Consider the following 558,550-nt stretch of genomic DNA (forward strand, 5'->3'; position numbering starts at 1 on the left):
AAATGACTAATGATGATAAATACAATCCACCTGTGTGTAATCAAGTCTCCGTATAAATGCACCTGCACTGTGATAGTCTCAGAGGTCCGTTAAAAGCGCAGAGAGCATCATGAAGAACAAGGAACACACCAGGCAGGTCCGAGATACTGTTGTGAAGAAGTTTAAAGCCGGATTTGGATACAAAAAGATTTCCCAAGCTTTAAACATCCCAAGGAGCACTGTGCAAGCGATAATATTGAAATGGAAGGAGTATCAGACCACTGCAAATCTACCAAGACCTGGCCGCCCCTCTAAACTTTCAGCTCATACAAGGAGAAGACTGATCAGAGATGCAGCCAAGAGGCCCATGATCACTCTGGGTGAACTGCAGAGATCTACAGCTGAGGTGGGAGACTCTGTCCATAGGACAACAATCAGTCGTATATTGCACAAATCTGGCCTTTATGGAAGAGTGGCAAGAAGAAAGCCATTTCTTAAAGATATCCATAAAAAGTGTCGTTTAAAGTTTGCCACAAGCCACCTGGGAGACACACCAAACATGTGGAAGAAGGTGCTCTGGTCAGGTGAAACCAAAATGTAACTTTTTGGCAACAATGCAAAACGTTATGTTTGGCGTAAAAGCAACACAGCTGAACACACCATCCCCACTGTCAAACATGGTGGTGGCAGCATCATGGTTTGGGCCTGCTTTTCTTCAGCAGGGACAGGGAAGATGGTTAAAATTGATGGGAAGATGGATGGAGCCAAATACAGGACCATTCTGGAAGAAAACCTGATGGAGTCGGCAAAAGACCTGAGACTGGGACGGAGATTTGTCTTCCAACAAGACAGTGATCCAAAACATAAAGCAAAATCTACAATGGAATGGTTCAAAAATAAACATATCCAGGTGTTAGAATGGCCAAGTCAAAGTCCAGACCTGAATCCAATCGAGAATCTGTGGAAAGAACTGAAAACTGCTGTTCACAAATGCTCTCCATCCAACCTCACTGAGCTCGAGCTGTTTTGCAAGGAGGAATGGGAAAACATTTCAGTCTCTCGATGTGCAAAACTGATAGAGACATACCCCAAGCGACTTACAGCTGTAATCGCAGAAAAAGGTGGCGCTACAAAGTATTAACTTAAGGGGGCTGAATAATTTTGCACGCCCAATTTTTCAGTTTTTGATTTGTTAATTAAAAAAGTTTAAATATCCAATAAATGTCGTTCCACTTCATGATTGTGTCCCACTTGTTGTTGATTCTTCACAAAAAAATACAGTTTTATATCTTTATGTTTGAAGCCTGAAATGTGGCAAAAGGTCAAAGTTCAAGGGGGCCGAATACTTTCGCAAGGCACTGTATACATATGAGATGAGTAATGTAGGGTATGTAAACATTATATTAAGTAGCATTGTTTAAAGTGTCTAGTAATATATTTTACATCAATTTCCATCAATTCCCATTATTAAAGTGGCTGGAGTTGAGTGTTGGCAGCAGCCACTCAATGTTAGTGATGGCTGTTTAACAGTCTGATGGCCTTGAGATAGAAGCTGTTTTTCAGTCTCTCGGTCCCTGCTTTGAAGCACCTGTACTGCCCTTGCCTTCTGGATGATAGCGGGGTGAACAGGCAGTGGCTCGGCTGGTTGTTGTCCTTGATGATCTTTATGGCCTTCCTGTGACATCGGGTGGTGTAGGTGTCCTGGAGGGCAGGTAGTTTGCCCTCGGTGATGCGTTGTGCAGACCTCACTACCCTCTGGAGAGCCTTACGTTTGTGGGTGGAGCAGTTGCCGTACCAGGCGGTGATACAGCCCGACAGGATGCTCTCGATTGTGCATCTGCATCTGTGCTTTTGGTGACAAGCCAAATTTCTTCAGCCTCCTGAGGTTGAAGAGGCGCTGCTGCGCCTTCTTCACGATGCTGTCTGTGTGGGTGGACCAATTCAGTTTGTCTGTGATGTGTACGCCGAGGAACTTAGAACTTACTTCCCTCTCCACTACTGTCCCATCGATGTGGATAGGGGGGTGCTCCCTCTGCTGTTTCCTGAAGTCCACAATCATCTCCTTAGTTTTGTTGACGTTGAGTGTGAGGTTATTTTCCTGACACCACACTCCGAGGGCCCTCACCTCGGCCGTCTCGTCGTTGTTGGTAATCAAGCCTACCACTGTAGTGTCGTCCGCAAACTTGATAATTGAGTTGGAGGCGTGCATGGCCACGCAGTCGTGGGTGAACAGGGAGTACAGGAGAGGGCTCAGAACGCACCCTTGTGGGGCCCCAGTGTTGAGGATCAGCGGGGTGGAGATGTTGTTACCTACCCTCACCACCTGGGGGCGGCCCGTCAGTAAGTCCAGTACCCAGTTGCACGGGGCGGGGTTGAGACCCAGGGTCTCGAGCTTGATGACGAGTTTGGAGGGTACTATGGTGTTAAATGCTGAGCTGTAGTCGATGAACAGCATTCTCACATAGGTATTCCTCTTATCCAGATGGGTTAGGGCAGTGTGCAGTGTGGTTGAGATTGCATCATCTGTGGACCTATTGAGACACAGCTAGGGCTTTTGCGGTGACCGTATTACCACTACATCGGCAGTCATGACCTCAGTAAAATTTGGAACTCCATGCGCTTCAGCACTCGGCGGTCTCGTTCTGTGAGCTTGTGTGGCCTACTACTTCACGGCTGAGCTGTTGTTGCTACTAGACTTTTCCACTTCACAATAATAGCACTTAAAGTTGACTGAGGCAGAAATTTGATGAACTGACTTGTTGGAAAGGTGGCATTCTATGACAGTGCCACGTTGAAAGTCACAGAGCTCTTCAGTAAGGCCATTCTACTGCCAATGTTCGTCTATGGAGATTGCATGGCTGTGTGCTCGATTTTATATACCTGTGTATATAGGCCTAAGCGTATGCATAAGCTCTAATATGTGTATGGGTGTTTTCAATTAATCATCATCACCTTAGAAAGCGCTGTCCATTTCGTTGTGTTAGGCTCTGAAACACCAACCATGTTTTACACTCAGTTTCAACCTGTTGTTGAACTTCTTTCGTCAAATTGATCAATCACAATGAGGTGAGTTTTAAAAGCACATACTGTTTTTATGATAAGTCTTTGATTTTCGATTGTATTTGCATTGATGTTAGAGGAACAATAGAGCCCTGAGTACCAGGCCATTAGGACAGTACCAACGCATGTCCAGAGTACATAAGAGGAGATTACCGTGACCGTTGTATAATGTGGAATTTTACTGAGGTCATGACTGCCGATGTAGTGGTAATACGGTCACCGCAAAAGCCCTAGCTGTGTCTCAATATATCTCATTCCTCAGAGAGAAATACCAGAGGGGAGGAGAGAATAAAAGAGGAGAGGCTGCCAGACTGGCCATCTCTACCTCATCTCTCTCTCTATTTTACTCTCTCGGTTTTCGGTGAGTGTCAAAACAGGGACCACACCCCTCTACCGCACTGTACTATACTACACAAACGGTTGTATTAAAGTCTGGCTAATGACTGATAAATGTTTTAGAGAGCAGAGTGGGTTACAGGCCCCACATCCTGATTGACACTCCACACAGAAACACACATTCAGATTTAGAGTCGGATTAAGCTCACACCACTTCGCCTGACTTCCGCTCACTACTGACTCACCACTGAGTCACCACGCTCACCACTGACTAACAGACCATGTCTTTGCTTTCACAGCTGCTGATGTTACATTACGCTACATCCCATTATATTACAGCAAACAGGTCTGCTACAGCCTAGTCCAAGGGCAGGCAACCCTTGTCCTGGAGTAGCATTCACAACTCTAAATTGTCTTCATCAGGCTTCCTAAGCTGAAAACATTGTGTAGAGAATGTTTTGGAGTCTGTGAAAGCTTACGGTATACCATCTTAGGGACATCTGTGTGTATGGGAACTACAACTACCACTGTCAGAGTCTAAATACAGGCATACAATAGACCCATTTCCCTGCTGCGTCATGAAAAGTTTCACGTGCAGAAAAATCAGTGGATACGATCACATGCAATCAAATGCAGCTCGTGAATGTTAACAAACACGTAATCAGATGGTTATCATCTACAACATTGCAGATGTCATCAGAGGATTGATTACCTAGCAAGTCAGAGAGGCCAGGTAAAATACCACAAATAGAGAGATAAAGCCAGAAAAATATATTTGTGGAACATAGCTATTGCCATCAGTTTTGCATGTTTTCATGGTCATCACTCACTCACTCACTGTTAAAGATGCACTATGTAGAAATAGCTCCGCCATTTCCTGGTTGCTAAAATTGAAATAGTTTGCTTTATTTCAGTTTATGTGACGAAACAAGCAAATATATTGTTGAGAATCTAAACCGCTGTGAAATATATTTTTATAACCAAAAATACCGTATTTTCAGCTGTTTGAAGCTGGTGTACAAAACCGAAAGTAAAAGACGCTAAATTAAAACTTGAAAAAGGAAAGCATAGAAATAGCGCACATAAAATATATCTCCCACTTCCTAGACTTGCTTACAATGAGAATGACAGATCTATAACACACATGTCTATGTGAATTTGGTCAGGTCACCCCAAATGTTACATATTGCCGCTTTAAATTTACCAAGGTCCCGACTTAGCGTTAGTTAGCCAACCTGTTGTCCCGGACAAAAACAGACGCGGTGAATGTGGTGTAACAGCATTTCACCAGTTTATAATTTATTGGAAATGACATGAGATTAAATTCTCTCTATTTCAATTGTACATGTTTCAGGGCAACACATAGACTGAATGTTAAATCAAATGTGTCAGCTACTTTCACCACATGTGCATAAGACGTTTTATTGTATTTGTGTGTGTGTCTGTGTCCACGTCAGCAGCTCCAGAGCATCTGTGCAGCACCTGGGACTAAGGAAACTGATGTGTGTGTGCTAAACCATGGCCTCATCCTGAAAGTAACCTAAAGTGAATCAGGAAGTGTGTAGAAATAATCCCATCCCCCATGCTGTGAGACAGTCTCTGCCCTCTCCCTGTGTACTAGAAGGCCAGCATCCTGGAGTTGCCTCTTCAATGTTGATGTTGAGACTGGTGTTTTGCGGGTACTATTTAATGAAGCTGTCAGTTGAGGACTTGTGAGGCGTCTGGTTCTCAAACTAGACACTCTAATGTACTTGTACTCTCGCTCGGTTGTGCACCGGGCCCTCCCACTCCTCTTTCTATTCTGGTTAGAGACAGATTGCGCTGTTCTGTGAAGGGAATAGTACACAGCTTTGTGCGAGATCTTCAATTTCTTGGCAATTGCTCGCATGGAATAGCCTTCATTTCTCAGAACAAGAATAGACTGACGAGTCTCAGAAGAAAGTTCTTTGTTTCTGGCCATTTTGAGCCTGTAATCGAACCCACAAATGCTGACGCTCCAGATACTCAACTAGTCTAAAGAAGGCCAGGTTTATTGCTTCTTTAATCAGAACAACAGTTTTCAGTTGTGCTAACATAATTGCAAAAGGGTTTTCTAATGATCAATTAGTCTTTTAAAATGATATACTTGGATTAGCTAACACAACGTGCCATTGCAACACAGAAGTGATGGTTGCTGATAATGGGCCTCTGTAAGCCTATGTAGATATTCCATTAGAAATCTGCCCTTTCCAGCTACAATAGTCATTTACAACATTAACAATGTCGACACTGTATTTCTGATCATTGTGATGTTAGTTTAATAGACAAAAAATGTCTTTCAAAAACAAGGAAATTTCTAAGTGACCCCAAACTTTTGAACGTTAGTGTATATACCTAAATTGGAATATTCATAAGTTTAAAAAAAATTATAATACCTGCAGTCAACTTGTGCACTAGGTAATAGATAAAGCAGATCATCATTTCGCCTCTCACATAATTTTTATTATGAAGCTTAAGGGTACTAGTGTCCCAAAACAGTTGTTTGAGGCAAAGTGTCCCAAAACAGTTGTTTGTTTACAAAGAAGCACAATGAGCAAAACAGGAGCTTCTTGAGGTCAGCTACTTCTGCAGCGCAACTTAAGTGAGGTGATCAAGTTACACTTGTATGAAATTCACTACTAATGTTTGCCAGCTATTAAGTTAACTATCTAATGTGCCAAATCTAATGTGACAAATAAATTCTCGAGCTGGGTTTTTCTAACTTGCTAATGCTAGCTAAGTTGCTCACATTAGCTTGCAAGATCAAGCTTCAATGTAACTGCAGCAGAGACAATCCCGTCCTGGATTAAGGTCCCTACTATCTAATATTTATTTTGTGCATGTTGCAAACTGCGTTTTGAGATACTTGCATAACTTTATGAGCTGAGTTGTCTGTCTTAGTAGTAAAAAAATGTATGTGCTCATTAGCATTTACTTAGCATCTTCTACGGGGATTCCTTAGTACTTGTTAGCATTTTGTTAGCATTCTGGTAAGTTACTTTTTAATGTTTTTTAAAGAAAAGGCTCCCCTTGTGTGCACTACCAGTAATACTGTATATCCTGGGATGGCACAGGCACGATATGAAAGTATGGAAATCTGGATACCGCCCAACCCTAATGTAGTTCTGACACCACTGACTGAGAAAGCAAAACCTGACAATATGTATTGTAGACACACACACATACCCAGAAACGTGTGCACGCACACATACACACACACCAGGGCTCGACATAAACGTTTGTCCTCTTGTCTGGGACAATAAAATAAAATTGGCGGACAAGAAGAATATTGATTTGACAAGAAAAAGTACAAATAATCACAAAATCAAACAATTACTCAGAATTGAATCAGAGAGGCCAACATTGGAATAATATTCAAATCAATTTTTATTTATTTAGGCCACTTAAATAAAAAAGCCTACATGTCAAAGTAGAGATGATATGCATACCAAACCAATGATGACATGAGGGAAGAGCCAGACATTTTTGGCAAAAGTTAATGAGACTTAATTGCATAAATATAGGCTAAACGTCAATCATGTATGACAAATATAACAACGGACAATTAGCATTAATGTCAAAAGGCTTGATTCTATCGACAAGGCACGGTTTGTTCAGATAATGGTTACAAGACCGGAGAGTTAAGGACAGTGCCTATTGAGAACCGCACATAACCCACCTTGAATCTGAGCAGAGGTGGTCAGCATTTTGAAACAGTTTAACAATAAACTTAATTGTTTAAAACCTGGACATTTTATGAAGCATGTCTTACCTTGTTCCAAAGTAGCCTAGCCTAGTCAAAATACTAAAATAGAAATGTTGAGGGAATTATTTGATAAAAACTTAATATGCCATTGAAACCAGCATTTTTCTCATATTCTATTGGTTTTCAAACCAAATTATTTTTTATTGTCCAGCAGCATAAGGCATAACCCTAGTCATATATGTAACCCATGCTAGTTGATGCATCTTTATATCTCTCCTTTTTCTTAATTTTCATCTCTGTCACATGAAACTGCTCATCAGAAACAATGTTTGTATTGGAACCAAGACTTAAAAAGAACTGATGTTGGCACAAGATGGAGGGACTGTTGGAGCAAAACTAACAAAATTACAGTTAACGTAAATGTATGCTTAATCCAATATAAACTAATGTGCAGAATTTATTATACAAGAGACAAAGTTCACAAATTCTACAGCACAACAGCAGAGTCATGTCTTAAGTGTAAAACTAATAATGACTCAAATATCCATGCTTTCTGGGAATGTTATAAAGTCCAAAAGTCATTGGCAGAGCAAGAAAGTTGGTTGTCAGAAGTTTTACAATGTAAACTTACTTTTAGTCCATCTGTTTGCATATTTCAAGACATGCATATGGGGGTGTAGTGAGATACCCAATGGGCTGGATGATTCTCTTCTCATCATTTATCTTGAAAAGACATATTAAAAAAATGTGGAAATCAATCAATCCGCCATCATTAACACAATGGAAAAATCAAATGGTATATTATTGAAATAACTTGGGCGACCGAGAAAAACAAATTGGTACAATTTAAGGCCATGCCGCAAACAATAATGCAGGCACTAGGGATGGGAGTGTGAGTATGCGGATCTGGGGAGATGATATTTAGTCATTGTTTGTGTGCATCTGTAAGTTGTTGTTCGCATGTGTATGTTTGTATCTGGTGTGGAATAAAAAAATGAACAAAATAAAGCAAGAGAACAATGTTTTCCCGCTAATGGTATTTTGGAACATTCCCACTGTTGAGCTTATAATATGCAGAAATCAAACTGTATCAACATTTTAATCTAAACAGATCTGTTGCATTAGCCTCATTGCTTTTATTTATTATTATTATTACCCCCCCCCCCCCCCCCCCCCCCCCCACACACACACACACACACACACACACACACACACTTCACCACTATCCAGAAGCTGAGCTAGTCTTTCATGTATATTTCATATTTTTCTCAGAGTCAGAGCTGGACTCCCCAAGGGCCAAACTTCCTGTACTGCCAGTGTCAAAGCTCTCTCGCAATAATCACAGCAGGTCAAAGCCACATCTCAGCAAACTCAACCTCAGCTGTCGGCCTTGTTCCAAAGTGTGTGTGGTGTGTTCCATAGAGCAGGGTTCCCCACCAGGCAGCCTGCGGGAGGAATTTGGCCTGCGGGTGATTTTATTTGGGCCCCCAAGTTTTCTGAGCAAAAACAAGTTTTCCTTGTTGGACATAAAATACTGTAAAAACACCAGACAATCAGCTATAAGTGATTTTAATTTAGGAAATCTGTTCCCAAGTATTCACACTCATAATAGAGAGACATGATTGTGTACAACTGTAAGCAAGGTTTGAAATTATTACGCTTTAGTTAAATATTATATATTTTGGGGTTTCTTACGGTCAATTTGCAGTCTACAAATTATTTGTAATTATGTCCCGGGGCCCCCGAACATTCGCTCAAAAAAAAAATCTAGTTGATGATCCCTGTCATAGAGACTCATCCATAGAACTTGGACACAGCTTAAACAAAGCTCTGGAACTGCTGGAAGCTACTTGTTAATGTGTAGGCCTAATACCACAGTGGCATAGTCCTACCAGTGAAAGAAGCTAGGATACCCATTACTGCAATAGCACAGTGACATACCAGTAGTACTATTATCTACGATGCCACAAATATTCTCTGATCCCTTAAAAGGTGTGTCACCTAGGCTTATGTGTTAGCTACACAGAGCTATGGCATGAGAGCTATTTGATGCTCATTTCATTATGGGTGTTTAAGTATCAGCCACATCAGACTATAATAGCTGGGCCACCTCCCAGCTGTGGTGAACAAACATTTCATGCCGCCACTGACTCCCACACACGGACGTCATAGACATCCATAAACCTGCTACCCCTGTTTACCTTGAATGGTTGCCTGAATACCTCTGGACCATCATTTCAGATCATGTTTTTACTGCTGATGCAAAAGCTCCATTTTAAGCATAAAATTGATTATGAATGAAGTAAAAATAGGCTACTTAAGTACTGGACATAGTCATCCAAAACAGCTAGGCTAGACAGCCATGTGCAAAGACTCTAGGAATGCTTATATATCTGACTGAATGGCTTGGCTCAGATGACTGCCCAGCAAGCACATTTGGTTCCTTGGAAGTTGTGGGAATGTTTTAAGTTCTGAGAACGGAAGTGAACCTTCTGGGAATTTTGCCTGTTCTGGGAATGTTTATTTTTAGATTGCAGGGAGGTTCTTAGAACGTTTTACTCTGGTTCCTTTAAAGTTTTCCTGGGAGTTTTCCCGGAAACTATAGGTTATTTTGAGGTTTTTGAATAGCTTTCTTAACTTTCACTGAATGTTTCAAGAAGACTTTTAATAACACTGCTAGCTTATTTTGGGTTAACATTTTGTTACTCCAAGCACAGATAGGACAAATGTAAATGTATTTAGGCATTAATGTATTTTATATTGTGACATGGAATCAGTGAGATTCGGAACTATAATCTTCTGTTTTCTATCCATGGAATTAGTCCATTGAGCCACAAGGATGGAGCTAGCATAACATGTCTTTCACGCGTACAAAGCTGTTCATTTTACTCTATTCAAACAGACACCATTTCAATGGATACAAGCACTCATTAAGATCAGGTGTGCACAGCCAACACCACAGAAAACAGAACAAGTTAGAGGATAGAGAACCTTTTGTTGATGTTGAGAACAGAATGTATATGTTTTTAAATAACATTCTTAGAATGTTTCCTGAATGTTACAAAAGTTGTATGTTTTTTTGTAGAACGTTTTCTTAACGTTCTGAGAACGGAATGTACAGTTGAAGTAGGAAGTTTACATACACCTTAAACATTTAAACTCAGTTTTTCACAATTCCTGACATTTAATCCTAGTACAAATTCCCTGTCTTAGGTCAGTTAGGAACACCACTTTATTTTAAGAATGTGAAATGTCAGAATAATAGTAGAGAGAATGATTTATTTCAGCTTTTATTTCTTTCATCACGTTCCCAGTGGGTCAGAAGTTTACATGCTACCAAATACTAATTTAGTGTATTGCCTTTAAATTATTTAACTTGGGTCAAATGTTTCGGGTAGCCTTCCACAAGCTTCCCGTTGGATGAATTTTGGCCCATTCCTCCTAACAGAGCTGGTGTAACTGAGTCAGGTTTGTAGGCCTCCTTGCTCACACATGTCTTTTCAGTTCTGCCCACAAATATTCTATAGGATTGACGTCAGAGATTTGTGATGGCCACTCCAATACCTTGACTTTGTTGTCCTTAAGCCATTTTGCCACGACTTTGGAAGTATGCTTGGGGTCATTATCCATTTGGAAGACCCATTTGCGACCAAGCTTGAACTTCCTGACTGATGTCTTGAGATGTTGCTTCAATATATCCACATAATTTTCCTTAATCATGATGCCATCTATTTTGTGAAGTGCACCAGTCCCTCCTGCAGCAAAGCACCCCCACAACATGATGCTGCCACCCCCGTGCTTCACGGTTGGGAAGTTGTTCTACGGCTTGCAAGCCTCCCCTTTTCCTCCAAACATAATGATGGTCATTATGGCCAAACAGTTCTATTTTGGTTTCATCAGACCGGAGGACATTTCTCAAAAAAGTATGATCTTTGTCCCCATGTGCAATTGCAAACCGTAGTCTGGCTTTTTTTATGGCGGTTTTCAGGTTATGTTGATATAGGACTCGTTTAAGTGTGGATATAGATACTTTTGTACCCGTTTCCTCCAGAATCTTCACAAGGTCCTTTGCTGTTGTTCTGGTATTGATTTGCACTTTTTGCACCAAAGTACGTTCATCTCTAGGAGACAGAACGTATCTCCTTCCTGAGCGGTGTGAAGGCTGTGTGGTCCCATGGTGTTTATACTTGCATACTATTGTTTGTACAGATGAATGTGGTACCTTCAGGCGTTTGGAAATTGCTCCCAAGAATGAACCAGACTTGTGGAGGTCTATCATTTCTTTGGCTGATTTCTTTGGATTTTCCCATGATGTCAAGCAAAGAGGCACTGAGTGTGAAGGTAGGCCTTGAAATACATCCACAGGTACACCTCCAATTGACTCAAATTATGTCAATTAGCCTATCAGAAGCCATTAAATCATTTTCTGAAATTTTCCAAGCTGTTTAAAGGCACAGTCAACTTAGTGTATGTAAACTTCTGACCCACTGCAATTGTGATACAGTGTATTATAAGTGAAATAATCTGTCTGTGAACAATTGTTGGAAAAATTACTTGTGTCATACACAAAGTAGATGTCCTAACCGACTTGCCAAAACTATATCAAATCACACTGGATGTATTATACTTTAGAATTGCATTGGGGTAAACTTATTTCACTGTACAGCCTTACCTATGGATTGTGGATCAATGACATGGGGTATCAGTCTACTCAGTGACACCCAGAGAGCATTAGCGTCATAGCTCTTATTGCAGGACTCTGAAACAACTGTGAATTGAGCCACATGTATTGTCAACCTGTGTGTATTGAACACTATTCCCGAGGAAAAACAATACTGCGTGGATGTTTTGTCTGAGGAGGACATTGAGAAAAAATATATTGGGTATTGAGTAAACTGATACCCCATTTCATTGATCCCCAATCCTTAGGTAAAGCTGTACAGTGCAATATGAATGTACACACAATAGGCTGACTGGGGAGGTGATTTCACAGTCCTGCGATAAGAGCTAAAACGCTAATATTTGCATAAACTCTTCACAGTTGTGTTCTGTGGGTGTCACCGAGTAGACTGATAAACCATTTAATTGCTTCACATTCCAACCTTGTTTAACATTATCTAGTCTAAATATGGCATGATTCCACCAATTGTAACTTTCTGCATCACTTTCAAAGAGGTACTTTTATTTAGCAGGCAAACGACAAATTCCACTATTGTGCCTAATCCTTATTGTGGCTAGCTTCACAACACATAACCTGGTCCGGGCGAGCCTCACTAGCCAGATTAAATAGCCAGGTCTCCTTTATTTAACTAGGCAAGTCAGTTAAGAGCAAATTCTTATTTACAAAGACGGCCTACTGGGGAACAGTGGGTTAACTGCCTTGTTCAGGGGTAGAATGACAGATTTTTACCTTGTCAGCTCGGGGATTCGATCAAGCAACCTTTCGGTTACTGGCCCAACACTCTAACCACTAGGCTACCTGCCTCCCCAAAAGCTAAACTGGCTGGCTATCTGGCTAGCTATTTATTTTTATGAACTGAAGTGCAATTTCAATAGGCAAACAACAAGTGGCAACCTAGCTAATACTTAGTCACAACTATTCTTAAATCATTGCTAAGAATAATGAAAATGACTGCAGTTTCTACTGGTCATTGTTTTCAGACTGATTGTATTGGTGCTAGCTAGGTACCAAGCTAAAGCTAGCTAGCTACCCAGAAGTTGAGGTCGAACAAATAATGCTTTATTATTAACGCGGTATTGTAAACACATCGTTCGTGGCCGGTGTTTACTTGTTTGCAGACTTTTTTGTACAGCTTTGACAGTGCTACTGATAGACGTGGTGGTGCTTGGCATGAGCAAATTCAGAACACACAATATTCTATAATAGAACTGTGTTATTTGACGTGCCAAATTAAAAGCTTAGTGTCAATTATTTTCTGTGGTTGTAATATAGAGGACTCAGCAAGCCAAACCTGTTCCCCATAACGTGAACTCCAACAGAAATAACTTAAAATGTATAACTTCAAATTAACCAGATCATTTGCACTACTGGTCTCATTTTAATTTTAAGCCACCTTACAAGCAAATACCTTATGAATTGATTGTTACAAATCAACTTGCAAGTTTGCTAGCCAACTAGCCTGCTAACGTTAGCCCCCCAGCTACAGCTGGTCGAAATGGCCTAAAAATCATATCTCAATTTTGCATTTTTTTTTGGCCGATTCACGATATACACTACATGACCAAAAGTATGTGACACTTGCTTGTCGAACACCTCATTCCAAAATCATGGGAATTCATATGGAGTTGGTGCTATAACACCAACTCCGTTTGTTGCTATAACAATCTCCACTGGAAGGCTTTCCAGTAGATTTTGGAACATTGCTGCAGGGACTTGCTTCCATTCAGCCACAACAGCATTAGTGAGATCCTGGCTCGCAGTCGGCATTCCAATTCATCCCAAAGGTGTGCAATGGGGTTGAGGTCAGGTGTCACGTTCGTTGTAACTACGACACCAAGGCGCAGCGTGATATGAATACATATTTTAATAAACGAAGAACACTTAAACTATACAAAACAACAAAACGAACGTGGCACTGGTGGTACCAGGCTGGGGACACGCACCTCAGGACGAGTGCGGGGAGGAGGAACAGGGCGTACAGGGCTCTGGAGACGCACAGGAAGTCTGGTGCGTGGTGTTGGCACTGGTGGTACTGGGCTGGGGACACGCACCTCAGGGCGAGTGTGGAGAGCAGGCACAGGACGTACTGGACTGTGGAGGCGCACTGGAGGTCTGGAGTGTAGAGCTGACACAACCCGTCGTGTCTGGATGTTTATTTTCGCCTTGCATGGCACAGGACGCACTGGGCTGTGCAGGCTCACCGGAGACACAGTACGCAGAGCCGGCGCGGGATATCCTGGTCCAAAGAGGTATACTGGAGACCAGGAGCGCTGAGCCGGCACCCTTCTTTCAGGCTGGATGCCCATTCTAGCCCGGCCAATGCGAGGAGCCCGAATAGAGCGCATCGGGCTAGAATAGCATACTGGAGGCACCTTGCGTTCCACCGCATAACACGGCCTGCCAAGTAACACGCTCCCCACAGTAAGCACGAGGAGTTGGCTCAGGTCTCCTACCTGACTCAGCCAATCTCATCGTGTGCCACCCCCCAAAAAAATCTTGGGGCTGCCTCTCGGGCTTCAGTGCTAGCCGTGTACCCTTATATCAGCTGGGCTTGACAATCTGGACCCTCTATTTCTGAAACTATCCGCCGCCATTGTCGCAACCCCTATTACCAGCCTGTTTAACCTCTCTTTCATATCGTCTGAGATCCCCAAGGATTGGAAAGCTGCCGCAGTCATCCCCCTCTTCAAAGGGGGAGACACCCTGGACCCAAACTGTTACAGACCTATATCCATCCTGTCCTGCCTATCTAAGGTCTTCGAAAGCCAAGTCAACAAACAGATCACTGACCATCTCGAATCCTACCGTACCTTCTCCGCTGTGCAATCTGGTTTCCGAGCCGGTCACGGGTGCACCTCAGCCACGCTCAAGGTACTAAACGATATCATAACCGCCATCGATAAAAGACAGTACTGTGCAGCCGTCTTCATCGACCTTGCCAAGGCTTTCGACTCTGTCAATCACCATATTCTTATCGGCAGACTCAGTAGCCTCGGTTTTTCTGATGACTGCCTTGCAGGGGGCATGCTGTCCGGTCCTCTGGCAGTCTCTATGGTGGTGCCACAGGGTTCGATTCTCGGGCCGACTCTTTTCTCTGTAAATATCAATGATGTTGCTCTTGCTGCGGGCGATTCCCTGATCCACCTCTACGCAGACGACACCATTCTATATACTTCCGGCCGGTCCTTGGACTGTGCTATCTAACCTCCAAACGAGCTTCAATGCCATACAACACTCCTTCCGTGGCCTCCAACTGCTCTTAAACGCTAGTAAAACCAAATGCATGCTTTTCAACCGTTCGCTGCCTGCACCCGCACGCCTGACTAGCATCACCACCCTGGATGGTTCCGACCTTGACTATGTGGACATATATAAGTACCTAGGTGTCTGGATAGACTGTAAACTCTCCTTCCAGACTCATATCAAACATCTCCAATCGAAAATCAAATCTAGAGTCGGCTTTCTATTCCGCAACAAAGCCTCCTTCACTCACGCCGCCAAACTTACCCTAGTAAAACTGACTATCCTACCGATCCTCGACTTCGGCGATGTCATCTACAAAATTGCTTCCAACACTCTACTCAGCAAACTGGATGCAGTTTATCACAGTGCCATCCGTTTTGTTACTAAAGCACCTTATACCACCCACCACTGCAACCTGTATGCTCTAGTCGGCTGGCCCTCGCTACATATTCGTCGCCAGACCCACTGGCTCCGGGTCATCTACAAGTCCATGCTAGGTAAAGCTCCGCCTTATCTCAGTTCACTGGTCACGATGGCAACACCCACCCGTAGCACGCGCTCCAGCAGGTGTATCTCACTGATCATCCCTAAAGCTAACACCTCATTTGGCCGCCTTTCGTTCCAGTTCTCTGCTGCCTGTGACTGGAACGAATTGCAAAAATCGCTGAAGTTGGAGACTTTTATCTCCCTCACCAACTTCAAACATCTGCTATCTGAGCAGCTAACCGATCGCTGCAGCTGTACATAGTCTATCGGTAAATAGCCCACCCATTTTTACCTACCTCATCCCCATATTTTTTTTATTTATTTTATTTTATGCTCTTTTGCACAGCAATATCTCTACCTGTACATGACCATCTGATCATTTATCACTCCAGTGTTAATCTGCAAAATTGTAATTATTCGCCTACCTCCTCATGCCTTTTGCACACAATGTATATAGACTCTCCTTTTTTCTACTGTATTATTGACTTGTTAATTGTTTACTCCATGTGTAACTCTGTGTTGTCTGTTCACACTGCTATGCTTTATCTTGGCCAGGTCGCAGTTGCAAATGAGAACTTGTTCATCAACTAGCCTACCTGGTTAAATACAGGTGAAATAAAATAAAAATAAATATTGTCGCCGTTCCTCCATTCTCATGTATCCCTCCTTGCACTGTTCCATTGAATCACAGGGCTCTGGCACTCTCCCTGGATCGATCGACCACCTCTCTATCTCCTCCCAGGTTGTCACCCACTCATCCTTCTCCCAGGTCCATTTTTCCACCAAGCGCTGTTCCTCCCTTTCACGCTGCTTGGTCCTGGTTTGGTGGGTTATTCTGTGACGTTCGTCGTAACGAGGAGATCAAGGCGCAGCGTGATATGAATACATCTTCTTTTAATAAATGAAAAACACTTAACAAACTATACAAAACAACAAAACGACCGTGCCGCTAATACAACAAGTGCTGACATGCAACTACACATAGACAATAACTCACAGATAAACCAAGGAATATGGCTACCTAAATATGGTTCCCAATCAGAGACAACGATAAACAGCTGCCTCTGATTGAGAACCAATCCAAGCAACCATATACAAATAAACCCATAGCCTCTGATTGAGAACCAATCGAGGCAACCATAGACATATAAACCCATAGACTAGAAATAACCCTAGACATACAAAAACTCCTAGACAATACAAAAACGAAACACACCACCCTTGTCACACCCTGACCTAACCAAATAATAAAGAAAACAAAGATAACTAAGGTCAGGGCGGGACATCAGGTTTCTGTGCTAACCAGTTAAGTTCTTCCACACTGATCTCGACAAACCATTTAAGTATGGACCTCGCTTTGTGCACGGGGGCATTGTCATGCTGAAACAGGAAAGGGCTTTACCTAAACTGTTGCCACAAAGTTGGAAACACAGAATCGTTTGTATGTTGTAGCGTTAAGATTTCCCTTCACTGGAACTAAGGGGCCTAGCCCAAACCATGGAAAACAGCCCCAGACCATTATTCCTCCTCCACCAAACTTTACAGTTGTCACTATGCATTCGGGCAGGTAGCGTTCTACTGGCACACGCCAAACCCAGATTTGTCCGTTGGACTGCTAGATGGTAAAACGTGATTCATCACTCCAGAGAATGCGTTTCCAATGCTCCAGAGTCCAATGATGGCGAGCTTTACCCCACTCCAGCCAACGCTTGGCATTGCACATGGTGATCTTAGTCCTGTGGGCAGCTGCTCAGCCATGGAAACCCATTTCATGAAGCTCCAGACGAACAGGTCTTGTGCTGACGTTGCTTCCAGAGACAGTTTGTGTTGCAACCGACGACAGATGATTTTTACACATTACAGCACTCCGCAGTTCCGTTCTGTGAGCTTGTGTGGCCTACCACTTCACGGCTGAGCCATTGTTGCTCCTAGACATTCCCACTTCACAATAACAGCACTTACAGTTGACCGAGGCAGCTCTAGCAGGGCAGACATTTGACAAACTGACTTGTTGGAAAGGTGGCATCCTATGTCAGTGCCACGTTGAAAGTCACTGAGCTCTTCAGTAAGGTTATTCTACTGCCAATGTTTGTCTATGGAGATTGCATGGCTGTGTGGTCGACTTTATACACCTGTCAGCAATGGGTGTGGCTGAAATAGCTCAATCCACTCATTTGAAGGTGTGTCCACATACTTTTGTGTACATAGTGTGTATCTAATTTATTTAAAAAAAACATTTTCTCTGAATAAGTTTTGTTGAACTATTGAAGGTCATACCTAAGCTAAATATAAGCCTTGCACAAAGCATATCCACTAATGACCAACTTCTTGTAGCAGGCTTTATAGAAAATTAACACAGGTCTGGTCTCATAAACAATCTCTCAAGTACAAGCCCTCGTGCTAGTGAGTAGCCAGTTAATCTTTATATTTAAAGTCTAGCCAACTTGGATCTATTTGCTTGCTAACAAGGTAGAACAGTTGAACTGTTATGAATACACCCTCCAGTCCGTCTCCAACTGTTTGAACAACAGCTTGTTCACCTTGTTAAGATATTGAAATCAAGCGGCCTACCTGGTTAAGAAAATGCTTATTTTTCAGAATGAAAACAAGTAGCCAATTCCTGATATAAATGCATTTTCATTGCACGTTTATAAAACACAGACTAGACAGGTAGCACATGACAGTCTGTGGCTAAAATGCTACTAGCAGTGTGTGGTACCGCAATGACGCGCACGATAGAAACGGAGCATTCATTTTCCTTCACAATCATGCTCATTAATACTCTCTGCTTTGTTCTACATTTTGGTTGTTGAGACATAACAAATGTAAAAAGGTTATCGTTAGAAAGGTTAACGTCTCGTCTATTACAGTAAAATAAGGTCTAAGCATTTCGGTGTCCATATGACCAATTAGGTTGGACCAAAACTCAAATAGCGAGTTTAAACTGCTTATTGTCAGAGAGGAAGAAGTTATCTTTCATTGTTGTTGTTTTGAGTGGTAGGTTGAGGGGCTAGGTGTCTGTGTGTGAGTGGGAAGGTGCACAGTGCACACAGAAGGAGTGAAGGAGAAGAGACCAAAAAGACAGAATGATAAAAACAAAACAAAATACCTTGATTCTTGCATTACAGGCATTTGGAACATTGCGCTAAAACATACATTCAAATGAACTTGATATATCGCCCAGCCCTACTACCAGCCTTATGTTAGCACTGCATGAGTTAGCCAATTACTATCACAACCTAGCTTACAGCTACATTAAAGTAAACCAAAGTTTTGGAAATACATAACACCATCTAATCAGTTATCACATAATGTTAGCTATATGCAGTCATCTTAGCCAGCAAGCTAGCCAGCCAGTTAACATGAGCTATTTAGCCAACTAGCTATTAGCCTAGCAGGCCTAGCCAACTGCCAAGATTATGGTCAGCAAGCTAAAGCCCAATCTACTAGAGACCAGGTAGAACACAACTAAAACAACCGCAGATCAAAAGCAAAGAGAGTGCAGTGACTTATGCTACATATTGATGGCTGGGGCCCATCCAATGGTAAAACTTTTGAAAGAGTGCAGGCTGAGTTAGCTACCAAAGCGAGGTGGAGGCGGGCGCTTCACCGGGCCGAGAGAGAGTCAGGAAAACCAAATAGCTACACTACTGGTCAAAAGTTTTAGAACACCTACTCATTCAAGGGTTTTTACTATTTTCTACATTGTAGAATAATAGTGAAGACATCAAAACTATGAAATAACACATATAGAATCATGTAGTAACCAAAAAAGTGTTAAACTTTGGCAAAATGACGGTTGGAACCAAAAATCTCCAATTTGGTCTCCAGACTAAAGGACAAATTTCCACCGGTCTAATGTCCTTTGCTCGTGTTTCATGGCCCAAGCAAGTCTCTTCTTCATATTGGTGTTCTCCTTAGTAAAAGGCACATGACAGCCTGTTTGGAGTTTACCAAAAGGCACCTAAAGACTCTCAGACCATGAGAAACAAGATACTCTGGTCGGATGAAACCAAGATTTAACTCTTTGGCCTGAATGCCAATCGTCACGTCTGGAGGAAACCTGGCATCATCCCTATGGTGAAGCATGGTGGTGGCAGCATCATGCTGTGGGGATGTTTTTCAGGGGCAGGGACTGGGAGACTAGTAAGGATTGAGGGAAAGATGAACAGAGAAAAGTACATAGAGATCCTTGATGAAAACCTGCTCCAGAGCGCTCAGGACCTCAGACTGGGCGAAGGTTCACCTCCCAACAGGAGAACGACCCTAAGCACATAGCCAAGATAACACAGGAGAGGCATCAGGACAAGTCTCTGAATGTCCTTGAGTGGCCCAGCCAGAGCCCGGACTTAAACCCAATCGGACATCCCTGGAGAGACCTGAAAATAGCTATGCTGCAATGCTCCCCATCCAAACTGACAGAGCTTGAGAGGATCTGCAGAGAAGAATGGGAGAAACTCCCAAAATACAGGTGTGCCAAGCTTGTAGTGTCATACCAAAGAATACTTGATGCTATAATCGCTGCCAAAGTTGCTTCAACAAAGTACTGATTAAAGGGTCTGAATACTGATGTAAATGTGATACTGTATATATATATTTAAATAAGCAAAAATTAGCAAAAATTCCTAAAAACCTCTTTTTGCTTTGTCAGTATAGGGTATTGTGTGTAGATTGATGAGGAAACTTTAAAAAAAATCTATTTTAGAATAAAGCTGTAATGTAACAAAACGTGTCAATGGGTCTGAATACTTTCCGAAGGCACTGTAAGTAGAGAATTTTGATAATGAAAAGACTCCAATAGGTATTTTATTTATCTTCTATTTAGGCCTACAGCGATAGCCATTTCGCTTTCAAAACAGTTTTCCGTGACATTATTTTTTTTATATCACGATTTGCCTGGCTGGGTCTCCACTTTTCACTAACAGACGTAACTCAACAATAGTTTATTTGATATTTGCCTCTCACTCTACCCAAATTGCGGGCCCTTCCGACTGTAGGCTATGCGATTTAAAGCAATCCACAGCTTTTATTTTAAAGAAAATAATGATCCTCTGTGGCTAAATCATGCTTTCTGGTGTAGTAGCCTGTTTTGAATGATTTTATGTATTTATGTATAGACAGGAGTAAGCTATCTAGGCTATATATTTTGGCAATTTAATTATGAAACGGGCTGCCTTATGAAACGGGCTGCCTATGTATTCTAACATCTTCAAATCGCTCATCAGAATTCTGTAAGAATGACACACGCCGTTGCATGTCCTGTTAAGATGATTTACCATAAACTAAATGTGATTTCTGCCATTCTGAATACAGTGGGTGGACGCCCTAATAAGGTTGTGCAACCAATGCATATAGATCCGTTCAATTTCTTAAAAGTCCGGTAAATTGAAATGCTGCCGGTCAAACGTCCAGCGCCACATTTTCCTAACAGAAACCCTGGCGCTAGCACTCAGCCAAGATGGAAAAAGTTACAAAAGTTCCGTAGCCTATTTCACAGAGAACATGCCGAAAAGTTGACAACAAAAAAAAGGTAACAGGCCAGGTACTACACAATTAGAGCAAGCAGGCATTTTCTCTCTCGGTTTGAGCCCACGGCAAGAAGGCACCACAGCCTGCTGTGCTAACAAGTTCCCACTAAATAACACAGCCACAAAGTCTATGAAGCTTGAGCAAGCTACTTAGCTAGCATACGAACTCGGTAGCACAGAGTAGAGCCTCCATATGACCTTGAGAAATAGAGCATTTGGGGTAGTTTAGAAGATATTTGGAAATAAGATAATATATAATATTTGAGAACATTCCCAATTAATCGGAATGGCCGATTAATTAGGCCCGATTTCAAGTTTTCATAACAATCGGTAATCTGCATTTTTGGACACCGATCATGGCCGATTACATTTCACTCCACGAGGAGACTGTGTGGCAGGCTGACTACCTGTTATGCGAGTGCAGCAAGGAGCCAAGGTAAGGTGCTAGTTAGCATTAAACGTATCTTATAAAAAACAATCAATCTTAACATAATCACTAGTTAACTACACATGGTTGATGATATTACTAGTTTATCTAGCTTGTCCTGCGTTGCATATAATCGATGCGGTGCCTGTTAATTTGTCATTGAATCACAGCCTACTTCGCCAAACGGGTGATTTAACAAGCGCATTTGTGAAAAAAGCAATGTGTACCTAAGCATGAACATCAACGTCTTTCTTAAAATCAATACACAAGTATATATTTTTAAACCTGCATATTTAGTTAATATTTCCTGCTAACATTAATTTATTTTAATGAGGAAAAATGTGTCACTTCTCTTGCGTTCTGTGCAACAGTGTCAGGGTAAATGCAGCAGTTTGGGCCGCCTGGCTCATTGTGAACTGTGTTTGGCCTGGTATGTTTCTCAATCAGAGGCAGCTGTCAATCGTTGTCCCTGTTTGAGAACCATATATAGGTAGCCTGTTTTCTATTGTGTTTCATGGGTGATTATTTTCTGTTTTCTCGTGTGTCTGCACTAGCCGGTACTGTTTTCGGTCGTTTCTCTTTGGTATTTTTGTTATTCCCGTGTTCATTTTAAATAAATATGGACACATACCACGCTACACCTTGGTCCTCACCTTCTTCCACCAACAACGGCCGTTACAGAATCACCCACCACCAAAGGACCAAGCAGCGTGGTAAGGAGCAGCGCTATCTGGAGGAGGTTACAACATGGGACAAAATAGAGAGGCGGTCGGTCGACCCTTGGAGAGTGCCGGAGTCCGCCTGGGATTCTCTGGAACAATGTGAGGAGGGATACCGGAGAATGGAGTTGGCACAGCGGTCAAAGAAGCCCGAGAGGCAGCCCCAAAAATGTATTGGGGGGAGCACACAGAGAGTGTGGCAAAGTCAGGTAGGAGACCTGTGCCAACTCCCCGTGCTTACCGTGGAGAGAGAGGGACCGGGCAGGCACCGTGTTATGCCGTGAGGCGCACGGTGTCCCCGGTGCGCAGGCATAGCCCGGTGCGATACATAGCAGCGCCTCGTATTGGCTGGGCTAGAGTGGGCATCGAGCCAGGTGCCATGAAGCCGGCTCAGCGCATCTGGTCTCCAGAGCGTCTCCTCGGGCCGGGGTACATGGCACCAGCCTTACGCATGGTGTCCCCGGTTCGCCAGCACAGCCCAGTGCGGGCTATTCCACCTCGCCGCACTGGCCTGGCTACAGGGAGCATTCAACCAGGTAAGGTTGGGCAGGCTCGGTGCTCGAGAGCTCCAGTGCGCCTTCACGGTCCGGTCTATCCGGTGCCACCTCCACGCACCAGCACTCCGGTGACAGCCCCCCGCACCAATAATTGTCATTATTACAAATATATATATAAATAAAAAATTGGCCGATTAATCGGTATTGGCTTTTTTTGGTCCTCCAATAATCGGTATCGGTGTTGAAAAATCAGAATCGGTCGACCTCTATTCCCAATGTCAAACCAGTTGGAGAACGTTTCTAGAACATGACCAACATTTTAATTAAATGTAAGGGCCTCCTGAGTGGCACAGTGATCTAAGGCACTGCATCGTGCTAGCTGTGCTAGCTGTGCCACTAGAGATTCTGGGTTTGAGTCCAGGCTCTGTCGCAGCCGGTTGCGGCCGGCTGCGATTGGTCCAGCGTCGTCTGGGTTAGGGGAGGGTTTGGCCGGCAGGGATGTCCTTGTCCCATCGCGCTCTAGCAACTCCTGTCGCTGGCCATGCGCAGTGCACGCTGACACGGTCACCAGGTGTACAGTGTTTTCGCCAACATATTGGTGCGGCTGGCTTCTGGGTTAAGTGGGCATTGTGTCAAGAAGCAGTACAGCTTGGTTGGGTTGTGTTTTGGAGGAAGCACAGCTCTCGACCTTCGCCTCTCCCGAGTCTGTACGGGAGTTGCAGCGATGAGACAAGACTGTAAATACCACGAAAATGTAACCATGTTTGACATTTTAGGAAACGTTTCGTTAAAGGTGCAATATGCGGAAATCACTCTGCCATTTCCAGATTGCTAAAATTCGAATAGTTTGCCTAATTTCAGTTTATGCGACAAAACAAGAGAATCATTGTACCATTTAAACCACTGTGAAATATATTTTCAAGAACCAAAAATATTGTATTTTCATTGTAGTTCTAGGTGAATTTGGTCAGGTCGCCCAAAAAGTTTGATATTTCAGCTTTAAAGTAATGAAAGACCAAGAAAATAACAGTATTTTGTCAAGTTCCTTAAATGTTCTGAGAACGTTCCAAAGCCAAGCAACTATCCTGCACCATTCCTAAAAAGTTGTGCGAAGGTTGTATGCTAAATAACCATAGGATAACCACACTCTTACCAAGCTCTAAGAAACATATGGTTCTCAGAACATTATGTGCTAGCTGGGTGATTTTCAGTAACATTCCACACAGTTAGTGAGGCTGTCAGTGTCCAAGTATGCAGTCTGTTTCCTGCACATACCAGCATCTCAAAACCGACCTGCGGGAAAAGGCTTGGAGGAGAGTCAGGCCTGCACATCCTCACTGTGTCAATGTATTAATCCTCACAGTGAGATTGTTGGATATTGTCACATTGAATATTGAGAAATTAATACATTTTCTCTGTTTGCAATGCTGTGTTCATAGATTGCAATGGCAATGCTCGCTGGGTATGTTCACCAAAAGAGTTAGACTGATTGACAGCTAATAGAAACATAAAATATTTGTTATTTTCACATGAACACTGTTAATCCAAATGACTATCAGTAACTACACCTTATCTACTGGTGACAGCATGGAGAAGACTTATTAGATGACAGATCAGGACTGCCCTTAACCCATACCTCTGTTTGTTTCATACACTACCATACAGGACACATGCAAGACTTGCTAGACAAACTGCACTCAGAAGCACACAAGGACCTCTCAATGAAAGTCTAGCAAAATTTGAGAGGTGTAACTGTTCCCCACCAGTCTAAAAGTACCAGCCAAACCAGCGCCTGTCCGAACTACCCTCTGCCCAGTCCAACTCCCCTTATCTTTGCAATTAGAGCCTCCCTGCATCTTACTGCAGCAAAGGACGTGCCAGTCCAATGGTATGCAGACCAGGCCTACCCTCCTGGGCATTGATAACTCAGCGATTGTTCCTTTCAAATTGTGTACTGTGTGTGTGTGTGTGTGTGTGTGTGTGTGTGTGTGTGTGTGTGCATGCACATGTTTATGTGTGTGTGTCTAGAATAGATTGCTTTATAATACATATTGTCAGGGTTTGCTTTTTCAGCCAGTGGTGTCAGAAGAACTAGTGTGTGTGTGTGTGTGTGTGTGTGTGTGTGTGTGTGTGTGAGGAGAGAAGGGATGATGATAGCAATTTCCTTAAACTCCTCATGATGAGAGGAGAAAATAGCACTCATTAAGTTTCTAGGGATTCTATATAGTACAGGGAGAGTGGTACAGGCCTAATTTGACTGTAGTGGTTAATTGCGGATAGATGGCAATCAATCAGTCTGAACAAGAGCCAAAACACACAAAGCAGAATCTGCCAGTGCAAACAAAACTGCCACAACATTTAGCTAAATGTCATTTAGCTAATAAAGTACATTACAAGTGTCGCTGTGTACATCTCTTTCGCCTGGTCCCAGATCTGTTTGTGCTGTTTTTGCAGGAGTTGGCTATAGAGCACAAACAGATCTGGGACCAGGCTAGCTGATAATGGATCAGGTGTCAGGGACTATCAGCCTGTGATTCCCCTGACAACTTGGCCTCGGTCCAGCCAGGAGCCTCTCCCTAGACTCACATCCAAAACGGCATGGTGGGTAATACCTGGGACTCCCTGCTCTAGTCTACACCACTCGCCACACGAATCAGGAGTGTAAGAATGCACTTAAATGAATCAAACTGGGGTTCATGCGCAATGCCGCTGGGGGTAATATTTAATAATAATAATAATACTTTTTTTTTACAAAATATTCACATTTTCAAGCAGTCCATTTATATTTTCCAACGGGGCTATACATTTCAGAGAGTTTTTTTTTCTCACCTGAGTATCCTCGTTTCACTGCCAACAATACAATTAAACCATTTGGTGTTCAGCGAAATAACAACACAATGGCAAATACAGGTACTGTAGCCTAGTCAAATAATTAACAGCCAATCACATTAACCGTTACTCTCGCGGGTATTCCACTAACGGTCCATATGTACCCAGGAAAGTACCAAACAACAGACAGGGACGTTGGACCATCGAAGAGGCTCAAATATGATAACTACATTTATTTGGGGATCACTTATGTTGGGCGTAGTGCCTTTCTCCAGTCACAGTGTGTTATATGTGTAAAAGTACTATCTCACAACTCGATGAAACCTTCACTCTTGCTCAGACATTTAGAAACAAATCATGCCACTTTGAAAAATAAGCCACGGGAGTTTTGGGAGCGAGAATTAAGACAACTTTCAAGTTTTACATTTTTTATTTCACCTTTATTTAACTAGGTAGGCTAGTTGAGAACAAGTTCTCATTTACAACTGCGACCTGGCCAAGATGAAGCAAAGCAGTGCGACACAAACAACACAGAGTTACACATGGAATAAACAAACATACAGTCAATAACACAACAGAGAAAAAAAGTATATATATACAGTGTGTGGAAATGAGGTAAGATAAGGGAGGTAAGGCAATAAATAGGCCATAGTGGCAAAATATTTACAATTTAGCAATTAAACACTGGAGTGATAGATCCTCATCCTTAACCTCCTCAGATTATCCGTGCAGAAAAGTATTGAAAAAAAAAGACTCCGGATTCCAGGAACTCTCAGTGGCCAACGTACGAAAGTCCACCACGTAGTCTGCCACACTACGGGAGTTTTGACGTAAGTCAAGCAGTTTGCTGGCTGCCTTTCTCCCGGATACTCAAATTTCTCACCTCTGCCATGAATTCCTCCAAATGCCTGCAAATGGCAGATTGTTGTTCCCAAACTGCCGTAGACCAGGAGAGTGCCCTTCCCGACATTAGGGCAATTATATACGCTATCTTTGATCGGTCTGAAGAAAATTAAGATGGCCGTAGCTCAAAAATAAGTGAGCACTGAGAAAGAAAACCCCGGCAGGCACCAGGATTCCCCGAATATCGCTCTGGAGGTGGTAAGCGGGGTTCATGGGGAGTTGGGAAAGGCTGTACCAACTCACCACAGATTGAATTTAAAAAATTACTGGGTGATTGGAGTTTTTCCAGTGGCAGGCAGTCTGAGCTAACTCCCTGATTTGCTCCATAATAGCTTTTAAAGCATGGTCGTGGCGTTCTGTCAAGGAACAGCCCTTCCAAAAAGCCCTGTAGCAACTCCTGATGTCTCCCAATGGTGGCTCCCTGCAGGGAGACAGCTAGGCGGAGCTGGTCCAAGTCTGCCTGGTCTGTAATGGCCAGTTCGTACTATAAAGGCACAAGGCGAGACCCAAATGCAGACACAGGAGGCAGATGGTTGGAGTCTTACAATGTTTATTAATCCAAAGGGGTAGGCAAGAGAATGGCCATGGACAGGCAAAAAGGTCAAAAGCAGATCAGAGTCCAGGAGGTACAGAGTGGCAAACAGGCTCATTGTCAAGGCAGGCAGAATGGTCAGACAGGCAGGTACAAATTCCAGAAACAGGCAAGGGTAAAAACTGGGAGGACTAGAAAAATAAGAATGCAAAAAGCAGGAGAATGGGAAAACCGCTGGTTGACTTGGAAACATACAAGACGAACTGGCCCAAAGAGACACAGCGATTAATACACTGGGGAAAACAAGCGACACCTGGAGGGGGTGGAGACAATAACGAGGACAGGTGAAACTTATCAGGGTGTGATATATAGTCTAACTGGCTGGGGTAGGCCTAGCCTATATAATGGGAAACAAATCACAGTTCTACATTCCATTATTCTTTCTTTGATAGTACTCAATAAAGGAAGAAAATAACTTTAAATAAAGTGTCCTTCCTCTCCCAGTTATGCAAGAGTCATTTGTACAGTGGGCATAGATAATTATACCCCTTGTTTTTCTCATGGCAAACCATCCAAGAAATATAAATAGCTAGAAGAAATAGAGTGCATTTGGAAAGTATTCAGACCCCTTGACTTTTTACACATTTGTTACATCACAGCCGTATTCTAAAATGGATTCAATTGTTTTTTCCCCCTGATCAATCTACACACAATACCCAATAATGGGTAACTGTTTATTTAGCCATTTTAGCAATTTTAGCAATAACATTTTAGCAATAAAAAAAAACTTAAATATTACATTTACATAAGTATTCAGACCCTTTGCTTATGAGACTCGAAATTGAGCTCAGGTACATCCTGTTTCCATTGATCATCCTTGAGATGTTTCTACAACTTGATTAGAGTCCACCTGTGGTAAATTCAATTGATTTGACATGATTTGGAAGGGCACAAACCTGTCAATATAATGGTGACTCTGACAGAGTTCCAGAAGGACAACCATCTCTGCAGCACTCCACCAATCAGGCCTTTATGGTAGAGTGGCCAGACAGAAGCCACTCTTCAGTAAAAGGCATATGACAGCCCACTTGGAGTTTTCCAAAAGGAACCTAATGACTCTCAGACCATGAGAAACAAAATTCTCTGATTGAACTCTTTGGCCTGAATGCCAAGTGTTACGTTTGGAGGAAACCTGGCACCATACCTGCGGTGAAGCATGGTGGTGGCAGTGTCATACTGTGGGGATGTTTTTCAGCGGCAGGGACTGGGAGACTAGTCAGGATTGAGGTAAAGATGAACGGAGAAAAGAACATAGCTATCCGTGATGAAAACCTGCTCCAGAGCGCTCAGGACCACAGACTGGGGAGAAGGTTCACCTTCCAACAGGACAACGACCCTAAGCACACAGCTAAGACAACGCAGGAGTGGCTACAGGACAAGTCTCTGAATGTCCTTGAGTGGCCCAGCCAGAGCCGTACTTGAACCAGATCGAACATCTCTGGAGAGACCTGAAAATAGCTGTGCAGCGACACAGTCCCTAAATACACGTGTGCCAAGCTTGTTTTTTTAAATTATTTTTTATTTATTTAACCTTTATTTAACTAGGCAAGTCAGTTAAGAACAAATTCTTATTTTCAATGACGGCCTAGGAACAGTGGGTTAACTGCCTGTTCAGGGGCAGAACGACAGCTTGTCAGCTCAGGGGTTTGAACTTGCAACCTTCCGGTTACTAGTCCAACACTCTAACTAACCACTAGGCTACCCTGCCACCCTGTAGCGCCATACCCAAGAAGACTTGAGTCCGTAATTGCTGCCAAAGGTGCTTCAACAAAGTACTGAGTAAAGGGTCTGTATACTTATGTAAATTTGATATTTCTGTTTATTATTTTTAATACATTTGCAAAAATGACTAAAAACCTGTTTTTGCTTTGTTATTATGGGGTATGTGCGTAGATTGATGAGGGAAAAAAACTATTTAATCCCTTTTAGAATAACGCTGTAACGTAACAAAATGTGGAAAAATTCAAGCGGTCTGAATACTTTCCGAATGCAATGTATTTGGCCGATAGCTGCGCTCAGAACACAGTGTCCTAAAACCTGGGAGGAGGGTGGGGGGAGGAGGGTGGGGGGAGGGTGGAGCACTGAAGTGTGAGACATATGTGGGGAGAGGAGATGCAGGGGGTATTGACTGGAGTGTCCTGGCTGTCCACCTGCGTCATCATTATACTGTTACAGTCCGACGCTAAGGGTGGCCTTATTTCAAAAGGGATTTCAAGTTCTCTGCTGTATAGTTTCTGTTCCACAAATTCGAGATTCAGGAATGTGCACTAGTATCGCTGTCCTCGATTCACCTAGCCTAATTCTTGGTATGCGACTGTAAGCTATATTTTTTTTGCACAGCTTTACCAATGTTTGTGCATGTGTACATGTGCAATGTGCATAGTGGGTGTGTGATGGGGGGTGAGGGGAAGATCTGTTGGTGTCAACTTTTCCATCTGCAGCAGGCAAGCATCCACGCAGGCAGGCAGTTCTAGAGGCAAACACTGCAGTGCTATAGGGGGTGTGCTCACTGCACATCTCTGTACACACTGACAGAATACAATAATATTGCAAACACAATACATCAATAAAAATTCAGGGCACACACACAGCAGAGACTCTGTCTCTTGTCAGTGGTTCCCAAACTTTTTATAGTCCCGTACCCCTTTAAACATTCAACCTCCAGCTCGTGGGAAGTGACAAAGAGCTCTTATAGGACCAGGGCACAAATAATAATAATAATCAATAATTTTGCTCTTTATTTAGCCATCTTACATATAAAACTTCATTTGTTCATCGAAAATTGTGAATAACTCACCACAGGTTAATGAGAAGGGTGTGCTTGAAAAGATGCACATAAGTCTGCAATGTTGTGTTGTATTGGAGAGTCTCAGTTTTAAATCATTTTCAACACACAGTCTGTGCCTGTATTTAATTTTCATGCTAGTGAGGGCCAAGAATCCACTCTCACATAGGTATGTGATTGCAAAGGGAATCAGTGTCTTAACAGCGTGATTTGCCAAGGCAGGATACTCTGAGCTCAGCCCAATCCCGAAATCTGGCAGTGGCTTTTCATTAAATACAATTTTCACAGAACCACTTGTTGCAATTTTGATGAGGCTCTCTTGTTCAGATATCGGTAAGTGGACTGGAGGTGGGCATGAAAGGGATAACGAATCCAGTTGTTTGTGTTGTCCATTTAGGGAAAGTATCTGCTCAATTGCGCACCCAACTCACTCAGGTGCTTCGCTATATCACATTTGACATTGTCCGTAAGCTTGAGTTCATTTGCACACTAAAAAATCATACAATGATGGAAAGACCTGTGTGTTGTCCTTGTTAATGCAGACAGAGAAGAGCTCCAACTTCTTAGTTATAGGCTCAGTTTTGTCCCGCACATTGAATATAGTTGCGGAGAGTCCCTGTAATCCTAGATTCAGATCATTCAGGTGAAGAAAAACATCACCCAGATAGGCCAGTCGTGTGAGAAACTCATCATCATGCAAGCAGTCAGACAGGTGAAAATTATGGTCAGTAAAGAAAACTTTTTAAGCTTGTCTCTCTATTAAAACAAACGTGTCAATACTTTGCCCCTTGATAACCAGCACACTTCTGTATGTTGTAAAGGCATTACATGGTCGCTGCCCATATCATTGCATTGTGCAGAAAATACATGAGAGTTCAGGGGTCTTGCTTTAGCAAAGTTAACTATTTTCACTGCAGTGTTCAAAACATATTTCAAGCTGTCAGGCATTCCTCTCGTGGATGCTGCAGTGTACCCAAGTGCTTGCACGCGCACTACCACTCCACTATGTCTCCCTGTCATGGCTTTTGCGCCATCAGTACAGATACCAACACCTCTTGACCACCAAAGTACATTTGATGTCACAAAGCTGTCCAGTACTTTAAAAATATCCTCTCTTGTTGTCTTGGTTTCCAGTGGTTTGCAGAAAAGGATGTCTTCCTTAATAATTGAACCCCCATAAACGTAACGGATATGTACCAGGAGCTGTGCCAGGCATGTTGACTCATCTAGATGTAACGCATAGAATTCACTAGCTTGTATGCAAAGCAATAATTGTTTCAAAACATCTCCTGTCATGTCACTGATGCGGGCCTTTTCCCCAGCATTGTCCCAGCCATATCCTTGGCAGCAGGAAGAATTAAGTCATCCACAATAGTATGGGGTTTGCCGGTCATACCCACTCAGTAGCTCACCATATAAGACACGTCTAGCCCCTTCTTATTCATGGTATCTGTTGCTTTTATACATGTACGCTGGTCACCATAGCTGCACCCACCCGTAGCACGCGTTCCAGCAGGTATATCTCACTTGTCACCCCCACAGCCAATTCCTCCTTTGGCCGCCTCTCCTTCCAGTTCTCTGCTGCCAATGACTGGAACGAACAACAAAAATCTCTGAAACTGGAAACACTTATCTCCCTCACTAGCTTTAAGCACCAGCTGTCAGAGCAGCTCACAGATCACTGCACCTGTACATAGCCCATCTATAAATAGCCCAAACAACTACCTCTTCCCTTACTGTATTTATTTATTTTGCTCCTTTGCACCCCAGTATTTCTACTTTGCACTCTCATCTACTGTCAAATCTACCATTCTAGTGTTTTAATTGCTATATTGTATTTACTTCGCCAACATGGCCTATTTATTGCCTTTACCCCCCATATCTCACCTCATTTGCTCACATTGTATATAGACTTATTTTTCTACTGTATTATTGACTGTATGTTTGTTTTACTGCATGTGTAACTCTGTGTTGTTATATGTGTCAAACTGCTTTGCTTTATATTGGCCAGGTCGCAGTTGTAAATGAGAACTTGTTCTCAACTTGCCTACCTGGTTCAATAAAGGTGTTAAAAATGTTTATTTTTTTATTTTTTTTAAATCGGCCAAATCGACGTCCAAAAATACCTAATACCTATACTTGAAATCGGCCCTAATTAATCGGCCATTCCGATTAATCTGTCGACCTCTAATGTAAACTTCTGACCCACTGGGAATGTGATGAAAGAAATAAAAGCTGAAATAAATCAATCATTCTCTCTACTATTATTCTGACATTTCACATTCTTAAAATAAAGTGGTGATCCTCACTGACCTAAAACTGAATTTTTACTAGGATTAAATGTCAGGAATTGTGAAAAACTGAGTTTAACTTCTTCGATATAGGGGGCGCTCTCTTAATTTTTGGATAAAAAAAGTTCCCGTTTTAAACAAGATATTTTGTCACGAAAAGATGCTCGACTATGCATATAATTGACAGCTTTGGAAAGAAAACACTCTGACTTTTCCAAATCTGCAAAGATATTATCACAGAACTGATGCTACAGGCGAAACCAAGATGAAATTTCAAACAGGAAATGCCCCAGATTTTGAAGGCGCTGTGTTCCAATGTCTCCTTGTATGGCTGTGAACGCGCAAGGAATGAGCTTACACTTTCTGTCGTTTCCCCAAGGTGTCTGCCGCATTGTGACGTATTTGTAGGCATATCATTGGAAGATTGACCATAAGAGACTACATTTACCAGGTGCTCGCTTGGTGTCCTCCGTTGCAATTATTGCGTAATCTCCACCTGCGTGTATTTTTCTGTTTGCTTCAGAGGAGAAACCCAACTGCCACGAATGACTTATCATCGAATAGATATGTGAAAAACACCTTGAGGATTGATTCTAAACAACGTTTGCCATGTTTCTGTCGATATTATGGAGTTAATTTGGAAAAAAGTTTGGCGTTGTAATGACTGAATTTTCTGGGTTTTTTCTTAGCCAAACGTGATGAACAAAACGAGAGCGATTTCTCCTACACAAATAATATTTTTGGAAAAACTGAACATTTGCTATCTAACTGAGAGTCTCCTCATTGAAAACATCCGAAGTTCTTCAAAGGTAAATTATTTTATTTTAATGATTTTCTTGTTTTTGTGAAAATGTTGCCTGCTGAATGCTAGGCTTAATGCTATGCTAGCTATCAATACTCTTACACAAATGCTTGTGTAGCTATGGTTGAAAAGCATATTTTGAAAATCTGAGATGACAGTGTTGTTAACAAAAGGCTAAGCTTGTGAGCCAATATATTTATTTAATTTCATTTTCATGAATAGTTAACGTTGCGTTATGGTAATGAGCTTGAGGCTATGATTACGCTCCCGGATACGGGATTGCTCGTCGCTAGAGGTTAAATACATTTTGCTAAGGTGTATGTAAACTTCCGACTTCAACTGTATATGAGACCAGGGACGATGAGGTAGTGGCTGCAGGAGGCCAGAAGCTTGCCATGGAGTCTTGTTTTAAGCACACACATTGTGTGGTGACGAAGGTAGTCTCTAATGGTCAGGGACCATTTTGGGCCACCAGAAACGCTGTCGAAGAAAGGCTAGTGTTCGACGGGACCCTGGATGACAGGTCAGCCTGGATGATTGAGCCCGTTCTAGGACCCGGGACCGGATTGGATTAGGTACAAACAGCCGGTTAGCCGGGCCCCCTTCAGGTCCAGGCTGAGAGCGTTGAGCCTCGCGGACCAGGTTCTCAATACCCCAATCCACAGTGGCAGCATGGCATGAGGTAGGGAGAATAGTTTCAGAGGTCGAGGGTGTGGCAGAGGAACTGTATAGGCGGGAGAGGGCATCAGGCTTAACATTCTTTGACCTTGTGCGATAGGAGATGGTTAAATCTGGTGAACAGGAAGGCCCACTGGGCCTGCCTGGAGTTGTGGTGCTTGGCTGTACAGAGATATTCCAGGGTTTTATGGTCAGTCCAGACCAGGAATGACTGTTCTGCTCCTTCCAGCCAGTGCCTCCACTCTTCCAAAGTCATCTACACCTCCAGTAGTTCTCGGTTGCCAACATCGTAGTTCCTTTTAGCAGGATTGAGACAATGGGACAGGAAGGCACAGGGATGAAGCTGCTGATCCTGGGCAGATCGCTGGGACAGGATGGCCCCCACTCCAACATCCAGCATCCACTTCCACCATAAATTGATGCAAGGGGCCCGGATTGATGAGGATGGGTGCTGTTGTGAACCAATGCTTCAGGTCCACAAAAGGCTTTCACGAACAGTAGGAGGCGCTGAAGGACCTGTCTGACATGAAGAACATGTTCTTGTGCAGATTGGGGGAAAAAAAAACAGGATGTCGTCAAGGTACACGAACACAAACCGATTTAGCATATCCGGAAGTACATAATTTACCAAAGCCTGGAAAACAGTACTCATAATGTCCACTGGCTGTGTTGAAGGCTGTCTTCCACTCATCCCCCTCGCGTATCCGAACCACGTGGTAGGCATTTCGAAGGTCCAACTTGGAAAATAAGGTGGCCCCCTGGAAAGGTTCAAACTCCGAGGAGGGGAGAGGTAGGGGGTAACGATTCTTGACAGTAACGTCATTAAGTCCCCGGTAGTCAATGTTCTTCTTCTACACAAAGAAAAACCCAGGAGATGCAGACGGATGGACCGCCCCAGTGGCCAGAGACTCCATTATGTACTCCTCCATAGCTTTGATCCCTGGTACAAACAGAGAATACAATCGACCCCGAGGTGGTGTAGTGCCTGGGAGAAGATCAATGTCACAATCATAAGGACGGTGCAGGGGAAGGGAAGTAGCACGTGCCTTACTGAACACCTCCAGGAGGTCATGGAATTATATGGGGATAGCAGAGACATCCACAGTCTTGCTAACATCCTGAGGAAGATGACTTGAGGAAGGCTGTGCTGCTTGAAGGCAGTTGGAATGGCAAAATGGGCTCCAACCCAGGATGGAGCTTGTGGTCCAATCAATCATCGGATTATGCTTTTGAAGCCAGGAAAATCCCAAAACCACCGGAACATGGGGAGAGGTAATGAGGAGGAACTGTATTGTTTCACTGTGGTTACCAGAAACCCATAATTGAATACACTTTTTTTCAGTTCTGCCCACAAATGTATTATGGGATTGAGGTCAAGGCTTTGTGATAGCCACTGCAATAACTTGACTTTGTTGTCCTTAAGCCATTTTGCCACAACGTTGGACGTATCGGACGGCTTGGGGGTCATTGTCCATTTGGAAGACCCATTTGCAACCAAGCTTGAACATGTCTTGAGATGTTGCTTCAATATATCCACATAATTTTCCTGCCTCAAGATGCCATCTATTTTGTGAAGTGCACCAGTCCCTCCTGCAGCAAAGCACCCCCACAACATGATGCTGCCACCCCCGTGCTTCACCGTTAGGATGGTGTTCTTCGGCATGCAAGCCTCCCCCTTTTTCCTTCAAACATAACGATGGTCATTATGGCCAAACAGTTATATTTTTGTTTCATCAGACCAGAGGACATTTCTCCAAAAAGTACGATCTTTGTCCCTGTGTGCAGTTGCAAACTGTAGTCTGGCTTTTTTTTATGGCGGTTTTGAAGCAGTGGCTTGTTCCTTGCTGAGCTGCCTTTCAGGTTATGTCGATGTAGGACTCGTGGTTCCATGGTGTTTATACTTGCGTACTGTTGTTTGTACAAATTAACGCGATACCTTCAGGGATTTGGAAATTGCTCCCAAGGATGAACCAGACTTGTGGAGGTCAATTTTTTTTTTCTGAGGTCTTGGCTGATTTCTTTTGATTTTCCCATGATGTCAAGCAAAAAGGCACTGAGTTTGAAGGTAGGCCTTGAAATACATCCACAGGTACACCTCCAATTGACTCAAATTATGTCAATTAGCCTATCCGAAGCTTCTAAAGCCATGACATCATTTTCTGAAATGTTCCAAGCTGTTTAAAGGCACAGTCAACTTAATGTATGTAAACTTCTGACCCACTGGAATTGTGATTAAGTGAAATAATCTGCCTATAAACAATTGTTGAAAAATTACTTGTCATGCACAAAGTAGATGTCCTAACCGACTTGCCTAACCCGAGGTGCTGGGTTCCCGCTAGAGAATCCTTGATCCAGCCCTCATCACCGACTTCCACCGCCAACACCCCAGTCTACAAGGTATGCGCCCAGGTAGGACACCAAGTGGCATCCTGGGGGGTACTGTCACACTCTGATCAGTTTCACCTGTCCTCGTTATTGTCTCCACCCCCTCCAGGTGTCACTCGTTTTCCCCAGTGTATTTATCCTTGTGTTTCCTGTCTCTATGTGAGTTTGTATTGTATGTTTCCAAGTCAACCAGCGGTTTTCCCATTCTCCTTTTTCTAGTCCTCCCGGTTTTAACCCTTGCCTGTTTCTGGACTTTGTACCCACCTGCCTGACCCCGAGCCTGTCTGCCACTCTGTACCTCCTGGACTCTGATCTGGTTTTGACCTTTTTGCCTGTCCACAACCAGTCTCTTGCCTACCCCTTTGGATAGATAGCCATTGTAAGTCTCCAACCATCTGCCTCCTGTGTCTGCACTTGGGTCTCGCCTTGTGCCTTGATACTATAACTAATCGGCGGTGTGAATGACACATGACATGAATGACGCAGTGCTTGTTTACCTCTTGAAAACATTTAATGTAAAAAAATATACATATTAAAGGGAACAGTCTGAATTTAGGGGAGTCTAGGGTCTAGACTAGCTTTCCCCTAGGTAGGCTACTTTTCTCATTATAACACGCAGTAAACCAAGACCAAAATAGCAGCAGTTTACAAGTTTAAACCTAAGCATCGTTTTGAGACCGTCGTTTGACTAAGCCTGAAGGCTGTGACTGTGTAGTTTATAGGCAGATAAATGTAATAGGGCTGCAGCTGATTATGGCACAGCCAGTACAGCACACAGTAGCTAACAACATTGACCATAAACAACATTGACCATAAGGAATCACTAAGGGATATATTAAAGAAATAAACAGCAAACTTTCACAGATGACGAGACTAACTACAACAAAGCCTTAACAAAGCCTAAGCTACACGTATAGCTCTAATAAGGAACACATGGCAGGCTGATCGTGTGAAAAATACTGTAGCCGTACGCAACAGTAGCATGTGGAGGGTTTCAAATACAGCCAATGTATCCACTAAGGACATATCAACATAGTTGAGCACAGTAATTACACATTATGTGTGACCTATACGTGTTAAAATGCCAACAGAAAATATATAATTCAATCGTTACGTATGACATAGGCTAATTCTTGTATTGATGATCTACTAATAGCTTAAGCAGTTTATAAGCACTTAGACAATATAGGCTACGCAATGGGAATATGTCAGCTTGGAAGAGCTAACCTATTTTAGTAGGCAGGAGGTTGCTTTTCTCTGTCACCAAATTTACAGGTGGAGGTAGCAGACAGAAACAACACCCTGTTGAACTTCAAACAGAGACACACAAATTAGCAAAGGCACCAGAGCTCTCTTATTCACAATGGGAAGAGGTCCAGTGTGAATAATTCCACCCTGTCTCCAAAAATGACATGACAGATGTCTTCGGTTGACTCAGCTTTACCATCACAGAAGTGTAACTGCAGCATTCTCTAATTGTAAAATATGTGGCCCTGAAGATGTCGACTCGAGCTGAACCATACATTTTTTAAACACAGGTAAATAAAAAAAGAACCACGAGCTGAGGGTACTGCGGCTGTCATGAGACAAGCCCCTTGTCGTTGATCAACACCAAAACGTCAGCCGCTGTGAACTACAGTATTGCTAGCCAACTGGTCGTCATAACGACTCTCTCACAGCCTCACAAAATATATGTGAAACGTGTATGACGAAATGGTAAAAACGGTTAACACTATCATTGTTGGTTCAAAACATGTTATTTTTGGCAAAATAATATAAATGTTTCCCTCACCTCACCTGCTCTTTTTAACTCTGCCGCTAGCGCGCTCGCTGCTGCTGATGATGAGGTGATGTGACGATGACGCTCGTGTGTGCAGCGTGTGTATGCAGCGTTCAATACTACTCGGAACTAGGAAACTCGGAAAGGTCTGACTTGCTGATTCGTAGAACGCGGCACGTGTATAAATTAGCAAATCGGAATCGTTAGCGTTTCCTAGTTCTGACTAGCACTTCAACACGGCAGTAGAACTGCGCCTGCATGTAGAGCAGAGCGCACGAGTTTGGTGCAGTATCTGCATCAATGATGGGGTAGTGGTTTTTAAATAGTGTGTTCGTTGATGAAAATATACTGTAATGAACCAGCAGGGAGCAGGTCTCGAACCCTCGACCTTTGAGCCCGAGGTCCGGCGCGCTATCGACTGTACCGCAAAAGCATGCTCGTGCATCAGAGTCGATTTCCGCGCTTATAAACCAAGGATCGTTACAATACGCAACATGTAAAGCGTTGGTCATGTTTGATGAGCTGAAATAAAAAATCCCAGAAATGTTCCAGACTCATATGTGTTTACATCCCTGTTAGTCAGAGTTTCTCCATTGTCAAGATAATCCATCCACTTGACAGGTGTGGCATATCAAGAAATTGATTAAACAGCATGATCATTAAAAATGTGCGCCACTCTAAAATGTGAAATTTTGTCACACAACACAATACCACAGATGCCTCAAGTTTTGTGGGAGCGTGCAATTGGCATGCTGACTGTAGGAAAGTCCACTAGACTTGTTGCCAGAGTATTTAATGTTTATTTCTCTACCATAAGCCACCTCCAACGTCGTTTTTAGAGAATTTGGCAGTACGTGGTGGCGGTGGGGTTATGGTATAGGCAGGCATAAGTTATGGACAATGAACACAATTACATTTTATTGATGGCAATTTGAATCCACAGAGATACCGTGACAAGATCCTGAGGCCCATTGTCATCTGCCACTATCACCTCATGTTTCAACATGATAATGCACAGCCCCAAGTCGCAAGGATCTGTACACAATTCCTGGAAGCTGAAAATGTCCCAGTTCTTCCATGGTCTGCATACTAACCTGACATGTCACCCATTGAGCATGTTTGGGATGCTCTGGCTCGACATGTACGAACAGCGTGTTCCAGCTCCCGTCAATACCCAGCAACTTCGCACAGCCTTTGAAGAGAAGTGAGACAACATTCCACAGGCCACAATCAACAGCATGATCAACTCTATGCATGAGGCAAATGGTGGTCACACTAGATACTGACTGGTTTTTCAATCCAAGACCCTACTTTTTATTAAGGTATCTGTGACCAACAGATGCATATCTGTTTGACCAGTCGTGAAATCCATAGATTAGAGTCTAATAACTGTAACTGTAAAATCTTTGAAATTGTTGCGTTTTTATATTTTTGTTCAGTGTATGACAAACATTTTATTAAATTGACACTCTCCTCATCTATTTCCTGCAGAGTTAAAATAAAAAATTGGGGAGGCCAGTAGCCTAGTGGTTAGAGTGTTGGCCCAGTAACCAGAGAGTTGTTAGATCAAATCCCTGAGCTGACAAGGTAAAAATGTTGTCCTGAACAAGGCATTTAACCTACTGTTCCTAGGCTGTCATTGTAACTAAGAATTTGTTATTAACTGACTTGCCTAGTTAAATAAAGGTTAAAAAAAACTAAATTCAACTGTCAATGTATATATAGTGTGAAGTGCTGTGCCAATATTGATCTAAGATGATATGGCTGATGCAGGGATTTCATGTTTACGACTGGAATCTGGACATATTTAATATAGCATTTATTAAAACAGTGAATGTGGATTGATTGGGAGAGGATATGCTCAAGGTCAATTACATCTCCAGCAATTGTTTTAGTCGAATCTGCTAATACAGATAGGAAGACTCCGGTGCACTTCAATTGCATGCTAAAGCAAGTAGAAAAGGTTAATTCCTATAAATTGACAAACATTTTCTAAAATAAAACAGAATGTCTATGTTATTCCTGAACGTAATAGTTTTTTTCACAAGGAAGTAATATAGTTAACCTCAAACTGCCATACATTTGGCGAATCTACCATTTTTAAATAACGTCTTTCTTGAATTGACCAGCCGTTCACGAACATCATGGCGACGACCGTGAATAATGGAAATGTCCCTGTGTCGGACACACAATCCTCAACCTCGGCTGATCCACGCTATGAAGGTTCAACATTCCAGTACAGCATGCTCCTGGAGCACCTAATCGGGGAGAAGAGGCCGATTAAAGATTTGAATCCAACCGTTATGGGAGGTCTTCCCAATCCCATGAAAACCGACGACCAGAAGATGATCGAACGGGGAATGGAGAGCTGTGCCTTCAAGGCGGTGTTGGCATGTGTTGGAGGTTAGCTAGTCTTTCACTATTGTCGACGATATTACAATTGCAACTTGCTTGGTGCATTTCTTTTTCGGGGGTGTTGCTGCCTGACATAACGATCCCATGGTGACCGTTGATTGCAGCTAGCTACAACAGTTTCTCTCCATGCAAGAGGCCAAACACGTATAATGCACACAGTTGTTCCAAATTATGTATCTTTATTGTGTTGGTATCTTACTGATGATATGAGCCCTTGACGTCTCTCTGTGATGTTGTTAATAACATTACTATGCCCATATTTGCTGTAGCTAACACAATCTTGTGACACTGTGTTTTCCCCACAGGGTTTGTTCTTGGGGGAGCGTTTGGTGTGTTCACGGCTGGCATAGATACCAATGTGGGATTTGACCCCAAAGACCCCATGAGAACACCTACTGCCAGAGAAGTCCTTAAAGACATGGGCCAGAGGGGAATGTCCTACGCCAAAAACTTTGCAGTCATTGGAGCAATGTTCTCCTGCACAGAGTGCATCATTGAATCGGTAGGTTGTCTGACGTTTTTTTCTGCTTGAAAACATCAGAAAATAATATTGTAATGAAATTTGCAGGGAGCAGGTCTCGAACCCTCGATCTTCTATCCCGTAGTCCAGCGCGCTATCGACTGTGCCGCAAAAGCATGCTCCAGTGGCAGAATCGATATCCATGCTTATTAACCCAGGGTCATTACACTCCTTTCAAAGAGCACGTCCTCGCGCTAGCTTGCGACTCAACGTCTTATAGGAATGCATTCACCGGCCAAGCACACGCACTGTCGTGGATGCAAGGTTCGATCACTTCTGACACCAACGTAATGCGAGGATGCAAGGTCCGATCACTTCTGACACCAATGTAATGAAACAGCAGGGAGCAGGCCTCGTACCCTCAACCTTCTAGACCGAAGTCCAGCGCACTATCGACTGTGCCGCAAAAGCATGCTCGACCGGCAGAGTCAATATCAATGCTTATTAACCCAGGGTCGTAACACTATGCTAACTAAGAGAGTAGCAAAGTGAGAGTAGTCTGATTAGTGGAACTAAAGATATATATTGAAACTTAGCACTAGGTCCGTCCTTATTCTGGCAAATGTGTCAATTCATCCCAAGCATGAGACAGCCTGTAATTTTTGGACAATTTTATTACCTTAACTTTGTGGTTACATAATATTATGTTCCACAAATCACAACGTTAATCTTCTAGGCTAATGGCTGATGAAATTCATACCGTGATTATGTAATCACTGTTTTGAAAAATACCAAAGAGAATTTGAAAACTCTGGAACTAGTACTGTGTATTTGTCATTGGTCTCATACTGCCCCCCTGTGGTCTATATTGTATGTTACAGCACAGGGGAAAGTCAGACTGGAAGAATGCTGTCTACAGTGGTTGTGTTACTGGGGGAGCAATAGGATTTCGTGGTGAGTTAACTACTTAATGTAAGTTCAAATGTCCCATGCATTGATATCACTGACTGATTGTTAAACGATAATTGGTTTTAAGCTGTGATTGTGTCCTTTCTTATAGCAGGGGCGAAGGCTGGAGTGCTGGGATGTGGAGGTTTCGCTGCCTTCTCTGCTGCCATTGAGTACTATCTCCGGTGAAAACCAGGGGGCCTTCGTTACCCCTGTGGAATATGGTTGAGGTGACTGTCCCTCTGGGCCAGTAACAGACTTTATACCTCATGGAAAGAAACACATCCCAGAGAACACTGCTCTGCAGATGGCACATCTGGTCATGACGATTATTACAGTTGGACAATTCCATCCTGGTCTTCATCAATCAATTACATTTATAAAGCCCTTCTTACATCAGCTGATGTCACAAAGTGCTGTACAGAAACCCTGCCTAAAACAGCAAGCAATGCAGGTATAGAAGCACAGTGGCTAGGAAAAACTCCCTAGAAAGGCCAGAACCTAGGTAGAAACCTAGAGGAACCAGGCTATGAGGGGTGGCCAGTCCTCTTCTGGCTGTGCCAGGTGGAGATTATAACATGGCCAAGATGTTCATAGATGACCAGCAGGGTCAAATAATAATAATCACATTGGTTGTAGAGGGTGCAACAGGTCAGCACCTCAGGAGTAAATTACCTTTTGTTAACTGTATCCTGTGCACAGTGATGTCATACTGGCTTTTCTTTTATCGAAGTTAAACTTCGTCATTGAGATGAAACTGTCGGTTTTAGATGAGAGCTGGCTATTTATTCTCTCCTTTAGTTGTGGGTAAAATACAGCCTGGTGACATTAAGTCAAAAGTTTGAGTCCAGGTCAATGGGTGTTTGAGTGTTAAGGCTAAAGCAACAAACACTAAATGTGCCATTGTTTATAAAAGGTTTTCTGTGTCAAAATAAACATCTGCATCCTCCAACACCCATATTACACTCAAACTGAAACAAACGTGACCAAAAAAATCTACACTGTAAAGTTCATGAGTCAGAAGATTTCTAAGCTCCAGAACGCAAAACACTTTGAAAGGCGATGACTTGACAAAAGTTAGCTGCACTAATGCAACTAATTGTTTTATAGTCTCGGACTCAAACAGTCTTACTGTAAAAGCAACATTTACAGAATCCATCCAATTTATAGTTAACTGAAACAAGTCACCGGTGTAAATTGTTTATTTAAAGTCATTAAGCAATGCATTACATGACTGGACGTGCCCACCCAGATAAGATCTACAGATGTTTAAAATTCATTAATGGTGAATAATATGAACTCAGCGTTGTGGGTTCGATGTGTCATTTAATTGCAGGACTGGTTATCAATTAAAACACAAACCACTGCTAATTGCTCCTGTAGTTTTGTATTCATTTTTCAATTCTAATGATTTGTTTGGTAACTGCATGCTTAGTAGATTCGGAATATTTAAGATTGCAGTGCAAAAAATTTTGTTTGGACAGTACGGATAAAATTATAATACATGAATGTCACTTCCCAACTATCACAAAGTGCAGTAGGATGCACCAAACCAAACAAAAACATAAGTACCAAAAAAATAATTACTTGCAATAAAAGTTAGACAACTTCATTTTGGTACACTTATTTTACTAAAAAGAAGTTTACATCAACATTTTTCCTTGTTAATACAGTATACTCATTGTTCTCAAAGGAAGTAAAATACATGTTTTCTTTTAAATCTTATTTAAAATATCAAATAGGACTCATCTAACAGTGCTTATTTTAAGATATGTCTCAGGCTTGATAGCAGAAAGGTTGGATTTGTACATCATTGATGGAGATTGCTGGTGCAACAAACTAGCAGTGACAACCTACCTTTGTCACCCAGCCTGATATGATTGACAAGCTGAACATGCAATGAGGGCATTACACTACAAACATCATCCCATAGATTATAACTGGTGTCATTGGACACTCAGAACAGGCTTGCAATGTAATGACGAAAAAAAAGCAAATGTTAAAAAATGTGTTCCATTTTTCCATAACCCTCATCTCACAGGTTGATGATATCTCTTTAAAGAGTGGTTCAGAATAAACTCAGATTTTACACTGTTGCTGTACAGCTCAGCCAACCTTGGCTGTGAATAAGAATAAGCTAAGAAAAAACTTCAAACAGACTCCGTTGCGCAATTCTCTAATTGTACTGGACTGTACAGGCACACGTAATATATTTATTTATAAATAATAGGGGCAAATTTGGCCAAGACTCAGACAGAGGGAGGGCTGTGCTCTCTTGTCTTTGCACATGGAGAGAAAATCTGACAGTGACCATTTACTGGCGGCTTGCAAGCTCAGTCCTCAGCTCCTTGCTCTAACGCTCCCACGCGGTTCTACATACACACAGAGCCCTCCTCCACCACATGCACAAAGCCAGATAGGAACTATTGAACAAATAATATTTATAAAATATGTAAATGCAAGTTTTCTTGGAATGCCTCTGGAGAAAAAAAAAGAGAGAAATGGAGTCAGTAACAAACCAGACCCTGACCTTTAACCCCTCACTGATAGAGGTCCCAGAATGGTGGCTGTATGTGGGGTTACTGTGGGCCAGAGGTCTGCTGCTCCCTCCACACCTGCACTTCACCAGATGGATGTACTGCACACTAACATGACACTAGAAGACGTGACTATGGGATCCAGGGGGAGCACCATGTCTCCTCTTCCCTCACGTCTGACTCCATCTCTTCTCCCAGCGGGGGCTGTCCAGTTTTAAAAGGGAGCTGGGTGGTATGGGGGTGGGGGGACTTGCTGTTGAGTCTTTCTCTCTGGACCCCCAAGGGATTAAACGTCAGTGGAAAAGTAGAGTGTGTTCCGCTTCAGCTCAGCGAAGGAGATGGGAGGATGCTGCAGGTAGTACAGCAACACCTGGACCTGAGATGGGGAGAGAGAAATAAGAAGCTTGAACCTAAAATCAATTGTGTTTCGTTCAAATACCACTTATCATAGTTCTAATCAAAAAAGGACTAGGATATGGCGCATTACATAAAGCCATGTTCTGCCACACATTCTGTACATGACTCTCCATGATATCTGAGTATCTGCATACTCATCTATCCACTAAACATATGGAGATTTAATAAGTCACTGCACAATAGTTGTCGCTGTCTTTACAGTTAATGATGAAATATAGCATTCTATTGTTAGCATTGGGGCCTTTATTGTGATTTACAGTAGTCACTATTTATATGCGCCCTAGAATAAGTCATTTGTGAACATGAAGCGGTTTCTCTCTCTCTCAGCACCGGGCGGAGCTCCAAGTGGGGCTTCCTAATTATAAATACAGCTGGGAGGCCAGACCTGGCTGACACGGGTAAAACACACACAACCCACTAAGCTACATTGGAGTACACACACACACACCCACACAGATGTATGTAGATTCACACACCCACACAGATGTATGTAGATTCACACACACACTCACTCACGCACTCACTCACTCACTCGCTTACCTTCTCACAAGCAAATGCACACACACACACAGATGTACGCACCCAAGTCACACTGACCTGCGCCATGACGTCGTGTGACCAGATGTCAGAGGCCAGTGTGATGTGTCCCTTGGTGACCTCTGACTCAGAGGGTCTGAGCAGGGTGGGGCCAAACACTGTGCCCAAGTTGTGGAGGGACATCTTGTTAATGGGCTCCTTGTCAGCAACTCTGGAACACAAAACAGACAGATAGACCAGTCAGACTACAGCGATCACAGGGACAGATCAGTATTAGTTATTTTTCTAGTCATGCGACATATTTTGCTGGTCTTGCCATGTTACTATGATGACTCATCTTCCCGTAGCAGTGACCGTCAGTGCAGCACAATATGTTTCTTCTACAAGGCCCATTGAATTTCTGAACTAAGTTACCATCTGCTATTAATGTTCTTCATGGGAACTGCAAAGCCATTCATGTCACCAGAGCGTCCAGTGGGTATCCTCAGCGTGTTTATGAGAGCATTCTGTGTACATTCTGCTGACTGACTGCAGAGTGCACTGTCTGCACTGATGGATGTTAAAGAGCTGTACTGGGATCAGGCCACCATAATGGCTACATGGCGCAGTAGGGTTGTATTCTGACCCAGCGCTAGCCCTGTAAACTGACCTCAGGCCTGCCCATAGGTAGAAATCTGATTAATATCTATGCACCTTCCTGCTTGCCTGCCAAACTCTGACATCCATTTCTATTGCAGCAGCTTCACACACACTATATAACCCCTCTACTGGGGATACACACCGCTCTAAGCTTTCTTTTCTCATTTTTCAATCTCACTGCAAGGATTAACTGAACACCAACTTCTGGGAGGAGGCGTGAGTGAAGTAATGTGTGACTGAAACTGGCAAGCAGCGCTACGCATTAAACTTGGTCTTAGTTCCCTCTAGTTCCTGTTATATAGCTAGAGGAGAATGATATACTCTCTGACTTAACACATTTTTCAGTCTCATTTGTCATTGTAAAATGTGATGAATTAGTGCCTCAGACGGCATATCAGACTGCTGATTGAGGACCCTTTAAATGTAGAATGTGTTTGTTTTCTATGACTGTTTTGTATCTCTGCTTTTCATATTGTATTGATGTGTATATTTTTGTAATTACACAGTTGTAAAAGAGACCTTGGTCTCAACATGACTGCCTGTTCAAATAAAAGTGAAATAAAACCATTGTCTGCCCTGCAGTAGGAAACCATAACAAACACATGAACCTGATCTTTTAAAAGTCTGGTGGTGAAAACTATTACTGTACTCAGAGTATGAATAAGTCCCCACACAGGCCATTACTACTGTAGCTGATGACAGATGTGGGTGATCGGAGGAGACCCATAAGTGTTTCCTAAGTGTTCCTGCCAATGCTAGTGGTTACCAGTCTGTGGTTGTACCCTCCTCTACCATGCCCTTCTAATTGAAGGCAGTTTTAACAGGCACCACCATGTCATCACATGTGGTTACACACTGCCTTTCCAGACTGGCACATGATTGGCCAACTGAGACCATCACAACTATATTCAAAGACAAAATGGTAGTAGAGAAGTCATTTTAGCAGTAGGGATGTCATTTTAGCAGTAGGGAAGTCATTTTAGCAGTAGGGATGTCATTTTAGCAGTAGGGAAGTCATTTTAGCAGTAGGGAAGTCATTTTAGCAGTAGAGAAGTAATTTTAGCAGTAGAGAAGTCATTTTAGCAGTAGGGTTGTCATTTTAGCAGTAGGGAGCAGTAGGGAAGTCATTTTAGCAGTAGGGAAGTCATTTTAGCAGTAGGGAAGTCATTTTAGCAGTAGGGATGTCATTTTAGCAGTAGGGAAGTCATTTTAGCAGTAGGGAAGTCATTTTAGCAGTAGGGATGTCATTTTAGCAGTAGGGAAGTCATTTTAGCAGTAGGGATGTCATTTTAGCAGTAGGGATGTCATTTTAGCAGTAGGGAAGTCATTTTAGCAGTAGGGAAGTCATTTTAACAGTAGGGATGTCATTTTAGCAGTAGGGAAGTCCTTTTAGCAGTAGGGAAGTCATTTTAGCAGTAGGGAAGTCATTTTAGCAGTAGGGATGTCATTTTAGCAGTAGGGAAGTCATTTTAGCAGTAGGGAAGTCATTTTAGCAGTAGGGAAGTCATTTTAGCAGTAGGGAAGTCATTTTAGCAGTAGGGAATTCATTTTAGCAGTAGGGAATTCATTTTAGCAGTAGGGATGTCATTTTAGCAGTAGGGATGTCATTTTAGCAGTAGGGAAGTCATTTTAGCAGTAGGGAAGTCATTTTAGCAGTAGGGAAGTTATTTTAGCAGTAGGGATGTCATTTTAGCAGTAGGGAAGTCATTTTAGCAGTAGGGAAGTCATTTTAGCAGTAGAGAAGTAATTTTAGCAGTAGAGAAGTCATTTTAGCAGTAGGGTTGTCATTTTAGCAGTAGGGAAGTCATTTTAGCAGTAGGGGTGTCATTTTAGCAGTAGGGATGTCATTTTAGCAGTAGGGAAGTCATTTTAGCAGTAGAGAAGTAATTTTAGCAGTAGGGTTGTCATTTTAGCAGTAGGGAGCAGTAGGGAAGTCATTTTAGCAGTAGGGATGTCATTTTAGCAGTAGGGAAGTCATTTTAGCAGTAGGGAAGTCATTTTAGCAGTAGGGATGTCATTTTAGCAGTAGGGAAGTCATTTTAGCAGTAGGGAAGTCATTTTAGCAGTAGGGATGTCATTTTAGCAGTAGGGAAGTCATTTTAGCAGTAGGGATGTCATTTTAGCAGTAGGGATGTCATTTTAGCAGTAGGGAAGTAATTTTAGCAGTAGGGAAGTCATTTTAACAGTAGGGAAGTCATTTTAGCAGTAGGGAAGTCATTTTAGCAGTAGGGAAGTAATTTTAGCAGTAGGGATGTCATTTTAGCAGTAGGGAAGTAATTTTAGCAGTAGGGAAGTCATTTTAGCAGTAGGGAAGTCATTTTAGCAGTAGGGAAGTCATTTTAGCAGTAGGGAATTCATTTTAGCAGTAGGGATGTCATTTTAGCAGTAGGGATGTCATTTTAGCAGTAGGGAAGTCATTTTAGCAGTAGGGAAGTCATTTTAGAAGTAGAGAAGTCATTTTAGCAGTAGGGAAGTCATTTTAGCAGTAGGGATGTCATTTTAGCAGTAGGGAAGTCATTTTAGCAGTAGAGAAGTCATTTTAGCAGTAGGGATGTCATTTTAGCAGTAGGGAAGTCATTTTAGCAGTAGAGAAGTCATTTTAGCAGTAGGGATGTCATTTTAGCAGTAGGGATGTCATTTTAGCAGTAGGGATGTCATTTTAGCAGTAGGGAAGTCATTTTAGCAGTAGGGATGTCATTTTAGCAGTAGGGAAGTCATTTTAGCAGTAGGGAAGTCATTTTTCATTGACATAAATGCATCCTTCCAACTGGACCATAACTCCTCAGTCTAGCTCCTTAACCTCACCACTAACGGGTTGGCTTAAAAGGGCCAGTGCATACTTGTCGTCTCTCCAGGGCCTGGCATTCGTATGCTCTGTTAACCACACAATGTCTGGCCTGAGCACTGATGACTTTTCCCTCTGTCCTCTGTCTTATTGGGGCAGTCAGTCAGTGGCTAATGAGCGTTGTGCGGTCACAGTAGCAGGAGCACACCTCATGACCTCAGGCAGAGTGCAGCTGAACGTGAAGCTCTCCAGAACACAGTTTTATAGCAGGCTTAAAGAACCACTCGCATATGTACCGTACTCTGGCCAGAACTCCTCCAATATCCAATCTGAATGTATTAGGCTGCCAGTTAATATGGCCCAACTGTCAACAGTAATGGTTACTAGCCTTTATGGTAGATTATGTGTGTGTGTACCTCTTGAGATGCTCCAGCAGGCTGAGGAAGGTAATGAGGTTAGGGTCAGGCAGAGAGCGCAGCAGGTGCATCATGCAGTTCTCCTTGGCTGCAGGGTCTGACAGAGCTGTAGAGAAGAGGAAGAGAGGGGAAAGAGGAGAAGAACAGAAGAGAATTTAAGAATTACCCCTCTACGGGGGAATATGAACCATCATTTCAATGTTGTGGTCTCAATAAAAACAAGGAATAACTCCCCTATAACTGACTATTGAGATGCATCCTAATTGTATTGGTATGGTCTGGGTCAGAGGTCGTACCTATGCCCTCCATGAAGGCTGGGTACAGGCGGTCAGTGAGCAGGGGCTCTGGCAGCTCACGGAAGTACAGCTTCAGAGTCCCTGCAATGGCGTTGATGTCCATGTCACTCAACATCACCAGGATGTCTTTGCTATCTGTGGAGGGGAGAGAGGGATGGGGAGAGAAAAGGGGGAGAGAGAAAACAAAAACACACATGATCTCAAGGGAAGCGCATCAGCCTCAACCAAACAACTACTTCATTTCCAGACTGATCATTCTGGCTCCAGAGATGACATAACAAGCAACAACACTGTTTAAAACCCAAAACCCAAACCACCAGTGATCTCAGCTCAGTGAGCCATGAACACAGCAGAGACACAGAGGGGGTTATCTTTGGTTTGGTCTAGGGGCCGTGACAGAGACATGGGTATCAGACTGTTAAACAGCCACCACTGTTTAACATTGAGTGGCTGCTGCCAACACACTGACTCAACTCCAGCCACTTTAATAATGGGAATTGATGGGAAATGATGTAAAATATATCACTAGCCACTTTAAACAATGCTACCTAATATAATGTTTACATACCATACCCTACATTATTAATCTCATATGTATATGTATATACTGTACTCTATATCATCTACTGCATCTTTATGTAATACATGTATCACTAGCCACTTTAACTATGCCACTTTGTTTACATACTCATCTCATATGTATATACTGCACCCAATACCATCTACTGTATCTTGCCTATGCCGCTCTGTACCATCACTCATTCATATATCTTTATGTACATATTCTTTATCCCCTTACACTTGTGTCTATAAGGTAGTAGTTTTGGAATTGTTAGCTAGATTACTTGTTGGTTATTACTGCATTGTCGGAACTAGAAGCACAAGCATTTCCCTACACTCGCATTAACATCTGCTAACCATGTGTATGTGACAAATAAAATTAGATTTGATTTGATCCCAAATAGCACCCATTTCCATATACAGTGCAGAAACTTTTGACCATAGGGGGACCTTCAGCCTGGCTGTAAAGAGCCATAGGGCTCTGGTCAAAAGCAATGAAATATAGAAGTAATAGGGTGCCATTTGGGATGCACTCTGGTACTCCCAGGGAGGACAACACACAGCTGACAGCTGCAGCTCCCCTGTGCTCTTCCTGCCCTTTCCCACAACTCGCTCTGTTAATAGCCAGGCTGAAGACCCTCTGCCATGGGCCTGCTAGCCTGACCCCGGCACACCGTACAACATGGAGGATGGAAGGAGAGGAACGACAGGACAGCTCAGGAGGAGACTTGTGTTGATAATGTAGGGTCTGGAGTTATTTCTGATAATGTAACCTGACCAGGAAAAACTCATGGCCCTAGTTATAGCAAACAATAGGAACACCTTCCTAATACTGAGTTTCAGCCCCCCCCCTTTTGCCTTCAGAATAGCCTTAATTCGTTGTGCCATGGACTCTACAATCACATGTTTTGTCTTGCCCTTTGACCCTCTGAATGGGACACATACACAATCCATGTCTCAAGGCTTAAAAATCCTTCTTTAACCTGTCTCCTCCCCTTCATCTACACTGATTGAAGTGTATTTAACAGGTGACATCAATAAGGGATCATAGCGTTCACCTGGATTCACCTGGTCAGTCTATGTCATGGAAAGAGCAGGTGTCCTTAATGTTTTCTATACTCAGTTTATAGGCCCAGAGTTATGCCTGGTCAGGTCCCATGGCCAAGACAATCTCCTGGTTCTATTGATGAAGACAGGTGTATTTTACAGTGTTGGTAGTATGAGTGTTTCTTACTGGTGTCGAATGCTGCTTTGAGGGCCTGGATGTCAGTGGCCACCCCTGAGATCCTGTAGATTCCCACCTCGTCGATCCCCCTCTTCTCCACCTCCTCAATGCACTGACGGACTATGTAAGGCACCTTGGAGCGCTCACGCCTGTTGGGGGACAAACCCAACACACATCAGAATTAATATTACAGCACGGCCCCTTTCAAATAACATTAATGCTAATCGTAGCGATCAAACAAACTGTACAGAAAGATTATAGAGAGGGGTTTATCCTGAAGTTATGAAGTTTTAACTACACATAGTGACTTATAGTGCTCCTTCAGAAAGTATTCACACCCCTTGACTTTTTCCACGTTTTGTTGTTTTGCAAGGTAGGATTAAAATGGATTAAATTCTAAATTCAACCCCAAGTAAACACGTTAGAATCACCTTTGGCAGCGATTCAAGCACTGTCAAGTTAATTGTTGATCATTGCTAGACAGCCATTTTCAAGTCTTGCCATATATTTTCAAGCCAAATTAAATAAAAACTAACCACACCACTCAAGATCATTCATTCATTCATCTAGTCTTCGTAAGCAACTCCAGTGTATATTTGGCCTTATGTTTTAGGTTATTGTTCTTCTCTATTGCGTTTATTTTTATCCTAAAAAACTCCCAAGTCATTGCCAATGACAAGCATATCCATAACATGATGCAGCCACCACCATGCTTGAAAATATGAAAAGTGGTATTCAGTGATGTGTTGAGTAGGATTTGCCCCAAACATAAGGCTTTGTATTCAGGACAAAGTTAAGTTCTAATCCCATTTTTTTGTGCAGTTTTATTTTAATGCGTTATTGCAAACAGGATGCATATTTTTGAATATTTTTATTCTGTACAGGCTTCTTTTCACATGTCATTTAGGTTAGTATTGTGGAGTAACTAACGTTGTTGATCCATCCTCAGTTTTCTCCTACACACCAATTAAACGCTAACCGGCCTCATAGTGAAATTTCTGAGCGATTTCCTTCCTCTCCGGCAACTGAGTCAGGAAAGATGCCTGTATCATTGTAGTGATACACCATGTAAAGTATAATTAATAACGTCACCATGCTGAAAGGGATATTCAATGTCTGTTTATAATATTTTTTAAACGTCATCTACCTATTGGTGCCCTTCTTTGCGAGGCATTGGTCTTTGTGGTTGAATCTGTGTTTGAAATGAACTGCTTGACTGAGGGACGTTACAGATAATTGTATGTGTGGGGTACAAAGATGAGGAAGTCATAAAAAAAATCATGTTAAACACTATTATTGCACACATGCAACTTATTATGTGACTTGTTAAGCACATTTTTACTCCTGAACTTATTTAGGCTTGCCATAACGAAGGGTTTGAATACTTATTGACTCAAGACATTTCAGCTTTTAATTTTTAATACATTTGTAGAAATGTCAAAAAACATAATTCCACTTTGACATTATGGGGTATTTGTGTGTAGGCCAGTGACACAAACTGAAATCGAATTGAATCCATTTTAAATTCAGGCTGTAACACAACAAATAATGTAACAGGTCAAAGGGTGTGAATACTTTCTGAAGGCACTGTAGTTTGTTCATTACTTTATTATGAGAGAAATTCAACATGGCTTACTTTGTCACAATACTGATTTTGACCCCGAACACCCCACTCTGTTTTTTGGAGGGCGTTCTCTTCAGACTCAAGTCCCGACTAGTAAACTTCATGGAGAACTCCACCTTGATCTGTGGGAAACAATACATACAACGTGTCAAACAATCTGCATTATTTTCTTTTCTAATTTGACAGGGATTATGTACCGTGAACATTGCAGCAGCTTTTAGTGACACAGCTCATCTGCAGTCCCTAATTTAAAATGAGTTTAAAATACACAGCTTCCAAGTGCTTTCTTTTTGATAATTTCACAACATCCAGGAGTTTAAGAAGATCCAGAGTGGTTAGGTATTACAGCTGTTTAAAAACACCGTTGCAGAGAAATCAGAGTTGGCCAAGCTCGTAAAGATAATATTGCATTGTCTCTGGCGAACTATAACAAGCTACATTATAATATCCACACACTAAGCCCTGACAAGTCATCTTCTATTGATGGGGTTGAATGGGTAAATAACTGACAGGACCAGGAATGGAATTAGGAAATCAAGAGCTGGTTTCCTGGACACAGATGAAGCCTAGTCCTAGATTAAAAAGCATGTTCAGTGGAGATTCAACATTGAAAGAGCTTCTTAGTCCAAGAAAAGGCTTGATCTGGGTCTGGCAAACTGGCCCCAAAGGTTCCTGGTGTCCCTTACCCCATTCATCTCTATGACGTCCACGTGCCAGTTCTTCGACTGCACCGTCTGGGGGTCCAGCTGAAATACAAAGAGAAAGAACGTGATTAAGTTTCCTTCGTTATATTCTCTGCCCATGCCATAATCGATGCATAACCTCATAGGAGACTGAGAGAAGGTATGACAAGAGCAGTGAGTGTTCAAATACATGTACAGTGTCATGGACACAATCACATGGACCCTCACAGAACACACTCCTTGTATCGTAAATGTACAACTGCACTCTAGCAGAGACACTAAAGCCTTATTTCTGGCATGGTGCCTGTGTGATGTGTTCTTCTTGTGTTAACTTAATCTGACTGTCACTACACCCACAGTACCTAGCCAGCTCTCTGAGTACCCAGGGTTCACTGCACTGGAGGAATTAGTCTGTTTATTAGGACACAAACATGAAGATGTCATGTTATGTTAACTTCAACTATGTTTTGTGTTGTACTTGTTATTCTATAACCACACCCCTGGACCTAGCCAGCTCTGGACTTCTGCCTACCCAGGGTTCACTGCTCTCTCGCTCTCTCTTTCAAGCACCTGTCCCATATGTGTCCCTCCCGTCATGCTCTGGTGAGGTTCTGAAGAGCTCCTTTAAAGTCCAGCCAAGAGAACAAAGAGGCCACGTTACAGTTTGTTTCCCGAGACTCTCCCTTCAACATGGGCAGGAGGAGGGGGGCTATTTTCTGACTGCTGCTACGTGGAGAGAAAATAAGACCCCGTTTTTCTTTTGCCTCCTCAATGGAAATTCCCAGACTGGCCTGTCTATATTTAAATAACCAAAAATCCCTGGGAACTTCAGATTCAACTGCAGTTTTTATTTTCTCCTCCATATAAAATTTACAGGATGCTGACATCTGATAAAGTTAAATGGGCTTTGCCCCATGTGTGGATGGAGCAGTGGTGCACGCTGGGTAATGTGTGTGTGTATGTTTAGACAGAGGAACCTCTATAGCCTAGCCAGCCTGAGGGCTCTGTGTGGGTCTGTCCCTACCTAATGAAATTGATCATCTCTGCATTAAAACACACAATATTTCCTCTTTCATGCATCATGAAACAGTCCATTCACCCCATCAGTCCTCTACTGGGCTAACTAACTAATGTATCACATTTCCCTCCTTTCACTAATGTGAACAAGAATCACATTGATTGAGATGAAAATACACCACACAAGAAAGCCCCCTTTTTCAAATCAGTAAATCACAAATATAGGCTAACACACAACAATGGAAGCACTGCTGCTGCCCTTTCTGTTCACTACCATTTTATTGATATTGCTAGTGCCCAGTTTCATCTTGTTCCTGTTAGTTCTTGTAAGCTGAACTGTCATCTGGTTGTAGGCCAAGTTCTTTGTAGCTCTGCTGAAATGCTTGTGGGTAGAGACAGGGCAGTGTGTTCTTTAAGAAAGTGAGACAGGGACAGGGGTTGTGTTTTTCCCATTTACGTATGGCTGTCTCTAGGGGTAAGCAGTGGCCATGAAAATGACTGCCTCACACGCTTCAGCCTGCTCAGTAGCAGAGGCAGAGCTGGGCAGTTTTCTCATGCTGCCTTGGGAGAATAGAGCTCCGACATGATGTATGATGAGAAGCAAACCCCAGATACATCCGCCTGAATTTAAAATGGATTACATTTTGATTTTGTGCCACTGATGTCAGAGTGGAATTTTTTTTTTAGACATTTTTACAAATTAATTAAAAGCTGAAATGTCTTGAGTCAATAAGTATTCAACCCCCTTTGTTATGACAAGCCTAAATACATTCAGGAGTAAAAATATGCCTAACAATTAACATAATAAGTTGCGTGTACTCATTCTGTGTGCGATAATAGTGATTACATGATTTTTGAATGAGTACCCCATCACTGTACCCCACACATACCATTATTTGTAATTTGAGTAGCGAATTTCAAGCATAGATTCAACCACAAAGACTAGAGAGGTTTTCCAATGCCTCAAGAAGAAGGGCACCCATTGGTAGATTAAAAAAAGCAGACATGGAATATCCCTTTGAGCATGGTGAAGTTATTAATTACACTTTGGATGGGGTATCAATACACCCAGTTACTACAAAGACACAGGCGTCCTTCCTAACACAAATCATTATGTTTGTGGAAAATCCGACAACATCCCTGAGTACCACTTCATATTTTCAAGAACGGTGGTGGCTGCATCATGTTAAGGTATAAAATAAATGGAATAAAGCTAAGCACAGGCAAAATCCTAGAGGAAAACTTGGTTCAGTCTGCTTTCAAACAGACACTGGGAGACAAATTCACCTTTCAGCAGGACAATAACCTAAAAGCACAAGGCCAAATATACACTGGAGTTGCTTACCAAGACGACAATGGATGTTTCTGAGTGGCCTAGTTAAAGTTGTTACTTAAATCAGCTTGAAAATCTATGGCAAGACTTTCAAATGTCTGTCTAGCAATGATCAACAACCAACTTGACAGAGCTTGAAGAATTTACAAAAAGAATAATGAACAAATATTTCCCGGTGTGCAAAGCTCTTAGAGACGTACCCAAAAAGACTCACAGCTGTCAAAGCTCTTAGAGACGTACCCAAAAAGACTCACAGCTGTCAAAGCTCTTAGAGACGTACCCAAAAAGACTCACAGCTGTAATCGCTGCCAAAGGTGTTTCCACTCGGGGGGTGGAATACTTATCTTAATCAAGCTATTGTATTGTTTTTTTGTCATTCATCTTTAGAAAATGCTAGAATTTTTCTTACACTTTGACCTTTGAGTATTTTTTGTAGATTGTTAAACAAAAATACAATTATATCCATTTGAATCCCAATTTGTAACAACTAAATGTAAAAAATACCAAGTGTGTAAATACTTTCTGAAGGCACTCTATATAAACCTCAGCTTTTCCACCTAGCTTACACTGAACATGCTGTGTTAGATACACACACCGCAGCCACTGACTAGCATAGCAGTTCTACAACAAGGAGCTAATACCTTTAATACACAGATTCAGCAGCTCCCTGTGTATACCATTACTACCTTCCTAGATGATGTGCTTGTCTGTCTTAAGCCGCATAATCGTTTATTGCTGAGCGAGCGCAAGGCCAACACACTCACTTTCTCGTAACTTTACATTAAGCTAGCACTCATAAAAGTTTGTATTTAGGGAGTCTAATTACCTAATAAAAAAACGTTTTTGAATCAATTACTCTGACACCTAATACCATTAGTGGAAATTTTGTCAATAGGGTTTGGGCATTTAACAAGGTTGCCCTAATCATGGCTATGGGGTCCTCACTACTGTACTGTAATCCCCCCAAATAAATCCCTAAAAACTTCATGCAGTACCTCTCCCCTCTCTCAATTACGGTCTACGGCTCTACGCACTTCTCAATAGACCATTTTTTGTTGTTGTCAAATTGGGTTATACAAATACGAAGAGCCTAACTACTATGTCTGACCCTGTAAAGTAACACATTTCACTGCACCTATCTGGTGTATGTGACAATAAAACATATTTATTTTACATTTTTATGCAGCTGAGCAGAGCGCAGTCAAGCGCACCCATTTCCCCTCAATCACTCCACCGTTCACCTCTAATACTCTGCTGCTTTATTCAAAACTCCAGGAAGAACTTCTGCCCCAATTTATCAGTTTTCCTTTCCTTGCTTGGGAAGGAGGAGAGACCAAAGTGCCACTGATTCAGTACGGTGCTACACTATATTCTCAACCTATCACAAAGGATGGATAGATGGGGGCAAGATAGATAGGTTGCTTTGGAAAGAACGATCTCCCCAACGTGACTTGGGGTTATGCCCATCTGGCTAGTAAAACAACAGGAGATGAGGAAAAAATAAGTTGTCTTGAGTGAAACCAATCAGAGGGAAGACTATATGAGGTGAAGCATGAACAAAAACAGAAAGGGGGCGGGTCCTCAAAGTATTTTTTATTCCAAATCCAAGAGATGAATCACAAAGCCAAATCCTCTCTCTCCAGAGAATCCTTGAAACATATTATTAGCCTGTGTTTGTAGAAGAAAGACAGGCTGGTGAAACACAGGCTGGTGGAAGGATATGGGATATTAAAATCAGTAAATCACAAATATAGGAAATCCTAAACCAAACAATGGTTCCAATTAGGACCTTGTCACTCCTCCAGAGGTCAAAGCCTCCTTTATGCGGCCTAAAACGCCGTGACTGAATGGGGAGAGGATCATAATACATGATGTAGGTCAGATGATACTGTAACAATGCATATCCACACTGACTACACTGTACAATCAGCTTTCATGTGGAACAGAACATACTGCATATAGAAAAACAGAAGAATTCTGAGAGTGTGAGTTCAAGTGGATGAGTAGCAATGAGGTGTGTTCCTTTTAGCCAGCATGATGCTCTGTTTTGTGGGAACACACTGTTCTCTGAGCGACCCCTAGGCTGAGGGCCGACTCTCCTGGTGTGTGTGTGTGTGTCTGTTGCAATGCTATTCGAGTGGGCTGGGGACATGGTGATCTGGCTGTGGATCGGGGGGCTCAGCTGGGGAAGTTAGTGGTCCCTCCCTATCTCAACACAGCCAGTACAGAGCACCTGGTTGAGAGACCTAGCTAGACATCACCAACACACACACACCACACACACCACACACACACACACAGTTAATATGACAAGCGAGAAGGGGAAAGAATTGATACATGGAAAGTCAGTGGATGAGAAGAGAGCCACTCATGTTACTGTGATGTCAGCTCTCTTCTATGTATAGTGTGGTATAGACCAGTGGGACATGTGGCTGACACTTGTTCTAAGGTGCCTCCACTGAGTATACATCAAACATACATGTGCAGAAAGGCAGGCAAAACACACAGTACACACACATACTGTACCGTACATAGTGAGAAGCCCTTCTACTGATCCCACTGCTGTTGCCAACGGGGGACAGAGCACAGCACAGGCAGGGTTGAAGTAGTTTGAAAAACAGATGCCGAGGTCCCTCTGGAGATGTTCCTATTCTAAATCCATCTCTTACTGAACTCTCCGCAACCCTCCTGAGGATACTGTGGTATAATGTATCTACAACACAGCCAGTCTCCATCACCATAACCCAGGTACCTGCTTCTCACATAGGACATAAAATGACAGATCTAGATTTTGGTTTATGGATGACGCATGTAAAAAAATAAAAACTGTCATGGCTTCCGTTCTGAGGACGGAAAACAACCTCTAGGATGTATGTGGAACTTCAAAGCACTGGAAGTTATCAAAACATGGCAATATAGTAAGTGAACAATGCCATCAGGGAAGAAAAGTGTGCACTCTGATTACACAGACGCTTGCCAAAGTCTTTAATTAATCCATTGTTAGATTAACAGGGAGTGATTTTTTAAAGCAGAACTTAATTAGGATGAAGTATGAACTTTTGATACGGCAAATTCATTAATTCCTCTTAATATTTCCTTTGTGCTTTGCTACTCTCCTTGTACCTCTCACTTTCTGTTCACTGGGAGATTACATTTAAATATTCATTCTGTGACTGACTGTTCTGTTTTAAATGAACAATAAGCAGCAATGTTCCCACCCGGTTTAATTAGAAACTAACTAGCTCAACTGCATGGGCAGTGGGTTTCATTTCATTAAAAACAGCAACCTGGGATTGTTTTTTTGTTTATTAAGACCTCTACAAACAAGAGCATCATTATTTTTTCTGCTGACAGATTATATTACTGGCCTGATGATTGTAACAAAAACAAAGCAATATGAGTTGACAATATTTTGAATCTAAATTTAGCTGCAGATGAACATAAGAGTGAATATACATAACATAGCTATGTAAAATGTTAACATCACTCTACTTATTAATAATATGATGCTTTGGTAAACAGCTGCTGATGTCATTATAGACAAGTGAAGTGTAAGGCCTTTTGACTCTGTTGTCATGAGCTTCCTGACAAAACTTCCTGGTTTGAGCCTAACCAGCACGCATTCTCAGCAGGCAGAGAGTTATGATTGGCCAAGGACCAGCCCAAGCATCCTATCACAACCCCTAAGGGCAACGTGTGTCTCAGGCATACAGTATAAGATCCAACTTCATAAACATCATGCAACTTAAAGGCATCTGCTTTAAGACAAGGCTAACACAACAGGCTGTTCCTGCCTGCAGCACGCACGACTAACACGGATGATTTACAGGTAGTACAGGAGAGGGTGACCTCTCTGATAATCCCCAGCAGGGACACTAATGTTCTCACAGTCCTGTACACTACAGCGTGTGGTCCCATGCAGGCCAGCCTCACAGTAGCCTGGACAAAAAGGACAGAGAGGAAGAGAAAGAGACAGAAAGTCAGAGCGAAAGGGAGAAAGAGAGTATGTTGAGTCCTTAAGCTTCCTTATGTCAAACCCGAGACTAAAATACACGTAAGCAGCTGACTTCCAATGATAGGCTGTTACCACAACTTATCTGTTTTATCTTCTGTTAACTCAATCATATGTAGAAGGGTTTTCCAATCGCATTATCAAACACATTATCAATCCCTTGATCACCTTCTTTTGGTCTTGGATGGAAAGTTAGAATTTTTTATTAGTCCATAATGTAGCTGTAATTAGAGTATTTACAGTGATAATATGGGTCATCCAAAAAAGTGCTTGTATAGGTCATTTATAGGCAGGTAGATAAACAGCATTTGGAAACACCATTGATACCGTATGAGAGGGTATTTTGTTTCCCTTTCATTCCTCTAGTCCAGCCGAATGCTAACACTCTGTGTAGGTACAGTAGCAGGGGTTGGAACCGGTTCAAGGAACAGAACCGAGGAGCGGAAACAGAACCGGGAACGAAAGGTCTCTCTGGTGTTCCGGAACAGAACCGTTATTTTAAATTCTTGAGAACCGGTTTCTAATGCCTCTGTTGAGTTCATGTGTTAAAAAAATGAATGAAAAGGAACTATATGAACCATTACTTTTTTGGTTCGAACCGGTTCAGAACTTTATTATACAGAACTTTACTATAAAAATAGTGGTTCTGTTCAGAACGATTGGAAAATCCTTTTGGTAGACACTGGTTAGCCAAACCGACCCACCACTCTTATGAACCCAGACCACGGAGGGTTTGTAATGAGCCCTACCAAAGGCTCGAGTGGTTTAATACTCCTAGACTAATTGGATGATTCATGTAGGCCCCATCGAGGGAGGGATAGAGCGAGAGAGAGGGAGAACGACCCTGATATATTCCCACTTAGCCAAAAAATACCCACTCTTCCACCAGGGGCAGCGGGTTTGACCCAGCCCAGCCGGGAGAGTCATCCTGGGTACCAGCCTGAGGATGCTCCCTTGCCTCCCTCCACCCCTCTGGAGCTCATTGGCCAGTCTGAGGGTGTCTGGTTGGGGATCGATGGGGGGTGAAGGGCTGGACCCCCCCTGTAGTGACAGTCAGATTTATGACTGGCATTTTAAGGCCCTTCAAAGAGGCAAGTGTGATGAAACAGTAACATGTCATCTACACTAATCAGCATACTGAAATGGAACACCACCCTTTTATGTGTTGAGAAATATATTTAGGGATTGGGAGAGGGGGGAGAATTATGGTTATACTTTATTTTCTGTCATACCCAAACCAGCAGAACACTGCTTTTGTTCCGGTTTTAAGTCGGTTGCTTTTCATGATTATTTAATGGGACTTCTAGGGATACTGTAACTGACGCCCACCAAGGTGTAAAACACAATAACACGGCAAAATGGAAATTAGTATGGGAGAGGACATGGGTTCAGAACAAATGTAACAGAAAACATCATGATCATGGTGTTAAGAGTATAATATCTGATTCGGCCTCAGCCAGCCTAAGCTCTACTGGAGTCCCTGCTTCTGCTTCCTCTGCATCGTCTTAATTAGTGTTGTAAGAGGCATTGTCCTGTAAGCACCTCCCTTCCAGTTTAAAACTCATCAACACGCTGCAGCTTACTCAACACACTCCTCTTTCTCTGTCTAAATCTCACTATCTAATCTAAATCTGTTCTCAACACACTCCTCTTTCTCTGTCTAAATCTCACTATCTAATCTGTTCTCAACACACACGCTCGCCTTCCTTTCTACCATCGACCTCTCAGCCTAAATGTCAAACACACACACTGCAGTCTGTTCAACAAAAACACACTGCAGTCTGTTCAACAAAAACACACTGCAGTCTGTTCAACAAAAACACACTGCAGTCTGTTCAACAAAAACACACTGCAGTCTGTTCAACAAAAACACACTGCAGTCTGTTCAACAAAAACACTGCTGCAGTCTGTTCAACAAAAACACTGCTGCAGTCTGTTCAACAAAAACACTGCTGCAGTCTGTTCAACAAAAACACTGCTGCAGTCTGTTCAACAAAAACACTGCTGCAGTCTGTTCAACAAAAACACTGCTGCAGTCTGTTCAACAAAAACACACTGCAGTCTGTTCAACAAAAACACACTGCAGTCTGTTCAACAAAAACACTGCTGCAGTCTGTTCAACAAAAACACTGCTGCAGTCTGTTCAACAAAAACACACTGCAGTCTGTTCAACAAAAACACTGCTGCAGTCTGTTCAACAAAAACACTGCTGCAGTCTGTTCAACAAAAACACACTGCAGTCTGTTCAACAAAAACACTGCTGCAGTCTGTTCAACAAAAACACTGCTGCAGTCTGTTCAACAAAAACACTGCTGCAGTCTGTTCAACAAAAACACACTGCAGTCTGTTCAACAAAAACACACTGCAGTCTGTTCAACAAAAACACTGCTGCAGTCTGTTCAACAAAAACACTGCTGCAGTCTGTTCAACAAAAACACACTGCAGTCTGTTCAACAAAAACACACTGCAGTCTGTTCAACAAAAACACTGCTGCAGTCTGTTCAACAAAAACACACTGCAGTCTGTTCAACAAAAACACACTGCAGTCTGTTCAACAAAAACACACTGCAGTCTGTTCAACAAAAACACTGCTGCAGTCTGTTCAACAAAAACACTGCTGCAGTCTGTTCAACAAAAACACTGCTGCAGTCTGTTCAACAAAAACACTGCTGCAGTCTGTTCAACAAAAACACACTGCAGTCTGTTCAACAAAAACACACTGCAGTCTGTTCAACAAAAACACACTGCAGTCTGTTCAACAAAAACACACTGCAGTCTGTTCAACAAAAACACACTGCAGTCTGTTCAACAAAAACACACTGCAGTCCGGTTCAATATACATACTATTCCTCTCCCTCTTCCACACCCACTCTCTTTCCTTCCTCTCCTCTCCCTCTTCTACACCCACTATCTTTCCTTCCTTCCTCTTCCACACCCACTTTCTTTCCTTCCTCTCCCTCTTCTACACCCACTCTCTTTACTTCCTCTCCCTCTTCCACACCCACTCTTTCCTTCCTCTCCCTCTTCCACACCCACTCTTTCCTTCCTCTCCCTCTTCGACACCCACTCTCTTTCCTTCCTCTCCCTCTTCTACACCCACTCTCTTTCCTTCCTCTCCCTCTTCCACACCCACTCTCTTTACTTCCTCTCCCTCTTCCACACCCACTATTTCCTTCCTCTCCCTCTTCCACACCCACCATCTCTTTCCTTCCTCTCCCTCTTCCACACCCACTCTCTCTTTCCTCCCTCTCCCACACCCACCCTCTCTTTCCTTCCTCTCCCTCTTCCACACCCACTCTCTTTCCTTCCTCTCCCTCTTCCACACCCACTCTCTCTTTCCTTCCTCTCCCTCACCCACTTTCTCTCCTTCCTCTCCGTCTTAACATCCTTTGACAGCATGAGAGTGGTATAGCAGAAATGTCAGGGATACTATAATCCCTCCAGTTCAATGCCTGATTCTCTGTGCTGCTGTAGGATGAATACGGTGGGGAATAATTCAGACCCAGTCGGGTTTGGATCCGGACCAGACAGAGTTCATTCATAGACCTGACGTTTATTCAGACTCAACCATCAAAGACTCACTCAACATGAATGAATAAGACCACATAGCTGTGTGAAAGTATGCTTCTATGGGAGGATGTGTATGTGAGAGAGAGACTAGAGATGAACATGAAAGTGCATGATCAAGTGTGTGAAAATATGTGCAAGTGTGAGAGTAGGCATGTGTGTGTGAAGGTGTGTACTATACTGTGATTATGAAAGAGGTACAGAGAGTCAATATGGCTCTGTGTGTAAACTGAGTATCAGTGTATATAGGAAACGAACATTGTGAGTGTGCAGCACTGAACAAACCAATTGTCTATGTCATTTAAATAGAAGAAGCAAAACAGCCCAAACAGATAAGACTGTCCTCTCTCCCAGATTCCCAGATCAAGCCTGAAGAGCGGGAGGACTCAGCCAGGGCTGTGGATAGGTCTGGGATCAGCTGAGATCAATGGGGGGATTTCTGCCTGTAATCCAGGTCTGCAGTGTCAGGCGAGACCAGCAGAGAGATAGACCTGTCAACTGCAGCCACCAGCAGCAGGAGGGTCTTTATTGACCTGTCTATATATCTGGTATTCACAATAAGCTGCTCAGGGTTCATTATATTGCTTCCACATTTTGCCAGAGAAGCGCAATCTATTGAAATGATTTCATTAAATGTAAATGTGCTGTCCCCCCCTTCATCTATTCTGATGGAAGTGGATTTAACAAGTCACATCAATAAGGGATCATAGCTTTCACCTGGATTCACCTGGTCAGTCTGTCAAGGAAAGAGCATAATGATCCTAATGCTTTGTTCTCAGTGTATGACGCAGTATAGTGGCTAATGGATACCAGCATACTGATATCAAACTGCCATATATTAACTGCCTCTGTAAAATATATGTGCTGCACATCTGCACAGGGGATAAAAACAGTATTTACTAAAAATAACCTCTTTCTCCTTCCTCTCAGGCACGAGTCCTGACCTAGAACCTGAAGCTAAGGTCTGCGTGTGTGCGTGTTCCCCAGACAGAGGAGTCAGTCAAACCTGAAAGAGTAGTAAACTGCACCATGCGTCTCCACAACGTGTCATTGAGATGACAGTAATTAACCTGTCGGATCAGTAATTAGTCTCTCCCTGGGTTACCATGTACCCTGCTGAGAGGATTGTGGGTCATAATTAAGCTCTACCAACAACACTCTGGCCTTAGATCAGTGTCTCAGGGTAATTCCTCTACAGGACAGCAGAGGGAGCAGTCTCACACTCTCAGCTACACCAAAACACCTCTGATTACCTTAACAGATCAGCAACCACACAGACAGAGGTATATCACCATTCAGCTTCACTGGCTTTACACTGAGGAGAGAGCTTGGAAAGATCAGAGTGGTAGATGTGGAAGGTGGATGAGAGGGTAAGAACGTGAAAAGGGGGTGGGGAGGGGGAGGGTGTAGGGGAGTAATGGTCAAGGCTGTGAATTCAATTTACTGTAGCATCTCACACATACACAGTGCTCAGAGCAATGAGACAGTTACTGCAGTTCCGCAACAACAGTACATTATATAGGTAAATGATCTCCTCTACCTAAATCTTTCATTTCCATACCAGCGTCATCTAACAACATCAGCACAGAGCATGGAGGCTTTAGCTGGAGTAACAGTACCAGTTACAGGTGTATATTTCACCACAGTGAATACAAGTACAGAGAGAAAGGGATGAAAACAAACACAGGAAAGAGAGAGTGAAAAGATGAACACAATGACAGAGGGACAACCGTGACTTAGCTGATCAAGAGAAAGAAAAGAAAGGAAGGAAAAAGGGGACCTTTTGTCTGAGGAGCTTGCTGCGCACACGACCCCATAGCTTTGCCCCGGTGTTGGTGTGCCTCTTGATGGCTGAGGAGGGGATTTGAGGCTGCTGAAGCTGCTGCTGGTTGTTCTGCTGGTCATCCTCCACACAGCACTGCTGCTCCAGCCGCTCACACACGGTGTTCAGGTTCACATCTGACACCAGGATTTCCGTCATCCTACCTGAGGCGTCGGCCCACGGGGTTATAATATGAACTAACTAGGAACAAAATCCCCAAGGTAGCCGCTGTCCAGAAAAACCTCACGTCAAAGATCAACACTAAATACCAAGGTTGGGATTCTTTTAAATGTGGAGACTAGAAAAGTCTCTCTCAGTTGATGTTCATTTGGAAACTAAGATGAATAAAATAAGGTGAAAATTGAAGATAAGGCAGATAAGGAAGGCACAAAATTTGAGAGGCAGCTTCAGTCTGTGAGAACAGAGAATCCTGATCCTGACATGGTTTTCATTCTTCTAAAGCCGGAGAATTCCACACTGGTTCCTCTCTGGGATGTCAAGCTAATTCCACACTGTGCTGCTGCCAGCATCTCCACAGCTCACAATCTGATTTCCAGTAATGCAAGCAGAGAGAGGGAGAGGTGGAGCGAGAGAGAGAGAGAGAAAGAGGGAAGCAGAGAGACCGGGAGGGAGGGTGATGCAGGAGGAGGAGGGGGAGTGAATGAGCTGCTGCTGTTAACACCCATTTCTGTTTCTCCAGATGTGAGAACACACCTCCAAATAACAGAGAGAAGGAGAGCGAGAGAGATGACAAACCCTGCTCTGTGCCTTTCCTCATAGCCTTCATGCCTCTCATCCTTTCCCACAATTGGTAACCAATTGAGGAAGTGCGTAAAAAAAGAATAAGGAAGGTGAAGAAGAGAAGGAAAGAGAGAAGAGGGAGATGCGACCTCTATCAGGGTGATTTAGATCCATCAGAAACAACCATATTTCCACAACATATAACGGAACCTCAAAAGAACAAACTCTCCACAAATCAGAGTTTAACAAGGGTGGGAAAAAAAAGAGGCTAAATCATTTTAGCACCAAACACGGACACCTTCTCGTATCGTGACAAGAAGCACGTTTTTGTACTCTAAACCTTCCACCCCCCTCACTCCCGCTCTCTCCTCACCCTCTTTCTCTTCCCCTTTCTGTCCTTCTCTTTCTCCCTCTGTCGTCCTGTGTGCCTGTTGCCATGCATTTTTTCTAGATGACTTCTCCTCCACGCTTCCACACTCCACTGAGTCCTCTATCCATTATGTGTGTGTGGGCTTCCACACTCCACTGAGTCCTCCGTCCATTATGTGTGTGTGGGCTTCCACACTCCACTGAGTCCTCCGTCCATTATGTGTGTGTGGGCTTCCACACTCCACTGAGTCCTCCGTCCATTATGTGTGTGTGGGCTTCCACACTCCACTGAGTCCTCCATCCATTATGTGTGTGTGGGCTTCCACACTCCACTGAGTCCTCCGTCCATTATGTGTGTGTGGGCTTCCACACTCCACTGAGTCCTCCATCCATTATGTGTGTGTGGGCTTCCACACTCCACTGAGTCCTCCGTCCATTATGTGTGTGTGGGCTTCCACACTCCACTGAGTCCTCCATCCATTATGTGTGTGTGGGCTTCCACACTCCACTGAGTCCTCCATCCATTATGTGTGTGTGGGCTTCCACACTCCACTGAGTCCTCCGTCCATTATGTGTGTGTGTGCGTGTCTGTTCGCAACCGCGTGCGTGCGCATGCATATCCATGTGTGCTTGTGTGCATGGCTGTACTCCAACCGCTCTCTCACCAGCCCAGAGGTCCACAGGGACAGACACAGGACTAATTGACCCCCAGCGGTTCCACTACGCTGGTTAACCCCTTACACACCACCTCCCCCAGCCATCCATCCACACACATCAGGAAATCACTCATATCTATCCACCCTCTCTGGAGACCACCAGAGTGAATCAGTCCAAAAAGCAAGTTCTGCAGCCTCTAGTTTTGTCTTGTCTGGTTATTGTCCAGCCATGTGATCAGGTGCTGCAAAGAAAGACCTAGAAAAACTGCAGCAGGCCCAGAACACAACGGCACATCTTGCTCTATTCACTGTAATCAGAGGGCTAATATCAATACTATGCATTCTAGTATCTCTTAGCTAAGAGTTGAGAGACTGAATGCATGACTTCTTATTTTTATAAGAAACATTGTGTTAAATTTCAAATTGTTTAAATAGTCAACTTGCACACAGCTCTGACACACCCACACCCACCAGACTTGCCACCAGGGATCTTTTCACAGTCCCCAAATCCAGAACAAATTCAAGAAGACGTCCAGTATTATAGTCATTATTGCATGGAATTCCCTTCCATCTCATGTTGTTCAAATAAACAACAAACCTGGTTTAAAAATAGATAAAGTAACATCTCACAGTACAACGCCTCTTCCCTATTTCACCTAGATATTGTGTGTGTATTGATATGTAGGCTCTGTGTGCCACTTTCAAATGTATGTAGTTCTGTCCTTGAGCTGTTCTTGTTTATTAATGTTCTGTATTATGTCATGTTTCATGTTCTGTTTGGACACCAGGAAGTAGTTGCTGCTTTCGCAACAGCTAATGGTGATCCTAATAAAATAGCAATACCAAGAGGAGTAGGAAATAGTACATTGTATAATGGGTGTATCAATCTGGTAAGGGATGTCCAAGCCATGCTTGTCATATTCCATCTTGGTTCATGTCTATTCTCCATTAATATCTGAGGGAGAAAAGGAAAAAGTCAGAAGGCTGCATTACACTCAGACAGACTGTCTCCTCTCCTGAACAGTAGCTATGATTTAGTCTATGGTCAGACTCCCTTCAGATACCTTCAGATAGCAGCACTGTAAGTCATGGGAGGGGAGCACAGAGAGGGAACGGGGCAGATAAACTTGCAGTATCACCCATGAAAGGAGGAACGCATGCATTGATTGCACAAACACATACAGTAGGGTCCCTTATATCTCACTGGTGGACCGCGTTCCGGACCCAGAACAGGGTCAATAAGGACCGCGGGTCCCGACTACAAAAAAATAAATAGTTTTAGGGCCTCCCGAGTGGCGCAGCGATCTAGAGGCGCCACTACAGAACCGGGTTTGATCCCTGGCTGTATCACAACCTGCCGTGATTGGGAGTCCCATAGGGTGGCGCACAATTAGCCCAGCATCATCCGGGTTAGCAACTCCTTGTGGCGGGCCGGGCGCCTGCAGGCTGACCTCGGTCGTCAGTTGAACTGACACATTGGTGCGGCTGGCTTCTGGGTTATGCGGGCGGATGTTGAGAAGCACAGTTTGGCGGGTCATGTTTTGGAGGACGCATGACTCGACCTTCGCCTCCCGAGGCCATTGTGAAGTTGCAGTGATGGGACAAGACTGTAACTACCAATTGGATATCACAAAACTAGGGAGAAAAATGAGTAAAAAGTACAAATCTAAATTAGCATGACACGAGCTGAATTAAATGTAAAAAGCATTGAAAATGAAAAGCTTGGTATACTCTCAGTGCTCCATTGACATTTCACAGATACACCTGTTTTTGTGAGACATCTTCTAAAAAGAAGACGTTTCCAATTAATATGAAAAGTGTATAATAAAATCTGAAAATGTCATGTCTGAAAATCGATATCCATCTTACCTCTGTTTTATGTTCTGCAGAAACGAGAAGAAAGACGACGAATTCAACGGGAAAGTAAGCCTATCAGGTAGCCAGTAGCCTTAAAGGGATACTTTGTAATTTTGGCAATGAGGCCTTTTATCTCCTTCCGCAGAGTAGGATGAACTACTATCATGCTAGCAGATACTCAGACTTCCAGTCATTGCACAAACGCTAATTAGCATTGGCTCGAGAAACTACCTCTAACTTGTTACATACTGGACACAGACATAAAGATGGTTTCCACAAGTTCATCTGACTCTGGGGAAGTAGATAAAAGGCCTCATTTTCAAAATGTCAAAGTAACCTTTTAATTCTTGCACAGAATCCAGCCTAGCTGACCCTATGCAATTTTCCTGATTTTGACCTCTTTTTTTCCTCTGGCCTCCATTGATTTAGTCACCCTTATTCTAGCCATGCTACAAGGGTAAAAACTACAATCACTTTTAATCAGATTATGTTAGAGACATAAGGTTTGGACCATTGATTTAGTCACCCTTATTCTAGCCATGCTACAAGGGTAAAAACTACAATCACTTTTAATCAGATTATGTTAAGAGACATAAGGTTTGGACCATTGATTTAGTCACCCTTATTCTAGCCATGCTACAAGGGTAAAAACTACAATCACTTTTAATCAGATTATGTTAGAGACATAAGGTTTGGACCATTGATTTTCATAGAGTATTATCTACACAGTGAACATGTTATTTTACCCATTGGTCAAAAGATACATTTTTGATTGGAAGCCAATCTAAATAGTCTCTTCCCACAGCCACTATGTCTACAGACCTATCAGTTCGGCCGAAGCGAGACTAAATCAAAACAACAAAGTGGAACCTAAGTCAAAAGCTAGGGACAAGGTAAGCCAACTACTCCGTTCAGTACAGTAGTCGGTCACTGATGATTCCATTCAAACACATGTTCTCTCAACAACACTTATCATAAGTTAAACAAAGCCTGTCAGTGTTGTCAGCCTTCAGCCTTGCCTCAGAGAGGAATGGACTATATGATGTCATACCTGACTGTAACAGAGCATGGAGGGTTACGTGAATGACATCTGGTAATGATGATAATAACACTGCAACAGCATACCACCCTGCATCCCACTGCTGGCTTGCTTCTGAAACTAAGCAGGGTTGGTCCTGGTTGGTCCCTGGATGGGAGACCAGATGTTGTTGGAAGTGGTGATGGAGGGCCAGTAGAAGGCACCCTTTCCTCTGGTCTAAAAACATTTCCAATGCGCCAGGGCAATGATAGGAGACATTGCCCTGTGTAGGGTGCAGTCATCCGAATGGGACATTAAACGGTGTCCTGACTCTCTGTGGTCACTAAAGATGTCATGATACTTATCATGGGGCGTCAGGTAGCCTAGTGGTTAGAGCGTTGGACGAGTAACTGAAAGGTTGCAAGATCAAATCCCAGAGCTGACAAGGTGAAAATCTGTCGTTCTGCCCCTGAATAAGGCTCTGTTCCTAGGCCGTCATTGAAAATAAGAATGTGTTCTTAACTGACTTGCCTAGTTAAATAAAGGTCAAAAAGTTAAATAAAAAAATAAGAGTGATAAGTGTTGTTGAGAGAACATGTGTTCTCTGGTGTCCTGGTTACATTCCCAATCTGGCCCTCATACCATCATGGCCACCTAATCATCCCCAGCTTCCAATTGGCTCATTCGTCCCCCTCCTCTCCCCTGTAACGATTCCCCAGGTCACTGATGTAAATGAGAATATGTTCTCAGTCAACTTACCTGGTAAAATAAAAAATGACGAGATATGAGACAGCACCCTTAACTGTGAGTGTGTGTTAGGTCTATCTGTGCTAAGGGTGAATGTGGTTGTCAGTCACTGTCTGCTGCTTTCAATCAGGGGTTTGACCATAGTGGTAAGAACTCAGCCATGCAGGGTATTTTTTTAACTCAGGATTGTAAGCCACATCTGGGAAACTGCTTTTGTTTTTAATGACAAATGGAGTCTGAGTCACTCATTTTTAGGGGCAGACAACTATGGCACAGCACTGCAAGTAGCAGAGAAACAACTCCTCAGCGACATCGCTAGCTAGGGTTTCACTGTATATTCAGTGAAAGTCACCGAATCATTTACCATATTCAGAATGTATAGTCACAAAGATAAATAACAAATGGGTATGACCTGAATCCAACATTGTTGCAACTAACCACTTCTGCCTACTGTGAATTAATGGCAATGGGCCAGTTCTAGCAGGAAGTCTCCACTTCAGTCAACTGGAACAATCCGCTCCCATTAGACCCTATCTATACTGGGAATCATACTGGGAGGCACATTGGAGTCAACTGGAACAATCCGCTCCCATTAGACCCCATCTATACTGGGAATCATACTGGGAGGCACATTGGAGTCAACTGGAACAATCCGCTCCCATTAGACCCTATCTATACTGGGAATCATACTGGGAGGCACATTGGAGTCAACTGGAACAAACCGCTCCCATTAGACCCTATCTATACTGGGAATCATACTGGGAGGCACATTGGAGTCAACTGGAACAATCCGCTCCCATTAGACCCTATCTATACTGGGAATCATACTGGGAGGCACATTGGAGTCAACTGGAACAATCCGCTCCCATTAGACCCCATCTATACTGGGAGGCACATTGGAGTCAACTGGAACAATCCGCTCCCATTAGACCCCATCTATACTGGGAATCATACTGGGAGGAACATTGGAGTCAACTGGCTTTTAGTGTTCCACAGCTTCTCTTTCAACTGCCAACTGTCTACTCTTTCCACCTTATAGCCTGATCATCGTGACAACAACAACAAAAGGCAACGCATCAGCACCTCTCCTTCCCATCTTTTTTGGATGATGTCTAGTTAGTAGTTAAACACTGTTGTTGGATCATGATTATTAGAAAGCAAATTACGAGGCCTCCCGGGTGGCGCAGTGGTTAAGGGCGCTGTACTGCAGCGCCAGCTGTGCCATCAGAGTCCCTGGGTTCGCGCCCAGGCTCTGTCGTAACCGGCCGCGACCGGGAGGTCCGTGGGGCGACGGACAATTGGCCTAGCGTCGCCCGGGTTGGTCGGTAGGGGTGTCCTTGTCTCATCGCGCACCAGCGACTCCTGTGGCGGGCCGGGCGCAGTGTACGCTAACCAAGGTGGCCGGGTGCACGGTGTTTCCGTATTGGTGCGGCTGGCTGGATGTGCGCTGTGTTAAGAAGCAGTGCGGCTTGGTTGGGTTGTGTATCGGAGGACGCATGACTTTCAACCTTCGTCTCTCCTGAGCCCGTACGGGAGTTGTAGCGATGAGACAAGATAGTAGCTACTACAACAATTGGATACCACGAAATTGGGGAGAAAAAGGGGGTAAAAAAAAATAAAAAAATAAAAAATAAAAAAATAAATAGATAAATAAAAATAAAGCAAATTACGGACTCTTCTTTAAATCTGAGTATTCCTTCAAAGCTCAGTTGTCCTGAGTCTGCACAACTGCCAGGACCTAGGATCAAGAGAGACGCTCAAGTGTTTAGTACTATATCTCTTGACACAATGATAAAAATAATCATGGCCTCTAAACCTTCAAGGACACTATTCCAACTAAACTACTGAAAGAGCTGCTTCCTGTGCTTGGCCCTCCTATGTTGAACATAATAAACGGCTCTCTATCCACCGGATGTTTACCAAACTCACTAAAAGTGGCAGTAATAAAGCCTCTCTTGAAAAAGCCAAACCTTGACCCAGAAAATATAAAAAAACTAATCGGCCTATATCGAATCTTCCATTCCTCTCAAAAATTTTAGAAAAGGCTGTTGCGCAGCAACTCACTGCCTTCCTGAAGACAAACAATGTATACGAAATGCTTCAGTCTGGTTTTAGACCCCATCATAGCACTGAGACTGCACTTGTGAAGGTGGTAAATTACCTTTTAAATGGCATCAGACCGAGGCTCTGCATCTGTCCTCGTGCTCCTAGACCTTAGTGCTGCTTTTGATACCATCGATCACCACATTCTTTTGGAGAGATTGGAAACCCAAATTGGTCTACACGGACAAGTTCTGGCCTGGTTTAGATCTTATCTGTCGGAAAGATATCAGTTTGTCTCTGTGAATGGTTTGTCCTCTGACAAATCAACTGTAAATTTCGGTGTTCCTCAAGGTTCCGTTTTAGGACCACTATTGTTTTCACTATATATTTTACCTCTTGGGGATGTCATTCGAAAACATGTTGACTTTCATGTTAACTTTCACTGCTATGCGGATGACACACAGCTGTACATTTCAATGAAACATGGTGAAGCCCCAAAATTTGCCTCGCTAGAAGCATGTGTTTCAGACATAAGGAAGTGGATGGCTGAAAACGTTCTACTTTTAAACTCGGACAAAACAGAGATGCTTGTTCTAGGTCCCAAGAAACAAAGAGATCTTCTGTTGAATCTGACAATTCATCTTAATGGTTGTACAGTCGTCTCAAATAAAACTGAAGGACCTCGGCGTTACTCTGGACCCTGATCTCTCTTTTGAAGAACATATCAAGACCATTTCAAGGACCGCTTTTTTCCATCTACGGAACATTGCAAAAATCAGAAACTTTGTCCAAAAATGATGCAGAAAAATTAATCCATGCGTTTGTCACTTCTAGGTTAGACTACTGCAATACTCTACTTTCCGGCTACCTGGATAAAGCACTAAATAAACTTCAGTTAGTGCTAAATACGGCTGCTAGAATCCTGACTAGAACCCAAATGATCATATTACTCCAGTGCTAGCCTCCCTACACTGGCTTCCTGTCAAAGCAAGGGCTGATTTCAAGGTTTTACTGCTAACCTACAAAGCATTACATGGGCTTGCTCCTACCTATCTCTCTGATATGGTCCTGCCGTACATACCTACACGTACGCTACGGTCACAAGACGCAGGCCTCCTAATTGTCCCTAGAATTTCTAAGCAAACAGCTGAAGGCAGGGCTTTCTCCTATAGAGCTCCATTTTTATGGAACGGTCTGCCTACCCATGTCAGAGACGCAAACTCGGTCTCAACCTTTAAGTCCTTACTGAAGACTCATCTCTTCAGTGGGTCATATTATTGACTGTAGTCTGGCCCAGGAGTGGGAAGGTGAACGGAAAGGCTCTGGAGCAACGAACCGCCCTTGCTGTCTCTGCCTGGCCGGTTCCCCTCTTTCCACTGGGATTCTCTGCCTCTAACCCTATTACAGGGGCTGAGTCACTGGCTTACTGGGGCTCTCTCATACCGTCCCTGGAGGGTGTGTGTCACCTGAGTGGGTTGATTCACTGATGTGGTCATCCTGTCTGGGTTGGCGCCCCCCCCCTTGAGTTGTGCCGTGGCGGAGATCTTTGTGGGCTATACTCAGCCTTGTCTCAGGGTGGTAAGTTGGTGGTTGAAGATATCCCTCTAGTGGTGTGGGGGCTGTGATTTGGCAAAGTGGGTGGGGTTATATCCTTCCTGTTTGGCCCTGTCCGGGGGTGTCCTCGAATGGGGCCACAGTGTCTCCTGACCCCTCCTGTCTCAGCCTCCAGTATTTATGCTGCAGTAGTTTATGTGTCGGGGGGCTAGGGTCAGTTTGTTATATCTGGAGTACTTCTCCTGTCCTATTCGGTGTCCTGTGTGAATTTAAGTGTGCTCTCTCTAATTCTCTCTCTCGGAGGAGGAGGACCTGAGCCCTAGGACCATGCCTCAGGACTACCTGACATGATGACTCCTCGCTGTCCCCAGTCCACCTGGCCGTGCTGCTGCTCCAGTTTCAACTGTTCTGCCTTATTATTATTCGACCATGCTGGTCATTTATGAACATTTGAACATCTTGGCCATGTTCTGTTATAATCTCCACCCGGCACAGCCAGAAGAGGACTGGCCACCCCACATAGCCTGGTTCCTCTCTAGGTTTCTTCCTAGGTTTTGGCCTTTCTAGGGAGTTTTTCCTAGCCACCGTGCTTCTACACCTGCATTGCTTGCTGTTTGGGGTTTTAGGCTGGGTTTCTGTACAGCACTTTGAGATATCAGCTGATGTACGAAGGGCTATATAAATAAATTTGATTTGATTTGATTTGTCTCTCTTTGTTCTCTGAGTCTTCAATGGGATGTCGTGATTCAGAGCTGAGATCGGAGATTAGGCCTATACTCTTTGAATTCATGAAACAAATACAAATCTTTTTTTTTTAAATATAGGGCATTTTCCTCCTCTCTTTCTTTCTAGTTTTTCCTGTTTTAAGGTCTGGGGTTTAGGCTACATACAACAGAATAATATAACACATTTGCGGGCCTGTCAGATGGTTTGTCAATCTATGTCTGTGTTTGACAGTGTTGCCTTCCAACAGACAGCTCTAGTACAGGGCACAGGGGTTGAGGGGAAAGCAGAGCGCTTCATCAACTTTGCAGCAATGCTCTCTCTTGAAGATGGACAGTTCAGAAAGAGTCCATCACTCCACTCCACATCACAATGACATCACACACATGCACCTGGCCCATATAAAAATTAATTCGCTCAACCGCACACACAAACACTCCAACTCTCCGAAATCCAGTCAACTACAAATACCCCCCTCACGGCATTTCTTCTTGCCTTATTTATAGTGTTAATAACATGTCTACACAAGGCATGCTCACCCAGAGTAGTATTCACACAGCTCAACACTCAGACCACAGCATGTTTTCCTATTTACCAGCCACACTCTGAAAGCCTTTTTCCATAAATGAAATACAGAGCCTTCGGAAAGTATTCAGACCCCTTGACTTTTTCTACATTATGTTACAGCTTTATTCTAAAATGGATGAAATAAAACATTTTCCTCAGCAATCTATACACAATACACCAGAATGACAAATCAAAAACGGAAATGCCTTATTTACATAAGTATTCAGAACCTTTGTTATAAGACTTGAAATTGAGCTTAGGTGCATCCTGTTTCCATTGATCATCCTTGAGATGTTTCTACAACTTGATTGGAGCTCCATAGTTCCTCTGTGGAGATGGAAGAACCTTCCAGAAGGACAACCATCTCTGCAGCACTCCACCAATCAGGCCTTTATGGTAGAGTGGCCAGACGGAGTCCACTCCTCAGTAAAAGGCACATGACAGCACACTTGGAGTTTGCCAAAAGGCATCTAACGACTCTCAGACCATGAGAAACAAGATTCTCTGGTCTGATGAAACCAAGATTGAACTCTTTGGCCTGAATGCCAAGTGTCACGTCTGGAGGGAACCTGGGACCATCCCTATGGTGAAGCGTGGTGGCAGCATTAGGCTGTGGGGATGTACAGAGAGATCCTTGAAGACCTGCTCCAGAGTACTCAGGACCTCAGACTGGGGCGAAGGTTCACCTTCCAACAGGACAATGAACCTAAGCACACAGCCAAGACAACTCAGAAGTGGCTTCGGGACAAGTTTCTGAATGTCCTTGAGTGGCCCAGCCAGAGCCTGGACTTGAACCCGATCGAACATCTCTGGAGAGACCTGAAAATAGCTGTGCAGCGACACTCCCCATCTAACATGACAGAGCTTGAGAGGATCTGCAGAGAAGAATGGGAGAAACTCCCCAAATACATGTGTGCCAAGCTTATAGCGTCAAACCCAAGAAGACTCGATGCTGTCATCGCTGCCAAAGGTGCTTCAACAAATAACTGATTAAAGGGTCTGAATACTTATGTAAATGTGATAGATTTGTTTTTGTTTTTTAAAATAAAATTAGCAAACATTTCTAAAAACCTGTTTTTGATTTGTCATTATGGGGGTATTGTGTGTAGATTAAATTGTTTTTTCCCCTCATCAATCAATTTTAGAATAAGGCTGTAATTCAAGGAGTGTAAATACTTTCCGAAGGCACTGTAAAGGTAGCATAATAATAGGAAAGGACTGTACAATAATGTTAGGCAATGCTGCAGAATGTGGGATATATTCTGAGACCCTTGCTTTGGCAGCAACACACACACACACAATAATGTTGTCAGGTCTTGGAATGTGTAGAGCTTGACTGGGAAAGAAAGAGGGAGAACATGACCATGGCTAAGAGCCTGACTTAGTTCTGACATCATCGTCAGGCCTGTGTCTTAATTATAGATGACCTAGGTGGTACAGTTAGTTAGGCTTATAGCCACAGCCCTCTATAAAGACTGCTCCATTATATAGCAGCTCCATACGAGAGACAGGACTGAAGTGGTTCCTGGTCTGCATCACAAATGGCACCCTATTCTCCATGTAGTGCACTACTTTTGACAAGGACCCAAAGGGCTCTGGTCAAAAGTAGTGTACTGTGCTGGGAATAAGGTGCCATTTGGGACGCAAACCTGGACTGGTTTCATCCCCACTACACAGTCAATCTAGGACAGCCCACCAGCCTACCTGCCTGGGATACATCACGGTGCACTTGACTTTCACAGCTCTATTCCCAAACGTATTTGAAGTAGCCTTAAAGAACCCTGGCTTCAAATAGGAAAAGCCTACTGTATGGGAGGGAGTCTGTGTGAGCCAGTTGCTAATTAGCCACTAGGGTTGTTTTGTGCATTAGCAGGTAATCACCCATTCATTCCATTGGCAAGTACAGCTTGGATTCCAATATGAAGAATCTCATTCTAGAGTGTAGCCAAACTAGTAGAGAGGTTTTGTTATGGAAATGTGTTTTTCCTCATAGAGAGGTTTTGTTATGGAAGTGTGTTTTCCTCAGAGAGGTTTTGTTATGGAAATGTGTTTCCTCATAGAGAGGTTTTGTTATGGAAATGTGTTTTCCTCATAGAGAGGTTTTGTTATGGAAATGTGTTTTCCTCATAGAGAGGTTTTGTTATGGAAATGTGTTTCCTCAGAGGTTTTGTTATGGAAATGTGTTTTCCTCATAGAGGTTTTGTTATGGAAATGTGTTTTCCTCATAGAGAGGTTTTGTTATGGAAATGTGTTTTCCTCAGAGAGGTTTTGTTATGGAAATGTGTTTTCCTCAGAGGTTTTGTTATGGAAATGTGTTTTCCTCAGAGAGGTTTTGTTATGGAAATGTGTTTCCTCAGAGATTTTGTTATGGAAATGTGTTTTCCTCAGAGAGGTTTTGTTATGGAAATGTGTTTTCCTCAGAGAGGTTTTGTTATGGAAATGTGTTTCCTCAGAGGTTTTGTTATGGAAATGTGTTTCCTCAGAGATTTTGTTATGGAAATGTGTTTTCCTCAGAGAGAGGTTTTGTTATGGAAATGTGTTTTCCTCAGAGAGAGGTTTTGTTATGGAAATGTGTTTTCCTCAGAGAGATTTTGTTATGGAAATGTGTTTTCCTCAGAAGTTTTGTTATGGAAATGTGTTTTCCTCATAGAGGTTTTGTTATGGAAATGTGTTTTCCTCATAGAGAGGTTTTGTTATGGAAATGTGTTTTCCTCAGAGAGATTTTGTTATGGAAATGTGTTTTCCTCAGAAGTTTTGTTATGGAAATGTGTTTTCCTCAGAGAGGTTTTGTTATGGAAATGTGTTTTCCTCATAGAGAGGTTTTGTTATGGAAATGTGTTTTCCTCAGAGAGGTTTTGTTATGGAAATGTGTTTTCCTCAGAGAGAGGTTTTGTTACGGAAATGTGTTTTCCTCAGAGAGGTTTTGTTATGGAAATGTGTTTTCCTCATAGAGAGATTTTGTTATGGAAATATGTTTTCCTCAGAGAGGTTTTGTTATGGAAATGTGTTTTCCTCAGAGAGAGGTTTTGTTATGGAAATGTCTTTTCCTCAGAGAGAGGTTTTGTTATGGAAATGTGTTTTCCTCAGAGAGAGGTTTTGTTATGGAAATATGTTTTCCTCAGAGAGGTTTTGTTATGGAAATGTGTTTTCCTCATAGAGAGGTTTTGTTATGGAAATGTGTTTTCCTCAGAGAGGTTTTGTTATGGAAATGTGTTTTCCTCAGAGAGGTTTTGTTATGGAAATGTGTTTTCCTCAGAGAGGTTTTGTTATGGAAATGTGTTTTCCTCAGAGAGGTTTTGTTATGGAAATGTGTTTTCCTCAGAGAGGTTTTGTTATGGAAATGTGTTTTCCTCAGAGAGGTTTTGTTATGGAAATGTGTTTTCCTCAGAGAGGTTTTGTTATGGAAATGTGTTTTCCTCAGAGAGGTTTTGAGCTGGTGATACTTGGATGGACGGCTACAGGACGCAAGTGCATGACTGGGATATCATCATGGATATGGTCTATTGTTAACAAACAGCATGTCTCGATGGTGGCGGTTCCTTTATGTTCATGATGAGGACCTTGAACTGATACCACCTGGTAACATGAACCGACATACACTTTTACTACAACCGTGCATGTGTAGTGTACACGCCTGTGTGGGTAAAAAGTACAGCCCAAACCATCCTAGAGAATGATATGTTAGTTAGTGCATCCATCACAGACACAGCAGGACATTCTCTTTAACCAGATAATGAAATAAATGTGATATGAGAACACAGGATCATAACACATGATGAAATCTAATGAAAGTGGCGATGCTTTGGGGTTATTAAGATTCCTCATAAAAAATGACAAACTACAGTGGATTAATCTATGGGTCATTGTGTGTGTGTGTGTGTGTGTGTGTGTGTGTGTGTGTGTGTGTGATGACGGTGGAGCTAGGGGGCTGTGGCAGAGGCGTGTGATTGGTCGTTGTGACAGCTGGCCGATACAGATAGCCATAAGCCATATCCTGAGTGGATAATTTGATCAGCTTTAATACACCACCACCATGGCCGACCACCTCTAGAAATATCACTGTTATATCACTGTTACCCCATCCCCCATCTTCCCTATTCCTTTCCTGTACATAGGAGGGGGTGGTAGAGACCGCTGTGATGCTCAGAATCACAATGGAATGAGAGATGGGGGTTGTGAAGAGGGGAGAGGGTAAGGCATATACAGTCAGGTCTAGAATTATTGGCACACTTGATAAAGATGAGCAAAAAAGACTGTATAAAATAAATAACCCAAATACTGAGCTGTATTGTATGATCATAACATTTGAAAATATTATTTTATACTAATAGAAAATACAAAAAAGATAAGGGTCAGAATTAGACACCCCTGTTTTCAATACTCCAGCACCCTTTCCCTGTGATGATAACAACACTGAGGCTTTTTGAGACTGGAGAACCCATTGGGAGGGATCTTAGACCATTCATCTGTACAGCATCTTTCCAGATCCTTGATATCCTTCCTCTGTTCTTATGGACTACACAGACAATCTGAGTTGACCTTTACATTTTATTGCTATTTGTCTCCATTCACACTCACAGGGCCCTACACACACCACACACACTGACACTCCAACACACATACATTCAATCCATAATTTGCTCACACACACATAGTTTTATCACACACATACATTTATACTGACTCTACACACACTCACTCACATACAATCATCATATACACTGCTGCTACTCTGTTTATCATATATCCTGATGCAGAGTCACCTTATCCCTACACATTTCTACTATCGATCCAGTATTCCTGCACATTGTAAACATGGTACTGGAACTGACCCTGTATATAGTATGCTTACTGTGTGTTCTTGTTCTACCTTATTTTAGTACTACATTGTCATTGATTATTGCATTGTTGGGTTTGGAGTTTGCAAGAAAGGCATTTCACTGTACTTGTGCATGTGAGAAAACTTTAAACTGAACTGGGTCTATAATTCAAACCACAGGTTTTAAATGTGTTTTAAGTCTGGAGACAGATGGCTATGGCATAATGTTGATTTTGTGGTCAATTTACCGTTTCTTTGTGGATTTTGATTAGTGTTTCAGGTTGATCCACTTGTGGCCAGGTGTCAAGCCTCCTGTCAGAGGCAACCAGGTTTTTGGCTAAAATGTCCAGGTATTTGGTAAAGTTCATGATGCTGTTGACATTAACGGGCCCCAGGTCCAGTGGAAACAAAATAGCCCCATAACACCAAAGATCCGCCACCATATTTTACCGTAGCTATGAAGTACTTTTCTGCATATGATTCTGTTTTTCAACCCCGAACCACTGGTGTGTGTGGCCAAAGAGATCAAGGGTGCCAATAATTATGGACCTTACTGTATTGTGTGTGTACATGCTTGTGTATGTGTGGGTGACCATATGTGTCTCAGGTCTTTCATGTGCGGGGAGCCCAGGGTGAGAGGCTCCTGGTTCATGCGAGTGGTCCGGGGACAGAACTCAGATTAAACACTATCATCACTACAGACTCTGAGAACAAAAGGAGACAAGGGGCTATCATTAGCATAGAGTATTCACTGTGATGCGTGCAGATTGAGGGAGGTGAGGGAAGAGAGTGATGGAAGGAATGGAGTTAGGCATAGGGGGTGTCGGGGGGTGTCGGGGGTTGCGTCCTGTGTAGGTTCACAATCCTGACCGATCACCCCCTAGGGGGCTCACCTTCAACCATGCCGTTGTCATGGAGAAGATATTGGCAGTACTGTACGTACAGGGCTCTCTAAGCTCAATATGGTGCTTCTGCAGCAAAATGCCACGAGGGCCAAAGGGGGAGAGACAGTCAGAGTGATGCAAGACCCGAGCGAGAAGCAGTAACGAGGAACAGTACCTTGCTAACTATCTCTGTGCCTGGCTGACAAGAATCCTGCATATACAGCACTACTGTAGCGTAGCTGGTTCTCCCTTACCCAGCAGAGAGATGGCTGAACAGCATAATAAACATGGCACCATCTTTAATTTATAGGATGTGCCAGTGATGGCTGTTCTCTAATCTCCAGGAAAGGCAGTGTGGCTGAGGGATGATGTGGACTCTCCATGTGCTGGCTACAGAGGTAAAGGGGGAGGTGGTGCTGGCTGCAGAGGTAAAGGGGGAGGTGGTGCTGGCTACAGAGGTAAAGAGGGAGGTGGTGCTGGCTACAGAGGGGGAGATGGTGCTGGCTACAGAGGGGGAGGTGGTGCTGGCTACAGAGGTAAAGAGGGAGGTAGTGCTGGCTACAGAGATAAAGGGGGAGGTGGTGCTGGCTACAGAGGGGGAGGTGGTGCTGGCTACAGAGGGGGAGGTGGTGCTGGCTACAGAGGGGGAGATGGTGCTGGCTACAGAGGGGGAGATGGTGCTGGCTACAGAGGGGGAGATGGTGCTGGCTACAGAGGGGGAGGTGGTGCTGGCTACAGAGGTAAAAGGTAAAGGGGGAGATGGTGCTGGCTACAGAGGTAAAAGGTAAAGGGGGAGGTGGTGCTGGCTACAGAGGTAAAAGGTAAAGGGGGAAGTGGTGCTGGCTACAGAGGGGGAGGTGGTGCTGGCTACAGAGGTAAAAGGTAAAGGGGGAGGTGGTGCTGGCTACAGAGGTAAAAGGTAAAGGGGGAGGTGGTGCTGGCTACAGAGGGGGAGGTGTTGTTGGCTACAGAGGGGGAGGTGGTGCTGGCTACAGAGGTAAAGGGGGAGATGGTGCTGGCTACAGAGTTAAAGGGGGAGGTGGCACTTGCCCTAGACAGGGGTTAGTTGGTGGACCCACATTCCACTGCCCCCTGGGTGCACCGGTGTAGTAGCAGGTCTGTGAGTGACTGATGCATCCCCGCAGAGCCCTGCACCCCTGCGCAGACACACAATACATACATGCGTCACACACACACTGTTTCAATCACACACCGCTGACCTGTAAAAGGCTCCATACTTTGAGCAACCCAGTAACCCCACCCCCAGGAGAACAATCCACAAGCAACCAGCCAGCAGTGGATGAGGGTGAGTGTTCAGTCACGCACTGTTAAAGTGGAGCCCATACTGTGTTCAGCACTTCATTATGTATACATACAGTACATGCATATGGTTACTCACATACCAGGCAGGGGACATGGAGGGGATCAGGAAGGACATTGAATAGAAACCTGAGAGAAGCTAGTCTCCATTTGTGGGTAAGATTTGATGTTTGGTCTTCAGGGGTTTTAGTAGAGGTTAAACATGTAGAACTCCTAGTTAAAAGTCCACCTGTAGTAGAACAGTCCAAATTGTAAGGCTATTTCAGAATCCACAATTAGAATGTCAATAAAATATAAAAGAACTGAGCATACAGGCCTAGCTGAGATAAAACTGACCATGCCAAACTTCTACAAATATATTAACACCATGTCACTATGTGTTTATGGTGAATACGTTCCTGCTGCTGTCCCTTGTGTTTGACACATTGAGTCGGTGGTAGTACATCAGATATGAAGCAGTCAGGACCTGTGCTGTTTCACCTACTTCTGAGATGAAATGGAGAGGATCTCAGTGGAGTTCCACAGGTTTAAATAATTCAGTCATTTTAGTCAGTCAGTCAGTCAGTCAGTCACTAGGGTAAATAGATGTGTGTTGGACCTCAGCTGCAGCCACAACCAGCACAGGGAGCTGGTGTGAGGGAGAAGGAGGAGGGACGAAAGGAATGTCTCAATGGAGGAATGAGGTTCTACTGAACCTCTAAGAGGAGAACGAGGTCACAAATAGGTCTCCATTCAACTCAAGGTCACAGAGAAGCTCAAAACATCATCATCGTTGGCAATGCCCACCACCTTTAAACAATCATGAAAAGGTATGTTCCCCTTCACAAGGTGGAGAAGCCATCAGTTCCAGGCAGAGTGTGGAACGAAACATCTATAAACAGGTGAGACTAACAGAGACAAATCAATAGACACTCCTAACACAGCTCTCCTGATGTAGCCAAAGGAGATTGTTACACAGGGCCAAACACTACTTTAACAACAGATGAACCCAGGAGGACAAAACAACCCTCCTTAGGCTGATGTGTAGCTCCAAACTGAGGCTGACACACTATAAAGTTCTCTCTTTATTTATTTCTGTCTCTCTCTCCCTCTGTCACCCTCATTCTCTCCCTCCCGCCCTCTCTCTAACAGATTAAGAAGTAGCATGAAAAATAACAAGGCTGTGGTTCTCAGTTAATCAATACTTAGTAGCTAATGGCAGAATTAGTGAAGCAGCCTGAACCATAATGTCTTCCATATGATGCTGAGCAGCACAGCAGCAGTCCTGGTGGCCTTGGTTCTGTGGGTCTGTAGTGCTGTCTATCCTGACCTGGCCTCTCAGAGTTGTTCTTCCAGCATAAACACAGCTCAGGTTACCAGTGTTGGGAGAGGCCAGATGTTGGCAGCACACGGTATGATAATCATACTGCTGAAATAGCATGTTGTTCACTTTATAAAAACAGCTGAATACTGCAGAGAACCTTAAAGACATTGGAACTAATGTTCCAAAATAGTAATTCAGTACATTTTAGCAGACTACATTACACTTCCTGTCAACAAACCATAAGATTAAATCACATTTGTGATTGTGAGCATAAAAATGGGATGTCTTCTCCTTCCCTCTCCTTCCTCCTATTCACAGTGAGCCCTGGCCTTTCTCCAGCTCCACCATCATCTCTCTTCCCAGTCTCATGGTCAGAGCCCTGCTGCAGTTCTATCTACTCTACATCTACACTCCATGCATGGATGCCCTCTCTCTCTGGTCCGTAAGGTGTTTGTTGCTCTCTCTCTCTCCCTCTCCCTCTCTCTCTCTCGTCCTCAAAAACTCCATCTATTATACAACACGACATCATTCAACGTTCTCTGTGTTTCTGAAATAGATATTATTACTGTGAATGCGCTCCCACACCCACTCAGCTCTTTGAAGTTAGCCACTCTAGCCATGCAAACAGGATAACCTTGTTCCTGCCAGGTTATATTCAGACTAATTCAGCATGGCAAGTTTGTTACACAAGAGAAGGTGCTTGAAGCAGGGAGATGTAGAGCCATAGTGAGTGTCTGAAAGAGGCACTAGAAAGGAAGAGGAAAGTTCATGCTTTTTGGATAACATCAAAACAATATTTTTTTACATGTTAAACCTGTAGTGTAGGTGTACATTGTTTGTGGCATCAATTACAAAATCATTTGGATCTGGATCTGAAACGACCCCTCTGGGTGCAGGTATAGGGCGTCCCCTGGCAGGAAAAATACAACAAGACAATCATTTGGTGTGAAATCCCTCCTAAACAGCTGGGATTAGTGTTCCTATCCACCCAGTAAGGCCAGCAGGCTGGTTTTCTTTCATCGGTATATACTATATGTTACTGCTATGAATTTTGCATTGTCAATGTGTTGTCTATAGTATTTATAGGGTACATGTTACTGTAACAACACTTCCCCACAGGGACAGTCAAGACAGTCAAAGTAGAAAGAACAGTGTGTCTATGTGGCGCAGCCATGCTCATCATAGAGACCAGTCGGCTGCTTCTACACTACATCCGTAGCCATACACACTCATGATATATCGGGTGCCATAGAGACCAGTCAGCTGCTTCTACACTACAGCCGTAGCCATACTGACTCATTAAATATATCGGGTGCCATAGAGACCAGTCAGCTGCTTCTACACTACAGCCATAGCCATACACACTTATGATATATCGGGTGCCATAGAGACCAGTCAGCTGCTTCTACACTACAGCCATAGCCATACACACTCATGATATATCGGGTGCCATAGAGACCAGTCAGCTGCTTCTACACTACAGCCGTAGCCATACACACTGATGATATATCAGGTGCCATAGAGACCAGTCAGCTGCTTCTACACTACAGCCGTAGCCATACACACTCATGATATATCAGGTGCCATAGAGACCAGTCAGCTGCTTCTACACTACAGCCATAGCCATACACACTTATGATATATCGGGTGCCATAGAGACCAGTCAGCTGCTTCTACACTACAGCCGTAGCCATACACACTCATGATATATCGGGTGCCATGGAGACCTGGAAACATAGTTTGTTAAAGGAAAGTCATGCTGTGTCCGCGAACCTTTGTTCTCCATGTCAGAAGATGGGACTGCAAGAATGATCGTTACCTGATCATACTTCATCTCTCAGAGGACTGACAGGTGGAACAGCCTGGGAGGGTCCTGGAGGGGTTAGGGATATTTCAACCCCAGATGAAAACAATTACATCAGACAGCGAGGCTAATGTCTAGTGGCAGAGGGGCCCAATTGGGAGGCCCAGTTTGGGAATCCAGGAAGTCAAGAGAAATGGCTACCCATCATTCACAGCAGTGTGGTTGTGACAGGGGCAAAACAATATGATTTAACCATCATGGTGTTTATGACATCTCAATCTGTTGCAGCAAAACATTTCTCATAGGAAGGAATGCCTGGCTTTAATACTGTAGACAAACTATTATCAGACGGGGGTATTGGCCAGATGAATGACTGTAGAACTGGAAACATGAATGTCAGTCATTACGTTTAGAAAGAGAGAGGTGGAGCTGTAGTGAACCCAATACAATACAAATACTGAAGCTGAAATGATTAGGAACTCTTGTAACATGATATTAATACCACAAAATCAAATGTAGAAAATCTGACGATTTATATCACATATTGAAAAACAAGGGAGAGGTTTCCTGGCTGATTTCATTGCAGTGCTGAGCGATTAGTGCTGTTTGAGGTGGGTTCGGTTTTGGTTAGATTATTTAAAAAATAATTACGGGTTTTGTTTTTGATTTAAAAAATGACATTAAATGCACTATGCATTGTGTGGGTTGAATGCTGTAACAGAATAAAACATTAAATTAAAGTCCCATGATGGTAATGACTGTCCATTACTGCTCTTCACTTATTAACCATCATTCACATTACTTTAATCAAATATTACATTTGCTTTAGGACTTTTATAATTCAAAGTCCTCATCTCATCTCTATAGAGCTGCTGCCAACATCACTATTTTAGTAGTTCTTCAAAGTAAATTATACATACTTTTATGAATACCAACTATCAATCACTTAGGTCATGTAATTTAAGGTATAGATAGATACAGTGCCTTGTGAAAGTATTCGGCCCCCTTGAACTTTGCAACCTTTTGCCACATTTCAGGCTTCAAACATAAAGATATAAAACTGTATTTTTTTGTGAAGAATCAACAACAAGTGGGACACAATCATGAAGTGGAACGACATTTATTGGATATTTCAAACTTTTTTAACAAATCAAAAACTGAAAAATTGGGCGTGCAAAATTATTCAGCCCCTTTACTTTCAGTGCAGCAAACTCTCTCCAGAAGTTCAGTGAGGATCTCTGAATGATCCAATGTTGACCTAAATGACTAATGATGATAAATACAATCCACCTGTGTGTAATCAAGTCTCCGTATAAATGCACCTGCACTGTGATAGTCTCAGAGGTCCGTTAAAAGCGCAGAGAGCATCATGAAGAACAAGGAACACACCAGGCAGGTCCGAGATACTGTTGTGAAGAAGTTTAAAGCCGGATTTGGATACAAAAAGATTTCCCAAGCTTTAAACATCCCAAGGAGCACTGTGCAAGCGATAATATTGAAATGGAAGGAGTATCAGACCACTGCAAATCTACCAAGACCTGGCCGTCCCTCTAAACTTTCAGCTCATACAAGGAGAAGACTGATCAGAGATGCAGCCAAGAGGCCCATGATCACTCTGGATGAACTGCAGAGATCTACAGCTGAGGTGGGAGACTCTGTCCATAGGACAACAATCAGTCGTATATTGCACAAATCTGGCCTTTATGGAAGAGTGGCAAGAAGAAAGCCATTTCTTAAAGATATCCATAAAAAGTGTTGTTTAAAGTTTGCCACAAGCCACCTGGGAGACACACCAAACATGTGGAAGAAGGTGCTCTGGTCAGATGAAACCAAAATTGAACTTTTTGGCAACAATGTAAAACGTTATGTTTGGCGTAAAAGCAACACAGCTGAACACACCATCCCCACTGTCAAACATGGTGGTGGCAGCATCATGGTTTGGGCCTGCTTTTCTTCAGCAGGGACAGGGAAGATGGTTAAAATTGATGGGAAGATGGATGGAGCCAAATACAGGACCATTCTGTAAGAAAACCTGATGGAGTCTGCAAAAGACCTGAGACTGGGACAGAGATTTGTCTTCCAACAAGACAATGATCCAAAACATAAAGCAAAATCTACAATGGAATGGTTCAAAAATAAACATATCCAGGTGTTAGAATGGCCAAGTCAAAGTCCAGACCTGAATCCAATCGAGAATCTGTGGAAAGAACTGAAAACTGCTGTTCACAAATGCTCTCCATCCAACCTCACTGAGCTCAAGCTGTTTTGCAGGGAGGAATGGGAAAACATTTCAGTCTCTCGATGTGCAAAACTGATAGAGACATACCCCAAGCGACTTACAGCTGTAATCGCAGCAAAAGGTGGCGCTACAAAGTATTAACTTAAGGGGGCTGAATAATTTTGCACGCCCAATTTTTCAGTTTTTGATTTGTTAAAAAAGTTTGAAATATCCAATAAATGTCGTTCCAATTCATGATTGTGTCCCACTTGTTGTTGATTCTTCACAAAAAAATACAGTTTTATATCTTTATGTTTGAAGCCTGAAATGTGGCAAAAGGTCGCAAAGTTCAAGGGGGCCAAATACTTTCGCAAGGCACTGTACCTCACGAAGCAACTGCTTTCTATGCCTCTCGATCGCAAGGTCTTCTCTCCTCGCTGTCTCCGTGCCCACAGAAATGACAAGTAGGTGCGCAATTGATTATTGTCATTGTAGTTAATTACCACATTTTCTGAGCTAAACTATGTAGAATATTGTCCTGTTAGAAACTACAACCCCATACTATATCGCACAGTTCGGGCTTGATCTCATGTGTCTCTAGAGAAACGGTGCATTGGGCTGTGATAAATTATAAATTATTTTTTATATCTAATTTAAATAATTGAACCGACATCTGTCAATTAGATGTATGAAAAAAACTAAACAAATGTTGGTTAATCTCACTAATTCAATAAAAAAAGCAAAAGCAGGGCCTCCCGGGTGGCGACGCACAATTGGCCTAGCGTTGTCCGGTTAGGGAGGGTTTGGCCTAGCGTTGTCGGGTTAGGGAGGGTTTGGCCTAGCGTTGTCCGGTTAGGGAGGGTTTGGCCTAGCGTTGTCCGGTTAGGGAGGGTTTGGCCTAGCGTTGTCCGGTTAGGGAGGGTTTGGCCTAGCGTTGTCCGGTTAGGGAGGGTTTGGCCTAGCGTTGTCCGGTTAGGGAGGGTTTGGCCTAGCGTTGTCCGGTTAGGGAGGGTTTGGCCTAGCGTTGTCCGGTTAGGGAGGGTTTGGCCTAGCGTTGTCCGGTTAGGGAGGGTTTGGCCTAGCGTTGTCCGGTTAGGGAGGGTTTGGCCTAGCGTTGTCCGGTTAGGGAGGGTTTGGCCTAGCGTTGTCCGGTTAGGGAGGGTTTGGCCTAGCGTTGTCCGGTTAGGGAGGGTTTGGCCTAGCGTTGTCCGGTTAGGGAGGGTTTGGCCTAGCGTTGTCCGGTTAGGGAGGGTTTGGCCTAGCGTTGTCCGGTTAGGGAGGGTTTGGCCTAGCGTTGTCGGGTTAGGGAGGGTTTGGCCTAGCGTTGTCCGGTTAGGGAGGGTTTGGCCTAGCGTTGTCGGGTTAGGGAGGGTTTGGCCTAGCGTTGTCGGGTTAGGGAGGGTTTGGCCTAGCGTTGTCCGGTTAGGGAGGGTTTGGCCTAGCGTTGTCGGGTTAGGGAGGGTTTGGCCTAGCGTTGTCGGGTTAGGGAGGGTTTGGCCTAGCGTTGTCCGGTTAGGGAGGGTTTGGCCTAGCGTTGTCGGGTTAGGGAGGGTTTGGCCTAGCGTTGTCGGGTTAGGGAGGGTTTGGCCTAGCGTTGTCGGGTTAGGGAGGGTTTGGCCTAGCGTTGTCGGGTTAGGGAGGGTTTGGCCTAGCGTTGTCCGGTTAGGTAGGGTTTGGCCTAGCGTTGTCCGGTTAGGTAGGGTTTGGCCTAGCGTTGTCGGGTTAGGGAGGGTTTGGCCTAGCGTTGTCGGGTTAGGGAGGGTTTGGCCTAGCGTTGTCCGGTTAGGGAGGGTTTGGCCTAGCGTTGTCCGGTTAGGGAGGGTTTGGCCTAGCGTTGTCCGGTTAGGGAGGGTTTGGCCTAGCGTTGTCCGGTTAGGGAGGGTTTGGCCTAGCGTTGTCCGGTTAGGGAGGGTTTGGCCTAGCGTTGTCCGGTTAGGGAGGGTTTGGCCTAGCGTTGTCCGGTTAGGGAGGGTTTGGCCTAGCGTTGTCCGGTTAGGGAGGGTTTGGCCTAGCGTTGTCCGGTTAGGGAGGGTTTGGCCTAGCGTTGTCCGGTTAGGGAGGGTTTGGCCAAGCGTTGTCCGGTTAGGGAGGGTTTTGCCTAGCGTTGTCCGGTTAGGTAGGGTTTGGCCTAGCGTTGTCGGGTTAGGGAGGGTTTGGCCTAGCGTTGTCGGGTTAGGGAGGGTTTGGCCTAGCGTTGTCCGGTTAGGGAGGGTTTGGCCTAGCGTTGTCGGGTTAGGGAGGGTTTGGCCTAGCGTTGTCCGGTTAGGGAGGGTTTGGCCTAGCGTTGTCGGGTTAGGGAGGGTTTGGCCTAGCGTTGTCCGGTTAGGGAGGGTTTGGCCTAGCGTTGTCCGGTTAGGGAGGGTTTGGCCTAGCGTTGTCGGGTTAGGGAGGGTTTGGCCTAGCGTTGTCGGGTTAGGGAGGGTTTGGCCTAGCGTTGTCGGGTTAGGGAGGGTTTGGCCTAGCGTTGTCGGGTTAGGGAGGGTTTGGCCTAGCGTTGTCCGGTTAGGGAGGGTTTGGCCTAGCGTTGTCGGGTTAGGGAGGGTTTGGCCTAGCGTTGTCGGGTTAGGGAGGGTTTGGCCTAGCGTTGTCGGGTTAGGGAGGGTTTGGCCTAGCGTTGTCGGGTTAGGGAGGGTTTGGCCTAGCGTTGTCCGGTTAGGGAGGGTTTGGCCTAGCGTTGTCGGGTTAGGGAGGGTTTGGCCTAGCGTTGTCGGGTTAGGGAGGGTTTGGCCTAGCGTTGTCGGGTTAGGGAGGGTTTGGCCTAGCGTTGTCGGGTTAGGGAGGGTTTGGCCTAGCGTTGTCGGGTTAGGGAGGGTTTGGCCTAGCGTTGTCGGGTTAGGGAGGGTTTGGCCTAGCGTTGTCGGGTTAGGGAGGGTTTGGCCTAGCGTTGTCGGGTTAGGGAGGGTTTGGCCTAGCGTTGTCGGGTTAGGGAGGGTTTGGCCTAGCGTTGTCGGGTTAGGGAGGGTTTGGCCTAGCGTTGTCGGGTTAGGGAGGGTTTGGCCTAGCGTTGTCGGGTTAGGGAGGGTTTGGCCTAGCGTTGTCGGGTTAGGGAGGGTTTGGCCTAGCGTTGTCGGGTTAGGGAGGGTTTGGCCTAGCGTTGTCGGGTTAGGGAGGGTTTGGCCTAGCGTTGTCGGGTTAGGGAGGGTTTGGCCTAGCGTTGTCCGGTTAGGGAGGGTTTGGCCTAGCGTTGTCCGGTTAGGGAGGGTTTGGCCTAGCGTTGTCGGGTTAGGGAGGGTTTGGCCTAGCGTTGTCCGGTTAGGGAGGGTTTGGCCTAGCGTTGTCCGGTTAGGGAGGGTTTGGCCTAGCGTTGTCCGGTTAGGGAGGGTTTGGCCTAGCGTTGTCCGGTTAGGGAGGGTTTAGCCTAGCGTTGTCCGGGTAGGGAGGGTTTGGCCTAGCGTTGTCCGGTTAGGGAGGGTTTGGCCTAGCGTTGTCCGGTTAGGGAGGGTTTGGCCTAGCGTTGTCCGGTTAGGGAGGGTTTGGCCTAGCGTTGTCCGGTTAGGGAGGGTTTGGCCTAGCGTTGTCCGGTTAGGGAGGGTTTGGCCAAGCGTTGTCCGGTTAGGGAGGGTTTTGCCTAGCGTTGTCCGGTTAGGTAGGGTTTGGCCTAGCGTTGTCGGGTTAGGGAGGGTTTGGCCTAGCGTTGTCGGGTTAGGGAGGGTTTGGCCTAGCGTTGTCCGGTTAGGGAGGGTTTGGCCTAGCGTTGTCGGGTTAGGGAGGGTTTGGCCTAGCGTTGTCCGGTTAGGGAGGGTTTGGCCTAGCGTTGTCGGGTTAGGGAGGGTTTGGCCTAGCGTTGTCCGGTTAGGGAGGGTTTGGCCTAGCGTTGTCCGGTTAGGGAGGGTTTGGCCTAGCGTTGTCGGGTTAGGGAGGGTTTGGCCTAGCGTTGTCGGGTTAGGGAGGGTTTGGCCTAGCGTTGTCGGGTTAGGGAGGGTTTGGCCTAGCGTTGTCGGGTTAGGGAGGGTTTGGCCTAGCGTTGTCCGGTTAGGGAGGGTTTGGCCTAGCGTTGTCGGGTTAGGGAGGGTTTGGCCTAGCGTTGTCGGGTTAGGGAGGGTTTGGCCTAGCGTTGTCGGGTTAGGGAGGGTTTGGCCTAGCGTTGTCGGGTTAGGGAGGGTTTGGCCTAGCGTTGTCGGGTTAGGGAGGGTTTGGCCTAGCGTTGTCCGGTTAGGGAGGGTTTGGCCTAGCGTTGTCGGGTTAGGGAGGGTTTGGCCTAGCGTTGTCGGGTTAGGGAGGGTTTGGCCTAGCGTTGTCAGGTTAGGGAGGGTTTGGCCTAGCGTTGTCGGGTTAGGGAGGGTTTGGCCTAGCGTTGTCGGGTTAGGGAGGGTTTGGCCTAGCGTTGTCGGGTTAGGGAGGGTTTGGCCTAGCGTTGTCGGGTTAGGGAGGGTTTGGCCTAGCGTTGTCGGGTTAGGGAGGGTTTGGCCTAGCGTTGTCGGGTTAGGGAGGGTTTGGCCTAGCGTTGTCGGGTTAGGGAGGGTTTGGCCTAGCGTTGTCGGGTTAGGGAGGGTTTGGCCTAGCGTTGTCGGGTTAGGGAGGGTTTGGCCTAGCGTTGTCGGGTTAGGGAGGGTTTGGCCTAGCGTTGTCCGGTTAGGGAGGGTTTGGCCTAGCGTTGTCCGGTTAGGGAGGGTTTGGCCTAGCGTTGTCCGGTTAGGGAGGGTTTGGCCTAGCGTTGTCCGGTTAGGGAGGGTTTGGCCTAGCGTTGTCCGGTTAGGGAGGGTTTGGCCTAGCGTTGTCCGGTTAGGGAGGGTTTGGCCTAGCGTTGTCCGGTTAGGGAGGGTTTGGCCTAGCGTTGTCCGGTTAGGGAGGGTTTGGCCTAGCGTTGTCCGGTTAGGGAGGGTTTGGCCTAGCGTTGTCCGGTTAGGGAGGGTTTGGCCGGTAGGGATATCCTTGTCTCATCGCGCACCAGTGACTCCCGTGGCGGGCCGGGCGCAGTGCACGCTAACCAAGGTTGCCAGGTGCACGGTGTTTCCTCCGACACATTGGTGCGGCTGGCTTCCGGGTTGGATGGCCCTGTGTTAAGAAGCAGTGCGGCTTGATTGGGTTGTGTATCGGAGGACGCATGACTTTCAACCTTCGTCTCTCCCGAGCCCGTACGGGAGTTGTAGCGATGAGACAAGATAGTAACTACTAACAATTGGATACCACGAAATTGGGGAGAAAAAAAAGCAAAAACAACATCATCATCAACAGCAGTATACCACAGCTCTGAGAGGCCAATCAGGTATTCAGTCTATCAACAAAGGCAGAGCAGACCCTCGTGGCCGGATGGCCATGGCCACAGATGAGACCATCAGTGATTACTGTGGTAAGACCCCCCCCATCAGTGATCCCTGTGGTAAGACCCCCCCATCAGTGATTACTGTGGTTAGACCCCCCCCCCCCGCCATCAGTGATTACTGTGGTAAGACCCCCCCCCCCATCAGTGATCCCTGTGGTAAGACCCCCCCCATCAGTGATCACTGTGGTAAGACCCCCCCCCCCCCCCCCCCCATCAGTGACTACTGTGGTAAGACCCCCCCATCAGTGATTACTGTGGCAAGACCCCCCCCCCCCCCCCCCCACACATACCTCAAAAACAAGATGAATAAACTTGCACATGGCTTATGGAAAGGCCAGTCACTAGCTGATAACGTCACCCCTCCTCCAAGCCTGCAGTAACCAACTGATCCCTTCATGTATTATGTATAGACAGGCTTATCACGTTGTCAGCTCTCTGCCTGCCCAGCCAGCGCTCTGCCTCTCCACCCTCATCAGACCAGTGGAGGGGAATGAACACTGAAAGGTCAGCAGAGACCGGAGTCTACGAGGAGGAGAGACCCACAACTGTCCGCACGGCAGGAACACACAGCACAGCAAGCACACAGCATCCAGTCAAGAACCTTGCATACTCTTACCGGTTCCTAGACCTCCACACCAAGTCTTAAGGGGAAGGAACGGTACAGTGCTGATATACTGAGCATCAACGTAGTAGTGTACAGATATATAAATGTGAAAGGTTATGAAATAGTGAAGTGATAGTGTGCATATGCTTTTTAAGGTTAAAAAGGAAGAGGGTTTAAGTTCTCAGTTCAATATTGGTTGAATATTGGTTGAATATTGGTTTACAATAGCAGAGAGCATTTTCACTTTTCATCCAGATTTTACCATTTGATCCCCTTCAATAAAGTTAGCTGTCACTTCTGGGTTTTCCAGATGCAGGATGCTGTAATCAGAACAGACCTATCTGGATCATGATCCACTGGGCTTATCCACTAAATCTCAACCCCTCCACTATGATTCACATCAAGAATTTGACATATTGAATGGACAATAAGGTTTTTGTAATTCTAACTATTAAATCCCCTTTTAAAAAAACATCCCTCCTGTTCCCAACACCCCACTTTGGGGTGGTATCTCCTGTTTAGTGCTCAGGTCAGGGGTCAGAGATCATGGGTTATAGTCCAGCCCCTACAGGCCACATAAGTTATTTGAAGAGCTGGACCCAGTTTTAAACTTCTTTCAAGCCTTAGGAGGATTTTTCCAATTAGTATGTGGGTTTGCTTTGACACGACAAACCGTTTCAGAGGCCTGCTCTGCTGCTCACCCATACGAGACTGACTGTCAGAAAACAGTGTGTGTGTGTAGCACATGAGTGAAAGTGTGTGAGCATGAGTTCGAAACAGCAATGCCCTGACCTCTGTGTCCTGTGAGTAAGTCTGTTCTTGTCCTGTGTCTGTACAGCTGGGGGCTGTCTGTTTGACTCATACTGAAACACTGTTGTAACCATTACATTTGATTTGTAAATCAAGACTACATTAGGTTGTGTCCTGCATAGCTATCCTAGTGGAGGATGGACCTTGTATCTTATGGATGGGATGACTATGCTGGGCGGAGTCAAGCAGGCAGACAGACAAGCAGGCAGACAGGCAATGGCTCTGCTACTTCAGACAATGTTCTGTTTGTTATCAGTCTGCTGTGGGACGTCCTTGACCAAACAAACCCACATTACAACGCAGTGACACAAGGTGGCCAGACACCACACAGACTAGAGCAGAGAGATGGGTGACAAGGTGGCCAGACACCACACAGACTAGAACAGAGAGAGGGGTGACACAAGGTGGCCAGACACCACACAGACTAGAGCAGAGAGAGGGGTGACACAAGATGGCCAGACACCACACAGCCTAGAGCAGAGAGAGGGGTGACACAAGGTGGCCAGACGCCACACAGACTAGAGCAGAGAGAGGGGTGACACAAGGTGGCCAGACACCACACAGACTAGAGCAGAGAGAGGGGTGACACAAGGTGGCCAGACACCACACAGCCTAGAGCAGAGAGAGGGGTGACACAAGGTGGCCAGACACCACACAGACTAGAGCAGAGAGAGGGGTGACACAAGGTGGCCAGACACCACACAGACTAGAGCAGAGAGAGGGGTGACAAGGTGGCCAGACTCCACACAGCCTAGAGCAGAGAGAGGGGTGACACAAGGTGGCCAGACGCCACACAGACTAGAGCAGAGAGAGGGGTGACACAAGGTGGCCAGACGCCACACAGCCTAGAGCAGAGAGAGGGGTGACACAAGGTGGCCAGACACCACACAGACTAGAGCAGAGAGAGGGGTGACACAAGGTGGCCAGACACCACACAGACTAGAGCAGAGAGAGGGGTGACAAGGTGGCCAGACTCCACACAGCCTAGAGCAGAGAGAGGGGTGACACAAGGTGGCCAGACGCCACACAGACTAGAGCAGAGAGAGGGGTGACAAGGTGGCCAGACGCCACACAGCCTAGAGCAGAGAGAGGGGTGACACAAGGTGGCCAGACGCCACACAGACTAGAGCAGAGAGAGGGGTGACAAGGTGGCCAGACGCCACACAGACTAGAGCAGAGAGAGGGGTGACACAAGGTGGCCAGACGCCACACAGACTAGAGCAGAGAGAGGGGGAGGAGAGAGCGAGAGAGAGACAGAAAAGGAAAGAGTGAAGGAGAGAGAGAGACAGAAAAGGAAAGAGTGAAGGAGAGAGAGAGACAGAAAAGGAAAGAGTGAAGGAGAGAGAGAGACAGAAAAGGAAAGTGAAGGAGAGAGAGAGACAGAAAAGGAAAGAGTGAAGGAGAGAGAGAGACAGAAAAGGAAAGAGTGAAGGAGAGAGAGAGACAGAAAAGAAAAGAGTGAAGGAGAGAGAGAGACAGAAAAGGAAAGAGTGAAGGAGAGAGACAGAAAAGGAAAGAGTGAAGGAGAGAGAGAGACAGAAAAGGAAAGAGTGAAGGAGAGAGAGAGACAGAAAAGGAAAGAGTGAAGGAGAGAGAGAGACAGAAAAGGAAAGAGTGAAGGAGAGAGAATCAGTTTTTGAACCCATTACCCTTTATGGTTGTGAGGTCTGGGGTCCGCTCACCAACCAAGAATTCACAAAACGGGACAAACACTAAATTGAGACTGCATGCAGAATTCTGCAAAGATATCCTCAGTGTACAAGGTAAAACACCAAATAATGCAAACAGCGCAGAATTAGGCCAATACCCGCTAATTATCATAATCCAGAAAAGAGACGTTAAATTCTACAACAACCTAAAAGGAAGCAACATAAAACGTCAGAATACCTGACCACTGTGACTGACCCAAACATAAGGAAAGCTTTGACTATGTACAGACTCAGTGAGCATAGCCTTGCTATTGAGAAAGGCCAGCGAAGGCAGACCTGGCTCTTAAGAGAAGACAGGCTATGTGCACACTGCCCACAAAATGAGGTGGAAACTGAGCTGCACTTCCTAACATCCTGTCAAATATATGACCATATTAGAGACACATATTTCCCTCAGATTACACAGATCCACAAAGAATGAAAACAAACCCCATTTTGATAATCTCCCATATCTACTGGGTGAAGTACCACAGTGTTCCATCACAGCAGCAAGATTTGGGACCTGTTGCCACAAGAAAAGGGCAACCAGTGAAGAACAAACACCATTGTAAATACAACCCATATTTATGTTTATTTTCCCTTTTGTACTTTAACTATTTGCACATCATTACAACACTGTACATTATATGACATTTGAAATGTATTTATTCTTTTGGAACTTCTGTGAGTGTAATGTTTACTGTTAATTTTGATTGTTTATTTCACTTTAGTTTATTATCTACTTCACTTGCTGTGTAATTGTTTTAACCCTGATTGGACCCCAGGAAGAGTAGCTGCTGCAGCAGATAATGGGGTTCCTAATAAATACAACATCAAAAAAACACCCTTGGAGTTTAGTGACACAAAAACATTCACGGCAATCTCCCCAACCATTTAAAGTGATCCTGCGAGATCTCGATATTTAGGTTATTTTTCTGCTTACAGTACCCAGAGTCAGACGAACTCATGGATACCATTGTTATGTCTCTGCGTGCAGTTTGGAGATGATTGAAGGCAGCGCCATTGAGATCTCTAACGGGACAGTGAATGAGGAAGTGGATAGAATAAAATTAACGAACGTATAAAAATTAATTAATTACTATGTATAGCTTCGTAAGATTATAACTGACCAACCACCCAGCCTTGGAGTCGTTAGAAGGTCTATCTTCTGCTTTTGAGAGGAGCTGGATACTGTACTTTCATCAATTGCAATAAGATAACGATATGCTAACTTCAATCATCTCCAAACTGCATGCAGTTTATCTGACTCTGGTAAGTAGAAAAATGACCTAAATCTCAAAATATCACAGCATCCCTTTAGAGAGATAGCTGTGAGTAAGAGATCACTGACAGTCAAAATATCACAGCATCCCTTTAGAGAGATAGCTGTGAGTAAGAGATCACTGACAGTCAAAATATCACAGCATCCCGTTAGAGAGATAGCTGTGAGTAAGAGATCACTGACAGTCAAAATATCCATTAAAAACAAACATTCTTTCTCACGTGAACTATCAAAACATGGCCACATAGTTTGACATCTCAGTAAATGAAAAAGAGAGGCAGTTGAAAAGGCCTTATCTTGGTGGATGAAGAAGTGTTTGGCTGACAAAAGTAGCAGGAGAAGGAAGGGCTTGATAAATAAATGACATTTACAAGTGAATTAAAATGTATCACTGACATTTTCATTCTGGCTCTCCTCTCGACTCAGGCTGTTTGTTCGTTCAAAGCGAAAACACTGACAATGGAAAGAATCTGTCTAGAAAATGACAAAGATTCAAACTTAATGAATGAGAGATGTAACCTTTCCATTCCAAATCAGTGTGTGTGTGTGTGTGTGTGGTCAACAAAACAGCTCATAAGAATGGACATTTAATTCCTAACACAGACAAACTCATTAGTTTGTGTATGTGATGAGAAAGCTCAGCATGATAACCAACAGGCTGCAGAGATGCTGTCATCTGAATGGTGGAGGGAGGACACTCTACCATGAGCAAAGGTCTGCTACAGATGTGACATCTCTCTTCCTTCCTTCAGGCTACTTTTTCTTCTTTGGACTTTATATGGTGGTTGGCCACCAACTTTACGGTGCATTACCACAAAGATGAGCTGAGTGTGGACCTCAGTTCATATTTCAATCATCCACGTGGGTATATGCCCCTAAAAACAAATGAGAAGATAGCACATGGGTATATGCTATATCCCAAAAACCAACGAGGAGATGGGAGAGGCGAGACTTGCAGCAGGTTTGAGAATCACAAATAGAACCAAGTTCTATTTTAGCGCCTGACCACGCAGACGCTCGTGAGCAGTGTGGGTGCAATGATTGAATAACATGTATGTGTACGTGATGCAAGCGGTGTGGTCAGCATGTAAGCCAATAGGGTTCTATGATAGAGTTCATGTTTGCATCGGGCTCACAGCGTGTGAGATGTGTGAGGTGGGCAGAGTGTATGGAGAGCAATGTGAGGCTATAGGCAGCGTCTGGTCAGTGTGAGGGGTGAACCTATAAGTTCATCCTCTGTTAGCCCTGGTCTGGTCTGTAGACAGGGTGCTGCTGAAGATACCTGGCTGGCATTTAGGAGTCTGTGGAGAGGGGTTGGCACTGCAGAGGGGCAGTGGCCACACACATCATCCTTTTACGTTTGACTGGTTTGGCAACAGTGTGAGTAAGCAGCAGGAAACGTCTGGAGCTGTGTGAGAACCATGTGTCTTACTTACATCGAGCACAGTTTACAGTAAAAGGTGAGTGGACTATCACGGCTGAATGGGAAGGGCTGGCTGTACATGTGAGCAACTTCCAGTAAAAATACCATGAACCCAGAGTATAGCAAAACCCTGTTGTCCCTCCATCTTCTAATACCTAGTACTGACATTACTTCCAGAACAGAACAAACCCTCCACAGAGAGGTCCATCTCTGGGTATAATGAGATGTACCATCACAGTGGAGTGTTGCTCAACCTCAACCTCCCTGCATATGGAACACATCTCCTAATCGCCACAATCACATCATCAAAACAAACAGAGGGGCTCTTTACAACAAAGTGCCACTTCCACAAACTATCCAGCTTTCTAACCATATCAGGCCCTTCTCTTGGGGGTACTCTATCCCTTTTCCTCTATCACTACCTCTCTCCACAGGTCCAGTGTGTGAAGGACGGGCCAAGGAGTCAGTATCACTGGATATCACACAGCACCAGAGGGTCAGCTCTCTATCCCCCTTACACACACACACTTTTCAAAGCCTACGGGGCCTGGTTTCACTAGGATACTGAATTTCTGCTGGGGCCCATTACTAAAATATGGTCGAGGGGACTGCCAACAACAGCACAGGGAAAGAGAGATTGGCAGGGAGGGGGAGCCAGGGAGGGTGAAAGTGGTGCTGTTCTCTGGGTGTGTTCGCGGGATAAAGGGGGAAAAAGCAATTGCACTGGGGGAGATTTGGCCCTGGTGTTCATGTGAAATCTGATTAACAGAAAAGAGGAGAGAATGAAAAGAAAGAGGCCTGGGGGGGGTTCTCCACTACCCCTCAGTCTGCCAGGAGAGAGAGAAAGAGGAATATGTACAGTGCATTTGTAAAGAATTCAGACCCCTTCACTTTTTCCACATTTTATTATATGTTACAGTGTTATTCTAAAATGGATTACATTTAATTGTTTCCTCAATCTACACACAATAACCCATTATGACAAAGTGAAAACAGGTTTTAGACATTTTTGCAAATATATAAAAAATAAAAAGGGGTATTGTTGTTTTCTCGATGGGGAAAACATTTCATTTAAACCATAAGTATTCAGACCCTTTGTTAAGGACACTGGAAACTGAGCTCAGGTATAGCCTGTTACCATTGATCATCCTTGAGATGCTTCTACAAATTGATTGGTGGAGTCCACCTGTGGTAAATTCAATTGATTGGACATTATTTGGAAAGGCACACACCTGCCTATAAAAGGTCCCACAGTTGACAGTGCATATGAGAGCAAAAACCAAGCTATGAGGTCGAAGGAATTGTCCGTAGAGCTCCGAGACAGGATTGTGTCGAGGCATAGATCTGGAAAAGGGTACCAAAAAATGTCTGCAGCACTGAAGGTCCCCAAGAACACAATTGCATCCATCATTCTTAAATGGAAGAAGTTTAGAACCACCAAGACTCTTCTTAGAGCTGAATGCCCAGACAAACTGAGCAACCGGTGGAGAAGGGTCTTGGTCAGGGAGGTGACCAAGAACCCAACAGTTAATCTGACAGCACTCTCTGTGGAGAAGGGAGAACCTTCCAGATGGACCAATCAGGTCATTATGGTAGAGCGGCCAAATGGAAGCCACTCCTCAGTAAAGGCACATGAGCCCCGCTTGGAGTTTGCCAAAAGGCACTTAAAAGGACTCTCAGACCATTAGATACAAGATTCTCTGGTCTGATGAAACCAAGGTTGAACTCTTTGGCCTGAGTGACAAACGCCACCTCTGGAGGAAACCAGGCGCCGCTCATCACCTGGCCAAACCCATCCCTATGGTGAAGCATGGTGGTGGCAGCATCAGTCTGTGGGGATCTTTTTTTTCAGCAGCAGGGACTGGGAGACTAGTCAGGATCGAGGGAAAGATGAACGAAGCAAAGTACAAAGAGATCCTTGATGAAAACCTGCTCCAGAGTGCTCAGGACCTCAGACTGGGGTGAAGGTTCACCTTCCAACAGGACAACGAACCTAAGCACACAGCCAAGACAACTCAGGAGTGGCTTTGGGACAAGTCTCTGAATGTCCTTGAGTGCCCCAGGCAGAGCCCGGGCTTGGACCCGATCAAACATCTCTGCTTCAGCAAAGTACTGATTAAAGGATCTGAATATTTGTGTAAATGTGATTTCAGGTTTTACATTTACAATACATTTGCAAATATGTCAAAAAAACTGTTTTTGCTTTGTCATTATGGGGTATTGTGTGTAGATAGAATTAAAAATCATCATATTTTTTATCCATTTTAAATAAGGCTGTAATGTAACAAAATGTGGAGGGAGTGTTACATCATGTCAATAAAGCAAATTGAATTGAGAGGGGAAAGAGAAAGAGGAGGGAGAGAGAGAACACTTCTTTCTGTAAGGGGAAGAGGGTGCATAAGAGTAGTAAAATAAAAGTGAGTTTACCTTCTACCATCCCTTTGGTTTCTGTCCCACTAAGACACCCCTCACCACAGTAACAGTAAAGCATGATCTCATCTGGGGGAGAGGGCCGCTCTGGTTTCCATAGTCCAGGCCAGGGTGGCTGAGCTCCCAACAAGATATTGCCACACACTGTTTGCCCTGCCAATCTTGGCTCAAGAGAGAGGGCGAGCGAGAGAGAGTCGAAGGGAGCTTTTTGGGATGCTCTGGTTCATACAACACAACACATTTAGATTTCACAGAGTCAATGTGGTCGTGTGAAATTCTAATCGATCAGTATTACAGCACATCGGAAGGCAGAGAAGAGCCATGCATGAAATGCCTTCAGGGAGGAGGAGAGGTGAAGTTGTTGTTTCTTCCATCATCTGCTATCAATAAATCCAAAGACGGAGAGAAGAAAGGAGAAGAATGCTCTGGCCCCAGGTTGTGGCTCCTGAAAGAAAGAACCATCTCAGGAATTCACTGTCCCTGGAACCCGCGTGTGTTTCCTGCTAATGGAAGGAGAAGTAGTCCCTTTTCCCTCACTAAGGATGAGTAGAAAAACATTTCTGTCAGAGAGAGAAGCCATAACTGAGACACTTAGTCATTTCTTTATAAAATTGTGTTTTTGATTTAATTATATCAGTAGAAAATTATTATTTCACTTAGAGACAGCTTTTTAATGTTTCTCATTTTGGCCTACTAGTGGGGGGTCGTCACAGATAAAAGCATTTAGCCATAATGGGGAAAATGATGAACAGAATAAAGTGTTGATGAGATTGGTAGATGTGACTGACACAGCAGGTTGTAGGAGGAGAGTGCTAATGTACTACGTCGTGTTATTACTCCCCTAATAACACACACAATGGGAGGCACACACACGCATCTCCTTAAGTTCACCTTGGCCTTGCCACCTTGGCACTGCTGGCTCAGGTCTCAGATTTCCTTAGAGACGGTGTGCAGGGAGATGGGGGTTATTTGATGGGGTTTGGGGGGGGGCGAACACACACGTCCCCTCTTGGAGCAGCGGGGGGTAGGGGTGCTTCTGACACTCTGCATGGTATGTACGTGTGTGTTCTCTGTTGGTGATTTATGACTGACACACTGACTGCCAACAACCAGTCTTTCTCTACTTTGTTCTCTGTGCCTTTGTTCCAATATTCCCCCCTCTCTGACAGAAATCAGCAGGAGCTATTGTTCCCTCCATACCTGGTATATTTCACAGCTGGAGCTAACACAGGGTTGTCTCTTGGTATTGCTATTTTATTAGGATCACCATTAGCTGTTGCGAAAGCAGCAGCTACTTCCTGGTGTCCAAACAGAACATGAAACATGACATAATACAGAACATTAATAAACAAGAACAGCTCAAGGACAGAACTACATACATTTAAAAATGTCACACAGAGCCTACATATCAATACATACACACAATATCTAGGTCAAATAGGGGAGGAGCGTTGTACTGTAAGGTGCTGCCTTCTGTTATCCATTTCTTTCAACCAATCATCAGTCATTTGTGTCAGTGCAGTACATGTTGAGTGCCCTTCTCTATAAGCATGCTGAAAGTCTGTTGTCAATTTGTTTACAGAGAAATAGCATTGTATTTGATCAAACACCATTTTTTCCAACAGTTTGCTAAGAGCTGGCAGCAAGCTGATTTGTCTGCAGTTACAACTAGTAAAGGCCTCTTTACCACTCTCTACCACTCTCTACCACTCTTGGGTAGCGGAATAACTTTGGCTTCCCACCAGGCCTGACAACAAACACCTTTCTCTAGACTCAGATTAAAGATATGACAGACAGCAGTGGCCATAGAGTCAGCTACCATCCTCAGTAGCCTTCCATATACGTTTTCAATGCCAGGAGGTCATAATTGATCGATAACAATTATTTTCCCACTTGTCCCACACTAACTTACAATGCTTTCTTTAATTATATATATATATTTTATGCATGAATACTATGGCTCGCTGTTTGTTGTTAGCATTTCCTGCTCAAGTTTTACCCACTTTGGCAATGAAGTAATCATTAAAATAACTGGCAACATCAAATAGTTTTGTGATGAATAAGCCATCTGATTTGATTAAAAGACTGAATTGAATTTGTCTTTGAGCCGATAATTGAATTTAAAGTATGTTAAAGTTTTATACCATTGATCTTGGCTTCATAATACAGTTTCTTCTTCTTTGTGTTGAGTTTAGTCACATCACTTCTCAGTTTGAAGTAAGTCAGATGTGCAGCCAGAATTATTAGCCACTCCATTCACCCCATCTCTTTCAACCATACAGTTTTTCAATATCTCATCAATTCATTTAATTCCATCAATCCAGTTCTATCATAAAGTTTCATAACAGGCGCATGTTTATCAATAATTGGGAGAAGCAATTTCATAAATTCCTCAAGTGCAGCGTCTGTATGCTTCTTATTAATTATTAGTCCCTCAGAGATAAGCATTAAAAACATCACGGTTGTAATAGGAGACTTCTGGAAGCTTTGATGTTGAATGGTTCTAGAGAACTACTGGTCCTGCTACAGGAGAGCACCATTGGCATGGCAAAGGGGTTCAATCTTCCTCTACACAGCACCGCTGTCTGAAAACAATAGGACCCTTTCACTCGAAGACCATTCATTACAGCGTACTGCATATGTTAGTGGTTCCCAAAACGTTCTAACATTGGGATCCATCATCCATCTAAAGCCTTTCACATTCTTTTGTGAGCCACAAAATAGTCAAAACCATGTTTCGAAAGACTAGTTAAAGCCAGGCTTTAACTGTGACCCAAGAGAGAACAACAGCATTACGTTACATCCCTTTTGTAACAGAGTCAATGTGAGTGGGAAACAGAGTTAAACAGAACAGTACTATATTGTATCTCTATGCATCAAAACTGGTTCTTCTCTTTTGATCTCCCCTTAATTCACAACCTGTAATTGGTCACCCTCTGGGTCCCTCTCTCTCGCTGTCGCACTTTCGCTCTCCCAACTCCTCTTCTCCCCCGCTCTCCCTTGGTCTCTGTCACTCCCTCCCCCTCTCTAAACAGCTGGGTTACATGTCCAGGGGAGCATTTACATCTGCTGGTAATCACTTACACTTCCCTCCTCCCTGATGATGTAACTTTAATAACATCCAATTACCCACACTGCCTGCCTTCCTGGTCCATCAGCAGAACAGTACAGCATGTCTGCTGGGTTTGGACACCACAGCCGATCCCCATTCATCTCTCTATGTATCTGGTTGATAATCCACAGTCCTGTCAGAGTAATAGAGGGACTTGTATGCCATTGCATAATTATGTCTATCACAGCGAGAGGGAGTCAACATACAGTATATACAGGATCACACTGACAGTACACATCCCACTATAGAGGGCTAGAATCCATTCTACTATTTTACAAAGACATAGAGTACAGACAAATGATGTCCTAATACACTTAAAGTCCATGTGTTCCTTTCTCCATCCATCCCGTCAGAGACATTGGATTAGGCAGCAGTATAAATATAAAGGACGGATGACCCAATATGGCCCCTCTGGTTCGTCATCACAACCATTTTATATCAACTCAATCTGGAAGGGGATTCTTTCATTAATTGTTTATTCCTTTCTCAAACAAAATAAAGGATTTTCTCTACAGTCTTAGATAATCAGATTGTTCATTTAAAAACACAACCTAGTTATTTAGGGCACATAGTCCCAGTGTGCTGTTTGTGTATAACAAACGCTGACAAATAGAGGGGAAGGATGAGGAAAAGGGTTATTTATTAGGAAATGGAGGAGAAGAACACCAACCTGTCATCGGATAGAGATGTGGAAGCATCATGATCAGAGACGGCTGGTCCCTAACTACCCTCCATCAATAAAGAGCACCAGATGTGGAAGCATCATGATCAGAGACGGCTGGTCCCCAACTAGCCTCCATCAATAAAGAGCACCAGATGTGGAAGCATCATGATCAGAGACGGCTGGTCCCCAACTACCCTCCATCAATAAAGAGCACCAGATGTGGAAGCATCATGATCAGAGACGGCTGGTCCCTAACTACCCTCCATCAATAAAGAGCACCAGATGTGGAAGCATCATGATCAGAGACGGCTGGTCCCCAACTACCCTCCATCAATAAAGAGCACCAGATGTGGAAGCATCATGATCAGAGACGGCTGGTCCCCAACTACCCTCCATCAATAAAGAGCACAAGATGTGGAAGCATCATGATCAGAGACGGCTGGTCCCCAACTACCCTCCATCAATAAAGAGCACCAGATGTGGAAGCATCATGATCAGAGACGGCTGGTCCCCAACTACCCTCCATCAATAAAGAGCACCAGATGTGGAAGCATCATGATCAGAGACGGCTGGTCCCCAACTACCCTCCATCAATAAAGAGCACCAGATGTGGAAGCATCATGATCAGAGACGGCTGGTCCCCAACTACCCTCCATCAATAAAGAGCACCAGATGTGGAAGCATCATGATCAGAGACGGCTGGTCCCCAACTACCCTCCATCAATAAAGAGCACCAGATGTGGAAGCATCATGATCAGAGACGGCTGGTCCCCAACTACCCTCCATCAATAAAGAGCACCAGATGTGGAAGCATCATGATCAGAGACGGCTGGTCCCCAACTACCCTCCATCAATAAAGAGCACCAGATGTGGAAGCATCATGATCAGAGACGGCTAGTCCCCAACTAGCCTCCATCAATAAAGAGCACCAGATGCAAGATGAGGAGCACATTGACTATATGAAGGATGATCCCGGTCCCATATCATACCAGAGATACTGTAACAAAGCTGGGTAAAATTGAGGGTAAAATTGATGTTCATCTTTAAAAGGCCAAAATACGCTCCTTTGTGTGTTGTTGGTCATTGACTAGCTCCAACTGTATGTAATAAAACCTTTCATTTGTCAATTCATGTAAAACATACAGTACACACAGCAGGTAGTACACACTCACCCTCCCTCCCCAGACCACCACCACCACACAGCAGGTAGTACACACTCACCCTCCCTCCCTCACTCCCTCCCCACACCACCACCACACAGCAGCAGGTAGTACACACTCACCCTCCCTCACCACACCACCACCACCACACAGCAGGTAGTACACACTCACCCTCCCTCACCACACCACCACCACACAGCAGGTAGTACACACTCACCCTCCCTCACCACACCACCACCACACAGCAGGTAGTACACACTCACCCTCCCTCCCCACACCACCATCACACAGCAGGTAGTACACACTCACCCTCCCTCCCTCCCCACACCACCACCACACAGCAGGTAGTACACACTCACCCTCCCTCCGTCACCACACCACCACCACACAGCAGGTAGTACACACTCACCCTCCCTCACCACACCACCACCACACAGCAGGTAGTACACACTCACCCTCCCTCACCACACCACCACCACACAGCAGGTAGTACACACTCACCCTCCCTCCGTCACCACACCACCACCACACAGCAGGTAGTACACACTCACCCTCTCTCCGTCACCACACCACCACCACACAGCAGGTGTACACACTCACTCTCCCTCACCACACCACCACCACACAGCAGGTAGTACACACTCACCCTCCCTCCCCACACAGCAGGTAGTACACACTCACCCTCCCTCACCACACCACCACCACACAGCAGGTAGTACACACTCACCCTCCCTCCCCACACCACTACCACACAGCAGGTAGTACACACTCACCCTCCCTCCCTCCCTCCTTACACCACCACCACACAGCAGGTAGTACACACTCACCCACCCACCCTCCCTCCCTCCCTCCCTCCCCACACCACCACCACACAGCAGGTAGTACACACTCACCCTCCCTCCCCACACTACCACCACACTTCAGGTAGTACACACTTCAAACTCCCTCCCTCCCCACACCACCACCACACAGCAGGTAGTACACACTCACCCTCCCTCCCTCCCCACACCACCACCAGGTAGTACACAGAAGGGCATGTGGCAGGTTGGAGCGATTGATATAATTTACATGGATGTATGAATTTGCCCCCCATTAGTGTTTGTGTGTGTGTTTTTGATCAGGATGTGTCAGAACACACACCCTTGTGGGCCATCTGTCAGTGTTGACAGACGCTGCTGCATGTGCGGCCCCAGGGTGGGGGTACATAGCAGGGGGAGGACATGACAGATTACACCACTACATGGTGGGAGCCAGAGCATGATAGATGAGCAGGTCTATTAGATACATTCATTTATATTTCGCTGGCGCACATACGTGAACCCACACACATGAACACACACGTCCTGCATTGGCCCAAACAAAGAAACAGATGCCTATTAACCACGGACTCTGTTTTTAAAATCAAGCTTCCGACATCCTGGCGCTTGATGTTTACATTTTGGAGCCCCAAGTCTGCTTTTGTATAAGTGAGAGCTAAACCCTCTGTTTTAATGCAATGTTCTGTTACTGTAATGTACCACAGCGCACTGTGCGGTTCTGCAGTAGCCTGACAGTAAGGGCTGCCAGGAACAAAGCTTTGTGCCCCCCTTCACAACACAGACACACAATTCTCCTCCAGCGCCTGGTCTCCCATTATCTCTGGTTCAACTAGCTCAGGTTAATCATTCTACAGGCACAATAACAGAGGAGAGAGAGAGGGGTCCGTGACATATTCTCACCCTGGAGTAGGACCCAATCAAAAGGACCCTGCTACAGCACAGTGGGAGGTAGAGAGGAGAGGAGGAGAGGGGGATAGAAGAGGAGAGGAAGGATAGGGAGAAGAATGGAGTAGGTAGAGAGGAGAGGAGGAGAGGGGGATAGAAGAGGAGAGGAAGGATAGGGAGAAGAATGGAGTAGGTAGAGAGGAGAGGAGGAGAGGGGGATAGAAGAGGAGAGGAATGATAGGGAGAAGAATGGAGTAGGTAGAGAGGAGTGGAGGAGAGGGGGATAGAAGAGGAGAGGAAGGATAGGGAGAATAATGGAGTAGGTAGAGAGGAGTGGAGGAGAGGGGGATAGAAGAGGAGAGGAAGGATAGGGAGAATAATGGAGTAGGTAGAGAGGAGTGGAGGAGATGGGGATAGAAGAGGAGAGGAAGGATAGGGAGAAGAATGGCAATGGCAGAAATTCTACTTTTATTGACTAAAAGGGGAAAACCAAACAGCTCGATTATCAACTACCAGAATCCACCACAGAGGAACACCAGGAATTCTAAGCGCAGCCATTTCACTGCAGTGGAATTCAGAGTGTGGTCTCATTACTGGCAGCTGTTATGAGAAAAGCTCATTGGTGATACCATTCAGTGGAGAGACATGTTAATTAACAGAAGAATATCAGACTATCAAAATCAGAGTCATACCATCAGTATCGCCACAATCTTCTCCAGTCCCAGTCCCCTCTGTGCTAGAGCCAACACACCCAGACAGATGCCTATGTGAACAGTGGTGGGTCTATGGAAGACAACACTCTGTTCTCAGATAAGACAGAAATGAAAGGCCTGAGCCCAGGGGATGGGGTGAGCAGAGGGTGTGTGGGGGGTTACTACATAAAGCATTGCTGGCTTTAGCTGCCTAGACTGATGCATTTCCGCTGTATAAAAGCACTGGTCAGGGTTGTCGTCCCAAGCGTTGCGTGACCGGTCCCCTTTCAAGTCAACATCATCTTAGAAATCAGGCACTTAAAATGTGATAAAATTCTAAGAGTCATAAGAGTCATTCTGAAATTCAAAAAGGCTGAAATGGAAAGTCAGTCACAGCCAGACCAACACAAAGGCCTTTCCAACCTCGCCTGGGTCTGAAAAGGCACCTTATTCCCTATATATCCCCAAAGCAGGCCCTGGCTAAAAGTAGTTCCATTTCAGACACAGTCCTCATCCAACAGGGACCAGCTAGAGAGAAGAAATAAAGCCCTTTACTGCTGTTTTAACTGACAGCCTGGAGGACAGATATTGATCAGTACTGTGATAGCCAACCTCAAAGGAGTTTAAGAGCCATTAATGTTCCCAGTGTGAGCTGAGACAGACGGGGGAAATAGCCTCTAACATGTTGTCGTTTAATGGAGGATTAGAGCTTTCACCCCTAGAGGTCAGGGGTCAGAGGTTATCTCCTGGGGGTCAGAGCTGTGTGTGGAAATTAATTGCTGCCTGCCAGCTGGTACTAAATAATTGATTATTAGGCAGAGAGAGAAAGATCACAGGCATACATTTTATTTGTCACAAGCCTCGTAAACAACAGGTGTAGACTAACAGTGAAATGCTTATTTACGGGCCCTTCCCAACAACGCAGAGAGAAAGAAAATAGAGAAATAATAACACGTAATAATAAAAGTTAGAATGAATACACAATGAGTAAGGATAACTTGGCTATATACCGAGTCGATGTGAAGGGGTACAAGGTAATTGAGGGAGATATGTACATATAACTAGGAATAAAGTGACTAGTTAACAATATAGATAATAAACAGTAACAGCAGCGTATGGGATGAGTCAAAATAAATGAGTGCAAAAAGGGTCAATACAGATAGCTATTGGTTAACTATTTAACTACCAGGACTAACTATTTAACAACCAGGACTAACTATTTAACAACCAGGACTAACTATTTAACAACCAGGACTAACTATTTAACTACCAGGACTAACTATTTAACTACCAGGACTAACTATTTAACTACCAGGACTAACTATTTAACTACCAGGACTAACTATTTAACTACCAGGACTAACTATTTAACTACCAGGACTAACTATTTAACTACCAGGACTAACTATTTAACTACCAGGACTAACTATTTAACTACCAGGACTAACTATTTAACTACCAGGACTAACTATTTAACTACCAGGACTAACTATTTAACAACCAGGACTAACTATTTAACTACCAGGACTAACTATTTAACTACCAGGACTAACTATTTAACTACCAGGACTAACTATTTAACTACCAGGACTAACTATTTAACTACCAGGACTAACTATTTAACTACCAGGACTAACTATTTAACTACCAGGACTAACTATTTAACTACCAGGACTAACTGTTTAACTACCAGGACTAACTGTTTAACTACCAGGACTAACTGTTTAACTACCAGGACTAACTGTTTAACTACCAGGACTAACTGTTTAACTACCAGGACTAACTGTTTAACTACCAGGACTAACTATTTAACTACCATGACTAACTGTTTAACTACCAGGACTAACTGTTTAACTACCAGGACTAACTGTTTAACTACCAGGACTAACTATTTAACTACCAGGACTAACTATTTAACTACCAGGACTAACTATTTAACTACCAGGACTAACTATTTAGCAGTCTTATAGCTTGGAGGTAGAAGCTCTTCAGGGTCCTGTTGGTTCCAGACTTGGCGCATCAGTATCGCTTGTGTAAGCTGTGTGTGTGTGCATTGGAGTGGCTGACCCTCAGAGAGACACACACCAGTTTGACCTCACCAGGCACCACAGGGCCCCCGGTTTCCATGGAAATAAGTCTGATTGATCAGAACAGAAAGAGACCCTTACTTATGGCAATCTGAGTGGGACGGGCACTGCAGTGTTCTTCAGTGGCATGACTATCTAATAGTTTCAATGCATCCTAAAACAGCATCTTACTGCACATGTCACATGTATATTGATATAGCATGAGCCAACTTAACTTGACACCTTCTTTACAGAAACAAAATATCCTCAGACAGAAAATGGCAATATTGAAAAGTCATTACAGGACATAGTTTACTTAAAGTATCTAAACTTTCATCTGTGAAGAAAATAAATAAAAAGCAACTTTGCTGCATGATACGCCCATGTAAGGCCTTTTAGGTCTCAAGAGAGGACAACAAAACATTTCCGCTCCTTTCAGAGGAGCTTGACGAGAAACGAAACAGAAGAGCTCCAAGAAAAAGTCTCACCCACGAGGTGGGTATGACCTCTGACCCACGAGGTGGGTATGACCTCTGACCCACGAGGTGGGTATGACCTCTGACCCACGAGGTGGGTCTGACCTCTGACCCACGAGGTGGGTATGACCTCAGACCCACGAGGTGGGTATGACCTCAGACCCACGAGGTGGGTATGACCTCAGACCCACGAGGTGGGTATGACCTCAGACCCACGAGGTGGGTATGACCTCAGACCCACGAGGTGGGTATGACCTCAGACCCACGAGGTGGGTATGACCTCAGACCCACGAGGTGGGTATGACCTCAGACCCACGAGGTGGGTATGACCTCAGACCCACGAGGTATGACCTCAGACCCATCCATGTAAACTCTGTAGCCTTAGATCACCTAAACTACATGTTAGTAACTAAGTGTTTGCATGTAAACTACTGTGAAGTCCCTTAATAAACATCTCTGTCCGTTTACTACAATGTCCCCTATACTCCATTTAAGGTTCTGGAAGTGTTATTGTCTGTCTGATGCAGTTAAATCAAGGTTAAATACATTTTTAAAAGGTCCCTCTCTACAGTGTCCCTATCCCTTAAGCAGCACTATTCCACACAACAAAAGTCACATTCTATCAGGGACGTGGTCTCTCACTCTCACCCCAGAGAGCTGATGCCATCACAGCAAATACTGAGAAGTTTCTCTCTTTTCAGCTCAACCAAGCCCCTCTCTCTCTCTCTGTTGAGTCACTGGCTGCTCCACTCTTTCTCTCGTGCCCTCCTACTGCAGAGTGGAACTCTCTCCTCTCACCCAGCAACCATAACACTCATCACCAATCCTTTTCCCACAATCTCCCATCCTGGGACTGAACATGCCATTCTCTTCACTTTTAACCCTTCCTCTTCCCCAAATCTAGCTAGCAGTGGTGAATATTTGTTCATTTGCAGCAACATGGCTGTTGGCTGGGAGGCAGTGTGTTTTCCCAGAAGACAGTGTGCCTCTCTGCCAGGCTGTTGAACCCCTGTGAGTGAGTAGTGGGCACATATTTTAGCCATGGGCATGACAGGCTGCAGTGAAGTTGGTATGAGGCAGGTCTGCAGCTCAGTGCCCCCTCCCACACACACACTTATCCAACACAGCCTCCAGAGTCTAGCGTTCCACTCCTGTCAAAGAGCTAACAGGCCGACCCATCCACTCCTCCTCCTCTGCAGCTGTGCAGAAAGAAAAGAATCCCCATTAACCCATTATTGGGGGTTAGGGCTGATAAGAATTACAGTGGAATATAATCTGGTTCAACAGGTGCCTAGCCAAAGATCAGAAGGCGTTTTAATTAAGCTTTTAATTAGCCCTTTTCCCTCCATTTGACTAATCCTGGTCTGCAGTTCAGAGCAGGAAATAAAACCTGATAGTAATAGAATACATCATTGGTAGTAATCTCATTATTGTTGGTGCTCTACTGCAATGGTTCCCAACTCCAGTTCTCCTGTACCCCCAACAGTACACATTTGTATTGGAAAAACTAATCATCAAGCCCTCAATGAGTTGAATTAGGTGAGTTTGTCCAGGGCAACAACAAAAATGTGCCGTTGGGAGTAATGGAGTTGGGAAAATCTGCTTTACTGTACTGCAAAGTAAAATTGTATATTGTACAGTAGGAGTTTGTGGAGCAGTAGTAGCAGTAGTGTTTACTGTATGGAGTACTGCATGTTTCTGATAAACATTACAACAACCAATAATAATTTATGATACTTCAGAAACCGTTAGAGACTATCACTAAAGGAACAGTGGTATGACACATGCAGGGACAAAATGGATTCCACATATGGGCTATGATGATGCCTGACATCTCAGCATTGCATTGCTAGAAAATGTGGACATTCCTCAGTTAGTACGAAGAGTTAGTACGCACAGAGGACCATTCAACTAACAGCCCAGAGGTCCTCTCTGGTTCACTAGAGGCAAATAAAACCTTCTCTATCTAAACAGCATTTCCACAGTTAGTCAGAGAAAAGGAAACAGGGAACCATTTAAACAGCCCTCTAAAAACAAACTCTCTTCAAATTGGACTGCCAATGAGGGGGAAGTGAAGTGTCATTCATCACTCTACTTGAAGAGGAAAAGAAGCATTGACACGCCAGTCAAGGACAGAAAACACAAGACAAACTTCAAATAACTTAAGAGATGCTGGAGTGTAAGGAACACAACCACAATCCTGGACAATAGGTTGTTATTCATATAGTATGCATCAAAGTAGGACATCTTAGTACAACTGTATGTTCTCCACACAACACTAGTTCATGTTGCATCATTTGTAGAAAACAACTGTCTATGACTGATCTGAAAGGAATAATGTACATGTCCCTCAGTATTTCTACTTCTGACTACTCCTCTATACCAGGGGCCTGGTTCCTGAATAATGTACATGTCCCTCAGTATTTCTACTTCTGACTACTCCTCTATACCAGGGGCCTGGTTCCTGAGACTACCCAGGGCTCAAACAGTGCGAACATTTTATTTGCATATGTGCCTAAATATTTAGCTGTGCGACTAGAAATGTACATTTAGAAGCACCAGTGTGGCTAGAAAATTTAAGGATTCTAGCTTTAAGGCCTCAAAATATTTTTCATTGTGCTCCTAAATTCCTTTGTGTGCTCCTACATGTTTCAACTTAGACACACACGTGCTCCTTGTTAAAAAGGTCAGCGTAGAGGCCTGCTACCATATGAGGGAGGAACAACAACCTAACCACAGACTGTAATACACAACCCAAACATGTTACAGTCATAGGACATTCTGAGTGAGAGGGTTTTATAGGGTCTTTTCACACAAGGAGGAAAACCCCTAGCGCACACAAACACACACACACACACACACACACACACACGTCAATGGCAGCCCACCATCACGAAACTCATCTATTGTACACAAGAGGCCAGACAACAACAATTGTGAGTCACACGACGGAGAAGAGTCTGAGCTGAATGTATATCTCCATAGTCTACTGATGTAAATAGGAGCTTGTGGTACACTATGTTTCTGCCAAGGTCTATAAAGAAAACAAGCCCATACATGCGTATGGAATAAGCATACAGTGAGTTTGGTTTCATTATGTGAGTTTTTTCCCCCACTATCTCCTTACCTGCACCTGGCCCTTGCCCATGATGATGTCCACGATCTCATTGTCATCTTTGTTGAGCTTGGTCTTGTCGTAACATTTCTCGTAGCACAGGATCCGCAGGCACTGAGAACCCTCCAGCTCAATTTCAAACTCCTATTGGACAATGTACAGTCAGGACAGGAGAACAGGCTTCAATGTCCTATTGACCAGATTCTGTATGATGGAGTACTGGAATTGGAGTGAATATGAGTCAAATGTCCTCTTGACAACATAACTGACAGTAATATGATCTGAATATTGGAGCTATGTGTGGTGTTGGTCTCTCACCTCGTTCCACTGTGGTTCCGTGGTGTCTCTGAAGACGCGGGTCTTGGCCTTGCTGACAAAGTAGCCATAAGAGTCCACCTCTAGGGTACAGTACAGATCTGAACAGGACAGAGACACAGGGTACAGTACAGATCTGAACAGGACACAGAGACACAGGGTACAGTACAGATCTGAACAGGACACAGAGACACAGGGTACAGTACAGATCTGAACAGGACAGAGACACAGGGTACAGTACAGATCTGAACAGGACAGAGACACAGGGTACAGTACAGATCTGAACAGGACAGAGACACAGGGTACAGTGCAGATCTGAACAGGACAGAGACACAGGGTACAGTACAGATCTGAAGAGGACAGAGACACAGGGTACAGTACAGATCTGAACAGGACACAGAGACACAGGGTACAGTACAGATCTGAACAGGACAGAGACACAGGGTACAGTACAGATCTGAACAAGACAGAGACACAGGGTACAGTACAGATCTGAACAAGACAGAGACACAGAGTACAGTACAGATCTGAACAGGACACAGAGACACAGAGTACAGTACAGATCTGAACAGGACAGAGACACAGGGTACAGTACAGATCTGAACAGGACAGAGACACAGGGTACAGTACAGATCTGAACAGGACAGAGACACAGAGTACAGTACAGATCTGAACAGGACATAGACAGGGTACAGTACAGATCTGAACAGGACAGAGACACAGGGTACAGTACAGATCTGAACAAGACAGAGACACAGGGTACAGTACAGATCTGAACAGGACAGAGACACAGGGTACAGTACAGATCTGAACAAGACAGAGACACAGGGTACAGTACAGATCTGAACAGGACAGAGACACAGAGTACAGTACAGATCTGAACAGGACATAGACACAGGGTACAGTACAGATCTGAACAGGACAGAGACACAGGGTACAGTACAGATCTGAACAGGACAGAGACACAGGGTACAGTACAGATCTGAACAAGACAGAGACACAGGGTACAGTACAGATCTGAACAGGACAGAGACACAGGGTACAGTACAGATCTGAACAGGACAGAGACACAGGGTACAGTACATATCTGAACAGGACATAGACACAGAGTACAGTACAGATCTGAACAGGACACAGAGACACAGAGTACAGTACAGATCTGAACAGGACAGAGACACAGAGTACAGTACAGATCTGAACAGGACACAGAGACAGGGTACAGTACAGATCTGAACAGGACACAGAGGAGTTAGACATCACAGTGAGTGGATCTAAAATAATCAGCAATTATAACACAATAATATCAATATCAACAGTAAATGGATAATTTTCAGAATTGTACCACAACTGTGTAGAGTTAGACCATTTCTATATGAATGGTCAATCCACTGAAAATGTGTTTCTCAACCCCTTACCACCGAATGGTAGAGGCCTGCATTACTGACAGAATGAACACGGAACACAGACATGACTGGGCACAGCACACCATTACAATATCTCCCCAGCACTGGTTTAAGAGACCGAGCCAGAGGCCTCTCTCGTCATCCCTGCTGGGGTCCCTGGGGTCTCCACTGCTCTCTGACAGCATGATGGATGGCTACCTACTATGCCCCTGACCCTGGGAGTCACCACAGCTACACACACAGTCACATCACCCAGGCACAGAACTAGTGACACTATTTACACTGTAGCACAGTCACACATGACTTAGCAACATGAAAACAATGGCATGACCCATGTCTGTCTGGGTCTGGCTCATATACCTATATTCATCTCTGGGTTAGGGTATCATACCAGTTGAGGTATGGATGACCGTCAGTCTTCTGTCACAGAACAAGAACAGCACAGGGATCCAAACAAGAGAGAGGACTGGCATATTCTTCTGTCTTGGATAAGGTAGATATTAGGAGGGGGATAGTACCCAGTTGAGGTGTGGCAGGATAATTTAATCCAGGATCCATTTAATTCCTGCCTGTTTTCCAGCACACTGAACCTCTGATGTAATCATCACTCACAATGAGGAATCATTTAGTATGGGGAGTGTGACCATAGTCCTATGATCTCTTGTCACAATATAAAAACAGGCCTTATATCAATAATCAGACACTGCAAACAGTTAAATGGTTTATGATAAGCACATATTTATTAATGGTATAATGTCCTTTTTGTAAATGATTACCTGGTATTTCCTCATTGATTATACAACGGGAAGCGTTCCAGAAAGCTTTAAGAAAGGTTTTCAAGAAAGGTTTATTCAGTGTAAGGGAATAGTTTCTTATCCCGGGTGGACATACCTGCTCATATCCCAGATTGTATTTTTGATAAAAACATGGTTGCACCGTTATTGATGTGTGTGTGAAGATGTTTAGACACTAATTCACGCTGTTGAATGTTAATTGAAAAGGATGTGAAAGGGCTTCTTCCCATTGGTCAGATGCATGATCGGTATTGATAATTAAACCCTGTCATTTCTGTGTGAGTACAGACTAAGACAGGCAGGGTAAGATTGGCATACTGCCGGGTACAGGAATGATTGAAGCCTGGCATTTATTTTGAGTTGATTAGGCCTACTTTTTATTCATCGTCCTGTTTATTTGTTTTTGTAAATAATTGTACAGTCACCAGCTTATTATCTTCACGTTTGCTAATAAAAAGCTGCTGTCTGGGAAAGAAAAAACACATCTTCCCTGTCTGCCTCCTCACTGTTCCAACCCAACCACATGGGCAACCTTACAGGTGGGCAAACTGACCATCTGGGGTGTTTTCAAAATGGAGTCACGTTTTAATAATTATACAACATTCGCCACATGGTTGATTTAACAAAGTGAGAGGAAGGGGCCCTGTCACAGTACCACGATCATCTCTGACACTAACTACTGTCAATATAATTTAGTAAGTCAAAGACTACCTTCCCACAGTGCACTACTTTTGAGACTTATGGACCCTGGTCAAAAAGCTCTGGTCAAAAGTAGTGCACTATTGTGAATAGGGTGCATTTGGTACGCAGAAAATGTTACATTTAAGACCACTGTACATATTTGGACATAGGCCTAGTGTGCTCCTCCATTGAAGTGAGTTCATAGAGAGTTAGAACAGGGTAGTTTATCACTGTTAATGACCACAGAAATAGCATTTGGCTCTGTTAAGAGAAGAACCATTTCGGAAGCACAACTCCCCAATGTGTCAGATTTACACACCGGCAAACTCTGTTCAGACAGTGTGTAAACCAAAAACCACTCAAGGAAACATTCATACTCCTGGACCACTCAGATTTATCGAGAAGTTTATTTTTCCTCCATATCTGAAATAGGTTTATATGCCTGAAATCTTGCACTAAAAAACAGGGCCAGAGGGAACATATTTAGCCTCGTTTTCATTTGTCCTAGCTAGTAGTGTTGCCAGAGGAGAATTCAGAAATGGGACATGAGGAAGTGAAAGAGAGCTGGCGACTGAAGGTGATTGGTTGAATAAGCCCTGAGGGCTGTCATTTCATTGGCAGACCTCTTCCTGCTGTTGTATAAAGGGTTAAATCTGGTGGTCAGTGAGGGGTCTGAGCGAGGTCACACACACATACTGTCTATCGGGGTTAATGGATACTGTCCTGACTCTGTCCAGATGACCTGGAAGTTGACCCCCTCCCTTTTTGTGTGTCCTCTTTCCTAATCCTAGCCTGTAGCTGTGTGTTAAGTGATAGGTGAAACAGTGGGCAGGGAAACAGAGACTCAAACAGTCATGCTGAAGACTTAAAGACAACTTAGAGGTTGTCTTATTTTTTTTTTTGGATTTACATTTTGGATGAGCTGAAAACTCACAAGGAATTCAGCAAAAATATGTTTAATTTAAGTATTCCCACAAATAAAGTAAAAAAGACATGTCTCAATGTGTCTCAAGGTATGAAATTATTGTTATTTTTAAATTCAATCTCTTTTTGGTCTTAGTTGTAGTAAATTTTCAATAAAGAGGGCTGCTTTATAGTGTGGGAGTCCCTTCCCCTCTGTGTTTTCCAACCACCTCCCAAACACAGATCCTTATTGTAACATGAACAATCTACCGCTTTATTTAGAACATATTGGAAGAAATCGGAATTCAAAAGGAACATTATGAAGAAGGAAACTGTAATCAGATTATTTCTCATTGGCTCCAGAATGATGACACTAATAAAAGGAGTAAAGGAAAAACAGAAAAGCAGAGGGCTGGATAACATGAAGCATTACAGTACTAGTTCAAAACTCCAATATGATATTTTACTGTATATTTTACTGTGTTGTGTGTATTATAATGCTGAATGAAACCACCACATCTCCATGTTATTATAATGGTCAGTGGTGTAGAAGATGACACCTTTATTCTAGGTCAATGTTTCCCCTCATTTTTGTATCGTATTTTTGGGGCGAACAAGTAGACTTCTAGAATCTTCCACTGACCCACTTCTGAAATGTTGCCCTGAGATGAAATTGAACTCTGCTTCCTATTGGATGAAACTGTGTGTGGCAACAGTGATAAGACCATTTTAATAGGACATGTTTGTACATACTCCAGAACTGTGTGCCTTAATCATATTGTAATGACTGTAGGAGCCATATGTTGTAGTGTGCTATGGGCTACTGTATTATTATACATACACACAATCATACCAACACACAGGCACACACTCTTATGCAAGGGAGAAAATGGGTGACAGATGACTTGTACACAAACAATATGCCCTAAAGGCAGAATCAGAGCAATACAAAATGTGAGGACAGAGACCAGGGAAGCCGACAATAAAACTAAACATTAAATGACAGATGGTCTCCAGTCTCCATAACGAGCCTTTTCTAAAGAATCAGGGGATTTCCTAACAAACTAAGACCTCTCTATAAGACGGCATCCAAATGGCATCATACACAGACACGTTTGTACCAGTACTTACTTTATTACAAGTCAACCAACATAATATTTTCGACCATATCACAGGTTCCAACCCAAGTGCCAATGTGATTTAGCAAACTTCAGGCGATGCTATGGTTAGATGGCATGAAAATAGAGCTCTTTGGCCAAGTACACCAATCCCAATACACTAAACGTTTGACTGGTACTGTATATAACATTCTATTGGTTGCAAGAATGTTGTATAATCATTTACATTGAAAAATTATACGTTTTGAATCAAGCGCTGTTTTGTGTTTCAGTTCATAAACCATCTGCAGAGAAAAATGGGAGAAACTTCCCAATTGTTTCCTATTTTGCAATCTATATGGCACAGCTGTCAATGTTTTGGTCCTATAATGAAACTGGTATACTTTTTCATTTATCACAATTCTCTTTAGCCAATTTTGGTCTTTAATGCAGGGCCGACAGTCAAGTTCCTTACTTTTCCCCCGTCCACTTTCCTCTTCCATTTTTGCAGTAAAATTGCAATTAGTTGGTTGTAATCTTGGGTAAAGCAGACATTTCCATATTTTTGTTAACTGCATGTGTGGCATAACTCCACCAGTCTTATTTATGATATAATTTACAATGAAAAATGTTTTAATATATATATATTTTTATTATTGTATTTGTGTTTAACCGTAATATTTGTTGTAATATTTATTCTATATTTTCTGGTGGATTAAACTGAAATTGCAACCAACTTTCTATGGCTTGTTTTCAAAATAGCAATATTTTGGAGATTATTTCATTTTCAAATAACTGAAAATGAGAGGCTGTGATCTGAATAAAGGCCATTCTTGAACATGGGATGAGACATTATTACTAATCTGCTAGAGAACCAGTGCGGATTTAAGTATAACTTTTGAATGACAATCCTTTAGTGAGAGGTGTAATGCTTTAATATTTAATCATTTCTGCCCTCTGAATTCATATTCATTATATAAATAGGCCAGTATAATTTTGTCTCGCTTGCCGTTCCAAATAAAATGGAATCATTTTTGATCATATCATAAAAACAAGTTGTTAGGTGCAGGCAAGGCAATAGGCAAATAGGTAAACTGTGATATGACTAAAGAGTTCATGAGGGTGATTTTTCCACAAATAGACAGTTATTTTCCTTTCCACAGTAGCAAGATCTTATCCATTTTGCTAACCTTTTATTAAAATGTATTGTAATGAGATAATTTCTTTCTTTCAGAAAATGAATACCGAATATGTCCACTTCACCATCAGACCATTTCATTGGTTAACTACACGTAAATAAAATGTGTGATCCAATACATATAGTACAAGTCATTAATTGGTTGTAATCCAGTGGTTAGAAAAAGTATCTAGATCATCTATGAGGCTGTGGATCCAAATTGTGGATTAAAAAGAAAACATGAATCAGCGTACATTGACACCTTTGTTTTTAAGTCTCGGATTTCTAGGCCCTTGATATTATTGTTGGATCTGAATTTAATAGCTAACATCTCGATAATGGACAACCTTGTTTTACTCATTTTGACAGTTTAAAGCTTTGAGAAGTAGCCATTATTTACTATTTTACAGCTAGGGTTACTATACATAACTTTAACCCATTATATAAGAGATTCTCAAAAATGTAAATATTCCAGGCATTTATATATAAATTCCAGACATACTTTATCAAAAGTGTTTTTAAAGTCAGCTCTGAGTACACCAAAAAGGTTTGGTATACCTCAAACTGGTAGGCCAACCAGCCCTGGAGTTTTCCTGGACTTAAAGGCTTTAATTGCATCAATAAGTTCCTCATATGTAATTTGGCCTTCACATGAGTATTTCTGTACATATGTTAATTTTACATTATTAATAGGAAACAATCCATACAATTAACTTCAGTTAGTGGAGATGGAGGAGACTGAAACATCTGCTTAAAGTACTTTGCTTCCTCTTTCATAAATATAGTTTGATGAATCATGGGTGACTCAATTTGCAACAAGTTTCAGTAAGTTATTTTGGTAGAATTTCTATTTAGAAGATTTAAAAAATATTTGGTGAATTTTTCCCCATATTCCATCCAGTTCACTTAATTTTTTATAATAAATTACACTTGATCTTTCTTGAATAAGTTCCTCCATTTCTTTTTGTTTTTCCTCTAACTTATTCTGCGCCTCTATGGTACTGTTTTTATTGCCATCTATCTGTACTGTTAGTCCCTCCATTTCCTTCCTTAATATGGATTATTTTTATTTGTATTACTTTTCTTTTATAGATGAGTATTGAATTGCCTGGCCTCTGAGGGCACATTTAAAAGTGTCCCATACAATATGTTATGTTTGAAAAAGTCAGTTATTCATTCTTCGGTTCTGGTTAAAAACAAGATGTCATTCAATATCCTTGCTCACGTGTAAATTCTGTAAGAGTAATGTACAGTGCCTTGCGAAAGTATTCGGCCCCCTTGAACTTTGCGACCTTTTGCCACATTTCAGGCTTCAAACATAAAGATATAAAACTGTATTTTTTTGTGAATAATCAACAACAAGTGGGACACAATCATGAAGTGGAACAACATTTATTGGATATTTCAAACTTTTTTAACAAATCAAAAACTGAAAAATTGGGCGTGCAAAATTATTCAGCAAACTCTCTCCAGAAGTTCAGTGAGGATCTCTGAATGATCCAATGTTGACCTAAATGACTAATGATGATAAATTACAATCCACCTGTGTGTAATCAAGTCTCCGTATAAATGCACCTGCACTGTGATAGTCTCAGAGGTCCGTTAAAAGCGCAGAGAGCATCATGAAGAACAAGGAACACACCAGGCAGGTCCGAGATACTGTTGTGAAGAAGTTTAAAGCTGGATTTGGATACAAAAAGATTTCCCACGCTTTAAACATCCCAAGGAGCACTGTGCAAGCGATAATATTGAGATGGAAGGAGTATCAGACCACTGCAAATCTACCAAGACCTGGCCGTCCCTCTAAACTTTCAGCTCATACAAGGAGAAGACTGATCAGAGATGCAGCCAAGAGGCCCATGATCACTCTGGATGAACTGCAGAGATCTACAGCTGAGGTGGGAGACTCTGTCCACAGGACAACAATCAGTCATATATTGCACAAATCTGGCCTTTATGGAAGAGTGGCAAGAAGAAAGCCATTTCTTAAAGATATCCATAAAAAGTGTTGTTTAAAGTTTGCCACAAGCCACCTGGGAGACACACCAAACATGTGGAAGAAGGTGCTCTGGTCAGATGAAACCAAAATTGAACTTTTTGGCAACAATGCAAAACGTTATGTTTGGCGTAAAAGCAACACAGCTCATCACCCTGAACACAACATCCCCACTGTCAAACATGGTGGTGGCAGCATCATGGTTTGGGCCTGCTTTTCTTCAGCAGGGACAGGGAAGATGGTTCAAATTGATGGGAAGATGGATGGAGCCAGATACAGGACCATTCTGGAAGAAAACCTGATGGAGTCTGCAAAAGACCTGAGACTGGGACGGAGATTTGTCTTCCAACAAGACAATGATCCAAAACATAAAGCAAAATCTACAATGGAATGGTTCAAAAATGAACATATCCAGGTGTTAGAATGGCCAAGTCAAAGTCCAGACCTGAATCCAATCGAGAATCTGTGGAAATAACTGAAAACTGCTGTTCACAAATGCTCTCCATCCAACCTCACTGAGCTCGAGCTGTTTTGCAAGGAGGAATGGGAAAAAATGTCAGTCTCTCGATGTGCAAAACTGAGACATACCCCAAGCGAAAGGTGGCGCTACAAAGTATTAACTTAAGGGGGCTAAATAATTTTGCACGCCCAATTTTTCAGTTTTTGATTTGTTAAAAAAGTTTGAAATATCCAATAAATGTCGTTCCACTTCATGATTGTGTCCCACTTGTTGTTGATTCTTCACAAAAAAATACAGTTTTATATCTTTATGTTTGAAGCCTGAAATGTGGCAAAAGGTCGCAAAGTTCAAGGGGGCCGAATACTTTCGGAAGGCACTGTATATGCCAATTATTTGATGGCCCGACCCCTTTTTATCCCCGATCAACACTTTTTGAACTTTTGGTGCCAGAGAAAATGACATAAGGTAGTTGTCAAGACAACTAGCTTAATTGAGCCCCCGCCATGTATATCAAATCAAACTTTACTTGTCACATGCGCCGAATACAACATGTGTAGACCTTACTGTGAAATGCTTGCAAGCCCTTAACCAACAGTGCAGTTTAGGTCAGAACATTTAAGCCTCCATATATCCACGAATTCCATTACAGTGCATTTGGAAAGTATTCAGACCCCTTGACTTTTTCCACATAATGTTACGTTACAGCATTATTCATTATACATACTTTCTATCCCTCATCAATCTACACACAATACTCTATAATGACAAAGCAAAAACATGTCATTGAGTGGTCCAGCCAGAACCCGGACTTGAACCCTAACATCTCTAGAGACACCTGAAAATAGCTGTGCAGCGATGCTCCCCATCCAACCTGACAGAGCTTGAGAGGATCTGCAGAGAAAAATCGGAGAAACTCACCAAATACAGGTGTGCCAAGCTTGTAGCGTCAAGACTCGAGGCTGTAATCGCTGCCAAGAGAAGGGTCTGAATGCTTACGGAAATATGATATTTCCATAGTGTTTCTATACATTTGCAAAATTTTCTAAAAACTAGTTTGTCTTTGTCATTATAGGGTATTGTGTGTCGATTGATGAGGGGGAAAAAAAATAAATAAAAATATATATATATATTTAATCCATTTTAGAATAAGGCATAACAAAACACATAACACATAACAAAATGTGGAAAAAGTCAAGGGGTCTGAATACTTTCTGAAGGCACTCTATATTTGTATTTTGTTGTTGTACTTCTTACCCTTTTTCTCCCCAGTTTCGTGATATCCAATTAGTAGGTACAGTCTTGTCCCATCGCTGCAACTCCTGTATGGACTCGGGAGAGGCAAAGGTCGAGAGCCATGTGTCCTCCGAAACACGACCCTGCCAAGCCGCACTGCTTCTTGACACACTGCTCGCTTACCCCGGAAACCAGCCGCACCAATGTGTCGAAGGAAACGCTGTACAACTGGCGACCATGTCAGCGAGTCGCTAGAGCGCGATGGGACAAGGACATCCCAACCGACCAAGCCCTACCTTAACCAGGACGACGCTGGGCCAATTGTGCGCCACCTCATGGGTCTCCCGGTCGCGGCTGTCTGTGAGACAGCCTGGGATCGAACCCAGGTCTGTAGTGACGCCTATAAAGCACTTAGACCACTGCGCCACTCGAGAGGCCCCAGACTTTTCCAAACACAAAAATACACATCACAATACACCCACATACTGTGCTTTTGATGTCCTCGGTTATCTATGTTTTTATCTCTACCGTGTTGATACCTACCTAATTTCAGGCTTTTGATGTCCTCTGTTATCTGTGTTTTTATCTCTAACATGTTGATTCCTACCTAACTTCAGGCTTTTGATGTCCTCTGTTATCTATGTTTTTACCCCTAACGTGTTGATTCCTACCGAACTTCAGGCTTTTGATGTCCTCTGTTATCTATGTTTTTACCCCTAACGTGTTGATTCCTACCGAACTTCAGGCTTTTGATGTCCTCTGTTATCTATGTTTTTACCCCTAACGTGTTGATTCCTACCGAACTTCAGGCTTTTGATGTCCTCTGTTATCTATGTTTTTACCCCTAACGTGTTGATTCCTACCGAACTTCAGGCTTTTGATGTCCTCTGTTATCTATGTTTTTACCCCTAACGTGTTGATTCCTACCGAACTTCAGGCTTTTGATGTCCTCTGTTATCTATGTTTTTACCCCTAACGTGTTGATTCCTACCGAACTTCAGGCTTTTGATGTCCTCTGTTATCTATGTTTTTACCCCTAACGTGTTGATTCCTACCGAACTTCAGGCTTTTGATGTCCTCTGTTATCTATGTTTTTACCCCTAACGTGTTGATTCCTACCGAACTTCAGGCTTTTGATGTCCTCTGTTATCTATGTTTTTACCCCTAACGTGTTGATTCCTACCGAACTTCAGGCTTTTGATGTCCTCTGTTATCTATGTTTTTACCCCTAACGTGTTGATTCCTACCGAACTTCAGGCTTTTGATGTCCTCTGTTATCTATGTTTTTACCCCTAACGTGTTGATTCCTACCGAACTTCAGGCTTTTGATGTCCTCTGTTATCTATGTTTTTACCCCTAACGTGTTGATTCCTACCGAACTTCAGGCTTTTGATGTCCTCTGTTATCTATGTTTTTACCCCTAACGTGTTGATTCCTACCGAACTTCAGGCTTTTGATGTCCTCTGTTATCTATGTTTTTACCCCTAACGTGTTGATTCCTACCGAACTTCAGGCTTTTGATGTCCTCTGTTATCTATGTTTTTACCCCTAACGTGTTGATTCCTACCGAACTTCAGGCTTTTGATGTCCTCTGTTATCTATGTTTTTACCCCTAACGTGTTGATTCCTACCGAACTTCAGGCTTTTGATGTCCTCTGTTATCTATGTTTTTACCCCTAACGTGTTGATTCCTACCGAACTTCAGGCTTTTGATGTCCTCTGTTATCTATGTTTTTACCCCTAACGTGTTGATTCCTACCGAACTTCAGGCTTTTGATGTCCTCTGTTATCTATGTTTTTACCCCTAACGTGTTGATTCCTACCGAACTTCAGGCTTTTGATGTCCTCTGTTATCTATGTTTTTACCCCTAACGTGTTGATTCCTACCGAACTTCAGGCTTTTGAGTACTTTGTGTTCCAGTTCCTTATAAATGAAGATGTATTATTTCAATAATGATCCTTTCTTCTAATGCTGGCTTTATCTATTTATAAATACTACAAGTAGAAAGTTGAGTACTAATTATTTTACAACATTCCCAATTTTGAATGGTATAGTGTATTTGTAGTTTATTTCTTTATCAAGTGTTGTATTTACATTTGTATTACAATCCCTACCATGGATAGTATTGGGTGTTCCATTATTTGACTCCTCTATGGGAACTTTGTATTATTTACAATAGCCATGGAGTAGTCGTGGTGTCTCAGAACAGTTGGTTATTAATATACAGTTTGTAGACTACAAGAGGTACACATTTTCCTTGAAGTGTATTCACCTTGAAGTGTGGGTACAGAACTTTGCGCCGGTCTGCAATTTCCTTCGGGAACTGATCATTCATTCCTATTTTTGTGCCAGCGAGTCTTTTGTCCAGGCTATTAACTATTATTTCAATCTTTTAAAAAAGCTAATTTGGCAAACCATTGGGAGCTCGTATGTATCGCTATCCTCTCCTTCTGAAATGGTGTACATGTTAAAATCTGAGTTTGTTGACAGTATCGCCTGGGATCTGTAGCGCTTTAAGGAGGAATTCTTTCACCACGCTTTCAGGCTCTTCACCTTAACTTTCTTTAATACCAGTAAGTATCAGATTTTGTCGCCTGGGACCTAATCTGTATTACAAGTACGACTTACAAGTACGACTTCTCTCAGAAGCATTCTCCTTATGAAGTAACTTAATGTTTCAATAGTATTGACTGTCCCTTTTAGCTTGTTTGTTTTTTTCTCCATTGTCACAGCTTTTTCACCACTAATTTCAAGGCTCCTTCATTTCTTTACTGACAAGTTCAATACTCCCCATTTATTGATTTTAGCAGGTCGGTTTCCACTCTTACCTTACCAGGTGTTGAAAAACATAAATCGGTGTCTGTCGAAGAATCTCGTAGTTCTTACATGGAGTTTGGTTCTCATTTTTTTCCCTGATTACTCCAACATGTTTTGACCTCGACTGCGTTCATAATATTTATCAATAAACTTCTCTAGCCTTGTACATTTTTGGGGGTTATTATCCAGCTTGTGAGTAAATGGATCAGTAGTGCTACTATTTAGTCAGTTTTAGAGATAATGAATATTGCTTCTTCAGTCCGCCATCACACTTCCCTCCAGGGCATTTCCTCAGTTTTTTGTCCCTGTGCTGAACCAGGTGTCAGGAAGAGAGGGAGGGAAATAGGTTATGGGGTTATTTCTGTTCCTGTGCTGAACCAGGTGTCAGGAAGAGAGGGAGGGAAATAGGTTATGGGGTTATTTTGTCCCTGTGCTGAACCAGGTGTCAGGAAGAGAGGGAGGGAAATAGGTTATGGGGTTATTTTGTGCCTGTGCTGAACCAGGTGTCAGGAAGGGAGGGAAATAGGTTATGGGGTTATTTTGTGCCTGTGCTGAACCAGGTGTCAGGAAGAGAGGGAGGGAAATAGGTTATGGGGTTATTTTGTCCCTGTGCTGAACCAGGTGTCAGGAAGAGAGGGAGGGAAATAGGTTATGGGGTTATTTTGTCCCTGTGCTGAACCAGGTGTCAGGAAGGGAGGGAGGGAAATAGGTTATGGGGTTATTTTGTCCCTGTGCTGAACCAGGTGTCAGGAAGGGAGGGAAATAGGTTATGGGGTTATTTTGTCCCTGTGCTGAACCAGGTGTCAGGAAGGGAGGGAAATAGGTTATGGGGTTATTTTGCTTCCAGTGGTTCTGGGACCCTTGTTAAGGTCAACAGCATCATGAACTTGGTCATTTTTGCCAAAAACCTGGTTGCCTCTGCAAGGAGACTGAAACTTGAACGCAAGTGAATCTTCCAGCAAGACAATAACCCCAAACACAAATCAAAATGGTCAATTGATGACAAAATCAACATTGGCCACCTCAGTCTCTGGACTTGAACCTCATTAAAAACCTGTGGTTTGAATTGAAGAGGGCAGTCTATAAGCACAGATCTGGATCTGGAAAGATGCTGTACAGATGAATGGTCTAAGATCCCTCCCAATGGGTTGTCCAGTCTCATAACACTTAGCCTTTTTCTAAAATGTTTCATCCTCACAATGGGAGGGTGCTGGAGTATTGAAAACGGGAATCAACATTTTTTACCCCCATCTTTTTTATTACTTGTTTAAAAAAAGTATTATTTGAGAGCAATTGTATTAGTAAAAAATATTATCAAATAAACAAAAAACGTGCATACAATACTTGTATTATTTATTTTATACTGTCTTTTTTGCTTATCTTTATCAAGGGATCCAATAATTGCAGACCCACTGTAGGTGACGTTACTAGCTACGACTAGCTACTATCTGATACATAGATATAGGAGACGTAGGAGACACTATACCCATGGAGGGGTGTTTAGACTAAAACAGCATATCTTACATTAGAGGACAGGCTCTACCAGAACAATGCCATGGTATCAATACTCCTTCCTCTCCCGCATATCAGATGGGCATGATAATGGTTTGGTCCACTGAGAAAAAAAGAGGGAAAAGTAAAACCAAACCACTTCCACGTCCCTCTCTGCTCTTGAGAGGATCCAACAGGCTTTCAGTGGAGACAGCTTTCCCATTTTTCTCCAATCCATTACACAAGAAAATCTATTTCTGAAGCTTTCATAAAGTACAGTTCAGGCAGTAATGGTAAAACTGAGGCAGAGGTTGGTTGTTTTTTTCCTCTTGTGGTGATATTTGAATGGGTGCTTCTTCTGTAACAGGCAGTAGAGCGTGTTCAGTGAAGTGGCAGCTGTCTGGTAGAGACATATCTGAGCAACTCTAGAGCTCACTGACATCATATCACCCTGATCACTCATACTAAGGCTATCACACACGCACCGGGCAGAGAGAGGGAGAGGGTGTGTAGACAGACAGACAAAATGCTTCTCCTGGCCTTCACAGTCCATGTGTGTGTGTCCCTTGAGGGTTCGACTGTGGCTGTGTAGGGGCCACTCTGTTCCCGTCAACTTTCTTTATGGAGTAGCTGTGTCTTTGACAGCCCCTAGCATCAAAGCAGCCACAGGAATGTGACTGTGGTCCAGAGCTGCTCCTCAGGGACTGGCCCTGTGGTGCGCTCTCTACCTCCAGCCCCCCCTAATTCATTCTCTCTCACTCTACCCCTCTCTCTCTTGGTCTCTCTCTCTCCACCTCTTCCTCATCTCCATTTCTCTCCCTTTTATCAGAAGAAGCCCGGTAACACATCGGTAATAGCTTGAGGTAGCAGAAGCACCTAACCACAGATTTTAACTTGTTACTGATCTCTATAATACATAAACAACTTTTGGAAAGCTCCTTTTCTGAGCTAGCCATTAAAAATATATAGTCCACAGATGTAATTGAATCTGAAACACACTTTAACTGGAAGAGAATATTGAAAAATGATACATTTAAGTAATAAGGCATGAGGGGGTGTGGTATATGTCCAGTATACCACGGCTAAGGGCTGTTCTTATGCACAACGCAACGCGGAGTGCCTGGATACAGCCCTTAACCGTGGTATATTGGCCATATACCACAAACCCATGAGGTGCCTTATTGCTATTATAAATGTAATTAGAGCAGTAAAAATAAATGTTTTGTCATACCCGTGGTATACGGTCTGATATACCACGGCTGTCAGTCAATCAGCATTCAGGACTCGACCCAACCCAGTTCACAATTTAAGTTTGTTCACAGACTGTATTCAACACCAAGGAAATGTTTTACTATAAATTTGGCCCCAACTTCCAACTGTTCACCGTGTCCCCTCAATCAGGCAGGCACATCCATTTCAATGGTGCTAATCAAAGGACAATTGAAGACTGAACAAATATAATTGACTCCGTAAATAACAATCTCAGCTAAAGCCCCACACATACAAACCAATTATGTATATTTAGACTTTCTTTGCTTTCAGGCCCACTGGGAATGGGTGGTGGGTGGGCATCTAGTCATTGAGGGGGAGGGCAAGGGGGATTGGGGGAGACTCTGGGGATGGATGGTGGGAGGGGGACTGATAAGCAACCTCAGTTGCTGGGTGGGATAGGAAGGGGTGGGAGGCATTCTGTCTTCAGTATTTATGCTGCAGTAGTTTGTGTGTCGGGGGCTAGGGTCAGTCTGTCTTATCCGGTGTCCTGTGTGAATTTAAGTATGCTCTCTCTAATTCTCTCTTTCTCTCTCTCTCTCGGAGGACCTGAGAGCCCTAGGACCATGCCTCAGGACTACCTGGCATGATGACTCCTTGCTGTCCCCAGTCCACCTGGCCGTGCTGCTGCTCCAGTTTCAACTGTTCTGCCTGCAGCTATGGAAAAATAATAATAATCACAGTAGTTGTCGAGGGTGCAGCAAGTCAGCACCTCAGGAGTAAACCTGTTCACCGGACGTGCTACCTGTCCCAGACCTGCTGTTTTCAACTCTCTAGAGACAGCAGGAGTGGTAGAGATACTCTTAATGATCGGCTATGAAAAGCCAACTGACATTTACTCCTGAGGTGCTGACTTGCTGCACCCTCGACAACTACTGTGATTATTATTATTTTACCATGCTGGTCATTTATGAACATTTGAACATCTTGGCCATGTCCTGTTATAATCTCCACCCGGCACAGCCAGAAGAGGACTGGCCACTCCTCATAGCCTGGTTCCTCTCTAGGTTTCTTCCTAGGTTTTGGCCTTTCTAGGGAGTTTTTCCTAGCCACCGTACTTCTACACCTGCATTGCTTGCTGTTTGGGGTTTTAGGCTGGGTTTCTGTACAGCACTTTGAGACATCATCTGATGTACAAAGGGCTATATAAATACATTTGACTGGAATTGATTCAGGGTGTGGCGGGACAACGCAGGCGGTGGAATGGGTCGGTGTTATCGTCTCATGCATTTCTTTGGTTTTGTACTTATAACCCCCCTTCTGAATTTGAAAATTCCAAAACAAAATAAAAAGTTAGTCAAAAAATAATAATAGATATCCCGTTACCCTAAATCCTTAACCATTAGGGAGATTAAATAATACCTGACCCTGGTTCAATGGTAGAGGGTGACTTCTACCACTGTGCTGGGGGTCTATTTGATGTATTTTTGGGAAAGAAGACAACCAGTATGAAGGGACAGACAGAGGGACACCTACACTCTTTCTCGCTGTCATCTCAGTTCTCTGTTGGGATGCCACACAAGTTGTAAATGATATGCTCCAACCATCATCATCATACACACACACACACGGGTGGTGATGGGCAGATGCTGAACACATGCAGTATAAGCCCAGTATGACAGAGAAATACTTACTGGCTGACTCTTTGAAGCCTTTGGCAGAGTGGACGATCACATGGAGGAATCCATACAGGCCTGAGGTTTCCTCATCTGAAACAAACAGCACAACAACACAGTTAGTCACCGTCTGTCACACTCATTATCAGTGACCTGTAAGTGGCCTGGGACAGCTCATTATCATTACCTCGAGGGTGTGTCAAATGAGAACCTATTCCCTATATAGTGTACTACTTTTTTTCAGGGTCCATGGTGTGGGAGCAGAGGAAAGCACGTATATCCTACCAATGGGATATTAAGAACTAATATTTTATGTTTCACCGAGTCGTGGCCGAACGACGACATTAAGAACATAGAGCTGGCGGGTTATACACTATCGGCAAGACAGAACAGCAGCCTCTGGTAAGACATGGGGCGGGGGCCTACGCATTTATGTAGACAACAGTTGGTGCACGATATCTAAGGAGGTCTCAAAGTTTTGATCGCCTGAGGTGGAGAATCTTATGATAAGCTGCAGACCTCACTAATTACCCAGAGAGTTTTCATTCGTTTTTTCTGTAGCTGGCTACATACCACCACAGAGCGAGGTTGAAACTAAAACCGCACTAAATGAGCTGTATTCTACCATAAACAAACATGAAAACACTCATCCAGAGGCGGCATTCCTGTGCAAACAGAGGTAAAACAATTCTAGACCACCTCCACTCCAAACACAGAGACGCGTACAAAGCTCTCCCTCGCCCTCCATTTGGCAAATCTGACAATAACTCTATCCTGATTCCTGCTTACAAGCAAAAATTAAAGCAGGATGCTCCAGTGATTCGGACTATAAAAAAAGTGGTCAGATGAAGCAGGTGCTAAACTACAGGACTGTTTTGCTAGCACAGACTGGAACATGTTCCGGGATTCTTCCGATGGTATTGAGGAGTACACCACATCAGTGGCTTTATCAATAAGTGCATCGAGGACGTCGTCCACACAGTGAGTGTACGTACATACCACAACCAGAAGCCATGGATTACAGGCAACATTCGCACTGAGCTAAAGGGTAGAGCTGCCGCTTTCAAGGAGCAGGACTCTAACCCGGAAGCTTATAAGAAATCCCGCTATGCCCTCCGACGAACCACCAAACAGACAAAGTGTCAATACAGGATTAAGATCGAATTATACGACACCGGCTCCGACGCTCATCGGATGTGGCAGGACTTGCAAACTATTTACAGACTACAAAGGGAAGCACAACCGAGAGCTGCCCAGTGACACAAGCCTACCAGACGAGCTAAATAACTTCTATGCTCGCTTCGAGGCAAGTAACACTGAAACATGCATGAGAGCATCAACTATCCAGATGACCGTGTGATTAAGCTCTCCGCAGCCGATGTGAGGAAGACCTTTAAAACAGGTCAATATTCACAAGGCACTGGGGCAGACGGATTACCAGGACGTGTACTCTGAGCATGCGCTGACCATCCGGAAAGTGTCTTCACTGACATTTTTAACCTTTCCCTGTCTGAGTCTGTAATACCAACATGTTTCAAGCAGACCACCATAGTCCCTGTGCCCAAGAACACTAAGGTACCCTGCCTAAATTACTACCGACCCGTAGCACTCACGTCTGTAGCCATGAAATTCTTTGAAAGGCTGGTCATGGCTCACATCAACACCCTCATCCCAGAAACCCAAGACCCACTCCAATTTGCATACCGCCCAAACAGATCCACAGATGATGCAATCTCTATTGCACTCCACACTGCCCTTTCCTACCTGGACAAAAGGGACACCTATGTGAGAATGCTATTCATTGACTACAGCTCAGTGTTCAACACCATAGTGCCCTCAAAACTCATCACTAAGCTAAGGACCTTGGGACTAAACCCCTCCCTCTGCAACTGGATCCTAGACCTCCTGACGGGTCGCTCCCAGGTGGTAAGGGTGGGAAACAACAAATCCGCCACGATGATCCTCAACACGGGGCCCCTCAGGGATTCGTGCTCAGTCCCCTCCTGTACTCCGTGTTTACTCATGACTGCACGGCCAGGCACAACTCCCAACACCATCATTAGGTTTGCTGATGACACAACAGTGGTAGGCCTGATCACTGACAATGATGAGACAGCCTATAGGGAGGAGGTCAGAGATCTGACCATGTGATGCCAGGACAACAACCTCTCCCTCAACATGATCAAGACAAAGGAGATGATTGTGGACTAGAGGAAAAAGAGGAACGAGCAACCCCGTTCTCATCGACGGGGTTGTAGTGGAGCAGGTTGAGAGCTTCAAGCTCCTTGGCGTCCACATGAACAACAAACTATCATGGTCCAAGCACACCAAGACAGTCGGGAAGAGGGCATGAAAAAACCTATTCCCCCTCACGAGACAAGATTTGGCATGGGTCCTCAGATACTCAAAAGATTTTACAGCTGCACCATCGAGAGCATCCTGACGGGTCGCATCACTGCCTGGTATGGCAACTGCACGGCCTCCGACCGCAAGGCACTAGAGGTTAGTGCATACGGCCCAGTACATCACCGGGGCCAAGCTTCCTTCCATCCAGGACCTCTATACCAGTCAGAGGAAGGCCGTAAAAATTATCAAAGACTCCAGCCACCCCAGTCATAGACTGTTCTCTCTGCTACCGCACGGCAAGCGGTACCGGAGCACCAAGTCTAGGTCCAAGAGGCTTCTAAACAGCTTCTACCCCAAAGCTATAAGACACCTGAACTGCTAATCAAAAGGCTGCCCAGACTATTTGCCCCCCCCCCCACGCTGCTGCGCTGTTATTATCTATGCATAACCACTTTAATAACTCCACCTACATGTACAAAATTACCTCAATTACCTCGACACCGGTGCCCCCGCTCATTGACACATTAACTCTGTACCAGTACCCCCTGTATATAGCCCCACTATTGTTATTTCCTGCTGCTCTTTAATTATTTGTTTTCCTAATCTCTTACTTTTTTCTTAATTTTTATTTTGTAGGTATTTTTCTTAAAACTGCATCGTTGGTTAAGGGCTTGTAAGTAAGCATTTCACTATAAGGTCTACGACACCTGTTGTATTCGGCACATTTGACAAATACAATTTGATATGATTTGATTTAATTGATATTTTTGTTAGAAAGGAAAGGGTTTAACACTGAAGAGAAAAAAGATCCAATCAGGATTTTTCTTTGGTGGTCTGTGGAGAGATAACTCTAGCTAGCTAAGTCAGCCATTGGCTATGCCATCAGAAGCTAGATAGAAGGCATCTGCCATGCAACTGCATTAGGGAAGAATGTTGGAGTGGTGCCATTGACTGGTAATGGGTGTGACCGTTTTTACAAAAACTCATGAAAACTTCTGCCTTCTCGAAGGCTGACAGGTCCCTGCACAATAGTGAGCAGTAGTTTTCCCAGGGTCTAGCTAGCTTTTGTTGTAGGCTAGTTTGCAGTGGTTGCAGCAGGTGTTATTGAAGAGGATGTTGTTGCTAATTTTTTAGCATTGCCCTTTTCAAGATCAACTTTCAACAAGAAGTTACATTTAAAATCATCATCATCTGGTGAAAGGAACTGCTGCTAGCTAGCTCATTGAAAATAACGGTGTATGAAACATTATTTAATTTAAAATGGCAGCATTCACATTAATGTAGAAGTGTTGAAAAACAATATTATATTCTTATTTACAATAAAAGTGTCTCCAAAATATAACACTTTATTTGCCATGCATTTCTATTGGGCACAAAATAATCTGAAACACAACCAAAACAAACAGCAAAGGCATCCAACAAGTTTGTAGGGTCACAAGCTTGACAAGTACAGTGCATTCCGAAAGTATTCAGACCCTGTCCAGTTTTTCAACATTTTGTTGCGTTACAGCCTTATTCTAAAATGGATCAAATAAAAATAAAATCCCTCAATCTATACAAATTACCGCATAATGACAAAGCTATAACAGGTTTTTAGAAAATGTTGCACATTTATCAATAATAAAAACAGAAATACCTTATTTACATTAGTATTCAAACCCTTTGATATAAGATTCGAAATTGAGCTCAGATGCATCCTGTTTCCATTGAACATCATTGAGGTGTTTCTACAACGTGATTGGAGTCCACCTGTGCTAAATTCAACTGATTGTACATGATTTGGAAAGGCACACACCTGTCAATATAATGTCCCATAGTTGACAGTGCATGTCAGAGCAAAAGCCAAGCTATGAGGTCAAAGGAATTGTCTGTAGAGCTCCGAGACAGGATTGTGTGGAGGCACAGATCTGTGGAAGGGTACCAAAACATTTCTGCAGCATTGAAGGTCCTCAAGAACACAGTGGCCTCCAGTATAATTAAATGGAAGAAGTTTGGAACCACCAAGACTATTCCTAGAGCTGGCTGCCAGGCCAAACTGTACAGTTGGGGGAGAAGGTCCTTGGTCAGGGAGATGACCAAGAACCAATGGTCACTCTGACAGAGCTTCAGTTCCTCTGTGGAGATGGGAGAACTTTCCAGAAGGACAACCATCTCTGCATCACTCCACCAATCAGGGCTTTATGATAGAGTGGCCAGATGGAAACCACTCCTCAGTAAAAGGCACATGACAGCCAGCTTGGAGTTTGCCAAAAGGCACCTAAAGACTCTCAATGAAAAACAAGATTCTCTGGTCTGATGAAACCAAGATTGAACTCTTTGGCCTGAATTCCAAGCATCATGTCTGGAGGACACCTGGCACCATCCCTACGGTGAAGCATGGTGGTGGCAGCATCATGCTGTGGGGATGATTTTCAGCGGCAGGGACTAAGAGACTAGTCAGAATTAAAGCATGATGAAAACCTGCTCCAGAGCACTCAGGACCTCAGACTGGGGCGAAGGTTCACCTACCAACAGGACAATGACCCTAAGCACACAGCCAAGACAACACAGGAGTGGCATCGGGACAAGTCTCTGAATGTCCTTGAATGGCCCAGCCAGAGCCCAGACTTGAACCCGATCGAACATCTCTGGAGAGACCTGAAAATAGCTGTGCAGCGACACTCCCCATCTAACATGACAGAGCTTGAGAGGATCTGCAGAGAAGAATAGGAGAAACTCGCCAAATACAGGTGTGCCAACTTGTCACGTCATACCCAAGAAGACTCAAGGCTGTAATCGCTGCTGAAGGTGCTTCAACAAAAAAATGAGTAAAGGGTCTGAATACTTCTGTAAATGTGATATTTCCATGTTATATTTTTTTTTATAAATTAGCAAAAACAATTGAATCAATTTTAGAATAAGGCAGTAATGTAACAAAATGTGGAATAAGTCAAAGGGTCTGAATACTTTCAGAATGCACTGTATCTGTGACCAACAGATGCATATCTGTTTTCCCAGTCATGTGAAATCCATAGATTATGGACTACAGAATTCATTTCAATTGACTGATTTCCTTATATGAACTGTAACTCAGTAAAACCTTTGAAATTGTTGCACTTATATTTTTGTTCAGTATACATCATTGGCTGAAACTGAAGCAGGCCTTTTGGAGATCCCCGCAGGCCCACCGGGTCACGCTCTCGAGAGGTACTGAGCCCTGGACAAACAATATGTCACATGTATGAATGGTGCTATGGACTGTATGTGAACAGTCACAGACAGGTCATGCCACCAAGAGAGAGATGGAATGCAGAGAAGATCTAGACTGTAATCTTTCATTTCACCCATCCACTTTCAGACATGTTATTCTGTCCATCTTAACCACAACAAAAATACTCACTAAAGGAGATGATAGCAATAACCTGTCAATGTGTTTTCCTATATCCCCGTAATGGATAAGGTCAGGATCAGAGTTATAGTAATCAGAGCCTAGATCTGTGGTTAGTTGCTTCTACCTGGTCCCTGTACTGGCCTGTGTGTTGCGTCAGAAAGAGCCATGGGAACTAGGGGTCACATTCCTCCTCCAGCTGGTCTTTATTTCACCCCTCCGCTACTCCTTACATTTCATAGCATGGTCTGCCAATGAACCGGAGCCGGAGTCTTTGCCATACTGTGCTGTAAAGTGACTATAAAGGAGAAAGAATGTAAATCTTTGCTTTGCTTAATGACATTTCAGACCCCCTCTAAACTGGAGAGAACAGACGTGTTTGATGTCAGTATAAAGGGAGTTGCTTTGACAAACTGACTGTAAGCAATCAGGAACGCTCAGTGCAAGCTAGGAGCTGAACTTCAGGTCAACACAAGGAAAACAAAAATTGAAATGCAACATGTAAAGTGTTGGCTTATTTCCCACAAATTTTGTTTACATCCCTGTTAGTGATAATTTCTCCTATGCCAAGATAAACCATCCACCTGACAGGTGTGGCATATCAATAAGCTGATTAAACAGCATGATCATTACACAGGTGCACCTTGTGCTGGGGACAATAACAGGCCATTCTAAAATGTGTAGTTTTGTCACAACAATGCCACAGATGTCTCAAGTTGAGGGAGTGTGCAATTGGCATGCTGACGGCAGGAATGTCCACCAGAGCTGTTGCCAGAGAATTGAATGTTCATTTCTCGAACATAAGCCGTTTCCAACGTTGTTTTAGAGAATTAGAATTCTTCACCTGCAGGATCCTCTGAGACTAGCCACCTGGACAGCTGATAAAACTGTAGGTTTGCACAAACAAATCATTTTTGCACACATTTTCAGAAACCGTCTCAGGAAAGGTCATCTGTGTGCTCGTCACCCTCACCAGGGTCTTGACCTGACTGCAGTTCAGCGTCGTAACCGACTTCAGTGTGTAAATGCTCACCTTCGATGGCCACTGGCACACTGGAAAAGTGTGCACTTCACGGATGAATCCCGGTTTCAACTGTACCGGGCAGATTGCTGATGTCAACATTTTTAACAGAGTGCCCCATGGTGGCGGTGGGGCTATGGTATGGTCAGGCATAAGCTACGGACAATGAACACAATTGCATTTTTTCGATAGCAATATGAATGCACAGAGATACCGAGATGAGATCCTCAGGGCCATTGTCGTGCCATTCAACTGCCGTCATCACCTAATGTTTCAGCATGATAATGCACGGCCCCATGTCGCAAGGATCTGTGCACAATTCCTGGAAGCTGAAAATGTCCCAGTTCTTCAATGTCCTGCATACTGAAACATGTTACCCATTGAGCATATTTGGGATGCTCTGGATCGACATGTACGGCAGCACGTTCCAGTTTCCGCCAATATCCAGCAACTTCACACAGCCATTGAAGATGAGTGGGACAACATTCCACGGGCCACAATCAACAGCCTGGTTAAATCTATGCTAAGGAGATTTGTCATGCTGCATGAGGCAAATGATGTTCACACCAGATGCGGACTGGTTTTCTGATCCAAGCCCCTACCTTATTTTTTAAGGTATCTGTGACCAACAGATGCATATCTGTATTCCCAGTCATGTGAAATCCATAGATAAGGGCCTAATTAATTTAATATTTCAATTGACTGATTTCCTTACATGAACTGTAACTCAGTAACATCATTGAAACTGTTGCATTTATATTTTTGTTCAGAGTGTATCGCTGTCGGTAATCAAGGTTTTAAAATACTGTGGCCTGACTCAGAAAATCTATATGTAACTTGTAAATACTGGAGCCAATTTAGATTTAGACTACATGATATCCAACTCAGTACACGAAGTCTAGCAGAAACAAGATAACAACATATCGTTCAGTGTAAGCAAAGCCACATTGGAAACACCATAGCCTTGCAAGAAAACATGTTTCTTTTCTGAGAGAGGCTACCTGGGGCGGCAGGCAGGTAGCCTAGTGGTTAGAGCGTTGGACTAGTAACCGGAAGGTTGCGTTGCCAGATCGAATCAAGATAAAAGGGTACAAATCTGTCGCTCTGCCCCTGAACAAGGCAGTTAACCCACTGTTCCTAGGCCGTCATTGTAAAAAGAATTTGTTCTTAACTGACTTGCCTAATTAAATAAAGGTAAAATAAATACAAATAAAGTACTGTTATTGCATCTCTAAGATATGTAGAAGAAAAGCATGAAAACACAGTCAGATGTGAATAGAAGAGTGCTGTGGTATAACAGTGTTATTTGTGGCGCGTCGTGTTTATTAAAACCTTATGAACGGTTTCTAGTTTGTTAAATGTGGGTCTGTGTGAGTGAAGTTGTGTATGTGAGTGTGTGTATCTCCTGTAGCTGTGTGTGTAAGCTGAGCGTCTCCCTGCCATTTCCTGTCCCCCAGTGCATCCTGGGAGCTCACAGTGGGGCTGCCAGATGGCTTTAATGTCACCCCAATCCAAACATCCCATCTGAGGAAGTAGAAAGGAAAATGTGAGTGTGTGTGTGTCCTACCATCTTTATTACTGGTGACAGGGATGTTGTGGACAGTTCGGAGTTTGCAGCAGGAGCTGGTGAGGACCTGCAGCTCTACAGAGCTCAACTGACACGGCTGCAGATCTGAAGACAAACACAGAAATACACAATCAATAAACCTGAACATAAAGCCAGGCTATAGGTTGTACAATGTGAATCCATGGTAGAGTTGAAAAAACAGTGGTAAGAAACCAATATCACTGTCTGCTCACTCTCAAATCATATTGGTCACATACACATATTTAGCAGATGTTATTGCTTGTGTAGAGAAATGCTTATGTTCTTAGCTCCAAAAGTGCAGTAATATCTGGAAATAATGGAATTAAGAAGTATAGAAATATTAGGACGAGCAATGTCGGAGTCCGGAGTATATATATGTGATGGGATGTATAGACATTATGGACAGTATGTGGATAGAATATGTAGTATATCTGAAGAATACGTAGGATAAAATAGTATGTACAGCAATAGCTGAACAGGATGGCCTTGACTAGAATACAGTATATACATATGAAATGGGTAAAACAGTATGTAAACATTATTCAAGTGACCAGTGTTCCATGTCTATGTACATAGACTCCTCCTGTACCTTTCTTCTGTAGTTTTTGGATGCTCTCCCTCCACTCTGACCTCTCATAGTCTGAAGACAGGAGGAACAGGTAGCTCTGAGGACAAAACAGAGGGAAACTTTCAGGAAAATTTGGAAATAACATTTTATAGGACAACTGCTCCCTCCAGTGATGGAAAAATAACAGTACATCAATATTGCAATCATGGACATAGCTGCTAATCCAAACCACAGATATAGAGTAGAGGTCGACCGATTATGATTTTTCAACGCCGATACCCATTATTGGAGGACCAAAAAAAGCAGATTCCCATTAAATCGGCTGATTTTAATATATATATTTGTAATGAAGACAATTACAACAATACTGAATGAACACTTTTATGTTTTACTAAATATACATACATAAATACATAAATAAGATCAATTTAGTCTCAAATAAATAATGAAACATGTTCAATTTGGTTTAAATAATGCAAAAACAATGTTGAAGAAGGTAAAAACGCAATATGTGCCATGTAAAAAAGCTAACGTTTCAGTTCCTTGCTCAGAACATGAGAACATATGAAAGTTGGTGGTTCCTTTTAACATGAGTCTTCAATATTCCCAGTTAAGAAGTTTTAGGTTGTAGTTATTATAGGAATTATAGGACTATTTCTCTATATACCATTTGTATTTCATATACCTTTGACTATTGGATGTTCTTATAGGCATTTTAGTATTGCCAGCCTAATCTCGGGAGTTGATAGGCTTGAAGTCATAAACAGTGCAATGCTTGAAGCACAGCGAAGAGCTGCTGGCAAACACAGGAAAGTGCTGTTTGAATGAATGCTTACGAGCCTGCTGCTGCCTGCCACCGCTCAGTCAGACTGCTCTATCAAGCATCAAATCATATACTTAATTATAACAAAGTAACACAGAAATACGAGCCTTAGGTCATTAATATGGTTGAATCCGGAAACTATAATTTCGAAAACAAAAGGTTTATTCTTTCAGTGAAATACGGAACCATTCCATATTTTATCGAATGGGCGGCATCCATAAGTCTAAATATTGCTGTTACATTGCACAACCTTCAATGTTATGTCATAAAATTCTGGCAAATTAGTTACGGTCTTTGTTAGGAAGAAATGGTCTTCACACAGTTCGCAATGAGCCAGGCGGCCCAAACTGCTGCATATACCCTGACTCTGCTTGCACAGAACGCAAGAAAAGTGACACAATTTCCCTAGTTTAAAAAAATCATGTTAGTAGGCAATATTAACTAAATATGCAGGTTTAAAATGTTTTACTTGTGTATTGATTTTAAGAAACGCGTTGATGTTTATGGTTAGGTAACACATTGGTGCAACGATAGTGCTTTTTTCACGAATGCGCTTGTTAAATCATCACCCATTTGGCGAAGTAGGCTGTAATTCGCTGATAAATTAACAGGCACCGCATTGATTATATGCAAGCTAGATCAACTAGTAATATCATCATCCATGTGTAGTTAACTAGTGATTATGTTAAGATTGATTGTTTTTTATAAGACAAGTTTAATGCTAACTAGCACCTTACCTTGGCTCCTTGCTGCACTCGCATAGCAGGTAGTCAGACTGCCACACAGTCTCCTCGTGGAGTGCAATGTAATCGGCCATGATCGGCATCCAAAAATGCTGATTACCGATTGTTATGAAAACTTGAAATCGGCCCTAATTAATTGGCCATTCTGATTAACCGGTCGACCTCTAATTTAGTAGAGGCAGATTATCCAACCCCAAACATAGGCATCAACCCTTTACACTCATGGGAACTGGCTTACATGGATAGGGCTAAATGTAAATGTTTGTAACAGAAGAAATATGAAAAACAAATGCATAACCATGGTACCAGTTGAAAGGGAACAGTTTGGAGATTATGGGAAAAATATTAGACGCAAGACTGAATCCAAACATTACACTGTTGATTATGTGCATTTACTCCACATTTTGTTGATAACGGAAATACTCTGGATACACTCAGTAACATGATAAGACCATTCCTGGACAATGGTCCACTATAAATCGCAATCTGGGTCAGGTGGGCATGATCTGAAAGTTTGTTCGATTGCCAATATTATTAGCTAAGTTATAAAACACTATATTACAGTGTTAGGCTTTCACCATGCAGTTCAGGGAAACAGATCATCATTTTGGTGCGCATAGAAAGGAGTCTTGATTGCATTCAGGTGCGTGTGCAGCAGCACATTTCCTTCACAATAAACAAACAAAGGCTCATTCTGTTCAGAACAACCCAGGGTATAACGCCATGTCCTCTTGTAACTGTACATCAAACAAAGTGATCCTAAACGCCCCATCCTGGACTTATGGCAACTCAACAACCATCGTTGAGTCTTGTTCACCACAGTAGACCTCAAGGATGCTTATTTCCACGTCGCCGTTTATCAATGGCTCTTCCATTGTTTGGACAAAGCCGTCCAGTTGTCGAGGATTGCTGTCTCCCCTCGGTGCCCATGCACATTCCACTACAACAGTGGTTCCCAAACTTTTATTGTCCCGTACCCCTTCAAACATTCAACCTCCAGCTGCATACCCCCTCTAGCACCAGGGTCAGCACACTCTCAAATGTTGTTTTTTGCCATCATTGTAAGCCTGCCACACACACTGTATTTATTAAACATAATAATTAGTGAGTTGTCGTCACAACCTGGCTCGTGGGAAGTGACAAAGAGCTCTTATAGGGCCAGGGCACAAATAATAATATTATAATAAGCAATCATTTAGCCATCTTACATATAAAACTGTATTTGTTCATTGAAAATTGTGAATAACTCACCACAGGTTGAGAAGGGTGTGCTTGAAAGGATGCACATAACTCTGCAGTGTTGGGTTGTATTGGAGAGAGTCTCAGTCAAATCATTTTCCACACACAGTCACACAGTGCCTGTATTTAATTTTCATGCTAGTGAGGGCTGAGAATCCACTCTCACATAGGTATGTGATTGCAAAGGGAATCAGTGTCTTAACAGCGCGATTTGCCAAGGCAGGATACTCTGAGCTCAGCCCTATCCAGAAATCTGGCAGTGGCTTCACATTAAATTACATTTTCACAGAACCACTTGTTGCAATTTTGATGAGGCTCTCTTGTTCAGATATCAGGAAGTGGACTGGAGGCAGGACATGAAAGGGATAATGAAGTTGTTTGTGTTGTCCATTTCAGGCAAAGTACCTGCTCAATTGCGCACCCAACTCAGGTGCTTGCTATATCACATTTGACATTGTCCGTAAGCTTGAGTTCATTTGCACACAAAAAAATCATACAATGATGGAACGACCTGTGTGTTGTCCTTGTTAATGCAGACAGAGAAGAGCTCCAACTTCTTAGTTATAGGCTCAGTTTTGTCCCGCACATTGAATATAGTTGCGGAGAGTCCCTGTAATCCTAGATTCAGATCATTCAGGTGAAAAAAAACATCACCCAGATAGGCCAGTCGTGTGAGAAACTCATCATCATGCAAGCAGTCAGACAGGTGAAAATTATGGTCAGTAAAGAAAACTTTTTAAGCTTGTCTCTCTATTAAAACAAACGTGTCAATACTTTGCCCCTTGATAACCAGCACACTTCTGTATGTTGTAAAGGCATTACATGGTCGCTGCCCATATCATTGCATAGTGCAGAAAATACATGAGAGTTCAGGGGTCTTGCTTTAGCAAAGTTAACTATTTTCACTGCAGTGTTCTTTCAAGCTGTCAGGCATTCCTCTCGTGGATGCTGCAGTGTACCCAAGTGCTTGCACGCGCACTACCACTCTACTATGTCTCCCTGTCATGGCTTTAGCGCCATCAGTACAGATACCAACACCTCTTGACCACCAAAGTCCATTTGATGTCACAAAGCTGTCCAGTACTTTAAAAATATCCTCTCTTGTTGTCTTGATTTCCAGTGGTTTGCAGAAAAGGATGTCTTCCTTAATAGTTGACCCCCCATAAACGTAACGGACATGTACCAGGAGCTGTGCCAGGCATGTTGACTCATCTAGATGTAACGCATAGAATTCACTAGCTTGTATGCGAAGCAATAATTGTTTCAAAACATCTCCTGCCATGTCACTGATGTGTCGTGAAACAGTGTTGTTTGATGAAGTAATTGTCTGTAGTTCTTTGGGCCGTTTCCCCCAGCATTGTCCCAGCCATATCCACGGCAGCAGGAAGAATGAAGTCCTCCACAATAGTATGGGGCTAGCCTGTCCTAGCCAATCGGAAGCTCACCATATACTGTGCCTTGCGAAAGTATTCGGCCCCCTTGAACTTTGCGACCTTTTGCCACATTTCAGGCTTCAAATATAAAGATATAAAACTGTATTTTTTTGTGAAGAATCAACAACAAGTGGGACACAATCATGAAGTGGAACGACATTTATTGGATATTTCAAACTTTTTTAACAAATCAAAAACTGAAAAATTGGCCCTGCAAAATTATTCAGCCCCCTTAAGTTAATACTTTGTAGCGCCACCTTTTGCTGCGATTAGAGCTGTAAGTCGCTTGGGGTATGTCTCTATCAGTTTTGCACATCGAGAGACTGAAATCTTTTCCATTCCTCCTTGCAAAACAGCTCGAGCTCAGTGAGGTTGGATGGAGAGCATTTGTGAACAGCAGTTTTCAGTTCTTTCCACAGATTCTCGATTGGATTCAGGTCTGGACTTTGACTTGGCCATTCTAACACCTGGATATGTTTATTTTTGAACCATTCCATTGTAGATTTTGCCTTATGTTTTGGATCATTGTCTTGTTGGAAGACAAATCTCCGTCCCAGTCTCAGGTCTTCTGCAGACTCCATCAGGTTTTCTTCCAGAATGGTCCTGTATTTGGCTCCATCCATCTTCCCATCAATTTTAACCATCTTCCCTGTCCCTGCTGAAGAAAAGCAGGCCCAAACCATGATGCTGCCACCACCATGTTTGACAGTGGGGATAGTGTGTTCAGGGTGATGAGCTGTGTTGCTTTTACGCCAAACATAACGTTTTGCATTGTTGCCAAAAAGTTCAATTTTGGTTTCATCTGACCAGAGCACCTTCTTCCACATGTTTGGTGTGTCTCCCATGTGGCTTGTGGCAAACTTTAACCTACACTTTTTATGGATATCTTTAAGAAATGGCTTTCTTCTTGCCACTCTTCCATAAAGGCCAGATTTGTGCAATATACGACTGATTGTTGTCCTATGGACAGAGTCTCCCACCTCAGCTGTAGATCTCTGCAGTTCATCCAGAGTGATCATGGGCCTCTTGGCTGCATCTCTGATCAGTCTTCTCCTTGTATGAGCTGAAAGTTTAGAGGGACGGCCAGGTCTTGTTAGATTTGCAGTGGTCTGATACTCCTTCCATTTCAATATTATCGCTTGCACAGTGCTCCTTGGGATGTTTAAAGCTTGGGAAATCTTTTTGTATCCAAATCCGTCTTTAAACTTCTTCACAACAGTATCTCGGACCTGCCTGGTGTGTTCCTTGTTCTTCACGATGCTCTCTGCGCTTTTAACGGACCTCTGAGACTATCACAGTGCAGGTGCATTTATACGGAGACTTGATTACACACAGGTGGATTGTATTTATCATCATTAGTCATTTAGGTCAACATTGGATCATTCAGAGATCCTCACTGAACTTCTGGAGAGAGTTTGCTGCACTGAAAGTAAAGGGGCTGAATAATTTTGCACGGCCAATTTTTCAGTTTTTGATTTGTTAAAAAAGTTTGAAATATCCAATAAATGTCGTTCCACTTCATGATTGTGTCCCACTTGTTGTTGATTCTTCACAAAAAAATACAGTTTTATATCTTTATGTTTGAAGCCTGAAATGTGGCAAAAGGTCGCAAAGTTCAAGGGGGCCGAATACTTTCGCAAGGCACTATATGATGTTTCTAGCCCCTTCTTATTAAATGGTATCTGTTTCTTTTCTACATGTCTTACTACTTGAAAGTCGTCTTTATTCTCGCTCAAAAAACTCCCATGGCTTATTTTTCATATTGTCATGTTTTGTTTCTCAATGTCTGAGCAAGAGAGATGGTTTCCCATGAGAAAGTAACGGTTAATGTGATTATTTGACTAGGCTACCTGTATTTGACATTGTGTTGTTATTTCACTGAACACTAAATGGTTTAATTCGATTTTTTGGCAGTGAAACGAGGCTACTCAGGCGAGAAAAAAACCTCACCCAAATGTATAGCCCCGTTGGAAAATATAAATGGACTGTTAGAAAACTTTTGGGACTACCTGCACTAGAGGAATTGCCATGTCACGGGCACTGTACAGAGGCATCTCCGTCTTAGAGAATTGTACGATGGCTAGTTTAGCTTCCCCTCACTCCTTTGTGAGGTTCTATCTCCTGGATGCTACTGCACCCTCCCCAGCGCACCCTGGAGCTGAGTAGGCTGGATCAGGTAGATTACCATGTACCACAACAGGCTTCTCAGGAAACAAGCTATTGGCAATCAGGGCGTTTTGCAAGTGTCCCATAGTGAGATGTCGAACCGAGTCGACTGAAAGAGAACTTTGGTGTGACAGTCTGTAACCCTGATTCTCTGTAAGAGACATCTCAATAGACTTGTGTAAGAGGTAGTTCTTAGAATGAGGAAACCACAGGGTGTTATATAGATGTGCATGCCATACACCAATAAAGCTCTGATTGGCCTGTTAGGCATGATTGAATAAGGCTTCAACAAATGACTTGCAAAAGAGGGCGTATCCCATAGTGAGACGTTGCACTCATCTCTTTCAGAGGACCGGGGTTACATAACGTAACCTAAAGTTTCCAACAGGCCAATATTCAACATACTTTAGCTCAGAAAACATGGTAATTAACAACAAAGTCCATAATTCATTGCACACCTTCTGGTCCGGTCTGGGTAGCCACAGAGACAGAGAGCAGTTGCTTCGCGAGCTATCTCTACCTGAAAATACATGTTGTAAGTCAGGGATGGGCAACTGTCGGCCCTTTTGAAAGCCCATGAAACAAAACATTATTTTTTTAGATAATCTAACCAAAACGACCTCAAAAAGCACTAATCGCTCAAAATAGATCTGATCCAGGGCCAGTGTTAAGGCAGCAGTAGTTTACCTTGCCGTGTTTGTTGTGGATGCGGAAGGGGATGGTGGGAGAGTGTAACAGCAGCCAGGACTCCTGCTCGTTCATCTTCTTCCTCAGACGCTCCACATTACGACTCTGGCCCTTCAGCGCTTTCTACACACACACAAACAAACAGGACATCCTTTTTTTTTTACCTAAACATGAAAACACCACCAGGCAGAATTCATAGCAAGCAGTGCACTGGAATGACATTCAGATGAACTGGAATGACATTCACTCTCATGGGATGGTATGCCAAAAATAACTAACTGAAAGTCACACCTCCAATAAGCCACAGATATGACTGTATTGAGGCATATGTCACTGTGCTTCTATGACTATATGCACCATGCCACTGCGTACCTAATTTGTCCATTTAGCAAACAAGACAGCTCATAATCAGTGCCTCTATCACAGTCAACACACCTATATCTTGGCAGTGATTACAGCCTCAAGTCTTCTTGGGTGTGATGCTACAAGCTTGGCACACCTCTATTTGGGGAGTTTATCCCCTTCTTCTCTGCAGATCCTCTCAAGCTCTGTCAGGTTGAATGGGGAGCATCACTGTACAGCTATTTTCAGGTCTCTCCAGAGATCGGGTTCAATCGGGCTCAAGTCCAGGCTCTGGCTGGGCCACTCAAGGACATTCAGAGACTCCTGCATTGTCTTGGCTGTGTGCTTAGGGTTGTTGTCCTGTTGGAAGGTGAATTTCCGCCCCAGTCTGTGGTCCTGAGCGCTCTGGAGCAGGTTTTCCTCAAGGATGTTTGTACTTTCATATTTCACCGTTCATCTTTTGCTCGATCCTGACTAGTCTCCCAGTCCCTCCTGCTGAAAAACATCCCCCACAGCATGATTCTGCCACCACCATGATTCTCCGTAGGGATGGTGCCAGGTTTCCTCCAGACGTGACGCTTGGCATTTAGGCCAAGGAGTTCAATCTTGGTTTCATCAGACCAGAGAACCTTGTTTCATGTCTGAGTCATTTAGGTGCCTTTTGGCAAACTCCAAGCGGGCTGTCATGTGCCTTTTACTGAGGAGTGGTTACCGTCTGGCCACTCTACCCTAAAGGCCTGATTGGTGGAGTGCTGCAGAGATAGCTGTCTTTCTGGAAGGTTCTCCCTTCTCCACAGAGGAACTCTGGAGATCTGTCAGAGTAACCATCCGGTTCTTGGTCACCTCTATGGCCAAGGACCTTCTACCCTGATTGCTCAGTTTGTGGCCAGCTCTAGGAAGAGTCTTGGTGGTTCCAAACTTATTCCATTTAAGAATGATGGAGGCCTCTTTGTTCTTGGGGACCTTCAATGCTGCAGAAATGTTTTGGCACCCTTCCCCAGATTTGTGCCTCGACACAATCCTGTCTCGGAGCTCTAAGGACAATTCCTACGACCTCATGGTTTGTTTTTTTGCTCTGACATGCACTGTCAACTGTGGGACCTTATATAGACAGGTGTGTGCTTTTCCAATTAATTGAATTTACCACAGGTGGACTCCAATCAAGTTGTAGAAACATCTAAAGGATGATCAATGGAAACAGGATGCACCTGAGCTCAAATTCGAGTCTCATAACAAAGGGTCTGAATACTTATGTAAATAAGGTATTTATTTAATTTAAATAATATAACCTGTTTTAGCTTTGTCATCATGGGGTATTGTGTCCAAAATGTTTAATCCATTTTAGAATAAGGCTGTAACGTAACAAAATGTGGAAAAATTCGGAATTCTTTCCGAACGCACTGTACATACAGTAAAGTGCTGACTCTGTCCAGATGAGCTTTCTCTTTTTGTGGGTGTGGCTCAGACACAAAGACCTCTCGTCCCCGGCCGACCTCTCTAAGGGAAACAGTGAGGGGAACTTCTCCAATACTATAACAGTAGCGTGATGAGGCCAGAGGAACCCAGCCTTAATCACACAGCCAGGCAGGCAGGTTCTAATGGAAAAAGTAAGAAACACAGACCCTAGGGCTCCTGGGATGGACATACCCAGGGAACCCAGCGCAGACCTGGGGGCCCGGGCTGGGCAGGAGACTGTTCATCCACAGTGTCCTACTGGAATAGGGGGTCTGGTCTTAAGAGACTGGAGCCCTGACCATGACCTGACACAGTGGGAGGCAGAGGAAGGGCCGCATCACCGCCATTTTGGATTCATTTTGGATCAATGAGGAAATATTAGGTTTAGTTTAAATAACAATCTTCTTAAAGACTTACCTGGCTAAATAGAAAGAAACAAAAAAATAAACAAACAAAATAATCACCTTCTCCTTCTGGATGTCACTCTTGATGACTGAGATCTTGATCTTTATTTCCTCTATCTCATGTTCAGGCAGCACCTGGATGTGGGGGCAGACATCTGAGTCATCCAGCAACTGGAAGGTCAAGTCTGCCAGGGGGATGTACCATTTACACTCATACTGCTGTTGTCTCCTAGAGAGTGAGAGAGAGACAAAGAGAGACAAAGAGTGAGAGAGAGAAAGAGTGAGAGAGCAAGACAAAGAGTGAGAGAGCGAGACAAAGAGTGAGAGAGCGAGATAAAGAGTGAGAGAGCGAGACAAAGAGAGAGAGAGCAAGACAAAGAGAGAGAGAGCGAGACAAAGAGAGAGCGAGACAAAGAGAGAGAGAGCGAGACAAAAAGAGAGAGAGCGAGACAAAAAGAGAGAGAGCGAGACAAAGAGAGAGAGAGAGCGAGACAAAGAGAGAGAGAGCGAGACAAAGAGAGAGAGCGTGAGACAAAGAGAGAGAGAGACAAAGAGAGAGAGAGACACAAGAGAGAGAGAGCAAGACAAAGAGAGAGAGCGAGACAAAGAGAGAAAGAGAGCGACAAAGAGAGCGAGAGAGAGAGAGAGAGAGAGAGAGAGAGAGAGAGAGAGAGAGAGAGAGAGAGCGAGCGAGCGGGACAAAGAGAGCAACAAAGAGAAAGAGGTGGAGCGAGCTCAATATCATTAATATCTTTTAGAGGAGCCTGGAGGTACAAAGACAATGAGGAAATACTGTCGTTATATGCATGCCTCCGGAGGCTCTGCAATTGCGTCACACCATCCATCCGGTGCCTCGGACCATATTTTTGGCTTTAATAGTGTTAGAGATGTAATGGTGTTGGGAGTATTTGTATTCCCTTTAACGAGCTTTCATTACCATTATCATTCCTGAAGGCAGGATCGTACACTCATTAACACAGGAATACATTAAGCCTCCAATTGGTGCAAACCTCATCAAAAATGATGGGATGGGAAATATGACAACAAAACTAAATACCATGGCCTGTTTTAACCCTGAAGTAAAATACAGCACAACAAACGACTTCTCTTTTTAGATTATTATTATTTTTTGGTTAGTTAAATAACTTGAGTGTTCAAATCAAAATGTATTTGTCACATGCGCCGAATACAACAGGTATTAGACCTTACCATGAAATGCTCACTTACAAGCCCTTACTTAACCAACCATGCAGTTTTAAGAAAATAGAGTGAAGTGTTTTGGCTGTATTGAACTATATAAGGATGTAGATCGCAAATACCTCTCTCTTGTTTTGTCTCTTCATCCCAATATGTACCCTCACTCCCACCCCCTCATTCGCCTGCACACATCCCTCCATTTTTTATGAGAGCTCCACTCCTCCTTAATACAGGGTGAGATCCCCCTTTGTTCCTTTGTAAGCAAACCCTTTGTCTCAGTGTAGTCCATGGTGTTATATTGTTGTCCTCTAAGATATGTATCTGTATTGATTCCCCAGCAGTGGGAACCCTAACCCACTTTGTCTCAGTGTAGTCCATGGTGTTATATTGTTGTCCTCTAAGATATGTATCTGTATTGATTCCCCAGCAGTGGGAACCCTAACCCACTTTGTCTCAGTGTAGTCCATGGTGTTATATTGTTGTCCTCTAAGATATGTATCTGTATTGATCCTCCAGCAGTGGGAACCCTAACCCACTTTGTCTCAGTGTAGTCCATGGTGTTGTATTGTTGTCCTCTAAGATATGTATCTGTATTGATCCTCCAGCAGTGGGAACCCTAACCCACTTTGTCTCAGTGTAGTCCATGGTGTTATATTGTTGTCCTCTAAGATATGTATCTGTATTGATCCTCCAGCAGTGGGAACCCTAACCCACTTTGTCTCAGTGTAGTCCATGGTGTTGTATTGTTGTCCTCTAAGATATGTATCTGTATTGATCCTCCAGCAGTGGGAACCCTAACCCACTTTGTCTCAGTGTAGTCCATGGTGTTGTATTGTTGTCCTCTAAGATATGTATCTGTATTGATCCTCCAGCAGTGGGAACCCTAACCCACTTTGTCTCAGTGTAGTCCATGGTGTTATATTGTTGTCCTCTAAGATATGTATCTGTATTGATCCTCCAGCAGTGGGAACCCTAACCCACTTTGTCTCAGTGTAGTCCATGGTGTTGTATTGTTGTCCTCTAAGATATGTATCTGTATTGATCCTCCAGCAGTGGGAACCCTAACCCACTTTGTCTCAGTGTAGTCCATGGTGTTGTATTGTTGTCCTCTAAGATATGTATCTGTATTGATCCTCCAGCAGTGGGAACCCTAACCCACTTTGTCTCAGTGTAGTCCATGGTGTTGTATTGTTGTCCTCTAAGATATGTATCTGTATTGATCCTCCAGCAGTGGGAACCCTAACCCACTTTGTCTCAGTGTAGTCCATGGTGTTGTATTGTTGTCCTCTAAGATATGTATCTGTATTGATCCTCCAGCAGTGGGAACCCTAACCCACTTTGTCTCAGTGTAGTCCATGGTGTTGTATTGTTGTCCTCTAAGATATGTATCTGTATTGATCCTCCAGCAGTGGGAACCCTAACCCACTTTGTCTCAGTATAGTCCATGGTGTTGTATTGTTGTCCTCTAAGATATGTATCTGTATTGATCCTCCAGCAGTGGGAACCCTAACCCACTTTGTCTCAGTGTAGTCCATGGTGTTGTATTGTTGTCCTCTAAGATATGTATCTGTATTGATCCTCCAGCAGTGGGAACCCTAACCCACTTTGTCTCAGTGTAGTCCATGGTGTTGTATTGTTGTCCTCTAAGATATGTATCTGTATTGATCCTCCAGCAGTGGGAACCCTAACCCACTTTGTCTCAGTGTAGTCCATGGTGTTGTATTGTTGTCCTCTAAGATATGTATCTGTATTGATCCTCCAGCAGTGGGAACCCTAACCCACTTTGTCTCAGTATAGTCCGTGGTGTTATATTGTTGTCCTCTAAGATATGTATCTGTATTGATCCTCCAGCAGTGGGAACCCTAACCCACTTTGTCTCAGTGTAGTCCATGGTGTTGTATTGTTGTCCTCTAAGATATGTATCTGTATTGATCCTCCAGCAGTGGGAACCCTAACCCACTTTGTCTCAGTGTAGTCCATGGTGTTGTATTGTTGTCCTCTAAGATATGTATCTGTATTGATCCTCCAGCAGTGGGAACCCTAACCCACTTTGTCTCAGTGTAGTCCATGGTGTTGTATTGTTGTCCTCTAAGATATGTATCTGTATTGATCCTCCAGCAGTGGGAACCCTAACCCACTTTGTCTCAGTATAGTCCATGGTGTTGTATTGTTGTCCTCTAAGATATGTATCTGTATTGATCCTCCAGCAGTGGGAACCCTAACCCACTTTGTCTCAGTGTAGTCCATGGTGTTGTATTGTTGTCCTCTAAGATATGTATCTGTATTGATCCTCCAGCAGTGGGAACCCTAACCCACTTTGTCTCAGTGTAGTCCATGGTGTTGTATTGTTGTCCTCTAAGATATGTATCTGTATTGATCCTCCAGCAGTGGGAACCCTAACCCACTTTGTCTCAGTGTAGTCCATGGTGTTGTATTGTTGTCCTCTAAGATATGTATCTGTATTGATCCTCCAGCAGTGGGAACCCTAACCCACTTTGTCTCAGTGTAGTCCATGGTGTTATATTGTTGTCCTCTAAGATATGTATCTGTATTGATTCCCCAGCAGTGGGAACCCTAACCCACTTTGTCTCAGTGTAGTCCATGGTGTTATATTGTTGTCCTCTAAGATATGTATCTGTATTGATCCTCCAGCAGTGGGAACCCTAACCCACTTTGTCTCAGTGTAGTCCATGGTGTTGTATTGTTGTCCTCTAAGATATGTATCTGTATTGATCCTCCAGCAGTGGGAACCCTAACCCACTTTGTCTCAGTGTAGTCCATGGTGTTGTATTGTTGTCCTCTAAGATATGTATCTGTATTGATCCTCCAGCAGTGGGAACCCTAACCCACTTTGTCTCAGTGTAGTCCATGGTGTTGTATTGTTGTCCTCTAAGATATGTATCTGTATTGATGCACTGTTTAAAATCCCCAGCAGTGTTTAGGCTGATGTGAATAAACACTGTCTCTATTACAGACTGAGGTAGAGATGATTAGAGGGACCAAGATTGGCATTGCTGCTGTTGAATAAAATCTACATACCTAATCTCCGTAATTTCAAGCTCCCAAATGAGCTTTTCACAGCCGTAATTGACCATAATCACACATTAATGTACCTCTGGTTCATGTGAATACTTTGGGAAAGGCTGGTATATTAATGGTATACAGCAATTATTTAAGAGGAGAAACAGGGCTTTGAAATCAATAGAAACAATAATCCACAATGACTGAGTAGATATAGATGTATTGAACGGTATTAAGGTTTCACAGTGAGTTAATACTGATGATTAGCTATCAGTTGGATCGCTTGTTTTATCTGGCTGCTGGCCTAATCCTGTGGTGTTAAAGTCCAGACCAGAGGACACATAGGCTGGGTCACAAATGCTACCCTATTCGATATGTTGCACACTACTTTTGGCCAAGGCCCATAAAGGCTCTGGTCAAAATTAGTGCACTATACAGGGAATAAGTTTCCATTAGGGACACAGAGACAAAAAGCTAAAGCTACAGACAACAGATTGATTTGGTGGTAACCTTGACAATGCCAGTTGCCTGTATGTCCTTCACACGGTTAGGTAGCAGGAAGCAGCGACTGTCAATCATAATCAACCCTAACCTGGCAAACAATGTTAACCGTGCCGACAGGAAAATGACATTTTGGGTCATGGTAGGCAATCCTGTAAATAAAACACTTCATCTATGGACGTGTATGCTGTCATTCCCATCAATTTACACACACACACACACACACACACACACACACACACCCCCCCCAGGCCCAAACACCAGATTGAGACCAGACTGAAATGCACGCCTTGCTGCATGCTATGTATTTCCTAACATCCAGATATCCACTAAGTCAATTGCTTCATACTCAGCACTATACAAGCCCTTCATTCACTACTCTAAACCCTTTCTCCACAATAGTCAACAGCACCAGACTGTCTTCCTTTTTATTATGACATCAAACAACACTTGGGAGTTACAAAACAGAGGAAATAATAATCGCAGTGAGAGATAATCCCTTCAGAGCAGGGCTGTTATTCATCCTGATACACTGTTGTCATACTTCATACACTGATACACTGTTGTCATACTTCATACACTGATACACTGTTGTCATATTTCATACACTGATACACTGTCATACTTCATGCACTGTTGTCATATTTCATACACTGATACACTGTTGTCATACTTCATACACTGATACACTGTCATACTTCATGCACTGTTGTCAGATTTCATACACTGATACACTGGTGTCATACTTCATACACTGATAAAGTCATACTTCATACACAGTTGTCATATTTCATACACTGATACACTGTTGTCATACTTCATACACTGCCACAGCAGAGCTGACAGGACCCCATAAAACCTGATCAACCCTATTAGAATTCTGTAGGAATACAGGATAAGCTATCAGTCTGCCTCATTTAAGGAGAGCCTATTGGAGAATGTGCCCTGTATCACTAACTATGTATCTCTTGCTTTCGCTCTCTCTCCTATCAAATGGACCTGTGGTAGCTTCACTGGAGAGAAAGGGCTAGAGGGATGAAGGGAGACGTTATTATGGGGAGTTTATTCTCTCACAGTGAGGCGGAGGAGAAGAGTCTTAGTGTTAATATGTACGACTTATTCTCTCTCCAGTCACACACACTGGCCTGCACTGATGGGCTATGGCCTCAACCAGCCGCTCTGCTCACCCACCCACCCACCCATCAACAGAACTGAATGAAAAACACTCATCAACTCACACTGGCCTGCACTGATGGGCTATGGCCTCAACCAGCCGCTCTGCTCACCCACCCACCCGTCAACAGAACAGAATGAAAACACTCATCAACTCACACTGGCCTGCACTGATGGGCTATGGCCTCAACCAGCCGCTCTGCTCACCCACCCACCCGTCAACAGAACAGAATGAAAACACTCATCAACTCACACTGGAGACCACTTAAGAGTGTATTATGTAATATGCACAGTGAATAGCACAGTGGGTATGTTTATGCCTGAATGTGCATGAGTATGTGTTGACCTACCCTGCAGAGGTCTTCTTCATTTTGGCACAGAGCAGCAGGTCTGTAAAGAGGAAGACGTGGCGCAGTTTCCTGGAACCTTCTGACATCTCCACCAGGAAACCATCCTTCACCAGCTGACGAGCCTACCAGGGAGAGAAACTCCATGACATCACTTCCTGTGGCACGCACTGCACGGGGCAGCTGACCTAACTGTAAACATTCACTTCCTGTTCTGAGCCCTGGGCCTAGTCTGAGGAATACTGCCTATCACACACAGTTAAATAGACAGGATGTACTGTAGGAGGTATAGGTCAGAGTTCAGCAATATGAAAGAACATCACTTGTTGTCTATATTTTCTTGCTGTCTACATTCTCCATGACAGTTGTGTCAATCATCAGCTAAATAAGACACTAAGAACTCAAAACACTGCCCCCTTTCCCTCTCTGCATCTGTCCATCTCTCAAAACACTGCCCCCTTTCCCTCTCTGCATCTGTCCATCTCTCAAAACACTGCCCCCTTTCCCTCTCTGCATCTGTCCATCTCTCAAAACACTGCCCCCTTTCCCTCTCTGCATCTGTCCATCTCTTAAAACACTGCCCCCTTTCCCTCTCTGCATCTGTCCATCTCTCAAAACACTGCCCCCTTTCCCTCTCTGCATCTGTCCATCTCTCAAAACACTGCCCCTTTCCCTCTCTACATCTGTCCATCTCTCAAAACACTGCCCCCTTTCCCTCTCTGCATCTGTCCATCTCTCAAAACACTGCCCCCTTTCCCTCTCTGCATCTGTCCATCTCTCAAAACACTGCCCCCTTTCCCTCTCTGCATCTGTCCATCTCTCAAAACACTGTCCATCTCTAGCGAGCCAACTAGGAAACCTAAAATAAGGCCGAGCTAAACCAGAACTGGAGTAAATCGGAAAAGTGTGAGCCGAAGACGGCAGAGACAGTTTTTCATTTCTGGTAGCACAGACAATGAATGGAGAACTGACTGGGAGGCTAAAAACTGAGCTGACTGAATGGAATAGGGATATAGAGAGAGGGATAGAGGGAGAGTGAGTAAGAGATGGGAGGAGAGAGGGATAGAAAGAGAGGGGTGGAGGGAGGAAAGCACAAAGGAGGGGGTTTAGATATGGAGGGAGAAAGGAGGAGAGGGGGAGAGAGCGGAAGAGAGGGAAAAAGGATGGGAGAGAGGAAGGACTTTGCAGGCAGAGAATGTAAAAAGCCTAAACTCAGAGGAGCATTAAGAGGAGAAAAGCAGAAAAAAATGACAGAACGAAACAAAGGTAGTGTTAGAAAGAGGGAAACATCAAACAACCCTAGATAGAGGCGGCTGATAATGAAGAGATTGAGGGTGAGGGCAGGAGGAGGAGAGACACTGTCGGTTTCTTTCTGACCCCAAAACACAATTTACAAATACATTGACACACTTCCCCAAGGTTACAACATGAATTGCTGAAAAGCATTAGGTAGTCTGTCACAACGGTGTGTGTGTGTGTGTGTGTGTGAGACCCCACCTCTCCCTTAGGCGTGGTGATGGCGGTCCTGCGGGGGTCGATCTCTTCGTTGATGGAGGACAGGAAGTTCTGGGAGATCCTCAGAGCGTCCTGCAGCAGGGGGAAGTCTGGGTGGTCCTTAGGGGTGTGCTTCAGCAGGTCCTATTATAACACACACAGAGAGAGACCATTAGATATTACACACGCCATTCTCTGCCTGCAACTCTCAAATAGTCACAGAGACCCCAATTTAAAAACATAGACACCCCCATCCATTCAAATGATTGTCTAAGGATAGTCAATGTGCAGGTGTTTTTAAACCTATAATACCAGATCTACTTATCCATTTTGATTAATTGGACTATTTGGATATTTGGCTGGGTTTTCTAACAAATCTTTTCCTCTAATAAAAGCAAATGAGAATCTCTCCTTGATGGAACAGTGGGCAAAACTAATTATTTTACTTTTAAAGTGCTACCTAATAGCTGAGACAGTCTGCCTCCACATTGCTAATATCTTATTATCTCAGCGTCACTAAAATACTTTTTTCAGAGGAGCGTGTGAAAGAAAAGCCAATTGGCTGATTTATGCCTCGTCAGCACACCTCAGTTAATTTATTGTGACAACCTGTGGAAGGTTGAGCAGATGGTACAGTGCATGTCTTTGTACAGTATATAACAGACTATAATACAGAAACCTTCACCTCTGTGGCTGTGCCCCAAACGGCACCATATTCCCTACATACAGTTGAAGTAGGAAGTTATTCACAATTCCTGACATTTAATCCTAGTAAAAAGTCCCTGTTTTAGGTCAGTTAGGATCACCACTTTATATTAAGAATGTGAAATGTCAGAATAATAGTAGAGAGAATTATTTATTTCAGATTGTATTTCAGTCATCACATTACCAGTGGGTCAGAAGTTTACATACACTTAATTAGTATTTAGTAGCATTGCCTTTAAATGGTTTAACTTGGGTCAAACATTTTGGGTAGTCTTCCACAAGCTTCCCACAATAAGTTGGGTGAATGTTGGCCCATTCCTCCTGACAGAGCTGGTGTAACTGAGTCAGGTTTGTAGGCCTCCTTGCTCGCACACACTTTTCAGTTCTGCCCACAAATTTTCTATGGGATTGAGGTCAGGGCTTTGTGATGGCCACTCCAATACCTTGACTTTGTTGTCCTTAAGCCATTTTTCCACAACTTTGGAAGTATGCTTGGAAGACCCATTTGCAACCAAGCTTGAACTTCCTGGCTGATGTCTTGAGATGTTGCTTCAATATATCCACAATTGTCCCTCTTCATGATGGCATCTATTTTGTGAAGTGCACCAGTCCCTCCTGCAGCAAAGCACACTCACAACATGATGTTACCACCCCTGTGCTTCACGGTTGGGATGGTGTTCTTCGGGCTTGCAAGCCACCCCCTTTTTCCTCCAAACATGACGATGGTTATTATGGCCAAACAGTTCTATTTTTGTTTCATCAGACCAGAGGACATTTCTCCAAAAAGTACGATCTTTGTCCCCATGTGCAGTTGCAAACCGTAGTCTGGCTTTTTTATGGCAGTTTTGGAGCAGTGGCTTGTTCCTTGCTGAGCAGCCTGTTAGGTTATGTCGATATAAGACTCGTTTTACTGTGGAAATAGATACTTTGCGGTCATTTGCTGTTGTTCTGGGATTGATTTGCACTTTTCGCACCAAAGTTCGTTCATCTCTAGGAGACAGGACACGTCTCCTTCCTGAGCAGTATGATGGCTGCGTGGTCCCATGGTGTTTATACTTGCGTACTGTTGTTTGCACAGATGAACGTGGTACCTTCAGGCGTTTGGAAATTGCTTTCAAGTATGAACCAGACTTGTGGAGGTCTACAATTTATTTTATTTTGAATTTCCCATGATGTGAAGCAAAGAGGCACTGAGTTTGGAAGGTAGGCCTTAAAATACATCCACAGGTACTCCTCCAATTGACTCAAATGATGTCAATTAGCCTATCAGAAGCTTCTAAAGCCATGACATCATTTTCTGGAATGTTCCATGCTGCTTAAAGGCACAGTCAACTTAGTGTATGTAAACTTCTGACCCACTGGAATTGTGATACAGTGAATTATAAGTTAAATAATCTGTCTGCAAACAATTGTTGGAAAAATGTATTGTGTCATGCACAAAGTAGATGTCCTAACCGACTTGCCAAAACTATAGTTTGTTAACAAGAAATTTGTGGAGTGGTTGAAAAACAAGTTTTAATGACTCCAACCTAAGTGTGTAAAATTCTGACTTCAACTGTATATTGCACTATGGGCCCTGGTCAAACCCAATGGGCCCTGGTCAAACCCAATGGGCCCTTGTCAAACCCAATGGGCCCTGGTCAAACCCAATGGGCCCTGGTCAAACCCAATGGGCCCTGGTCAAACCCAATGGGCCCTGGTCAAACCCAATGGGCCCTGGTCAAAAGTGCAATAAATAGAAAACAGGGTGCCATTTGGGACGCAGGCCGTGTCTCTGATTTGCATGATCTGGCCTGACCTTTGTTTGTAGGAAACCAACTGGTGTTTGTTTAGCCATGGTTCCACGAGCTTTATGTAAAACTTATTCATCAAATGCACTGGGAGCTAGACTGGAGGAGACGTCTCGGCTTCCGCTTTCCACTTGGTTGAAGCCCATCCAAGGAGAGTATATTGTTTCTAACAGCATGTCATTTCGATACACCGTGCAGAGGAAAGGTTTGGCAAATGGAATGGAACACTTCCTCTCAGCAGCAGAAGGTTTGACTTTGCAGGTGGATCCAGAACCAAGCTGCATTGTTAAGCTCTTCGGGACTTTCTAGTTCAATTCCTCCCAGCTCCATCACTGTGTTTCTCATGACTACACAACGTGACAGCACTAACTCTTAATCCCTGAGGTGTATCAATCTTGTCCTATCTATTCAATCTAGCTCTCCCTTGTGGTCCCCTCTAAACCAATCTTGTCATTTGTCTCTAGGCAGATCAGGAATCCCTCATGGCTGTACTCACATGAAGAACCAGTGTGCTTCTGGTCACACGGTCAATCGGCTTGTACAGGAGAGCTGTGGGAAAAGACAAGAAGAGGGCACTCAATTTGGTTTGGCACGCACACAGACAATGCAGAAAAACACAAGTCAAAAAGTCTATCACAAGCTTGGCTGGGCACAAGTTTCTTGCGGTAGGGGGCAGACAATTCTATCATTCACAATCTCAGGTGTCAGCTAACCTGCAGAGACGGACACACACAGACACTAATGTCATTCCCTCTAAGCTCTGCTATTCACTTCCTGCTGAACAAGGTTGTGTTCAGAAACCTTCCCATTCAATCCACAGGATCAACTTTCTAACCCGGTCTACATTTCTCGTTCTCACGCCGCTCTTCAAATGATATATCACACACTCAGTCGATCGTGCTCGCTCTCACACACTTGCAGCCCTTTGGCTCAACTTCACAATGATAGACTCTCAATGGTAACAGGGTTTACGTAATTCCTTGTCGGGTTTGTACGTGTACACACACACACACACACTCTCTCTCTCTCTCTCTCTCTAGGGTTTTTCTTTATTTTTACTATTTTCTACATTGTAGAATAATAGTGAAGACATCAAAACTATGAAATAACACATATGGATTCATGTAAGAACCAAAAAAGGTGTTAAACAATTCAACATATATTTTAGACTCTTCAAAGTAGCCACTTTTCCATGATGGACTGTCATTTCTCTATGCTTACTTGAGCTGTTCTTGCCATAATATGGACTTGGTCTTTCACCAAATAGGGCTATCTTCTGTATACCACCCCTACCTTGTCACAACACAACTGAAGGAAAGAAATTCCACAAATTAACTTTTAACAAGGCACACCTGTTAATTGAAAAGCATTCCAGGTGACTACCTCATGAAGCTGGTAGAGAGAATGCCAAGTGTGCAAAGCTGTCATCAGTGCCTCGCAGCACTCTGAGCAGCCTTATTGGTTAAATAGCAGTTTGCTTCCATTGCAGATTTACTCTGCTACTACGGAAACTACGCAAACTTGTGTGCACACACACTCCAAATCACATTTATATCCTAAACTTCTCTTAAATCAAATCAAATTTGTCACATACACATGGTTCGCAGATGTTAATGCGAGTGTAGCGAAATGCTTGTGCTTCTAGTTCCGACAATGCAGTAATAACCAACGAGTAATCTAACCTAACAATTCCACAACTACTACCTTATACACACAAGTGTAAAGGGATGAAGAATATGTACATACAAATATATGAATGTGTGATGGTACAGAACGGCATAGGCAAGATGCAGTAGATGGTATAGAGTACAGTATATACATATGAGATGAGTAATGTAGGGTATATAAACATAAAGTGGTATAGTTTAAAGTGGCTAGTGATACATGTATTACATAAAGATGGCAAGATGCAGTAGATGATATAGAGTACAGTATATACATATACATATGAGGTGAGTAATGTAGCGTATGTAAACATTATATTAAGTAGCATGGTTTAAAGTGGCTAGTGATACATTTTAACATCAATTCCCATCAATTCCAATTATTAAAGTGGCTGGAGTTGAGTCAGTGTGTTGGCAGCAGCCACTCAATGTTAGTGGTGGCCTTGAGATAGAAGCTGTTTTTCAGTCTCTCGGTCCCTGCTTTGATGCACCTGTACAGACCTCGCCTTCTGGATGATAGCGTGGTGAACAGGCAGTGGCTCGGGTGGTTGTTGTCCTTGATGATCTTTATGGCCTTCCTGTGACATCGGGTGGTGTAGGTGTCCTGGAGGGCAGGAAGTTTGCCCCCGGTGATGCAGACCTCACTACCCTCTGGAGAGCCTTACGGTTGTGGTCGGAGCAGTTGCCGTACCAGGCGGTGATACAGCCCGACAGGATGCTCTCGATCGTGCATCTGTAGAAGTTTGTGAGTGCTTTGGTGACAAGACAAATTTCTTCAGCCTCCTGAGGTTGAAGAGGCGCTACTGCGCCTTCTTCTCAACGCTGTCTGTGTGGGTGGACCAATTCAGTTTGTCCGTGATGTGTACAATGAGGAAATTAAAACGTAGTACCCTCTCCACTACTGTCCCGTCGATGTGGATAGGGGGGTGCTCCCTCTGCTGTTTCCTGAAGTCCACAATCATCTCTTTTGTTTTGTTGACGTTGAGTGTGAGGTTATTTTCCTGACACCACACTCCAAGGGCCCACACCTCCTCCCTGTAGGCCATCTCGTTGTTGTTGGTAATCAAGCCTACCACTGTAGTGTCATCCGCAAAATTGATGATTGAGTTGGAGGCGTGCGTGGTCACGCAGTCGTGGGTGAACAGGGAGTACAGGAGAGGGCTCAGAACGCACCCTTGTTGGGCCCCAGTGTTGAGGATCAGCGGGGTGGAGATGTTGTTACCTGTCTCTGTCTCTTTCTTCTTCCTCTCCTTCTTTCACATCTCAGGAGCCAATCCTGTTACCCAACCAGATCTGTGACACTAAGCTGATATCCCAGGAAGCATTGCAGCGGAGACAGAAAGAGAGATGTGTTGTGACAGACTGGGTGAGAACCGAGAGAGAGATTGCAAGATGGAGAAAAATATAGACAGGAGAATATGCTAAAAAAAAGCCAGAGAAATCCAAGCCCCTGTTGACATGTTGACTGAACATCCTAAGCTTTGATAATGAGCTGCTTATGATCTCTGACTAACACTTCACTTACTTATTCTCCCCCTCCCCAAAAAAACTCCCAGCTCCTGCTTTGTACTGACTCAACAGCCTTCGTCTCAGTCTCGTCATCTCCAAGGACTCAGTCAGGAACTCTGCAGTGCTGATAGAAGCACAGTTCAAAGTGAGAGGAAAGAGAGGAGAAGTGGAATGAGGGATGCTGATTAGAGGAGTGATGGAGAAGTGAGAGATGCTGATTATAGGTAACCAATAGAGCTTCACAGTGGGGTGCCTGTGATGGAACCATCAAGGTCACTGGGACAACCTGACAGACAGCTCCTCCTCAGTAACCAGGGTGTCCATGTGCGTCAAAGCCAATCAGCAGTCCTGGATATACAACACAGAGAGAGATAGAGCTCTCTCTCTCTCTCCCTCTCTCCCTCTCCCCCTCTCTCCCTCCCCCTCTCTCTAACATTCTGTGAAATTGCATAGCGCCAAATTCAAATTACAGAAATCGTAATATTAAACATTCATGAAAATACAAGTGTCATGCATAATTTAAAAGCTTAACTTCTTGTTAATCCAGGCGCTTTGTCAGATTTCAAAAAGGCTTTATGGCGAAAGCACACCATGCTATATTATCTGAGGACAGCGCACTGCACACAAAAGCATTACATACATTTTCCAACCAAGCAGATGCATCACGAAAGTCAGAAATAGCGATAAAATAAATCACTTACCTTTGAAGATCTTCATCTGGTTGCAATCACAAGGGTCCCAGCTACATAAGTCCTTCTTTATATCCCCCAAAAAAGTATGTTTCAATGGCGCACTTGACTCAGTAATCCACCAGTTTCCGTCGTTCAAAATGCATACAAAATTAATCCCGTAAGTTACCAATAAACTTCTTCTAAACAAGTCAAACGTTCCTAATCAATCCTCAGGTACCCTATTATGTAAATAAAATATAAAATTCAAGACGAAGAATACCGGAGATCGTTACCGGAGATAAATAACGAAGCACGTGCACTAATCGGAATGCGCTACAAACACTACAGCCAAAAGGGGATCCACTTAGAAAAACTACAAAGTCTTTCAAAAAAACAAGCCTGAAACTCTTTCTAACGACTGTTGACATCTAGTGGAAGCCCTAGGGACTGCAATCTGGGAGGACTTCCTTTTTATATTCCCATTCCCAGCTATTGTAATCAGAGGTGAGCTGAAAAAAATAATAATTCTGGATGGATTGTCCTCGGGTTTTCACCTGCTATATCCGTTCTGTTATACTCATAGACATTATTTTAACAGTTTTGGAATCTTTAGAATGTTTTCTACTACCAATGCATACCCTAGCTTCTAGGCCTGAGTAACAGGCAGTTTACTTTGGGAACTCATTCATCCAAACACTGCCCCCTAGCTCAAAGAAGTTAAAGGCCCAATGCAGCGGTTTTATATCAATATAAAATATTTCTGGGTAACAATTGAGTATCTTACTGTAATAGATTTCTATTCAAATGGGAAAAAATTGCTTTTAAGCAAAAAACGATTTATCAAGCAAGAAGTTTGCTAGGACTGTCTCGGGGTGGGGAGTGGCAAACTAAAGACTGTTACCAGAGAGAGGTTTGGAAATCTCTTTGTTATTGATACATTAAACCAATTCAACGCATGGTGATGTCACCATGGAAAGTCAAAACTCCCGCCCTGTGTAGATTGTATTTTCAACCAGCAACTATTAGAAAATAACACAGATACATTTTTTCCCACACTTTTACAGTGTTAGTTTAATCAGCTGTTGTACAATATTATTTAAAACACAGGAAAAACATAATATTGACTGCACTGGGCCTTTAAAAGAGCCATAGCAGCTTCAGTACCTTCAGACACACACATCTAGATCAGAACACATCTATTATATTTATGTGTTTTTCTTACTCTGTAAAATCCACAAAAGTTTTTAAAAAGTTATTAGAGAACGCATCTCCTTACCTTCCATGGTGACATTTGTGGTACAGTCCTTAGAGTCCTTGGGTCCCTTTACTTTCAGGTTCTGGAAGAAAATGTATGATTTGTGATTACTGGTGTATTACAGTTTTAGCAGTATAGGAATTTAGCAGTATAGGAATTTAGCAGTATAGGAATAGGGTATAGAAGCAAGACACAAGCACACAAACAAACAGCCTGAGGCAGAGTTGAGCTGAGAGGACTAATGAAGAGGAATGGGGCTGCAGCTGCAGACTGCAGGGCTGGACAAACACACACAACAAATATACACACACAACTCACTATACGAGTACAAATTGTAGCACTCACAACTGATGTAATTTACCGGCTGGCTGGCGCGCGCGAGAGAGACAGAGAGAGAGACCAGCACTTACCTCAGAGATCTTCTGGAACTGGGTGTTGGCCTGGCTGCATTTCTCTGCTGTCTCCACCGCTGTCTTGTAGTTGTCAACAAAGGCCTTGTACACCCCCAGCTGGCTGGCCTGGAGCACAGAGGAGAGGACACAATATTAACACCGTGGAGAGAGGAAGAGGAGGATGAGGAGGAGAATGAAAGGTGGCATCTGGATGAAAAATAAGACTAAGTCAAATCAAATGTTATTTGTCACATGTGCCGAATACAACAGTGTAGATGCTTACTTACAAAGCACTTAACCAACAATGCAGTTCAAGAAATAGAGCTAAGAAACTTTTATTTTATTTAGTAAATATTAACAAAATAGCAATAACGAGGCTATATACAGGTTTGGTGATCAGTAATAAACCAGAGAGAGTGACTAAATCATTCAATATGGTTACTGGGCTATCTGATCATAATCTGACACTTATAGCCAGAAAGCTGTCTAAGAGCAGGTTTAACCTCTCTACTGTTAGAAAGCCGGATCAACTAAGAATACCTAAGAGTGAATTAAGCTATTTTGAAAATGCAATTAAGGGAATTAACTGGAATGATCTCTTGTCCTATACAGACGTGGAAGCTGATAGTCAGGTTTTTCTATCCACAATCCAGACTGCAATAAATGGTTTCCTAAAGAAAATCTAATCCAAACCTGGCCAAAAGAGCACTCTTCCTTGGCTAAATGGAGAAATCTGGAAATTGATGAAAGAACGAGATTATGCTCTAAAAATAGCCCTAAGATCCAAATTGGAGCATGACAGACGTAGGTTTACCATGTTGAGAAATAAGGTGATGAAAGAAATCAGACAGGCCAAGGCAAACTTTTTTATTAACATAATTGGTGAAGCAAAGGGAAATTCTAAATTGATTGGGAGAATCTAAAAAAAGTTAACAGGGAAAGACCATAGTAACACTGCAAAAAGACTAGAAATCATGGTGAATAACAATCTAACACAGGATGCAGGAAACAGCAGAGGTAACACCCCCCTATCCACATCAATGGAACAGTAGTGGAGAGGGTAGCAAGTTTTAAGTTCCTCGGCATACACATCACAGACAAACTGAATTGGTCCACTCACACAGACAGCATTGTGAAGAAGGCGCAGCAGCGCCTCTTCAACCTCAGGAGGCTGAAGAAATTCGGCTTGTCACCAAAAGCACTCACAAACTTCTACAGATGCACGATCGAGAGCATCCTGGCGGGCTGTATCACCGCCTGGTACGGCAACTGCTCCGCCCTCAACCGTAAGGCTCTCCAGAGGGTAGTGAGGTCTGCACAACGCATCACCGGGGGCAAACTACCTGCCCTCCAGGACACCTACACCACTCGATGTTACAGGAAGGCCATAAAGATCATCAAGGACATCAACTGCCTGTTCACCCCGCTATCATCCAGAAGGCGAGGTCAGTACAGGTGCATCAAAGCTGGGGCCGAGAGACTGAAAAACAGCTTCTATCTCAAGGCCATCAGACTGTTAAACAGCCACCACTAACATTGAGTGGCTGCTGCCAACACACTGACACTGACTCAACTCCAGCCACTTAAATAATGGGAATTGATGGGAAATGATGTAAATATATCACTAGCCACTTTAAACAATGCTACCTTATATAATGTTACTTACCCTACATTATGCATCTCATATGCATACGTATATACTGTACTCTATATCATCGACTGTATCCTTATGTAATACATGTATCACTAGCCACTTTATTAACTATGCCACTTTGTTTACATACTCATCTCATATGTATATACTGTACTCGATACCATCTACTGTATCTTGTCTATGCTGCTCTGTACCATCACTCATTCATATATCCTTATGTACATATTCTTTATCCCCTTACACTGTGTATAAGACAGTAGTTTTGGAATTGTTAGTTAGATTACTTGTTGGTTATTACTGCATTGTCGGAACTAGAAGCACAAGCATTTCGCTACACTCGCATTAACATCTGCTAACCATGTGTATGTGACAAATGCAATTTGATTTGATTTGAAATAGCAATAGCCTTCAATTCCTACTTTATTGACTCTGTCAGGGTATTGACACAGAACCCCTCCACTGGTTTATTGGGCTCGTGCTAGTGAATGATGCTCAACCTGTCTTCATCATAAGGGACGTTTTTGAGTCAAAGGTGAACAAGGTGATTAGCTCACTCTAAAGAAGCTCACTCTAAAGAAGCTCACTCTAAAGAAGCTCACTCTAAAGAAGCTCACTCTAAAGAAGCTCACTCTAAAGAAGCTCACTCTAAAGAAGCTCACTCTAAAGAAGCTCACTCTAAAGAAGCTCACTCTAAAGAAGCTCACTCTAAAGAAGCTCACTCTACCTTTCTTAAAAACTACAAAGAGTCACTCATTGGCCACATTACTAAGATCACCAACACATCTATTGGTCTCGGGTGTTTCCAAGGGTATGGAAGTCGGCCATAATAACGGCCATCTTTAAATCGGGCGACCCTGCTGACGTGAGTAACTACAGGCCCGTTAGTATACTACCTGTGGTGTCAAAGTTTGTTGAAAAGTGTGTAGCAGAACAACTGATTGCCCACCTCAACAACAGCCCTTTCACATTACACTCCATGCAGTTTGGCTTCAGAGCAAAACACTCCACAGAAACGGCCAACTGTTTTCTTCTGGAAAATGTGAGGTCCAAACTGGACAATGGGGGCGTTGTTGGGGATGTGTTTCTGGACCTAAGGAAGGCTTTTGATACTGGTAACAAAGAGATTATCATCACAAAATTGTCCAAGTTGAACTTTTCCCCCGATGCCTTGAGATGGATGAAATCATACCTTGAAGTCAGAACTCAGTGCATCAGAGTGAGCAATGAGCTGTCGCCCACTCTTAGCTATGATGTGGGCGTGCCCCAAGGGTCAATACTGGGGCCCCTCCTGTTCAACCTGTACATTAATGATCTGCCTTCTGTCTGTACTGGGTCTGAAGTTCAATTGTATGCAGATGATACAGTGATATATGTGCATGCAAAGAGCAAACAACAAGCTGCACAAGAACTCACTACTGTAATGGTCCAGGTTACAAAGTGGCTCAGAGACTCATGTTTGCATCTCAATGTGATTTTTTTTTTGTTGCATGTTCTTCACAAAGAGGGCAACAGATGCTACTGAGCCAGATGTCTGTGTGTCAGGGGAGAAGCTCCAGGTGGTATCTGATTTTAAGTACCTTGGCATCATACTTGATTCCAACCTCTCTTTTAAAAAGCATGTGAAAAAGGTAATTCAGATAACCAAATTCAACCTAGCTCATTTCCGATTTATACGAAATTGTTTGACTACAGAGGTAGCAAATCTGTACTTCACATCTATGATACTCCCCCACTTAACATACTGCTTGACTATTGGGACCAAGCTTGCTGTACAACAACTATTCAGTCTGTCTACAAACAGGCTCTCAAAGTGCTTGATAGGAAGCCCAATAGCCATCATCACTGCTACATCCTCAGAAAGCATGAGCTCCTGAGTTGGGAAAATCTTGTGCAATACACCAACACATGTCTTAGGTTTTCTGTTTAACAAAAATACTGAGCTCCCCCTCCAAACAGAAAACCCAAACATATGGCAGCAGATCCACAAGGTCTGCCATGAGAGGTGACTGTATAGTTCCCTTAAAGAAAAGCACCTTTAGTAAATCTGCTTTCTCTGTGAGAGCTTCCCATGTCTGGAATACACTGCCATCAGACACACATAACTGCCCCACCTATCATACTTTCACAAAATGTATGAATACATGGCTAAAGTTCAATCAGATTTGTGATCATAATCCCTAGCTGTGTATTGCCGCTTTCCATGTTGTCTGTAGCTTGTGAGGTGTGGAAACACTTTGTTGCTTTTATGAATTTTGTCTTGCTGCTTTTTGTTCTATGTTGTTCTGTCTGTATGCTACATCTTACTTGTCCTATGTTGCTCTGTCTGTATGCTACATCTTACTTGTCCTATGTTGTTCTGTCTGTATGCTACATCTTACTTGTCCTATGTTGTTCTGTCTGTATGCTACATCTTACTTGTCCTATGTTGTTCTGTCTGTAAGCTACATCTTCCTTGTCCTATGTTGTTCTGTCTGTATGCTACGTCTTGCTTGTCCTATGTTGTTCTGTCTGTATGCTACATCTTACTTGTCCTATGTTGTTCTGTCTGTATGCTACATCTTACTTGTCCTATGTTGTTCTGTCTGTATGCTACGTCTTGCGTGTTCTATGTTACTCTGTCTGTATGCTACGTCTTGCTTGTCCTGCTCACTGCTCAATGATTGTCTATATTGTAATTGTTTTTAATAACTTGCCCAGGGACTGCGGTTGAAAATTAGCTGGCTGGCTAAAACCGGCACTTTTACTGAAACGTTGATTAATGTGCACTGTCCCTGTAAAAATACAATAAACTCAAATAAATAAACTAAATCTACTTTGTGCGTCACACAAGTAATGTTTACAACAATTGTTTACAGACAGATTATTTCACTTATCACAATTCACAATTCTAGTGGGTCAGAAGTTTATATACACTAAGTTGACTGTGCCTTTAAACAGCTTGGAAAATTCCAGAAAATGATGTAATGGCTTTAGAAGCTTCTGATAGGCTAAGTGACATAATTTGAGTCAATTGGAGGTGTACCTGTGGATGAAATTGAAGGCCTACCTTCAAACTCAGTGCCTCTTTGCTTGGCATCATGGGAAAATCAAAAGAAATCAGCCAAGATCTCAGAAAAAAAATGCCATTATTGGGAGCAATTTCCAAACACCTGAAGGTACCACGTCCATCTGTACAAACAATAGGACTAAAGTATAAACATGGGACCATGCAGCCGTCATACCGCTCAGGAAGGAGATGCGTTCTGTCTCCTAGAGATGAACGTACTGTGGTGTGAAAAGTGCAAATCAATCCCAGAACAGCAGCAAAGGACCTTGTGAAGATGTTAGAAACAGGTACAAAAGTATCTATATCCACAGTAATACGAGTCCTATATCGACATAACCTGAAAGGCCGCTCAGCAAGGAAGAAGCCACTGCTCCAAAACCGCCATAAAAAAGCCAGACTACGGTTTGCAACTGCACATGGGGACAAAGATTGTACTTTTTGGAGAAATGTCCTCTGGTCTGATGAAACAAAAATAGAACTGTTTGGCCATAATGACCATCGTTATGTTTGGTGGAAAAAGGGGGAGGCTTGCAAGCTGAAGAACACCATCCCAACCGTGAAGCACGGGGGTGGCAGCATCATGTTGTGAGGGTGCTTTGCTGCAGGAGGGACTGGTGCACTTCACAAAATAGATGGCTTCATCAGGAAGTAACAAAATGTGTGTGTACGCACGGGTGTAATTTGACATCTGCTTATTAATGTCTTCCACTAACATATGTACTAAATGAGTTAACCTAATCATACAGTTACGTAAGTATAATGCACATTACAAATGATTTTATCCAATTTAAAATATAGATTAAAACGTTGCTTCTGACAAAACATTACACAGTCACAAAACACCATAGTAAGTGGAACACTGTACTAACTGTGAATCACATCAGTCTGCTCTGTCACAGAGTGGTGTTGTATCATGAGGAGCCCTAACTCCTTTAGAGACCTTCCTTATGAGGGACAGAACACTGCTAACCCAATCAGATTAAATGGAAGCCTTCCCTTACCCAATCAGGAGAAACGTCCCCACCCTCTCCACACTCTGCGGATTAATGAGCAGAGTAATGCAGGAAAGAGACTGGGCCTAATGTGAGATATTACATCCCATTAACACTCACTCACTGATACTACACTGTCTGCTTACACACAGACAGAGAGAGAAGCAGAGGGGGAGAAATAAACTACAGGAGAGACAGGGAGAGGAAGAGGGAGAGAAAGAGTGGAGGAGGGGCATAGGGAGAGGAAGATGGAGAGAAAGAAAAGACAGGAGAGACATAGGAAGAAGAAGAGGGAGAGAAAGAAAAGACAGGAGAGACATAGGGAGAGGAAGATGGAGAGAAAGAAAAGACAGGAGAGACATAGGGAGAGGAAGAGGGAGAGAATGAGGGGGAGAAGAGAAGAGAAGAGGAGAGAAGAGAAGAGAGAAAAGGGAAGAGAAGAGAAAAGAGAAGATAGAAGAGAAGAGAGAAAAGAGAGAAAAGAGGAGAGAAAAGAGGAGAGAAGAGAAAAGAGAGAAGAGACGAGAAAAGAGAGGAGGAGAAAAGAGAAAAGGAGAAAATAGAAGGGGGAGAAGAGAAGAGGAGAAGAGAGAAAAGGAGAAAAGGAGAAAAGAGAAGGGGGAGAAGAGGAGAAGAGAGAAGAAAATAGAAGAGAAGAGAGAAAAGAGAAGAGAGGAAAAGAGGAGAGGAAAAAAGAAAATGAGAGAAGGGGAGAAAAGAGGAGAGGAGAAAAGAGGAGAGGAGAAAAGAAAAGGAGAGAAGGGGAGAAAAGAGGAGAGAAGAGAAGAGAAGGGGAGAAAAGAGAAGAGGAGAGAAGAGAAGGGGGAGAAGAGAAGAGAAGAGAGAAAAGAGAAGAGAGAAAAAGAGGAGAGAAGAGAAAAGAAGAGAAAAGAGGAGAAGAGAAAAGTGGAGCGGAGAAGAGAAGAGAGGGAGAGAAGAGAAAAGAGGAGAGGAGAGGAGAAAATAGAAGAGAAGAGAGAAAAGAGGAGAGAGGAAAAGAGGAGAGAGGAAAAAAGAAAAGGAGAGAAGAGAAGAGAAGAGAAGAGGAGAGGAGAGGAGAGGAGAGGAGAGGAGAGGAGAGGAGAGGAGGAGCAGACTAGGGACTAATGGCTCGGCAGAACCTGGTCTAATTGAATGTTTATCCTAGAGGGGTATAGACTGTAGATTGAACAGAAGCAGAGTTTGAACAGAGGAATGTGATACCACCATATCTACTTGTGCTTCATTTTACTGCAACAAGGTGAATAGTCACTCAAAACAGTGATTTATTGGAACTAGACTAAGTTGTCCTTCAACTTCCTGTTCTTCAAGCCTTCTTGGGACTCACGGGGTGCAGGTTTGTATTACAACCCAGTACTACTAAGGCTGCATTTAGACAGGCAGCCCAAATATGATCTTTTTTTCACTAATTGGTCCTTTGACCAATCAGATCTGGAATAAAAGCTAACGTGAAAAGATCTGATGTGATTGGTCAAAAGACCAAGATTACAGAATTAGTCTGCCTGTCTGCACACAGCCTAACACACCTAATTCACTAAATCAAGGGCTTGATAATGAGTTGGATGGATTGATAGATTGATTTGATTGATTGATTGCCAGTCTTACCAGTTTCTTGAAGAGGTGTCCGACTGCGACCTTCTCATCCCACTGTTGTATGTGAGGGAGGAGGGCGTCGTAGAACTCTTTGTGGATCGCAAAGATGTCTTGGATCTTATAGAAGATGGTCTCTACCTGCTGTATGGTCAGCACCGGCTGGGACGTGGTGGCTGTCGCCTTCAGGGGGCGCATGGGCTGCACACACACACACACACACACACACACACACACACACACACACACACACACACAAGAGAGTTAATATATGTGTAATATGTGTATGTCTGTAAACAAGCACTGACACTTTCAACAGTTAAATAATCATTATCCTGGGCAGTGGTCAGCAGATAAATAATCATTATCCTGGGCAGTGGTCAACAGATAAATAATCATTATCCTGGGCAGTGGTCAGCAGATAAATAATCATTATCCTGGGCAGTGGTCAGCAGATAAATAATCATTATCCTGGGCAGTGGTTAGCAGATAAATAATCATTATCCTGGGCAGTGGTCAGCAGATAAATAATCATTATCCTGGGCAGTGGTTAGCAGATAAATAATCATTATCCTGGGCAGTGGTCAACAGATAAATAACCATTATCCTGGGCAGTGGTCAACAGATACATCATCATTATCCTGGGCAGTGGTCAACAGATACATAATCATTATCCTGGGCAGTGGTCAACAGATACATAATCATTATCCTGGGCAGTGGTCAACAGATACATAATCATTATCCTGGGCAGTGGTCAACAGATACATAATCATTATCCTGGGCAGTGGTCAACAGATAAATAATAATTATCCTGGGCAGAGGTCAACAGATACATAATCATTATCCTGGGCAGTGGTCAACAGATAAATAATCATTATCCTGGGCAGTGGTCAACAGTGTAGTCCTTTCGTGACATTAGGGCACTGCAGCATGACTAAAGATAGGAGAACACAGGACTGCTGTTCCTTCCAGCACGGAGGGAAAAACCGCTCTGAACAGACCACGATTACAGACAGGAAAAAACATCCAAAAAGGTTGGTAAAAAACATCTGTAAGCTTTATGTACTACAGTGAGATCACAGCTCTCTGAATTCTTATCTGGACTTGATAAGCCTGGGATCATCCATCTCTTCCCTCCAATCAAAACAGAATCACATCACCAGGTCAGGTCACACTCATCTCCACATCCAGGTTGAAAATCAGTGTCATAACAATAACGTCACTGTTCAAAAATTAGGAATAAGCTTAGAGTACATCAGCTTCACAAATGATGATGCTTTGGCCGAAATACACTTGTTTTGACCCATTGACATAACCATGAGTTATTCACAGGCTAATGCGGTGTTCAGGTAGGTAACACCACCTTGGCAGGATGAAGCCGGATGGCTTTGTTTTCATTGAGACAGAGCCGGACAGCAGAGTCTGTCTGAACAGAGCGCTGGTGGAGGACCAAACCAGATAAACACAACCAGGAAACGGACCGTCCGGGCCCACTGGACTTTATCAGGACAAACACACACATGTCAAACAGCCTCAACCCTAGCACTGCGTGAAGATAAGCCTCAACCCTAGCACTGCGGGAAGATAAGCCTCAACCCTAGCACTGCGGGAAGATAAGCCTCAACTCTAGCACTGCGGGAAGATAAGCCTCAACTCTAGCACTGCAGGAAGATAAGCCTCAACTCTAGCACTGCGGGAAGATAAGCCTCAACTCTAGCACTGCAGGAAGATAAGCCTCAACTCTAGCACTGCGGGAAGATAAGCCTCAACTCTAGCACTGCAGGAAGATAAGCCTCAATTCTAGCACTGCGGGAAGATAAGCCTCAACTCTAGCACTGCAGGAAGATAAGCCTCAACCCTAGCACTGCAGAAAGATAAGCCTCAACCCTAGCACTGCGGGAAGATAAGCCTCAACCCGAAGCTAAGTAGTAACATTAACATGATGCCTTCTAATTGCAGTCGCTGTACTCGCCTTACGGCGAGGATAGCTGTGCTACAAGCCCAGCTTCAGACGCAATCGCTAGGCAAGGGTAATTTCAGTGTAGGAAAGGATGAAACAGCGTCTGTGCCACCAGTAAGTACAGATAGTAGTATAAATCCCCTGGCACAGTCCCCGCAGCCGGACAACTTTCTCACGGTTTCTGGAAGGAAATGCTGTAGGAACGCTCAACCGGTGTCGCTCATTCAGCCGACAGAAACTTTCAACCGGTTTTCCCCATTAAGCAGCGGGTCGTAGTCAGAGGCCGAGTCTTCTCTGGTCTCTACTCCTCCCTTTACGGGGTCTGAGACGCCGAAGCTTCCCACCTTTAGCTCTGACAAATAGAAAACTCTAGTCATTGGCGACTCCATTACCCGCAGTATTAGACTTAAAACGAATCATCCAGCGATCATTCACTGTTTACCGGGGGGCAGGGCTACCGACGTTAAGGCTAATCTGAAGATGGTGCTGGCTAAAGCTAAAACTGGCGAGTGTAGAGAGTATAGAGATATTGTTATCCACGTCGGCACCAACGATGTTAGGATGAAACAGTCAGAGATCACCAAGCGCAACATAGCTTCTGCGTGTAAATCAGCTAAAAAGATGTGTCGGCATCAAGTAATTGTCTCTGGCCCCCTCCCAGTTAGGGGGAGTGATGAGCTCTACAGCAGAGTCTCAAAACTCAATCGCTGGTTGAAAACTGTTTTCTGCCCCTCCCAAAAGATAGAATTTGTAGATAATTGGCCCTCTTTCTGGGACTCACCCACAAACAGGACCAAGCCTGACCTGCTGAGGAGTGACGGACTCCATCCTAGCTGGAGGGGTGCTCTCATTTTATCTACCAACATAGACAGGGCTCTAACTCCTCTAGCTCCACAATGAAATAGGGTGCAGGCCAGGCAGCAGGCTGTTAGCCAGCCTGCCAGCATAGTGGAGTCTGCCACTAGCACAGTCAGTGTAGTCAGCTCAGCTATCAGCATTGAGACCGTGTCTGTGCCTCGACCTAGGTTGGGCAAAACTAAACATGGCGGTGTTCGCCTTAGCAATCTCACTAGGATAAAGACCACCTCCATTCCTGTCATTATTGAAAGAGATCATGATACCTCACATCTCAAAATAGGGCTACTTAATGTTAGATCCCTTACTTCAAAGGCAATTATAGTCAATGAACTAATCACTGATCATAATCTTGATGTGATTGGCCTGACTGAAACATGGCTTAAGCCTGATGAATTTACTGTGTTAAATGAGGCCTCACCTCCTGGCTACACTAGTGACCATATCCCCCGTGCATCCCGCAAAGGCGGAGGTGTTGCTAACATTTACGATAGCAAATTTCAATTTACAAAAAAAACAATGACGTTTTCGTCTTTTGAGCTTCTTGTCATGAAATCTATGCAGCCTACTCAATCACTTTTTATAGCTACTGTTTACAGGCCTCCTGGGCCATATACAGCGTTCCTCACTGAGTTCCCTGAATTCCTATCGGACCTTGTAGTCATAGCGGATAATATTCTAATCTTTGGTGACTTTAATATTCACATGGAAAAGTCCACAGACCCACTCCAAAAGGCTTTCGGAGCCATCATCGACTCAGTGGGTTTTGTCCAACATGTCTCTGGACCCACTCACTGTCACAGTCATACGCTGGACCTAGTTTTGTCCCATGGAATAAATGTTGTGGATCTTAATGTTTTTCCTCATAATCCTGGACTATCGGACCACCATTTTATTACGTTTGCAATTGCAACAAATAATCTGCTCAGACCCAAACCAAGGATCATCAAAAGTCATGCTATAAATTCACAGACAACACAAAGATTCCTTGATGTCCTTCCAGATTCCCTCTGTCTACCCAAGGACGCCAGAGGACAAAAATCAGTTAACCACCTAACTTAGGAACTCAATTTAACCTTGCGCAATACCCTAGATGCAGTTGCACCCCTAAAAACATTTCTCATAAGAAACTAGCTGCCTGGTACACAGAAAATACCCGAGCTCTGAAGCAAGCTTCCAGAAAATTGGAACGGAAATGGCGCCACACCAAACTGGAAGTCTTCCGACTAGCTTGGAAAGACAGTACTGAAGAGCCCTTACTGCTGCTCGATCATCCTATTTTTCTAACTTAATTGAGGAAAATAAGAACAATCCGAAATTCCTTTTTGATACTGTCGCAAAGCTAACTAAAAAGCAGCATTCCCCAAGAGAGGATGACTTTCACTTTAGCAGTGATAAATTCATGAAATTCTTTGAAGAAAAGATTATGATTATTAGAAAGCAAATTTCGGACTCCTCCTTAAATCTGCGTATTCCTTCAAAGCTCAGTTGTCCTGAGTCTGCACAACTCTGCCAGGACCTAGGATCAAGAGAGACGCTCAAGTGTTTTAGTAATATATCTCTTGACACAATGATGAAAATAATCATGGCCTCTAAACCTTCAAGCTGCATACTGGACCCTATTCCAACTAAACTACTGAAAGAGCTGCTTCCTGTGCTTGGCCCTCCTATGTTGAACATAATAAACGGCTCTCTATCCACCGGATGTGTACCAAACTCACTAAAAGTGGCAGTAATAAAGCCTCTCTTGAAAAAGCCAAACCTTGACCCAGAAAATATAAAGAACTATCGGCCTATATCGAATCTTCCATTCCTCTCCAAAATTTTAGAAAAGGCTGTTGCGCAACAACTCACTGCCTTCCTGAAGACAAACAATGTATACGAAATGCTTCAGTCTGGTTTTAGACCCCTTCATAGCACTGAGACGGCACTTGTGAAGGTGGTAAATGACATTGTAATGGCATCGGACCGAGGCTCTGCATCTGTCCTCGTGCTCCTAGACCTTAGTGCTGCTTTTGATACCATCGATCACCACATTCTTTTGGAGAGATTGGAAACCCAAATTGGTCTACATGGACAAGTTCTGGCCTGGTTTAGATCTTATCTGTCGGAAAGATATCAGTTTGTCTCTGTGAATGGTTTGTCCTCTGACAAATCAACTGTAAATTTCGGTGTTCCTCAAGGTTCCGTTTTAGGACCACTATTGTTTTCACTATATATTTTACCTCTTGGGGATCTTATTCGAAAACATAATGTTAACTTTCACTGCTATGCGGATGACACACAGCTGTACATTTCAATGAAACATGGTGAAGCCCCAAAATTGCCCTTGCTAGAAGCATGTGTTTCAGACATAAGGAAGTGGATGGCTGCAAACTTTCTACTTTTAAACTCGGACAAAACAGAGATGCTTGTTCTAGGTCCCAAGAAACAAAGAGATCTTCTGTTGAATCTGACAATTAATCTTAATGGTTGTACAGTCGTCTCAAATAAAACTGTGAAGGACCTCGGCGTTACTCTGGACCCTGATCTCTCTTTTGAAGAACATATCAAGACCATTTCAAGGACAGCTTTTTTCCATCTACGTAACATTGCAAAAATCAGAAACTTTCTGTCCAAAAATGATGCAGAAAAATTAATCCATGCTTTTGTCACTTCTAGGTTAGACTACTGCAATACTCTACTTTCCGGCTACCCGGATAAAGCACTAAATAAACTTCAGTTAGTGCTAAATACGGCTGCTAGAATCCTGACTAGAACCAAAAAAATTGATCATATTACTCCAGTTCTAGCCTCTCTACACTGGCTTCCTGTCAAAGCAAGGGCTGATTTCAAGGTTTTACTGCTAACCTACAAAAAGCATTACATGGGCTTGCTCCTACCTATCTCTCTGATTTGGTCCTGCCGTACATACCTACACGTACGCTACGGTCACAAGACGCAGGCCTCCTAATTGTCCCTAGAATTTCTAAGCAAACAGCTGGAGGCAGGGCTTTCTCCTATAGAGCTCCATTTTTATGGAACGGTCTGCCTACCCATGTCAGAGACGCAAACTCGGTCTCAACCTTTAAGTCTCTACTGAAGACTCATCTCTTCAGTGGGTCATATGATTGAGTGTAGTCTGGCCCAGGAGTGGGAGGGTGAACGGAAAAGTTTGGAGCAACGAACCGCCCTTGCTGTCTCTGCCTGGCCGGTTCCCCTCTTTCCACTGGGATTCTCTGCCTCTAACCCTATTACAGGGGCTGAGTCACTGGCTTACTGGGGCTCTCGCATGCCGTCCCTGGAGGGGGTGCGTCACCTGAGTGGGTTGATTCACTGATGTGGTCATCCTGTCTGGGTTGGCGCCCCCCCCCCCCATTGGGTTGTGCCGTGGCGGAGGTCTTTGTGGGCTATACTCAGCCTTGTCTCAGGATGGTAAGTTGGTGGTTGAAGATATCCCTCTAGTGGTGTGGGGGCTGTGCTTTGGCAAAGTGGGTTGGGTTATATCCTTCCTGTTTGGCCCTGTCCGGGGGTGTCCTCGGATAGGGCCACAGTGTCTCCTGACCCCTCCTGTCTCAGCCTCCAGTATTTATGCTGCAGTAGTTTATGTGTCGGGGGGCTAGGGTCAGTTTGTTATATCTGGAGTACTTATCCTGTCCTATTCGGTGTCCTGTGTGAATCTAAGTGTGCCTTCTCTAATTCTCTCCTTCTCTCTTTCTCTCTTTCTCGGAGGACCTGAGCCCTAGGACCATGCCCCAGGACTACCTGACATGATGACTCCTTGCTGTCACCAGTCCACCTGGCCGTGCTGCTGCTCCAGTTTCAACTGTTCTGCCTTATTATTATTCGACCATGCTGGTCATTTATGAACATTTGAACATCTTGGCCATGTTCTGTTATAATCTCCACCCGGCACAGCCAGAAGAGGACTGGCCACCCCACATAGCCTGGTTCCTCTCTAGGTTTCTTCCTAGGTTTTGGCCTTTCTAGGGAGTTTTTCCTAGCCACCTTGCTTCTACACCTGTATTGCTTGCTGTTTGGGGTTTTAGGCTGGGTTTCTGTACAGCACTTTGAGATATCAGCTGATGTACGAAGGGCTATATAAATACATTTGATTTGATTTTGATTTAGCACTGCGGGAAGATAAGCCTCAACCCTAGCACTGCGGGAAGATAAGCCTCAACCCTAGCACTGCAGGAAGATAAGCCTCAACCCTAGCACTGCGGGAAGATAAGCCTCAACCCTAGCACTGCGGGAAGATAAGCCTCAACCCTAGCACTACGGGAAGATAAGCCTCAACCCTAGCACTGCGGGAAGATAAGCCTCAACTCTAGCACTGCGGGAAGATAAGCCTCAATCCTAGCACTGCGGGAAGATAAGCCTCAACCCTAGCACTGCGGGAAGATAAGCCTCAACCCTAGCACTGCGGGAAGATAAGCCTCAACCCTAGCACTGCGGGAAGAAAAGCCTCAACCCTAGCACTGCGGGAAGATAAGCCTCAACCCTAGCACTGCGGGAAGATAAGCCTCAACCCTAGCACTCTGGGAAGATAAGCCTCAACTCTAGCACTGCGGGAAGATAAGCCTCAACCCTAGCACTGCGGGAAGATAAGCCTCAACCCTAGCACTGCGGGAAGATAAGCCTCAACCCTAGCACTGCGGGAAGATAAGCCTCAACCCTAGCACTGCGGGAAGATAAGCCTCAACCCTAGCACTGCGGGAAGATAAGCCTCAACCCTAGCACTGCGGGAAGATAAGCCTCAACCCTAGCACTGCGGGAAGATAAGCCTCAACCCTAGCACTGCGGGAAGATAAGCCTCAACCCTAGCACTGCGGGAAGATAAGCCTCAACTCTAGCACTGCGGGAAGATAAGCCTCAACTCTAGCACTGCGGGAAGATAAGCCTCAACTCTAGCACTACAGGAAGATAAGCGCTAGGTTACACCTGGGAGGAACCAGGATCTACTGGAGGATGAGGAGGTTATGGTCTTTAAAACCATTCTGAAAAACTGGATATTGTGCTTAATGTCATGATGTTGCTCATGATGTGAAGGCTGCACTTTGAACATACATTCCTGCAGAGAGAGACAGGATGTGACATCATGCTGCAGTTGCATCACGCTGCAGTTGGACAGTCATTGTAATTTTCTGTCTGGGGAAACACTTGGCCTTGTCCTGTTCTAAATGTGACTGACCCCTAACCACTAATAGCACTCCCAGAGATAAGTATTGGGCTTCTTGAAAACACAGTGCTTTTGGAAACCCACTCTCCGATGTGGCTCTAATTGGAGCCACTGGCCTGAGGGGCTAATGCTGTCCTGTACTGTCCCATACAGACAGCACTCTTAAGGTCGGTGTGTATGTGTGTGTGTGTGTGTGCGCGTGTGTGCGTGTGCGTGTGTGTCACCAGTAGTAGAGCCTCCAGCTGGTTGATGTAGATCTCCTCACTGGCCAGGAAGCCAGACAGAACCAGTTTCTTCATCTCCAGACCCTTCTCTATGTCCCCCTGTAGAGCGAAAGGAGAGAGAGACAGGAGAGAGAGAGAGCGAGCGACAGAGACAGGAGAGAGAGAGAGCGACAGAGACAGGAGAGAGAGCGAGACAGGAGAGAGAGAGACAGAGAGAGAGAGAGAGAGAGAGAGAGAGAGAGAGAGAGAGAGAGAGAGAGAGCGACAGACAGGAGAGAGAGAGACAGGAGAGAGAGAGAGCGAGCGACAGAGACAGGAGAGAGCGAGCACGACAGAGACAGGAGAGAGAGAGAGACAGGAGAGAGAGAGAGAGAGCGACAGAGACAGGAGAGAGAGAGAGAGAGCGACAGAGACAGGAGAGAGAGCGAGAGCAACAGAGACAGGAGAGAGAGCGAGGGTGACAGACAGGAGCGAGAGCGACAGAGACAGGAGAGAGAGAGAGCGACAGAGACAGGAGAGATAGAGAGCGACAGAGACAGGAGAGATAGAGAGCGACAGAGACAGGAGAGAGAGAGAGAGACAGGAGAGAGAGAGAGAGAGAGAGACAGGAGAGAGCGAGAGAGACAGGAGAGAGATAGAGAGAGACAGAGAGAGAGAGAGAGAGAGAGAGAGAGGAGAGAGAGAGAAGAGAGAGAGAGAGAGAGAGCGACACAGAGAGAGAAAGAGCGACAGAGAGCGACAGAGACAGGAGAGAGAGAGAGAGAGAGAGAGAGAGTGCGACAGAGACAGGAGGGAGAGAGAGAGTGCGACAGAGACAGGAGGGAGAGAGAGAGAGAGCGACAGAGACAGGAGGGAGAGAGAGAGAGAGAGAAAGAGAGAGCGCGACAGAGACAGGAGAGAGAGAGCGACAGAGGAGAGAGAGAGAGAGAGAGAGAGAGAGAGAGAGAGAGAGAGAGAGAGAGAGAGAGAGAGAGAGAGAGAGAGCGACAGAGACAGGAGAGAGAGAGCACGACAGAGAGAGAGAGAGAGAGCACGACAGAGACAGGAGAGAGAGAGAGAGACAGAGAGAGAGTAAAACATTCGACATTATAAAATCCATGTAGACAAACAACAAGTGTGTGGTTAAAATTGGCAAAAAACACACACATTTCTTCATACAGGGTCGTGGGGTGAGACAGGGATGCAGCCTAAGCCCCAACCTCTTCAAAATATATATCAACGAATTGGCGCAGGCACTAGAAAAGTCTGCAGCACCCGGCCTCACCCTGCTAGAATCTGAAATAAAATGTCTACTGTTTGCTGATGATCTGGTGCTTCTGTCACCAACCAAGGAGGGCCTACAGCAGCACCTAGATCTTCTGCACAGATTCGGTCAGACCTGGGCCCTGACAGTAAATCTCAGTAAGACCAAAATAATGGTGTTCCAAAAAAGGTCCAGTCGCCAGGACCACAAATACAAATTCCATCTAGACACTGTTGCCCTAGAACACACAAAAAACTATACATACCTTGGCCTAAACATCAGCGCCACAGGTAACTTCCACAAAGCTGAGAACGATCTGAGAGACAAGGCAAGAAGGGCATTGTATGCCCTCAAAAGGAACATAAATTTCAACATACCAATTAGGATCTGGCTAAAAATACTTGAATCAGTCATAGAGCCCATTGCCCTTTACGGTTGTGAGGTCTGGGGTCCGCTCACCAACCAAGACTTCACAAAATGGGACAAACCCCAAATTGAGACTCTGCATACAGAATTCTGCAAAAATATCCTCCGTGTATAACGTAGAACACCAAATAATGCATGCAGAGCAGAATTAAGCCGATACCCACTAATTATCAAAATCCAGAAAAGAGCTGTTAAATTCTACAACCATCTAAAAGGAAGCAATTCCCAAACCTTCCATAACAAAGCCATCACCTCTAGAGAGATGAACCTGGAGAAGAGTCCCCTAAACAAGCTGGTCCTGGGGCTCTGTTCACAAACACACCCCACAGAGCCCCAGGACAGCAGCACAATTAGACCCAACCAAATCATGAGAAAACAAAAAGATAATTACTTGACACATTGGAAAGAATTAACAAAAAAAACAGAGAAAACTAGAATGCTATTTGGCCCTAAACAGAGAGTATACAGTGGCAGAATACCTGTCCACTGTGACTGACCCAAACTTAAGGAAAGCTTTGACTATGTACAGACTTAGTGAGCATAGCCTTGCTATTGAGAAAGGCCGCCGTAGACAGACCTGGCTCTCAAGAGAAGACAGGCTATGTTCACACTGCCCACAAAAGGAGGTGGAAACTGAGCTGCACTTCCTAACCTCCTGTCCAACATATGACCATATTAGTGATACATATTTCCCTCAGATTACACAGATCCACAAAAAATTCAAAAACAAATCCCATTTTGATAATCTCCCATATCTACTGGGTGAAATACCACAGTGTTCCATCACAGCAGCAAGATTTGTGACCTGTTGCCACAAGAAAAGGGCAACCAGTGAAGAACAAACACCATTGTAAATACAACCCATATTTATGCTTATTTATTTTCCCTTGTGTTCTTTAACCATTTGTACATTGTTACAACACTATATATATTTTATATATATAGTGTATAATATGACATTTGTAATGTCTTTATTGTTTTGACATTTCTGTATGTGTAATGTTTACTGTTAATTTTTATTGTTTATTTCACTTTTGTATATTATCCACCTCACTTGCTTTGGCAATGTTAACATATGTTTCCCATGAATTTAATTTAATTGAGAGACAGGAGAGAGAGAGAGACAGGAGAGAGAGACAGGAGAGAGAGAGAGAGAGAGAGGAGAGACAGGAGAGAGAGGAGAGAGAGACAGGAGAGAGAGAGAGACAGGAGAGAGAGAGACAGGAGAGAGAGAGACAGGAGAGAGAGAGACAGGAGAGAGAGAGAAAGAGAGAGACAGGAGAGAGAGAGAAAGAGAGAGACAGGAGAGAGAGAGAAAGAGAGAGACAGGAGAGAGAGAGAAAGAGAGAGACAGGAGAGAGAGAGAGAGAGAGGAGAGAGAGGAGAGAGAGAGAGACAGGAGAGAGAGGAGAGAGAGAGAGACAGGAGAGAGAGAGAGAGAGGAGAGACAGGAGAGAGAGGAGAGAGAGACAGGAGAGAGAGAGACAGGAGAGAGAGAGAAAGAGAGAGACAGGAGAGAGAGAGAAAGAGAGAGACAGGAGAGAGAGACAGGAGAGAGAGAGAGAAAGAGAGAGACAGGAGAGAGAGAGAAAGAGAGAGACGAGAGAGAGAAAGAGAGAGACAGGAGAGAGAGAGAGACAGGAGAGAGAGACAGGAGAGAGAGAGAGAGAGAGAGAGAGGAGAGAGAGGAGAGAGAGAGAGACAAGAGAGAGAGAGAGAGAGGAGAGACAGGAGAGAGAGGAGAGAGAGACAGGAGAGAGAGAGAGACAGGAGAGAGAGAGACAGGAGAGAGAGAAAGGAGAGAGAGAGAAAGAGAGAGACAGGAGAGAGAGACAGGAGAGAGAGAGACAGGAGAGAGAGAGACAGGAGAGAGAGAGAGAGAGAGAGAGAGAGAGAGAGAGAGAGAGAGAGAGAGAGAGAGAGAGAGAGAGAGAGATGTCAGTCATACATAATACTACATACAGTATGTGAAAACGGTGATGGCAGGGCATGTTGGAGGAATATGGTTTTAACTCTGCTGCTCAATTCTGATAGTAAACACATTGGCAGTCAGCTCATAGCCATGTGCACAAACACTGAGTGCGGCCTGTTTCAGAGGATGGAAAGGACTCAAGTCTTGAAGGGAAAAAGCTGTACTTGGTGTGTCTAAACTGTTTCTGTAGCTTGCATTACTGTTTGAATTTGTACAAGAGAGGCCATTTTTCTTGTGCCCTCGCCTCCCACAATGAGTCATGGGCACTGGCAGGCATAGGGTAGTCGAGTCCAAGTGGAGGTGTTTGTTTTGGCCCTGAAAGACCGTGAGGGAGGAGGTTGAAAGAGAGAATGAGAGGGAGTGTGTGAACAAGGAGCTGGGCAGGATGAGACACACCTTCTTAAAGTAGGACCATGAGCTCACCCTGTCTGTTGTCCTCCTTAAAACACAGACCAGGGGAGCTCACCCTGTCTGTTGTCCTCCTTAAAACACAGACCAGGGGAGCTCACCCTGTCTGTTGTCCTCCTTAAAACACAGACCAGGGGAGCTCACCCTGTCTGTTGTCCTCCTTAAAACATAGACCAGGGGAGCTCACCCTGTCTGTTGTCCTCCTTAAAACACAGACCAGGGGAGCTCACCCTATCTGTGTCCTCCTTAAAACACAGACCAGGGGAGCCTTTCAAAACCACGCCCACCCAGAGAGCACAATGTCAGTTACAGCTGCTTTTGTGTTTTCAAAGGGCTCAGTTCTGACAATGCAAACCAATATTACAAATGTTAGCCAATAAGCCATGTTGTGCTCAGGGTTGAAAGAGCTCAAGTAGGTTTGTCCATTTAGTTCCTTAAAAGCAGTCTGGGTTTTGGTATGAATACTAGTTTGTGTGAAACGAGAATAGAAGAGCACTCAGTCAGATAGCATTTATTCATAAAATACTCTGTTTATTGTAATACCAATAATGTCTGGAAAGATAAGTCAAGGGTTAGTTTCTCTTTGGGAAACATGATTACATAAAAGGTAGAGTTGTTGTATTAAAACGGACATCCTGTTCACCAAATGTAGAGGCTGTTGAGCTCTCCCATTGATATTATTGTAATGTATTCCCATTAAGCCATATGAAAACAACGGACTGTGTCCTAACATCTGTAGATAAAACGCTCCAACAGGGTCCAGTAGTAGAATGTACTATTATAGTGTACTGCTTAAAACACAGACCAGGGGAGGTCGGCGCCATTCAACATGAGAGAGGATGATACATCTCCTCAACAGGGCCTTATTTCTATTACAGAATAGTGGATGATTGTCATGCATATTAGAAATCACCCAGCTCAATGTAACATTGATAGGTTCAGGCTACCACATGATACTGTCCCCATCATGAGGTTGTTTCAACCTGGCCTATGAATGGAAGGTTACAAGTTTACAGCGTAGGTGAAATCTGAGTAATCAAGGTGACAGACAGGAGATGACATATTTAATACCGCCTTGTACACTCTTGCCTGCATCTAGCTGATCTAGGGAGTAATCATTGGTACAGTTGCAAACGAGAGTTTCTATTGGACAAATTCAGGTATGTTTGTCCCCGTTTCGTTCGCTTCCTTTTTCAACAGAATCGGCACAATGAATACACCCTTGATCACACGTAAACACAGATCACTTTCATAGCAGCCACATACAAACAGTTCGCTGAATATATCATTCCTTCTCACATCTATCTACGCGCTCTCCTCCTCTCACCTTTTCCCTTCGCTTGTGGACTTCAGTGCACAACACATCAGCTGTCTGTGACCAGGCAAAAAAAACCTTTGTCACGTCAGTCAACATAGCTACAAGAACAAACACGTTAGTAAACCATCTACAATCATGCAGTTCACTGTACAGTCAGCAGCAAGCAGTTACACCGGTGGGCCCCGGTGGAAATACATTTAAATTGAGTTGGAAGAGCTCCCTCCTCTGAGGAGCCTGGTGAACTGTCTCTCTCACCATTACCCATAGGACTCAAGGGTCAACTGCACAGCCAAACACACAAACTAGGATAACACCCAAAAGAATCCTCCCTCTTTGATAAGGTGTCCCATATGTGTCTTATAGTTCTTCCACACAACATGGTTGACATATAGCTGCTACAAACAGGTGTAACATCCTGTATAAGAGCAAACAGACAAACAAATGATCGGCTATATGGAAATCATAACCTTTGATACCATCTGACAACTGTTGCAGAGGCTTTCTACTGAGAATGTGAGGCAGAACTGTGTCTCTCTCTCTGTGCGTGCGTCTCTGTGCGTCCCTGTGCGTCCCTGTGTGTCCCTGTGTGTCCCTGTGTGTGTAGAATGAGTGGAAGTGGCTGTCTGGAGGATACCAAAGGGCAGACAAAACGGGAGATGGATGAATTATTAACAGGAGCAGATCCTTCACATGACGTCAGCAGGCTGAGCAGAGCCTGATAAGACGAGGGCAGGAAGGAGAGTTAAGGAGTGCTCACTGTACAGTGACCTCTCCATATTAACCCCAATGACCTCACAGATCCCACTTTCCAAAACCAATGGCATCACAGTGACGGGACATGAGAGGTTCCACTTCCACTGTCAAGGGCAGGATGTCTTACTGGCTAGTAGTGGCCATCCAACCATCAGTACTCGTCAGGCAGCAGGGCCTGAGACTTTACAGTCTCTCTCTTACCAGGTCCTACCAGGTCTCCGTTGTAGCAGATTATCTCAATGAGACCTGGATAAATAAAGCAGAACAAACACCCTGACATGAAGGAGTTCCTGTATTAACCCTGGCTGACATTGCAACAGGTTGCCCAACACACTGCTGAAGGAAACAGAAGACATGGGCGTCCTGTCCAGCTGTGGTGTTTCAGCTGGCCAGGCTTTACTAAATGGATGGAATGAAACAGAAGACATGGGCGTCCTGTCCAGCTGTGGTGTTTCAGCTGGCCAGGCTTTACTAAATGGATGGAATGAAACAGAAGACATGGGCGTCCTGTCCAGCTGTGGTGTTTCAGCTGGCCAGGCTTTACTAAATGGATGGAATGAAACAGAAGACATGGGCGTCCTGTCCAGCTGTGGTGTTTCAGCTGGCCAGGCTTTACTAAATGGATGGAATGAAACAGAAGACATGGGCGTCCTGTCCAGCTGTGGTGTTTCAGCTGGCCAGGCTTTACTAAATGGATGGAATGAAACAGAAGACATGGGCGTCCTGTCCAGCTGTGGTGTTTCAGCTGGCCAGGCTTTACTAAATGGATGGAATGAAACAGAAGACATGGGCGTCCTGTCCAGCTGTGGTGTTTCAGCTGGCCAGGCTTTACTAAATGGATGGAATGAAACAGATCCAGGACACACAGTAATAGTGAGGTAACGGCAGGATTTACAGACGTTTACAACACTGAGGCGGTTTGACAGCTTGGCTATTAATTAGGGCTTTTATTCTGCACAAAGACAGCAGATGTGACTGAGCAACCGCAGGCTGACAGGCACTGCGATGTGACACACATACAGACACAGTCAGTAAACTTGTGTAATTCCCAGGCCCTGTGTGAAGTAGTGGTGTAATGGAGAGGTGCCCCACATTACAGGTCAACGTGTCACAGCTGGTTGAGGGTAGACAGGGGGAAATGAAAACCTCTCCACGGGGGTCATCTCCTCCTCAACTACAGAGGGCTACTTATGTCAGTGTTGTATTGTGTTCCCGCCCACACCTTAAAGCTGTGACTCAGTCACTATAGCTAAAGCAGCTGAGGAACAGCTGTAGGAACACACACACACAATGGGCTCCCTGTGACACACACGTCAGTCAGCATGACGGACGTCACCGTTTCATTCTGACAGCATTAAGTTCCTCTCGCTCGTTCTCCTGTTCCCTCGTTCCATTTCTCCAGAGATAAATAGAACCTGACAGGCAGAGAGTAAATCTGGTCCAGAGAGCATGTCACCACCCATCATGTTGAGGTGTCAATAGGAGCTCTCTGGCCAACACACACACACACAACCCTGTCACACACACACACACAACCCTGTCACACACACACACAACCCTGTCACACACACACACACACACACACACACAACCCTGTCACACACACACACACACACACAACCCTGTCACACACACACACAACCCTGTCACACACACACACACACACACACACAACCCTGTCACACACACACACACAACCCTGTCACACACACAACCCTGTCACACACACACAACCCTGTCACACACACACAACCCTGTCACACACACACAACCCTGTCACACACACACACACACACACACACACACAACCCTGTCACACACACACACAACCCTGTCACTCACACACACACACACACACACACACACACACACACACACACACACACACAACCCTCCCAGCAGAGGTCTACATACACAGCACCAGGCCGTCATTGTAAATAAGAATTTGCTCTTAACATTGTGAAAAGACACCAATAATACTTTTCACTGTTATTTTTATCCAAGCACACAGTACAGACCAAGCCTGTCTATGGGTGAGCAAGCTGTTTCTTCCCCCTGTCAAATCCTGTTTCTCTTCCTGTAGAGGGGCAGTGGTAGGCTGCAGATTTAGCCAAAATCCTATGTTGTTACTTTTGGCCAAACCCCTATGCGGTCAAGCCCTATCTGATCAAAAGTAGTACACTATATAGGAGATAGGATGCCATTGTGGATGCATCCTGAGACTCACCCTGAACTGCCTGTGGACAGGAGTCATCAGCATGCATCCTGGTGTTAGAGGACTCTCCATGTCTCCACACTCAAACACATCCTCATTTTCCAGCACTTTGTCCAAGTAACACAACACCTCCTCCTCCTCCTCCTCCATGGTCCTCCTCACAGGGCCTAATCCCCTGTTCTCTCCCTTCCTTCTTCAGGCGTCCCTGGGCCTGCCCAGGCACCACAGGCCTTCCTCCAGTGCAGCAAGCCAGTCTAGTCCTTCCTTCCTTCTGGGCCCACAACCCTCCTCAGCCCTGCTGAAATACTCAACGTTCTGCCTCTTTTTCCTTTTGTCTTTTTATTTTCTTAGTTTCTTATCTTTCTGTTGAGAGCCAGAGAGTCTTTAGCCAGAGCTCCACCTCATTCAGCTGTTCCTGGTGTTGTGTGCAGCACACACACACACACACACCTCGTAACACATACAGACATGAGCAGGGCGATAGCCCCGCCTACCTGCACCCCTCCCTCTCAGTCTTCGTGGTGTGTCACTGTTCTGCCTCTACTTCCTCACAGGGTATACACTCCTCTCTCTCTGCCTCTGCCACTCAATTCAATTTCAATTTCATTTAAGGGGCTTTATTGGCATGTGAAACAAACAAAAGTGAAATAAACAATAAAACATACACAGTAAACACAACCGGCTATGATTAGGAGTCCCGTAGGGCGGCGCACAATTGGCCCAGCGTTGTCCAGGTTTTGCCAGGGTAGGCCGTCATTGTAAATAAGAATTTGTTCTTAACTGACTTGCCTAGTTAAAAGGCAAAATAAAACAATATTTCACAAAAAATCATAATATTGTTGCAACAGGTCCCTCCCTCTGTCGCTCCTTCCCTCCGTCGCTCCCTCCCTACCTCTGTCCATCCTCCCTCCCTCCCTGCCTCCCTCTGTCGCTCCCTTCCTGCCTCCCTCTGTCGCTGCCTCCTCTGTCGCTCCCTCCCTCTGTCGCTCCCTCCGTCCCTCCCTGCCTCCCTCCGTCCCTCCCTGCGTCCCTGCCTCCCTCCCTGCGTCCCTCCGTCCCTGCCTCCCTCCCTCCCTCCGTCCCTGCCTCCCTCCCTCCGTCCCTGCCTGCCTCCCTCCCTTCCTCCCTCCGTCCCTCCCTCCCTCCCTCCCTCCGTCCGTCGCTCGCTCCCTCCCTCCGTCCCTGCCTCCCTCTGCGTCCCTGCCTCCCTCCCTCCCTCCGCGTCCCTGCCTCCCTCCCTCCCTCCGTCGCTCCCTCCCTCCCTGCGTCGCTCGCTCGCTCCCTCCCTCCCTGCGTCGCTCGCTCCCTCCCTCGCTCCCTGCGACGCGCGCTGGCTCCCTCCCTGCGTCGCGCGCTCGCTCGCTCCCTCCCTCCCTGCGTCGCGCGCTCGCTCCCTCCCTCGCTCCCTGCGTCGCGCGCTCGCTCCCTCCCTGCGTCCCTCGCGTCGCTCCCTCCCTGCGTCCCTCGCTCCCTGCGTCGCTCCCTCCCTCCCTGCGTCGCTCCCTCCCTTCCTCCCTCTGTCGCTCCTTCCCTCCGTCGCTCCCTCGGTCGCTCCCTCCCTGCGTTGCTCCCTCCCTCCCTCCCTGCCTCCCTCTGTCTCTCCCTTCCTGCCTCCCTCTGTCGCTCCGTCCCTCCCTGCCTCCCTCCCTGCCTCTCTCCCTCCGTCCCTCCCTGCCTGCCTCCCTGCCTCTCTCCCTCCGTCCGTCCCTCGCTCCGTCCCTGCCTCCCTCTGCCTCCCTCCCTCCGTCCCTGCCTCCCTCGCTCCGTCCCTGCCTCCCTCTCCCTCCCTGCGTCGCTCGCTCGCTCCCTCCCTCCCTCCCTCCCTCCGTCCCTGCCTCCCTCCCTCCCTCGCTCCGTCCCTGCCTCCCTCTCCCTCCCTGCGTCGCTCGCTCGCTCCCTCCCTCCCTCCCTCCCTCGCTCGCTCCCTCCCTGCGTGCGTTGCGCGCGCGCTCGCTCCCTCCCTGCGTCGCGCGCTCGCTCGCTCGCTCGCTCCCTCCCTCCCTGCGTCGCGCGCTCGCTCCCTCCCTCCCTCCCTCCCTCCCTCCCTGCGTCGCTCGCTCGCTCGCTCCCTCCCTCCCTCCCTCCCTGCGTCGCGCGCTCGCTCGCTCGCTCCCTCCCTCCCTCCCTGCGTCGCTCGCTCCCTCCCTCCCTCCCTCCCTGCGTCGCGCGCTCGCTCGCTCCCTCCCTCCCTGCGTCGCGCGCTCGCTCGCTCGCTCCCTCCCTCCCTGCGTCGCTCCCTCCCTCCCTGCGTCGCTCCCTCCGTCCCTCGCTCCCTGCGTCGCTCCCTCCCTCCCTCCCTCCGTCGCTCCCTTCCTCCCTCTGTCGCTCCTTCCCTCCCTCTGTCGCTCCTTCCCTCCGTCGCTCCCTCCCTCCCTGCCTCCTTCCCTCTGTCCCTCCATCACTCACTCCCTCCCTACCTCCCTCTGTCGCTCCATCGCTCCCTCCCTACCTCCCTCTGTCGCTCCCACCCTGCCTCGATCCCTCCCTCCGTCGCTCACTCCGTCCCTGCCTCCCTCCCTCTGTGTCCCTCCGTCACTCCCTCCCCCCCTTCGTCCGTCCCTCCCTCCCTCCGCCCCTCTGTCACTCCCTCCCCCCTTCCTCCCTCACTCACTCCCTCTGTCTCTCCCCCCCTCCGTCTGTCTGTCGCTCCGTCTGTCGCTCGCTACCTCCCTCGCTCCCTCTGTCGCTCCCTACCTCCCGCCCACCCCTCTCTCTATGTCTCACTCTCCCGTCTCCCACTCTCCCGTCTCCCACTCTCCCGTCTCCCACTCCCCCGTCTCCCACTCAGGTCTCCCTCCCACTCTCAGGTCTCCATCCCACTCTCAGGTCTCCCTCCCACTCTCAGGTCTCCCTCGTCTCCCACCCTCTCCCAAGGTCTCCCTCCCACTCCCAAGGTCTCCCTCCCACTCCCAAGTCTCCCACCCACTCTCAGGTCTCCCACCCACTCTCAGGTCTCCCACCCACTCTCAGGTCTCCCACCCACTCTCAGGTCTCCCACCCACTCTCAGGTCTCCCTCCCACTCTCAGGTCTCCCTCCCACTCTCAGGTCTCCCACTCTCAGGTCTCCCACCCACTCTCAGGTCTCCCACCCACTCTCAGGTCTCCCACCCACTCTCAGGTCTCCCACCCACTCTCAGGTCTCCCTCCCACTCTCAGGTCTCCCTCCCACTCTCAGGTCTCCCTCCCTCTCCCTCGTCTCCCACCCTCTCCCAAGGTCTCCCTCCCACTCCCAAGGTCTCCCACCCACTCCCAAGGTCTCCCACCCACTCTCAGGTCTCCCACCCACTCTCAGGTCTCCCACCCACTCTCAGGTCTCCCACCCACTCTCAGGTCTCCCACCCACTCTCAGGTCTCCCACCCACTCTCAGGTCTCCCACCCACTCTCAGGTCTCCCACCCACTCTCAGGTCTCCCACTCTCAGGTCTCCCACTCTCAGGTCTCCCACTCTCAGGTCTCCCACTCTCTGGTGCTTTCCAGATGTAGTTTCCTGAATAGATACAGGTTTCTGCACAACCACAAAGTAGACTGACATAATGGCTTTGTGACCAAAGAAACACCACCACATACAAAGCGTACAGAGCAAGACAAATGAAAATGCATGGACAACAAGTTATCCCCTAAAATACCCATTTCCCCCCTGTGGTCCAGCACGTCAGGCCTGTGAAGAGGACCTCCCTCTGTCCAATAGCAATACACACAGTCCTCCCTTAAGGCTCCATGGAGAGGGCCTCAAATAGTGTCCATGAAAAGATCTAGTCAAAGTACTATTCTACCCTGTTAGACATAGATGACCTGACACACCCACAGCAAAATACAACTATGGTCAAATCACACACTTCTACAGGTTCTGTTAGGTGCTGTATTTACAATTCCAGAAGCTCAAACTTTCAACCTGCATTTCACAAGAGATAAGCATTTATAGCTTTTTAAGTTCTGCAAATATGTAACATGCAAATAATGGAACCACATGGCTTGTTTTCAACTCTATTGACCACGCCTCAAGTGTAGAGACACATTACATTCTGGATCAAATTAATTGAGGATATTACATGAATAAAGAAACTGGATGTGAAACTCAAATACACCAGCAACCAGTCTTCCTCACCCTTCAAATAGGGAAATGGTTCCTGCAAGTCATTGAAAAAGGTTTCGATGTGGGTTTGAGTGTTTCCCCTTTCCTCAGAGCTCTGCAAGCCAACCAGTCAGTGGTCAACATGCTGATCTTCTGACCAATGGGAGATAGGGATGATGGTTGATGGAAGGAGAACCTTAAAGCTTCTCTTTTCATTTATTGACTCAGTCAAACAGGTACTATGTATTCAGATCAGATGATGAATGACTTAGCTTTGGCAGCTAGAAGTTAGTAACTAGTCCGAGTCGGCTTGGTTGCTGCGGTCTCTTTCTACCAATTGAATTCAAAGGGCTTTATTGGCATGGGAAATATATGTTTACATTACCTACTTCACCTGCTTTGGCAAACAAAAGTGAAATAAACAAATAAAAAGTGAACAGCATCTCCTCACGCCACTCCAATAGCGTGTGATGCCAATTAGTCCGGCGCCGACAGAGATGGCCGCCTCGCTTCGCGTTCCTAGGAAACTATGCAGTTTTTTGTTTTTTTTACGTGTTATTTCTTACATTAGTACCCCAGGTCATCTTAGGTTTCATTACATACAGTCGAGAAGAACTACTGAATATAAGATCAGCATCAACTCACCATCAGTACGACCAAGAATATGTTTTTCGCGACGCGGATCCTGTGTTCTGCCTTACAAACAGGACAAAGGAGTGGATCCTATGCAGCGACCCAAAAAAACGACTCCGAAAGAGAGGGAAACGAGGCGGTCTACTGGTCAGACTCCGGAGACGGGCACAGCGCGCACCACTCCCTAGCATTCTTCTTGCCAATGTCCAGTCTCTTGACAACAAGGTTGATGAAATCCGAGCAAGGGTAGCATTCCAGAGGGACATCAGAGACTGTAACGTTCTTTGCTTCACGGAAACGTGGCTTACTGGAGAGACGCAATCCGAAGCGGTGCAGCCAACAGGTTTCTCCACGCATCGCGCAGACAGGAAAAAACATCTTTCTGGTAAAAAGAGGGGCGGGGGCGTATGCCTTATGACTAACGTGACATGGTGCGATGAAAGAAACATACAGGAACTCAAATCCTTCTGTTCACCTGATTTAGAATTCCTCACAATCAAATGTAGACCGCATTATCTACCAAGAGAATTCTCTTCGATCATAATCACAGCCGTATATATCCCCCCCCAAGCAGACACATCGATGGCTCTGAACGAACTTTATTTAACTCTCTGCAAACTGGAAACAATTTATCCGGAGGCTGCATTCATTGTAGCTGGGGATTTTAACAAGGCTAATCTGAAAACAAGACTCCCCAAATTTTATCAGCATATCGATTGCGCAACCAGGGGAGGAAAGACCTTGGACCATTGTTACTCTAACTTCCGCGACGCATATAAGGCCCTGCCCCGCCCCCCTTTCGGAAAAGCTGACCACGACTCCATTTTGTTGATCCCTGCCTACAGACAGAAACTAAAACAAGAGGCTCCCACGCTGAGGTCTGTCCAACGCTGGTCCGACCAAGCTGACTCCACACTCCAAGACTGCTTCCATCACGTGGACTGGGAGATGTTTCGTATTGCGTCAGATAACAACATTGACGAATACGCTGATTCGGTGTGCGAGTTCATTAGAACGTGCGTTGAAGATGTCGTTCCCATAGCAACGATTAAAACATTCCCTAACCAGAAACCGTGGATTGATGGCAGCATTCGTGTGAAACTGAAAGCGCGAACCACTGCTTTTAATCAGGGCAAGGTGTCTGGTAACATGACCGAATACAAACAGTGCAGCTATTCCCTCCGCAAGGCTATCAAACAAGCTAAGCGCCAGTACAGAGACAAAGTAGAATCTCAATTCAACGGCTCAGACACAAGAGGCATGTGGCAGGGTCTACAGTCAATCACGGACTACAGGAAGAAACCCAGCCCAGTCACGGACCAGGATGTCTTGCTCCCAGGCAGACTAAATAACTTTTTTGCCCGCTTTGAGGACAATACAGTGCCACTGACACGGCCTGCAACGAAAACATGCGGTCTCTCCTTCACTGCAGCCGAGGTGAGTAAGACATTTAAACGTGTTAACCCTCGCAAGGCTGCAGGCCCAGATGGCATCCCCAGCCGCGCCCTCAGAGCATGCGCAGACCAGCTGGCCGGTGTGTTTACGGACATATTCAATCAATCCCTATACCAGTCTGCTGTTCCCACATGCTTCAAGAGGGCCACCATTGTTCCTGTTCCCAAGAAAGCTAAGGTAACTGAGCTAAATGACTACCGCCCCGTAGCACTCACATCCGTCATCATGAAGTGCTTTGAGAGACTAGTCAAGGACCATATCACCTCCACCCTACCTGACACCCTAGACCCACTCCAATTTGCTTACCGCCCAAATAGGTCCACAGACGATGCAATCTCAACCACACTGCACACTGCCCTAACCCATCTGGACAAGAGGAATACCTATGTGAGAATGCTGTTCATCGACTACAGCTCGGCATTCAACACCATAGTACCCTCCAAGCTCGTCATCAAGCTCGAGACCCTGGGTCTCGACCCCGCCCTGTGCAACTGGGTACTGGACTTCCTGACGGGCCGCCCCCAGGTGGTGAGGGTAGGCAACAACATCTCCTCCCCGCTGATCCTCAACACTGGGGCCCCACAAGGTTGCGTTCTGAGCCCTCTCCTGTACTCCCTGTTCACCCACGACTGCGTGGCCACGCACGCCTCCAACTCAATCATCAAGTTTGCGGACGACACAACAGTGGTAGGCTTGATTACCAACAACGATGAGACGGCCTACAGGGAGGAGGTGAGGGCCCTCGGAGTGTGGTGTCAGGAAAACAACCTCACACTCAACGTCAACAAAACTAAGGAGATGATTGTGGACTTCAGGAAACAGCAGAGGGAACACCCCCCTATCCACATCGATGGAACAGTAGTGGAGAGGGTAGCAAGTTTTAAGTTCCTCGGCATACACATCACAGACAAACTGAATTGGTCCACTCACACAGACAGCATCGTGAAGAAGGCGCAGCAGCGCCTCTTCAACCTCAGGAGGCTGAAGAAATTCGGCTTGTCACCAAAAGCACTCACAAACTTCTACAGATGCACAATCGAGAGCATCCTGGCGGGCTGTATCACCGCCTGGTATGGCAACTGCACCGCCCTCAACCGTAAGGCTCTCCAGAGGGTAGTGAGGTCTGCACAACGCATCACCGGGGGCAAACTACCTGCCCTCCAGGACACCTACACCACCCGATGTCACAGGAAGGCCATAAAGATCATCAAGGACATCAACCACCCGAGCCACTGCCTGTTCACCCCGCTATCATCCAGAAGGCGAGGTCAGTACAGGTGCATCAAAGCTGGGACCGAGAGACTGAAAAACAGCTTCTATCTCAAGGCCATCAGACTGTTAAACAGCCACCACTAACACTGAGTGGCTGCTGCCAACACACTGACACTGACTCAACTCCAGCCACTTTAATAATGGGAATTGATGGGAAATGATGTAAATATATCACTAGCCACTTTAAACAATGCTACCTTATATAAATGTTACTTACCCTACATTATTCATCTCATACGCATACGTATATACTGTACTCTATATCATCGACGGTATCCTTATGTAATACATGTATCACTAGCCACTTTATACTATACTATGCCACTTTGTTTACATACTCATCTCATTTGTACATACTGTACCCGATACCATCTACTGTATCTTGCCTATGCTGCTCTGTACCATCACTCATTCATATATCCTTATGTACATATTCTTTATCCCCTTACACTGTGTACAAGACAGTAGTTTGGAATTGTTAGTTAGATTACTTGTTATTACTGCATTGTCGGAACTAGAAGCACAAGCATTTCGCTACACTCGCATTAACATCTGCTAACCATGTGTATGTGACAAATAAAATTTGATTTGATTTGATTTGATTTGATTTGATGCAGGAACAAGCCGAATTGCGGAAGCAGGCATTCCCGCCTGCTGAACGCCTGCCCTCGCCGTTGTTAACAGAACTGCGGGAAAACAGTGCCCAACAGGCTGGGGCAAAGTACACGGTCTACCGGTGTGCTAGCTACCTATCCCGCCAGCTGTGTACCGGAGTCCTAGCTAGTATCCAGGATCCTTCACTAACGCCTGCCAAATACCTGTCCTCGCCATCATTAACACAACTGCAGCAAAGCAGTGCCCGAGTCTCCTTCTGTTGGGTTTATTGACGGTTGGCATCCGACGTTATCGTGCATTACCGCCACCTACTGTTCTGGAGTGCCTCCCGCCTGTGTACCGAGTCCTACCGAGTCCTAGCTCAGAAATTAGAAGCATAAAGAGGTGTTCCTGCAGATGCAAGAATGTCCACATGCAGGAAAGTGCTGAATTGTGGGCCACAATTGCACCCTTCGCCTACACTCAGGTGCACACACAGTGTGACTGCTGCTAGCTCCATTCAGCTCTGCATGCAGCCCTGTGTGCATTACAACTTCAGATAATAACGAAGCTATTATTTTTCCCTCACTCATTAGACCGGATGTGGAGCCGACCGGGTATAAATGGGGCTGGGTTTGGTGGTCCTTGGGTCCGTTCGAACCGGTCCCTATTTAAAAAATGAATTTATTTGGGTAGGGTCAGATAGAAGACCACTACTTTTGCAGGTCTTTTTGCTGTGTAAGCCCATTGCAGAAGTTACAGCAGGTCTATTTGCTGTGTAAGCCCATTGCAGAAGTTACAGCAGGTCTATTTGCTGTGTAAGCCCATTGCAGAAGTTACAGCAGGTCTATTTGCTGTGTAAGCCCATTGCAGAAGTTACAGCAGGTCTATTTGCTGTGTAAGCCCATTGCAGAAGTTACAGCAGGTCTATTTGCTGTGTAAGCCCATTGCAGAAGTTACAGCAGGTCTGTTGGTGCTCTGTCTGTCTCCCAACACCAGGTGGAGACGGAGATGTATCAGTGGACTGTACCATAGTAAAAGAAGAAACACTAGGGTTACATAATGATGTAGGAGGGAGAGAGAGGATTGCTGGCTACTCTGTTGGAACAACTGACACTGTTGTCTGAATAAACACAGTCTCCTTGTTCACACTACAGTGGGGAGTAACACTAAAAAAAACACACTCCAAGCATCAGCTATTTTCCATCACCTTTTGGCATCCATTTGACCTTTCAGTCAGCCAATGGCCTGTGTGGAAGATAAGGGTCAGGACTGGGTCAGCTCTGTCCTTGCAGAGAGGGTCAGTGTGTGAGGATAATGATAAATGCACGTACCCACACACACAGGCCTACTGTCACTACTACCTCCACTGGCACTAGTATGGTACCCCTTGGCTTCTACTCATTGAGAGAGTTTATGGTATTCCATACTGTTGGGTTAGTGTATAACCATTCAGACAGTCATTACCATTTAGCTAGCTAAAGCTAAGCTATTTCTTGTCCCTTTGACATACAGGTTACACACTAAACTTATGGCAAAGCTACCATATTATATGGGTTTGCTTCTGTGCTGAGTTCTGACATGTGTCTCATTTAGAGACGGAGGCTGTGCATGAATGCAACACATGTAGTGTTACCATGAAGATAAAACTCTAGTGGTTAATTACTGTTAATTACACAGGCCTGAAGAGATCCGCCTGCAGGAAGTGGTCACAATGTTAGGAATAGGAAGTGTTGACAGCAAAATCTGTGACGAGTAAGAGGAAACCTCGGCCCCAGCAACCTCTACAATACGGTCCTGTCCTCCGTGTGTGACTCACCCCGGGCAGCAGGCCCTCTGGGGGGATGGGGGAGATGGCCTCTCCATCGGGGCCACGGGCACACAGGCTCGGGGACATGGTGGGGGACTCATCTATGAAGGGCATGGTCTCTGAACCGTCCTGACTCTTATGATCCTCTGCTGCATCACCGTCATACCCGTCTGTGTTATAGTTGAAGTCTGGGGGAGAGATAGAAACAGGGGTTAGTATTAGGGATGCACGATACATCGGTGAAAATATTGGAATTGTCCGATATTAGCTAAAAATGCCAACGTCGGTATCGGCCCGATGTCTAGTTTAATGCAGATGTTAAAAACCGATGTCAAAGCTACAGTATAATGACGCCACGTAAAATGTTGCACTACACATGCAACACAGCATTCCTAACCTAGCCCACAATGTCTGCTGTGTGGATCGAGCAGTCTTTTGAAAGAGTAAGAAAATGTCTGCGAGACAACTCAAAGGCGAAATCCATTAAAGCCAAGAAAATGTAATTCATTGCCCTTGACAATCAACCGTTCTCTGTTGTGGGTGATGTTGGCTTTCACCGACTGGTTGAGCACCGGTACACACAACCAAGTGCTCTATTTTTCAGATGTTGCCCTACCGGAGTTACACAGGAATAGTGTCACTGCTATTAGCTTCACGACATACATACTATGGAACGCTGTTTGGGTCTTAGCGTGTCAAAAAATATACAGTAGCACTGTCAAAGCTGTACAAAAAAGTCTGCAAACAAGCAAACAACGGCCACAAATGATGTGTTTACACTACCGCGTAGGTAATAAAGCATTATTTGTTCACCAGCAACTTCTGGGGTAGCTAGCTAGCTGTAGCTTGGTACCAAGCTAGCACCAATACAACCCGCCTGAAAACAATGACCAGTAGAAACTGCAGTCATTTTCATTATTCTTAGCAATGATTTAAGAATAGTTGTGACTAAGTATTAGCTAGGTTGCCACTTGTTGTTTGCCTATTGAAATTTAACTTAAATAGTTAGCCAGCTACTTAACCCTGTTGCCCAAATCTAATGTTATAAGCAGCCAGCTAGCTTCATCTGGCTAGTGAGGTTGTGAAAATAGCCACAATAAGGATTAGCCACAATAGTGGAATTTGCAGTTTGCCTTCAAAATAACAGTGTCATTGACAGTGATGCAAATTAATACAAATTGTAGAATTATGCCATACTTTCATTTTGAAGGCTAACCGCAAAGTCCACTATTGTGGCGAATCCTTATTGTGGCTAGCTTCACATAGAAGGGTCTGACCACCATTAATCTAAGAAGAACTGTCTTATAAATTAGGGTTATTTTAGATGATGACACCTAGCTACATAGTTACTGAAACAGATTGTGTGTCGTTTTGCTATGTTTTTGGGGAAGAACATTGTTTGCATCCATGAGCTAGCTGGCTTTTTTTATAAGTACTGTAGGTGAGCGAGACAACTTTATCAGCATCATAGCATACGTATCGATGAATCGTTGTGACATATGAAATACGAGTGAGTGTAATCAAAGTGTAATAACTACACAAAAAATGTATGAACGCGTTAAATATTATTTGACGCGCAGTCATATTCAGGTCCTGATTGGTCAAATGGTGTTATTTGTATTTTCAAGTATTGTGGTGGCAGCATCATGTTATGGGTATGGTTGTCACCAGCAGGGACTGGGGAGATCAAAAGATCAAAAGAAATAGGAAATGCATCGCCGAGTTTGTATCCACAGTGAAAGTTCTTTGCTTCCCCAATCAAAAGCCCTGTATTTAGACTGAGGATGGCACTAAACTGAAGGACTGGGCTACCGCACTAAGGGCTATCCCAGCCAACCCCGAGGCTACAGCTGAGGACACAAACAAGTCGTCCCTCTACGACCTCCACAGAGTCATCAACCAAGCACAAGGACAATATAAGAACAAGGTGGTATAACACAGGCTCCGACGCAGGTGGCAGGGGCTACTGTGCAAAGGAAGACCCAGCCGTGATCTTCCCAACGATGCCTCTCGACCAGACAAACTCAATGCATTTAATGCATGATAAACACAGAGCCATGCACGAGGGCCTTCGCTGATCCAAGGAACTGGGTGATTCACAGTCATTTTCAACCTCTCCTTGTCCCAGTCTGTAATCCCCATGTCTCAAGCTGGCCACCATCCTACCTGTTCCCAAGAACTCTTAGGCTACCTGCCACAATGACTACAGCCCTGTAGCACTCATATCTGTAATCAGGAAGTGCTTTGATGGCACAAATCAACTCCATCATCCTAGACCCACTCAAATTTGCATACCACTCCAACAGATCCATAGACGATGCAATCTCTATCTCACTCCACACTGACCTTACCCACCTAGATGAGAGGAATACCTCTGAGAATGCTGTTCCTTGACTACAACTCAGCGTTCAACACCACAGTGCCCACAAAGCTCATCACTAAGCTAAGGACCCTGGGACTAAACACCTCCCTCTGCAACTGGATCCTGGACTTCCTGACGGGCCGACCCCAGGTGGTAAGGGTAGGCAATATTTGCTCCGCCATGCTGACCCTCAACACTGGGGCCCCATGTACACACGGGGTGTGCATGGCCCTAAGAGTTTCGACTTCTTCGGTCTCCAAATCACTAAGGACTTTAAATAGTACTACTGCACTGTTGGGAAAGTGCAAGCAAGAAATACATTTCACTGTACTAGGGCATGTGACAATAACAACTTGAAACCTGAAAGGAGTAAAAACCAGGTAAAACGTTGAGGAAAACCTGCCCCAGTCATCTGAAAACCTGCCCCAGTCTTCTGAAAACCTGCCCCAGTCTTCTGAAAACCTGCCCCAGTCTTCTGAAAACCTGCCCCAGTCTTCTGAAAACCTGCCCCAGTCTTCTGAAAACCTGCCCCAGTCTTCTGAAAACCTGCCCCAGTCATCTGAAAACCTGCCCCAGTCTTCTGAAAACCTGCCCCAGTCTTCTGAAAACCTGCCCCAGTCTTCTGAAAACCTGCCCCAGTCTTCTGAAAACCTGCCCCAGTCTTCTGAAAAACTGCCTCAGTCATCTGAAAAACTGTCCCAGTCATCTGAAAACCTGCCTCAGTCATCTGAAAACCTGCCCCAGTCTTCTGAAAACCTGCCTCAGTCATCTGAAAACCTGCCCCAGTCATCTGAAAACCTGCCCCAGTCATCTGAAAACCTGCCTCAGTCATCTGAAAACCTAACCCTGGAATAGAGTTATTTTTTAGCGGGACAATTACACACATTTGAATTCTAAAGACACACCAGAATGGCTTTCCAAGAAGTGTTGAATGTTCCTGAGTGGTCCAGAGACAAGGTTTGAATAGTGCTGAATATATTAAAACGGTCAGTGACGCCACACTGGAATAGGCTTTGATATGCCTGTAGCGTATCTCATGTTCAACAAGATACAGAAATAAATCATGGAATGAAAATACTACTCATATTACAGAGCAAGCAGTAAAACTTCATATGACACCAATCTTTGATTTGTAGCACCTACAAATGAAACATTAAAGGAAACTTAGAACCCTAGGTGAGGCCAAAATGTAATAAATATGCTTTAGATTATAAAAAAATCTTTATGCTTTTAGATACAAAATGTCAAATATGTCAACAATCCTTTCTCCAAGGGACTATTCTATGGATTACATTTTGTGAAAATCCCCAAAATCTATTTTTTTGTCTGGATTTCGTGAGCAGAGACTGTCTCCATAGACCACACAGAGCAGCAGCTTTGAACGCATCTAGCTGCGATACCACTGACAAATGACTCCTAATTGAAAAATAAAAGGGGTATCACACAGAATCTGAAATCCCCAGTGGGATATAGGCCTAGATAGACAATAGAGCCCTAATATGAAGCAGACCATCTGTTTTGCTGGGTGACAGGGACTTGAGAGCCAGCTGACTGGGCACAGGGCTATATACACCTACTCTAACAACAACCATATGCCTTATTCAAACCACAAACCCTTTTTATGCCATTGTGTAAATCTTGTTTCAGCATCATTGATTTTTTATAAAACCGTGAGACCAGTAGCCGATGTCGTCGTTAACCAGTACAGGAAATCTAAATATTGGCATTGTGGTGTATGGTAAATCAAATCAGAAAAGGAATATCACATATGATGGGGGTGAGATTAACTTGTGTAAACACAGCCTAGCACCACAGTCACACCAGAACTAAACACCTTTCTGAAGGTTTTGACCTCGATGTTGTTATTATGTGATTCAGACTCCTCATCAGAATGCCTGATTTAAGAATGGATTTAGGTCACTGTGGATGAAAGCATCTGCTAGAGCTAGACAACTAAAATACAAAATGTGGACTTGAACCCATTCAATCCAATCTCAGGAGAGTATTTATTTATTATGTGATGCATAATCCTATCGTCATGCTGCGTGGCTACACTCTAAATTCTTTATTGCATATCCCAAAGGTTCTCTTCCCTTCTATTATCTGCAGAGGCACAGAGCCCTGAATGCTTGTGAGAGAAAAATCACCATATCATCAGACAGATCTAGTTTAAGGAGAATGGATTTAGGCCTATAAGATGAATAGAAAGCCAAACAATCGTCTAAAATAGTCAAATTATAATAGTGAACCTAGAGTTGCAAAAACTCTGGTAACTGTCCCAAAATTCCAGTGGGAAGATTCACAGATTAAGCTGAAAATGCCACCTCCCATCATGGTGCAACTATCCAGTGTGAGGGGTTTGAGAGGGGATGAGGGCACTGCAGACTGGGAAGGCCCTCCGGTCTAATACGGGGAATACGGTGAATGTAGGCCAGCAAGAGGGCCTCCGCTCTCACTACACTGCCTGCAGCTTTCCAACACACACACACACCACAGGAGGTTGGTGGCACCTAAATTGGGGAGGATGGGCTCGTGGTAAAGACTGGCACAGAATTCTGGAAAGGTATCAATTACAGCCTCCACTGACACACACTGCCCTTTACTGTCGGTCTCCACTGCTCTCTGTTCATAGGTTTGCTGGTCTGTCTGTTTCTGTGTTCCCGTTTTCATGTTCTTTGCGCGGACGTGTGTGTGTTCCTTTGTGCCTGTGTGTTTCTATCTGTGTGTACCTGTTTCTGCACGTGTTCCTCTATGTGAATATTAATGTGTGCTAATGGATTAGTCAGTGTGAATACCTTGTGTCTGGGTGTTTTAGAGTACGTAAGTGTGGATATTAGTCCGTGTGGATATTAGTCCGTGTGAATACCTTGTGTCTGGGTGTTTTAGAGTACGTAAGTGTGGATATTAGTCCGTGTGAATACCTTGTGTCTGGGTGTTTTAGAGTACGTAAGTGTGGATATTAGTCAGTGTGAATACCTTGTGTCTGGGTGTTTTAGAGTACGTAAGTGTGGATATTAGTCAGTGTGAATACCTTGTGTCTGGGTGTTTTAGAGTACGTAAGTGTGGATATTAGTCAGTGTGAATACCTTGTGTCTGGGTGTTTAGAGTACATAAGTGTGGAAGTGGTCTTCATCATCTCTCCTGATTAACTCTGTTATCCTGATTAGGATAAATTAAAGGTAAAATAAAATAAAGAAGTGTTTAACTGTGAAACCTGTGGAATTGCCTGCAAGGAAAAATGAAGCATACAACTGTGACCAATAACCAGAAAGGCTGTGTGCACATGCGCGTCTGGCACTGCTCTAGAATTCAGACAAAAAGTACAAGCTCCCATAGACTAGTGTAGAAGGAGATAAAGATGGCCGCCGTATATAACCATATTAGATGTGTTAATTGTCTCAAAATCTAAAGACAACTGAAAGTGACAAACTGACATTTTCATTTTCATCAAAAACAACTTTATATCGAAGGAGTTCCTTTGATTTGACAGTCTGCAGATGCGCAGTTTGGCGTGAGATGACTGTGAGACCCGATTAAATATTTCTACGCATGAGCTTAGCTAGCCAACGTCGCCATGACATCACCTACAAGTGTGATGTGGGATTTCTATTGGAGAAGCAATTTCTGCCTTCATACTGTACAGTCTTTCACTAAAAACTGTGCTGATGATTCACTAACTCATTTTCTGGCAAAGGCCAGAGGGAAATACCACAGAGAGACAGACTGGCCTTTATCTGTCGTGATGCAGCGCCAAAACAAGGTCTTTCAGAGAGAGCTGCTAGAAACAGAGTTTGTAGAAACACTGAAACATGTGCCAACTCTGAAACCAACACACATTGTAGAGCTTGCTAACTAATAAAAACGAATTCAGTGAACTACAGTATCAGCAGCCACTTGGCTGTGACCATTCATTCCTAAAGAACTTCCCAGTCTGGAGCAGAGTCATGTTATCCTACTTCAGTTGCTCTAATGGTCAGAAACACGAGTCAAACTAAGACAGTGAGATCCTGGTCTTACTGATGCCTCAGTGAACACATTGTGTAATTAATGGGGTAGAATGCACTTACTGTTTTCTCAAACATTAGATCTGTTGTCTACTCCAACAGAACACTGAAGCATGCATGAGAGTTGTCAAAGACTCCAGCCACCCTAGTAATAGACTGTTCTCTCTGCTACCGCACGGCAAGCGGTACCGGAGCGCCAAGTAGAGGTCCAAAAGTATTTAACAGCTTCTACCCCCAAGCCATAAGACTCCTGAACAGTTAATCAAAGGGCTACCCAGAGCCCTCTTTTAAACTGCTGCTACTCTGTTTATAATCTATGCATAGCCACATTAACTCTACTTACATATACAGTTGAAGTCGGAAGTTTACATACTTAGGTTGGAGTCATTAAAACTCATTTTTCAACCACCACAAGTTTCTTGTTAACAAAATAAAGTTTTGGCAAGTCGGTTAGGACATCTACTTTGTGCATGACACAAGTCATTTTTCCAACAATTGTTTACTTTAAACAGCTTGGAAAATTCCTGAAAATTATGTAATGGCTTTAGAAGCTTCTGATAGGCTAAGTGACATCATTTGAGTCAATTGGAGGTGTACCTGTGGATGTATTTCAAGGCCTACCTTCAAACTCAGTGCCTTTTTGCTTGACATCATGGGAAAATCAAAAGAAATCAGCCAAGACCTCAGAAAAATTATTGTAGACCTCCACAAGTCTGGTTCATCCTTGGGAGCAATTTCCAAATGCCTGAAGGTACCACGTTCATCTGTACAAACAACAGTATGCAAGAATAAACACCATGGGACCACACAGCCGACCACACAGCCACACAGCCGACTACACAGGCGCGTTCTGTCTTCTAGAGATGAACGTACTTTGGTGCAAAAAGTGCAAATCAATCCCAGAACAACAGCAAAGGACCTTGTGAAGATGCTGGAAGAAACAGGTGCAAAAGTATCTATATCCACAGTAAAATGAGTCCTATATCGACATAACCTGAAAGGCTGCTCAGCAAGGAAGAAGCCACTGCTCCAAAACTGCCATAAAAACGGGGGTGGCAGCATCATATTGTGGGGGTGCTTTGCTGCAGGAGGGACTGGTGCACTTCACAAAATAGGTGGCATCATGATTAAGGAAAATTATGTGGATATATTGAAGCACATCAATAAGTTAAAGCTTGGTCGCAAATGGGTCTTCCAAATGGACAATGACCCCAAGCATGCTTCCAAAGTTGTTGCAAAATGGCTTAAGGACAACAAAGTCACGGTATTGGAGTGGCTATCACAAAGCCCTGACCTCAATCCTATAGAACATTTGTGGACAGAACTGAAAAATAGTGGGCGAGCAAGGAGGCCTACAAACCTGACTCAGTTACACCATCTCTGTCAGGAGGAATGGGCCAAAATTCACCCAACTTATTGTGGGAAGCTTGAGGAAGGCTACCTGAAACGTTTGACACAAGATAAACAATTTAAAGACAATGCTACCAAATACTAATTGAGTGTACGTAAACTTCTGACCAACTAAGAATGTGATGAAAGAAATAAAAGCTGAAATAAATCATTCTCTCTACTATTATTCTGTCATTTCACATTCTTAAAATAAAGTGGTGATCCTAACTGACCTAAAACAGGGATTTTTACTAGGATTAAATGTCAGGAATTGTGAAAACAGAGTTTAAATGTATTTGGCTAAGGTGTATGTATGTAAACTTCGACTAACCGGTGCCCCCACAAATATACTCTGTACGGGTACCCCCTGTATATAGACTCGCTTGTTATTTTACTGCTGCTGTTTAATTATTCGTTAAATTTTATTTTCTCATACATGTTTTTTTTTACTTAACTTCTTAAAGCATTGTTGGTTAAGGGCTCGTAAGTAAGCATTTCACTGTTGCACACTTGTTGTATTCGGCGCATGAGACAAATAAAATTTTATTTGATTACGATAACTAATCCTTTCATCAGTGTTGTTAGCTAGCTAGCGATATTAGCTACTATGCTAGCTGGTTAGATAAACATGGTACAAGCATTTCACTACACTCGCAATAACATCTGCTAACCATGTGTATGTGACCAATAACATTTTATTTGAAGATATCAGATAGGAGCTAATAGCTAACGTAGCTTGCATTTCGTAATTAGAGCAGTAAAATAAATGTTTTGTCATACCCATGGTATAAGGCATGATATCACGGCTGTCAGCCAATCCGCAATCAGGGCTCTAACCACCCAGTTTATAATTTATATTATAAACTGGGTGGTTCAAGCCCTGAATGTTAATTGCCTGACAGCCACAATATATCAGACTGTATACCATGGGTATGACAAAACATTTATTTTTACTGCTCTAATTACGTTGGTAACCAGTTTATAATAGCAATAAGGCACCTCGGGGGTTTGTGGTATATGGCCAATATACCATGGTTAAGGGCTCTATCCAGGCACTCAGAGTTGCGTCTTGCCTAAGAACAGTCCTTAGCCGTGGTATATTGGCCATATACACCACACCTACTCCGGCCTTATAGCTTAAATATACCACGGCTTTCAGCCCATCAGCATTCAGGGCTTGAACCAAACAGTTCATAATTAGTATTCTAGGGCAACAAGTAATGACAGAAGAAAAGCTGCATGCATCTAATTATAAACAAGTTAGCAAAAAAAAAAGCCTACCAAAATGTTGGAAATTATAAGCAGAAATATCATCCTATCTTAAAAAAGGCCTGTACAGCGCATGTTATACATTTGTCGGTTATGGTTGGGGCCTCAGATTTTCACAGGCGGTTGTGGATGGGTTATTAGAAATTGCAGAAGGGTGCGGGTGAACAAACAGCTGACCCGCGCATCATTACCACACACACACACACACACACACAGATATTAGCAGCACTATTACACCATGTAGGCAAGGCCATAGTAAATAATTGAAAACAGACAGTGATTTACAGTAGAGTGACAGTAACAGCAGTGTCACCTCTCCACGACCACCCCTCATCACTGTCAAACGCTCCCTAAAACACTTCTGCGAACAGGCCTTTCTAATCGACCTGGCCCGGGTATCCTGGAAGGATATTGACCTCATCCCGTCAGTCGAGGATGCCTGGACGTTCTTTAAAAGTAATTTCTTCACCATCCTAAATAAGCATACCCCTTCAAAAAATGTAGAACTAAGAGCAGATATAGCCCTTGGTTCACTCCAGACCTGACTGCCCTTGACCAGCACAAAACCTCCTGTGGCGTACTGCAATAGCATCGAATAGTCCCCGCGACATGCAACTGTTCACGGAAGTCAGGAACCAATATACGCATTCAGTCAGAAAAGCAAAGGCTAGCTTTTTCAAACAGAAATTTGCATCCTGTAGCTCTAACTCCAAAACGTTTTGGGACACTGTCCATGGAGTACTAGAGCACCTCCTCCCAGCTGCCCACTACACTGAGGCTAGGTAACACTGTCACCCCCGATAAATCCATGACAATCGAACATTTCAATAAGCATTTCCTGGCCACCCTAACCCCGGGCAGCAAGCTCCGCACCCCCCCGCAGCTACTTGCCGAAGCCTCCCCAGCTTCTCCTTCACACAAATCCAGATAGCAGATGTTCTGAAAGAGCTGCTATACCTGGACCCGTACAAATCAGCTGGGCTAGACAACATGGACCCTCTCTTTCTAAAATTATCCGCCGCCATTGTTGCAACCCCTATTACCAGTCTGTTCAACCTCTCTTTCGTATCGTCCGAGATCCCTAAAGATTGGAAAGCTGCCGCGGTCATACCCCTTTTCAAAGGGGGAGACACTCTAGACCCAAACTGTTATAGATCTATATCCATCCTGCCCTGCCATTCTAAAGTCTTCAAAAGCCAAGTTAATACACAGATCAATGGGGGTGTCACAGGGTTCAATTCTCGGGCCGACTCTTTTCTCTGTAAATATCAACGATGTTGCTCTTGCTGCGGGTGATTCTCTGATCCACCTCTACGCAGACGACAACACTCTGTATACATCTTGCCCTTCTTTGGACACTGTGTTACCTAACCTCCAAACGAGCTTCAATGCCATACAACACCCCTTCCGTGGCCTCCAACTGCTCTTAAATGCTAGTAAAACCAAATGCATGCTTTTCAACCGTTCGCTGCCCCATCCGCCCGCCCAAGTAGCATCACTACTCTGGACGGTTCTGACTTGACCAAATACCTAGGTGTCTGGCTAGACTGTAAACTCCCCTTCCAGACTCATATCAAACATCTCCAATCCAAAATCAAATCTAGAATCGGCTTTCTATTTCGCAACAAAGCCTCCTTTACTCATGTCGCCAAACTTACCCTAGTAAAACTGACTATCCTACCGATCCTCGACTTCAGCGATGTCATCTACAAAATAGCTTCCAATACTCTACTCAGCAAACTGGATGCAGTCTATCACAGTGCCATCCGTTTAGTCACCAAAGCCCCATATACCATCACCACTGTGACCTGTATGCTCTAGTCGGCTGGCACTCACTACATATTCGTTGCCAGACCCACTGGCTCCAGGTCATCTATAAGTCTATGCTAGGTAAAGCTCCGCCTTATCTCAGCACACTAGTCACGATAACAACACCCACCCGTAGCATGAGCTCAAGCAGGTATATCTCACTGGACATCCCTTGGTCGCCTTTCCTTCCAGTTCTCTGCTGCCAGTGACTGGAACGAATTGCAAAAATCCCTGAAGCTGGAGACTTATTTCCCTCAATAACTTTAAACATCAGCTATCTGAGCAGCTGTACATAGTCCATCTGTAAATAGCCCATCCAATCTACCGACCTCATCCCCATAATGTTTTTATTGACTTTTCTGCTCATTTGCACACCAGTATCACTACTAGTAGCACATCATCATCTGCACATCTATCACTCCAGTGTTCATTTGCTAAATTGTAATTTCTTCACTACTATGTCCTATTTATTGCCTTACCTCCTCACACCATTTGCACACACTTTCTTTTTTCAAATGGTGTTATTGACTGTATGCTTGTTTATTCCATGTGTAACTCTGTGTTGTTGTTTGTGTCGCACTGCTTTGCTTTATCTTGGACAGGTCGCAGTTGTAAATGAGAACTTGTTCTCAACTGGCCTACCTGGTTAAATAAAGGTGAAATAAAATAAAAACTATGGAGGGTTTTCCACGGACTTCCTCAGTGCCTCTGGTAGGGAACCACCACCAGCAGGTGATTTACAACAGTGACAGTTCTGTAAATGATAGATTGAAAGTGGTACAATAAGAAACATGCTGTTATTCACACAGCAGGATCTTACATACTGATTAATGGTCAATGCAGGTGATTTAAGGGGAGTGTTAACAGATAAAGGATGATTGGATATGTTCTGTAATTCCTTTAGTGTACTGTGGCGTTCCATCACCGTTGCAGCCAGACATAAAACCTCTCCTGACCCTAAAGCGCTGAGCTCAGGGCTGCTTTGAATAGCCAACAGTTAGTCTTTGTGTGATATTGTTACGCTCTCACTCTAAATCACTTTCACTGCTGGTTCTTCCTGAGGCAGCTGGAGTTGTAGGCTGTTTAGGCAAATAAACAAGGGACTGAATGGAGTATGTTCATACTGGATGACACACACACACCCACATATCAGTGGTATCAGAAAAATAACTACAGAGGTAGAGCAAGTAGATGTGTGGAGTTCAGAGGTCACGCATTAGACTGCATGAAAGTCCTCTTAATCTAATCAATGTCCTATCGGTGTTCTCAGATTAAATTAATGCAGCAGCATGTGTATGTATGTGCCTGATTGCGTGCGTGTTCCATTCATGGTGGCTCTAGAGGTTAGGGGAGGAGGGGAGAAGCATGTAGTTTGATCAGTGTGATCCCTGCTAATGGGCTGATAAACACAGCAACATGATTAGAGGTGTTATACTAACTCACACTGTGGGCCAGCCTGTCAGGCTTAAAGCATTCTGTTCCAATCCAACTCGTGGTTAGAGAGTTGGACTAGTAACTGGAAGGTTGCAAGTTCAAACCCCCGAGCTGACAAGGTACAAATCTGTCGTTCTGCCCCTGAACAAGGCAGTTAACCCACTGTTCCTAGGCCGTCATTGAAAATAAGAATTTGTTCTTAACTGACTTGCCTAGTTAAATAAAGGTAAAAAAAAAACTCCTAGTCGCTTTCCCCTAGATAGGCCTACTTCATGTAATTCTGAAAGGATCAGATGGCTATGAGCAATATGGTATTAACTCCATCTTGCCCTCTAATAGGGGGTAGGGGTTAGGAGCTAGAGAGTAGGGACAAGGGGCACATTTGGAAGTTAAGCAGTAGTCTCCCTCAGCACCAAGGCAGTGTTGTAACACACTTAGTCCTAACGCTACTGTAGAACTCTGTGACAGAGCCTGCCATGTCTCGAATTTGTTCTAAATGCACAAATAAAGCATTTTTATCATAAGATATGTGTTTAAGTGCCACTGTGCTTAAGGTGATTGACTGGAGATTAATTTATAAAAACCTTTTTTAACCTTTATTTAACTGAGCAAGTCAGTTATGAACAAATTCTTATTTACAATGAGGGCCTACCCCGGCCAGACCCTAACAATGCTGGGCCAATTGTGTGCCGTCCTAAGGGTCTCCCAATCATGGCCGGTTGTGATACAGCCTGGAATTGAACCAGAGTCTGGAGTGACGCCTCTAGCACTGAGATGCAGTGCCTTAGACCACTACGCCACTCGGGAGTTGAGCGGTCTGCGATTCAGATGATGTATTCTGTCCCCATTCCCTGCCTCAGTACCATCGGTCAATGACTGTTGCAGTTACACCCGGACGTCTCTTTACCAAGCCATCGAACACCCCAGAGGAGTAAGAAATATAGAAACATTAAAGAGAGATGAGATAGAAGACAATTACAAGAGAACAGTAGTTTTGCCTTGGAAGATATATCTCTCAAAAGTTATCACAATACTTGCACTGATGTACCACTGCAAATACATCACTGCCCTCTTCCCTTCTAAGTGTTGATGTGCGTTGTGTAACCAGCGGTGCCTTAGGGTCCACTGGTTACATTGAAGGGTAGTGAACCCTTGGTCTGCAGACACGCTCCTCTCCATCCCACTCGCTCTCTCCTTTCCTCCCCTGCTGTCACTTTCTAACATTCCCCCAACCTCTCCTGATGGACAGCTCCCCAACACTCGCACCTCCCTGGCACAGCCAATCACAGGCCGTCTTCATGGCGAGGGCAAAGGCTGTCATGACAACGCGCCACAGTCGTTTGTGCTTCCCTGAATGAGAATGTGTCAGAGGCAAGCTTCAGACCGGGATGAGACTATTTATACCATGTTAATACTGAGAAAGTTTAGGAAGGAAAGGCCACAGCTTGAGTCAATAACTAGTATCAGCAGGGATCAATCAGACTGTGGCTTTCTAGTGAGATTTATCATACAAAGCAACCTGAAGCGCACACACACGCACAGAGTAAACAGCTGTGGGCTGAAGTTACAGTCAGTGAGCTCATCAGCCAGAGTTAGCGCCATAGCAACTACACACACTGTGTGAGGGTGTGAGTCAACCAATAAGAAATCAATTCCCTTCCCTGCGTAGCCTAAATACCAAAACCATACCTGCATAATTGCAGTCATTTCAGTAACTGCAGGCCATATATTCCCTCTGTTCACTGGCTCTTTATTACCTGATTGAGCTAAATCAGGCCTAACTACATTGTTTCCTATTACTGCCACTTGCCCCAATTATGGGAAACAAACCATTAAAAGGAGTTTACCCGGGGAGAAGAGACGTGGGCCTTTTTTAAGGAATATATTCTCCAGGTCCATCTAAATGCGGCCTGACAGAGAATGCATTTCACACTATTTCACTCTGCCTCTCTCTCTCACCTTCACACAAGGCTTATCAACACCGTTAATGGTGTCTGTCTCCACTGATTGAACTGACTGTACACACACACACACACACACACACACACACACACACACACACACACACACCTCTGTTGGGCTGAGGGAATGTCATGACAGCTGTCATTAAATCAGATACATGTTTTGCTAATGTAATTTGAAGGATAATTGGTGAACTGGGCTGGACATGATTTGAGTGGGATGCTGTGTGCTGTGTGGGAACCACTGCTCGAGGATATTAAACTGTGGGTCGAGCCCCCCCACCCCCCTGGTTGGAGTCCAGGCTCTGTCGCAGCTGGCCGTGACCAGGAGACCCATGATGTGGCGTACAATTGGCCCAGCGTCGTCCGGTTTAGGGGAGGGTTTGGCCGGCAGGGATGTCCTTGTCCCATCGCGCTCTACTGACTCCTGTGGCAGGACAGGCACAGTGCACGTTGACACAGTCACCTGGTGACTGTGTTTCCGCCGACACATTGGTGCAGCTGGCTTCTGGGTTAAGTGGGCATTGTGTCAAGAAGCAGTACAGCTTGGTTGGGTTGTGTTTTGGAGGACGCACGACTCTCTACCTTCGCCTCTCCCAAGTCTGTACGGGAGTTGCAGCGATGGGACAAGACTAACTACCACGAAAATAGAGAGAAAAAGGGTCCATTTATTATTTGATTAAAAAAAAAAAAAAAAAAAAAATTAAAAACTTACTATTGATAGTTGTACTAGTAGAACGCACAAGGTGCAACTTCAAATGTAGAAAACGGCAAAGAAAAAAAATTACTTTAAATGCAAAATGTTCTTTGCACACCATAAAAAGTGTAGAAATGTTATTGCACACCATAAAAAGTGTAGAAATGTTCTTTGCACACCATAAAAAGTGTAGAAATGTTATTTGCACACCATAAAAAGTGTAGAAATGTTCTTTGCACACCATAAAAAGTGTAGAAATGTTCTTTGCACACCATAAAAAGTGTAGAAATGTTATTTGCACACCATAAAAAGTGTAGAAATGTTCTTTGCACACCATAAAAAGTGTAGAAATGTTCTTTGCACACCATAAAAAGTGTAGAAATGTTCTTTGCACACCATAAAAAGTGTAGAAATGCAGGAATTAAATAATTAATAATTAAATCTGCAGAATTCTCTCCACTAACAAGAAGGGTGTGAACAGTTTGTCATTAACAGTGCTTGTGCCCATAGAAAGACGTGGGATGTTCCCCAATGCTGGGCCCCGAGTGAACATGTTTGGGAACCCCTGGCGTAGAGAGAGGGAGAGAGGAGAGATGGAGACAGAGAGACTGACAGACACACACACACACATACACACACACACACACACACACACACACGTCAGATAGATGTAGTTAGGGCTGGCCCTTTAGGTTGTGGAGAACATGTATCACCCCTTTCCCTGGCGGCAGCTGAGACAGACTAGTTGTAAATAGGTGTGACAACGCTGACTGATGGGCTGTCTGATGAGCCAACCAGGAGCTGGAATGGTGGCAGTTTTCACTGCACTACCACTGATGAAGACACAATCGGAGCAAAACCAGAGGCAAAATGTCTGGTATGAACCGCTACTCCGTCACTTCCTTAACACGAGCACAACAGTGAGCGTATGATGGTGATACACAGCAGGGGTCTGTCATCCCCCGCCACACACAGTCGTGACACTGGAATTCAGCCCCTCTGAGAGGCTCTCTGGGTTGTGGATGTGTAGTAGCGTGGTGAGGATGGGTGAGTGGACCAGAGACACTGCTAATGCATACATCACACAGCTCCCCACATGTGTGACAGGGTGATCCATCTCACAAGGAAGTACACAGAAGATGGGGAGGATCTGATGCACAGCACCTCCATCAATGACAACACTTCATCTCAGAGATCCTAAAGGCCAGTGGAGATGGAAAGCGGTTTACAACACACATGCTACATTTCAACTGACAAAGAAAAATGTCTGTTACTGTACATCAAATGCACAGGAAGTATTGTCTATCGTGTCATAGCTCATGTTGATAGCTAAGTACCCCTAGTTTTATAACTTTTAGACATTACATAGTGACATTGGCTTGTAGACTTGCATGTATGCATGTTCTGTGTGGGCATGTGTAAGCAATCAGCAGTGGTGTATGTTGTGTGATGTTATAGAAGATACTCATGAACGTGTCAGAGCAGAGTTACAATAGCAGCGAGTCCCCAGGGAGACTGACATTTCCAAAAGGCAGAGGCAGAGACAGAGAGAGAGAGAGAGAGAGAGACAGAGACAGAGACAGAGACAGAGACAGAGACAGAGAGACACACACACAGACAGAGAGAGAGAGAGAGACACACAGACAGACAGAGAGACACACACACACAGACAGAGAGAGAGAGACACACACACACAGACAGAGAGAGAGAGACACACACAGACAGAGAGAGAGAGAGACACACAGACAGAGAGAGAGAGACACAGACAGAGAGAGAGACACACAGACAGAGAGAGAGAGAGAGACACACACAGACAGAGAGAGAGAGAGAGACACACACAGACAGAGAGAGAGAGAGAGACACACACAGACAGAGAGAGAGAGAGAGACACACACAGACAGAGAGAGAGAGAGAGACACACACAGACAGAGAGAGAGAGAGAGACACACACAGACAGAGAGAGAGAGAGAGACACACACAGACAGAGAGAGAGAGAGAGACACACACAGACAGAGAGAGAGAGAGAGACACACACAGACAGAGAGAGAGAGAGAGACACACACAGACAGAGAGAGAGAGACACACACACACACACACACACACACACACACACACACACAGACAGAGACACACAGACAGAGACACACACAGACAGAGACACACACAGACAGAGACACACTTCTCTCTTCATGTCCACATCAACAGCAGGTATTCATGATTTAAAACCTGTTCAATGACAGTGCAGTAACTTTCCTGCAAGTTTCACTTTCACATAACAGATGTGATATATTCTGCGGCAGTGAGGAGAACAAAACATCCAATCAGAAAGTTTCTCCTGCGTGGCTGGCTCAGCACCTATCTGCAGTGTCCTACAGTGGGAGGTGGTTACGTAATGTTTGGCAGGCAGCACCGAACACTGCAGCTGGCACTGGTAAAGCTTTTTGTTCAGCATCAGAACAAATTGCCACTAGACAGAGAGCCTGCACAGTCAGTTTCATCTTTAGCGACCAGTGAGGACAGGACACACACGGGTGGAGAGATCCAGTGTGTGTATGTCGGGGCGGAGTCTCATCTGAAGAAGATCACAGTGCACCTTGGTTTTTTTATGGACAGGTCATTACAGGAGAGAAATATGAGTGGGTGTCCGTTCCCCTGAGAGAGAGAGAGAGAGAGAGAGAGAGAGAGAGAGTGTGTGTGTTGGGCTGCTGACAAGATTCCATAACACCATCTGTGCACCTTTCCAAAGATGTAAAGGAGCTCTAGCAAAACACCGTAACAGGACCCACATTACAACAGAGCCATATTCTGAAACACACTACTACATTACGGAGAGAGAGAGAGAGACAGAGGGAGAGGGGCCAGACAAATGCATGTCACTGTGCACAGCTCTTTATGCATTCCCTGGCCTGGTACTGGCAGTCAATCTCAAGTCACGACGTGACACTAGGGACATCTAGGTCTTTATTAAGGCCTAGCTCTAAACTGTGCTGTACAGGGCAGGGCGATAACAGTAAACACCATGGTCACCAGGGCTGAAGACAACATTATAGAACATCTACAGCAGCACGCCAATAGGTAATGGTACTGGATGGAGAAACATGCAGATCATTTGAACGTAATTTAATCTACTGATACAGAGGACGATCATTATGGCACAGAGGTAAGTAACTCAACATGAGGCCTGCAAGGTATAGGCTCATGTTTCAGCTCATTTCCAACACCTATTTAAATAGTGGTCTGAATGAAGACCACCATTTTTAACAAACATCTGGTGTTAGTGCCAGTCTGAAACAAAAGGCTGCACATCCTCCAGCTCTTCTGGACCCCAGCTGCCCACCCCTGGCTGTTGACAAATAAGGAAAAGACACAGATTTGTTCATAGAGACCGTACCGTAGCAGCAGTGAGACAGAGACTGTTTTATGAGAGAGATGCCACTGCAACCTGTACCGTTTCCCCCATGAGACACCGCAGAGATCAATCCATCTTATGCACAAATCAATACAGAGACAAACCAATCAAATCAAAATCAAGAAACCTAGAAGAAACCTAGAGAGGAACCAGGCTATGTGGGGTGGCCAGTCCTCTTCTGGCTGTGCTGGGTGGAGATTATAACAGAACATGGCCAAGATGTTCAAATGTTCATAAATGACCAGCATGGTCCAATAATAATAAGGCAGAACAGTTGAAACACACTCAGGTAAGTGCACACATGTGCCGTGCACAGGTCTAGAAGAAAGAGTGGTTGAGGCACGCAAGAAAGATTTAAGTATACAGTGCATTCGGAAAGTATTCAGACCCCTTGACTTTTTACACATTTTGTTAAGTTACAGCCTTATTCTAAAATTGATTAAATAAAACATATCATAATCTACACACAATACCCCATGATGACAAAGCAAAAACATGGTTAGACATTTTTGCAAATGTATTACAAATAAATTTAAAAAATACCTTATTTACATAAGTATTCAGACCCTTTGCTATGAGACTAAATATTGAGCTCAGGTGCATCCTGTTTCTATTGATCATCCTTGAGATGTTTCTACAACTTGGAGTCCACCTGTGGTGAATTCAATTGATTGGACAAAATTTGGAAAAGCACAGACGTTTCTAAAAACCTGTTTTTGCTTTACCTTTAATGGGTATTCTGTGTCGATTGATGAGGGGGGGGAATGATTTAATCCATTTTAGAACATCTGAGTCTTTCTGGGTAACTCTGCAAGAGCTTTGCACACCTGGATTGTACAATATTTGCCCATTATTGTTTAAAAATGCTTCAAGCTCTGTTAAGTTGGATGTTGATCATTGCTAGACAGCCATTTTCAAGTCTTGCCATAAATTGTCAAGCAAATTTAAGTCAAAACTGTAACTCAATGTTGTCTTGGTTAGAAACTGCAGTGTATACTTGGCCTTGGGTTTTAAGTAGTTGTACTGCTGAAATGTGAATGTGTGTCTGCGTAGTTCCATTCAGTTTATTTTTGTCTTAAAAAAACTATTTACCGATGACAAACTTACCCATAACATGATGCAGCCAGCACTATGCTTTAAAATATGTTGTATTGGATTTTCCCCAAACATAACACTTTGTATTCAGGACAAACAATTCATTTCTTTGACATTTTTTTGGGCAGTTTTAGTTTAGTGCCTCGTTGCAAACAGGATGCATGTTTTGGAATATTTTTATTCTGTACAGGTTTCCTTAATTTCACTCTGTTGTTTAGGTTAGTATAGTGGAGTAACTACAATGTTGTTGATCCATCCTCAATTTTCTCCTATCACACCAATTAAACTCTAATGGTTTTAAAACCACCATGTTGAAATCCCTGAGCGGTTTCCTTCCTCGACGGCAACTGAGTTTGGAAGGGCGCCTGTATCTTTGTAGTGTAATTAAGAACTGCACCATGCTCAAAGGAATATTCAATGTCTGCTTTATTTATTATTTTTTTCTACCAATAGGTGCCCTTCTTTGCAAACCATTGGAAAATCTGTGCTTAAAATTCACTTCTCGACTGAGGGACCTTACAGATAATTGTATGTGTGGTGTACAGAGATCGGGTAGTCATTTAAAAAAAAAACATGTTAAACACGAGTAATGCACACAGAGTAGGTCCACGCAAATTATTATGTGACTTGTTAAGCAAATTTTTACTCCAAAACTTATTTAGGCTTGCCGTATTAAAAGGGTTGAATACTTAACTCAAGACATTTCAGATATCATTCATTTGTAAACATTTCTAAACATAATTCCTCTGACATTATGGGGTATTGTGTGTAGATCAGTGACACAAAATCTGAATTTAATGGATTTAAAATTCGGGCTGTGACAACAAAAATGTGTTTAAGTAACAGGGGGTGAACACTTTCTAAAGGCTGTGTGTATGTTGATGATTTATTGAGCCACGGGGCAGAGAGAAACATATGCCGTTGTATAGCTGATCTCATGCTATTTTACACTTTTTGACATGAGCCTGAGGGAAAATGTTGCGGTTTCCTGTAATTGAAAAAAAGTAATAAATCATGGCTCATGCCGTGTTCATATGCGGCACTGTGTGCTACGCCAGTGGGGTTAAGGTGAGATGGGGAGCACAGAGGTACTGTAGTATGGGTTCACACTAGATCACATGAGTAGGCTAGAATGTGAGCAAAACTATAATGACAAGTCAAATTGTTTGTCGAAGTGGGCTGAACACACTTCTAGTATATGTTGGTGAAATATGCATATGTGGGCTTGACGGGAACATAATAAAAGACACACACACACACACACACACAGTCCAACCTCTCACACAAAGCGATTGACAACCATAGCATGCCGTACTGAAAGGAGGAGGGAGAGGGAAAGTGATGTTTTACAGGAGAGGGAGAACAGAGGAAATGACAGAAGCAGGTCTCGTCATCAGATGAGGCTGTTCAGCCGTATGCCTGTAGAGAAAGAGATAAGGACCCTCTCTCTCTCAAATGCCACATGCATACATCAACCACCACCACCGTTACCATGGCACCCAGCGCCGTACACGCTAATTAGCTGGCCAACCCGGGCCACTGGCGAGATAGGTAGGCCACTTAAGAAATAATTCCTGAGAACCCGGGAATTATAATGTGATAATATAACTCCCGATTTAATTATAATATAATATAGCTCCCGGTTTAAAGGGCATTGTCACACGATAACTCCCAGTTTAAAGGGCATTGTCACACGATAACTCCCAGTTTAAAGGGCATTGTCACACGATAACTCCCAGTTTAAAGGGCATTATTGTATGTATAAAAAGTTTGCCATGATGTTTGTTTAAAAAATATAGTATTTTAATGGATGAATTTCTTATTGCATTCTGAAGTTGCTACCCAAGCGGGCAAGTCGTTAGTTCTTAAATAAATGCTAAGTAAATAAATGGCATTTAGCTAGCTAGCAGAGATTCAATAATGAGACAAAAACCTCAAAAAAGTATTTAATAAATATCCAATAGGCCTAAATAGGCAACAACTATTATGGTTGGCGAGTCCGAGCTAACCAAGCTAGTTGGTGATGTTAATAGTGACGTTTCCATTGATGGCACACAAGTGGAAGAGCTGTCCATGGTACTGGTGCTGGTTGGTGACAGCCAGCGCTTGCCTCTTTGCTGGCACGGGATAGATAGCATTTGTAAAATGATACATTGTTGCACAGGTTGTAGAGGAAAGACAGGTTGGTGTAAACAATCAAACTTTTGAAAACCAAATAGGAGCACGGAAAAATTGCGTGTCGTTACCTTTTTCCCAAGAGAGAAGTTGATGATTTTTCTGCGGGGCTGCGGGACAGTGGAATTATGACATGAACACGTCATGGTATTTGCAGGAGTTGTCCCACATATCAACCAATCAACATCCAGGATCCAAACAACCAGTTTTAATCTGTGATAACATGAATCAGGGTTGCAAAGATTAAAAACCCTCAACCGCGTCCCATCCTCTGGTCTGACACAGGTAGAGGGTTATATATCACTGCTTAGTTCATGCCAAAATACACCCACATACAGTACAGCTCAATACAGTACACTGGTGTGTGTGTCTATAGCAATGTTGTGTAACATCGCATCCCCCTGAATAAGCCCCTTGTATAAGAGATGACAGGACAGACCCTGACAGAGCCACTGCACAAGGATTTTACTGTCCTCTCTACTGTAAGCCCTGAGACTGGGGCTGGGGATGTGTGTGTCGATAGAGAGAGTGTGAAGAGAGAGAAAGAGAGAGGGAGGAAGACAACAATCAAAAAGAGAGGGAGACTGCAACAGAGAGAGAGGGTAAAGAGAATGTGAAGAAAGAGGAGGGGGGTGGAGAGAGGGAGTGTGGGTGTATGTGGGGTGTTATATAATGCTCTTACAGAGGAGTCCATCCTTCTAGTCACCACATCCAGTATTCTCCATGGAAAATAGAGTGAAATGAACTCACGTGGCTGCACAGGAGGAGGAGGACAGGATTTGAACACAAAAGTAAATTACCTGTGCACGTGTGAGCAGATGGGAAAATGTCCCTCCCTCTCCATCTTACACCTCTTCAAATTTGACAGGCATCTCCAACAGTCTCCATGAGCTCCCCAGTACAGCACACTGATGATGTAAGTCAATCAGGTGGTGGGTGCCACATTCAAATGATTCCTCCACCTCAGATTCTCTCCAGTGCGAGACAATCAATACTCTATGGCTTCTCCCCACCAGGAAAGAGAAGTAGATGGAGAAAGGGTAAGAGAGGGAGTGAGGGGGCTGTCATGTTGTAAAATCCAAGATTCTCTCTTCCCATATGGTCGATTCTGGTACTCTTTCCTGTGTGCAATAGAGGTAATGAGACAAGTCTAGGACCAACAGGCTCCTGAATAGTTTCTACCCACAAGCCATAAGACCAAGGATAATTAATCTACTTGATTCTGAATTTTAAGACCATTTTGAATTATTAGCCCAAAGAAATGCATTGATTCTCTTCATGGAACAACAAAAAATCTATAAGGAAGTTTGTTCTGAAGTGTCTGTACTATATCTAAGAGATATCGAGAAACTACATAAAGAGTCAACAGTTTGGACACACCACCTCATTCAAAAAGTGCTGGTTTGGGAAGAGTTGGACTGCAGAGTGAAGGAAAAGCAGCCAACAAGTAATCAGTATACGTGGGAACTCCTTCAAGATTGTTGGAAAAGCATTCCAGGTGAAGCTGGTTGAGAGAATGCCAAATGTGTGCAAAGCTGTCATCAAGGCAAAGGGTGGTGACTTTGAAGAATCTCAAATATATTTTGATTTGGTGAACACTTTTTTTTGGTTACTACATGATTCCATATGTGTTATTTCATAGTGTTGATGTCTTCACTATTATTCTACAATGTAGAAAATAGTACAAATAAAGAAAAACTCTGGAATGAGTAGGTGGGTCCAAACTTTTTGTCTGGTACTGTATATATGTATTTAACCCCTTGTTTTAGGCACTAAACTACACTATATATACACAAAAGTATATGAACACCCTTTCAAATAAGAGGATTTGGTTATTTCAGCCACACCCATTGCTAACAGGTGTATAAAAGCGAGTACACAACCATGCAATCCCCATAGATAGATAAACAGTGGTGACTTTCAACTTTCAGCTTCATGAAATGGGTTTCTATGGCCAAGCAGCCACATGCAAGCCTAAGATCACCATGCGCAATAGCAAATGTTGAATGGAGTAGTGTAAAGCCCGCTGCCATTGGACTGGAGCAGTGGAAACGCATTCTCTGGAGTGATTAATCACTACAGAGTCTGACGGAATCTGGGTTTGGCGGATGCCAGGAGAACGCTACCTGCCTGAAAGCATAGTGCCAACTGTAAAGTTTGGTGGAAAAGGAATAATGGTCTGGGGCTGTTTTTCATGGTTCAGGCTCCTCAGTTCCAGTGAAGGGAAATCTTAACGCTACAGCATACAATGACATTCTAGACGATTCTGTGCTTCCAACAGTTTGGGGAAGGCCCTTTCCTGTTTCAGCATGACAATGCCCCCATGCCAAAAGCGAAGTCAATACAGAAATGGTTTGTCAAGATCGGTGTGGAATAACTTGACTGGCCTGCACAGAGCCCTAACCTCAACCCCATCGAACACCTTTGAGATGAATTGGAACGCCGACTGTGAGCCAGGCCTAACGGCCCAACATTAATACCCGACCTCACTAACGCTCGTGTTCGTGAGAGACTCATCTTTCCACAGAGGGGTATTATATTAGTGTGTAGCCCAAACTGTTCGGACTAGAGGTCGACCGATTAATCAAAATGGCCGATTAATTAGGGCCGATTTCAAGTTTTCATAACAATCAGAAATCGGTATTTTGGAGACCGATTAGGACTATTTAAAAAATATATAATTTTTTACACCTTTATTTAACTAGGCAAGTCAGTTAAGAACACATTCTTATTTTCAATGACGGCCTAGGAACGATGCGTTAACTGCCTTGTTCAGGGGCAGGACGACAGATTTACCTTGTCAGCTCGGGGGATTCAATCTTGCAACCTTACAGTTAACTAGTCCAACGCTCTAACCACCTGATTACATTGCACTCCACGAGGAGACAGCCTATTACGCGAATGCAGTAGGCCAAGGTAAGTTGCTAGCTAGCATTAAACGTATCTTATAAAAAACAATCATTCAATCATAATCACTAGTTAACTACACATGGCTGCTGACATTACTAGTTTATCTAGTGTGTCCTGCGTTGCATATAATTGATGCGGTGCGTATTCGCGAAAAAGGACTGTGTACCAGACCATAAACATCAAGTCCTTTCTTAAAATCAATACACAAGTATATATTTTTAAACCTGCATATTTAGTTAATATTGCCTGCTAACATGACTCGTTGCGAACTGTGATGACTATTTCTTCCTAACAAAGACAGCCAACTTTGCCAAACGGGGGATGATTTAACAAAAGTGCATTTGCGAAAAAAGCACAATCGTTGCACGACTGTACCTAACTATAAACATCAATGCCTTTCTTAAAATCAATACACAGAAGTATATATTTTAAACCTGCATATTTAGTTAAAATAAATTCATGTTAGCAGGCAATATTAAACTAGGGAAATTGTGTCACTTCTCTTGCATTCATTGCGCGCAAAGTCAGGGTATATGCTACAGTTTGGGCCGCCTGGCTCGTTGCAAACCAATTTGCCAGAATTTTACGTAATTATGACGTAACAGGAATATTTAGACTTATGGATGCCACCCGTTAGATCAAATACGGAACGGTTCCATATTTCACTGAAAGAATAAACGTCTTGTTTTCGAGATGATAGTTTCCGGATTCGACCATATTAATGACCTACGGCTCGTATTTCTGTGTGTTATTATGTTATAACTAAGTCTATGATTTGATAGAGCAGTCTGACTGAGCGATGAAAGGCACCAGCAGGCTCATAAGCATTCATTCAAAAAGCACTTTAGTGCGTTTTGCCAGCAGCTCTTCGCTGTGCTTCAAGCATTGCGCTGATTATGACTTCAAGCCCATCAACTCCCGAGATTAGGCTGGAGTAACCGATGTGAAATGGCTAGCTAGTTAGAGGGGTGCGCGCTAATACGTTTCAAACGTCACTCGCTCTGAGACTTGGAGTAGTTGTTCCCCTTGCTCTGCATGGGTAACGCTGCTTCGAGGGTGGCTGTTGTCGATGTGTTCCTGGTTCGACCCCAGGTAGGGGCGAGGAGAGGGACGGAAGCTATACTGTTACACTGGCAATACTAAAGTGCCTATAAGAACATCCAATAGTCAAAGGTTAATGAAATACAAATGGTAGAGAGAAATAGTCCTATAATTCCTATAATAACTACAACCTAAAACTTCTTACCTGGGAATATTGAAGACTCATGTTAAAAGGAACCACCAGCTTTCATATGTTCTCATGTTATGAGCAAGGAACTGAAACGTTAGCTTTCTTACATAGCACATTTGCACTTTTACTTTCTTCTCCAACACTTTGGCTTTGCATTATTTAAACCAAATTGAACATGTTTCATTATTTATTTGAGGCTAAATTGATTTTACTGATGTATTATATTAAGTTAAAATAAGTGTTGATTCAGTATTGTTGTAATTCTCATTATTACAAATAAAAATGTTTAATTAAAAAATATATATATATTTTTAAATCGCCGATTAATCGGTATCAGCTTTTTTTGGTCCTCAAATAATCGGAATCAGTGTTGAAAAATCATAATCGGTCGACCTCTACTTTCCACAGAGGGAACAAAATAGTTCAGATGCCACAAACGTTTTTGTGAGAATATGGGGATTTTTTATGATAATTAGATTTCTGCCGGACCACAGAAACTGTAGGAGAAGGGTTAATAAAATGGCTACACAGACTATTTGCATTGACACTTTTTTTGCACTGACTATGCACACTCACTGGACTCTACCGACACACTCACTGGACTCTACCGACACACTCACTGGACTCTACCGACACACTCACTGGACTCTACCGACACACTCACTGGACTCTACCGACACACTCACTGGACTCTACCGACACACTCACTGGACTCTACCGACACACTCACACATACTGTACACGCCAACACACACTTTTACATATGCGACTGCTACTCTGTTTATCTATCCTGATTGCCTAGTCAACTTTACCCCTACCTACATGTATATATTACCTCAACTAGGGAAAGGGGGATAGCTAGTCAGTGGTAAAACTTAATGCCTTCAACTGAAATGTGTCTTCTGCATTTAACCCAACCCCTCTGAATCAGAGAGGTGCGGGTGGATGCCTTAAAACTACCTCATATCCCTGCACATTGACTCTGTACCAATACTCCTTGTACATAGCTTCATTATTGTGTTACTATATTCTATTTGCAAATGTTCTTCCTTTGTAACTCTGCATTGTTGGAAAAGGGCTCGTAAGTAAGTATTTCATGGTAAGGTCTACCTACACCTGTTGTATTCGGCGCATGTGACAAATAACATTTGATTTGATTTGTAGGCCTGTGCAACATTGATTTTAGTTTGGCTCTCATTACAAAAGGTCACGACAAATAAAACATGGTGCTTTGAAGAGACAGAGTTAGCAGTGTGTGTAGTAGAAAGACACTGAACAGCAATCCTCATGTTAAAGCAGTAGAAACAGTAGTCATTTGCTGGATTTGACTGGATCAATAACAGAGTACCAAATAGTGATTCTCCCTCTCTAGGTTCTGACCTTTTCAGTGCAGACACACACGGAGAGAAGCCATTTTGTTTTTATCTCCCATAAATACTGTAACACTACCTGGCAAGAAGCCAAGAGAAAGAAACCTCAGAGAGACCAGCGGGGTGGGGGGGGGGGGGGGGGGACCTACTGGGGGAAGGGCACACCATACCATTTCATAAATCTTTAATCACACACAGAAAAACACAGGGACTCAAATTAGCAGTTTAATGGGTGTTTGGTTTAAAGGTTTCACACCTGGAATCAAACAAAGGCAAAGTCAATAGATAGTGATAGATTGGTTGTTTGTTTTCCACAGAATTGTTTGGTCGATAGGCCGTTGTTCAACCGAGATTTGTTGAGTCAAACATAAAGCAAAACAAAATAATTTATGGTGTACAAGACACCTGTCTGATTTGCGCCTGTCTGAGTAGACTATTCTATTGTGGAGGCTGTGGGGATGGCACAATGCATCCCTCTAAGAAACGACTGAAAGTGTAGCCCAGCATATTGGTGTTGAGGCAGCAGTGAAGTTAGGAGACAAAATAGAGCCATTGCCTAAATTGTCTAAGAACAGTGAGGACCCCTACTCTTCCTGGGGTCCGTCAAAATTAAGGCAGTAATACAATTTTTAAAACCTTACAATAAATTCATAACAGTTTTCACAACACACTAAGTGTGTTTGCCCTCAGGCCCCCACTCCACTACCACATATCTACAACATAAAATCCATGTGCACATGTGTGTATGTTATCACGTGTGTATGCATGTGTTGCTTCACAATCCCTGCTGTTCCATAAGGTGCATTTTTACCTGCTTTCTAAATCTGATTCTACTGCTTGTATCAGTTAACTGATGTGGAATAGAGTTCCATGTAGTCATGGCTCTATGTAGTACTGTGTGCTTCCCATAGTCTGTTCTGGACTTGGGGACTGTGAAGAGATCTCTGCTGGCATGTCTTGTGGGGTATGGACGGGTGTCCAAGCTGTGTGCTAGTCATTTAGACAGCTCGGTACGTCTCACAAATACAAGTAGTGATGAAGTCAATCTCTCTTCCACTTTGAGCCAGGAGAGATTGACATTCATATTATTAATGTTAGCTCTCTGTGTACATCCAAGGGCCAGTCATGCTGCCCTGTTCTGAGCCTATTGCAATTTTCCTAAATCCCTCTTTGTGGCACCTGACCGCACGACTGAACAGTAGTCCAGGTGCAACAAAACTAGGGCCTGTAGGACCTGCCTTGTTGATAGTGCTGTTAAGGAGTTAGAGTAACGCTTTATTATGGACTCCCCATCTCAGCTACACTGTTCTATCAATATGTTTTGACCATGACAGTTTACAATCCAGGGTTACTCCAACCAGTTTAGTCACCTCAATTTGCTCAATTTTTACATTATTTATTACAATATTTAGTTGAGGTTGAGGGTTTAGTGAAAGATTTGTACCATCCATCCACAGGAGACCACAGTACCATCCATCCACAGGAGACCACAGTACCATTCATCCACAGGAGACCACAGTACCATCCATCCACAGGAGACCACAGACCACAGTACCATCTGACCAATTGATTTCGACACAATGTGATGGTAATATGTTGAGATCGTTTTTGCAGGGGTGAATGTGACGAATGGGTTACATACCTTCAGCTAGTAGCCTATTATATCACCCCTGACACACTCACTCTCTCTGCCCTCTTTCCCATCTCTCTCTAGTTTCTGGGAAGGTCTCCAAAATCACTTTGTTGTCCCCATTTGCTAAAACAGAGACAAACACAAACACACCCTGATGCTCAGATACACTAATAACCATCATTAAGCACTCAGCTCTTTAGGCATCAGGGGTTAGTACACTGCTAACACAATGGATCCACACAGTGGCTGTAAATAGGTCCACATACAGACTCCATTATTCTCTTGGCGAACTCATAGAAGTAGAATCCATTCCCTCTATGTTAGCACTGACATACACAGTTCATCACACAGACCAGGCTCTTCGTTAGACAGGCTGCTGATGTGATCACTTCTACAGTGAGCAGAACGCTGGCTTCATAACCAGGCACTCAGACCTAGTCTAGATAGATGTCTTAGCATTGCATCCACCATGAACCAACCATCCAACTAACCCCCTGCTCAAAATGCCACACTGCATTCCATCACCTTTCACATGGAATGACCCCATGGTGATTGTCATTTCTGAACATAAGATTAACCTTACAACAGCTTCTCAGTTTCTGCTTCATTAACCAGCCCTCAACTCAAATCTCTACAGCCAAAGACAATAGGATCTTTGTACAGAATCAGAGTTCAATACCGGCCAAACAACACAAATATTAAAGTAAAACAGTGGCGTGTTCACATCTGAAAATACCATGAAACATGTATGTGAAGTAGTGGGCATTACAAACCTCTGCTGGAGCTCTAATGGCTGACATCATTACACAGCCAACCAGGAGGGCCTGATTCAGCTAGCACAGTGGCCTGATGCCTGGCATCAATCACAGTGGCCTGATGCCTGGCATCAATCACAGTGGCCTGATGCCTGGCATCAATCACAGTGGCCTGATGCCTGGCATCAATCACAGTGGCCTGATGCCTGGCATCAATCACAGTGGCCTGATGCCTGGCATCAATCACAGTGGCCTGATGCCTGGCATCAATCACAGTGGCCTGATGCCTGGCATCAATCACAGTGGCCTGATGCCTGGAATCAATCACAGTGGCCTGATGCCTGGCATCAATCACAGTGGCCTGATGCCTGGCATCAATATCACAGTGGCCTGATGCCTGGCATCAATATCACAGTGGCCTGATGCCTGGCATCAATATCACAGTGGCCTGATGCCTGGCATCAATATCACAGTGGCCTGATGCCTGGCATCAATATCACAGTGGCCTGATGCCAGGCCTGATATCACAGTGGCCTGGCATCACAGTGGCCTGGCATCACAGTGGCCTGGCATCACAGTGGCCTGGCATCACAGTGGCCTGATGCCTGGCATCACAGTGGCCTGATGCCTGGCATCACAGTGGCCTGATGCCTGGCATCACAGTGTAGCACAGTGGCCTGATGCCTGGCATCACAGTGTAGCACAGTGGCCTGATGCCTGGCATCACAGTGTAGCACAGTGGTCTGATGCCTGGCATCACAATGTAGCACAGTGGCCTGATGCCTGGCATCACAGTGTAGCACAGCGGCCTGATGCCTGGCATCACAGTGTAGCACAGCGGCCTGATGCCTGGCATCACAGTGTAGCACAGCGGCCTGATGCCTGGCATCACAGTGTAGCACAGCGGCCTGATGCCTGGCATCACAGTGGCCAGTGCACCAACACTGCAGGCAGCTGGCTATAGTTGTACAGGATTGGCACAGCAGTGGTACTGCCTCTTGACACATGTGTGGAGCTAAAATCTTGGTACTCCCAAGTCAGCCTTCCCAAATCAGCCTTCCCTGCAGTGACTAGGATTAGGTGTGTGTGTCCTCTGCTGCCATACTTAATGCTATAGTCTGTCTCTTACATAACCCCTCTCCTTTGATGTTTTGCTTCAGCATCACATGACTCCAGACGATTTCTCTGAATGTAATATAATGAAAGTGTACGGTTGGCTTTGGCATTGAGCTAAAGTGAAAATACTGGAGACGAGACGCTGAAACCAACCTCAGTGCTCACATGGACAGAAATATCCTATTTGCAAGATATGGAGTTTGTCAAAACAAATGATAAACTGTTAATGCTAGCCTAGATCTATACACACACACACACACACACACACACACACACACAATCATGGCTGTGCATGTTATTGTACCCAAGCAGAGTTTCCATGAGTCTGTAGGTTGCCTCTCTGAAAAGGGGTTTGGCAGATGAGAAGTCTGCCAAAGGAAGAACTTTGTATGAATGAGTGACAAGTGTGTGTGAGACGGTTAGAGTGTGACTGAATATCAGAGGGGCATGAGTGGGTTGGCCAAGACTGCTGCAGTAAAGAGTCAAACATTTCTCCACAACCTGTGTGGTTTACTGCGACATTAATCATCACCCTCACTGACTGTCCAATTGATCTGTCATTCCACTGATGAAGGGATGATAGAAGGATGAGGACAAGAGAGGAGAAAGAGGACAAGAAATGGAAGGAACATACATTGCCTTCAATATAATGGAAGTAGCCTTCAATTTAATCTAACACTAAACTCCAGGGCCATCTGAGTCAACAAGGTCTCTTGTTATTCCTTCATTAGAAGGTCTTTGTTCAAATCAATTTATATAGCCCTTTGTGCATCAGCTGATATCTCAAAGTGCTGTACAGACGTTAGACATTAGCCTACTCACACAGGAAGTGAGGTGTAATGACACTTTCATTGTGTTATTTTATCAGTGCTGCTGCCAGACGAGACAATTCCTTCAACCACCGGCTGCTAGCCACTTCAAACTTCACACCCGGCCCAGATGGTCTTTATTCATTGTTAGACCACCATTGACTGTCTCATACAGTCTTTTCAATGTGGTCTATTTCTGCTTGATGCATTTTAATATGTAGTGCTGCAGAAGATAGGGTGATCATTTGCAGAAAAAAATAAACATGCATGAATAATCCTGACTAATGATGAATACCTGTAATTATCCGGTGAACAACCCCCTGTGTGATCGCGGGTTGTGCTGACATGTTGCACCCTGTACAACCCTGCTGGTCATCTATGAACATCATGAAGAACAATCTGGCCTCAATGGCCATGTTCTGTTATAATCTCCACCTGGCACAGCCAGAAGAGGACTGGCCACCCCTCATAGCCTGGTTCCGCTCTAGGTTTCTTCATAGGTTCCTGTCATTCTAGGGAGTTTTTCCTAGCCACCGTGCTTCTACACCTGCATTGCTTGCTGTTTGGGGTTTTAGGCTGGGTTTCTGTACAGCACTTTGAGACATCATCTGATGTAAGAAGGGCTTTATGAATTCATTTGATTTGATTATGTGTGTTGCTCTGTATCCAACGTGGGTAAGTTTTCAGATGGAGTCATCAACACAGACAAAGTGTTATCCATGACAATGTTTTTCCTGGTAATCCCACTAGGCCTGACAATACAGTACTTTATGCTCTTATCCCCCCATTGCCTTTCAACTGTTAAAACCCCCCACCAATAATCCCCCACTCTTCTCCTCCACCTCGCCCCACTCTTCTCCTCCACCTCGCCCCACTCTTCTCCTCCACCTCGCCCCACTCTTCTCCTCCACCTCGCCCCACTCTTCTCCTCCACCTCGCCCCACTCTTCTCCTCCACCTCGCCCCACTCTTCTCCTCCACCTCGCCCCACTCTTCTCCTCCACCTCGCCCCACTCTTCTCCTCCACCTCGCCCTACTCTTCTCCTCCACCTCGCCCTACTCTTCTCCTCCACCTCGCCCTACTCTTCTCCTTCACCTCGCCCTACTCTTCTCCTCCACCTTGCCCCACGCTTCTCCTCCACCTCGCCCCACTCTTCTCCTCCACCTTCCCCCACTCTTCTCCTCCACCTTCCCTTACTCTTCTCCTCCACCTTGCCCTACTCTTCTCCTCCACCTTTCCCCCCCATCCTATCGCTCTCCCCCACTCTTCTCCTCCACCTTCCCCCACTCTTCTCTTCTACCTTCCCCCACTCTTCTCCTCCATCCTCTCGCTCTCCCCCACTCTCTCGCTCTCCCCCACTCTCTCGCTCTCCCCCACTCTCTCGCTCTCCCCCACTCTCTCGCTCTCCCCCACTCTTCTCCTCCACCTTACCCCACTCTTCTCCACCGTCCCCCATCCTCTCGCTCTCCCCCACCTTCCCCCACTCTTCTCCTCCACCTTCCCCCACTCTTCTCCTCCACCTTCCCCCACTCTTCTCCTCCACCTTCCCCCACTCTTATCCTCCACCTTCCCCCACTCTTATCCTCCACCTTCCCCCACTCTTATCCTCCACCTTCCCCCACTCTTCTCCTCCACTTTCCCCCACTCTTCTCCTCCACTTTCCCCCACTCTTCTCCTCCACCTTCCCCCACTCTTCTCCTCCACCTTGCCCCACTCTTCTCCTCCACCTTGCCCTACTCTTCTCCTCCACCTTCCCCCACTCTTCTCCTCCACCTTCCCCCACTCTTCTCCTCCACCTTCCCCCACTCTTCCTCTACCTTCCCCTCCACCTTCCCCCACTCTTCCTCTACCTTCTCCTCCACCTTCCCCCACTCTTCCTCTACCTACCCCTCGCTCTCCCCCCACTCTTCCTCTACCTTCCCCTCCCATCCTCTCCCACTCTTCCTCTACCTTCCCCTCGCTCTCCCCCACTCTTCCTCTACCTTCCCCTCACTCTCCCCCACTCTTCCTCTACCTTCCCCTCCCATCCTCTCCCCCACTCTTCCTCTACCTTCCCCTCGCTCTCCCCTACTCTCTTCCTCTACCTTCCCTTCGCTCTTCCCTACCTTCCTCGCTCTCCCCCACTCTTCCTCTACCTTCCCTACTCTCTTCCTCTACCTTCCTCGCTGTCACTTTCCCACCACCCCTCTTTCTCTCACCGCTCTCCATCCCTCTCTGTCCCCCCTCAACGGGCAGATTAACTGGGAACAATAGCGATACAGCAGAATAAATGACCACAAGCTGTTACATAAACCTAATCTCTCCTTTGAGACAAGACTCGGAGACCATCGGAATCACATCACGACTCATGCATGTATGGGTAAGTCGCGAGCACACACACACACACACACACACACACACACACACACACACACACACACACACACACACACACACACACACACACACACACACACACACACACACACACACACACACACACACACACACACACACCACCTTAAAAGCTATTGTATACATAGAATGCTGACTGAAGACAACAACTAGCTCCTTAAGTACAGATATTCAAGAATATTCTAATCCTACATTGAAACATACATTAATCATCATGATTCATGATCCTGGTCATTTTCTATACAAACATTTAGTCAGGCACTACATTAGCCTAGCCAACAGGATAAAAAAAAACATGCATTCACAGAAACAGTCCAATAAAAACACTGACCACAATGAAGAATCTACATGGACAATAAACGGAATGAGTGAATAATGCACCATCACAGTCCTGGTTAGAACACTATACCAACATCTCTGCACAATTAACACTGTCAAGTGGCAGTTTAGGGGAGTAGTAAACTACAGATAACTAAAATAATGTAAGTACATCTGGCAGTAGCTTGGTGGTAGTTGAACTAAAGTCAAATGGAGGTAGTGTTTTCAGTAGTTCAATATATTATTTTGCCCAAAAATTGAATATGGGTGAAGAAGGCAATAATTGTAATTCTTTGCATCAGACCTGCGTACTTCTCACTTGAAACATTGTTGTTGTGTTTAATAGGCTAGATTACACATTCTGGTAGCTTATGACACCAAAGTGACCTGTTCTTTCAGTTTGTAGTCTGACATTTCAGATGTACATATGTAGTCTGGATGTAGTGAACTACTTTTTTGAAGTAACTTCAGTAAACTACCATTTTTCTTAAGGGTAGATTTAATGAAGATGAACCTCTTCCAGTGTGAAATGATTGGTAGCTTGGTAAACTACATTTTCAGAGTAGCATCCCCAACACTTTCAATATGTCCTGGTTGGTTAAATATGCTAATATATTTGTGCTCTCCACAGTAGACACATGACCTAATATCACCATTAGAAGAGAGGGATATACAGGCACTGACGTTTCTCTGTACACACACACTTTAGATTAATGGCCAAAACAGTGCTCCTCAAAGGCTGAAATAATACATGTAGGACTGGGGTGTGTTGTTATGGAGAGCTATATTGATGGGCACTCATTGGGAGTCGTGACACAACCCAGTGTACGCGTGTGTCTGTTCCTAATGAGATCAGACATCCCAGCTCAGAGAACGTGGTGGGTGAGGGATGGAGAAAGAGAAGAGGAGAGAGAGTGATACATACTGCTGTAGAGTGTATCTATCCAAGACAGTCGGGGGAGACCACGAGTGCTCAGGGGCTCCATCCTCCAGCAATGATTCCTCTTCAAAAATGCTTCTTTCCCTTTCTCCTCTTCTCCTTCCTTCTCTATCACTCAATACCCTTTCTCTCTTCCTCTGCTTCCGCTGAATACACCCTCTTTTTGTTGTTCTTATTCACGAGTGAAAGGCAGTCGTCATCTCAGGCAACAAAAGAAGAAAAAATACAAATAAACTGGGTCCAACAGGCGGAGAGAACAAAAGTGTGTGTATCCACAGCCCTCGACTTTAGCAGTTGCTGTCAGGCTGAGCTCCAACAGCAGGCTAGAGACGGCCACAGCCAACCGTTGCTAGGGTAGACAGAAAGCACTTCCTCCCCTTCGCTCTCTTTTGCTCACTCACTCCCAACCCCTCTCTCGCTCTTTCTATTTCTTGAGCGTGCGCGCAGAGCCCCTCGCTCTCTCTTCTAATCCACTCTCGCTCTCCTTCTCTTCTGTTCACTCTTTATTTCTCTCTCTTTCTCTTGTATGAGAACAACATCCAAAACGGAACACTATTTGTGTATGTTGTGTCTGTTAATCTGACGGGAGAGATGTCAAAACTGAATGGTTGATACTCTCTCGCTCTCCTCCTCATCTCCCCATCTTCCTCGCCCTCGCAGAAGAGGTTGCATTAGCCCAGTTTTCTTGAGGACTATGGACTGTGCTGTTGGTCTCCTACAGCCTGGGTAGTCATGGACTAGGAGGACTGTGCTGTTGGTCTCCTACAGCCTGGGTAGTCATGGACTAGGAGGACTGTGCTGTTGGTCTCCTACAGCCTGGGTAGTCATGGACTAGGAGGACTGTGCTGTTGGTCTCCTACAGCCTGGGTAGTCATGGACTAGGAGGACTGTGCTGTTGGTCTCCTACAGCCTGGGTAGTCATGGACTAGGAGGACTGTACTGTTGGTCTCCTACAGCCTGGGTAGTCATGGACTAGGAGGACTGTGCTGTTGGTCTCCTACAGCCTGGGTGTGCTAATGTGTCATGAGTGGCTTCACAAATAAGCCTCTGTCATAACTGGACAAAACAACAGTTGCTGGCTGTACTGGTCCGCACTAAAGACACAGTACCCACTACTACCACATCACTACCAGTCTGTGCACACTACTACCACATCACTACCAGTCTGTGCACACTACTACCACATCACTACCAGTCTGTGATAGGGAGCGATGCAGGTGAACCGTGTTTTTCTCTGTTTGAGACTGTTGGAGTTAGTGATAGGGGCAAAAAGGTTGTTGTGCTCGTGTCAGAGACAAAATAGATTAGTTCACTGCAAGCTGAACCTTGGTGAATGTCAAGTGTGTGTGTGTGTGTGTGTGTGTGTGTGTGTGTGTGTGTGTGTGTGTGTGTGTGTGTGTGTGTGTAATGCATTGAGACTGAGTCTCAGTTCCTGCTGAGGATGAGAGATCAGAGGAGAGATCAGAAACAAGAGGAGAGATCAGAAACAAGAGGAGAGATCAGAAACGAGAGGAGAGATCAGAAACGAGAGGAGAGATCAGAAACTAGAGGAGAGATCAGAAACTAGAGGAGAGATCAGAAACTAGAGGAGAGATCAGAAACTAGAGGAGAGATCAGAAACTAGAGGAGAGATCAGAAACTAGTGGAGAGATCAGAAACAAGAGGAGAGATCAGAAACTAGAGGAGAGATCAGAAACTAGAGGAGAGATCAGAAACTAGAGGAGAGATCAGAAACTAGAGGAGAGATCAGAAACAAGAGGAGAGATCAGAAACAAGAGGAGAGAGGTTAAAATAAAAGGAAGTCTACAACAGATGACAGTAAAGGGTCAGAGAGAGCAGGAGTAGAGAAGGCATGTCTGGGGAAGATGGGCTATGTCATCTTTCCTTTCCTTCCTCAATTCCCGTGGGAACAAGCAGCGTCCTCCTGTCATTTTGGCTGAGCCCTCTCTCTCGCACAAATACTCAAACACACACACTTTCGGATTCACGAGACACTCCTGTTAACAGTCTGTGCTCTCCGTCTCCCAATCTTCTCCGACCTGCCCTCGCACCCGCCCTTTCCATCTCCTCCCGCCACCTCCCTCCCTCTGACCCACCAAAACGCGCACACAGCACACACACAGCAAACTTGACATTCACCCATATTCAGTTTACCAAACACGTCACTCAATGGCATTTAACTCAAATCCTGGTCATGTACATAGATTTGCAGATGTCGCAGATGCAGCAAAATGCTTGTGTTTCTCCCTCCAACAGTGCAAAAATAATATCATAATATTTCTTAATATAAGCCACGGAACACTGATACAGACTGACCAGCTAATTAATCAAATCCTTTACTATCAGTGTCATGCTGCAGGCAACAAAGCCCCTCTAAAGTGCTCCCTCTCCCCTCCAACCCCCCTTTCCTTAAACACCTTTTCAACCCCTCTCTCCTTCAAGATGGGGGGGAACAGGAGGGAAGTGCTCTCCTCAGACCTCCATCAACACCTGCTTTTCCACCCCTAGTTTCTTTCCTTAATCCCGCCAAAACATCTCCCCCTCTCCCCTTTAGGATGGGAAGACAGGACAGGAGAAACATGGGAGGGATAAGTGTGGCAGAACAACTTCAAGCCTAGGGGGAGGATCCCCTCCTAGAGACAGAGTTGACCTAGAGCGCTGCTCTGTCTCTCCCCAATACACTGGGCGCAATGTGCCAGATGGAATTTGCCAGTAACACAATAAGAATAACGAGGCTATATACAGGGGGCACCGGTACCGAGTCAGTGTGTGCGGTAAGGGTTAGTTGAGGTAATTTGTACATGTAAACTCAGCAAAAAAAGAAACGTCCCTTTTTCAGGACCCTGTCTTTAAAAGATCATTCGTAAAAATCCAAATAACTTCACAGATCTTCATTGTAAAGAGTTTTAAACACTGTTTGCCATGCTTATTCAATGAACCATAAACAATTAATGAACATGCACCTGTGGTACGGTCGTTAAGACACTAACAGCTTACAGATGGTAGGAAATTAAGGTCACAGTTATGACAATTTAGGACACTAAAGAGGCCTTTCTACTGACTCTGAAAAACAGCAAAAGAAAGATGCCCAGGGTCCCTGCTCATCTGCGTTAACGTGCCTTAGGCATGCTGCAAGGAGGCATGAGGACTGCAGACGTAACCACAATCCCTCCATCAGTGCTCAGACTATCCGCAATAGGCTGAGAGAGGCTGGAGTTGTAGGCCTGTTGTACGGCAGGTCCTCACCAGACATCACCGGCAACAACGTCGCCTATGGGCACAAACCCACCGTCTCTAAACTAGACAGGACTGGCAAAAAGTGCTTTTCACTAATCAGTCACGGTTTTGTCTCACCAGGGGTGATGGTCGGATTCGCGTTTACACCGAGGAATGAACGTTACATCGAGGCCTGTACTCTGGAGCGGGATCGATTTGGAGGTGGAGGGTCCGTCATGGTCTGGGGCGGTGTGTCACACCATCATCATACTGAACTTGTTGTCATTGCAGGCAATCTCAATGCTGTACGTTACAGGGAAGACATCCTCCTCCCTCATATGGTACCCTTCCTGCAGGCTCATCCTGACATGGCCCTCCAGCTTGACAATGCCACCAGCCAAACTGCTCATTCTGTGCGGGATTTCCTGCAAGACAGGAATGTCAGTGTTCTGCCATGGCCAGCGAAGAGCCTGGACCTCAATCCCATTGAGCACGCCTGGGACCTGTTGGATCGGAGGGTGAGGGCTTGGGCCATTCCCCCAAGAAATGTCCGGGATCTTGCAGGTGCCTTGATGGAAGAGTGTGGTAACATCTCACAGCAAGAACTGGCAAATCGGGTGCAGTCCATGAGGAGGAAATGCACTGCAAATCATATCAAAGTTTGTCACGTGTGCCGAATACAACAGGTGTAGTAGACCATACAGTGAAATGCTTACTTACAGGCTCTAACCAATAGCGCAAAAAATATATTAGGTGAACAATAGGTAAGTAAAGAAATAAAAACAAGAGTACTTAATTGCAGTACTTAATGCAGCTGGTGGCCACATCAGATACTGACTGTTGCTTTTGACCCCCCTTTGTTCAGGGACACATTATTCTGATTTCTGTTAGTCACATGTCTGTGGAACATGTTCAGTTTATGTCTCAGTTGTTGAATCTTGTGTTCATACAAATATTTACACGTGTTAAGTTTGCTGAAAAGAAACGCAGTTGACAGTGAGAGGACATTTCTTTTTTTGCTGAGTTTAGGTAGGGTGAAGTGACTGTGCATAGATAATAAACAGTGAGTAGCAGCAGCAATATAAATAGTCCAGGTGGCCATTTGATTAAATGTTCAGCAGTATTATGGCTTGAGGGTAGATGCTGTTGAGGAGCCTTTTGGTCCTAGACTTGGCGCTCCGGTACCGCTTGATGTGCGGTAGCAGAGAAAACAGTCTATAACTTGGGTGACTGGAATCTGACAATTTTATGGGGTTTTCTCTGACACCATCTATTATATAGGTCCTGGATGGCATTCCACTGATTCTGTCATTTAAACTAAAGTATATCATTGTATGTTATTATGAATCTAACAGTAGATGGAGGCGAGAGAGTTCATTTGAAGGGTCACATACAAACATTCCCAGACACTGGCTGGCTGGCACACACACACACACACACACACACACACACACACACGTGGGTTTAGATAAACAAAGACAAAGAGCTGCATGTGAGTGAGAGAGTGAGAGGGTAAGTGGCTCTTCATCAATGTTGGATTTATGAGGAGCAGAGCACTGATCATCATCCTTTGTCTTCAAAATGGGACAACGGGGCAGCGCTCCCTCATTCTGTCACATCACAGTCACAGAACGACACGTGTGTGTGTGGGGGGCATACTTCATCTCCCAGGGCATTGGGAAGCGAGCCAATACCAACCTCCCCCACACACACACTAAAACGGCCATCATCTGCGGGCAAAGCTAAACAAAGAGAATACACTTGTAACGCCGTGTGTTAGCCTTCCCGTTGCGACACAATCCTTCCAGCATCAAATATTAATGGGCAGTCACGCTGTGGGGTAAAACAGGCCATTACCCAGTCTCTACAGTACTGTGACAGAACCGACAAAGGTATTGGTTGATTCCCCTCAAGAGGAGAAGAGACTTCTAAAACTATTGTCCGTCTGTCCGTGTCTGTCCGTCTGATCTGACCTGCATCCCAGTGTTCCACCCAGTTCAATTCTCTGTCCAATTCTGGGTCATACTGAGTGACTAGGAGACCAGATGGTAGGGTCAGACTGGATAGCCAAATCCAGTCCAGTCCAAGGGGGTAACATGACCCTCCCTATCAATACCCTCTCTGGGAAGCCCAGCAACCACACAACCTCTCACCTCCTTACAAAGGCCTTGGAGCACCAGCCCCAGTCCATCTGGTTGGTCTAGTCAGATACAACACTGCTGTATCACACACACATAGCCAATACTGTCCAACAAACCACTAATCAGCATCGCCAGGAGAACACAACACAATCAATACCAATGTATGTTACTGGAATACAATTCCAGTGAAATGAATTACCTGAAAATCCTCATTAATCATTACAATGTCTAATGAATGAGGGAATAGTTGGGAGTTATTACAGCCAGTAATCAATTCCCTTCATTGTAGAGCCTAGTCAAACAACAGGCTCAGTGATGTGTACAGAGACAAATTTGGCCTAATCTACACTGCTCTCAATCAGTGGATCAGTGAATCTGGGTAACAACGGATGGCAATAATGGCACGGCATCAAACCATACACAACACCCCCAAAACAGACAGGTTAGCTGGCTGTCACAGGGGGCAGGAAACCACTTCACTTTGGTGGCCCAGTTCAGGTATGACCCCATACCCAGCCCATACACCGCTCCAACTCCTACATTATTCAACACAGGGTATGTGGCTATGGCACTCACCAATCCTGCTGGTTATGGCATAAACACAGCCTATCGGTATGGGGAGGGGGATGCACGTGTGCGTTCATGTGTGCGTACACACTTAACAGGCCAGCCCACCAGCCAATGAACACACGTTGTGTTTTCCCCTACTCTACTCTGCCCAGATACCCCCCCTGAACCATTCTTCTCCCTCATCTAACCCCTCTCCCGTCATCCCACTCCAGCCCCACCCGTCTCCCTAGGGAAAGAGAGGGAGGAGAGATGGAGGGAAGATGGGGGCTTACAAGTACCTCTCCTCCACTCAACCTACGCTATCCTCCCCTCCCTCATCTGTCTCTACGGGGCAGTCAGTCTCTACCAGGGGGGGTGCATTCGCTCCCCCAAAGCACCGCTGGCATTGGGGCGAAGTGTGTGATGGGGGGGGAGAGATTGTACGGCCCCTTTAGTTCCATATACAAGAAGAAAGCTCTGTTTTCCACTTCACTGGCTACCTCACCAGGAGGGATGGGGGGGGGGGGGGGGGGGGGGGGGGGGGGGCAAGGGAAGCCACTGCATTAATGGTGTACTGGATGCACAGAATAATAGACTGAAGCTAGGTTACAGCTGCTCTTGGATGAATAGTGTGTGTGAGATGTGTTCTGCTCTTCTGTAGTAGTGTTGGCACTTCAGTCAACTCATTACACATAACAATGACAATGACACAAATTTTCTTTTGAAAAATGACATTTTGATCAAATGTACAGTATCAATTTAACAAAAAAGAAAGGAAGGATCATCCCAAAAAAAAGAGCCAAAAACAGCCAATCAGAATCGTTCTGATAAAGACTGTAGAACTATACTAGAACACCAGAAGATTACTACAGCTACAGAACCTGCTCCCTATGTGTAGGGCTTATCAGGCATAGCAACATCATCTACTACACATTACAAACAGGAGTCATTAGATGGTTCTTGTTTCTGACTGCATCTCTCGGTGTTGGTTAAGTTTAGGGGGGATGGGGAGAATACATGGGAATCAGTGTGCATTATTGAAAGGGGATTTCAGGGTGTAGTCAGTCTGGTGCTAGTCATGGCAGACAAGGTTGATAGTTGGTAGAGATAGATGGAAGGGGATGCCCCTAGATACTGATCAAGATAAGTTTCGTATTTTCATCCCAAATGGTTAGGGTTAGGATGTGGGAAGGGTGAGCTGATTCTAGATCTGCGCCAAAGGGCATTGGCTGGGACTATTGAGTTGTGAGGACAGGGTTGACACACTCCCACAACCTACCTAAAATCCCAACCTACTCACAACCGAATTTAAGGTTCCTCTCGATCATCCCTGCTTCTCTCTCTCGTTGCTTTTCTCGGTCACGTATCTTCCCTCTCTCTTCACCCACCCACCTTTCACTCTGCTGTCATACCTGCACTGTTTCTTTCTAATCAATCTTCCGTCCCCTCGCCTCTCCCACAACGAGAGAAAGCGGGAGCAGGTGAGTCACATTTATATTGAAAGCAAGTATTTTTATTCTTCAATAGAGAGATCAGGGGCGTGAAACATTAGTTTTCCTTCATAGAAAATACATTATTACAACACATTCGGCAGAAAATTGCATTATTTTCAGCAGATGACAACAGAAGTGCCACGCCAGTGCCTCACAAGGTTGATAGTTGGAAGATCTTATAATGAAAAAGCAAGCAATTTTTTGCAAAAGCGTTGCATGGCCATCATATTTTAACATTTGTCATAGAAATAATGTTGCCAGTTATGTTTTGCTTAAAGTTAATCTGGCTACACCGAGAAAAGTACCGGAGTAAAGTAGCTACACATCAGTAAGAGTGCTGTCTGCTAACAGAAAGCCTATTCGTGGAGAAGTGCAACTGAAGCACTAAATTAGTTTGACGAGCAGAAATTACAATAAAGCTAATTACATCTGCGTTTACAAAACACAGCAAGATATCATACGTGTTGTATATATATTTTTTCTGCGTAAAAAACGCTGAATTCTGCATTAACGCAAATCCTAAATTTAACTTGCTAAATAATCTAAGTAAGTGGCTGAATTACTCATCACTGTCAAACGCCTCATCACTGTCAAACGCTCCCTAAAACACTTCTGTGAGCAGGCCTTTCTAATCGACCTGGCCCGGGTATCCTGGAAGGACATTGACCTCATCCCGTCAGTTGAGGATGCCTGGTCTTTCTTTAAAAGTAACTTCCTCACCATTTTAGATAAGCATGCTCCGTTCAAAAAATGCAGAACTAAGAACAGATATAGCCCCTGGTTCACTCCAGACCTGACTGCCCTCGACCAGCACAAAAACATCCTGTGGCGGACTGCACTAACATCGAACAGTCCCCGCGATATGCAACTGTTCAGGGAAGTCAGGAACCAATACACACAGTCAGTCAGGAAAGCTAAAGCCAACTTCTTCAGGCAGAAGTTTGCATCCTGTAGCTCCAACTCCAAAAAGTTCTGGGACACTGTGAAGTCCATGGAGAACAAGAGCACCTCCTCCCAGCTGCCCACTGCACTGAGGCTAGGTAACACGGTCACCACCGATAAATCCATGATTATCGAAAACTTCAACAAGCATTTCTCAACGGCTGGCCATGCCTTCCGCCTGGCTACTCCAACCTCGTCCAACAGCTCCCCCCCCCCCGCAGCTACTCGCCCAAGCCTCTCCAGGTTCTCCTTTACCCAAATCCAGATAGCAGATGTTCTGAAAGAGCTGCAAAACCTGGACCCGTACAAATCAGCTGGGCTTGACAATCTGGACCCTCTATTCCTGAAACTATCCGCCGCCATTGTCGCAACCCCTATTACCAGCCTGTTCAACCTCTCTTTCATATCGTCTGAGATCCCCAAGGATTGGAAAGCTGCCGCAGTCATCCCCCTCTTCAAAGGGGGCGACACCCTGGACCCAAACTGTTACAGACCAATATCCATCCTGCCCTGCCTATCTAAGGTCTTCGAAAGCCAAGTCAACAAACAGATCACTGACCATCTTGAATCCCACCGTACCTTCTCCGCTGTGCAATCTGGTTTCCGAGCTGGTCACGGGTGTACCTCAGCCACGCTCAAGGTACTAAACGATATCATAACCGCCATCGATAAAAGACAGTACTGTGCAGCCGTCTTCATAGACCTTGCCAAGGCTTTCGACTCTGTCAATCACCGTATTCTTATTGGCAGACTCAGTAGCCTCGGTTTTTCGGATGACTGCCTTGCCTGGTTCACCAATTACTTTGCAGACAGAGTTCAGTGTGTCAAATCGGAGGGCATGCTGTCCGGTCCTCTGGCAGTCTCTATGGGGGTGCCACAGGGTTCAATTCTCGGGCCGACTCTTTTCTCTGTATATATCAATGATGTTTCTCATGCTGCGGGCGATTCCCTGATCCACCTCTACGCAGACGACACCATTCTATATACTTCCGGCCCGTCCTTGGACACTGTGCTATCTAACCTCCAAACGAGCTTCAATGCCATACAGCACTCCTTCCGTGGCCTCCAACTGCTCTTAAACGCTAGTAAAACCAAATGCATGCTTTTCAACCGTTCGCTGCCTGCACCCGCACGCCTGACCAGCATCACCACCCTGGATGGTTCCGACCTTGAATATGTGGACATCTATAAGTACCTAGGTGTCTGGCTAGACTCTAAACTCTCCTTCCAGACCCATATCAAACATCTCCAATCGAAAATCAAATCAAGAGTCGGCTTTCTATTCCGCAACAAAGCCTCCTTCACTCACGCCGCCAAACTTACCCTAGTAAAACTGACTATCCTACCGATCCTCGACTTCGGCGATGTCATCTACAAAATTGCTTCCAACACTCTACTCAGCAAACTGGATGCAGTTTATCACAGTGCCATCCGTTTTGTCACTAAAGCACCTTATACCACCCACCACTGCGACTTGTATGCTCTAATCGGCTGGCCCTCGCTACATATTCGTCGCCAGACCCACTGGCTCCAGCTCATCTACAAGTCCATGCTAGGTAAAGCTCCGCCTTATCTCAGTTCACTGGTTACGATGGCAACACCCATCCGTAGCACGCGCTCCAGCAGGTGTATCTCACTGATCATCCCTAAAGCCAACACCTCATTTGGCCGCCTTTCGTTCCAGTTCTCTGCTGCCTGTGATTGGAACGAATTGCAAAAATCGCTGAAGTTGGAGACTTTTATCTCCCTCACCAACTTCAAACATCTGCTATCTGAGCAGCTAACCGATCGCTGCAGCTGTACATAGTCTATTGGTAAATAGCCCACCCATTTTCACCTACCTCATCCCCATACTGTTTTTATTTATTTATTTTTCTGCTCTTTTGCACACCAATATCTCTACCTTTACATAACCATCTGATCATTTATCACTCCAGTGTTAATCTGCATAATTGTAATTATTTGCCTACCTTCTCATGCCTTTTGCACACAATGTATATATAGACTCCCCTTTTTTCTACTGTGTTATTGACTTGTTAATTGTTTACTCCATGTGTAACTCTGTGTTGTCTGTTCACACTGCTATGCCTTATCTTGGCCAGGTCGCAGTTGCAAATGAGAACTTGTTCTCAACTAGCCTACCTGGTTAAATAAAGGTGAAATAAAAAAATAAAAAAACTAAAGTGATGGGCATCATATTGTGCTTTCTGCCGTGTTTGTCAAAGTCAAAGCCCTTTGGATGAGTTATTTGTTCAGCTGTCACTATTTAGATTTTCTGGCGTTTTCTCCTTTCCGTTCTCGGCCAGTCTCCCCTCTTCAGAGCAGGCAGGCCTGTTTCCCTAGCGACTCCAGCCTCCACACAGACACAGCGTGTAACCTACATCTGCTGCTCCAGAGCCAGTACTGTTGCTCCTTCAGACAAGCATGAGTCAAAACTTTGTTCATTTTTGTATTTTATTTAACGAGGTCCGTTAAGAAAAAATCTTAATTACAATGACTGCCTAACCCGGACGACGCTGGGCCAATTATGCGCCGCTCTATGGGACTCCCAATCACGGCCGGTTGTGATACAGCGTGGAATTGAACCCAATCACGGCCGGTTGTGATACAGCCTGGAATTGAACCAGGGTCTATAGTGACACCTCTAGCACTGAGATGCTGCGCCATTTTCACAATGTCTAATGTTCACATCTGCTTGTAAAATGTCCAAACTCACCAAAAATGACATTCAATAGTTAGTAATCAACAGTTCAAACAAGAGATTCTATTGGACAAATTCAGGTATTTTTATCCCTGTTTCGTTTACTACCAGTCAATAAATGTTTTTCAACAGAATCGGGGGATTGAATATACCCCTGATCACACATAATTAGTTCATTCATAGCAGCCACGTTGTATTCCCACTCACCTTTTCCCTTTTGTGAACTAGTCAGCTGCATTTGCTAAGTAAGTGATACTGAAAAAAATGACAATCTCTTGCTTTTCCATTTTTGAATAAATTAATTTGTGGAAAACTATTTTCTGAGTCAACTACTCATCACATTTTATGCATCACAGTGCTCGCTAGCTGTAGCTTATTTTTTTCAGTACTCGATTCATTCTCTGATCCTTTGATTGGGTGGACAACATGTCAGTTCATGCTGCAAGTTATCATAATTACTGTGGAAGGACTGTGGAAGGGGTGAGAACAAAGAGCCTCCTAGGTTTTGTATTGAAGTCAATGTACCAAGAGGAGGACAGACGCTAGCTGTCCTCTGGCCACACCATGGTGCTACCCTACAAGGTGATGTTGGCTACTGTATACCTAAATAGATTTTTTTAAACACTGTTTTGCAATGATGTGGTGATATATATATATATATATATATATAAAGTTACAAGTTACAGTTTTGACTGAATATTGCTGTCTAGCCATGATTGCCAAAAGCTTGAAGAATTTTGGGCAAATATTTAGGGCCATATTACCAGTTTTATTTCTTGCCTAATTCACTCTGAAAAATCACACTTTTTAAATAGAAAAACAACCAAATCAGATGTTCTAAGTCCACAATGCTGAGACCACATTTATATTTTTAGGTGTACCCTTTTAATTCAATGGCACACCAGTAGCATACATGTAATTGCAGAGTGAGCTAAACAAATCGTCACTGGATTGATGCAATAATCACAATACCAGATATGCATACTTTGTAGTTAACATTTAATTCCATCTACCAAAAGACAGTTGTCGTCATTAGCATCATCACTAACGCCTACACAAATGCGCACACACACAGTCCACCCTGCGTTGGAAAATACAAATCACTGATGCATTTTGTTAATATTTTATGATTATCTTCGGCATTTTAATACATTCTTGAATATTGTTGAATTCCGTTTTAATGTCTGGATTCCATCAGCATCAGATTTCATGAGGCCCTAAATATTGCACAATCCAGGTGTGAAAAGCTCAATCACACCTGCATCAATCATCATTGCGCAAAATGGTATTATCTGGATACATGTGCAACAAAAGTTCAACATTCACTTTCTGCACCTCCCGCAGCAACTAGCTCAGCCTCCGACCGCAAGGCACAACAGAGGGTAATACGAACGGCCCAGTACATCACTGAGGCCAAGCTTCCTGCCATCCAGAATCTCTATACCAGGCGGTGTCAGAGGAAGGCCCTAAGAATTTTCAGACTCCAGCCACCCTAGTCATAGACAGTTCTCTCTGCTACCGCACGGCAAGCAGTACCGGAGCGCCAAGTCTAGGTCCAAGAGGCTTCTAAACAGCTTCTAGCCATAAGACTCCTGAACATCTAGTCAAATGGCTACCCAGACTATGTGCATTGCCCCCCACCCACCACTCTCTGTTGTCATCTATGCATAGTCACTTTAACTCTACCTACATGTACATACTACAACTAACCGGTGCCCCCACACATTGACTCTGTACCGGCACCCCCTGTTGCTCTTTAATTATGTGTTATCTCCGTTATTCTAGACTTATTTTTTTAAACTGCACTGTTGGTTAGGGGCTCGTAAGCAAGCATTTCACTGTATGGCCTACACGTGTTGTATTCGGCGCACGTGACTAAAATTTGATTTGATAGCTGACCACCTCATCCACTGTCTGGCCTAACTCCACACAACACAGCGCGCACGTGCTGACATGACTCATCAAATCAAATACAACAGGTGTAAACTACAGAAGGCTACTGAGGGGAGGACGGCTCATAATAATGGCTTTAATGGAGTGAATAGAATGGTATCAAACGCATGCTGTGTGTTTAAAACTTCTTAAGGCTGGGGGGCAGTATTGAGTAGCTTGGCTGAATAAGTTGCCCAAACTAAACGGCCTGCTCCTCAGTTTCAGTTGCGAATATATGCATATTATTATTAGTATTGGATAGAAAACACTAAAGTTTCCAAAACTGTCAAAATATTGTCTGTGAGTATAACAGAACTGATATTTCAGGCGAAACCCTGAGGAAAATCAAAGCAGGAAGTTGCTTCTATTTTGAAAACTCCATGTTCCATAGCCTGCCTTTGCTCTCATTTAAAGGGATATCAACCAGATTCCTTTTCCTATCGCTTCCTATCGCTTTTATTTTGAAAAATTAGCAAGAAGGATAACATCGCGTCATTGTATGGCCGGGTGCCAGCAGCATTTTGTATGCGCAACAGAGTTTGGGCAGCCATTGCCTTTCCCTCTCCTTCTGAAAAAGACAGTTGCGGTTGATTTATATATTTTAAAAACAACCAGAGGATTGATTCTAAAAAAACGTTTGACATGTTTCTGTGGACATTACAGATACTATTTGGAATTTGTCTGCGTTGTCGTGACCGCTCTTTCCTGTGGATTTCTGAACATAACGCGCCAAACAAACAGAGGTAATTTGGATATAAAAATAATCTTTATGGAACAAAAGGAACATTTGTGTAACTGGGAGTCTCGTGAGTGAAAACATCCGAAGATCAAAGGTAAATGATTAATTTGATTGCTTTTCTGATTTTCGTGACCAAGCTACTTGATGCTAGGTGTACATAATGTTTTGTCGAGTGATCGATTAACTTACACAAGCGCTTGGATTGCTTTCGCTGTAAAGCATATTTTCAAAATCTGACACGACAGGTGGATTAACAAAAGGCCAAGCTGTGTTTTGCTATATTGCACTTGTGATTTCATGAATATAAATATTTTTAATAATATTTGAATGTGGCGCTATGCAAAAAATTCGATACAATTTCACTTATTCTATTCCAGCAATTAATATGAGCCCGTTCTACCCCAAAAAGGTGCTATCAATCTCCTGTGGTGTAAACTTTAGACTGATATTAATGATCTTGTTTTATTATTAGTGATTGATTTCACGCATAAAGCGGTGTCCTGTCCCGCACAGCTCACACTTTAAAACACTGCCTTCAGACTCCTTGCCTCCCCACTAACACGCCAAGGTTTTAACTGGGTTGACCTTTTCTCAGTACTGTCATAGAACACTAGTCGGCACTGGGGATGGGATAAAGGACCCTCTGTATTACTGGGCAAACCCGAGAAAGTCACATTCATTTTCAATTAGGATTTGTTTGTTTTTTTACATTATTGAATGGGAAATTCAAAATACGCCCTCAATTGGAATGGAATTAGCACCAGGGGTTGGGGTCATCTAACAAACCTTTGATAATACAACCAGAGCACGTGCAGCAGACACGAGACAAAAAGCAACACACCAACATCCATAAGAGGTAGGCGGAGAGATACTCACGTAGCAGCTCACAAATCGCTTTGTGGAAATATCAATCATCCAGAATCATAACCGGAGGCTACTGTTCCATCCTGAGAGAGGCATAGCCATCAGTCACAATAACACATAGGTTAACCCAGTTACACACAGAACTGACACTTTATTACTACTATGGAAATGTGCCACTATCATATTGGTAATTTCCATGTAAAAGGACCCACCAACATCAAGTTTATAGGAGCACATACCATTTGGTGTCAAATGAAAGCTAAGAGTCAATATTTTGAGTGAAATATATATTTTTTCAACCATTTTCCAATCAAAAAATGTGAAATAACCATATCTGGACACACAGATGGAAAAGGGGGTCTTCAAAAAGTCGTTGGGTATTAGAAATCCATCAAAACAATAATGTTGAAGGCCCCTGCCAACTAATATGTACATTTATATTTCGTTTTGCATACATTATTTTTGGCTTGGGCGGTATACCGTATTTGGAAAAAGCCACGGGATAGTTTTTCAATATTTCATTATGAAGCGTACCTGTACTAGTTTCCCCAAAACAGCAGTTTGAGCCAGTCACGTGTGTTCATTTACAAAGAAGCACAAAGAAGCACAAAGAGCATGAGGTGAGTCACTCCTCCAGAGCAACTTAAGTGAGGTGATTAAGTTACACTTGTATGAAATACTCTAATGTTTGCAAGATAAATATATATCTCTTAACTATTAAGTTAACTATCTAATGTGCCAAATAAATTCTCTCCAGCTGGGTTTTGCTAACTTGCTAATGCTAGCTAAGTGGCTCACATTAGCTTGCAAGATCAAGCATCTTAGCAACAGCAGCAGAGACAATCCCCTCCTGGATTAAGATCCCTGCGGGCTCTAATATTGGTTTTGTGTGGGCTGCAAACTCTTTTCAGATCCTTGCATTACTTCATGAGCTGCCATCCACTTTGAGAAATCCTTAGTACTTGTTAGCATTCTGGTAAAGCAACTTTTTTTCTCTCTCATAAAATAAAAGAAAATCAATCAAATAAAAAACACACGTGCGCAGTACCGGTAATACCGTATTTCCCGGGATGGCACAGGCACGGTATGAAAATATGGATACCGTATTTCCCGGGATGGCACAGGCACGGTATGAAAATATGGATACCGCTCAACCCTAAATGATTTGCTTTCTGTAAGTTTAAGAAATGTTGTATAATTTGTCATTCTGTTACAAAAAACACATCGTAAAGATATTTTCAAATGTCTCACCCTCATGAGGGAGGAATATGAAAGTTCAGAATTAATAAGGTAGACCTACCAATTAGTTATACTGTTTTTACTGATAACAATTGTATTTCTGAATTATTAAAATGTGTTACTCTGTTACCAAATCAGTAACAGAATGACTGCAATCGAATTGGCCACAATAGAAAATCAGTCATAAAACAGAGTTGCAGTAGAGCACAGTACACACAGGGGTCGTACATACAGTGGCAAGTGAAATTCAAGGACTTGAGTACTTTTTCAAGCACTAATATTTATTTTCAAGGACCAATTTGTAAATGTTCCGATTATGCAATTGTTTCTAGTCGACATCACTACCTTACAAGTACCTTACTCATACGTTTCCCTACTTATATACTACATATGAGTGCTAAGTCACTACTGATGATGTGGACTGATTTCCTTATGAACTGTAACTCTTAAAATTGTTGTGTTGTGTGTATATTATTGTTGTTCAGTGTACATAATATTAAATTGTCTTAGATAATATTAAATTGTCTTTGTATTTAAATTGTCTTCATATTTCACAAATATTTTCGGTCCCACAGGCTGTGAATTCTGACAGTTTAAAAGGCCCTTTGTTGTATGCTATACATATTTGAAGAGCAACAAGTTATTAATGTGTTTAAGATTAAAAGACTCCCTCCGGGGATCCTATTTACATTTTCAGGGACCGCACAAATTTGGGAACCACTATAACTTACTACTAACCTCTCTCCCTGCTTGCTTCAATGCTTCCTCTCTCTGTGTATCTCATTCGCCTCCATTGCAGCCTGACTCACCAGTCTGTCTCACTACTCTCTATAAAGAAAATGTATTTATGAAAACTTCTAGTAGCCATCTTTTGATTATAGCTAGCTTAATTTCAGTCAACTGCTCCTGCTGAGGTCAGGCTCCGTTCAACGTTAGCGTCCAACTTCATCCTTCTAGCCAGTTAGTTATAGCTAGCTACCTGGCTAATAGCCCTCAACATCTGACAGAAATATCAGCGACTATTCACCAGTAGTACAGCCGTGGCCAAAAGTTTTAGGAATGAGACAAATATAAATTTTCAAAGTTTGCTGCTTCAGTGTCTTTAGATATTTTTGTCAGATGTTACTATGGAATACTGAAGTTTAATTACAAACATTTCATATGTGTCAAAAGCTTTAATTGACAATTACATGAAGTTGATGCAAAGTCAATATTTTCAGTGTTGACCCTTTTTCAAGACCTCTGCAATTCGCCCTGGCATGCTGTCAATTAACTTCTGGATGGCAGCCCATTCTTGCATAATCAATGTTTGGAGTTTGTCAGAATTTGTGTGTTTTTGTTTGTCCACCCACCTCTTGCGAATTGACCACAAGTTCTCAAATGGGATTAAGGTCTGGGGAGTTTCCTGGCCATGGACCCAAAATATCAATGTTTTGTTCCCTCGAGCCACTTAATTATCACTTTTGCCTTATGGCAAGGTGCTCCATCATGCTGGAAAAGGAATTTGCTCTCAGAGGATGTGTTGGTAACATTCTTCATTCATGGCTGTGTTCTTATGCAAAATTGTGAGTCAGCCCACTCCCTTGGCTGAGAAGCAACCCCACACATGAATGGTCTCAGGATGCTTTACTGTTGGCATGACACAGGACTGATGGTAGCTCTCACCTTGTCTTCTCCGGACAAGCTTCTTTCCGGATGCCCCAAACAATCGGAAAGGGGATTCATCAGAGAAAATTACTTTACCCCAGTCCTCAGCAGTCCAAACCCTGTACCTTTTGCAGAATATCAGTCTGTCCCGGATGTTTTTCCTGGAGAGAAGTGGCTTCTTTGCTGCCCTTCTTGACACCAGGCCATCCTCCAAAAGTCTTCGCCTAACTGTGCGTGCAGATGCACTCACACCTATCTGCTGCCATTCCTGAGCAAGCTCTGTACTGGTGGTGCCCCGATCCTGCAGCTGAATCAACTTTAGGAGACGGTCCTGGCGCTTACTGGACTTTCTTGGGCGCCCTGAAGCCTCCTTCACAACAATTGAACCGCTCTCCTTGAAGTTCTTGATGATCCGATAAATGGTTGATTTAGGTGCAATCTTACTGGCAGCAATATCCTTGCCTGTGAAGCCCTTTTTGTGCAAAGCAATGATGACGGCACGTGTTTCCTTGCAGGTAACCATGGTTGACAGATGAAGAACAATGATTCCAAGCACCAACCTCCTTTTGAAGCTTTCAGTCTGTTTTTCGAACACAATCAGCATGACAGAGTGATCTCCAGCCTTGTCCTCATCAACACTCACACCTGTGTTAATGAGAGAATCACTGACATGATGTCAGCTGGTCCTTTTGTGGTAGGGCTGAAATGCAGTGGAAATGTTTTTTGGGGGATTCAGTTCATTTGCATGGCAAATAGGGACTTTGCAATTAATTGCAATTCATCTGATCACTCTTCATAACATTCTGGAGTATATGCAAATTGCTATCATACAAACTGAGGCAGCAGACTTTGTGAAAATGAATGTGTGTCATTCTCAACTTTTGGCCATTGACTGTACACTCATTCTCTGGGGGGGGGGGGGGTTGTTTGGGGGATGTTTGTTGACACGGCAGGAGACGAGGGCCGTTAAAGGAATTCCCACTGTCAGCGACGTGTCTCTGCTACTTGCCACTGTAGAGCTGGGCTGAGGTCGTTTGTTTCACCTCTCAGCCTATGTCGTGGGCGGAGTTTCCCGACAGTGGTGAATGAATGCGCTGCTAACAAGGCAAATCTGGGGGAGGAGGCGAACATAACAAGCATATATGAATCACTCATGATTCATTCTCAAGACCAATATGTAATGCAGGCCAACTAATGTTGGATACTAATCGTTACTAATGAGATTCCAGTAATCAATATTGCTATGTTTAAATTGACAGCTATTACAAATCAGCTGTCAGAAGCTGCATGACTAGCAGTTTATTTTGAGCCAATCAAAACTCAATATTCTTAGTCCCTCTCCTAAACTCACGTTGTACACCAGTTGGCGCCAACATGCAAAAAAAATAAAAAATAAATAAAGAGCTAGAATGGAACGTGAAGAGCTACTGCCATTCCGTGGAAGAAAAACAAAGTTTGAAATTGTTGGTTGTATAAAACTGAACTAAAAAGAGAACTGGATATTAACAGTCACTTATATATACAAACGTACTGTGAAGGGATTGAGGGAAAGATTGGCGCCAGGATTTGGTGAGTTTTCATAAGAAAAACGAGCTGCTAGCGATTAGGCTAGCTAAGCTATTGCTAGCATTTTGCTCGTTCATACTGAACCATACATCCGCCCAAGCCGTTAACATTTATGCTAGCTCAGTTATCGATCAACTGAAATAGCAAACCTTAGTGATCATGCATGGCAAACTATTTTAGTTGTCATACTTTTATCAAATGTGATTAACTAGTATCATAAATCATTTTGGTACACTTCTGTTTTAGATGACTTTATAAGAAATGACGTAAGTGTAAGCACTAGTACTTTTCATTTGCCTGGGCTAGTTATTGTCCACGTGAGCCTAGTGCTGTAGTTAAAGTGTAAAGCATTTTGACTAAGTTTTATTTTCTTATTCCTGTAGGAGATTAAAGCTAAGCACTACATTAATGGTTATATAAAAAGTTACTCATGGTTATATGAGTATATGGTTATATATATATATATATAGTGTTATCCTGTTTGTAAAACCGGGCAGGTTTTTGATTATGGATTCAGTTCCACCAAGGATGGCGAGCTGCCCGAACCCAGGACATCAGTAAGATTTATTTTCCTTGGAGAACACTGAATTTGCACTGCCATACTACGGTGTGATAAGATTTTTCTTGAAAGACATCATTGCATCATACATTGCAGTGGGATTGTTATAAGCACATGCAACACTTAAACACCTTAGTGTTTATTGATATGTGAGTGACCGTGCCTTTGATTCCATCTCATAGTGGTTTGTGTCAGTATTTTCTGTGGATTCATGTTTATTGTATTGCTATTGAACTTTGAAATCTGAGAGATCCTCAGATTAAGATACAGTTGGGTGCACTCTAGTAAACTATAGGCAGGATATATGGCCGATATCTAAGTCTATTGTACTATTGATGTCTTTTCATATTGAGCTCATTGTACAAATTTCACATATCATTATTTACTCAAGTTGATTCATTTTTTTGTTCAGTATTTTTATTTACAAAATACAAGCCGGCCTTTTTCCTCAATTATTCAGTTGTGTGGTTTTCAATTCTCCCTACTGCTCCAGTAGCGAACCGGACTGGTCCAATAGAGTTTAAGCTTAAACATACAGTAAGTAGCCCATAGTGTTAAGCAATTGAAACAAATACATTTTATGTTCTCATTTTAGTTCATGTACTTTTCTAACTTGAGAAAATATCTGATTTAAGGTATTCCAGGACTTGAATTTTAGAGTGCCAAATTCAAGTACTTTAAGCACCTTGTGCGAACCCTGAGTCCAGCACAATAAAGTAGAATGTAACGTACTGAACTGTTCAGTGATGTCCAACTTATGAAACAGACACCTGTGATTGGTACAAATTTGGTCTGGTCTGGACCAACCAAATGTGGTCTTATTTGGGGGTGGAGCTCATTAGAATAATAACCAAACATGCAAATGAGGATACTATATTTGTCTACCTTTGTGTACCTATTCAGGATACATCACCATGAAGAGAATGACATTCCTAATGATACATTTCTGCATAGTACAGACCAATGATGTCATTCAGATACCAGGTGTTGATCCACTTCACTTACTGTAGTTCAATAACCAAAATAGATTTTTTACAAACTCAGCGGTGTCATATCATAGCTGACATCGTCACATCTTAATTTGGAGTACATATTTTGTGGATATTGTGGTCACAAAAAACTGCAGGAGATTGTTACCAAACGTTGCATCTACACTGTTCCTCAAGTAAATTAGTAAAGGTGTATGGTTTGTTAAACTTTGCAATCAATGGTTATTGCTTGGCATTCATTTTAAAAGTGAATAAGTGACTCTCAGTCTTTTACCATGGAATTGCCCTATTCCCTTTGTCATGTTCATATTAACAGAGACACTACAGCCCTCTAGAGTTCAGATTCTGCCAACACGGATTAAGGACCCAAAGTGTAGGATTACAGGCTAATTCTAATCAAGTTGGAGCATAAAATGTGGTGTTTGAGAGAATAGTGCCCCTATCTTATTATTTAATGTGTCATCAGTTCACTACTTACGCCTTACTAACATGCCAGAGGGCAGTAGTTGAAAGTCACGACTTTACAGCTGTGAGTCTAGCTGCTCTGGCATATTCCTCTCTAAACCCAGTGAGTATCTATAGTGACTCAGAGGAGCTGTAGCCATTGTAAAGACTGCTGTAGAGAGTGAATAATGCAGGAGACTTGTGTCTGTTTAACCCTCTGGCTCCCACTGAGCTTTCTGCCTCCCTCTCATTCCTCCGCTCCTCTGCTGACTGAATCAGTCCAGACCCATGTCTGTTTGAAAGGAGACATGCACACACACATTCAATGTTAGATTATGGGCAAGCGGGTGCTGTGCACATCACCAATAACCAGTAATGGGATCCTTCTAAACCTCAATATCCAGCTCTCACATTCTAACAACAGAAATGATCTGTTCAAACAGCCACATTACTAATGTAAAGAGTCGTACGCCGCCACCCCCCCACTTTCTACTAAGCTTGGACACTCTGCTACTCAAAAAAAGATGGAATGTGACAAACATTTTGTAAAATATTTAATCGCTTAACACGGACGAAGATCCTGGCTAAAATCCTGGCCTGTAGATTGGAAGACCATAATTTCTCCTGATCAGACAGGACGCCATTCCTTTAACATACGTTGTTTAACATCTTGCATTGTCCTTCTAAGGATCTTGGTCCTGAGAGTCTCATTTCCATGGACGCTGAAATGCCCTTCGATCGGGTGAAATGGGACTACTTGCTTATAGTGCTCCAAAAAGGTCTGGTCCAAAATGTATTGAAATTATTAAACTGCTGTACTCTTCTCCAACAGCTAGTGTGTTAAATCTCCATTCCCAATACTTCCCACTGCACCGCGGAACAAGACACGGCTGCCCGGCATCTTCGCTCTTTTCCCTGTCAATAGAGCCTCTTGCTATTGCGTTACGGAACAGCCAACAAGTGTCAAGAGCGATGAGAGGGGGTACTGAGCATAAGGTTCCGTTATACGCCAAAAAATAATCTCAGTTTCAAACATGTCCACCTCTCTCCCTGCAGCTCTCTTGTTGCTATCAAGATTCAGACAGTTTCCCGGTTACAAATTAAGTCTGCAAAGAGCGAACACTTTCCAATCAGCAGGCTCCTCGCCTCCAATACACAAATATAACATTCGAAATTGTTAGGGACACATTTGCATACCTTGGAATGTCAGTCACAAGAGAGTACTCAACCTTTTTAAGCAAAACTTTTCTAAGCTATTAGACAAGGTGAAACAGGATCTGTCAAGATAGACAGCCCTTCCTCTGTGCCTAATAGGACTTTAACTCTGTTAAGGAAGAATACCTGGTAATTGCGGGTAGGGAGGGTGGTTGGCAGGTAGGAGGAGAGAGGGTAAGCGGTGGGACTGGTGTGACAGCTAGGAGGGATCTCAGTATCAGCCTGGTGGGTGGGACTGGTGTGACAGCTAGGAGGGATCTCAGTATCAGCCTGGTGGGTGGGACTGGTGTGACAGCTAGGAGGGATCTCAGTATCAGCCTGGTGGGTGGGAATGGTGTGACAGCTAGGAGGGATCTCAGTATCAGCCTGGTGGGTGGGAGCGGGGGGGTTCGGCTGTATGGGGACCTGGGAAAGTGGGAGGCAGGAGGGAAAGGGGTTCTTATGGTCTTCAACAATCTACCATTTTCCACTCATTCTATGATTACAATTGCAGCATTTGTAAACTTTTAAAAATGTAACAAACTGTGCCATTGTATACTCTGATGTTTCTCATGATTGGCATCAATAAAACATTTTAAACATATTCTAATCGCAGAGTGAATATGTTGTGAGTCAAGGAAGTATGTATTCCTTGTATGGCGTATGTCAAGTGAGAATATATACCTCTTCTATAAACTCCCTTAAAGAGATACAGTGAGGGAAAAAAGTATTTGATCCCCTGCTGATTTTGTACATTTTCCCACTGACAAAGAAATTATCAGTCTATAATTTTAATGGTAGGTTTAATCTCAGTTTGTTACCTGTATAAAAGACACCTGTCCACAGAAGCAATCAATCAATCAGATTCCAAACTCTCCACCATGGCCAAGACCAAAGAGCTCTTGAAGGATGTCAGGGACACAAGGCTGGTATGGGCTACAAGACCATCGCCAAGCAGCTTGGTGAGAAGGTGACAACAGTTGGTGCGATTATTCGCAAATGGAAGAAACACAAAATAACTATCTCCCTCGGCCTGGGGCTCCATGCAAGATCTCACCTCGTGGAGTTGCAATGATCATGAGAACGGTGAGTTATCAGACCAGAACTACATGGGAGGATCTTGTCAATGATCTCAAGGCAGCTGGTACCATAGTCACCAAGAAAACAATTGGTAACACACTACACCGTGAAGGACTGTAATCCTGCAGCGCCCGCAAGGTCCCCCTGCTGAAGAAAGCACATATACATGCCCGTCTGAAGTAGAGGTCGACCGATTAATTAGGGTCGATTTCAAGTTTTCATAACAATCGGAAATCTGTATTTTTGGGCGTCGATTTCCGATTTTTATACCTTTTATTTAACTAGGCAAGTCAGTTAAGAACACATTCTTATTTTCAATGACTGCCTAGGAACTGTGGGTTAACTGCCTTGTTCAGGGGCAGAACAACAGATTTTCACCTTGTCAGCTCAGGGGTTCCAATCTTGCAACCGCACAGTTAACTGGTCCAACACTAACCATTGCACTCCATGAGTAGCCTGCCTGTTACACAAATGTAGTAGAAGCCAAGGTAAATTGCTAGCTAGCATTAAACTTATCTTATAAAAAACAATCAATCATAGCTACTAATACAGTTTAGCAGGCAATATTAACCAGGTGAAATTGTGTAATTTCTCTTGCGTTCATTGCACGCAGAGTCAGGGTATATGCAACAGTTTGGCCTGCCTGGCTCATTGCGAACTAATTTGCCAGAATTGTACGTAATTATGACATACATTCAAGGTTGTGCAATGTAACAAGAATATTTAGACTTAGGAATGCCTCCGTATTTCACTGAAATAATAAATGTTTTGTTTTCGAAATGATAGTTTCCGGATTCGATCATATTAATGACCAAAGGCTCACATTTGTGTGTTATTATGTTATAATTAAGTCTGATTTGATAGAGCAGTCTGACTGAGCAGCAGCAGGCCCGTAATCATTCATTCAAACAGCACCTTCGTGCGTTTTGCCAGCAGCTCTTCGCAAGCACAGCGCTGTTTATGACTTCAAGCCTATCAGCCTAATGGCTGGTGTAACCAATGTGAAATGGCTAGCTAGTTAGCTGGGTGTGCGCTAATACTGTTTCAAACGTCACTCGCTTTTAGATTTGGAGTAGTTATTCCCCTTGCGCTGCAAGGGCCGCCCGCGGCTTTTGTGGAGCGATGGGTAACGATGCTTCGAGTGTGGCTGTTGTCGATGTGTTCCTAGTTCGAGCCGAGGTAGGGGTGAGGAGGGGGACGGAAGCTATACTGTTACACTGGCAATACTATAGTGCCTATAAGTACATCCAATAGTCAAAGGTATATGAAATACAAATGGTATAGAGAGAAATAGTCCTATAAATACTATACTAACTACAACCTAAAACCTCTTACCTTGGAATATTGAAGTCTCATGTTAAAAGGAACCACCAACGTTCATATGTTCTCATGTTCTGAGCAAGGAACTTAAACGTTAGCTTTTTTACATGGCACATTTTACTTTCTTCTCCAACACTTTGTTTTTGCATTATTTAAACCAAATTGAACATGTTTCATTATTTGAGGCTAAATTGATTTTATTGATGTTTTATATTAAGTTAAAATAAGTGTTAATTCAGTATTGTTGTAATTGTCATTATTACAAATAAATACAAAATCGGCCGATTTAATCGGTATCTGCTTTTTTGGTCCTCCAATAATCGGTATCGGCGTTGAAAAATCAAAATCGGTCGACCTCTAGTCTGAAGTTAGCCAATGAACATCTGAATGATTCAGAGGACAACTGGGTGATGTTGTGGTCAGATGAGACCAAAATGGAGCTCTTTGGCATCAACTCAACTCGCCGTGTTTGGAGGAGGAGGAATGCTGCCTATGACCCCAAGAACCTCATCCCCACCGTCAAACAGAGGTGGGGGTGCTTTGGGGATGTTTTTCCTGCTAAGGGGACAGGACAACTTCACCGCATCAAAAGGGACATGTGGAAATTTAAAATGTAAAATAAATTGACTTTGTTGTTTGATTCACTCAGATAGCATAAGAACAAGGCATAATGTCAAAATGTGTATAATTGCAGGACACTAACATTAATAAGGAAAATTCTCTCAACCTCATGGCAAAATGTGTAGAATTGCAGCAAACTAGCTTTGCAATTGCAATTGTTGTCTTAGCTCCATGAGAAATGTGTAGAATTACAGGACATTAGATTCAAATAAGACAAATTGTCTCTGCGGCCAAGAACGTCTGTAAAACCGTGCCATTGGCAAAGAATCCAAGAGGAAACACTGTATAGTCTGTGCTGAGTATGACTTCTGACTGGTGAGCTGTAGGTTATTACGCAAGACCAAAACCTTTGTTCGTCGCTCTGTTTCCCTCTCACCTGACTAAGGGGGAACTGAGAATAACAAGGAGTGCAAAGAGACAGAGTACTGGACAAAGGAAACAATGTAAGACAACACAGACACAAAGACAAGAGAATAAGGGAACTGAAAGTCTCATGTTCTAAACACAGATGCTGTTTTATAATGACAAACTGAAAATTAGCTAGGTATTTCGTAAGTGCTTCAAAATGGAATGGGATCCTGAGAGAAGCATTATAAATAGGTGGTAGGCTTAAGTGACTGCCATACTGCTAACCAATGTTTCTTAAAAAATAATTTAAAAAACTTATTTTTTTTATGAATTTTACCACTTTTTTCTCCCCAATTTCGTGGTATCCAATTGTTGTAGTAGCTACTATCTTGTCTCATTGCTACAACTCCCGTACGGGCTCGGGAGAGACGAAGGCTGAATGTCATGCGTCCTCCGATACACAACCCAACCAGCCGTACTGCTTCTTAACACAGCGCGTATCCAACCCGAAAGCCAGCCGCACCAATGTGTCGGAGGCTACACCGTGCACCTGGCAACCTTGGCTGGCGCGCACTGCGCCCGGCCCACCACAGGAGTCACTGGTGCGCGATGAGACAAGGAGATCCCTACCGACCAATCCCTCCCTAACCCGGACGACGCTAGGCCAATTGTGTGTCGCCCCACGGACCTCCCGGTCGCGGCCGGTTACGACAGAGCCTGGGCGCGAACCCAGGGACTCTGGTGGCACAGCTGGCACTGCAGTACAGCGCCCTTAACCGCTGCGCCACCCGGGAGGCCCAAAAACTTTTTTAAATCACTAAGAAAATGTCATGTCTGCTGACAGCAAACTTGAACTTTGAAATTCTGTGCAACTTTTGCTGTGACTACTGAGGCTGTGTAGACCCTTTAAGTTAGTTTCAGACAGTGGTCAAGTAGCCTACTGTGGCTATTTGATCATAATGTAGGACTACGAGTGACCTACCATTAAAAACCATGGAAATAAAGGCATCCCATAACATTTTAATATAGACATACAGTGGGGAGAACAAGTATTTGACACACTGCCGATTTTGCAGGTTTTGCTACTTAAAAAGCATGTAGAGGTCTGTAATTTTTATCATAAGTACACTTCAACTGTGAGAGACACAATCCAGAAAATCACATTGTATGATTTTTAAGTAATTAATTAGCATTTTATTGCATGACATAAGTATTTGATCACCTACCAACCAGTAAGAATTCCCAGCTCTCACAGACCTTTTAGTTTCTCTTTAAGAAGCCCTCCAGTTCTCCACTCATTACCTGTATTAACTGCACCTGTTTGAACTCGTTACCTGTATAAAAAGACACCTGTCCACACACTCAATCAAACAGACTCCAACCTCTCCACTATGGCCAAGACCAGAGAGCTGTATAAGGACATCAGGGATAAAATTGTAGACCTGCACAAGGCTGGCACAAGACAGGACAATAGGCAAGCAGCTTGGTGACAAGGCAACAACTGTTGGCTCAATTATTAGAAAATGGAAGAAGTTCAAGATGACGGTCAATCACCATCGGTCTGGGGCTCCATGCAAGATCTCACCTCGTGGGGCATCAATGATCATGAGGAAGGTGAAGGATCAGCCCAGACCTACATGGCAGGACCTGGTCAATGACCTGAAGAGAGCTGGGACCACAGTCTCAAAGAAAACCATTAGTAACACACTACGCCGTTATGGATTAAAATCCTGCAGCGCACGCAAGGTCCCCCTGCTCAAGCCAGCGCATGTCCAGGCCCATCGGAAGTTTGCCAATGACCATATGGATGATCCAGAGGAGGAATGGGAGAAGGTCATGTGGTCTGATGAGACACAAATAGAGCTTTTTGGTCTAAACTCCACTCGCCGTGTTTGGAGGAAGAAGAAGGATGAGTACAACCCCAAAAATACCATCCCAACCGTGAAGCATGGAGGTGGAAACATCATTCTTTGGGGATGCTTTTCTGCAAAGGGGACAGGACCACTGCACCGTATTGAGGGGAGGATGGATGGGGCCATGTATCGCGAGATCTTGGCCAACAACCTCCTTCCCTCAGTAAGAGCATTGAAGATGGGTCGTGGCTGGGTCTTCCAGCATGACAACGACCCGAAACACACAGCCAGGGCAACTAAGGAGTGGCTCCGTAAGAATCATCTCAAGGTCCTGGAGTGGCCTAGACAGTCTCCAGACCTGAACCCAATAGAAAATCTTTGGAGGGAGCTGAAAGTCCATATTGCCCAGAGACAGCCCCGAAACCTGGAGAAGGTCTGTATGGAGGAGTGGGCCAAAATCCCTGCTGCAGTGTGTGCAAACCTGGTCAAGAACTACAGGAAACATATGATCTCTGTAATTGCAAACAAAGGTTTCTGTACCAAATATTAAGTTCTGCTTTTCTAATTTATCAAATACTCATGTCATGCAATAAAATGCAAATTATTACTTAAATGATTTTCTGGATTTTTGTTTTAGATTCCGTCTCTCACAGTTGAAGTGTACCTATGATAAAAAATTACAGACCTCTACATGCTTTGTAAGTAGGAAAACCTGCAAAATCAGCAGTGTATCATATACTTGTTCTCCCCACTGTAGCTGTTCTATCATTCTGCCTACAGTAGCAGCCTATGTGTGGTGTTTAATGTAGGCCTACAGTACGTTACATGAGACGTCAAGCCCTTCATGTTTTTTTGATAATAACCTGAAAATGTTGTGTTTGATGCAAGAAACCACTTCACAAAATAAAATGCATTATTGTTCCCATTCCATTATGACAGAGAATCAGACACATTATGCTACCCTCTGCCTATTGGCTACTTAGCTTATTCAAGTTTGTCTCAAAAATACAACACTGCCCCTTTAAAAACAAAATGAAGCTCTTTAGCTGATTCGCTTTTCAAAGATGTCTAGAAATGTACATGTTTTGTAATCTTGTAAGAAGCAATTATTCCCCCGTTATGGACTACAAATCAACTAATAACTCTTGATTTGATCTCAAAACAAGCTCATCTACTCACTCCCGCTCATGCTGTAAACAAGGTCAGACTCCAGTTCAAAAAGTGAACAGCACAGATCCATATATGGCAATGATCTACAGTATTTAGTCAATGTGCAGGGTCACCGGTGTCGAGGTAATATGTACATGTAGGTAGAGTTATTACAGTGACGATGCATAGATAATAAGAGAGTAGCAGCAGCATAGAAAAGGGGGGGGGGGCAATGCAAAAAGTTAGCCATTTGATTAGATGTTCAGGAGTTTAGAAGCCTTTGGACCTCGACTTGGCGCTCCGGAACCACTTGCGGTGCAATAGCAGAGAGAACAGTCTATTGCTAGGGTGGCTGGAGTCTGACAATTCTTGGGGCCTTTCTCTGACACCACCTGGTACAGAGGTCCTGGATGGCAGGAAGCTTGGCCCCAGTGATGTACGGGGACGTATGCACTACCCTCTGTAGTGCCTTGCGGTCAGAGGCTGAGCAGTTGCCATACCAGGCAGTGATGCAACCAGTCAGGATGCTCTCGATGGTGCAGCTGTAGAACTTTGAGGATCTGAGGACCCATGCCAAATCTTTTCAGTCTCCGAGGGGGAATAGGTATTGTCATGCCCTCTTCACGACTGTCTTGGTGTGCTTGGACCATGTTAGTTTGTTGGTGATGTGGACACAAAGGAACTTGAAGCTCTCAACCTGCTCCACTACAGCCCCGTTGATGAGAAATGGTGCGTGCTTGCTTCTCCTTTTCCTCTAGTCCACAACCATCTCCGATCTCTTTATCACATTGAGGGAGAGGTTGCTGTTCTTGCACCACATGGTCAGATCTCTGACCTCCTCCCTATAGGCTGTCTCATCGTTGTCAGTGTCATCGTCAAACTTAAAGATGGTGTGGGAGTCGTGCCTGGCCATGCAGTCATGAGTGAACAGGGAGTACAGGAGGGGACTGAGCACGCACCCGTGAGGGGCCCCCATGTTGAGGATCAGCGTGACAGCTGTGTTGTTAACCTCTCTGCGCACCGAACCAGATAGCAGGATGAAATTCGACAACATACGGTGATCGCTACATAAATAGTCATATTAAACATTCATGAAAATACAGGTGTCTCACATGTTTAGATAGCCTAGAATCTTGCTAATCCAACTGCGTTGTCAGATTTAAAAAAGGATTTACTGCGAAAGAAAACGATGCGATTATCTGAGGATAGAGCCCCATAAAAAAAAAAACTATTTCAACCAGCACAGGCATAACAAAATCAAACTGCAATAAAATAAATTGTTTACCTTTGACGATCTTCCTCTGTTTGCAATCCCAATGCTCAAAGTTACACAATGAATGGTCTTTTGTTTGATGAAATCCATTTTTATAGCCTAACACGAAACATTTTATGAACCGCTTGTGTAGTGAATTGTCTCATTCCATTTGACGACACATTCGAGGTAAATACACACACAAAACGTGACTTTTCCAGTCATGTTTGGTTTCATTGCAATCAACTGGTTTGTTTGTAACACAATGGGTGATGGGTCATTTCGCGGGACGTATTGACTGAAAGAAACCGATTTGAAGACAACAAGTAATGACATCATTATGCACCAATGATTTATTTGCCTGCTGTTTCGTTGATTGACTGTATTTTAACCCAATGACCACTGATCATCTTGAAATCTAGTTGGGTAGATAGCCAATGAGCTGAGGTGAACGGCGATATGTAATGTTTGTGTTGGAAGACCAACCCATGTAGTAAACTCCGGCGTAGAGGGGTTCATTCGCCATTGACGATTCATACCGGAAGGAGCCACGCATGTTGCGCACAGCATTGTTTTGGTAAACCACATATTCAGCTGTTTATATATCAATCAGTATGGCGACTAAGTCAGGGAAAGCTAAATCTAAGTCTAGATATACAGATGTACACACAATTTTAGAAGAAATTGATCGAGGACAATTCATTTTAGCGATTCCCAAATGGAGGAATATTTTTTGAACGGAGAGGACATCGTTTTGGACTGGTAAGTTCTTCTCATGCTAATGCCGTTGTTTGAAATTAATAATACAGTATAAAATATTGTTTGAAATGAAAGCCTATTTGAGGCTGTTGAGGGGAGGGCAGGCCCACAACAATGGCCAAAGTGAAATGGAGACAGTAGATACAGCTGGTCTGTTGTAATATAATAGAGACAGTAGATCTAGCTGGTCTGTCATAATATAATAGAGACAGATCTAGCAGGTCTATAAAAATATATTCAACCTTATGTTCCCTGTACTCTATACATATGTGTATTATACCTGTTGAAACAGGGCTCATATGTGAAACTATTCTAACTGAACATTTTCTTTCACAGTGACACTGACTCCGAATGGGAGCCCCCAGTGCCAAGGTGTCCATCCCCCACTGAAGCTGGTTCATCCAGCTCCTGCCACAAGTGGTGTTCATCTGCCCAAATGTATTTTTGCAGGCATGGATGTGCTATGGCACCTGGCATCAGCAGCACAATATTGTAGAAGACTAAGGGTCTTCCAAATATTGAAAGTGTTATTTTGTAAATGGTATTTTTTCATGTTTTTTCTCCCTTTTTGGGGGGGGGGGGGGGGGGTGTTAGAATACCATTTTGGTATTCTGTATATAGTTATTCCATTCAAAATGTATAACTTCACCAATTTGGCCACTTGGGTACATTTGGGCTACTTGTGTGGGACACCTGGGTGACTTCATGATAAATGTCATGTAGCACAATCATTTTGGAAGTTATCATTCTGAAACTTTGCACAAGTACTGTTGCCCTCTAATATTTTTCACTGAAATTGTCCCCATCATCCTATCTGAATGTTTGTTTTATCTTGTTCATTTTAAAGATGAAAAACGTATGTTTTTTTCCATTGTTTTATCTAAACCAGATCTATTGTGTTATATTGTCCTACATTCAATTCACATTTACACAAACTTCAGAGTGTTTTCTTTCAAATGGTACCAGGAATATGCATATCCTTGGTTCTGTGCCTGAGCTACAGGCAGTTAGATTTGGGTATGTCTTCAGGCGGAAATTGAAAAAAGTAGGGGGGTAGCTCTACCCTTACCACCTTGGGGCGGCACGCCTGGAAGTCCAGGATCCAGTAGCAGATGGGGGTGTTTAGTCCCAGGGTCCTTAGCTTAGTGATGAGTTGAGGGCACTATGGTGTTGAACACTGAGCTGTAGTCGATGAATAGCATTCTCACGTAGATGTTCCTTTTGTCCAGGTGGGAAAGGGCAGTGTGGAGTGCAATAGAGATTGCGTCATCTGTGGATCTGTTGGGGCAGTATGCAAATTGGAGTGGGTCTACGGTTTCTGGGATGATGGTGTTGATGTGAGCCATGACCAGAATTTCAAAGCATGTCATGGCTACAGATGTGAGTGCTACGGGTCAGTAGTCATATAGACAGGTTACCTTAAGTGTTCTTGGGCACAGGCACTATGGTGGTCTGCTTGAAACATGTTGGTATTATAGACTCCGACAGGGAGAGGTTGAAAATGTCAGTGAAGACACTTGCCAGTTGGTCAGCACATGCTCTGAGTACACATCCTGGTAACCCGCCCTGCGGCCTTGTGAATGTTGACCTGGTTATTAAAAAGCTTACTCACATCGGCTGAGGAGAGAGTGATCACACAGTCGTACGGAACATCTGATGCATGTTTCAGTGTTACTTGCCTCAAAGCGAGCATAGAAGTTATTTTGCTCATCTGGTAGGCTCATGTTACTGGGCGGCTCTCGGCTGTGCTTCCCTTTGTAGTCTGTAATAGTTTGCAAGCCCTGCCACTTCCGATGAGCTTCAGATCCGGTGTAGTACGATTTGATCTTAGTCCTGTATTGACACTTTGCCTGTTTGATGGTTCGTCAGAGGGCATAGCAGGATTTCTTAAGTGTCTGGGTTAGAGTCCCGCTCCTTGAAAGCAGCAGCATTTAGCTCAGTGTGAATGTTGCCTGTAATCCAAGGCTTCTGGTATGTACGTACGGTCACTGTGGGGACGATGTCCTCGATGCACTTATTGATAAAGCCAATGACTGATGTGGTATACTCCTCAATGCCATCGGAAGAATCACGGAACATATTCCAGTCTGTGCTAGCAAAACAGTCCTGTAGTTTAGCATCTGCTTCATCTGACCACTTTTTTTATAGACCGAGTCACTGGTGCTTCCTGCTTTAATTTTTGGTTGTAAGCAGGAACCAGGATAGAATTATGGTCAGATTTGCCAAATGAGGGTCAGGGAGAGCTTTGTACGAGTCTTCGTGTGTGAATAAAGGTGGTCTAGAGATTTTTCCCTTCTGGTTGCACATTTAACATGCTGATAGAAATTAGGTCAAACGGATTTAAGTTTCCCTGCATTAGAGTCCCCGGCCACTAGGAGCGCCGCCTCTTGATGAGTGTTCTCCTGTTTGCTTATGGTGGTACACAGCTCATTGAGCCCGGTTTTATTGCCAGCATCGGTCTGTGGTGGTATGTAGACAGCTACGAAAAATACAGTTGAAAACTCTAGGTAGATTGTGTGGTTTACAGCTTATCATGAGATACTCTACCTCAGGCGAGAAAAACCGAGACTTCCTTAGATATTGTGCACCAGCTGTTGTTTACAAATATACATAGGCCGCCGGCCCGTGTCTCACCAGAGGCTGCCATTCTATCCTGCCGATAGTGTATAATCCACCAGCTGTATGTTATTAATGTCGGTGAAACATAAGATAAAGTTTTATATCCCATTGGTAGGATATATGTGCTTTCAGTTCATCCCATTTATTTTCCAGCAATTGAACGTTGGCTAACAGTACGGATGGCAAAGGCAGATTAGTCACTCGTCGCCTGATCCTCACAAGGCATTCCGGTCTCTTTCCGCAAAATCTCAAGTTTCTTTCTCCAGTGAATGACGGGGATGAGGGCCTGTTCGGGTGTTTGGAGTATATCCTTCCCATCCGACTCACAAAAACAAGATTATACGTCCAATTCAAGGTGAGTAATCGTTGTTCTGATGTCCAGAAGCTCTTTTCGGTCATATGAGAAGGTAGCAGCAACATTGTGGGGGGAAAAAAAATAGTGCGGTTGGTTAAGAACCAATAAAACAGCAGCCAACCTCTCCGGCGCCATCATGTTAATCCAATGCATAGTTAGTTAGTTTTGTTTCGGTATGTTGCATTGAAAGTGGCTAATATTGCATTGATTCAGGCACAATTGCCACAGTAGAGGGAAATGTTGATAGTATTAACTAAGCAGGAAAACTCTAGAAAGTTGAGTGATGTTCAATCTCATGCTTCTTTGCGCAGGCTGATATTTCTTCTGTGGCAGTCCCAGGGAGCTGCACGCCCAAGCGCAACTTTGAGGGAACATTGCTGGTAACGACTGGGTTTAATAAAGACCTGTGATACACTCAAGAAAACTGTTCCCTCTTGACTCTATGGTAAATGGGTGCCAGCTGACATTTAATATGGTGACCATGGTAACCTAAAACCTAGCTGTGGTTGGTGGGGGAGTTGAGAGAGAGAGAACACTGTATAAATAAATACAGGATGTAGCTCTCTGTCCATATTCAATGCTGCCATGTCATCATACTGGTATTGTAGATCCTTATGAGAAGTATAATTATGGTCATTTCACCAACACTAATATCAGCAGACATTATCATTGTTACTGTCAGCATCACAGTCATGGTCAGCATGATAATGATGGCAAATGCTCTAAGAACAATCATTTCAAGAGGAAGTGTATAGTGTTTAAATGCATTTCAAATCACCTTTGATATTGTTTAAAACCTCTCTGGGACGGTAGCGTCGCACCTCGCCAACGGCCAGTTATTAAAGTGCAGGGCGCCAAATTCAAAACAACAACAACCTCATAATTAAAATTCCTCAAGCATACAAGTATTTTACACCATTTTAAAAGATAAAATTCTCGTTAATCCAGCCAGTGTCTGTTCAAAAATGCTTTACAGCAAAAGCACCACAAAGTCACAGAAAAACCCAGCCATTTTTCCAGCCAAAGAGAGGAGTCACAAAAAGCACAAATAGGGGTAAAATTAATCACTAACCTTTGATGATCTTCATCAGATGACACTCATAGGACTTCATGTTACACAATACATGTATGTTTAATAAAGTTCATATTTATATCAAAAAATCTCATTTTACATTGGCACGTCACATTCAGTAGTTCTAAAACATGCAGTGATTGTGCAGAGAGCCACATCTATTTACAGAAATACTCATTATAAATGATAAATACAACTGTTATACATGGAATTAGAGAGATACTTCTCCTTAACTTTTTATGGCTGGGGGGCAGTATTGAGTAGCTTGGATGAATAAGTTGCCCAGGGTAAACAGCCTGCTCCTCTGTCTCAGTTTCTAAGATATGCATATTATTGTTAGTTTTGGATAGAAAACAATCAAGTTTCTAAAACGGTTTGAATGATGTCTGAGTATAACAGAACTCATATGGCAGGCAAAATCCTGAGGAGAAATCAAAACAGGAAGTGCGAAATCTGAGCTTCGTATGTATTCACCACAGTTCCCAATGAAATCCCCTTGAGATATTAATGATGTTCCACTTCCTAGGGGTTCCACTAGATGTCAACCATCTATAGAAATTTGAATGAGACTTCTACTGTGTTGTGGGACTGAATGAGAGCAGAATCTATCAGGTGACTGGCAGTCAGCCATTTTCTGATCACGCTCATTCCTCATGGTATCCACTTGCGTTCCATTGCTCATCAAGACACAAAGGAATACTCCGGTTGGAACTTTATTGAAGCTATATCTTAAAAACATCCTAATGATTGATTCTGTACTTAGTTTGAAATGTTTCTTCGACCTGTAATATAACTTTTTGAAGTTTTTGGCCGACGTAACGCTGACCAGAATGAGCGTTTGGATATGTATACCAAACACCCTAACAAACGGAGGTATTTGGACATAAATAACGGACATTATCGAACAAAATAAAAATGTATTGTGGACCTGGGATTCCTGGAATGCTTTCTGATGAAGATCATCAAAGGTAAGGGAATATTTATCATGTAATTTGTTGTTTATATTGACGCCAACGCAGCGGCTATTGACTCATTTCTTCTGAGCGCAGTTTCAAACTATTGCAAGGTTTGCTTATTCCGTAACGTTTTCTTTTTTTAATCAGACAGCGGTTGCATTAAGGAGAGGTATATCTATAATTCCATGTGTATAACTTGTATTATCATCTACATTTATGATGAGTATTTCGGTTGAATGATATGGCTATGCAAAATCACTGGATGTTTTTGGAACAAGTGAATGTAACGCGCCAATGTAAACTCTGATTTTGATAAATATGAACTTTATCAAACAAAACATACATGTATTGTGTAACATGAAGTCCTATGAGTGTCATCTGATGAAGATCATCAAAGGTTAGTGATTCATTTTATCTCTTTGTGCTTTTTGTGACTCCTCTTTGCCTGGGAAAATGGCTGTTGTTATTGTGGTTTGGTGGTCACCTAACATAATCATTTGTAGTGCTTTCGCCGTAAAGCCTATTTGAAATCAGACACTGTGGTGGGATTAACAACAAGACTACCTTTTAAACGGTATAAGATACATGTATGTTTGAGGACTTAATGTTTTGAATTTGGCGCTCTGCACTTTCACTGGCTGTTGTCATATCATCCCGTTAACGGGATTGCAGCCATAAGAAGTTAATGCAACCGCTGTCAATTTTTTTTTTTTACTTTACAGAAAAAGCAAACCATGCAATAAATTGGAGTACAGCTTTCAGACAACAAAGCAGCCAAAAAGATATCCGCCATATTGGGTAGTCAACATTAGTCATAAACAGCATTAGAAATATTCACTTACCTTTGATCTTCATCAGAATGCACTCTCAGGAATCACAGTTCCACAATAAATGTTTGTTTTGTTCGATAATGTCAATATATGTCCAAATAGCTACTTTTGTTAGGGCATTTGGTAAACAAATCCAAAAGCGCGTTCAGGTCCCGCCGAACATCAGACGAAAAGTTCAAAAAGTTCCGTTACAGCCCGTAGAAACTTGTCAAACTAAGTATAGAATCAATCTTTAGGATGTTTTTATCATAAATCTTCAATAATGTTTCAACCGGAGAATTCCTACGTCTGTAGAAAAGCAATGGAACGAGAGCTAACTCTCTCATGACCGCGCCTCAGAGCCTGTGGCAATCTGCCAGACCTCTGACTCATTCCTATCTCATTCGGCCCCACTTCCCATTAGAATCCTCAAACAAAGTTCTAAAGACTGTTGACATCTAGTGGAACCCTTGGGCAGTGAAACATAGCCCCTATTGTAGATACAGTGGGATATTGAGTTTTAAAAAAAACTAGCCTCAGATTTCCCACTTCCTGGTTGGATTACTCTCAGGTTTTGCCTCCCATATGAGTTCTGTTATACTCACAGACATTATTCAAACAGTTTTCGAAACTTCCGAGTGTTTTCTATCCAATCCTACTAATAATATGCATATATTAGCATCTGGGACAGAGCAGTATACCCTGGGAACCTTATTCATCCAAGCTACTCAATACTGCCCCCGTCACCAAGAAGTTAATAGGGAGTGGTTCTCACCGCATGTGGCAGGGGCTACAGTCCATTATGGATTACAAAGAAAGAACCAGCCGTTATCTGCCAAACAATGCCTTTCTACCAGACAAACTCAATGCATTTTATGCATGCTTCCACAATAACAACATCGTACCATGCGTGAGGGCCCCCACTGACCCAGAGGACTGGGTGATCTCGCTTTCCAAGGCCGAGGTGAGTAAGGTCTTTAATCAGATCAACACTCGCAAGGTCACGGGGATGGAAGGTATTCCAGGGCGCATTCTCAGAGCATGCACAGAACAAGTGGCAGGCATATTCAAGGTCATTTTCAACGTGTCCTTGTCCTAGTCTGTAATCTCCACATCTTTAGTTGACCATCATCCTTCCTGTTCAAGAACTCTGAAAGCTTCATGCCACAATTACTACCACCCTGTAGCACTCACATCTGTAATCATTAAGTGCTTTGAAAGGCTGGTTATGGCACACATCAACTCCATCATCCCAGATCCACTCAAATTTGCACACCGCCCCAACAGATCCATAAATGACACAATCTCAATTGCACTCCACACGGCCCTCACCCACCTAGATAAGAGGAATACATGTGAGAATGGTTCATGGACTACAGCTCAGTGCTCAATACCATTGTCCCCTCCAAGCTGGTCACCAAGTTTAGGACTCTGGGACTAAACACCTCCCCCTGCAACTGGATCCTGGACTTCTTGACGGGCCGACCCGAGATGGTGAGGGTAGGCAACATCACCTCCACCACAAACAGTCGTGAATTAGGTTCGACAGCACCTCTTCTCCTTAAATTATTTGTTTATTTAACTAGGAAAGTCAGTAAAGAACAAATTTAAGTCAGTTAAGTACAATGACGGCATACCAAAAGGCCTCCTGCGGGGATGGGGGCCGGGATTAAAAATAAAAATATAGGATGAAATACACATTGACAAGAGAGACACCACAACATGACAAAGAGAAACCAAAGACAACATAACATGGTAGCAACACATGATAACAACATATGGTAACACCACAACATGGCAGCAGCACAAAACATGGTACAAACATTATTTGGCACAGACAACAGCACAAAGGCAAGAAGGTAGACACAACAATACATCAAGCGAAGCAGCCACAAGTGTCAGTAAGAGTGTCCATGATTGAGTCTTTGAATGAAGAGATTGAGATTAAACTGTCCAGTTTGAGTGTTTGTTGCAGCTCGTTCCAGTCGCTAGCTGCAGCGAACAGAAAAGACGAGCGACCCAGGGATGTGCTTTGGGGACCTTTAACAGAAAGTGACTGGCAGAATGGGTGTTGTATGTGGAGGATGAAGGCTGCAGTAGGCATTTCAGATAGTGGGGAGTGAGGCCTAAGAGTTTTATAAATAAGCAACAACCAGTGGGTCTTGCGACGGGTATACAGAGATGACCAGTTTACAGAGGAGCATAGAGTGTAGTGATGTGTCCTTATAAGGTGCATTGGTGGCAAATCTGAGGCCGAATGGTAAAGAACATCTAGCCGCTCGAGGTTTCAGTGACACATCCATAACCTGAGCAGAAACCAGATTGCATACCCGAGAGAATACTATAGATATCAAGAAAGCCAGTCAGTTGATTATTGACCAGTTTTTCCCAACACTTTTGATAAACAGGGCAAAATAGAAATAGGCCTATAACAGTTAGGATCAGCTTGATCTCCCCTTTAAATGAAGGACAAACCATGGCAGCCTTCCAAGCAATGGGAACCTGAAGAGAAACATGTATAAAAAGGTCAGAGGGAGGCTTGGCAACCTTAAAGAAGAAGGGACCTAAAACATCTGACCCAGATGGTGTTTTGGGGTCAAGTTTAAGGACATCATTTAGCACCTCTGACTCAATGACTAACTGCAGGGAGAAACTTTGTAGTGGGGCAGGAGAAAAAAAAGAGGGAGGAGCATCAGGGCTAGTCACATTAGAAGGGCTGGGAGATGAGAAAATGTTGGACTGGCAAGGAGGCATGGAGTGGTGATTAAAGAGCTCAACCATGTGCTCCTTGTCAGTAAACAAAGACATCAACAACTTTAAAGGGACATGGGCAGCTGTGAGGGGGAGGGTTTGTTCTCCAGGTTTTTACCGTTTCCCAGAACTTCTTGGGGTTAGACCCACAGCAAGACAACTGCTCCTTAAAGTAACTAACCTTGGCCTTCTGGGAATCCACTTATTTCTCATTTGCCTGAAAGAGAGCCAGTCAGTACGCGTATCCCGAGTATGCCGAGCCTTTCGCAAAATGAAATTCTTGAGGTGTAGTAACTCTGCCAGATCAGCTTTTATTTCTTCCATCACATTCCCAGTGGGTCAGATGTTTACATACACTCAATTAGTATTTGGTAGCATTGCCTTTAAATTGTTTAACTTGGATCAAATGTTTTGGGTATCCTTCCACAAGCTTCCCACAATAAGTTGGGTGAATTTTGGCCCATTCCTCCTGACAGAGCTGGTGTAACTGAGTCAGGTTCGTAGGCCTCCTTGCTCGCACACACTTTTCCAGTTCTGCCCACAAATGTTCTAAGGGATTGAGGTCAGGGCTTTGATGGCCACTACAATACCTTGACTTTGTGGTACTTAAGCCATTTTGCAAGTATGCTTGGGGTCATTGTCCATTTGGAAGACCCATTTGCGACCAAGCTTTAACTTTCTGACTGATGTCTTGAGATGTTGCTTCAATATATCCACACTTTTCCTTCCACATGATGCCATCGATTTAGTGAAGTGCACCAGTCCCTCCTGCAGCAAAGCACCCTCACAACATGATGCTGCCACCTCCGTGCTTCACAGTTGGGATGGTGTTCTTCGGGTTGCAAGCCTCCCCCCTTTTCCTCCAAACATAACAATGGTCATTATGGTCAAACAGTTCTATTTTTGTTTCATCAGACCAGAGGATATTTCTCCAAAAAGTACGATCTTTGTCGCCATATGCAGTTGCAAATCAGTCTGGCTTTTTTTATGGCGGTTTTGGAGTAGTGGCTTCTTCCTTGTGGATATAGATACTTTTGTACCGGTTTCCTCCAGCATCTTCACAAGGTCCTTTGCTGTTGTTCTGGAGAATGATTTGCACTTTTCGCACCAAAGTACGTTCATCTCTAGGAGAGCGGTATGACGACTGCGTGGTCCCATGGTGTTTATACTTGGGTACTATTGTTTGTACAGATGAACGTGGTACCTTCAGGCGTCTGGAAATTGCTCCCAAGGATGAACCAGACTTGTGGAGGTCTACAATTTTTTTCTGAAGTCTTGGCTGATTTCTTTTGAATTTCCCATGATGTCAAGCAAAGAGGCACCGAGTTTGAAGGTAGGCCTTGAAATACATCCACAGGTACACCCCCAATTGACTCAAATTAAGTTAATTAGTCTATCAGAAGCTTCTAAAGCCATGACATCATTTTCAGTAATTTTCCAAGCTGTTTAAAGGCACAGTCAACTTAGTGTAAGTAAACTTCTGACCCACTGGAATTGTGATACAGTGAATAAGTGAAATAATCTGTCTGTAAACAATTGTCGAGGCGTCTCACCTACCTCTTCGTTATCCTTCAAGGGACTCACTGCTGTAACTGGCAAACTGCCTTTCCACTCTCCTCTGTCTTTCCAGAGCGCGCGCTGATGCTGTAACTAGCAAGTTGGTTGTCTTCTCTCTTCAGTCACGTGCTGCATTCTATTATGTGAACGATTAGCTGAGCCTTGGATACAGCCAGTGTTGCTCCAAAACTGCATCGCTCATTCACTTACAGCCAGTAGTGATCACACACTGACACTCCAACACACTCAATTTGCTCACACACAAACATGCACACAGTTATACTGACTCTACACACACGCACTCACATACGATGCTGCTTCTCTGTTTATCATATCCTGATGCCTAGACACCTTTCCCCAATACATATCTATTTCTATCAGTCCAGTATACCTGCACATAGTAAATATGGTGTTGTGTCTTTGGCTATGCCGGATTAAGTGATATGACATGCTATTCTATAAAATCCTTTCTCTGTAATTAATATTACCTGATTGGGCTAATCATGTAAATGTAATTAACTAGAAAGTCGGGGCACCACAAAATAATATTTATAGAGCAGCTATCTTCCGAATAAACTCTTAAAGACCTAGTAATATTTTACATCAATAGCAGTCAATAATCATCACCTTATTTCAGTCTCATCTGAAAGTTGTAAATTCTTGGTTATCTTTACGAACCCTGGCTAACAAGTTGAATCAGCAATACAAAATTGGGTTTAATTATTTATTTACTAAATACCTAACTAATCACACAGAATGAATCATACCTTCATTACAAATTATGTCATAAAGGAAAACGTCCCTAGCGGACGGAACAGATAAGACAGCTGGCTACACAAAGAAAAGGGGGCTGGGTTTGAGTGAAAGAGCGGAAAGACTGAGGAACAAAGGGAGAAGCAATGTCTATCGGACCGTAGGCAGCTACTCTATCGTATATACAGAATCTTGTGCATTCTAAATTACCGCCCATCATAATTACTAAACGGTTCACCTGATATGATTGAAAATACCCTCAAATTAAAGCTGCCTGTCTGCACTTTAACCTCCATAGTCATAATATCATTTAAAATCCAAGGTGCTGGAGTACAGAGCCAACTGTATCACTCTACTCATTTCTTCTTAAAATGACTCAAAGACAATTCTCACTGAGATGGTTATGAACTTGGTTCTGCATAGAGAATTAGTTTTATATTGGAATTGCAGCTATGCAACTAAGATACTATGCAGATCATTCCACCAATTCGGTGCCTTTTGAGATGTATAACTTGGTTGAAAAAGACATTAGATTTGACCTAATTTTAACATTGTCATAGAGAGCAGATGTTCAACTGAATAAAAAAATTAAAACAATTCCCATCTCAAGAGGTTAAATATAAAAAAGGACAATAGTAAGTGGCTGTTAAGTTACACGGTTTTGACCGTTACGGGTGTTGACAATTTTATCAGAGGGACATGTCAAAATGTGGAATTTTGGCAATTTTTTAGCAAGTCTTGATTCATATAAAAATCAGATGTATTCTCCTTGTGGCCTATATTAAAGGCCACTTCACTGGATATAACAGGCTTTTAAAATGCAATATTGGTGCACAAATTCTACTTAAAATATCAGAGACTCAAAAGGCACTCATTTTGTGGAACGAACCATGCAACTATGAGGAAGCACTCAGTCAGAACAGCATCGCATCACTTGTTGTGTATAAAAGTGAAATGCACTTCAATATCATTATGTCAATACATTAGGAAATGTTGAATAAAGGAGCTCCTGCCCCCCCTGCGAAGTATCACTTGTTTGTTTTGTCAACATTTCAGCCTCTCGAGTCACAACTTTTTATTGTTGGTTGTGGTGTAAAGCAGGTTGCAACAAATACAATGGGTAACCATACAACACAATAGGTAACCATGTGCATAGACTTCAGGAAGCATACAACACCTACATCTGCAACATCTATCAGAAGTCAGAACAGAGATTGTAAAGGAATATAAATATATGGGTGTCCTCTTGGACAATAACCTTCAGTGGAATAAATGTACAGACCTGATCTACAAAAATAGTCAAGACTGTACTTTCTCAGAAAGCTGGGATCTTTAATGTTAATTGTACTATATACTGACTGTTTTACATATCTTTCATTGAGATTATTTTAACTTTTTGTATTGTTTGTCAATTCCCCTGTCAGCCAGGAAAACCAGAACTAGGCAATAATTTGTGCCAGGTGTGATATCCCTCCTAAATAGCTCGGGCTAATGTTCCTATCCACCCAGTAAGGCCAGCAGGCTAGTCTCTTTTTATTGGTATGTAACTTATGAAAGTTGTATGTCTATTTGTTTTGTTATTTAAATGCCACTTTTTAAACGTGTACATGACACTGCAACAGAATTTCCCCATGGGGACAAAGTCAGTAAAGTAAAGGGTGGTGTAGCAATAGTCAACCACAAATGTCAGTGCCACCTTAGTTCACACGAGGTGTTTAGGCTTCAGATGTGTCTACTGGTTTGAGAAGTTCATGTCATGTCCACAAGTACAATGAAATGCCTTTCTTGCAAGCTCTAGACCCAACAATGCAGTAATCAATATCAGTGTAATACTTAAAAACATAAGGTACAACAAAAATACACGAGAATTAGAAATAAGAACACAAGAAGAATGTTAGTCAGAAAGAACACAAGAAGAAAGTCCGTTCCAATACCATTGTCATGACGCTGGCCTGGGGGTAGGTTTATGACGGTCCTAAATACCTCTCCCCTCTTTTTTCCTCTCTCTACCCTACTGATGTGACTATTGAAAATCCCTTGGTTAACATAGAGATTCTGGGAACATCAGAAGGTGGGGGGAAATTAACCATATTTTGGTAATCCAACCAGTTGAACATATGCGTTGGTACTTAATGAATATGATGTCAGTTCGGTTGTCATCTGAGACATTCTCATCAATGATAGGATGACAAACTGTACAGTGGAAAGTCTACACATAGTTATCAGATTCACATGGAATTGTTGTACAATTTAAATGTTTGAATATGAAATTATTTGGGAGGGAATGAAATGTGATTTTAGCTTCTAAAATGTGAGAATTGGGTTTTCATGAGTGAATTAGGCCCGACTACGTGAAGAGACATTGGTTATAAACTATGAAACACGACCTCCTCTCCCTTCCTATATAAAGCCTTGACGACAATATAACTTCCTGTTCCGGGTACATTAGGATGACGATCCGATGTCAGAAGGGTTCAGATAATAACTACAGAACGAAGCCAACCTCGGCGTGAGCTTTGGTTGCGAATGGTATGAATGAGTGAGTGAGTGTGTGGGAGGGAGGGAGTGTTTGGAACAGTCTGAATTTGATTGGCTCAGGGACTTGAGCAAATCAGTTGGCTGACTATAAACCACACTTTTTCCTTTCAAAGAGGAAGTGTCTGACTGCTTCTGCTGTGACACAATATAAGAGTAAAGAAATCAATCTTAATAAAAATATATTAAATCTCATTTTGAGGCATGGTTATGAAATATAATAACTTTTACTATAGGAATTGTCCTTTCTCCATACTCCAAGTCTACAAATATGTAGTCTAAAGCTTTAGACCATAGGCCAGGACTCTCATGTACGTTCACTCCAACTCTAAATCTAGCACACCTGATCCTAATAATTAGCTGGTTGATACGATGAATCAGGTTAATTACAACTGGGGTTGGAGCAAAAATCTACAGGAAGGTAGTACTCCAGGAACAGAGTTGGAGAGCCCTGGCCTAAACAGTAGCACAGACAGCTTGGATGTTTGTCCTTTAGTAGTTTGTTAATGACTCAAGCAGAGATGGCTGAGGATTCTGACCTTTGAAACCCCTTCACTCAGAGTAGATGAGAAGACAAACAATAGAAGATGTGGTGTTTGGCCGAATTCCTGACCCCCCCAGGAACTCTGCCTTCCCCCACCCCCAATACCACTAATGAGCCTGTGGTTCCCATAGAAATCAGGAACCCCCCCACTAACCCTAACATAACTAAACTGTACCATAACAGTAGTCATTTTTATTAACTTTATTAACTCACCAGGGGGAAATTCACTTGGTCATGTGCTTAAAAAGACTGTACATAAAACAGGAAAACACAGAATAATTCAAAGTGCTATAGCTACACATTTAAAGTGAAAGTACAATATGCTGTATACTCGAGGGACCAACAGAATATTGTTTATAAAAAGAGACCCTATATCTATCAGTTTTTCTTCTGAAGTCTCTTTCCCCTTGTCCGGCTGCTGCTGTGACTGGATTTTGAGTGAAGGGGATGAGCTGACTCCAGTGTTGCCAACCCGAGTCAATGAAGGAACTGAGAGGACAAGCAGGGGCACAGCATGATCTGAATGACCCACAGACATGATGACATCGTCACATGTCACAAAGAGTAGCCCACTAAACCCTAGGGATCCTAAGAGAGTGATTGAGAGGCAGGTGGATGACTAGTCTAGACCTACATGGTGGAAATAACAAGTGTGGCAGTGACATCATATAGGCCTGGGAACAGACATATAGGCCTATAAAAAGACTACACCTTTAAAAGTGACAGTGTAGCCAGCTTCTCTCCACACTGCCTTCACTTGAGCTCAGCTGCTTATAGAGTAAGCCTGGGCTTAGAGTTCACACCTTCGGCGCAGGCTATGGTGTGTGGTGGGCTACTGCCCATCTTCTGCTCATATTGACAAAGGCAGACGAGGTACTGCAAGAAGCAACCGAGCTGCCACGATGACACACTGATCACCAAGGTAACGCCACAGACAGGCCATTGAGAACTGGCAGTAACAGCCAGCAGCTTGACATCCATATATAAGCACATTCTCTAAATGCCTATAATAATTGAAAATGTCTCAACTGTCTCCTTACAAAGTAACTAAATAATGACATAAGCCACATCAATTATCCTATGATGTGTAGTCTACGTTTGTATGGAAAGAGAAACTCAAACTTGAAAATAGTGATACCAGTATCGCAATAGGTCAAAAATGAAAACACGAAGCAGACATAAATCTTCGGTCCTTTAAAAACCTGCTGTATGTAAAATATGATGTGCTTCAGCTTGGAAAATCACTGACTCTGGATGACAACAAATGTTTTCCTAAAGTAGTCAAATCCGCTTGGTGTTTTGTTTGCTTGCCACGACAGTAACAAGTATGGATACTGGTATCGTCCCAGCACTACCATATAGTTTACTGTACTGTAATAAGCAGTCAGTGTTTGACACACACACACACGGGGTGTGCGGTATACCGGTATGAACGTGAATACCGGTATGGTGTTGTGCCATGATATGGATTTTGCCATATCGTGCATATCATGATAAATTAATCAAATGTATGAAATAAGGTGTTTTTGTTTCGTTCAACATTTCAGTCGAGTGATACAGGCTAGTGGGCTAGTTCAAAATGTTTCTCTTTCACTAAAAACATACAACAAACAAGCATGCGCAACTGCAGAGTAAGCAAACATTTAGTGAAGTAAACTCCTTTAATTAGCAAAAGTGTCCGAAAATCAAGCATTGAGGACGACTGAAAACAAGTAAAATGACGCTATTGAGGGTGATTTGCGTTGGGCCAGTGACCGAAAGGTTGCTGGATCGAATCCCCAAGCTAACAAGGTAAAAAATAAAATAAAATCTGTTGTTCTGCCCCTGAACAAGGCAGTTAACCCACTGTTCACCGGTAGGTGGTCATTGTAAATAAGAATTTGTTCTTAACTGACTTGCCTAATTAAAAGGTTAAATTTTAAATTTGCAGGATGACAAAGAATTAGTTGGAAACTGGTTTGGCTTTAAGACCTCGACCAACAAACAGCGCTGTGTAAGTTGTGTCGACGCATTGTGCTAGCCAAAGGTGGAAACACCAGCAATCTTTGTCACTGCCTGAAAACCCTGCATGTGCGAGAATTTGAAGCATCTACCAGAATCCATGCAACAAATCCCCGGAGCAGTGGAGCAAGTCCCAAGACATCTTCAAGCCAGACCCGCACTCAGCTATCACTCAACGCATCATTCATTAGTGGTACTCCCTATGACGAGAAGAGTAACAAGTGGAATGAGATAAAGAGTGCAATTATGTATCACATAGCAAAAGACATGGAATCAATTCAAACTGTGGAGAAAGACTGTTTCAGAAAGTTCATTTGAACTCTAGACCCAAGATACGAGATCCCTAGCTGTAAATACTTCAGCAAAACATGTCTGCCAAAACTCTACACAGAATGTCTGGACAGAGTTGCCAACGAAATCCATAACGCTGCATTCTTCTCTGTCACTGCAAACTTATGGTCAAGCCAGACCACAGAGCCATACATTAGCCTCACAATTCATTACATTGACAACAACTGGAAGCTGTGAAGCGAATGCCTTCTGACCTCTCATTTCCCAGACGACCACATGGGAGAAATAACTGTAGCTGGGATGAGGGAGGCACTTTCATCCTGGGGCTTGAAAGAGTTGTGTCAAGTATGTATGACTACCGACAGCGGATCGAACATGGTCAAAGCATTGGAGCTGAACAAATGGACAAGACTAGGGTGTTTCGGACACAGGCTACACATTGCTATTGGTAAGTTTCAACGTCCAAAACAGAGCTAGGTAGAAAAATAACCTAACTTAACCTCTTGGATCTCTAGGGGCGCTATTTCATTTTTGGATAAAAAACGTTCCCGTTTTAAGCGCGATATTTTGTCACGAAAAGATGCTCGACTATGCATATTCTTGACCGTTTTGGAAAGAAAACACTCTGAAGTTTCAGAATCTGCAAAGATTTTGTCTGTAAGTGCCCCAGAACTCATTCTACAGGCGAAACCAAGATGATGCATCACCCAGGAATTAGCAGAATTTCTGAAGCTCTGTTTTCCATTCTCTCCTTATATGGCTGTGATTGCGCAACGAATGAGCCTACACTTTCTGTCGTTCGCCCAAGGTCTTAGCAGCATTGTGACGTATTTGTAGGCATATCATTGGAAGATTGACCATAAGAGACTACATTTTCCAAGTGTCCGCCTGGTGTCCTGCGTCGAATTCGGTGCGCAATTGCCAGCTGCTTCCACTTTACCATTTGATTCAGGGGAGAAAGCATGTGTCCAAGAACGATGTATCAATGAAGAGATATGTGAAAAACACCTTGATGATTGATTCTAAACAACGTTTGCCATGTTTTCAGTCGATATTATGGAGTTAATTTGGAAAAAAGTTCGCGTTTTGAGGACTGAATTTTCGGGTTTTTTTTGGTAGCCAAATGTGATGTATAAAACGGAGCTATTTCTAATACACAAAGAATCTTTTTGGAAAAACTGAGCATCTGCTATCCAACTGAGAGTATCCTCATTGAAAACATCAGAAGTTCTTCAAAGGTAAATGATTTTATTTGAAGGCTTTTATGTTTTTGTTGAAATGTTGCGTGCTGGATGCTAACGCTAATGCTAACGCTAAATCCTTTGTTTGCTAGCTACTGTTACACAAATTATTGTTTTCCTATGGTTGAGAAGCATATTTTGAAAATCTGAGATGACAGTTTTGTTTACAAAAGGCTAAGCTTGCGAGATGGCATATTTATTTCATTTCATTTGCGATTTTCATGAATAGTTAACGTTGCGTTATGGTAATGAGCTTGAGTCTGTATTCCTGATACCGGATCCGGTATGGGGAGTTCCAAGAGGTTAAAAACAACTTAAAATGCAGAATAACTATTGCATTTCTTATCTCCGTCTAAAGTTATAGCTGACTACACTGCCTGATCGTTCTTAAACATTAACTTCATATGGCTGCAGGGGCAGTATTGAGTAGCTTGGATGAAAAGGTGCCCATTGTAAACGGCCAGCTCCTCAGTCTCAGTTGCTAATATATGCATATTATTATTAGTATTGGATAGAAAACACTAAGGTTTCCAAAACTGTCAAATATTGTCTGAGAGTATAACATAACTGATATTGCAGGCGAAACCCTGAGGAAAATCAAAGCAGGAAGTAGCTTCTATTTTGAAAACTCCATGTTCCATAGCCTCCCTTTGCTCCATTTAAAGGGATTTCAACCAGATTCCTTTTCCTATCGCTTCCTCAAGGTGTCAGTCTTCAGACATAGTTTCAGGCTTTTATTTTGAAAAATGAGCCAGAGCGATAACATCGCGTCAAGTGGTCACATGAGTTTTGCTTGCGCAACAGAATTTGGACAGCCATTGTTTTCCCCTCTCCTACTGTGAAAGACATTTGCGGTTGATATATTATCGATGATATATTTTAAAAACAACCTGAGGATTGATTATAAAAAATGCTCTCATTTAAAGGGATATCAACCAGATTCCTTTTCCTATCGCTTCCTATCGCTTTTATTTTGAAAAATTAGCAAGAAGGATAACATCGCGTCATTGTATGGCCGGGTGCCAGCAGCATTTTGTATGCGCAACAGAGTTTGGGCAGCCATTGCCTTTCCCTCTCCTTCTGAAAAAGACAGTTGCGGTTGATTTATATATTTTAAAAACAACCAGAGGATTGATTCTAAAAAAACGTTTGACATGTTTCTGTGGACATTACAGATACTATTTGGAATTTGTCTGCGTTGTCGTGACCGCTCTTTCCTGTGGATTTCTGAACATAACGCGACAAACAAACGGAGGTATTTTGGATATAAAAATCATCTTTGTGGAACAAACTGAACGTTTGTTGTGTAACTGGGAGTCTCGTGAGTAAAAACATCCGAAGATCAAAGGTAAACTATTAATTTGATTGCTTTTCTGATTTTCGTGACCGAGCTACCTGATGCTAACTGTACTTAATGTTTTATCGTGCGATCAATAAACTGACGAACGCTTGGATTGCTTTCGTTGTAAAGCATAATTTCAAAATCTGACAATTTTCAGACGTGGTTTGTGCTGCTTGTCATTCTGTTACCAAACTTTGCATCTGCACTGTTCTTCAAATAAATGAGTTTTTGCCAAATTTTCAGTGAAAATTGTTGAAGATGCACTATGAAGAAATCACTCCGCCATTTCCTGGCTGCTAAAATTCTAATACTTAGCCTAATTTCAGTTTATGTGACAAAACAAGAAAGTATAGTGTAGAGAATCATAGTGAAATCTAAATCGCTGTAACATATTTTCCATAAATAAAAAATATATAATTTTCAGCTGGTGTACAAAACCTGAAAGTAAAAGATGCAAGAACTAAACTTAAACACAGGAAGCATAGAAATAGCGCACATAGAACAAATCGACCGCTTCATAGACATGATTTCAATGAGATTTATAACTAATACCTACTTGAATTGAGTCAAGTCACCCCAAAAAGTAACATAATGCAGCTTTAGAAGTTGTCCTTGTGCAGAGAGTTGTATGGTTGTAGAAATTGTTTATCTTCCCAATGTATTGTATGCATTGTTTTGCAATCATTGGTTTTGTTTGGCATACATTTTAAAGTAAAAGATTTGTCTGTGGAAGTACGTGATGCCAGACGTGCTGAGCAGACGTTGACAAACCGAGCTCTTCAAAGGCTCTTGCGAGCCCGCCGACATGCTGGCTACTCTCCTCTGGGAAATTCGGGATGGTAACAAAGGTCTTTCTCTGAAAATTGACAAGAAAATCGGCTGAACTCCATTCTTCCATTGACGACCTGAAATCCTCCATGAATGATCTCCTTTTGAGAACGACTGAGGCAGAGTTGTGCATTTGCACAGCTGAAGATACCGTCGCTCAACATGACCAGGTTCTGATACAACTGCAGAAGGACAATGCCTACCTCAAAAACAAGGTAGACCAGATGGAGAACCAGAACAGACGTAGTAATATCTGTGTGGTTTGGATTGAAAGAGGACAGCGAGGGCCGTGACCCGGTCCGTTTCTTCACTCAATGGATCCTAGATGTCCTAGGCATAAATCAACTTCACCAAGCCGTTGGAAATCGAACGCGCCCACAGAACTTCAGCGCCGAAACCCCGGCCAGATGAGCCCCCACGGGCCGTCCTGATCAGGTTCCTTCATTTCTAGGACAGAGAGAAGATACTGCAACTCTCAAGAGCCATAAGGGACATCACCATCGATGGCAAGAGTCAGCCTTTTCCCGGATCTTGCCAGACGTCGCAAACAGTTCAGATCTGCCGCCAAAGCACTGAAGGAGAAGAACGTCACCGGCTACCTCATCCACCCTGCGCGGATGAAAGTTCAGTACAAAGGCCGAAGCCATCTCTTCAACAGAGCGGGAGAAGTGTTCACTTTTCTCAAAGAACTGAACCACGTCTGAACCAGGATGGTCTCTCTGGTTTTTTGGTTTTTTCTTATCCGTGCTGTCCTGGAACTGAACTGCTGATATGGACTTGGAATTTGGATCCGTTTACCCCCGCTATTCGGTCGTTGTTATTGATTTGTCAATTTTCAACTAACCGTTTTTTTCCCCCGGGGTGAGTTCTATTACATTTACAGGAGAGTATATTTTGGTATAGTCAATATCCACTGGGCAAAGCAAATTAGTGGGATTAGGCCCACTGCTCCCCCCCATTTATGTTTCTCCTCTCCTGAAAAGAGACTCAAGCAGCCCTTCGTGTGGGCAGTAAATATTCGGCCATAAATGTCTATTCACAACGTTTGTTTTCAACTTTGAGAGCTCGCTGGTTTTAGTTTACGCCAAGGTTTAGCTAGTAAGAGCAAGATGGAAAGCCAGCATCAACGTATCTCTACAAGTGTATTCATGTTTGATTGTTGGGATTGTTGTTTCAGTCCGACAATCGGGGTGGGATTTCAAAAAAAAAAAAAAATTCTATGTTTATTGTTGTTTCCTCCCTAAAGAGACACATAGGTCACTTTAGTGTTCAAACTAAAGTTGAAACATTTCCTGACTATTTACATATGAGCGATTTCCATTCGGTTACATATTTGAAACCCAACCTATATTTAATCCACTAAAATACGTCACATTCAACGTAAAAGGTCTTAACAGCCCATTATGAGGAAGAGAGTATACATACATACCTTAAGAAATTAAAGGCCGACTTGTGTTTTTACAAGAAATACATCTTACAGCCAGTGAACACAAGAAATTGAAGAGGGAATGGGTAGGACAGGTTTTTGCATCCTCTTTTAACTCCAAAGCAAGAGGAACTGAAATGTTGCAAAGTAGACACATCCCCTTCTGCATCAACAACACCATCTCTGATCCCTCGGGCAGGTTTGCTTTGGTGCGGGGGCATATGTTTTCAGTCTTGGACCCTATTTACGCACCTAACTTCGATGACCATATGTTTATTCAGAATGTCTTCCTTCAGGTCGCTCAAGCACCACCAGGATGGCTACTGGTTGGAGGATATTTTAATTTTTGTTTAGATACAGTTCTTTATAGGTCCTCTGATAAACCCTCACTTCTTACCAAACCCGGCAAGCTCACCATGTCATTCATGAAAGATCTTAATTTGTTAGACATCTGGAGACAGTTGCACCCACAGGATAGGGACTACTCTTTTTATTCACACCCACACAACACACACACACACACACACAGATAACTTTTTACTATCAACCCAACTGTTTCATAGAGTGTTAGATATCGAGTATCTCCCCAGATTGCTTAGTGACCATTCTCCTCTGGTATTATCAATCTCCATTCCTACCAAGGTAAATGGAGCATATAGATGGAGACTAAATTCTACACTTCTAAAGCAACCTGAATTTTGTGCATTCATCAAAGAGCAGATCTATATTTTTACTTTGACAAACAAACCCTCCGCTCCTGACAGTTTCATTCTTTGGGACACATTGAAGGCCTATCTGAGGGGACAGATTATTTCCTATACTAAAGGGCTGAAGAGAAAACACGGTGCGGAACTGAATGTCCTTGAATCTGAAATCTCTGAGCTAGAGAAAACCTACCAAAGAGGCCCGACTAAAGATCTATACAGGCTTTTGGTAAATAAAAAACTGAAATATAATATTCTAAACACATATCAAGCTGAGAAGGCCATCACTAAATCAAAACAGCGTTATTACGAGCTTGGAGAGAAAGCACACCAAGTATTGGCATGGCAACTGAAAGCAGAGGAAAGTAAGAGGACAATTAATGCTATAGAAACTCTTACTAATGAGATATCTTTCGACCCAACTGAAATTAATGATACTTTTAAGAAATACAACGAAGACCTCTACACTTCCCAATCAAGCGATGATCTATCAGAGATCGACTCCTTTCTCTCCAATCTCAACCTCCAAAGCCTGTCAGAGGAAGACAGAGAGCGCCTGAGTGAACACTTCTCAGTTCCTGAATTGTTGGAGGCCATTAAATCCTTACCTTCTAATAAATCTCCTGGGGAGGATGGCTTCCCTCCAGAGTTCTATAAAGAATTTAGGGAGCTGTTGGTCCCCTACCTTATGGAGGTACTTAAAAAAGCCAGGGAAGACAACTGCTTTCCAGAGTCTTTCTCTCAAGCAGTGATTACTGTAATCCACAAGAAAGGGAAAAACCCACTAAAGTGCGCCTCCTATAGACCAATCTGTCTCCTTAACACAGATTGTAAAAACTGGTCACCAAGACTGGAGTCATGTCTTCCCCTGTTGGTCAACCCAGATCAGACTGGCTTCATAATTAATAGATTGTTCTCCAATAATCTCAGAAGGTTCTTTGATATAATTCACCTTGCTAACAAAAAACCTAGTGTAGCAGTCTCCCTCGATGCTGAAAAGGCCTGGTTTAGGTATCGTGTTTGTAAATTTGATAAAATCACTCTACAAATCTCCTAAAGCTAGGATTGCTACCAATGGGATTACTTCCTCCTCTTCCTCTCTCTATAGGGGGAACAGACAAGGTTGCCCAATTAACCCCCAACTCTTTGCCCTCACCATCGAACCGTTGGCTGAGGCTATTAGAACGTGTCCAGACATACATGGCTTTGAGGTGGGCCCCCATACCCATAAGTTATCACTCTTTGCGGACGACCTTACCTTATTTCTAACAAACCCAGAACACTCCCTCTCTCACTTGCAGATCCTACAACAGTGTTATAGTTCTTTCTATAGATATAAGGTCAATTTTGATAAAAGCGAAATCTTACCGTTGTCTGTCTTTGACCACCATAGCATCAAACACAAGTTTCCTTTTAGATGGTTGCCTATGGGCTTCACATATTTGGGCATAATGGTGGATGATAACCTGAACAACCAATATAAACTCAATCTGGCCAGCTTGTTGCAAAAGGTGGAGGGTGACCTTTGTAAATGGATGGACTTACCTCTCACTCTACTGGATAGAATCAATGTAATTCAAATTAATGTCCTGCCCAGATTTCTATTTGTTTCTCTCTCTCCCTATCCCTGTGCCCGCAGCATTCTTTTCCTCTCTCGACAAGCTGACCAGACGGTTTATATGGCATGGAAAAACCCCTAGTGTTGGCCTGGAAAAACTGACCCCTGATTACGGTCAAGGGGGCTTAATCTTCCAATTTTAGAATGTACTACTGGGCTGCACAGTCTAGGTTTCTGGCTCAGAGGTTTGACAATGGTCCCTCTCCCTCAAGGTTGAACATTGAAAAGTTTGAGGTAAATGATGACACTAGGGCAGAATTACTTTACAAATGGGACAGAAAATCTATAAAAACCATCACAGACAACCGTTTAATCATACATTCTGTCCTGGCATAGTGCAAACTGCACGAGCTGTTCGGACGAGAGGGATTCCTTTCTCCTAAAACCCCTTCATGGAACAATAGATTGATTCCTATGTTTTTCCAGTAGTGACTTTAGACCATGGTCACTCTTCTGGAACATTGTTACGAGGAGGGAGTTCTTATATCTTTTGATCAGCTGAAACAGAAATACCACTTGCCAAACAGGGACTTCTTTAGCTACCTACAACTACGAAACTTTATTAGGGTGACTCAAGGGACAATGGAACCTACCTAAGATGTCACCTATTGAACAACTTTGCCACGCAGACCAACCACTATTCAAGACCATTTCCAGGGTTTACAATGCTCTTATTTCAGGACAAACACCGCCTGAGCTAGATAAACCCCGATTTAGAAAAGATCTGAGTATTTATCTTGATGGGGGTCTATGGAGTGACCTATGCAGGGATGGTGTTACATCCACATTGAACTCCAGATACAGACTGATCCAGTTTAATTTCCTCCATCACCCTGATATCTCCCCCCTATGTTTTAGATGTGGGTCAGATGAAGGAACATTCCTCCATTCCACTTGGCAGTGTTCAAAACTACACGGTTTCTGGCAGGGGGTCTGCGATACCATATCCTCAATTCACAGGGTTGCATTCCCTTTAGACCCGGAGGTCTGTCTACTGGGCAACTTTACTAACACCAATCTTTGGCAAAGCCATACTATAAAGCTAACATAAATATTGCTAGCGATTGCCAATGTATTGCCTTGAAATGGAAATCGGATTCCCCCCTGCCAGTTGCAATATGGCTATCGGAAGTTAATAGTTGAATCCCACTGGAGAAAATCACTTACTGCTTGAGGAATAAGTTAGACACATTTTACAGAACTTGGCAAACGTTTGACCCCCCACATCACATTGATTGAATCTCTATATAACCCTTATATATTGTTTCACAATTAATGTATAATATATGTAGCTTACGGCAGATCCAATGTCTCATTATTATTATTAATTGTACTCTTTATTATGACTTATTGAATGTTTGTACATACAATTATTATTTATTTATTTATTTACGCTTGTCTGTTACTGTCACTTTGTCCTATTGCTGTCTAATATATTTTCACTTTTGTTTTGAATGTTCTTGAAAAAAAAAAAAATTGTCTTAGCATCAATGTTACCGAGGAATTGCCCCTAAGTATACTAAAATATGCCATGGGTGGGCAGGCACGCACACAACTGAGTTAGAGCTGGCTGTTTTGTGAGCAGACAGGCAGAGCAGGATGGGCCTCGACAGGCCCTGCATTTCTGAGAGGGAGACGTGGAAAAGGAGGGGATAAATACAGTTTGTATTATGAACAAGATATAAAAGGAATCTCCAGCAACGTAACAAACACAGGTTTGTTCACTCTTCCAAAGGAACACTTGTGAAAAGTACAGCAGTCATGTTGTTCAGTTTAACCCAGTTCTAATAGCATTAGGCTAACCAAAACAGAATGCCTTGTCAGTTGTTTGGTGGATAGAGTAGAACATATACACTACCGTTTAAACGTTTGGGGTCACTTAGAAATGTACTTGTTGTTGAAATAAAAGCACATTTGTTGTCCATTAAAATAACATAAAATTGATCAGTAATACAGTGTAGACATGGTTAATGTTGTAAATTACTATTGTAGCTGGAAACTTAGATATTCCATTTAAAAAAATCTTCCATAGACCCATTATTAGCAACCATCACTCCTGTGTTCCAATGGCACATTGTGTTAGCTAATCCAAGTTGATCATTTTAAAAGGCTAATTGATCATTAGAAAACCCTTTTCCAATTATGTTAGCACAGCTGAAAACTGTTGTTCTGATTAAAGAAGCAATAAAACTGGCCTTCATCAGCATTTGTGGGTTATTCCGTGCGAGAAATTGCCAAGAAACTGTTGATCTTGTACAACGCTGTGTACTGCTCCCTTCACAGAACAGAGCAAACTGGCTCTAACCAGAATAGAAAGAGGAGTGGGAGGCCCCAGTGCAAAACTAAGCAAGAGGACAAGTACGTACATTAGAGTGTCTAGTTTGAGAAACAGACACCTCACAAGTCTGCAACTGGCAGCATCATTAAATCGAACCTGAAAATCACAAATCTCAACGTCAACAGTGAAGAGGCGACTCCAGGATGCTGGCCTTCTAGGCAGAGTTCCTTTGTCCAGTGTCTGTGTTCCTTTGCCCATCTTCATCTTTTCTTTTTATTGGCCAGTCTGAGATATGTCTTTTTCTTTGCAACTCTGCCTAGAAGGCCAGCATCCCAGGTTCATCTGCCTCACCTAATGCCAATTCTGGTGGGAAGCTGCAAAAGACCACCAAGTGCTAAAAGTCAGTATTTTCATAACAATCGGAAATCGGTATTTTTGGACACCGATTTTGCCTCTTTTTTTTTCAACCTTTATTTACTCTATTTAACTAGGCAAGTCAGTTAAGAACACATTCTTATTTTCAATGATGGCAGTTAACCCACTGTTCCTAGACCTTGTTCAGGGGCAGAACGACAGATTTTTACCTTGTCAGCTTGGGGGATTCAATCTTGCAACCTTACAGTTAACTAGTCCAACGCTCTAACCACCTGCCTCTCATTGCACTCCATGAGGAGACTGCCTGTTACGCGAATGCAGTAAGCCAAGGTAAGTTGCTAGCTAACATTAAACTTATCTTATAATAAACAATCAATCATAATCACTAGTTAACTACACATGGTTGATGATATTACTAGTTTATCTAGCGTGTCCTGCATTGCATATAATTGATGTGGTGCGTATCGTTGCTCCAATGTTTACCTAACCATGAAGATCAATGCCTTTCTTAAAATCAATACACAGAAGTATATATTTTTAAACCTGCATATTTAGCTAAAAGAAATCCAGGTTAGCAGTCAATATTAACCAGGTGAAATTGTGTCACTTCTCTTGCGTTCATTGCACGCAGAGTCAGTGTATATGCAACAGTTTGGGCCGCCTAATTTGCCAGAATTTTACGTAATTATGACATAACATTGAAGGTTCTGCAATGTAACAGGAATATTTAGACTAAGATCAAATACGGAACGGTTCCGTATTTCACTGAAATAATTGTTTTCGAGATGATATTTTCCGGATTTGACCATATTAATGACCTAAGGCTCGTATTTATGTGTGTTATGTTATAATTAAGTCTGATTTGATAGAGCAGTCTGACTGAGCAGTGGTAGGCAGCAGCAGGCTCGTAAGCATTCATTCAAACAGCACCTTTGTGCGTTTTGCCAGCAGCTCTTCGTTGTGCGTCAAGCATTGCGCTGTTTATGACTTCAAGACTATCAACTCCCAAGATTAGGCTGGTGTAACCGATGTGAAATGGCTAGCTAGTTAGCGGGGTGATGGCTAATAGTCACTCGCTCTGAGACTTGGAGAAGTTATTCCCCTTGCTCTGCATGGGTAACGCTGCTTCGAGGGTGGCTGTTGTCGTTGTGTTCCTAGTTCGAGCCCAGGGAGGAGAGAGGAGAGCGACGGAAGCTATACTGTTACACTGGCAATACTAAAGTGCCTATAAGAACATCCAATAGTCAAAGGTTAATGAAATACAAATGGTATAGAGAGAAATAGTCCTATAATTCCTATAATAACTACAACCTAAAACTTCTTACCTGGGAATATTGAAGTCTCATGCTAAAAGGAACCACCAGCTTTGTTTGATATGTTCTCATGTTCGGAGCAAGGAACTTAAACGTTAGCTTTCTTACATGGCACATATTGCACTTTTACGTTCTTCTCCAACACTTTGTTTTTGCATTATTTAAACCAAATTGAACATGTTTCATTATTTATTTGAGGCTAAATTGATTTTATTGATGTATTACATTAAGTTAAAATAAGTGTTCAATCAGTATTGTTGTAATTGTCATTATTACAAATAAATAATTGCCCAATTAATCGATATCTGCTTTTTTCTGGTCCTCCAATAAATCGGTATCGGCGTTGAAAAATCATAATCGGTCGACCTCTATTCAGGACGTCAGTCAACCTACCAGTGAAGTTACAAACAGCACAGGAATGAAATCATCAACATGTATTGATCACATCTTTACTAATGCTGCAGAAATGTGCTTTAAAGTACTATCCAAATCCATAGGATGTAGTGATTACAATATAATAGCCATATCAGTTCCAAAGGCTGGGCCTAATATAGTGTATAAGAGGTCATACAACAAGTTTTGCAGTGATTCATATGTTGATATTTGCTGGTCTATGGTGTGTAAATGAGGAGCAACCAGATGCTACACTTGACATGTATGAAATTGCTTATTCCAGTTACTAATAAGCACACACCCATTAAGAAAATGACTGTAAAAACTGTTAAATCCCCTTGGATTGATGAGGAATTGAAAAATGTTATGGTTGAGGGATGAGGAAAAAGGTATGGCAAAGTTTGGCAGCCCAACTGATTGGCAAATGTACTGCAAATTAACAAATCATGTGACTAAGCTAAATAAAAATCAGCTATACTATGAAAAAAAGATAAATGATATAAAGAATGATAGTAAAAAGCTTTAGAACACCTTAAAATACGACCATCATTCATTGAATCAGATGGATCAGTTATCACAAAACTGACTGATATAGTCAACTACTTTAATTACTTTTTCCATTGGCAAGATGAACAAATTTAGGGATGACATGCCAGCAACAAACATTGACACTACATATCCAAGTATATCTGACCAAACTTTTGAATTCCATAAAGTCTGTGTGGAAGAGGTGAAGAAATTATTGTTGTCTATCAACAATGTCAAGACACCGGGGTCTGACATTCCGGATGGAAAATTACTGAGGATAATAGTGGACGATGTTGCCACTCCTATTCGCCAGATCTTCAATTTCAGCTTACTAGAAAGTGTGGGCCCTCAGGCCTGGAGGGAAGCTAAAGTCATTCCACTACCCAAGAATAGTAAAGCCCCCTTTCCTGGCTCAAATAGCCGACCAAACAGCCTGTTACCAACCCTTAGTAAACTTCTGGGGAAAATTGTGTTTGACCAGATACAATGCTATTTCACAGTAAACAAATTGACAACAGACTTTCAGCACACTTATAGGCAAGGACACTCAACTCAAAAAATCCAGGTAGAATCAGGAATTCCCCAGGGTATCTGTTTAGGCTCCTTGATTTTTTCTATCTTTACTAACAACATGCCACTGGCTTTGAGTAAGGCCAGTGTGTCTATGTATGCGGATGACTCAAGACTATAAACTTCAGCTACTACAGTGACAAATGACTAAAACCCTTAAAGAGCTGCAGTTAGTTTCGGAATTGGAAGCAAGGAATAAGTTAGTCCTAATAATTGCCTTGGCAGCAGCTAATGGGGAGCCATAATAGATACAAATACAAAACAGTATTGCACCACGACATACAGTGCATTCGGAAAGCATTCAGACCCCTTCACTTTTTCCACATTTTGTTATGTTACAGCCTTATTATAAAATTGATTAAATACATCTTGTTCCTCAATCCACACAATACCCCATAATAACTAAGCTAAAACAGTTTTTTAGAAATGTTTGCAAATGTATTGTAAATAAGGTATTTCAGTTTATTTTTAAGTATTCAGACCCTTTGCTATAAGACTCGAAACTGAGCTCAGGTGCATCCGGTTTCCATTGATCATCCTTGAGATGTTTCTACAATTTGATTGGAGTCCACCTGTGGTAAATTCAATTGATTGGACATGATTTGGAAAGGCACACACCGGTCTATATAAAGGTCCCACAGTTGACAACGCATGTCAGAGCAAAAACCAAGCCATGAGGTCGAAGGAATTGTCTGTAGAGCTCCGGGAGAGGATTGTGTCGAGGCACAGATCTGGGGAAGGGTACCAAAACATTTCTGCAGCATTGAAGGTCCCCAAGAACACAGTGGCCTCCATCATTCTTAAAATGTGAAGAAGTTTGGAACCACAGACACTTCCTAAAGCTGGCCACTCGGCCAAACTGAACAATCAGGGGAGAAGTGCCTTGGACAGGGAGGTGACCAAGAACACAATGGTCACTCTGACAGAGCGCCAGAGTTCCACTGTGGAGATGAGAACCTTCCAAAAGGACAACAACCCTAAACACACACAGGCAAGACAAAGCAGGAGAGGCTTCGGGACAAGTCTCTGAATGTCCTTGAGTGGCCCAGCCTGAGCCCAGACTTTAACCCGATCGAACATCTCTGGAGAGACCTGAAAAAAAGCTGTGCAGCGACACTCCCCATCCAACCTGACAGAGCTTGAGAAGGATGGAAGTAACTCCAAATACAGGTGTGCCAAGCTTGTAGCGTCATACCCAAGAAGACTGTAATCACTGCCAAAGGTGCTTCATCAAATTACCAAGTAAAAAGTCTGAATACTTACAGTAGCAGTCAAAAGTTTGGACACGCCTACTCATTTAAGGGGGTTTCTTTATTTTTACTATTTTCTACATTGTAGAATAATAGTGAAGATATCAAAACTATAAAATATCACATGGAATAATATAGTAACCAAAAAAATGTTAAACAAATCAAAATACATTTTAGATTCTTCAAAGTAGCCACCCTTTGTCTTGATGACAGCTTTGCACACTCTTGGCATTCTCTCAAGCACCTTCATGAGGTAGTCACCTGGAACGCATTTCAATTAACAGGTGTGCCCTGTTAAGAAAGGAATTTCATTCATATTATGCAAGAACAGCGCAAATAAGCAAAGAGAAACAACAGTCCATCCGGAACATTTCAAGAACTTTGAATGTTTCTTCAAGTGCAAACGCAAAAACTATCAAGCACTATTATGAAACAGGCTCTCATGAGGACCACCACAGGAAAGGAAGACCCAGAGTTACCTCTGCCGCAGAGGAGAAGTTCATTAGAGTTATCAGCCTCAGGAATCTGCAATTAACTGCACCTCAGATTGCAGCCCAAACCTTTTTGGTACTACATGATTCTATGTATGTTATTTCATAGTTTTTGATGTCTTATAAAATGTAGAAAATAGTCAAAATAATGGAAAATCCTTGAATAAGTAGGCGTCCAAACTTTTGACTGTTACTGTATGTAAATGTGATTTAAAAAATAATAATTGTGCATGTTTTTATAAAAACCTGTTTTTGCCTTGTCATTATGGGGTAGTGTGTAGGTTAATGAGGGGAAATGTTAATCAATTTTAGAATAATGCTGTAACAAAATGTGGAAAAGGTCCAGGGGTCTGAAAACTTTCCGAATGCACTGTAAGTGCCAGGCACACCAGTTTGAGTGTCAAGAAATGCTGGGTTTTTCACGCTCAACAGATTCCTGTGCGTATCAAGAATGGTCAATCACCCAAAGGACATCCAGCCAACTTGACAACTGTGGGAAACATTGAAGTCAACATGGGCCAGCATCCCTGTGGAACACTTTCGACATCTTGTAGAGTCCATGCCCCGACGAATTGAGGCTGTTCTGAAGATGTTCTGAAAGTGTTCCTAATGTTTTGTACACTCAAGATGCAGTACAAATTTGCAAACACTCATCTCTAACTGGCTAACATGTATGCCTTCTTTTGGGAGCACACTCGGTCTTTCACTCAGTGTACACAAAGACAGGCCTTGTGAGGTAACCTGCTCTCAGAATGACTCATTTGCAAGTTTCTTTTAGAACTGTTTCCTGCTGAGCACTCTCAACAACACAACTGACTCCAACAGCTCATTGAAGGAAATGGTCTGCATCTGACACATTCAAAGCCGTTTACCACCAACTGACATAACACAGAGAATATTGGGGGGGGGGGGGGGGGGGGGGGGGGGCGCGACCACATTTAAAATACCCAAATGCGGGACATAATGATGACTTACTCTGCGGGACATTGTAGCATACATGAATAAAAACATTTGTCAGAACCCCCGGTTGAGTTTTGGCCACATGAGATAAATGTCCTAAAATCTCTGTTTTTGGTGTAAGAGTAACGTTATACTATGGCATTACATTTTGGTTATGTTATGTAAAATACTAATTAATCATTCTGATCTTCCAAGACATTGATTCAGCTATGATCTAACTTCACTAAATGAGCAACATTGTAAGAAGTGTTGGAGTTAAGCTCCGTGCACTCCGGACTGAACCAAAGAGGACCTACCCATTTCTTCTTGCCTCTGCAAAATTTGACTGTGCACAAACGAGAGACCACGTGCAGCCTTTTTACAAAAATCTGGTCATATTTGGCCAAGGAAATATTTCTGGTTGATCTCAGGGAATGTAAAACAGTTAAGGAAACTGTTAAAAACAGGATTGTGTGAAGTAGAACCAAATATGTTGAATGAGCAACTAATAAGCATGGAGAGCCTCAAGTTTGATGAAATTACCTTATACAGTGCCTTGCGAAAGTATTCGGCCCCCTTGAACTTTGCGACCTTTTGCCACATTTCAGGCTTCAAACATAAAGATATAAAACTGTATTTTTTTGTGAAGAATCAACAACAAGTGGGACACAATCATGAAGTGGAACGACATTTATTGGATATTTCAAACTTTTTTAACAAATCAAAAACTGAAAAATTGGGCGTGCAAAATTATTCAGCCCCTTTACTTTCAGTGCAGCAAACTCTCTCCAGAAGTTCAGTGAGGATCTCTGAATGATCCAATGTTGACCTAAATGACTAATGATGATAAATACAATCCACCTGTGTGTAATCAAGTCTCCGTATAAATGCACCTGCACTGTGATAGTCTCAGAGGTCCGTTAAAAGCGCAGAGAGCATCATGAAGAACAAGGAACACACCAGGCAGGTCCGAGATACTGTTGTGAAGAAGTTTAAAGCCGGATTTGGATACAAAAAGATTTCCCAAGCTTTAAACATCCCAAGGAGCACTGTGCAAGCGATAATATTGAAATGGAAGGAGTATCAGACCACTGCAAATCTACCAAGACCTGGCCGTCCCTCTAAACTTTCAGCTCATACAAGGAGAAGACTGATCAGAGATGCAGCCAAGAGGCCCATGATCACTCTGGATGAACTGCAGAGATCTACAGCTGAGGTGGGAGACTCTGTCCATAGGACAACAATCAGTCGTATATTGCACAAATCTGGCCTTTATGGAAGAGTGGCAAGAAGAAAGCCATTTCTTAAAGATATCCATAAAAAGTGTTGTTTAAAGTTTGCCACAAGCCACCTGGGAGACACACCAAACATGTGGAAGAAGGTGCTCTGGTCAGATGAAACCAAAATTGAACTTTTTGGCAACAATTCAAAATGTTATGTTTGGCGTAAAAGCAACACAGCTGAACACACCATCCCCACTGTCAAACATGGTGGTGGCAGCATCATGGTTTGGGCCTGCTTTTCTTCAGCAGGGACAGGGAAGATGGTTAAAATTGATGGGAAGATGGATGGAGCCAAATACAGGACCATTCTGGAAGAAAACCTGATGGAGTCTGCAAAAGACCTGAGACTGGGACGGAGATTTGTCTTCCAACAAGACAATGATCCAAAACATAAAGCAAAATCTACAATGGAATGGTTCAAAAATAAACATATCCAGGTGTTAGAATGGCCAAGTCAAAGTCCAGACCTGAATCTAATCGAGAATCTGTAAACCGCTGTTCACAAATGCTCTCCATCCAACCTCACTGAGCTCGAGCTGTTTTGCAAGGAGGAATGGGAAAAAATTTCAGTCTCTCGATGTGCAAAACTGATAGAGACATACCCCAAGCGACTTACAGCTGTAATCGCAGCAAAAGGTGGCGCTACAAAGTATTAACTTAAGGGGGCTGAATAATTTTGCGCGCCCAATTTTTCAGTTTTTGATTTGTTAAAAAAGTTTGATATTTCCAATAAATGTCGTTCCACTTCATGATTGTGTCCCACTTGTTGTTGATTCTTCACAAAACAATACAGTTTTATATCTTTATGTTTGAAGCCTGAAATGTGGCAAAAGGTCGCAAAGTTCAAGGGGGCCGAATACTTTCGCAAGGCACTGTATATCTTTCAGTCTAACAGGCTGACTACACCGCTCTCGTCGCATGTGCGAGCGTTGCAAAATAAATTTAGAAATCTATATTATTCAATAATTGCACCCACACTGCTCCCGCACGTCAGCGTTGCCAAGGGCTAAATAGAAGTCGGTTCTATTTGTGACGCAGATCGCACTGCAAGTCCTGCCTCTCCCATCTCCTCATTGGTTTATAGAAGCAGGTGCCATCTCCTCATTGGTTATACACACGTGGGTGACTGAAAGACAAACGAGCTCAGTGGCGGTAATGCACCTAATTTATGAAAGTTGCCAATCGCAATATAAAGTCAGAAGAAAAAAGCCTGGAAGGAGGAGAAATGACTAGAAATGATTCGGTTGACCATTTTGTGTGTGGATTAATTGATGGAGTAGAGGACCTTGTGCAGTTCAGGTCAAATAACAACTCAATGTTTATATCCCAGGACAAATTAGCTAGCAAGTGCAAGCGAGTTAGCTAAATTGCCATAAATGTTTAATGCTTTTCAACCTGTCCCCAAATTAATATAATTGGTTCAGAGTTTGTTTTGATATTTTAACCTGCGTGTCATGATCGCGTTTGGTGTGGGGGGACAAAATACAATGCACGATGGCGCACAATGGCGCACGCGCACAGTCGGTTTGGGTTCCATGTCATACTGTCATTTACTTACTTTAGTAGACCATCATCAGACCACCACATTTCACTGCACCTAACATTTCAATTTTTTTAAAACATTATTTTTGTAAGTAGTTAGACCTACTGTCCTCTTCAAGTTTAGCTGGAGCAAAGATTATGGATATACTGACAAGATACATGTCTCTCCTCTCTAACAATGTAGCCCTCGCTACAGATAACACAGGACTAGTAATGGCACTTCTTTATGAAACAAGTAAATGTTCAAGTAAATGTTCTAACAAATATGTTTTTGCCCGCGCTAGACCGCTACATTGGTTATAACAATTCCCTCAGCACCCCGACTTCCAGAGGCTAAGTGCTGATGTTGTCTGAGTGCCAGACTGGATTGTGTCACAGGCATTTAGATTGTCATCGCTATGGCACTAGGTCATTAGCATGAGGAGGAAGCTCTGCTCTCTCCACTGTCCCTAATGAACCACTCATCCATTTCAAGTCCCACTCCTACATATTTCCCCAAATACATGTGCATCACAGAACTATATAGATACTTTTGACACAGATGACAGCTGAGGGATGTGTCACAAAATGAGTGTAAAATGTTTCCAAGACCTTTTCCTTCCTCTCACCTAGTCATGTGTGAACTGTCAAGTTATTAACTACTTTAAAACTATTTCGCTGTGGAATATGGTTTTACCTGCCATTGTGGAACCTGATGGAAAGTATTTAACATCTTTTTCAACACTACACAGCCACGATCTCTTTCAATGTTGCTGCCATGCAGTGCAATACATCGATAGCATTCTCTCATCATTGTCTTATTGGTGCCCATGCCATTAAACAATTACTTTACAAATAGCTCTTTCCGGTTTACATGCATGATAAAGGGCTGTGTAAACCTCAACTGATGTGGCCAAACAAATAGATATCTTACCTGAAGAGGAGTCTTCATGGTCGGAACTCAAGTTGCCATCACTGCGTCTGTCTGGAGTGCTGCGCCCGGACCCACCTGTACGGGATGCCCTGAAGTGCGCAGGAATGCAGGAAGGAGACAACCTCCCATCATCACTGGAGTCAAAGTCCCTGCTGTGGCGCAACGGGCGCAGGGTGTCCCGGTGGGTGTTCGACCTCTGGCTGTCTCTGACGGTCGTTTTGGGGGTCACCATGTTGCTCTTTACGAAATTCTCATTGAGCTCCGCATCCTCGTATTCGTGGTCACTGGCCTCTCTGCTGTTGCTTTCGCTCACGGAATTCAATTTCCCTATGCGGCCGATGCAGTTTCCATCCGCTTGAGAGAGCTCGGATGAGATCGTATTCACTTGTTTCTGGAAGCTGGACTTGCGCGGGGGCGCGGGGGGTATAGGTTTACTTGTCCTGCTACTGATCCTGATCGGCGGCTCTGGTTTGGTACCTCTGCTGCCTGGCGTCTGCAGTTTCATGCTTCCATTACCAAGAACCTTCATACATTCCCTGTCTAGCTTTTCGTTTGTCATCAACGATTTTCTTTCCGTTTCTGTCCTTGATAATAAATGTTCAAGATTCAAGTTTTCGTCTTTACCGTCTTCCCACATCACCTTGTCATAACTTTTCTTCTGTCTAGCGATGGTGGTCTGGAAATATATCACCTTGAATTTCTCCTCCAACAGCGCCTGCTGCAGCGTTTTCAGATTCGATTTACATTTCTCCAGCTCTGACTCGACATCTTCCACCGAGGTTAAATCCATTTTAGGTGCTTCTCCGTCAGGAAATTCATTCTTCCAATGTTTTTCGAATTCATCTTGCTCCCACATTATCTCCCCCGCGAAGATCAGCGATTCGATGTAACCACCCTTGAGGAAATTATACTGTTTATATTGTTGTTTCTGTCGCATGTGGAACCTTTTCCTCTGCAAAAGAATCCTACAAACTCATTCCAAACTTGACACTTCGTCGTACTGGTGCACTACACACACTTGTTACATCTCCCACGCAGGCATATGATACAGTGTTCCTTTACCCAGATAAAAAAAAAAACTTTCGGCTTCCGGTATTCAGATAGGTGGTGACGTAAAACCAATTAAATGCAACAGTCAAAGTGATTTTGTTGGGGCGTTCCTTTTTGGAATGAGGGGGTTCGATCTGCCCCGAGTTAACCCGCTGGAAGGAGTTTAACCCGGATAAAATGTGATTGCATTCGTTTTGGAACCGGGCGTGATCCAGGAGCCCGGTTCAAAGCCCAGAGCGAAGTCGGATCAAAACAAAAGTGACGCAGCCGAGGCTAGTTTAAGCACGTGGAGTAATGAGTCGGATTCGGTGTTTTTATTTTTGTTATTTAACCTTTATTTAACTAGGGAAGTTTTCCAGCTATGAATGGTGTTGTCACATGCAAAAGTGATTGCTTTTGATAAAAACGCGTTAACTGTCTTCCCAATGAAAACATTTTAGAAAATTCGAACATTTATTTTATGGAAAATATATGTTATGTTTCTGGATGTTGCACTTGTTGACAACATCACCGAGCAGAGCAGAAGATTACTTGTTGTTGTTTTTTTTAGGATGGGCTCCTTCCTTCCCGTTCACGTCACCGGTCATAGAATGATGCACCGCGGCTCAGGTTAATAGAACTCCCTCATGGAATGACATGATTGTTCAAGCGTTGAACATTCAAGCATGAATGACCTATTCTGACAATAGGAAAACCCCTGTTGATGTGAATGTATAATCTTACATAATTATAATATTTTAGAATAGGATCTATGATTTGTTAGATTATATTAATGAATAATGTCCTCATGTGTCTGCTTCAGAGAGTGTTTTATATTATCTTATGTTAACATTTACATTGGTTCTTGTGTTAATCATACATGTCGCCAGTCCATATAATAGAGGCATGTCTTTTTCTGTTTTAAGGCACATTCCATTGCTATCCTGCTGTCAACACCATTAGGAGGCCCAGTACACATTTTACATGTGTATCATGCTGTCCAGGCTGAGCTGTATTGGCTGCAGGGACAGCTATGACAGAATGGTTAAGAACTATGTGTCTACTGTGGCAGACCAGGGGGTTTGGTCAAGACTTTTACGCAAAACAGAGAGACTTGTATTAGTTTAAGGGTGTTGATTTAAATCATAAAAAATAAATAATAGGTCTCCACTCCGGGATACCATCTTGTGGGCTCCGGAGTCTTGCTGTATCCTGTGGGAAGCGCAGGTTACCGTCTGGTTTGGGAACCGACATGGTGGGGCTGCACCATGCGCTGTGGGACTCTTCGATGACCCCCATCCTCAGCATAGCCTCCACTTCCTGCTTCACAGACTTCCTTTGGACCTCGGGGATCCAGTATGGCCTCTTTCGTGCCGTTTCCCCGGGCAGGGTGCAGACGTGGTGTTCAATGAGGGTCATGCAGCCCAGCTTCTCGGAGAACACCGTCGTGTTCCGATCGACGAGCTCCCGGAGCGTTTGCTTCTGGGCCGGGTCGAGGTCCTCATTGCTTGGGACCACCACAGGTACCATTGACGTTCCAGATTTTGACCACAACACGGCCAAGGCTGTCCTCTCGTGCCACCTCTTCAATGGATTCACATAGTAAATCTGTTGGGGTTTCCGTCTCCCCGGCTACTGTACGCGGTAATTGACAGGTCCCAGCTTCTCTATCACCTCGTATGGCCCATGCCATGTTGCCAGGAACGTACTTTCTGCCACGGGGATTAAGACCAGCACCTTGTCTCCCACTTGGAATTCTCTGGATTCGGTTCCCCGATTGTAGACCTGGGCTTGGGTGCTTTGGGCATTCCCTTACCACTGGCCATATGGCTGTCATCCACTTCCTCATCGTCTCCATGTGCCCTACCATGCTGCATAAGGGGGTCGGCTGGGCTTCCCCCACCTCCTTTGCGAGGTCCACTAGGCCACATGGCCTCCTACCGTAGAGGAGTTTGAAAGGGGAAAACCCGGTGGATGACTAGGGCACTTCTCGGACCGAGAACATTAAGTGGGGTAGTAGCTGGCCCAGTTCCTTCAGTCCTGCTCAATGACCTTCCGCAGCATTTGTTTGAGTATTTTATTCCAGGTGCACCCCCAACAGATGGGTGTGAGCCAGCTGAAGAACAGTTCCCACTTACTGTTGGGACAGCAACAGTACCTCTCAAAGTTACCCTGTTGGTGAGACACTTGATACAAAAGGTTATTCTTGACTGGGAAATGGGGGTATCGCCAGTCACTCACCCTCTGAAGTAACTGGCCATCCACTGCAATAACTTGGGCTGCGGCGGCTTTCTATTTTGGATCCTCCCACTTGGCAGTCCCGAACTGTCCCCTCAGTTAGCCCATGGTGGGTATCTCTGCTGGTCCCTCTGAACTGATAGGGGTAGGATGGGCTCCTCCTCCAGTTGTTCACCAGGGGGTTCGGGTTCTGGCGCCCCCTCGGACTCCCGACTCCGGACCTGTAGATACGGGTTTGTCAACCACTTGCTTCTGGGTCGCGCAGGCAATGGGTCCCGCCGGCTCGTACCTTTTTCCTCAGCTCGTGCCTCCACAGTGCTGCGAACAGTGGACAATCTCGTCCCACGAGGAGGTGTACTGGCAACTCCGTCACCTGGCAGCTCCCTTGTGGCGTGTATGGCATGTACGGTCGGATACCGCTTGGTGTCACCGTAGACACAGGAAACGGACATCTCCCCGCCATGTTCAGTCCCCTGGGCCAGCAGGCGTAACCACACTCCCAGAGTCCAATAGAGCTTCAGTGTCGTGTCTGTCGACTTTCACCGGGACCATGGGTGCCAGTAGTTCGTGGTGCGCCCAACAGGAGGTAACGTAGTTCACTGCGTGGCCCACCTCGCCTATGGGGCTCGCTGATGACATTGGCTCCTCTCGAGCCAGGCAATTCCATGCAAGGTACCCCCGGGCGACACACTCAAAACTCCTCCTTTGGTCTCCATCTACCTGGGTGGTCGGCGGCGGGTCGGCCGACTCTCCGCAGGTCTGCGGCCCTCTGGCCCCGCTGACTGTCGGTTCGGGCTATACGGCGTTGGGGGTATCCTTCCGTCCCCTTGGACGAGTCCCCTAGTTGACTGCTGTAGGCTAGTATACCATTTATTATTATCATATGATAGAAATGAGTTTAATGAAAATATAGTTATACTCTACTGTAAAACATGGAGGAATTGGAAGCTGTTTTTTGCTGTATTTTTGTGACAATCCAGGCCTTTTTGTCTGATTGGTGGATGGAGATGTTTGTCATTATACAGAGGAAGAGGCTCTGAGTGCGAGATGTTTATTAGACAAGTCAGTATCAGGACTAGAAGGAAACAGCCAGCACAACAGCAGACATTACTCTCACACATACACACGTGCGCTTGCAAGCACACACACATAGGAACAGGACAGCGCATGCACTGAACACATATCAACCAGTTTTTCTACTATATATGAGTGTTGGTTGCCAACATGCAAATGTTATGCAATTGTGCTTTGTTTATCTTATGACATTTTATGCAAATGAGAAATCCCGGCACATTGCTGAATGTGCAATGTTTTTCCATTGCTTACTGGTTTATCGAATCATATTATTTATGAAAATAAATGTATCACAAAGACATATCACAGACTTACACAGTCCAAGAATGTTAATCTTGCGATATGAAAAATGTCTTCTTTCAAGAAGAGAAACCCAAAACTTGATTAGATTATCTCAAATCTGATACACATGGCTGCATCCACCCAACTAAACACTTGAACACCAGCCAAGATATACATTTCCAGTAAATCTGAGCTGTAATGCTATTCAATAAAAACCAGAACAATTATATCACTCATGAGAGAGAAGGGGGGATACATAACCAGCTGGTAGATTTGAGTGTCCTTGCCCAGAACTGAAAAAGAATGATCCTAAAAGCTTTATTTTGCCTGTGGGAATCATAGATCACCAATCAATAGTTTGAGAGTTTGGTTGGATTACCATAATAATGAAAAGGGTAGAAGTGACCGTAACTGGCTGATATTCTTTAAATAGGGAGACAATTAGACAAATCAGAGTGCTGCCTGGTGCCGGGTGAGGTAACCTTACAGGAAATATGGGAACTTTCTGCTAATGTGTTACTACTGCTGGTATGTAGAAATACAGCAATCAGATATGCAGGGAAGTTAAAACTCTTATCTATGAACTGGAGAGACTTCCTGCTTGTTGAGCTCAGTTAAAGTGACACATTGAAGGATATAGTTCTAACTTATGAAAATAATTTATTATTAGACTAATCAGTGGTTGAAAAAGGCACAATTAATTAGATCATCTATTGACCACAAGACCAAGAGGCCTTTATTATTGCAATGATGTCAACGTAACAGTGGTTTGTTAACCTAGAGACAATACCTCTCTCATCGTCACTCAATGCCTAGGTCTACCGCCACTGTATTCACATCCTACCATACCCTTGTCTGTACATTATGCCTTGAATCTATTATTCCGTGCCCAGAAACCCGCTCCTTTTACTCTCTGAATGCACTAGACGACCAGTTCTTATAGCCTTTAGCCATACCCTTATCCTACTCCTCCTCTGTTCCTCTGGAGATGTGGAGGTTAATCCAGGCCCTGCAGTGTCTAGCTCCACTCCCATTCCCCAGGCGCTCTCATTTGTTGACTTCTGTAACCGTAAAAGCCTTGGTTTCATGCATGTTAACATTAGAAGCCACCTCCCTAAGTTTGTTTTATTCACTGCTTTAGCACACTCTGCCAACCCGGATGTCCTAGCCGTGTCTGAATCCTGGCTTAGGAAGGCCACCAAAAATCCTAACTATAACATTTTCCGACAAGATAGAACTGCCAAAGGGAGCGGAGTTGCAATCTACTGCAGCGATAGCCTGCAGAGTTCTGTTTTACTATCCTAGTCTGTACCCAAACAATTTGAGCTTTTACTTTTAAAAATCCAACTTTCCAGAAACAGGTCTCTCACCTTTGCCACTTGCTATAGACCACCTTCTGCTTGATTGCCTTCCATCTATCATCATAGCTCGTACTGGGACATGCTTAACACCTCGGCCATGCTTAACACCTCGGCCATCCTACAATCTAAGCTAGATGCCCTCAATCTCACACAAATTATCAATGAACCTACCAGGTACAACACCAAATCCGTAAACACGGGCACCCTCATAGATATCATCATAACCAATCTTCCCTCCAAATACACCTCTGCTGTCTTCAACCAGGATCTTAGTGATCACTGCCTCATTGCCTGCGTCCGTAATGGGTCCGAGGTCAAACGACCACCCCTCATCACTGCCAAACGCTCCCTAAAACACTTCAGCGAGTAGGCCTTGCTAATCGACCTGGCCTGGGTATCCTGGAAGGATATTGACCTCATTCCATCAGTCCAGGATGCCTGGTTATTCTTTAAAAGTGCTTTCCTCACCATCTTAAATAAGCATGTCCCATTCAAAAAATGTAGAACCAGGAAAATATATAGTCCTTGGTTCACTCCAGACCAGACTGCCTTCCTGTGGCGTACTGCACTAGCATCGAATAGCCTCCGCGATATGCAACTTTTCAGGGAAGATAGGAACCAATATACACAGACAGTTAGGAAAGCAAAGGCTAGCTTTTTCAAACAGAAATTTGCATCATGTAGCTCTAACTCCAAAACGTTTTGGGACACTGTAAAGTCCATGGAGAATAAGAGCACCTCTTCCCAGCTGCCCACTGTACTGAGGCTAAGAAACACTGTCACCACCGATAAATCCACTATAATTGAGAATTTCAACAAGTATTTTTCTACGGCTGGCCATTCTGTCCACCTGGCTACCCCTACCCCAGGCCAACAACCCTGCACCCCCACAGCAACTTGCCCAAGCCTCCCCCATTTCTCCTTCACCCAAATCCAGATAGCCGATGTTCTGAAAGAGCTGCAAAATCTGGACCCTTATAAATCAGCCGGGCTAGACAATCTGGACCCTCTCTTTCTAAAAATTATCTGCCGCAATTGTTGCAACCCCTATTACTAGCCTTTTCAACCTCTCTTTCGTATTGTCTGTGATCCCCAAAGATTGGAAAGCTGCCGTGGTCATCCCCCTCTTCAGAGGGGGAGACACTCTAGACCCAAACTGTTACAGACCTATATCTATCCTGCACTGCTTTTCTAAGGTCTTCGAAAGCCAAGTTAACAAACAGATCACCAACCATTTTCGAATCCCACCGTACCTTCTGATTTCCGAGCTGCTCATGGGTGCACCTCAGCCACGCTCAAGGTCCTAAATGATATCATAACCGCCATCGATAAGAGACAATACTGTGCAGCTGTATTCTTCGGCCTGGCCAAGGCTTTTGACTCTGTCAATCACCACATTCTTATCAGCAAACTCAACAGCCTTGGCTTCTCAAATGACTGCCTCACCTGGTTCACCAACTACTTCTCAGACAGAGTTCAGTGTGTCAAATTGGAGGGCCTGTTGTCCGGACCTCTGGCAGTCTCTATGGGGGTGCCACAGAGTTCAATTCTCGGGCCGACTCTTTTCTCTGTATACATCAGTGATGTTGCTCTTGCTGCTGGTGATTCTCTGATCCACCTCTACGCAGACAACACCATTCTGTATACATCTGGCCCTTCTTTGGACACTGTGTTAACTAACCTCCAGACGAGCTTCAATGCCATTACAACTCTCCTTCCGTGGCCTCGCACTGCTCTTAAATGCAAGTAAAACTAAATGCATGCTCTTCAAACGCCCGCCCATCCAGCATCACTATTCAGGACGGTTCTGACTTACAATATGTGGACAACTACAAATACCTAGGTGTCTGGTTAGATTGTAAAATCTCCTTCCAGACTCACATTAAGCATCTCCAATCAAAAATTAAATATAGAATCGGCTTCCTATTTCGCAACAAAGCATCCTTCACTCATGCTGGCAAACATACCCTCGTAAAACTGACTATCCTACCGATCCTTGACTTCGGCGATGTCATTTACAAAATAGCCTCTAACACTCTACTCAGCATATTGGATGCAGTCTATCACATTGCCATCCGTTTTGTCAACAAAGCCCCATATACTACCCACCACTGCGACCTGTATGCTCTCGTTGGCTGGCCCTCGCTTCATATTCATTGCCAAATCCACTGGGTCCAGGTCATCTATAAGTCTTTGCTAGGTAAAGTCCCCCCTTATCTCAGCTCACTGGTCACCATAGCAGCACTCACCCGTAGCACGCGCTCCAGCAGGTATAGTTCACTGGTCACCCCCAAAGCCAATTCCCCCTTTGGCCGCCTTTCCTTCCAGTTCTCTGCTGCCAATGACTGGAACAAATTTCAAAAATCACTGAAGCTGGAGACTCATATCTCCCTCACTAACTTTAAACACCAGCTGTGAGAGCAGCTCACAGATCACTGCACCTGTACATAGCCCATCTGTAAATAGCACCTCATTCCCATAATGTTATTTATTTTTTGCTCCTTTGCACCCCAGTATCTCTACTTGCACATTCATCTTCTGCACATCTATCACTCTTGTGTTTAATTGCTAAATTGTAATTATTTTTCCACTATGGCCTATTTATTGCCTTACCTCCCTTATCTTACCTCATTTGCACACACTGTATTTCAACTTTTCTATTGTGTTATTGACTGTATGTTTGTTTATTTAATGTGTAACTCTGTGTTGTTGTTTGTGTCGCACTGCTTTGCTTTATCTTGGCCAGGTCGCAGTTGTAAATGAGAACTTGTTCTCAACTGGCCTACCTGGTTAAATAAAGGTGAAATAAAATGACATATAAAAAAATAGAGTTGCGCTGCTCTCTTGTGTTCGTATCGCATAATGACATTGCAGAGATGGCACATTCTGAAAACAAATACTGTACATAAATACATACTGTATATCTATTTCTGTTTGTTTTTGATTCCAATTATCAGAAGATATAAGAGTGCATGTACAACTTTATTCTTAATTTTACAAAATTGTATGATTAAAAGCCACTATGATCAATTTACTGATGGTATAATGCAAATGACATATTTATTGATTATGTCACTTTTACAAAAAAGGCATGGCATATACCACAATTGAACTGTTCTGAGGGATTGGAATGAAATCTTTAAATCAGATCACTATTGCTATAACTATATAACATTTCAACAAAGAACAAATGCGTAGGACATTATTGGAAAGGAAATTATTGCACAATATACATACAGTATATTTTGAACAGATTTCATATGTCCACTCATATGTTATTTTCGAAATTTACATCACACATTAAAACCCACTTACAGCACATCAAAATGACACCAAACACATGTAAATTTACTTTTGAAACACATCACACCTCGTCACATGAAAATAAATCCCCTTTACATATCAAACTTCGTATCAAAATAGCATCTGTATTTATTCTACATCTGGGATTACAAATGAAACTTTCCCTCACAAATGTCATGCAATTATCATAGAAATCACTTTTTTAAGGCAATAGTAGGACAATAGTAGCAGCACCATAATAGTGACCATTGTAGAAAGGTTAGGTGGCATTGATTGTATACATATGTAGGATCTTAATTTAATCCTGCAGCAACAAGAAATGTGAATTATTATGTGGATTATAACTAATGGACATTTTTGTAGGAGTTGATACATTTTTAATTAGGGCAAATCAAGTCTGACATTTTTCAGTGGAAATTACAAACTTTATAAGCCTTTTAAAAACTCAAATACACTACAAGTTTGCATTTTCTGCTGTGCAGGAACATTCTCAGCAACAAAAGAGTCCTCAAATTAAGATCCGACATCTGTAGAGAGGTTAGGTAGCATCAAGAGGTTCTGTTATTGTATTTTAAGGCCAAGCTCACTAGCTTATTGATTGTAACAACTTGATTATAAGTATAATAGATACAACATAAAGATTCTCAGGTTGTAGGCTATCCTTTTGATATAATATAAAATTGCCCAACTTCCTGAGCGGTTATATAGAATACAGTATTAAGAACAGTGCTTAAGTGTTGTGGTTCTTCTTGGGATTGCGGTACTTTGTATTTGTCATAGATATGCTTACTTTCACTCCACAAAACTTTATAAGTTTGCTTAATAAAATCTATTTAAAAATAACAGAAAATGTATTCATCACAACAATTCTTAGGATAGAAAAAGTTCAAAGCTTCATTAAAAACCTAGCAGTGCCTCGAGTCACAGTGACTGTACTTTGCATAGTTAGTTGATCTTAGAACAACATATCAATAAGACATCTAAAAAAGTACAGAGTGTATAAAACATTACTCTCTAATTAGCAATGTGAAAGATATGATGTTCTTTTTAAGTGGTGTCATTGGGAAAACTATAAAGAATATTGTATATAGATCTAATATAATAAAGATGAACTGTAAAGAATGTAGAATATTGCTGGGGCTTACAACAAACTGAAGTAAACGATACACTGTAACTTTGTCCTATGTTTTTTTGATAGCACCAGCTGCTAAGGTCTCTCGTCTGGTAGTTACGAACGCCTGCTGTTTCTCATAATAAGCAGCTTCGTTAATAAAAGTGGGATAGACGGTGCCAGCACCTTCGTAGCGGAGGGTTGTCCCGTCAAACGTTTGGAACATAGGGTCACCAGGGTTCAACGGCTCCCAGTCACAGTCCTAAAGGAGGAATGAACAACAACAAGGAAATTCAAAGCTCAAGAGTTAGAGTTCTGCTTTTTTGAAGAAAAGTATCAAACTACTGCATCCCCACAGTTAAAGAAAACAGCCTGGGATTCTGACTGCCATTGGATACACCATCACAGGCTATTGAAATTCACTACTAATTCAATATTTGTTACCCAAGACATTAGGCCAAAAACAGACGTAACTGAAAGGAACAAAAAGTTAGAATAAGCAAATAACAATAGACATTTAAAAGTATCATAGCATTTAATTTAATTTGTACCTGTAGATTGGGGTGCACCATGGCAATGATGTTGCCATTGGTGTCTCTGGGATAGTCCATCTTCTCTGAAACTCTGAACACATCCACTGTACAGGGGGGAAACTCCAAGCCTACACAATATAACCAACACACCACATCGTCCTCACTTGTTACTGTGCATGCAAAATGAAGTAAAGGACAAAACAAATAGCACTGAAGTAGTTTCCTTGCACACAAATAAAATAATCCTCAACAGTTATGAGAAATATCAATAATAATGTAGCCTATGTACAGTATGTATTTGTGTTATTTTGTAAATAAGTTAGACTATGATTGTGTGCATGACTTTTTCTTCCCTCATTGATTAATCGCCAATCATGTACAAAATATCCCGTAGTTCCAACTGTTGCTTTGGAGGACCTCACACACAGTTTAATTTCTCAGAGCAGAAAACACAACTCAGCACCAAGGCACACAGCATTCATCAGGCCCCCACTGTGGACCCTGGAGCCAGGCCCCTGGACACCAGATTACAAAACCCTGCTGGCTCCTAATCACATGGAAACTAACCAACTTCCAACAAGTATGCCATTCAGCAGCCTAGCGGGCCTAGTGAGGGGAATGAACATGCAGACTTCAAACTTCAATTCACTCTTGAGAACTACTGCTTGTTTACAGAACATTTTGAGGAAAGCTTGTTGCAGTGGTTGCAGTTTTGAGGTATCATGCAGCTTTTTTCCCCATTCATATTTCCAATAGTTGTCAAGCATACTTGTACATATTTTACAGCTATATACAGATGTATGATCTTAATTTGATCACTGTTGTTGCAGGACATTTGCCCTAACTAAAAATGTATTAACCGCTACAAAAATTTCCATTAATTATAATCCACAAAATAATTCACATTTCCTGCTGCTACAGAATAATTTTTTGCTTTGAAAGATCCTACATCTGTACAAGTTACATGATACCTCAAAGAGGCAAACACTGTCTGTCTGAAGGAACTGGAAGGGGATCTTATGAAATAGTTGAAGTGGAAGGATTACTTAAAAAAGGTTTTCATGTAAGGAGAACACGACTTGCTCACCCATGAGCAATGTCACAAAAACTGAGTCATTACAGTGATGCTGATAATGCCAGATAGGCTGAAGGGGGAGCAGAGAAGGCTTTTATACAAAACTAAAAGAGATACAAAACGACTTAGCCTATTAGACATCTCTCGAAGATAAAAGTTTATGTTGTTGATGTTAGATTTGTATTTCTGTTTTATTATTAAAGTGTTGGTAGAGTAGAAACCACAATATGTTCTGCAAAAAGCTTTCTCTTACAACAATTGTTTTCTTAACAAAACAAGACGGTTGGTGTCACGGATTCCCATGGTACTGCTGCTCATTCCGTGCCAGAGTTCCGGAGGTCTACGTCACCGGCCTCTAGGCATTATTGAACTGTTTCATTACGCACACCTGGTTCCCATTTCCCCTGATTAGTAATTGTATATATGTGCCCTTTGTTTACCATTGTCTTGTGGGTTAATGTTCCCATGTCTGTTGGTCTTGTGAGTACCTGTGCTTTGTTATTTCAGCTTTCGTGCATTGTGTACTCATTATTACGGGTCTCATCCCATGTACAGTGAGGGAAAAAAGTATTTGATCCCCTGCTGATTTTGTACATTTTCCCACTGACAAAGAAATGATCAGTCTATAATTTTAATGGTAGGTTTATTTGAACAGTGAGAGACAGAATAACAACAAAATCCAGACAAACGCATGTCAAAAATGTTATAAATTGATTTGCATTTTAATAAGGGAAATAATATTTGACCCCTCTGCAAAACATGACTTAGTACTTGGTGGCAAAACCCTTGTTGGCAATCACAGAGGTCAGACGTTTCTTGTAGTTGGCCACCAGGAGGGAGGGATTTTGTCACACTCCTCTTTGCAGATCTTCTCCAAGTCATTAAGGTTTCAAGGCTGACGTTTGGCAACTCAAACCTTCAGCTCCCTCCATAGATTTTCTATGGGATTAAGGTCTGGAGACTGGCTAGGCCACTCCAGGACCTTAATGTGCTTCTTCTTGAGCCACTCCTTTGTTGCCTTGGCCGTGTGTTTTGGGTCATTGTCATGCTGGAATACCCCTCCACGACCCATTTTCAATATCCTGGCTGAGGGAAGGAGGTTCTCACCCAAGATTTGACGGTACATGGCCCCGTCCATCATCCCTTTGATGCGGTGAAGTTGTCCGGTCCCCTTAGCAGAAAAACACCCCCAAAGCATAATGTTTCCACCTCCATGTTTGACGGTGGGGATGAGGTTCTTGGAGTCATAGGCAGCATTCCTCCCCCTCCAAACACGGCGAGTTGAGTTGATGCCAAAGAGCTCCATTTTGGTCTCATCTGACCACAACATCACCCAGTTGTCCTCTGAATCATTCAGATGTTCATTGGCAAACTTCAGACGGGCATGTACTGTATATGTGCTTTCTTGAGCAGGGGGACCTTGCGGGCGCTGCAGGATTTCAGTCCTTCACGGCGTAGTGTGTTACCAATTGTTTTCTTGGTGACTATGGTCCCAGCTGCTTGAGATCATTGACAAGATCCTCCCGTGTAGTTCTGTGCTGATTCCTCACCGTTCTCATGATCCTTGCAACTCCACGAGGTGAGACCTTGCATGGAGCCCCAGGCCGAGGGAGATTGACAGTTCTTTTGTGTTTCTTCCATTTGCGAATAATCGCACCAACTGTTGTCAACTACTCACCAAGCTGCTTGGCGATGGTCTTGTAGCCCATTCCATCCTTGTATAGGTCTACAATCTTGTCCCTGACATCCTTGGAGAGCTCTTTGGTCTTGGCCATGGTGGAGAGTTTGGAATCTGATTGATTGATTGCTTCTGTGGACAGGTCTTTTATATAGGTAACAGGTTGAGATTAGGAGCACTCCCTTTAAGAGTGTGCTCCTAATCTCAGCTCATTACCTGTATAAAAGACACCTGGGAACCAGAAATCTTTCTGATTGAGAGGGGGTCAAATAGTTATTTCCCTCATTAAAATGCAAATCAATTTATAACATTTTTGACATGCGTTTTTCAGGATTTTTTTGTTGTTATTCTGTCTCTCACTGTTCAAATAAACCTACCATTAAAATTATAGACTGATAATTTCTTTGTCAGTGGGTAAACGTACAAAATCAGCAGGGGATCAAATACTTTTTTCCCTCACTGTATTGCTATTACAGGTCTCGTCCCTTGTATTTATTAGACGTTCAACCTCGCTCTTTTGTTTGGGTTACATCCCTGTGTTTTTGTTTACGTGTTTTGGGCTTCGTCCCCGTGCCTTTCATGGCATGTTGTATTTTTGGGTGGAGTATTAAACCCCCTATTGTGTATGCCTGCGCCTGTCTCCAATCCTTTATACAACGTGACAGTGGGACATTCAAACTACCGCGTAGGTATTTTGTTTTTAATACATTATAACCATATTATACCGTCAGCTGATGTGTGCTGTACAAAATCTATGGAATGCTTATCTTTTATACATTTTACACAAATGTTGCACACCTTCGTTGAAGAGCTCAATGAAGTCCAGGGCATGTTTCAGTACCACCCTCATAGACTCAAAGATGTTGCTCCTCAAAACCCCCTGAGGTTGTGGGCCAACCTCTAGACCTGAAATAAACACATTCAAAACCTTTAAATATATCCTTTAAATATGTTGTCTTCTTTAGGGACAAATTCAATTTCAATCTATTTAAACTTGGCTTATTTTTGACTTGTTTAATAATTACTACTACATTATATAGTTTTTAAAAAGTGAATAAATGCCCCCAACGTACTGCAACATCTCAAATTCTTCATAGGCTGTAACGCTGGAATTTGCACTCACCGATGGGGTGCTTGGCCACAGAGCGTGAAGTTGAATACTTGAGTAGCGGGTGTTCAGTCAGCAGAACTGGACAACTGTCAGGAGCTATGGCATTCTGCATGACATAATTAAAGACGTCTCAGCATGTGAACAAACACACAACCTCAACACAGAAAACATTATTTCCATTACAATATGGCCGCTAATAACACATTAGTCAGAAATATAACAATAAAAGGCTAAGTATGACCAATTTTCACTTAAAAGACCATAGTCAAACCAGTGTTTAATAAGTGGTTTTAACAGTAGCTTTATACAGTAGCTAACTTCCTATAGGTTCCCTATAGTTAACTCACATGTACCATTAAAGAGCACTAATAGGTAACCTTGTGATTCAATCAATGAAATTATTCATTATTCATACAACTAACCCATAATGGGTTAGTGAGTGAGAAAGGTTATGCAAAGTGCACTAAGAGGAAACACAGAACGGCGGTTTCCTGGACCAGGGTTGGGCTCAATTCGAATTGACGGCTGTCAATTCAGGAAGTGATTTGAATTTAAACTTCAGACATGTTAAAACTTCTGAAATAAATAGCTTCTACTCAGTTTATTGAGAAGTTATAGAAAATAAATGCAATTTTTTCAGTTACTGAATTGTAATTTTTGTTTATTTCCTGAATTGACTGCCTGAAATTCTAACTGAGCCCAAAAAGCATGTTTTATTTGAGAAAGTGAGAGGGAGAAAACACTTTCTAAGTTCACCTTGATGTAATGCATCATCTGGAGGTTGAAGTGATCCTTGGAGCTCTCCAGTATGAGCGTACAACCCATGTTGGAGGTAGTGTTGTGGAGGTCGAAGATGACATCGTAGGCCTCAGGGCTTCCTTTAGGTCCAAATATCTCATTGATCTGCTGGGCCCTCTGGACCTCGTAGGGCAGGTCATCTCCACTAGGGGCGCTGTGGATACACCACTGACAGGTTAACCACTTGTTTTATTGTCACACACACCGGATAGGTGCAGTGAAATGTGTTGTTTTACAGGGTCAGACATAGTAGTATGGTGCCCCTGGAGAAAATGAGGGTTTAGCGCCTTGTTCAAGGGCACATCGACAGATTGTCACCTTGTCGACTCGGATATTCGAACCAGCGACCTTTCGGTTACTGGCCTAACGCGCTAACCGCTAGGCCTGGTAATTACCAGGTAGTTCAGGAGCACTTTACTTTTAGTAGTTCTAACACCTGTGTAGTAACAGTGTAATTACTATAGGAGCAACATTGTATTAACAATGTGAAATCCATATGTGTAATAACTATAGTGATGAACTATACTGAACAAAAATATAAATGCAACATGCAACAATTTAAAAGATTTTACTGAGTTACACAGTTCATGTAAGGAAATCAGTCAATTGAAATAAATTCATTAGGCCCCTAGGATTTCACATGACTGGGTAGGAGTGCATCACTGGGGAGCCAGCCAATCATAATGAGTTTTCCCCAGAAAGGGGCTTTATTACAGACAGAAATTCTCCTCATCCACCTGACAGGTGCTGGGGACAATAAAAGGCCCCCTCAGACAATCCCACAGGTAAAGAAGCCGGAAGTGGAGGTCCTGGGCTGGAGTGGTTACACGTGGTCTGCAGTTGAAAGGCCGGTTGGAGGCAACTTATGGTAGTCATGAACATTCAGTTCTCTGGCAACAGCTCTGGTGGTCATTCCTGCAGTCAGCATGCCAATTGCAAGCTCCCTTAAAATTTGATCAATCTGTGGCATTGTGTTGTGTGACAAAACTGCACATTTTAAAGAGGCCTTTTATTGTCCCAGCACAAGGTGCACCTGTGTAATGATAATTTAATCAGCTTCTTGATATGCCACACCTGTCAGGTGGATGGATTATCTTGGCAAAGGAGAAAAGCTTACTAACAGGGACGTAAACAAATTTGTGCACAAAATTTGAGATAAATAAGCTTTTTGTGCATATGGAAAATGTCTGGGATTTTTTATTTCAGCTCATGAAACATGGGACCAACAGTTTACATCTTGCGTTTATATTTTTGTTTAGTGTACAATACTGTTCACCTCCTGTCTAGTAAACAGTGGTCTTATATACCCCACATACTAGGCCTTTATTCTAAACAGCCATTTATAAGCTAGCGATTATCCCTAGTAAATATGTGATTCAGAACACAGCACATGCCTTACAATAAATGAGGCTGTTAATGATTGACAGTGGAGTCCGCTACAATAAACAAATGGTGATATAAGACTTACACTTTAACCCTAATGTAAGAAGACTAACAAAACTTTCACCAGACAGCGGTAAGTTGTAGCCCACAAATATTGAAAACGCCTACTCTGCTACAGGCAGGATGGGAAAGCATTTGTTACATACATAAGTGCATTATAATAATTTTCACAATTTCAGAGTGTTATTTCGACCTCATAATGTGGAAATATATTTTTTATTTGACAGAAAAATCATGTTTTTAACTGCGCTATCCCTTTAAGAGTACAGAAGTATGATCAGGCTCATGCATATTCATGCTCACATTCAAAGGGTACGTTTTTAAATTTTGGTTAACTAATGTAGCAGGCGTAAAAGAAACGCCTGAAACTAGATCCCCTACATACTGGTCTTGACGAGAAGAAAAAAAAATTGGGGGGGGAAGTTCTCTTCTGCACTGTTGAACCAATCCAGTAAATGTGGGGGAAGAGATAAGATGGAGTGTCGCCTTGTTAACGTCCAAAAGCAGTAGTGTCACAGGCTCTATTTCTATTTCCCCTGAAAACCGGAACATCCTGTTGTTGGGGAGTCGGAAAAAGCTAACATTTTGGAGAACAACAATATCACAAAGCATGTTCTTTTTCTGACCCTCAAATGCAGCACATTTATTTGGACCATATTCTCACAGCCTTGCAGTTCTGTTGCCTGGCTACCCAAACTCCTTACTCCAGCCAAACACTACACCACAGCCATGGATGTTAGTTTCTTCTCCGCAGTGAGTCTGGATCTGATTACCCCCCCAATGATGTCTAGAACGCAAACACATTCTAACTGTTCTGATTGGTCCCAGAAACTGATGTGTTGGGTCAGAGCCAGAACACATGTGGGTAAAGTGGCATTTGGAAAATGTATCATTGGCATTGATACTCTGATTGGTTATCGATGATCCAATCGCTGATGACGTTGTTTTGTACAACACACCTCATTTTGTTGTCACCACAAACTCCTTCAATGATGACAGTCTCAGACTGAAGTATGTAGCGAACATAGAGCAGAGGAAGTCTCAACTGGCAAGCATTTCTGAGCAATTATTACAACATTTCTGAACGTCTTATGAACTAATGACTAAGCTAATCTTCAGTGATTCTTATCATGCTGCAACCTATGCTCACAAAATTGATTCACAATACCATTGGATAGCTGAAATGTTTCCTTCCTCTCCTATGCCTTTTTTTTAACAATTCTAAAACAACAAATGCTCTAATGCTGAACCAGCATGTTCTCCAAGCTGCCCCAATAGCATAATGGCACCTGTGCTACCCATTTTTTGTCTCTTTCTCTCCCCCCGCCCAACTCCCTTTTCACTGCATATCTAGCAATGTCCGGATAGTTAGGACTATCATGTAGCACAATAGAGACAGGTAGGTCTGTCAAATGCAGTTATTCTCCACCCTCAGTAGGCTATAAAATAAAAACTATGCCATATAGATTATGAAAAATGTGTGGTTGATTGGTTAAAAGACAACTATAGGCCTACCAACCAGCTTACACCAAACACCAAAATGCCAGTATGAAACCACAAAAACATTACAGGAATGTATCTTGGAATCAAGAGTGCAGTCCATCGGCCTGATATAATTAGAAATGCTATAATTAGAATGTCTTCAAGGAGGTAATCAGCTTAGCCTGCCTAAATGATGTGTCAACAACATGGTAGTGTGACTAGAGAGGAGTCTGCTGAGTAGATGCAATACTCAAGTGAAAAATGAGTTTATAATCTATTTGACTACATCTACAGACACTGAAGAGAAGCATTATTTCTACATTTAGACTATATGTTGAAGGTTCAAAATGTGGATTCAAGCCTACCTATATCATGATAGCAAGGAGATGGAAGGTGCTTGCTTCCCATGCATACACACTGAAGTTTTCAAACTAGGCCTATTTGGCCATTGGGGCATAATGCCAAGTTAGAAGCTAAATAAATCATTACACATGTAATTTAATGAATAGGCTACTGTATTATAAAACATGAACTTCTGTCAGTCCAATCCTTCTGCTGTCATGCACTTGGACCAACTCCAAGCTCATTTGTAACTCAGTCACATTCTGCTCAGGTTTTGCCCAGAGGCTGGCTGAAAATCAGCTGTGAGTCTGTGTGAGCATGAATACAGTAACTTTGCTGTAATTGGGGCAGTTCAACTTTTTTTTTTCTTTTTTTTTTTCTTCAGAAAATCACAAACTTCAGGATTTCCATAATAAGCTGTTCGGCAATTGCTTATAATAAGCCATAATAAACATACATCCTTAGCACCATGGATCCACAATATATATATATATATATATATATAAAATAAGAACATCTATAATATGGCAATTCCAGAGTTGTCTCTAGACAATATAGACTTTAAGTGTATTTGGGTACTGTGAACTAAATAACACTGGACAGACAGATAAACACGACTCAACGTCAAAGGTCCCCGCTATTTACCTGAGATTCTCGGTCGTGAACGCTCTGTTAAGATCTGTGTCCACATATCTAGTGCATTTCTCCACGGCTCTTGGGTTCGTTATGAAGGGTTTCGTCTCAACTCCCTTTCTATGGATTTCTTTTCCATTCTGTATCCACAGATTTACAAGCGTTACGCCTGACATTTCATTTCCGTGCGTGCCTCCAAAAATAGCAACTCTTCGAGCCTCGTGAAAACAAGAGACATTGGTACTTGAAGTCATAGCGGTAGTGAAGGCTGGAATATTGAACAGTTGATACAAGCCCTCAGATGAAAGCACGAGCTTGAGGACTCGGAGAGCAGCCGCTGAAAGTTGCCAGGCAATAAAAACCACGGTTGACGTTTCTTAACCAATTGTGATATGAATGCTGTTCGGGTAGTACACTTACATAATATCGCCGCTGGACTACTGTGACCACTCACCACCGAACATAACTCCGTCGTGTTGTACATTACTTGAGAAGGTTGGGTTAAGATCCTCCCACAACAGCCTACACATACTAGGCTATCCCCATTATGGATTGGTTGTGATATGGTTTTACAATTTTATAAATATGATTTTCACAGTTAATCTTAAAGTTGCAACCACATTATTAATTATTCTGTTCCAACCAGATTATTCATTCATATTACATAATTATATATGAACGTTATGTTTTATAGGCCTATATATCTCTCTAGACAATATTTGCCTTAACTGATCTAATTCTATGAATACAGTGCTGCTAATCAATAACACATTAGTCTTACAATAAAACATTGATAAACTGTACATTTATTGTGTATCTTTCAATAGACAGTCATACTTACAACTACACTTGTATGGAGCCAATATAAAAATTATTACTATAGCTATAATGGTTGTGGAGACAATGTTTAGACTAGGCCTTCATATGATGCACTGCACACAAAGGATATTGCATCAATGTCCCTTACTGAAGGGAATTACATTAGAAATGTAATCTATTTCAAAACTGAACAAGAAACAAATCTTATCAAATGTACACAACCACTTTCTCATGTGTCACTGGCATACATTATATGGAGGACTAATGAAACGTCATGACAGTAGAATCCAAGTTATAAACATGTCACTAACACTGCAATAAAACCAGTTTGAGTAAAACCAGTGTGTTTTGTCTTAATTTGTCCACTAGGTGACAGGGTAGGATAAAAAAATATTATTTACAAAACACCATTCAGTGGTAACTTAACACTGAAAACGTTCAGTTTATCTGACTAGCCTATGCATGCACATTTATCATCTGAATTTGTTAATTGATCATCTGAATGCGCATACAAGTGTCTCTAAAGAGTGGAAGAACAACCATCATAGAGGTGGTGTACAATGAATCTACTCATTTAAAAATCTGTTCCCTTATAACCAAAGGCCACCCATCAAAAATCCTCTCCAAGCTATGGGTTGTTTTATTCAGATGGCATGCTTCATGACATCACCACTGTGTCAATGTGTTCGGTTGCGAGGTAATCCTGATATGCATCATACATACATCAGTCTTTTCCATGCTTATTTTTCTTCTTTTTCTTCTCTGCTGATGAAACAAATTCATGGGAGATTGATACAGGATCAGGATTAATCTGTGGTAAAGGCAGACAGCCTGACATCTCCCCGGTCTGTCTTCCATCTGTGCACTTCGGGGCAACTGATTCCTTGTTCGTTTTTCTATTTATTTTCTTCTTCTTCTTCTTCTTCTTCTTCTTCTTCTTCTTTTGTGACTCTGTTTCTGTGTATTGGGTCATAGAACTCTGGGTCGTTTCAATTAGCATTGCAGTGTTATCATTTATTTTATTTTTCTTCTTCTTCTTCTGTGACTCTGTTTCTTTGTATTGGGTCATAGAACTCTGGGTCGTTTCAATTAGCATTGCAGTGTTATCATTATCTTGATGTCCTACCGCTGGTACTTCGTAATCAGTGGATTTCCTCCTCTTTGTCTTTTTCCTCTTTCTCTCTGAGGATATAAAGGCACTTTCAGCTTCAAGTCTCACTTCAGCAGAATTTTTTACAGTTGCGTTCATCCTCTGAGATATTTTAGTTGCATCATTTTTCAGTCTTCCCTCAGGATCATGTTTGGTGAGGGAATTCTTATTTTTCTTAGTTTTTCTCTGAGAAACTGTGTCATCTGGAGTCAAAGCAGAACTCTCACACCCCTCCAAAGATATGCCAATACTGTCTTTTTCCAGTGGAGCTGCTGTATCCTGGTGTATGACAGAACAAGTGTCTTTAGACTCATCTCGCTTTTTCTTCTTCTTTCTTGGGCTAGTGATCTCATCTGTTTCAGGTGGTATGCTGTTCTTTTGACGTCTCTCCTCTGTGCTCAAAGGAGTTACGACATCCCCATCTTTCTTCCGCTTTTTTCTTGGTGGCACAGTGTCAATGGATTCAGACACAGAACTCTTGAGGGTGATATGGAATTTTTGAATACTATCCTCTTGTTGTTGAACAATGGCGCCATCTTCAGTTGAAGATTTCCTCCTCTTCTTCCGCTTCTTCTCCGTAACCTTGTCTTCAGACCTCTCATGGGTCACAACATTCTCTTTGGGTCTGGCCAAAGAATCTTCATGAATGTCAGAATTCTGTTTCTTATCTCGTTTGCGGTTTTTCTTCTCCAGTGTATTGATTTCACCAGATTGAGATGAAGTACTTGTAATCAGAGGAATTTCAGTATAATTTCCCACCATTTCATTGCTGCAGGAATCCCCATCTTTCTTTGCCTTTTTCTTTTTCCTAAAATAAATTGTGCCATCACTCTGTGCCAAAGAATTGTCTATTGGTGCCATGGTTTTATGCTTCTTTCTCTGGGCTACCAATTTAGTAAGTTGGACTATAGAGCACTCAATTGTTTTCGGTCTTATATCAGTAGCATTTACCTGTAGGTTTATGACAGTATCTTCAGGGAGGGTTGAAATGTTTGTTCCCTTTTGGGGTCCTATTACCTCATCTAACTGTGTTTCCAAACTCAAATTCAGAAAATGTCCTTTTTCTGGTCCTTCCTCCAGGATGGCATGTGCTGTGGAATTCTTATACTTTTTCTTCATTTTCTTCAGTTCTATGTCTTCGGTCTGAACTATAGCACCACCTCCAGCATGGGATGATAGCTTGGGGTTCTCTTCCTGTCTTAGGCCTATATCTGTATCAACATGGCATGGTGAATCCCTCCTCTCCTTTTTTCTCTTCTTTTTCTGTGGCATAATCATTTCACCAGACACAGACACAGAATGCTCTGCCTTGTTATCCTGGGTTATCTCAGTAACCTCTCCTCCCTGTATGGTGCTTGTACTCACACAGGTGACTAGTTCCTGATAATCTGGAGCTTCTTGGCATGGAGGCTGCCCAACTCGGTCCTCTATACTTTCATCATCTCCTCCCTCTCTTTTCCTGTTCTTTTTCTTCCTCTTCTTTCCCTTCTGTTCATAGTCTCCCCCAGCATCAACATTTGTACAGTCATTTGTGAGCGCTGGATCTGTTGAAGCGGGGTTGTGACCTTTAATTCCAGGATCAGCCTCTGTTTCTCTTGTCTGGTTCTGATGGTCACGATCAGGGCGCTGCCCAGTCACACTGCGGGTCATGGCTCTGCCTTGGGTCCTCTCCAAACATCTTCCTTCACTTTCCTGCACTTCACTAATAGGTGAACTCGTTATGTCCACTGCCTGGTCTATTCTACTCCCCTCTACTTCCTCACTGACAAATCCGATATTCAGCATTGTCTTCCATTCTGTCAATGAAATGTCCATGTTGTCGTTCTCTTCCTGTCCATCTGTATTTTCAGCTAAATGTATACCAGGTTCTTCTGTTTCATTGCGGACTAAACTCCTACCAGATGAACATCTCCTAACGCAACTGACTGACTCTGGGTTAGTCTCTTCTTCTGCCATGTTACATTTCTCAGGTACGATTCGCCGTGACCCAGTAAAACTCAGCTTTGATGGTGTGTCTTTAATCATTTTGGAAACCAAGGAAAGAGTTTCTTTAACATGAGGGAGGTATTGTGTTTTCTTTGTGCTCCGTTTCTTTGTCTTGTCGGTGGAGTCTTTGCTTACAGATGAAAACTTTCTGCATTGCTTTTCAGCTTCAGATGATGGATAACGCCAAGTTCGCCTATTTTTCTTTTTCAGGAATGGCATTAAAAGTGTATTTTCCTGTAACAAAGAAATGTTGATAAAATGAAATAGCAAATCATTTGACTCATGATGCAATGAGAAAAAGAGCCTAGATAAAATGTAAGATTATTTGATCATACTCACCACCACTCTGATGTCATCATCACTACCTTCAGATTCCACCTCCTGTCTGTTGTTCCATAGAAAAAAATACAGCATTATACACCTCAGAAATATACAATCATTATAAATTTCATAGCTCAAATCTACCTTAAGAGCACTGACCATCTCCAGCAATTACAACCTTTTCTTATTTCAAAATGTAGAGCTGTAGAAACCTTACTCTGACAGTGGAGACAGTTCACCTTCCTTATCCAGATATCTGTTTGGTAAAGCTGAAGCTAAAGTCACTTTTCCTTTAGAGAACTTCTTCAGTGTTTTGACACATCTAAAAAAGCCTCCAATTGCCTTACTCTATTGGAAACAAAAGGGATTTAATGTCAGTGAGACTGAGAAGACATTTAGAAGCATATGACACATTAGTTACCCACAAATACATTAGGCCTATATATGATCCAAATGATAAGTATCAGAAGCTGCACTTTGTTTTATTTTATGAAGGATCTTTTTTTTTACAATACGAATATGACACAAGAAGTGCTGCCTACTTACCGAGAAGGTCACACTATTTAATAGTGGTAGGTGTGTGTTTCTGTAAGCCCACTCTCGACTAGATAGGGGTTTACTTCTGTAAACGCTCCCCAGAAAGGGAAAGCAGTACTTTTTCAGGCCATGCTTCTCTGCTTTCCTCTTGTGATGTTTCATTGCCTGTGAGACCTGCTGCTTCCTTTGGGGAGTGGCAGGTCCATCTTCGTCCCCACTCTCCTCCTCTGATTCTATGGTACATGTGAACTCTGACCTCTCCTTTGAGTGACATCTTCTCACAGACCTCACCACCTCAGACACTGGCACTTGAGTTATGAACAGGCTGTCCCCTGAATCCCTACTGATATATGTGTGAGAAAAGGGAAAGACAAGCATTGCAATGTTCACACTTTTGGTTGTGTTAATTGTAATGTTAATTCAAATACATTTTTCTTGACATTGTTGTAATAAGCTAGCTATAGGAATCTATTCTGAATGCTTCACACATTTATGTAGAAGCATTGCTGAGGGCACAGCACTGACTTTTAACCAATTTATCTGGGTTCATCTTTCCACGTGTGCTTACCTGTCTGCTGAAGACTCAGTGCCATGGTCTGTGACGGGATGGGATAACACATATTTCTGCCCACTGAGAGCAACATCGAAATAATGTGAGATTGTTTTAACGATATCAGGATCGGGGTTCTCCAGAATGATCTGGGATGAATTATCTTCTGCTGCTTCATAAACACCTTCTGAGTTCAACAGAGTGCGTGTATTATTATTTTCAACTCGTCGAGCTTGCAGGTCACTGACAGAAGCCATGAGGTACAAAAAAAGGTATACCTTTTATCTATTCTACCTGTACACAGCACACGCGGTCATGTTTGGACAAATTCACACAGTCAACCAGGAAGTGAGGCGAGCAGACGTCGTTATATAACGTCAGAGAATATTTGTGGGCCAACCAAGGTTTTCCTAGGAGTTCTTCATTGACTCGCGCTGCACGGCTCGTGTACTCTAGCACGCGGTGCCGCGCGGCGAAACACCCCTTCCCATTCATTATCGAGGCTTGTGAAAGCGGTGAGAAAGAGAGTGGGCGGGGGTCCGTTGGGCGGCGCGAACTTGGCGTGGTAGGTGAAAAAGAACAGCATTTCCCAATGTTTTATGCAGATCACAAACGCGACCGCTGGGCGATGACCAATCTGTGATCTTCAGTCGCTTGAGGCTTGAAGATGATACATGATACAGAATAGCAGACGTCAGCAAGACTGAACAGTTACTGTTACATGTCCCGAAATTGAAGGAATTGTGTGACGGTAAAAACATATTTAGGAAATTGCGACTTAGTGTATGCATGGATTTGCCGAACACTTGGTTTTAAATGATATTGAACTGTCTGTCTGAGGAAACGCAACCATTCTAAAATTAATAGACAGGGCTATGGGTGCAAGCCAGGACTGACCATCCAAGATACCAAAATGATATACTGAACAAAAATATAAAAGCAACATTTAAAGTGTTGGTCACATGTTTCATGAGCTGAGGTGCATTTCTGTCTGTAATAAAGCACTTTTGTGGGGAAAAACTAATTCTGATTGGCTGGACCTGGCTACCAAGTGGGTGGGGCTGTGCCCTCCAAGGCCCACCCATGGCTGCAAAAATCAAATCCATTTTTATTTGTCACATACACATGGTTAGCAGATGTTAATGCGAGTGTAGAGAAATGCTTGTGCTTCGAGTTCCTACAATGCAGTAATAACCAACGAGTAATCGAACCTAACAATTCCACAACAACTACCTTATACACACAAGTGCAAAGGGATGAAGAATATGTACATCAAAATATATGAATGAGGGATGGTACAGAACAGCATAGGCAAGATGCAGTAGATGGTATAGGGTACAGTATATACATATGAGATGAGTAATGTAGGGTATGTAAACATTATATAAAGTGGCATTGTTTAAAGTGGCTAGTGATACATTTTTACATCAATTGTTCCATTATTAAAGTGGCTGGAGTTGAGTCAGTGTGTTGGCAGCAGCCACTCAATGTTAGTGGTGGCTGTTTAACAGTCTGCTGGCCTTGAGATAGAAGCTGTTTTTCAGTCTCTCGGTCCCTGCTTTGATGCACCTGTACTGACCTCGCCTTCTGGATGATAGCGGGGTGAACAGGCAGTGGCTCGGGTGGTTGTTGTCCTTGATGATCTTTATGGCCTTCCTGTGACATCGGGTGGTGTAGGTGTCCTGGAGGGCAGGTAGTTTGCCCCCGGTGATGCGTTGTGCAGACCTCACTACCCTCTGGAGAGCCTTACGGTAGTGGGCGGAGCAGTTGCCGTACCAGGCGGTGATACAGCCCGACAGGATGCTCTCGATCGTGCATCTGTAAAAGTTTGTGAGTGCTTTTGGTGACAAGCCGAATTTCTTCAGCCTCCTGTGGTTGAAGAGGCGCCCCTGCGCCTTTTTCACCATGCTGTCTGTGTGGGTGGACCAATTCAGTTTGTCCGTGATGTGTACGCTGAGGAACTTAAAACTTACTACCCTCTCCACTACTGTCCCATCGATGTGGATAGGTGGGTGCTCCCTCTGCTGTTTCCTGAAGTCCATGTTCATCTCCTTTATTTTGTTGACGTTGAGTGTGAGGCTATTTTCCTGACACCACACTCCGAGGGCCCTTACCACCTCCCTGTAGGCCATCTCGTTGTTGGTAATCAAGCCTACCACTGTAGTGTCACAAACTTGATGATTGAGTTGAAGGCGTGCATGGCCACGCAGTCATGGGTGAACAGGGCGTACAGGAGAGGGCTCAGAACGCACCCTTGTGGGGCCCCAGTGTTGAGGATCAGCGGGGTGGAGTTGTTGTTACCTACCCTCACCACCTGAGGGTGGCCCGTCAGGAAGTCCAGTACCCATTTGCACAGGGTGGGGTCGAGACCCAGGGTCTCTTGATGATGAGTTTGGAGGGTACTATGGTGTTAAATGCTGAGCTGTAGTCGATGAACAGCATTCTCACATAGGTATTCCTCTTATCCAGATGGGTTAGGGCAGTGTGGTTGCGATTGCGTCATCTATGGACCTATTTGGGCGGTAAGCAAATTGGAGTGGGTCTAGGGTGTCAGGTAGGGTGGAGGTGATATGGTCCTTGACTAGTCTCTCAAAGCACTTCATGATGACGGAAGTGAGTGCTACGGGGCGGTAGTCGTTTAGCTCATTTACCTTAGCTTTCTTGGGAACAGGAACAATGGTGGCCCTCTTGAAGCATGTGGGAACAGCAGACTGGGATAAGGATTGATTGAATATGTCTGTAAACACACCAGCCAGCTGGTCTGCCATGTTCTGAGGACGAGGCTGGGGATGCTGTCTGGGCATGCAGCCTTGCGAGGGTTAACACGTTTAAATGTTTTACTCACCTCGGCTGCAGTGAAGGTGAGTCCACAGGTTTTGGTAGTGGGCCGTGTCAGTGGCACTGTATTGTCCTCAAAGCGAGCAAAGAAGTTGTTTAGTCTGTCTGGGAGCAAGACATCCTGGTCCGCGACGGGGCTGGTTTTCCTTTTGCAATCTGTGATTGACTGTAGACCCTGCCACATACCTCTTGTGTCTGATCTGCTGATTTGCGACTCTACTTTGTCTCTATACTGACGCTTAGCTTGTTTGATTGCCTTGCGGAGGGAATAGCTACACAGTTTGTATTTGGTCATGTTTCCGGTCACCTTACCCTGGTTAAAAGCAGTGGTTCGCACTTTCAGTTTCGCGTGAATGCTGCGAATCCACAGCTTCTGGTTTGGGAATGTTTTAATAGTTGCTGTGGGTACTTCATCGCTGATGCACTTGCTAATAAACTCGCTCACCGAATCAGCGTATTCGTCAATGTTGTTGTTTGACGCAGTGCGGAACATATCCCAATCCACGTGATTGAAGCAATCTTGAAGCGTGGAATCAGATTGGTCGGACAAGCGTTGAACAGACCTGAGTGCGGGTGCTTCCTGTTTTAGTCTCTGTCTATAGGCTGGGAGCAACAAAAGGTAGTCGTGGTCAGCTTTTCCAAAAGGAGGGCGGGGAGGGCCTTATATAAGTTAGAATAACAATGATCCAGGGTTTTACCAGCCCTGGTAGCACAATCAATATGCTGATAGAATTTAGGGAGTCTTGTTTTCAGATTAGCCTTGTTAAAATCCCCAGCCACAATGAATGCAGCCTCAGGATATGTGGTTTAGAGTTTACATAGAGTCAAATAAAGTTTGTTCAGGGCCATCGATGTGTCTGCTTGGGGGGGAATATATGCGGCTGTGATTATAATCAGAGAATTCTCTTGGTAGATAATGCGGTCGACATTTGATTGTGAGGAATTCTAAGTCAGGTGAACAGAAGGACTTGAGTTCCTGTATGTTGTTATGATCACACCCTGCCCAGACATGTGAAATTCATAGATTAGGGCCTAATTTATTTAAATGTAATGATTTCCTTATATGAACTGTAACTCAGTAAATTCTTTGAAATTGCTGCATGTGGCTTTTATATTTTTGTTCAGTGCATTCAGAAAGTATTCAGACCCCATTGACTTTTTCCATATTTTATTAAGTTACAGCCTTATTCTGTAAGTCTTGGGGATTCCAGTCTTGGGGGTTTTTCTCTGGCAGGCACTTCTTCTTCTTTTATGGTATATTGGCGATCACACAATTGAATGTGCACCCACCATCTACTATGCGAGATGGAAAGAGGATTCCCCAAAACCTGAACTACCAAAATACTGCCAAAAAATAAATCAAACAACTTCTATTAAAAAAATTAATTAACAGATCTGATCCCTACACAGACTCAAGGGGAGCCTGGGAGGGCGGGTCTTCCGGCACCAGTACCCCTTGCAAGTCTTTCAATGTAAAATCCTTGAGTCCCAAAAACGTTTCTGCTGCAGCCACAATAATCTAGTCTAGTTTCTTCTACTTTTTTTTTAGACTTGTACTGTACAGTTTATAACTTTGGCAATGAACACAACAAAATCCACCTTTTTTGTCACCTTTAATCTTTTGTCTGGCAGAAAACATTTACTACAGGCTGTGGTGCGTCCACTTCCATCTCTTCACAAGCTTCACTGTTTTCTCAATTCTTTAAATCACCTCTGCATAGGAGAGTCGATTGACTGCCCTAACTTTTTCCACCTCAATTTCCTTCACCCTTACAGGGCACTCCAGAAACTCAGGATCATGATCCCCACCACAATTGCAACATCGTCGTCTTTCTACACAACTTTCTTCAGTATACTCTGTTTGTCTGCACTCACTTGAAACATGGCCAAATCCTTTACAATTCTTACACTGCAGTGGTTTGGGGACAAAAACTCTTATGGCGTATCTTACATAACCAAGCTTTACATGCATAGGTATTTGCTCTTTATCAAAAAACAACAGGACCGACAGACTTTCTTCTTTCTCTCCATTCACCCAGCGTGTCAGACACCGGGAACCAACCACACCAGGAATTATCTTCAGTTATTCAACCGGAACATCCGTTGTCACCCCTGAGATGACTCCTTTGAAAGGTGCTCTACCCCGAAGTTCAAAACACAAAACTTCTGTTGTCTGGATTATTTTAAGGCCCACTGCAATCTTCCTCTGCTCTTCAGAAATACAATCAGAATAAGACCACTCCTGGTCACTTTGATAGACTCCACTTTTCCAAGCGCATACTTCACAATTTTTGACACCTCAAACGGGTTTCCCACATACGCATCCTTACTCAACAAATGCATCCCAACAAGAAGTGATTAATTATAATTTACACACGTATCCTTCACTCCAATTTTAGACAATTTCCCTTTTGTTCCAATTTTTGATATTACTGTTGTCCATTCAGAACATTCGTCTTCACCAAATTTACTCAACGCGCTGCTTAATTCAAACTCAGCATCCACTTCCACCATCTTCCTCGGCTTTCTTCCCAACGCATCTGACAGGCACTGTCAACTGTGGCACCTTGTATAGACAGATGTGTGCCTTTCCAAATCATGTCCAATCAATTGAATTTACCACAGGTGGACTCCAATCAAGTTGTAAAAACATCTCAAGGATGATCAATGGAAACAGGATCCACCTGAGCTCAATTTCGAGTCTCATAGCAAAGGGTCTGAATTCTTACGTAAATAAAGTATTTCTGTTTTTTTAGTTTTAATACATTTGCAAATTCTAAAAACCTGTTTTCACTTTGTTATTATCGAGTATTGTGTGTAGATTGATCAGGAACATGTTTTATTTAATCAATTTAAGACTAAGACTGTAATGCAACACAATGTGGAAAAAGTCAAAAGGTCTGAATACTTTCCGAATGCACTGTAGTTTTAAGCATGTTTCAGTTTGTTTACAAACATTGCAGTAAAACAAGGTGTAGTGGGCTGTAGTGGAGCGGGTCGATAGCTTGAAGTTCCTCTGTGACCCCATCCCTAAGGAATTATCATGGTCCACACACACCAACACAGCCGTGAAGAAGGCACGACAATACCGCTTCCCCCCCAGGAGGCTGAAAATATTTGGTATGGGTCCCCAGATCCTCAGAAAGTTCTACAACTGTACCATTGAGAGCATCTTGACCGGCTGCATCCCTGCTTGGTATGGCAACTGCTTGGCATCCGACTGCAAGGTGCCCGACTGCACTAACTCTTGACTCATCACATATGCTGCTGCTACTGTTTATTATCTATACTGTTGCCTAGTCACTTTACCCTTACATACATGTACATAATCTACCTCAATTACCTTGTACCCATGCACATGGACTCTGTACTGGTACCCCGGGTATATAGCCAAGTTATTGCGACTCATTGTGTATTTATTCTTTGTGTTCTTGTTTCTATTATTTATATTTTTTCACTCTGCCTTGTTGGGAAGGGCCTGTAAGTATAATTTCACTGTTAGTCTTCACCTGTTGCTTACAAAACATGTGACAAATAAAATGTGAAATCTATTTTTTTTGGTTCTGATGGGGTACTACAGTTGAACTAAGCTCATGATGCATTTATAGGTTATATTCTTCAAGAATCAATGGGTAGCCTACATATTATAATTCCAAAAATGAATGTAGCAACTGCTGATTGCCCCTTTAACCAAGCACAATATTTTGTATTCCCATTGCGATTGATTTAGACTTTTAGAAATTTGAAAATGTTTAAAAGTCTACTTTTGTTTTTCTTTCTGTAAGACCCTGAAGTGCCGAATTGCGTTGGTTTTACTATTATTATCAACATCCACTGTTAACCAAGAGTTGCTGAATATCCTCTTCACTTGAGTTCGCACCTCATGCACGTTGGAGAGCTAGGTTGCGCAGTGTTCCTTTCTATTCCCTTTCGCAGAGGGGTGTAATCATTACTCCAAACAGTTGGACCCGTCCTGTTGCTGAACCTGTCCAATTGAAACGCTAGTTTTCGTTAACTGTTTGGAGTAACGATTACACCCATGGGGCGCAAAACGAACGAAACTGGGCGGGACATACCTGAATTTGTCCAATAGAAACTCTCGTTTTGGGACCATGACTAGGGTTTGGACTAATGATTACACCCCTAGTATAGTGTTCTACAGTAAAATAGTCCCACTGTGGATCCTGCCCTCTACTGTCACTAACAAATAATGCAAGTTTCCCACAACGCTGCCGCATCATCATGTCCGGAAGTGAGACAATATTGACAATATGGCCACTGGTCGCAGAAGGGGGAAGTTTTGGATTTGACAGCCCATTCTCCTCGGTCGTAAATAAACCCATTACCATCGTCAAGAATCGACGTATATGAATGAAGGGACTCGGGAATCCACGGGATGTTGTCATTGAGCTGAGGATACATTCAGAGCGTGAAAATCGTCATGTCGTTTTTCAGAAGGAAAGGTAAGGAAGTATGATAGCCGGCTAGCGCGAGCCAAAGGGCGTAAAGAGGCTCGCGGGAGAGGTTGAGGAATGCGCGATGGCTAGTAATGACAGATGAGAATGCGCTTGACAGGTCTGTGTCAAGTCCACGCCGACAAAATATCCGCTGGATAATATAGCAAATACCAATTTGTTTCTGTAGTTATGTGTTTCAAATCTGAAGAGCTAAAACTGGCAGCCACACGATCTAGCTAATGCAGCTTTCCTTCTTAATAGTTTTTGCTACTGCTAACGTTAAGTAGCTAACGTTAGCTAGCTGATGCTGTGGTGCTAATACTCAGCTAGCTACTAGTTTGCCTGACCATGATTGATAGCAATGACTTCTTGGAGAATGTAGATTATGTTGGTTATTACCTAGATACTAATTAACCTGAAAGCCTTACATTTGGTGATTTCCTAATAATTTCACGGTAATGTTTCTTTAGTTTAGGTCACTGGCTGTCTTCCATGCCAGTCAACTATGCCATGGTGGTTGGATGGATAGCTTCCCATGCAAGTAACGTTATAAGTAGGTTTAGGGCTAGGCATTCTTCATTGGCATGTTGGAAATTTTGGTGGCGTTTAGTTTAATGGCTCTTGGTTAGTTGTCACCAACCGGTCGATCTCCAAGACATTCCTAGTCTATCATCAAACATGTATGTAAAAAAACAACGATAAAATCAAGCCTTCGCATTCTTATTTTTATTAGTTTCGCGCTGTTGAGTGTAGGTGCACTTGATTCAGCTGCCCTAGCGCCGGCAAGTCAAAGTGGTTCCTTTTTTTAACAGTTTCATGTGTCTGGAGGTAGAACTCCGCCTACCCGGCAGGCCTTGAGAGAAAATCAAGTGCAACTGTATTTCCACCGCTGGCCAATCAGATAGCTCAGATCACGGTGTCTGCACAGTTTCTTCGCACTCTAGGACTGTAAAAAGAAACCTCAAACGCACACCAAAGTTGATAATGTGAGATTTAAAAACTTTTAAAACCAACGAATACAGCAAAGAACTGCAGTTTTTATGAGTAAATTCATGTTTAAGTTGTTATGCAGCACTGTCTATAAGCCATACAATGCGCATGTTATGATAATCTATCTTTGTTATTATTTGCGCTTTTATCTTTTTTAACATCGAGGAATAATGCACTTTCTCTGATCATAGGAGTAAGGAGATCATAGAACCTCTGCTCCCTCCCTCCCCTCAGACTGACCATAAGATGCAGGCCGCCAGTCCAGTAAAAAAATGAGAAAATTCAGCTGTGCCTCACAAGTAATAAAATAAATAGTATTTTACCAGTGATCATACAAATACAAATACAACTTCAAAATGGTTTGAGAAGAACAACATTGGCTGGGAAATTCAAGCATAGCCAATATGCAGTGATAATGTATTAGGCCAATAGCCTATGGCACAAACCTCATTGTTACATAACTGTTTTTGATTGGTTAGTGTTGCATAGGTTTGTGCTTTTAAGTCAGGATTTTTCAATCTGAGCGGTAGATCTCGTCTTGCATTTTGACCCAGAACGAGATTTTGATTCAGAAAGGGATTTTGACTCAGAAAATGATTTTGACCCAGAAAGGGATTTTGACTCAGAAAATGATTTTGGCTCAGAAAAGGTTGGTGACCACTGCTCCAGGCTAACTCAGTATTTACCTTGGAATTGTGGTCCGAAGACATAAAAGCAAAAATGATTGCATGTAAATCACTAGCCCAAACTATAGACCTCCATTCCTGGGGCTAGTAAAACACACACAACACACATTTGTCTTGACAGCTACTGTAAAGTATTTGGCCAACAGTGCAAACCATGGATAATATGAAAGGATGATGATAACAATCAGTCATATGCAGAGACCTATTTATATACAGATTGAAATTATAAAGCTCTTTGAGGTGGGTAGACATAACCATGTGCTAACCATCTGATGCCTCTAATGAAAAAGAGCCTTCCATCTTTCCCCCACTTCTCTACCGAACACTGAAAGCACCTCAGGAAAACTATTTATGTCATGCGCAAAAGGTTCACTTTCACCACACAATTGTAACCAGGCATATTCTGTTACTTTATGTAATGGAGGATGACTGAAATGTGTAGAAAAACAGGACTTTGGTTCCAGACTGTTCTTTATGGTGATGATGAGGGTTCTTTGCAGTAACAACATGACAATGAAGTGACATCGAGCTGATAGACCAACGCCACTCTAGTCAATAAACACACCTTGTAAGATAGCAGCCATGCTTCAATGTGAAGAATAACTCTGTTCTATTCCAATTAGGAGTCTCACACAAGTAGTTTTCTCCTCTCTCCTTGTCTTATCTGTGCATGACAGTGAGGGAAATAGTTATAATTATTTGTTTGCTTAACAGTCAAGGTTATCCCACTGTCACAGGCATATCTGTTTCCTGACCAGGCCTAGGCCATTATGTAACTGTATAGTTAAAGGTACTTCGGGATTTTGACTATGAGGCCCTTTATCTACTTCCACTTGTGGATACCATGTTTAGGTCTCTGCCCGGTATGAAGGAAGTTAAAGTTAATTTGGCAAGCCAATGCTAACTAGCATTAGCACAATGACTGGAGGTCTATGGGTATCTGCTACAATGACTGGAGGTCTATGGGTATCTGCTACAATGACTCGAGGTCTATGGGTATCTGCTAGTTAGCATCTTCCTTCAAACTGCACGCAGAGACATACAAATGATATCCACGAGTTCAGGACCGTGTTGCCAAAATCCCAAATTATCCCTTTAAGTTTTCAGTGACACCGCATCATCATCATCCATATGGCTTTACCCTACAATGAAACTCAGGCACAGTATTCCGGTCACTGATCTCACCCTGCATTGTGAATCAAATGTTAGAGCATGCTCTAATTACAATGCTATGTAATTCCTTTTTGACCCATAGCAAAAGGCAAGGAACCCGAGCAACCAGTTGATGCAAAAGTCAATAGTGGTGGGTACCGAACTACTACTACTTTGAAATTATGAATTATAATACTGTGCTGCTGCCGTCTGATGTTTCATTTTTTAGCAGCCCTGAAAATAGAGAGGAAATAAGGTCCTTGTGTGAAGTTCTTTGAAAGCAGTCAAGTGTCTCTTTAGTTGAAGTGTTATGTTCACTCACTCTTTTGAAGGTAGCGGTATTTCCCTCTGAGCTTTCTCTTTTTGTAGGTGTTTATATTTGTCTTTGTAAATGTACTGAGAGAGAATGTATTGATTTAGGTAATAACACACATATATATATATCAGCTAGTAGGCCTAATTTATGTCCAAAGTTCAGACTTTAAATGATTGGGTTTAAGAGTTTTTAGAGAGATGCCAGTGAAGTATTTTATATTCTTAGACAGGCTCAAAGGGCTAAGTTAACATTTACACAGAGCACACTGTCTCGCAATCCCCACACCCCAGCGTTAAAGAAAACAAGTGTCCCTGCACCCACTGAGCTCTAACTGGGCACAGTTATGTACTAGATCACTACACCATTCAGTTAAAGAAGTAGGCCTTTTTCAGAACCCATAACCTCGTACATAACATACTTTGTTGGTGTTTTGGGTTTCTCTCTAGAAAGCGAAGCCTACATTCTGTATTGATCAAAGGAAATAAGATACCTATGTTTCCACCCTCCTCCTCCCCTGTAACCCCAGCCCTGGTAGCCCCAGCAAGCCCCCACTCCCCCTCCCATAGCCTCCGTAACCACCATGCCATCCTGGAGGTGGCGGGGCCCAGCCATGTGGCCATCAACGCCATCTCTGCAAACATGGACTCCTTTGCCCACGGACGCACGGCCATCCTCAAGAAACAGCCCAGCCACATGGAGGCTGCACACTTTGGGGATCTGGGTATGTGCCTCCAGTATTCTTCTGATTTGTCTCATAGTTTTCAGGAAACGTATTCACAAGCGTTTCAGAGAAGAAGTGCTGATTTAGGATTAAGTGACCGCTCTTATTTATTAGAATTTAAAAGGCTAAACTCTCTAGGGCACTGCACCGCTGTGCCACCAGATACTCCGGGTTCGAGCTCAGGCTCTGTCACAGCCAGCCGCGAACGGGAGGTCCATGGGGTGACGCACAATTGGCCTAGCGTCGTCCGGGTTAGGGAGGGTTTGGCCGGTAGGGATAGTACTTGTCTCATCGCGCACTAGCGACTCCCGTGGCGGGCCGGGCGCAGTGCGCGCTAACCAGGTCGCCAGGTGCACGGTGTTTCCTCCGACACATTGGTGCAGCTGGCTTCCGGGTTGGATGCGCGCTGTGTTAAGAAGCAGTGCGGCTTGGTTTGGTTGTGTTTCGGAGGACGCATGGCTTTCGACCTTCGTCTCTCCCGAGCCCGTACGGGAGTTGTAACGATGAGAGAAAGTAGTAACTACTAACAATTGGATACCACGAAATTGGGAAGAAAAGGGGGTTAAATTAAAATAAATAAAAGGCTAAACTCATCCTAGATCTAAGAAAGATAAAAAAAAAGTTATTTAGAGTGATTTTAATGGATGATCTTTCTCTTTTAAGTTCTCCTTCTGACTGGACCGTGTGTGCCAATGCTTCAGCGAGTTGATACAATGTGATAATAGTAGGTGGTGGATATGGTGCTGGTTGAATTGGTTTAAATACCAACAGGCCTGGCCTTTCCACAAGCGATTGGTTCCTAAGTGTAAACTTAAACAACTAAGACCAAATTTTAAGTATGTAGAAAATTGAATGGACCTATATATATTTGTTTATAATATAATCGTTAAGAACTAACAATAACTAAAATAAAAGCTAGACAGTCACTAATAAAATGAATACTACTAAATTCATTGTTTTGCATATTTTTTTATTATTTTAGAGCAAAATAAGCCATGGGAAATGCATAGAATTGCAGGAAACTATTTAAAACTGAAAAATAAATGATCCACTACACATGTTTTTAATTGGTGCAATGACTGGAAGTCTATTCTAGCAGATACCCATAGATTTCCAGTCATTGTGCTAATGCTAGTTACCATTGGCTCGCAAAACGACATCTAACTTTCTTCATACTGGACACAGAGACCTACAAATGGTATCCACTAGTTCATCTGAATTTTGGGAAGTAGATAAAGGGCCTCATTGCCAAAATCCCAAAGTATTCCTTTAAAAATGCTAATATTTCTCAACACCGCCAAGATGGGGGCCTCAAATATTTTTTCTAAAATGTATCCACCCCGACGGACTGACCGTGCTCATTGCCATGTCCTCTGCCATGCCCACCACCTAAGCCCCTTTTTTATCCAGAAAAAACCCTGTACTGAAGTTTTCTGGGTTCATTAAATGGCGACCTGTACATAGTACTTAAATCAATCAACTAACCTAACCAAACCTACATGTACATATTACCTCAATCGATCACCCCAACTACCTCGTATCCCAGTAAACTGACCTTGTTACCGGAATTCCTTGTCTATAGCCTTTGTATAGCCTCATCATTGTTATTTTGTGTTATTATATTGTGTTACTATTTTATTTTTATCCATTTGTCAAATTTTCTTAACTTTTAACTGCATTGTTGGGAAAGGGTTTGTAAGTAAGCATTTCATGGTAAAGTTACTACAACACTTGTTGTATTCAGCGCACGTGACAAATACTTTATTTGATTATGATACATAAGAACTCCCTAAATCTTATTTTCTCTGATGTAGGCTATTTAAATGAACCATTTCATAAATAGGTAGATATCAGGCACTAGATTTATAGTGCCACAGCAGCCAGCTACATCAGTAATGTTTATGATAGTGCTGGGACAGGTCTTTACTTACCGGTGTTGGGGGAGGGGGGGGCCTTGAAATGCAGTAGGGTAGCGTGACTATACTGTGCTACAGTGACTAGACCCCAGACAGTGCTCTGAGGGTGTGAACTCTTGTACAGGAGCGAGAGAGAGAAAGGGAGGGGTGGCGGGAGAGAGGAGTGAAGGGGTGGGAGAGGGTGCTGAGCTGCCGGTTATCAGTCATACGTGGCAGCCTGCCCACTCTCTGGAGCTGATACTAGGAGCACACAACACTCATCACAAAACACCAGATCACTGTTTAGTGCTCCTACTCTAGTCCATTATGTAATGGAGGCCTCCAGCCAGGCTTCAGTCATACATTCACATGGCCTCCCTGATCATATGACCCGGGAACAGTGCCATAGTTGAATAGGTTTTAGATAAGTATTATTTTTATATTATGGATGATCGTGTGTGGTTTCATTCAGTATGCTGTGGTCCGCTGTGTCTGTTTAGGCTGGGTTAGACTTTGTAAGAACGGATTATGTAGAAAGGGCTTTATAAAGACGTTTGATTGATGTTTTGATTGGTTCATTGTGTGTTTCAGAACGGTCCAGTGTGATCATACTGTATGGTTGTACAGTGGTTTTATTCAGTATTATGGTGTGTTTTCAGGGCACTCCAGTGTGAACTACCTGGCCTCTGAGACGCGTTCACGCCTGTCTAAGACAGTGGACCAGATCCTGCGGGACAATGTGGCCATGCCCTACTACATCCAGTTCCAGGAGGCCCGTGGGTCCGACCACTTGGTCCGCTTTTGGCTGGAGGCAGAGAGCTTCCGCTCAACCAGCTGGTGCCGGGTCCGGGCCAACAGTCTCAACTCCATCAAACACAGCTCCCTTGCCGAGCCTGCCTCCACCCCTGTCTCCCCCGACCCCTCCTCCCCCCCAGACATGGACCTACCCTCCGTCCCCAGGCCCCCCTCATCTCACCCCCTTACCCCCAGCCCCCAGGAGATAAACAGTAACAGTAGTGAAGGCCCCACTGCGCAGCTCGTCCACAGGGACTCCTTTAGCTCCTTAGTGGACCAGAGGCCAGGCACCCCCAGCAGGGAAGATACCCCCCCCAGGCAGAATTCCAGGACAGGGACCCCCTTCAAGCTGCAGTCCACCCACGCCCTCAAGGAGCTCTCAGACAAGCTCATGAAGAGTATGTTTGACTGGTCTTCATAAATAAATATGTAAATCAAAATCTGTTCTTATTTTACCTGTACAAATAATGGTTAAGTAAGTAGCCTGGAGTCTGTCTGAGCCGGCTGGTGGTGAATGTTACAGAGAGACGCTATGGCTGTTCTCACAATCCTTTTTTATGAGTTGGGCTATAATTTGTGTTTTTATGCATGTTTGGGTTGGGCCATAATGTCTGTACCATAATTTCCCTATATTCCTACCTTACTGTTATGACTGCATAACACTCTGACTAGGTAAGGGTAGTGTATTCGCTATATTTGTTCTAATCTCCACCATGTGAAACAACTGGCTGTGAGAATAAGTTTAATTTATTTTAATTGCACGTTGAAGGTAACAATATTTGAGTTGTACACAATTTGACACCTGTGACAGACTGTTAACCATTTTCACCTGTGTGTTGTAGGTATAGAGAGAGATGCAGTGAACATCTTCACCAAGTACATCTCTCCAGACGCTGCTAGGCCCATCCCCATCACAGAACAGATTAGAAACGACATAGTCGGTAAGAAATGAGTACCCCCACCTGTTTTCCATTAGTATTGACTTTAACTGTAAGACAGTGCAGTCTCCGTGTGTGTGTCTGTGTGTGTGTGTACTGTACGAGTATTTTATCAGAACTGTATGAGTACTGTATGCATTCCTATGAAGGTTAGACCTAGTTAAAGATCAAATCTGCCCTAATCCTCTCTCGTCTGTGAAGTACATTTAACAAAGTTTCAGGATAACTAACTTGTGGATGAATTGATAATCCGTTGTGTGATTGTGACTGTTTTAGTCCCTTTCTCCACTTTGCCAGCTAAAATCTGTGGCGAGGATGGAATGGTGGACCCAAACTGCTTTGTCATTGCACAGTCAGTCGTCTTCTCCATCATGGAGCAACAGTACGTTTTAGATTCTCCAGTCTTCATGTTCTAGTATCCATTGAAAGATTGACAATTTCTCATATGAGTTCATGTTGAATGCCAGTGTTTTCTGTATGGTTCATGATTTGTCTCCTATGATTAAAGGGTAACCACTCGTATATCCACTCTTATATCATAAATGTAAATGTGATCACATATCATTTATATTTCCCAGGCACTTTAGTGAATTCTTGCGCAGCCATCATTTCTGTAAGTACCAGATGGAAGTGTTGACCAGTGGCTCAGTGTTTCTGGCAGACATCTTGTTCTGTGAGTCGGCCCTATTCTACTTCTCTGAGGTGAGCACAACAACTGGACCCCACAATTGATGTTGTTTAAACACAACCACAGTATGTTATAAAGTTAATTCATATTAATTGCTGTTTTATTCATTGGTGTTATTGCTGTTAGTGCTACTGGTGTTTCTAATCTATTTGTTTCTATTCTATTCTTCTCTATTCTACTTGACATTAGTGTCATATGGTAGGTGTTAATAGAAGAGTCATTGGTAATGAAGCTAACATGGTGTGTGTCTGTGTGTCTCCCCAGTACATGGAGAAGGAGGACGCTGTGAATATCCTGCAGTTCTGGCTGGCAGCAGATAACTTCCAGGACCAGCTGGCTGCAATGGCGGGACAATACGATGGCCAGGAGGCCCAGAATGACGCCATGATCCTCTATGACAAGTAAGCCATCCGTTTCTTTATATACACTGCTCAAAAAAAATAAAGGGAACACTTAAACAACACAATGTAACTCCAGGTCAATCACACTTCTGTGAAATCAAACTGTCCACTTAGGAAGCAACACTGATTGACAATAAATGTCACATGCTGTTGTGCAAATGGAATAGACAACAGGTGGAAATTATAGGCAATTAGCAAGACAACCCCAATAAAGGAGTGGTTCTGCAGGTGGTGACCACAGACCACTTCTCAGTTCCTATGCTTCCTGGCTGATGTTTTGGTCACTTTTGAATGCTGGCGGTGCTTTCACTCTAGTGGTAGCACGAGACGGAGTCTACAACCCACACACGTGGCTCAGGTAGTGCAGCTCATCCAGGATGGCACATCAATGCGAGCTGTGGCAAGAAGGTTTGCTGTGTCTGTCAGCGTAGTGTCCAGAGCATGGAGGCGCTACCAGGAGACAGGTCAGTACATCAGGAAACGTGGAGGAGGCCGTAGGAGGGCAACAACCCAGCAGCAGGACCGCTACCTCCGCCTTTGTGCAAGGAGGAGTAGGAGAAGCACTGCCAGAGCCCTGCAAAATGACCTCCAGCAGGCCACAAATGTGCATGTGTCTGCTCAAACGGTCAGAAACAGACTCCATGAGGGTGGTATGAGGGCCCGGCGTCCACAGGTGGGGGTTGTGCTTACAGCCCAACACCGTGCAGGACGTTTGGCATTTGCCAGAGAACACCAAGATTGGCAAATTCGCCACTGGTGCCCTGTGCTCTTCACAGATGAAAGCAGGTTCACACTGAGCACATGTGACAGACGTGACAGTCTGGAGACGCCGTGGAGAACGTTCTGCTGCCTGCAACATCCTCCAGCATGACCGGTTTCGTGATGGGTCAGTCATGGTGTGGGGTGGCATTTCTTTGGGGGGGCCGCACAGCCCTCCATGTACTCGCCAGAGGTAGCCTGACTGCCATTAGGTACCGAGATGAGATCCTCAGACCCCTTGTGAGACCATATGCTGGTGCGGTTGTCCCTGGGTTCCTCCTAATGCAAGACAATGCTAAACCTCATGTGGCTGGAGAGTGTCAGCAGTTCCTGCAAGAGGAAGGCCTTGATGCTATGGACTGCCCGTTCCCCAGACCTGAATCCAATTGAGCACACATTTTTGAGCAGTGCATAAACTGGCGCCAGTTTATTAGGTTATACCAACCCGTTCATGAAAATGGTTTGCTCCTACAGACGGTGAGTCACGTGGCCATGGCTTGCTATATAAAGAAGGCAGACAGGCATCGATGCATTCAGTTACTGTTCGATTGAACATTAGAATGGGCAAAACTAAGCGACTTTGAGTGGTATGGTTGTCGGTGCCAGGCGTGCCGGATTCAGTATCTCAGAAACGTCCGTCCTCCTGGGCTTTTCACACACGACACTGTCTAGGGTTTATGGTGCGATAAACAAAAACATCCAGTCTCAGAAACGTCCGTCCTCCTGGGCTTTTCACACACGACACTGTCTAGGGTTTATGGTGTGATAAACAAAAACATCCAGTCAGTGGCAGTCTTGTGGGTTAAAACAACTTGTTGATGAGAGAGGTCGCAGAAGAATGGCAAGAATCTTGCAAGCTAACAGGCGGGCCACAAACAGACCAATTACGGCACAGTACAACGGTGTGCAGAACGGAATCTCAGAACGCACAACTCCTTGTCACGGATGGGCTATTGCAGCAGACGATCACATCGTGTTCCACTTCGATCATCTAAAAACAAGAAGAAGCAGCTTCAGCGGTCACGCAATCACCAACACTGAACAATTGAGAAAAACATTCCCTAGTCTGATGAGTCAGTCAGAATTTGGCAGAAGCAGCATGAGTCCATGGCCCCATCCTGCCTGGTGTCAATGGTACAGGCTGGTGGCGGGGATGTAATGGTGTGAGGAATGTTTTCCTGGCAAATGTTAGGTCCCTTGAGACCAATTGAGCAATGATTGAACACCACAGCGTATCTGAACATTGTTGCTGACCAAACCCATTGGAGCAGTGGTCTCCAAGGCATTCCTAGTCAATCACCAAACATTTTGGTTTAAAAAAAACAAAACAATAAAGCCTTGTGTTCCTATTTTGATATATTTGTGGTAGGTGCATTTATTTAGTAGCCCTATTGCCAGGAAGGCAAAGTGTTCCTATTTTGAATCATTTCATGTGTCTGAAGAACTCTGCCTACCCAGCAGGCTCAGAGAGCAAATCAAGTGCAATTATAGGACTATCACTGGCCATTGAGAGGTCAGATCACTGTGCCTGCAAAGTTTCCTCGAGCCATAGACTGTAAAAAGAAGCCTCGAACGCATAGCAAATGTGATACTGTGAGATTTCTAAACGTTTAAAACCATGACTGGAGAGACTCACCGAATACAGCAAAGAGCTGCTGTTTTTATGAGTAACACTTATAAGCCATAAAATGTGTGTTTTCCCTACTTCCATTCACACTGCAAACAGCACTGCAACAGCTGCAATGAATGAGTATAGCAACGTTTTCCGATAAGCTAACATTGCTATTATTAGCGGCTTGTCTTTTCGAATATCAAAGAATATTTAACTTTCTCTGATCATAGGAGTAACAACATGAATTGGTGCATAAGGCAGAAATAATGCAGTGCGACTTAAGTTTTGCCATCAGCTGGAAGACTGTCCCCTTTTCTCAGCGAAGAAAGTCCTGTACAAAAAAAAAAAAAGATTGAGCTCACTCAGCTGTGCATCACAAGTAATACAACAAATGATCTATTACCAGTGTGATCATATACCTAAAATGTTAAAATATAATTTAAAAATGGTCTGAGAAGAACAACATTGGCAGGGCAATTGAAGCAGAGCCAATATACAGTGGTAATTTATTGGGCCTATAGCCTACTGCACAAACCTTATTGCTACAGAACTGTTTTCAATTGGTTAATGTTGCATGGGTTTATATATTTCTTTAAGTCCTGTTTGGAGAAAAAAAATCTGAGTAGTAAATCTTGGCTTGCATTTTGACTCAAAGTGATCTTGACTCAAAAGGTTGGTGACCACTGCAATAGAGCATCTTCGGGATGAGATGGAACAGGCTGTTCACAACATGAATGTACTGCCTTCAAATCTGCAGCAACTGCATGATGCCATTGCGTCAGCATGGACAAACATCCCTGTGGAAAATTTCCGACACATTGTAGAATCCATTCCCCAGAGAATTCGGGCTGTTTTGGAGGAAAAGTGGGTCCGAGCTGGTACTAGATGGGTGTACCTAATAAACTGGCCACTGAGTGTATTTGCTTAATATTTGATGGTTTCACACCATCATTGTCTTTACACTGTATTTGTCTTTACACTGTATTTGTCTTTACACTGTATTTGTCTTTACACTGTATTTGTCTTTACACTGTATTTGTCTTTACACTATATTTGCCTTTATTATATATTTGCCTTTACTATATATTTGCCTTTACTATATGTTCGCCTTCACAATATCTTTGCCTAAACCCCACAGCATTACTCAGTCTGGCTTGTTTATTAGGACACCAGTTTAATAGTGGTGGGATCTGTTCCCTCCCCAGGTATTTCTCACTCCAAGCCACCAAACCGCTGGGTTTCGATGACTCTGTGCGGATGGAGATAGAGTCTAATATATGCCGGGAAGGAGGGCCTCTACCAGACTGCTTCACCACTCCTCTCAGACAGGCCTGGACCACCATGGAAAAGGTGAGGGGTTGAAAGTCACACAGTAACATTTGACTTAAAAACAAAAATAAATTGTCATTTAGCAGACACTCATATTCAGAGTGACTTACAGGAGCAATTAGAGGTAAGTGCCTTGCTGAAGGGCAGAGACAGATGTTTCACCTAGTCGGCTCGGGGATTCAAACCAGAGACCTTCCGGTTACTGGCCCAACTCTCTTAACCTGGGTCAAATACATTTGTTGATACGGGACACACAGGAGTCACTCTGCAAACTCTCAACTGTAAAATCACTAGGAAATTAGATTAAAAAACAACATTATTAGATTGAACCATAAGGTTTAGATTACCAGGGGTTATGGGGTGATTGGCCTTTGGGGTTATTGAAGGTAGTGGTACCAGAGCAATAAATATACAGTTGAAGTCGGAAGTTTACATACACCTTAGCCAAATACATTTAAACTCAGTTTTTCACAATTCCTGACATTTAATCCTAGTAAAAATTCCCTGTCTTAGGCCAGTTAGGATCACCACTTTATTTTAAGAATGTGAAATGTCAGAATAATAGTAGAGAGAATGATTTATTTCAGCTTTTATTTCTTTCATCACATTCCCAGTGGGTCAGAAGTTTACATACACTCAATTAGTATTTGGTAGCATTGCCTTTAAATTGTTTAACTTGGGTCAAACGTTTTGGGTAGCCTTCCACAAGCTTCCCACAATGAGTTGGGTGAATTATGGCCCATTCCTCCTGACAGAGCTGGTGTAAGTGGGTCAGGTTTGTATGCCTTGACTTTGTTGTCTTTAAGCCATTTTGCCACAACTTTGGAAGCATGATTGGGGTCATTCTCCATTTGGAAGACCCATTTGTTACCAAGCTTGACCTTCCTGACTGATGTCTTGAGATGTTGCTTCAATATATCCACACCATTTTCCTACCTCATGATGCCATCTATTTTGTGAAGTACACCAGTCCCTCCTGCAACAAAGCACCCACACGACATGATGCTGCCACCCCCGTGCTTCACGGTTGGGATGGTGTTTTTCAGTTTGCAAGCCTCCCCCAATTGTCATTATAGCCAAACAGTTCTATTTTCGTTTCATCAGACCAGAGGACATTTCTCCAAAAAGTACGATCTTTGTCCCCATGTGCAGTTGCAAACCGTAGTCTGGCTTTTTTATGGCAGTTTTGGAGCAGTGGCTTCTTCCTTGCTGAGCGGCCTTTCAGGTTATGTTGATATAGGACTTGTTTTACTGTGGATATAGATACTTTTGTACCTGTTTCCTCCAGCATCTTCACAGGGTCCTTTGCTGTTGTTCTAGGATTGATTGCACTTTTTGCACCAAAGTTCGTTCATCTCTAGGAGACCGAACGCGTCTCCTTCCTGAGCGGTATGACGGCTGCGTGGTCCTATGGTGTTTATACTTGCGTACTATTGTTTGTACAGATGAACGTGGTACCTTCAGGCGTTTGGAAATTGCTCCCAAGGATGAACCAGACTTGTCGAGGTCTATTTTTTTTTTCTGAGGTCTTGGCTGATTTCTTTTGATTTTCCAATGATGTCAAGCAAACAGGCACTGAGTTTGAAGGTAGGCCTTGAAATACATCCACAGGTCCACCTCCGATAGGCTAATTGACATAATTTGAGTCAATCAGAAGCTTCTAAAAGCATGACATAATTTTCTGGAATTTCCCAAGCTGTTTAAAGGCACAGTCAACTTAGTGTATGTACACTTCTGACCCACTGGAATTGTGAAACAGTGAATTATAAGTGAAAAAATCTGTCTGTAAACAATTGTTGGAAAAATGACTTGTGTCATGCACAAAGTAGATGTTCTAACCAACTTGCCAAAACTACAGTCAACAAGACATTTGTGGAGGGGTTGAAAAAACAAGTTTTAATGACCACAAACTACGTGTATGTAAACTTCAACTGGCTTTGAGTTACTATGTTGTTGCCAAAGGCTAGGGATGATGCTGAAACACTTTGCCGTTCTCTGAAGAAAACGGAAGACCTTTATGACTGAAAGGCATGTCCCTCTTGCATTTTCAAGTTCAACTTTGCTAATTTGAAGTTCATGTCATTTTTCTTCCCTCAGGTCTACATGCCAGGCTTCCTGTCAAGTAACCTTTACTACAAGTATCTGAGTGACCTTATCAACTCTGTCCGAGCGGATGAGTTTGTCCTGGCCAGCGCTCCCGGTCAAGGCGTGGCCCCAGATGGTGACCGCAGCACCAATGCTACCGAGGGTTCTCAAACCCAGGTAGATAACCCCACACTTGACCTGCTCACACCCTGACATTTTCCTAATTTCATGAGACATTTTGAAAAGTTTGTCTATGTGCACTCGAATGAATGAATGATTGTTCAACAGCAGTAGCACTTGTACCTTTGTCTGTTAGTCATTTTCCCTCCTGAACCGTTTAGGAGATAATGAACTTTGAGTAAATGGCTTCGTACGTGGAATATTATTCCCTCTAGTTCTTCTCTAACTGTGCAAAGTATTATATTTGTTCTCATTACAGCAAGCTACCAAAAAGATGGCAGCAGTGAAAATCCTGAAAAATTTTGACGAGGCGATAACGGTGGACATAGCCAGTTTGGATCCAGAGTCCCTGTACCAGCGCCCCTACGCTGGGTAAATCTGCATAACCTCCTCTGGCCTTATCAGATATACATTTTCAGCATTCTCTCAGTATTGTCGTTTGTAAACAACATTTATTATTTCAACTATTTGATCTGGTGTTTTTTCCCCCATATGTTTCTCTACTGGATGATATTTTAGAAAATAGTCAAATAATGGTGCTAAATTTCCCCCATTTCTACCCCTGAACTAGCCTGATTTTACTAATGTAATATTCCCAAAAGGGTTATTTTGATGCAAGCTAAGTAAAGCCAGTGTAATGGCCACTGATGTGTGACCTAAACCACTCCAAATACAAACATGTTATGAATGAATATATGATGTTAAAAAGCATATTTTCTCAGTGTGACCGCAGATTTGTAGGTTATCCCCATTACCTTATAGCAGTCTAATAGGCCAAACACACAGACTGATATAGTGCAGCCCCAGTAGTGTCCTAGTTGCAGTAAGAGATTAGCCTGGTCCCAGATCTGTTTGTGCTGGGACCAAATGACAACGACGATAGGAGTTGGCTGTACAGCACAAACTAATGTGGGACCAGTCTAGTAACAGGGTGCTGTCTCCATAGATATCTGGTATCTATGACATCATTGGCTATGTCCCCTCTCTATTCAGAAGAATGACGTTTGGGAAAGTGAACGAGCTGGGCCAGTTCATCAGGGAGGCCGAACCAGAGCCGGATGTGAAGAAATCCAAGGGTAATTTACATTAACAATCTATACCTTTCTTTCTCTACTTCTCTTTTCTCTTATTTTCTCTCTTTTCCCTCTCTCTTCTCTCCTTTTTTTCTCTCTCTACTGTTCATTGTTGCCTGTATAATTTGTGTCATGTCTCTCAAGCATGCATGGTGTGAGTATTGTCTTTTATTCTAATCCTAACCGCAAAAAGAAAGTAGGTTTAAATATGTGGGGCACCCCAAATACAACGCAAGGTGCTTTTAGTTCTTATAAAAGACTATACAGTATAACATGAATATAATATTTAGGACTTCTTAGAAGAGAATGTTCTCTGAGAACAGAAGAAATCCCTATAAAAGTCCTGGACTAAACCTGTATATGTTGAATGCATTTTCTTAGTAGATTTCATGGCTCTAATCATAAACCAACTTTTCCAGCCCTCAGTTTCTTCCAAATGCATCGATCGCATTCCAAGAGAATTCTGTGCTGTGATAAATGTACCTCATATGTCTAGTATCTTTCAGAGCAGTGGTTCCCAAACTTTTATAGTCCCGTACCCCTTCAAACATTCAATATCCAGCTGCGTACCCCCTCTAGCACAAGGTCAGCGCACTCTCAAATGTTGTTTTTTTGCAATCGTAAGCCTGCCACACACACACACACTATACGATACATTTCTTAAACATAAGAATGAGTGGAGTGTCCCGAGTGGCGCAGTGATCTAAGGCATTGCATCGCAGTGCTAGCTGTGCCACTAGAGATTCTGGGTTTGAGTCCAGGCTCTGTCGCAGCCGGCCGCGACCGGGAGACCCATGGGGCGGCGCACAATTTTCCCAGCATCATATTGTTTAGGGGAGGGTTTGGCCGGCAGGGATGTCCTTGTCCCATCACGCTCTAGAGGCTCTTGTGGCGGGCCGGGCCCAGTGCACGCTGACACGGTTGCCAGGTGTACGGTGTTTCCTCCAACACATTGGTGTGGCTGGCTTCCGGGTTAAGTGGGCATTGTGTCAAGAAGCAGTGCGGCTTGGTTGGGTTGTGTTTCGGAGGACGCACGGCTCTCAACCTTTGCCTCTCCTGAGTCCGTACGGGAGTTGCAGTGATGGGACAAGACTGTAACTACTAATTGGATACCACGAAATTAGGGAGAAAAAGGGGTAATTTAAAAAATAATAACAAGAATGAGTGTGAGTTTTTATTCCAACCTGGCTCGTGGGAAGTGACAAAGAGCTCTTATAGGACCAGGGAACAAATAATAAAATTATAATAATCAATCATTTAGCCCTTTTATTTAGCCATCTTACATATAAAACTTTATTTGTTCATTGAAAATTGTGAATAACTCACCACAGGTTGAGAAGGGTGTGCTTGAAAGTATGCACATAACTCTGCAATGTTGGGTTGTATTGGAGAGAGTCTCAGTCAAATCATTTTCCACACACAGTCTGTGCCTGTATTTCATGTTCATGCTAGTGAGGGCTGAGAATCCACTCTCACATAGGTACAGTGGGGCAAAAAAGTATTTAGTCAGCCACCAATTGTGCAAGTTCTCCCACTTGAAAATTACAGGCCTCTCTCATCTTTTTAAGTGGGAGATCTTGCACAATTGGTGGCTGACTAAATACTTTTTTGCCCCACTGTATGTGGATGCAAAGGGCATCAGTGTCTTAACAGTGTGATTTGCCAAGGCAGGATACTCTGAGCGCAGCCCAATCCAGAAATCTGGCAGTGGCTTCCGATTTTAAATAAGATTTTCACAGAACCGCTTGTTGCAATTTTGATGAGGTTCTCTTGTTCAGATATCGGCAAGTGGACTGGAGGCAGGGCATGAAAGGGATAACGAATCCAGTTGTTAGTGTCATCCGTTTCGGGAAAGTACCTGGGTAATTGCTCACCCAACCCACTCAGGTGCTTTGCTATGTCACATTTTACATTGTCCATAAGCCTGAGTTAATTTGTACACAAACAAATTATACAATGATGGAAAGACCTGTGTGTTGTCCTTGTTAATGCAGACAGAGAAGAGCTCCAACTTCTTAATCATAGGCTCAGTTTTGTCCCGCACATTGAATGTAGTTGAGGAGAGTCCCTGTAATCCTAGATTCAGATCATTCAGGTGAGGAAAAAACATCACCCAGATAGGCCAGTCGTGTGAGAAATCAGTGGTCAGACAAGTGAAAATGATGGTCAGTAAAGAACTTTAAGCTCGTCTCCCAATAAAAAATAAATAAAAACGTGTTAATACTTTGCCCCTTTGATAATCAACTCATTTCTGTGTGTTGTAAAAGCTGTACATGGTCGCTGCCCACATCATTGCATAGTGCAGAAAATACACAAGTGTATTTCAAACTGTCAGGCATTCCCTTGGCAGCTTGAGCCTCTCGGTGGATGCTGCAGTGTACCCAAGTGGCGTCGGGAGCAACTGCATTCCACTATGTCTCCCTGTCATGGCTTTTGCACCATCAGTACAGATACCAACACATCTTGACCAACCAAAGTACATTTGATGTCACAAAGCTGTCCAGAACTTTAAAAATGTAATTTCCGGTTGTCCTGGTTTCCAGTGGTTTGCAGAAGAGGATGTCTTCCTTAATTGACCCCCCATAAACGTAACGGACATATACCAGGAGCTGTGCCAGGACTGCCACGTCTGTTGACTCATCCAGCTGTAATGCATAGAATTCACTGGCTTGTATGCGAAGCAGTAATTGTTTCAAAACATCTCCTGACATGTCACCAATTTGTCGTGAAACAGTGTTGTTGCCCCCAGCAATGCCTTTTCCCCAGCATTGCCCCAGCCATATCTGCGGCAGCAGGAAGAATTAAGTCCTCCACAATAGTATGGGGCTAGCCTGTCCTAGCCAATCGGAAGCTCACCATATAAGATGCTTCTAGCCCCTTCTTATTAATGGTATTTGTTGCTTTTATACATGTCTTACTACTTGAAAGTTGTCTTAATTCTCACTCCAAACACTCTTGTGGCTTATTTTTCATATTGGTATGTTTTGTTTCTAAATGTCTGCACAAGAGTGAAGGATTCATTGAGTTGTGAGATAGTACTTTTGCACATTTAACACACTTTGGCTGAGGAAAGGCACTACTCCCAATCTAAGTGAACCCCAAGTCAATGTAGATCTCATCATATTTGCGCCTCTTCGATGGTCCAATGTCCCTGTTTGTTGTTCGGTGCTTTCCTGGGTAAGGGGGCAGTAGCTCTTCAGCTGCAACAGATTCACAACTGTCAGTGTCCATGCTAGCTGGGCTAACAACATGTAGAATTACTGATACTAGCATTGGATGTGCTTGTGGAAGCAGAACAACTTGTCGTCGACAGGTGCAGGTGTAATACTGCTGGTAGTAGCAGTACTACCAGTAGAGCTGGTATGTGTCTTTATGGACGTGGGCCTTTTTTTTAACCATTTATACATTTTCGAGCAAATGGAATGAGTAACAGCTACGTTTGGCTACATACGTAGTGGAATACCCACGAGAGAGTAACAGTTAATGTGATTAGATGTTCATTATTTGACTAGGCTACCTGTATTTGTCATTGTGTTGTTGTTTCGTTAAACACTAGATGGTTTCATTTTATTTTTGGCAGTGAAACGAGGCTACTCAGGTGAGAAAAAAATCTCACCCAAATGTATAGCCCCGTTGGAAAATATAAATGGACTGTTAGAAAATGTTATTATTATTTAACTTTTTATGTGAATCACATTTTTATTTGCTATACCCACAATGGCATTGCTTACCCCAGTTTGGGAATACCTGTTTCAGAGGAACAATAGATGAGAGGCTTGTCCTCTGAATATTTACATCTTCTTCACTCACTCTTCTCTCTCTCCTCACAGGTTCCATGCTTTCTCTAGCCATGAAGAAACTTGTTCAAGGCAACTCAGATGAGGTGTGTACACCAACAAAACAAGCTCCTCTTGTGTTCAATCTGTTTGAACTAATGAATAATAGGAATGATGAACATATTGAATTGTAACTTTTCTATGTGTGTTTAGGCCCAGGAGGAAATGGCCTGGAAGATCGCTAAGATGATCGTCAATGACGTAGTACACCAGGCGCACCACAATAGTCCTGACAAATCCACCAAAGTATGTCAAATTGTTCCGGATATCTGTATGCCCCAAGCCATTGCATTTATCTAATACAGTAGTCAACTATATCAAATAAAATGACTTCAGTCATGACAAGTTTACTGTTGTATGATGATTGTCCATGTTTCATTATCCATCTCTCTCCCTAGTTATGACCCTCCAGTAGAGAACCAAAAGATTGTCACTCCCTTCATCCTATAGAGACAGACCGTGACAGACGGATGTCACCTAGTCCAGTGATGAACTGCACACTGGATTCACCTTATGGTGAAACACATCAATGAAGGTAGAAGAACAAAAGCATTCCATCATCTCCTGCATCAACTTGTACTGGTTTGTGTGTGAATATATGTGCGTGAGCGAAAGACTTGAAGTATATCGTCGTAACACTATGAAGGTATCTATGAAGCCAACAAGGCGGTTGCACAAAGAGCACCCGACTTCCTTCCTTCCAGAACAAAAAGGAGGGATGACAAACAAGGACGCAAAATGGTGCTGAACGGGAGCTGTCAGAAAGAGCAGCACTTCAGAAAGCAATGGTGCTGCCGTGGTTACTTCTGTTACCATGCCATCTAAGAGGGAGCCTGCAGGGGCCTGAAGCATCCTTCACTAAGCCATCACTAAGAAGACTAGGTTGTCCTCGCCATCTTCTCTCCGTAACCCAACCACCACTACCGCCTTTGCCCATTCCTCATTCTTTGTTTTTATATTAAATCAATTTGAAAGTGGTCAGACTAATGCCCCACAAATTCCAGCTGGAAATAGGGGCAGATGCGTATCCTGCTTATATTCCTTGGCAGTCCTGGTGTATTTTGTCAGTGGGGTGGGTTACTATGATGAGATGGTGAGTCAGAGTTTTCCTTTCCTACCCTCCTGGCTGTGCCCAAATGTACTTTATAGAGCAGGTCAGACATGTTACAGTCAAACTGGAATGGACCTTCTTGATTTCCTGGTCTTGCCATCTACCTGTAGCTCTGGCGACCCCTGGCACCTTGTCCATATCATTAGAGAGCATAGGCTAATGAATAGATATGTCGTATTATGGCCTGAAGAAGACGTGCTACGGTTGCAATGAAAGAAGAACTCCAGGCTACTCCATGTATTGTTAGAAATATGTAGATTTCTGGTTTACCCCCATATATTAATGTTAGTTATTTTTTATGGTGATCGTTGCAGTTTTCTTTTTTGTATGTACTGTCGAAAGCAATGTTTAAGCAAATCTCATTGAAGTGTACTCACTAATGTTAAGATTATTATGACTTTGCTTGAACCTCATTGAGATGTGTGGAAAAGAACCAGAAAATACTATTTTGGTACTATGTACCGCTAATATTGTTTCTCTGACCTATGTGTTCTTAATCTATAATATATTTAAATTGTGTTTGATTTAAATATATATATATATATATTATTGAAATGTTTGCCTTGTGTTTGTCTATTTTGTTTTTTTTATACAGAAGGGACAGAAATGCTACCAATGATGGAAAATTACAGACTTCTTTCTCTTTGCACTGATTATGTATGAAATCTTGTCTGCTGCCAAACAGGGATGGATTTGGCTCTATTTCAGTCGTCATTAGCTTGTTGGCTGGTCATAGTTTGTGGCCATCACGTTGTTAATTGCACTTGGGTATTTAACCTCTAGTATTGCCAGATGGTAATGCAACCTGTAATTCAGCAAATTAATGCTCATCCCAGTGCAGTTTCAAGTGTGTGGTAAGCTTTTGCATAAGCTCTATTGGTGTTGTTGCTGCAATTTTGCTCATCCAAATTGTTTTATCCTCATTTTATGTTGTACAGTATGATATACTTTATTGTAAGTATTTTATGGCATTCATGTAATTAAACTTTTCTGCCTATATTGTAGCTAAAGTAGGTAACGTTATCAAATAGCAAAATCTGATTTTTCTTGTTGCAATGCCATTTAACCAGTGGGGGGCAATGTGGACTGTATTGAAACATAAATGAGAAAGATAAATGTCTAACTACAAATGATTAGCAATAAGTATATAATATTCAGTGATTTGGATGTTTGTTTAAACGACAAAAATAGCGTTTTGTCCAATAATAATTAGGACTAGGTTATTTCACTGTAAATATTAGTTCCTCTTGTTTCCCACAGACAATTGTAGTAAAACATGGGCACTTTAGCATATGTTTAGCCAAATGGGCAATCTTTGTGGTTTAGTATCACTTTGCTCTAAACATGTATTTACCTACCGTAAGTAACATGAGGACACAAGTGAAGGTGTTCAACATTTCTCTTGATGGGGATACGCCCACTTGAGTATTCCCTGTGCGCAATGACGCGCGCGCTAACGTGGACACCTTTGTTGTGTTGCCCACTGGTTACCACGCGTAAACAAAACCAGTGCTTCTCCTGCTGAACAAAGCGCGGCGACTCAAATACCCGGACCTATACACAGCAACACTAACATATGTTTTATTTTGCATCTCGTGAGTAAAATAAATTCGATTAAGATAATTTGATAGTTCCATATTTCCATGCGGCGACCATCTACGGAATGACAGTTGCGCAACTCTGTTTCGGGTGTGACAAACAGCATTTGTGACTCATATTTCTAGATTCTCAAGTATAGTCGCGGATAGCCTATTTAAAGGAGACATTACTTCTTGTTGAGGTGGCAGCTTGTTTACCTAGAAGTGCTCATGTTTGACTCTTTTATGAAATCACGAGCCGATGTTTGGGTCACTGGAATATCCTTTTAAATCATCACGGATAACAAATTGTTAACTAGTTCTGTTGCTGCTGGTGTAACATTTGTTGGGGAGAGCTTCAGTTGATCTCTTCTGGGTGTGTGAGCTCCAAATGCATTCATTGCTGGATCGGAAGAAGAAAGAAGCCGGGGTTGGGATCGATCTGTCTCTGAGCTACTCGTTGCCCCAAGCTGCGAGGATGTTCAGCTGCGTGGGCTGCTTTTGGGTCTTCCTGTCTTCCGCTCTGGTCGCTATCTGTAGTTTCAGTTTTATATCATCTGCGTGGATTGTCAAGGACCATCTGAAAAACAAGGACTCGGTGAGCTTCGGCTTACTTTGGCACTGCTCCGAGTCCCTGGACCATATGTACAGATGCTACACCTTCGGAGGACTCGGGAAATTCGCTGAGATTCCATCCAGCTCGTGGCAGGTACATGATCATACATGCAATACTTGAATGAATGTGTTATGGTAACAAATTAGTAAACAGTGTTGCGTACAATGGCAACAATGTTTATTACATTGTTATTACATCTCAATAACTTAGCAACTACATGATCATGCAGTGGCTTCCAGAATCCACAAAGGATAGTGTTCATTATGTTGTCTGTGATTAGCAAACATACCCCTTTGTCTTATAAGACCAGCTGAGAGAGGACTTTGAGCCATTGCTGCTCCTGCATCACTGTCTTGAGTGTATTCAGGACTCCAATATAGTGACTTTAGTGTTGTTGATGATGGACATCGCAGCATGCACAATCAATGAGATTGAACTAAATCCAACCAAAACCATAAACAGAACACTTGCTGAACACTGATCTCCCAAAGGAGTAGGTATAGATTTCCATTAGGTGTTGTTCAAGCTCAGTCAACAGGTGTTATTGAATTAGTTATGTCACAATGAAAGGTCCTTGCCCTCAGGTGAGACCTGTTGACAAGGCTGGGGTTGTGGATTAACCTTCACAGCAACAGACTCTCTGGTGGATGGATGGAGAGGGGCCGTGTGCCATCAGTGTCTATGTTGGCTAATCTCTCACCAGCAGAGGGCAAGTGTTTGGCACCTTATCTGGCCGATATATGGGTTTCTATTCTACCACTACTAGGAATTAGGTACCATTAATAGGTAGTAAAGTACACTCAGGGAGGCGTAGCTACAGTAGTAATGAACTGTAAAACTAGCAATAAGGACCTGACATTTCTTATGTTACTATTCATTCTGAGCTAAATTGTTTGTTGAAGCTAAGGAGCTGGGCCATGGTTTGCATGGCAGTTGAGTGAGATGACAGTATTGTAGTGCCATAGGGAATCTCTCACATCACACACTTCCACCTTCAGTCAGTGGTCTTGTTTCTTTAATTCTCAGAGGATAACTGGTTACATAATTACCTCCAGCCACAGACCCAGACACTGGTTACAGTTCCCTAGGATTTCAGGTTTTCCTATTCAGAATACGAATGCTTTGCTTTGACAAAGCATAGCATAGTGCTTAATTTAGTTACGGTCATTAATGGGTCACAAACTATGAGGGAGAGATGCTCTTGCTCCTCTTGTTAAATAGTTGATGGTTTTTAACAATCAATGGTCTTAATGAAGTAGCAGTGATCCAGTTTTGAAAAGCATTATAATTCAAGTCCATTCAAAACAGAATGAGGGCATGTGCTAAGAAAAGACTGGGGTAAAGCAATGGGACCTTGTGCTAAGTGACTATGTTGGCTAACTTCAAATGAAATGTGTGATTGTGTAAGTTATCTTATTTGCATCTCTGGGGCAGCCAGAAGCATGGGGCCCCCCGGGAGTCCAGTTGCATTGCACCATGGGTATTCCCGTAGAGCTGTTCAGTGCATTCCAGTCCTTTTCATTCTAGATTATAAAAAGCAGGCCAGTTGGACCCACGACCATGCTGTAAAAAAAAAACTGCAATAATCGCACCAGCTTTCTCAGGAGTTATGATTATGCATGAGCAGGATAAATTAACATATATAATTAAGTGGCAGTTCAGATGTTGTAGCTAGGGGCTGGGTGCAGGAAAGAATCAAATGCGTAGCTACTATAGTTTTCCCACACAGGTAGAAGATGGGGTTTATACTGGATCAGGCAAACAGGTCTGAACAGAGTACACAAAGCAGAGCAGAATGGGTGAATAATTCTAGTACTTTTAGCCCTTCATGTTTTCAAATGATGGAGATTCAGGTGTTTGTGGATAGGAGGTACTGTATTGCTGACGGGGAATTCCATGTATTTGTGCTGGCAACTAATGTTCCAGGGACCTTTTGAAGAGTGTTATCACTTTATTTGAAGGGTTTCATCTCTGGGTTTTGACACATTTCGGAGTAGTCTCACCTGTTCAGACAGCCAGGCAATACAGTACCTTTAGTACCCAGAGAGTTGATAACTGAGCGAAGTCCTTCTTGTACAGTGCCTAGTAGAAGTATACACACCCAAAACACAATTACAGAAATGTTAATGCCAACGACACACCAGAATGGCTTTCTAAGAGGGGTTGTTGAGTGGTCTAGTCTCAATTCTGACATAAATTTACTTGAACATCAGAGATAAGGTTTGAATATTGCTGTCTATCAATGATTCCCAACCATATTTACAGAGCATGAGCAATTTTGACAAAAAGTGAGTGTACAAAACACTAGGAACACCTGCTCTTTCCGTGAGATAGACTATCCAGGTGAAAGCTATGATCCCTTATTGATGTCACCTGTTAAATCCACTTCAATCAGTGTAGGGGAGGAGACGGGTTAAAGAAGGATTTTTAAGCCTTGAGACAATTGAGACATGGATTGAGTATGTGTGCCATTCAGAGGGTAAATGGGCAAGACAAAATGTTTAAGTGCATTTGAACGGGGAATGGTACTAGGTGCCAGGCACAACGGTTTGAGTGTGTCAAGAACTGCATTTTCCCACTCAACAGTTTCCCGTGTTTATCAAGATTGGTCCACCACCCAAAGGTCATCCAGCCAACTTGACACAACTGTGGGAAGCATTGGAGTCAACATGGGCCAGCATCACTGTGGAACGCTTTTGACACCTTGTAGAGTCCATGCCCTGATGAGGCTGTTCTGAGGACAAAAGGAGGTGCAACTCAATATTAGGATGATGTTCCTAATGCTTTGTACACACGGTGTATGTTGCCCTAAGAGTTGTGCAAAGTTGGTAGAATCTTATTCAGGTGCTGCCACCAATTATTTACTCTGGGGTGTGAAGACGTACAGCTTTTTATATTTTTATTTTTTCATTTTGAAAGTTTTCCATAATTTTCTTTCACTTTGAAAATATTGACTATGCTTTGTAGATCTGTAGGAAAAACATGAATCCTTTTTAGACTGACATTTAAGGCAGCAAAAATTAAAGACTGAATGGGGTGTGCAGACTTTCACTAGGCACTGTACATGGATAATTCTGTGATCAGGTTGGTCCAAGCACAGCATCATAGTATCCCATGCTGCGTCATAATAGCACCCCAGCATCACGCCCCCATGGCCATTAATAAGTTACTGCCCCCGCCTCACCCCCTCCAGGCCGACACCCCTCATTGGTGTACAAATTATTCCGCTGATGCTCTTGTCCTCCTTTTTAAAACATCTCCACCTCTCTCACCCACACACAATTACACACACACACTCACTTACACAAAAACACACACAATATGCATCCCGAAACACACAAAAACACATACACATGCGCACACAAATATGCACACACACACCTACAAACACACATACAGTGGGGCAAAAAAGTATTTAGTCAGCCACCGAATGTGCAAGTTCTCCCACTTAAAAAGATGAGAGAGGCCTGTAATTTTCATCATAGGTACACTTCAACTATGACAGACAAAATTAGAAAAAAAATCCTGAAAATCACATTGTAGGATTTTTTATGAAATTATTTGCAAATTATGGTGGAAAGTAAACTTTTGTTATTGACCAAATACTATCTCAATACTTTGTTATATACCCTTTGTTGGCAATAACAGAGGTCAAACGTTTTCTGTAAGTCTTCACAAGGTTTTCACACACTGTTTCTGGTATTTTGGCCCATTCCTCCATGCAGATCTCCTCTAGAGCAGTGATGTTTTGGGGCTGTTGCTGGGCAACACGGACTTTCAACTCCCTCCAAAGATTTTCTATGGGGTTGAGATCTGGAGACTGGCTAGGCCACTCCAGGACCTTGAAATGCTTCTTACGAAGCCACTCCTTTGTTGCCCGGGCGGTGTGTTTGGGATCATTGTCATGCTGAAAGACCCAGCCACGTTTCATCTTCAATGCCGTTGCTGATGGAAGGAGGTTTTCACTCAAAATCTCACAATACATTGCCCCATTCATTCTTTCCTTTATACGGATCAGTCGTCCTGGTCCCTTTGCAGAAAAACAGCCCCAAAGCATGATGCTTCCACCCCCATGCTTCACAGTAGGTATGGTGTTCTTTGGATGCAACTCAGCATTCTTTGTCCTCCAAACACGACGAGTTGAGTTTTTACCAAAAAATTATATTTTGGTTTCATCTGGCCATATGACATTCTCCCAATCATCTTCTGGATCATCCAAATGCTCTCTAGCAAACTTCAGATGGGCCTGGACATGTACTGGCTTAAGCAGGGGGACACGTCTGGCACTGCAGGATTTGAGTCCCTGGCGGCGTAGTGTGTTACTGATGGTAGGCTTTGTTACTTTGGTCCCAGCTCTGTGCAGGTCATTCAATAGGTCCCCCCGTGTGGTTCTGGGATTTTTGCTCACCGTTCTTGTGATCATTTTGACCCCACGGGGTGAGATCTTGCGTGGAGCCCCAGATCGAGGGAGATTATCAGTGGTCTTGTATGTCTTCCATTTCCTAATAATTGCTCCCACAGTTGATTTCTTCAAACAAAGCTGCTTACCTATTGCAGATTCAGTCTTCCCAGCCTGGTGCAGGTCTACAATTTTGTTTCTGGTGTCGTTTGACAGCTCTTTGGTCTTGGCCATAGTGGAGTTTGGAGTGTGACTGTTTGAGGTTGTGGACAGGTGTCTTTTATACTGATAACAAGTTCAAACAGGTGCCATTAATACAGGTAACGAGTGGAGGACAGAGGAGCCTCTTAAAGAAGAAGTTACAGGTCTGTGAGAGCCAGAAATCTTGCTTGTTTGTAGGTGACCAAATACTTATTTTCCACCATAATTTGCAAATAAATTCATTAAAAATCCTACAATGTGATTTTCTGGATTTTTTTCTCTAATTTTGTCTGTCATAGTTGAAGTGTACCTATGATGAAAATTACAGGCCTCTCTCATCTTTTTAAGTGGGAGAACTTGCACAATTGGTGGCTGACTAAATACTTTTTTGCCCCACTGTACATATGCATGCATGCACACACCAAGCGCACATACACACTCACACACTAACTGCCCCCCCCCCTCCAACATTTACATTACCACCCACAACCATCACCTTATGTTCTCCTTTGTATATGACAGGTTAAAAGGCCCCCCTATCTCAGAAAGGATGGGGTCTGTGGAGTCCATCAGTGATGGGCTGTGTTCAGCTGGCCTACAATGAGAGCTCACACTGATTTGTGTGTGTACAGAGCCCAGTAAAGGGGACAGAACAAGAAGGAGGGCTTTGGCTTTCTCACACTCCCTCTGTGGCTGGCCTAGATGTGCTCTGGTTCTGTGGTTAATTTCTGTCCTCCCTCCATGTTTTAAAGCCCTGGTTGACCTGCGCTGCCATCCAGCCTTGGCACTGAGGAGCCAGCCAAGAGATGTGCCAGGCTGCAGCCCTGACTGGCAAGCCTGATAGTGTCTTATACAGTGGCAACTAGCTCTGGGATGGAATGAGTGTGTTAAACAAACAGGTTGAAAACACATGCACAGATGTCAGACCTGATCTCGTAGAATAGAACACAAACGTGATGCAATGGAATTATACAGTAATTATACTCTATTACAAAGTTATATAAGCAGTCAGTATAATACATTTTATAAACAGAATTGCATAGTTTAATATAATATTAAGGAATGAACTGAAACAGAGGGGATTATTAGAATCAACCCTGATTATATCAAATAATTTTTCCACCTCTCTCATAAGACTGACTGAGTTGTGTTGATGTTATTGTCCTCAAAGCAGCCTGAGTCCTGCCTGCGTGTTCTGGGGCAGCGGTTGACAGGTTGGTAGATGTCAGTCAGTCCAGGTGTTAGAGGTTGCCAGGTTGGAGGAAGTGTTAGCTAGGGGTTTGTACTCAGACCTGCTGTTTGGTAAAGTGTGAAGGAGGAGGAGGTGGTGCTCGTCTCACCTGCCAGAAGAATTTCACTTAAATTGTTAGTAGTTTAGTGTGCTTCCAGCAGCTGAAGGCTGGTATCGTCTGGCTCCACCCACAGCTGTAAACACTGGCACTGTTGGATTAACCTGGCCCTATAGCATGCTGGATTAACCTGGCCCTGTAGCATGCTGGATTAACCTGGCCCTGTAGCATGCTGGATTAACCTGGCCCTGTAGCATGCTGGATTAACCTGGCCCTGTAGCATGCTGGATTAACCTGGCCCTGTAGCATGCTGGATTAACCTGGCCCTGTAGCATGCTGGATTAACCTGGCCCTGTAGCATGCTGGATTAACCTGGCCCTGTAGCATGCTGGATTAACCTGGCCCTGTAGCATGCTGGATTAACCTGGCCCCGTAGCATGCTGGATTAACCTGGCCCTGTAGCATGCTGGATTAACCTGGCCCCGTAGCATGCTGGATTAACCTGGCCCCGTAGCATGCTGGATTAACCTGGCCCCGTAGCATGCTGGATTAACCTGGCCCCGTAGCATGCTGGATTAGTGCTCCGTCTTGACACATCCAACTGCTGTGTGAAGGGTGTGTGCGTGTGTCATCTATGTGTGAGTGTATCTGTGTGTGTGCGTGCATGTGTACTTCTACAAAGATTGTCATGGTTGCAATGTAGATGAGTCATGGCCAGTCTCCAGAAACAGTGATTGGAAAATGTAGAAGTTCATCCTCATCTTTTGTTTTTCTTCAGAAAATGGCAGGTTAATAAACCAGAGATTCCCAGGGTTTAGAGGGGCCAGTTGTCAAGCAATCAACTCAACAATGCAATACACAACACAATCCTCTCCTCAGACTTCCATACAGAGCTGCCAAAATTATGAGTCACATATTGTCCTTTCAGGCATCTTGTTTTAAATACTTAATTTAAGTCTGTGAAAAACACTTCCTTCCTTATATACAGTTGAAGTCGGAAGTTTACATACACTCAATTAGTATTTGGTAGCATTGCCTTTAAATGGTTTAACTTGGGTCAAACGTTTTGGGTAGCCTTCCACAAGCTTCCCACAATGAGTTGGGTGAATTTTGGCCCATTCCTCCTGACAGCTGCTGTAACTGAGTCAGGTTGGTAGGCCTCCTGGCTCGCACAAGCTTTTTCAGTTCTGCCCACACATTTTCTATGGGATTGAGGTCAGGGCTTTGTGAGGGCCACTCCAATACCTTGACTTTGTTGTCCTTAAGCCATTTTGCCACAACGTTGGAAGTATGCTTGGGGTCATTGTCCATTTGGAAGACCCATTTGCGACCAAGCTTTAACTTCCTGACTGATGTCTTGAGATGTTGCTTCAATATATCCACCTAATTTTCCTTCCTCATGATGCCATCTATTTTGTGAAGTGCACCAGTCCCTCCTGCAGCAAAGCACCCCCACAACATGATGCTGCCACTTCTAGGAGACAGAACGCGTCTCCTTCCTGAGTGGTATGACGGCTGCGTGGTCCCATGGTGTTTATACTTGCGTACTATTGTTTGTACAGATGAACGTGGTACCTTCAGACGTTTGGACATTGCTCCCAATGATGAGCCAGACTTGTGGAGGTCTACAAATGTTTTTTCTGATTTATTTTGATTTTCTCATTATGTCAAGCAAAGAGTTTGAAGGTAGGCCTTGAAATACATCCACAGGTACACCTCCAATTGACTCAAATGATGTAAATTAGCCAGCCATCAGAAGCTTCTAAAGCCATGACATAATTTTCTGGAATTTTCCTAGCTGTTTAAAGGCACAGTCAACTTAGTGTATATACACTTCTGACCCACTGGAATTGTGATGCAGTGAATTATAAGTGAAATAATCTGTCTGTAAACAATTGTTGGAAAAATTACTTGTGTCATGCACAAAGTAGATGTCCTAACCGACTTGCCAAATCTATAGTTTGTTAACAAGACACTCGTGGAGTGGTTGAAAAACAAGTTTTAATGACTCCAACCTAAGTGTATGTAAACTTCCGACTTCAACTGTAAAAACCCCCCTAAACATTCATAGTCCATAGCGACAGAACGAAGCTGGCTCTGAGTGGAAGTGGAATGCTCTTCAAATGGAATTAACTGAACTTTGGGGTGGGGTTGGACAGTCCAGGCAATTCTTATATCTTTCTGCACTGTACCTATATGGCATCAGGGGAAGGAAGCAATGATGTGCTCCGCTTGAATCTGTTAGGGCCCTCTGCCTGCCCAACAAAATGGGGAGTCCAGGCCCAGGGTGTTATCAGAGGCTGCTGCTGCTACTGTAGGTAATAAAATGATGGGGCCTGTGTGTGTGTGAGTGTGTGTGTGTATTGGTCTCTACTCTCGAGGTCCTGGAACCTATCCTTGTTTTGAAATGAGAAGCATGGCAACTTGCAGGTTGGGCCAAGCCAGGAGCCAAGGTCCCAGAAGGGCCCACATATTACAATGGCACGGGAGTTAATGGATTCCCTGTCACTCCACAAGATATATACCAGTTACGCCCATGCACTTTCACAATGAAGAGTTTCAAAATCTCTCCAAATCGAAAGCACTCTGTCTGTCCTTTTCCTGGTGCAGCCTGAGGCTAAGGTTTTACTCCCTGTAGATTTACTGTTTGCACTCACCAATGTCTCTGTGTAATGTCTCCTCTCCTCCCCTCCACTCTTTCAGTAGGAGTAGGCCTCCGATTCATGGCTAATGGGATAGCTAGCTAATGGGATAGCTAGCTATGAGCTAATCCCATTAGTGGTGAAAGGTATTTGTCCAGGAATGTGTATCTCTACTATAGATGATGTTATGTGGCCTAATGATAGTAAGTGTGTCCCCAGCAAACCAGAAACATTCTCAGAACATTAACCATTAAGTTCTAGTTAGGGTTTTATCTAAAATTAGGATGATAACATCCCAAAAACAGTTAGAGAAGGTTTTAGATTACATTTTATTTTTATTTTTATTAAATATCCTTGGAATGTTCTTTTAACATTCACTAAAATCTGTACATCTGTAACAACTGCCACAAAACATTACCCAAAAGTTCACATTACCCAAAAGTTCACATGTACCAGTAATGTTTTCCCAGCAAACCAAAATTGGTTCTGTTGAAGTTTACAGAACATTAGTTAGGTGGCGGCAAATGTTCACATAACACAAAAACTGTCCATTCGTTTTTAAGATTATAATATGTTTGTATAAAACATTCTCCTAGTGTTGCAAGAATTGTGGGGACATCATGGCTGTAACTACATATGAGGGCATTAGGAAGCAGAGGAGACCGAGAGAGGGAAGCAAGCAGAGAGAGGTTAGTGCAGTGGTTTCCAAATTTGGGGTCGGGACCCTGAGCTGGTCCCCTGAGAAAATCTGTACTAATCTTATCAAACATGTTGGAACTTAAATAAGATATGTTTTAATATGAACATCTCCACATGACCTATATCTTCCCTATAGGCCTACAATAAAATACAATCAAAATGCAAACCATTTTTTTTTTATCATACTGTTTCGTTTTGTCGCTGATACTACGTTTCGGTGTGAATCATTTCTCATATTTCCCTCCTTTCAGGAGTATACCATTACAATTGTTTAGCTAATAGGCTGTGTGTTTGTAGATCGACTGAGGTGAATGAATCTACAGCAGCCAAGGTGATTTTTGCTGTTCTCCAAATAGCATTTTTTAATTATATTTTTTATGTAGAAATGTGGTAAATACATTTTTATTTTATTTAGTGATAAAATAAAACCTCTCTAAAACTCAAACCCTGTTTACGGACCTGGTGACATCACAAAATATATGTTCCCAGAACACGAAAACTGTGCGGATGATTCTACAATGTTTCTTTTAGGGTGAAAAAAACATTCACCTGATGTTACAATAACGTTCCCCGAATGTATTTAGTCTGTTCTTTAAAGGTCCCCAGAATGTTTCAATAGGTTGTGGTAACATTGTGGGGACATGATATGCTCAGTCCTCACAATTGTGATGACATTCATACAGTCGTGGCCAAAAGTTTTGAGAATGACACAATCTAATATACATTTTCACAAAGACTGCTGCCTCAGTTTGTATGATGGCAATTTGCATGTACTCCAGAATGTTATGAATAGCGATCAGATGAATTGCAATTAATTGCAAAGTCCCTCTTTGCCATGCAAATAAACTGAATCCCAAAAAACATTTCCGCTGCATTTCAGCTCTGCCACAAAAGGACCAGCTGAAATCATGTCAGTGTTTCTCTCGTTAACACAGGTGTGAGTGTTGACGAGGACAAGGCTGGAGATCACTCTGTCATGCTGATTGAGTTCGAATAACAGACTGAAAGCTTCAAAAGGAGGGTGGTGCTTGGAATCATTGTTCTTCCTCTGTCAACCATGGTTACCCGCAAGGAAACAAGTGCCATCATCATTGCTTTGCACAAAAAGGGCTTCACAGGCAAGGATATTGCTGCCAGTAAGATTGCACCTAAATTAACCATTTCTTCACCATTTAAATCAACCATTCATCAAGAACTTCAAAGGAGAGCGGTTCAATTGTTGTGAAGAAGGCTTCAGGGCACCCAAGAATGCCCAGCAAGCACCAGGACTGTCTCCCAAAGTTGATCCAGCTGCGGGATCGGGGCAACATCAGTACAGAGCTTGCTCAGGAATGGCAGCAGGCAGGTGTGAGTTCATCTGCACGTACAGTAAGGCAAAGACTTTTGGAGAATGGCCTGGTGTCAAGAAGGGCAGCAAAGAAGCCACTTCTCTCCAGGAAAAACATCAGGGACAGACTGACTCTTTGCATCAACTTCATGCAATTGTCAATAAAAGCCTTTGACACTTGCTTGTAATAATCCTTCAGTATTCCATAATAACATCTGACAGAAATATTTAAAGACACTGAAGCAGCAAACTTTGTGGAAATTAATATTTGTGTCATTCTCAAAACTTTTGGCCACAACTGTACACTGTTTAAGTTAGGTAACACAGGACATTCCATTAATGTTACTGTATAAGAACGTAATAAGTCAATTGTTATGACGTTCATAGCACATTTATTTTAGGTTTAACATAATATTCCATTGATGTTCACACAATATATATTTGACCTTGTCATGGAGGACCTCTGGGAACATTTCAAGAACATTTAGAAAATTGTATATTTGAGTTTGACCTAATATTACTACAACATTCTCAGCATGCAAATTAAAAAACATGCCCATTATCTTTCTCTCCAGGTTTGATGGCAAGTGTCATTAGAGAACTGTACTGTAGGTGATATAGAGATAAATGGCTTTTTAATTTAATTCATAGGACATTTGAACAGCATTTAGTCACACAAACATATTTTTTACACTTCATAAGTTCACAGTCTGCCCATGTGGGGTTTGAACATGCAAGGTTTGGTTCCAACACCAGGTCTTTTATCCTCTGCACCACCAGGGAATCTTGCTTACATCTTATTTTTTCACTATATAGCCATGGCAGTATGGTCAATCAGAAATGAATTGTAATATTGTAAAATCATCCGCACAACTGGACAGTTTTTGTGTTTGGTAACATACAGTGGGGCAAAAAAGTATTTAGTCAGCCACCAATTGTGCAAGTTCTCCCACTTTAAAAAGATGAGAGAGGCCTGTAATTTTCATCATAGGTACACTTCAACTATGACAGACAAAATGAGAGAAAAAAATCCAGAAAATCACATTGTAGCATTGTTAATGAATTTATTTGCAAATTATGGTGGAAAGTAAGTATTTGGTCAATAACAAAAGTTTATCTCAATACTTTGTTATATACCCTTTGTTGGCAATGACAGAGGTCAAACGTTTTCTTTAAGTCTTCACAAGGTTTTCACACACTGTTGCTGGTATTTTGGCCCATATTTTGGCCAATTCCTCTATGGGGTTGAGATCTGGAGACTGGCTAGGCCACTCCAGGCCCTTGAAATTCTTCCTCTGAAGCCACTCCTTCGTTGCCCGGGCGGTGTGTTTGGGATCATTGTCATGCTGAAAGACCCAGCCACGTTTCATCTTCAATGCCCTTGCTGATGGAAGGAGGTTTTCACTCAAAATCTCACGATACATGGCCCCATTCATTCTTTCCTTTACACGGATCAGTCGTCCTGGTCCCTTTGCAGAAAAACAGCCCCAAAGCATGATGTTTCCACCCCCATGCTTCACAGTAGGTATGGTGTTCATTGGATGCAACTCAGCATTCTTTGTCCTCCAAACACGACGAGTTGAGTTTTTACCAAAAAGTTCTAATTTGGTTTCATCTGACCATATGACATTCTCCAAATCTTCTTCTGGATCATCCAAATGCTCTCTAGCAAACTTCAGACGGGCCTGGACATGTACTGGCTTAAGCAGGGGGACATGTCTGGCACTGCAGGATTTGAGTCCCTGGCGGCGTAGTGTGTTACTGATGGTAGGCTTTGTTACTTTGGTCCCAGCTCTCTGCAGGTCATTCACTAGGTCCCCCCGTGTGGTTCTGTGATTTTTGCTCACCGTTCTTGTGATCATTTTGACCCCACGGGGTGAGATCTTACGTGGAGCCCCAGATCGAGGGAGATTATCAGTGGTCTTGTATGTCTTCCATTTCCTAATAATTGATTTCTTCAAACCAAGCTGCTTACCTATTGCAGATTCAGTCTTCCCAGCCTGGTGCAGGTCTACAATTTTGTTTCTGGTGTCGTTTGACAGCTCTTTGGTCTTGGCCATAGTGGAGTTTGGAGTGTGACTGTTGGAGGTTGTGGACAGGTGTCTTTTATACTGATAACAAGTTCAAACAGGTGCCATTAATACAGGTAACGAGTGGAGGACAGAGGAGCCTCTTAAAGAAGAAGTTACAGGTCTGTGAGAGCCAGAAATCTTGCTTGTTTGTAGGTGACCAAATACTTATTTTCCACCATAATTTGCAAATAAATTCATAAAAAATCCTACAATGTGATTTTCTGGATTTTTTTTCTCATTTTGTCTGTCATAGTTGAAGTGTAACTAAGTGTAACTAAAGTTACAGTTCTCTCTCATCTTTTTAAGTGGAAGAACTTGCACAATTGGTGGCTGAGTAAATATTTTTTTGCCCCACTGTATATATTGTGATATCCCCACAGTGTTTTCACCAAACTGTTCCCACAACCTAATGAAATATTCTGGGAACCTTTAAAGAACAAATCAAATTTGTTCTAAGAACATTCTTGCAACATCAAGAAAATGTTTTACACAAACATTCTATAATCATCGCCACGACTGGACAGTTTTTGTGTTGTGAGAACATTTGTCGCGACCTAACGAATGTTCTGGGGACTTTCACAGAATTTTTTGGGGTGTGCTGGGTCGTATCTCTGTGGCCCTGGAGAGAGGACTAGAACGGAACGGAGCTGAGTGTCGTTGAGAGACAAAAGCATATTGCTGCATTACAGAAAACGGCAGAGAGCTTTGTCTGGGTGGATTCTCCTGACCTGATTCTATTTCTTACACAGAGAGACATCACAGAATGGATTGTCATGCATACACACACACACACACACACACACACACACACACACACACACACACACACACACACACACACACACACACACACACACACACACACACACACACCAGTGGCGGTCGGTGCCATTTAAGATGAGGGAGGACAATAATGTTTTTAATGAGCATGGCCTTATTTCTATTACATCTTGGAAGACTGTCATTCATATTCCATTCACCCAGCTCAATGTAACATGGATAGGTTTAGGCTCCTACATGATACTCTAATTTCCCCTATACCCATCATGAGGTTGATACAACCTAGCCTATGAAGGAAAGTTTAAAACGTTGGTGCACAGGTCGAGAGAATTTTGAGTAATCAAATTGAAAGACAGTGCCACATTCAATACCGTCTTGTATACTCTTGCCTGCATCAAGCTGATCTAGGATGTAATCATTAGTCCAACAGTTGCAAACAAGAGGTTCTATTGGACAAATTCAGGTATATTTATCCCCGTTTTGTTCCGTTTGCGTCCATTTAAGAAACGTTTTTCAACAGAATCAGCTGAATGAATACACCCCTAATTACATGCAAATACAGGTCACTTTCATAGCAGCCACATAAAAACAGCATGATCACTTTGCTCATTAATTCCTTCTTGCATCTATGCGCTCTCCTCCTCTCACCTGTTCCCTTCGCTTGTGGTTTTCAGTGCAGCTGTCTATGACCAGGCAAAACAACTTTCCAAGCCAAACGTTCATATCATAACCGCTACACACAGCCAACATTGATGTCACCATATTAGCTAATGTCCTAGTCAACATAGCTTTTTATTTTTTTTACCCCTTTTTCATGATATCCAATTGGTAGTTACAGTTTTGTCCCATCGCTGCAACTTCCATACGTACTCGGGAGAGGCGAATGTCGAGAACCATGCGTCTTCCGAAATACGACCCTGCCGAGCCGCACTGCTTCTTGACACACTGCTCGCTTAACCCGGAAGGCAGCCGTGCTAATGTCGGAGGAAACACTGTGCAACTGGCGACTGCATCTGCGTGCAGTGCGCCCGGCCCGCCACAGGAGTCACTAGTGCGCGATTGGACAAGGACATCCCTGCTGGCCAAATCCTCCCCTTTTTTGTGGTCGGTCACCCTCTCTAAGCACGGGTGGAAGTGCACCATCCCAAAATGCACTGGATGTGTAATACAGCGATCTAGGAGGAGATGGAGAAGGGGCTGGAAATGATTTAGACAACAGATGATGAGGTGTCCTTTGACAGCTCACGTTATGAGAAATCAGGTGTGTGTGGTAAGATGCTTCTGTAAGCAGGTTGCTGGATCAAGTCCCTGAGCTGACAAGGTAAAAATCTGTCATTCTACCCCTGAAAAAGGCATTTAACCCACTGGTGCCAAAACTAATGGCTATAATTGACATCCATCCTGTTGTGGCACTTCTAAATGAATTAAATTCTCTATAGGCTTGACACCATTTCTTGGGGTGTGCTGGGTCGTATCTCTGTGGCCCTGGAGAGAGGACTAGAACGGAACGGAGCTGAGTGTCGTTGAGAGACAAAAGCATATTGCTGCATTACAGAAAACGGCAGAGAGCTTTGTCTGGGTGGATTCTCCTGACCTGATTCTATTTCTTACACAGAGAGACATCACAGAATGGATTGTCATGCATACACACACACACACACACACACACACACACACACACACACACACACACACACACCAGTGGCGGTCGATGCCATTTAAGATGAGGGAGGACAATAATGTTTTTAATGAGCATGGCCTTATTTCAATTACATCTTGGAAGACTGTCATTCATATTCCATTCACCCAGCTCAATGTAACATGGATAGGTTTAGGCTACTACATGATACTCTAATTTCCCCTATACCCATCATGAGGTTGATACAACCTAGCCTATGAAGGAAAGTTTAAAACGTTGGTGCACAGGTCGAGAGAATTTTGAGTAATCAAATTGAAAGACAGTGCCACATTCAATACCGTCTTGTATACTCTTGCCTGCATCAAGCTGATCTAGGATGTAATCATTAGTCCAACAGTTGCAAACGAGGTTCTATTGGACAAATTCAGGTATATTTATCCCCGTTTTGTTCTGTTTGCGTCCATTTAAGAAACGTTTTTCAACAGAATCAGCTGAATGAACCCCTGAACAAGGCATTTAACCCACTGGTGCCAAAACTAATGGCTATAATTGACATCCATCCTGTTGTGGCTCTTCTGAATGAATTAAATTCTCTATAGGCTTGACACCATTTCGCTCCACCCTCTCTATGTGTATGTGTGTCTTTTAGTAGGGTTGGGATAAAGCAGAACTCAACCTTCCCTTGTACATTTGTGGACATGGGAGAATAAAATAATCTTATTTTGCTGCCAAGGTCCATTTGATCATAGTAGTGCATGGTGAACAGGTTTACCTGTAAGCAAAGCCCCAGTTCCTCAGAGCCCATTCATTCCCAACTGAAATCTCATCTATTGCCGGTTTGGTCGTCAGTCAGTCAGTGGTCTGGGTCTGGCTGATGTTGAGCCAGTTCAGAGGGCAATCCAATTTCAAACCAATTTAGCTCATGTGATTGGGAGAAGTGGGGTCAAATTGTTATAGGCCTGGGATTTAGGATTCGGGGTCAGGATTTGTGGCTTTGAGTGAGTTTGGTGGTGAAGGAAGACATATGGGGTTGCAGGGGGTCAGTAGGCTTTGGGTGGGTGTGATGATAGAGGCAGACACAGGGGGGTCAGTAGGCTTTGGGTGAGTGTGATGATAGAGGCAGACACAGGGGGGTTAGTAGGCTTTGGGTGGGTGTGAAGATAGAGGCAGATACAGGAGGGTCAGTAGGCTTTGGGTGGGTGTGATGATAGAGGCAGACATATGAGGTTTCAGGGGGTCAGGTGGCTTTGGGTGGGTGTGATGATAGAGGCAGACACATGGGGGGTGCAGGGGGGTCAGGTGGCTTTGGGTGAGTGTGATGATAGAGCTAGACACAGGGGAGTTTAGGGGGGTCAGGTGGCTTTGGGTGAGTGTGATGATAGAGCCAGACAGAGGGGGGTGCAGGGGGGGTCAGGTGACTTTGAGTGAGTGTGATGATAGAGGCAGACACATAGGGGTGCAGGGGGGTCAGGTGGCTTTGGGTGAGTGTGATGATAGAGGCAGACACAGGGGGGTCAGGTGGCTTTGGGTGAATGTGATGATAGAGGCAGACACAGGGGGATGCAGGGGGGTCAGGAGGAGTAACACAGGGGGACTGAGATTTAACCTGATGCCTATAGTGTGATGGATGAAACAGATGGGCCTGAAGGAGATACAGAAGGATGGAGAGATGGAAAGAGAAAGAGACAGAGAGAGATAGAGAGAGAGAGAGAGAGAGAGAGAGAGAGAGAGACATAGAAACGGATGCAGGTGTTCTCTTATTAGACATACCACCTGTCGCGACTCGACGTCACCGGCTTTCTAGCCATCGCCGCTCCATTTTTCATGTATCCATTTGTTTTGTCTTGTTCCCTGCACACCTGGTTTTCATTTCCCAATCAATCCATATGTATTTATTCCTCTGTTCCCCCTCATGTCTTTGTGTAAGATTGTTTGTGTTACTTGTATTTTGGAATTGTGGATATTGTTATGCGCATTACTTTTTGTGTTTGGGCACATTTTATGTTACTTTGTGCTGTCATTTTGGACCAGAATAAAAAGTGTGCCTGTTCACTACACTCTGCTCTCCTGCACCTGACCTCCCATACACACTCCTAACACCACCAGGGGACCAATCCTTTGTATGTATCCCTATGTGGCTGTTACGTCATATACTGTACAGGCAAATCTCACTCACTTCTTATTTCAAAACTAGAATGAGAATTGTGGCAAAAGAAATAGCTTTATGTAACTTGTATTTTGCTGGCTGAATTCAACCCACTGCAGAAATTGCATCAACTCTGTCTCTCGCATCCTCAAATTAGTATCTTCCTCTGCTGAGTTTTTACTCTTTGCTTTTGTTATATTTAAGACCATCTGGGCAGCAATTCCCAGGTAGAAACAGATCTGTGGCTTACTAATCAAGAACAGGGATGTGGGGATGGAGGAGGTAGAGAATAAATGGAGAGAAACTGAGAGAGATTGCGAGAGAGAGAAAGAGACAGAGAGAGAAATAGGAGAGACCGACAGAGAAGGATGGAGAGGGAGAGAGCGATGTAGAGAGTGACTCAGGAAGCTGCTGAGTCAGGCTGTTCTGCGTGTCTGCTGTCCATTTGTCTACCAGCATGTCATCCCACCGCCTGCCTCCATTGTAGACCCAGAGGGTAGTTTATGTATTGATTTAACAGGCAACGCTCAAACATTTCTTTTTCCATAAATGAAAGATAGCTCACTTGACTTGATGCATGGAGCCAGGTTCAGGTTGTAGCCGTGAGCTAGTCTCCGTCAGTAGTCACTGCACAGAGGCCAGGGATAATGGAGGAAAGCAAGAGGGGAAAAGAACACTTCAGCACTAATGCTGTAAATCACCCAACAAATGTTGTACAAGGTTGATGTACTGTAGCCAGCGTCTAAAAGAGGGAGAACAGCATTTATTTTTGATTATATCATCTTGAATTATAGATGATTTAGGGAGGCCCATGTGGGCCCTCCATGGCTGTCTCTATAGAAATTGGATCTAGCTCTCTCGCTTTCTCTCTACCCAATGAAAAATATCAAACATGATTTTCGGGGTACTCTTCTAAAGCGCTCAAACAGAAAGTGCTTCAAAGCCTTTTTAAACATCTTTAAGAGTCAGGCGATTCCTGCAGCTTGAGAATATTTTTTAAAATTCTTTAGGAGTAGAATTCTGTAGAGTTAAATAAACACTACATGTAGGTAGAGGGGACACAACCTGTTTAGCTGATATTTGAAATATATACAGCTAAATGTCCAGTATATCTACCTGTTGTTGTCAGAGCAACCTAGGAAGCCTGGCAAATTAAGCTTTTGAAAATATGATTTGCTGGAGGCGTTTCTGTAATCCATCCTTGCTCGTTTGTTATCATGCCACGTTCAGGTAATAACCACATGTGTAGAGCTGACTCTGGTCGTTTCTGAGGTAATCTACAGCAAGGAGTTTGTTTGTAATCTAATCCATTTTTTATACCTAAACAAAAACTCTGGTCGTTTCTGAGGTAATCTACAGCAAGGACTTTGTTTGTAATCTATTCCATTTTTTTATACCAAAACAAAAACTCTGGTCGTTTCTGAGGTAATCTACAGCAAGGAGTTTGTTTGTAATCTATTCCATTTTTTATACCAAAACAAAAACTCTGGTCGTTTCTGAGGTAATCTACAGCAAGGACTTTGTTTGTAATCTATTCCATTTTTTATACCAAAACAAAAACTCTGGTCGTTTCTGAGGTAATCTACAGCAAGGAGTTTGTTTGTAATCTATTCCATTTTTTATACCAAAACAAAAACTCTGGTCGTTTCTGAGGTAATCTACAGCAAGGACTTTGTTTGTAATCTATTCCATTTTTTATACCAAAACAAAAACTCTGGTCGTTTCTGAGGTAATCTACAGCAAGGACTTTGTTTGTAATCTATTCCATTTTTTATACCAAAACAAAAACTCTGGTCGTTTCTGAGGTAATCTACAGCAAGGACTTTGTTTGTAATCTATTCCATTTTTTATACCAAAACAAAAACTTTGACAACAACTTAAACAACACAGCCACTAATTATTAACTCTTTAACACAATGGCCTAAAATAAAATGAGTGTTCCCAATTATTTTGATTTCAAACTACAAAAAAGCAAGTAGTTAATCCACTACCAATTCGCTCATATTCTGTGTAGATCACAGTAGGGAATAGTGCAGTGGTTATAGTCTGCTAGTAACAGCTGGATAAGATTAGTTAGGCCTCTGAACACAACAAGTTAACTCTGATTAATTAAGCACCCAGCACATAGTGACAAACCCCTCCTTTACGGCTGAGGTTCCACAGCGTATTGTTGTTCAGTTGCATCATTTCCAATCAAAATGATGAGAAGATTCTCTCTCTCTCTCTCTCTCTCTCTCTCTCTCTCTCTCTCTCTCTCTCTCTCTCTCTCTCTCTCTCTCTCTCTTCTCTCTCTTTCTCTCTCTCTCTCTTTCTCTCTCTCTCTCTCTCTCTCTCTCTCTCTCTCTCTCTCTCTCTCTCTCTCTCTCTCTCTCTCATAAGGAAATTATGTTACAAGCTGATGCAACTTTGTTTCAAACCCAGCAATTCAGTTAATTTACCTCTGTGTAGAGCATCTAACCTCGAAACGTAATGATTTTGAAAGTATGACGGACTCCAAGGTTCCTCTTTGTAATGATTTTGAAAGTATGACGGACTCCAAGGTTCCTCTTTGTAATGATTTTGAAAGTATGACGGACTCCAAGGTTCCTCTTTGTAATGATTTTGAAAGTATGACGGACTCCAAGGTTCCTCTTTGTAATGATTTTGAAAGTATGACGGACTCCAAGGTTCCTCTTTGTAATGATTTTTGATTTTTGATTTATTTTGAAAAAATCCTGGACTTATAGGAAGGATCCTTACATTGGAAGGATCCTTACATTGATCCTTACATTGATTTGGATTAGAGAGTTGATTGCCGTTGAACATGTTGCTAACTGCCAAAATCAGGGAAACACTTAAGTAAATGAGGCATACAAAGTATATTGAAAGCAGGTGCTTCCACACAGGTGTGGTTCCTGAGTTAATTAAGCAATTAACATCCCATCATGCTTAGGGTCATGTATAAAAAATGGCCAGTTACCCATTATTTTTTCTACCATGGCTAGAATAGGAGATCTCAGTGACTTTGACAGAGGGGTCTCAAAGAAGCATAGGGGGTTTAAAAAGTGTGTGTGTGTGTGTGTGTGTGTGTCACGCCCTGACCATAGTTTACTTTGTATTTTCTATGTTTTGATTGGTCAGGGTGTGATCTGAGTGGGTATTCTATGTTTCATGTCTTGTTTGTCTATTTCTATGTTCAGCCTGATATGGTTCTCAGTCAGAGGCAGGTGTTCGTCATTGTCTCTGATTGGGAACCATATTTAGGTAGCCTGGGTTTCACTGTGTGTTTGTGGGTGATTGTTCCTGTCTATGTGTTTTTCACCAGATAGGCTGTTTAGGTTTTTCGTTACGTTTTGTTTTTGTAGTATTGTATTGGAGATTCGTGTTTCGTATTATTAATAAACATGGATCGTAAACTACACGCTGCATTTTGGTCCGACTCTCCTTCGCATCAAGTAAACCGTTACAGAATCACCCACCACAAAGGGACCAAGCAGCGTGTCAACAGGCAAGAACAGCCCAAAGTGGAGTACAGTATGGACTATACTTCTTGGGAGGAGATAGACAGGTGGGCGGTCGACCCAGGGAGAGTGCCGGAGCCCGCCTGGGATTCGATGGAGCAGTGCGCGGAAGGATATAGGAGAATGGAGTTTGCGAAGCAAGCAAGGCGGCGCGGACGGAGGCCCCATAGTCAGCCCCAAAAATTTCTTGGGGGGGGGCTCAGGGAGAGTGTGGCAGAGTCAGGAGCCAGACCTGAGCCAACTCTCCCTGTTTATCGTGAGGAGCCAAGGAGGAGACCAGAGCCGGTGTTGGAGGTGAGCGAAACAGAGACTGTGAAGGAGTTAATGGGGAAATTGGAGGTGAGCGAAACAGAGACTGTGAAGGAGTTAATGGGGAAATTGGAGGAGAGAGAAATGAGGGAGTTGCTGTGTTGGTGTTTTAAACATGGAATTCGCCCGACGGAGCGTGTCGGGGATTTGATGGCACCTGGGTCAGCGCTCCATACTCGTCCTGAGGTGCGTGTTAGTCGGCTGGTGAAGATGGTGCCAGTCTCACGTACCAGGCCTCCTGTGCACCTCCCTAGCCTTGCACGTCCTGTGCCAGCACCGCTCTCAAGATCTCCAGTACGCCTTCACGGTCTAACCCATCCTGTGCCACCTCCACACCCCAGCCCTCCGGTAGCAGCTCCCCGCACCAGGCTTCCTGTGCGTGTCCTCGGCCCAGTACCACCAGTGCCAGCACCACGCATCAGGCCTACAGTGCGCCTCGCCTGTCCAGCGCTGTCGGAGCCCTCCTCCTCTCCAGCGCTGTCGGAGTCTCCCGCCTGTTTAGCGCTGTCAGAGCTTTCCGCCTCTACAGCGCTGCCGGAGTCTCCCGCCTGTTCAGAACTGCCAGTTAGCATAGAGCTGCCAGTTAGCATAGAGCTGCCAGTTAGCTTAGAGCTGCCAGTTAGCAAGGAGCTGCCAGTCTGCAAGGAGCTGCCAGTCTGCAAGGAGCTGCCAGTCTGCATGGAGCTGCCAGTCTGCATGGAGCTGCCAGTCTGCATGGAGCTGCCAGTCTGCAAGGAGCCGCCAGAGCTGCCTGTCTGCAGGATGCCGCCAAAGCTGCCAGTCTGCAAGGAGCCGCCAGAGCTGCCAGTTAGCAAGGAGCCGCCAGAGCTGCCAGTTAGCATGGAGCAGCCAGGGCCGCCAGTCAGCATGGAGCAGCCAGGGCCGCCAGTCAGCATGGAGCAGCCAGGGCCGCCAGTCAGCATGGAGCAGCCAGTCAGCATGGAGCAGCCAGTCAGCATGGAGCAGCCAGAGCAGCCAGTCAGCATGGAGCAGCCAGAGCTGCCAGTCAGCATGGAGCAGCCAGTCAGCATGGAGCAGCCAGAGCTGCCAGTCAGCATGGAGCAGCCAGTCAGCATGGAGCAGCCAGAGCTACCAGTCATCATGGAGCAGCCAGGCAGCATGGAGCAGCCAGGGCCGCCAGTCAGCATGGAGCAGCCAGTCAGCATGGAGCAGCCAGTCAGCATGGAGCAGCCAGAGCAGCCAGTCAGCATGGAGCAGCCAGAGCTACCAGTCATCATGGAGCAGCCAGTCAGCATGGAGCAGCCAGAGCTGCCAGTCGACCAGACTCTTCCAGAGCTGCCGGTCGACCAGACTCTTCCAGATCTGCCAGTCGTCCAGACTCTTCCAGATCTGCCAGTCGTCCAGACTCTTCCAGATCTGCCAGTCGTCCAGACTCTTCCAGATCTGCCAGTCGTCCAGACTCTTCCAGATCTGCCAGTCGTCCAGACTCTTCCAGATCTGCCAGTCGTCCAGATTCTCCCAGATCCGCCAGTCGACCAGATTCTCCCAGATCCGCCAGTCGACCAGATTCTCCCAGATCCGCCAGTCGACCAGATTCTCCCAGATCCGCCAGTCGACCAGATTCTCCCAGATCCGCCAGTCTACCAGATTCTCCCAGATCCGCCAGTCGACCAGATTCTCCCAGATCTGCTAGTCGACCAGGATCTGCTGAAACCGCCAGCCAGCCAGGTTCTGGTAGTTTCTACTACCTGCCTGGGCTTCCTCTCAGTGCTGAGCTTCTTCTCAGTGCTGAGCTTCCTCTCAGTGCTGAGCTACCCATCTGTCCCGAGTTACCTCTGTCCCGAGCTGTCCCTCTGTCCCATGTTATCATTGTGGTGGGTAACCTATTTAGGGACGTTTAGGAGGGGGATTAAAACTGTCATGGAGTGGGGTCCACGTCCAGCGCCAGAGCCGCCACCGCGGACAGATGCCCACCCAGACCCTCCCCTATAGGTTCAGGTTTTGCGGCCGGAGTCCGCACCTTGGGGGGGGGTACTGTCACGCCCTGACCATAGTTTACTTTGTATTTTCTATGTTTTGATTGGTCAGGGTGTGATCTGAGTGGGTATTCTATGTTTCATGTCTTGTTTGTCTATTTCTATGTTCAGCCTGATATGGTTCTCAGTCAGAGGCAGGTGTTCGTCATTGTCTCTGATTGGGAACCATATTTAGGTAGCCTGGGTTTCACTGTGTGTTTGTGGGTGATTGTTCCTGTCTATGTGTTTTTCACCAGATAGGCTGTTTAGGTTTTTCGTTACGTTTTGTTTTTGTAGTATTGTATTGGAGATTCGTGTTTCGTATTATTAATAAACATGGATCGTAAACTACACGCTGCATTTTGGTCCGACTCTCTTCCTCCTACAGACGAACGCCCTTACAGTGTGTGTGTCTGTCTGTCTGTCTGTCTGTCTGTCTGTCTGTCTGTCTGTCTGTCTGTCTGTCTGTCTGTCTGTCTCAGTCACCAGATCTCAACCCAATTGAACACTTATGAGATGTTCTGGAGCAGCGCCTGAGACAGCGTTTTCCACCACCATCAACACAACACCAAGTGATTGAATTTCTCGTGGAAGAATGATGTCGCATCCATCCAATAGAGTTTCAGACACTTGCAGAATCTATGCCAAAGCGGATTGAAGCTGTTCTGGCTCTTGGTGCCCAACGCCCCATTAAGACACTATGTTGGTGTTTCCTTTATTTTGGCAGTTACCTGTAGATGGATGATAGTTTTATCCCAACTAGTCTGTTAGCTGCTTTAATAAGCAGTAGTTAAGCAGTAGTGTTGGGGGCCAAGGCTGATAAAGTACCGTTTACAGTTGCTATGGTATTGTACCATGTACATGAATTCTGAAATGTGCATTGGGGACCAGTGGTAGGCCAGGTCACACAGCAGCTACCTGGCAGTGTGAGTCTGGGTGGACAGAGCATGAGAGGTACGCTCAGTGACAGCCTCAATCACACACTCTCTAACCATGTCTGCATACTAGGCTGACAAATCTCTGATCCTTTTTGACTGGTTGACAATATTCTCATATAGTTTTCTCTCATAAACGGAACATTTTCTCCAGAGTTTTGTTCCAACTTACTCAAAAGAGCTGTTTGATGTTTGACTCTTGTACCTCAGAACCCAGAACACTCCTGTCAGATGACTTCTTTTCCTACATTCTACCTTTCGAAGGCTTTGTAGTGATTATTACAAAGTTATGTTAATCAGAGAGAAAATACTACGTTTTAGTGTGTATGGATGGAGAAGGAGCCTTTTATCATGTTTTTGATAATCAATTTAATTCATTTTTAAAGAAAGGGCTGTTTACCATAACTAACAGGGGTGGGTACAGTATGGTGAGATTATGCATTTCTAATCATGCTGTTGGTAAATATAACACCCACGGTGAAAACAAATGTTGTTACTATCAGACCTTCCAGAGTAAGGGAACATTGTATTTATAAGTGTGTGGGTTTGTACAGTATTACAGAAACAACGGATGTGGATTGGAAAATAATTAGAATACAGGATCTTCCATTCCTTTCCTAACTCACCGCTCTCTCTGCATCTTCTCTCTCCTCCTCTCATCTCTCTCTCTGCATCTTCTCTCTCCTCCTCTCATCTCTCTCTCTGCATCTTCTCTCTCCTCCTCTCATCTCTCTCTCTGCATCTTCTCTCTCCTCCTCTCATCTCTCTCTCTCTGCATCTTCTCTCTCCTCCTCTCATCTCTCTCTCTGCATCTTCTCTCTCCTCCTCTCATCTCTCTCTCCTACTCTCATCTCTCTCTCTCCATCTTCTCTCTCCTCCTCTCATCTCTCTCTCTGCATCTTCTCTCTCCTCCTCTCATCTCTCTCTCTGCATCTTCTCTCTCCTCCTCTCATCTCTCTCTCTGCATCTTCTCTCTCCTCCTCTCATCTCTCTCTCTGCATCTTCTCTCTCCTCCTCTCATCACTCTCTCTGCATCTTCTCTCTCCTCCTCTCATCACTCTCTCTGCATCTTCTCTCTCCTCCTCTCATCTCTCTCTCTGCATCTTCTCTCTCCTCCTCTCTCATCTCTCTCTCTGCATCTTCTCTCTCCTCCTCTCATCTCTCTCTCTGCATCTTCTCTCTCCTCCTCTCATCTCTCTCTCTGCATCTTCTCTCTCCTCCTCTCATCTCTCTCTCTCTGCATCTTCTCTCTCCTCCTCTCATCTCTCTCTCTGCATCTTCTCTCTCCTCCTCTCATCTCTCTCTCTGCATCTTCTCTCTCCTCCTCTCATCTCTCTCTCTGCATCTTCTCTCTCCTCCTCTCATCTCTCTCTCTGCATCTTCTCTCTCCTCCTCTCACCTCTCTCTCTGCATCTTCTCTCTCCTCCTCTCACCGCTCTCTCTGCATCTTCTCTCTCCTCCTCTCATCTCTCTCTCTGCATCTTCTCTCTCCTCCTCTCATCTCTCTCTCTGCATCTTCTCTCTCCTCCTCTCATCTCTCTCTCTGCATCTTCTCTCTCCTCCTCTCATCTCTCTCTCTGCATCTTCTCTCTCCTCCTCTCATCTCTCTCTCTGCATCTTCTCTCTCCTCCTCTCATCTCTCTCTCTGCATCTTCTCTCTCCTCCTCTCATCTCTCTCTCTGCATCTTCACTCTCCTCATCTCTCTCTCCTCCTCTCATCTCTCTCTCTGCATCTTCTCTCTCCTCCTCTCATCTCTCTCTCCTCCTCTCATCTCTCTCTCTGCATCTTATCTCTCCTCCTCTCACCGCTCTCTCTGCATCTTCTCTCTCCTCCTCTCATCTCTCTCTCTGCATATTCTCTCTCCTCCTCTCATCTCTCTCTCTGCATCTTCTCTCTCCTCCTCTCATCCCTCTCTCTGCATCTTCTCTCTCCTCCTCTCATCTCTCTCTCTGCATCTTCTCTCTCCTCCTCTCATCTCTCTCTCTGCATCTTCTCTCTCCTCCTCTCATCTCTCTCTCTGCATCTTCTCTCTCCTCCTCTCATCTCTCTCTCTGCATCTTCTCTCTCCTCCTCTCATCTCTCTCTCTGCATCTTCTCTCTCCTCCTCTCATCTCTCTCTCTGCATCTTCTCTCTCCTCCTCTCATCTCTCTCTCTGCATCTTCTCTCTCCTCCTCTCATCTCTCTCTCTGCATCTTCTCTCTCCTCCTCTCATCTCTCTCTGCATCTTCTCTCTCCTCCTCTCATCTCTCTCTCTGCATCTTCTCTCTCCTCCTCTCATCTCTCTCTCTGCATCTTCTCTCTCCTCCTCTCATCTCTCTCTCTGCATCTTCTCTCTCCTCCTCTCATCTCTCTCTCTGCATCTTCTCTCTCCTCCTCTCATCTCTCTCTCTGCATCTTCTCTCTCCTCCTCTCATCTCTCTCTCTGCATCTTCTCTCTCCTCCTCTCATCTCTCTCTCTGCATCTTCTCTCTCCTCCTCTCATCTCTCTCTCTGCATCTTCTCTCTCCTCCTCTCATCTCTCTCTCTGCATCTTCTCTCTCCTCCTCTCATCTCTCTCTCTGCATCTTCTCTCTCCTCCTCTCATCTCTCTCTCTGCATCTTCTCTCTCCTCCTCTCATCTCTCTCTCTGCTCTCTCTGCATCTTCTCTCTCCTCCTCTCATCTCTCTCTCTGCATCTTCTCTCTCCTCCTCTCATCTCTCTCTCTGCATCTTCTCTCTCCTCCTCTCATCTCTCTCTCTGCATCTTCTCTCTCCTCCTCTCATCTCTCTCTCTGCATCTTCTCTCTCCTCCTCTCATCTCTCTCTCTGCATCTTCTCTCTCCTCCTCTCATCTCTCTCTCTGCATCTTCTCTCTCCTCCTCTCATCTCTCTCTCTGCATCTTCTCTCTCCTCCTCTCATCTCTCTCTCTGCATCTTCTCTCTCCTCCTCTCATCTCATCTTCTCTCTCCTCCTCTCATCTCTCTCTCTGCATCTTCTCTCTCCTCCTCTCATCTCTCTCTCTGCATCTTCTCTCTCCTCCTCTCATCTCTCTCTCTGCATCTCTCTCTCTGCATCTTCTCTCTCCTCCTCTCATCTCTCTCTCTGCATCTTCTCTCTCCTCCTCTCATCTCTCTCTCTGCATCTTCTCTCTCCTCCTCTCATCTCTCTCTCTCTCTCTCTCTCATCTCTCTCTCCTCCTCTCATCTCTCTCTCTGCATCTTCTCTCTCCTCCTCTCATCTCTCTCTCTGCATCTTCTCTCTCCTCCTCTCATCTCTCTGCATCTTCTCTCTCCTCCTCTCATCTCTCTCTCTGCATCTCTCTCTCTCCATCTCTCTCTCCTCCTCTCATCTCTCTCTCTGCATCTTCTCTCTCCTCCTCTCATCTCTCTCTCTGCATCTTCTCTCTCCTCCTCTCATCTCTCTCTCTGCATCTTCTCTCTCCTCCTCTCATCACTCTCTCTGCATCTTCTCTCTCCTCCTCATCACTCTCTGCATCTTCTCTCTCCTCCTCTCATCTCTCTCTCTGCATCTTCTCTCTCCTCCTCTCATCACTCTCTCTGCATCTTCTCTCTCCTCCTCTCATCACTCTCTCTGCATCTTCTCTCTCCTCCTCTCATCACTCTCTCTGCATCTTCTCTCTCCTCCTTTCACCACTATCTCTGCATCTTCTCTCTCCTCCTCTCATCTCTCTCTCTGCATCTTCTCTCTCCTCCTCTCACCGCTCTCTCTGCATCTTCTCTCTCCTCCTCTCATCTCTCTCTCTGCATCTTCTCTCTCCTCCTCTCATCTCTCTCTCTGCATCTTCTCTCTCCTCCTCTCTCTCTCTCTCCTAATCTCATCTCTCTCTCCTCCTCTCATCTCTCTCTCCTACTCTCACCGCTCTCTCTGCATCTTCTCTCTCCTCCTCTCACTCTCTCTCTCATCTTCATCTTCTCTCTCCTCCTCTCATCTCTCTCTCTGCATCTTCTCTCTCCTCCTCTCATCATCTCTCTCTCTGCATCTTCTCTCTCCTCCTCTCATCACTCTCTCTGCATCTTCTCTCTCCTCCTCTCATCTCTCTCTCTGCATCTTCTCTCTCCTCCTCTCATCTCTCTCTCTGCATCTTCTCTCTCCTCCTCTCATCTCTCTCTCTGCATCTTCTCTCTCCTCCTCTCATCTCTCTCTCTGCATCTTCTCTCTCCTCCTCTCATCACTATCTCTGCATCTTCTCTCTCCTCCTCTCATCTCTCTCTCTGCATCTTCTCTCTCCTCCTCTCACCGCTCTCTCTGCATCTTCTCTCTCCTCCTCTCATCTCTCTCTCTGCATCTTCTCTCTCCTCCTCTCATCTCTCTCTCCTCATCTCTCTCTCCTCCTCTCATCTCTCTCTCTGCATCTCTCTCTCCTCCTCTCATCTCTCTCTCCTACTCTCACCGCTCTCTCTGCATCTTCTCTCTCCTCCTCTCACTGCTCTCTCTGCATCTTCTCTCTCCTCCTCTCACCGCTCTCTCTGCATCTTCTCTCTCCTCCTCTCATCTCTCTCTCTGCATCTTCTCTCTCCTCATCTCTCTCTCCTCCTCTCATCTCTCTCTCTGCATCTTCTCTCTCCTCCTCTCATCTCTCTCTCTTCTCTCTCCTCCTCTCATCTCTCTCTCTGCATCTTCTCTCTCCTCCTCTCTCTCTCTCTCCTCATCTCTCTCTCTCCTCTCATCTCTCTCTCTGCATCTTCTCTCTCCTCCTCTCATCTCTCTCTCTGCATCTTCTCTCTCCTCCTCTCACCGCTCTCTCTGCATCTCTCTCTCTCCTCCTCTCATCTCTCTCTCTGCACCTTCTCTCTCCTCCTCTCATCTCTCTCTCTGCATCTTCTCTCTCCTCCTCTCACCGCTCTCTCTGCATCTTCTCTCTCCTCCTCTCACCGCTCTCTCTGCATCTTCTCTCTCCTCCTCTCATCTCTCTCTCTGCATCTTCTCTCTCCTCCTCTCATCTCTCTCTCTGCATCTTCTCTCTCCTCCTCTCATCTCTCTCTCTGCATCTTCTCTCTCCTCCTCTCATCTCTCTCTCTGCATCTTCTCTCTCCTCCTCTCATCTCTCTCTCTGCATCTTCTCTCTCCTCCTCTCATCTCTCTCTCTGCATCTTCTCTCTCCTCCTCTCATCTCTCTCTCTGCATCTTCTCTCTCCTCCTCTCATCTCTCTCTCTGCATCTTCTCTCTCCTCCTCTCATCTCTCTCTCTGCATCTTCTCTCTCCTCCTCTCATCTCTCTCTCCTACTCTCATCTCTCTCTCCTAATCTCTCTCTCCTCCTCTCACTGCTCTCTCTGCATCTTCTCTCTCCTCCTCTCATCTCTCTCTCTGCATCTTCTCTCTCCTCCTCTCATTTCTCTCTCCTACTCTCATCTCTCTCTCCTAATCTCTCTCTCCTCCTCTCACTGCTCTCTCTGCATCTTCTCTCTCCTACTCTCACCGCTCTCTCTGCATCTTCTCTCTCCTCCTCTCACCGCTCTCTCTGCATCTCTCTCTCCTCCTCTCACCGCTCTCTCTGCCTCTTCTCTCTCCTACTCTCACCGCTCTCTCTGCATCTTCTCTCCTCCTCTCATCTCTCTCTCCTACTCTCACCGCTCTCTCTGCATCTTCTCTCTCCTACTCTCATCTCTCTCCTAATCTCTCTCCTCCTCTCACTGCTCTCTCTGCATATTCTCTCTCCTCCTCTCATCTCTCTCTCTGCATCTTCTCTCTCCTCCTCTCATCTCTCTCTCCTACTCTCATCTCTCTCTCCTAATCTCTCTCTCCTCCTCTCACTGCTCTCTCTGCATCTTCTCTCTCCTACTCTCACCGCTCTCTCTGCATCTTCTCTCTCCTCCTCTCACCGCTCTCTCTGCATCTCTCTCTCCTCCTCTCACCGCTCTCTCTGCATCTTTTCTCTCCTACTCACATCTCTCTCTCCTACTCTCACCGCTCTCTCTGCATCTTCTCTCTCCTACTCTCACCGCTCTCTCTGCATCTTCTCTCTCCTACTCTCACCGCTCTCTCTGCATCTCTCTCTCCTCCTCTCACCGCTCTCTCTGCATCTTCTCTCTCCTCTCTCTCTCTCTCCTAATCTCATCTCTCTCTCCTCCTCTCATCTCTCTCTCCTACTCTCACCGCTCTCTCTGCATCTTCTCTCTCCTACTCTCACCGCTCTCTCTGCATCTCTCTCTCCTCCTCTCACCGCTCTCTCTGCATCTTCTCTCTCCTACTCTCACCGCTCTCTCTGCATCTCTCTCTCCTCCTCTCACCGCTCTCTCTGCATCTTCTCTCTCCTCCTCTCTCTCTCTCTCCTAATCTCATCTCTCTCTCCTCCTCTCATCTCTCTCTCCTACTCTCACCGCTCTCTCTGCATCTTCTCTCTCCTCCTCTCTCTCTCTCTCCTAATCTCATCTCTCTCTCCTCCTCTCATCTCTCTCTCCTACTCTCACCGCTCTCTCTGCATCTTCTCTCTCCTCCTCTCTCTCTCTCTCCTTATCTCATCTCTCTCTCCTCCTCTCATCTCTCTCTCCTACTCTCACCGCTCTCTCTGCATCTTCTCTCTCCTCCTCTCATCTCTCTCTCCTCCTCTCACCGCTCTCTCCTCATCTCTCTCTCCTCCTCTCACCGCTCTCTCCTCATCTCTCTCTCCTCCTCTCACCGCTCTCTCCTCATCTCTCTCTCCTACTCTCACCGCTCTCTCCTCATCTCTCTCTCCCCCTCTCACCGCTCTCTCCTCATCTCTCTCTCCTCCTCTCACCGCTCTCTCCTCATCTCTCTCTCCTCCTCTCACCGCTCTCTCTGAATCTTCTCTCTCCTACTCTTATCTCTCTCCTACTCTCACCGCTCTCTCCTCATCTCTCTCTCCTCCTCTCACTGCTCTCTCCTCATCTCTCTCTCCTCCTCTCACCGCTCTCTCCTCATCTCTCTCTCCTCCTCTCACCGCTCTCTCCTCATCTCTCTCTCCTACTCTCACCGCTCTCTCTGCATCTTCTCTCTCCTACTCTCATCTCTCTCTCCTACTCTCACCGCTCTCTCCTCATCTCTCTCTCCTCCTCTCACCGCTCTCTCCTCATCTCTCTCTCCTCATCTCTCTCTCCTCCTCTCACCGCTCTCTCCTCATCTCTCTCTCCTCCTCTCACCGCTCTCTCCACATCTCTCTCTCCTCATCTCTCTCTCCTCCTCTCACCGCTCTCTCCTCATCTCTCTCTCCTCCTCTCACCGCTCTCTCCTCATCTTCTCTCTCCTACTCTCACCGCTCTCTCCACATCTTCTCTCTCCTACTCTCATCTCTCTCTCCTACTCTCACCTCTCTCCTCATCTCTCTCTCCTCCTCTCACCGCTCTCTCCTCATCTCTCTCCTCCTCTCACCGCTCTCTCTGCATCTTCTCTCTCCTACTCTCACCACTCTCTCTGCATCTTCTCTCTCCTACTCTCACCGCTCTCTCTGCATCTTCTCTCTCCTCCTCTCACCGCTCTCTCTGCATCTTCTCTCTCCTCCTCTCATCTCTCTCTCTGCATCTTCTCTCTCCTCCTCTCACCGCTCTCTCTGCATCTTCTCTCTCCTACTCTCACCGCTCTCTCTGCATCTTCTCTTTCCTACTCTCACCGCTCTCTCTGCATCTTCTCTCTCCTACTCTCATCTCTCTCTGCATCTTCTCTCTCCTACTCTCACTGCTCTCTCTGCATCTTCTCTCTCCTACTCTCACTGCTCTCTCTGCATCCCTTTCTTCCTTTATCTCTCTCCTCCTCTCACCGCTCTCTCCTCATCTCTCTCTACTCCTCTCACCGCTCTCTCCTCATCTCTCCCTCCTCCTCTCACCGCTCTCTCCTCATCTCTCTCTCCTCCTCTCACGGCTCTCTCCTCATCTCTCTCTCCTCCTCTCACCGCTCTCTCCTCCTCTCACCGCTCTCTCCTCATCTCTCTCTCCTCCTGTCACCACTCTCCTGCATCTCTTTCTTCTTGTATCTCTCTCCTCTCACCGCTCTCTCCTCCTCTCACCGCTCTCTCCTCCTCTCACCGCTCTCTCTTTATCTCTTTCTTCTTGTATCTCTCTCCTCCTCTCATCTCTCTCTCCTCCTCTCATCTCTCTCTCCTCCTCTCACCGCTCTCTCCTCATCTCTCTCCTCCTCTCATCTCTCTCCTACTCTCACCGCCCTCTCCTCATCTCTCTCTCTCCTTCTCTCATCTCTCTCTCCTCCTCTCATCTCTCTCTCCTACTCTCACCGCCCTCTCCTCATCTCTCTCTCTCCTCCTCTCATCTCTCTCTCCTCCTCTCATCTCTCTCTCATCTCTCTCTCCTCCTCTCACCGCTCTCTCTGCATCCCTTTCTTCTTATATCTCTCTCCTACTCTCACCGCTCTCTCCTCATCTCTCTCCTCCTCTCATCTCTCACCTACTCTCACCGCCCTCTCCTCATCTCTCTCTCTCCTCCTCTCATCTCTCTCTCCTCCTCTCATCTCTCTCTCCTACTCTCACCGCCCTCTCCTCATCTCTCTCTCTCCTCCTCTCATCTCTCTCTCCTCCTCTCATCTCTCTCTCATCTCTCTCTCCTCCTCTCACCGCTCTCTCTGCATCCCCTTCTTCTTATATCTCTCTCCTCCTCTCACCACTCTCCTGCATCTCTTTCTTCTTGTATCTCTCTCCTCTCACCGCTCCCTCCTCCTCTCACCGCTCTCTCTGAATCTCTTTCTTCTTGTATCTCTCTCCTCCTCTCATCTCTCTCTCCTCCTCATCTCTCGCTCCTCCTCTCACCGCTCTCTCCTCATCTCTCTCCTCCTCTCATCTCTCTCCTACTCTCCCCGCCCTCTCCTCATCTCTCTCTCTCCTCCTCTCATCTCTCTCCTCCTCTCACCTCTCTCTCCTCATCTCTCTCTCCTCATCTCTCTCTCCTCCTCTCACTGCTCTCTCCTCATCTCTCTCTCCTCCTCTCGCGGCTCTCTCCTCATCTCTCTCTCCTCCTCTCACCGCTCTCTCCTCCTCTCACCGCTCTCTCCTCATCTCTCTCTCCTCCTGTCACCACTCTCCTGCATCTCTTTCTTCTTGTATCTCTCTCCTCTCACCGCTCTCTCCTCCTCTCACCGCTCTCTCTGCATCTCTTTCTTCTTGTATCTCTCTCCTCCTCTCATCTCTCTCTCCTCCTCTCATCTCTCTCTCCTCCTCTCACCGCTCTCTCCTCATCTCTCTCCTCATCTCTCTCTCCTCCTCTCACTGCTCTCTCCTCATCTCTCTCTCCTGCTCTCACGGCTCTCTCCTCATCTCTCTCTCCTCCTCTCACCGCTCTCTCCTCCTCTCACCGCTCTCTCCTCATCTCTCTCTCCTCCTGTCACCACTCTCCTGCATCTCTTTCTTCTTGTATCTCTCTCCTCTCACCGCTCTCTCCTCCTCTCACCGCTCTCTCTGCATCTCTTTCTTCTTGTATCTCTCTCCTCCTCTCATCTCTCTCTCCTCCTCATCTCTCGCTCCTCCTCTCACCGCTCTCTCCTCATCTCTCTCCTCCTCTCATCTCTCTCCTACTCTCCCCGCCCTCTCCTCATCTCTCTCTCTCCTCCTCTCATCTCTCTCTCCTCCTCTCACCGCTCTCTCCTCATCTCTCTCTCCTCATCTCTCTCTCCTCCTCTCACTGCTCTCTCCTCATCTCTCTCTCCTCCTCTCGCGGCTCTCTCCTCATCTCTCTCTCCTCCTCTCACCGCTCTCTCCTCCTCTCACCGCTCTCTCCTCATCTCTCTCTCCTCCTGTCACCACTCTCCTGCATCTCTTTCTTCTTGTATCTCTCTCCTCTCACCGCTCTTTCCTCCTCTCACCGCTCTCTCTGCATCTCTTTCTTCTTGTATCTCTCTCCTCCTCTCATCTCTCTCTCCTCCTCTCATCTCTCTCTCCTCCTCTCACCGCTCTCTCCTCATCTCTCTCCTCTCAAATCTCTCCTACTCTCACCGCCCTCTCCTCATCTCTCTCTCTCCTCCTCTCATCTCTCTCTCCTCCTCTCATCTCTCTCTCCTCCTCTCATCTCTCTATCCTCCTCTCACCGCTCTCTCCTCATCTCATCTCTCTCTCCTCCTCTCATCTCTCTCTCCTCCTCTCATCTCTCTCTCATCTCTCTCTCCTCCTCTCACCGCTCTCTCTGCATCCCTTTCTTCTCATATCTCTCTCCTACTCTCACCGCTCTCTCCTCATCTCTCTCTCCTCATCTCTCTCTCCTCCTCTCACCACTCTCCTGCATCTCTTTCTTCTTGTATCTCTCCTCTCAACGCTCTCTCCTCCTCTCATCTCTCTCTCCTCCTCTCATATCTCTCTCATCCTCTCACCTCTCTCTCATCTTTCTATCCTCCCCTCTGCTCTCTTTCCTCCCCTCTGCTCTGTCTCATCTAACTCTCTCCTCCTAACATCTCTCTCTCTCCCCTCTGCTCTTTCCTCCCCTCTCATCTCTCTCCTCCTCTCATCTCTCTCTCCTCTCATCTCTCTCATCCTCTCATCTCTCTCTTTCCCCTCTGCTCTCTTCTCTCTATCCACTCCTCTGCTCTCTCTCCTCCTCTCATCTCTCTCTCTCCCCTCTGCTCTCTTATCTCTCTCTCCTCCTCTCATCTCTCTTTCCTCCCCTCTGCTCTCTTTCCTCCCCTCATCTCTCTCTTTCCCCTCTGCTCTCTTATCTCTCTCTCCTCCTCTCAACTCTCTCTCCTCCTCTCATCTCATGCCCTCCCCTCTGCTCTCTTCTTCGTACAGCTCAGAGTGCTGCTTAGTCAAATAAATAAATCTAACATAATTGTAGATTTCTGCCTCTGTATTCTACCTGCTGTTTGTAAGTGTGCCAGACATACATGCACAGCTACAAAGGGTTTACTATAAATAGCACAATCAGACATAGTTGACTTGGATTTATTTGGCTTGTTTATCAGGCAGATTTCTATAATTTCCACCCTCAACTTCATGCAAACATGCCATTCTGAATGACTACTGTTCATATATCTGCTTGCTTTTTCTGGACTTCTATATTCCCATGTGTTTTTCTCCGTTCTCTGTTTAGCATGAGCCTCAAAGCAAAAAGCAAATGCTATGTTTGTTTGTTATCAAGAGAATTAGGGGAGAAAAATAAAGTATCAATGAAATTAGTCCTCTATTGAAAGAGAAGAAGAAAAAGGAAGAAAGTGAGCCTGCGGTTCCTCTTTTCTCTCTCTTTGACAGCCCCCCACTAACCTGTTATTAAAAGAAGCCTTTTCAGAGGCTCTCGCCCAATCCCTTGGCTAGTCTGAGACTGGGACTGGGATGTCCTCATTAACACAGCTCTGTGAAGACAGTTCGCACCATCCATTTTTCTTAGATCGGATCTGACTGCCGTGTGATGTATTATTTTCCACAATCCAATGGAGTGGGTAGGAAGGGAGGAAACGAGTTAGAAGGAATGAGGGAGGGAGTTTGGGAGCCAGTCAGGTGAGGGAAGAGGTGGTTATTTTATCCGTTGTACCTGACCCTGTGCCTGCCTCCCCCTGGGACAATAACATCCATTTAATTGAGAGTGGGGGGAGATGGGTGGGGGAGAAGGGGCTTTGTGTGTGATGAGGTGGCTGTCTGCTAATGGGGTGTAAGCCCTCGGGTGGAGGATCACTCCTCCTTTAGAGAGCAGGCTTCAGAGGTTTGGGAGAGAGGGAGGGAGGAAGGGGGAGATGGAGGGAGGGAGAGAGGGGGTGTGATGGTGAGGGGAAGAATACTGTAGGCTACATGAAACCGTCTTACAACTTTACAACTATAGAGCCCTGATACAGCTGGACTAACTGAGCCTGTGTTTGAGCGTTAAGGCTTTTTGCAGTGGTGATGTGACTAGATATGTGTGAGCTTGGCTGTGCTGTAGTGTTTTCATCCGTGTATTCTACAGTCATTTCCAATAGCAGTGCAGACTGCTAGTGCAGTGATGTTTAGTGTGGGTGGACAGAGCTGACAGATGGGTTTGATTAAGGTCACATCGTCCTTGATTAGCCTTATGTATAATGTGGGGATGCTATTTTATTACTCCTTATGGACCAATGAGAATTGGCCAAAAATGTAGTCCAATTTCTTAGCGTTTTATCTTAGCAGTGTATATGTGACGATGTGTCTAAGGAAATCTAGCTCTTGATCTATTAAAAACGAAATGTAATTGATCGAATAAAGACTGCACGGGCTGCAATGCTTCCTGATTTTAAGAGGATGCTGAGGAGACAAAATAGCTGTTTTGAAGAATAATATGGCTCTAAAATAGCAGCTGAAGTTAGCTCTGTACTGTGGCCCATAGCCATCCTCTCCACAGCCTTATGCAACAGCCATTCAATAGGTTTCTATAGCTCTGGCATCTGCATAAAGACATCACGTCTCCTGTGGGATGATGGTGCTGTTTGCACACTCAGTTCCTGCTGCTGCTGCTTCTACCACCCACAACAACAGATATTATGGAAATGTTCAGAATATGCATCTCTCCATCTCGGACTTCTCATAGTTCATTGCAGAGGGAATCGAATACATTATTTCCACATTTGTCTTGATCAGACATTGCCCAAGTTGTGCGGTACCTTCAGCTTCCTGCTGAGGTGGTTTTGTTCCTGACCTTGCATTTAGGCCTGTAGACTCAGAGTAGGTACTGAATAGCAGTCTGGAGTTACATTTCTGTGATTCGCTCAAAGAAGTAAAAAACTGCAATAATGCATCAGCATTAGGGGAGACAGTATGGAGAGCAACTAGACCCACTCACCTGCAGTAGGAGGCCATGAAGAGGCCGTGTCGGTCCTTCAGTCATTCCAAAGCACACAGACCGTGGCGTCCATTGCGGTTCCAGGCAGCAGGTGGTAAGTGACCCTGACAAGAAGACAGCTGCCTGTGGCTGAGGCCTGAGAGGAGCCAGGCCAGGGAAACTGGGACGACAAGGGGGAAGAGGGGGCTGAGTTGTGGAATGCACTCCTCAGGCTGTGTGGATGCAGTCCTAAAGAGGGCCTCTGTCCATCGGTCAGTGGCTCTGCACTCCTGCTTTTATGTCCTGTATAGCTGTAGAAAGGATTAGGCAGCCTGTAGGGGAGGCTCTGAGAGGCCACTCCACATGTCTGACTGGGGTATACATGCATGTACACATGTAGACACACGCACACACACACACACACACACACACACACACACACACACACACACACACACACACACACAGGGGTCTGGGTTCGAGAGTGGCTCTGCTCTGTTGGTTGAACTTGACTTTTTGCCCCCCCCCCCCCCCCCCCCCCCCACCAGCACCAACACCCCCACCTGGTTCTGGCTCTTACTGCCTGCTGAAGGGAGGGACTGACCGGGGGCAAACTGCTGGGAAAACAATGAGGAGAGAGAGAGAGTTCGCCCCAGTTCATTCAGCCAGTGAGAAAGTTTAATGGCTGACTTTAGATTCCCGCTGTGTGTTTTGATTAAAGCGTGTCACCTTACCAGCAGGGCCTTATTTCAGCCACGAATATAGTGGATTCCTTATGACAATGATAGGCAGTTTAGTATTACCCCCACTGACTTGCCCAGAATGGGATGGTTACTTTCCCCCTTATGTGGGAGATTATGGGAAACTCCACTCCACTTGGCTCTATGGGAACCCAACACCTACTGCTAAACTAGGCCTGGAAATACATGTCACAGATTAGCATTCCAATCAGCATTCACCTTCAGCATGTTATTGAAGAGGGTAATTACTGTGGAACAGGATCTGAGGGAATAGGAACACCGTAAATCAAATTAATGACCGGTTACATTTCGTAACCGTCGACCATCCTATGTTATAACATGTTAACTTCACCCGTTATTATTCAATGAGGACAATATACATTTACAGGCGCACCCATTTGCAGAGGTGAATTTGAGGAATTTGCCTGTTGTATCCGTGTCTGGTTTCAAGGGAAACTGAAGAACTGTCACGAATATTACCGAAGGTGACTCCCCTTCTTGTTCGGGTGGCGCTCGGCGGTCGTCGTCGCCGGTCTACTAGCTGCCACCGATCCTTTGTTCCGTGTTCGTTTGGTTTTGTCTAATTGGTTGCACCTGTTTCTTGTTTGGTTGTTAGGGTGGGGTTATATAAGTTCGTTCAGCCCGCTTCTGTTTGTGCGGGCTTGTTCGTATGTATGTGTTAGAGTGGTTTGTGTTTGCATTTCGGGTTTCTCGCTGTCCTTTATTTTTTCACATTATTGTTTTCTATTTTGTTCCTGTGATTTATTCTGGACATTAAAGCGTGTTTTTCCCGCATCCTTTTGCTCTCTGCGCCTGACTCCATACCTATACACTCATTGAGCGTTACAAGAACATTCCCACATTCCCATGTCCTCTTCATAAGTGCCTTCTGAATGTCATGTTCTGTCTGGGGCCTGGCTGTCCTCAACATATAAATGAACACTCCCTCCACTTGTCAGGTCATTAATCTCCTCCGCCCTATCCCTCATTTTCTCTCCATCTTGTATTCTCTCAGCATGGGCCCTTGGTGTTGGCTTTTGTCAGCTGTTCAGGGGACAGTCTGACACGACACACACAGATGCACACAAACCTCTCCTCTCTACTAGGCGACTCTCCCCAAGTAAAGATCAATGAGGAGATAGATGTATTATTCAGCACGTTCATTTAGGGGTCTAGCGGCATTTGTGTGACCATTTTGGCAGGGTTATAAGGATTGTCCGGAAAATGATGAAGTTACAAGACAAGTACAGAGTATCAGGGAGGAGGAACAACTGATTAAAAGAGAGAAAAAGAGAGAGAGAAAGTGTGGTAGAGGGAGATGAGGGAGTAGGGGCCCGTCCCAGCTGTGTGTGTACGCGTCAGCTACAGAGACATAAACAAGCCTCACTCAGCCTCTCTCAGGGTAAAGTGATCTTTGTGTAAGCGTGTGTGGGTTAGTATGTGTGTGTGTGTGTGTGATGTGACAGTGTAAAGTTCTGTTTTTGGAGGTGTGTGTGTGTGATGTTACAGTGTAAAGTTGTGTTTTTGGAGGTGTGTGTGTGTGATGTTACAGTGTAAAGTTGTGTTTTTGGAGGTGTGTGATGTTACAGTGTAAAGTTGTGTTTTTGGAGGTGTGTGTGTGTGATGTTACAGTGTAAAGTTGTGTTTTTGGAGGTGTGTGTGTGTGATGTTACAGTGTAAAGTTGTGTTTTTGGAGGTGTGTGTGTGTGATGTTACAGTGTAAAGTTCTGTTTTTGGAGGTGTGTGTGTGTGATGTTACAGTGTAAAGTTGTGTTTTTGGAGGTGTGTGTGTGTGATGTGACAGTGTAAAGTTCTGTTTTTGGAGGTGTGTGTGTGTGATGTTACAGTGTAAAGTTGTGTTTTTGGAGGTGTGTGTGTGTGATGTGACAGTGTAAAGTTGTGTTTTTGGAGGTGTGTGTGTGTGATGTCACAGTGTAAAGTTGTGTTTTTGGAGGTGTGTGACAGAGCGAATGGGCAACAGAACATTATAGTACAGCCGAGGCTCGGCAGACACCGCCGAGGCTCGGCAGACACCGCCGAGGCTCGGCAGACACCGCCGAGGCTCGGCAGACACAGAGAGATGTCAAGGCTGACACTTACTGTGGTCGCCAGCTACACTGTTTCTTCACCGAATGCTGATGTGCCCCGGGTCGAGCTAGCCAAGTGGAGGGACGGAACTAAAAGGAAGGTGTGGAGAGAGAGACGACAGGGAGAGAGAGAATATCGGCCAGCATAGCTGCTGTGCTTTGGGTCTGTGTCATCCCTTACAGTATGCAAAACAATACCAGTTTACAGACAACAGCACCCACACGTCAGTTGAGTACCATAACAAATACATCACGTCTTCATGCTTATCAGTTAGGCTGCAGCGGGTATGAACTCACTTTACCCAGAGTCCTTTATACAGGTGATGCTTTAGAATGTCAAGAGGCTGGGTTGTTTATGTCAAGGGTATGTATGTATGTGTGTGTGTGTGTGTGTGTGTGTGTGTGTGTGTGTGTGTGTGTGTGTGTGTGTGTATGTGTGTGTGTGTGTGTGTGTGTGTGTGTGTGTGTGTGTGTGTGTGTGTGTGTGTGTGTGTGTGTGTGTGTGTGTGTGTGTGTGTATGTATGTATGTATGTATGTATGTATGCATGCATGCATGCAGAGAGCACTAATGGGCTGGTCTTTATGCTGCTGTTATAACAGAATTAAGAGGTTAGGATGTGCACTTTCACAAGCTCCATGGAAATACTATTGTGATTCTTTCTTTGGAGAGAGGACAGGTTGTTTTATGGCTGCAACAGCACTTGTGCTCAGCTCCTTCCAAACCACCAATTGTATAACTCCCAATTATACAATGAAATGTTATTAGCCTTTAGTGTGTAATCCTTGGCTTCCTTGACTTCATTTGAAAAGGTTACCCATGGAGCCTCCACCTGAATGATACCTTATTACTCAAGTCCCTTGGTTTATTTAGGTCTGCAGCAGTGCTGCAACTAGTATTACTCTCCAGTACAGGCCTTGGATGTGATATTGGATTTGTTAGGAGTAGGAAACCAATAAAACAGTCTTTATGACTGAGCCCCAGCCCTGACCATCGGGATGTGTGGGGCCGTGTGCTTTTGTGCTAGTGTTTTAGGATGTGTGTGAGTGACTGTGTGTGGTTTAACATTTCTGTAGTCTTATGCCACAGGGCTGACCACCCTGGGCCAGTGTTTCCTATATATCTACTTTAGATGCGGAACAGCCACAGTGATAATAATGTCCTCATATAACAGGATAGGGCTGTTCTCCACTGTCTATTCATTCTCCTCATGTTCTCCACTGTCTATTCATTCTCCTCATGTTCTCCACTGTCTATGCATTCTCCTCATGTTCTCCACTGTCTATTCATTCTCCTCATGTTCTCCACTGTCTATTCATTCTCCTCATGTTCTCCACTGTCTATTCATTCTCCTCATGTTCTCCACTGTCTATGCATTCTCCTCATGTTCTCCACTGTCTATTCATTCTCCTCATGTTCTCCACTGTCTATTCATTCTCCTCATATTCTCCACTGTCTATTCATTCTCCTCATGTTCTCCACTGTCTATTCATTCTCCTCATGTTCTCCACTGTCTTCATTCTCCTCATGTTCTCCACTGTCTATTCATTCTCCTCATGTTCTCCACTGTCTATTCATTCTCCTCATGTTCTCCACTGTCTATTCATTCTCCTCATGTTCTCCACTGTCTATTCATTCTCCTCATGTTCTCCACTGTCTATTCATTCTCCTCATGTTCTCCACTGTCTATTCATTCTCCTCATGTTCTCCACCAAAATCAGAATGGACATTTTTGTTTTTACAATTTCCCTCTTCAGTGTGACTTCAAATTGACTTTCTCCATCTCCATCTTGTTGTGCTGTTTAATTCCTCTGCGTAGTTATTCACATATAATTACAATCTATTTAGAAAGCATCACTGAAAATGTCAGCGCTATTAGAACCCAATTTTCTACTAAGTAACTGTGCTCTAAGCAGTGTGTAGCATGCCACAATGCAGCAGTGGAAAAGGGCCTCTCATGTCTTTCTGTCTTGTCTGTAAGTAAACGATGTGATGATAATGAGGTCATTATAACGTGTTTGTATCATCAACAGCTGAACACTTCCGACACATGCTCGCAGAGAAACACACATGTGAAGACTTGATTGATGTTGGCCGCGTAGATTGAAATTTAGGTTTTGTTTTATAGACGCCAACGGGGCAACAACTGTGATAGGCTTTATTAGTCTCGGGAGTTCCTTTACATGGCAAGTGTAAAATGCCATGTGAATAAATCTATTACTGCTTCCCAGTTAATTTGCTGAATGAAACAAGATAGCCACAGAAACACACCAACAACTCTTCTGGTAGTGGAGAAATATGCTGTAACCTGTAGCTCCATACAGTAAATGACTGCTTCTGCTAAGTGGGTATGTATTTTGGGGACTATAATACTGTGGTGAATAGATGGCCTTCCCCACTCCAGCCTTGCCCCCCCCCCCCCCCCTTCCCTCCCCTCTCCTCTGCTCTATGAGGCCCAGCATATTTTTTATGTGTCACTATGAATGTAAAAGAGCCCGGCAGGGAGGCAACTAGGCTCTACACTAGGAGGCTGTGAGCCAAGCAGGATCCAGCAACGGGGGAAAGAACTAGACATTCCCATGCATACATAAATATCATTTTAGTGAGAGAGGAAAAGAGAATAAAGAACATAATATTGAATGGCTTTTCTATATCCGTTAGCCTAGTCTGCATACCTTCCTCTCACCTCTCATAATATCAGCAATGCAGCACCAGCACCTTTGTCATTACCATCATCGTCATCATCACCATCATCGTAAATCAATATTGTTCACTGTTGATTATTGCTTGGATTATGATCCATTAATAAACGTTGATTTAACCCAGTGTAACAGCACATATCTCCTCCCTCCTTTTCTTTCTGACTCCTTCGTAATGATGGAGCTATTCAGCTGCACAATTATTTTTCTTGGAAGATAATGACACAATTCTAAAAAGGTTGCATTCTGAATTTCTTTCCACAATCACCAGACACACTTGTAAAGGACACTCACTATTGTGACTGTGAGTGCTTTGAGTGCAATGTAAGAGCTTTATAAATTACAGTGTTTGAGAGGGAAGGCATTGACTGATACTCTATGTATGATAGATAAAGATAACTAATTTAATCTTAACCAAGTTATTCTGTTGTAGTTATTGCATCTCTGCTCTAAATAGAGTATAGAGTAACTTATCTCAGAAAAGCAGGGGTTGCTGCTTTTTCATATCTCTCCTTTTTTTTCTTACCTTCATCAAAAAATGAAGGCAACCGTCCCCATTTTCTCCGGGGGTAGGAATAGATGTATGAAGGAGGACGTGCAGCAGCTTTATCAAAGCCAGAGACAGTCAGTGTGAGACAGAGTTAAGGCCTAATGAATGAAGAGACTCCTTGCTCACACACACTTTTTCAGTTCTGCCCACACATTTTCTATGTGATTGAGGTCAGGGCTTTGTGATGGCCATTCCAATACCTTGACATTATTGTCCTTAAGCCATTTTGCCACAATTTTGGAAGCATGCTTGGGGTCATTGTCCATTTGGAAGAACCATTTGCGACCAAGCTTGAACTTCCTAAATTATGTCTTGAGATGTTGCTTCAATATATCCACATAATTTTCCTGCGTCATTATGCCATCTATTTTGTGAAGTGCGCCAGTCCCTCCTGCAGCAAAGCACCCCCACAACATGATGCTGCCACCCCCATGCTTCACGGTTGGGATGGTGTTCTTCGGCTTGCAAGCCTCCCCCTTTTTCCTCGAAACATAACGATGGTCATTATGGCCAAACAGTTCTATTTTTGTTTCATCAGACCAGAGGACATTTCTCCAAAAAGTACAATCTTTGTCCCCATGTGCAGTTGCAAACTGTAGTCCGGCTTTATGGCGGTTTTGGAGCAGTGGCTTCTTCCTTGCTGAGTGGCCTTTCAGGTTATGTCGATATAGGACTCGTTTTACTGTGGATATAGATACTTTTGTACCTGTTTCCTCCAGCATCTTCACAAGGTCCTTTGCTGTTGTTCTGGGATTGATTTGCACTTTTCGCATCAAAGTACGTTAATCTTTAGAAGACAGAACGCGTCTCCTTCCTGAGCGGTATGACGGCTGCGTGGTCCCATGGTGTTTATACTTGCGTACTATTGTTTGTACAGATGAACGTGGTACCTTCAGGCGTTTAGAAATTGCTCCCAAGGATGAACCAGACTTGTGGAGGTCTACAATTCTTTTGGCGGATTTCTTTAGATTTTCCCATGATGTCAAGCAAGGAGGCACTGAGTTTGAAATAGACCTTGAAATACATCCACAGGTACACCTCCAATTGACTGAAATTATGTCATTTAGCCTATCAGCTTTTAAAGCCATGACATAATTTTCTGGAATTTTCCAAGCTGTTTGAAGGTACAGTCAACTTAGTGTATGTAAACCTCTGACCCACTGGAATTGTGATACAGTGAATTATAAGTGAAATAATCTGTCTGTAAACAATTGTTGTAAAAATTACTTGTGTCATGCACAAAGTAGATCTCCTAACCGATTTGCCAAAACTATAGTTTGTTATCAAGAAATTTGTGGAGTGGTTGAAAAACGAGTTTTAATGACTCCAACCTAAGTGTATGTAAACTTCCCGACTTCAACTGTATACCTACTACACGTATATGTGTCACAGTCACTATTGACAATGTCTTTGGATAAAAGCATCTGATTAAATGTTCTGTGTGTTTCAGACGAGTGTAGTGCTCTGTTCTGGAGGATGTGCTGTACTGGCGGTCAGCTCCCTGTTGGCCATCATCACCATCTTCTTGCCCAGCGGAGGCTGTGAGAGGAGGATCTGTACACTGGCTGGATACATGCAGATGACTGCGGGTGAGTACAGATCAAACACTTCACAAACAACACACACACTTTCTATTACCTAGACGATAGATTGATTTGTTTAATCAACGGCTGACATACAAGTTCAAGGCGAATCATAAGAAGGCATTAGTTATGAATGAAGTCCCTTGGTCACATTTTTCTGCTTGGACCTTCTTTAGTGATCTAGATAGGCTACATGTTCATCCTCAGTGTTCTCTATAGGTAAGAGACAGCTCAGTGTACAGATACTTACGAGCGACACACAGATAAAGCTGCCTATCATCTGAAGTGAAGAGGAGCTCACTTTGTTGCCAAGGCACATCACTCACACCAAACCAAACGGAAGCTGCTGCTCTTCAGGCCTCCAGCGGGCCGTTGCTAGGTTACGGGCTGCGGTGCGGTGGTGGAGTGAAGTGTTATGCTGGCGTAGAGCGATATGAGGAGGGCACTGGGGAGATTTAGAGGAGGCAGGAAAAAGACAATTACGGACCCTTAACACAGGTCATTGGTTCAGGAGGACGTGTGTCTTATCAAGGCCCTGCTTTCATTCAAACAGAGAAGTAGCCCTATAAACTAAGCATGGTTACTGGTGATGAGATGTTCAGGGTTTAATGTGATGTACACACGACACCAGCCAAGTAAACTAAGCATGGTTACTGGTGATGAGATGTTCAGGGTTTAATGTGATGTACACACGACACCAGCCAAGTAAACTAAGCATGGTTACTGGTGATGAGATGTTCAGGGTTTAATGTGATGTACACACGACACCAGCCAAGTAAACTAAGCATGGTTACTGGTGATGAGATGTTCAGGGTTTAATGTGATGTACACACGACACCAGCCAAATAAACTAAGCAGCCCTAGCCGCTGCCCACCACCCTGGTGCATAGGCCTTCCACTCACTGTATAGAGTGTGTGTGCACGTTTGTCCGTTCATGTGTGTTTGTCTGTAGTTACGTGTTTATCACATTGTGTGAGGTTAGGATATCTGAAGGACACACACTACTGTCGTGTCTTTGCCTATGCCAGATTAAGTGATATGACATGCTATTCTATAAAATCCTTTCTCTGTAATTAATATTACCTGATTGAGCTAATCATGTAAATGTAATTAACTAGAAAGTCGGGCACCACGAAATAATATCTATAGAGCTGTTATCTTCCGAATAAACTCTTAAAGACCTAGTAATATTTTACATCAATGGCAGTCAATATCAATCGTCACCTTATTTCAGTCTCATCTGAAAGTTGTAAATTCTTGGTTATCTTCACGAACCCCGGCTAACAAGTTGAATCAGCAACACAAAATTGGGTTGAATTATTTATTTACTAAATACCTAACTAATCACACATAATTACATATACACAGAATGAACCATACATTGATTACAAATTATGTCAAGGAAAACGTCCCTAGAGTACGGAGCAGATATGACAGCTGGTTACCCAAAGAAAAGGGGGATGGGTTTGAGTGAAAGAACGGGAAGACTGAAGAACAAAGGGAGAAGCGATGTCTCTATCGGGCCGCTACTCTATCGTAAATACAGAATCTTGTGCATTCTAAATTACCGCCCATTTGGAAAAGGAAAATGCAATAAATATTTACTCTGAGCTGCACTTCGGTAGGTTGGTCGTAGATGCTGGTCGTGTTGGCCAACAGAGATCTTCCTGTCCTCGGAAGAATGTCTCTGGTGGTAAATTGGATACGTTATAGTAACGTCGTTGTGTGGTAGATGGGATATTCTTTCTGTTCTTTCCGAGCCCACGTTTGCAGCTGCTGTTGCTAACTGAACGGCTAGGAGGTATCACCTCTGTAGTGAATAAGAGTTCAAAATTCATACCATTCGCAACCGAAGCTCACACTGAGGTTGGCTTCGTTCTGTAGTTATTATCTGAACCCTTCTGACATCGGATCATCATCTTAATGTACCCGGAACAGCAAGTTATATTGTCGTCAAGGCTTTATATAGGAAGGGAGAGGAGGGCGTGTTTCATAGTTTAACCAATGTCTCTTCACATGGGCGGGCCACTGAGTCGGGCCTAATTCACTCATGAAAACCCAATTCTCACATTTTAGAAGCTAAAATCACATTTCATCCCCTCCCAAATAATTTCATATTCAAACATTTAAATTGCACAACAATTCCATGTGAATCTGATAACTATAATGTGTAGACTTGTCCACTGTACAGTTTATGTCATCCTATCATTGATGAGAATGTCTCAGATGACAACCGAACTGACATCATATTCATTAAGTACCAATGCATATGTTCAACTGGTTGGATTACCAAAATATGGTTTATTTCCCCCCCACCTTCTGATGTTCCCAGTATCATACAGTAAACTATAACAGAGAGGAGGAGAGTGGAGAAAGGACTGGCTAATAAAGTACTGCTTTATTTCCTAGATTGAAAACTGTACTATCCTGAAATATGTCCAGTCTGAGAAAAAAATCCCCTCGAACACTTTTGCAGACTGGGCTTTTCAGACACTTTCTTTGGAAACATTCCTGGATTTCCTGTCGACAGCCCTTTTGAAAACCTTTGGTATTTTTTGCCGCACCTTGTAGTTTAGAAATGAACAAGTCTCACAACTCTCACAGTTTTAGCACTCAGTCAGTTCCCCCTGATTCTCTCACTACACAGCAAAATCTTCAGTGTTCATATCCTGGTATAAGCAGTTTTGGTGTTGATATGGTATTACTTTGTCATACTTTGAACTGACTGAATGCCAGTTGGTGTTGTTTCTATATTGTGGAGCTCTGCCCCATAGGATAGCTCTGATCCTAGTGGTTTACCCTGCTGCCTAGGCAACGAACAGCCGGAGAGAAAATTATGCACACACCTGCAGCCAATAGGAGTACAGGTGTACTTATATAAGGGGATTCTTCCCCACAATCAGCCTCCCATTATCTTCAGTGACAGGACTGGACTGAAGAATCCTAGAAGAGAAGAGAGAAGACTCAGGATGAACACGCTGTCAATATCATGGTCTCGATGTCATCCTTCATGAGCACGCCTTTTCTACCCCCAAAATATATTTTAATTAAGAGCACAGTGTCGCTGCTCCACTATGGCGTCTATGAACCCACACAACTTATGTTTTGTGTGTTTGGATTCGCAGCACGCTAGGGGCGACCTCACAGATCCCCCGGAATGCCCAAGCTGCACCCTCCTTTCTTTAAAGGAGAGGAAACAGCTGTGGGGTTTTTGCAGGGTAGATCTCCCTCTGGAAGACGCCATGTCTGTTCTAGCCTCAGGTTCTGAGGCGTCATATGACGACGGCGCCTCCGGAGATGGCGAAGATGTTGGGAAGTGTCTGGGTTTTTCTCCGGGAAAAATCCAGTCTACTGACCGAGGCTGACATGGCCCCCTCCCTAGGGAGAGTGAGGGGAATTTCACATCCTTGGGTGAGGAAGAGAGTTCTTAGCAGCCCCCTCCTACGCAATGGCCTCTTTGCGCTCTGACTTTACAGGGCTCAATGAGCGGGCCGCGAGCCGTCTAAATACACTGCCCCCCGTTCCCCCCAACCCAGAGGTGGATATGATAGTGGGCGGCCCATACTCTACACTGAAACGGGCGGCACGCTTTGGGTAGCTAGAGGAGGAGAAGATGCAGCTCGCTAGACACCTGCCATTGACAGGAGGGTCTAGAGCAGGTTCAAAAGAGCCTCCTCACTCCACCTTCTCTAGTAGACCTGGGTCTACAGCCAGACGGAGAGCCCGTCGAGCAGCAGCACCCGGTGCACCAGGAGCGGGCTGCGCCCATCCGGCAGCATCAGAGATGGCAGAGGCTCCACTGGTGAGAGAGATTTTCATTTCCTCGCCCTGATGGCCTAGGTGCAGCCAGAAGAGACGACGGCCATGACGGGACGAGGGGGAGAGGACGAGAGAGAGCGCAGCACTTCGTGTGACAGCGCCCACTGCTCTTCCCCCACCCCTGCAAAGGGCCAGTGTCAGTTGTTAATAAAGAATGTATTCCATCTACCTTTGTCACAAGAGAACCTCTTTTCAAATAACAAACTTCAGGTTCAGACCATTCAGGTTTCCTTCTCTCTCTATCTCTCTCTCTCTTCCTGTCACCACTCTGTGTGTAGTACAGCCCATCATGAGTGCATGGCTGAGCACACACATGAGGATGTTGTGGAAATGACATGAATGGCAGCAAAGCGGACACTCTTGATGAGCCGCTATGCTATACCTCATAAAAACCCTGTACCCCCAGGAGTAATGTGGTTAAGGGCTTAAAGAGCAGCTTGCGTACACAGCCCCATGTTGGGCCGATGACGCAATCGCTGTTGGGGGACGGCAAACTAACTCAGGCAGGCGTCTCAGTTAGTGCAGCTCAGACCCGTGCTGCGTTCACGGAGGGCTGGAACCACAAGGTTACACATATAACCAAAGTGTCGGCACCCCCGGTTCTCACAGAAAGCGCCAAAAGTTCCTCCCCCTTTCGAGGGGGCCCACCCTGGGCTGTCCCACCACATCAGTGTCGAGGGACAGCGGCGACTTGGGCCGTAGAGGAATACAGGTCCTTTCTACTGTCTGTACCACAGCTTTGGGCTCTCCCGCTCTCAGAGCATTACTCAGTGTGGCAGCGAAGCTGCACCCTTTCCCCCTGGCTAAGCCGGAAGCTGGAGAAGGGTTATGCCATCCAATTCCACCGAACTCCTCCCGTTTTTCGGGCGTGGTGGAGACTGTGATGAAAACGCCAGAGAAAGTAGCCGCTCTTGTGAAAAAGATTACGAAACTTTTGGTGAAGGAAGCAGTCACAGTTGTTCCCCAAGAGCAAAGGAACAGCAGGCTATATTCGCCCTACTTCCTAGTGCCAAAAAAGCAGGGGGAATGAGGCCAATATTGGATTTACGCACTCTCAATGAGAGCGTAGCCAAACTGCCCTTTCGAATGCTTACGACAAAACGTCTTCTGGAATGTATCCACAACAAAGACTTGGCACCTCGCACCTTTTCCTAATGCGTGGAGGCGGCATTGGAACTTTTGCGTTGTCAAGGGATAAGGCTACTAACCTACCTAGATAACCTACTGGTTCTCGCCCTGTCAGCAGAGCTGGCGATCGCACACACGACACAGACAGTGATTCATCTCACACGTCTGAGGTTCGCTGTGAATTGGGAAAAGAGTGCGCCCTGGCAAAGTCATTGGATTGTCTACCTGGGATTACAACTAGACACTGTGACTATGAAGGCTCGAATTTCAGATCCTCAACTGGCTGCCTTGTTGCTAGCCCTACGAAGGTTTTATCCGAATCACACGGTGACGGCGCATTCCATCATAACACTCTTGGGTCTGCCCACTCCATGGTTCCGCTGGGACTTCTACACATGCACAGAACACAGCGATGGTTTGCCCAACTATGACTGGACCCAGTGAGGAACCGTCGTCGGTTGTTGGTAGTTCCCCTCTCACTCAGAGTGGACCTGAACTATTGGAGAGACTTGTGTAGTGTCCTCCAACATTCTGGTGCTTACAGACGCTTTTCTGACATGTCAGGCTCGGGCGGTTGGAGGTGTGTTGCCTCCCTTGGGACGCCACATGGTTGGAAAACCGAACCACAGTAGCCTACATAAATTGCCAAGGATGAGTCAGGTCTCCTGCACTCCACCGGGTGGTGGAGGAATTGTGGCTGTGGGCTCATGAGCACCTTCGTTCATTGACAGCAGCACACATTCCAGGCTATCAGAACATTGAAGTATACCTCATGTCTCAAGGGGTACCCGAGACGATGAGTGGCAGCTGCACCCCGACATTGTTCTCCAAATATGGGAACGGTTCGGGAGAGGCGAGGTGGACCTATTCACGTCATGTGTGAATGCGCAGTGTCCCCTATGGTTCTCGCTACGAGGTCAGGACGACGCTTCTGCGCACCAACCGTGGCCAGATGTTTTCCTGTACGCATTTCCACCGCTGTACTGCATTCTCCCACTGCTAGCCCGCGTGAGAACAGAAGGGCTGTCAATCATATTGATAGCCCACGATCACCCACTAGGAGCAGAGCTCCCCTATGGGGCGGAGCTCCACGATATAGAACGATTACCGGAGTTGTAACTCCAGTTCTATGAGTGGAGCGGAGCCCCATTAGGACTTAAGGCCCTGCCGGAAGGATTAGGGATATCGTTTCTGTAACTATTAGACAAATCTTTAATACTGACTGAGTTTGAGTTCATATATCTGCTTGTACAGATTAGTATGGCTCATATTCTGTTTTATCTGCCCACTAGTCATTGCCTATGCCTCTAGACTGAGTAGGGCGGATTAGACTGAGGACACAGTACATTGTGACACGGTCTGTTTTCATAGTGTGTTACAGTACTGCGAGATTTGGCTGCAGCCATTGCTGTGCCCGACTTTTTCATTAAGTGGGAAGTGTTAGGCTCGGCATGGTGTACATTTTGGAGCATTGCGCTCCGCCTTAAACCACTAGGAGCAGAGCTCCCCTATGGGGCGGAGCTCCACGATATAGAACGATAGTTACCGGAGTTGTAACTCCAGTTCTATGCGTGGAGCGGAGCCCCATAAAGACTTAAGGCCCTGCCGATCCCCAGTCTCGCTGAAGATAATTTTTCGTGAGGCTGATTGTGGGGAAGCATCCCCTTGTATAGGGAGACCTGTACTCCTATTGGCTGCAGGTGTGTGCATAATTTTCTCTCTGGCTGTTCACTGCCTAGGCAGTGAGGTAAACCACTAGGAGCAGAGCTCCCCTATGGGACTCCGCTCCACTCATAGAACTGGAGCTACAACTCCGGTAACTATCGTTTTTAAGCTGTCGTTAAAAAATACTGTTCAATCAGGGTGTCAAATTGGCCAGTGTTACCTGGTGTTGATTTTTCAGTTTAACTTTCTTGAGTTGATTCAAGTGTTAAATCAACATTCATTGGTGTAAAATAACCCCAGTGTTTGTGTTAACCTCTCTGGGATATGTGGTACGCTAGCGTCCCACCTGGCCAAAAGCCAGAGAAAATGCAGAGCGCCAAATTCAAATAAATTACTATAAAAATCAAACTTTCATGAAATCACACATGCAAGATAGCAAATTAAAGCTACACTTGTTGTGAATCCAGCCAACATGTCAGATTTCAAAATGCAAACGATGCTATTATCTGAGGATGGCACCATAGTAAACAAAGAGAGAAAAGCATATTTCAACCCTGCAGGCGCGACATAAAATGCAGAAATAAAAATATAATTTACGCCTTACCTTTGACGAGCTTCTTTTGTTGGCACTCCAATATGTCCCATAAACATCACAAATGGTCCTTTTGTTCGATTAATTCCGTCGATATATATCCAAAATGGCCATTTATTTGGCGAGTTTGATCCAGAAAAACACCGGTTCCAACTTGCGCAAAGTGACTACAACATATCTCAAAGGTTACCTGTAAACTTTGCCAAAACATTTCAAACTACTTTTTTAATACAACTTTAGGTATTTTTTTTACGTAAATCTATAAATCTATAATCTATAAAATTGAAGACTGGGTGATCTGTGTTCAATACAGGAGGAAAACAAACTGTTGCATGCTTTCTGGTCAAGCGCCTCTATCTAACAGTACACTTCAAGTTACCCTCGTTCAAGATGGCCGTACTTCTTCATTACACAAAGGAATAACCTCAACCAATTTCTAAAGACTGTTGACATCTAGTGGAAGTGATAGGAACGGCAAGAAGGTCCCTTAGAAATATGGATTCTCAATGAAAACCCATTGGAAAGAGAGTGACCGCAAAAAAAAAAATCTGAATGGTTTGTCCTCGGGGTTTCACCTGCTAAATAAGTTATGTTATACTCACAGACATGATTCAAACAGTTTTAGAAACTTCAGAGTGTTTTCTATCCAAATCTACTAATAATATGCATATTGTATCTTCTGAGAATGAGTAGCAGGCAGTTGAATTTGGGCATGCATTTCATCCGGATGTGAAAATACTGCCCCCCTGTCACCAAGAAGTTTTAATAACCAGTGTTAAACCAAAACCACGCCCATCATTATCATATTTCCCAGCATGCTCTATTGCAGTTTGATTTTTAGAATTGTTTCTTTCTATGTCTATGTTTTTGCATTGATTGATTAATTAATCTTATGCTACTAATTAACATAACATTTTCTTAGCTAATCCAATCTGTTATATGGATTTATTACATCCGTTACTGAAATGGTTGTTCCAATTTAGATGCTTAAGGTAGTCTCATATCTTAGTTTTCCCAACCCGGCAGACATTCTGAATGCAGGTTGTGGTTGAATAAAAATTCCAAATGTTGGATATTCCCACTCTGGCTGGATTCCAACAGGAATTTACACATCACTTTGCAAACCAGCATAATGTGACTTGCAGGCCTGATTTTTCCTGTAAACTATGAGTTTTAGATCACTGTATTAGGGTAAAGCTAGGCCCTCAAAATAAGGCCCTATGAATTATGTGTTGCATTGTGATAAATAATTGAATAACATATTCACTTAGGATCTCACTTGGTGAGGGCCACAGCACTGAAAATGGATGAATGCAACAAACATGTCTCTGTCACTAACAAATACAGTCATGGGTGATAACTCTACAATTCACTCGAAAGGCAAGGCACTTTGGGAAATATGTAAACAAGGCTTTTAACTTAGCAGTGTGTTAATTTAACACTGACAATTGTGGATTTGTATAAGCACTGAATGCGTGTTAAATATAACACTCTCAGTGTTGAACTAACACTGGAGAATTTGCTGTGAAGTTATCACTGAACACCATACCAGTGTAAATGTAACATTGACCTAGTGTGAAAATTGAATTCCAAAGCGTTCAATACAAGTATCAGTGAACACCATAACAGTGTACATTTAACACTGACCTAGTGTAAACATCAAATTATAAAGTGTTATATACAAGGTTATATACAAGGTATTAACACTGAGTTAGTATAACATTTGAATGTCACTGGTGTTGGAAAGTATCGGTGTTAAAAGTTCAACATTTTGAAAAGTGTAAATTCAACACTTTCTGGTGGTTCTCATGTAAACACTTCAAAAGTGTGAAATTGAACACCCACAATTTTAAAATATTTTTTCTATTTTTATTTCACCTTTATTTAACCAGGTAGACTGGTTGAGAACAAGTTCTCAGTTACAACTGCGACCTGGCCAAGATAAAGCATAGCAGTGTGAACAGACAGCAACACAGAGTTACACATGGAGTAAACAATAAACAAGTCGATAACATAGTAGAAAAAAAATAATCTATATACATTGTGTGCAAAAGGCATGAGGAGGTAGGCAATAAATAGGCCATAGGAGTGAATAATTACAATTTAGCAGTTTAACACTGGAGTGATAAATGATCAGATGAACATGTGCAGGTAGAGATACTGGTGTGCAAAAGAGCAGAAAAGTAAATAAAATAAAAACAGTATGGGGATGAGGTAGGTAAATTGGGTGGGTTATTTACCGATGGACTATGTACAGTTGCAGCGATCGGTTAGCTGCTCAGATAGCAGATGTTTAAAGTTGGTGAGGGAGATAAAAGTCTCCAACTTCAACGATTTTTGCAATTCGTTCCAGTCACAGGCAACAGAGAACTGGAAGGAAAGGCGGCCGAATGAGGTGTTGGCTTTAGGCATGATCAGTGAGATACACCTGCTGGAGCGCATGCTACAGGTGGGTGTTGCCATCGTGACCAGTGAACTGAGATAAGGCGGAGCTTTACCTAGCATGGACTTGTAGATGACCTGGAGCCAGTGGGTCTGGCGACGAATATGTAGCGAGGGCCAGCCGACTAGAGCATACAGGTCGCAGTGGTGGGTGGTGTAAGGTGCTTTAGTAACAAAGCGGATGGCACTGTGATAAACTGCATCCAGTTTGCTGAGTAGAGTATTGGAAGCCATTTTGTAGATGACATCGCCGAAGTCGAGGATCGGTAGGATAGTCAGTTTTACTAGGGTAAGTTTGGCGGCGTGAGTGAAGAAGGCTTGGTTGCTAAATAGAAAGCCGATTCTAGATTTGATTTTGGATTGGAGATGTTTGATATGAGTCTGGAAGGAGAGTTTACAGTCTAGCCAGACACCTAGGTACTTATAGATGTCCACATATTCTAGGTCGGAACCATCCAGGGTGGTGATGCTAGTCGGGCGTGCGGGTGCAGGCAGCGAATGGTTGAAAAGCATGCATTTGGTTTTACTAGCGTTTAAGAGCAGTTGGACGCCACGGAAGGAGTGTTGTATGGCATTGAAGCTCGTTTGGAGGTTAGATAGCACAGTGTCCAAGGAAGGGCCAGAAGTATACAGAACAGTCTGCGTAGAGGTGGATCAGGGAATCGCCCGCAGCAAGAGCAACATCATTGATATATACAGAGAAAAGAGTCAGCCCGAGAATTGAACTCTGTGGCACCCCCATAGAGACTGCCAGAGGACCGGACAACATGCCCTCCGATTTGACACACTGAACTCTGTCTGCAAAGTAGTTGGTGAACCAGGCAAGGCAGTCATTAGAAAAACCGAGGCTACTGAGTCTGCCGATAAGAATATATGGTGATTGACAGAGTCGAAAGCCTTGGTCAGGCCGATGAAGACGGCTGCACAGTACTGTCTTTTATCGATGGCGGTTATGATATCGTTTAGTACCTTTAGCGTGGCTGAGGTGCAACCGTGACCGGCTCGGAAACCAGATTGCACAGCGGAGAAGGTACGGTGGGATTCGAGATGGTCAGTGATCTGTTTGTTGACTTGGCTTTCGAAGACCTTAGATAGGCAGGGCAGGATGGATATAGGTTTGTAACAGTTTGGGTCCAGGGTGTCTCCCCCTTTGAAGAGGGGGATGACCGTGGCAGCTTTCCAGTCCTTGGGGATCTCAGACGATATGAAAGAGAGGTTGAACAGGCTGGTAATAGGGGTTGCGACAATGGCGGCAGATAGTTTCAGAAATAGAGGGTCCAGATTGTCAAGCCCAGCTGATTTGTACGGGTCCAGGTTTTGCAGCTCTTTCAGAACATCTGCTATCTGAATTTGGTAATAAAGGAGAAGCTGGGGAGGCTTGGGCGAGTAGCTGCGGGGGGAGGGGGGGGGGTGGAGCTGTTGGCCGAGGTTGGAGTAGCCAGGAGGAGGGCATGGCCAGCTGTTGAGAAATGCTTGTTGAAGTTTTCGATTATCATGGATTTATCGGTGGTGACCGTGTTACCTAGCCTCAGTGCAGTTGGCAGCTGGGAGGAGGTGCTCTTGTTCTCCATGGACTTTACAGTGTCCCAGAACTTTTTGGAGTTAGAGCTACAGGATGCAAATTTCTGCTTGATAAAGCTGGCATTTGCTTTCCTGACTGACTGCGTGTATTGGTTCCTGACTTCCCTGAACAGTTGCATATCGCAGGGACTATTCGATGCTATCGCAGTCCGCCACAGAATGTTTTTGTGCTGGTCGAGGCCAGTCAGGTCTGGAGTGAACCAGGGAGTGAACCATCTGTTCTTAGTTCTGCATTTTTTGAACGGAGCATGCTTATCTAAGATGGTTAGGAAGTTATTTTTAAAGAATGACCAGGCATCCTCAACTGACGGGATGAGGTCAATATCCTTCCAGGATTTCTGGGCGTGGTAGAATATATTCAGGGCATAATGCACAGACAGGAGTATGGTGGGGTGCGGGTACAGCGGAGGTAAGCCCAGGCACTGGGTGATGATAAGAGAGGTTGTATCTCTGGACATGCTGGTTGTAATGGGTGAGGTCACCGCATGTGTGGGAGGTGGGACAAAGGAGGTATCAGAGGTATGAAGAGTGGAACTAGGGGGTCCATTGTAAACTACAACAATGATAACTAACCTGAACAACAGTATACAAGGCATATTGACATTTGAGAGAGTCATACAGCGAGGTATAAAGTAATCACAGGTGTTGATTGGGAGAGCTAGCTAAAACAACAGGTAAGACAATAACAGCTAATCAGCTAACACAACAACAGCAGGTAAAATGGTGATGACTAGGCAGAGAGGGTCGGATTAACTACACACAGAGCCTGAGTTTGTGGCTGGGGCCGACAGATAAAAAATAAATAAACAGAATGGAGTACCGTGATTAATGGACAGTCCAGTAGGCATCAGCTATGTAGCCAAGTGATCATAGTGTCCAGGGAGCAAAAGTAGATGGAACAGGGGAGCCCCACTACGCTAGCGACACAGCGTTTAAAGTTAGTAGCGTCTGCTCCGACGGAGGCCGGATGAAGGCACAGCGGATGGAGTATTCGTCGGCAGACCAGTCGTGGTGGTGCGGCGGGGCGCCGTGTCGACAGAGAATCCAAGCCAGATGGCGAAAGAGGTATTGTGGAATTTAGTTTACTAGCCGGGAGATGTGCCTGGCTCACGGCTAACTGGTGCTAGCTTCGTGTTATATTAACCGATCAAATTTAGCTGTGTAAGATTAGATCTGCTTCTAGTTTGAAATGATGAGAAAATGTTTATTTACTTTTCCCTTCTCATTTATTTAGTGTCAGCTCAACAGCAGTGATTCTCGTTCGTATAGCTTGACGTATAGCGTGACGTATAGCCAGGGAAGTACTATTTACCACAGGCTAATTAGTAGCTATATTCATTAGTTAGGTTGGATTGCAACCTAAACCTATTGACAAAATCGAGAGCTTAGTTCCTGTGCTTTGGCAAATGGCCTTTTAAAATACCTGCCGCCAACCTCTTTGAACACTTCATACCTCTCCAGCCTCGACATGGGCTGTGTCCACCCAGACTGCAGGTCAGATCGATGCTGATTTGGATTAAGAAGACTCAGCTCTCTGAAGAGCGATTGACAAAGAGCCCAGGCAGTGCTGATGTGGGATCTTAACTTGAGCCACTTTGCTACAACAGCAACATAATCTTGCAGCAACGGGAAATGTAAATTGGATTATAGTTAATGGACATTTTTGTAGGGTTTGATACATTTTTCATAAGGGAAAATCAAGTATGACATTTCAAAGTGGAAATTACAAACTTCAGATGCCTTATTAAAGCTCAAATACACTACAAGTTAAAAAATGTCTCCATTGCAGGAACGTTCTCTTGTAACAGGGCGATCAATTTAAGATCCCACATCTGTACGCAGCCAGTCTAGGCCAGACAGCATCTGCCTGTGTAATATACACTGTATAGCTCTCACTGTTAGGGTCTAGTCGGCGTTACAATACATTGTAACAATGCAGAAGCTTTGGTTTCTTTGTTCAGTTTCGAGGTTGTGTCTCGTCTTGATAAAACTTTTTTTTTTGGAGAGCGCACAAAGCCCCAGAACAACTGAGATCAGAAGAGTGTGTGTATGTTTGTTTTCCCAGGCCCTACTTTGTGTGTGTGTGTGTGTGTGCGTGTGTGTGTGTGTGTGTGTGTGTGTGTGTGTGTGTGTGTGTGTGTGTGTGTGTGTGTGTGTGTGTGTGTGTGTGTGTGTGTGTGTGTGTGTGTGTGTGTGTGTGTGTGTGTGTGTGTGTGTGATATCAAAAGGACTGATAACACTAGAGTGGCAACAATGGCTTCATTATGCTGTGCATATTATCACTATTTTATAAAGGTGTGTTTTCTGTTTTGTTTACCGAGTGTGATAGTGGTGTCGTGTCTGGACTATCATTAAATGTGAAGACTGTTATTTTATCAAATCAATTCTCTTTGTGTAATTATTATTATTACGTGGTTAAACTAATCATGTAAACTTTAATTAACTCGGGGCACCACGGGAAAATGTTTATAGAGTATTTCGAGAAATCGACTCTTCAGATATTTTTTATATCTTATCAAAACAGTCTCTTATAAAAAAAAATATTTGACCTTTATTAAACTAGGCAAGTCAGTTAAGAACAAATTCTTATTTTCAATGACGGCCTAGGAACAGTGGGTTAACTGCCTGTTCAGGGGCAGAACGACACATTTGTACTTTGTCAGCTCGGGGGTTTGAACTTGCAACCTTCCGCCCCAAATGAATTATTATGAATTAATGAATTATTATTTGTTACATCATCAGTGCTCATTACTGAATGTCGCAAACCCTTGGATATATGCACACACCCTAGTTTCCATAATGAATCAGCAATATACAAATTGGCTTAATTATTTATTTACTAACTAACTAAATAATCACAGAAATACATAACAAACAAACAGTAAATACAGTGGGGCAAAAAAGTATTTAGTCAGCCACCAAATGTGCAAGTTCTCCCACATAAAAAGATGAGAGAGGCCTGTCATTTTCATCATAGGTACACTTCAACTATGACAGACAAAATGAGAAGAAAAAAGATCTGGAGACTGGCTAGGCCACTCCAGGACCTTGAAATGCTTCTTACGAAGCCACTCCTTCATTGCCCGGGCGGTGTGTTTGGGATCATTGTCATGCTGAAAGACCCAGCCACGTTTCATCTTCAATGCCCTTGCTGATGGAAGGAGGTTTTCACTCAAAATCTCACGATACATGGCCCCATTCATTCTTTCCTTTACACGGATCAGTCGTCCTAGTCCCTTTGCAGAAAAACAGCCCCAAAGCATGATGTTTCCACCCCCATGCTTCACAGTAGGTATGGTGTTCTTTGGATGCAACTCAGCATTCTTTGTCCTCCAAACACGACGAGTTGTTTTTACCAAGAAGTTATATTTTGGTTTCATCTGACCATATGACATTCTCCCATCTTCTTCTGGATCATCCAAATGCTCTCTAGCAAACTTCAGACGGGCCTGGACATGTTCTGCCTTAAGCAGGGGGACACGCCTGGCACTGCAGGATTTGAGTCCCTGGCGGCATAGTGTGTTACTGATGGTAGGCTTTGTTACTTTGGTCCCAGCTCTCTGCAGGTCATTCACTAGGTCCCCCCGTGTGGTTCTGGGATTTTTGCTCACCGTTCTTGTGATCATTTTGACCCCACGAGGTGAGATCTTGCGTGGAGCCCCAGATCGAGGGAGATTATCAGTGGTCTTGTATGTCTTCCATTTCCTAATAATTGCTCCCACAGTTTATGTCTTCAAACCAAGCTGCTTACCTATTGCAGATTCAGTCTTCCCAGCCTGGTGCAGGTCTACAATTTTGTTTCTGGTGTCCTTTGACAGGTCTTTGGTCTTGGCCATAGTGGAGTTTGGAGTGTGACTGTTTGAGGTTGTGTACAGGTGTCTTTTATACTGATAACAAGTTCAAACAGGTGTCATTAATACAGGTAACGAGTGGGGGACAGAGGAGCCTCTTAAAGAAGAAGTTACAGGTCTGTGAGAGCTAGAAATCTTGCTTGTTTGTAGGTGACCAAATACTTATTTTCCACCATAATTTGCAAATAAATTCATAAAAAATCCTACAATGTGATTTTCTGGATTTTTTTCTCTAATTTTTTCTGTCATAGTTGAAGTGTACCTATGATGAAAATTACAGGCCTCTCTCATCTTTTTAAGTGGGAGAACTTGCACAATTGGTGGCTGACTAAATACTTTTTTGCCCCACTGTATTGGTAACTAACAATGATAGAAAAGCCCATAGTGGTCTAAGCCGATATCTCGGCTTGGTAGACAAAATAAAGAGGTTGGGACTGAGAAAGAGCGGGAAAGATTAAATGGATTCACTACACACAGTCTATAATGATATTAATTGAAATGCTAATCCTTTGCACATGAACGGCCACTCATTTATATATTTACGCCCGTATGTTGTTGTTGTCGTATCTGTTGGAATGCTCGATTGTCCTGTAGAGTTCATCAGAGTCTCTGGTTAACTTTCCCAGAAGTCACGTCTCTCATGGTTGTAGGTGGTTAGAATGGATACTGCAGAGTATTATTCGTAAATGTTAGAATAGATGCTTCGGCGGTTGTCTGTATTCTCGTTCAAGACTAACGTAATTTCTAGCTGCAGACTAGTAATTATATGTCTAAAATGTACTCTTATTCTGTAGTGATCGATAGTCTCAGAGTTGAACCATTTCCAGCCGTGTAGCCAAACTACAGCTGTATGGTCTCCGTGGCCTATGGAATTGTAGCCATTCCAACATGGAGACGACGTCACCGGCATTCTCTAACTTCTTAACCATTCGGGACTTCCGGCTTACCGTGGGTCTCTTGGCATTAAAATATACATTTCGTCACGGGTGGGTTTCATACTCTGGAATAGAAAAGGGCGGTTCCATGACGCCGACGTAATGTTTATGCTCATGTGGGCCATTGATTTGATTAACTTTACATGAAAACTCATACTCTCATTTAGAAGATTAACGCCACATTACATCTTTTCACAAATAGTTTCATGTTTAATCACATACGTTTCACAATATTTAGATATAAACCTGACAGCTGGGAAATGTACACTTTAGGGATTGGTTGGAGAAAATAGTACATTAGGTCTACTTACCACTACTGTATGTTTGACCAACTGTACACAATTTCTACCGGTAGCTTGCAAAGTAAACATTATCAGCTAACAGTACATCTGCTAATATGCCTTTCTGCTGCTTGACAAGCAGAGTCCATAAAGGATGGAAAATTTACCTAAACCACTCATACTTGTCACGTACAGTTCACTTTTATATCACTCAAATATCCAATTAATGGTAGCTAATATTGAGAGATATCGTGAGGCTACCTGAAATGACATGATCAACTGATGTTTACTGATCATGATACGCTTTCAGTTACTAGCTGTACAACTCTGATTACAGGGCTACATGTGGAATAATCTGAAATTAGTAGTTCTGAATATGTTCTTCAAAAGTTGATGATATTACAACCAAATAGTTATCATTTATTTAACAATTCCTTGAAAACGGCACTCAGTTGTCAATGGTTTTAGTGGAGCTGGGGGTCTTCTTGCCCCCCAGCAGTAGAGTCGAATGCTCTGCACCTTATTGTAATGTTTTATTGATAACATTCTTGTAAGACACAATAGCTTTCAAGACAGTGGTAGCCTAGTGTGTCAGTGCATCTGCATGTATGCATGTGTGTGTGTGTGAGGATTTAGCTCTCCTCACAGCTAAAGCCTAAAGTCCTTCAGGGTGTGAGCTCCCATCCTCACACACACACACACACACACACACACACACACACACACACACACACACACACACACACACACACACACACACACACACACACACACACACACACACACACACACACACACACACACACACACACACACACACACACAGCAGATCCAGAAAAAGCATTTTAGAGGTAAAAACGTCCCTGCTCTTTCCTTTCCCAGCTATGAATTCCCATGGGTGAAGTCCAGGATTAGACTGTGAACTCGCTCAACCTTCACTGGCTCAAAGCAGCACAACGCTTCCATTTGGTGCTGATGGGGTTCAGGATCCTGGTATATATAGTGTAGCACGTGGTAAGCATTCTCCATGAATGTTTTAACGTAACAGGGAGGGGCCATATTTTATTTGCGAGGGTGGTGAGATTTTTCTTCTCCCTCCATACATATTTTATTGGACTGTTTTTGTTAGTGGGCTAGGTCCACTGGAGGACGGCTCTGTGACTTGTGTGCATGTGTGTGCCGGAACCGTATGATATTCTTCACAGTAAGGCAGTGGAGAGCTGGGAAAACTGAGGATGCCACCCACCCTTAAACATGCACTCACACATTCTCGGGAATGTTTTTTCACAACTGCAATAGAGGCGACTGATCTTTGCCTGTCATGCTCCAGCTTCAAACCTCCTCGTTATTCTAATCAGTCATTTGAATTCAGTTTCATGGGAAAGGCAATCTCATGTCTCATAAAGAGAGGTCTATAAGACAGAGTATTGTGACAGAACAGTGACTCTGTGTGATTCTCATTGTGTGGTTCTTCTGTTCAACACTGAAGACACGTCACACTCTGATGGAGCCTCAGGCAGTCACTGCACATGCTCCGTCTTAATCTCAACTGGTTTAGGGGATACAGGCATGATGTAATTACATTTGCCTCGGTTAGCATGTTTACCACAAAGCTTATACCAAACAACAATACAATATCATATAATTGAATGAAAATCTTCAAGCTTTCAGTTAATTTATCTTGTTTGTTCTTGACTCAGACAAGCACCCAACCAAAAATTGTCATAACAGAATCCAAGAGCATTTTGATTAACCAGTTGGAGCATCATTCTCAACTGTATTACAAATTGCAATCAAGCTAACTTCCACCCAACTACAGCTATTAGATAAATATGTTGAGGCGTTTCTCCTCTTTGAAAACTCAGAGTCCCACCCTGGCCCCAGTGATACAGTATAGCAGTGTGTCCTGCAGTGCTTGTTATCCAAACGGATCAGATGAAATCCCTCAGTGAGTTACTGTACTGTCTTTAACAACTCTCTCTCTCGCTCTTTTCACTGAGGGAATTAGCGGAGGCTCGCACACACTCTCACACACTGTGTTCATGTCTTCCAGTGTGATAGTGCTGAAGAGGCAGCAGCCTGCTGTGTCAACCCTCCCCTGGGCAGAGCTGCTATGCAGATGTCCTGTCTCCTCCCAAACATGAAAATGAAACTATCACTACTACTCTTACTAAACTCTGCATTACAGCAACACGACTATGGAGTGTGTGTGTGAGTGTTTGAGCGTGTGTGTGTGGGAGTGTGTGCACCCATGCATGCAAGGCCCCTGTGGTTTAAAGCTGAGCTGCACCTGTGCTTGATGATGCTGTCATTACTGACATCTGACATCAGTGCTAATGTGTATAATGTACATGTGCCAGCTGTCAGTCATCATCACAGTGGTGCTTCAGTTAGAATGTTTTACAGAAGGGATGGAATGCGCTGTTCACCACCATAAGGAGGACTTGGAGCAGAAATAACTATAGCACCCATAATATCTGTTGAGGACCTTTCTGTTGAGAATCTGTCAATTTGACCTAATTTTTGGTATCTCTTTGGAGCATACCATACTGTTTTCAGCATGTCTTTGGGGTACTACTGTTTATTAGATGGAAGCCTAGGGGTGGTGACAGAGATCCGAATGCTGTTCTCCTTCTTTTTGAACACTCTCTTTCCCACATCCTCTCATCATAAGGAGAACACAGCATTCACTACATCCTTACTAGAGGAGAGAGGGAGAGAAGCTTCTGTTTCTTGGCTCCTGTTCAGGCGATGACAGATATTTATCTCCCTTTCATCATTCATCTGCTTGCCAAAAGCCTTAACAACATAGCTGCAGTTTTAGAGACTAACAACTTTCTTTACTCTGAAACTCTGAAACCAAGAAGTCCGCAAGCAAGATGTTTAGTTAAGCAGTCTAACTTTTTACATTATATTGATATATAGTAATAACTTCAGAGTGCATATCGAACCAGTTAGCGCACGGTCCAAAGTTCATTCCCACAAGCAAAGCTATTTTCTTTTTTAGCTGTAGCTAGTATTGGGGCTTGGAGTTTTCTGGACCACGTGACCTGACCAGGAAAAACTCAGGGAGCCAAGTTATAGGTTATAATAACTACCCAAGTTATAGGTTATAATAACTGACCCAAGTTATAGGTTATAATAACAGACCCAAGTTATAGGTTATAATAACTGACTCAAGTTATAGGTTATAATAACTGACCCAAGTTATAGGTTATAATAACAGACCCAAGTTATAGGTTATAATAACTGCCCAAGTTATAGGTTATAATAACTGACCCAAGTTATAGGTTATAATAACTGTCCAAGTTATAGGTTATAATAACTGACCCAAGTTATAGGTTATAATAACAGACCCAAGTTATAGGTTATAATAACTGCCCAAGTTATAGGTTATAATAACTGACCCAAGTTATAGGTTATAATAACAGACCCAAGTTATAGGTTATAATAACTGCCCAAGTTATAGGTTATAATAACTGCCCAAGTTATAGGTTATAATAACTGACCCAAGTTATAGGTTATAATAACTGCCCAAGTTATAGGTTATAATAACCGACCCAAGTTATAGGTTATAATAACTGACCCAAGTTCTAGGTTATAATAACTGCCCAAGTTATAGGTTATAATAACTGACCCAAGTTATAGGCTATAACAACAGACCCAAGTTATAGGTTATAATAACTGCCCAAGTTATAGGTTATAATAACTGAACCCAAGTTATAGGTTATAATAACAGACCCAAGCTATAGGTTATAATAACTGCCCAAGTTATAGGTTATAATAACTGACCCAAGTTATAGGTTATAATAACTGACCCAGTTATAGGTTATAATAACTGACCCAACTTATAGGTTATAATAACTGCCCAAGTTATAGGTTATAATAACTGACCCAAGTTATAGGTTATAATAATTGCCCAAATTATAGGTTATAAATAACTGCTTAAGTTATAGGTTATAATAACTGACTGAAGTTATAGGTTATAATAACTGACCCAAATTATAGGTTATAATAACTAAATAAATCAACTCAACTCCCTCCAATGCTGGGCACACTGCTTTTCAAATCAAACACACTTCTGAAAGTGCAATGTGGAGACACTGCTATCTGAATTGACTGAACTGCAGCCCCAGTCAGATACTGTAGTGATACATCTGTAGTACATCTGTGTTACATCTGTGGTAATCTGCGCTCTGCAGGCTGGCAGAACGTGACCCAGTTTAGCTGCAGTGTGTGATGCTTATACAATGACCTTTCACCTGTGACTCACAGCCCACTGTGACAGTGGACATCAATCATGGATGTGTGTCCTCCTGAGTTATGAGGGTGTGTTTGTGTGGGTGTGTGCGTGTGTGTGTGTACAGAATGTGTTTGATCTCCCTGGTGTTTGATGTGGGGAATTGATGGACAATGGTACGTTCCACATACATAGATACATTAACAACACTACTAATTTGTCTTCCAGCCAATTAAAGCTGCACTGTCATTAAGAAGGAACTTTCATGCCTCCTGATTTATCTGTGTTTAATCCACTCGAGAACACTCTACATTGGCATTGTGAAGAGATCAAGGCAAATGGTGGCTACTTTGAAGAAACTCAAATATAAAATATATTTAGATTTGTTTAATACTTTTTTGGTTACTACATGATTCCATGTGTTATTTCATAGTTTTGATGTCTTCACTATTATTCTACAATGTAGAAACTAGTAAAAATAAAGACAAACCCTGGAATGAGTAGGTGTCCAAACTTTTGACTGGTACTGTTTATATTTTTTAGATATACAGTACCATCATTTTCTCTTTATTGTTGACTGTTTCACTGACCATGTGGAGTCATTCTAGTCACTCTGTTTCTATAAGCAGCTCTATGTGCTCCAAATGAAACACACACTATCAAAGTTGAGGAAGCAGCACATTGCTGAGTCATGTCAAAAGGGGAGATGGGAGGGAGAGAGAGAAAGAGGGGCGATGGGAGAGAGAGAGAGAAAGAGGGGAGATGGGAGGGAGAGAGAGGAAGAAAGAGGGGAGATGGGAGGGGGAGAGAGGAAGAAAGAGGGGAGATGGGAGGGGGAGAGAGGAAGAAAGAGGGGAGATGGGAGGGGGAGAGAGAGAGAGAGAAAGAGGGGAGATGGGAGGGGGAGAGAGGAAGAAAGAGGGGAGATGGGAGGGGGAGAGAGGAAGAAAGAGGGGAGATGGGAGGGGAAGAGAGGAAGAAAGAGGGGAGATGGGAGGGAGAGAGAGGAAGAAAGGGGAGATGGGAGGGGGAGAGAGGAAGAAAGAGGGGAGATGGGAGGGGGAGAGAGGAAGAAGGAGGGAGATGGGAGGGGGAGAGAGAGAGAGGAGAGAGAGAGAGAGAGAGAGAGAAAGAGGGGAGATGGGAGGGAGAGAGAGAAAGAGGGGAGATGGGAGGGAGAGAGAGAGAGAAAGAAAGATAGGAGATGGGCGGGGGAGAGAGAGAAAGAGGGGAGATGGGAGGGAGAGAGAGAAATAGGGGAGATGGGAGGGGGAGAGAGAGAAAGAGGGGAGATGGGAGAGGGAGAGAGAGTAAGAGGGGAGATGGAAGGGAGAGACAGAGAAATAGGGGGATGGGAGGGGGAGAGAGAGAAAGAGGGGAGATGGGAGAAAGAGAAAGAGGGGAGATGGAAGGGAGAGAGAGAAAGAGGGGAGATGGGAGGGAGAGAGAGGAAGAGAGAGGGGAGATGGGAGGGAGAGAGAGAGAGAAAGAGGGGAGATGGGAGGGAGAGAGAAAGAGGGGAGATAGTAAGGGGAGAGAGAGAAAGAGGGAATGGAAGGGTGCGAGAGAGAAAGAGGGTAGATGAGAGAGAGAGAGATTCATCTTGGAATCAGCAGATATTTCTAAGGATGCTGTGCTTCATTTTTTTTCTCTACTTCTTTCATTGTTAATGTGGGAGATGGCTTGAATTATTTTACTTTATTAAAAGCAGAGAGGTTAAAAGCAAAGAGGTGTAGGGTGCAAGAATGAATGCATGTTCTTGTTTCTTATCTCCTCTCACTCTCGTCCTTTTCGTCCTTCTCCTCATCCTTTTATTTATTTTTTTTATTTTTTATTTCACCTTTATTTAACCAGGTAGGCAAGTTGAGAACAAGTTCTCATTTACAATTGCGACCTTGCCAAGATAAAGCAAAGCAGTTCGACACATACAACGACACAGAGTTACACATGGAGTAAAACAGACATACAGTCAATAATACAGTAGAAACAAGTCTATATACGATGTGAGCAAATGAGGTGAGATAAGGGAGTTAAAGGCAAAAAAAAGGCCATGGTGGCAAAGTAAATACAATATAGCAAAGTATAAATACAAATAATGGGGTGCAAAGGAGCAAAATAAATAAATAAATAAATAAATAAAATTAAAATAAATACAGTAGGGAAAGAGGTAGTTGTTTGAGCTAAATTATAGGTGGGCTATGTACAGTAATCTGTGAGCTGCTCTGACAGCTGGTGCTTAAAGCTAGTGAGGGAAATAAGTGTTTCCAGTTTCAGAGATTTTTAGGAAATAGGAAGCCAATTCTAGATTGGAGATGTTTGATGTGGGTCTGGAAGGAGAGTTTACAGTCTAACCAGACACCTAGGTATTTGTAGTTGTCCACATATTCTAAGTCAGAGCCGTCCAGAGTAGTGATGTTGGACAGGCGGGCAGGTGCAGGCAACGATCGGTTGAAGAGCATGCATTTAGTTTTACTTGTATTTAAGAGCAATTGGAGGCCACGGAAGGAGAGTTGTATGGCATTGAAGCTTGCCTGGAGGGTTGTTAACACAGTGTCCAAAGAAGGGCCAGAAGTATACAGAATGATGTCGTCTGCGTAGAGGTGGATCAGAGACTCACCAGCAGCAAGAGTGACATCATTGATGTATACAGAGAAGAGTGTCAGTCCAAGAATTGAACCCTGTGGCACCCCCATAGAGACTGCCAGAGGTCCGGACAGCAGACACTCCGATTTGACACACTGAACTCTATCAGAGAAGTAGTTGGTGAACCAGGCGAGGCAATCATTTGAGAAACCACGGCTGTTGAGTCTGCCGATGAGGATGTGGTGATTGACAGAGTCGAAAGCCTTGGTCAGATCAATGAATACGGCTGCACAGTAATGTTTCTTATCGATGCCGGTTAAGATATCGTTTAGGACCTTGAGCGTGGCTGAGGTGCACCCATGACCAGCTCTGAAACCAGATTGCATAGCAGAGAGGGTATGGTGAGATTCGAAATGGTCGATAATCTGTTTGTTGACTTGGCTTTCGAAGACCTTAGAAAGCCAGGGTAGGATTGATATAGGTCTGTAGCAGTTTGGAATCAGCAGATAAAGAGGGGGATGACCGCAGCTGCTTTCCAATCTTTGGAAATCTCAGACGACACGAAAGAGAGGTTGAACAGGCTAGTAATTGGGGTGGCAACAATTTCGGCAGATAATTTTAGAAAGAAAGGGTCCAGATTGTCTAGCCCGGCTGATTTGTAGGGGTCCAGATTTTGCAGCTCTTTCAGAACATCAGCTGACTAGATTTGGGAGAAGGAGAAATGGGGAAGGCTTGGGCGAGTTGCTGTGGGGGGTGCAGTGCTGTTGACCGGGGTAGGCGTAGCCAGGTGGAAAGCATGGCCAGCCGTAGAAAAATGCTTATTGAAATTCTCAATTATAGTGGATTTATCAGTGGTGACAGTGTTCCCTATCTTCAGTGCAGTGGGCAACTGGGAGAAGGTGTTCTTATTCTCCATGGACTTTACAGTGTCCCATAACTTTTTTGAGTTAGTGTTGCAGGAAGCAAATTTCTGCTTGAAAAAGCTAGCCTTGGCTTTTCTAACTGCCTGTGTATAATGGTTTCTAGCTTCCCCGAAAAGCTGCATATATCACAGGGGCTGTTCGATGCTAATGCAGAACGCCATAGAATGTTTTTGTGTTGGTTAAGGGCAGTCAGGTCTGGGGAGAACCAAGGGCTATATCTGTTCCTGGCTCTACATTTCTTGAATGGGGCATGCTTATTTAAGATGGTTAGGAAGGCATTTAAAAACAATAACCAGGCATCCTCTACTGACGGGAGGAGATCAATATCCTTCCAGGATACCCCGGCCAGGTCGATTAGAAAGGCCTGCTCGCTGAAGTGTTTCAGGGAGCGTTTGACAGTGATGAGTGGAGGTCATTTGACCGCTGACCCATTACGGATGCAGACAATGAGGCAGTGATCGCTGAGATCTTGGTTGAAGACAGCAGAGGTGTATTTAGAGGGCAAGTTGGTTAGGATGATATCTATGAGGGTGCCTGTGTTTACGGCTTTGGGGAGGTACCTGGTAGGTTCATTGATAATTTGTGTGAGATTGAGGGCATCAAGCTTAGATTGTAGGATGGCTGGGGTGTTAAGCATGTTCCAGTTTAGGTTGCCTAGCAGCACGAGCTCTGAAGATAGATGGGGGGCAATCAGTTCACATATGGTGTCCAGAGCACAGATGGGGGCAGAGGGTGGTCTATAGCAGGCGGCAACGGTGAGAGACTGGTTTTTAGAGAGGTGGATTTTTAAAAGTAGAAGTTCAAATTGTTTGGGTACAGACCTGGATAGTAGGACAGAACTCTGCAGGCTATCTTTGCATTCAATTGCAACATCGCCCCCTTTGGCAGTTCTATCTTGTCTGAAAATGTTGTAGTTTGGGATGAACATTTCAGAATTTTTCAGTGGTCTTCCTAAGCCAGGATTCAGACACAGCTAGAACATCCGGGTTGGCAGAGTGTGCTAAAGCAGTGAATAAAACAAACTTAGGGAGGAGGCTTCTAATGTTAACATGCATGAAACCAAGGCTATTACGGTTACAGAAGTAATCAAAATAGAGTGCCTGGGGAATAGGAGTGGATCTAGGCACTGCAGGGCCTGGATTAACCTCTACATCACCAGAGGAAAAGAGGAGGAGTAGGATAAGGGTACGGCTAAAAGCAATGAGAATTGGTCATCTCGAACGTCTGGAACAGAGAGTAAAAGGAGGTTTCTGGGGGCGATAAAATAGCTTCAAGGTATAATGTACAGACAAAGGTATGGTAGGATGTGAATACAGTGGAAGTAAACCTAGGTATTGAGTGATGATGAGAGAGATATTGTCTCTAGAATCATCATTGAAACCAGGAGATGTCATCGCATGTGTGGGTGGTGGAACTAATAGGTTGGATAAGGTATAGTGAGCAGGACTAGAGGCTCTACAGTTAAATAAGCCAATAAACACTAACCAGAACAGCAATGGACAAGGCATATTGACAGTAAGGAAAGGCATGCTTAGTCGAGTGATCAAAAGGGTCCAGTGAGTAGTGAGGTTGGTTGGGGTCACGGCGATTCAGACCGCTAGCCGGGCCATCGGTAGCAAGCTAGCATAGGATGGAGGTCTGTTTTTAGCCACCTCGTGCGTTTCCCTCGGTAGGATTAGTGGGGTTCCGTGTGGTAGAGGGGATCAATCCAATTCGCAAAAAAAAACAAAAAACAGATATAGTTATAGAGGCCCACGAAAAAAGAAAAAAATAGTCCGATAGGTCTATTCAGATAGCAGCCGATAAGACAGCTAACGATTAGCGGACCGCAGATGGGCGTTCAGGTAACGTCGCGACAGAGGAGCCAGTTGGATAACTTCAGGCAGATAACGTCGGTAGTCCAGTTGTGAAGGCCCGGTGGGGCTCCGCGTTGGCAGTAAAACGGGTCCGGATAGGTGATTGTAGCCCAGGAGTGACTGATGGAACTCTTCAGCTGGCTAGCTCCGGAATAATTGATGTTTCCTCCGGAATCGACGTAAGCCGATAGTCACACGGATAGCAGCTAGCTAGCTGCGAGATCCAGGTATAAATGTCCAGAGCTTGCGGTTGAAATTTGGGGACATGGAGAGAAAAATAGGTCCGGTATGTTCCGGTCCGAGCCGCGCCGTACAAAACTGGCGATGGATTTTCGAGCTAAAGGATAGCTGATGACCACAAACCGTGGTTAGCTGAATACTAACGATTAGCCAGTAAAGAAGCTAACTAGCTTCTGATTAGCTTCTGGTTAGCTTCAGGCTAGCTTCTGGCTAGCTTCTGGTTAGCTTCTGGCTAGCTTCTGGTTAGCTTCTATGGAGGATTACAGAATTGAGGTAAATAATACTTTCTTTTTTATATATATAAATTGGTGAGGCGGGTTGCAGGAGAGTGTTTTGAAGATGAGTTTATGGAAAATAAAAAAAATATATATAAAAAGGTATGCGAAGAAAGTTGTAAATATATATATATACGGGACACGACAAGACAAGGACAAAAGACGTCTGACTGCTATGCCATCTTGGTGACAATGCGTCCATAAAAGCCCTCTTACACACATGCACGGACGGACGCACGCACACACAGCCTGTTACCCATACATATTACATGAGTGTTCCAACTCTGAGGGCTTCTCTGCGTTTTCATTTTGCCAAGCTACAATGCTGATTGGCTGGAGTCAGTGTCCACCCACTCAACGGCTGCTCTCAAACATGACATAGACAAACCCTGCCTCCTACAATGTAGTCCCGCCCCATGAGGCCTGTCAGTCATCGTGATTGTCTTCCATCTGCATCATCGTAATATCTGATTTCGTTTGTGTGTGTGTGTGTGTGTGTGTGTGTGTGTGTGTGAGTGATGAATTGTCCAGGCTCTCTCCATCAGTGCCAATTGGTAGGCTTCCTGAGCATCTCATTAACATGAGCTAATGGATGTGTTCTCTCTGCTAAGCGAAGTAAAAACAGTGCTCCAGGAAGACAGCCCAGGGGAAGGCAGTCAGACTGACTGAACTGTGACTGACTGGACTGACTGTCTGACTGACTGATTGACTGGACTGTCTGACTGTACTGTCGGTCTGTCTGACTGAGTCTGTGTAGTCAGTGTATGTCACATACTTAAAGGAGCTTTGGCCCTGCTAACCCCAACACCCCACCTGTTGTCAGTTTAGTGTGTAGCAGAGTGTCAAAGAGGTGTATTATGGGATCCTGGTGGTTCTGACAGTAACTAGACAGACATGTTTTCTGGAGACAATATTAATTACTGCACTGAAAGAGGTCTGGCAGGTCATGGGGGTTATAGATAAAAGCTACAGTATGTGGTGGAGGCTGTGTGTCTGTGTGTGTGTGTGCGCGCGCCTGTTATTTTTAACAGAATGGTTAGACTTATGTGTGTTTGTGTCCAAGGTTTTCTAATGGGGTGTTTTTGTGTGCGTATGAATGTGTGTGTGAGAGAGAGCGAGAGAGAGGGTAAGCTCGTGTGTGTCCCTGCGGAGATATTGTTTTGATGCACTGCTCCGCTGTGCTCTGAGACACAGACTCAGAGATACAGCTCTGTCTTTGAAAATATAAAGACTGTACACACACACAGGAGCATGCTACCCCCCCTGCCACTACACATCCCTGTTTCTTTCTCCCCTGAGCACAACACACACTCTGCCTTCACATTATAACACACACACTGATATGTTCACATTCTGTACTCTCACACACACAAACACGCAAGCACACCAGTGTACACACATGTACCGTTATGAACAATAAACACATGCTCTCACACAAGTGCAGCTTCTTTGTTTCAAGCCACAGTGGTATCTCTCCATCTATCTACAGCAGAGACTATGAATGATCTTGAGGTTGTTGGCATCGCTCAAGTACAGCAGCTCTTATGTAAACCCACTCAACTGTGGACGACACCTCAGTTCCACAGCACAACGCGACTAGTATTTTATCCTAGCTACTGTAAGTCATCCAACAACACACGCCTCCTTGCAGTAGGATGATGCCATAGTTTAATCAATCTTCTACTATGGTCTCTTTCATCAACTTGGAAATGGAATCTGTCTTCAGACGATTGATGCCTTTACTGGGGAACCCTTTTCTCCCGTGCCACTTGAACCAACATGGACATAATGTGCAATATGTGTGTTCTGTTGAAGGGTTGGTTTGTTTTGTGAAGGTGAGTGTTAGTGTTGTGTGTGTGTGTAAACTAAAACATTATAGCTGAGGAGCAGTTTATATGGAACCCAACCAGTTCTGCAATGTCTTATCATGGTCTACCATGTTCTTAATGGTCATACAGTGGACAGATTGTGGACTATGTTTGTACGTCTTAATGTGGCATACTCCCCTATCCACATCTCTTGCTCTCTCACACACACTAACATGCTGGGAGTAATCAGACACCACAGTGTCATCAGATACCACACTGTTACAAGCTGCAGCCACACACACACACACACACACACGCATGCACGCACGCACGCACGCACGCACGCACGCACACACACACACACACACACACACACACACACACACACACACACACACACACACACACACACACACACACACATCCACAGTGTGCTGGTGCTCATGCTGTTCATACTGATATATCTGCTGATGGGGTGGAGGCTTTCCTGATGCCTGTGATCAGGTGTAATCAGCTGCCAGTAGCCTGTGAGGAGGACCTCACTGAACACACTGAACACACACTGAACACACACTAAACAAACACTGAACACACACTGAACACACACTGAACAAACACTGAACACACACTGAACATACACTCAACACACTGAACACACACTGAACACATACTGAACACACACTCTCTATTTATGTGTACAACGCGCTCTATGACAGCACCACATACAGTACTGTACCGTTCCTGCTTGGTTCATACCTGTCAGAACCGATCAGGATACTGCCTGAAATGCATACCACAGGTCAAACATGGTCAGAGAGAGAGGGAGGAGAGAAGGAGGGAGAGTGAGGGGGGTGAGGGGAGAAAAGAAAGCAGGAGGATATGAGAGAGAGAGAGAGAGAGAGAGAGAGAGAGAGAGAGAGAGAGAGAGAGAGAGAGAGAGAGGAGAGAAGGAGGGAGAGTGAGGGGGGTGAGGGGAGAAAAGAAAGCAGGAGGATATGAGAGAGAGAGAGAGAGAGAGAGAGAGAGAGAGAGAGAGAGAGAGAGAGAGAGAGAGAGAGAGAGGGAGGAGAGAAGGAGGGAGAGTGAGGGGGGTGAGGGGAGAAAAGAAAGCAGGAGGATATGAGAGAGAGAGAGAGAGAGAGAGAGAGAGAGAGAGAGAGAGAGAGAGAGAGAGGGAGGAGAGAAGGAGGGAGAGTGAGGGGGGTGAGGGGAGAAAAGAAAGCAGGAGGATATGAGAGAGAGAGAGAGAGAGAGAGAGAGAGAGAGAGAGAGAGAGAGGGAGGAGAGAAGGAGGGAGAGTGAGGGGGGTGAGGGGAGAAAAGAAAGCAGGAGGATATGAGAGAGAGAGAGAGAGAGAGAGAGAGAGAGAGAGAGAGAGAGAGAGAGAGAGAGAGAGAGAGAGAGAGAGAGAGAGAGAGAGAGAGGTACAGTATAAGAAAATACCTCTGAGATTAAACTGCTCGGTGCTCCTGCTCCCCTTGTACCATCTATCCTGTCCCCTGACCCCTGTTCCCCTGCTTCCCTCACCCAGTCTGCTCCTCCTCCGAGAGAGGTCACACCCAGGTCAAAATTATTCTGGGGGTAGGGAATTTTGGGGAAGACAGGATTCCCAAGACAACCACATTCCTAGACCACAACGTTCAAAATGTATATTATCACAGTTGTGTCTTGTCTTGTAAATGTTGTTAGTTATGTTAGGAGAGTGAAATAGGTCATTTTAGGAGATAGCGAAAGTATTTTAACACAAACACACTGCACTCATTCACACACTTTTGTTATACTCTTGTTTACATTCCTACAGTGAAATCGGGGTTGCTAGTTGGTGACAGAGTGGTGACCGAGCTGGTAAATTACTCATCTGTACTCACTGACTTTAAAAAAAAACTTGAACATTAGTCAGTGAAGTACAGATGAGTAATCTTGTGCTGTGAAATACAGATGAGTAATCTTATCATGTGAAATACAGATGAGTAATCTTGTCCTGTGAAGTACAGATTAGTAATCTTGTGCTGTGAAGTATAGATGAGTAATCTTGTCCTGTGAAGTACAAATTAGTAATCTTGTCCTGTGAAGTACAGATGAGTTATTTGTCCTGTGAAATACAGATGAGTAATCTTATCCTGTGAAGTACAGATGAGTAATCTTGTTCTGTGAAGTACAGATGAGTAATCTCTTCCTGTGAAGTACAGATGACTGATTTTGTGCTGTGAAGTACAGATGAGTGATCTTGTCCTGTGAAATACAGACGAGTAATCTTGTCCTGTGAAGTACAGATGAGTAATCCTGTCCTGTGAAGTACAGATGAATAATCAATGCTTCACCAGGACATGTGTTTGTTATTGTTATGTTGTTATTATGCGTCTCCTGTTGGGTGAGTCACTGACTGCCTTGTGCGATGTACGGGCTTGAGTGAGTGTGTGTGTGTGTGTGTGTGTGTGTGCACATTTATGTCTATTCCTCTTCTAGAAAACATGACGAGATGTGGTTGAGACGTGAATGAGATGGAGTGTGATATATGGCGGGTTAGTGCTGTGATTGCTGTCACTGGGGACCAATGTGGGACCCAGTCAGTCAGTGTTGTAAAAATTAAACGGTTAAGACAATGACATAATTGGGTGAGGACGTTGATGATCACTGCTCATTGTGTAGGAGATGAACAACCTGCCACTGGGAACATGATGAGACATGGTCACACTTTTGTTGATGGTGGTGGTGGTGATGATGATGAATGTGATGAAGATGGTGATGTATTGGGATGGGTGGGAGGCAGAGTAGGTTTAAAGGTTCACAGTCACTACCGTAACATTTCTTATTTCTTATTTTTATTTCTCATGTGTTTTTTTTCTACTTTATGTTATTTTTTGAACTGCATTGATTACTGCATTGTTTGGCTTTGAGCTAGCAGGAAAGGCATTTCCCTGTACTTGTGCACGTGGCATTAAACTTGAAATGACCAAATCCAACATGCTTTTCCCCATCCCTCAGAGCTTATGAGACTCTAATGTTCAGGTTAAAATATTAAGTTCACTACCAATTAGGGCTAATGGTGTATCAGTTCTGGTGTGCTTACCTTTCCCTGTGCTTTTGACAACCCTTGATACAGTAATGATTTACTTTAGTCTCTTGAGTTTGGTTCAGTCCATGTTGTTTACAGAAGTTTAGCTGTGGTTGCTAGCCTCTTTCGTCATGGCTGGAGAAATTGAATGGTGTTAGAATCAGGGGCAGTTGCAGACTATTATGATTGGAATAAAGAGAACAATAATGTCTCGCTAGCTTAGCTAACAGAATTACACATCTCTGGGAGACGTTATGCTTTCTTTAAAGTCTTATTGTCCTTGAGTTCAGTCGTCCCAATAGAGGGATGTGGTTAGTCTGCTGAAATTGGCTTTAAATTACTTTCTCTCTGTTACACTAATTTAAGAGTTGAAGTTTTGCAGACAGAGAACGTCTATTTAATGCAAATCCTCTATTGTACCAAGACATGAAAACAAACAGGTAAAACCAGAAAGTGTGTGTTTGATATTGCCTAGAGCTTTGTGTGCAGTGTGTGTTTGTGTATGCTGTCTGATGCTGGTGTGTGTGTGTGTGTGTGTGTGTGTGTGTGTGTGTGTGTGTGTGTGTGTGTGTGTGTGTGTGTGTGTGTGTGTGTGTGTGTGTGTGTGTGTGTGTGTGTGTGTGTGGTTTAATGCTGGAGTGGGGGGCTCTAATAGCCTAGCTGTTAAAGACAACCTTGATTGGCCATTGCTGGGGTTAAGAGAGCCTTGATGTAATCTGTTAGAGGTTCCTTCAGAAATGATTCATACCCCTTGACTTATTCCACATTTTGTTGTGTTACAGCCTGAATTCAAAATGGATGATTTGTTTGTTTTGTATCACCCATCTACACACAATACCCCATAATGACAAAGTGAAAACATGTTTTTAGAATTTTTGCCAATTTATTGAAAATTAAATACAGAAATATCTAATTTACCTGAATCAACACTTTGTAGAAGCAGCTTTGGTGTCGATTACAGCTGTGAGTCTTTCTGGGTAAGTCTCTAAGAGCTTTCCACACCTGGATTGTGCAACATTTGCCACTTATTCTTAAAAATGATTCAAGCTCTGTCAAATTTGTGGTTTATCATTGCTAGACAATCATTTTCAGGTCTTGCCATAGGTTTTTATGTAGATTTAAGTCAAAACTGTCACTCAGTCACTCAAGAACATTCACTGTCTTCTTGGTAAGCAACTCCAATGTAGATTTGGCCTTGTGATTTATGTTATTGTCCTGCTGAAAGGTGAATTCATCTTCCAATGTCTGGTAGAAAGCAGACTGAACCAGGTTTTCCTCTAAGATTTTGCCTGTGCTTAGCGGAAAAACTCCCCAGTCCTTATCGATTTAAAGCATACCCATAACATACCTACCACTCTTCTTGAAAATATGGAGAGTGGTACTCAGTAATGTGTTGTATGGGATTTGCCCCTAAAAAAACACTTTGTATTCAGGACATAAAGGGAATTGCTTGCAGTATTACTTTAGTACCTTGTTGCAAACAGGATGCATGTTTTGGAATATTTTTATTCTGTACAGACTTTCTTCTTTTCACTCTGTTAATTTGGTTAATATTGTGGAGTAACTACAATCTTGTTGATCCATCTTCAGTTTTCTTCTATCACAGCCATTAAACTGTAACTGTTTTAAAGTCACCATTGGCCTCATGGTGAAATCCCTGAGCGGTTTCCTTCCTCTCCGGCAACTGAGTTAGGAAGGACGCCTGTATCTTTGTAGTGACTGGGTGTATTGATACACCATCCAAAGTGTAATTAATAACTTCCGTCGCTTCCGAGTTAAGCGATCAGTGTGTCAAGAAGCAGGGTGGCTTTGCAGGACGCATGGCGTGTTTCGGAGGACGCATGGCTTTCGACCTTCGCCTCTCCCAAGTCCGTAGGGGAGTTGCAGCGATGGGACAAGACTGTAACTACCAATTGAAAAAGTTAAAAGTAAAATCTAATATTTAAAAAAAATAACGCTATTTTTGCACCCAGAGTGAGTCTATGCAAAAGCGCTTTGCTGTGGCTTCAAAACAGCGCCCCCAGTCAGTCTAGGGTTAATACTTATCATTTGCCCCACATCCCACAGACTAATGATCTGAAAATAACGTTTGATATATTATACATGTATTATTTTTAGGCATATACTGTACATTACACTGCTTTATTACTACACATTACATTGGTTTTCCAAAGCATAATCAAAACCAAAAAGATGAGTAGCAAAAGGTTTTGTTTTTGTTTAAATGTTTCTTGTTTGGTGGGCTGGGGGTTGTGGTTGAAAAATAACTGGGTTATGAAATGAGCGAGACATTTTTATTTCGCGTAATTTTAACACCCTGTCATGAAGAGCACATGTTTAACTTATTAAGAAACATGTTTTCCTATTTCAAGAGTTTAAATATTTTTTTTTACTATAGTAAGTGCCTATTAAGTGTCAAATAAAGTGACAGGGTTGACCGAAACAGGGTTGATGATTTTAAATCAGCCATAAATCCCATTGCGACAGAGGGAATGGAAGCTTGTCGTGTGCAACAGGGAGGGGCAATTGAATGGAATTATTTATTTTTTACATTGTTTCTAGCCTGTCTATGGGTAACAGTGTTGAAGTGTTATGCTCGACTCACACCGTTTCCCACCACAAAACAGCAAATAATTGCCAAAAAGAGAAGATCCAGGCTGGTTACAGGTACAGTTGAAGTCGGAAGTTTACATACACCTTAGCCAAATACATTTAAACTCAGATTTTCACAATTCCTGACGTTTAATCCTAGTAAAAAAAAAATCTTAGGTCAGTTAGGATCACCACTTTATTTTAACAATGTGAATTGTCAAAATAATAGTAGAGAGAATGATTTATTTAAGTTTTTATTTCTTTCATCACATTCCCAGTGGGTCAGAAGTTTACATACACTCGATTAGTATTTTGTAGTATTGCCTTTAAATTGTTTAACTTGGGTCAAACATTTCGGGTAGCCTTCCACAATCTTCCCACAATAAGTTGGGTGAATTTTGGCCCATTCCTCCTGACAGAGCTGGTGTAACTGAGTCAGGTTTGTAGGCCTCCTTGCTCGCACATGCTTTTCCAGTTCTGCCCACAAATTTTCTACGGGATTGAGGTCAGGGCTTTGTGATGGCCACTCCAATACCTTGACTTTGTTGTCCTTAAGTCATTTTGCCACAACTTTGGAAGTATGCTTGGGGTCATTGTCAAATTGGAAGACCCATTTATGACCAAGCTTTAACTTCCTGACTGATGTCTTGAGATGTTGCTTCAATATATCCACCTAATTTTCCTGCCTCATGATGCCATCTATTTTGTGAAGTGCACCAGTGCCTCCTGCAGCAAAGCACCTCCACAACATGATGCTGCCACCCCCGTGCTTCAAGGTTGGGATGGTGTTCCTCGGCTTGCAAGCCTCCCACTTTTTCCTCAAAAAATAACGATGGTAATTATGGCCAAACAGTTCTATTTTTGTTTCATCAGACCAGATGACATTTCTCCAAAAAGTACAATCTTTGTCCCCATGTGCAGTTGCGAACCGTAGTCCGTTTTTTTATATGGCGGTTTTGGAGCAGTGGCTTCTTCCTTGCTGAGCGGCCTTTCAGGTTATGTCGATATAGGACTTGTTTTACTGTGGATATAGATACTTTTGTACCTGTTCCCTCCAGCATCTTCACAACGTCCTTTGCTGTTGTTCTGGGATTGATTTGCACTTTTTGCAAGTACATTCATCTCTAAGAGACAGAGCGTGTCTCCTTCCTGAGTCGTATGACTGCTGCGTGGTCCCATGGTGTTTATACTTGCGTACTACTGTTTGTACAGATGAACGTGGTACTTTCAGGAGTTAGGAAATTGCTCCCAAGGATGAATCAGACTTGTGGAGGTCTTGGCTGATTTCGTTTGATTTTCTCATGATGTCAAGTTTGAAGGTAGGCCTTGAAATTCATCCACAGGTACACCTCCAATGGACTCAAATTATGTCAATTTGCCTATCAGAAGCTTCTAAAGCAGGGGTGTCAAAGTCAAATGGACGGAGGGCCAAATAAAAAAATCAGCTACAAGACGAGGGCCGGACTGTTCGAATGTTCATTGAAAAATTTTTAAATGACGCATATAGTCTAGTGAACCTAATTGAACCTACTGAAAACCTAACAAATATATTACAATATGATCAGATAAATAAAGCAATATTTTCTTATGGCTCTGTCAGTAATCTTTAATTTTCAACAGACACAAAAGACAAATTTCCTTTATATAAATATCCCCATAACATGAACATTAAATGAAAGAAACCGGTATTCAAGGCACCATTAGTAGACTATATTTTCTATTTTAGCAAAAGTGGGCTAAATTTACTTCAAAGAAAAAACAATAATAGCAATTTTCTATCATCCACTCAACTGAAATATTTTTAAAATATAATTGGATTGAAATACAAAAAAATAAAGTGCAAAAATCTATTAATCAAAAACAACACTTTGTTTAAGGAGAAGTAACATGCAGTGAAAACAAATATTAAATTTTAACTTTTAAACTTGAACTGAGTAAAAACTCTAAATATGTGATTGCACAGTAATGTTCACTTGTTTGAGGTTGAGGGTGATACTTGGTGGTGTCCCATCTTTTCCACAAGTTCATCAATGTTCGGGGTAAGGCTCTGAGCTGAAGAAATCCTCAGAATTGAGTGGAGGTGTTCAGCAGTAAGTCGACTTCTGTGTGATGTTTTGTTCAGGTTCATCAAAGAAAACAGTTGTTCACACAGGTATGTGCTGCCAAACATAGACAACGTTTGAGCAGCCTGGATGCGCAGCTGGGGCATTGTGCCGGGGAGGAAACGGGCGAACTCCGCAGCACCCACTGCCGCATATTTTGCCCTCAGTGCATCATTGCATTGGAGGTCAATCAACTCCATTTGGAGGTTTGGTGGTGAGCTTTCCACGTCAACAGCAAATGGGTTACCGAGCAGTTCCAACCTGCTTTTTTGTGCTTCAAAGTCAGCAAATCGGCGTCGAAAGTCAGCGGCAAGCATACCTATTTTATCAGCCAACTGTGTGCTCGGGAACGCACTGGTAGAGAGCTTCTCTTTCATGGTCTGGCAGCTGGGAAAGTGGCTCAAATTTTCTTTCCGCATCTGCGTCTCCCACAGAGTCAGTTTGGTTTTAAATGCCTTCACTGTACTGTACATATCAGAGATGACACGATCCCGACCCTGCAGCTGCAAGTTTATTGCATTCAGATGACTCGTAATGTCACACAGAAAAGCCATTTCACACAGAAACATTTCGTCTCGGAGTTGTGTTGTGTCTTTCCCTTTGCTGTCCAAGAACAGACAAATCTCCTCACGAAGCTCGAAACATCTTTGAAGCACCTTTCCCTGGCTTAGCCATCGCACCTCTGTGTGATAAGGCAAATCACCATGCTCCGTTTCTAACTCCGTCAGAAATGCCTTGAACTGGCGGTGATTCAAACCTTTGGCTCTGATAAAGTTAACTGTGCGCGTGATGATGCTCATTACATGCTCCATTTTCAAGGCTTTACCGCACAACGCTTCCTGGTGTATGATACAATGATAAGCTGTCAGCTCACCTGTCGCGTTTTCCTCTTGCATCTTTTCCCGTATCTTCGCCACCAGTCCGCTCCTGTGTCCACACATCGCAGGTGCTCCGTCGGTTGTCAAACCCACGAGTTTTTCCCAAGGCAGCTCCATCTCATTTACACATCTTGACACCTCTTCATACAAATCATGCCCCGTAGTTGTGCCATGCATAGGACGTAAAGCCAAAAACTCCTCTGTCACGCTTAGGTTGGAGTCCACTCCGCGGATGAAAATTGACAACTGGGCAATGTCAGAAATGTCGGTGCTCTCATCCACAGCCAAGGAATATGCAATAAAATCTTTTCCCTTTTTCACAAGCTGCTCTTTTAGATTGATGGACAACTGGTCTACTCTCTCGGCAATGGTGTTTCTGCTCAGACTCACATTTAAAAAGAGTTGCCTTTTTTCTGGGCAAACTTCGTCACAAACTTTAATCATGCAGTTTTTGATGAAATCCCCCTCCGTAAATGGCCGGGCTGATTTAGCGATCTCTTCTGCCAAAATAAAACTGGCCTTGACAGTTGCGTCCGCGTGTGTGTCCGCGTGTTTCGTTTCATAATGTCGTCTCAGATTATACTCTTTCAGTACCGCCACACTTTCTCCACACAGAAGACACACAGGTTTTCCAGCTACCTTCGTGAACATATACTCCGACTCCCACCTTGTTTGAAACCCCCGGTTCTCAGTATCCACCTTCCGTTTTGCCATTTTTGATGGGTATCTGAAAGTTAATTTTACTGTGATGCTGACGACTGCTGTGCCAATAAATATTGAAATGAAGCAGCCTACTGCTCGGTGCGTCACCTTTGCATTGTGGGAAATGTAGTATTGGTGCGTGTAAAAGATCTGCGGGCTGCCGGCTTGCTGCGGGCCGGTTCTAATAATAAATCAAGATCATCCCAGGGGCCGTAAAAAACCTTCTTGCGGGCCGGATGTGGCCCGCGGGCCTTGACTCTGACATATGTGTTCTAAAGCCATGACATAATTTCTGGAATTTGCAAGCTGTTTAAAGGCACAGTCAACTTAGTGTATGTAAACTTCTGACCCACTGGAATTGTGATACAGTGAATTATAAGTGAAATAATCTGTCTCTAAACAATATTTGGAAAAATTGCTTCTGTCATGCACAAAGTAGATGTCCTAACCGACTTGCCAATTATTATAGTTTGTTAACAAGTTTCACGACTTCCGCCGAAGTCGGCCCTTCTCCTTGTTCGGGTGGTGTTCGGCGGTCGACATCACCGGCTTTCTAGTCACCATCGATCCATGTTTCAGTTTCGTTTTGTTTTGTCTGTATTACACACACACACCTGGTTTCAATTACATATCACGTTCCTTATTTAACCCTCTGGCATACATTCCTGTTCTGTCCGTGATTGTTTATGTTGTTAGTGGTTGTGTTATGTGCTAGTGTTTTTGTATGTTCCTATTTGGAATTTTGCTATATATTTTGAGTAAACTCCGTTATGTTACTCAATACCTGTGTCCTCCGCCTGACTCCGCTATAACTCTGCACCCAATCGCTGACAACAAGAAATGTGTGTAGTGGTTGAAAAACTAGTTTTAATGACTCCAACCTAAGTGTATGTACACTTTCGACTTCAACTGTACATGGAAAAAGCCTGCAGCTCTGGCCGTGGTGGTGGCTTAGCCGTCATACACCAAGCTGAACTGAAACTGTCACCCCTGCCTGAACTATGCTCTTATGAATGTCTCGCTGTAAAATCCAAACCCCCCACACCATGACTGTGCTTCTGGTTTATCAGCCTCCTTAGCCTATCCCATCCTTTCTCCCTCAAATCTCTGATCTGCTCACTCTGCTCCACCTCAACCAACATTGTGATTCTAGGAGATTTCAATATCCACGTTGACTCTCCCTTGGGTCACTCTGCTGCTGAGTTTCTGAGTTTGTTTGACTGTCTTGACCTGAGACAACTTGTTGATGCCCCCACACACACCCGTGAGCACATACTTGACCTGGTCATCACTGACTCCGCCCCCCTCAACAACATGCAGGTCTATGAGGTTGTCGCACTGGAATTCCCCATCTAAGTCCAAGTGTTGCATGTGTTTCTGGAACTGGAAAAACATTGACCCAGCTAGCCTGACATCTTGAATCTGTTTCCGCTAGCTTTTTTTGTCATTTGATTAAACTCGAGTTCTACAACCAATCCCTGAGGTGTTCGCTCCATAAAAACACAGGACGTCACATTTTCTCACTCAGCTCCCTGGTTTACTCCAGAACGGAGAAACATAAAATACATTGGACGCATCCTGGAGCAGCGTCTTAGAATCTCAGTCCTCACCCTCCACAAACTGGCCTTTCAAGAGCACCAAAGGTCTTAATCCAAGGCCCTGAAAGAGTCACGGTCGACGTTCTACTCAATAAAAATCCTGGAAAATCAATGCCCCTGTTTTCCACCATAAACCATCTTCTGAAACCCTGGTCCCAGTTCCCCATCGAGACAATGGAAGAGACAGTGTAACAGCTTCATGTACTTTTTTATAATAAAGGTCAGATCTCTCATCTACTACTCTGTCTCTTCCCGTCCTCAACCCCCCACCTCAACCACCCACCAATGCCACCTCAGCCTTTTTCCTGCTTCCTTGAAGTCACCAAGGGAGGTATTGAGAAGACAATCTCCAAAATGAAAACCTCTTCTTGTACCTTGGATCCTATTCCAACAGCCCTGCTCAAATTGTGCACCCCTGCACTCATCCCTCTGGTAACCCAGATTGTTAACCACTCCCTCCAATCTGGCAGTCTCCCACCTGCGTTTAAGACTGCTGTCATCAGTCCCCTGCTGAAGAAGCCCACCCTGGATCCGAAGTGCTGGCCAATAACAGGCCAATATCCAACCTCCGCTTCCTCTCCAAGGTGTTGGAAAAAGTGGTTGCTGTACAGCTCCAGGACCGTCTCAATCAGAACAACCTATTTGAGAAGTTTCAGTCAGGTTTCCGGCCTGCCCACAGCACTGAAATCACCAACGACCTGCTGATGCAGGCTCCCCCTGTCTTTTGATTCTCCTGGGCTTAAGTACAGCGTTTGACACTGTTAACCACCCCATCCTTCTGGAACGCCTCCGGGACACCATCGGATCGTCTGGACTAGCTCTGAGCTGGTTCCACTACTACCTCTCAGACAGGACTAAGTATGTGTCGCTAGGTTGGTCTGGGTCCCAGGCCCACCACATCACCTGCAGTGTCCCACAAGGAACTATTCTTGGACCCATGCTGTTTGTATTGTACATGCTTGGTTGCGTCATCAGCCGACATGGCATCTCATTCCACTGCAATGCTGATGACTCCCATAAGGGCATGGATGAAGGAAAACTTCCTTCAACCAAACAGCAGCAAAACCGAGGCCCTATATGTGAGCATATGTGAGAGCTACCTCCCATTAATCTTCTGTCCCATAGGGATGCTGTTTTTGTCTGGTTAATGAGCTCCATACGCATGCTTTTCTACTTCCTTTGGTGCAGTGTGACTATTGGTAGGATCCACTTTAATTACGCTTTCCTCCACTGTGTGTCTGTGTGTGTGTTCCTATCAACCATGCCATTTGGAAGGGAAACAAGAAGGGGGTGTATGTAGTGAGTGAGGCAGCCAAGACAATCCGCCATCACATACTGTATCTAATTGTACAATGGGCTGCTGATCATGGAGTAAAGACACCCCGCCATAGTAACGTTTAATTGAAAGCAATGTGTTGGTCAGTAGAAACAGAATAATGACTTGTCTTTGTTAATGTCATGGTTTGTAGCTACAGTATAATTGTTATGAAATGTATCACCTAATATGTCATAGTGTATTAATAGTTTGCTGCTTTTTTTAGACCTATGTATATGCTTTGAGATGGCCTACCTGTCCTTAACAGAATTTACTACCATACCTGTTTGTGTGTGTGCATCCATGCATACGTGCTTTTCTGTATGTGTGTTTGTGTGTGTCTGTGTTTTTATGTGCGCATGCATGTGTGTTTATGTATGTATGTATGGTATGTGTCCGTGTGTGGTGAGCTACATTGTTATTCCTGGCTATTGCAGGGCAGTTTGACCTCTACAATCTTTCCAGTAGGAACTCAGGTATGTGAGAGGGGCCTTCAGTGGTTCAGACATAATAATGCTTCATAGCCTCCCACATATTAAATTAAACTTCTTAACCGTAGCTCTTTCTGCCACCCAGGCCCAGGCTATTTGTCTGCTTGTCAATATGCGGGCACCCTGTGAATTGGCCTCTATTGTGGCTCTTAAACTCTTGCACTAGTAAACAAGGTCATTGCCAAGATTGGAGAAATGAATAGACCAATAGGATATTTTCAACATTACTGAGCTATATACAGGTGTAGGATCTTAATTTTATCACTTTTTCTGATTCAAATTTTCCTGCACCTGCAGGAAATGTAGATGAGCTTTGTGATTTACGTAAATTCACTGAAAACCCACACCAAGACTGTTATATTAACAGTTTTGCACTTTTCATGTAGCTTACTTTTGGTCAGCTGTCACGATCGTCATAAGGAGTGGACTATAATGCAGCGTGGTATGTTTCCATCCTTTTTATTAGGAAGAGAACTCAAATAACAAAAACAATAAACCGGACAAATGAACCGTGCCGCTCAGAGTAGTGCTCACAGACAACTATACCTAGACAAGATCCCACAAAGCACAATGGGAAAATGGCTGCCTAAATATGATCCCGAATCAGAGACAACGATAAGCAGCTGCCTCTGATTGGGAACCATACTAGGCCAACATAGAAATACAATTCACCTAGATAACCCACCCTTAAATCACACCCCGACCTAACCAACATAGAGAATAAAAGCTCTCTATGGTCAGGGCGTGACATAGCCTAACCACTGATCAAGCAGAATTATGGACTAAACATTAAAATCCTTTTGCTGCAGGATTCTTTTGCTGTGACAATATAGGTTAAATTAAGATCCTTCATCTGTACTTATGCTACTACTGTGTGAAAGTTGATTGTAACAATATAATGTGCTGGATATCTGTTGTCTGTCCAAAATGGAATCTAGTTTGAGATTACAGTTTAGAATGTCAGTACAACACTTGACCTTACTTGACCCACTTTCTGGGGGAGTCAAATGACAGGGCTCGGCATGATGTTCAACTGTAGAGAAGAGCCAGAGGAAGATCCGCTCCTTTCCTGTCTTGAAAGTGGACAGGGTCACAGAGAATTATAGCTCTAGTATTTTGGGTGGCAGGTAGCCTAGTGGTTAGAGCATTGGGCCAGTAACTGAAAGGTTGCTGGATCGAATCCCTGACTTGACAAAGTAAAAATCTGTTGTTCTGTCCCTGAACAAGGCAGTTAACCCACTGTTCCCCAGTAGGCTGACATTGTAAAATAAGATTTGGTGAACAAATGTGTCCTTGAGCAAGGCACTTAACCCTAAACACTCCTGTAAGTTGTTCTTGATATGAGCGTCTGCTAAATAACTTAAATGTGAACATTTAAAATGTGTGTTATAGGCTGCCAGCACCTCTCCAGCCTGCATGATAGAGCTGTCAGTGTGAGACTGGCATGGTTGGAGTAGTGTACTGCTTGTTCAGAGACACCTGCTCCAACAAAGGCTCATGCTGTGGTGTGTCTCACACAAACTTATACTCAGCTGTATTAAAGTATCACGCAGAGCTAGGGTACCCTGTATCATATCTCTCTGTGATGATCATGTGAACAACAAGGCTAGCACAGTTATGCCAATGATGTCACCCCAGAGTGGGTATTATCATGCCACCAGCCTGGAACTTAAACCTCCCAGCTCTGCCGTACTTTACCCTGGGGGAAGGAAGGAGAGACCGGGAAAGAAAAAGAGAGGCAGGAAGAAAAGTACAGAGGGAGAGAAAGGCAGAGTAAGAAAGAGGGCAAGGAGAGAGGGAGGGAGAAAGACTGTGAGAGGGAAGAAGAGAGGGAGGGAGAAAGACTGTGAGAAGAAGGTAGAGAGGGAGGGAGAAAGACTGTGAGAAGAAGATAGAGAGGGAGGGAGAAAGACAGAGGGAAGAATAGAGGGAGTGAGGAGGAGGACAGAGTTATGAACCCTCTCCTAGATGGATGCCACTGGATATCCCACCTGAGGAATGTCTGTCTGCCGTGCCTTTTACAGCAGACGATAAGTCATTCAGATTACTTTTATTTTGTTTTAATGTTATCATCAATTACCCTCATCCAGGGAGACTTAGATTGATCTGTCCCCTTTACTCTCACAATAGAGGATCTAGTTACTTTAAGAAGAGGACTCCTGGCATTACCTGGGGTTGGAGATGTTATTGACTTACATGCTTAGCTACCATGGCAGCTTAGCAGCTCTGAAGCATCTGCAGGTTTAAAATATTGATCAAAATGTGTTTTTTTTTGCTAGCTATGGATGACCTGTTTGACATAATACACAGCCACCAAAAACATTCAGATTCAGCTGTATGTCTATCTGAGGAAACATACACACACACACATCAGCAAATTTCGATGCAGGACAAGATCAGGTCGTACTTGTTGATGTGGGCCTAGTGTTTGCCTGATTGGTGTTTACCTTGCCCTTTTGCTAAGCAATCAAACATAATATTAATTCATAAGTGTGTACTGTATTTGTTTGAGGATGTGTGTGTGTGATGTCAGGTATTCTATCTCTCACTCTCTGAACCTCCCTCTGTTGAATCAAACCTGAACCTCCCTTTGTCCGTTGTTGAATCAACCCTGAACCTCCCTCTGTTGAATCAATCCTGAAGTGTGCACCTCCCTCTGTTGAATCAACCCTGAACCTCCCTCTGTCCTTTGTTGAATCACCCCTCTGTCCTCCCAGCCAAACCCTAAGCCAGACAATGCTGGGCCAATTGGGGGGTGCCTAATTACAGTTGGTTGTGATACAGCTTGGAATTGAACCAGGGTCTGTATTGACACCTCTAGCACTGAGAGGCAGTGCCTTAGACCACTGCGCCACTCGGGAGCCCTTGTTTCTTTCCCTCTTAACTACCTTCTACACTCTGTACAAGAGACAGGGAGGTCTACTGCCTTTGCACAAACATAATGAGATGCACACACACCAACAAACAGTCTGTCAAGTTAACCCACATTACACACAACATATATACCGTGACAAGCTCACCCACATCCACCAAACACATCAAACAACCAAACTTGTCACCCCTGACAATATCACACACACACACACACAGACCCTGTCACCCTAAATATCCCCTCCTAACACACACCCTGTACAGTTTGATCTTAATTTTTACAAACACTTTTAGTGACATACACACCTGTCATGTATTGTCACTAATCAGACCAAGTCATACTTTTTCCTATGAAATTTTGCACTGAGGCTATAAACCTATATACAACATCTCCTGTATCTGAGAGATACAGTTGAAGTCAGAAGTTTACATACACTTAGGTTGGAGTCATTAAAACTCATTTTTCAACCACTACACAAATTTCTTGTTGACAAACTATAGTTTTGGCAAGTCGGTTAGAACATCTACTTTGTGCATGACATAAGTAATTTTTCCAAGAATTGTTTATAAATTAGATTATTTCACTTATAATTCACTGCATCACAATGCCAGTGGGTCAGAGGTTTACATACACTATGTTGACTGTGCCTTTAAACAGCTTGGAACATTCCAGAAAATGATGTCATGGCTTTAGAAGCTTCTGATAGGCTAAGTGACATCATTTGAGTCAGTTGGGGGTGTACCCGTGGATGAATTTCAAGGTCTACCTTCAAACTCAGTGGTTCTTTGCTTGACATGATGGGAAAATCAAAAGAAATCAGAAAATAATTGTAGACCTCCACAAGTCTGGTTCATCCTTGGGAGCAATTTCCAAATGCCTGAAGGTACCACGTTCATCTGTACAAACAATAGTACGCAAGTATAAACACCATGGGACCACGCAGCCGTCATACCGCTCAGGAAGGAGATGCGTTCTGTCTCCTAGAGGTGAATGTACTTTGGTGCAAATAGTGCAAATAAATCCCAGAACAACAGCAAAGGATGTTGTGAAGATGCTGGAGGGAACAGGTACAAAAATATCTATATCCACAGTAAAACAAGTCCTATATCGACATAACCTGAAAGGCTGCTCAGCAAGGAAGAAGCCACTGCTCCAAAACCGCCATAAAAAAGCCGGACTACGGTTTGCAACTGCACATGGGGACAAAGATCGTACTTTTTGGAGAAATGTCCTCTGGTCTGATGAAACAAACATAGAACTGTTTACCAAAATAGATGGCTTCATGAGGCAGGAAAATTAGGTGGATATATTGAAGCAGCTTCTCAAGACATCATTCAGAAAGTTAAAGCTTGGTCGCAAATGGGTCTTCCAAATGGACAATGACCCCAAGCATGCTTCCAAAGTTGTGGCAAAATGACTAAAGGACAACAAAGTCAAGGTATTGGAGTGGCCATCACAAAGCCCTGACCTCAATCCTATAGAACATTTGTGGGCAGAACTGGAAAAGCGTGTGTGAGCAAGGAGGCCTATAACCTGACTCAGTTACACCAGCTCTGTCAGGAGGAATGGGACAACATTCACCCAACTTATTGTGGGAAGCTTGTGGAAGGCTACCCGAAATGTTTGACCCAAGTTAAACAATTTAAAGGCAATACTACCAAATACTAATTGAGTTTTTGTAAACTTCTGACCCACTGGGAATGTGATGAAAGAAATAATAGCTGAAATAAATCATTCTCTCTGCTATTATTCTGACATTTCACATTCTTAAAATAAAGTGGTGATCCTAACTGACCTATGACAGTGAATTTTTATTAGAATTAAATGTCAGGAATTGTGAAAAATATAGTTTAAATGTATTTGGCTAAGGTGTATGTAAACCTACGACTCCAACCTTTGGCAGCGATTACAGCCTCAAGTCTTCTTGGGCATGGCACTACAAGCTTGGCACACCTGTATTTGGGGAGTTTCTCCCATTATTCTCTGGAAATCCTCTCAAGCTCTGTCAGGTTGGATGGGGAGCATCGCTGCACAGCTATTTTCAGGTCTCACCAGAAATGTTCGATCGGGTTCAAGTCCAGGCTCTGGGTGGGCCACTGAAGGACATTCAGAGACTTGTCCCGAATCCACTCCTGTGTGCTTAGGGTTGTTGTCCTGTTGGAAGGTGAACCTTCACCCCAGTCTGAGGTCCTGAGCACTCTGGAGCAGATTTTCATCAAGGATCTCTCTGTACTTTGCGCCGTTCATCTTTGTCTCGATCCGGTCTAGTCTCCCATTCTCTGATGCTGAAAAACATCCCCACAGCATGATGCTGCCACCAACATGCTTCACCATAGGGATGGTGCCATGTTTCCTCCAAACATGACACTTGGCATTCAGGCCAAAGAGTTCAATCTTGGTTTCCTCAGACCAGAGAATCTTGTTTCTCATGGTCTGAGAGTCTTTAGGTGCCTTTTGGCAAACTCCAAGCAGGCTGTTATGTGCCTTATACTGAGGAGGGGCTTCCGTCTGGCCACTCTACCATAAAGGCCTGATTGGTGGAGTGCTGCAGAGATGGCTGTCCTTCTGGAAGGTTCTCCCATCTCCACAGAGAAACTCTTGAGCTCTGTCAGAGTGATTCTTGGTGATTCTTGGTGGTTCTTTGTCACCTCCCTGACCAAGGCCCTTCTCCCATGATTGCTCAGTTTGGCCGGGCGGTTCCAAACTTCTTCCATTTAAGAATGATGTTCTTGTGGATCTTCAATGCTGCAGAAATGTTTTGGTACCCTGGTACCTTTTTTATAGACAGTTGTGTGCCTTTCCAAATCATGTCCAATCAATTGAATTTACCACAAAAAGGATTCCATTGAAGTTGTAGAAAAATCACAAGGATGATCAATGAAACAGGATGCACCTGATCTCAGTTTCGAGTCTCATAGTAAAGGGTCTGAATAATTATGTAATTAAGGTATATCTGTTTTCAATTTTTTATAAATGTGCAAAAATGTCTAAAAACCTTTTTTCGTTTTTTCATTACGGGATATTGTGTGTAGATTGCTGAGGATTTTTTTTTATTCAATACATTTTAGAATAAGGCTGCAACGTTAAAAAAATATGTAAAAAGTAAAGGAGTCTGAATACTTTCCAAAGGCACTGTATATATACATATATGTATTGTAACACATACATATGAACCTACATACTGGGCATATTGTTTTGTAAAAACATTGCTAGGTATTATTATTGCACTGTTTGAGCTAGAAACACAAGTATTTTGCTGCATCTGCAAATCTGTGTTTACGCGACCAATAAACGTACATTATATTTTATTTAACACAGCAGCATCAGTAATGTTATTCACGGGGGGCTTCACTCTCTTTCAAAAATCTCGCTCAATAATGGGTTTCCTATAGAGCCCTCAAATTTAAATCTGGACCTCAAAGCCAGTTCCACTGCTTTTTTTCATTCTTCCCCTCTTATCAGCGACTGGTTTAAGTGGGTGCAAATGAATCCATTTCCAGTAGAACCTGGTAATATAAGATGCGAATACCCTGCTACAGTATTCTATAGAGCATTTCTTCCATGGTGTCCCTTTGTGTGGCAGAGTGACAATCAATCTGTTAGGGATTAACAGCTCTGCTTTGTTTGGCCGATGTTTCAGCAGCACAACATCCACCCTGTCTCTCGCACGCACGCACGCGCGCACACACACACACACACACACACACACACACACACACACACACACACACACACACACACACACACCAGAGGAGGCTGGTGGGAGAAGCTATAGGAAAACAGGATCATTGTAATGGCTGGAATTGAATAATGGAACAGAGTCAAATGTGTTTTTTCTATTTCCCAGACTCTGCATCTGTATGTCCTCCAACATGTTTAGTGCACAGCAATGACAAATCACAGTCATCACCCAAGCCATGAGAGGAGGATGAAATAGTAGTGGAAATAGAAAAAGAGATCTGTAAGAGACTGCATGCATGCTGTAAGTCAAATCAAATCAAATGTATTTATATAGCCCTTCTTACATCAGCTGATATCTCAAAGTGCTGTACAGAAACCCAGCCTAAAACCCCAAACAGCAAGCAATGCAGGTGTAGAAGCACGGTGTGCAGGTGTAGAAGCAGATGTGTAAGTCTCCTCATCATCTAGTCAGTATAAATGTGCAGGCCTGATAGGCTGATGACTGGTGATGAATCTATTAACAGAAAATAAGCAGTGGTACTCAGAGCATGGCCAGCCAGCTATTCCCATCCTAGCTATAAAACTACTGGTTGAGCTGCTGTGTAGACAACTTCACTAATTACTGGGTTGGGGGGATATGGTTGTATGTGTGCGGGGAGGTGTGTGTGGCACTTGGCACGTGTCACGTGTAACGTGTAACGTGATGTCACGTGTAAGACATCTCTATGACACACTGCTTCTCACTGAGCCCCTCTTCCTTAGTGTGTCCTCCTCTCTGTACTATATAATATTAGTGACCCTCTTCAGGACCAACAGATAAAAGGGGAAAGCAGGAACTCTACCACTCACACACTTGTGTGTGAGTGTTGAATCATAATCCAGATGGGGTACTGTGAGGTGGACGTGCATTTTAGATAACATGCTGTATAAGTACCAACATGGGGGACACATATGGTCCGGATAGAAAAACAAATAACTGCAGGCTGTAGCATGTGTCTGTCTGTCTGTGTGGATTCAGCTGGGTCCCTGTGTGCTAACTCCTCCACCATACACAAAGGGAGAGAGGAGAGAAGAGAACCAACAAGGCCGGGGTGGTGGAGAATCATGTCTCATTATTCAGTCCTCTAGCTCAGCAGCCAGGGACTAACACACTGTGTGTGTGTGTGTGTGTGTGTGTGTGTGTGTGTGTGTGTGTGTGTGTGTGTGTATGTAGTGGCATACAATGTAATTAGCCAACTTGCTTCCAAGAAACGACTTGAGATTGTGTTTCTTTGTATAACAAAAATCACATTGATTTACTCACAGAATGTCCAGGTATGTCACACAGTTCCTATGAAGGGGAATGATAAAGCAAGCATGTTTTCCAGGTAAGTATAGACAGACGGCCTACCCCGGCCAAACCCGGACGACGCTTGGCCAGTTGTGTGCCTCCTTATGGGACTCCCAATCACGACTGAATGTGATGCAGCCTGGATACGAACCAGGTACTGCAGTGATGCCTCTTGCACTGAGATGCAGTGTCTTAGACCACTGCGCCACAAGAAAAGGAGTGACGTTTAGGCATTCATTCTGAATGGTTAAGGTAAGGGTTAAGGTTTGGGATATGGTAAAAAAAAAACACAAAAACGAGTGTCTACCACTGGGATTGAACCACGTGACTTTTGGATCCGGAGTCATCAGATTACTACTTGATGGCAGTAGTGCTCACTGTTGCCCCTAGTTGCCAGTTATGAAGGCATTTCCCAACTTCCTCAGGACATGGATAGACGTCCAATTTCGAAATCAGACTTGAGCGGTCTGGCTGCTCTGTGTGCGTCCCTACGTGAGGTGCATTAGGAGTCTACACACGTCTTCCCTTCAGATGGGCAAGAACGTCCATACTGAAAGAATGGGGGGATGGCGGGAGTGGTGTGGAGGTATAAATCAATGGGTCCATGTTAGCAGAGTGATTGCAAGTCAATACCAGTATTGAGGTCTCAGTGAGTGAGACCAGGCACATTATGTTGTCACAGACTGAGGCTCTGCCCCAGAGGACACAAGGTGATATTCCCCTCATGTACACCTCCACCTAGCTCTCTAAAACCCTGCTCAACCTTGGCTTTGGGACGTGGTGGAAACAAGAAACAAGAGCCCAAACTGGAGTCTCCTTCTATAGGCTAAAGGTGTTCTCTCTGTTGTTGGTCCTTATTGGTTTTGACAATTCATTATCATGTTCTAAGTTAAAGTTCAAGCTTAAATTTAGGAAGTGATGTTTCTCCTAAACTAAATAACAAGAACACTGTTCTGCATGTTCTTGTTTTTTACTGGCCACTGATCAGTGTTTCCTAATCTCTAGTATGCCTAGCTAGAGGGACAGGGGTGGTGTGCAGGACTGCATCGAGTCCTCTCCTCTCTCTCTTCCTGTGATGATATTGGGGCATGGAAGTGGGCAGTGGTAGGCAGGCATGCAGCCATGATCATGCATTCTGTGGCCTGAAGGGACAGTTGAGTCAATAGGACTTCCACTGCTCACCCCGCTAATGAAAGGCTCAGTGATAGGGAGAGAGCGAGAGGGGAGGAGAGGATGTCCAGTCACGCTAACCTGGCTCTCTCCTCTCCTAGCTGTGAGCTTCTTATTAACATGACAAAAGGTCTTAATATCAGAGGCCATAGTACATTAGCACTCTATGCCGCTAACATGCTATCTGAGTAAGACCGTAGTGTTATTCAGCATAGCCAGCTTTGTTCTGTTCTTTAGCCACGTTCTACAAATAGTACAGTACATATCCTTCCCTGGCCTTGCCTTCCCATCCTATGTTAAGGTATATGTATTCTGGCAGCAAGGATTTTCTCTGCAGCATGACTGTTATCGACATGTTAACAGCTGAAGCGTGGAAGGTTAGGGGATTGCAGAGTGGTTTGTGCAAACTGGAAACCGCAAATCCTGGGGCAACATTTATTGTAGCTGGGGACTTTAACAAAGGAAATCTGAGGAAAACGCTACAGAAGTGTTATCAACACATCTCCTGTACTACTTGCTCATCGAGAACTCTTGACCATTACTACTCCCCCTTCCAGGACGGCTACAAGGCTTTCCCCTGCCCACCCTTCGGGAAATCAGATCACGCCTCCATTCTGCTCCTACCCTCCTATGTGCAGAAACTTAAACAGTAAGTACCTGTGGTAAGGACTGTTCAACATTGGTCTGACCAATCAAAATCTATGCTTCAAGATTGTTTTGATCAAGCGGACTGGGATGTGTTCTGGGTGGCCTCTGAGAATAGCATTGACGTATACACTGACTCGGTGACTGAGTCAGTGTATATGCGAACCACCGCATTTAACCATGGCAAGGTGACTGGGAACATGGACGAGTACAAACAGTCCAGCTATGCCCTTAGTAAGGCAATCAAACAGGCAAAACAACAGTACAGGGAGTCGCAATTCAACGGCTCAGAAATGCGACATATGTGGCAGGGACTCCAGACAATCACGGATTATACAGGGAAAACTAGCCACCTCGCGGAAACCTATACCTTGCTCCCGGACAAGCCAAACACCTTCTTCACCTGCTTTGAGGAAAACACAGTGCCACGGAAGTGGGCAACCACCACTCACGAGGACTGTGAGCTCTCGTTCTCAATGGCCGACGTGAGTAAGACACTTAAGCGTGATAACTCTCGCAAGACTGCCGACCCAGAAGGCACCCCAAGCTGCTTCCTCAGAGCATGTGCAGACTAGCTGGCTGGCGTGTTGACGGAAATATTCAATCTCTCCCAATCCCAGTCTGTTGTCCCCACTTCCTTCAATATGTCCACCTGTACCCAAGAAAGTTGTTCCTGTACCCAAGAAAGCGAAGGTAACTGAGCTAAATGACTATCGCCCCGTAGCTCTCACTTCTGTCATCATGAAGTGCTTTGAGAGGATAGTTAAGGATCATATCACCTCCACCTCACCCTAGACCCACTACAATTTCCATACCGCCCCAACAGATCCACGGATGGCGCAATTGCACTGCACACTGCCCTAGCCCATCTGGACAAGAGGAATACCTATGCAATGATGTTGTTCATCGACTACAGCTCAGCATTCAACACCATAGTGGCCTCCAAGCTCATCACTAAGCTCAGGGCCCTGGGTCTGAACCCCGCCCTGTGCAACTGGTTCCTGGACTTCCTGGCGGGCCGACCCTAAGTGGTGAAGGTAGGCAACAACACCTCCACTACACTTATCCTTAACACTGGGGCCCCACAAAGGTGCGTGCTCATGTACTCCCTGTTCACCCATGACTGCGTGGCAACACAACAACGATGAGATAGCCTACAGAGAGGAGGAGAGAGCCCTTTAGGAGTCGTGGCAGGAAAATAACCTCACCCTCAAGGTCAACAAAACGAAGGAGATGACTGTGGACTTCAGGAGACAGCAGAAAGAGCACTCCCCCATCCACATCGACGGGGCCGCAGTGGAGAATGTGAAAAGCTTCAAGTTCCTCGGCGTGCACAACACCGCCTCTTCAACCTCAGGAGGCTAAAGAAATTTGGCTTGAGAGTATATTGTTGGGCTGTATCACTGCCTGGTACGGCAATTGCACTGTTCGCAACCGCAGGGCTCTCCAGAGAGTGGTGGGGTTAGCCCAACGCATCACCAGGGGCACACTGCCTTCCCTCAAGGACATCTAAAGCACCCTGTGTCACAGGAAGGCCAAGAAGTTCATCAAGTACCTCAGCCACGCAGCCATGGCCTCTTCACCCCGATACCAATTAGAGGGTGGTGAAAGTACAGGTGCATCAAAGCTGAGACCGATATAAGCTGTTTTTCAATCTCCAGGCCATCAGACTGTTAAATTGTCACCACTAGCCGGCCTCTGCCCAGTACCTTGCCCTGAACTTAGTCACTGTTACTAGCCGGTTTCCATCCCGTAACATACCATGTACCTTAGAGACTGCTGCCGTATTTACATGGTCATTGAATACTGTTAATAATAATGTTTACATACTGTCTTACCCATTTCATATGTATATGCTGTATTGTAGTCCAGGCTCATCCTATAACTACTGCAGTACACAACGCATTTATTCATATACTGTCCATAATGTCTATACACATCATGATATACATATACACTGAGTGTACAAAACATTAGAAACACCTGCTCTTTCGATGACATAGACTGGCCAGGTGAATTGAGGTAAAAGCTATGATACCTTATTGATGTCACTTGTTAAATCCACTTCAATCAGTGTAGATGAAGGGGAGGAGACAGGTTAAAGAAGGATTTTGAGACACGGAATGAATGGGGGAATGGGCAAGACAAAAGATTTAAGTCTCTTTGAACGGGGTATGGTAGCAAGTGGCAGGCGCACCGGTTTGAAAGCGTCAAAACCTGCAACGATGATGGGTTTTTCACACTCAACAGTTAACAGTGTGTATCAAGAATGGTCCACCACCCAAAGGACATCCAGCCAACTTGACACTGTGGGAAGAATTGGAGTCAACATGGGCCAGCACACGCACACGCACACACCCACGCCCACGCCCACGCGCACACACGCACACACGCACACACGCACACACGCACTCACGCACACACACACACACACACACACACACACACACACACACACACACACAAACACGCACACACACAGATCTATTTCAATCATCCCCCCATAACAGTGTCTTCGCTCCTGCCCCTGACTGAGCCAGGCAGGCTTGCTCTCCTCTGGTGCTTCTAGTCAGAGGTTAATGTGGGTTCACCCCCACACACAGTGCAGCAGCCTGGGCTAACTCATCATTCTCAGGCAGCCAGAGCCCTAATCTGTGATAATGTGTCAAACAGGTGGCCATTTATTCCAGATGAATGTATTCATTCTTCCTAATGGCTTCCTGATGTAGGGGATTGATGGTGCAATATATCTGCAGAGGAAAAGAAAGAGAGAGATAGATATCAACCACTGACTTCCATCCTCAGTTCAGAGCAAGGTATGAATCTTAGTGACTTCTTAAGTTATTTTCAGAGGCTTGTAGCCCCTAACTCCTTCAACACACACTTGCACACGCATGCATGCATGCACGCACACACACACACACACACACACACACACACACACACACACACACACACACTCTCCCCCCACTGCCCCCAGCAAGGCTATGTTATGACAGACAATTAACTCAGCCAATTAAGTAACAACTGTCATATGATAATTCGACGTCCATTCCCCTATACTATATCTTAATAATCTGTCTACTTGGCCTTAATTCTGCCTGCCAGGACAGGACATGATTCATTTGCTCGTAATTTAATATTTGTTCATATATTGTATTATATATTCTTTAGATTGCAACTTCAATACTTTGCCCTGGCGATTCAGCCGGATGAGGAGGTCTCCTATCCAATCCATGTGTCCTCAACTCTCTTCTTCTGCAATCAAGATGATAAGCCATTCACCAGGACTTACTGTTGCCACTCCTCCATATCCACTCAGAGCAAAGAGGAAATCACATCCCCATGGCCATGCTCCCTTACAGTGGTTTAGGGGGCAGTAAGCAGTCAGCCTCTTCTAGTAATGTTCAGAGACGGCTAAGCACAGAGACATTGTTTAAGTGAATACTGGGCTGGGTTGTGTTGTTTTGTGTTAGGTTATAACAGTGGTGGAAAAAGTACACAATTGTTATACTTGAGTAAAAGTAAAGATACCTTAATAGAAAATGGGAAAGTCACCCAGTAAAATACTGCTTGAGTAAAAGTTTGAAAGTATTTGGTTTTAAATATACTTTAGTATCAAAAGTAAAAGTACAAATATAAATAATTAAAAATTCCTTATATTAAGCGAACTAGACAGAATAGTTTTCTTGTTTTTACATTTTTTTTACGGATAGCCAGGGGCACGCTCCAACAATTTACAAATAAAGCATGTGTTTAGTGAGTCTGCCAGATCAGAGGCAGTAAGTGATAAGTGTGTGACCATTTTCTTGTCCAACTAAGCATTAAAAATGTACTTTTGGGTGTCAGGGAAAATGTATTGAGTAAAAAGTACATACTTTTCTTTAGGAATGTTGTGAAGTGAAAGTAAAAGACTTCATAGTACTAAGTGGCACATGATCTGTCACATGATCTCAGTATATGTACACCTGTTCTGAAAGGCCCCAAAGTCTGCAACACCACTAAGCAAAGGGCAACACCAAGCAAGTGGCACTATGAAGACCAACGATCTCTCCAAACAGGTCAGGGACGAAGTTGTGGAGAAGTACAGATCAGGGTTGGGTTATAAAAAATATCTCAAACTTTGAACATCCCACGGATCACCATTAAATCCATTATTAAGAAATTGAAAGAATATGGCACCACAACAAACCTGCCAAGAGAGGGCCGCCCACCAAAACTCACGGACCATTCAAGGAGGGCATTAATCAGAGAGGCAACAAATAGACCAAAGATAACCCTGAAGGAGCTGCAAAGCTCCACAGCGGAGATTGGATTATCTGTCCATAGGACCACTTTAAGTCGTACACTCCACAGAGCTGGGCTTTATGGAAGAGTGGCCCAAAAAAAGCCATTGCTTAAAGGAAAAAATAAGCAAACACATTTGGTGTTCGCCAAAAGGCATGTGGGAGACTCCTCAAACATATGCAAGAAGATACTCTGGTCAGATGAGACTAAAATTGAGCTTTTTGGCCATCAAGGAGAACGCTATGTTTGGCGCAAACCCAACACATCTCATCACCATCCCCACAGTGAAGCATGGTGGTGGCAGCATCATGCTGTGGGGATGTTTTTCATCGGCAGGGACTGGGAAACTGGTCAGAATTGAAGGAATGATGGATGGCCCCAAATACAGGGAAATTCTTGAGGTAAACCTGTTTCAGTCTTCCAGAGATTTGAGACTGGGACGGAGGTTCACCTTCCAGCAGGACAATGAGCCTAAGCATATTGCTAAAGCAACACTCGAGTGGTTTAAGGGGAAACATTTAAATGTCTTGGAATAACCTAGCCAAAGCCCAGACCTCAATCCAATTGAGAATCTGTGGTATGACTTAAAGATTGCTGTACACCAGCGGAACTCATCCAACTTGAAGGAGCTGGAGCACTTTTGCCTTGAAGAATGGGCAAAAATCCCAGTGGCTAGATGTGCCATGCTCATAGAGACATACCCCAAGAGACTTGCAGCTGTAATTGCTGCAAAAGGTGGCTTTACAATGTATTGACTTTGGGGAGGTGAATAGTTATGCACGTTCAAGTTTTCTGGGTTTTTTTTGTCTTATATCTTGTTTGTTTCCCAATAAAAAATATTTTGCATCTTCAATGTGGTAGGTGAATACTTTCGCAAGCCACTGTAAGTACTTGACTTAATTGTGGTGGTGGGATCCACAAGTCCCCATAACAGACATGCAAGCAGCTATGTCTTTGAACACATCCACCCAGAGCCTTTACACACACACATGAAAAGGGTGTGTGGCCTTGAAGATTGAGAGAAGGGAAGGAAAGGAAAGCTGCCCAAGCTGGTACAGAAAATTTATCAACTCTACTCCTTAAAGAACCGCAATGCTATTACCAAATCTATTACCAATGCTATTTGAAGAGCTCTCTCCCTCTCTCTCGCTCTCTCACTCACTCCCTCTCCCTCTCTCTGTCTCCCCCCTCTCTCTCTCCCCCTCTCTCTCTCTCTTTCTTTCTCTCTTTTCCTTGTCACACTTTCTCAGGTCTGTCTCCTTTCTCCCAATGTGCCACAATAATTCCACAGCTGCTCTCCTTATTGATGTTCACCGTCACAGCTTGCACACCCTCATCTCTCCTCTCCTGTGTGTGTGCACGTGTGTGTTTAAAAGAGCATCTGTACGAGAGCCTATGCACAAGAGTGTGTGTGTGCTCATAGCGTTGGTACGTGTGTATGTGTATGAGTGCATACTTATATCGGTGTGTCTGAGACGGAGAAAATATAGTTGAAATGGTGTCAGGACGAGATATTGCTGAATTACTCAGTCATGGAGGTGTCATCAGTGTCTCCTCTCATGCTTGGCTGTGCCCTCTCCCCCAGCCCACTACCACTCCCCTACTCCCTTTCCAAGTTTAAGCAACCCACCCCGCCTGAGAAGATTTCAATAATCTACTCTCTACAGTGGGGTGGTTTTCCAGCACAGTGCACAGGCAAGCTCCCCCCCCCCCCCAATAGGCCCAGGGAGGGTAGAGCCCCTGCCTGCCCAGGCTCACCGAGGCTTTCCTGGGAAGAGGGCGCTCAGTGCTCCCTTATCTCTGGACCAAAGGGGGGTCTCCACCAAACCTACACCACACTGCATCTCCAATATGAATCCAATTTGAAATCTGCATTGATGGAATGGATGTGATTTTCATCTGACATAACGTATACAGATCATACATTATTCATGTGTTTATTTTACAGCTGAGGCTGTTGTATTATAATGATATATTTGTTGTTAATATATACGTGGGGCATAATGTGTATTTATGTTCTGCTCATTACTGTAAGCGCTGTGAATATTAATGCACTGGAATATTAATGCACTAGGTAATGTGATTTACGCCCGTCGTACATCAACCGAGCACAGTTTATCTCTTTCCCTCTCCCCCTCTCTGTCTCTCTCGCTCTTAATGTGTCTGTGATGGAGAGGATGTGAAGGTCATACCTTTGTGTGTTTTTCTGCGTAACTTAATGAAGGCGGAGGAGAGACAATCTGGAGGCAAACAGCCTTGCACGCTCACACACACACACACACACACACACACACACACACACACACACACACCCTCATGTCACACTGGTGGATGATAACATAATTAGAGCTAGCACACTCTGCCATGCTATTGTGGTTCTGCTTGGCTGTGAGATTTTGGCATTGGAGGCAGGAAGGACATTGCCACCCAATCTTTATGTGTGTGATGTTATGTAGACTGTATCAGTCATTAGTCCTTTGATTTCATGCATCCTGCCTGTGTTGTCAGACAGACATTGTAAGTCAGCCTTACACTACACGTTCTCTTTAGGGGCAAGTCCACAGCTGATTGTGTCCTATTCAGTGTGGGTCCTTTCCTCATGAGAATAAAGCACAGCTTGCACACTTAGATACCTCAAGTACACCTTCATTCATTCTCAATCCAATTGGACCAGTTCTTTCCCCTCAGCAAAAATACCCTTTATCTCTGTACTATATTATACAGTTGGAGCATGTACTCCTATAGAACAGCCAGTAACAGTACTGCTGAGGCTCCCTAAGGCTAATGGCAGTCACATGTCACACCGCTGCCTACTATTCCATCTGAGGCCTTTCATGCATGCACACACACACACACACACACACACACACACACACACACACACACACACACACACACACACACACACACACACACACACACAGTTGCCATATTACTGTCACTTCTGAGGATTACTGCACTGGAGGGTTTATCCTCAGACTCAGAGAACCACAGACAGACACAAACAAAAACAACCAGAGATGGAGGGTTGGAGATGGAGAGGGGGGACAGTGAAGAAGGCAGCCTGGCAGAAAAAGGCCTCTCTGAGGCTGTGGACAGAGAGAGATGGAGGGGGACTGGGAGAGACGGTCTAAATCTGGAGCCGTGGCCGAGCGCGGCCTGCCTCACCCGATAACAGAATTACTGCAAATGTAAGTTTTGAGATGCTGCTTCCACCATCACTCTGTTCTCTCTGGGATTTATGGCTTCTGGTGAAATTATTCTCTCTGAGAAAGGGAGGAAGAGATGGAGAGAGAGGGACAGTGGAGAGAGAAAGGTGGAGAGAGAAAGAGGGATAGAGAGGGAAGGAAGTGGAAAGGTGGAGAGAGAGCGATGGAGAGAGAGCTGGGTAGAGAGGGAGAGTTGAGACGTAGATGGAGGGAGGGAACCCAGCAAACAGTGTGGATACATTATACTACTACAACACAAGCTAGCTAACATAGTTTACCACAGTATGAGTAATATTACCCATAAAAGGTAGCAGTCAAACACAGAAATCATTTTTCATTTTTTCCATTGTTGATTTTAGAAACGCTTCAAATAAGGGCTGTGTTTCGTGTAGTCTTACCATAGCATGATGTTTTGATAGCTGTGTAAATCTCTCTTGGACACGGTGACTTTTATCAATATATTAACCTTTCTTTGCTGCTGCTAATGTGGCTATCATACAGAACTACAAATGCCTGTCTCAAGCTTCATGTCACGGACCATAACAATGATGATCTGGACAAAACTGTCGAATCGAGGCAAAGGTAAGAATCTCTGGATTAACTACTTAATGTTAGCCAAATTTAGTAATTAATAAATAGGATAAAGTTGTTGAATTGGACAATTCTGTGAACTGTCTTGGGCACGTTTTGAATTGAATATGCCTGTTATCTAGCTAGCTAGCTCACGGTTAGCTAATTAGCAACATTAGCCTGGCTAGATGGCTACATTTGTTAGCCATTTAAATGCATGACATATTCATTAAAACAAGTTTAGTTTTCTTTGGATTTCATAAACAAACACTTTAGCTTGCTTGCTAACTTAGATGGTGAAACTAAGGCTAGGCGTTTTTGATCATGTTTGTTTGTGTCTGTGAGTGAGGGGTGGGTAGCCTACTTCAAGTACAACTTGACTTGTAACTACCCTAGCTAGCTGTATTATTTTAGTCTGGCTTTTTGAGAGGTTTCAGAGATGGACTCACTAGCATCCTTTTTTCGGTCAACAGTGTGCTTACTTTACTGCGGGAGAACATTGATATGTGTGCTGTTACCCTCTGGATAGCAGATTATTAGTATAGCTAGTAGGCAAGGTTTTTGTAACCCAGGCCTACCTGCTATGGTGGGCTTTAAATGAATTGGTATTCACACATTTGTTTTTGAGGTAGAATTACTTTAATGTTAATTGTGCCAAATTGAAAACCTTATTTGCACATTCTCTATTCCAGAACCATTGGGTGTGCTTGAGACTTATCACCTCTCAACTAGGTCAGCTGTTTCAACCTGGAACCTGGTCTGTTTTAGTCATTGCAGGAAGTCCTGAAGAGTAGGAGTGTGTGAAGGGTTTTGTCCCAGCCCAGCTCTAACACCTGACTTAAATAATCAACATACCGAATCATGGGCTGGAACAAAAGCTTATACACAGTCCTGCCATTCAGATCTGGAGCTGTCCACCCGTTTAAGTCAATATTGTGTACTATGAATACAACTGGGGGCGGGGTTATTGATGCTCCACTATCACGTTGAAGTTTGAACTTGTTTACTGATGTCATGGCGGTGGCTGCTAAAGGAATGGAGCAGCTACTAACCAGAAGACTGCAGCTAAGGCAGCATTGGTCCACACCTACCCTGTCTGTCGGGTGAGTAGTGTTGGTTGGTATTGTATGTGCCTAGGTTCCACTACATATGTAGGCTATTGTACTGGCCTGTATGGCCTGTACAGTCTTTCATATGCGTAGTAGTTTGTTGTTTCAACGTATTGCTTAGTTTATCATTTGTGTCAACTTTCAATCTAAGCCACAGATTAATTTACTCTATTTTGTACTTGACGTTTATTGACACAGACCTGAAAACATTCAAGCAGCACTTTGATAGCAAGCATCCCAAGTCTCCAATGGTCCCAATGCAGGCCTAAGGGACCACATACACTCAAATGGACCTACAGCTGGGGTAAGATTCTTCCATCATTCACACACAGTAGACACAGTGGAAACCATGTTGTCAACAAAATGCTGTTCTCAATGCTTAAGTTGTATTGTCTATGGCTCAATTTGTGGAAATACTGTGATCACTCGTTTTTAATGTTGTGTTTAACAGACACACAATGGCCACGATTTGAATGCTACAACTGAGACAGAATGATGTCGAGGGACACGCCGAGGCCCCGAGTATGACTGGACATGGGCCAGATATTTGTGACAACAACCGAAAAGGGCTGCAGAAGTACACCAGCACCACATTTTATATTTATTCCACGGCCAACCACCTCTCTAGCTCCACCTTACTCCACGCTATGCCTTTTATGCCCCATGGTTCCTCAAATTCAGACACTCCATCTTATAAACCCATCCTACCTTCACCCATTCCCCTATGCTGCTTCCTTCACTTGTTCTTCTCTTGATAACTCAGTAACACGTTTAATAGTGTTGTGGTGTACTGTTTTTGCTACCTTTTTTCAGCTGTGTAATGCTGTCCTCCTTATTCTGGGGTTCAGGCTGAATGCAGTGGTAAATGTGCTGCTCATAATTGACAGCAGCAACATGGACCTGTTAAAGTGACCAGAAGGGTGTTGATATGGCTGGTTTTAGACATGGCTTCCTTGTTTTCAGTCTGTTAAAGTGACCAGAAGGGTGTTGATATAGCTGGTTTTAGACATGGCTTCCTTGTTTTCAGTCTGTTAAAGTGACCAGAAGGGTGTTGATATAGCTGGTTTTAGACATGGCTTCCTTGTTTTCAGTCTGTTAAATTGACCAGAAGGGTGTTGGTATAGCTGGTTTTAGACATGGCTTCCTTGTTTTCAGTCTGTTAAAGTGACCAGAAGGGTGTTGATATAGCTGGTTTTAGACATGGCTTCCTTGTTTTCAGTCTGTTAAATTGACCAGAAGGGTGTTGATATAGCTGATTTTAGACATGGCTTCCTTGTTTTTAGTCTGTTAAGAGTGTTTCTCATTCTGCTGGAGTTGACCTAGTATTTTATATGAAACCTACCTCACGCATCCAGTTTTTCCATTTGTAACTCGCCCACCAAAATCACAATATGCTGTTGTGTTATTTATGCTGGTCTAATTCCTAAACTGGAAAAGCAGAAGAATATTTGCACTGTTGGATAGTAATAATAGTTTATATGGTGCTCTTCGATGTTCCAGGTTTATGATATTGATGATTAAATCATTGAAAGTTTACTTAAATTCAGATGTTTATGTGTTATGTATAAAAGGCATATGTATGCATTGTTTGCTATATTTTATTTCTTTAAAACAATGTAATTGTTGGAGTTCAGGTGTTTGACATGATTGATGGATGCCTAGGTGCCTTTTTGTCAAATAAATATGCTTTTCATTCATGATTATGGATACATTCTGCAATGGGTTAATATGGCTTTGAATCTGCAACAGAACACGTCAACAAGTGAGTTCTGAATTGGTTTAGTACAGTAGTGCATTCTGATACCATGAATTTAAATAGACTTCACCTTGTTCATGTAGTTGGCAGAAAAAATAAGGGATTAAATAAAGACTTCCACCGGATGAAGGAGAAGAGGATCTGGTAAAATAAGGGTATGTTGCAAATATCATCACTGTACAGTTGAAGTCAGAAGTTTACAGACACTTAGGTTGGAGTCATTAAAACTCATTTTTCAACCACTCCACAAATTTCTTGTTAACAAACTATAGTTTTGGCAAGTCGGTTAGGACATCTACTTTGTGCATGACACAAGTCATTTTTCCAACAATTGTTTACAGACAGATTATTTAACTTAATTCACTGTATCACAATTCCAGTGGGTCAGAAGTTTACATACACTAAGTTGACTGTGCCTTTAAACAGCTTGGAAAATTCCAGAAAATTATGTGATGGCTTTAGAAGCTTCTGATATTCTAATTTACATAATTTGAGTCAATTGTAGGTGTACCTGTGGATGTATTTCAAGGACTACCTTGAAACTCAGTGCCTCTTTGCTTGACGTCATGGGAAAATCAAAATAAATCAAGTCTGGTTCATCCTTGGGAGCAATTTCCAAACGCCTGAAGATACCACGTTCATCTGTACAAACAATAGTACACAAGTATAAACACCATGGGACCACGAGGCGTCATACCGCTCAGGAAGGAGACGCGTTCTGTCTCCTAGAGATGAACATACTGTGGTGCGAAAAGTGCAAATCAATCCCAGAACAACAGCAAAGGATCTTGAAAAGATGCTGGAGGAAACAGGTACAAAAGTATCTATATGCACAGTAAAACGAGTCCTATATCGACATAACCTGAAAGGCCGCTCAGCAAGGAAGAAGCCACTGCTCCAAAACCGTCATAAAAAAGCCAGACAACGGATTGAAACTGCACATAGGGACAAAGATTGTACTTTTTGGAGAAATGTCCTCTGGTCTGATGAAACAAACATAGAATTGTTTGGCCATAATGACCATCGTTATGTTTGGAGGAAAAAGGGGGAGGCTTGCAAGCCGAAGAACACCATCCCAACCGTGAAGCACGGGGGTGGCAGCATCATGCTGTGGGGGTGCTTTGCTGCAAGAGGGACTGGTGCACTTCACAAAATAGATGGCATCATCAGGAAAGGAAATTATGTGGATATATTGAAGCAACATCTCAAGACATCAGTCAGAAAGTTAAAGCTTGGTCGCAAATGGTCTTCCAAATGGACAATGACCCCAAGCATACTTCCAAAGTTGTGGCAAAATGGCTTAAGGACAACACAGTCAAGGTATTGGAGTGGCCATCACAAAGACCTGACCTCAATCCTATAGAAAATGTGTGGGCAGAATTGAAAAAGCTTTTGCAAGCAAGGAGGCCAACAAACCTGACTCAGTTACACCAACTCTGTCAGGAGGAATGGGCCAAAAATCATCCAACTTATTGTGGGAAGCATGTGGAAGGCTACCCGAAATGTTTGACCCAAATTAAACAATTTAAAGGCAATGCTACCGAATACTAATTGAGTGTATGTAAACTTCTGACCCACTGGGAATGTGATGAAAGATATAAAAGCTGAAATAAATCGTTCTCTCTACTATTATTCAGAAATTTCACATTCTTAAAATAAAGTGGTGATCCTAACTGACCTAAGACAGGGAATGTTTATTAGGATTAATTGTCAGGAATTGTGAAAGACTGAGTTTAAATGTATTTGGCTAAGGCTATGTCAACTTCCGACGTCAACTGTAGGTCTGTAACAGTTTTGGTAGCCCAGCTGATTTGTACGAGTCCAGGTTTTCCAGCTCTTTCAGAACATCTGCTATTGGGATTTGGGTGAAGGAGAAGCTGGGAAGCTTGGGCAAGTAGCTGTGGGGGGTGCGGATCTGTTTGCCGGGGTTGGGGTAGCCAGGAGGAAAGCATGACCAGCCATAGAGAAATGCTTCTTGAAATTCTCGATTATTGTGGATTTATCAGTGGTGACAGTGTTTCCTAGCCTCAGTGCAGTCGGCAGCTGTGAGGAGGAGCTCTTATTCTCTATGGACTTTACAGTGTCCCAAAAGTTTTTGGAGTTAGAGCTACAGGATGCAAATTTCTGTTTGAAAAATCTAGCCCTTGCTTTCCTAAATGACTGCGTGTCTTGGTTCCTGACTTCCCTGAAAAGTTGCATATCGAGACTCTGGGTTCGAGTCCAGGGTCTGTCGCAGCCGGCCGTGACCGGGAGGTCCATGGGTCGACGCACAATTGGCCTAGCGTCGTCCGGGTTAGGGAGGGTTTGGCCGGTAGAGATATCCTTGTCTCATCGCACACTAGCGACTCCTGTGGCGGGCCGGGCGCAGTGCACGCCAACCAGGTCGCCAGGTGCACGGTGTTTCCTCTGGCACATTGGTGCGGCTGGCTTCCGGGTTGGATGCACGCTGTGTTAAGAAGCAGTGTGGCTTGGTTGGGTTGTGTTTCGGAGGACACATGGCTTTCGACCTTCGTCTCTCCCGAGCTTGTACGGGAGTTGTAGCGATGAGACAAGCTAGTAACTACTAACAGTTGGATACCATGAAATTGGTAAACACACAAAAAAAAAGTTGCATATCGCGGGGGCTATTCGATGCTGGTGCAGTGGCTAGCAATAGCATCTACACAACTCTGTGTTGTTGTTTTTGTCGCACTGCTTTGCTTTATCTTTGCCAGGTCGCAGTTGTAAATGAGAACTTGTTCTCAACGGCCTGCGTATATATATAATAATAAGAAGAATTTACCACTGGTTGACTTCAATCAAATTGTAGAAGCATCTTAAGGATGAAACAGGGTGTACCTGAGCTCAATGTTGAGTCTCATAGCAAAGGATATTAATATACAGTGGGGCAAAAAAGTATTTAGTCAGCCACCAATTGTGCAAGTTCTCCCACTTTAAAAGATGAGAGAGGCCTGTAATTTTCATCATGGGTACACTTCAACTATGACAGACAAAATGAGAAAAAAAATCCATAAAATCACATTGTAGGATTTTTAATGAATTTATTTGCAAATTATGGTGGAAAATAAGGCTGGGAAGACTGAATCTGCAAAAGGTAAGCAGCTTGGTTTGAAGAAATCAACTGTGGGAGCAATTATTAGGAAATGGAAGACATACAAGACCACTGATAATCTCCCTCGATCTGGGGCTCCACGCAAGATCTCACCCCGTGGGGTCAAAATTATCACAAGAACGGTGAGCAAAAATCCCAGAACCACACGGGGGCACCTAGTGAATGACCTGCAGAGAGCTGGGACCAAAGTAACAAAGCCTACCATCAGTAACACACTATGCCGCCAGGGACTCAAATCCTGCAGTGCCAGACATGTACCCCTGCTTAAGCCAGCACATGTCCAGGCCCGTCTGAAGTTTGCTAGAGAGCATTTGGATGATCCAGAAGAAGATTGGGAGAATGTCATATGGTCAGATGAAACCAAAATATAACTTTTTGGTAAAAACTCAACTTGTCGTGTTTGGAAGACAAAGAATGCTGAATTGCATACAAAGAACACCATACCTACTGTGAAGCATGGGGGTGGAAACATCATGCTTTGGGGCTGTTTTTCTGCAAAGGGACCAGGACGACTGATCCGTGTAAAGGAAAGAATGAATGGGACCATGTATCGTGAGATTTTGAGTGAAAACCCCCTTCCATCAGCAAGGGCATTGAAGATGAAACGTGGCTGGGTCTTTCAGCATGACAATGATCAACGAAGGAGTGGCTTCGTAAGAAGCATTTCAAGGTCCTGGAGTGGCCTAGCCAGTCTCCAGATCTCAACCCCATAGAAAATCTTTGGAGGGAGTTGAAAGTCCGTGTTGCCCAGAAACAGCCCCAAAACATCACTGCTCTAGAGGATATCTGCATGGAGGAATGGGCCAAAATACCACCAACAGTGTGTGAAAACCTTGTGAAGACTTACAGAAAACATTTGACCTCTGTCATTGCCAACAAAGGGTATATAACAAAGTATTGAGATAAACTTTTGGTATTGACCAAATACTTATTTTCCACCATCATTTGCAAATAAATTCATTAAAAATCCTACAATGTGATTTTCTGGATTTTTTTTCTTTCTCTGGATTTTTTTTCTTTCTCTGTCATAGTTGAAGTGTACCTATGATGAAAATTACAGGCCTCTCTCATCTTTTTAAGTGGGAGAACTTACTAAATACAACTGACTAAATACTTTTTTGCCCCACTGTATATGTAAATAAGGTATTGTTGTTTTTTATGTTTAAATCTTTAAACCTGTATTTTCACTTTGTAATTATGGGGTATTGTGTGTAGATTGATGAGGGAAAAATGTAATGAATTTTAGAATAAGGCAGTAATGTAATAAAATGTGGAAAATGTCAAGGGATCTGAATACTTGGGATCCCGACTGTCGCAGCGGTCTAAGGCACTGCAGTCCCTTCGAATCCAGGCTGCATTATATCTGACCGTGATTGGGAGTCCAATAGAGTGGTGCATAATTGGCGTCGTCCGGGTTTGGCTGGAGCAGGCCGTCATTGTAAATAATAATTTGTTCTTAACTGATTAGTCTTGTTAAAATCCCCAGCAACAATAAATGCAGCCTCAGGATATGTGGTTTCCAAGAACTTAATTTGACTCTATGTAAACTGGAAACCACATATCCTGAGGCTGCATTTATTGTAGCTGGGGATTTTAACAAGGCTAATCTGAAAACAAGGCTCCCTAAATTGTATCAGCATATCGAATGCGCGACCCGGGCTGGCAAAACCCTGGATCATTGTTATTCTAACTTCTGTGATGCATATAAAGCCCTCCCCAACCCTCCTTTCGGAAAATCTGACCACGACTCCATTTTGTTGCTCCCAGCCTATATACAGAAGCTAAAACAGGAAGCGCCAGTGCTCAGGTCTGTTCAACGCTGGTTCAACCAATCGGATTCCACGCTTCAAGATTGCTTCGATCACGTGGACTGGGATATGTTCCGTACTGTGTCAAAAATAACAAGGATGAATACGGTGATTTGGTGAGCGAGTTTATTAGCAAGTGCATCGGTGATGTTGTACCCACAGCCTCTATTAAAACATTCCCCAACCAGAAACCGTGGATTGATGGCAGCATTCGTGCAAAACTGAAAGAGTGAACCACTGCTTTAAATCAGGGCAAGGTGACCGGAAATATGACCGAATACAAACTGTGTAGCTATTCCCTCCGCAAGGCAATCAAACAAGCTAAGCGTCAGTATAGAGACAAAGTAGAGTCGCAAATCAACGGCTCAGACACGAGAGGTATGTGGCAGGGTCTACAGTCAATCACGGACTACAAAAGGAAAACCAGGCCCGTCCCGGACCACGATGTCTCTACCAGACAAACTAAACAACTTCTTTGCTCGCTTTGAGAACAGTACAGTGCCACTGACATGGCCCGCTACCAAAACCTGCGGGCTCTCCTTCACTGCAGCCAAAGTGAGTAAAACATTTAAACGTGTTAACCCTCGCAAGGCTGCCGGCCCAGACGGCATCCCCAGCTGCGTCCTCAGAGCATGCACAGACCAGTTAGTTGGTGTGTTTACGGACATATTCAATCAATCCTTATCCCAGTCTGCTGTTCCCACATGCTTCAAGAGGGCCACCATTGTTCCTGTTTCCAAGAAAACGAAGGTAACTAAGCTAAATGACTATCGCCCTGTAGCACTCACTTCCGTCATCATGAAGTGCTTTGAGAGACTAGAGGAATACCTATGGACGTCATAAAAATCTGACTGTGGAACATTGTGCAACATCGTGGGAATGTTCTTTGCAACCTACGTGAATAGCAAAATAATATTATTGCAACATCCCAGACAATTCCCATAACGTAATAAACATTTCTGGGAACCTTTAAAGAACTTAGACCAGGTGTTCTGTCAACATTGTAACAACTTTATAAGAATGTCCAGTGCAACCTAACTTAAACATTGTATGAATCTAATCACAACTGAGCATATTTTGTGTTTTGGGAACCTATCTCTTGTAATGTACCCACACTGTTCCCACAGCCTAATTAACTGTTCCGAGAACCTTTCAAGAACAAACTAAATGTGTTCTGGGAACGTTCTTGTAACATCAGGTAAATGTTTTTTTAACCCCAAAAGAAACATAGAATCATCCGCACAACTGGACAGATTTTGTGTTTTGGGAATATATATTTTGTGATGTCCACACAATGTTCCCACAACTTAATGAAATGTTCTAGGAACGTTCTTGCAACATCAGGCAAATGTTTTATACAAACACGTTATAATCATCAGCACGACTGGACAGTTGTTGTGTTCTGCTAACATTTGCCCTGACCGAACAAATGTTCTTGGAACTCTCACACACAGAACCAATTTTGGTTTGCTGGGAAAGAGAGATGGATGTGAGGAGAGGTGGAGATGGAGAGAGGTGGGGAGACAGACATATAGACACAAAGAGAGAAATCGACTGATGGGTTTGGGACTAAGACTGAGAGACAGAGAGATAAAGAGTAGGACAGAGACAAATAGAGAATCCTAAAAGGAAGGGTTAGGGAGAGGGATGTGGTTGAAATGAAACCTAGAGAGGGGTAGAGATTGGGATGGAGACAGAGACATAGAAAGAGTGTGGGGTTAAGAGCGAGGGATGGGGTGGAAGTGGGAAAGAGTGATGGAGTGGGAGAGATATTAAGGTAATAAGACTCCGGAGAACACTGCTCACACCTCTGACTTTCCTAATAAGGAGCACAACATTAACTGTGGCTAGAAGTTGATCACACTGCAGATAATGATTTAACCTACTGACACTGGAATTATAAGATTAATATATTACCAAAGATCTGTCCGTCATTCCTAAGCGGTACCCATAATAAGAAATGCTATCTGGGAAGATGCTTTGTAGTGAATAGATAAAATGTTGGTCCTTAGAAAATAAAAGGTTGGAAATCTCGGCTGTATGTATTCAGTTCAGGCACAGTTTACAGAGTCCAATAAGGAATAAGACAGACCAAGTGACAAATTGTCCAACGTTTTGTGGATTTCTCTGTGGGTGCTGAGAAACGAAGAGGAGAGTAGCCATTTTCCTTGTCTCTGTCAATACCATGTATTTCTAATCGTCACTAGGTTTAACTCTCTCATTCCTGTGCTAGTAACTTTACCAACAACTGAGTTATTTGAGGGCTTGTATTTGCATTCCTTTTGTCCGGCATCCACTGGCTCTCACTGTTTTGTGTCTGTTCCATTTCCTTTTGTTTTCGTCCTCTCCAAAGAGGGAAGCAGTTGTCATCGTGCCTCTTTCTGTGTGTGTGTCTAGTCTTCAAGGTGATGTGATAAATATTTATTTCCACACCAGTAGAGGGAGTGGAGGTGCTAGAGAGTTCCGAAGGAGCACACTGGGGGAATTGCCCACTGTTGCTACTCTGGTAGAAACACACACACACACACACACACACACACACACACACACACACACACACACACACTCGTCAATGGATCAGGATTGATTGTGCAGGGAGTCTCCTGCTTTACTGCCCTTCTCATTCAGTATGTCTGAGTGAAACCTGAGCCTGCCTCCCAAGGGGGCCCTCAATATCTGTTATGGGAGGGTGTGTATGTCGCTTCTATGTGCCAGTCAATTTTAATCATATAAAGCTGTCTCCATCCTCTTTCAAGGCATGCAGGCTCCATTGATATAACCTTCCTCTTTTTACAATTTACTCAAATTTTGAATCATGTAAAAAGCTGTATGTGAGAACAAAGGAAGGCCTGAGAAATGTATCCTGCCAGGGGTGTAAAGTGTCCATCCAGCACGTGTTTTCTTATACAGTTATACAGTATACATAAAAACCTTCTACATTATTCATGCATTACTAAACCTAGTAACATAGCAAATTGTTTCCTTCCTGTAATGACTTATATGTGTAGCTTTCTTACTGTAATATTGACCAGTATTTAAATACAAATCCCACTGCAGCAATGCAAAGCTGTTTGATATGAGAATCTTGACTCTGAATGATTAGTTACTCAGGATATTCTCACTTGAAAATGAAGTCTGGAAGAGTGATCACTTACAGGATAGGAACCATTAAATATTGTTGTGTATTGTTGCTGTGGTTGGTTTTTCCATTTTTCCATTTAAAAAGGTCCACAAAAACTTAAGCCCTCCTATTCCAAGTCTCTCCAATCCTTTTTTCCCACAGTTTGTTTCCCAGTGGGACATTCACAATGACACATCTCCCCAGTGCCATATGGGCCAGATCCTATCGTGGAGGAAGAAAAGGTGATTTTTACAAATGACACGCATTAGTTGCTGTTGGACAAAAATAAGGCTAAAGAGGGGGACTTCTTAAAGCTGGAGGGCTGGAGGCTGGTCCTGGATGAGGCTGTGGCTGGGCCAGGCATGGCCAGCCCATGGTCCATGGATAATTGTGTTTGGAGAGAGAATGGCCAGGCCAGCCTGTCCTCATCCATTAAAGGAGGGAGGCACTGTTTAGAATCCATTCAGCCAGAGGCAGATTGACAATGGTCCCTGAATGGAACCTTCCAGAATATGGAAAAAGAAAGTCTGAAAGAAAAAAGGGAAGGAGGAATTTAGTTATTGGATTCCAGCTTTTCCCAGAGAGAGAGTGTGACGAGGATGCCAAACACTTTGTTCATTATTGAGTGGTATTGAGTCCGCTGCTACTATTGAGGAACATTGATCCCATAGGGCGGCGCAACATTGGCCCAGCATCGTCCGGGTTATGGTTTGGCCAGGGTAGGCCGTCATTGTAAATAAGAATTTGTTCTTAACTGACTTGCCTTGTTAAATAAATGTTAAATTAAAAAAATACAACGTGACATTAGCTTTTTGGGGTTAGCTTTTTTATTACCACCTATTGATTCCCAATAGACTCCATGTTTATCGCTTGGTCTTTATTGCCCTCTTATCCAATAGGGTTCAGACTCAGTCTAGCAGGGTGTTGCTAATGGCCATGTCCCTACTGCTCATATTAAATTAGCAGGTTTTAATTAACCTACTCTGGTCACTATAACCCCTTCTCCATGTCTGACCTCAAATCTAGTTGGTTAAAGGGCAATTCCAGCCATTTTCAACCTCATTTTTATTATCTCCAGCACAATACCCGTGTCTACATGTATGAAAATTGAGCAAAAAAATATAAAGTTAAAACATTTTAAAAACAGTTATTCACAAAGACTGTGATTTGCGGTGATATGGGGAGCAAGGTTTTGAAAATCATTTTTTAAAACTTTTTAACCTACCCTGTGATGTCACAGAGAAGCATTTTTTAGGACCTTTCTTCTGATCTTTTTAACCACAGATCTTAGAAACGTGCTGTTTTCACATATGTAGACACTGGTTTGGTGCTGGAGATAATGAATATGATCCTGAAAAGTGGGGCAAAAGCCCTTTATTGTCACAGCTACATATGCCTTGGGGCTAAATCAATGGCATTTCTTCTAAAACACCTCACCTTTTCTTTTATCTCTTGCTCTCTCTCTCTCTCCCCTTCTCTCTCTTTCTGGCAATGATTTAAAGTGACAAGAGGACTATTGAAAAATACTAGAATATTTGAAATGCTGTGAAAGTCAAATAAAATGTTATTGGTCACATACACATGGTTAGCAAATGTTAATGCAAGTGTAACAAAATTCTTGTGCTTCTAGTTCTGACAGTGCAGTAATATCTAACAAATTCACAACGACTACCTTATACACACAATGTAAGCAGATGGAATAAGAATATGTACATATAAATATATGTGTAACGACGTACGCTGACACTTGGGTAGTGAATACATTTAATTAATAAATGGACAAAACAAGAAACACGAACAGCGCACCGACATGAGCCAGATACAGGAAACAATGACGACTGGGGAAGAAACCAAAGGGAGTGACATATAAAGGGCAGGTAATCAAGGAGGTGATGGAGTCCAGGTGAGTGTCATTATGCGCATAAGGCTGGTGACAGGTGTGCACCATAATGAGCAGCCTGGTGACCTAGAGGCCGGAGAGGGAGCACAAGTGACAATATGGATGCGCGTTGACCATGCGGCATAGGCAAGATGCAATAGATGGTTTAAAATACAGTATGGACATACGGAAAGAGTAATGTAGGATATGTAAACATTATTAAAGTGGCATAGTTTAAAGTGACTAGTGATACCTTTATTAAATCAATTTATTAAAGTGGCCAGTGATTTGAGTCTGTATGTTGGCAGCAGCCTCTCAATGTCAGTGATGGCTGTTTAACAGTCTGATGGCCTTGAGATAGAAGTTGTTTTTCAGACTCTCGGTCCCAGCTTTGATGCACCCATACTGACCTCGCCTTTTGGATGATAGCGGAGTGAGCAGGCAGTGGCTCAGGTGGTTGTTGTCCTTGATGATATTTTTGGCCTTCCTGTGACATCGGGTGATGTAGGTGTCCTGGAGGGCAGGTAGTTTGCCCTCGGTGATAGGTTGTGCAGACTGCACCACCCTCTGGAGAGCCTTGCGGTTGAGGGCCTTGCAGTTGCAGTACCAGGCGGGGATACATTGTGATTGTGCATCTGTAAAAGTTTGTGATGGTTTTAGGTGACAAGCCAAATTTCTTCAGCCTCCTGAGTTTGAAGGGGCGCTGTTGCGCCTTGTTCACCACGCTGTCTGTGTGGGTGGACCATTTCAGTTTGTCCGTGATGTGTATGCCGAGGAACTTACACAGTCTCTCAGTGCCTCAGGGTGATGATGAGGTACAGTACCTTCAGAAAGTATTCACACCCCTGGACATTTTCCACATTTTTGTGTTACAGCCTGAATTTAGACTTTATTAAATTGAGATTTTGTGTCGCTGGCCTACACACAATACCCCATAATGTTAAAGTGGAATTATGTTTTAGAAATGTTTACAAATTAATTTTGAAATGTCTTGAGTCAATAAGTATTCAATCACTTTGTTATAGGAAGCCTAAATAAGTGCAGGTGTAAAAATGTGCTTAACAAGTCACATAATAAGTTGCATGGACTCACTCTGTGTAATAATAGTGTTTAACATTCTTTTTTTTATGACTTCCTCATCTCTGTACCCCACACATACAGTGCCTTGCGAAAGTATTCGGCCCCCTTGAACTTTGCGACCTTTTGCCACATTTCAGGCTTCAAACATAAAGATATAAAACTGTATTTTTTTGTGAAGAATCAACAACAAGTGGGACACAATCATGAAGTGGAACGACATTTATTAGATATTTCAAACTTTTTTAACAAATCAAAAACTGAAATATTGGGCATGCAAAATTATTCAGCCCCTTTACTTTCAGTGCAGCAAACTCTCTCCAGAAGTTCAGTGAGGATCTCTGAATGATCCAATGTTGACCTAAATGACTAATGATGATAAATACAATCCACCTGTGTGTAATCAAGTCTCCGTATAAATGCACCTGCACTGTGATAGTCTCAGAGGTCCGTTAAAAGCGCAGAGAGCATCATGAAGAACAAGGAACACACCAGGCAGGTCCGAGATACTGTTGTGAAGAAGTTTAAAGCCGGATTTGGATACAAAAAGATTTCCCAAGCTTTAAACATCCCAAGGAGCACTGTGCAAGCGATAATATTGAAATGGAAGGAGTATCAGACCACTGCAAATCTACCAAGACCTGGCCGTCCCTCTAAACTTTCAGCTCATACAAGGAGAAGACTGATCAGAGATGCAGCCAAGAGGCCCATGATCACTCTGGATGAACTGCAGAGATCTACAGCTGAGGTGGGAGACTCTGTCCATAGGACAACAATCAGTCGTATATTGCACAAATCTGGCCTTTATGGAAGAGTGGCAAGAAGAAAGCCATTTCTTAAAGATATCCATAAAAAGTGTTGTTTAAAGTTTGCCACAAGCCACCTGGGAGACACACCAAACATGTGGAAGAAGGTGCTCTGGTCAGATGAAACCAAAATTTTACTTTTTGGCAACAATGCAAAACGTTATGTTTGGCGTAAAAGCAACACAGTTCATCACCCTGAACACACCATCCCCACTGTCAAACATGGTGGTGGCAGCATCATGGTTTGGGCCTGCTTTTCTTCAGCAGGGACAGGGAAGATGGTTAAAATTGATGGGAAGATGGATGGAGCCAAATACAGGACCATTCTGGAAGAAAACCTGATGGAGTCTGCAAAAGACCTGAGACTGGGACGGAGATTTGTCTTCCAACAAGACAATGATCCAAAACATAAAGCAAAATCTACAATGGAATGGTTCAAAAATAAACATATCCAGGTGTTAGAATGGCCAAGTCAAAGTCCAGACCTGAATCCAATCGAGAATCTGTGGAAAGAACTGAAAACTGCTGTTCACAAATGCTCTCCATCCAACCTCACTGAGCTCGAGCTGTTTTGCAAGGAGCAATGGGAAAACATTTCAGTCTCTCGATGTGCAAAACTGATAGAGACATACCCCAAGCGACTTACAGCTGTAATCGCAGCAAAAGGTGGCGCTACAAAGTATTAACTTAAGGGGGCTGAATAATTTTGCACGCCCAATTTTTCAGTTTTTTATTTGTTAAAAAAGTTTGAAATATCCAATAAATGTCGTTCCACTTCATGATTGTGTCCCACTTGTTGTTGATTCTTCACAAAAAAATACAGTTTTATATCTTTATGTTTGAAGCCTGAAATGTGGCAAAAGTTCGCAAAGTTCAAGGGGGCCGAATACTTTCGCAAGGCACTGTATAATTATCTGTAAGGTCCCTCAATCGAGCAGATTCAACCACAAAGACCAAGGAGGTTTTCCAATGCCTTGCAGAGAAGGTCACCTATTGGTAAAAAAAAACAGACATTGAATATCCCTTTGAGCATAGTGAAGTTATATTATTTACAATTTGGATGGTGTATCAATACATCCAGTCGCTACAAAGATACAGGCATCCTTCCTTAGTCAGTTGCCAGAGAGGAAGGAAACCATTCAGGGATTTCACCATGAGGCCAATGGTGAATTTAAACAGTTACAGAGTTAAATGGCCATGATAGGAGAAAACTGAGGACAGATCAACAACATTGTAGTTACTCCACAATACTGACCTAAATACTAACCTAAAAATATTCCAAAACATGCATCCTGTTTGCAATATGGCACTAAAGTAAAACTGAAAAAAATGTGGCAAAGAAATTAACTTTATGTCCTGAATACAAAGTGTTATGTTTGGGGCAAATCCAACACAACACATCACTGAGTACCACTCTTCATATTTTCAAGCATTGTGGTGGCTAAATAATGTTATGGGTATGCTTGTCACAGCAAGGACTAGGGAGTTTTTTAGGATGAAAAGAAACAGAATAGAGCTAAGCACAGGCAAAATCCTAGAGGAAAACCTGGTTCAGTCTGCTTTCCAACAGACACTGGGAGACAAGTTCACATTTCAGCAGAATAATAACATAAAACACAAGACCAAATATTCACTACATGAAGTCTGTAGGTCAGGGCTCTGTGCAGGCCAGTCAAGTTCCTCCACATCAATCTCGACAAACCTTTTCTATATGGACCTCGCTTTGTGCACTGGGGCATTGTCATGCTGAAACAGGAAAGGGCTTTCCCCAAACTGTTGCCACAAAGTTGTAAGCACAGAATTGTCTAGAATGTCATTGTATGCTGTAGCGTTAAGATTTCCCTTGACTGGAACTAAGGGGCCAAGCTCGAATCATGAAAAACAGTCCCATACTATTATTCCCCTTCCACCAAATTTTACAGTTGGCACTATGCATTCAGGCAGGTACTATTCTCCTGGGATCCGGAGTGTGTGTTGCAACCAAGGACAGACAATATTTACGGGCTAAGCTCTTCAGCACTCGGCGGTCCCGTTCTGTGTGCTTGTGTTGCCTTCCACTTCGTGACTTGTTGGAAAGGTGACATCCTATGACGGTGCCACGTTGAAAGTCACTGAGCTCCTCGGTTAAGGCCATTCTACAATGTTTGTCTATAGACATTGCATGGCTGTGTGCTCAATTTTATACACCTGTCAGCAAGGAGTGTGGCTGAAATAGCCGGAACCGCTAATTTGAAGGGACGTCCACATACTTTTGTATATATAATGTATACTGGAGTTGCTTACCAAGACGACATTGACTGTTCTTGAGGCAAGACTTGAAAATAGCTTTCTAGCAATGATAAACAACCAACTTGACAGAGCTTGAAGAATTTGTAAGAATAATGCAAATATTGTACAATCCAGGTGTGTTCAAAGCTCTCAGAGACTCTCCCAGAAAGACTCCCAGCTGTAATTGTTGCCAGGGGTGTGAATACTTATGTAAATGAGATATTTCTGTATTTCATTTTCAATACATTAGCAAAAATGTCTACAAACATCTTTTCACTTTGTCATTATGGGGTATTGTGTGTAGATGGTTGAAAAAAATGTTGAATTCAGGCTGTAACACAACATGTGGAATAAGTCAAGGGGTATGAATACTTTCTGAAGGCACTGTATGTCACAGGATAAAGGGCCAATCACCTTACCCTTCACTCCTCATATCTCTGCCTTGTTTCTGAATCCCATGTCCTTGAGTGTCGTAATATATAACTGTGACTTTTCTCCCTCACAGTTTTCATGTCTTTCCTAACCTTTAAACAATATGTCCGGGCTCGTCCCTAAGTCTATGATCTCCATCTATCTATGTCAAGTCGGCCAACGCATCAAGAAAGAAATGATCGTATTTCAGTGACTTTAAAACGTCTTTGGGCTAGGCACCTTTTTTCTCCCCTTCCTGTCTGAATGACATGCCCAAAGTAAACTGCCTGTTGCTCAGGCACTGAAGCCAGGATATGCATATAATTGGTACCATTGGAAAGACTTTAAAGTTTGTAGAAATGTTAAAATAATGTAGGAGAATATAACACAATAGATATGGTAGGAGAAAATCCAAAGAAAAACCAACCAGAATTGTTTTTTGTGAGAGACCATCCTCTTAGAAATTCAAGAGAAAGATCATATTGAAAATTAGCTCCACAGGGTGTCAGCAGTCTATGTTCAAGGTTTCAGGCTTGTAACTTCAAAAACTAATTTAGCAGAAGGACAGTCTTGGAAATTCGTGTTTGCTCACGCTATGAAGACATTACGCACCTGCTAAAATCGGTTTCCTATTGAACATACTTCTTTCCGTAAGAAATATTATAGTTTGATTACTTTTTAGGGTATCTGAGGAGTAGATAGAAACATATTTTGACTTGTTGAAACAAAGTTTAGGGGTAGATTTTCGGATTCCTTCCTCTGCGTGTTGAACAAGTGGAACTCTTATCTAACAAAACATGTTATAGCTGGGACCCTTTGGATGACAAATCAGAGGAAGATATTCAAAAACTAAGTGAATATTTAATTGTTATTTGTTAATGTATGAAACCTGTGCAAAAATATTTTGATGTGGGGCGCTGTCCTCAAACAATGGCATGGCATGTTTTCGCTGTAATTGTAAATCGGACAGTGCAGTTAGATTAACAATTTAAGCTTTCAGCTGATATAAGACACTTACTTATATGTACATAAATGTTTCAAATCCATATTATATTACTAGCGGGACCCCTAGACCTGAGAAGTTCAGCAAATAGCCCCTATCATTGGAAGAACTCGGAATAACCAGGTTAGGAGTGCAGTTGCACATTCATCAACTGTCAGGCCAGACACCAGATATGTACTTCCTGGTCTGACTGCGCTCGTCCTGGCTCTATACAGATATGGTATCCAAGATAGCGTAGCAGTGAAGACGTGTTTTTGTTCATCCTCTCGTGTCCTTTTGTATTTTTTGTATATATTTAAATTTTATTTTCAATCTCTTTTCGATTTTTAATTCGATTATACCTTCCGGTAACCTGCCTCACCCAATGTGATACGGAATCGCTATTATTTTAAATTTTAGAACACATTCAAGAACCACCAGAAGCTAACCAGCTAATTAGCTACAAGCTATTTAGTCATTGTTAGCCACTGCTAGTGGCTTTTACCTTCTGCACAGATACCAGCCCTGTTTTTAGCCTGGATAATACTCGTCAGTCTACCAGTATCGGACTGTCTCTCCACAACAACGCCGGATTCCTGCCGTAATCCCTGGACCACTACTTCTGATCTTCACAGCTAGCTTGCACCCACCGTGGCACCCAGTACCGAAGCTATCCCTGAGGCCCACCTCCCGGCCTACTCTGCTGTTTACTCGAACCCCACTCATACATGGCTAGAGCCCAAAACTCCACCGGATCCTTGCTGTAAACTCTGGACCTTGGCACCGGATCGCCGCTGCAACCGATTGGCTATAGTGGCTAACGCCACTGCCACGAAGCTAGCACCAGTTAGCCGTGAGCCAGGCGCATCTCCTGGCTAGCAAACTAAATTCTACAATACCTCTTTCGACCTTCTGGCTTGGATTCTCTGTCGACATGGCGCCCCGCCGCACCACCACGACTGGTCTGCCGACGAATACTCCATCCGCTGTAACTTCAACCGGTCTCCTTCGGAGCAGACGCTCCTACTAGCCCCGGGCTACTAACTTTAAATGCCGTGTCGCCCGCGTGCTAGCGTAGTGGCGGCTTCCCTGTTCCATCTACTGCTGCCCCCTGGACACTATGATCACTTGGCTACATAGCTGATGCCTACTATAGGACTGTCCATTAATCACGGTACTCCATTCTGTTTATATATATATATATATATATATATTATCTGTCGGCCACAGCCGCGAACTCAGGCTCTGTGTGTAGTTAATCCGACCCTCTCTGCCTAGTCATCGCCATTTCACCTGCTTTTGTTGTGTTAGCTGATTAGCTGATGTTTTAGCTAGCTCTCCCAATCAACACCTGTGATTACTTTATGCCGCGCTGTATGTCTCTCTCAAATGTCAACATGCCTTGTATACTGTTGTTCAGGTTAGTTATTATTGTTTTAGTTTACAATGGAGCCCCTAGTTCCACTCTTCATACCTCGGATACCTCCTTTGTCCCACCTCCCACACATGCGGTGACCTCACCCATTATAACCAGCATGTCCAGAGATACAATGTCATACTTTCCAGTTCCATACCCAAACAGTTTGAACTTCTAATTTTAAAAATGAATCTCTCCATAAATAAGTCTCTCACTGTTGCCGTCTGCTATCGACCCCCCTCCGCTCCCAGCTGTGCCCTGTGAATTGATCGGCCCCCATCTAGCTTCAGAATTCGTTCTGTTAGGTGACCTAAACTGGGATATGCTTAACACCCCGGCAGTCCTACAATCTAAGCTAGATGCCCTCAATCTCACACAAATCATCAAGGAACCCACCAGGTACAACCCTAAATCCGTAAACATGGGCACCCTCATAGACATTATCCTGACATACCTGCCCTCCAAATACACCTCTGCTGTCTTCAATCAGGATCTCAGCATTCACTGCCTCATTGCCTGTATCCGCTATGGGTCCGCGGTCAAACGACCACCCCTCATCACTAAAACACTTCTGCGAGCAGGCCTTTCTAATCAACCTGGCCCGGGTAGCCTGGAAGGATATTGACCTCATCCCGTCAGTTGAGGATGCCTGGTCATTCTTTAAAAGTAACTTCCTCACCATCTTAGATAAGCATGCTCTGTTCAAAAAATGCAGAACTAAGAACAGATATAGCCCTTGGTTCACTTCAGAACTGACTGCCCTCGACCAGCACAAAAATATCCTGTGGCGGACTGCAATAGCATTTTCAAGCAGAAATTTGCATCCTGCAGCTCTAACTCCAAAAAGTTCTGGGACACTGTAAAGTCCATAGAGAACAAGAGCACCTATTCCCAGCTGCCCACTGCACTGAGGCTAGGTAACACAGTCACCACCGATAAATCCATGATAATCGAAAACTTCAACAAGCATTTCTCAACAGCTGGCCATGCCTTCCTCCTGGATACTCCAACCTCGGCCAACAGCTCCGCCCCCCCCTGCAGCTACTCGCCCAAGCCTCCCCAGCTTCTCCTTTACCCAAATCCAGATAGCAGATGTTCTGAAAGAGCTGCAAAACCTGGACCCATACAAATCAGCTGGGCTTGACAATCTGGACCCTCTATTTCTGAAACTATCCGCCGCCATTGTCGCAACCCCTATTACCAGCCTGTTCAACCTTTCTTTCGTATCGTCTGAGATCCCCAAGGATTGGAAAGCTGCCGCGGTCATCCCCCTCTTCAAAGGGGGAGACACCCTGGACCTAAACTGTTACAAACCTATATCCATCCTGCCCTGCCTATCTAAGGTCTTCGAAAGCCAAGTTAACAACGAATCCCACCGTACCTTCTCCGCTGTGCAATCCAGTTTCCGAGCCGGTCACGGGTGCACCTCAGCCACGCTAAAGGTACTAAACGATATCATAACCGCCATCGATAAAAGACAGTATTGTGCAGCCGTCTTCATCGACCTGGCCAAGGCTTTCGACTCTGTCAATCACCATATTCTTATCAGCAGACTCAGTAGCCTCGGTTTTTCTAATGACTGTCTTGCCTGGTTCACCAACTACTTTGCAGACAGAGTTCAGTGTGTCAAATCGGAGGGCATGTTGTCCGGTCCTCTGGCCTCTGTCTCTATGGGGGTACCACAGGGTTTAATTCTCGGGCCGACTCTTTTCTCTGTATATATCAATGATGTTGCTCCTGCTGCGGGCGATTCCCTGAATCACCTCTACGCAGACGACACCATTCTGTATACTTCTGGCCCAACCTTGGACACTGTGCTATCTAACCTCCAAACGAGCTTCAATGCCATACAACACTCCTTCCGTGGCGTCCAACTGCTCTTAAACGCTAGTAAAACCAAATGCATGCTTTTCAACCATTCGCTGCCTGCACCCGCACGCCCGACTAGCATCACCACCCTGGATGGTTCCGACCTAGAATATGTGGACATCTATAAGTACCTAGGTGTCTGGCTAGACTGTAAACTCTCCTTCCAGACTCATATCAAACATCTCCAATCCAAAATCAAATCTAGAATCGGCTTTCTATTTAGCAACCAAGCCTTCTTCACTCACGCCGCCAAACTTACCCTAGTAAAACTGACTATCCTACCGATCCTCGACTTCGGCGATGTCATCTACAAAATGGCTTCCAATACTCTACTCAGCAAACTGGATGCAGTTTATCACAGTGCCATCCGCTTTGTTACTAAAGCACCTTACACCACCCACCACTGCGACCTGTATGCTCTAGTCAGCTGGCCCTCGCTACATATTCGTCGCCAGACCCACTGGCTCCAGGTCATCTACAAGTCCATGCTAGGTAAAGCTCCGCCTTATCTCAGTTCACTGGTCACGATGGCAACACCCACCTGTAGCATGCGCTCCAGCAGGTGTATCTCACTGATCATGCCTAAAGCCAACACCTCATTCGGCCGCCTTTCCTTCCAGTTCTCTGTTGCCTGTGACTGGAACGAATTGCAAAAATCGTTGAAGTTGGAGACTTTTATCTCCCTCACCAACTTTAAACATCTGCTATCTGAGCAGCTAACCGATCGCTGCAACTGTACATAGTCCATCGGTAAATAACCCACCCAATTTACCTACCTCATCCCCATACTGTTTTTATTTTATTTACTTTTCTGCTCTTTTGCACACCAGTATCTCTACCTGCACATGTTCATCTGATCATTTATCACTCCAGTGTTAATCTGCTAAATTGTAATTATTCACTCCTATGGCCTATTTATTGCTTACCTCCTCATGCCTTTTGCACACAATGTATATAGATTATTTTTTTTCTACTATGTTATTGACTTGTTTATTGTTTACTCCATGTGTAACTCTGTGTTGTTCTCTGTTCACACTGCTATGCTTTATCTTGGCCAGGTCGCAGTTGTAAATGAGAACTTGTTCTCAACTAGCCTACCTGGTTAAATAAAGGTGAAATAAAATTTAAAAAAATATGTAATGACAGAAAGGGGGTAGAAGCATGATATGTTTCATTCAACATAGTGACACACTGGACATTTGAGTTAATTTGGTTATTTAAGCCGAGATGAAGCCTATATGAGGCATGATCTTTGGATAAGGGGGATGTGTAACCCTCTAAGCCCTTAGAAGTGTATTATGCTATAATTATGGATTTTTAGTTACCTACCTTCCTCTCCTCCCAGATAGAAATATCTAAATTTCCCTCACAGTATCTAAGAATGGTCTTATGAGATTGTGTTATTTCCCTGAGTGTCACCTGGCTGTTTCCTCTGACCATATTCATTTGAGATGTCTGTATTGTTTGTCCTGGAGAAGAGAAACATGTATCAGCTTCAGTCAGCGTTTCATCTGTCATTTTCTCTAACTGTCCCAGTGTCTCTGGGTAGAAGACAGATAAATGAGGCTGAGTATTGTCTCTGGCTGGCACTGTTGTTGTCAGACCTGGCTATTGTGAATGGGAACTGATGAAGCAGCCTGGGCCTTTCTGAATTTAAATTGTACACTGTCTCGTTTCCACCTGAGATGTAAGTATCTGATGATATGAGTCATGGAAATACAGGAGTTATGTGTTTTCCCCCTTTGTAGCTTGTCTACGAACTTGTTTGGACAATTCGGGAGATGGAGATAAGGGGTGTGTGTGTACGTGCATGCGTGCCTGCGTGCCTGCGTGCATGTATGTAGATAGTGATCGCAAATCATTTGGTACGGGAAATGAGCCTCCTCATCAATCAAGTGGCAGTTCGTTAAAGGCTACATCATCTCCACGGTTACGTCTGTCAGACGGAGGGAATGTATTCTGTGGAAGCGGAGGAATAAATTAAATTGGGTTCACTTAGAAATGCCCTTATTTTTGAAAGAAAAGCTCATTTTCTGTCCATTAAAATAACATCAAATTAATCAGAAATACAGTGTAGACATTGTTAATGTTACTATTGTAGCTGGAAACGGCAGATTTTGTATGGAATATAGGCGTACATAGGCCCAATATCAGCAACCATCACTCCTGTGTTCCAATAGCACGTTGTGTTAGCTAATCCAAGTTTATCATTTTAAAAGGCTAATTGAACATTAGAAAACCCTTTTGCAATTATGTTAGCACAGCTGAAAATGGTTGTTCTGATTAAAGAAGCAATAAAACTGGCCTTCTTTAGACTAGTTGAGTATCTGGAGCATAAGCATTTGTGGATTTGATTACAGGCTCAAAATGGCTAGAAACAAAGGACTTTCTTCTGAAACTCGTCAGTCTATTCTTGTTCTGAGAAATGAAGGCTATTCCATGCGAGAAATTGCCAAGAAACTGAAGATCTCATACAAAGCTGTGTACAACTCCCTTCACAGAACAGCGCAAACTGGCTCTACAACTGAGCAAGAGGAAAAGTACATTAGAGAGTCTAGTTTGTGAAACAGACGCCTCACAAGTCCTCAACTGGCAGCTTCATTAAATAGTACCCGCAAAACACCTGTCCAAACGTCAACAGTAAAGAGGCGACTTCTAGGCAGAGTTGCAAAGAAAAAGCCATATCTCAGACTGCTTTGCTGCAGGAGGAACTGGTGCACTTCACAAAATAGATGGCATCATCAGGAAAGGAAATTATGTGGATATATTGAAGCAACATCTCAAGACATCAGTCAGAAAGTTAAAGCTTGGTCGCAAATGGTCTTCCAAATGGACAATGACCCCAAGCATACTTCCAAAGTTGTGGCAAAATGGCTTAAGGACAACACAGTCAAGGTATTGGAGTGGCCATCACAAAGCCCTGACCTCAACCCTATAGAACATTTGTGGGCAGAATTGAAAAAGCTTGTGCGAGCAAGGAGGCCTACAAACCTGACTCAGTTACACCAGCTCTGTCAAGAGGAATGGGCCAAAAATCATCCAACTTATTGTGGGAAGCATGTGGAAGGCTACCCGAAATGTTTGACCCAAGTTAAACAATTTAAAGGCAATGCTACCTAATACTAATTTAGTGTATGTAAACTTCTGACCCACTGGGAATGTGATGAAAGATATAAAAGCTGAAATAAATAATTCTCTCTACTATTATTCAGAAATGTCACATTCTTAAAATAAAGTGGTGGTCCTAACTGACCTAAGACAGCGAATGTTTATTAGGATTAATTGTCAGGAATTGTGAAAGACTGAGTTTAAATGTATTTGGCTAAGGCTATGTCAACTTCCAACATCAAGTGTAGGTCTGTAACAGTTTTGGTCTAGAGTGTCACCTCCTTCGTAGAGGGGGATGACTGCGGCAGTTTTCCAATCTTTAGGAATCTCGGCCGATACGAAAAAGAGGTTGAACAGACTGGTAATACGGGTTGCAACAATGGCGGCAGATAATTTTAGAGGGTCCAGATTGTGTAGCCCAGCTGATTTGTACGTGTCCAGGTTTTCCAGCTCTTTCAGAACATCTGCTATCGGGATTTGGGTGAAGGAGAAGCTGGGAGGCTTGGGTAAGTAGCTGTGGGGGGTGCGGATTTGTTGTCCGGGGTTGGGGTAGCCAGGAGAAAAGCATGGCCAGCCATAGAGAAATGCTTCTTGAAATTCTCGATTATTGTGGATTTATCAGTGGTGACAGTGTTTCCTAGCCTCAGTGCAGTCGGCAGCTGTGAGGAGGAGCTCTTATTCTCTATGGACTTTACAGTGTCCCAGGAAGACTAGGAGATCCTGCTCTGCCCCACTGTAGCCCCCCAGGAAGACTAGGAGATCCTGCTCTGCCCCACTGTAGCCCCCCAGGAAGACTAAGAGATCCTGCTCTGCCCCACTGTAGCCCCCCAGGAAGACTAGGAGATCCTGCTCTGCCCCACTGTAGCCCCCCAGGAAGACTAGGAGATCCTGCTCTGCCCCACTGTAGCCCCCCAGGAAGACTAAGAGATCCTGCTCTGCCCCACTGTAGCCCCCCAGGAAGACTAGGAGATCCTGCTCTGCCCCACTGTAGCCCCCCAGGAAGACTAAGAGATCCTGCTCTGCCCCACTGTAGCCCCCCAGGAAGACTAGGAGATCCTGCTCTGTCCCACTGTAGCCCCACAGGAAGACTAGGAGATCATGCGCTGGCCCATCTTACCATAATCAGACCCTCACTCTTCTCCCAAAGAGAGAGGGGGAGAGAGAGAGGTGGGGGGAGAAGTAGAAATCGATATACATGATTTATACAATTGCGGCTGCGTGGTGTGTGTGGTCAAGGGACTGGAGTTCTTTTTTATTTATGAAGGCTTCAATAGCGATGCGGCCAGATGTTAAGCTGTGTGGGGATCTCATCTCACCACAGTCACTCTCTACTGGCTATAAAGCCAGGGGGGAGGGGAGGGGAGGGGAGGGGAGGGGAGGGGAGGGGAGGGGGGGGAGGGGGGGAGAGGGTCTGTGAGACATCTCTAATACAAGGGAGGAGACATGCTTGAGCTCTCTCTACTTAGATAGATAGAGAGAGAGAGGAGAGAGACAGGTCGTGGGTTTGGGGGCGGTTAGCGGCAAGGCTTCTGTTATGTCATATTTGTATGGTTCATCAAAAAAAAATACAGAGCAGGCATAATTTGCTTGGGTCTGCGTTTCCGTCTGCCATATCTTGTTCATCATGGAAATGCTCTTTGTTTTCTCTTCAAATCAAAATCTAATCCAATCAAATGTTTTTTGTCGCATGCTTCGTAAACAACAGGTGTGGACCAACAGTGTAATGCTTACTAACGGGCCCATCCCAACAATGCAGTCATTTTTTGTTGTTGAAATAATAGAAAAGTAAAACACGTAAAATGTAAAATAATTAAGGATACACAATGAGTAACGATAACCTTGCATTATACAAGGGGTACCAGTACAGAGTCGATATGCAGTGGTACGAGGTAATTGAGTTATATATGTACATATAACTAGGAATAAAGTGACAGATAGTAAACAGTAGCAGCAGTGTATGTGATGAGTCAAAAAAGTTTGTGCGAAAAGGGTCAATGCAGATAGTCCTTGTAGATTTTTGGTTAACGATTTAACTAACTATAACTTATGGCTTGGGGGGAAAAGCTGTTCCGGCTCCTGTTGGTTCCAGACTTGGCACATTGGTACCACTTGCCGTTCGGTAGCAGAGAGAACAGTCTATGACTGATGGCTGGAGTCTTTGACCATTTTTAGGGCCTTCCTCTGCCCTGGATGGCAAGAAGCTCAGCCCCCCTTGCGGTTGTATGTTTAGTGGAGTTCTTCTGTGTAAAAGGGCAAAAAAGCATCTAACGACGCACTTAGCTGTTCTACGAGTGGTCTGAAGCAGGTGTTAGATTACAAGTGTTTTCAAGTTCTACGTTAATAAGGATGTATTTGGGAAACAGCTTTAAGATTTAATGATGCTCCTACTGAAGGTTCTATCGAAGAACTTAGCCTTATTTTGGGACTCTGGGCCCTCGTAAATAGTATGGTCTACAGATTATCATGAGGTATTCTAAATCAGGCGAGCAGAACCTCAATTAGAGATTGCGCTCCAGCTGTTGTTAGCAAAGAGACACACACAACCCCCTTTGAGCTTACCCAACGCTGCTGTTCTGTCCTGCCCATGCGTAGAATAAACAGATAGAATATTATGTTTGTTCAGCCAAGATTTCGAGAAACATAGAATATTACCGTTCTTCAGGTCCCGTTGATAGGATAGTCTCGAACGGAGCTAGTCCAGGTTGTTCTCTAGTGATTGTACATTCACCTATAGAACAGAGTGTAAAGGCTCCTTATTTCCTCACCGCCACAGTTTCATCAGGGTACCCGCACGTCGGCCTCTATATGGACGTATCTTTAGGGCCTGGTCCGGGGTGAGTAGTATGTTCTGTGCAGCCAAGTTATTGAAATGTACATTAGTGATCGCTGTTCTGATGTCCAGAAGCTCTTTTTGGTCATAGGAAACAATGCCGGAAACATTATGTACAAGAAAAGTTAAGATTAACGGAAAAAAAACAGAAAATAGCAGAATTGGTCAGGAGCCCGTAAAACGGCCGTTAAACATTCCTGCGCTGTTCTCAGAACCTCTCATCTAGAGAAGCTCAAGACACATTTTGACAATGAACTATGTCAACCTCTGGTGATCAGAGCCACGCATTACCATGATCTCAAATTGACATGGAAGAGATTTGAAACACAGATTTTATAATAGCACCAATAAAGATGCTAGTGTAATGATATTGAAAATATGAGTCATCACAGAGGGGAGAAAGTCTCTCAGTTCATGTTACACTGGGGTTTAGTGTGGCTGGTCTGTTATCCCTCACATTCCAATACTCCTCTAACACTGGCTTCATCACAAAATGGCAATCTTGTTGACAAATCTTTTAGCCCTAGGCTCTAGGGTGGTGTGTGTGTGTGTGTGTGTGTGTGTGTGTGTGTGTGTGTGTGTGTGTGTGTGTGTGTGTGTGTGTGTGTGTGTGTGTGTTTGTGTGTGTGTAAGTGTCTGTGTATGCACGTCTGTGTGCATACGTATATGTTTATGTGTGAGAGAGTGTTATGGATAGATGTGTGAACTGTAAAAGGAGGAAAAGGTTATGCCATGACCAGGTCACTGGAGCCCCCAGGCAACGAGAACTTATTTTACAGCCCGGTTTAATCTAGTCTAACCTTTATCAGTGGTGGAAAAAGTACTCATTTGTAAAGATACCTTAATAGAAAATGACTTATGTAAAAGTGAAAGTCACCCAGCAAAATGCCACTTGAGTAAAAGTCTAAAAGGTAGTTTTAAATATACTTACTTATCAAAGTAAATGTTATTGCTAAAATATAAGTAGAACTATATAAGTATATATAAGTAGAAATATATAAGTATATATAAGTATACATCATTTCAAATTCCTTATATTAAGCAAACCAGACAGCACCATTTTCTTGTTTTTTAAATTTACGGATAGCCAGGGGCACTCTCCAACACTCAGACATCTTTACAAACAAAGCATTTGTGTTTAGTGAGTCCTCCAGATCAGAGGCAGAAGGGATGACTAAGGATGTTCTCTTGATAAGTGCGTGAATTTTACAATTTTCCTGTCCTGCTAAGAATTCAAAATGTAACGATTGTTTTTGGGTGTCAAGGATGGAGTAAAAGGTACATTATTTTAGGAATGTAGTGAAGTAAAAGTAAAAGTTGTCAGAAATATAAATAGTAAAGTACAGATACCCCTACAGATACCCCAAAAAAGTATTTTTACTTAAGTACTTTACGCCACTGTCCTTTGTTGCTCAGTTGCTAGAGCATAGCGCTTGTAACGCCAGCGTAGTGGGTTTGATTCCTGGGACCACGCATATGTAAAATGTATGCACGCGTGACTGTAAAGCATCTGCTAAATGGCATATATTATTAATCTTAACAGTTAACGGAGGCTGGCTGGCATAGCAGCAGAACCACATTTCAAGCGTCATATAACCAGAGCTTGTTCCATCTCAGGCCGTGTGATCATTCCTCTCTAAGCCTACATCCTGCTTCTGCCTCTCTTCCTCGTTCTCTCCCTCTCTCTTGCTCTGTTTATGTGGTACAGATCCTCTGTAATTCCATGTGTCTCAGTTGGTAGCGCATGGTGCTTGCAACACCAAGGTTGTAGGTTTGATTCCCACAGGGGATGAAAATATGGTAATATATGCATTCACTACTGCAAGTTGCTCTGGATAAGAGCTAAATGACTAAAATGTAATCCGTGTAGATGCCTGCTATGTATTGTTTTTAAATTGGTGAGCTCTACAAGGTCAATTAAGATTTAATCAGTGAGCAAGCGATCACACAGGCAGTAGAAAGAGAGAGAAGACAGTGGAAATGAGCTCAGGGAATCATTGAGGCAAAGCAATAAGAAGGCGATGAGAGTATTGCTTAAATGTTTATAAAGGGCTTGAGAAAACAAGTTTGACATTTCTCTGGAACGCAGGCTGATATAACCGACATGACACTCAGCGTTTATTATTCTCCCACGGCAAGCTCATTATCTAAATTGAAGCAATAAGTCAAATGAAGGCTGTATACTTGACATTTGGCTGCAGCAGACACTTAAAGTAGAGAAGGGTATTGACATTTCTACTGGCACAACCTACAGTAAGAAGGGAACGATGCTGGTAGTTGATTCTCTATCACGACCTACAGTAAGAAGGGAACGGTGCTGGTAGTTTATTCTCTATCACGACCTACAGTAAGAAGGGAACGGTGCTGGTAGGTTATTCTCTATCACGACCTACAGTAAGAAGGGAACGGTGCTGGTAGGTTATTCTCTATCACGACCTACAGTAAGAAGGGAACGGTGCTGGTAGTTGATTCTCTATCACGACCTACAGTAAGAAGGGAACGGTGCTGGTAGTTGATTCTCTATCACGACCTACAGTAAGAAGGGAACGGTGCTGGTAGTTTATTCTCTATCACGACCTACTGATGTTGCTTTTTTAGCCAAATAAAAGAAGAATTCAATTTTTTTATTATTTTTTTTATTTCACCTTTATTTAACCAGGTAGGCTAGTTGAGAACAAGTTCTCATTTGCAACTGCGACCTGGCCAAGATAAGGCATAGCAGTGTGAACAGACAACACAGAGTTACACATGGAGTAAACAATTAACAAGTCAATAACACAGTAGAAAAAAGGGGAGTCTATATATACATTGTGTGCAAAAGGCATGAGAAGGTAGGCAAATAATTACAATTATGCAGATTAACACTGGAGTGATAAATGATCAGATGGTTATGTACAGGTAGAGATATTGGTGTGCAAAAGAGCAGAAAAATAAATAAATAAAAACAGTATGGGGATGAGGTAGGTGAAAATGGGTGGGCTATTTACCAATAGACTATGTACAGCTGCAGCGATCGGTTAGCTGCTCAGATAGCAGATGTTTGAAGTTGGTGAGGGAGATAAAAGTCTCCAACTTCAGCGATTTTTGCAATTCGTTCCAGTCACAGGCAGCAGAGAACTGGAACGAAAGGCGGCCAAATGAGGTGTTGGCTTTAGGGATGATCAGTGAGATACACCTGCTGGAGCGCGTGCTACGGATGGGTGTTGCCATCGTAACCAGTGAACTGAGATAAGGCGGAGCTTTACCTAGCATGGACTTGTAGATGACCTGGAGCCAGTGGGTCTGGCGACGAATATGTAGCGAGGGCCAGCCGACTAGAGCATACAAGTCGCAGTGGTGGGTGGTATAAGGTGCTTTAGTGACAAAACGGATGGCACTGTGATAAACTGCATCCAGTTTGCTGAGTAGAGTGTTGGAAGCAATTTTGTAGATGACATCGCCGAAGTCGAGGATCGGTAGGATAGTCAGTTTTACTAGGGTAAGTTTGGCGGCGTGAGTGAAGGAGGCTTTGTTGCGGAATAGAAAGCCGACTCTTGATTTGATTTTCGATTGGAGATGTTTGATATGGGTCTGGAAGGAGAGTTTAGAGTCTAGCCAGACACCTAGGTACTTATAGATGTCCACATATTCAAGGTCGGAACCATCCAGGGTGGTGATGCTGGTCAGGCGTGCGGGTGCAGGCAGCGAACGGTTGAAAAGCATGCATTTGGTTTTACTAGCGTTTAAGAGCAGTTGGAGGCCACGGAAGGAGTGCTGTATGGCATTGAAGCTCGTTTGGAGGTTAGATAGCACAGTGTCCAAGGACGGGCCGGAAGTATATAGAATGGTGTCATCTGCGTAGAGGTGGATCAGGGAATCGCCCGCAGCATGAGAAACATCATTGATATATACAGAGAAAAGAGTCGGCTCGAGAATTGAACCCTGTGGCACCCCCATAGAGACTGCCAGAGGACCGGACAGCATGCCCTCCGATTTGACACACTGAACTCTGTCTGCAAAGTAATTGGTGAACCAGGCAAGGCAGTCATCCGAAAAACCGAGGCTACTGAGTCTGCCGATAAGAATACGGTGATTGACAGAGTCGAAAGCCTTGGCAAGGTCTATGAAGACGGCTGCACAGTACTGTCTTTTATCGATGGCGGTTATGATATCGTTTAGTACCTTGAGCGTGGCTGAGGTACACCCGTGACCGGCTCGGAAACCAGATTGCACAGCGGAGAAGGTACGGTGGGATTCAAGATGGTCAGTGACCTGTTTGTTGACTTGGCTTTCGAAGACCTTAGATAGGCAGGGCAGGATGGATATAGGTCTGTAACAGTTTGGGTCCAGGGTGTCGCCCCCTTTGAAGAGGGGGATGACTGCGGCAGCTTTCCAATCCTTGGGGATCTCAGACGATATGAAAGAGAGGTTGAACAGGCTGGTAATAGGGGTTGCGACAATGGCGGCGGATAGTTTCAGGAATAGAGGGTCCAGATTGTCAAGCCCAGCTGATTTGTACGGGTCCAGGTTTTGCAGCTCTTTCAGAACATCTGCTATCTGGATTTGGGTAAAGGAGAACCTGGAGAGGCTTGGGCGAGTAGCTGCGGGGGGGGGGGGGGGGAGCTGTTGGCCGAGGTTGGAGTAGCCAGGCGGAAGGCATGGCCAGCCGTTGAGAAATGCTTGTTGAAGTTTTCGATAATCATGGATTTATCGGTGGTGACCGTGTTACCTAGCCTCAGTGCAGTGGGCAGCTGGGAGGAGGTGCTCTTGTTCTCCATGGACTTCACAGTGTCCCAGAACTTTTTGGAGTTGGAGCTACAGGATGCAAACTTCTGCCTGAAGAAGTTGGCTTTAGCTTTCCTGACTGACTGTGTGTATTGGTTCCTGACTTCCCTGAACAGTTGCATATCGCGGGGACTATTCGATGTTAGTGCAGTCCGCCACAGGATGTTTTTGTGCTGGTCGAGGGCAGTCAGGTCTGGAGTGAACCAGGGGCTATATCTGTTCTTAGTTCTGCATTTTTTGAACGGAGCATGCTTATCTAAAATGGTGAGGAAGTTACTTTTAAAGAAAGACCAGGCATCCTCAACTGACGGGATGAGGTCAATGTCCTTCGAGGATACCCGGGCCAGGTCGATTAGAAAGGCCTGCTCACAGAAGTGTTTTAGGGAGCGTTTGACAGTGATGAGGGGTGGTCGTTTCACTGCGGCTCCGTAGCGGATACAGGCAATGAGGCAGTGATCGCTGAGATCCTGGTTGAAGAAAGCGGAGGTGTATTTGGAGGGCCAGTTGGTCAGGATGACGTCAATGAGGGTGCCCTTGTTTACAGAGTTAGGGTTGTACCTGGTGGGTTCCTTGATGATTTGAGTGAGATTGAGGGCATCTAGCTTAGATTGTAGGACTGCCGGGGTGTTAAGCATATCCCAGTTTAGGTCACCTAACAGAACAAACTCTGAAGCTAGATGGGGGGCGATCAATTCACAAATGGTGTCCAGGGCACAGCTGGGAGCTGAGGGGGGTCGGTAGCAGGCGGCAACAGTGAGAGACTTATTTCTGGAGAGAGTAATTTTCAAAATTAGTAGTTCGAACTGTTTGGGTATGGACCTGGAAAGTATGACATTACTTTGCAGGCTATCTCTGCAGTAGACTGCAACTCCTCCCCCTTTGGCAGTTCTATCTTGACGGAAGATGTTATAGTTGGGTATGGAAATCTCAGAATTTTTGGTGGCCTTCCTGAGCCAGGATTCAGACACGGCAAGGACATCAGGGTTAGCAGAGTGTGCTAGAGCAGTGAGTAAGACAAACTTAGGGAGGAGGCTTCTGATGTTGACATGCATGAAATCAAGGCTTTTTCGATCACAGAAGTCAACAAATGAGGGTGCCTGGGGACATGCAGGGCCTGGGTTTACCTCCACATCACCCGCGGAACAGAGAAGGAGTAGTATGAGGGTGCGGCTGAAGGCTATCAAAACTGGTCGCCTAGGGCGTTGGGGACAGAGAATAAGAGGAGCAGGTTTCTGGGCATGGTAGAATATATTCAGGGCATAATGCGCAAACAGGGGTATGGTGGGGTGCGGGTACAGCGGAGGTAAGCCCAGGCACTGGGTGATGATGAGAGAGGTTGTATCTCTGGACATGCTGGTTGTAATGGGTGAGGCCACCGCATGTGTGGGGGGTGGGACAAAGGAGGTATCAGGGGTATAAAGAGTGGAACTAGGGGCTCCATTGTAAACTAAAACAATGATAACTAACCTGCACAACAGTATACAAGGCATATTGACATTTGAGAGAGACATACAGCGAGGCATACAGTAATCACAGGTGTTGAATTGGGAGAGCTAGCTAAAACAGTAGGTGAGACAACAACAGCTAATCAGCTAGCACAACAACAGCAGGTAGGATGGCGATTGATTAGGCAGAGAGGGACGGATTAACTACACACAGAGCCTAAGTGCGGCTGGGGCCGACAGATAAAACATAAACAAGCAGAATGGATTACCGTGATTAATGGACAGTCCAGCATGCATCAGCTATGTAGCCAAGTGATCAGTGTCCAAGGGGCAGCGGTGGATGGGGCAGGGAAGCTGGACTGGCGAGTGTTATCCAGGTTAGAAAACTAACAATGACTAAATAGCTTGTAGCCAGTTAGCTGGTTAGCTTCTGGAGGTTCTTGAGTGTGTTCTAAAAATGTAAAGATAATAGCGGTTCCGTATCACATTGGGTGAGGCAGGTTACCGGAAGGTATAAACAAATTAAAAATTGAAAAGGGATAGAAAGTAAATATGGGTTCAGTGAGTGTTTGGGACGCGGCGATTCAGACGGTTAGCAGGCCTGTGCTAACAAGCTAACAGTTAGTAGACGGTGCTAAACACGGTAGCAGTTAGCGGACCGGGCTAAACAAGCTTGCAGTTAGCAGGCCGAATTTGCAAGCAAGGAGATAGCAAGGGCTAGAGAGTTAGCCTTTGGGGACGTCGCGATGGGGGGAGTCTGTTTATTCCTCTTCATGCGGTGACATCGATGGACCGGTCGTGGGTCTGGATATTGTAGCCCAGGAGCTCAAAATGTTCCGTTTGCGATGGGAATCCGGGGATGAAAAATAAAAATAAAATAATAAATAGGTCCGTTATGCTCTGGTTAGAGTCGCGTTGTTCGAACTGGCGAGAGCTTTCCGAGCTAAAGGTTAGCTGATGACCGGTTAGCTTAAGACCGCTAGCAATGTTTTGCTGAAGCTGGTAGTTAGTTGGCTAGCTTCAGTTGAGGGGTTCCAGATCCGAAGTAAATATAAATACTTTAGGAAAAATAGCTACGTTGGGTGAGGCGGGTTGCAGGAGAGTATTTAGAAGAAGTTGAGGTTCAGCAAAAAGTTTTAGAGATATGTGAAGAAAAAAAAAAAACGAAAACAAACGATATATACAAGGGACACGACACGACAATACGTCCTACTGCTACGCCATCTTGTGATTAGAGTGGTTTAGTTCATAACTGTGGTTCTAACTTGGTGCTTACTAAGAGCCCATATGTGATATTAAGGATCAAGGGAGGAAACAACTCTTCCTCCTGACTATTTATATGCAAACAACTCAAGAAAGACGTCCTGACCCGTTTCGGGCTCTGATAAGGAAAAATCCATATTGTTTTTAGATAAGCCTTGTGATGAAATACTCAATACCTAGTTGTGACAGTCTCTCATCTCAATGAAATAGGAGGGTCTCTCTGTGTGTCAGTGAGTCTATGTGTAACGCTACAGTGCTGCAGACAGACAGACAGGCAGGCAGGCAGGCAGACAGACAGACAGACAGACAGACAGACAGACAGACAGGCAGGCAGGCAGGCAGGCAGGCAGGCAGGCAGAGAGGCTGTTATGGTGGTATTTCTCTGTTATGCCATAAATTAGCACACTCACTCACTCAAAGAGAATTCACCACTTTACCTGCTGCTTAACCATACATCCAGCTACTGTTTTGAGGTTGACATGGCAGCACAAGGTTCCTTAACCTCTACCCCTGGGGCAGTGGGGATACAGCAGAGTTTAGGGGGGTTAACCTGGGCTATGTAATGGGGGGAGATATTTTTTCCTCAGGGTAAGAGTCAGCTTTATGGATCTGAGATATTGGATTTGTGATTCCCATGCCTGAATTGTCTCTTCTGAGTCTTTTACTGTGCATTAAACAGGTGTGAAGGGACTATATGGAGGACCTTATGATGGCTGTTGTCTTACTGTACCACCTCCTGCTACAGTACAGGCCATGCAGGCGTTGAGGAGCCTTTGCTCTCCCTGCTCTACAATTGGGCCCATGTTTCTGCTCACCTAATGTATGGATAGAAAGAGGATCAACATAGAAGGACAGTTACAGATGAACGTGGATGAACTATAGATCAGCAACAAGACGTAACTAAGTCTAGGCCTGTTTCCTTGTGGTTTCTAACACTGCCATTCAGCTCTGGGCCCGTATCTACAAAACAAAGTGTCCCAGAGTAGGAGTGCTGATCTAGCATCAGCTTTGACTTATGGATCATGATGAAAAAGATTGTATGGAAAGATCCTAGATCAACAATACTACTCAGAGACGTTGTGTGGATATGGGCCCTGATCTCACGTAGCAGCTAATCACTCTGCTTGTCATTTACTCGCCATACCTTTTCCATTATCATAATATCCCTGGCTTACGATCCCATCTAAGAGGCCAATAGCGTCTCCATTTCAGATTACTAATAATGCAAAGTGAGCCCACAGAGAGAGAGAGGGATAGCGGGAAGGAAAGGCTTTAGGTAAAGCCTGTTTAGTGGGGACCCATTAGGAAAATTGTGAGGAGGTGGGCGTGACCTGTCTGTCTGTCTGTCTGTGTGCTGCTGCTGCCTGCCTGCCTGCCTGCCTGCCTGCCTGCCTGCCTGCCTGCCTGCCTGCCTGCCTGCCTGCCTGCCTGCCTGCCTGCCTGCCTGCCCATTTACCACAGCCACCCACAGCAAATGAATTATTAAACAGCCTTGTATTCCTTATTTATGTAATGCTGCGTTACAATGGAACAGGCAAACAAAGACTTGGATTATCAAACAGACAGACGAAGGAAAGGAGGGTCAGAAAGGAGAGAGGAGAGGAAAGGAGGGACAGAAAGGAGAGAGGAAAGGAAAGGAGGGGCAGAAAGGAGAGAGGAGAGGAAAGGAGGGGCAGAAAGGAGAGAGGAGAGGAAAGGAGAGAGGAGAGGAAAGGAGGGGAGAAAGGAAAGAAGAGTGTTTCCCTATTCACATAGAGCCTCCATTTAATATCCTACTGTTTGCTCTGAGATTAGACAAGGTCATTTGCATTTGCAGTCTGATTATTTTACACACTGTTGCCGAGCCCACAGAGGGAAGGCAGAAGGAGATGCAGACGAGCAATTGAGCTTTAAATGAGAAAATGTGTGTGTGTGTGTGTGTGTGTGTGTGTGTGTGTGTGTATGTTTGTGTGTGTGTGTGTGTGTGTGTGTGTGTGTGTGTGTGTGTGTGTGTGTGTGTGTGTGTGTGTGTGTGTGTGTGTGTGTGTGTGTGTGTGTGTGTGTGTGTGTGTGTGTGTGTGTGTGTGTGTGTGTGTGTGTGTTTGGTAAGTGTCTGTATACATTTCTGTGTGTATATGAGTTCCCTTCGCAAGCCAGCCCACATAAACAAAAACTACAGTTTACTATAGAATTTGGTAGTAAACTGTAGCATACTGTAGAATACTAGACTACACATTGTAGTGTCGCTCGATCATGTGTAGTACTTAGTTTATAATATTGTAGTATACTGTAGAATACTATAGTAAATACTATGGTATTATCCACATAAAAACACAGTGGTAAATACTATGGTATTTCATTTGTACAAACCCTGCCAATTCTCCCCCGTATCGCAATTTGTACTACCCGTCAGTGAGAAATTTACATGCCAAGTATAGACCATATATTGTATTCCCTACAGGTTATAGAAAAGAGCAGGAGTGTCTGAACTCCGTTCAGAACCCAGTCCTACCTACCTCAGGTTATGTAAATGTGCTCTTTTAGTATTTCTCCGGTAGGTTTCTTCAAGGATAAAGCCCCCCACTTTTATGTCAAAGATTCTAAAACAAAAACACTTAGGTAGATACTAGGGTTGCACATTTTGGGGAATATTCAGAGGTGGAAACTTTCCGTGGGAATTAAAGGGAATATATGGGAATTAACGGAAATATATGCAAATTAATATTAATACCATTTAAATGTAGATGTTTTTTGCGTTGGCTATATTTACCATATCATATGGAGACAGAAACATAAACCTTATCATACGTGGACATAATTGCAAATTATTAAATCCTTCCAATAGAAATGTAAAAAACAATTTAGTTACGAATTGAAATGTAATAAAATTAGTTGATTCTTCACATGGGATGATTTCACTGAACCACAAAAGAAAGGGAATATTGAATGATCCCCAATGATCCATCGCATCTCCCAAAAACGTTTTCAACATAGATCTGTAAAATGATAGTCTGGAAACTAAAGCTTTGGTTGTCTTCCTCTCAGGCTTCCATGTCTTCTCCCTGGACCTCCTCAATGTCCACCTCTTGAACATCAGCGAGGCCTCATCTTCACTGTGACTTTCCAACCTTATTGAGGATGGCTCGTTGTCAGGCATAAAAAGCCTCAAATTTGCCTGGATGGCCACCAATTTTTCAACCCTTGTACTGGTTAGCCTGTTGCGTGCTTTGGTGTGTGTGTTTCCAAACAAGGACCAGTTGCGCTCTGAGGAGGCTGATGTTGGTGGGATTTGGAGCATGATGGAGGCAACTGGGGAAAGAACCTCAGATCCACAAAGTCCCTTCCACCAGGTGGCTGATGAGATATGTTGGCACGACTGCCATATTGCATCTCCATCCCAAATCCCTTGCTTGGAAGTGTACTTCACCAGACTGCCAAGAACCTTGCCCTCATCCAGGCCAAGGTGGCGAGACACGGTAGTGATGACACCATAGTCCTAATTGATCTCTGCACCCAACAGAATGCTCTTGCCAGCATACTTGGGGTCCAACATGTACGCTGCGGTGTGTATGGGCTTCAGGCAGAAGTCTTCACGCTTTTTGATGTGTTTCAGAACTGCAGTTTCCTCTGCTTGGAGCAACAGTGAAGTGGGCAGGGCAGTATGGATTTCTTCTCTTACATCTGCTAGCAGAGTCTGAACATCAGACAGGATGGCATCGTCTCCATTAATCCGTGCAATGGCTACTGCTATAGGTTTCAGGAGTTTCAGGCTGCTTACAACTTTCTCCCAAAATACATCATCCAGGAGGATCCTCTTGATGGGGCTGTCCATGTCGGCAGACTGATATGGCCATTTCTTGGAGAGACACCTTACCCTCCAGGAGACTGTCAAACATGATGACAACACTACCCAACGGGTGTTGCTGGGCAGCTTCATTGTGATGCTCTTATTCTTCTCACTTTGCTTGGTGAGGTAGATTGCTGGTATAACTTGATGACTCTTCACATACCTAACCATTTCCTTAGTTCTCTTTTAGAGTACACCCATTGTTTTCATTGCCATTGCTTTATCTTGGCCAGGTCGCAATTGTAAATGAGAACTTGTTCTCAACTTGCCTACTTGGTTAAATAAAGGTGAAATAAAAAAATAAAAAATAAATAAAAAAATGTCCTTGAGGAGCAGATTCAATGCATGAGCAGCATAGCCAATGGGTGTGATGTGAGGGTAGGACTCCTCCACTTTAAACCAAGCAGCCTTCATGTTCGCAGCGTTGTCTGTCACTAGTGCAAATACCTTCTGTGGTCCAAGGTCATTGACTGCCTTCAGCTCATCTGCAATGTAGAGACCGGTGTGTCTGTTGTCCCTTGTGTCTGTGCTCTTGTGGAATAGTGGTTGAAGGGTGGAGATGATTTAGTTAATTATTCCTTGGCCACGAACATTCAACCACCCATCAGAGATGATTGCGATACAGTCTGCTTTCTCTATGATTTGCTTGACTTTCACTTGAACTCTGTTGAATTCTGCATCCAGCAAATGAGTAGATAAAGTATGTCTGGTTGGAGTGGTGTATGCTGGGCGAAGAACATTCAGAAATCTCTTCCAATACACATTGCTGTGATCATCAGAGGTGAACCAGTTGCAAACACAGCTCGAGCAAGACATTCATCAGCATTTCTCTTACTACGTTCCTCCACTGAGTCAAAAAAACGTCTTATTCCAGGAGGACCATGAGCTGTTGCTGTCGATAAGGTGTCTGATTCATAATTTTCACCTCAAATAGAAGTAGAGGGACTTTTGTCAGAGTTTGCTTGGTGTGAGCGCTGAGAGAACTTTATGCACTCGGCCAGATGATTCTGCATCTTTGTTGCATTCTTCAGATATGATTCAGCACAATATTTGCAAATGTACACAGATTTTCCTTCATCATTAGCTGCAGTGAAATGTCTCCACACATAAGGTGGTGCCCATGGCATTTTCCTGTAAAGATGAGAAAAAAATGAGTAAAAAAACCCAAATACAAATCCATGTACAGATAAATAAGCAGTTAGATTAAACAACACCTTTGTAAGATAAATGTTTTAAAATGAAACATGTATGAAAACAGGGTAATTAACACTCAGTTAACAGGCTCAAGCAAGCTAAAAACCTACATTGTAGCAAAAACTAACTAACTAACTAACTAACTAGCAGAAATGGTTAACAAGTTATAAATGATTTAAACACACTTTGCTGTTTACTAGTTAACAAAAAATTATGTAAGTCATAGAAAATATATTCACTCCACCCAGTATTGTAATCAAAACTTACCAGAAAGCATGTAGTCCTTGGCTCAGACAGTGTAGTAGTGTGGGCTCAATAGCATCTCATTAGTGTGCAAGATCTTGAGAATCAGCTGTACATGTGATGGAAGAGTGCACTACATATGTGGTGGAAGAATGCACTGTACATGTGATGGAAGAGTGCACTGTGCATGCAGAGGGTTGCAATTCCATTGAATTTAGGATAGTTTAACCAAAATATGCCACAAGACCTAGAATTGCATTATTGTATCGCACAAAAAAGGTTCACTATTATAAGCTAACTTTTTGGTGAGTTTAAGGAAAATTCCCAAAATTCCCAGGCTTAACCTCCCATGGAAAATTTCTGGAAGAATTCCAGAAATGTTCCGGAAAGTTTCCGACCCTTTGCAACCCTAGTAGATACTACAGTAATGTTCCCTAAATACTACAGTATACTGCAGTCTGCAAAAACAGTTTGCAAAAACACTACAGTGAATACTATTGTATTCCTACCATAGAATACTGTACACTATAGTATTTTTTCATGTGGCTGTTAAATGTATGTGTGTGGCCATATATCGGTCTGTATTTGTGTGTGTTTGCATATATTTCCTTCAGGGGTGTAGGAGTGTAAAAGTGAGTAGGCAATTGCCATTTAAAGAAACTCTCCTGCCAGTCCTCTCAGTGTGATTGGCTGGGTGGGTGGAATCGATGGGCCTTGGCCTGCAGGCCAGGAGCATGCACGTCCACACGCACACACACCTGTCTGCAGACCAGGTACTAAAATCCATATGAAGCGTGGTCAGACAGGACACATATACACACACACTGAGATGGGACGAGAGTAGGGAGCGAGGGGAGGAGAGAGGGGAGCAGGGAGCGGAGCAGGGAGCGGAGCAGGGAGCGGGGAGAGGAGAGAGGGGAGGAGAGAGGGGAGCAGGGAGCGGGGAGAGGAGAGAGGGGAGGAGAGAGGGGAGCGGGGAGAGGAGAGAGGGGAGGCGGGAGCGGAGCAGGGAGCGGGGAGAGGAGAGAGGGGAGGAGAGAGGGGAGCAGGGAGCGGGGAGAGGAGAGAGGGGAGCAGGGAGCGGGGAGAGGAGAGAGGGGAGGAGAGAGGGGAGCAGGGAGCGGGGAGAGGAGAGAGGGGAGGAGGGAGCGGGGAGAGGAGAGAGGGGAGGAGAGAGGGGAGCAGGGAGCAGGGAGAGGAGAGAGGGGAGGAGAGAGGGGAGCAGGGAGCGGAGCAGGGAGCGGGGAGAGGAGAGAGGGGAGGAGGGAGCGGAGAAGGGAGCAGGGAGTGAGGAGAGGAGAGGAGAGGAGAGGAGAGGAGAGGAGAGGAGAGGAGAGGAGAGGAGAGGAGAGGAGAGGAGAGGAGAGGGGAGGAGAGAGGGGAGCAGGGAGCAGGGAGAGGAGAGAGGGGAGGAGAGAGGGGAGCAGGGAGCGGAGCAGGGAGCGGGGAGAGGAGAGAGGGGAGGAGGGAGCGGAGAAGGGAGCAGGGAGTGAGGAGAGGAGAGGAGAGGAGAGGAGAGGAGAGGAGAGGAGAGGAGAGGAGAGGAGAGGAGAGGAGAGAGAAGTGTAGAGCAGGCAGTGGGCTGTCTGTTTGATACTGCCTCTCCTCCATGGGGAACAGAGCGTCTCCCCACTGTTTAATGCCCCATCAAGCAAGAATTGCTAACAGGGGGAAGGAGTTCATCAGTTCATCAGTTCATCAGTCCAGTGGTATAGGATAGTACTGCCAGCGGACTGCAGCATCTGGAGCGCCCCCTTTTGGCTCTGAGTTGGAGTGGTGGTCTGGTGGGCATGGTTGGAGGTTGGTGATAACATGATGGGGATGTTCAGTATGCAGTCACAGCAGCATAGTGTGTTTGTTGGTGCATGGTGTTCAGATCTACTCACCACCAGAGTGTATCTCTTTATTAGATTCATCAGAGACAGTGGGAAGTGTTTCTTTCACCACCAGTACTGGAACACATTTGTCTACTTCTGGTCCTACTAACACACACTCAATACAGACTATTTTATTTTATAGTTGACCTTTATTTAACTAGGCAAGTCAGTTAAGAACACATTCTTATTTACAATGACGGCCTACCAAAAGGCAAATGGCCTCCTGCGGGGACGGGTTCTGGGATTAAAACAAATAAATAAATACAATATAAATATAGTACAAAACACACATCACAACAAGAGAGACAACACAACATAAAGAGTCAAGAACATAGCAAGGCAGCAACACAACATTTATTTTTATCAGGAAAGTCAGTTAAGAACAAATTCTTATTTTCAATGATGGACTAGGAACAGTGGGTTAAACTGCCTTGTTCATGGGCAGAATAACTGATTTTTACCTTGTCAGCTCAGAGATTTGATCTTGCAACCTCTCAGTTACTAGTCCAACGCTCTAAACACTAGGCTACCTGTCCCCCCCAACATAACAACAATATAGTAGCAAGACAACATGATAGCAGCACAAAACATGATACTAACATTATTGGGCACAGACAACAGCACAAAGGCCAAGAAGGTAGAGACAACAATACATCACACAAAGCAGCCACAACTGTCAGTAAGAGTGTCCATGATTGAGTCTTTGAATGAAGAGATTGAGATTAAACTGTCCAGTTTGAGTGTTTGTTGCAGCTCGTTCCAGTCGCTACCTGCAGCGAACCGAAAAGAGGAGCAACCCAGGAATGTGTGTGCTTTGGGGACGTTTAACAGAATGTGACTGGCAGAACCGGTGTTGTATGTGGAGGATGAAGGCTGCAGTAGATTTCTCAGATAAGGGGGAGTGAGGCCTAAGAGGGTTTTATAAATAAGCATCAACTAGTGGTCAACTAGAGTATACAGAGATGACCAGTTTACAGAGGAGTATAGAGAATAAACCCTCCTCCTCACAGCTGTCCATGTCCCTTAACTTTTTATTGACAGGGCTTTATTCTGAAATTCGGATGAATGATGTGCCCAAAGTAATTGCCTGTTACTCAAGCCCAGAAGGATATGCATATATTTGGTAGTATTGGATAGAAAACACTCTGAAGTTTCTAAAACTGTCAAAATAATGTCTGTGAGTATAACAGAACTCATATGGCAGGCGAAAACCCGTGGAAAATCCATCCAGGAAGTGGGATGTTTTTGATGTGAGTGGTTTTCCATTGAATGCCTATTGACTATGTAATTGGTTAGGGCCCAGATCGCAGTTCCTATGACTTCCACTAGATGTCAACCATCTTTAGACATGGTTTCAGGCTTGTTTTCTGAAAAACGAAGAAGAAAAATACCTTTTGGTTAGGGGACTGGGGAAACATGCAGTACTGGTTTGCGCGCGTGACTGTGTGCGCGCCTTTCGTGATTTTTCCTTTCTATTGAATACGCTATTGTCCGGTTGAAATATTATCGATTATTTAGATAATTGACACCCTGAGGATTAGTTATAAACATCGTTTGACATGTTTTGACAAACTTTACCGGTACTATTAGGATGTATTCGTCTGCATGTTTTGACCGCCTTTGAGCCAGTGGATTACTGAACAAAACTGAGTTTTTGAGATATAAAAAAGGACTTTATCGAACAAAACAACCATTTATTGTGTTCCTGGGACCCTTGTGATTGCAACCAGATGAAGATCTTCAAAGGTAAGTGATTTATTTTATCGCTATTTCTGACTTTCGTGACTCCTCTACTTGGTTGGAAAATGTTTGTATGCTTTTGTGTGCGGGGAGCTGTCCTCAGATAATCGCATGTTATGCTTTCCCGTAAAGCCTTTTTGAAATCTAACAAAGTGGCTGGATTAACAAGAAGTTAATATTTTAACCGATGTATAACACTTGTATTTTCATGAGTGTTTATTATTACTATTTCTGTCATTTGAATTTGGCGCTCTGCAATTTCACCGGATGTTGTCGAGGTGGGTCGCTAGCGGTACGCCTGCGCCAAAGAAGTTTTAAAGTTGATGATGTGGTTGTTACTGATAAGAAGCACATGGCTGAGCTCTTTAATCACCACTTCATTAAGTAAGAATTCCTATTTGACTCAGCCATGCCTCCTTGCCTGTCCAACATTTCCTCATCTCCCACCCCTTCTAATGCGACTATCCCCGATGCTTCTCCCTCTTTTTCCCCTGCCCACCCTACAAAGTTTCTCCCTCCAGGCAGTCACTGAGTCTGAGGTGCTAAAGGAGCTCCTTAAACTTGACCCCAAAAAAACATCTGGGTCAGATGGTTTAGACCCTTTCTTCTTTAAGGTTGCTGCCCCTATCATCATCAAGCCTATCTCCAACTTTTTAAAATTATTTTTAACCCTTCTCTGCTTTCTGGGGAGGTTCCCATTGCTTGGAAGGCAGCCACAGTCCGTCCTTTATTTAAAGGGGGACAAATCCATAACCTGAGTGAAAACCAGATTGCATACCAGAGAGAATACTATAGACATGAAGAAAGCCAGTCAGTTGATTATTGACAAGTTTTTCTAACACTTTTGATAAGGGACATGGGCAGCTGTGATGAGAAGGGTTTATTCCTCAGGTCTTTAACCGCTTTCCAGAACTTCTTGGGGTTAGACCCACAGAGAGAGAACTGCCTGAGTGCATGTATTTCTCATTTGCCTGATCGATAGTCAGCCTCAGCCTAAACACACACTCAATACAGACAAAACACCCACTCAATACAGACTAAACACACACTCGATACAGACTAAACACACACTCAATACAGACTAAACACCCACTCGATACAGACTAAACACCCACTCAATACAGACTAAACACCCACTCAATACAGACTAAACACACACTCAATACAGACTAAACACACAGTCGATACAGACTAAACACCACCTCAATACAGACTAAACACACACTCAATACAGACTAAACACCCACTCAATACAGACTAAACACACACTCAATACAGACTAAACACACACTCGATACAGACTAAACACACACTCAATACAGACTAAACACCCACTCGATACAGACTAAACACCCACTCAATACAGACTAAACACACACTCAATACAGACTAAACACACACTCGATACAGACTAAACACACACTCAATACAGACTAAACACCCACTCGATACAGACTAAACACCCACTCAATACAGACTAAACACCCACTCAATACAGACTAAACACACACTCAATACAGACTAAACACACAGTCGATACAGACTAAACACCCACTCAATACAGACTAAACACACACTCAATACAGACTAAACACCCACTCAATACAGACTAAACACACACTCAATACAGACTAAACACACACTTGATACAGACTAAACACCCACTCAATACAGACTAAACACACACTCAATACAGACTAAACACACACTCGATACAGACTAAACACCCACTCGATATAAGCCAAACACAGACATCAATACACACCAAATCCTGTCATCAACTTTAAAACCAAACACACACACACAAACATACACACGCACACACACACATACACACCCACCCATCAGTTGAACTGTGTGTGATTGTGAGTGATGAATAAGACATAGGCTAATGGGTTTGTTGTGTTGTCTTTATAAATCAGCCCAGCCTGGTTCGCACATGCTCAGTCTCAGCGCTTCACCCCTCATCATCAACACCCAAAGATCAAGATCAAATTGAGCTGCTACTTAACCTATAATCATCATGACATGACAGAGAAAATCACAAATGACACATGACACCAATGACCATAATCCACATTCCCTTATAGATGTGTATGAGCAATAGCCTATTAATCAATAGCCTATTATCTGTGGATCCCTTAAAGACAAATCCCCTGTAGAAATGAATGTCTGTTGGATAGCAGAGCAGAGAGAAGATAGTAACAGCCCATGCTAAGGCTAATTAGGCTCCTTATGCTTGGAGCTGAATGGCTAATATCATCATTACATGTTGCACAGTGCTCTCTGAGTGTCTGCATTAAGGTGAAGAGAGGAAGCACTTACACAGCACAAAGTGGAAGTCCCTACTCCTCTCCCCTATAATATGGCGGGGGGGGGGGGGGTGTAGATCAGCATTAATATAGCATATAGATTGTGGCTTCATTGTTATCTTAGTCTTTGCTGTGTACACTCACCCAGGGAGTCTTCACCCTTCCAGTCTTCACTGTATTTATGCCCCACACTAAAGTGTTGTTTAAGTCTAGGCTTGGCTAGATCTCCTCTCAGACAAGGTTCCAGTGAACCCAGCACTCCATCACTTCAGTGCTGATTTATTCATCTCTCTCATTAGTATTCCTTTAAGTGCCAGTATCTGAGACCACAAGTGTGAGGGAGTGTGCAGGTTTGTAATCAATAACCTCTGTGGACTCTGCATGTATGTGTTTAGATGTTATGCCTAATACCTATGCAGTTATATCAGTTGTTTGTCATTGACAGGCTGTGTGTGTGTGTGTGTGTGTGTGTGTGTGTGTGTGTGTGTGTGTGTGTGTGTGTGTGTTGTGTGTGTGTGTGTGTGTGTGTGTGTGTGTGTGTGTGTGTGTGTGTGTGTGTGTGTACTGCTGAAACCTGCAACAACTCTCAGGGAGATAACAGCCACATTTAGCCCTGCCTTCCCCTCCACCTCCCTCTCTGCTGATTCTTAGCTCTTAATAGTGAGTCCCCTGGTAGCTAGACACTCCGCTCTGCGCCGCACGACTAGCCAGGCCAGAGTGGGGCAGGGGCCAGTGAGAGCACAGCTGTTTGTGCTCCGACCACAAGCAGGGAAAACTAACAATGTATATTCGCCAATTTATGCCAGGTCACGGTCAGAGAGATCCAGCCTGCACTCTTAGAATTTTTCAAAAAAAGTAGGTACACTTCAACTAATACAGACAAAATGAGAAAAAATCCAGAAAATCACATTGTAGGATTTTTAATTTATTTATTTGGAAATTATGGTGGAAAATAAGTATTTGGTCAATAACAAAAGTTTATCTAAATACTTTGTTATATACCCTTTGTTGGCAATGACAGAGGTCAAACGTTTTCTGTAAGTCTTCACAAGGTTTTAACACACTGTTGCTGGTATTTTGGCCCATTCCTCCATGCAGATCTCCTCTAGAGCAGTGATGTTTTGGGGCTGTTGCTGGGCAACACGGACTTTCAACTCCCTCCAAAGATGTTCTATGGGGTTGAGATCTGGAGACTGGCTAGACCACTCCAGGACCTTGAAATGCTTCTTACGAAGCCACTCCTTTGTTGCCCGGGTGGTGTGTTTGGAATCATTGTCATGCTGAAAGACCCAGCCACGTTTCATCTTCAATGCCCTTGCTGATGGAAGGAGGTTTTCCTCAAAATCTCACGATACGGATCAGTCGTCCTGGTCCCTTTGCAGAAAAACAGCCCCAAAGCATGATGTTTCCACCCCCATGCTTCACAGTAGGTATGATGTTCTTTGGATGCAACTCAGCATTCGTTGTCCTCCAAACACGACGAGTTGAGTTTTTACCAAAAAGTTATTTTTTGGTTTCATCTGACCATATGACATTCTCCCAATCTTCTTCTGAATCATCCAAATGCTCTCTAGCAAACTTCAGACGGGCCTGGACATGTACTGACTTAAGCAGGGGGACACTGCAGGGTTTGAGTCCCTGGTGGCGTAGTGTGTTACTGATGGTAGGCTTTGTTACTTTGGTCCCAGCTCTCTGCAGGTCATTCACTAGGTCCCCTCGTGTGGTTCTTGGATTTTTGCTCACCGTTCTTGTGATCATTTTGACACCACGAGGTGAGATCTTGCGTGGAGCCCCAGATCGAGGGAGATTATCAGGGGTCTTGTATGTCTTCCATTTCCTAATAATTGCTCCCACAGTTGATTTCTTCAAACCAAGCTGCTTACCTATTGCAAATTCAGTCTTCCCAGCCTGGTGCAGGTCTACAATTTTGTTTCTGGTGTCCTTTGACAGCTCTTTGGTCTTGGCCATAGTGGAGTTTGGAGTGTGACTGTTTGAGGTTGTGGACAGGTGTCTTTTATACTGATAACAAGTTCAAACAGGTGCCATTAATAGAGGTAACGAGTGGAGGACAGAGGAGCCTCTTAAAGAAGAAGTTACAGGTCTGTGAGAGCCAGAAATCTTGCTTGTTTGTAGGTGACCAAATACTTATTTTCCACCATAATTTGCAAATAAATTCATTAAAAATCCTACAATGTGATTTTCTGGATTTTTTTCTTCTCATTTTGTCTGTCATAGTTGAAGTGTACCTATGATGAAAATTACAGGCCTCTCTCATCTTTTTAAGTGGGAGAACTTGCACAATTGGTGGCTGACTAAATACTGTTTTGCCCCACTGTAAAACATGAAAGAGCCATACATGCACATGAGTTAAATCATGGATAACAGACAATAAAGTCTGGGACTTATTTCCATTGTGATCCTCTTGAAACAAGATGGCTAGGCAAGATCCAACACGGTTGAACACAGTATGACAGTGAGATAGTAAAACATAAAAACAAAGAAGAAGTACATCTATCTCATCATTGCGTTATCTAGAACCTGAAAGGGTTCTTCGGCTGCCCCCATAGGAGAAACATTTTTGGTTCCAGGTAGAACACTTTAGTCATTTAGCAGATACTGATATCCAGAGTGACTAACAGGAGCAATTAGTCACATCGACAGATTTGCTCAAAGGCACATCGGCAGATTTTTTCACCTAGTTGGCTCAGGGATTCGAACCAGCGACCTTTCGGTTACCTACCACCCTAAAAAAATAGAACCCTTTTGAAATCCATGTAGAACCCTTTACGGAGAGGGTTCTTCATGGAACCCAAAGAACCCTTTTGGAACCCTTTTTTCTAAGTGTGGAACATTGATATTGACTGCTGAGCAAACGCCCCTTTGGGCTCGCCTCGTTCTCCAGGAAATGGAGGGTGTTTTTTCTGTTTGTTCCTCACCATTACCCCCATGTTACCCCCTTATCCCCCCATCCACCCACCTCACCTCTCTGACCTCATCTCCCTGGGCTGGAGGGGTATTTTTCTCTCCTTGTGACAAATCACTCATTTTAGGAGGATCCTCAAGGAGAGAGGGGGTGATGGGAAATTATCAAATATAAGCTGTCTCCTACACACACCACACCACCATGGATACAAAAGATATAGAGATGATTATATGGCAGCGCTGATCTTCTACATATAGCTTCCACAATCATCCCATCACCAAAACCACTGTTTTAGAATGCCATGGCTGTGAAAAGAGAGCATGCTTTCAGGCCCTCCCAGGTACTTCCCAGTGCTGTTGTTCTTGAGTGATCTGTCACCACTGCCGTAGAACTGTGATTTCAGTGATTAAGGCAGAATCAATGAGCAGGGAATTCAATCAGGACCCAACCCAGTCGAACCACTGTGCACAGGCTGTCAGTGTGGCTGTAATGGATGAAGAGATGGAGGGACACATTTAAACACATCACTGTGTTTCATTAAAGGGTCAGTTTCCCACTGTGAATGGACAGAGTTCAACCTAAGCTGTCCTGGGTGTTGGTCAGTGTGGGTGGAAGGGGACATAGCTATATTGGGGCCAGTCCCTGGTTATAAAGAGGTCGTTACCAAGGAAGGGTCAGAGGTTAGAGGTCATCATGCGACACAGTGTGTGAGAACCACCTGATTAGACCTGATCAGAGCTGATCTCATGTCAGCAGCTAACAGGTCACTGGTCGTAGCTTTCATCCATGGCGATGTTAACAGGGAATGAGGCTACTCTGATTATTTGATTATTTAATTCCTTTGTGTCTCAATAGACCTCAATAGCTTCCTTTCTTTCTGCGCTCTCTTGATCAGGTCGTTATTGTAAAAGAGAATGTGTTCTCATTCTCAATGTCTTTCCTGGTTAAATAAAGGCAATTTATTTTCCTCTCCTCCCCTTCATTATCACTGATATGAAAGAACATGGCAGGTGAAAGCCAAATGCTGGTAACCTATCCAGAAAAAGAAAGGAGCCATTTCATAGTATTGAGACATACTGTAGCCTAGGTCTTTGTTTCAGGGGGGCTCATTAAAAAAATCCCTTTACACTCCCCACATCCCTCTCTCTGTAACGGTTTTCTGTATGAGAAGGAGAGTCAGACCAAAATGCAGCGTGTAGATTTCGATCCATGTTTTAATAAACAAACGTAAAACACGAATCAATACAAACACTACAAAAATAAAGAACGTAATGAACGTAACGAAAACCTAAACAGCCTATCTGGTGAAAACACATAGACAGGAACAATCACCCACAAACACACAGTGAAACCCAGGCTACCTAAATATGGTTCCCAATCAGAGACAATGACGAACACCTGCCTCTGATTGAGAACCATATCAGGCCGAACATAGAACTGGACAAACTAGACATGTAACATAGAATGCCCACTCAGATCACACCCTGACCAACCACAACATAGAAATATACAAAGTAAACTATGGTCAGGGTGTGACAGTACCCCCCCCCCCCCCCAAGGTGCGGACTCCGGCCGCAAAACCTGAACCTATAGGGGAGGGTCTGGGTGGGCATCTGTCCGCGGTGGCGGCTCTGGCGCTGGACGTCGACCCCACTCCATAATCGTTTTAGTCCACCTCCTTAGCGTCCCTAGATAGGTTACCCTCCTTAATGACCGCTCGGGACAGAGGGACAGCTCGGGACAGAGGTAGCTCGGGACTGATGGGTAGCTCAGCACTGAGAGGAAGCTCAGCACTGAGAGGAAGCTCAGCACTGAGAGGAAGCCCAGGCAGATAGTTGGATCTAGCAGATCCTGGCTGACTGGAGAATCTGGAAGAGTCTGGTCGACTGGCAGATCTGGAAGAGTCTGGTCGACTGGCAGATCTAGAAGAGTCTGGTCGACTGGCAGATCTGGAAGAGTCTGGTCGACTGGCAGATCTGGAAGAGTCTGGTCGACTGGCAGATCTGGAAGAGTCTGGTCGACTGGCAGATCTGGAAGAGTCTGGTCGACTGGCAGATCTGGAAGAGTCTGGTCGACTGGCAGATCTGGAAGAGTCTGGTTGACTGGCAGCTCTGGCTGCTCCATGCTGATTGGCTGCCCCATGCTGACTGGCTGCTCCATGCTGACTGACAGCTCTGGCTGCTCCATGCTGACTGGCTGCTCCATGCTGACTGGCAGCTCTGGCTGCTCCATGCTGACTGGCTGCTCTGGCTGCTCCATGCTGACTGGCGGCCCTGGCTGCTCCATGCTGACTGGCGGCCCTGGCTGCTCCATGCTGACTGGCGGCCCTGGCTGCTCCATGCTGACTGGCGGCCCTGGCTGCTCCATGCTGACTGGCGGCTCTGGCTGCTCCATGCTAACTGGCAGCTCTGGCGGCTCCTTGCAGACTGGCAGCTCTGGCGGCTCCTTGCAAACTGGCAGCTTTGGCGGCATCCTGCAGACTGGCAGCTCTGGCGGCTCCTTGCAGACTGGCAGCTCCCTGCAGACTGGCAGCTCCTTGCAGACTGGCAGCTCCTTGCAGACTGGCAGCTCTATGCAGACTGGCAGCTCTATGCAGACTGGCAGCTCTATGCAGACTGGCAGCTCCTTGCAGACTGGCAGCTCCCTGCAAACTGGCAGCTCCTTGCAAACTGGCAGCTCCTTGCAAACTGGCAGCTCCTTGCAAACTGGCAGCTCCTTGCAAACTGGCAGTTCTGAACAGGCGGGAGACTCCGGCAGCGCTGTAGAGAAGGAAGGCTCTAACAGCGCTAAACAGGCGGGAGACTCCGACAGCGCTGAAGAGGAGGAAGGCTCTGGCAGCGCTGGACAGGCGAGGCGCACTGTAGGCCTGATGCGTGGTGCTGGCACTGGTGGTACTGGGCCGAGGACACGCACAGGAAGCCTGGTGCGGGGAGCTGCTACCGGAGGGCTGGGGTGTGGAGGTGGTACTGGAAAAACCGGACCGTGCAGGCGCACTGGAGCTCTTGAGCACCGAGCCTGCCCAACCTTACCTGGTTGAATGCTCACGGTCGCCCTGCCAGTGTGGCGAGGTGGAATAGCCCGCACTGGGCTATGCAGGCGAACCGGAGACACCGAGCGCAAGGCTGGTGCCATGTAAGCCGGCCCAAGGAGACGCACTGGGGACCAGCTGCGTAGAGCCGGCTTCATGGCATTAGGCTCAACGCTCAATCTAGCCCGGCCGACACGCGGAGCTGGAATATACCGCACCGGGCTATGCACCCGCACTGGAGACACCGTGCGCACCACTGCATAACACGGTGCCTGTCCGGTCTCTCTAGCCCCCCGGTAAGCACAGGGAGTTTGCGCAGGTCTCCTACCTGGCATAGCCATACTCCCTGTTAGCCCCCCCCCAAGAAATTTTTGGGGCTGCCTCTCGGGCTTCCTTGCCAGCCGTGTTCCCTCATATCGCCGGCTCCTCTCTCCGGCTGCCTCAGCTCTCCTAAGTGCCTCCACCTGTTCCCATGGGAGGCGATCTCTTCCAGCCAGTATCTCCTCCCAAGTGTAACAGCCCTTGCCATCCAAAACGTCCTCCCATGTCCATTCCTCTTTACGCTGCTGTTGCTGCCTGTTGACACGCTGCTTGGTCCGTTGGTGGTGGGTGATTCTGTAACGATTTTCTGTATGAGAAGGAGAGTCGGACCAAAATGCAGCGTGTAGATTTCGATCCATGTTTTAATAAACAAACGTAAAACACGAATCAATACAAACACTACAAAAATAAAGAACGTAATGAACGTAACGAAAACCTAAACAGCCTATCTGGTGAAAACACATAGACAGGAACAATCACCCACAAACACACAGTGAAACCCAGGCTACCTAAATATGGTTCCCAATCAGAGACAATGACGAACACCTGCCTCTGATTGAGAACCATATCAGGCCGAACATAGAACTGGACAAACTAGACATGTAACATAGAATGCCCACTCAGATCACACCCTGACCAACCACAACATAGAAATATACAAAGTAAACTATGGTCAGGGTGTGACACTCTCCTTCCACCACAAAGGAAGATTCCATTTTCCGGGCTCAACTTCTGGAGGGGGAGTAATGAGGAATGGGGGGGGGGTCTCTTTAATGTTCTGTTGTTGCCGCAGATGACCAGGTGCCTGTCGCTATGGCAGGGTTCTCATCGACCTGTTTGTCCAATGACAGGAGAGGGTGAAGGCGGGAGGGTGGAGTCCCTTGAGACTCCATTAGCGCAGGCAGCCCTTAAGAGCTGTCATTAGACCCAGGTGTGTGTCCGTGTCTGTGTGTGCACGCGTGTGCGTGTGTGTGTGTGTCACCATGCTCATCAGAGCACAGGCCACCATATGCAGAGGTGGTGGGCAGGTGATGGAAGGAGGGAGAGTAGGAGGAGGAGGGGAGAACCGCTCATCAAAACCATACCATTTTTCCTGTTCACTTACAGCTGTGGTTAACCAGGGGAGAAGAAGAGAGCCGGAGAGGAGGATGTCTGCAGGGATGATCTCTCTCTGTCTTTAGTATAGTTGAAGCCATTGCACCTGTCTGTATTATAATGAGATTTGACTGGAACCAGAGATGTAGTGGTTAAGTGAACACAATCCAGGGTGTGTCCAATTTGTGAGACCAGTGAACAGGAGCAGGGAGGAGAGGGCTCGGATAGGTACTGTATCTGTCTATATATCCTCCTTTATGAACATACTGTAGCTTTTAGAACCTCTTATGCACTGAGTCAAGTCAGAAGTCTCCCTTTGTTCGCTTTCTCCATATAAACTGTGTATAAAGACTTCTGAACAATGGCCTTGTATTCCCTCATAGTCCTTCTGTGTAGAAAAGGATACAAAGCAGACCACAGAGAAGGCTGTGTGTACACACACACACACACACACACACACACACACACACACACATACACACACACACCAGAGAAGTGGAGCTTGTTTACTCTGTTGGAAACCTAGAACAAAGGAAGATGCTCCACTCTTGTCCACAGCATGCATAAATGTGGAGAGGAGGCATTATGACACAATGTCTACACACACACACACACACATACACACACTTTTATGTAAAAAGCCTGTTTGTATCTCAGAGGGGTTTTAAAGTCCTTGTCCGAAACATGACAGAGAGGAAACATCAAATCTCCTCAAAAATTCCCACTTCTCTGGTTTCCATAGCAGTGTGTGTGTCTGTATGTGTGTGCATGTTTAGCTTAGTTTAGTTTATTTGGATACCCATTAGCTGTGAATAAGCCACAGCTATATTTCCTGGGGTCCACAAGTGTATTTTGTGCATGCAGTGTCTGCAGTGTGGCTGTCAGTGACCTGTCATTTTTATTTTTTATTATTTGCATTTTTTTACCCCCTTTTTCTCCCTAATTTTGATCTTGTCTCATCGCTGCAACTCCAATGGGATTGGGAGGTGAAGGTTGAGTCTTGTGCCCACGAAACATGATCCGCCTAACCACGCTTCTTAACACCCGTCCACTTAAAATGGAAGCCAGCCGCACCAATGTATCGGAGGAAACATCGTTCAACTGACGACCGCAGTCAGCTTGCAGGCGCGTGGCCCACCAAAAGGAGTCGCTAGAGCGCGATGAGCCAAGTAAAGCCCCCCTGGCCAAACCCTCCCCTAACCCGGACAACACTGGGCAAATTGTGCGAGGCCCTATGGGACTCCTGATCACGGCCGGTTGTGATACAGCCCTGGATCAAACCCGGGTCTGTAGTGACACCTCTAGCACTGCGGTGCTTTAGACCTCCCATTTGGGAGGCCGGGAGATGTTATTTTTGTTGGGTTTAGCTTAATGTTACCGCTCCAGACCCTGCCCCCCTCCGCAGATGCTTAGCTCTTAATAGTGAGTCCCCTGGTAGCTAGACACTCCGCTCTGCGCCGCACCACTAGCCAGGCCAGAGTGGGGCAGGGGCCAGTGAGAGCACAGCTGTTTGTGCTCCGACCACAAACGGGGAAAACTAACAATGTATATTCGCCAATTTATGCCAGGTCACGGTCAGAGAGCTCCAGCCTGCAAGCGCACATAAAATGTTAAAGAGCCATACATGCACATGAGTTAAATCATGGATAACACACAATAAAGTCTGAGACTTATTTCCATTGTGATCCTCTTGAAACAAGATGGCTAGGCAAGATCCAACACGGTTGAACACAGTATGACAGTGAGATAGTAAAACATAAAAACAAAGAAGAAGTACATCTATCTTATCAATGCGTTATCTAGAACCTGAAAGGGTTCTTCGGCTGTCCCCATAGGAGAAACATTTTTGGTTCCAGGTAGAACACTTTCGTCATTTAGCAGATACTGATATCCAGAGTGACTAACAGGAGCAATTAGTCACATCGACAGATTTGCTCAAAGGCACATCGGCAGATTTTTTCACCTAGTTGGCTCAGGGATTCAAATCAGCAACATTTTGGTTACTGGCCCAATGGCTTTTAAACGCTAGGCTACCTACCGCCCTAAAAAAAGGGGGGGTTCTTCAAGGAACCCAAATTAGTTCTACCTGGAACCAAAAGGGTTCGTTTAAAAAAAGAATAATTCTAAGAGTGTGGAACATTGACATTGACTGCTGAGCAAACGCCCCTTTGGGCTCGCCTCGTTCTCCTGGAAATGGAGGGTGTTTTTTCTGTTTGTTCCTCACCATTACCCCCATGTTACCCCCTTATCCCCCCATCCACCCACTGCACCTCTCTGACCTCATCTCTCTGGGCTGGAGGGGTATTTTTCTCTCCTTGTGACAAATCACTCATTTTAGGAGGATCCTCAAGGAGAGAGGGGGTGATGGGAAATGATCAAATATAAGCTGTCTCCTACACACACCACACCACCATGGATACTAAAGATATAGAGATGATTATATGGCAGCGCTGATCTTCTACATACAGTATAGCTTCCACAATCATCCCATCACCAAAACCACTGTTTTATAATGCCATGGCTGTGAAAAGAGAACATGCTTTCAGGCCCTCCCAGGTCCTTCCCAGTGCTGTAGTCTTGAGTGATCTGTTTCCACTGGAGGGAAACAATGTTACAGCTCCAACACCCTCAACTCCCCTCCCCCTCCAGCCCCCATCCTTCCCCTTATCAACCCCCCTTCCAGCACCCCAGGCCCCACCTCTAGGCGTGGTGGTGAGGTGAAGGCTGAAGGGAATGTTTTTTATTTCACTTTAATGCCAGCAGGTCAGGAGTCACCTCGGGTCCCTGCTTCATTACAGCAGCGCAGTGGGGCCCCGTGTCTCCTGGAGGAATTTATTACGCTGCCCCCGGCTAGGGCTACACCCTGGATGCTACATACTATCACGCACACACGTAGGCAGAGACACACACACACACAAACACACACACACACACATACACACACACAGACGCACACACAGACGCACACACAGACGCGCACACACACACACACACACACACACACACACATACACACACACACACACACACACACACACACACACACACACACATACACACACACACACACACACACACACACTTCTTGTAGCAGACTGATTAATGGGAGCTCACAACTAGTTACTGCGCTCAGGTGCCTCTCCTGATCTTTCTCTTTTGTCTCCCTCTGCTGCTGAGAGCAGCCAATAGGACAATAGGAAACAGCTGCTTTGTTCTTCACACCTTAATACAGGATGGGATGTAATACTGGGACCTTTGTTCTTCACACCTTAATACAGGATGGGATGTAATACTGGGACCTTTGTTCTTCACACCTTAATACAGGATGGGATGTAATAGTGGGACCTTTGTTCTTCACACCTTAATACAGGATGGGATGTAATAGTGGGACCTTTGTTCTTCACACCTTAATACAGGGTGGGATGTAATACTGGGACCTTTGTTCTTCACACCTTAATACAGGATGGGATGTAATAGTGGGACCTTTGTTCTTCACACCTTAATACAGGGTGGGATGTAATACTGGGACCTTTGTTCTTCACACCTTAATGCAGGATGGGATGTAATACTGGGACCTTTGTTCTTCACACCTTAATACAGGATGGGATGTAATACTGGGACCTTTGTTCTTCACACCTTAATACAGGATGGGTTGTAATACTGGGACCTTTGTTCTTCACACCTTAATACAGGGTGAGATGTAATACTGGGACCTTTGTTCTTCACACCTTAATAAAGACCCCATACTACCGCATGGCAAGCGGTACCGGAGTGCCAAGTCTAGGACAAAAAGGCTTCTCAACAGTTTTTACCCCCAAGCCATAAGACTCCTGAACAGGTAACCAAATGGTTACCCGGACTATTTGCATTGTGTTCCCCCCCAACCCCTCTTTTACGCTGCTGCTACTCTCTGTTTATCTTATATGCATAGTCACTTTAACTATACATTCATGTACTGTCACGCCCTGACCTTAGAGAGCTTTTTATGTCTCTATTTTGGTTTGGTCAGGGTGTGATTTGGGTGGGCATTCTATGTTCTGTATTCTATGTTCTTTAGTTCTTTGTTTTGGCCGGGTATGGTTCTCAATCAGGGACAGCTGTCTATCATTGTCTCTGATTGGGAATCATACTTAGGCAGCCTTCTTTCCCTGTTGTTTTGTGGGTAGTTAACTTTGTTAGAGGCGTCATAGCTCTGTTAAGCTTCACGGTTGTTTCCTTGGCTACATTTTCTATAAATAAAAAGGAATATGTTCGCTGCACCTTGGACCACTTCTTACGACGGCCGTGACAGAACTACCCCCCACCAAAGGACCAAGCAGTCAGGAGGAGGGGACACGACGGAAAACTGAGAGGCAGCCACAGATGACTTGGGCGTCGGTGCTGAGGGGTGAGTCCGAGACCTAGGAGGAATTCTTGGACCGTTTGAGCGAGGAGTGGTTGGCAGTGGAGAGGGACGAAAGAGTTTGAAGGGGTTGGAGTCTGGAGCAAGACAGTTGCTTTGAGGAGCGTGTGACCCTTCAGGCACCATGCTTTGCAGTTACATGTACTGTGTTGCCGGTGCGTATCCACAGCCCAGTGCGTCCTGGGCCATCGCCCCACAGTTGCCGGGCTAGGATGAGCATCCAGCCAGGATGGGTTGTGCCAGCTCTGCGCTCCAGACCTCCGGTGCGTCTCCACAGCCCGGTAAGCCCTGTGCCAGCTCTATGCTCTAGGCCTCCATTGCATCTCCCCAGCCCGTTAAGCCCTGTGCCAACTCTACGCACCAGGCCTCCAGTGCGTCTCTTCAGCCCGGTGCGTCCTGTGCCAGCTCTACGCACCCGGCCTCCAGTGGCGATCCATGCCACAAAGCTTCCAGTGATGATCCATGGCAAGAAGCATCCAGTGATGATCCATGGCACGAAGCCTCCAGTGATGATCCATGGCACGAAGCCTCCATTGAGGATCCATGGCACGAAGCCTCCAGTGAGGATCCATGGCACGAAGCCTCCAGTGAGGATCCATGGCACGAAGCCTCCAGTGAGGATCCATGGCACGAAGCCTCCAGTGAGGATCCATGGCACGAAGCCTCCAGTGAGGATCCATGGCACGAAGCCTCCAGTGAGGGTCCATGGCACGAAGCCTCCAGCGACGGCCTCCAGTCCGAAGCCTCCAGCGACGGCCTCCAGTACGGAGCCTCCAGCGACGGCCTCCAGTCCTGGGCCCGCAACGAGGTTGCCCAGTCCGCAGCCCGCAGCAGGGTGTTCCCAGTCCGGGGTCGGCGACGAGGGTCCCCGCACCAGAGGCGCTAGCAAAGTGGGGTGAGCCAGAGGTGGCGCGGGGTCTACATCCCGCACCAGAGCCGCCACCACGGATAGATGCCCACCCAGACCCTCCCCTATAGGTTCAGGTTTTGGGTCCGGAGTCCGCACCTTTGGGGGGGGGGGGGGGGGGGGGGGGGGGGGTGTATTGTCATGCCCTGCCCTTAGAGAGCTTTTTATGTCTCTATTTTGGTTTGCTCAGGGCGTGATTTGGGTGGGCATTCTATGTTCTGTATTCTATGTTCTTTAGTTCTATGTTTTGGCCGGGTATGGTTCTCAATCAGGGACAGCTGTCTATCATTGTCTCTGATTGGGAATCATTCTTAGGCAGCCTTATTTCCCTGTTGTTTTGTGGGTAGTTAACTTTGTTAGAGGCGTCATAGCTCTGTTAAGCTTCACGGTCGTTTCCTTGTTTTGTTGGCTACATTTTCTATAAATAAAAAGGAATATGTACGCTGCACCTTGGTCCACTTCTTACGACGGCCGTGACATGTACATACTACCTCAATTTGCCCGACCAACCAGTGCTCCCGCACATTGGCTATCTGCATTGTGTACCATCACCCGCCATGCCTTCTTTTTACGCTACTGCTACTCTCTGTTCATCATAGTCACTTTAACCATACCCACATGTACATACTACCTCAATATGCCTGACTAACAGGTGTCTGTATATAGCCTTGCTACTCTTATTTTCAAATGTATTTTTACTGTTTTATTTCTTTACTTACCTACACACACACACACACATACTTTTTTTTGGTTAGAGCCTGTAAGTAAGCATTTCATTGTAAGGTTATATTTCGCGCACGTGACAAATACACTTTGATTTGAGGATGGGATGTAATACTGGGATTCCTGATGATATTACTGATTTTCAATCCCACATTTTCTATAGAGCTTTGTCATACAGTTTTAAATTGAGCCAGTGAATAATACTGAAAGTCTATTTGAAAATGTTTGTTTTGCTATCAAGAATGTATACTGTATACCAGTTCCATAGTGCCAACAGGGAATAGCACTGAAAGTATTCAAACACAAAAAGGACAAAGTCAACCTTTATATATTTTAGAACAATGTCCTTTTCCCCCCCGCTCTCTATACACCAGGAGGTCCATAGTGCAGATAAACACATTTGATGAAACAAAAGCAGACACCTGTTTTGGCCCTGTGCCATAACAAAATTCTGCTCACAATATGAGCATGTTTCATGTTGAGTGCCTGGCAGTGTGAGTTTACCTCACATTGAGTTTACCTGTGAAGAGCCAGGGTATGGCTGAGTGCATATGCAGCTTAGCATGACTGTTTTGTGAATGGGAGGGGAAGCAATGTGATGTCCTGTTCACATCTGACACATTCTTCACACTCACGTCCCCCTGGGACCACAGGAGACCCACTAAGCCCAGGCGACAGCTACCATGATTGTTCAGCCTCAAGACCAACCAGGTCCCCAAAGACACACTGTCACTGTCACATTGGTAGGCTACACACGCACACACATGCACGCACACACTGTCACTGGGCACAAATCCCTCCTAATGCAGCCAGCCAAACCCAACACAGACAAAGGCTCAGTTCTGAACATATCATCTGGCCACCTTCTCAGATTATGCTCAGCTGGGGTGAAGTCCAGAGTACACAGTAGAACTCTAAAATTAGGAATGTGAAGTCCACAATGTGGATTTCCAGGGAAAATATGGGTCACTGGGAAAAAATGTATTCCGTTTTTCATCTCGGTTTCTTCTCATGTACACTGCATTTTGTCATTGATTTGTATACTATGCAAATTCAATCTAGCAAGTAGGCTACATGGGATAGATAAATTTATTGACTCATTCATTTGGGTTTTGGTGAACGTCGCTATCTGTAACATTGAGCTAAACCTTCACGTGTTTTCAAGGACAACCAATTCGTCTGATAAGTAAATACATTTGTGACATTAAAACATGAATAGAGATATAGAAATGAAAGTAATTAAGATGATAGATTGGTTGCGGCACAGAGATTCACGTGTCTTCAGTAGGACATGACTAAGACAGAGATTTACATGTCTTTGGTAGGACATGACTAAGACAGATTCACGTGTCTTCGGTAGGACATGACTAAGACAGATTCACATGTCTTCAGTAGGACATGACTAAGACAGATTCACGTGTCTTCGGTAGGACATGACTAAGACAGATTCACGTGTCTTCGGTAGGACATGACTAAGACAGAGATTTACATGTCTTTGGTAGGACATGACTAAGACAGATTCACGTGTCTTCGGTAGGACATGACTAAGACAGATTCACGTGTCTTCGGTAGGACATGACTAAGACAGATTCACGTGTCTTCGGTAGGACATGACTAAGACAGAGATTTACATGTCTTTGGTAGGACATGACTAAGACAGATTCACGTGTCTTCGGTAGGACATGACTAAGACAGATTCACGTGTCTTCGGTAGGACATGACTAAGACAGATTCACGTGTCTTCGGTAGGACATGACTAAGACAGAGATTCTCGTGTCTTCCGTAGTACATGACTAGGACAGAGATTCTCGTGTCTTCGGTAAGACATGACTAGGACAGAGATTCTCCTGTCTTCGGTAGGACATGACTAAGACAGATTCACGTGTCTTCGGTTGGACACGACTAAGACAGATTCACGTGTCTTCGGTAGGACATGACTAAGATAGATTAATGTGTCTTCGGTAGGACATGACTAAGACAGATTCACGTGTCTTCGGTAGGACATGACTAAGACAGATTCACATGTCTTCGGTAGGACATGACTAAGACAGAGATTCACGTGTCTTCAGTAGGACATGACTAAGACAGATTCACGTGTCTTCGGTAGGACATGACTAAGACAGAGATTCTCGTGTCTTCGGTAGGACATGACTAAGACAGAGATTCTCGTGTCTTCGGTAGGACATGACTAGGACAGAGATTCTCCTGTCTTCGGTAGGACATGACTAAGACAGATTCACGTGTCTTCGGTTGGACATGACTAAGACAGATTCACGTGTCTTCGGTAGGACATGACTAAGACAGATTCATGTGTCTTCGGTAGGACTTGACTAAGACAGATTCACGTGTCTTCGGTAGTACTTGACTAAGACAGATTCACATGTCTTCGGTAGGACATGACTAAGACAGACTCACGTGTCTTCGGTAGGACATGACTAAGACAGATTCACGTGTCTTCGGTAGGACATGACTAAGACAGAGATTCTCGTGTCTTCGGTAGGACATGACTAAGACAGAGATTCACGTGTCTTTGGTAGGACATGACTAAGACAGATTCACATGTCTTCAGTAGGACATGACTAAGACAGATTCACGTGTCTTCGGTAGGACATGACTAAGACAGATTCACGTGTCTTCGGTAGGACATGACTAAGACAGATTCACGTGTCTTCGGTAAGACATGACTAAGACAGATATTCCGTAAACTTCTTCTTTGGAAGTGCAGTACAGGCATGTGCATGTTGTACACTGAAAGATTGTAATTGTTTGTCCTTTCTTTGTGTCTTTCGTTTATAGGATGTAGGTTAAGTTTTGTTTTCACCTTTCATGTGATATATGATTGTTGTCATACATGTATGAAGAGCTGCTTGAGTAATGAACAAAGTGTTACTTTGTCCTCTTGTCAGTTATTGCTATAGTTATATAGACCACTATAAGCCATCATCTATACCATCATCCTTATTGTCCTGGAGCCTTCCTGGAACATATGGTAATAGTATTGTAATCTTCTTTATTTCATTCTTACTTACTTTCTTTCTTCCTTCATATCTCTCTCTTTTTCTTTCTCCCCCTTTCTTTCTCACTCCTTTCTCATTTATTCATGAGGTAGAAGAGGCACTGGTCTGACGTGTGTCACGGTTGTCTTGACCACATACAAGCTGAACTAATCACGGTGATAACACAGGGCTATTAGTCCATGGTTCTCTGCTCTCTGATTGACCACCGCTGTTGTGCCCCAGATTGCCATGCCCACTCTGTAGATGGGTAGTGATTCTACTGGGCAATTTTATAGCCCTTCTAATCTCTTCCCTCTCAATGTATTTTCAAGTGCTCTCTTTCTCTCTTTTATGCCTTCCCTTTTCTCCTCTATTATTTTCTCTTTCTCTGTTACCCCTCTCTATCTCTCTTACTCTTTTGCCTCCCAAGGTCAACAGGTTTTTCCCATTTCAGAGAGAGAGAGAAAGAGAGAGAGAGAGAGAGAAGCAATCCATAGAATCACCTGTGTGATCACCCTTTTTGCCAACCTATTTCATACAGTCTTAGACATGCAATTTCATCCAGTTAAAAGCATATTTTATCCATTCCGAGCACGCTTCCGTTCTCTGTGTAACCTCTTTGTGCTGCTTAAACAGCAGGACAAATTGATTTTTTTCTGAAATCGTATTTAATCTTTTGGATCTTTTTAGTGAATAGTTGTTTCACTCGGTCTCATTGAATCAGAATTCTAGTACTGTCCTCTCATCTACTTTCTAAGTCACCACTCCTGACTCTCCTCTTTCTATCTTTTTCTTTCTTTCCTTGTCTTTCTCTCCATCCATTCTCACTCTCCCTCCCATCTCTCTCAATGTGATGACATTGAATCAACGTGGAAAACTGATTGGGTTTGCAAAAAGTCATCAACATAAGGGAATTTAGTCTGTTAGTGCTGTTGATTTGACATTGAATTCACGTTAGTTGACAACGCAACCAAATGTAAATCCAAACTAGACCCACTGGCTCCAGGTCATCTATAAGTCTATGTTAGGTAAAGCTCCGCCTTATCTCAATTCACTGGTCACGATAACAACACGTTCCAGCAGGTGTATCTCACGGATCATTCCCAAAGCCAACACCTCATTTGGCCGCCTTTCCTTCCAGTTCTCTGCTGCCAGTGACTGGAACGAATTGCAAAAATCGCTGAAGTTGGAGACTTTTATTTTCCTCACCAACTTTAAACATCAGCTATCTGAGCAGCTAACCGATTGCTGCAGCTGTACATAGTCCATCTGTAAATGGCCCACCCAATCTACCTACCTCATCCCCATACTGTTTTTATTTTATTTTCTGCTGTTTTGCACACTAGTATCTCTACTTGCACATCATCATCTGCTCATTTATCACTCCAGTGTTAATCTGCTAAATTGTAATTATTCGCTCCAATGGCCTATTTATTGCCTAACTCCTCATGCCTTTTGCACACACTGTATATAGACTTTCTTTTTTCTACTGTGTCATTGACTTGTTTATTGTGTTATTGGCTTGTTTATTGTTTATTTCATGTGTAACTCTGTGTTGTTGTCTGTGTCACACTGCTTTGCTTTATCTTGGCCAGGTCGCAGTTGTAAATGAGAACTTGTTCTCAACTAGCCTACCTGGTTAAATAAAGGTGAAATAAAAAAATAAAACAATTGTGCCCAGTAGGTTCTGTGTGGTACCAGAGATTTCCTGCTATTGTTTTCCCTCTAAAGAGCCTTGGCCTAAAAACATATTTATCTCTCTTCCCTTTTGGTGCGTGTGTGTGCGTGCGTGCGTGCGTGCGTGTGTGTGTGTGTGTGTGTGTGTGTGTGTGAGTGAGTGAGTGTGTGTGTGTGTGTGAGTGTGTGTTCTTGGTTGCATGATCATCTCCAGCCAAATGTTTATAGGTACTAAGGTGATTCAAGAAGAAGCAACCGTTAGCATAATTTCCCAGAGGCACACTGTGCTTAATTATCGTCATGGCTTGTGCAGACTGCTGCTATTGCACAGCTCATCATATTAAGATGTGATCCCTCCCTGCTGTTTTATTCCCCACTACCCCACTATGTTCCACTCTTAGCTACAGTCCCATTTGAATACCTGAAACACACCATACCACATCCTTAATTTGATCACTTGTTTTTTGCTGAGAATTTTACTGCACTGCAGGAAATGCAGATAAGCTTTGTGATTTACATAAATTCTTTAAAAACGTTCACTAACACACAGGTAGGTATATTAACAGTATCACACTTTTTATGTAGCCTACTTTTGTCCAGCTAATAGCCTAACCACCGATCAAGCAACATTATGGACTAAACGTTCGAATATGTCACGCCCTGACCTGAGAGAGCCTTTTTATTTCTCTATTTGGTTAGGTCAGGGTGGGATTTGGGTGGGCATTCTAGTTTGTCTATTTCTTTGTTGACCGGGTATGGTTCCCAATCAGAGGCAGCTGTCTGTCATTGTCTCTGATTGGGAATCATACTTAGGCAGCTTGTTTTACACCCTAGTTTGTGGGATCTTGCCTTTGTATAGTTGCTGCTTAGTGCCACAGAGCTTTACGTTCGTTTCGTGTTTTGGTGTTTTTTGGTGTCATTTGAAAATAAAGTCAAAAGTACGCCTACAACGCTGCACCTTGGTCTTCATCTATCAACGAGCGTAACAGAATACTGTTGCTGCATGATTCTTTTGCTCCGACAATACTGGTCAAATTAAGATTCTACATCTGTAGCTGCAAGCAATAAAGTTTAATCTTCATTCCAGAATATTTATCTTCCTGAGCACATTGTGACATGTTTATAGAGGAATATAGATGTGGATAAAAACAGGTGATTCTTTCTTGGATCAGTAGGCATATCTGCAACACATATTACTTTAAACTTTTCCTCACTCCATGCAATCGAGATTATTACATTTTGCCATGTTATTTGATATCCACATCACCCTTGCCTCTATCTGTGGCACCCCAGTAGCACATAGACATATTCATGGAAGGCATGGTAGATTGGCATATGAGATGAGAATCCTCCTGTCGTCTCCACAGTCCCTGTTTAATTCCCTGCATGGTCAGACTCAGACAGCATGGTCCGACATGCCTGTAGCTTTAATGTGATGGTGGGCCGTCAGGAACACTCTCCTCTCCTCCATCTCCTTCAGACCAGGGGGAGAGGAGAGGTCGCCTATACCTATCATCTACCTGCCTGGAAAAGAAGACGGAAATGGAAATAGGTTCCGCATGCGAGCGATGAAAAGCAATTTCCAAGAGACACCCGTATCCCAATTGCCACCCCTTCTGCTTTCATTATAGAGCTTTATGGTAGGAAATGGTAGGAAATGACTTGACTGAAACACACACACAACCACACTCGCACATACATCACACAAACACAACCACACTCACAGCACACAAACACAACCACACTCACACATGCAGCACACACACACACACATTGATTTAAGAACAAATCTTAAAAACTTATTTTGCTTATAAAAATAGATACATAGATCTAACAACTGTCAACACTAACCTTTTTGCCACAGAACGCCAGTTGCAGTTCTATTGGTGAAAAAGTAGATATGCAAATAGTAGGCAGGATCAAAACACCTGTCCTGTTGTGTATGTGAAGCATCTGTTAATCAAATCCAGGGGAAAGGTAGACAACAGGAAAAATAATCACTAGAAGGAAAGCACGTCAGAAAAACTGGTTTGATGTATGGCTATGAGGCTGCAACTGTAATTAAAGAATATTTCTTGGTATTTCCAGGGCCTACAGCATGTTTCATGTCACAGAGTTTCATCACTGACAAACAGCGCTGGCAACACAAACAAATGAGTGCTGTGCTGGCAAATAGAGATTTATTATACATCATTCTTTTTACACACGCTCCCAAATATTTGCAAGGAAACACTGCAAGAACACATCTCTTACAGAGGAGTAAAAATAACAATGTGTTTCTCATTGTAAAGAGGAACAGTCTTTGTTTAGTTACTGTGACACTAGCGCTCAGATACGTGGTTAGGTAAGGTAAGTTCAGGTAACATATGTTTATGTCATGGAGAGAACAACATATTGTTCTGTATGTGGGTGACTGTACTGGCCCTAGTTGTTTCAGTGCATAGTAGCAGACAGGTAGAATCCCAATTGGGACAGCAGCCAAATGGAAAGTTCCTTTCAGGGCTGAGAGCAGTCACCTGTGGATAGACACTCTGTAGCATCCTGTACCTGGTCTATGTGGTTGTTATCTGGGCCTGTGGTGGCTGACTTGTTCCAGGGCTGGGAGTGTCACAGATGTGCTTGTGGGTCATAGGAGATAAGCAGCCCACGGGACAACATTAGCCCTCATATTCATCGACCATATTTGCTGCAAGGCTGGAATGCAGATATAGGAGTAGAGGGGACGAGGAGAAGAGGAGCCACTGTCAATCCATTAAATCTCCTCTCTCCCTGTCTAAAGGATTATCATACTTAACTCTGTGGTCTTGTAACTTGTCAAGTCAAGTGTCAAAGCTCCCCCTCTTGAATAAGTGAGAGTTGCTGTCAACGCTCTCTGTTGTTCCCTTGACCTTAGCTTACCCTCAGATTCGAACCAGTGTTTCTAACCATGGGGTAAAACTCTATTGTAGAGATTTGTGTGTTCAGCCATTTGTGGTACTGACACAGTTGAACCCAGATCTGTTACTGAGTGACAGTAATCAGTGCGGGGCGGTAGTTGTAGTCGTTAACAAACAGAGCCAGTGGGAACAGACAGAACAGACAAATGACTGCCTCCAGCCAGCCAGGTCTGGCTACAACCATGGGTTAGACATGGGTTACGTCCCAAATGGCAGGCACTAGTATTGCACTACATAGAGAATAGGGTGCCATTTGGGATGTATCCATGGACATACAGGCCAGGACCGGGAGGGAGCAATCCCATCAATCTCTAATTCAATCCCACGGGCAACTGTCCTCAGTGCTAACTGAGTTAACACAGTCAGTGTTGGGAGGTAATAAAGTTTGATCCAAAGTAGAAATCTTAGCGTTATAATGAATGGCCCTCAAGGCCCACAGCAGCAGCAGGAGAATGGCTTGTAATTAAGCCCTCTGATGGTACGTGGAGGAAATACAGGATGACCAACAAAGAAATAGAATTACTAGCATGGGTGCACTCAACTTGTGTAGGTACAGTCGACATAATGCCCATTCAAGTCATCCATTTCTATGATGACCACATCATCCTCTAAGACTGGGCCACACTCCACCTCACTACTCACTGGTAGAGAGAGATCACTGTATAACCCTCAGCCCCACAGGGCATTGGACTGACTAGACAACTAAAAGGTCATGTGTCACAACCTAACGTTTTCATTTAATGATTCATCAACAGGGAACAATTTAATTTGAATATGCCAAAAGTATTTGTACTAATAGATTAGTACTATAGAGAGTGTAAGGTTCACAGTGTTTAATTTTAATGGGTGATGGATGATCCACATCACTAACCTATAGTATCAGAGTGAATGCACACACCACCCAAAGATATTGGTATGAAGTCTGTACCGTACCCATGAGATAGTGGTATCATATACTCTCAGTAAGACCTCCCAGTCCCTGTGTATAGCCCTCCAGAGCCTGACCCAGAGAGTGAATCAGGACCTCAGTCCATCCTGTGTGATTGGTACTATACAGAGTTACCACGGTGTTACCGTGGTACCCAGCCGAGAGTTAATGCACTGTCACGCATGGACGCTACCTCATCACACACCTCACTCCGGGGACAGGTCAAGAAGCCAAGAAGTTCTCCTCAAATACCTTCATGAAATGTACTCAATATTTTTCTCATTCTCACAGCTGTGCAATTCAGTATCATCTTCAAGGGCGATGTGGCATGTCTCACTAGTTCAGTCAAGGGATGAGAGAGAGAGAGAGAGAGAGAGAGAGAGAGAGAGAGAGAGAGAGAGAGAGAGAGAGAGTGAGTCAAGGCTGAGCTCTCCTATCTTCTCCTCTCCTTCTAACACTGCTTCTTTCCTGTCATATTCTCAATGACGAGTCCAGGGAAAAGACAGAGGAGAGTCAAGGCTGCACTACACCTCGACTGAGCTTTGCCAGTCTTCTCATCACATCTCCTCTCTTCTTCTCTTCTCCTTTACTCTCTTCTCTTCCTGAATCTGATTGAAGAATAAACACACTCTTACAGAAGTATTGATGTTTGTTTTAGAGGATTGACTACGCTAAAGGTTCAGTGATAATCACAGACCCTTGGCCTGCTGACTTCCACAGCTACCTGTGGAAATGAACAATGAAACATAGTGCTTCTGCACTTGTCAACAACATCTGGAGAGCATCTCTCTGCATCTCTCTCACAAGTTGTTCTCCACAAGCAATTATCCCCATTGCGAAACATTCCAAAAAATCCAGGATTTCAAACTTCAAGGATAACCCTGCCAGTGGTGTAACCACAGAGGACGGATGAGCCTGAGCAATAACAAGTCAAAACCATATGGATGAACTCATAGAATATTCCCAAGCAGCATATGTTGCTGAACAGAGAGGCAGGCATCTGTTTTGGCTGGTGATTTACTATCATTAGCATCACGTCGGCTCTGCTGTTGTATTCAGCCAGACAGGCTGCAGTAAAGAAGCATTAGCAGTGATGTGGGTGCTGCAATGTCTCTTCACCATTTGTCTGTGTTAGGCCAAGTGATCCCAATTACTTTATCTATGTTTAGGGGCTGCAGGGAAAGCATCATCAGTGATTCTTTACTGTTTCTACATGCTAATTTCTCACTTGCTCTGCTGTACATTTTCATCAGGATCTAGAGTGACACGTGTTGTTATAACAATACAGGTGGAGTTTGGCAGGTGATGGTAGTCATCTCCATAGGTGTCACTGCTCCATAGGAAGTGTCCGTCTGTGTGTGTATCTGCATGTCTGTATGGGAGTGGGGTGTATCTGTAAATGAGACACATTAGCCCCTGTGTGACCTACACTATCCTTTCCCCATTGTTACCTCTGTCTGTCTCTTCCCCATTATTTGTTCTGATGGACTCCATCGCTCCTTCCTTCCCTCCCTCCCTGCAGTCCCACCTGATTGCCATTGGATAATCTCCCTCTCTCTCCACATCATGCCATTGCCAGCAACCTCCCCATCTCCCAGAATGTACATGATTTGTGTGAATGTGTGTGTGTGTTTGTGTGTGTGAGTGCATATGTGCACATGGGTGTGGTGTGTGTGTGTGAATGGTGCAGGAAGCACAGTAAACGGTACCTAATAGGAACAGGAAGGAAGAAGAAGCTGCATGTTTTAGAGTGCTGTGCTGAATGCTTTTTACTGCTCTGCAGCTATTGAGGAGATGGCTCTTTAAACTCCTGTAATTACATTTTAACGGCTCTTCCTCATGGCTAACTGCCTTCATTACTGCTGTACCTGCCGCCCAACTGGCCAAGTGGACCGTTAAGAATCCCCCCCGCCCACTCCCGATGGATACTCATTGTGTGTGTGACCAGTTCCGAGACGCCCATCCAAATGACCACTGTTGTTTTAGGATTTAGATCATGCTTGGTGCTCTATGTGCAGTTTACAGTATATAAGTCAGTTCAACGGTTGCTATATTGTTTACTTTTTATGCTGTGAGGTTACCATGAGCAGTTTCACAGCATCACATCATTTTACACCGCTCCCTTCGTCTCTGTACGTCCCCATAGGATTATACCAGTGGAGGCTGCTGAACGGCTCATAATAATGGCCGGAACAGAGCAAATGGAATGGTATCAAACACCTGACATCCATGTGTTTGATGTATTTGATACCATTCCAATGATTCTTCTACAGTCAATAACACAAGCCCGTTCTTCCCAATTAAGGTGCCACCAACATCCTGTGGATTACACTGCTATGGAAGCTTCTATCGTCATGAGATTGAGTTTCCATTGTGGGCTGCTACCATGTGCTCTCCAATACAGTTTTCACCTTTTACTCAAGATTGAACACAAGTCAAATCAGGAAATGTTATGTATATACATGTATGCATACAGTACATCCTCAACAGCTAATCCATCATATATACAGTATATACGTGTATCATATCATAGACTACACGTTTTAATCATTGCCATGCAAGAAGAATCAAAGGCAAACGATTTAGTTGAATATCTCCAGTAGTCCCATACAATAACACAGTTGCTAGTCTCTAAACTGAATCCAGGTGGAGTGTGTGTGCAGCAGCCCTCAGCTCCCGATACTGAGTCCAGGGTCATCAGGCTTGTACGTCTGTTCCATTAACAGAGCTATGCAGCCTGGAGAGACCATATCGACCTGAGGCACAGGGCTTATCTGATGCAGACAAACATTGCTCCCTCCACATACCTACCTTCCAGCTTCTGTCGATGAAATCCAATGATGCTCAAGGCTCTCGTGCCACTTGGTTCAAGTCTGTGGGGTTTGATTTCATTCCTGCATCGATTATTTGGTGGCCTGGCGAGTTTCTTCATTATTTATTTGGATTTTGGTGGCTGGGGTGCAGGCAGGCTGTGTGTGACTGCTGTCATATCTCTGTGTGGGAGGGAACAGCGAGGGAAGGGCCTTGAAAAGGAAACCCTGCCTGTGTCTTTGTTCACTTTCCACAAAGCCAATGAGAGAGAAGGCCCTTAAAGTGTTATTAGCCGGGCTGCTTTGAGGAGCCAGGCACTGACAGATAAACAGGTGGCCATTCTGAGCAGAACAGAGACAGAACTCTGGGTGGGTTGGGGGATATTTAGCAGCCTCAGCTTCCACTCTGGGTTGGGGCTCCAGCAGCCTCATCCTCCACCTCAGAGATAAATGTAATGAGCTGACGTCTACCCACTCACACAACCTTCTCCTCATTCCTTTTGTCTTTCTCCCTTTTCCCCCCTCCATCTCTCTCTTTCTCTTCCTTACCAGCATGATCCTCAGCAGTCACTCTGAGGGGGCTTTTTTATTTATCTACCTACTCTCTGAGATATGCATGGGAATTTTCTAAATGTACAGCCCCCCTTACCAAAAAATCCATATACACTACCGTTCAAAAGTTTGGGGTCACTTAGAAATGTCCTTGATTTCCATAAAAAAACATAAATGCAATTAGTTGCAAAATTAATAGGAAATATAGTCAAGGCGTTGACAAGGTTATAAATAATGATTTTGATTTGAAATAATAATTGTGTCCTTCAAACTTTGCTTTTGTCAAATAATCCTCCATTTACAGCAATGATGACTTGATGATTACCTTTGGCATTCTAGTTGTCAATTTGTTGAGGTAATCTGAAGAGATTTCACCCCATACCTCCCAGAAATTGGATTGGCTTGATGGGCACTTCTTACGTGCCATACGGTCAAGCTGCTCCCACAACAGCTCAATAGGGTTGAGATCCGGTGACTGTGCTGGCCACTCCATTATAGACAGAATACCAGCTGACTGCTTCTTCCCTAAATCGTTCTTGCAGAGTTTGGAGCTGTGCTTTGGGTCATTGTCCTGTTGTAGTAGGAAATTGGCTCCAATTAAGATCCGTCCACAGGGTATGGCATGGCTTTGCAAAATGGAGTGATAGCCTTCCTTCTTCAAGATCCCTTTTACCCTGTACAAATCTCCCACTTTACCACCACCAAAGCACCCCCAGACCATCACATTGCCTCCAACATGCTTGACAGATGGCATCAAGCACTCCTCCAGCATCTTTTCATTTTTTTCTGCGTCTCACAAATGTTCTTCTTTGTGATCCGAACACCTCAAACTTCGTCTGTCCATAACACTTTTTTTCCAATCTTCCTCTGTTCAGTGTCTGTGTTCTTTTGCCCATCTTAATATTTTATTTTTATTGGCCAGTCTGAGATATGGCTTTTTCTTTGCAACTCTGCCTAGAAGGCCAGCATCCCGGAGTCGCCTCTTCACTGTTGACGTTGAGACTGGTGTTTTGCAGGTACTATTTAATGAAGCTGCTAGTTGACTTGTGAGGTGTCTGTTTCTCAAACTAGACACTCTAATGTACTTGTCCTCTTGCTCAGTTGTGCACCGGGGCCTCCCACGATGCACAACACAGTGTTTTACGAGATCTTCAGTTTCTTGGCAATTTCTCACGTGGAATGGCCTTCATTTCTCAGAACAAGAATAGACTGATGAGTTTCAGAATAAAGTTATTTGTTTCTGTCCATTTTGAGCCTGTAATCGAAGTCACAAATGCTGATGCTCCAGATACTCAACTAGTCTAAAGAAGGCCAGTTTCATTGCTTCTTTAAACAGAACAACAGTTTTCAGCTGTGCTAACATAATTGAAAAAGGGTTTTCTAATGATCAATTAGCTTTTTAAAATGATACAACGTGCCATTGGAACACAGGAGTGATGGTTGCTGATAATGGGCCTCTGTATGCCTATGTAGATATTCCGTTAAAAAAATCTGCCGTTTCCAGCCACAATAGTCATTTACAACATTAACAATGTCCACACTGTATTTCTGATCAATTTTATGTTATTTCAATGGACAAAAAAATGTGCTTTTCTTTCAAAAACAAGGACATTTCTTAGTGACCCCAAACTTTTGAACGGTAGTGTACATTACAGCACAAAACAATTTCATATTTGACATCCCCATTACCTTCTCTCATGAATTCCCTATTACACTCCCATCAACCCTGCTGCATCACTGTCCTTGAAGATCTGAAATCAATACATGAACAAAAGATGATACGTGTTTAATGCGTTCTATAGACAGACAGTTATGGATAACTGCTCATTGTCCAAATCCATACTCTATTTATTATCTCCTTTTATCTTAAAAGACACACAATGACATTCCAATATAATGGAAATCTAACCTTTTATGTTTTTCCTGAAATGAGTAGTAATGATGATACTCAGCAGTCGATAGATGCTTCTTGGCAGCACTGGCTGGCAGACCTGACTCCATTTTTAAACTGAGCCACTCTCTCGCCATCGCTACATTGAGCACTGAGGATGTGATACTGTCTGTGAAAGTTGATCGATGTGTATTAAAGTGCTGGGCTCTTTTCTTGTGGTCGTCAGTTTGGCATGAGAAGTGCTAATGGATTTTGGGAGACATGATTCACTTTTCATTAGCCAGACCTGTCAATCAAGAACCATCAGGGGTCTTTTTTAATATATAAAAGCCCCATACCCCCTCTCCTCTATCAGTCCTTCCTCCATCACTCCCTGGCTGAGTTGATAGACTCAATCTCAATAGTGATTTATATTCCTACTGGGGCTATTCAGGGTACAATTGGAGATAAGGCAGATGGTGAAGCTCCTACATTACACTGTTGACCGTATCTGTGGGCTGTCTTTGCGCTGTCAGCTCATAATGCAGAACCTCTAGTTCCACCAAGTGGCCAGGAGTCAGCATTACCAGGATGTTCCAGGAACACTTCCCAATCTCAAAGTAATGAGCCAGGATGGACACTTTTACAGCTGGATTTAGTTCAGTTGGAGAAAGAGGGACATTAGAAATGTTTTTTGGAAGCTGAACAAGAAGGGATGTTCAGTGCTCTCTCAAGATATACTCAACAATGAAATCCATGACCAAACACAACACTATGACATGTCTTACATATTTGAGTGTATCCCTGGTTGTAACCAAAGCCTCTTTCATCTCTCCTCTCTCTTCCAGTGTTCATCATGGGGTCTGGGCTGCTGGTCTATCCCTTTGGGCTGAACTCCACCCTGGTGAGGTCCTTTTGCGGGGACTCAGACATCTACTATGCCGGGGACTGCCAGATCGGCTGGGGATACATGCTGGCCATCGTCGCCGTCATGCTCACACTCTTCCTACCCTTCTTCGCCAAATACGCACCAAAGGAGCATCTGTCCCCAACCCCACTGCCCACTCTCTTATAGGACAACAACTGACCCCACCTTCCCCAACCTCATCCAGTCAGTTTGCTACAGTACTTCCTACTTCCCTGTATGATGGAGATGGGAGAAACCCCTGCATCCACTTCTTCAGTAGGATGCCATTTTAAAAAGCCCTGCCTCTGACATACAACTAGGCTATACCCAACTGTGAACAACATTTATGTACTGTCTTCCTTCATACAAAAGCTATTTCTTTGATCTACTAATTGACCTAATTGAATGGAACTATGTTCTGTTAAAAAAAATTCTCCCAATAATGTCAAACGTTAACTCATATTGTTATGACTATTAATTCACATTTACTGTCAATTTGTGACTGCATTTCTGGTTAGACTTATTTCATATTCAGTATCTTTTCTGGGAAAAAAATACATTTGAAAGAAACACAAGGATTGACAACAACAGAAGTATACAGCACATAAACATTCCTATCATGTTATACATACAAAATTGGTTTAATATTACTGTAACCAGACAGAGGGTGATGGTCAGGACTAGAACCATAATATGAATCCATGGTGACATTAAGTGGGCAATAAGAGTGGTCATTAAATATATCATTCCAGAATAATCAGGGAGTTGTTTGCAAAAGAGAAGGTGTGAAAATAAGGAGAATCTTAATGAGAAGGTAAAGTATGGCCTGAGATTAACAGACAATATGAGACATTTCTACAGTTATCAAAAAACATGGACATGCTTCTATCTCCAATGGATCAATGCGGATTTGGCGAACAGTAAAGACAATGAGAGACTTGTTTGACATCAAGACAAAGCGAGGATTAGAAAGGATATGAACACGGACTCAGGTCTCAACAGTGAGCGCATCAAGGATTCTGTCCAGTGGAGTTTGAGGAGAGTGGATTGTATAAAGGTTTAGATCCAGATGACGTTTTTATCCAGCATTGAACACTGACTGAATGGATGTCATAAGATGGACATGTAGCACAGTGAAAAATTACCCTTGGGGACTCACCATCTGACTTAGCCTACATCTTCAACATGGTTTTAAATGTACTATTGGACAGTAAAAATTCTAAAGAAAGAGTTGAATAAATATGTTTCAGTGAAGGAGCTGTACCAAACAATATAGAAGTGTCTGACCTGCCTTTAAGACAAATTAATATAGATAGGTGTGCATAGTAATAATATAATACTTATACTTACATCTGATAGTTAACTTTTGAAGACATATGAAAAGCATTTGTTATACATTTTATTTTGGGATGACATGACATCCTTCTACCAACCTTTTCCCAGAGTTCCTAGTGTTAATATGGTTGTCTTGTTAACCCAAGTCATTATTGTTTCAGTTTTTACACCACACAATACCAGGGTTGGGGTTAATTCAACAAATTCCAATTAAATTCCCTTTCCCTGTTAATTCTATTTAATTACATTTAAAGTCCAGGTCGTTGATTCCAGTCCTTGAATTTAGAGAATTCAATTCCTTTCAATTCCAATGTTAATGATTCAATTCCCTATCCAATACGATCCTCAACAATTCCACAAATTCTAATTCAATTCCCTCAGGCTGATCATGTCTCAGTTCAGACCGCCCAGCTAAACTGGAAATATAGAAATACAAGTTGAAATGATTTAAAACAAATAATGCAGTCAATGTTTGATACTATGTGCATTCATTCCATTAACTGGGAATGAATTTACAATTTGAATTCAATTCCAATTCAAGCAGTCCAACAGTCTAATTCCAATTCCATAACTTGAAGATAGTTGAAATTCAAATTAAATTAAATGTAAATTCTCCACTTCATGAGTGAATTCAAGAACTGAATTCGAATTTCACATTAAATTGGAATTGACCCCAACACTACACAATATTAGCTATACACTATAATTCAGGACTACATTAAATCAGGCTAAAGGCAATTAGATAAGACAGCATTGTCTAGAAATGATTGACTAGAGTGCAGATGAAGTTGTGGTTAGTTAATAGTAAAACAGTTTATCTAGATTAGATGATCTGCTCTGACCATACCAACGTGTGCCTTTATAACAGAACCAAGACAAGTTACTTCAATACTATTAATATCAGGTTACCATCTACATCTGCTTAAACTGTGGATATTGTAGTGCAAAACAGTGCTAATTTTGTTATTTTCTCTATGTGTGCTGTACTTGTCTTGTATGTGTTTCAAGATGTGCTTCTGAACATTAAAATATTCTCTAGAAGAAAAAAAACTTATGTCTTCTAAAAGCTTGAAGGTAATGACAGATAGAACAAACTGTACTTGTGTTGAATTATGCTGCTGACACTTTGCCAGTTTATTCATAAGAGGTAAATAACTTTAATCACTAAATTAAAAGGTTGCGACATATACAGTGGGGCAAAAATTATTTAGTCAGCCACCAATTGTGCAAGTTCTCCCACTTAAAAAGATGAGAGGCCTGTAATTTCCATCATAGGTACACTTCAACTATGACAGACAAAATGAGAAGGAAAAAAATCCATAAAATCACATTGTAGGATTTTTAATGAATTTATTTGCAAATTATGGTGGAAAATAAGTATTTGGTCACCTACAAACAAGCAAGATTTCTGGCTCTCACAGACCTGTAACTTCTTTAAGAGGATCCTCTGTCCTCCACTCGTTACCTGTATTAATGGCACCTGTTTGAACTTGTTATCAGTATAAAAGACACCTGTCCACAACCTCCAACAGTCACACTCCAAACTCCACTATGGCCAAGACCAAAGAGCTGTCAAAGGACATCAGAAACTAAATTTAGACCTGCACCAGGCTGGGAAGTCTGAATCTGCAATAGGTAAGCAGCTTGGTTTGAAGAAATAAACTGTGGGAGCAATTATTAGGAAATGGAAGACATACAAGACCACTGATAATCTCCCTCGATCTGTTGCTCCACGCAAGATCTCACCCCGTGGGGTCAAAATGATCACAAGAACGGTGAGCAAAAATCCCAGAACCACACGGGGGGACCTAGTGAATGACCTGCAGAGAGCTGGCACCAAAGTAACAAAGCCTACCATCAGTAACACACTACGCCACCAGGGACTCAAATCCTGCAGTGCCAGACGTGTTCCCCTGCTTAAGCCAGTACATGTCCAGGCCCGTCTGAAGTTTGCTAGAGAGCATTTGGATGATCAAGAAGATTGGGAGAATGTCATATGAAACCAAAATATAACTTTTTTGGTAAAAACTCAACTCGTCGTGTTAGGAGGACAAAGAATGCTGAGTTGCATCCAAAGAACACCATACCTACTGTGAAGCATGGGGTGGAAACATCATGCTTTGGGGCTGTTTTTCTGCAAAGGGACCAGGACGACTGATCCGTGTAAAGGAAAGAATGAATGGGGCCATGAATCGTGAGATTTTGAGTGAAAACCTCCTTCCATCAGCAAGGGCATTAAAGATGACACGTGGCTGGGTCTTTCAGCATGACAATGATCCCAAACACACCGCCCGGGCAAACGAAGGAGTGGCTTCGTAAGAAGCATTTCAAGGTCCTGGAGTGGCCTAGCCAGTCTCCAGATCTCAACCCATAGAAAATCTTTGGAGGGAGTTGAAAGTCCGTGTTGCCCAGCAACAGCCCCAAAACATCACTGCTCTAGAGGAGATCTGCATGGAGGAATGGGCCAAAATACCAGCAACAGTGTGTGAAAACCTTGCGAAGACTTACAGAAATCATTTGATCTCTGTCATTGCCAACAAAGGGCATATAACAAAGTATTGAGATAAACTTTTGTTTTTGACCAAATACTTATTTTCCACCATAATTTGCAAATCAATTAATTAAAAAAATTCTACAATGTGATTTTCTGGATTTTTTTTCTCATTTTGTCTGTCATAGTTGAAGTGTACCTATGATGAAAATTACAGACCTCTCTCATCTTTTTAAGTGGGAGAACTTGCACAATTGGTGGCTGACTAAATACTTTTTTGCCCCACTGTACCATGTTATTTAGAATTAGAGTGGTAGAGCTTGAGAGCTATACAAATGTAACTTAGCTCAAAGTTATCAGTGTTCAATTGACACATTAACCACGTAATGTGTGAAGCACGACTTAAAATAATTACATTCTGAGATAAGGTAATGGACTAGTGTTTTTGCCATCCCATTCCTCCTAATATAATGATTTTATTCTAGTCATGTTTCAAGGACAAATTGTATAATTTCCTCCACTACACAGCCAATGTAACAAATATTTTACATACATACTGTATTCCAAAGTGTGTGTGTGTGTGTGTGTGTGTGTGCATAATGCTGGTGTGAACTTTGGAAATTGCCAAATTACTTAAAAAGAGGGAAAAGTCTTGATAAAAAAAATTGTAATTGTGTTGCCATGTTTTGAAAAGAAGCCCAGGAAAGAAATGTTGGTATTTGTATAGGACCTCGTACTGTGCTTGATATTGGGAAAGACTGGGATTCACTTGCTGCACAGGATTTGTTACCCGATATGTTGAAACTTGTGTGTCAAGTCTCAGCACTGGTGAAAGTGTTTTTTTTTGTAGAGAGTAGTATTGGGTTTTCCATTGTGATATTGTATGTTGATTGTAAATAAACTAATAACTGTATGTGGGTTCACTTTTCATCCAAAACGGCCCCCCATTTTTGAAATACATATTTTGAGATATTACCTCAATGTGTTTGTTTAACCTGAAACTAGTCTCTTGACAAAGTTTGCTGTTCTGTGAATATTCTTTATAATAAAATGTTTCATAAATGAGGAAGAGAAAGGGGTTTTATTTGTGTCCCAAAACTGAATGACACATAGGAAATATGTGTATAATACTATATAAAAATGGGAAGAAAAATAATTTAATATATAATCTGCTAATATATAGATGCAATTATATAATTTAACATTATGAAATTAATAAACACAATCTTCATTTGTTGCTGGTCATAAACAGATAACATGCAGATTAAATTGTACACTTGAACAACACAGTTCTGACTATTCTTTCAAAAATAATGGGGAATCATGTGCTACTCATCCCTGGAAGAATCTTCCAACATGTCAAGTATCAACAGTGCCTTCGGATAGTATTCAGACCTCTTGACTTTTTCCACATTTTGTTCCGTTACAGCCTTATTCTAAAATGGAATAAATTCTTTCTTGTTTTTATAAATCACATAATACCCTATAATGACGAAGCGAAAACATGTTTTTAGAAATGTTTGCAAATTAAAAACAGAAATACCTTATTTACACAAGTAGTCAGACCCTTTGCTGTGAGATTCAAAATTGAGCTCAAGGTGCATCCTGTTTCCATTGATCATCCTTGAGATGTTTCTACAAGTTCATTGGAGTCCACCTGTGGTAAATTCAATTGATTGGACATGATTTGGAAAGGCACACACCTGTCTATATAAGGTCCCACAGTTGACAGTGCATGTCAGAGCAAAAACCAAGCCATGAGGTCGAAGGAACTGTCCATAGAGCTCAGAGACAGGATTGGGTCAAGGCACAAAAAAATTATTCAGCATTGAAGGTCCCCAAGAACACAGTGGCCTCCATCATTCTTACAATGGAAGAAATTTGGAATCACCAAGACTCTTCCTAGAGCTGGCCGCCTGGCCAAACTGAGCAATTGGGGGAGAAGGGTCTTGGTCAGGGAGGTGACCAGGGAGCTCTAGAGTTCCTCTGTGGCGATGGGAGAACCTTCCAGAAGGACAACCATCTCTGCAGAACTCCACCAATCAGGCCTTTATGGTAGAGTGGCCTCAGTAAAAGGCACATGACAGCCCACTTGGAGTTTGCCAAAAGGTACCTAAAGACTCTCAGACCATGAGAAACAAGATTCTTTGGTCTGAAGAAACCAAGATTGAACTCTTTGGCCTGAATGCCAAGCGTCACGTCTGGAGGAAACCAGGCACCATCCCTGCATGGTGGTGGCAGCTTGAGGTTCTGCAGAGAAGAATGGGAGAAACTCTCCAAATACAGGTGTGCCAAGCTTGTAGTGTCAAACCCAAGAAGACTTGATGCTGTAATCGCTGCCAAAAGTGCTTCAACAAATACTGAGTAAAAGGTCTGAATAATATTTCAGTTTTTTATAAATTAGCAAACATTTCTAAAAACCTGTTTTTGCTTAGTCATTATGGGGTATTGTGTGTGTAGATTGACGAGGGGGGAAACTATTTCATAAATTTTAGAATAAGGCGAACGTATCAAAATTTAGAAAAGGTCAAGGGGTCGGAGTACTTTTCGAAGGCACTGTATATACAGCAGGACATTATAGGATCCTTCAGTTTCTAATAAAGATGACAACGCTTGAAATATAGGATCCCGCAGTTTCTAATGAAAAGAAGAACACTTGCCATATAGTGATACTCCCAAGGAACCATGGACAAAAACAATTGTATTGCCCTTTACGTGTTTCTGTGCCTCTGATCAGACTTCACTGAGTGATTTCACCAGGCCCCTCATCTCAGCATCCGATGCTTTGACAGACTCCTGTGCATTCCTCTGCTCGGATTGCAGGGCAGCCCTGACAGACATGCAGGTGAGTGTGTCCCTGGTGCGGTTGTAGTTTCCCACACAGCGGTGCACCTGTCCTCGGATCAGCCTGGGAAGGTCCAGCTCCTGGTGGGGATGGAGCAGAGATGGGTCAGACACAAAGGGTATACATCCTCCACAACACTGTAAACGTAACATAATGGGTATCCACCCTGGAGCTACAGTATGATTTGAGAATCCATATCCTCCAGCCATATCAAAACAAACTACTGCTTTATAATGCTGATGATCAGTAGCAGCTGGTAAGAATCCTGTGGAAAGAAAATTCTAATCTACAAAGTTCTTTATGTTTAAAATAACTGCCTTTTTAAGATTACATTTTTTATCGCCTTAAACACTCCAATTCATTTGGTGAACATGAAGTAATATAATGTTGTCCTCTGACTAACTCGACAGCCCTTGGCCTGCTATTGTATGTCTCCCTTTCCTATTAAAGAGGAAGTGTTTTTCTTACTCACATTTTCATAGAAGACACACTGCACCACCTCTTTCCCATCTCTCATGAGGAAGTTCTTAGCTCCATGAGACCCGGCGGTGACTGCAGAGTCAAGAGTAGCTGTGGGACGAACATAGAATACAATAAAATACAAACATTTTGTAAATACAGTACAGGTAATGGTAAATACAATGTTAGTGAAGAGACAAAACTGAAAACTAACCGAAAATCTCAAATAGGTACGGAGCACTGTCCTTGAACTGGCTCCAGTGTCTCATGCCATCAATGACAGCAGTCAGGATCCTCAAAGAGTTCTCAGTTGCTGGTTTGATCTGGAACACAGGTGGTGTCTTCCCAACATAGGAAACATGAATGCTTTAATACCTGCTCTAGCATTGAACAACAACATTTACAAGGCTTGCATAATAAAATATATTAAGGATGCAACGTTACTGTATGAGCTGTCATTTTTAACTAGATTAAAGATTTACAATTGGGTTAAATATGAAAGCTATATCAAAGTTATTTTATGGTAAGTAATCAATGAAAACCTGAGTTTTCCTGCAGTATGTTACACTATAAGTTACAATTAGCACAGATTACTTACATGTTGTACCTGAGACTGAGAGGTATTTTGAGTTTGATATATGTCTCTACTGTCCATCAGCCGTTTCTGTAGCCCAGTGTTGGTGGTCATTTTAAACTTCCAGGATGTGTTCTGCTTCTGCTGCTGTGGTCCAGGACTAGGAGTTTGTCTGTTTGGAGGGCCAGGAGTTTGTCTGCTTGTTGTGGTAATGGGTGTAGACTGCTGGGAGCAGAGAGGAGGCTCTGGTGGGTTGGCCTGTCCCTGTCTGTAGCCAGACTGCTGCTGCTGACCCATATGAGAGTAGCTACCTGGGGGTACTGGCTTGCTCTGTGTGTTCCCACTGCTGCAAGGGCCGTTGTAGTTGCTCTGTCTGGGGTTTATATGGGCTCTGGAGTCCTGCCTCACTGGTGGCTGTTGCTGTCCCATCTGCGGACTGAACATATGCAAGCAATATAAGTGATACGACTGGTTTATGTGTTGCATAACCATCAGACAACCCAAAAAAAACATCTCTCTAAAACTGTACTTACTATACAATATATAGACCCTGTTTATCTGCATGTTAACTTTTAAATGTGCACTGCAAACATTTTTGAATTATGCATCTATAATAACGGCCTCTACAGAGAGCTCCAGAGACCTATCAACTGACCATACCCTGTATTCACAGCTTTATATGGGTGTGGTAGAGGTGCAAAGTTTCTTCTCAAGGGTTCAGGTGCAAGTTGACTGTTTGGATACTGAAACTGTGGTTGAGACTGATGCTGGTTGCCTTGTCTGTTCCACTGACTGTTCTGAGCAGCAGGTGCAGGACAGCCTGGGTCTTGACCTTGGAAATATTCTGTGTTACCTGAGCAGAGGTAGAAAGTATTATAAAAAATGTTCTGTTAAAGCATTGATATGGGCAGCAAAATTGCATTTTTCCTCGAGTAGTGCCATCTAGTGACTTGGATATCTCTCTCGCTTTGAAAATCCAGAATAAATTGATAACAGCCACATTTATGAATTGCACATGATTATAGCTACTACTGAAAAACACGAAGTAGCCTATTTATCTTACCAGATATGTTGTTGGATGAAACAGCGCTGTGTGTGGACATGTATTCATTGCTGGAGCAGAATTCATTCTCAGAGGGATTGGATGTCAAAGGCAGCCTGCTCCTTTTCTTCTGGGTAAACAGAGGCACAGAGAGGCAGCCTGGAAAGGAAACAACCTATAGATGACAATCAGTTTATTTCATGAATGCAGCCATCAGCCCAACTCACATTTGAATTTCACAAACCTGCAGTAGGTCTGGCCTGCTGCATTTCATATCTTCTCATCTTATTGCAGTGTCCACTCAAAGAATCTAATGAATACATAAAATGTAAAATAGTTAGAACTAGCTTGCCAGCCACCTGTAGCCACAAAACATCAGACCACTTCTTGCTAATGTTAGCTAAGGTTAACAGGGCCTAACTTAGCTAGCTAACGTCACTGACCTTAGCTAAAGCAATTGTTATCAATAGCTATTTCAGTTTTAGTAGCTAACTTAGCTAGCTAGATAAGCAACAACTAAAGCATCGTCCTCAAACAATAATTAGTTTTAATGAAGTTCCATTCAATGAAATTATGTATTTTCAGTGTACACCTGTGGTTGCTATTCCAATGTAACTAAATACCTGACTAGCTGGTGAGCCAGGTCTCCTCCTAGCCAGTCAGATGGTCACGCGCTAATGCCCGCGATTTCTCTGGTAATGACGTCTTGGCTAGATAGCACACCTACCTAGCTACCTGTGCAGTGCACCAGGACAGGGAGGCTGCACATTAGCTATATAAATATGGTAGAAAGAGAATGTGGCCTTTTCTGTAGCTTACAGGCTGGAGATAAAATGTAATGAGAGGGACACTTTTTACATCATGCCGGATTCTCCAATCAAATAGCCTAACCTAAATGACGCTCAATCAAATAAAAAAAATACCCTGTTATGTTAACAAACAACATATCCTAAAAACAGGACATGTCAAATTAAAATGGACAATATGGAATGGACGATAACGACTGTTGTCCAGGAATTTCACCCCATTGTCATGATCAGTGGTTTGTATCCTTCAATTTTTTGACAAGCCGATTAATTGGGGCGGCAGGTAGCCTAGTGGTTAGAGCGTTGGACTCGAATCCCCGAGCTGACAATGTAAAATATGTCGTTCTACCTCTGAACAAGGCAGTTGATCCGCTGTCATTGAAAATAAGGATCTCTTCTTAAATGACTTGCCTAGTTAAAATTCGGAATTTCCCGCTGTGTAAACACATTGCAAATAGACTCGCGAATACTCCTGATAAAGTTGGGTAGCCTAATTGATTAGTCACAGGAATCAGGACTGATAATGCCATGCCCTGTTTTACAGACGATGGGCATTCATTCATAAAATTCCATTGTGGTCTACACACCAGTAAGCACAAGCACGTCTTTTTTTGGTCCTTTCCGGGTGTCGTTTTTTGGTGGTAATGTAGGCTTACCACATATAATTCAATTTCAGCCAATACTGTTAGGATACACCTCAATAAGCATGGATCGATGGATTTTTGTGTGTGAAGTTCCGGACCGGCCTTGATTTCCACGTCCATGGACATTGGTTTTTGGTCCGGACCAAATCTGAACGAATCATAGACGTCTATGTTTGGTTCAGATTTAGTGCAGTCCAGACCGGCCTCTTGCTTCCATTCAGCCACAAGAGCATTATTAGTGAGGTCGGGCATTTATGCCTGGCTCGCAGTCGGCGTTTCAATTAATCTCAAAGGCGTTTGATGGGGTTGAGGTCCGGCTCAATGCGATACGCAACATCCAGGACTATCATTAGCCTGGTAGTGGGAAATGGTGTTTCATAATGAACATATGGATATTTCCCCGTGTTTTTCACCTTCTCTTCATTAAATCGAGTTAAGGGGGACATCAACGCCTTTGCTGCCTGAATTGAGAATGTTTTATGTACGAACCTGCATAAACAATTCATGTTACTCCTCTTGTGTGTATGTGCAGGTAATATGAAACACTTTGATTCATTTGCCCTCCTATGTCTAACAGGGCTTGCCACAGATCTACTAGCTGAGAACTGGCTCATCTCACATTTCATCAGGACCTTTCTGTTAAATTATATTTTATTTTATTAGTCAACACAGCTCCATCCTGTCCATTTCCCAAGCACTGTAGTAGTACCTCTTCTGACACAATGACAAACCAGCTGCTTACTCAGCTAAATCTTGAGATGAGAATGTATTGTTCATTGTAAATAAGTAGGGGGGAAATTACCCGTTTTTAAGTGGTTGAACGGTTTCTACCAAGAGTATTTGCACAATTGATCATCCAACTCAATAACAATCCAAATCCTGGATCAATATGTCTGTCTACTGATGTCCTTATCATACCATACTGCTTTGTAAATGCTGGACTAAACATCCAAGTGACCATTTCCTCTTTTACGTGGCCACAATCTGCATAGTAACTGGGTGTAGTAGACTATAATTGCACAATAAAATAACTAGGGTTAGGAAAGATTTCCTTGGAACTTGAGTGTGAAGCGAGTGCTGCAATTTCATCAGGAAGATGCTGCAGGCCAGGCAGCTGAGCCTGCAGGAATTGATCAGTCTGCAGTATAAATTGAGGCAGATGCTGGCTAACTAATTAGTGCTCAGGAATAAGATAATGAAAAAATATATAGAAGTTTATTAAAGAAGTTGAATCGGTTATAATTAATTTCACAATATATCCTACCGATCCCTGACTTTGGCGATGTCATTTACAAATTAGCCTCCAACACTCTACTCAGCAAATTGGATGCAGTCTATCACAGTGCCATCTCTTTTGTCACCAAAGCCCCATATACTACCCATCACTGCGACCTGTATGCTCTCGTTGGCTGGTCCACGCTACATATTCGTCGCCAAACCCACTGGCTCCAGGTCATCTATAAGTCTTTGCTAGGTATAGCTCCGCCTTATCTCAGCTCACTGGTCGCCATAGCAGCACTCACCTGTAGCACGCTCCAGAAGGTATAGTTCACTGGTCACCTCCAAAGCCAATTCCCCCTTTGGCCGCCTTTCCTTCCAGTTCTCTGCAGCCAATGACTGGAGCGAGTTAGTGAGGGAGACATATCTCCCTCACTAACTTTAAGGTCAGCTGTCAGAGGAGCTTATAGCTGCTGTATAGCTGATCGCTGCAGCTATACACAGCCCATCTGTAAATAGCCCATCCAACCAACTACCTACCTCATCCCCATATTTGTTTTTGTTTTTCTGCTCTTTTGCACACCAGTATTTCTACTTGCACATCCTCATCCGCACATCTATCACTCCAGTGTAAATTGCTAAATTGTAACTACTTTGCCACTATTGGCCTATTTATTGCCTTTACCTCCTTACTGCACACACTGTATAGAGATGTTTTCTTTTTTGTTATTGACTGTATGTTTGTTTATCCCATGTGTATCCCATGTGTGCCCCTGTGTTGTTGTTTTTGTCGCACTGCTTTGCTTTATCTTGGCCAGGTTGCAGTTGTAAATGAGAACTTGTTCTCAACTGGCCTACCTAGTTAAATAAAGGTGAAATATATATAAATATAAAATAAATCATCAAAAATGGGTATTTCAGAGTATGAGCTTTTGTGAACCTCACTTCCTAAACATATACAGTGGGGCAAAAAAGTATTTAGTCAGCCACATTGTAGGATTTGTAATTAATTAATTTGCAAATTATGGTGGAAAATAAGTATTTGCTCAATAACAAAAGTTTATCTCAATACTTTGTTATAGACCCTTTGTTGGCAATGACAGAGGTCAAACGTTTTCTGTAAGTCTTCACAAGGTTTTCACACACTGTTGCTGGTATTTTGGCCCTATGATGAAAATTACAGGCCTCTCTCATCTTTTTAAGTGGGAGAACTTGCACAATTGGTGGCTGACTAAATACTTTTTTGCCCCACTGTATATTGTCTGGATCCACCAGTAGGCAGTTAGAGTTTGTACTTTAGAAGAGTTGTTTACAACTGGCCAGTTAACTGCAGATGTCTGGCAGGAAGTGCCTGGTGTCACCTGCTTTGACTCTAAAGAGCATGAGAGGTGTCTGAGGCTTAAAAGTTGTGTTCCAGCAGCACTGAAAATGCTGATCTCATCTCAGCAAAGTGTTTGCAGCACAACTGGTCCAACACATCTGGAAAACCACTGCCTGACACAGGCCTCTTTCAGCCGTGTTCTCACAGAACAAGCCTTTATAATTTACAGTTCTTTCCCATAAGGCTTAAACCCAATGCAAACCCATGCATGGGCTGTTCCCTGACTGAAGCTGCAAGCACATGTAACACAAAAGAAACTTATTGCAAAACGTGGAATTGAAAACCATGTAAAATGTAAGTGAATGACTCATGCGATAATTTGCCCCCAATGCATAAGCCAGTGTCAGTACAGCAGAAAACTCCCTTCATGAGTTTTATTGACTCTTACGATAATGGACGCCATGGAAATGCAAATGAAACTTCACTTTCAACTTTATTGGTATGAATACACAATGTGACACTCTTGCTCTGAGCCTGATGTGTTGTGATATAGAATTCATGTACGGTCTCCTTTGCACAAAACATTCTGCTAAACTTTACGGAAGAAAATGATCAAAGTCAAGTTGAGGAAATGACAGGAAGTCATGGGTAATAAATGGACGAGAATTCAGTATGTTAATTACCTTACAATGGTCTTATCTCTAAAGCAGCTTACCCTGCACATGGACATCCTCAATAATAGAGCTGTAAAAAAATACAAATATTAAATGACATGCAGAATAGCGTGATCAAAATCCTAAAGCTAATTGAAGAAGTGTATTTCTATAACTGTATTTACTTGAAGATGTCTCATTGTAATTCGTATTTACTGCATGTTAGGCAATATGGCCCTCATCTTCACATACACATTCACAAGACTTGTATAACTGCTCTCTAACAAGCATCGCTAGAACAATGCAACTATTATGAGTGCAAACAATTAAATGTCCTTCATTGTATAGTGCCGTTGCAATGTTGTTATTATTACATGAATATCTTTCTGTATTTATAGTACCACAGAAAAATGGTATGATTCATTGGGTTGATGATATTTCTTGTCAGAGATAACAATGGTGGTGCATTTCTCATACCAAGTGGTTATGGAGCCAGTCAAGATGCTCTTGATGGTGCAGCTGTAGAACTTTTCGAGGATCCGAGGGCCCATGTCAAATCTTTTCAGCCTCCTGAGGGGGAAGAGGGGTCCTCTTCACGACTGTGCGGACCATTTTAAGTCCATAGGGATGTGGACGCTAAGACAGTAGAAGCTCTCAACCTGCTCCACTACAGCGCTGTCGATGTGGATGGGGGTGTGCTTTCCCCTCTTTCTCCTGTAGTCCACAAACAGATCCTTGGTCTTATTGACATTGAGGCAGAGGTTGCTGTCATGGCACAACAGGGCCAAGTCTCTGACCTCATCCCTGTAGGCTGTCTCATCGCTGTCGGTGATCAGGCCTACCACTCTAGTGTTGTCAGCAAACTTGATGATGGTGTTGGAGTCGTGTGTGGTCATGCAGTCGTGGGTGAACAGGGAGTACAGGATGGGAATAAAAACACACCCTTTGAGGGGCCCCAGTGTTGAGGGTTGGCGTGGCAGAGGTGATGTTGCCTACCCTCACCAGCTGGGGCTGTTGCGTCAGGAAGTCCAAGATCCAGCTACAGAGGGAGGTGTTCAATCCCGGGGTGTGATAACATGCGTCTTGGTGAGAGGTGCAGGAGAGCAGGGATGTCTGAGGAGCGTGTTTAATAATAGTCCAGCAATGCAAATGGCACAGAACAAAAATCCCAAAACTACGCTCTCGAATAATCGTGCAAACACACGGAGGAACTAACACAGTTCCGACACTTTACATACACGTGCGTAAATGCGAAAAAACAACAAACATCAAATACCATCGAACGCAATACACACAAGTCTAATCCTGCACGAATTACGGCAGGTAACAGCTGCCCTATATACCCACAGAAATCAAAGCAATTGAAAACCAGGTGTGAAAAGGAACACAGACAAAACAACCAGAAAAAGAAAAAGGGATCGGTAGTGGCTAGTAGACCGGCAACGCCGAGCGCCCGCCCGAACAGGGAGAGGAGTTACCCTCGGTAGAAGTCGTGACAGTAACCCCCCCTGACGCACGGCTCCCGCAGCGCGACGACGCCGGCCTCGAGGACGACCCGGACGAGGCGCAGGGCGATCCGGATGGAGGCGGTGAAACTCCCTTAGCATAGGAGGATCCAGTACGTCCTCCACCGGCACCCAGCATCTCTCCTCCGGACCGTACCCCTCCCAGTCCACGAGGTACTGAAGACCCCCCACCCGACGCCTCGAGTCCAGTATGGACCGAACTGCATACGCCGGGAGGGACCTCCCGCACCTCATCTTCTTGAAGCGGACCAGCCACCACCGGCCTGAGGAGAGACACATGAAACGAGGGGTTAATACGGTAATACGGGGGGAGCTGTAACCTATAACACACCTCGTTTATTCTCCTCAGGACTTTGAATGGCCCCACAAACCGCGGACCCAGCTTCCGGCAGGGCAGGTGGAGGGGCAGGTTTCGGGTCGAGAGCCAGACCCGGTCCCCCGGTGTGTACACCGGGGCCTCGCTGCGATGGCGGTCGGCACTGGCCTTCTGCCGTGCTTCGGCCCGTTTAAGGTACCCATGGGCGGCCTCCCAGGTTTCCCTTGAGCGTTTCACCCAATCGTCCACCGCAGGAGCCTCGGTCTGGCTCTGATGCCATGGTACCAGGACCGGCTGATAGCCCAACACACATTGGAAGGGCGACAGGTTCGTAGAGGAGTGGGGGAGTGAGTTCTGGGCCATCTCCGCCCAGCGGATGTACTTCGCCCACTCCCCTGGCCGGTCCTGGCAATACGACCGCAGAAACCTACCCACATCCTGGTTCACTCTTTCCACCTGCCCATTACTCTCGGGGTGAAACCCAGAGGTCAGGCTGACCGAGACCCCCAAACGTTCCATGAAAGCCTTCCACACCCTGGACGTGAACTGGGGACCCCGATCAGAAACAATATCCTCAGGCACCCCGTAGTGCCGGAAGACGTGAGTAAACAGGGCCTCCGCCGTCTGTAGGGCCGTAGGGAGACCGGGCAAAGGGAGGAGACAACAGGACTTAGAAAACCGATCCACAACGACCAGGATTGTGGTGTTGCCCTGTGACGGTGGCAGATCGGTCAAGAAGTCAACCGACAGGTGTGACCAAGGCCGCTGTGGAACGGGAAGGGGTTGTAACTTCCCTCTGGGCAGGTGCCTAGGAGCCTTGCACTGAGCGCACACTGAGCAGGAGGACACATAAACCCTCACGTCCTTGGCTAAAGTGGTCCACCAGTACTTCCCACTAAGACATCGCACCGTCCTTCTTCTTCACAAAAAAGAAACTCGAGGAGGCAGGTGAGATGGAGGGCTGAATGAACCCCTGCCCCAAAGATTCCGATATGTATGTCTCCATAGCCACCGTCTCCTCCTGTGACAGGGGATACACGTGACTCCTGGGAAGTGCAGCGCCTACCAGGAGATTTATCGCACAATCCCCTCGTCGATGAGGTGGTAATTGGGTCGCCTTCTTTTTACAGAAGGCGATAGCCAAATCGGCATATTCTGAGGGAATGTGCACGGTGGAGACTTGGTCTGGACTCTCCACCGTTGTAGCACCGATGGAAACTCCTACACAACTGCCTGAGCACTCCTCCGACCACCCCTGTAGAGCCCTCTGTTGCCACGAAATCCTGGGGTTGTGACGGGCCAACCAGGGGATCCCCAACACCACCGGAAACGCAGGAGAATCAATGAGGAAGAGACTAATTCTCTCCTCATGACCCTCCTGCATAACCATATCCAGTGGAGCCGTGGCCTCCCTGACTAGCCCTGACCCTAATGGTCGGCTATCTAAGGCGTGCACTGGGAAGGGTTTATCCAGCTGAACAAGGGGAATCCCTAACCTGTTCGCTAAACCGCGGTCAATAAAATTCCCCGCCGCGCCTGAATCTACTAGCGCCTTATGCCGGGAAAGAGGGGAAAATTTAGGAAAAACAATCCATACATACACGTGACCAACAGGGGGCTGCCGACTCACCTGAGGTGTCCGGGCAGTGCTCGGCCTGGCGTCTCGACTCCCGGGGGGACCCCCCCAGCACCGGTCAGCAGTGTGCCCTCTGCGACCACAGCTGGCACAGGAAAGGCCCCCTCCTCCGGTCGACCTCGCTGAAGCACCTCCTAGCTCCATGGGTGTTGGAGTGGTGGAGCTGGGAGATGGAACTGACAGAGCCCGATCTGGACGTCCGCGGGTCGCCAGCAAGTTGTCCAACCGAATGGACATGTCGATCAATTGGTCCAAGGACAGGGTGGTGTCTCTACAGTCCAGCTCCCTACGGACGTCCTCACGCAAACTACACCTATAGTGATCGATCAAGGCCCTGTCGTTCCATCCCGCGCCAGCGGCCAAGGTCCGGAACTCTAGAGCAAAGTCCTGAGCACTCCTCTTCTCCTGCCTCAGATGGAACAGCTGTTCACCCGCCGCTCGACCCTCAGGTGGGTGATCAAACACGGCCCGAAAGCGGCGGGTGAACTCTGGGTAGTGGTCCCTCGCCGAGTCAGGATCGTTCCACACCGCGTTGGCCCACTCCAGGGCTTTACCTGCGAGGCAGGAGACGAGGGCGTTCACGCTCTCACCCCCCGAAGGAGCCGGACGAACGGTCGCCAGGTATAGGTCCATCTGGAGTAAGAAGCCCTGGCACCCGGCCGCCGTCCCATCATACTCCCTCGGCAGGGCGTGTCGAATTCCACTGTGCTCAGGCAATGAAGGAGAGGGTAGTGGTACTGGTTGGGGTGTAGCTGATAACGGTGTGGGAAGGCCACCTCTCTCCCATCGTCGCCATCACCTGATCCATGGCGGTCCCCAGTCGGTGTAACACTGCCGTGTGGTGTTGAACTCGCTCCTCCACGGACCCTGGAAGTGCGTCCGCTCCTGCTGACTCCATAATTATATTGGTGCAGGATTCTGTGATAACATGCGTCTTGGTGAGAGGTGTAGGAGTCAGGCGCAGGAGAGCAGGGATGTCTGAGGAGCGTGTTTAATAATAGTCCAGCAATGCAAATGGCACAGAACAAAAATCCCAAAACTACGCTCTCGAATAATCGTGCAAACACACGGAGGAACTAACACAGTTCCGACACTTTACATACACGTGCGTAAATGCGAAAAAACAACAAACATCAAATACCATCGAACGCAATACACACAAATCTAATCCTGCACGAATTACGGCAGGTAACAGCTGCCCTATATACCCACAGAAATCAAAGCAATTGAAAACCAGGTGTGAAAAGGAACACAGACAAAACAACCAGAAAAAGAAAAAGGGATTGGTAGTGGCTAGTAGACCGGCAACGCCGAGCGCCGAGCGCCGCCCGAACAGGGAGAGGAGTTACCCTCGGTAGAAGTCGTGACACGGGGTCTCCAGCTTGGTTATGAGTTTGGAGGGGACTATGGTGTTGAACACTGAGCTATTGTCTATGAAAAGCATTCTCTCATAGTTATTTCCCCTCTTGTCCAGGTGGGAGAGGGCAGTGTGAAGTGCATTTGAGATTGCGCCATCTGTGGATCTGTTGGGGCGGTATGCAAATTGAGTTGGTGCAGGGTGTCTGGGATGATGTTGATGTGTGTCAGGATGACCAGCCTTTCAAAGCACTTCATCATTACAGACAGTGGCGACCCGTCATTCAAGGTTTTGATTCCCACCTTTCTAGCTAAAAAAATAAATATATACTTTTTAAAATATTTTTTTTGTTTTTGTTTTGGGATTCCTGTTTTGCATGTTATTTTGGCATTAATACGTGTCACATATCAATTTGCAAGCAATGTAAAAAAAATAAAAATATCTGTGAGTTAATAAAGCTGCATACAAACATGGTCTCTTTTTTTGCTTTCTTGAGGAAGGCAGCTCCAAAATGCAGGTGTTACAGCCTAGCTCAGTGCTTTATGTGGTGATGGGCAAGGAAGCAGAAAATACGGAGCGTAGGGGTTGGTAATGTTTTCTAGTTGCGCTGTGATTAGCTCAGTGTTCTGTCACTCATTGGGACACTACGTCACTGCCAAATCTATGTGGAGAGCTCGAAAATTCAAGCTTTTTTGGTGCTGCCATAGAGTTACATTAGAAGTGCCCTTCCAAGAAGGCTCAAGGTCATTGGCCATAGATAAAATGACGTCAATTCACGTTATATCTACAGCAGCTTTCATTGGACTGATCACGTCAACATCATACTTTCAAAATCTTAGTTAGCACGCTAGCAGTCATCATCATAATGAATAAAGTCGCCTATCTACTGGAAAATCCTTTTTATTTCTTGTCATATAAGGAGAAATAATGAAGAGAAATGATAGATATAATGTATAGGTGCTCATCGGCCATGGACATAAACATTACACAACAAGTTGAAAATCGCAAATTCAACAATGAGTGGATTGGAAGGAATCAGTGGCTAACTGCAAGCATCGCAAAGCAATCATTAGCCTGCTATTCAGTGGAGTGGGTATGTGGTCCCAAGTCTGGGTTTAAGGGTCTCTTTTCCAGGCTTAAAAGGATAAACATTCAACATTGGCCATGATGTCAATCCAGCATGACTTCTGCTGCGCTCAAAACAACTGGAAACTCAGAACTGGGAAATCTGATTTCAGTGAGTTCAAGACAACTGGGAACTCGTAAAAAAAACGAGATCCAACTGGGAAATACGTTTTGAACGATAATCCAACTCAGAGTTGCAAGTCTGGAACTCGGGCCTCTTTCTAGAGCTCCGACCTGAAGATCACTGACGTCATCATGATTTAACCTTGTTTTTTCCAGTTCCCAGTTGTCTTGAAAGCACCATACATCCAGAGAATTCCAGACTTTGATGACAAAGTTTGATGTCAAAATTTGCCCAGCAAAGACCACCTTCCTGTTCAAGTGAGCACAGCACAACAAGGCGAGTCCAAAAATGTCTTGTATGCTGCTGCATCAATGATGTGATATGCCAGGGAGATATGTATACTGTAGTTAAGAAAGTAATACTAAGTGTATGTTGTGTATAGTGTTGCACATTTTGAGGAATATTCAGAGATGGAACATTTCCGTGGGAGTTAACGGGAATATATGGGAATTAACAGAAATATATGCAAATTAATATTAATATCATTTAAAATGAGATGTTTTTTTGCATCGGATATATTTACCATATTATATGGAGACAGAAACATAAACCTTTTACCTCAACCTTGTTGAGGATGGCTCGTTGTCAGGCTCAAAAAGCCTCAAATTTGCCCGGATGGCCACCAATTATTCAACCCTTGTATTGGTAAGCCTGTTGCGTGCTTTGGTGTGTGTGTTCCCAAACAAGGACCAGTTGTGCTCTGAGGCGGCTGTTGGTGGGATTTGGATTTGAAGGATGATGGAGGCAACAGGGGAAAGAGCCTCAGATCCACAAAGTCCCTTCCACCAGGTGGTTGATGAGATATGTTGGCACGACTGCCATATTGCATCTCCATCCCAAAGCCCTTGCTTGGAAGTGTACTTCGCCAGACTGCCATGAACCTTGCCCTCATCCAGGCCAAAGTGGCAAGACACGGTAGTGATGACACCATAGGTGTTGTTGATCTCTGCACCAGACAGGATGCTCTTGCCAACATACTTGGGGTCCAACATGTACGCTGCGGTGTGTATGGGCTTCAGGCAGAAGTCTTCACGCTTTTTAATGTATTTCAGAACTGCAGTTTCCTCAGCTTTGAGAAACAGTGAAGTGGGCAGGGCAGTACGGATTTCTTCTCTTACATCTGCTAGCAGAGTCTGAACATCAGACAGGATGGCATTGTCTCCCTCAATCCGTGCAATGGCTACTGCTATAGGTTTCAGGAGTTTCAGGCTGCTTACCACTCTCTCCCAAAATACATCATCCAGGAGGATCCTCTTGATGGGGCTGTCCATATTGGCAGACTGTGATATGGCCATTTCTTGGAGAGACTCATTCCCCTCCAGGAGATTGTCAAACATGATAACACCACCACCCCAATGGGTGTTGCTGGGCAGCTTCATTGTGGTGCTCTTATTCTTCTCACTTTGCTTGGTGAGGTAGATTGCTGCTATAACTTGATGACTCTTCACATACCTAACCATTTCCTTGGCTCTCTTGTAGAGTGTATCCATTGTTTTCAGTGCCTTGATGTCCTTGAGGAGCAGATTCAATGCATGAGCAACACAGCCAATGGGTGTGATGTGAGGGTAGGACTCCTCCACTTTAGTCTAAGCAGCCTTCAAGTTCGCAGCATTGTCTGTCACTAGTGCAAATACCTTCTGTGGTCAAAGGTCATTGACTGCCTTCAGCTCATCTGCAATGTAGAGACCGGTGTGTCTGTTGTCACTTGTGTCTGTGCTCTTGTGGAATACTGGTTGAGGGGTGGAGATGATTTAGTTAATTATTCCTTGCCCACGAACATTCGACCAATCGAGATGATTGCAATACAGTCTGCTTTCTCTATGATTTGCTTGACCTTCACTTGAACTCTGTTGAACTCTGCATCCAGCAAATGAGTAGATTAAGCATGTCTGGTTGGAGTGGTGTATGCTGGGCGAAGAACATTCAGAAATCTCTTCCAATGCACATTGCCTGTGAGCATCAGAGGTGAACCAGTTGCATACACAGCTTGAGCAGGAAATTCATCAGCATTTCTCTTACTACGTTCCTCCACTGAGTAAAAAAAAAATCTTATTCCAGGAGGACCATGAGCTGTTGCTGTCGATAAGGTGTCTGATTCATCATTTTCACCTCAAATAGAAGTAGAGGGACTTTTGTCAGAGTTTGCTTGGTGTGAGCGCTGAGAGAACTTTATGCACTCGGCCAGATGATTCTGCGTCTTTGTTGCCTCTTTCACATATGATTTGGCACAGAATTTTCAAATGTGCACAGCTTTCCCTTCTACATTAGCTGCAGTGAAATGTTTCCACACATCAGATACTGCCGGTGGCATTTTTCTGTAAAGATTAGAATTTTTTTTTTTATATAAAAACAAATACAATTCCATGTACAGATAAATAGTTAATCAGTTAGATTAAACAACTCCTTTGTAAGAATTTTTAAAATGAAACATGTATGGAAACAGGTGAATTAACGCTCGAGCAACATGACCAAGCCCTGAAAGCCCTTTTGGAGCACATCAAGGAGTTTTCACGAAGCCTGTCTGACCTACAGGGCTGAACCTTCGCCAGAGCCATTTGTCCTGACTCCCAAGAGCTACGATGGAGAACTCGGAGCTTGCAGAGCCTTGTTAGTACAATGTTCACTAGTATTTGAGCAACAGCCCTACTCTTATGTTAGAGAACTGGCCAAGATTTCCTTCCTGATTGGCTGCCTCCGTGGAGCAGTGCTTACCTGGGCCACGGCAGTATGGGAGAGACAGTCCCCCATCTGCTTCTTCTACTCCCGATTCACGGAGGAGATGAGGAATGTCTTTGACCACCCGGTCTGTGGTAAGGATGCCACTAAACGACTCCTGTCCCTCCACCAAGGCCCCCATAGTGTTGTTGAGGTGGCATGTGAGTTTCGCACCCTCGCCGCTGAGAGCATTCCAGAACGCGCTCACTGAGACTATTAAGGACAAGTTGGTGTCCAGGGATGAGCCTGATGTACTCTCGCCATCCACATTGACAACCGTCTCCGTGAACGTCAGAGGGTGAGTAGGTAGGGTTGCATGCGCCATAACATCTGCTTCCGCGCCTTGTCCTCCTCCTGCATCCCTTTCCAAGGCTCTTCCTGATCCTGAACCCATGCAGCTCGGCCGGACCCGTCTCTATACAGAGGCGAGGCAGCAGCGAATTGGCGCTAGGAGCTGCCTATACTGTGGCCAGGTTGGTCACTTTGTCTCCAATTGTTCCCTACGTCCAGCAAAAGAGGAGGCTCGGCAGTAGTGGGGGATATACTGTTGAGCCAAATCGCCTGCCCATCTTCCCCAGACCCCTGCTTGAAGGCAACCTTGTGTGGCAGAGCCAGGGTTTTTCTGTCTGCTCTCATCGATTCGGACGCCAATGAGAGCTTCCTGGACGGAGGTGTCGTTACCCGGTTGGGCCTGGACACTGTCCAACTCGATTCACCCCTCGATGCCAACGCTCTCAATGGACAGCTCCTCGCCCGTGTCTGTGGAAAAAAAACGTCCCTGTCTCTCTGGAAACCCCCAGGAAAAGATCAGTTTCCACATAATCGTCTGTCCTTACTCCCATCGGTTCTTGGCCATCCATGGTTAAAGCTACACAACCCACAGATTGATTGGACCGCCGGAAAGTTAACCACTTGGAGATAATTTTGTCACTCATTGTCTACATTCTGCCTTTTCCCTGCCTTGTCTGAACCGCCGCACCTGTCATCAGTCCTGTCTTCAGCAAGCACCTGCCGCCTCTCCCCCAGTACCCCCCCCCCCCCTCTCTCTCTCTCTGTGATTGTGTGGGCGGAGACAGGTGTGCTGGAGTCAGAGCAGATTCCCACCAGCTGCAACCTGTTTCTTAATCAAGACCTCTACAAATATTCAGCCCTGCCACTTCCACACTGCCAGATCGTAATCTCTGCTCAGACAGTATGGTTCTAGCTGTTTTTACTATTCAGAGCCTTTGTGCCGTTTTTTCTTGCCTAACGCTGTTTTCCCCTCCGCTACAGTTCTGCCTGCTCTGACTCTGGTCCCTGTCTCCAGTGCCACGTCTCGTAATCCTGCTACTGTCCTGGATTCCACTCTACTACTCCCTTGGATTCCCCTCCGGACCTGCTTACCCTGTTGTCCCAACCCCTCTCGCTCCAGCCTCAGCCTCCTCACATGGTTTCCTGCAACCCACCCGAGCTTCCCCTGACCTGCACTCCATCTCCCCCTGTGCTGCAATAAATACCTTGGTTACTTCATCCCAGTTTCCTCGTCTGAGTCTGCTCTTGAGTTCCACTCTGCGTAACACACATACCACAATTGATGCAGTCTGAATCAGCTATATGAATAGTAGGCTACACATAATGCATTTCCAATGCCATGACTAGAGCATCACTGATTTTCAAGGGTTTTTGTATGTTTTTGCCAGGCTGATGTTTTCAGGTGATGTTATAGACAGCATACTGATATCCACCTACTGCAGCCTCCCTCAGAGTCAGGGTATTTCAACAACTGTGTCCACTGCCCTTTAATTATTTAATGGGAGGGACAGGGAGCAAAGAACATCTACATTGACATATCCACACAGTCAATTAGTGACTTCCGCTCAGCTCCAGAACATAAGGTGCATGTTACTGCAGAGCAAACAATGGGACACTTAAAATTGGTATAACATTAAGAAATGGAGACTGTGCCGAAGTAGATTAGATTGGTGTGTTCTATAATGTCATTCAAAGGAGAGAATTTTGGGGGGGCCTGTTTCCAATCACTTAGCTGCCAGTGAAGGGTGCTTGACATGCTGGTAATCAGACAAGGGGAAGGATTGTTATGCCAAATACATTATTTTTGATGGGGCTGTCACTGCATTCTAATTTTATAAATAAAAGGTGATGATGCTTTTGGATCACAAATGGTCAAATTGATTAAGGTTAGGGTTAAAGAGGTATATTATTGTCCCTTGTTCATCTGGGATAGAACAGCTGTAGTGGGATCTGCACATAGTGGAGCACATGACTGAAGTGAAGGGACACTGACAGTCTCACATGGTCACAATCAAGCGATCAAGGGTGGAGCTCCAGGAGTATGAGATGACTATATTATATTACAAGCTGGGCTATTATCTTAGGAGGGGGTTATTTATTAATGTTCTATATCAAGGTGGGACAAACAGTGTATGAAGGGTGTAGTGCCAGGTCATGGCCAATAGTAGGCGTACACATTAATTATTCACAGTGGATTAAATGCCAGAGTGAAGGAGAGAGAAAGAGGGGAGGGAGAGAGAGAGAGAGAGAGAGAGAGAGAATGTCAGTGAATGTGTGCGTGTGTGTGAGCATGCGTGTTCATATTCCTGCATTAATTTGTGTGTGTTTGTGAGAACATCTGTCCGTACGTGTGTGTGTGTGTGTGCGTGCGAGCGTGTGTGGGCAATCAAATCAAATCAAATTTATTTATATAGCCCTTCGTACATCAGCTGATATCTCAAAGTGCTGTACAGAAACCCAGCCTAAAACCCCAAACAGCAAGCAATGCAGGTGTAGAAGCACGGTGGCTAGGAAAAACTCCCTAGAAAGGAGTGGCAATGAGCCACAGACCCTCTATAGGACTTACTGTGCGAGCTCCAGCTCCCTGCACCGGATCCTAGTGTCAGTCCAGTCCATTCTTTATAACTGGGGGAATCCTTCAGCCCATTAATCTAGCCACAGAAGGACACAGAGCTCACATCTGCTGCTAGAGCCCTGCCAAAGAGCCAACGGTTACTCTTACATAATGTCTGTGTAAGACCAGAGAGACAGCTATTTTTCTGTTTACATCTTTTCTTCAGCACATATTCCTTACAATTTTAGGAAGGCTTAGATGTTTAGAGAATCAATGGCAAAAATCTAAGCGGTGGATCTGAGCCTCTTTGGATCCCTTACTCTGCACTGGAATAGGAGGCATTGTCATGTGCATGGTAGTGGTGTAGTGAAAATAAGAAATGACCAGGGTCAGGGCTGTGTGCGTGTGTGTGTGTGTGTGTGCGTGCGTGCGTGCATGCATGCATGCGTTTGCTCTGCAGTATCATGCACCCAGTGTTTCTCTAGATTAGCTCTGGGCCAGAGGGTAATCGCTGACTCCTCAGTGTACCTGGGACATACCCACAGTGAGTCCGAAGGCCATGCTTTTATGACACACATGGCTTCTCTATATGAGCGTCTGTGTCTCGTGTTTCCAGGGTCCCTGCCTCTATGGCAACGAGATTTGCATTATTTTTCAGTGGCGACCCGTCATTCAGGGCAGGTGGGGCAGAGCCCCAACTGTTCAGCTAAAAAAAATATATGGAGACACTTTTATGTATATGTTGTTTTTTTTCCGGTTTTGCAGGTTGTTTTGGATTAATACATGTCACATATCAGTTTGCAAACTGCATAAAGCTGCATACAAACATGGTCTCTTTTTGCTTTCTTGAGTAAGGCAGCTCCAAAATGCAGGTGTTTCAGCCTAGCTCAAAGCTTTCTGTGGTGGTGGGGAAGCCAGCGGAAAATAGTAGGGGTTGGTAATACTCTCTTGTTGCTCCGTGATTGGCTCTGCGTTCTGTCACTCATTGGGACACAACTTCACTGCAAAATCTATGGGGAGAGCTCGAAAATTCAAGCCCCTTGGGTGCTACCATAGAGTTACATTAGAAGTGCCCATCCAAGAAAGCTCAAGGTCATTGGCCACAGATCAAATTGCGTCAAATCACCTTATATCTACAGTATCATTGATTGGACTGGTCATGTCAATATCATATTTCCAAAACCTTAGCTAGAAAGCTACATGTAGCAGTCATCATCATGAATCAAGTCGACAATCTACTGGCAAATCCTAGCATCTACAAAACAAAACAGAACAGAGAAACAAGCCCGCACAAAAGCAGGCGGGCATAACAGGCTTAAATAGCCCTAAACCAAACCCCAAACGAGAAACAGGTGAAACCAATAAGACATAACCAACAGAAAAGGAAAAGGGAATCGGTGGCAGCTAGTAGACCGGTGACAATGACCACCGAGCGCCGCCCGAACAGGAAGGGAGCCACCTTTGGTGGAAGTCATGACAA

At 43.8% G+C, this 558,550-nt stretch overlaps 6 protein-coding genes and 1 long non-coding RNA gene across 14 annotated transcripts; 3 read left to right on the forward strand and 4 right to left on the reverse strand.

Annotated features, from left to right (window-relative positions):
• The first annotated feature begins 39,831 nt into the window (after window positions 1–39,831).
• On the forward strand, window positions 39,832–42,919 carry LOC139418252 (mitochondrial import inner membrane translocase subunit Tim22-like). 2 transcript variants are annotated; one of them, XM_071167566.1, is made up of 4 exons: window positions 39,832–40,128; window positions 40,446–40,642; window positions 41,482–41,572; window positions 41,661–42,919. In XM_071167566.1, the coding sequence occupies exons 1-3, from the start codon at window positions 39,870–39,872 to the stop codon at window positions 41,569–41,571; spliced, it is 546 nt and encodes a 181-aa protein (XP_071023667.1). In that variant the 5' UTR covers window positions 39,832–39,869; the 3' UTR covers window position 41,572; window positions 41,661–42,919. The 2 variants fall into 2 exon arrangements, with proteins under 2 accessions (XP_071023667.1, XP_071023666.1); XM_071167565.1 differs by having other exon boundaries at window positions 39,835–40,128; window positions 41,482–41,554.
• LOC139418250 (active breakpoint cluster region-related protein-like) lies at window positions 42,737–300,931 on the reverse strand. 5 transcript variants are annotated; one of them, XM_071167561.1, is made up of 23 exons: window positions 299,892–300,931; window positions 198,947–199,125; window positions 180,767–180,865; window positions 172,582–172,767; window positions 165,303–165,410; window positions 164,914–164,974; window positions 160,290–160,342; window positions 157,302–157,442; window positions 155,808–155,929; window positions 149,626–149,794; window positions 147,365–147,487; window positions 140,295–140,370; window positions 139,685–139,789; window positions 131,402–131,476; window positions 114,449–114,546; window positions 114,143–114,274; window positions 53,272–53,331; window positions 52,598–52,707; window positions 50,971–51,110; window positions 49,176–49,310; window positions 48,880–48,985; window positions 45,100–45,250; window positions 42,916–44,461 (listed from the first exon to the last, which is right to left on the reverse strand). In XM_071167561.1, the coding sequence occupies exons 1-23, from the start codon at window positions 300,826–300,828 to the stop codon at window positions 44,372–44,374; spliced, it is 3,456 nt and encodes a 1,151-aa protein (XP_071023662.1). In that variant the 5' UTR covers window positions 300,829–300,931; the 3' UTR covers window positions 42,916–44,371. The 5 variants fall into 5 exon arrangements, with proteins under 5 accessions (XP_071023664.1, XP_071023662.1, XP_071023661.1 ...); XM_071167560.1 differs by having other exon boundaries at window positions 45,085–45,250; window positions 299,892–300,925; XM_071167562.1 differs by lacking the exon at window positions 299,892–300,931 and adding an exon at window positions 234,003–234,136 and having other exon boundaries at window positions 45,085–45,250.
• Window positions 300,932–304,193: 3,262 nt separating this feature from the next.
• LOC139418253 (aspartoacylase) lies at window positions 304,194–319,892 on the reverse strand. The gene is made up of 6 exons (XM_071167567.1): window positions 319,397–319,892; window positions 315,443–315,638; window positions 314,699–314,792; window positions 314,374–314,481; window positions 310,841–310,950; window positions 304,194–310,551 (listed from the first exon to the last, which is right to left on the reverse strand). Exons 1-6 carry the CDS (start codon window positions 319,636–319,638, stop codon window positions 310,360–310,362), a joined length of 942 nt encoding a protein of 313 aa, XP_071023668.1. The 5' UTR covers window positions 319,639–319,892; the 3' UTR covers window positions 304,194–310,359.
• Window positions 319,893–321,216: 1,324 nt separating this feature from the next.
• LOC139418254 (uncharacterized) lies at window positions 321,217–325,097 on the reverse strand. Its single transcript, XR_011635291.1, has 5 exons — window positions 324,766–325,097; window positions 324,207–324,540; window positions 323,878–324,008; window positions 323,679–323,724; window positions 321,217–323,573 (listed from the first exon to the last, which is right to left on the reverse strand). It is a non-coding gene; the product is annotated as an uncharacterized lncRNA (long non-coding RNA).
• A 6,733-nt stretch (window positions 325,098–331,830) lies between these two features.
• LOC139418255 (A-kinase anchor protein 10, mitochondrial-like) lies at window positions 331,831–352,105 on the forward strand. 3 transcript variants are annotated; one of them, XM_071167570.1, is made up of 15 exons: window positions 331,832–332,048; window positions 334,974–335,021; window positions 335,713–335,907; window positions 338,462–338,995; window positions 339,440–339,538; window positions 339,833–339,917; window positions 340,114–340,237; window positions 340,488–340,624; window positions 344,201–344,345; window positions 346,422–346,586; window positions 346,849–346,961; window positions 347,583–347,665; window positions 351,493–351,545; window positions 351,652–351,744; window positions 351,897–352,105. In XM_071167570.1, exons 1-15 carry the CDS (start codon window positions 332,027–332,029, stop codon window positions 351,900–351,902), a joined length of 1,902 nt encoding a protein of 633 aa, XP_071023671.1. In that variant the 5' UTR covers window positions 331,832–332,026; the 3' UTR covers window positions 351,903–352,105. The 3 variants fall into 3 exon arrangements, with proteins under 3 accessions (XP_071023670.1, XP_071023671.1, XP_071023672.1); XM_071167571.1 differs by having other exon boundaries at window positions 347,586–347,665; XM_071167569.1 differs by lacking the exon at window positions 351,897–352,105 and having other exon boundaries at window positions 331,831–332,048; window positions 351,652–351,846.
• Window positions 352,106–354,079: 1,974 nt separating this feature from the next.
• LOC139419498 (LHFPL tetraspan subfamily member 7 protein-like) lies at window positions 354,080–534,423 on the forward strand. Its single transcript, XM_071169455.1, has 3 exons — window positions 354,080–354,895; window positions 398,897–399,035; window positions 531,980–534,423. Exons 1-3 carry the CDS (start codon window positions 354,578–354,580, stop codon window positions 532,204–532,206), a joined length of 684 nt encoding a protein of 227 aa, XP_071025556.1. The 5' UTR covers window positions 354,080–354,577; the 3' UTR covers window positions 532,207–534,423.
• A 4,174-nt stretch (window positions 534,424–538,597) lies between these two features.
• Window positions 538,598–541,090, reverse strand: LOC139419499 (spermatogenesis-associated protein 22-like). Its single transcript, XM_071169456.1, has 7 exons — window positions 541,029–541,090; window positions 540,806–540,943; window positions 540,403–540,595; window positions 539,776–540,178; window positions 539,383–539,491; window positions 539,182–539,279; window positions 538,598–538,789 (listed from the first exon to the last, which is right to left on the reverse strand). The coding sequence occupies exons 1-7, from the start codon at window positions 541,066–541,068 to the stop codon at window positions 538,598–538,600; spliced, it is 1,173 nt and encodes a 390-aa protein (XP_071025557.1). The 5' UTR covers window positions 541,069–541,090.
• Between the last annotated feature and the right edge of the window lie 17,460 nt (window positions 541,091–558,550).

This window comes from Oncorhynchus clarkii, chromosome 10, assembly GCF_045791955.1.
Source record: "Oncorhynchus clarkii lewisi isolate Uvic-CL-2024 chromosome 10, UVic_Ocla_1.0, whole genome shotgun sequence".
Taxonomy (NCBI): Eukaryota; Metazoa; Chordata; class Actinopteri; order Salmoniformes; family Salmonidae; genus Oncorhynchus; species Oncorhynchus clarkii.

Excerpts from the sequence above, each read along its gene's own strand:
- LOC139418252 (XM_071167565.1), top strand. The coding sequence starts at position 39,870 with ATGGCGACGACCGTGAATAATGGAAATGTCCCTGTGTCGGACACACAA. Across the intron at positions 40,129-40,445 it reads GGTGTTGGCATGTGTTGGAG|GGTTTGTTCTTGGGGGAGCG; the intron begins GTTAGCTAGTCT and ends TTTTCCCCACAG. Across the intron at positions 41,555-41,660 it reads GGGAGCAATAGGATTTCGTG|CAGGGGCGAAGGCTGGAGTG; the intron begins GTGAGTTAACTA and ends CCTTTCTTATAG.
- LOC139419499 (XM_071169456.1), bottom strand. The coding sequence starts at position 541,068 with ATGAGAAGATATGAAATGCAGCAGGCCAGACCTACTGCAG. Across the intron at positions 540,179-540,402 it reads TATAAAGCTGTGAATACAGG|TCCGCAGATGGGACAGCAAC; the intron begins GTATGGTCAGTT and ends GCATATGTTCAG. Across the intron at positions 539,280-539,382 it reads GTACCTATTTGAGATTTTCG|CTACTCTTGACTCTGCAGTC; the intron begins GTTAGTTTTCAG and ends TTCGTCCCACAG.
- LOC139418250 (XM_071167560.1), bottom strand. The coding sequence starts at position 300,828 with ATGCGACAGAAACAACAATATAAACAGTATAATTTCCTCAAGGGTGGT. Across the intron at positions 180,866-198,946 it reads CAGAGGGCCTGCTGCCCGGG|GGGGACATAGAGAAGGGTCT; the intron begins GTGAGTCACACA and ends TTCGCTCTACAG. Across the intron at positions 160,343-164,913 it reads CACAAATGTCACCATGGAAG|CTCTCCTGTACAAGCCGATT; the intron begins GTAAGGAGATGC and ends CTTTTCCCACAG.
- LOC139418253 (XM_071167567.1), bottom strand. The coding sequence starts at position 319,638 with ATGACTTCAAGTACCAATGTCTCTTGTTTTCACGAGGCTCGAAGAGTT. Across the intron at positions 314,793-315,442 it reads AGATGATGCATTACATCAAG|AATGCCATAGCTCCTGACAG; the intron begins GTGAACTTAGAA and ends TATGTCATGCAG. Across the intron at positions 310,951-314,373 it reads CATTGAGCTCTTCAACGAAG|GCTTGGAGTTTCCCCCCTGT; the intron begins GTGTGCAACATT and ends TATATTGTGTAG.
- LOC139418255 (XM_071167569.1), top strand. The coding sequence starts at position 332,027 with ATGTCGTTTTTCAGAAGGAAAG. Across the intron at positions 335,022-335,712 it reads TGATGCAAAAGTCAATAGTG|CCCTGGTAGCCCCAGCAAGC; the intron begins GTGGGTACCGAA and ends CTGTAACCCCAG. Across the intron at positions 346,962-347,582 it reads TACCAGCGCCCCTACGCTGG|AAGAATGACGTTTGGGAAAG; the intron begins GTAAATCTGCAT and ends CTCTCTATTCAG.
- LOC139419498 (XM_071169455.1), top strand. The coding sequence starts at position 354,578 with ATGCATTCATTGCTGGATCGGAAGAAGAAAGAAGCCGGGGTTGGGATC. Across the intron at positions 354,896-398,896 it reads TTCCATCCAGCTCGTGGCAG|ACGAGTGTAGTGCTCTGTTC; the intron begins GTACATGATCAT and ends TGTGTGTTTCAG. Across the intron at positions 399,036-531,979 it reads ATACATGCAGATGACTGCGG|TGTTCATCATGGGGTCTGGG; the intron begins GTGAGTACAGAT and ends TCTCTCTTCCAG.